Source organism: Lissotriton vulgaris, chromosome 3_1, assembly GCF_964263255.1.
Source record: "Lissotriton vulgaris chromosome 3_1, aLisVul1.2, whole genome shotgun sequence".
Classification (NCBI taxonomy): domain Eukaryota; kingdom Metazoa; phylum Chordata; class Amphibia; order Caudata; family Salamandridae; genus Lissotriton; species Lissotriton vulgaris.
The window spans coordinates 1936212745-1936789460 of NC_141689.1; the positions used below are offsets into that span (position 1 = coordinate 1936212745).

Sequence of the window (576716 nt, forward strand, 5' to 3'; positions counted from 1 at the left end):
ACCACATATATTATTTTTGCACTGCACATTCCCATCATATCAACATCATGTGGTATAACCGAGTGATTGTGGGTCGCTACCCCGAACCGGCTATCAGGGTATGCTAGTGGTCTCAATGATCAAGAGACACAATACCCGATAAGGATTACCAGATGAGAATATTGATCCATACAAGACTTTGATGGGAATCCTCAACTAAGGGTGACTCACGAGGCGTGGTTTGGACGCCGATCGGGATGGCGGCGTGAGCTTGCAGCTCCGCGCAAGGTCCCGCTATTTCTCCTGAAAACTGCGCCTGGGGGCGACCCCTGGTCGGCGCAACTTGTCTGCGAAGTGTTGGGGAACCACTGGTGAGCGGAGGAGACCTCTTTGGGGTCCGCCAGTCCCACAGAGACCTAATCAGACGACGTCCGAGGTGTTGCCCGGAGTGCGAAGAAAATGGCGGCGGCGAGGGTAGATGGTCTCTGAACCAAAACTGAGCGGAATTGGCATCGGCTGGCGGGGTGGCCCGCCTGTGCGAGATCGGAGTTGCAGGATCTGCTGGCACGGACCTGAGGAGCGGGGGAGATTGGTGGTCACCATTGGATTGGAGTACTGGGGGCACGCACTCGTCTCTACTTCCCCCCCTCCCCCTCCACCCCGGTTCTGGCGACAGTGGGACGGACGGCGCTAGAACTTTTGGTCCCTGGCGTTACGGGCACTGCAGAGGCTCTCTATCACGTTGTGGCTGAGGCGCACGTCCCCTGGGTAGAGATTATCGGGACCTAGTGAGGTCCGGGCCTGCCCGTGTAGCTGCGACAGAGACGCTTAAGATGGCGGCTGAGGGTGGAGCGGCCATCACGGAGCAGAGCCGGGAGGATTCGGCCGCGCTATCCCAGGTTGGCGAGGCCTCCCCGCCGATGATGGACCAGGAGCAGAGACTGAATCGGCGCCTAGATGCTATTCTGGATGCCATCACCTCGACCAAGGAGGCATTGCAGCAGGACATTGCGCAGGTCGCTACGGGGCTGGGGCTCCTAAGAGCGGATCATGCCAAGTTGGCGGATAAGGTTAAGGACCATGAGCAGCTGTTATTGGACCTGAAACCGGCGGTGGTGACCGCGGAACATAAGATAACGGACATTCTGGCCCGGCTGGACTCGTTGGAGCGGCGAGCGGAGGATGCTGAAAGCCGCAATAGGCGGAACAACGTGCGGGTCGTAGGCCTGCCGGAAAGAATTGAAGGGGAGGATGCGGTGGCCTACATGGAGGACTGGTTCCGGACAGTGGTGGCACCGGAGGGACTCACTCCCTTCTTTACGTTGGAGCGGGCACACAGGGTGCCGGCTCGACCACCAGCGCTTGGCCGCCCCCCCAGACCGATGGTGGTGAGGCTTCTTCATTACAAAGATCGGGACCTCCTCATCCAGAAAGCTCGGGCCTCGGGCCCGTACGAGGTGGAAAACAGCAGAGTCACGATCTTCCCGGACTATACTCAGGCGGTCCAGAAGAATAGGGCATCCTTCTTAGCGGTGAAAAAGGAGCTGCGGGAGGAGGGCATCCAGTATTCCTTGCTCTTCCCGGCCAAGCTGCGGATAATCCTGGATGGGACCACTCATTTCTTTCAAACTCCGGATGAAGTGTGGTTGTGGCTGGAATCATACCGAGCTGGTAAGGACAGGAATAGTAAAAGTCAGCGTGCGAAGCCTAAACCGCCCCAGGTCCGGAAATCTCAGAGGATTCGCTCCCGCACTAATCTTCAGCGAGAGAAACGAGAGGCTCAAATGGCTGCGGACAAAAGAGGGGCGCTGGCGGCGACGGCGGCCATCACAAGATCACAACAGGAGAGTGACTTGGCGGCTACAGACTCTGGAGAAGACGGTGGCAGGACTGGAGAGGAATTTTCGGAGGCAGAGAGCTTGAAGGGGCCGGTGGTCACCCCCCAAACGTCTGATGAGATTTTTCATGGCTGATTCTTCTATGGACTTGGGACACTGCTTCTGGTAGGGTGGTATCCTGTTGGCGCTGGGTGGGTCGCCTGGTAGGGTGCAGCATCAGCATTGCGGGATGGAAGGCGCGGGGTGCGGGCTCCGCCTGCCCGGGGTCGGCGGTAACTCACCCCCTCAGGGCCCTTAAGGCCTTCTGTGGTGGCGACCACAGGTTAGTCGGATGTGTGTGTTGTTTGAGGTTTGGATCGGGGCTCACACTGGGTTTGTATGCTCTGTCCTGGGGAGTGGGGTTTGGGGAGTTTTTCTTATGGTTTGTTTTGGGGAGGGCAACCGCTGTGATGTGGGCATTGAATGGCTATACCTGAACTGGATTGCTCAATGTTGGTATGGGGACGTTACCTAACTTGAAATGCCTAATGTGGAATGTCCGAGGACTGCGAACTATGGTCAAACGCCACAAAGTGCATGCTTATTTGGTGCGGCGGGGGGTTCAGGTTGCCATGCTGCAGGAGACTCATCTAACGAAACAGGAATGCATCGCACTACAGAAGAGGTGGCGGGGTCAGGTCGTTGGCACTACTTATTCCGCGTTTGCTAGAGGGGTACTGATATGGGTGCGGGCGGGGATACCGTTCCAGGTGTTGAATCAATTGGTGGATCCTGAGGGCAGATATGTGGCGGTGGAGGGGAGGTTGTATGGCCGGGATGTGGTTTTCAGCTGCATATACGCTCCAAATGTTGATCAGGCCCGCTTCTTTGATGGCCTATCCGGCTCCTTGGCCTCTTTCTTAGCTGGGCCTCTGATACTGGGGGGGGGACTTCAATTCGATCACAGATGTGGCCTTAGATAGATCCCACCCACCACTCGTTGATTCCCCTGTTCGTAAGTTAGCCGCACACAGGAAGGATTGGCAGGAAAGATGGGGATTGCTGGATGTGTGGCGGGAACAACACCGTTATGGTAGGGACTATTCCTTTTTTTCGGCCCTCCACGTCTTGCATGTTAGGATTGACTCAATACTATGCAGCGGGTCCTTAGCCCCATTGGTCTCCCATACGGAGTATCTGGCCAGGACCATATCGTATCATAATCCTCTGTTGGTGCATGTCCAATGGCAGAGAGCGCGCTCCGCGATTCCAACATGGCGGCTCCGGCCCGACACCCTGGAGGACTCGGTGTTCAGTGACGCAGTCCAACGGGGCATAGATCAGTATTTTGGTGAGAATGAGGGGACAGCTTCTTGTAGGTCCACTGAATGGGACGCGATGAAAGTGGTAGTGAGAGGAGTATGCTTGGGGAGGTTTTCGAATGCTCGAATGTCGGTGTTGAATGCGCTTGCCAGTGCGGAGGAGATATTGAGGGATTTGGAGCGGCGTAGGCCGGACCGACCGGATCTACAGACCAGGCTGCTGGAGGCTAAGGAGGTGGTGGCCACCGAAACGTAACGGCTACGGAGCTATGACTACAGACAATATGCCGTTAGAGCGCATGCCGAGAGGGATAAGGTGGGCACGTTACTGGCTTGACTCGCTAATCCTGAACTCAGAGGCTGCCCTGTCTTGAGCATCAAAAATGATCTGGGGGAGACGGTCTACTCCCAAACGGCGGTACTGGAGTGCTTCTGGGCCTACTATGCTGAGTTGTACGAGAGTCAGTTAGGTGTGGAGGCGTGCGCAATAGCGGAATATCTGGAGTCAGTGCAGCTTCTGGTGCTTGATGACGACGATGCAAAGGACTTAGGTGGACCTGTCACGCTGGCCGAGATTAGGGCGGCCATTAAACATATGGCGAGGAATAAAACACCCGGGGTGGATGGCCTGCCAATAGAATTTTACCAGAAGTATGCTGATAGCTTGGCGCCCAGACTACTGGTGGTATATGAGGAGGCTCATAGGTTGGGGGGTCTGCCCGGATCGATGAGGGAGGCACTGATAGTACCGTTGCTAAAACCCGGCAGGGAAGCGACTGATGTGAGGTCTTACAGGCCACTGTCCATGCTGACGGTGGACTATAAGATACTAAGCCGGATCTTGGCCACCAGGTTGGCCCCACATATGACCGGCCTGGTGCACAGGGACCAAGCGGGGTTTATCCCCACGAGGAGTACGGCATTAAATATTCGCCGTCTGATTTGGATACTGGATGGCACAGCAGATACGGACGGTACCCAGGCGGTGTTGTCTGTGGACATTGAGAAAGCTTTTGATAGTTTGGAATGGGTCTATCTGGATGAAGTCCTAGTGAGGTTCGGCATTGGTGAAGGGTTTCGCAGATGGACGAAGGTGTTATATTCCTCGGCGACGGCGCGCGTACGACTGGGCAATCTGGTGTCAGGGGCTTATCCTGTTGGTAGGGGGACGAGACAGGGGTGCTCCCTTTCCCCTCTTCTGTTTGCACTGGCGATGGAACCACTGGCGGTACGTGCCAGGTCGGGAGACATGTACGCAGGGATTGCAAGAGGTGGGCAGTTGCACTACATATCATTGTACGCGGACGATCTGCTACTGTACATGGAGGATACGGAACGGGCTCTGGAAGGGGCGATGGAGATGTTGTCTGAGTTTGGTCGGTTGTCGGGCCTCAGGGTTAACTGGACGAAGACATGTGTCTTCCCGCTTAGAGCGACCACGCCCTGCCCCGCCGGTGATATAGGGGTGGTCTGGGAGCCATCTTGCTTCACTTATCTGGGAGTCCGTATCTACCACGAGGTCGCGGACTTATTAGAGGGCAATATTGGGCGGTGCGTACGGGCGCTGAGAGGTTGCATGTCTTTCTGGGCGTCCCTCCCCCTGTCGGTGTTGGGTAGGGTGGCTCTGCTGAAGATGGTGGCGCTTCCGCGGCTCTTGTACTATTTTCGCACGCTGCCCATTTGGATTCCCCAGAGGGTCTTCAGGGATCTGCGGACGACGGTCATTGACTTCCTTTGGGGGCACGGCCGCCGTAGAGTGGCACTGAACACGTTGCTCCGTCCTAAGCTTGAGGGGGGGATGGCCGTCCCGGACTTTGAGTTGTATTATTTGGCCGCGCAGCTTCAGGTTCTCACGCAGCATGTGGCTAGGGTGTTTAGAGGGCCGGAACGCGACCGAGAGCAGGGGATACAGCGCCATGTCTTGGCCTATATCATTATGCAGCAGAAACTGGAGTTGCGAGGCCTTACTATGGAGGAGCGGACGCTCAGATTATGCTGGCAGAGGAGTCTGAGGAGGGCGAAGGCGGCCCGGCCGTATGCCCCGGAGATACCGATAGGCATGCTGACTGCGCTGCCGCATGGGGGCGACTGGTCCCCATTATTGGAGTGGGAGGAGCTGGGACTGCAAGTAGTGGGGGACTTGTACATTGATGGAACGTTGGTGCCCTTCCAAACGCTACAAGAACAGTTTGGGCTGCCGGAGGGGAGCTTCCTCTTGCATGCGGCTGTGGTGGCGGCCATGCAAAAGCATTGGAGAGAGGGGCTCATTGAACCGGGCACGACTATGGCTTGCCAGTATGTAGTGATGGCCGCCGGCACCTTTAAAGTGGTGACCTGCCTCCATAATAGGATGTTGCATGAGGGGTTGGAGCCGCTCCTGGGCCTGAAAGCGAAATGGGAGGTGAGCATAGGCAGGCCCATTCCGGACACGGTGTGGGGTCATATCCTTAAGCGTACGTGGAAGGGCACGAGGAACGCGCGCTTTCAGCAGGTGCACTTTTATGTTTTGCATAGGGCCTACTTGACGCCGGAGAAGATCAAAAGATACTTTCAGGTACAGGAGGCGCGGTGTCCGAGGTGCATGGCGTTGGAGGCGGATCTGGATCATCTGTTATGGGGCTGCCCGAAACTGGAGGACTACTGGGAGGAGGTTGGGGGACTCCTCAATGCAGTGACCGACAGGGAGGTGGAGTTTGATATGGCGGCGTGCTTGTTGCTCTGGTTCCCACACACAAAAAACACTAAGGTGACAAGCAAGTTTATTGACCTGGGGCTGATACTGGCGCAGAGGGAGATCACCTGGCACTGGAAGTCCAGGGAGGGGCCCTCGGTGAGGAGGTGGGCGAATGAATTGCTGAGGTGGTCTGAATGCGAGAGTGGGCTCCGTATGAGACAAGCAGTCAAGCTTGACAACGAAAAGAGCCTGGAATCAGCGCGGGCGTGGGAGTTGATAGTGCAGGCCCTGCGTGACTCCCTGGTGGACGATGAGGATTGAATGGATGGGGCATGAGGACACTGCGAGGCTTACGAGTGTGGAGGTATAAGTAGATCTGTAGCGGGATCCATACCGGAGTCAGGGGCACGGCACACATCATTAGCGGTTGCTGGGGGGGAGGGCACGGGTGTTGTTCTAGGGCTGTTGAGGGGTGGGTTGGACACCGGGATCCAGGTTGGGAGCGGAGGCACTACCGGGCCTGTGACTGCCTTTACGGTTTGTAGAGCATGAACAGATAGCGGAGCAGGGGCAGGGGCACGTGGCACTGTCGTGACAGGGCCCTCACAGGGTCTGGGGGGCGGGATTGCAGTATCGCCATGAGACCGGGCTGTTAGCTTATGATGGACGGTGTTGGGGTTGGGTTACGGGTTGGTGGGGTAAAATGCAGATACATGAAAAGATTTCGACCATGGTCCCTCAGGGATGCTCACTGTGATGTCTTGCTGGCAATCTGGAACATTATGCCACCCGGCCCCCGGGATACGGGCTGAATGGCTGTGTATACACTATGTTATTCGAACTATGCAGGGGGACACCATGAGTGTGCTGGTTGATTTATTATATGCAATGGTTTCTAATTCTGCAATAAAAACAAATGTAAAAAAAAAAAAACTAAGGGTGACTCACGGTTGCCGGTGTCTCACATTCTGGCGATATGGTTTGTTAGTTATACCTATAATTTTTGTTCCTACGCACACGAGCTGGCATAGGTACAATATTAGAGAATCACTATTGGATTCTAATTCAGACCCCTAAGTTTGTTGTTTATAAGTTTAGTTCTAGTGGGGGATAATACTTAGGCTGGGTCTTTAAACTTCCCTCTAGCCCTGTAATAGCGTTTGGTTTTTCATGGAGTTGGTTGGCACCATTTATGTACCTACTAATCAAAGAGGGGGGATATGGAAGGCTGATCCATTCAGTTTCCAAGGTACATATGCTAATCAAATGAGAAAGGATCACTTGTCCTGCACAACCTTTGGTATGCAGGAAGAACGGGGGGGGGTCCCAATTTAAAAGACCCTCATGCACGTGAAGGGTAAGTGGTATCTTAGCGGTATATCTTGTTTCTCCGCTATCTAATCACGTGTGTGCATAATCATCAGGTCGATCAGGTTATGCAGCCTCCACCAGTTCTTACCCAAGGTTGATGCAGTAGTGAGCCAGTGATAAGGGGTATTAAAAGGCCCGGAAAACCAGATAGAGGAAAGTTTTATTGGATCTGGGTTTGGGTCTGGCAAACTCTGAATTAGTGCATCTCGTGAACTTGGTTATGAGTAATAGGTGCACTCAGAGTATTAGAGTCATAAATAGTGGGGGGAAGTTTAAAAATTGGTCGACATGGAGGAGCCAACCCGGAGTCCGCGATGGCCGCTTAGGCTCTCAGCTCCGCCGTCTCCGCTGCTTTGTGCACTAATCCTGAAACCTATCCTGACCCCGAGCCGCATTCCTATGAAGGGGAAGTGTGGCGGCTTTCGGTGACGTGCTCCCGAGAATTTCATCAGCGGTAGATCCGGAGAAATGCTTCCTCTATCTATCAGGCCCTCCATAGCCGTGGATCCGGGGCTTTGTGTGCGAGGAACAGCCAGCCCCTGATACAACAACAACGGTTGCCTGTGACGGGGAGGAGCCGGCTGACCGGAGTGATTCGCCCGCACTGTTTGACTGTTGCTACAATCTCCGGTCCACCAAGCGGGTCGAGTGCCGGTGGCACATTAAGGAACCATCGGCTTACACCTTATCTGGGTTTTTCCTCCTGTGCACTGCTCGGCTGTTCCTTACACTTCTCCCGACGTAAGTGTGAGCGCCATTTTGTGCACCTCGGGATATGTGTTTGAGTTCTGAGGGCTTTGGAGTGCGATAGAGATCCTGTCACAGCTGAGGCCGCCTTTGTGACAATTTATGCAATACCATGGAGTTCGCCACTTTTGCAGTCGTGACTCAATTGTGCTCCGATGGGGGGCGAGAGGATGCCCGATCGGATGCGTGGGACAGTGACACCCTAACTAACATGGCGGAGCCTGCTGAGGAGCCTTTGGTAGGGACGAGTGCCGTGGATTGGGCTCATGGAAAGTCGCCAGGGGTCTGGGATGCTATGGTTGCCCTTTGTGCTCTTCCCGTTGCCATGGACTGCAGTGCACGCGACCTGGGAAGCAAACTGGAGGCCATTATTCCTGTGGTTGGACACGTTCTACAGGACTTTCCGTGCGCTCAGGACATTGTGCCACACCCTACACTTGAGCGATGGGTTATGCTCTTCCCGGTGGACATGGTGGGGTTGGAGGGCCAGGCTCCTACGATGACTAAGGAACTGCTGGCTTTCGCTGGGGACTGGAGCATGGTGCTGCTTATGGAACTCTCTCACGGTACCCTTGACTGTACACTGTTGTTTACGGCTGGCGTCGGAGGACAGCTCACCGGCTTTTCTTTGTCGCCCGCGTTGATCACCATGGCGGCTGGTTGGATGTACTTTGTTGGTGCACTCGATCGCACGGGACAGGGCTGAGACTGCTTCCTCGCTTAATGGTGTTGGTTTACCTGGTGAATAAGTGGGGCGCGCACTGTCTTGACTGCCACTGTTCTCGCTTCTGTGTTGATTTGGTTGTCCTGGGCTCGGGTGGTGGGTGACTGGGTGCTGACATATTGATTTTTCTCCTCCTCCGCTTTCTTTCTTTCTTTTCTATCTTACTACATTTTGGGTCTCTCATTTAGGGCGACAGCCACACTGCTGGGGGGGGGGGTAGGCCGTGGCCTTCTGCAGGGGTGCGGGGTGGGGGGTTGGGGGAGGGGATTTTTCTTTCTAGCTCTTTGTTTCTTCCTTGAATGAATGAATGAATAAAGTATTTAATAAAGCGCACGGTGGCCGAACGGCTTCCTGGCGCTGGGAACCTAATCAGAGCTCAGCAGAGGGAACCCAAGGAGGATTAGGAAGGGAATGCCTGAGAGAAAAGAAAAGTTTTAAGAGCTTTGCGGAAGTGAGTGTAGATGGGAATGGAACGGATAGAGAGAGGAAGACTGTTCCAGAACTGGGGGGCCAGGACTGAGAACCGAGTGCCCCCCGTTCTGGATTTACGGAAGCGGGGGATATGAAGAAGAGAAAGAGAAGAAGAGCGGAGAGTGCGGACCGGGGCATGAGAAGAAACAAGAGAAGTGATGAACAGGGGCGCAGAGCGGAAATGAGCCCGAAAAGCTAAACAGGCCAATTTGAAAAAGGATCTAAAGTGAACTGGAAGCCAATGAAGTGATTTGAGAACCGGGGTGATGTGAGAAGATTTGGGGAGGGAAAGGATAAGACGAGCAGCTTGATTTTGAATGGCCTGTAGGCGGCGGGATTCGTAAGCCGGTATGCCCACGTACAGGCCATTCCCATAGTCAAGGCGGGAGATGACAAGGGCCATGACTATGGATTTAAGTGCATCGGTAGAAAAAAAGCGTGAAATTTTCCGGGTTAAACGAAGAGAGAGAAAGCAAGAGGACACGACGGAGCTGATCTGACTGTGCATGGATAAGTCATGACTGACTTTAATACCAAGAGTGCGAACAGAAGAAGCGGGCACCGGGGGGGGGGGCCAAAAGAAAGGGGTCAATGTGCAGGGGACCAAGGGTTGGAGGGGCCACCAGTGAGAACAAGTTCTGTCTTGTCTGGATTGAGCTTCAGATGGTTAGCGCTCATCCAGTCAGAGATGGAGACTAAAATGGAGCAGAACTTGGGAAGAGAATCAGGGGAAGAGGAAAGATCAAAGACGAGCTGGAGGTCATCTGCGTAGTTGTACACCGAGACCCCCAGCTCAAGGAGAGAGGTGATGAGGGGATGAATGTAAAGATTGAAAAGGAGGGGGGAGAGAGAAGAACCTTGGTGAACGCCGCAAGTGACAGGGCGGGGGGGAGCAGAAAAACCAGGGAGATGGACTGCCTGGGACCTGTCCCGCAGAAAGGACGCCAGCCAGGAGAAGGCCGCGCCCCGAATGCCCGCTGCGCTGACACGGTCGAGAAGGATGGAATGGTCAACCGTGTCAAACGCAGCGGACAGATCGAGAAGGACCAGGGCTTGGGGGAGGTTAGAATCGGCCTTCCCCTTGAGCTCGTCCAAGACTGCGAGGACCACCATCTCCGTGGAATGGCCCGGGCGGAATCCCGCCTGGTGGGATGCAAGGAGGCCGTTCTCCTCTATATAAGTGGAGAGGCAGGAAGTGACATGAGCTTCAAGGATCTTGCCGAGGTAGGGAAGAAGAGAAATGGGGCGGAAATTGGAAGGAAGAGAGGGATCTAGGCCAGTTTTTTTTAGAATAGGAAGGACTATAGCGGATTTGAAGGAAGAGGGGACAGATCCAAGAGCCAAAGAAGAATTAAGAAGAGCAAGAGGGGGGGCAGGACAGTTGGTGGAAAGAGTTTTGAGAATGCGTGCTGGCACGCCATCCGCAGGAGAACCGGACTTGGTTTTGACCAAAAGTTTTAAAAATAAATCGGTAGAGATGGGAGGGAAAAGGGCGAAAGAGGAAGAGGGACAGATAGGGGAGCAGGTGGGACGGGGTTGAGGCACTGTGGGAATGTTGGCTTTAATCTTCACGATCTTGTCGATAAAAAAGTCGTTAAGTGAAGAACAGAGGGACTGTGAGGGAACTAAACTAGGAGTGGAGCGATCAGAGGTGGCGAGATTGTGGACCAGAGAGAAGATTTCACGGGGTTTGTTAGCCGCGAGAGCTACTCTCTTGGTGAAGTATGCGGTTTTAGCCGCTAGGATCGCTTTTTTATATTCAGTAAGGAGTGATTTGTATTTGACGCGCAAATAGGGGCAATAAGTCCGTCTCCAGTGGCGTTCCGACCGCCTAAGGTCGAGTTTAAGTGTTTTAAGTTCTGGGGAGAACCATTTGTGCGCGTCATATGGACGTACCGCCTTGATCTTTCTAAGCGGGGCGACTAGATCGCACGAAGAGGAGAGCCATGTGCCGATAGCATTAACCTGCGATTCAAGAGGAAGATTAGTGAGGTTGGGGGCAGAGGAGGCCAAAGTGAGCGAGAGGGAGTCAAGGTCGGTCCGATTCCAATTGCGAGCTAAGATGTTTTTCGGACGTGGAGACTTATCGACCGCTCCCAGATGGATAGAGAAGGAGATGTTAAAATGATCCGACCACACGCATGGGGATATGAGGGGGGTGAAACAATGGGACGTGAGGACCAAATTTGGTCCAAGATATGACCCTGGGTGTGAGTAGGGACTGAGACGTGAGAAGTAGGGTTTAGACATTGAAGAGTGCCCGAAAAATCTTTGGAGGGGAGGTCTTCCATGGGGTCGCCCGGCCAATAATTAAAGTCGCCGAGCAAAAGGACAGAGGAATTGTTGACCACAAGAGTGGCCATAAGGTCCTGAAGAGAGGCAACAAAGGAAGGCATGGATTGAGGGGGGCGGTACACAAGGACAACAGTGAGGGGGGCAGAAAGATTAAGAGAGCGAGCCACAAGGTAGTCCACGTTGGGTATGGGGGGATAGTTGAGGAGTTGAAATTTGAAGGTCGACCGAATGATCATCGCCACCCCTCCCCCACCTTACCATCAGGGCGATCGGCCCGGAGGGCGTAATGGGTGTCAGGGAGAATGGCTAAGAGGTCGGGAAGGGAATCAGCAGTGAACCAGGTTTCAGTCAGAAAAAGTAGGTCAGGGGAATCAGTGGTTAAGAGGTTGAAGAGAGCTGTTTGATGTTTGACAGCAGAGCGGGTGTTAAGCAGTAAGGCAGAAGCTGCAGTGGGGACAGGGACGAAGGGGGAACAGGGTGGGCGAAGGGAGTCAGCAGCGGGAGGAGTGGGACCAGAAGAAACCGGGGTCGGGTGAACAGGGGGAGAAACGAGAATACCAAGTGTGTCAAAGTGTTGCAAGAGTGAAGGTGAGGGAGAGGAGACCGCAGTGAGAGCAATGAGTTGGGCTGAGGTATACACCTGAGAAGGGGCAGGGTGCATGGCCCCTGGTCCCGGCCCGTCGCGGACCGGGACCAGGGGCCCGGCCCGTCGCCTTGGTTCTATGGCCCTCTTTTCTTTTTCTTTTTCAGTATTACAGTTCCCTAAGGTCTCCGCAGTGTTTTCGGTTTTGGGGGATGGGGCGTTGGTATGTTATGACACGTGATTGTGCTGGGGTTCATCCTGATTTGTACGCGTAGCCCTTCATCCCTACTGCATTCGTGTTGCTTGTTATGTTATGTTATGTTATGTTATAGTAAGTTTATATAGCGCACGGCTACTCTAAAAGAGTGTCCCGGCGCTTTCCACAGGCAGCTCAGTGTAAAACAACATAACAAGGAAAAACAGATACAAGGAAAAGAAAAGGCCCACCAAAAAGAACTAGAGATTAAAAAGCCAAGTCTTCAGGCTCTTCCTGAACTGAAGCAGATTGGAGGTGCTGAGTAGCGCCAGTGGAAGCGAATTCCACAACTGGGGTGCCTTGAAGCTGAAAGAGCGCCCCCCAGTGCGGGCCTTCCTCACACGCGGTACCACAGCAGTGAAGAGAGATTCAGACCGTAGTGAGCGGGCTGGGCGATAAAAGGCCAACCTCCGCTGCAGGTACCCAGCGCCTGAGCCATGCAATGCTTTGTGCATCAGCGTCAGAGATTTAAACATAATCCGCTTCCGGATGGGCAGCCAGTGGAGCGTCTGCCGCAACCCAGAAGCACGTGCTCGCCTATGTAGGCCAAAGATGGCACGGGCAGCAGAGTTTTGTGCCACCTGCAGGCGCTGGACCAGATAATCAGGGAGGCCAAGAAAGAGGGCATTGGCGTAGTCCAACCTGGATCCAACGAGCGCTTGCACCGTAATCCGCCTATGCTCCACAGACAGCAATGGAAGGAACTTGCGGAGCATCTTCAAAATGCCGAAACAGGTACCGGCCAGACCGAGGACATGAGTTCTCAATGAAAGCTTGTTGTCCAGCTTGACACCAAGGTTTTTGGCAACCAGTGATGGCTGTGCGGGAGGGCACATGTCAGACGGCCACCATTGCCGCCACTCAGGGTCGATGGCACAGCCAAAGAATAAGACCTCCGACTTACTGGAGTTGGCTTTCAGACTGTTCCGCTGGAACCAGTCGAAGACCATTCCCAGACAGCCCCGAATACTCTCTCCGTCCCATGCCTGGTCTTTACCGCACGTGAAGAGGAGTTGCGTGTCCTCGGCGTAGGACACGATCTGGGCCCTCATACGCCTCCACCGCCGCCGCCAGAGGGGACATAAAGATGTTAAAAAGCGACGGGCTCAACACAGAGCCCTGTGGAACCCCGACTCCCAATGGCGGCATCTCGGCGGAGCTCTGGGAGACCCAGATCGTCTGGCGGCGGCCTTCAAGGAAAGATGTGAACCATTTGAGCACCGTCCCCCTAATGCCGATGTCATAAAGCCTGGCGAGGAGCGCATCATGGGGGACGGTGTCAAAGACCGCCGACAGGTCCAACATGACTAACATGGCCTTGCCACCAACATCCAAGGTCTCCCTGATGATCTCCGAGACCTCCAGCAACGCCGTTTCCGTACTAAAATTAGGACGGAATCCGGATTGGGATGGATGGAGCAGATTGTTGTCTTCTAAAAAGCTCGACAAGACGCCATGGACATGTTTCTCAGTGATCTTGGCCAGAGCCGGGAGAAGTGAAATTGGCCTATAGTTGGCCAGAACCTCGGCATCAAGACCAGGCTTTTTCAGGAGGGGGATTACCATCGCCCTTTTCCAGGTGCGAGGGACACTCCCCTCCCTCAGGGAGGCATTGAGGATAGGATTGACCAGGGGGTTCACCACCGCCGCCATCCCGGCCAAAAATTTGGCAGGGCAGGGGTCGAGTGGCGAGCCTGATTTAAGGCTGGCCAGCAGCACCCGAGACGCCTCGCTAGAGACGGCAGGAAAGTCTGACAGCACTGCAACAGGCGTGGACGATGACCCATGTCCCGCCACGGGGCCGCAGCCACCCTCCTCCGAGCTCTCCAAGAAGGAGACCTGAATCGCCTTGATCTTGTCGGTGAAAAAACTGGCGAGATCACACGCCCACGCATCCGATGATACTGGCGGGGGTGAGTGGGAGCTGGGGGTCGTGAACTCCTTCACAACGTTGAAGATCTCCTTACAGGAGTTCGCCGACGCCTCAATCCTCCTAGCAAGATATTCTTTCTTAGCTCCTAAGATGTCCCGGTGATAGGCCTTCACAACCGCCCTGTAGGCAAGTTTGGCCTCCCCATCGTACTGAAGGCGCCAGGCCCGCTCAGCAACCTTAAGCTTGTTGACCTCTCCCTTCGTGCGGACTACCTGCAGGACCTGGAACGATTGCTTGGTAGTGATCCTGTGACTTAAAGATTTGAAAATGAACCTTCATTACTCCTGACTGCCTGCATACATGCTTGCTCATACGTTCTGCCCTGCCTTTGCAGGAACAACTGGCCGTGCGCTGCTATGTTATCCTATTATTGCTTTGCTATTCTCATGACTTCCTTAGTGGCCGGCCAGGTGGTTGTAGGCCTCTGCCTGTACTTACTTGCACTAATAATAAAGGTTCTCCAAAAAAAAAAAACATTTAAAAAATTGGTCGACATGTTTCTGCCTCGATCGCCTTGATTAGGACTTCCGGGCATTCATCGGGACCGTTAAGTGAGTAACGTGAAATAAGGATATAGATAATTTGCTTACAAAAAAGTGATAAGAAATAGGGATGTTAACCTGTTTCTCTGTATTGGAGGTCTCAGTGTACCTGTAAGAGAATAAACATAATCGCTTTTCAACATTCAACATACAAGGGAAAGGGTACAAAGGGACACACACCAAGCAGAAATCTGCTTCACAAGTCTATCCATTGATAGACTTCATAACAACTAAAAAATGGCAATACTTCATGGACCGACAAATATAAATGGCAATGTCAACTCTCTCTTCAACACTCCGAACTCATGCAGAGGGCTATAGCATGCTTAGAGTTGGTAATGCATGCATGTACTATCAAGGTAGTTGTTTCATCTCTTTTACAATTCAGTGATGGTGCACAAAGGTTGGTTCTTTTCATGTCGTGCATCATAAACAACACACAAATCTACACCTTCCCTTAATCTGACGTGAAGGTGTTTTATAGTGTATGTTCACGCGTGTTGTTTATCAAGTATGGTACTGACAGACTGTGATCTATTATAAACACATTTGGGAATTGTTACCTCGCGCGTATACCTAACGCGCTCCAGTCGGGTGGCCGAGCTTCAGGGGGACTAAAGGGAAAAAAATCTTGAATTTAGGTCAAGTGTTACAAGGTACTTGCGGTTTCCAGCGTTCTTTTTCCTTCGGTCTCGCTACCTATTGCGTCCGTTCCTGGCGTCCTCTGTGTACGCGCTGCTCTCGCCAACCCGGAAACAATCAATTCTGTTTCCGGGTGGGTGTTTATAGGGCGGTGGTTACGTTGGGAAGTGATCCCATTGGCCCTTCTATGAGTTGTTATGGGAACCTTAAAACACTCTTCATCGACATTACATCATGTTGATATGTCGGAACCTAAACATCAGACAAAAACACCATGTTTTGAAACAATGTCTCCAATGTGCCCACAATGCGCAAATAAGATACGACAATCATAAACACCGGGAATAAACAGTGTACCACACGTTACAACTACTACTACTACTGTAGCCAAAAACATTGAAACTATCCATGAAGCCCGCAAGCCGTCTTCATTGTCCCTGCCGTAAATAAACGGTCTTGCAGAAGTGAAACTTCACCTTTTGAAGGGCACAGTAGGTGTTTAATTAAAGGCATGCGAAGTCTCATCTTGGAGACTAATGGAGGGCTTTGAAAAGTGTCCTAACTTGTGGTACAGCGGACAAAGGCAACGGAGGGTGCAATAAGGCGAAAAAGACTCCAATTCCCAACATGCAATTAGTAATTTGATTTCCAAAACGGAGGCATACTGGAAGCCGTGCAATCATTAAAAGCATTCCAGCTGGGATATGGAGAGCCTCATATAACGTCCTGTTGGTTACCAGCCTCTGAAGAGAAGCAAAAAGCTTCGAAACGCGTCAGGCCTCAGGACACTATACGGGGATGGGAAGCCGCATACCTGAATAAAAGAGTTTCATGCTAACTTACCTGCTGTGGAGTACGGTCCTGTCTCTGGGGACTTTTGTGTTTGATATATAAGCTGCGATTCCAGGCCGCGAGGACTACGCACCGCCAAAGAGAAAATAAACGGTCTCGCAGAAGTGAAACTTCACCTTTTGATGGGCACAGTAGGTGTTTAATTAAAGGCATGCAAAGTCTTATCTTGGAGGCTAATGGAGGGCTTTGAAAAGTGTCCTAACTTGTGGTACAGCGGACAAACCCAATGGAGGGTGCAATAAGGCGAAAAAGACTCCAATTCCCAACATGCAATTAGTAATTTGATTTCCAAAACTGAGGCACACCGGAAGCCGTGCAATCATTAAAAGCATTCCAGCTGGGATATGGAGAGCCTCATATATTGTCCTGTTGGTTACCAGCCTCTGAAGAGAAGCAAAAAGCTTCGAAAACGCGTCAGGCCTGACGACATTATACGGGGATGGGAACCCGCATGACTGAATAAAAGTGTTTTGTGCAAACTTACCTGCTGTGGAGTGCTGTCCTGTCTCTGGGGACTTTTGTGTTTGATATATACGCGGTGCTTCCCGGCCACGAGGACTACGCACTGCCAAAGAGAAAATAAACGGTCTTGCAGAAGTGAAACTTCACCTTTTGATGGGCACAGTAGGTGTTTAATTAAAGGCATGCGAAGTTTCATTTTGGAGCCTAATGAAGGTCTTTGAAAAGTGTCCTAACTTGTGATACAGCGGACAAACCCAATGGAGGGTACAATAAGGCGAAAAAGACTCCAATTCCCAAAATCCAATTAGTAATTTAATTTCCAAAACGGAGGCACACCGGAAGCCATGCAATCATTAAAAGCATTCCAGCTGGGATATGGAGAGTGTTGGACAGGCCACATGAAGGGCTCGCTCCCTCCCCGCATGACAGGGCCCGGACACCGGCTCTCCAGGTGCTACCCACAGAAGCAACCCGCAAACCGTCCCCTACGGGACTCCTGCTCCCGGACATCTCTGTATCACTGGCCCGGGCCACTGTCAGCACCATTGCCCGGCCCGGCCGCCATCTTGGACACTGCACCACGAGGCCGCGTGGCCGCAGCTCGACCCTAACCCTGGGCCTGGCCAGGCCCCGACATCCCGGCACCACCATCCACCCAGGAGGTGAACGGACCACTTGGCAGGTCAATGGGAGAAAGGAGTGTCGATGGCTCTCCCCCGCCAGGTGCCGATCGCCCCTAGCCTCCCCGGGCGCCAGCTCCACCCCCCTGCTGGGTGTCTGGACTCCCTCATCCCGGACCTCCCGACCTCCAAGTGCGAGGGTCCGGACATCAAAGGGCGCCAGACCTATAACTGGGGCAGCTCCAGAGCAGGAAGACAGTTGTATCCTGGAGTCGAGAGACACCGTGAAGAACTCATCCTTGACGGACTGCTGGCGCTGCCGCAGCCCTGCCTTGTGAACTGTCGTCCTGCCTGCTGGCGCTGCCGCGGCCTTCTGCAACCTTCATCCTCGTTGGACCTGCTGGCGCTGCCGCGGCCCATTCCTCTTCGAACACCGAGCTCGAGGATTGTGAGCTACCATCGTCTCATCGCAGTACCAGATTGGTAACAAAGACTGTCCCGCTACCCCTTTCCCTTTCAGAGACTAGAATTGAGAGGATCCTCGTGTCCTGATCTCATTGTACCGTACTACCGTACTTCAAGAATTGCCTATAAAGAACGTTAACCTTATCCTTGTGTGGTGTCCATCTGTGGGGGGGAAGTTACTTGTCTGTACGATCGCTGGAGACGGCCCTCACCGGAGGCCTCCCCCTTGTCCTCGGCCGACCCTCCCGGTCCCCGTCTAACATTGGTGGCCAGCGGCGCGATCCGAACCAACGCGTAATCGTACAGAAAGTAACTCACCCCACGACTAAACCACAATGTCGACCAAAGAGAGCGGAGCTACAGAGAAATTCCAAAGGGAAAAACTGGAGGAGTACAGCCATCGAGAATTAAAACAATTTTGTATGGAACTGGGCATTGCTACCACCGGTCTGAGCACAAAAGATGACTTTAAACACGCCCTAGAATCGTGGGCAGAAGCAAATGCCGCCGGACCCCGGGACCAAAACATCGAAGCACAGGAGACGAGCACCGCTCCGTCCGAAGAAAGGAGAGCGGGTCTCTCCCAGGAAGAGATCCAAGAACGAGAAAAAAGCAGACTGCACGAATTAGAGTTGGCACGGCTCAAGTTGGACGGAGAACTAAAACTAGCGGAACAAAAAATGAACCTAGAACACTTACGGCTCCGAGAAGAGCGGGAAGAAAAGCAAAGACAAAGAGAGCTCGAAGAAAAAAGACTGGCATACGAACACGAGCGCAAGCTAGCAGAGATAGAACTGCGGAAGCAGAACAAAGACCTGGGGGTGCCCGAGCAACCGCGCACCCCAGGAGCTACAGAACCAAAGGTCCACATCCCCAAATATGTCGTCCGAGAATATTTCCGAAACGACGACATACAACAGTGGTTCAAGGCCTACGAGATCGCCATGACCTCCCACCGGATCGATCGAAGTGACTGGGGAGCCGGTCTATGGGGGAGGTTCGTCAATGAAGGCCGCGATGCCCTGCTACAACTCCCGGACCATCAAATGACGTCCTATGACCACATGAAGGCCGCCCTCCTCACTCGATATGGGCTTACACCCGAAATGTACCGCCAGAGGTTCCGCGACTGCACCCGGATCCCGGGTACAACTTGGGTGGAATATGTGAACTATTTCAGCCGAGCCTTCGAGGGATGGATCAAGGGAAGCCACGTAACGACCTACGAGCAGCTCTTCAACCTCATTGTGTGGGAGCACCTCTCCAACAACTGCTTCGTCGAGCTCAGGCAGCACCTCCTCGACAGTAAATTGACTGATCCACGGCAGACCGATGGGAGAGCACCCGAGTGGGCCGGGGTGGGCCAAACGAACAGAACCGAAACAACCAAGGTCATCACCGTCCCTGAGGAGGAGGAGGAGGCCAGGGCCGGGGCAGAGACGCCGTCCCGGCCGCTCCCGCTACCAACACCCCGCCCCCGGCCGGCCGGGGTAACCCCCCGATGCGCCCGGGGTTCCGAGCCAATGTCACTTGTCACCGATGCCAGCGAGTCGGCCACTACGCCAGTGACCCGAACTGCCCAAAGAACCAGACTCCCGGGCCCCGCCAGGTAGCTGCCGCCGCCCTAGGAGAAGAGCAAGTCTCCGAAGAGCATGAGAATTACGAACAGGAGCAACCAGAGTGGGAACCGGCCGCCATGGTCCTGGCGTGCCTAGGGGGAAGAGACATGATCCCGCGGGCTCCCCTACCCGCCAACACCAGAAAATACAGCCAGTGGGTGAACATAAATGGGCGCAAGGCTGAAGCCCTGCGTGACACGGGGGCCAGTGTGACGGCCGTCCGCTGTCACCTGGTGACCCCGGAACAAATCCTGCCGAACGTCCACTGCCCCGTCCGTTCAGCCGACAATTCTGAGAGCCTTTGTCGGATGGCCTGCGTCCCCTTCGAATGGGGAGGAGTATCCGGCATGTTGAAAGTGACTGTCCGCGATGATGCCCCCGTGGACTGTCTCCTGGGGAACGATCTCGAGAGTTCCCCGTGGGCCGCCGTGGAAAGAAGAGAGCACCTGGGGATGTTGAGCCTCCCGGACTGGGCATGCGTAACCACCCGGTCCATGGCCGCCCGCACCATCCCCAGACCTGAAGAACCCGAGTGGCCAGCACCTCCTCCCCCGATCGCTCCAGTGGGAGACGCCGACCATACCGACCCCCCGGAACAAACCCAAAAAGGGCTCGCTCAGCCCCAAGACCTTCCAGATCTGGCTCAGTGGCGTCAAGAAGGGGGACCCACCCAGGAACAATTCCGTCAAGAGCAAAAGACCTGTCCCTCCCTCGAGGGACTGCGACAGCAAGCACTCGCCCAGAGCACGGGAGACACCGCCGGGGCCCACTGGATCTATTGGGACAATGACCTATTGTACAGCGAACAAAGAATCGCGGAGTTGGGAGCCGGTTGAGTGTTGGTGGTGCCCCTCCGCTTTAGAGACTTCCTGTTGAATTTGGCACACGATGTCCCCCTGGCTGGACACTTGGGACAGGACAAAACTTACAACCGCCTGGTGACCCACTTTTACTGGCCAAAAATGAGAAATGACGTCCTCAACCACTGCCGGTCCTGCCCCACTTGCCAGGCCAGCGGGAAGAGCGGCCGCAAACTCAAGGCACCCCTGCAACCATTCCCGGTTGTTACCACCCCGTTCGAAAAGGTGGGAATAGACATTGTGGGGCCCCTGGACCCCCGAACAGCACAAGGGCATCGATTCATCCTGGTCCTGGTGGACCACGCCACCCGCTATCCCGAGGCTGTTCCCCTTCGAACTGTAACAGCACCAGTGGTCGGCCGAGCCTTAATGGGGATCTTCTCCCGAGTGGGCTTCCCCCGGGAAGTCGTCAGCGACAGGGGCACAAACTTCATTTCAAAATATATGAAATCCCTCTGGCAGCAGTGCGGGGTCACCTACCGATTCACAACCCCCTATCACCCGCAAGGAAACGGACTGGTTGAGCGGTTCAACCGCACACTCAAGGGAATGATTATGGGGTTGGAAGAGCCCCTACGCCGCCAGTGGGATGTGCTACTCCCGTGCCTCCTCTTCGCCTACTGAGAAGTCCCCCAGAAGTCCCTCGGCTTCAGCCCCTTCGAACTCCTGTACGGACACCCTGTTCGAGGGCCCCTCAGCCTAGTCAAAGAAGGTTGGGAAATGGCCCCCCTGAAGACCCCTCCAGACGTCTACAAGTACCTCCTGACCCTCCGCAATCAGACCAGACGATTCAGAGAGATCGCCAAAGCCAATCTTGAGGCCAGTCAGGAGGACATGAAAAAATGGTACGATCAAAATGCCTCCTCCATCGAGTTCGAACCTGGCCAGCAAGTATGGGTGATGTCCCCCATCGAACCTTGTGCCTTGCAGGACAAATGGACGGGGCCCTTCAAGGTGGTCGAGCGCAAGAGCCCCGTCACCTATCTCATCGACATGGAATCTCCCCGGAACCCCCTCCGGGTCCTCCACGCCAACAGACTCAAACCCCACTTTGTGCGCTCGGAGCTCAGCCTGCTGATGGCTACAGACAGTGGAGCGGAAGAAGACTCCGAGCCCCTCCCTGACCTACTAAGGACCCGTGAGAAAGATGGTTCAGTGGACGGGGTCCGACTCTCCGATGCCCTGACCCCGGAGCAGCGCCAAGACTGTCGGGCCCTCCTGCTGCAATTTGCGAACCTATTCTCCCTCACCCCCGGGGTCACCCCCTGGTGCTTGCACGACGTGGACACGGGGGACAGTCCCCCTATCCGACACCGGGCATACCGCGTGCCAGATCGGGTACGCGCCTTCATCCAGGAAGAAGTATCAAAAATGCTCACACTCGGAGTCATCGAACCCTCGGACAGCCCCTGGGCCAGCCCAGTCGTGCTGGTCCCCAAAGCTGCTGCCCCAGGCACCACCCCTGAGCTCCGATTCTGCGTCGACTATCGGGGGCTGAATGCTGTCACCCGGACCGACGCTCACCCCATTCCCCGAGCAGATGAGCTGGTCGACCGCATGGGGGCTGCCCGCTACCTCAGCATCTTCGACCTGACAGCGGGCTACTGGCAGATCGGCCTCACCCCCAGGGCCCAAGAGCGATCCGCTTTCTCCACCCCGGATGGACACTACCACTTCAAAGTGATGCCATTCGGCATGAAAAACGCTCCAGCCACTTTTCAAAGACTTGTGAACCAGGTATTGGCGGGCCTTGAAGAGTTCAGCGCCGCCTACCTGGACGATATCGCGGTATACAGCCGCCACTGGTCAGACCACCTCCGCCACCTCCGAGAGGTCCTGCAGGCCCTCCAACAGGCCGGCCTCACAATCAAGGCCAGCAAATGCCAGATTGGCCAGGGGTCCGTGACCTACCTCGGACACCAAGTGGGAAGCGGTCTGGTGGCCCCCCTCCAGCTCAAGATCGCTGCCATCCAGTCCTGGCAGCCCCCCGTAACGCAAACCGAGGTCCGAGCCTTCTTAGGGCTCACTGGATACTATCGGCGGTTTGTGAAGGACTATGGCAGCATTGTGGGGCCCCTCACAGAACTCACATCCAAGAAGCACCCAAAAATGGTCAACTGGACTCCAGACTGTCAAGCGGCCTTCGAGAAGCTGAAGGCCGCCATGTGCACCGCCCCTGTGCTCCAGGCTCCCGACTACAGCCAGGAGTTCATCGTCCAGACTGATGCCTCCGACCATAGCATTGGGGCCGTCCTCTCCCAGCTGAACTCCGAGGGAGTTGACCAACCAGTGGCCTTCATCAGCAGACGCCTACTGGCCCGAGAACAGCGCTGGAGCACCATCGAGAGGGAGGCCTTCGCAGTAGTGTGGGCCCTCAAAAAGCTCCGGCCCTACCTCTTCGGTACCCACTTTCGGGTGCAAACAGATCATCGCCCCCTGCAATGGCTAATGCAGATGCGGGGGGAGAATCCCAAACTATTGCGATGGTCCATCTCCCTGCAGGGGATGGACTTCACTGTGGAGCACCGACCCGGCCAGGATCACGCCAACGCGGATGGCCTGTCACGCTTTTTCCGCCTCGACGAGGAAAGTCCCCAAGAGGATGGGTGACTCTCCCCGCCTTCAGCTGGGGGGGACGCATGTTGGACAGGCCACATGAAGGGCTCGCTCCCTCCCCGCATGACAGGGCCCGGACACCGGCTCTCCAGGTGCTACCCACAGAAGCAACCCGCAAACCGTCCCCTACGGGACTCCTGCTCCCGGACATCTCTGTATCACTGGCCCGGGCCACTGTCAGCACCATTGCCCGGCCCGGCCGTCATCTTGGACACTGCACCACGAGGCCGCGTGGCCGCAGCTCGACCCTAACCCTGGGCCTGGCCAGGCCCCGACATCCCAGCACCACCATCCACCCAGGAGGTGAACGGACCACTTGGCAGGTCAATGGGAGAAAGGAGTGTCGATGGCTCTCCCCCGCCAGGTGCCGATCGCCCCTAGCCTCCCCGGGCGCCGGCTCCACCCCCCTGCTGGGTGTCTGGACTCCCTCATCCCGGACCTCCCGACCTCCAAGTGCGAGGGTCCGGACATTAAAGGGTGCCAGACCTATAACTGGGGCAGCTCCAGAGCAGGAAGACAGTTGTATCCTGGAGTCGAGAGACACCGTGAAGAACTCATCCTTGACGGACTGCTGGCGCTGCCGCAGCCCTGCCTTGGAACTGTCGTCCTGCCTGCTGGCGCTGCCGCGGCCTTCTGCAACCTTCATCCTCGTTGGACCTGCTGGCGCTGCCGCGGCCCGTTCCTCTTCGAACACGGAGCTCGAGGATTGTGAGCTACCATCGTCTCATCGCAGTACCAGATTGGTAACAAAGACTGTCCCGCTACCCCTTTCCCTTTCAGAGCATTGAATTGAGAGGATCCTCGTGTTCTGATCTCATTGTACCGTACTACCGTACTTCAAGAATTGCCTATAAAGAACGTTAACCTTATCCTTGTGTGGTGTCCTTCTGTGGGGGGGAAGTTACTTGTCTGTACGATCGCTGGAGACAGCCCTCACCGGAGGCCTCCCCCCTTGTCCTCGGCCGACCCTCCCGGTCCCCGTCTAACAGAGAGCCTCATATAACGTCCTGTTGGTTACCGACCTCTGAAGAGAAGAAAAAAGCTTCGAAATGCGTCAGGCCTGAATACAATATGCGGGGATGGGAAGTAGGCGTGGGCGGAAAATCCGTTCCGCTCGCGGATTTTGCGGATTTTCGGGAAATCCGCAATCCGCGAGATTTGCGAATTTCCCGCAAAATCCGCAAATCCGCGAGCAGCGGATTTTGCTCGCACTGCTCGCACTGTTCGCGTGAGTTCGCGCCCCGCGAATAAGTGCAAAATTGCAGAAATACGATCTTGGCAAAACTGAAAGTAACTACTTACCAGGTTCAAAAGTTCAGGCACATCATTAGTAGCCATTTCCTGTAGTGCTTCCTGAGGGGCCCCTCCAGAGTTCAGTTGCCAGTTGAAACTATTATGTGACCCTGCTCTGAACCTCAGAATAGTTACACATATGCCACAAAGGTCCTGAATTACAGCTAAGGGAGACAAGCAGGAGCCAGGCTGGAAGTTAAAATCCATTAATCAGCCCCTAATTCATTATTGTCAGTTGGGGCAGGGCAGGTGTTGTAACTAATTTGCAACAATGAAAGCACTTAGCAAGTGCAAAAGATCACTAATCAGGGCGCACTAAGGAAGCAGGTGCCAGCTAAAAAAATATTCTGTGACACATTAATCAGCCCCAAATTAATTCAGGTCACTTGAGGCAGGAAAGGTGTGCTTTGCTTTGCCGAAAATAATGTACACTGGACAACCAGAGGGTGTGGTGATGAAACAGAGGGTGGCATGGGTGGGCCAGAGGGTGGCATGAGTAGTCAGAGAGTGGCAGTGGTGACAGAGAGTGGCAGTGATGAAGAAGAGTGTCCCAAACAGGCTGGACACGTAGAAACAACAAGTTCGCAAAACTTGCGACCCGACAGGTAAGTTCGCAAATTGCGAAATTGTAAAAACCCTCGCGAACTGGCAGAAACACGGGCGAACACAAAAAAAAAATCCGCAAATTCGCGGGAATTCGCGGATTTTGCGGATTGCGAATCCGCAAATCCGCAAAATTCGCGGATTGCCAATCCGCAAAATCCGCTCATGCTTAATGGGAAGCCGCATGCCTGAATAAAAGAGTTTCGTGCAAACTTACCTGCTGTGGAGTGCGGTCTTCGGTTTGTCGTAGGATGAGGGGGAGGGTGTTCCCGGTCTTGGCGGCGTGGTGGGAGAAGGATTAGCCTCCAGCTGTGGTTGGACGGATGCGTGGGACGGTAGCCAGGGAGAGGCCTGGGGAGCGGAATTTCCTGTTGGGTACGTAGAAGGAGAGTCGACTGTTGAGATTTGCTGGGCCGGTCTTGTGGAGTGCCTTGTGTGCGTGGATCAAGAGCTTGAAATAGATTCTTTTGTTGACAGGGAGCCAGTGCAGGTTCCTCAGGTGGGGGGGTGATGTGGTTGCGGCACGGGATGTCGAGGATCAGGCCTGCAGAGGCATTCTGCATTCTGTTGATGAGCTTGGTCGGCCAGAATTCCTAGACCCTAACATAAAACCTTAATAATTGGTTTAACAATCATCCCCCATCTTGCAGGGAGAGCCAACATCATACCTTGTTTTCTAATCCAGATCAGCACAGTTTCCAGGGGACGTGGCCTGACGTCGATGGAGTGAGCAGCTCTACTCTGTGCTTCTCGCAGCGGGGCCCAGTCTGGCACCATCCTGACCTCTTGTGAGAGCCCTAATCTCTAACCGAACACTGTCGAGAGGAGAAAACTGTACTACATGGTGCCTTCCTATTTGCACTGCGCCAGATTACTGCTGAAATCCGACCTGGCGGCAACCCCAGAATCAAGATGGCGACGATCGATGAGGGTGACTGAGGCCATGCGGAGATTATGGAGCGACAGGGAAGACCATAACGAGGTAATGCCGGCATTTCATCAAAAGCTGTGTTAAATTTCACTATCAACAAAGCTTCTCTCTGGCTCAGGCATCTTTCTAGATTACATGAGTATAGTTCACTTTGTAACAATTGGGACCTTTGTTGGTTTACAGTGGTTGTCAATAAAAACGACAGAAGGTTTTGTTGTGAAGAACGTCTTTTGCAAAACTGAGTTCCTCTTTTTGTTTATTCTTAGCATATTGGTTGATTTGATAGTGGATATAATATTAAGTACTGCTTGTTCCTCTTTTGCGTTTTCAGATGGAGGTGGATTAAGAATTTAATTTAGATCCAGATTTAAGGGTTTTTGAGGAATTGAGGTAATAGGGTGTGTGTGTGCATTGTTACGAAAGAAAGTTGAATGGTTATGAATGAATATGGTACTTTTGATTGCATTTTATTGTTTTTCACCTCATTTATGTTCGGAGTACAAAGGAGTACTTGGAAAAAGATGTATATTGGTTCGAAACGCGTCAACAGTTTTTTTCACCAAACAAGTGTTATACATATGCAGCAACACTGCTCTCACAACTAATTGATTTGATCTGCCAGTGTGGTCTAGGAAATCAGTAGGGCCACTGTTTGGTGGTACGTTTGATGACAATTGTATTATCAGATGACATTGCAAGTCACAAGGGAAATGTTTTTTTGAAAAAAGACCAGACTGGAACAGAACCAGGGCTTGAGTAAGGGTTTGTATATATATCTGTAATGTGTTATATGTTTTTTTGTATTGTATATCGGATTTGTCCATCCTTTGCGAAAATCGTGTAGTCCGTAAGTATTGAAAAATGTAAATGTACATTTTGATTAAATATTGGTTTCAAATTGATGAGCCACAAAAAAAGTACTATGAATAAATATTGATATGATCATGACAATTGAATTGTGTGATCATGGTGTGTGAATGAACTTATGAACTGACCTCAGTGTTGGCATTTTAAGTGTTGTTAGATATTATACAGGGCCAAGCCTTACTGATTAAGGGCCTAACCCTATACAGTTTTACACTATTAAACACATGGCACGCATAAAACGTTGGGTACCAATGGTTTCCGAGTAGAGTTTTACTCCACATATTCTGCTGAGTTAACTCCTCACCTTCTAAATCTCTACAAGATGGCTAACGACATAGGTTCCCTTCCGGACAACATGAGAGGCTGCCATAGTCTCCATTTTAAATCAAATAAAACCACCCACGAAAAATCAGCTTCCCACCCATTATCAATGCTAAACATCAATTACAAAATTCTAAGATGGATCCAGTGGTGGCTGGTATTAACGGGCGTAGGGGTAGGGGGCGTTGCCCTCCCAGCTTCGGAGACAAAAAAGGGAGAAAATTAACACCTCCATGGGAGCATCTTTAAAATGGCATACTCACTGCTTGCTCCATTTGACAACTTCTATCCTAAGAAACATTTTCTTTGTTGTTTGTTTTTTATTTTGAGGTCAGGCCCTCGGACGAGACAAGTCCCCTCCTACGCATGTGCTGAACTGGGCGAGGATAATTCCTCACCCTCGAGGCACAAGCAAGGAGAGTGACATCATCCTGCTGGCAGTGGCTGCACCAAGCAGCAGTGAAGAGGCTTCACATTGGGGCGCTTCTGACGTGGCCCAGGGTGCGGTCAGCAGAGCCTCATTCACCTTAAGGGGATGGGGTGGGGCTCGCCAACAGCAACACTGTGCAGTGGGTGGCAACGATTGCACTCCTTTCGCTTTCGCACTGTTAGGCGGCTTTTAGATTGGATATTGAAGCTGGGATGGACACCTTCAAGCTGCTCCTGCCCCGACCTAAAGTGACCTACAGGCACGAGTTGCAGTAAGAAAGACTGCCCCTGCACCCACGGTAAACGAGCGCACAGCACGAAAGCCGAAACGAAACGCTGGTAAGATCAACATTGCATTTGCAGTATCAAGGTTGGCCGGTGTGACAGCCCTTTGTGCATGGCGGCATTTAAATGGCATATGTGCGGTGAAACTTTTGCTCTTCTCAGTGCAAAGTCACGTTTTACAAAGAGCAAACGTAATTTTAAACACACCTGGAAGAAGTGTGGAAACATGTTAGACAAATGAAACTACAAATTTAAACAAATGGGCTCTTATTTAATATTGTTCCCATGGGCGCTTGCGTAATTCAACGTAAGTTAGAGCTGCGCCACTGGGTTTAAAAATGGTCTGCAAATGAATGCTGCATTTTTACGCCATGCTTTGTCAATCGCGCCGGGATGAGCTCTACTAAACAATAGAGGTAGACTGTATTAGAGTCAAATGAATGACTCATAGATGGAACTGTTATGGCTGGGCCCCCCCATTATATTTCACATGATCAAAATCCGCAGTTATAGGAATCATGTTGTAACGATGTAGAAATCACCAGGCTGACACCGATATATGTTTAAATGATACTCTTTATTCCCGGAGCGCCGGGAACCGTTCCTGTGGCTTGCAGCGGTCGGCGCCAATAACAAAGATGGCCGCCTTCCGCTTCCGTTCCGCCCCTTCCTGTTCCGGGGACGGAACACTAGACCGCTACCACATATCTCCCCCCTTTATTGCAATAACAAATAACAAAACTCTAGTCCTTACTTCCAGTTCATCTCAAAGTCTTTGAACTTCTCCGGTACCTTTACCGTTCTCCCAACTCTCGTCTTCACTACACCAATGCCTCCTTCTTCATCCGGTTCCTTTCGGTCCAAGCGTCTTCCCATGCATTCTCCTTCTCTTTCCATCACTTCCTCGCTCCGCTCTTCCTTGCATTCGCTCCTCATTCCTTCGCTCGTACCTTCTTCTCCATCACTGTCTCCCACTTGCTGCGCTCCTTCTTCTACATTCTCGCTTCGCCTTCTACAAGGTTCTTCTTCGCCTTCATCTCCTACATACTCCGCTCCTTCCTCAGTCTCTTCTCCCCACTTGAGGTTCTTGCTGCATTTGGCCATTCTGTCCTGTGACCACACCTTCCCGTCGCTGAGCAGGGCAGACCGCGCGTAGGGCTCTAGCACTTGCAATGGTGGTGAGAATTTGCTTTCCCCCTTTTTCTTGAGGATAGCCAGTTTCACTCTTACCCAGTTGCCCTTCTCCAGTTCTACTCCCTTAACATTGTGTCTCTTATTAAAATGTGCCGTGTATACTTCTTGTGCCTTTTCCAGATTTCTTCTGACCACAGCTGGTGACCACTTACTTTGCACCACTAACTTCCTCCATGCCGTGTTGTCCTTAGTGAAGGCCTCTCTTCCTCTCAACACTTTAAATGGGCTGTACCCCGTGCTCCCCGGGGTGATGCGATAGGCCCAGATCATTTTCTCCAATTCCTTCTCCCAGTCTAGTCCGTCGTTAATAGCCGCCTGAATGGTGCCCATGATCACACGATTGAATCGCTCCACTTGACCATTTCCAGAGGGATGGTAGATGGGCGTGTGTTTCACTTCTATTCCATTCCTGTCAGTGAAGGCAATCCATTTCGCAGAGGTGAATTGCGGCCCATTATCGCACGTGATGATTTTTGGGATTCCTTCCCTGACAAACGTGGCGCGCAAGAAGCTCACCACTGCTTCCGTGTCCACATTCTCCATCACCTCTACCTCTGGCCACTTGGAATATCTGTCAATGAGAACCACTGCATACTTCTGTGTCCCTGCCATATTGAGGATGGGGCCCATTATGTCAACGGACACCGTTTCCCATGGTCCATCTGGTACTGGAAATTTTCCCAGTGGTGGTCTTAACATGCTCTGTGATTTGTCCGTCTTGGCACACGATTCGCACTGCCGCACGTACCTTTCTACCTGCGCATCAATGGCTGGCCACCAGTACGCTTGCCTGGCGAGGGCTTTGGTCTTTGTGATGCCCTGGTGCCCCTCGTGTAATAAAGCCATCAAGTGATCCAGTGTGCCTTGTGGGGGGACTACCTTGTCCCCTCTCAACAGGAATGTAGGGTTTTCAGCCAGCGATAGTTCATCCCTTACTTCCCAGTACTTCCGAAGTTCTTCCTTAAGGTGTCTCTTCTCCGGCCACCCGTGGACCACATATCCTTTGATGGCCTCCAAGTCGCCGTCCTCTTTATAGGCTTCTTCCCATTCCTGGGCACTGATTACGTTCTCTGTCTCCTGGATGGTGGCTACAACGTATCCTTCCCACTTATGTTTCTCCTGGTTATCCGCCTCTTCCATGGCTGCCGCTCTGCTAAGGAAGTCTGCCACTGTGTTTTGCGGCCCCGGGATGTGTTCCACTTCATACACGTAGTCTAGTAGTCTAAGTGTCATTTTCGCGATTCTAGGGGTCGCATGGGCGTGGCCACTGGAAGTCAGCACTTTGACTAAGGGCTTGTGGTCCGTCCTCACCAGAAATTTCGCTCCCCACAAGTACTGCCTGAATTTCTCCATGGCCCAAACTACAGCCAGCATTTCTTTTTCTATTACGCTGAACTTTTCTTCGTTGGGCGCGAGTGACCTTGAGGCAAAGCTGATTGTCGACGTGTCACCATTCTCGGACTGCTGCATAAGTACCGCTCCCAAGCCACGGTCACTGGCATCTGTTGTTAGGATAGATGCTGCCGTCGGGTCAAATCCTTGCAGGGGAATGGTGGCTCCCATTTCCCATTTGAGGGTGTCCAATTCTGTCTGTTCATCCTGGCTTCATATGAACTTGTTCTTTTCTTTCAGTAGCTGGCGCAGGAGATGTGTTTTTGTTGCAAAGTGAGGAATAACTTGCTGTAAGAGCCATTCCCAGGAATGACCGAACATCCTCTTTCTTGCTCAGAGTGGGGGCTTCCAAGATGGCTCTCATGTTGGCCCTCTTTGGTTCTATCCCTTTTTCGCTCACCTCGTGACCCAGGTAGGTGACGGATTGCACTCCGAACTTGCATTTTGTCCACTCCGCCGTCAGTCCATTGTCCTGTAATGTGCGCAGCACTTTGTGTAGTTTCTCGTTGTGGTCCTGCTTGGTTCTTCCCATGACTAGGATGTCATCTTGGAAGAACTGTACATCTGCAACGTTCTTCAGAATCCTGTGCATCATCTTCTGAAAGACTGCCGCCGCTGAGGCCAGGCCAAACGGCATTCTCACGAATTCGTAGCAGCCAAAAGGCATGATGAAAGACGTGAGGTGGCAACATGATGGATGCATTTTCACTTGGTGGTAGGCTGAGGATAAGTCCACTGTGGAAAACCACTTGATGTTTTTGGTCTTCGCCAGCATCTCATTTATGCGGGGCAGAGGGAATTTGTCAATCACGATGTTCTTGTTCAGTTCCCTGAGATCGACGCACAGCCGCACCTTGCCATTGGGTTTCTGGGCCACCACCAGAGGTGAAAGCCATTCTGCACTCTCTATGGCTCTGATCACTCCTTCTTTTTCCAGCCTGTCCAGCTCCTTCTGCACTGCTTCTCTGCAACGGAACAGGATGTTCCTTACCTTATGAACTACGGGTTTTGCTCCTTCCTTCAGCTTTATGAGGTGCTTGTACCTTGATAGTTCTCCGATTTGTCCGTTGAAGACTTTGGGGTATGCTCTGTGCCATGACTCCGCATCATCTTTCTCTTCCATGTCCATTAATAGGATTTTCTCAATACCTCCTGGGTTGAGTTGTATTCCCAACGCTCCTTGGTCCTTCCAGCTTAGCACTGAGGGGCCTTTCTCTGCAATGTATAGCTTGCAATTTGCGTGGCGGCCCCTGAACTCGAACAGGAGGGGGCAGTATCCCAACATGGGAATCTTCTGTCCAGTGTTTGTGACCGGTCTCAAATCCATCGGACGTAGTTCTTCCTCAATGTTGGAGACAAATTTTTCCTCCCACACTCGTCTCTGTATGATGGAGATGGGAGCGCCGCTGTCCGCAATCATCTCTATGGGTATCCCTCCAATGTGCATGTCCAGTCTTGGCTTGTCCGACTCAGAACCATCCATCTCTAACACCTGAACATCGATGTAGAGGACCTCTTCTAGGTCATCCTCTTCCTCTTGGTCTTCTGCTTCGTCCTGTTGTTCTTGGTCCACATATCTGACCATTGCTCCTTTGGGCTTCCGGCGGCATACCTTTTCATAGTGTCCGAACACCCCGCAATACGAGCACTTTGCCCTGAACGCAGGGCACACCTTGTCGTTCCCCAGATGTGCCATACTTCCACACCTGTAGCAGCTCGGTCGTCCCCCTTTATTCGTCCTCTGGTCCGTCTGGGAGGTGTGGGCGGTTCGTCTTCCTTCTTGATTCTTCTGGTGTTCTTTTTGCCTCGGTCGCTCATTTCTCCCCTGCGTCGTTATCTTGCATACTGTTTGCGCTCCACCTGCTTCCTTCCTGGCAGCTTGCGCACAACGTTTGGACAATTCGGCCTTCTTCACCATCGCCCATATTTCTTTGAGGGGGGCGTCTCCATTTACCCACAGTTTCTCTTGTACGTGGTTGCTGGACGTGTGCATGATGATCTGGTCTCTGATTAGGTCATCATGTAGCGCTCCAAACTTGCATGTGAGTGCTAGATTATGCAAGGCTACGACATACTCGTCCACTGTCTCCCCGCTCTTCTGCTTCCTTTGGAAGAAGTTGTATCTGTCAATCGCGACACACACGACTGGCCTGTAGTGTGCATCAAGGTCAGCAATGGCGTGGCTGAAGACGTCGGTGTCTGTAGCATCTCTCTCGCCTTTGACTATGGTGTCATAGACCCTTATCCCTTCCGGGCCTAGGTTATGCAACAGGATCTTTTTCCTTCTCTTGCTGGAGAATGGAGCGCCTCCTTCCTCTTCCAACGCATCGAGGTAGTTGAGGAAATACCTCTTCCAGTCTTCCCAATGCATATTAGGTTCTCCACTCTTGGCCAGGAATGGCACCAATTGGGTGAGGGAGGATGATTGGGCAGCCATTTTGTGAGCCTCTCTCCTGTTCGTCCGGACTGGGATAGCTCTTCCAGGTGGACTTCCTGGCATATGCTGTATGGCTGTACCCCTCTCGCCGAGATCCCCGTCACTGTCCTCCTCTTGTGACACTTCTGCGGGGTCGGGTAGGGCCTGTAGATCTTCCTCTTTAGCAGGGTTAATTGACACTGGCTCCCCTTCGCCTGTATGCTGCTCCGCCAGCTTGCCGAGCTCAACCTCTACACCACCAGGGGTGAGGTACACCAATGTCAGCTTCGGGCTCCCCCGATATGGCCCTCTCTATGCTGCCTGCGCCACTTCCTCCCACACTGGGGTGAGGTATTCCAATGTTCCTTTATGCCCCCTCAGCTGGAGCTCACTCTGCTGCACTGTGTCCGAATGACACCACCCCCTTATCCCAGTGTTGACTAGGGGTTTGCAGGCCTACCTCCTGGAAACGTGCACCTTCACAGGGGGCAGCGCGATGTTCGCGCCCTTTTTCCCGCTTTCCTCGGGTCCTCTGCCACGCTCCGGGCGCCGGCGGTGAAAGTGCCTCGCCGGTCGAGTCTGTCCGTGCCGCTTCGTGGTGTTCGGGGGGCGGGTTCTAATGCCCATTCCTCGTCGCCATTGTAACGATGTAGAAATCACCAGGCTGACACCGATATATGTTTAAATGATACTCTTTATTCCCGGAGCGCCGGGAACCGTTCCTGTGTCTTGCAGCGGTCGGCGCCAATCACAAAGATGGCCGCCTTCCGCTTCTGTTCCGCCCATTCCTGTTCCGGGGACGGAACACTAGACCGCTACCACACATGTGTAACTGGCGAACTGGAGTTTTAGACCAGGGACTAGATCAGTGCGTTTAACCAAGTTTCCAAACACAAAACGATTTTTTTAATGCAATGTTAATTTTATACTAAGTGTAATAAGCTTGGTTGCGCTGTATGGTGGCACCATTTTTAGGGCTCGGGCCTCGGCCTCCACGTAGTGGGGGCGGAGCTTCCGAGATCCTAATGTTAAAGAAAAAAAAAGGATCTCTAGGGCTCTGGCCAGACACATTCCTTAGTGTTTTATGGCATCTGCCTAGTGATTCGTCTTCGCTGTGCTGTCTATTTAGTAGCCTTGACGTGATAGGCTATATTTACTTTTTGTCCGTCATAGATGTTAGTTTCATGGCATATTCTGTGCGCGAACGAGCACGGAGAGTGATTAATCTTAATTAGGAGCTGTCAGAGTGCCCGTGTAATGCAATCCAGATGTTGCGAGCGCGTTCACATTGCATGCTTGGGCATACGACCGTATAAGCCAAGCCACACGGGGAGTTACCATTCGGGTGTACTGTCTTTTTGTTTGGATCCCAAAAGCTGTTTATAAGGCCACCGTTATTCACGCGGGGTCTGTCCTTCTCTGCTTAGTTTATACTCGGAATAAGAAGCGCACGCTGCCCTGGACTCAGCAGCTTTGCAACCAGTGCGCGCATTGATGGTGGGGAAGTGCGCTCCTGTGTGTGCATTGACTGCCGCGCTCCCGTGGGCTCGTCTATTTTTACGAGATGAGTCATTTGACTCTTTTTAGAACCGAGCGAGACGATAAAAAAAGAACTTGTAAAAACCACGTTTCTCCATACAAACCACCTTGTCACCTTCAGCGGAAGCGTGCATTGTCATCCCCAGGGGGGCTGTGCGGGCAATTACTGAAATAACCCCCACGCCTTGAATGCGATCCTACCAACCGTGATTGTACCACCACCACCAGTACTACCACTACCAGTACTACCACTACCAGTACTACCACTACCAGTACTAGCAGTACCACAACCACCACCACTACTACCAGTACTACCACCATCAGTACTACCAGTACTAACACCACCAGAGTAGTGAGTAGAGTAGTGAGTAGAGTAGTGAGTAGAGTAGTGAGTGCAGATTAGTGAGTAGTGAGTGCAGAGTAGTGAGTAGAGTAGAGTAGTGAGTAGTGAGTGCAGAGTAGTGAGTGCAGAGTAGTGAGTGCAGAGTAGTGAGTAGTGATTGTAGAGTAGTGAGTAGAGTAGTGGGTAGTGAGTAGAGTAGTGAGTAGTGAGTGCAGAGTAGTGAGTAGTGAGTAGTGAGTGCAGAGTAGTGAGTAGTGAGTGCAGAGTAGTGAGTAGAGTAGTGAGTAGTGAGAAGTGAGTAGAGTAGTGAGAAGAGTAGTGAGTAGTGAGTGCAGAGTAGTGAGTAGAGTAGTGAGTAGTGAGTAGAGTAGTGAGCAACTGTGCAAGCTTCTTACACTCACAAGGAGACCACAGGCAGCTGAGGTGCAATCTTCTCCCACTCACAAGAACAACATTACAGGCAGTAACGGTGCAATATTCTCACACTCACAAGGAGATCACTGGCAGTACACACCACATGAACACACTCCATAACACATAGCAACAATACATTGGCATTTACAATGCCATTAGCTCAAACTCAAATAAATCCGAGCCCGATTGCATTTCTAATGCTTGTTGAATTGGTAATTGAATTGTATTGTGCATTCCTCTAACTGCACGTGCCAACCTTGTAGAGTGCTTTTCATTGGATAAACAATACGAAATTAAACTTACATTTTGCAGAGCGCTTGTTTCTGTATTGATTTAGAAGGTGTAATGTACGCTTGCACTTTCTTGTGGCCCTTCTTCTATATATCGAACTCAGGAAAACCTGTAAACTATTGTGCATTCGAAGATACATCATCGTAGGCTTCCCTTGGGAAAGAACGCCTTGGTAGTAGATGTCCGTAGGGCTGTTTATTTATTTTGCATTCAAACCACTGCTACAGGAACATTACTGTGTAGTGCTTAAAAGCTGCCCGATTTGATGTAAAACCCTACATAGTGCAAACATGACATGGTGACGTGGTCAGCAGACATTACTGTTCCCTCTTTTACCTGCTTCATACAGTCCGTCTGTGTCTTGAACATCACTTCAGTGCACTCACTGGAGCTAATGAAGCCGTCCACTACTTCACATTACATTAAAAGTAAAGCGCTGTTTGTGCAGGGCTGCATTTGTCACTTTAAGAGTTCTTTTCAATAACGTTTTTGGAACTCTCTCGGACCCTTATGATGATTACAAGTTCATCAGAGGGAAAGAAAGTAATGTTGGAAAGTTCTTCACTGAACTTTAAAGCCCAGTGTTTATGGTCTCCTTGTTTATGTACTGACAAATGGCTTTTGCTGCCTGAATAGAACAGTGGTTTGCTGAAAGCAGGCACTCAAAATGCGAGCAATAAAACCCTGCATCAGGACATATAAAGAGGGGCCTGGAAACACATGTCTCTGGTTGCGTATCTGGGTGAGTAAATACAGTGGTGGTAATCACGATGGCTCTGGTTGCACTCTGAATATTTTTTGGGACGGAAATCTCAGCTTTCCCTTTGATGCACCCTCTGCTCTTGTGACGCTGATCTGAGGTTTAGCAGATCTGCGATGCGTCTTGATTTGCACCAAACAGAATCCACAGCCATTGCTTGTATAACTCCAGTAGCTGTGTAGGAAGGCATGGCAGTGTCAACAAGCTGTATTTTGGTTCTAGCACTGCCACTGCACCAGCCCTAGTGATGGGGAGTTAGGGATTCCTTCTGCAACTTAAAAGTAATACTAGAACACCTTCTAAAAATTAAATATATGTTTTATTTTTTTAGTCGTTCTATAATTGCTTGAAAGTAGCAGAAGGGATGCTAAACCTGGCCCTAAAATGTTAGCTTAACTGGTGACGTCCAGATCATATTTCCTGCCTTGAAATTGCCTTGCATTCAAAATGCATCCCCTGTGCATAATGCACCTCCTGCACACTGCAGCTGCTCTAACACAGGAAGAACTCTGCAGTGAAATGCATTGTTCCCACATAAATGAACAGCAAATCTGCAGCTTCCATTCTGGGTCTGATCATGCTGTTAAAAAAGTACAGCACTTTGCGCGGGAGGGAGGGGGAGTTGAGGGTAGGTGGGGAAGGGAGGGGGGTTGTGCAACAATGCATTTCTTTGTTGATTGATTCAACTGCTTAATCGCCAATGAAAATGCTTGCATGTCAATGTCCTTGATAACTTTTTCTAGTGATTGTCTCTGGATGTCAGAGAATAACTTGATATGTTCCTACCATGCAATCAATAAAATCTGTTTTAAAAAAAAAAGTACAGCACTTTCCGTCAGCATCCTCAGACCCACTATGGAAGTGCATTGGGTCAAGGTCAATGATCTGGTGTGCCATAATTTAAGTCTGCAGTGGTGCTGGAACAATTGTCAGAGTGGGGGTGCTGCTATCAATGTTGCATCAGTGAACTCAAAGGGCTTGTGAAAAATGCAAAGTTAGCTTAAAGCACAAGTGGCACAAATGAGATACATCCGTCCATCAGGAACTTGGAAAGGGTGTAGTATGTAACTGGAGGTTGCTCATTTAGAGGCAAACTGTCACAAATATATGACTAAAGTACAGCACAGTAGCGCACCATCATTCACATATAGCACATTTCCATTGAAATGGCCACCTCATTGTACATAGCATGTATGATTGGCACACTTTTTTTCAAAAAAAGATTCCTCCTGATCCTTCCTTATGATAGGCTCGCTCGTGACTTTTACTCCTCACCACTTTCAAATGTAACCAGCCGCCACTGGCCGGATCCTCGCCACATGTCTACTGCCCTTCATGACTATACAAGTGCACGAGGACCAGACTGGGTTCATCCTATCTCGCAGCCCAGCAGGGAGTATCCGATGCCTGTTAACTATCCTGTAGGTGAATTGGAGGGACTGATAAAATGCAGCAATTTTAGCGGTAGACATAGAAAAAGCATTTTACAGTCTAGAATGGTATTACTTGTATGAAGTAATGGCGAATATGGGGCTGGGGAGGAGTGTATCAACTGGACTAGACTCCTATACACCAGACCCACAGCCAGAGTATGCACAGGAAGAACCATTTCGCGGAGCTGGCCGGTGGAGCATGGACAGGGATTCCCACTTTCCACCTTATTATTTGCACTTGCTATGGAGCCCCTCACAATTGCAGCTAGAACAGGGCTCTCCAATACAGGACTGAACATCGGACATATCCGTCATCACATAGCACTTTATGCTGACGAGCTGCTGTTGTTTCTGGAAGGGGAAGACGGGGACTTGGCGGGAGCCCGCATCAAGGTGAACAGATTCAGCTCCATTTCGGGGCTCAATGTGAGCTGGTGAAAGTCTCGACTCTTCGCAGGAATGCAAGCGGGACGCCCCCGAGGGACCTCAAACATCTGCAATGGGAACCTAGTTGTCTGCCTATCTGGGAGTCCACATCAACCATACCTGGCCGGATCTATATGAGGGCCTTGTGGAGACTGAGGGCGTCTATAGACTTCTGGCGGACCCTGCTGCTCTTGGTGGCTTGCAGGATCGCACTCCTCAAAATGGTGACAGTCTCACTATGAATTCCTGCAATCTTTTTTAAGGACCTGGACCCCTAGGACCAGATATTTATCTGGGGCTCAGGGCAACATAGGGTTGCCCGTACAACAATGCAACGACCAACAGCTGTGGGCGGTCTAGTGGCACCGCACTTGAAGACCTACTACATAGCTGCACAGTTGCAGTGGTTGGTTAGTACGAAGTATAGCTCTAGGGTTATGACAGACAGAGGCCCCGGCAACGACTAAACCACCATTGCATGACCTATTGCGAGTGTTCCTCAGGGTGCACAGATCAGCGATGAACGACCCTCAAGAACTTAAAGTGCAGGCCAAATACTGGCATCAGGGATTGCAGAGGATGGGAGTGAGGGTTCCGCACTCACCAGACATCCCGCTAGACATGCTAAAGGCACTCCCGCATGGGGGCAACTGGCGGAACTCAGAGGCTTGAATGGAAGCTGGGGTAACAAAATGGGCAACCTCTATAGGGACACTGAGCTACTGCCATTTGAGAACAGAGCTCGGACTGCCCCTTGGACATTTCTTTTTGCATAGAACAATTACAACAGCATTCAGTAAGGACTAGCGGGCAGGATCTGCAGAGCCCCATCACAACAGAGCTGTTACTATTTAGCTCTGTCGGCGGGCACTATTAAGGCTGTGTTCTGCCTGTACAGAGCGCTCTACACGGACGGACTCCGTCCACTGGAGGCGAAGGGGACTTGAACACCTCGATCCCAGCGAAGGACTGGGACAATATACTAGCTGAGATACCTAGAGAGTCTAGAAACGCGCACTTCAGAATTGATAAATTACTATGTCTTTCATACGGTAAGTAATCAAAAAAGAGGGATGAGGGATCGAGGTCTCCGTTTCGTTCCCCAAGGTTAGTTGCCAGTTATCAGAAGTGGAAACGGACACTAGTTACACCTTATAACCATTGGTATAAGGGATAAAGATCAGAGTAGCCTCAAAAAACTCTATGTTTTGTGTTGGAAGAAGGTGCGGTATATCTGGTTCGTCCGCCCCACATCAGAGTTGTGGCAGTTATCATTGGCTACTCCGAAGTGAATGTGCCAGCCTCACCCGAGGCACCTCTGGTCTAGGGTGCAGTGTCCAGAGATTTGAAGTGAAAAAAGGGTGCAAAGTAAAGTGTGCAAAAAAGGAAAAAATGGTTAAAACGGGAAAAAACAGCCCGAAAGTTCTTTAATGGGGGTTGTTTCTACCACATTAAAAATTGAGTGGTACGATGTTAGACGGAGTTACTAGGTCTGATAGTATAAATTCAAAAAATACGTCGACATGTTTCAGCTCCGTTAGGCCAGGAAGGGTCTGCGGAGCTTTCGTCAGGACTCACAAACATAGATATATAGTACTTACACTATTTGTGTAGTCTTATTTGGCGTGCAAACACTCTTATTTTGGTTACACAATTGGGGAAATTTTCCTTCTTAATCTGAAATGAGACGAAACAATAACGTCCATATATAACATGCACACACACACCTAATTTCATTTTAGGTATTGCATTATTTTCTCATAATTTGGTTTAAGTAGCATTTTTTATTGATACCAAAACACATTTAATATTTTTGGAAGGCAAAGGAGAGTGAAGATGATAAACCTGTATTACCACTAAGGTTGAATAGGAATTCAAGGCAAGAGTAAATAAAACACGCTAGGGTTAATATTACATAGCCTGTTTCAGAGTTGCATCGTAGCGCTAATCAATATAGCAGGAACGGGGCGAGCTAGCGCTATAAGCAGTGCGTACCTGTTTTGTTAAAACGCTGCATGGTTGTTACGTAGCGCTTGTGGGGCAGAGCGGACAAGACATTTTACAATTAGTTAAGAACGCTGTGCATTGCTGGTTTAGAAAGATGGGTTCGCCTACCTGTAGCCAAAAGAGTTTTTGCTTCTCCGGGGTCTCGCTAAACTGACACTGAGAAGATCAGAGCTGTTTAGAGAGGGGGGACTCTGTTAGTTAAAAAGAGAGTGGCTTGTCTTACCAGAGTATCTGAAGGTCTTGTTTGTACCGGCGCCATTACCCGCGTGTATGGAGAATTCCGCCTTGTGCTGACTCTGCCCCGGGGTGTGGCTTGGCTTGAGAGCATTGGGATTTTTAAAGCTGCCTAGAGCGTCACGTCGGACGTTCTCAGATGCTGCATATTTTTTCTTGGGTTTCAGTATAACGCGTCTCTGATAACTTTATTGAGACACAAGGCTGTGTTTTCATTGTGCGTTGTTTCAATACATCAAGATACATCAAGATACCTGCGTTTTTTATGGGTTTCAGTATATCACGTCTCTGATAACTTTATTGAGACACAAAGCTGTACTTTCATTGTAAGTTGTTTTAATACATCAAGATAACTTAAGTTCTTCAATAGGCAAAACGGTGCCAGGGAATAGCATCGTTCAACCCCTGTTCACAGGTTTTGAGGCGGTCCACCCACCTCTGTTCTTTTTCGAACAGACGGCGCTCGCAATTGAGTGGGACAATCTGACAGACAAAAGGAGAGAACAGATTCGGACCTCCATTCACGGAATAATAATGACAGAATACTTACGAGTAAAAACAGCACCCAGAGGCCTCTGGGTAAACAATGCACCCAGGATCTTTCTGCACGATTTAGCTTTCAGGATGGATTGGTCGTCCATCTCCTGGAAGTGTACTTTAGACTATCTCGTCTTAATTGTCAAGACTGCAAAGAGACTGTCGGATGCCCTATTAAAAGAAATAGAAGAATGTGAAAATAAATTGAAAACAGGTATGAATCCCGCTATCGTCAAAAAGAGACTGGAAGAAATAAATAAAGAAATGGACGAGACCCGTGAATTCATTATGCAGAGTAAATTACAGAAAATCGGCAAAGATCTTAAGAAATTCAGTCGACAAAAAATGCATCCATATACATCAGATGAATATACCACACCGGACACTGGTTCTGATAACGAATCAACAGGGACTAACTCCTCTAACAACTCTGTTACGAGTACGGACGATTACACTACGAATAGAAGAGGACGTAATAACTATAGGACTCAACGCCCGAGAAGGGGGAACAGATGGCAGAGACCATTCTACCCGGGCTTCAATATGCCCTTCTACCCGCCTTTTGTACCACAATATGGGGGGTGGATGGACCCATTCAATCGAGGCATGCACCAGATGCCACAGCCGGGTGATCAACAAATGGCCACGAATCCTAACTTACACCAGCAAGAGACGCCTTTTTTATCAAGGGGCCAAAACCAAACAAGAGGCAGAAAAAAGTCCATAAGATGGCAGGATCAACAGAGAAATGTCCAGACCAGGAGTATGGCAGCTACATCAACCAACAAGACCAATCCCTCGTAGTGAATCTCTCCGAGTTACAATTGACCCAAGACCAAATAGGAGTCCTAAACAAGGGCCTTAGCTTTGTGCCAACACCCCGACTGGATACTTTTAAATTGAAAAGTGAACTGGCAGAATTTTGTAGAACTCTCAAGCTAAAAGCATTTTTCCATAATACCATGAACAGCCAAATAACAGGTGATACACCGCTACGTAAAAAGTCAACATTCAATCCACCATACGCCAGTGTCCCTCCCGAATTGCATACTTATTTATTTATTTATTTATTTATAACAACATTTATAAAGCGCGAACGAAGGCCCTAAGGCATCTCGGTGCTAGATAACTGCGATGTTTAACCCATGGAGGCACTAAAATACAGAGGATAGTGGAGATCAAAGATTGAAAAGCCATGTTTTAAGGCTTTTACGGAAAGACCAGAGGGAGGAGCTGGTCTTAATTGAGTGGGGGAGTGTGTTCCACAGTTTCGGTGCAGCGACCAGGAATCGTCTGTCACCCCAGTTGACAGTTTTAGTTCGAGGGACCACCAGATCAGAGGAACTGGAGGAACGCAGTGTTCTGGACGGGCAGTAGTAGGTTAAGTTCTGAGTGAAGAACGCTGGTCCGGCATTGTGTAGGGCCTTGTATATTAGACATAATGCCTTAAACTTAATCCTCTTTTTCACCGGGAGCCAATGAAGTTGTCTTATGGTTGGTGAGACCGATTGGTATTTAGAGACGCGCCCTAGAAGCCTTGCAGCTGCATTCTGGATAGCCTGCATTTTAACTAACACTCTCTCTTGAGCACCTAGAAACAAGGCGTTGCAGTAATCTAGGGTGGAGAGAACCAGGGCGCTCACCAAAGTTTTGGCAAGATGTTCAGGTAAAAAGGGCAGGATTTTCTTAATGAGCCGGAGTTTGTAAAAGGCGGAGGAGGAGATCTGGTTAGCATGAGGTAGGAAATTCAGATGATTGTCAAACATGACACCCAGGTTCCTGACCTTATCAACCGGGTTTGGAGGCTGGCCCATAGACGAAGGCCACCATGAAGAGGACCACTCCGGGGAAAGATTGCCGAAAACTACAACTTCTGATTTTTCAGAGTTTAGTTTCAGGCAATTGTCGGCCATCCAGCCGCTAATTGCCTGCATGCCCTGATTAAGCATATTGGCTTTTTGTGGCCCATCGTTCTTAACAGCTAGGACCAGTTGGGTGTCATCTGCGTAGGACGTCAGGCTCATCCCATGTGCCCTGATGACTTTGGCAAGGTCCGACACGTAAATGTTAAAGAGTGTCGGACTAAGGGATGAGCCCTGAGGAACTCCACAAGGCAATGACAAGGGAGAGGACTCGAAAGGTCCCACAGTGACAACCTGGGTCCTGTTAGCCAGGAAGGAGGCAATAAGATTTTTGGCGTTGCCTCGGATACCCATGCTCTCGACACGGTCGACTAGGGTGGCATGGTCGACCGTGTCGAAAGCCGCCGATAGGTCCAGTAGGATCAGGATGGCTGAGCCTCCTGCATCCCGGATAGATCTAATATCGTCCGCCGCTTTGACCAGGGCGGTCTCAGTTCCATGATATCGGCGAAAGCCGAACTGCGATTCATCCAGCTTTTTGTTCTCCTCGATAAAGAAGGAAAGTTGGGTGTTCATAAGTTTTTCCACTATTTTCGCCAATAAAGGCAAACTGGCAATAGGCCGGTAGCTTTTAAGTTCTTGTTTATCAAGGGTAGGTTTCTTAAGGAGTGGTTTTATAAGTGTTTTCTTTAAGGTGTCCGGGTAGGTACCTGTGGAAAACATGGAGTTACAGATTTCTGTTATGGGCGAGAGAACTACATCCAACATGGGCCGTATAACCTTCAACGGACAAGGGTCCAAGGCCGACCCCGATTTAATGGAGGATATGGTGTTTAGTACCTGCAAGCAGGTGACCTCTCTAAACTGACTAAGAGCTGGTCCTTCAGGCTGGGTAGAGGCCTCATGGGAGCTGATACCTTTGAACAGTCTTTAATGAAAGGCGTGGACCTCCTAGATAAGAACAAAAAAACCTTTCAAAACCTCTCTAAAAAAGAGCGAGCCGCACTGGAGTCACTAAGAGAGAATGATACAATAGTGGTGAAACCTGCTGATAAAGGGGGTGGCATTGTAATCCTAAGTAAAGATGGCTACAATGACCAATGCCTCTCCCTCCTATCGGATACAAGATTCTACAAAAAACTGACTTCCGACCCAACAGAAAGATTACAGAACATAATATCTAGTATGGTCCACGAAGCAGAGACTAAGAATTGGATAACCAAGAAGGAAGCTGAATACCTCATAACCTCGGACCCAAAAATTCCCTATTTCTATTCACTTCCGAAAACACACAAAAATAGGTCCCCTCCTCCGGGGAGACCTATAGTGTCTGGAATAGGGTCAGTCCTCGAGCCGCTGTCAAAATTCGCGGATGAATTTTTAAAACCGCTTGTACAACGTACACCGTCCTACCTAAAAGACACTCGAGATCTGTTAGTACAGATCCAAGCAAAATCATTTGATCCAGCAACAATGACCTTAGTAGGATTGGATGTGGAATCTTTGTTCACTAGTCTGCCACAAACTGACACACTGCAAGTACTGGAAGACATACTTTACTCTGAAGACTGGCTATACAATACACCGAGACACTTTATTCTCGAATGTTGCAAATTGGCACTGACAGAAATTTTTTTTGCCTATGAGGAAGATCTTTATTTACAGACCCATGGTACATCAATGGGCAGTGCCTTTGCTCCATCGGTAGCCGGGCTGTATGTGAGCAATTTCGAAAATAAGTTCATTCACAATGCAGCTAATATGTTCTCTACCAGCATCCTCTACTGGAAGAGATATATAGATGATGTGATCCTAATCTGGGACACATCATCTGATCTAGAACAATTTATCCATTGGCTTAACCATCTAGACCCATGGTTGAAATTCACGCATACCTCCAGCAACAAGAGTTTGGATTTCTTGGATCTGACGATTTTTGTAGAAAATAACATCCTGAATACAAAAACCTACACAAAACCAACTGCAAAAAACAGTCTGCTCTCGTATCAGAGCTACCACCCAAAGCCTCTCAGAGATAATCTTCCTTTCAGCCAGTTTCTTCGGCTAAAACGTAATTGCAGCAAGAAAGAAGACTACCTGATCCAGGCACAAGAACTAAGTCAAAAATTGTCAAAAAGAAATTACAGTGCAAGAACAATAAAGTACTGCAAAAAAAGAGCGAACAGCCAGCCTAGGGAATGTCTTCTACAAAGCTACCCTAAAGCACAAGTACAGGACTTAACGACCTGCGTCACCACCTTCTGTCCATCAACCTATGAGGTAAACAAGCTGATAAAGAAAAATTGGCATATCCTAAACACTGGAACTTTCAACTGGCCAAAGCCGAGGTTTGCCAATCGCAGGACTAAGAACATAAAAGATGTCCTTGTCCATACCCGTCCCTTGAAAAAACAATTGCAATCCATCACGAGAGATGTTACCATGAACCCTATAACTGGCCACTACCCTTGCGGGTCCTGCGTAGCCTGTAAAACCACTACAGTATCAAAAACGCTACAGCTAACAGAGACACTGGTATGGACACAACGTCAGCATACGAACTGTAACTCATCGCACGTCATATATATGATCACCTGTAAGTGCAATAAAAGATACATTGGCATGACTTGTCGCAAAATAAAGCTAAGGATTGGCGAACATAAAAGCAACATTCGATTAAAGAAAAACACCACAAGACTTTGTGCCCACTTCATCGAGATGGGTCACTCATGTGAAGAACTTCACTGGACAGTACTGGAAATGCTCACTGACAAAAGTGCCAATTGCGAGCGCCGTCTGTTCGAAAAAGAACAGAGGTGGGTGGACCGCCTCAAAACCTGTGAACAGGGGTTGAACGATGCTATTCCCTGGCACCGTTTTGCCTATTGAAGAACTTAAGTTATCTTGATGTATTAAAACAACTTACAATGAAAGTACAGCTTTGTGTCTCAATAAAGTTATCAGAGACGTGATATACTGAAACCCATAAAAAACGCAGGTATCTTGATGTATCTTGATGTATTGAAACAACGCACAATGAAAACACAGCCTTGTGTCTCAATAAAGTTATCAGAGACGCGTTATACTGAAACCCAAGAAAAAATATGCAGCATCTGAGAACGTCCGACGTGACGCTCTAGGCAGCTTTAAAAATCCCAATGCTCTCAAGCCAAGCCACACCCCGGGGCAGAGTCAGCACAAGGCGGAATTCTCCATACACGCGGGTAATGGCGCCGGTACAAACAAGACCTTCAGATACTCTGGTAAGACAAGCCACTCTCTTTTTAACTAACAGAGTCCCCCCTCTCTAAACAGCTCTGATCTTCTCAGTGTCAGTTTAGCGAGACCCCGGAGAAGCAAAAACTCTTTTGGCTACAGGTAGGCGAACCCATCTTTCTAAACCAGCAATGCACAGCGTTCTTAACTAATTGTAAAATGTCTTGTCCGCTCTGCCCCACAAGCGCTACGTAACAACCATGCAGCGTTTTAACAAAACAGGTACGCACTGCTTATAGCGCTAGCTCGCCCCGTTCCTGCTATATTGATTAGCGCTACGATGCAACTCTGAAACAGGCTATGTAATATTAACCCTAGCGTGTTTTATTTACTCTTGCCTTGAATTCCTATTCAACCTTAGTGGTAATACAGGTTTATCATCTTCACTCTCCTTTGCCTTCCAAAAATATTAAATGTGTTTTGGTATCAATAAAAAATGCTACTTAAACCAAATTATGAGAAAATAATGCAATACCTAAAATGAAATTAGGTGTGTGTGTGCATGTTATATATGGACGTTATTGTTTCGTCTCATTTCAGATTAAGAAGGAAAATTTCCCCAATTGTGTAACCAAAATAAGAGTGTTTGCACGCCAAATAAGACTACACAAATAGTGTAAGTACTATATATCTATGTTTGTGAGTCCTGACGAAAGCTCCGCAGACCCTTCCTGGCCTAACGGAGCTGAAACATGTCGACGTATTTTTTGAATTTATACTATCAGACCTAGTAACTCGGTCTAACATCGTACCACTCAATTTTTAATGTGGTAGAAACAACCCCCATTAAAGAACTTTCGGGCTGTTTTTTCCCGTTTTAACCATTTTTTCCTTTTTTGCACACTTTACTTTGCACCCTTTTTTCACTTCAAATCTCTGGACACTGCACCCTAGACCAGAGGTGCCTCGGGTGAGGCTGGCACATTCACTTCGGAGTAGCCAATGATAACTGCCACAACTCTGATGTGGGGCGGACGAACCAGATATACCGCACCTTCTTCCAACACAAAACATAGAGTTTTTTGAGGCTACTCTGATCTTTATCCCTTATACCAATGGTTATAAGGTGTAACTTATGTCTTTCATACAGCATACCTGACCCCGAGCACATAAGCAGATACTTTCAGATAGAAAGGGAGACTTGCCCATGCTGCGGTGAAACACGGGCACATATCATGCACATGTTCTGGGCCTGCCCCCAGCTGTGTAAATACTGGGAGGAGGTGCTACATACAGTAGGTGAAGTCATTGCTAGGGAACTCCCTTACTCTCCAGCAAATTGCCTGTTAGGGTGGTTCCTCCACACAGCAAAAACCAAACTCACCAGTAAATTTGACCACCTGGCATTTGTACTAGCGAAGCGCAAAATAACCAGAAACTGGAAATCAATGGGGCCCCCAGACTGACCACCTGGAAAAAAGAACTCCTGAAGGGGGCAGGGTGCGAGGGACGAATACTGATGAGAGAATCTAAAAGAGGGTTGAGAAACATAGAGGTGGCCAGATCTTGGGAGACTCTCATGCATGACCTGGCAAACCTGGAATTTGAGACCCCCAGAGGGAGAGAGGGAAGACCGGTAATGAGCGCCCTCCGATGCTAACATTGGCCAGACTACCCATAAAGTTAATATATAAACTGGACCCAAAGGACTAACATACTGATCTTACATTGTGCTGCCCTAAAAATGCACTCTGGTTGATTGCTGCATACACTGTTTCCGTGCTCCATATATGTACTACTTCATCGATGACTCGTGGGGAGAGGAGGGGGGATAATCACTGCTATAGTTCTAACTTTGGTTAACTTCTCAAATCTCTCTGGCAAGTAACAAACAGTAGGTACTGCAGAAGAGCTTGTAACAAACGTTCTAACCTAAACTGTCAAAATACTATGATGGCATTGAAAAAGATCAATTAAATCTGCTTTTAAAAAAAAGATCAGCCCCGTTTCCTTTTACACTTTAGGAATTTTAGTTCCCATATAAATAGAGTTTTTTGGTCCGTGGTACTTTTTCAACTTCCCATACGTGATCTGAGTGGCAGGAATGGCTCTGACCAGATAGTCATTTATGGTACATACGATTAATAACCTTGGTAGTGGCATCACATTTGGAGCAGGGGCAAATGTGAAATTTACCATTCCGCAGCAGTCATGTTACTTCTACCCATGACCCTGCCCACGTACCTGAAAGCAGGCGAACTGACGTCTGCCTTGGCTGGTAGGCTAATCAGCTTGCTCAGTTTATTTATTTAATTAATGCATTTTTATAAAGCGCGGAGTTTACCCAAAGGTGTCAGAGCACTGTAAAATAGAGTTAGACTCCAATCAAGTTCATGATAACTTGCTTGCAATTTATCTCATGAAGAAAAAGTTTGTTTGATATTCAGGTCATATCAAATTCATGTAATATTCACAAGCGTCTTGCATGTAGGTTAGTTAATTCCACTCCCTATGCATTTCGGGCAGAGCCCTTTGTCAAGGGGTATCTACAAGGGATGAAGAAGAATGGGTAATCAATTACCATAACGTAAATGATGGGTATATGAATTCAAAGTATATTAACAGTGAGGTGCCTAAACAAAAACATATACATATGTGAGAATCTGAGCCATGCTTGGAGGTGATAGACAAATCAGACGGGTGATTTGCGCTAAGAATAATGGTGGTGAAAATCACAGGATGGTGAATAGCGAGTACAGTGTGGTATCCGTGTTAGTTGGCGGTATATAATGTGCTCGGAGACATCAGTCAAAACGTGGGTGAGGCATAAGAAAATAAAGCTACCATGCGACAAAACAAACGGGTGGGTTAATCGTGGTGGTGCATGATTAAGAGCTGCCGGATAAACACTCACGATGTGGACTCGAAAGGGGTCAGGATTAACGTAGTTCTGAAAAAACAGGATGGAGATCGAGTCTTACACTGTGCACTAATGGAGCGGAGCTCCCTCGTATTTATGTGAATGATAAACAGTGACTTCACTTACATAAAGTAGAAGACGCTGTTCACTAGAATCCGGGGGCCGTGTAGGTTGAAAATGTTAGAACTGGCTATTTCTGGTAGGCTAAGGCTGACGCCAAAGCCAGGCAGAAACCACCATTCTAGTCAGGGCAAGGAAGTCACACGCCAAGATAACCCCTGCTCACCCCCTTGGTAGCTTGGCACAAGCAGTAAGGCTAAACTGGGAGGCGATGTGTAAAGCATTTGCGTCAGCGCACAACAGCAACAACATACTAGGCACACCACAAAAGAGACTCCACACAAGGTTATTATAAAAATAACTTTTGTATTGTAAAAACACATATCAGATAAAAATCACACATGTACATTGTGCCAACTGGCACGGGCAACATTCGTAAGGGATTATTTACAAGACAGGGCCACATGGGCCACTGTCAGAATCAGATATAGTACTTCTAGAATAAGAAATAATAAACATAAAATGGTAATCACAAAGATCACAACCAGTATCCACTGGTAACAGGAACCAGGACCTTGCTAGGACCACCTGTACTAAAAAGGACAACCACCTAACAATAAAATACATTTAGGGGTATACCAGAACACCTTACCCATGATGCATGAAACACATTCAGAGGAGTAATTAAGAGAAACACATGATGCATAGACCTACACATTCAGCGGTGTTAAGAACAGAGCACATGATGCAATAAAAATACAGTCAGAGGTGCAGCGCAAGAAGACACATGATGACTAAACATTCAGAGGTGCAGCGCATGGAAAGAAAGACACATGAAGCATAAACCGACACATTCAGAGGTGCCAGAACATAAGTCAATAGCGCAAAAACACACAGTAGGCAATTACTATTAAAAACATAGGAATCACATTGCGCATAACTTACATAAGCCACCACCTGTGGCAGTCCCTAGGCCAACTGGCCTTGTTGGGGCTCAGGCGCCCTGAGTCTCAATGTCAGGGTGCGCTGCCATGCAGCGCCAGTCTCAAAGTACAAAATACCTAAACGTGGCAGCTGCCCACAAAGTGCTGGGCAGCTGAGAATCATAAAAACTGCGCCAGGGCCCTCACTGGCCCTTAGGCGCAAACTGCGCCACTGCTGGAGCCACACAGGCTCTGAAACACATATAGGCCCCTGGAGCCCACGAGGCTCCTAACGAATCCCTCGCAGGCAGGAGGGGGCGGGCACCGGCAATGTGCCCCGACGCCCCCTCTCACTAAAAATGGCCCAACGCTGGAGCCAACCAGGCTCTTAAACACAATATGGCCCCTCTGAGCCACCCAGGCTCTCTGACAATTCTGCTCCCACGTTGGAGCCATCAGGGCTCGAAAACACGAATATGCCGCCTTGAGCCTTGCAGGCTCGTAAATACTGATGCGGCATTGGAGCCTCTCAGGGCTCTACGCACGTTGGGGCGACCCACTGCCAACCGGGGCCGCCCTTGAAGCCCTCGTGGCTTCGCACTGGCAAAAGGCGCGAGCTCGCGCCACTGGGGGGGGGGGGCGGACACCGACAATGTGTCCCGGCGCCCCTCCCTTCTCCTCTGCCCCACTCTGCCCGGCCCCAGCCCAGACTCACCGGGCTCTCCTGTGCGGGCTCCTCCGGGCGGCGGCTTCTTCTTCTGGGCAGCGCGGGGCTCCTCTTTCACCACGGAGCCCCGCCTGCACGCTCAGCTGCTCTCCGCCGCTCTCCTCTCGGCGGCGGGCATCTCCGGTCTCCCTCTCCTCACGGGAGACCGGAAGGAAACGTCCCTGGCTTCCCTCTCTCGGGCTTCACCGGCGGCGGGGGCCCCAAGTCCCCTCCGCTCTCTCTCCTCTCGTTGCAGGGGTCCCTCGACACACAGGAGCCCTGTTCACCGGCCATCTTTCTTCCTCGCCGCCACTCCGGTCTCTCCCACACACGGCGCAGCAGCTCCATGCGTCCCCGGGCGGGGGCGGGACATCCGGCCGGCCGCGCTGGGATTGGCCGGCCGGCCAACCACTTCCGGGTCGCTGCGGGCAGCGCAGCGGCCCTTCTTCTTAGGCAGGCAGGCGGGGGCTGAATTTACCGAGGAGTGGGCTCCCTCGTGGAATAAAATACACCAGCGAGGTGGGCACTCGCAGACCATCAAATAAATACGGGCAAGAGACCTCAGCGCGTCCAGCGCTATAAACGAAAAGAAAGCGCTCCAAAGCGCCAGAAAACAGGCAGAGCGCTCCCAGGCGCTGAGGGGGACGCACAGCGCTTCCTGCAGGAAAATGCAGCTTCTCCATGCTGCAAAAAGGTCCCAGAGATTTCAAGGGGGCAAAGCAATGTTTCCCCCATCTGCCCAGGCAAGCAGAGGGGTCCCCCAGCAGTCCTCCAGGCATCCAGGGGCTGGGCAGCGCCCGCCCCTGGTAGATTCAAGTCAGAAACAAGAATAAGAACATTTTGGAAGGGGACACAGCCCTTTCTTATACACAGAAATGTCTTTGAAGTCCTTTGAAGTCTTTGTGCAAGGGGCCCTGAGCCCGGTCTAAACCAGTTCTGGGGTTGCTGGAGCACTGGGGTATGTCTGGTTTCCTTCTGCCTGTCAGTATCAGGGTCAGAGGTGACAATTGGCCCGCAGGAGGGGGAGCCAGCAGGGTGGTCAGGCAGGCACAGCCCTGCACTATCAGATGCGACTGATTGATTGATTTCCTCCCACCTCCCTGGCAGCAGATGCCGCCTTTCATCCACGGGCTGACTCAGACAACCTCCGGGGCTCTGCAGCCCCAGTCACCCTCCAACCAGACAGTTAATCCACAGCAGGCCCAGGCACCCTGGGCCAGGCTCACCAGCCAATCACACGCCAGAACCAACTTACACAAATATGCCAACTTCTAAAAGTGGCGCTTCTAGACTAGACACAATCATGCTGCATATGCCATTACGCAGCATTCACTCTCACGAGTTCGTACATATCAAACGCGACCCTGCACTCCCCACACATCAGGAACTACCATGGGCATACATATTCCCCATTCATTCCTATGGGAGGGCAGGTCACTCAACATGCATACACAGAGAGCTCAAGCACTTTACACTGTGCCACAGTAAAAAAAGTGCGCAGAGGCCTAAAATCACCAACACCAGGTTCCAAAAACAGGCTAGGAAAAAGCAAAAAGTCCAGGGGTGAACCTGCCTAAAGGGCCGGGTCCAACACAACCCCCTTCCAGCCAAAACGCAGGGTAGACCAATCACTCCACTGATGGGCTTCCTTGCTTTGGGCGACAAAACACGGACACGGACCCGCACAGCAGGGACACCTTCCGGTTCTACGCCACTCTGAACCCACCTGGTTACCTCTAAACAATAACTCTCTGACGCAACTAGGATACCACACTGGTACTCCCTAGTCATCCACAGCCAAGACCATCCAAATATCACAGGTCCTAACCAATCCACAGAGCGGAGGGCAATAACCCCTGGCACACAATAGCCATTCTCCACTCTCTCTCTCAGTGTAGCTACAACTACCACTGATCCAACAACCTAGGGTCCACACCCCCAGGCTGACCAGAGGTCACGGGCAAGAATGCCCCACCCTACCTCTACTTCTGGGTTTCCGCACCCTCACAGAGAAGCACTCACCAGAACACAATTCTCCTACCAGATCAGGACCTCACTACATCACTGGTCTACCACCTGGAAACTATTCCACTTCAGAGGTGCAAAGCACACAGCACAGTTCCTCTTCAAGCAGGTGGGGGGACACAGCACACAGCAAAGTCCCCTTTCCTCTACCTTAGTAGAAACAACAAACTGCAGGTGAGCCCCTAAACACACAGCAAGGGCAGCCCCTTCAGTCTCTTCAGCTGATCCACTTTGGCAGAGATTCCTCTTGACCTAGAAGTTTCCTAATCTCCCAACCTAAGATCTAAACCCTCAGGTTGCACCGGGGTCAGAAGTAAGGACACCGTCCCTCTGCACCCCCTTCCAGTTCCATGACTACAGGACCAGTATGTCTCAGGCTAGACAGAGCACACACCAGCGGCGTATCAGCGACACACTCTCCTCCAGTACTCCCTATCACAGGGTAATTCTCAGTATGTCCCAGGCTAGACAGAGCACACGCCAGCGGCCTATCAGTGACACACTTTCCTTCAGTACTCCTTCCAGGTCAGGCCACAACCCCAACCTGGCTTTCCCCCCTCCTCGGGGAACGACCTCCAGAGGCCCCACAAATGGTCAAGCACTCTAGACGGTCAAATGCTCAGCGAGCCAGGACTTCTGCACCATCCACTTAGGAGCGGTACTGACCAACACTAGGTCCGCCGGAGTTCTGGTTACAGACACTCCCCGTCCTCCGTCCTCTAGACACAGGAAGATCCTCCTCAAATGACCTATGTACAGCTTAGGCCCCTGACCTGGCGCTCCCTTAGGGAACCCTCCAGGCCCTGAGATAGGGTTTTGGGCCAACGTGGGACACACCGTCCCACACTCACTCCGCCTCCACTGAGACAGGACATGAGCCCCTACACCCCTACCCTACTACTGGGACCTAGCTGGGTTACACATGAACCTCTTCTCCTACACAGGATCATCAGATACTCAAGCCACTCCTTTTAGAATCACTCCCTAATGCCTCTGCAAGACATCTAGCACACCGCCAGACATCCACCTTCCTGTCCAGTTCCTCTGCAGGACCTCCTGCACACCACCAGAGGTACACCTCACGTGCAAGCTCCTGAAAGTATCTCCCCTGGGAAGTTAGGTGGCGAGCAGATCACCAGTGATGTGTTAATAAACACGCGTGTGATAAGTTAAGGTAGGGCGCAATGGAAAAGAAAGAAGGACTAGTGGGAAAAGTTACAGCAGAGGGTAAAAATAGAAAACAGACTAAGTGGCTAGTGCAGTGGGGTCGATAAATGAGTAACAGTGGCATTAAATGGAAAAATAGGAAAAAAGAATAGAAGAGAGTTAGATATCAGAATAAGATGTTCATAAACTTTAAAATAAACCAAAGGATAATAGGATAATAAGGTACTATAATGAAACAGAGCTTGCCAGGGAGCAAATGCATTCATATATTATTGCAATTATGGGACAGGAGGGTAATATCAAAACTGAAAAATATGCACAGTTAACCCTAGAACGACGGGGGTTATATTACAGATAACAACTAAATTCAGTCCTATCATTAAGACCATGTGGTTTCATCGATCGCAGTCGATATATCTACCTTCCACCTTTTGGATGATTTCCAGTACAAGAAACTTTAGTTGGGCTACGTTGTGCTTCAGTTCAATGAAATGAGCGGCTACATTGTTCTTGTTGTTTTTAGTTCGGATATTTGATTTATGTTTGTTGATACGCACTTTAATTTTGCGTTCCGTTTTCCCCACATATATTTTTCCACATGGGCATTTCAGGAGGTAGATAAGGTTGGTGGAGTCGCAGGTTGCGTCTACTTGAAGTTTGATGCTGTTACCTCTCATTGGGTGCGTGATGGAGTTGCCTCTAATGATGCAATTACAGTTGTTACAGTTTAGGCAAGGGCGAGTTCCTCTAAAAGTGGTATTGGTGGAACGAGGGTGGTTCAAAATTTCCTTAAGGTTCTTGTCTCACGTGTAGGCGAAAATTGGGGGAGATTTGAAGATCTCATTGAAGTCAGATTCTACTTGTAGGATTGACCAGTGTCTTAGTATGATTTTTTTGATCGTCGCTCTTAAAGTGGAGAATTTTGACACTAATACCATCTTGTCTTCATGTGGTTTGACAGAGGGTTTCAAAATGTCTGCACGGGCAGTGGATTCCACACGGTTCATAGTTTCAATGAGTAAAGTTTCTGGGTAACCTCTTGCAATGAATCGTTGGCTCATTTCTTTAAGTCGAAGTTTCACAGTGGGTGGATCTGATACAATGCGTTTAACGCGTAGCATCTGAGAGTATGGCAAATGTCTCTTTAGAGCCCCTTGGTGGAAACTTGTGTAGTGCAAAGTATTGTTGTGGTCTGTAGGCTTTCGGTACATGTCAGTGCAAAATCCATCTTCAGTTCTGGTGATATTGACATCAAGAAAATTAATTGATGTATCGTCAATTGTCCAAGTCAGTTTGATGCGATCATCTCGGGTGTTCAGTAGATTTAATGCTTCTTCTAGAGAGGATCTGTTGTTGTTCCAGAGTAAAAATAAGTCGTCTATGTACCTTAAGTACAATTTGATGTTTTGATATGTGGGTTGATGGTTGTAGATATATGTCTCCTCAAATTCCTTCATGTAAAGGTTGGCATACGTGGGTGCTGCACAGTTGCCCATTGACATGCCAGAAAGCTGTAGAAACCAAGACTCTTCGTGTTTGAAATAACTATGATAGAGGGTGTATATCATGAGCTCCATTAAGAACCCTTGCAAAGAAGGGTCTATATTGCTATTTAAAAGGGCTTTTTCGACTGCTTCAATGCCGCCTGCATGCGGGATAGAGGTATATAGGGAGCTAACATCAGCTGTGCATAGTATCATAGGTTCTTCCCTTGTGACAGTGATTTCACTTAGCTTTAACAGAAAATCCGTTGTATCTTTTATGTAGCTGCGCATAGTCAAGACTTGAGGTTGAAGGTATCGGTCCAAGAATTTTCCTACAGGTTCATGTAAAGAACCTTTAGTCGAGACAATTGGACGAAAGGGAGGGTCAGTCAAATGTTTATGAATCTTGGGGGTCATGTGGATTGACGGACTTTTTGGGTGCAGTGTTAACGATTAACCCACCCGTTTGTTTTGTCGCATGGTAGCTTTATTTTCTTATGCCTCACCCACGTTTTGACTGATGTCTCCGAGCACATTATATACCGCCAACTAACACGGATACCACACTGTACTCGCTATTCACCATCCTGTGATTTTCACCACCATTTTTCTTAGCGCAAATCACCCGTCTGATTTGTCTATCACCTCCAAGCATGGCTCAGATTCTCACATATGTATATGTTTTTGTTTAGGCACCTCACCGTTAGTATACTTTGAATTCATATACCCATCATTTACGTTATGGTAATTGATTACCCATTCTTCTTCATCCCTTGTAGATACCCCTTGACAAAGGGCTCTGCCCGAAATGCATAGGGAGTGGAATTAACTAACCTACATGCAAGACGCTTGTGAATATTACATGAATTTGATATGATGTGAATATCAAACAAACTTTTTCTTCATGAAATAAATTGCAAACAAGTTATCATGAACTTGATTGGAGTCTAACTCATTGTGGAACCCCATGGTGTGCCTCCATCCAGGGATGCACTCACATTAATGCGTGCACATAACTTTATTGTATTTTCAGCGTCATTGGACGGTGACGCCACCTGGGAGAGCACCCTACCTATCTACCAAGCTCAAACCTAAACCATTGATCAACATTGTAGTGCACCTCCCAATTCTTGATTGATTATTCCTATTTTCCGCCCAAGCGAAGGTAGCACACACCTCTAAACTCAAAATGCAATTTGATGAAATATCAAAATCCACAGAAGCGAGGGCAAATATCCTTGCATACAACGAAGAAGAATGCGCACGTATCTACTCGCTGATTGAAGAAGATATTAGTCAAACCACCTCAGGACGCACCAAGGAACAATGCATTCATCAACTTTTGTACATATCCAAACGACACATTAATCAAAAGCTCCACGCGAGCACATTGCTCAAATATCACCGAGCATTAAGAATTCCCCGCGGACTCCGAATAGCACTGAAACCGTCTCTATGCAAGAATTCAAAAACCTTTAAAGAGAAATGGAGGGGGCGTGGCCAAGATGGCGGGCTGAGAGGTCGCACTTGCCGAGAGCTCCCGGACCCCTGAATTCCTGCACCGCTTGTAACCGCTGATTCCCCCCCGGATCACGCGGCGACTGAGCCTGGTGCCCACGGTGGAGGTGTGGAGCGACTGCTGAGCCCGGTTTGCGCCGTCGGGGGTGAGATTCTGACCGGTGAAGCCCGGGTCGGGGCCCGCTGAATGGCCCGTGTGCGAGCCGGAAGCCGCGAGTCTCCCGACCCTCGGAGCATGACGGAGCGCCCAGCCACCTGTGTGTGAAGCCCGCAGCGGTGCATGAACTGTTGGAGTGGGAGTCAGCAGCGGCTTCGCGAACGGCTCGGAGTTGTCCGACGGCGGTTGTACGGAGCGGAGCAAAGCGGAGGTGAAGAGCGGAGGCGGAGTCGACATCGTCTCACTACGCCAGCCCGTGGATTGAAGAGGCCCGCTGGGAGAGGCCGCTCCGGCCAGTTGTCTAAGCGGAGCAGAGGAACGGGGCTTCGGGGGCAGATCTCCCCCTGAGGCTACGGGCCCCGGCGACCATCGCACCGTGACTTTGCCCACTGGCTGGATTTTTGGATCCCGGATCAGAGACGGAGAGGAGTTCTCCATCTTGGGCGTTGGCCCCTCGACATTACAGAGCGGCCATTTTGTGGTCTCCGGCCGGGCAGCTCGGCCTTCCTGGTGCTCTTTGTGTGGCGCTGCCCCCGACTGGCATATAGCTGCTTTCTTTGCTGGACAGTAAGCTTCAACGTCCTCTACTCAGCTGCAATGTCGAACGCTAGAGGACAGCGACGGGGCGAACGAACCTTGCCGGACATGCTGGGACGCGGCGCCCTACGCAGCGGAGGAACCCAACCTGCCACGACCTCCCCGGCCTCGACCAGGGGAGCAGATAGTGGGGAACCCCCGGTGACGAGATCCTTTCTCGAATCGCTCTTTAGCTCCCTTCGGGAGGACTTTCAAACGCTCAAGCGTGAGGTGACCGGGGAGGTCCGCGAAGTAAGGAGAGAGATGGACTCCCTGGGGGAACGTGTGAACACAGTGGAGGAAGCGGGTCACTCCAGGGATGAAGAGATCACCCATTTGCAGCAGGAGGTCCTGCGACTGCGGGAGCAACAGATTGAGCTACAAGCCCACGCCGAGGACCTTGAAAATCGGTCCAGGCGGAACAACATACGGGTCCGCGGTGTGCCGTCCGGTGAGGAGGGTGAAGACGTGACTGCATATCTGGTGGCCCTCTTTCGTGCGATCCTGGGAGAGTCGGAGGAGTTTCGGATCCGCATAGACCGAGCACATCGGGTGGGTTGCCCCCGCAGAGCTACGGCGCCCGCCCCGGACATTCTGGCCTTCCTCCCGGACTTTCCCTTGAAGGAGCGGATCCTCCGAGAAGCACGAGGGCAGCAATCTTTCCGATTCCGGGACCACCCTGTGACCCTGTTTCAGGACTTATCTACAGTCACGCTACAGAAGAGGAAATCATTCAAGATCGCCACTGACTTCCTCCGGGAGCGAGGGACACAGTACTCTTGGGGGCATCCCTTCCGTCTGATATTTCGATGGAACGGTGTTTTACATCAGCTTCGGTCCCTCCAGGATGTCTGCGCGGTGTTGGGCCTCACAGCACCGGATACAGATACCCCGGCTCCGCGGCGGAGGCGAAGCACCCGTGACGGATGGCAGCAAGCTGGAGGGGGGGCCTCTCCTCCGTCGGAGCGTCCAGGCTCGCCCATGATCAGGGCGGACATGGCGGCCGTCATCCAGGAGGCCTCCAGAGTGGCGGCGAACGGCGAAGTGGCCCTGACGGCCTGAACTCACTCCGGGGGGAGTCAACTCTAGCTTATTCCTATTGCAGGTGCGGGGATCCGGGGGGTGGGCTGGGAGGAATGGCGAGTGCTGGAGGAGGTGGCTGGACGTCCACTAGACTGATTTACCACGGCCTTGCCCGTTACGGGCCGGACTGGGACAATGTCTTTTTTGAAAAGTTTGAGTAGCAGGGAATGGGGTTGGGACAGGCGGGCAGATGTTTTGATTCTGGGGCTTAGAGGGGGGGCCAGTTGCGGGGGGTGGTGTAGATTTGGTTGTGTGGGGACAAGGGGGGTTTTACTAGTTGTGGGGGGTTGGGGTTTGGGGACTGTACTGTGCCAGTGGACGGTTCAAAGTTGCTCTGTTTTGAGGCCTCGAGTGGCGCCTTCTGTGTTTGCCTGCGGGGCTTTGCCTCTTGACATGTGCTTCATTGATCCCCCTCCTTGATGGCTCTTAAGGTGCTTACTCTCAATGTGAAAGGGCTGAATAATCCGGTTAAGAGGCGGGCAGTGTTATCCTTGTTGGAAAACTCACAAGCGGATATCTGCCTGTTGCAGGAGACCCATTTGCTGGCTAAGGACTGCTCGAGGATGCGTACCCCTAAGTTCCCCACGCAGCTGTTCTCCTCTAGCGCCTCCAAGACGGCAGGGGTGGCAATCTTGTTTTCTAGGGGGTTCAGGGGAGAGGTCGTGTGCAAGGTAGCAGAACAGAAAGGGAGACTCCTAGTGTACAGGATCAAGATGGGGGGTTTAGCACTGACTGTTGGCACCATCTACTGCCCCAATGATCATCAGGACCAATTCTTACACAGGGCTCTGGAGGACGTAGCATCCACCTCTGATAGGCACATAGTGTTGGGGGGTGATTTGAACCTGGTTTTCGACGCGGCGATGGACAGGTCTGTGCAGCGGCGCCACCAGTTGGGTGAGCTTTCGGGCTCGATTCGAACTCGACTTGAGGAGCTGGATCTGCATGACATGTGGCGCCACCTCCACCCCACCACCCGCGCATACTCTTACTTCTCACATGCCCATAGATCTTATGCGCGACTAGATCATCTCCTTGTGTCGGGCCCAATGCTTCCTTTGGCTTCGAGTGTGGACATGGGGGTCCTCTCTCTTTCTGACCACGCTCCGGTGGAGGGCGCTTTCACTCTGCCCCCGGTGGTCCGGCCGAGAGGGGTCTGGCGGCTCCGGGACACGCTTCTGCACAGGCGGTCGGTGGTGGATCAGATCCGGGCGGCCATTTTGGATTTTCAGACCATGAATGATACTGGGGATACTTCTCGTGCGACACAGTGGGCAGCCCTGAAGGCGGTGCTCCGAGGAGAGTTTATAGCGATTTCCTCGGCCGAGAATAGGGACCGACAGCTCAAGAGAGATGAGCTCACCCAGCAGGTGAGGGAGCTGGAGCAGGTTCATCATAGGACACGGGCCCCCAGGGTGTGGAGGCAGCTGAAGGCGGCACGGAAACTCCTGGCGGCCCTTGACACGGACCGGGCGGAGTATGCGATGCTTCGCCTGAAACACAAATATTACACAGGGGGCGATCGGTGTGGGCGGCTCCTGGCTAACAAGCTTAGGGTGCAACACCAGCAGCACCGAGTGAAGGAACTGGTGGACCCGACCGGTGGTAGGGTCACGGCTGATGAGCAAATAGCGGACGTCTTTCGGAGCTTTTATGCTGACCTCTACACCGGGGAGGCCCCTTCGACCCGGGCTGAGATGGCCTATCTGGACTCGGTCCCGCTCCCGTCGTTGTCTCAGGATCAGGCTCAGTATCTGGAGCGTGACATCCGTATCGAGGAGGTGATCACGGCGATATCCCGGCTTAAATTGGGCAAGGCCCCGGGTCCGGATGGCTTTATCCTGCTGTTCTATAAAACCTTCTGTCAGGAACTGGCGCCTCTACTGACCCGCCTTTTCAACTCCTTTGCAGAGCCGGGATCCATCGCCTCCGAATTTCTCCAGGCCACGGTTTCCGTGATTCCGAAGCCGGGTAAGGACAGGTCCGCCTGTGGGTCCTACCGTCCCATTTCGCTGCTGAACACAGATCTGAAAGTGTTCACCAGTATATTAGCTGCACGCCTGGCGTTGCACCTCCCGGGCATGGTTGACTCGGACCAAGCGGGCTTCGTGCCCGGTAGGCAAACAGTAGATAACACAAAGAGGGTGACACGCATCCTCGAGAAGGCTTCCAGGATCCCTGGGGAGAGGATGCTCCTGTCCATAGATGCGGAGAAGGCTTTCGACAGGGTGCACTGGCCCTACTTAGAGAAGGTCCTGAGCAAATTCGGGATTGGGGAGAAGTTCCGTCATCTGATCTTCAATTGTTACCGGTTCCCTTCTGCGGTAGTCCGGGTGAACGGCGGTAGCTCTCGACCCTTCCCCATTGAGCGGGGTACGAGACAGGGGTGCCCACTCTCCCCTTTGCTCTTTGCCCTGTACATGGAGCCTTTTGCTCAGAGGGTTAGGCAGAACCCCGACATTGTCGGTGTCAAGATGGGTGAATTCCATCATGCGATCAGCCTGTACGCGGATGATGTCATTCTGACGCTGGATGACCCGCGGAGATCGCTGCCGGCCTGTGTAGAGGAACTGAACTTATTCGCCGACGTGGCGGGCTTCAAGGTGAACCTGGGGAAGTCGGCCGCCCTTGACATTTCACTTACGAACGCCACTAGAGCGGAACTACAGAGGCTTTACCCTCTGAGCTGGTCCAGGGACCGGATCCCGTACTTGGGGATCCTATTGGCGCCCTCCCTCCCGGAGATGGTCACGGCCAATTACGCGGCTCTGGGCGCGAAAATCAGGGAGGAATTGGGCCGGTGGGATAAGGGCACGCTGTCGTTACTGGGTAGGGTGGCCGCGGTGAAGATGACCCTCCTGCCTCAGGTGCTTTACCTCTTCAGAGCGTTGCCGCTCCAGCCCCCCGCGGGGTGGCTTACGGAGACACAGACTGCCATTGCGCGGTTCGTATGGCAGGGCCGCAGGCCGAGGATCAAGAGAAGCATCGCTATGCTGTCACCGGAATCCGGGGGGCTGGGGATACCGGACTTGCGGAAATATTTCCAGGCCGCGCAGCTCCGCTATCTAGTGGAATGGAGCCGGTGGGAGTCTGATAAGCACTGGCTGTTCCAGGATCAGGCGGTGGCGGGTAGGACGCTGCAGGAAGTACCATTCTTGAAGCGGGCCCATCGACCCCCCAATCTCTATGCGTCTCTGGTAACGCGGGTCCCGCTCCGGACGTGGGACTCGGTGGCTGCCAGGTGCGAGCTTACCACCTTCCCCTCTCCCTTTACGCCGCTCATTGGCAACCCGGACTTCGGCCCCGGGATGGAGCAGGGCGCTTATGAGCGCTGGCGGGTGGCCCGCTGCTGCACTCTGTATCACTTGTACTGCCCTGAGGGAGTTGTCCCCTTCCAGGACCTGAGGAGGGATTATGGCCTCCCGGAAACGGAGCGCATGCGATACATGCAGGCGCGCCACTGGGCATTACAACCCCAAGTGCGCGACGCGGCACACCGGGAAATCACGGCGTATGAGCGTTGGTTAATTACTCGCACGTCGGACGCTAAACTGATCTCAGACCTGTATAAAATGCTGCAGCCCCCCTCCTTTCATATTCACAACCCCGGTCGGGAACGTTGGGAGCGAGAGCTCGGGCGCGTGCTGAGCCATAAAGAATGGGAACACATCTCCTTCCGCGCACGTCACTCGGCCTATCACACGGGTCTTACGGAGACCTTCACTAAAATCTCGACCTACTGGTACCGTACTCCGGAGAAACTGCACGAGATGGACAGGGCAATACCAGGGACGTGCTGGCGCAACTGTGGCAATACTGGTACACTAACACACATACTATGAGAATGTCCCCTGCTGGCTCCTTACTGGGAAGAGGTCTTGGGCGAGGTGGACAAATGCTTTGGGATAGAACTGCCTAGATTCCCGGCCTATGTTCTGCTAGGGTTGCCGAATGGGCTGATGTATCCCCTTAGATCTAAGAGAGGTAGACAGATCGCGATCGCGCTGGGGTCAGCGGTGCAGAATATTCTCATACACTGGCGCACTACCACACTTCCCTCTGTAGTTGGTTGGCTGCACAGATTATGGCATGTCCTTGGAATGGAGAAGATGTCCTTAGTAGCCTTGGGGGATACTGATACCTTTGAGGAACTGTGGGAGCCCTTTCACAGCCTGTTATGTTCCGAGTTTCGGGAGATCACCTGCCCTAGATACCTTAGGTTGTTAAGGCTGACGCCGCCACCGGACCCGCCTGCTTGATTGGGTGGGGTCGGTACTGTATAGCGGGGATTTTCGGAGAGTTGCATGTAGCGGAGACTGTGGATATTGGCACAGTACAGGGGGTGGGTTGGGGTTAGGTAGTTGGGGGTTCTGTTTGGTTAGGTAGGTTTTTGGAGCGGGGTTGCTTCTCCTCCCTTCACCCCTCCTTTTTTCCCTTCCCCTCTTCCCCTCCCCCCCCCTTTTTTCTTTTCCTTTTCTCTTTCGTTCTCTCTTGGTCCCCCCCCCTGATTTTCTTTCCTCCCCCCCATCCCGTCCCTCCCTCCCTTTCTCCCCCCCCCCCTCGTTGTTTGTATGTGACCACAGGTGCGAAAGCTATGCTCCCGAGTCGGATGGAGCCTCTTGCAAAATTGTAACTGCATTGCTGTACTTGCTGTATAATGCGCATTGATGTGCGGTTCCTGTGGTTTACTTGTTCCTTGCCCCTTTGTGTCCTACCCCACCCTGCTTCAATAAAATACTTTAAACCTAAAGAGAAATGGAATGGAATCCTCAATAAGTGTAGCCTCGACCTCATATTATTGATTGTTGAGGAATTATCTGGTATCCTGGTTGATCTACATAAAGAAATCAAAGAAATAGAAAACGAACTTACTGAGTTGGCATCATCAGACGAACTATATAAAATCCTGGAAGACATCAACATGCAGCTTGACAGACATACCAAAGAAGTTAATGAGAGAAAAGTTAGAAAGTTCCGAAGAGACACTTTGGATTATAAATTAGACGAGGTCTATACCTGGGCCGATGTTTATGCTCAACGGCGAAGAAATAAACCCTACAGTGCTCAAACTGATACATCATCTTCAGGGAGCGAATCATCAACACGACCACAAAGAAAAGTAATTTCTAAATCCAGTCACCTGACATCTACCGATGATACAGCTCAACCCACCACGTCAGCTACAACCTCGGGTCCTTTTTTAGAATCAGGCCCCAACGACAGCAAAGACCCAGGAGGAGTCAAAGAAAAAGAAAAGGAAAAGGACAAGAACTAACCAGGCACCAGAAGTACAGTATTGAAAAAAGATCCGAAACCCAAAAAGAACACTTAGTAATTAACATCTCTAAGACTCAACTTTCCTCACATCAGATGACCTTACTGGAGAAGGGCACGTCATTCATTCCAACGACTAACACTAATCTCCTTGAACTTGAAGTAAGTACTTTCAAATTAACCAGGAAATTACGCCTCCGCCACTTTTTCGACAATGTTGTACCAAAGAAAACCGAAGAAAGCACAGATCTACTGAGAGGATTGCGCCCACACAGTGAGTTCCAAGCTCCTGTAAGTCATAAAAGTATAGACTTATTTGAAAATTTAGTGCGAAAAGACTTGAGTAAATTGAACCTCCGAAAACACCAAGCTCGTAACATCACTCAAAAAGACGTGGACACTCTTAAACAAATGGCCAATGACCCTACCATTAAATGCGTTAAAGCAGATAAGGGAGGTGCCCTAGTAATCTTGGACACAGAAATGTATTCTAGAAAAATCAATGAACATACCAATGATGGCAACATCTATATGAAACTGGATCACAATCCTACCAGCCAATTCCAAGAACTCTTGAACACCATTGTAAACAAAGCCAAAGACAGTAACATTATTGATGAACTCACCAAAAAATTCCTCATAACACTGCACCCAAAAAGTCCGTCAATCTACATGACCCCCAAGATTCATAAACATTTGACTGACCCTCCCTTTCGTCCAATTGTCTCGACTAAAGGTTCTTCACTCGAACCTATAGGAAAATTCTTGGACCGATACCTTCAACCTCAAGTCTTGACTATGCGCAGCTACGTAAAAGATACAACAGATTTTCTGTTAAAGCTAAGTGAAATCACTGTCACAAGGGAAGAACCTATGATACTATGCATAGCTGATGTTAGCTCCCTATATACCTCTATCCCGCATGCAGGCGGCATTGAAGCAGTCGAAAAAGCCCTTTTAAATAGCGATATAGACCCCTCTTTGCAAGGGTTCTTAATGGAGCTCATGATATACACCCTATATCATAGTTATTTCAAACACGAAGAGTCTTGGTTTCTACAGCTGTCCCTTTTTCTCTGGGGGGGCTCTCTCACCTACCCTGCTTATTTCACCTGCCTTTGCTTGCCTCTAGATTCGCTCGCAGTGTGTGTGTGTGTGGGGGGGGCTCTGTGTGGGTGTGTGAGGGGGGCTCGCAGTGTGTGGGGGGGCTCTGTGTGGGTGTGTGGGGGCTGTGTGTGGGGGGGCTCTGTGTGGATGTGTGGGGGGGCTCTATGTGAGTGTGTGGAGGGCTCTGTCTGGTTGTGTAGGGGGGCTCAGTGTGTGTGAGGGCTCTGTGTGGGGGGGCTCGGTGTGGGTGTGTGTGTGGGGGGCTCTGTGGGTGTGTGTGTGGGGGGGCCCTGTGTGTGTGTGGGGGGCTCTGTGTGGAGGGGCTCTGTGTGGGGGGGCTCTGTGTGGGTGTGGGTGTGGGTGGCATTTGCGAGAGATTAGGCTATTGGCATTGTAAATGACAATGCCATTTATTTATCGGTTTTCAAAAAGAAAACATAAATAAAAAAATTGTCATTTCCAATGCCAATAGCTCTAACTTTTCCAAAGGCAAAACCGTTGCATTGTAAATGCTTGTTCCATTTAATGCCACTGTTACTCATTTATCGACCCCACTGCACTAGCCACTTAGTCCGTTTTCTATTTTTACCCTCTGCTGTAACTTTTCCCGCTAGTCCTTCTTTCTTTTCCATTGCGCCCTACCTTAACCTATCACACGCGTGTTTATTAACACATCACTGGTGATCTGCTCGCCACCTATCTTCCCAGGGGTGATACTTTCAACCTACACGGCCCCCGGATTTTAGTGAACAGTGTCTTCTACTTTATGTAAGTGAAGTCACTGTTTATCATTCACGTAAATACGAGGGAGCTCCGCTCCATTAGTGCACAGTGTAAGACTCGATCTCCATCCTGTTTTTTCAGAACTACGTTAATCCTGACCCGTTTCGAGTCCACATCGTGAGTGTTTATCCGGCAGCTCTTAATCATGCACCACCACGATTAACCCACCCGTTTGTTTTGTCGCATGGTAGCTTTATTTTCTTATGCCTCACCCACGTTTTGACTGATGTCTCCGAGCACATTATATACCGCCAACTAACACGGATACCACACTGTACACTGATTTGTCTATCACCTCCAAGCATGGCTCAGATTCTCACATATGTATATGTTTTTGTTTAGGCACCTCACCGTTAGTATACTTTGAATTCATATACCCATCATTTACGTTATGGTAATTGATTACCCATTCTTCTTCATCCCTTGTAGATACCCCTTGACAAAGGGCTCTGCCCGAAATGCATAGGGAGTGGAATTAACTAACCTACATGCAAGACGCTTGTGAATATTACATGAATTTGATATGATGTGAATATCAAACAAACTTTTTCTCCATGAAATAAATTGCAAACAAGTTATCATGAACTTGGTTGGAGTCTAACTCATTGTGGAACCCCATGGTGTGCCTCCATCCAGGGATGCACTCACATTAATGCGTGCACATAACTTTATTGTATTTTCAGCGTCATTGGACGGTGACACCACCTGGGAGAGCACCCTACCTATCTACCAAGCTCAAACCTAAACCATTGATCAACATTGTAGTGCACCTCCCAATTCTTGATTCACTGTACAATAAAAACAGTTACGTTACATGAGAGAACTGTTACAGGCATGGAACAAACAAAGGTAGCAGGCCAGAGAGTCAAAACAGCGCAGGCAAAAGGCACACATTATTAAACACAGAATGAACAAACAAAAATATATGATTATATGTGACAAATTTACAATGACTAAAGAACTTCCTGGCGAAAAATAGTAGGCCATAGAAGCAAAACAACGCAGGCAAAAGGAACACAATAACAAACACAGCGAGCACAGAATGTACAAACAAAAATATAGATATATATGAAAAATTTACAATGACTAAAGAACTTCCTGGCGGGGTCTATGAAGGAGGGAGTTAGTTCTGAAATTGTCTTTGGAATAGAAGAGATTTGAGTTCCGCTTTGAAGATCTGGATGGAGGTGATGGCACGGAGCAAAGGAGGAAGTGAGTGCCCGATTCTCACCGCATTACCTGAGAACGATTGCGCCATCAGTTTTTCCCTTTTGAAGGAGGGGGGCTCAATCGGGAACGTTTCCGCATTCCGAGAAGGTCTTGAGCCTCCAGACAATTTCAGTTTATTCACCAGATAGCGAGGGGAGGAAGAGTGCAAAGCTTTGTGGGTGATGCACGCCGTTTTGTAGATAGCTCTTGTCTCGATGGGAAGCCATCGGAGAGAAGACAGGATAGGAGTGATGTGGTCACTTTGTTTGGACCCTGAAATGTAGCGAGCTGCTGAATGGAGGACGGATTTGAGGGGGGAAGAGGTGAGATTTTGGAAAGACAGTCAGAAGAGAATTACAATAATCCAGTCTATAGAGAACTAGCGATTGGGCCAAGGTTTTTAGGTCATTCTCCTGGAAGAACCGACGAATTCCCCATAGAAGGCTTAATTGATAACGTGCGTTCTTGGCAATGGAATTGATGTGTGAGATTAGGTTGAGTCTTTTGTCAAGTATGACACCTAAGGATTTAACGCAGTCCACAATTTCGGGTTTACTGTTGAGTAAATTCAACTGATCCATCAAGGATTGAACAGGAGGTGGGGGGATAGAGCTAGATAAGAGGAGGAATTCCGTTTTGGAGGGATTGAGAATGAGTTGGTGAACTAACATCCAGCTGTGAATAGAGTTGAGAGTAGAGTTGAGTAGTGAGAGAGTGAGAGATCATGAGAGGAAGACCCCTTGAGGTAGATTTGAGTGTCATCTGCATAGAGATGGTAGAGGATTCCAGATTTGCTTTGAAGGTTCCCTAATGGTTCCAGATAGAGATTAAACAGAGTGGGAGCAAGGATAGAGCCTTGAGGGACGCCTTGACCAACCACCAATGGAGACGAGAGACTGTTTGCAATCTTGATCATTTGGGATCTGTCCGAGAGGAATGAGGTAAACCATTTGAGGACTGTGCCTTCCACGCCCATTCTCTGTTGAAGAGTGTTAAGGAGGGTGTTGTGATTAACAGTATCAAAGGCTGCAGAGAGGTCAAGAAGAATCAGAAGGCACGAATCCCCCGAATCGAGAATATGCAGCACATCATCGATCACTCGCAGCAAAGCTGTTTCAGTGCTGCGATTTTGAATAAAGCCAGACTGGAACATGTCAAGGAGATTATATTCCATAATGTGTTGAGAAAGTTGTTTTGCAATACATTTTTCTGTGATCTTTGAAAGAAAAGGGAGATTGGTGATGGGGTGGAAGTTATTAAGGTTGTTTGCATCTGCAGAGGTTTTTTTTTAGAAGGGGGGTAACCTGTCCTGTTTTGAGAACAACTGGGAGGGATCCTTGAATGAGGAAGAGATTGACTAGCCTGGTCCAGTAGGAGAGAGTGTTGGTATAGAACTCAATGGCGATGCCACTGGGTATGGGGTCAGAAGAATGTTTGCAGGGTTTGGTTTCGAGGATGCATTTGAGATCATCTTCCGAGATGGCGGCAAAGTTCTTCCAAGTGACTAAAAATTTTCGCTCCTCAATGGGGGTGGGGTGGGTGACTTGTCCACCAGAGATTTTATCTTTTGATCAAAGAATATAGCAAACTCAGTTGCTCTCTTTGAAGCATCCTCAGGCTTGATGGTTTGGGGAGAACAATTTGGGTTTTTGATGAGGTCTAAAAGTTTTTTGGGTCTGTTTTTAGCTGAGTCGAGGAGGAATCTGAAATGTGATGTTTTTTCCTGGAAGATGTGCTTGTGGTATTTGGATTTTGCTAAACGTAAAAGGGAGGTGGATGGAGATTGCCTCCAATGCTTCTCGAAGATGCTAAGGTTTTTCCTTTCGTCTGAGAGAGCTTTATTGAACCAAGGAGCTGATGGGGTGGGTCTTTTCCTTTTGCTTTGTAGTGGAGCAACCTTGTTGATTTCGACTGCAAGGATTGAGAGGCAATGGGGAGTGATATCGTTGACATCCTTATTGGGGTCTAGACTTGGAAGTGAACGCATCGCAGAATCACATAGAGTCCCAAGATCAATGTTTTTTGTGTTGCGGAACCAAGTAGTGGCTCTTTTAGGTTAGCCGCGAGTTATAATGTGCGAGAGGTGAAAACGAAAGGGAATGAGGACATGGTCAGACCAGTCTACGCCGATGGCGGGAGCAGTGGTAAGTTGGTCTGATTTAGAAATAACAAGGTTCAGAATTGAGCCCTTGTCGTGCGTAATTTCTGAGCAGTCTTGTACAAGATCGTTAGCTGAGAGAAAGCTTGCAAGTTTGTTGGCAGTCGCGTCATCCACAGAGCCCCAGTGGAGATTGAAATCACCTAGGAAGATCTGCTTGTCGCTTTGTGAATGTTGGTCACTAATGAAGTCGATGAGTTCCTCCATGAAGGAAGAGCAATTACCAGGCAGGTGGTAGATGGCATGGAACCTGAAGGGTGAGCCATGATGAACTTGGAGTTCTAGGGAAAGGAATTCAAAGGTGCGAAAGAGGATAGTGGGAAAGGCTTTGATTTGGAGGGAGTTTCTGAAGATAATCGCAAGACCTCCCCCGATCTTGTCTGTTCTGTCGTTTCTGAGGATAGAGTAGTCAGTAGGTAACAAAAGATCAAATGAAGTGTGAGAGGAGTCATTAAACCAGGTCTCAGTGAGAAAGAGCATTTCGAGATTGTGGTGGGTGATAGTGTCAGAGATTTCCAGTGTGTGTTTGGTTGCAGATCTGCAGTTATGGAGTATACAGTGTAGCTCTGACGCAACTGTTTTGGTGATGTGATTGTCTGGACTGATAAGGGGGATAGAGATTAGATTCTTGAATGAGGGTACCCCTTGTAGGGGGAGGCTGGTAATTTCTGATAGAAGAGATGGTCTGAATGGTGAATTGAGTAGAATTGTTAGGAGAGGCGAGTGGAGGGGAATTGACGTTGGTGGTCTTGTAGGTAGCAAGTAAGTTGGTGATGTCTGTGGAGGATAGACCGTGGTTGGCTTTATTGGGGCGGGAGAGCAAGGAACTCCTCGGGAGGTTATTCGTGGAGGGGGATAACTTAGCACATAAGAGTGAAATGGACGCTTCAAGCTGGGAAATGGAAGAGATGAGAGAATCAAGTTTAGTTTCCAGAGAGAGGTGTGCTGAGCACGGAGTGAAGGGTGTCTCAATGGTTAAGGGAGAGAGTGGCCTAGTCGAAGGAGGACAGAAGGAAGTGGGGGACCGGGTGGAGTGCTGGGGTGCAAGAATCGAAGGTGGGGGAGGAAGTGAGGTAGGCGAAGGTGGACAGTGGAGGACTGGGGAGAGAGATGTGATGCAAGGGTCTCAGAGGGGGAAAGATGGTGATAAAAAGGAGTGTATGGAATTACAGTGATATTTTTACTGGTGTTGAGCAGAGGTGAAGAATAGAGATCATACATAGGAGGAGAAAATTGATAAGTAGAAATGGATGGCGGGAGGAGGAGGGGGGAGGGGTAGTGTTATGGGAAGGCGATGGATGCAGTGAGATGAGAGGAGAAGGGGCTGTATAGGTAGGGAAGAGAGGGAGGTCAAAGGAAGGCCACAAGATTGGGGAGAAGGGAGAGGGTGCAGGCCAAGTACCGTGGGTAATGAAAGGTGAATGTGGGGGTAAAGGCACCAGGCAGAGTGGGGGGGTTTGAGCAAAATGAAAGTTGTGGGAGGAGTGAAGTACTGTGCTGTCAAAGGGAGGGAAGAGGGAGGAATTATCAAGAGGGGAAACAGGGTTGGGAAGCATAGGGGGGAGTGTAAGTTGTGGAGGGATAGGAGGTGTAAGGTCAGTGGGAGGGAAGATGATGAAATTACAAATAGGGGAGGCAAGGATGTGAGGCATGGGAGGGGGGAGTGAAGGTAGTAGAGAGATGGGAGGTGTATGAACAGAATTGAAGGTACGAGGAAAGGGGAAGAGCGGAAAGGGGTGAGGAGAAGAGGGGAGGGAGGGGGAGGCGAGTTGAGCGGTAGTTCAGATTTTAAAAAGGGTGGATTAAATCGGGGGGAAATGGGTAGGAATAGGGGAGTTGGGGGCGGGAGAAGGCAGTGGAATAATGGGGAGAAGCAGGATGTAGAGGTCGAGTGGGGTGTAAAGCAGACAAGGTAAGGGGGAGGTCCAGTTGGGAAGGGGGCAGAATGGGAGGGGAGGGAACGAGAGAAGAGTGGGATAAGGGGTCGACCTGTGACTCCCGGGAGAGCAGTCTGAAGGAATGTGTGGGGGTCAAGGGGGGGGAGGGAGAAAGTAGACAAGCTAGAAGAAGAAGAGGAAAAATCTAAAGAGATAGTAGTCGCAGGGGTGGGACGAAGGGAGTGGAAGATGTGGTCAAAGAGAGAAAGACAGGAGTCAGAAGCTTGGATCATGACAGTGCCATTATTATAAGGTGTAATGGTGAGAAAGCCATTAAAGCAAGCGGATGGAGAAATTTTTAACCGCTTCCCATGCGGGAAAGAAGAGGAGGAGGATACGTTGAAGGAATTGAAGAAGCTGGAGGACCAGGAAGGGATGTCATTAGTGAAGAAAACTAAGTCATTTTTGATCTTCCCTAGGCGTCCATTATGGAATTGGTCAACAAAGAGGGAATCTGGAAATTGTTCAATGGTGTTATGCTTGAACTGTTTAGCTGCTGCTTTGGAAATGTAATGTGGATAAATGACTTTGAAGCAGTTGATCCCAGACTTAATTCGACTGGAAGCCATGATAAGGAGATGAGGTGAAGGCGTGGTGTGGTGTGGCAACGTGACAAAAAAGCTTGATGCATAAATTACAAGGGTTAATTTCCCAGAAATAAGCAATCATGCAAAGTCTGTTCACTCGTGCCCTCACTACTAAATGCAGTGGGTCCGGCAAGCTCTGGTCTCAATGCCAGCTAAATACCCATGACTGCAACAGTCTGGCTGGTGGTTGCATAGAAAATGTAAATCATATACATACGTATAGTCTAACTAATCCATGGATAACCCAGATGTGCAAAAAACCTGCTTAACTTCCTCTGTTTGTTTTTACATTAACGTTCCACAATTCGCATTTAGCAGGCATCAGCACTTAATAGGTCTGTCTGCTTGTCTTTTATGCACACAGCTGTGGCAGGGAAGCACAGGAAGTCTGCTGTAAACACGGCCTGGTGTTTGGATGTTCACCAGTGACAGCGTAAATAGCCTACAATATAGCTGTCATGCTGTACAGTAATTGCATACTCGGCCAGGCACACACTCCAGGGGGAGAGGATTCTCAGAAATGGAGCGCACCCAGAGAACTCTGGTTTCTTAGCACAGAAATGCCAGTGATTTGATACCACCTTCTTGCAGACCTGTGTGTTTTTTTCTCTTCCTGTATTCCATTACTTCCTGGTTGGGTAAGAGAACCGAAAGCACTCAAATCTTTATGTCCACTTGAAGATGCACATTCCTGCAGAAAAGATGCGAGTGGTGAATATGTACTTTTCTAATAACGTGTTTTGCACCGATGAATTTAGTAGTTATGTAACAAATATTTGGTGATCCTAATGTGTCTAATTAATACTGAAGTTTTTTCTTCCCCAAATGAAACTCCTAAAAACCTTGTTTTTTCTCCTCTGCAGAAAGTATTGTGTGTGGTTGCTGGTGCCATTGCCACCCCCCAAATTGGTTATCTGCCAGTCTCGCTTATCCACTGAGTGGACCCGTAGTTAGTCCCGGCATTACCCTGTTAGAGTGATGTAGGAACTTTCAAGTCCAGAATTGGGGGGAAACAGAGGGAAGGAGTAGAGAGAGCTGGAGCTGACTTGGTATTTTGTATTCACAGCGCCTTGTCGGTTAGATGGAATTTAGGACACTAGACAAACAGAACTTATACACAGTGGCGTAGCTAAGGGGGGCACTGTTTTTTGGGGTGGTGGAGGTGAGCAAGTTGTGTCTGTCGACTACCACGAACCTTCCGCCCCCAAGAACGAGTTCATCGGCCGCCAGACTTCCCCCCAAGTCGTCCATCGGCTGCCCCCCTGTTGTGTTGTTGAGGTGGTAGGGATGAACCTGGGACATATGCTTGGGCCCTACTCTCAGGGGGCACCTAGGGTGGCTAAGGCCTAACACGTGGCCCAGGGAAATAATGGAGACAGACTCTTGGGATCTCTTTATGGCTCTCCGCACCCGCGCCTAACTGGCGTACGTGCGTGCGTGGCCCCTTTTTATTATAGGAGGTCACATGACCCAACGTTGCACGCCCGGGGCGTCACAGGCGTGTCCAAACCAGGAACATAACATTCCTCCTAAAACATGAAGAAATAAAACAAACATACAAACAAATGTGGGCAGTCTACTTTGATACAGTGCAGCTAGCACTCTCTGCTCGAAACCTTTTGGATAGATCAACATGATAGGTGATACACAAGCTTCTACTGCGTACACAACTGTGTTAGCATTAGAACAGTCTTACGTGAGGTAGTCCCGCAGATGACAGGAGGGCTCGGGGTTTCTTCTCAGTTCATATTGTGACTCCCCTCGCCTCAGGTTGTCATTTCCACTGAGCTGGACTGAGATCGAGGACTGTTGTCTACAACTTCGGGACTCTCCAGGATTTCGTGGTCCTCGGCACTCTCGTTCAATCCACTGCTGGATCCCGCAGGATTAGTGTCTCTTCGAGAATCTTCCTGGCTTGTCGTTACGTCGGGGGCAGTGAGACTGACCTCTGGGCCCCTTGCCGGAGAGAGGTCGAGGTTACAGCGTGACCCTACTTCCGGGTGGAACCGCTTGAAGTGTGATACGTTCCTGGTCACTATCTCTCTTCCTCGATCAGCTATGATGCAGGTGCCTTTCACACTGATTACCCTCCAGGGTCCTCGTTCATAGGTCAGTCTACACTTCCCACTGGTCACTCTGTTTCTTAGGAGCACCAGGTCTCCCCTGCTGAACTTGACTGTTATGGCTCCTCTTCTCTTGCTGACCTGTGCATAGGTTGCTTGCCGTTTCCTCGCAATCCTGTCTTCATCCGCCCCTTCTGGGGTCCATTGGGGATGATGAGGGATGGAGTCAGCCACTACTCGTCCCATGAGGATATGTTTGCCGATAGCTTCGGAGGAATGTAAAGATAGCCATTTCCACTGACTGGTTCTTACCATGTGCAATTCGGATTACTTTGTTCAGAGTCCTCATGAAATGTTCTGCCTCGCCATTGGCCTGTGGCCAGCGAGGGGTGATGCGGCGATGCCGAGTGCCCAGGGAAGCTAGATAGGTGGCTAGTTCCTGTCCTTGGAATGGGGGTCCATTGTCAGTCTTTAATTCGCGCATTACCCCATGAGCAGCGACGATCTTTTCCAGCATGGGTATGACTTCGGTCGCACTGGTACTCCTTATGATCTCGACCTCTGGATACTTGGAGTGGTCGTCAATTACTACTAAGGTGTATCTTCCATCCGGTAAACTGCCAAAGTCCATGCTGACCCATTCCCATGGTTGTTGAGGCCGAGGCTCCACTATGACGGGGGCCTCGCGCGGGACATCTCCAGTGACTTGGCAGGCGGTGCACGATCTCACCATTCTTTCCACATCTCATCCATGCGGGGAAACCACACTTTGGTCCTCAACTGTGCCTTAGTCTTGACCATTCCTTGGTGACCGACATGGGCAAGTTGTGCTACTTGCTCGGTCAGGGCTGAAGGTATTACCAGCCGGTGCCCTCGGAGGAGGCATCCTGTGTCGTCCTCATTTAGTTCCCCTTTCACGTGGTGCAGACTTTCCATGATTCTTTGAGCTTCCGGTGAGAGTGCTTTCCAGCTGTCTTTGATGCGGTGCCAGTTTCCATTCCTAAGAGCTTCTCGGGCTTTTTGTAAACAGACGTCTTGGGCCGTGGCCTCCGCGATGCCACTTACTGAGAGGGGTCGTGGACATGACCGGGCGGTGACACACCTTACGTAGGCTTCAGTGTCTTCAGCCTCTTCCATTTCCTCTGGGGTGGCTGCCCGGGGGTGCCGTGATAGGTAGTCTGCAGGGTTTCTTGCCCCCGGCTGATATTCAATGTTACAGTTATATTCTTGCAGTTGTAGCATCCATTTTTCGATGCGGGTGGTGGTTTTGTTGAGGTCCCCGAGAACAAGGCCACCAACGGCTTGTGATCTGTCACAACTGTAAAGGGTTTGCCATATATGTAGAGGTGCAAAATGTCGGCATCCCCAGTGTATGGCAATGACCTCCTTTTCGATTTGTGAGTATCGTTGTTCTGTGTCCGTGAGGGAGCGACTAGCGAACGCTATCGGCACCCAGTCCAGGTCATCCCGCTGCTTCTGCATCAGCACCGCGCCTAGCCCTGCTGGGCCAGCGTCTACCGCTACCATGGTGAGGTTTCTGGGGTCGAAGAAGGCCAAGGTGGTGTTGTCCGATAGTGCTGCCTTGATGTCCTCGAAGGCCTTTTCTTGCTCCGGTCCCCAGGTCCACGGTGTGGAGTCTTTCGTGAGCTCTCGCAGAGGGAGTGTTAGGTTGGCAAGATCTCTGATGAACCTCCCACAGTAATTGACCATACCTAGGAAGCTTCGAACTTCCGTGACGGTGGTGGGGGGTTTGGCTTCCTTGACGTCCTTGCCCTTTTCGGGGTCGGGGTTAACACCGTCTGCAGAGAACGTGTATCCGAAGAATCCGATCTTCCTCTGCAGGAATTCACACTTTTCTCTATGCAGGGTCAGACCGGCCTCTCTCAGTCTCCGGAACACTTGTGCTAGTCGTTGATTGTGCTCTGCAATGGTGCGAGCATGTATCATTATATCATCACTGACGTGGATTACGCCTGATATGTCTGCGATCAGTTCCTGGATTACATTCTGGAAGACCTCCGCTGCGCTGGAGACGCCAAAACTGAGTCGGGTGTATCTCCTGAGTCCTATGTGAGTCGAGAAGGTCGTTATGTTTCGCGACTCCTTGTCTAGCACCAACTGATGATACCCCGACCGTAGGTCCAGCTTCGAGAACCAGCAGGCTCCCGCCATTTCTCCAATTAGATCATCAATTGTGGGCGTGATGTGACGTTCTCGTTTGATGGCAGCGTTGGGGAGGGGCATGTCCACGCAGATCCTGACTGCGCCTGGTTGTTTTGGCTTCCTGGTGACCACAATGGGTGACACCCAGGGGGTGGGGCCCGTTACCTTCTCGATGATACCAGCCGCCTCTAGCTTCCTGAGTTCTTCCTCCACCAGGGGCCTGAGGTGGAAGGCGATGCGGCGATGTCGCAGGGCTACTGGCTGCACCGTGTGATCTACGTGTAGGTGTACTTCCCGACCTGTGAATCGGCCAATTCCCTTGAATATGTCCGCAAACTCCATTATGAGCTGCTGCACCAACTCTTCATGGACGCCAAAAGCAAAAGTGACGACTCCCAGATCTTCGGCAGCCCTACATCCCAGCAGCATGCCCTGCCCATCTTCTGACACGAAGATGTTTGCAGTGATTGTTTTGGCGCCGTGGTGGATGGCGGCCCGGAACTTTCCTCGGATTTTAAGAGGGGTGTCCTGACCGTATGCGAATACGGTGATGGGCGTAGGGCTTAGAGCAGGAGGCTGAGTCATTGTCCTGTAGAGTGCTGCACTCATGAGATTGATGGTGGCTCCCGTGTCCACTACCGCCATGATGTCTTGTTCAGCCACGCGGATTGGGCCTTGTGGGAGTTTCCTGGTGCGGCGAGTGGCGGTGCTAATCATGTGCACCTTGTGCACTGTCTTTTCCTCTTCCTCGTCATCGTCCATGTCGCTTTGACTCGGTTCTCCTTCCGGTATTGTGTTTACCACCCGTCGGGGCCTGCGGAATTTCTTCGAACAGCACACCTTTTCAAAGTGATTGAGCTTGCCGCATCCTGAGCATCGCTTCCCTCGAGCTGGGCAGTCTGTTGCTGGGTGGCTCGGGCCTCCACAGTATCCACAGGGGTGTCCGGAGGCTCCATTTGGTTGGTGATTGGACCTGGATTTGTTGACAGGTTCCGCTTTGACCGTTGCTTGAAGCGCTGCCTCCATGTGAGCAGCCCGAGCTTTGGATAATTCTTTCGTGCGACCAAGGGTCAGAATGTCGGCTAGTGGTTTGCCGGATTGTTCCAGTATGCGTTCCCTCAGTTTTGCGGAGGTGCAGCCCTGGATGATTTGCCCTCGTATTTCCTCCGTGGTGTCAGCGAAACCACAGGAGAGCGCCAGCTTCTTGAGCCTAGTGTGGTACGTGTCCAAGGACTCCTCCGGCAACTGTTGCGCTTGCCTGAATATGAACCTTTCATAGTCCTGATTGGCCATGGGTTCAAAGTGTGCATTCAGGGCATTGATCAGCGTGTGATGCGTCTTGGGAGTCACTTCTGTGAGTGTTCTGGCGATGGAGTGCACGTCTTTGCCTCTCAGGTGGAGCACCATGGCTCTCTTCTGTTCCTTATGTACTTTCGTGGCCTCAAAAAACACTAGGAGCCTGTCCACCCACTCTTTCCATTTGGGAGCTAAGGATGATGGAGATCCTTCCACCACAAAGGGTTCAATTGGCGGAATTGTGGCCATTGTTCTACAGGCGATGTGTTGGGCACCAGAGGGTTAGGCGATCTGTGATGGGGAGTGGTGGCCACGGGAGTCTGGCGTTTCCGGTCTGCTGCTGGGGCTTGCCTCGGTCTCGAGGAGACGTGGAGGACGGATGGAGAGGAAGCACAGGCTGCAGCAAAGTGTTCTTCCCCCCCCAGAAGCAGCAGAGCAGACGGCGCGAGCGACCGGCGCAGCCTCCGCGCGCAGCAGAGTCAACCTGCGGAAACGGCAAGCGCTGCGTCCGCGTGAAGCGTGGGAGGCGGTGGGGCACAGTGTCTTCGGCCGCACAGGCCTGGTGGAAAGCACGCTTCACGCACCAGCAGGGAGGCCCAGTGCGGCGTTGGAGAGGGGCCCACAGGGCAGGTCTCCCGACCCCGCCAGCGGGAACTGAGCGCAGCAGCACGCCCTTCAGGGTCCCAGTGTAAGTCGGCAGGGCGGCGGGCGGGGCACAGGGGGTAGATGGCTCACCTGCACGCCCACCGGGCTCTGCGCGAAGTCCGTGTGCTCGCACGGCGTGTGCGTGTGCAAACGTGGGGCACGAGCACCGCGAGCGGGGAAACACGCTCGCGGCCGCCACACGAGGAGGCAGGTGCACACACACGCACAGCGAGGGCTCGGCAACCACCCTCGTCGCCAGTTGTTGTGTTGTTGAGGTGGTAGGGATGAACCTGGGGCATATGCTTGGGCCCTACTCTCAGGGGGCACCTAGGGTGGCTAAGGCCTAACACGTGGCCCAGGGAAATAATGGAGACAGACTCTTGGGATCTCTTTATGGCTCTCCGCACCCGCGCCTAACTGGCGTACGTGCGTGCGTGGCCCCTTTTTATTATAGAAGGTCACATGACCCAACGTTGCATGTCCAAACCAGGCATGTCCAAACCAGGAACATAACACCCCCCTCACAACAGCCGCGTAGCTAGGAGGGGGTGGTCCGCCCCAGGCGGCACCATTTTTGAGGCAGCCGCTATGTGCCTCCAGTGCCGTGGTGCGCGTGCTTTATTCGCCGCGGTCTAAGTTACACGTTTTTATTGCCACTCTAGCAAGGATGCTGAAAGTCAGTGAAGCTGTCCCCTGCCTCCCACAGTTGCATTGCATTATCCCATGTCAACCTGACGGTCGGCAACGGTCCGTAATTTAAGGCTTACCCACCCCTCGCCCCCCCCCTCCCGTCCCAGCCTCGAACAGTCCAGCCAATGCCAGGGCTGTCATCAATCAGTTGTAGCGTGCGTGGCGCACGCTAGCTCTACAAATGACAGCCCTGCAATGGACATTTGGCCAGCCCTCCCCTTGGGCCTCGCATCGTGATAGGTGACGCATTACGCACTCACCACTACGCTCCCGGCTCTCGTCGTCACTGTCGTGAGGAGGAGAGAGTCAGTGGCGGGCAGTGCTGAGCGCATTTAATTATACTTAGTCTTAAATTGAAAGAAGAGGTGAGCAAATTTAATTACCTACTTACATGGTGCATTGTGAAGTTAGAGGTCATCTGGAAACCGGAACCCTATTGTAATAATACTACTACTATTTGAGAGCATCAAGCACCTAATACAGCTCCCCGAACACCCTTGCATGTTCATCTCATACTGCCATACACTGGTTTATTACCTCCACCTTTGAGGGTGAATAGAACAAAATACAATGCGTTACTGACGAAGAGGCTCTACACAAATTGTCGCGGTACCATTGAAGGGATATAAAATAAAATACTGCGCCGAAGACACGATAAACAAACCCCAAAGTAAAGACACATGTAAAAGGGGCAATGGGTGCCGGGTTTGGCAGCAGGAGAGGTTACGTACATTGAGGGTGCATCTGGTTGCTTACTGATCGCACATAACTGCAGCTTTGCCCCCTGGGGTGCTGCACACCAGATTGTCGCAGTTGGGTCGTTTCCTTTGGGCCCCTGTGGGTCGATGTATCTGCGAGTGGCCCCTGACTTTATCCTGCCCTGTACGCTGCACATTGCCGTCAACCTTGCACCACTATCTATCGACCTCGTACTGTTGGTGGGGGCACGCCGGCAGGCATACTATCCCTCTGCTGCCTTCCTTCACTGCCAGCCTGCCTCCCTCACCTGCAGCACCGCCAGGCAGCCTTGGTGCGAGCAACCGGGGGCCGCAGCCCAGACATGAATACAAGCCCCCACCCAACACCTCTCCTCAGTGAATAACAGAAGGCAATAAAACGTAGGTTTTGTTTGAAGTTTATATAGCGAGAACTCGACCCAAATGTATTGGAGCGCTTTATATGAGCAGCAGTCATATTACACAAGGACACATTCATTTTCGGTATGCATGGAGAGATTGCATTATTTGCCCCGAATCCCCTGAGCCAACACAGAGTTTAGAACCCAGCTCTTACATTCAAATGTCAGCAGCTCCGACCGTTAAGATACATCCTCTCCTTGGGTCTACACTATGATAGGATAAGAGTCCATCGCTAAATTATGCAACTGACAGCACTAAAACATTGAAAACCAGGCAAATGAAATACCCAAATACCCTGGGGACAGTTGCCCCCAAAAATATTGAATGGTGGGGTATCACAGCGTAAATGCATGCAGACAGTAAGTTTGTTCTCCATGCCTCGAGCAACAGCGAGACTCCAGGGGCCTTATTTATGAAGGCCTTGCGCCACTGGTGCGTCTCTTTTTCCCATTTTAAAAGTGACGCACTGGTGGCGCAAGGCCTTCATAAATAAGGCCCCAGGAATTAACTTAGCACTGCAGGCCGCGGTTCCAAGGTAGTAGCTCTACTGCGAGGCTGCAGAGGGGGGGAGTGAAGCTTCTCTCAAAACGCAGAGTGCTAAAGCACAATCGAAACAACACTGACCAGGGTTAGCGTGTAAAAACGAACTGTAACGAGCACAGTAATGTCAGTGCCCAGAATGGCTATAGGCCGATAAGAGGACAGGTGGGTAGGGTCCCTGCCCAGTTTGAGTAGGGAGATGAGGGGGATATGAGGAGGGACTCCCGGAGGGATGCAGTAAGTTCCCCAGTAGTAAGTGCCTTGTATATGTAAAAAGAACAATTGATGGACAAAATGCAGAACAATGTCATACATTCACCCCCTGGCTTGGCAGTTCGGGGTGGACTGTTCCCATAATGAACAGGCTCAAGATTTGCATATGGCTGGGTCCAAATTGGGTTGGTGCGGTGAGCAAAAGAATGATGGATTAAACCCAGATCCTTGTGACTGGGGGTTGAATGTTTGCACTGCTCTAGGGGATTATTTTAAAAGGGAGCCGAGCCCAGTGTTCATTGTAGGTACTTTTTATTGCACAGTGTGTCTAATGGTTATTTACATCTGCTATGGCTTAATGTTATCCTTAGAAAGGATTACTGCTGTTATAGCGACATTCAAGTGTTGGCTTTCCAGGGATGCAACTGGTCTCACTTCTGATGGACATTATAAACATTTCTGAATCTGCATCTAGTGCACAGTGGAGAATTTGGATGTATTTATTATATTATTAAAAGTCAGACCTAACAATAAAGTCATATTAACCTTAGTGTTGTTTGTGCTGAGGCTGCTCTGAAGGAGAGATGCACTATTACAAGCTGGTTTTGTGTCCCAAGAGCACACGTCTTTTCATTCCCAGGTAGTTGGTTGCTACTGCTTAGAAGTAATGACAGGGCGCAATGCCTGGTTGTTGCCTTTGGGCCACCAGAGTGGGCTGTCACTGTATCCAGCCTGTGTTGGCAAGGGAGGAGCTGACTGACTGACCCCTTTCTGCTGTGTTTAGTTCTAAGGGCACACAGTGAGTTATTCCCTGTGAATAATTAATTTGCTGTTTTTGAAAGGTAAAGAATCACAGGCTTGGGCACTGTTAAGTTGGTTTTGGGTCCCCAGAGCACATCATGTTTGTGCAGGTCCCCACTGCTTTAATGGGGGGACTATGATGTATGGTCATTTAATGTCCGCTGTAGATGATGGATCCTTGAACAGTGTCATGTATGTGCATGTTTGCATTGTGCTGAGGGTTAATTGTTCACACAGCTCTCTGATGGATGTCACATGCGGTTTTTCTGAGTCCCCAGATAGATCATGAAGTCTGTATTTTCTTTTGTACTGCCAGTCACCGAAGTATTCAACTGTGTAGCCTTTGATCGTGTCATATATGTGCATGTAACTTGCATGATCGAGGTAACTACTATTAGCAGCAATACTACGTGTCTCTCGGACATCTTTCAAGTGCTCCCCGTCATTTTTCCCCAGCACCCCCCCCCACCCCAAGGGGCGGCAATCTGAGGGGTAGCCCCGGGTGCCACAAGATCTAGCTACGCCCCTGGTCCGCCCCAGGCAGGACCATTTTTGAGGCGGCCGCTATGTGCCTCCAGTGCCGTGGTGCGCGTGCTTTATTCGCCGCGGTCTAAGTTACACGCTTTTATTGCCACTCTAGCAAGGATGCTGAAAGTCAGTGAAGCTGTCCCCTGCCTCCCACAGTTGCATTGCATTATCCCATGTCAACCTGACGGTTGGCAACGGTCCGTAATTTAAGGCTTACCCACCCCTCGCCCCTCCCGTCCCAGCCTCGAACAGTCCAGCCAATGCCAGGGCTGTCATCAATCAGTTGTAGCGTGCGTGGCGCGCACTAGCTCTACAAATGACAGCCCTGCAATGGACATTTGGCCAGCCCTCCCCTTGGGCCTCGCATCGTGATAGGTGACGCATTACGCACTCACCACTACGCTCCCGGCTCTCGTCGTCACTGTCGTGAGGAGGAGAGAGTCAATGGCGGGCAGTGCTGAGCGCATTTAATTATACTTAGTCTTAAATTGAAAGAAGAGGTGAGCAAATTTAATTACCTACTTACATGGTGCATTGTGAAGTTAGAGGTCATCTTGAAACCGGAACCCTATTGTAATAATACTACTACTATTTCAGAGCATCAAGCACCTAATATAGCTCCCCGAACACCCTTGCATGTTCATCTCATACTGCCATACACTGGTTTATTACCTCCACCTTTGAGGGTGAATAGAACAAAATACAATGCGTTACTGACGAAGAGGCTCTACACAAATTGTCGCGGTACCATTGAAGGGATATAAAATAAAATACTGCGCCGAAGACACGATAAACAAACCCCAAAGTAAAGACACATGTAAAAGGGGCAATGGGTGCCGGGTTTGGCAGCAGGAGAGGTTACGTACATTGAGGGTGCATCTGGTTGCTTACTGATCGCACATAACTGCAGCTTTGCCCCCTGGGGTGCTGCACACCAGATTGTCGCAGTTGGGTCGTTTCCTTTGGGCCCCTGTGGGTCGATGTATCTGCGAGTGGCCCCTGACTTTATCCTGCCCTGCACGCTGCACATTGCCGTCAACCTTGCACCACTATCTATCGACCTGGTTCTGTTGGTGGGGGCACGCCGGCAGGCATACTATCCCTCTGCTGCCTTCCTTCACTGCCAGCCTGCCTCCCTCACCCGCAGCACCGCCAGGCAGCCTTGGTGCGAGCAACCGGGGGCCGCAGCCCAGACATGAATACAAGCCCCCACCCAACACCTCTCCTCAGTGAATAACAGAAGGCAATAAAACGTAGGTTTTGTTTGAAGTTTATATAGCGAGAACTCGACCCAAATGTATTGGAGCGCTTTATATGAGCAGCAGTCATATTACACAAGGACACATTCATTTTCGGTATGCATGGAGAGATTGCATTATTTGCCCCGAATCCCCTGAGCCAACACAGAGTTTAGAACCCAGCTCTTACATTCAAATGTCAGCAGCTCAGACCGTTAAGATACATCCTCTCCTTGGGTCTACACTATGATAGGATAAGAGTCCATCGCTAAATTATGCAACTGACAGCACTAAAACATTGAAAACCAGGCAAATGAAATACCCAAATACCCTGGGGACAGTTGCCCCCAAAAATATTGAATGGTGGGGTATCACAGCGTAAATGCATGCAGACAGTAGGTTTGTTCTCCATGCCTCGAGCAACAGCGAGACTCCAGGGGCCTTATTTATGAAGGCCTTGCGCCACTGGTGCGTCACTTTTTCCCATTTTAAAAGTGACGCACCGGTGGCGCAAGGCCTTCATAAATAAGGCCCCAGGAATTAACTTAGCACTGCAGGCCGCGGTTCCAAGGAAGTAGCTCTACTGCGAGGCTGCAGAGGGGGGGAGTGAAGCTTCTCTCAAAACGCAGAGTGCTAAAGCACAATCGAAACAACACTGACCAGGGTTAGCGTGTAAAAACGAACTGTAACGAGCACAGTAATGTCAGTGCCCAGAATGGCTATAGGCCGATAAGAGGACAGGTGGGTAGGGTCCCTGCCCAGTTTGAGTAGGGAGATGAGGGGGATATGAGGAGGGACTCCCGGAGGGATGCAGTAAGTTCCCCAGTAGTAAGTGCCTTGTATATGTAAAAAGAACAATTGATGGACAAAATGCAGAACAATGTCATACATTCACCCCCTGGCTTGGCAGTTCGGGGTGGACTGTTCCCATAATGAACAGGCTCAAGATTTGCATATGGCTGGGTCCAAATTGGGTTGGTGCGGTGAGCAAAAGAATGATGGATTAAACCCAGATCCTTGTGACTGGGGGTTGAATGTTTGCACTGCTCTAGGGGATTATTTTAAAAGGGAGCCGAGCCCAGTGTTCATTGTAGGTACTTTTTATTGCACAGTGTGTCTAATGGTTATTTACATCTGCTATGGCTTAATGTTATCCTTAGAAAGGATTACTGCTGTTATAGCGGCATTCAAGTGTTGGCTTTCCAGGGATGCAACTGGCCTCACTTCTGATGGACATTATAAACATTTCTGAATCTGCATCTAGTGCACAGTGGAGAATTTGGATGTATTTATTATATTATTAAAAGTCAGACCTAACAATAAAGTCATATTAACCTTAGTGTTGTTTGTGCTGAGGCTGCTCTGAAGGAGAGATGCACTATTACAAGCTGGTTTTGTGTCCCAAGAGCCCACGTCTTTTCATTCCCAGGTAGTTGGTTGCTACTGCTTAGAAGTAATGACAGGGCGCAATGCCTGGTTGTTGCCTTTGGGCCACCAGAGTGGGCTGTCACTGTATCCAGCCTGTGTTGGCAAGGGAGGAGCTGACTGACTGACCCCTTTGTGCTGTGTTTAGTTCTAAGGGCACACAGTGAGTTATTCCCTGTGAATAATTAATTTGCTGTTTTTGAAAGGTAAAGAATCACAGGCTTGGGCACTGTTAAGTTGGTTTTGGGTCCCCAGAGCACATCATGTTTGTGCAGGTCCCCACTGCTTTAATGGGGGGACTATGATGTATGGTCATTTCATGTCCGCTGTAGATGATGGATCCTTGAACAGTGTCATGTATGTGCATGTTTGCATTGTGCTGAGGGTTAATTGTTCACACAGCTCTCTGATGGATGTCACATGCGGTTTTTCTGAGTCCCCAGATAGATCATGAAGTCTGTATTTTCTTTTGTACTGCCAGTCACCGGTGTATTCAACTGTGTAGCCTTTGATCGTGTCATATATGTGCATGTAACTTGCATGATCGAGGTAACTACTATTAGCAGCAATACTACGTGTCTCTCGGACATCTTTCAAGTGCTCCCCGTCATTTTTCCCCAGCACCCCCCCCCCCACCCCAAGGGGCAGCAATCTGAGGGGTAGCCCCGGGTGCCACAAGATCTAGCTACGCCCCTGGTCCGCCCCAGGCGGCACCATTTTTGAGGCGGCCGCTATGTGCCTCCAGTGCCGTGGTGCGCGTGCTTTATTCGCCGCGGTCTAAGTTACACGCTTTTATTGCCACTCTAGCAAGGATGCTGAAAGTCAGTGAAGCTGTCCCCTGCCTCCCACAGTTGCATTGCATTATCCCATGTCAACCTGACGGTTGGCAACCGTCCGTAATTCAAGGCTTACCCACCCCTCGCCCCCCCCCCCCTCTCCCGTCCCAGCCTCGAACAGTCCAGCCAATGCCAGGGCTGTCATCAATCAGTTGTAGCGTGAGTGGCGCGCGCTAGCTCTACAAATGACAGCCCTGCAATGGACATTTGGCCAGCCCTCCCCTTGGGCCTCGCATCGTGATAGGTGACGCATTACTAGGGTGACCAGAAGTCCCGGTTTTCCCCGGACGGTCCGGGGTTTTGGAGAAGTGTCCCGGTGTCCCGACACTTTTCTCCACCTTGGAGAAATGTCCGGGTTTTTGGGTAGTGCCTGCATTATTAAAAGAAATGTCCCGATTTTTAAGCAAGGGTCGGGCGAACCTGCAAGTTAATTAGTGTCATGCAGCTCACATTGCGACCAGTCCTCCAGGAAACGGAGGCAGAGTTCTGTTCTTTACCTCTCCTGCTGTGCTGCTTCGCCTCACTTGAACAGCACAGCAGGATTTAATGAGGTGTGAATCAGGGCTGCAGAGGCCACAGGGCCCTTAATTTTAAGAACAAAGTTTCTCCCAATCCGAAGAACGGCACAGGCTACTTCTGGATGCTTCAAAGTGTATTTATTAGAGGCACGAAATCAGCAGCTCCCTATATATAGTAGCCTGTGCCGTTCTTCGGATTGGGTGAAACTTTGTTTATATATATATATATATATATATATATATATATATATATATATATATATATATATATATATGAAGAAAGATTCCTCCCCAGCCTGCTCTGCGCTCGCAGACACCGCCTCCACGCCAGCAAGGAAGAGGACCGGACCAGCAATTCAGCAAAGATGGTAATTTTATTTACAGATTAAAACAGAACCAGCGACGCGTTTCGGGCGGGAAGCCCTTGATCACGCTGCAACATGTTTATAATCAATTATGCTTTTTTTATAGGTGTATGCAGTGAATTAGGCGCCACCCCCTGGTGACGCCCACCATGATCATGTGGTAAATACTAAACAGTAACAACGCACTACTGCTGATACATAGTTGCTATTGCTGAATAAACATACAAGAATTTATAACTGGTTAAATCCAGGAAATCATCAACATATATTCAATTATATAAAAATATTAAGGTACAATCCTTACATGTTGAATTTCAGTTAAAAGATGTATCTCTCTTATGTGCAAATAAGCAATCTAATACTTCTAGCAGCAAGATAGTAAAGTGCGTGTGCCTAAAAGTGCATAAGTGATAAAAATTGTGATAAAGTGCAAGAATTAGCGGAAAATATATGGAACTACCACTGAAACAATTACTAACAGTTAGGCATCATTTCTCAATGTATGAATACAAAAATTCATCATCCTAGTCCATAATTATTTCTATTTGGAAAGTCAAAATAGAACAAAAAGAACCATTTTATCAAGAAGCTAAAAATGACAGTATGTGTAAAAAGATTCATAATTCATATATATACATACCTATACACATCCCCACTCTTATTCTCACCACCCCACATACCTAGCCCATTTTATAAAAAGTGAATATTTCAATGGATTGCAAAACCCTAGGTGCTTGTAAAAAACAAAGCAAAGCAACGTAAATGACAATAACTATATACATACCCAACTGAAAAACTATATACACACCCAACTAAAAAACCCCTCTCATGATTATTTTACAAAAGTGCATATCTGTGCGATTCAATATATACACACACCCACCTCTTCATGTGCAACATTAAGCTCAAGGTCAAAATAATATCAATATCAAAATTCTATACATGGTATTCACATAATAGTAAAATCACTGTACACTTAAAAGATAATACATATTGTCTATCATTAAAATATTGTACGTGATATGTGAATAGAAACGTATGAAAATTATGTATATATAATGATGCCTAGTACCTAAAAGTTGCCAAGTAAAGTGCATAGGTGTCCCTATAGGTGAAAATCGATGTAAGTTTCACCAGTTGTAATTACAGAATAAGGGACATATATGTGGGACTTCTAATAGGGAACCTAACTAGAAGAGCCCTGAATCAGAACACAGATATAGGTAGAATCAGAAGCTGGCAAGGCCGAAATGAATTTATAAAAAGTGATGCATCTCCTCAATATTATTGAGCCCGTTAGGCCAACGGCTATCGAGCTCCAATATATATTTGGACTCCAATTTTCTGAGTTGAGCCTCACGATCACCTCCTCGTCTAGATAAAGGAACTGCCCCTATCACAAAATAACTTAAACAACTTAGATCTTTGTTGTGCACTCGTTTAAAGTGACGGGCGACAGGGTAGGCGGGGTCACTATGCAAAATAGCCCTGAGATGCTGCAGAATTCGGGCGTGCACCTGGAGCTTAGTGCTTCCAACATATCTAAGCCCACAGGTGCACGTCAGAACATAGACAGCATGATCAGTCTTGCAGTTGTAGTTGCCATAGATGTTTTTGGCAACTTTTCTGAACGGAGTATTGTACTGGGTGGTAGTGACCCCAAACTTACAAGCCCTACAACTGGAGCATTTAAAGAAACCTCTGGATGGGCGAAGCCATGGAATTTTGGATTTCAATTCAGGTGTTGCTTTATCTAGATGGCTGCCCATGGTTCTGGCTCGTCTGAAAGTCACTGTGGGAGAAGAGGGCAACCTAGTGTTGAGAATGTGGTCGCTCATAACAATCGGCCAATGTTTGTTCAAAATTGACCTAATTTTTCTGTCTTCTCTACTAAAAGTGGTGATCAGACGTGGGCACTCCAGTTGGGGTGTAGTAGTGGGAGGAAGTTCGATTTCCAAAGAGGAGTCAAGGAAGAGACTCTCCCTAGATCTAGTCAGGGATTTATTTAACGCTGTATTTAATATCCGCTCGGAGTAACCTCTGGCCCTCAATCTGGCCAAGAGTTCCTCCAAGCAGGCATCAAAATCTGAAGGAGAGCTGCATATTCTTTTTAATCTAAGGATTTCCCCATAGGGGATTCCCGAGATTGTGTGTCTGGGATGCATGCTGGAGGCATGCAATGTGGCGTTGCCAGCCGTCTGTTTTCTGTGGAGGGTGGTGTTGACTATTCCATTGGAGACATACACCTCCACATCCAAAAATTGGATGCGATTTTCACTGATGTTGGCCGTGAAGTGAAGGTTAAGCGAATTATCGTTGATGTTATCAATAAATCGCAAAGCTTCCTGTTTGCTACCCTTCCAGATAATAAAGATATCATCTATGTATCTTAAGAAGTATCTAACGTGATTGTCCATCCATGTCTTGTGGCGCACATTGAGGACCTGCTCCTCCCACCAGCCAACGTGCAAGCACGCATAGCTGGGAGAGAAGCAGGCCCCCATCGCCACGCCCCTTAGTTGCTTGTAAATTTCTTTACCGAATGAAAAGAAATTGTTATTGAGGCACCATTTTATTAATCCCACGATTATCTTATTGTGTTCATAATAATGGATGGGTCTACTGGAAAGGTAGTGTTGTACTGCTGCTAACCCCTTATCATGATCTATGCTGGTATACAGCGATTCCACGTCAAGCGAAATTAAAAGCATTTCATTTTCCCATTCAAGTGTAGATATTTTGGATATAAAGTCACTAGTATCTCGAATGAAGCTGGGAAGTTGCTTAACAAAGTCTTGTAAAAAGTAATCAATGTATTCTCCCACTTTCTCCCCCGCACTTCCAATGGCTGAGACTATCGGCCTGCCTGGGATTGGTTGTATCGATTTGTGCACCTTAGGGATGAGATAAAGAGAGGGTAGAATTGGAAAGTTCACATACATGTATTTGTGCTCTTCTGACGAGATGAGACCTTCCCTCTTCCATTGATTTAAAGACTTGTGTAAACTGGATATCGCTTTGTCGTATTCCTTTTGGGTGCTTTTTATGTAACAAGCCGGGTCTTCTAGTTGGCGTTTGGCTTCATTGATGTAATCTATTTTGGGCCAAAGGACCAAATTGCCCCCCTTGTCCGACCTTTTGATCACTATGTCAGGGTTACCTTCAAGCTTTTTCATTAGTTTGTTGTAAGCCATCCTGGTGTATGTCTCTTTTTTACCTCGTTTGTTGTTGGTTTCTGTGTACAATTTTTTGATGTCATTTGTGACGCAATCGTGAAAGATGTCGATCGCGTCCCTTGGCATTAGTGGTATAAATTTTGATTTGCTAGTAAAAGGACTCAACCCTGCACAAGGATAGGAATCTGTCTGAGACGATCTTGAGTAGAGATTTCTACTTCTGGTTCTAAGTCGTCGTTTGTAGTCATTAGGTCACTAGCATCAAGGAAAACATGTGTGTCGGACGCCCTTAACGAAATGTTCTCATTTTCTCTCACAATTTCTTCTTGGGCATCCGAATCCTTAGCTTTTTGTAAGGCAAAGTGCTTCTTTAATTTAAGTTTCCTTATAAAGCAGAAGACATCTACCCTGGTGGTAGTATAATCAAAGTGTTGCGTTGGTGAGAAATTTAAACCCAATGAAAGTAATTGCTCTTCCGCTTTATCGAGGACCACGTTGGAGAGATTGATGATGGTATTGTTTTTTATCGTCGTCTCCCCCATGTTTTTTTCTTTTTCTTTTGCTGAAGTTGTTCCCCGACTTTGTTTCCTTGTGCGTCGTCGTTCTTTCCTCCGTTTATTCCTCCTTTGTTTGGTTGAGAGTTGAGAGTATAGAGTTGAGAGTATATATATATATATATATATATATATATATATATATCCCTGAAACCTGGCAGAACATTTAGTCCTTTTTCTATGTTTGTGCCCGTCCCGGTTTTTAATTTTGAAAATCTGGTCACCCTACGCATTACGCACTCACCACTACGCTCCCGGCTCTCGTCGTCACTGTTGTGAGGAGGAGAGAGTCAATGGCGGGCAGTGCTGAGCGCATTTAATTATACTTAGTCTTAAATTGAAAGAAGAGGTGAGCAAATTTAATTACCTACTTACATGGTGCATTGTGAAGTTAGAGGTCATCTTGAAACCGGAACCCTATTGTAATAATACTACTACTATTTGAGAGCATCAAGCACCTAATATAGCTCCCCGAACACCCTTGCATGTTCATCTCATACTGCCATACACTGGTTTATTACCTCCACCTTTGAGGGTGAATAGAACAAAATACAATGCGTTACTGACGAAGAGGCTCTACACAAATTGTCGCGGTACCATTGAAGGGATATAAAATAAAATACTGCGCCGAAGACACGATAAACAAACCCCAAAGTAAAGACACATGTAAAAGGGGCAATGGGTGCCGGGTTTGGCAGCAGGAGAGGTTACGTACATTGAGGGTGCATCTGGTTGCTTACTGATCGCACATAACTGCAGCTTTGCCCCCTGGGGTGCTGCACACCAGATTGTCGCAGTTGGGTCGTTTCCTTTGGGCCCCTGTGGGTCGATGTATCTGCGAGTGGCCCCTGACTTTATCCTGCCCTGCACGCTGCACATTGCCGTCAACCTTGCACCACTATCTATCGACCTGGTTCTGTTGGTGGGGGCACGCCGGCAGGCATACTATCCCTCTGCTGCCTTCCTTCACTGCCAGCCTGCCTCCCTCACCCGCAGCACCGCCAGGCAGCCTTGGTGCGAGCAACCGGGGGCCGCAGCCCAGACATGAATACAAGCCCCCACCCAACACCTCTCCTCAGTGAATAACAGAAGGCAATAAAACGTAGGTTTTGTTTGAAGTTTATATAGCGAGAACTCGACCCAAATGTATTGGAGCGCTTTATATGAGCAGCAGTCATATTACACAAGGACAAATTCATTTTCGGTATGCATGGAGAGATTGCATTATTTGCCCCGAATCCCCTGAGCCAACACAGAGTTTAGAACCCAGCTCTTACATTCAAATGTCAGCAGCTCAGACCGTTAAGATACATCCTCTCCTTGGGTCTACACTATGATAGGATAAGAGTCCATCGCTAAATTATGCAACTGACAGCACTAAAACATTGAAAACCAGGCAAATGAAATACCCAAATACCCTGGGGACAGTTGCCCCCAAAAATATTGAATGGTGGGGTATCACAGCGTAAATGCATGCAGACAGTAGGTTTGTTCTCCATGCCTCGAGCAACAGCGAGACTCCAGGGGCCTTATTTATGAAGGCCTTGCGCCACTGGTGCGTCACTTTTTCCCATTTTAAAAGTGACGCACCGGTGGCGCAAGGCCTTCATAAATAAGGCCCCAGGAATTAACTTAGCACTGCAGGCCGCGGTTCCAAGGAAGTAGCTCTACTGCGAGGCTGCAGAGGGGGGGAGTGAAGCTTCTCTCAAAACGCAGAGTGCTAAAGCACAATCGAAACAACACTGACCAGGGTTAGCGTGTAAAAACGAACTGTAACGAGCACAGTAATGTCAGTGCCCAGAATGGCTATAGGCCGATAAGAGGACAGGTGGGTAGGGTCCCTGCCCAGTTTGAGTAGGGAGATGAGGGGGATATGAGGAGGGACTCCCGGAGGGATGCAGTAAGTTCCCCAGTAGTAAGTGCCTTGTATATGTAAAAAGAACAATTGATGGACAAAATGCAGAACAATGTCATACATTCACCCCCTGGCTTGGCAGTTCGGGGTGGACTGTTCCCATAATGAACAGGCTCAAGATTTGCATATGGCTGGGTCCAAATTGGGTTGGTGCGGTGAGCAAAAGAATGATGGATTAAACCCAGATCCTTGTGACTGGGGGTTGAATGTTTGCACTGCTCTAGGGGATTATTTTAAAAGGGAGCCGAGCCCAGTGTTCATTGTAGGTACTTTTTATTGCACAGTGTGTCTAATGGTTATTTACATCTGCTATGGCTTAATGTTATCCTTAGAAAGGATTACTGCTGTTATAGCGGCATTCAAGTGTTGGCTTTCCAGGGATGCAACTGGCCTCACTTCTGATGGACATTATAAACATTTCTGAATCTGCATCTAGTGCACAGTGGAGAATTTGGATGTATTTATTATATTATTAAAAGTCAGACCTAACAATAAAGTCATATTAACCTTAGTGTTGTTTGTGCTGAGGCTGCTCTGAAGGAGAGATGCACTATTACAAGCTGGTTTTGTGTCCCAAGAGCCCACGTCTTTTCATTCCCAGGTAGTTGGTTGCTACTGCTTAGAAGTAATGACAGGGCGCAATGCCTGGTTGTTGCCTTTGGGCCACCAGAGTGGGCTGTCACTGTATCCAGCCTGTGTTGGCAAGGGAGGAGCTGACTGACTGACCCCTTTGTGCTGTGTTTAGTTCTAAGGGCACACAGTGAGTTATTCCCTGTGAATAATTAATTTGCTGTTTTTGAAAGGTAAAGAATCACAGGCTTGGGCACTGTTAAGTTGGTTTTGGGTCCCCAGAGCACATCATGTTTGTGCAGGTCCCCACTGCTTTAATGGGGGGACTATGATGTATGGTCATTTAATGTCCGCTGTAGATGATGGATCCTTGAACAGTGTCATGTATGTGCATGTTTGCATTGTGCTGAGGGTTAATTGTTCACACAGCTCTCTGATGGATGTCACATGCGGTTTTTCTGAGTCCCCAGATAGATCATGAAGTCTGTATTTTCTTTTGTACTGCCAGTCACCGGTGTATTCAACTGTGTAGCCTTTGATCGTGTCATATATGTGCATGTAACTTGCATGATCGAGGTAACTACTATTAGCAGCAATACTACGTGTCTCTCGGACATCTTTCAAGTGCTCCCCGTCATTTTTCCCCAGCACCCCCCCCCCCCCCACCCCAAGGGGCAGCAATCTGAGGGGTAGCCCCGGGTGCCACAAGATCTAGCTACGCCCCTGGTCCGCCCCAGGCGGCACCATTTTTGAGGCGGCCGCTATGTGCCTCCAGTGCCGTGGTGCGCGTGCTTTATTCGCCGCGGTCTAAGTTGCACGCTTTTATTGCCACTCTAGCAAGGATGCTGAAAGTCAGTGAAGCTGTCCCCTGCCTCCCACAGTTGCATTGCATTATCCCATGTCAACCTGACGGTTGGCAACGGTCCGTAATTTAAGGCTTACCCACCCCTCGCCCCCCCCCCCCCCTCTCCCGTCCCAGCCTCGAACAGTCCAGCCAATGCCAGGGCTGTCATCAATCAGTTGTAGCGTGAGTGGCGCGCGCTAGCTCTACAAATGACAGCCCTGCAATGGACATTTGGCCAGCCCTCCCCTTGGGCCTCGCATCGTGATAGGTGACGCATTACTAGGGTGACCAGAAGTCCCGGTTTTCCCCGGACGGTCCGGGGTTTTGGAGAAGTGTCCCGGTGTCCCGACACTTTTCTCCACCTTGGAGAAATGTCCGGGTTTTTGGGTAGTGCCTGCGTTATTAAAAGAAATGTCCCAATTTTTAAGCAAGGGTCGGGCGAACCTGCAAGTTAATTAGTGTCATGCAGCTCACATTGCGACCAGTCCTCCAGGAAACGGAGGCAGAGTTCTGTTCTTTACCTCTCCTGCTGTGCTGCTTCGCCTCACTTGAACAGCACAGCAGGATTTAATGAGGTGTGAATCAGGGCTGCAGAGGCCACAGGGCCCTTAATTTTAAGAACAAAGTTTCTCCCAATCCGAAGAACGGCACAGGCTACTTCTGGATGCTTCAAAGTGTATTTATTAGAGGCACGAAATCAGCAGCTCCCTATATATAGTAGCCTGTGCCGTTCTTCGGATTGGGTGAAACTTTGTTTATATATATATATATATATATATATATATATATATATATATATATATATATGAAGAAAGATTCCTCCCCAGCCTGCTCTGCGCTCGCAGACACCGCCTCCACGCCAGCAAGGAAGAGGACCGGACCAGCAATTCAGCAAAGATGGTAATTTTATTTACAGATTAAAACAGAACCAGCGACGCGTTTCGGGCGGGAAGCCCTTGATCACGCTGCAACATGTTTATAATCAATTATGCTTTTTTTATAGGTGTATGCAGTGAATTAGGCGCCACCCCCTGGTGACGCCCACCATGATCATGTGGTAAATACTAAACAGTAACAACGCACTACTGCTGATACATAGTTGCTATTGCTGAATAAACATACAAGAATTTATAACTGGTTAAATCCAGGAAATCATCAACATATATTCAATTATATAAAAATATTAAGGTACAATCCTTACATGTTGAATTTCAGTTAAAAGATGTATCTCTCTTATGTGCAAATAAGCAATCTAATACTTCTAGCAGCAAGATAGTAAAGTGCGTGTGCCTAAAAGTGCATAAGTGATAAAAATTGTGATAAAGTGCAAGAATTAGCGGAAAATATATGGAACTACCACTGAAACAATTACTAACAGTTAGGCATCATTTCTCAATGTATGAATACAAAAATTCATCATCCTAGTCCATAATTATTTCTATTTGGAAAGTCAAAATAGAACAAAAAGAACCATTTTATCAAGAAGCTAAAAATGACAGTATGTGTAAAAAGATTCATAATTCATATATATACATACCTATACACATCCCCACTCTTATTCTCACCACCCCACATACCTAGCCCATTTTATAAAAAGTGAATATTTCAATGGATTGCAAAACCCTAGGTGCTTGTAAAAAACAAAGCAAAGCAACGTAAATGACAATAACTATATACATACCCAACTGAAAAACTATATACACACCCAACTAAAAAACCCCTCTCATGATTATTTTACAAAAGTGCATATCTGTGCGATTCAATATATACACACACCCACCTCTTCATGTGCAACATTAAGCTCAAGGTCAAAATAATATCAATATCAAAATTCTATACATGGTATTCACATAATAGTAAAATCACTGTACACTTAAAAGATAATACATATTGTCTATCATTAAAATATTGTACGTGATATGTGAATAGAAACGTATGAAAATTATGTATATATAATGATGCCTAGTACCTAAAAGTTGCCAAGTAAAGTGCATAGGTGTCCCTATAGGTGAAAATCGATGTAAGTTTCACCAGTTGTAATTACAGAATAAGGGACATATATGTGGGACTTCTAATAGGGAACCTAACTAGAAGAGCCCTGAATCAGAACACAGATATAGGTAGAATCAGAAGCTGGCAAGGCCGAAATGAATTTATAAAAAGTGATGCATCTCCTCAATATTATTGAGCCCGTTAGGCCAACGGCTATCGAGCTCCAATATATATTTGGACTCCAATTTTCTGAGTTGAGCCTCACGATCACCTCCTCGTCTAGATAAAGGAACTGCCCCTATCACAAAATAACTTAAACAACTTAGATCTTTGTTGTGCACTCGTTTAAAGTGACGGGCGACAGGGTAGGCGGGGTCACTATGCAAAATAGCCCTGAGATGCTGCAGAATTCGGGCGTGCACCTGGAGCTTAGTGCTTCCAACATATCTAAGCCCACAGGTGCACGTCAGAACATAGACAGCATGATCAGTCTTGCAGTTGTAGTTGCCATAGATGTTTTTGGCAACTTTTCTGAACGGAGTATTGTACTGGGTGGTAGTGACCCCAAACTTACAAGCCCTACAACTGGAGCATTTAAAGAAACCTCTGGATGGGCGAAGCCATGGAATTTTGGATTTCAATTCAGGTGTTGCTTTATCTAGATGGCTGCCCATGGTTCTGGCTCGTCTGAAAGTCACTGTGGGAGAAGAGGGCAACCTAGTGTTGAGAATGTGGTCGCTCATAACAATCGGCCAATGTTTGTTCAAAATTGACCTAATTTTTCTGTCTTCTCTACTAAAAGTGGTGATCAGACGTGGGCACTCCAGTTGGGGTGTAGTAGTGGGAGGAAGTTCGATTTCCAAAGAGGTGTCAAGGAAGAGACTCTCCCTAGATCTAGTCAGGGATTTATTTAACGCTGTATTTAATATCCGCTCGGAGTAACCTCTGGCCCTCAATCTGGCCAAGAGTTCTTCCAAGCAGGCATCAAAATCTGAAGGAGAGCTGCATATTCTTTTTAATCTAAGGATTTCCCCATAGGGGATTCCCGAGATTGTGTGTCTGGGATGCATGCTGGAGGCATGCAATGTGGCGTTGCCAGCCGTCTGTTTTCTGTGGAGGGTGGTGTTGACTATTCCATTGGAGACATACACCTCCACATCCAAAAATTGGATTCGATTTTCACTGATGTTGGCCGTGAAGTGAAGGTTAAGCGAATTATCGTTGATGTTATCAATAAATCGCAAAGCTTCCTGTTTGCTACCCTTCCAGATAATAAAGATATCATCTATGTATCTTAAGAAGTATCTAACGTGATTGTCCATCCATGTCTTGTGGCGCACATTGAGGACCTGCTCCTCCCACCAGCCAACGTGCAAGCACGCATAGCTGGGAGAGAAGCAGGCCCCCATCGCCACGCCCCTTAGTTGCTTGTAAATTTCTTTACCGAATGAAAAGAAATTGTTATTGAGGCACCATTTTATTAATCCCACGATTATCTTATTGTGTTCATAATAATGGATGGGTCTACTGGAAAGGTAGTGTTGTACTGCTGCTAACCCCTTATCATGATCTATGCTGGTATACAGCGATTCCACGTCAAGCGAAATTAAAAGCATTTCATTTTCCCATTCAAGTGTAGATATTTTGGATATAAAGTCACTAGTATCTCGAATGAAGCTGGGAAGTTGCTTAACAAAGTCTTGTAAAAAGTAATCAATGTATTCTCCCACTTTCTCCCCCGCACTTCCAATGGCTGAGACTATCGGCCTGCCTGGGATTGGTTGTATCGATTTGTGCACCTTAGGGATGAGATAAAGAGAGGGTAGAATTGGAAAGTTCACATACATGTATTTGTGCTCTTCTGACGAGATGAGACCTTCCCTCTTCCATTGATTTAAAGACTTGTGTAAACTGGATATCGCTTTGTCGTATTCCTTTTGGGTGCTTTTTATGTAACAAGCCGGGTCTTCTAGTTGGCGTTTGGCTTCATTGATGTAATCTATTTTGAGCCAAAGGACCAAATTGCCCCCCTTGTCCGACCTTTTGATCACTATGTCAGGGTTACCTTCAAGCTTTTTCATTAGTTTGTTGTAAGCCATCCTGGTGTATGTCTCTTTTTTACCTCGTTTGTTGTTGGTTTCTGTGTACAATTTTTTGATGTCATTTGTGACGCAATCGTGAAAGATGTCGATCGCGTCCCTTGGCATTAGTGGTATAAATTTTGATTTGCTAGTAAAAGGACTCAACCCTGCACAAGGATAGGAATCTGTCTGAGACGATCTTGAGTAGAGATTTCTACTTCTGGTTCTAAGTCGTCGTTTGTAGTCATTAGGTCACTAGCATCAAGGAAAACATGTGTGTCGGACGCCCTTAACGAAATGTTCTCATTTTCTCTCACAATTTCTTCTTGGGCATCCGAATCCTTAGCTTTTTGTAAGGCAAAGTGCTTCTTTAATTTAAGTTTCCTTATAAAGCAGAAGACATCTACCCTGGTGGTAGTATAATCAAAGTGTTGCGTTGGTGAGAAATTTAAACCCAATGAAAGTAATTGCTCTTCCGCTTTATCGAGGACCACGTTGGAGAGATTGATGATGGTATTGTTTTTTATCGTCGTCTCCCCCATGTTTTTTTCTTTTTCTTTTGCTGAAGTTGTTCCCCGACTTTGTTTCCTTGTGCGTCGTCGTTCTTTCCTCCGTTTATTCCTCCTTTGTTTGGTTGAGAGTTGAGAGTATAGAGTTGAGAGTATATATATATATATATATATATATATATATATATATATCCCTGAAACCTGGCAGAACATTTAGTCCTTTTTCTATGTTTGTGCCCGTCCCGGTTTTTAATTTTGAAAATCTGGTCACCCTACGCATTACGCACTCACCACTACGCTCCCGGCTCTCGTCGTCACTGTTGTGAGGAGGAGAGAGTCAATGGCGGGCAGTGCTGAGCGCATTTAATTATACTTAGTCTTAAATTGAAAGAAGAGGTGAGCAAATTTAATTACCTACTTACATGGTGCATTGTGAAGTTAGAGGTCATCTTGAAACTGGAACCCTATTGTAATAATACTACTACTATTTGAGAGCATCAAGCACCTAATATAGCTCCCCGAACACCCTTGCATGTTCATCTCATACTGCCATACACTGGTTTATTACCTCCACCTTTGAGGGTGAATAGAACAAAATACAATGCGTTACTGACGAAGAGGCTCTACACAAATTGTCGCGGTACCATTGAAGGGATATAAAATAAAATACTGCGCCGAAGACACGATAAACAAACCCCAAAGTAAAGACACATGTAAAAGGGGCAATGGGTGCCGGGTTTGGCGGCAGGAGAGGTTATGTACATTGAGGGTGCATCTGGTTGCTTACTGATTGCACATAACTGCAGCTTTGCCCCCTGGGGTGCTGCACACCAGATTGTCGCAGTTGGGTTGTTTCCTTTGGGCCCCTGTGGGTCGATGTATCTGCGAGTGGCCCCTGACTTTATCCTGCCCTGCACGCTGCACATTGCCGTCAACCTTGCACCACTATCTATCGACCTCGTACTGTTGGTGGGGGCACGCCGGCAGGCATACTATCCCTCTGCTGCCTTCCTTCACTGCCAGCCTGCCTCCCTCACCCGCAGCACCGCCAGGCAGCCTTGGTGCGAGCAACCGGGGGCCGCAGCCCAGACATGAATACAAGCCCCCACCCAACACCTCTCCTCAGTGAATAACAGAAGGCAATAAAACGTAGGTTTTGTTTGAAGTTTATATAGCGAGAACTCGACCCAAATGTATTGGAGCGCTTTATATGAGCAGCAGTCATATTACACAAGGACACATTCATTTTCGGTATGCATGGAGAGATTGCATTATTTGCCCTGAATCCCCTGAGCCAACACAGAGTTTAGAACCCAGCTCTTACATTCAAATGTCAGCAGCTCCGACCGTTAAGATACATCCTCTCCTTGGGTCTACACTATGATAGGATAGGAGTCCATCGCTAAATTATGCAACTGACAGCACTAAAACATTGAAAACCAGGCAAATGAAATACCCAAATACCCTGGGGACAGTTGCCCCCAAAAATATTGAATGGTGGGGTATGTAAGTGCCTTGTATATGTAAAAAGAACAATTGATGGACAAAATGCAGAACAATGTCATACATTCAACCCCTGGCTTGGCAGTTCGGGGTGGACTGTTCCCATAATGAACAGGCTCAAGATTTGCATATGGCTGGGTCCAAATTGGGTTGGTGCGGTGAGCAAAAGAATGATGGATTAAACCCAGATCCTTGTGACTGGGGGTTGAATGTTTGCACTGCTCTAGGGGATTATTTTAAAAGGGAGCCGAGCCCAGTGTTCATTGTAGGTACTTTTTATTGCACAGTGTGTCTAATGGTTATTTACATCTGCTATGGCTTAATGTTATCCTTAGAAAGGATTACTGCTGTTAAAGCGACATTCAAGTGTTGGCTTTCCAGGGATGCAACTGGCCTCACTTCTGATGGACATTATAAACATTTCTGAATCTGCATCTAGTGCACAGTGGAGAATTTGGATGTATTTATTATATTATTAAAAGTCAGACCTAACAATAAAGTCATATTAACCTTAGTGTTGTTTGTGCTGAGGCTGCTCTGAAGGAGAGATGCACTATTACAAGCTGGTTTTGTGTCCCAAGAGCACACGTCTTTTCATTCCCAGGTAGTTGGTTGCTACTGCTTAGAAGTAATGACAGGGCGCAATGCCTGGTTGTTGCCTTTGGGCCACCAGAGTGGGCTGTCACTGTATGCAGCCTGTGTTGGCAAGGGAGGAGCTGACTGACTGACCCCTTTCTGCTGTGTTTAGTTCTAAGGGCACACAGTGAGTTATTCCCTGTGAATAATTAATTAGCTGTTTTTGAAAGGTAAAGAATCACAGGCTTGGGCACTGTTAAGTTGGTTTTGGGTCCCCAGAGCACATCATGTTTGTGCAGGTCCCCACTGCTTTAATGGGTGGACTATGATGTATGGTCATTTAATGTCCGCTGTAGATGATGGATCCTTGAACAGTGTCATGTATGTGCATGTTTGCATTGTGCTGAGGGTTAATTGTTCACACAGCTCTCTGATGGATGTCACATGCGGTTTTTCTGAGTCCCCAGATAGATCATGCAGTCTGTATTTTCTTTTGTACTGCCAGTCACCGGTGTATTCAACTGTGTAGCCTTTGATCGTGTCATATATGTGCATGTGACTTGCATGATCGAGGTAACTACTATTAGCAGCAATACTACGTGTCTCTCGGACATCTTTCAAGTGCTCCCCGTCATTTTTCCCCAGCACCCCCTCCCCCCCCCACCCCAAGGGGCGGCAATCTGAGGGGTAGCCCCGAGCGCCACAAGATCTAGCTACGCCCCTGCCTCACAAACCTGCACCAGGTGGTAAAGTTAGGGTCCGTCCCACGTGGCAGTTGGTCTAGCTACACCACTGTTATAAACACAAAAACAATATGTTTAGAATGTGTTTCATATTGATTATTTTGCAGTGTGATTGGAAATAACAAGGCGGGATGTCTCCCCAGATCCTGGGTGATAGTGTGCCGCAAGAAGCTCCAAAACTAACCGGCAAACAGGCATGGAACCCATGATGCCACAGGGACTTGAGGCGACTGTTATGTTGGAGGCAAGTGGAGTACACTAAACAAGGTACAAGAGCACTTACACAATGAATGACTAGAAAAATAGAAACGATGGGACGGAAAGTGAAGAAAATTATGAAGGTGCAGATATGCAGGTTCATAAGACGAGCTATGTGGGGGTGAAATGCCGAATGCAACTCACAAAGCATTGCCAGAGAGAGGTGTATTGTGTGACTGCCTTTTTGTGCTAACTCTAACCAGTCTGCCTCAGAAGTCAACTTGCTGACCCAGATGGTCTCTTCACAATGTCTCTGGTTTGCCAGTCACCACAGGCCTGTTCTCCACACTCGTGTTCTATTAGTCAGGGCTTTAAGTATAATGAATAAAATAGAGAGATTAGGGGGGGTCTCTCAAAGGGGTGTGGCCGATATAAGGGCATGGCTTAAAAACACATAAGCTAAAAATCTGTGCTTGGGAGCCTGAATCTCGCATATATGGCAACTAAGCAGCATTGGTATTGAAGACATGGCACATTTAACCTGCGCCTGCCCCAATTTAAAAGATGATAGGGTACGTCTACTCCGCATTTTAATCTTTGAGGGATCCGCACCCGGAGACAGGCTGTGCTCGCAGGCTTCAACTCCAAGGATCCACAGCTAAACGGGAAATTAGTGAAAATCCTGACACTAGTTGAAGCTAAGCAGGGAAGAGCTGCACACCCTTCAATCGCACAGACAGTATCAATGAGTTTCAAATCCCACAATCGAAAATGTTACACTCAGCTGCAGAAATTTCCTTGGAACACGTTCCAGTTTTGCTGACAAACAAACAATAATGAAATAAACTGAGCAAGTCGGTGCAAAACTTTGAGACTTTTATAGCTTTTAGAAACCTACTTTTAATATAGTTCATCTTTTTCCTTCTCAATATCTCCCCTCCCTTCCACTCTCCACTTTCCACTCTTTTCTTAAAAAGTATGAGTTTTAAAGTGTATTTTTGTAACAGTTTTAATTAATCAATTACAATAAATTACTTACCGTGGGGGACCCAAAGGCTTCCTCCCATTCACTGTCCTCCAGTCCCTCCAGCTCTTGCTCTCACTGCTCTATGATCTTCCCTAAAACATCTGGCATTTGATTTAATAGTGTTTTATAGATCAGTAATGTGACCTTTCTGGGCAAGTAGGCATCTAGAGGCCTGTGCTATAAAGACGAGGATTCCCGATGGTCGGTTCCTTTGGGCACCACTACACTGAGTGTGTGTTTGAGTTATAGGTATCAGTATATCTCTGTGGGCGCCAGTAGGTAATCGTTCTGCAGTTCAGGCCAGGGAATAACATCCACACTTCACCATTTTTGGAGATCCCTATGGGGTCCCACCTATTGAACCCCAGTAGTTTCCACAGGGGCACCCAAGGACTCAGTGTCCCATAGCGGGGTGGCTTGCATAAGTACGTTTTTACATCTGAAGGTTAACAAGGTTGTCTGCTGTAGGCACACCCCTATCTTTGAAGACCCCGGTTTGTCACCATGATGAGTCTTTCCATTTAGAGCGTGGTGGTATCCCCTTGGGCACAGTCCCAGTCTGTTCATGCGGAACACCGGTTCCGTAGGTGGGAGGTGGACCCAACTGTTGATGGTCACTAATTGTGATGCACAGTAATATTTTTATATGCCCGGTAGCACGATGAATCCATTATACCACCCCCTCATGAGCTTGGATAGTTCAATACGTGCTTGACCTCCCTCCTACAGCAGCGTTCTAACTTCGCCTCTCAATGGTCTTAAAGTATGAGGTCCGTACTATCTGCTGGCGTTTTGAGGTCACATAGATAGCAGGGTAATGACATCATTTTAAATAGTACCGCTGTCCATAGCAGGAAGAGGGGGAGTGTTCTCCAGTGCCACACATCTCGCCTCAGCATGTCTAGTAGTGGGGCCAGATTATTCTGAAAGACAAGGTCTTCGTCTCCTGTAATATAGATCCGCAAATATCAGATACCTACAGTTGTGACTGTCACCGTGCAGTCTGGGGGTATTTGTGGTAAAGGACCCACAAGTGGATATGATATGGATCAGTGCCAATGTATGGTGTACCCAGCGTATTTTCTGAAGAGCTTTATGATTGCTATAATCTGCAATAGTTGCTCTTGTGTTAGGTCTGGGTCAGTAACATATAGCAGCACATTGTCTACATAGCGGGATACTCTGCCTTCCCATTTGTCCTCCCATTGTAACCCTCTGACCAGTGGGTCCTGCCGGATCCATGCTACCATGGGCTCCAATGTTTCGAAAAAATCAGCGGGGAGATGAGGCAGCCCTGTCTAGTGCCCCTATGGAGCATAAACTGTCTGGATTGCTCAACGTTGACCCCGACTTGCACAAAGGATTCTGAGAAATGGTGGATTGAAGCTCAGCCTGGCCAGGATTGTGAATATGTAGTCCCATTCTACTGTATCGAAGGTCATTTTGGTGTCTAGAGACAGGAGTAGGGTCCGGTCTTGCAGACTGGCCATTTGGTTAATTACCCTATGAGGGCGTCGGAGATTAAGAGTTATGCTCCGGTTGGGCATTAATTCTGATTGGTCCGGGTAGACCAGGGAGGTGACCACCATAAGAAGTCGCAGGGCTAGGTCTTTAGGTGGAATTTCACCTAAGCATTTATGAGTGAGAACGGCCTGTAAGCAGTGTAGTCTTCGTGGGTTTCCCTTCCTTATGAATGACCACTATTGTGGCAAGTTGCTGGTTTGGGGTAGTACCCCTGTTGCCTGCTTTCACTGTACATGTTTAGGAGATGAGGGGTCCAGCTTGGAGGACATCATTTTGTAGAGTTCAATTGGAATCTCCTTGAGGCACAGGGATTTATTGTAGTGCAGGTCTCTGATAGTCCTCGTCAATGTGTCCTCCAATATATCCAACTCTAAGTATCCTGGTCTGACTCCAGTAGCTACAGCAACCCGATGCCTCATAAAAATGCTTTGGCATCTTCGGCCATCATCTGCATGGCTGGGGAGTATAATTATGCATAGCAATCTGCAAATGCCTCAGCTATGTGGGTCCTCTCCCTAACGAATTTCCCCTCACTTGTCTTGATTTCAAGTACCCATCTCCTAGTTAGTTCTCTTTTTGTTGAGCCATGCTAATAGTTTGATAGCCTTGTTCCCCACGCCATAGAGGCGGTGTTGGGTGGCATGGTGAGCTGCTCTAGTAGCATCAGTTGCCAGGTCTCTGGATTCTCTCTGTTACAGGGTGAGGGTGTGTCTCTCTCTAGTCCTGGATCGTTCCCTTGACTTTTTCAGTCCTCCTCTCATTCTTCCTTCAGAAGCGAAAGAAACATAGACTCCAAGGAACCATCCAAGATTGGATCGCCTGTTAGTACCTGATAGAATTAGCATCTTCTCACTCCCTCTGTTTACATCACTTGCTTTCCCTACCACGTTTGATGTTCTACTAGGCGAAATCATTTCACAACTCCTCTTTAACACCTATCTTAACATGGCTTCTGGACCACATCAAACCCTGCAACCTAATCTGATATAACTATGTCAATAACACTAACCCCCTTCTAAAGCTGGAAAATGTTATGGACACTTCAGGACTAGATAATTGACTCAGAGTGGTCAACCAATGGATGGAGAGGAGACACCTTAGAGTAACTGTTCCAACAACAAGAGCCTAACTTCTGAAGAATGGAAGTGGTACCCGCCTATATTCATCTGTGCCCAAGAACTCACCACTGCCAGTGACATCGACTATCAAGGGGGAGTAGGGAGTTTGAAAGCACATGCTTCAGAATATGAGCATAAACTGTGTGCTCCTCAGAGCTGACAACATTACGCTTATCTGCCCCTTCACCCGCCACACACACACACACACACACACACACACACACACACACACACACACACGCACACACACACACACACACACACGCACACACACACACACACACACACACACACACACACACACACACACACACACACACACACACACACACACACACAACACACACAACCACAACACAACACACAACCACACACACAAACATAACACACACCACACACACACAACCACACACACATACAACCACAACCACACACAGAACCACACCGCCAGTGCACACTTTCACCAAGCACAGACACCATCAGTCATCAGTGCACGCTTTCACCGGGCACAAACACCACCAGCCGTCAGTGCACACTTTCACCAAGCACACACACACACCACCAGCTGTCCGGGCACGCATTCATCAGACACACACCACCAGTCATCACTGCACGCTTTCACCAGGCACACACACCACCAGCCGTCAGTGCACGCTTCCACCAGGCACACACACCACCAACCGGTAGTGCACACTTCCACCAGGCACACACACCACCAGCCATCAGTGCACAATTTCTACAGACACACATACACCACCAGCCTTCAGTGCACACATCAATTGTTAACGCATCCACAATTAACGATTAAAGCAATAGCAGTATGGCGCACTTTACTTTTAAACATATTCATCTAAAGCGCAGCATGCCACCATTGCAACAAAAATAAATACACATTTTTTTGGCCTACAATTGATAGACTTTTGTTGCAATTGGTGTTGCAATATTTAGCAATGCCAATAGCTCAAACGTAATTAATCCGAGACCTATTGCATTGTAAATGCTTGTTTATATCTTGAAATGAGGCAGATTGCCCGGCCCCTGATTACAATTATGCAGGTTTCCCAGAGGGTGCCTGCTGAAGTCACTGAGGCTATGTTTTCGGTAAGGTAGTTTTCAGTCACGTTTCGTATTAAATCCCGCATCATGTGTTATTGAGGGTACCACGGGTTGATTGACCCTAACCCCTTTTCTGGGTCTAAGGTGGGAGCTGAATATGGCCCACATCGGGGATTGGTCTAATATTCCGCTGGCCAGATGGCAGACCTCTGAGTAGCGCAGTATCTGTTGGTGGTGTGTTATGAGGTAGTCTATGCGTGAGAGGCTTCGTTGATGCCTAAGTTGAATGCGTACTATTGGTCCCGGGGTTATGTTTTCTCCATACGCCTATCAGCCCAAGGGCCGTACGGAAGCCAGACAGTGTGGTCTTGGCCGTCTGGAAGGCCAGCGGTCTTGTCTCTCACTCAATGTTAAGTTGAAGTCCCCTCCCATGAGGAGTGTTCCTTCCGGAAGCTGGAGCAACAGAGCGCTCAGGTCTGGGAAGGTGGAGGTGATCAGGCATGGTGGGACGTACAATACTAATGTTATAATAATACTTCTGAGCAGATGTTGATTGTTAGACCCTCCCATGACTCCAATATTGCTACAAATCTCTCTTTTGGATCAGTCTAGAAACTTTTTATTATTAGTTGGAGTGATTGTTTAAGTAGGATATCCACCCCTATGAGCCTAATGTGTAACCTGCATGTGCCACCATTCCGTAAACCCATCTATCTAGTTCATAGTAGTTGTTTCCCATCCGTTGGGTCTCCTGTAGGAGGATCACTTCTGGTGCATGAAACTTCAGATCCTGTAGGACCACCCCTCTCTTAATTTAGTCCCCTAGTCAGTTCACGTTCCAGGAGTTGTTTTTTTTACGGAGGCTCTTCCTGCCATTGTATTGGGATATTTCCCCTAGGCTCGGATAATTAAAGTTTTAGGAGTGTCACTGTTGGGTGTGAGTTGCGCCGGTGGGTACATTTGTAGTCTATATAGTGCCTCCCTGTGCCTACAAATCAACAAGAAACATAACAGATAAACTCAAAATAAAAACCCATTTATCTGCCCCCCCTCCCTGCAGCCCTGCAAGGCGGATGTTAAACTGACCATCCACCCAACTTTGCAGAGCACCTGTCGTCCAAGCAAACATCTACAACCATGTGCAGTGGTAGCTAGCACCAGAGGCCCGCCCGTGCCTCAACCACAAAATGTCTTACTGTATATTATCATGCCCTGCAAGCCCTTGGTAGTCCCGGAGCAGCCACCCAGCAGGTATCGCTGGTGCATTTGAGTCTGTAGCACCAGCAAGCCTGCATCTGGCCCAAAATGATCAGCTTGACGAGGAGTCTTGGCCTCAGCCTGTGTCCTCAGATCTGTCCCTCGGTGGGTCATACAGGATCTGAGATTGTGGGAATCTCAGGGTTCGTTTCTCTCCATTGGGGCCTTTGCCTCGCCCAGAACCAGCCTTGTCTGGACGCTCTGGGAAAGATAGTTACAGTTTCTCGTTCCCCCGGCCAGACGCTAGCCCTTTGGAGAGCCAAAGAGCCAGGTTTTCTCCTCCACCACCACTCGTAATTGGGCTGGGAACATCATTGAGTACTGAAGCTTCTGACTTCTCATTATTTTCTTTACATCCACACAGTTGCGGCGGGGTCTTTGAACTGTGAGAGTGAAGTCTGGGTAAAAACTAATGCTCGCTGTTTTGTATTTAAGTGGGGAAGCCTTTTGCGTGGACTGCAGGGGCACATGCCGGTCCCTGTGATTAAATATGCAGGCTATGTTGGTGCGCATTTGTTCTCGGAGGAGCAACTGGGACCCTGTGTGTGTGCTCAATGGTGAAAAATTTCAACAGGTCCTTTGGCTTGAGTACATTGGGAATTAAGTCCTCCAGAAAAAGATCGGTACTTGGGCGCTCCGCTCCTTCTGGCACTCCCACAACCCGGATGCTATTTCTTCATGAGCCGGCTTCATAGTCCTCTAGCCTGGCTTCCACCACTTCAATACTTGCCCGTAGTTCTTTGACTTTCTTTATTAGGGTTTTTGTTGCTGCCTTAAGGACTGCACTCGATTTTCAGCTTTTTTAACCTTTGTTCCTATATGGAGAGGTTGGTCTTCTGAATTGTTAATCATATGGAAATACATTTTTATCTCATGCTCAGTTTTGCATGCAACCTTTTTCAAAACCGGGTCATGGATTAGGTTTTTATCAACTTCTTTTTCCGACTATTGTCACCATTATTAAATGTCACCATTATTAAAGGAATTTCTAATTGGCATGTGATCAGTATATTACATATACACAAGGTGTCCTAGGGAATTAACTGGGCCCAGACTCAACGTTATAAAGCCCCAACTTTGTCATTAGTGACCTAGTCTCAAATGATATGGGCTATTCCTTCTAGCAGAGACAAATTATTCCTCTGCAGTACATTTTCACTCTACTGACTAGTGGCAGGAATAAAGTCACTAATCAGTGGGTAAAGTCTAATTGTCCTTAACGTGGAGTCTGATTCCACTCCAGGGTATCTTGTCTGCTTTGTCGGGAATTTTTTTTATGTCAGAAAGGCATAAACCATACAGACATGGTAGTAACAGTATAGTCTATCAAGCTAAGGAGGAGATGTTGCCTAACCGCCAGAGCTGCCAACTTTGGGCCTGGGGAACCCGGTTCGAGTTCTAGCCTTGCTGAGCATCATGTAATTCTGGGCAAATCACTCTCCCTGTACCTAAAAAACAAAAAAACTGATCTTGTATAATGTAATTTGGTACTCATGTAAAAGACTAATGCCTGTGGGCCGAGTTTGTGCTACAGAAAAACAGCAAAAAAATTCCTCTCAAAGAAATTTTTCAGTTACAATGAGAGGGCCTGGTTCGAAGATTGGTGAATCCCTGAAATTGTGGTGTTTATGTATGTACTGTGGAGGTTTAGGACTGGTTAAATGAGTCACAAAAGTAGCACGCATAGATAAACAGTATCTGTGATTCACAAAATAAATACATACAAGTGTATGTGACTCATATGTCCCTGCATCACTCCTGTTTCACCTAAACCTAGGTGCGTAGGCCCAAATATGCTAAGATTTGGGGTAGGGGTTACGTCACTTATTTGGTGCAGCTCAATGCAAAATCAATTTTAGGATTTACAAAGCCACACATATCCTGATTTGTGTGACTTTAAAAACAAAAAAATTGCAATGCTGCGCAAGGTGCTGCCTTGCCATACCTTGCTTCAGGTAGGTGTTACATTGGTGGTGCATAGGCGTTACCACGCATCCACCCATGTATTTTGACACAAACCCATTTTTAGAAACACTTGTCAACAATGAGTTTGTGCTAAAATGGTGTGCCTACCTGAGGCTGGTGTGCAGTTTGTTTATTTCTCCTCGTTATTTCCTCTTTCCACGTGTGCTGCATTCTGTACCTCTCATAAAAGTAGGAAATAGCCTCAAAGAATAGTTTTTGTGCTAGAAATAGCAGAACTGCACCATAACTTTGAACGTATGGCACTGTTCTCTGTCATGCAGCGCAGAAACCTTCCTTGCTGCTCTGTGTTGCATGACATTTTAGTAAATATGCCCATAGTCTCCTCTGCATGGCGATTCTGCATGTTCTGGGTTCGAAGATTTGTGAAATTCTGAAAACAAAATTCTTCAAGGCACTTCTTTCTTTTCTACGTGAAAATGGGAAACACTTGTGCTTTTTTCACGTTCTGGCCACAGTCTCGTGGGTCGTTGCAAAAGTGCAGAGGAGTGTTTGAAGAAATGTTTTACAAATACCTCTGAGTGTTCATTTGCATTGAGCTTCAATGACCACTCTTCAGGCACATGCTTGTAAAGACCCACATCCACTTATCCATGGAAGTCACACAATATGTGAGTGATATCCACTCGCATACAAGTAAACGCTGCCTGCTGCACTTTGACATTGCTGCCTTTGTGAATGATATTTTGAAACAGATGTGTGGTCTATTTACTGGGGCACTGAGCTTCCCTTCTGGGTTATAACCTGCTCGAAGTCAGAAGAAGAATGGTGTTCATATCCGTAACCCACACAGCGTCTCTCTGCATGAAACAAAAAAAGATCGCAGTAACAGTCCTAACGAATGCACCACGTGATTTCCTGTACATAGAAACTGATACACATTCAGCTTTTCCCGCATTTGCGTACTTTCTTTTTTATCTTCGAGCTAGAAATTTTGTGCATTTAATAGTTTTGTGCATTATTAACAATGTGCAAAACATGGGTTCACTTTCAAATGTACATGTATACATGGACCTGGTGCTATTGCATTTGAAAAAAATGTGCTATAACTTGTTAAAGTGTCTTTTTTCCGACTTATGCTAACTAGACGTCGGGCCTAGTCGGGTCTGGTTCAAAATGGATGTCTCTTCCAGTTCCTACATGTTCACTAGACATCATTTCTGCAGCACACAGTCAGGCAGAGTCATGATTATTTATTTCCATTGTCGTTGTCCTTGCAGATCTCGAAGAAAACATTCCGACATGGATACAGCAACGTTGTGGTTTACCAAGGCCCTTCCGCGAGCTCATTTAACTGCATTCATTCACAATCGTTTGCTATCGTTTTTCTAACTAGTTTGTGCTGCCATCTCTGTATCACATTAGCACAGAGTGGGCAGAATCAATATTCATGTTGTGAGATAGGGCTCTTTCAGACAGGAACTCCAATGTCATCACTCCTGTCTTTTCTAGAATGTGTATGAATCATCACTGTCTTCTGCGGAGCCTATTCACCAAATCGTTTGAGAGTACATAAAGTTATACTCCTGTAGGTCTTTTATACATGCTGTTACATGATTTTGTGAATTGGCCACAAAAGATCTACAATTTTAATAGTAAGGGAATATTCGGGGGATATTTATCTGCAATTAGTAGAATTAGAAAGGATGCCCCCTAGTTGCAAGTTTACTAATCGGGATTTGGGTGTTTCTAGCAGATTTACAGAGGCATGTAAGGGTAATGAAAGAGTACTCCTGTAGCACTACTTCCCATAAACATAAATGCGTTTGTGAATCGGTCCGTTTGTATTAAAAAAAAATCCAGCTAAGTCACCCGTTTTCCTCTAACCATCGATGCCCATAAACTAAAAGACGCCACAAGCGTTAGCTCCCTTTTCATATGGCCAAAATAGTGCCTATCTTTGGCTAACTTCCTATCAGCATTTCAAGCTTGTGAAGTTCATGTCTAGAGCTTGTTGATCTCTTGATCTTGGAGATTAGGTTTTTCCTAGTTAGAAAATCTTGACTGTCCTTTGGTCTTTTGTCTGTCATCTTTCAATCGTTCTATGTCTCCTCCCATCATCACCTAAGTTAGTGATTGTCCGAATGCCTCTTGCAGCTCCATAGACGCAGTGTGTGCGTTATTGTTTTTCAGGTGTTCTTGTTACACTTGGTTCGCTTTTAACTATTTCAATTCCCCTAATAAAAGCCTGGGGACATTTTTCTACTCCTTTTTCCCCAGGGACTGTTCTGTGTCCTGACCATACAGGGGATGATTCTCAAAACCATTTGTGCACTAAGGCCTGCCCTATTTATGTATTTGAGGGGGGTTGTAAAGCACTACTAGCCACCCTATGGTTGTATCAGATCCGCTTTGGAGAATGGCAAGGGGGCTGGATACAGTGGTGAGGTGCCTTATAGAACACTTGATAAACTGCTAATGTGGGACTAGTTTATAATTTAGCTGGGCCAAACAGTGCCTGGAAGAAGCCTACTCCTAAAGCACGTCACATGTACAGCAATGCACAAAGGATCTTTTTTTACACTTTTTTTTAAAAACTTTTTTTGGGTTTTCAGTTACAGAAGGGCAGATTCTCATCAGCAATGATAAAAAAAAATGCCAGTTACAATTCAATATCACAAGCGCAGCTGTGGAGTGATAGCATATACACATTTATTCTCATAATTTTCAACCTCCATTGAATGCCTACTTTTCTTTTATATATATATATATATATATATATATATATATATATATCAAGAGCAATGTGCCAAGCGCTTTGGGAGGGCTACCCATGACTCATCTGACCATCCAGCCTTTTTCTTTGTCCCGATGTCCTCACAGCCTCCCTCGCTGTTTAGAAAAGAAGTCCGACGCGTTTCGGGGCAGACACGCCCCTTCTTCATGGACGTTGCTTCAACCCGTTGCACAGTGGTTCACCAACTGATTGAAACGCATTTTGTTCCAACCAAGGCCGCCCTAAGTGGGTGTGGCTGATGACGTTGTGCAGCCAGGCTTGCTGGTTGCTGTAGTTCAGTTGTTGGTGAGTTTGTAGTTCGCCTTGAGTAGGTGTGCAATCCTGTGTTATTTCAGTCAAATTGTTTAAATCCTTGAGTTGCAGGTTGGGGGGGTGGGTTGCGAGGTCATTAAAATCACAATGATGTGTCACGCTGAAAACGCGGGGATTCGTGTCCCTGCTGCAGTCTTCACCGGCTTCGGCATTTTAGATGGTCGGCGAAGTGGAGCCACTCCCCCGGTTATGGCTAACCGTGGAAAATGTCAAGAGCAATGCGCCAAGTGCTTTGGGAGGGCTACCCATGACTCATCTGACCATCCAGCCTTTTTCTTTGTCCCGATGTCCTCACAGCCTCCCTCGCTGTTTAGAAAAGAAGTCCGACGCGTTTCGGGGCAGACACGCCCCTTCTTCATGGACGTTGCTTCAACCCGTTGCACAGTGGTTCACCAACTGATTGAAACGCATTTTGTTCCAACCAAGGCCGCCCTAAGTGGGTGTGGCTGATGACGTTGTGCAGCCAGGCTTGCTGGTTGCTGTAGTTCAGTTGTTGGTGAGTTTGTAGTTCGCCTTGAGTAGGTGTGCAATCCTGTGTTATTTCAGTCAAATTGTTTAAATCCTTGAGTTGCAGGTTGGGGGGGTGGGTTGCGAGGTCATTAAAATCACAATGATGTGTCACGCTGAAAACGCGGGGATTCGTGTCCCTGCTGCAGTCTTCACCGGCTTCTGCATTTTAGATGGTCGGCGAAGTGGAGCCCCTCCCCCGGTTATGGCTAACCGTGGAAAATGTCAAGAGCAATGCGCCAAGCGCTTTGGGAGGGTCTCACCTTTGGGACCTTATTAGTGTTTAGCCAAGCAACAGTTGATGTTGTTGCACCAAGGATATTGTGCTGCATAACTAAATTCTTATAAGGTCCCAAAAGCGAGACATATTGGCAATGGCAATGCTTGTTTAACTTGACTGTCAGTCTGATTTTATGACTCCCCCCCTCTTGATTGTGCCTCCTTTTTGTTGCCACACTGTGACCCCCAATGTAGGTTCCCGGAGTAAAAGTTTTCCATTTCTAGCTCTGCGCCTAACCTTGCCCTGTTTGGGGATCAGATTGTAATCAAGGCGCTCTTGAAAGCACGCCGGACTGCTGTTAACCCGAAACGTTGGAACCTGCGGAGTCCTTTACCAAGGTGTTGTGTTCATGGACGGCCACACGGCGGCAGCACCAGTATGAAATCAGCTCGCATCTTCCCCGTTCACGTTCCCTACACAGTAGTTGACAACACTGACAGTACGTTTCCGAAAAACAAAAGGGTTTTAAGAAAGAGAAGGTAAGCGGCAGAGGCTGAGCTGCCTGCCATCGGAGCATTCCCAAGTCCCTGCAGCATGGAGTTGCCAGGGAATTGGAGCGAGCCCGCATGGCTACAAGTGTGGACTGCGAACTTCCCATGTGACTGCCCTCCCTGGACGGGTCCTCTTTCAAGGAGATCAGTCTGGCATTTGTATTTTCGCTCTTCGGATTGTTTTTCCCTAAGGGGCATCATTTTTGGAATTGCTTGGAATGGCGGTGTGATTTTCTGCCCAATACCGGCGGACAGCAGCGTGTTGTTGCCTTGATGTAGCACTTTCCCCTGTCAGGATCTCTTACTTGCAAGTGGCTTGATTTAGTTCACGTGCGCTGCGGCACAGCATGGATCTGCCTCACGCGAGAGGGTGCCTCAGCCTCTTGGTGTTGGTAAACGAACACGCATTGCGGTGCAATAACAGAAACTTGTAGATTTTACTTCATTTATTTGCTTTTTGGATGTGTCCATTTAAATCTTTTCAGGAGTTAATTGCTTTTCTTAAACATGTTTTAGTACTGTGCATAACTGTCGCCGTTTATATGGACTGTGCAAAGTGATGCAAGTAATTATCCGGGCCAGCATTTTATTGGCACTTAAGTAGTAAAATGAGAGAGAAACAAACAGATAGATTTAGGTACCCGAAACGCAGCTACACGCACACAGCCATGCATGTACGCAGACATATAGACACAAACATGCGCATACAGTCACACACATGCAGACAGGTAGATGCAGCCACACTTTGCATTTGTTGGCAGGGGTTACAGTGCGCTTTACAAACACTGGTGCATGTATATTTCATTTTTTAGAGTATTTTTTAGGAGTATTTTTTAGGATCAACGGTGTAGCCGCATACCTGCTTATTTAGTGCCTTTTCTGAGAATGGCGGAAAATCCAAACCTAAGCTGTATGGAGGCCGCTTGATGTGTTACTGCAGGTATTGGGCAAATAGCTCAAGTGATTAGACTCTTCTACTATCTGACGCTTTTTCAACGTGGTATTAATAGTTTTCCAACTGTTATCCTGCAGCTCAGCATCTTGTCAACCTTAGAAGCTTCCCACGTTTTCCGTGTCACCTAAAGGAATTCTCACCCTCTCGCTAGCTTACTCACGTACTCACTCTCGCTCATTCACTGTTCTCAGAGGGAACTTTAAGAATTCATAGAACGTTTTGCTCTCGCTGAGCATCTGGATTTGAGAGAATGACACCCGCAAACACACAATGCGTGGGCTTCGAGCATTACATGTCCGATGGTCTGCAGACCTTAGTCAGTGACGCACGAATGTTACCCACTTCCTTCATGGTCCCGCCACAGGTCTGCTTAGTTGACATATCTCCCTCATGCAGAAACCCATTTGCTGACTAACAACAGGTACACAGGCAAGACTTTTATCTGCAGGATCCTACCAAGGGGCCACTCGCTGCTTGTGCGTCATGACACACCTTAATGCTCCCTGGTAGCGAGTTAATCACTAGAACTCATGTTCTAGGGCTGACGGAAAAAGACTAACTATATTTCCTAAAACGTCCACGTATCTGATAATGTATGTGAAGCTGAAAGAATGTTTGTCAAATCTGTTGTTGGTGCTTGTTTTTGTAATATGGCCATTCTCTAGCCAGGACGGTAGACACTTCGCAGCTCTATTGAAGGATATGAGAGTAGACCCTCTCTGCTGCTTGGTGTTAGTAGTGACAGAGAAGACAGACCGGTGAAGGGATTTAGCATATTAAACAAGCGCGTTCCTCTCGCTAAAAGGAGGCGGCAGGGGGGGGGCGAGACGAGGAAGCGAGTTTCGCCAAAAGTGAAGTGTTTCACTTGCAAGAGCGAGCAGCACCAGGAGCGATAATTGCTACCATATGGCGCCACGCGCTCCCGCAAGTGAATCGTCACTTGTGCACACATTGCCATTGAAGGCAATGGAACGCGTGCACGTTTTCGGCTGAAAGGCCAAAGCGATTGCTAAAGGTCTTTTTGCCTATGCAGCGCATGCGGTCTGCGTAGGCGAGACCTACAAAAAATACAAACTAACAGTTGGGATTTCCAAGAGAGAATTGATGCAATTTTAAATTCAGGTTCAACATTCACAAAACATGAATTTACACTACAATATATTGCCTCACAAGTACAATTATAGCACTTTGATGTAATTTTCAGTGTGTGGAAATAGCTTTATTTGGCCTTGAAATGGGCATTCCAGGGTGGGCGTGCCGTGAAAAGTTGGGTATGTGAGCATTCAAAAACAGCAAACGGAGAGGAAACATGCTCAATACTGGAATACTGGGGGAAAACACTGCCAGATGGTAGAAAAAAGGAGTTTCAAATGCAATTTTACTCAGCATTTATTCATGCGCAAGTTTACATCTAATACATTTATGTTTTTATAAACATCTATGGTTGGAGCACTCATCTGGAAAATCTGTAATAGTCACAGCTTCCAGGTATATAGCTGGACCGTTTGTGAATACCCAAAATGATTAATTTACTACAGACGAGGGGGTAAACCTACAAATGTACATTCATGGTTTCATGTGATAGAAGAATCAGTACATCTGGGAGGCATGGCTAGGACGCCACTCAAGATTCCTGCCTAGTTTCAGAGCTCTGCATCACGCTGAAAGTGCCGACACAAACGGAGGTCCGGCTATGCTTCTCTAAAAAAAGAGCATTCCTCAAGCAGTAGAACATCTCCCGACCCGCAATATCCCCTTCCAACCATTGTTCGTTGCAGTTTACCCTATTCAAGAGTAAATGGCATGGCCTGGATTGTTGCAGCTGCCATTTTAAATTGTGCTGCGTCTGGCAATTTCTCTTCAGCACTTCAACTAGCTCTGAGGTACTCTGAATGTATGAGCTTCAGTGGTTTTCCTGTGATGTTTCTGCAATTTTTTTACCTCACAAGTGGTGCTTTAATGCCTTTCTTCTCTGCCACAAAGTTTTTCTTATAATCCTTTTATGGCAGCATAGTGGAGAAAAATTGTTTCAACCCACAGATTTTTTAAGTCACCTATGTTCCAAATTTAGACCCAGCGGGAGCCGTTGGGTCCATTGACTAAGTTATTCTGTCCATATTCTAATTTGCTTTCCTGTATGCCAACAAGTTATATTTGGGCATAATTAAGAAATCATTATATTCAAGTAAAGCGCATCCTCTTGCCATTGCTAATTCTAGCCTTTCTTCCACAGTACACTTAATGGATAGTTTGGGCGCCTCTTTCGACATTGCTCAGTCTGGCACTTGTTGCTCGACAGTTTCACCACGATATGCGGGGCCAAGAGACCTGTGACTTTGGATCTCAATATGGACCTTTTTTTGGGAAGATCATGTGATTATTAAACCAGTAACTGCAATATGATTTGACTTGTTGAACCAGCTGTCTGTGATCAAAAATGCGTTGCGCTCTAATTTTGTTGCTGCCTGAATAAAGACGCTTGAGACAGTTTTTCTCCATTTCTCTGTGGTGGGGATGTGAAACTTATATAAATATTTATTCACTGAAAAAAACAAAAGTTTAAGGGGATGTTCTAGTTAGGTTCGGATTTTACACACACAATAGACATTCAGCAGATATAGTTACCTGAGCTAACAATATGCTCCCCATAATGCACTTCTTATGACCTCATATTTTACTTCATTGATGACATGGTCAGTTTGGTCACTGATGCATCATACGGTGAGTGTTTTTTAAAAAAATTCTGACACCGAAAGATGTATACTGAGCTACTACATAAGTTAAATCTCTATTCTTTCTGTACTACTTATGACTGTTATTATTTCTAACATATATCATATGAACTAAAAACCCATTTTAAAGCAGGTGTACTATTCATAACAGAACAAGCTTCTACTTTGACACATGTCTCCTGCTGATGCAGGTGTATGGTAGTGGTTTGCGACAGTCTTAGCTGTACATTGAGACTTCACTCCACAGTGATGGCTGAGTATAGTTGTGTTTTATGACATACTGACCACTTTGCTTAGGCCGCTCTCTTTTCTGATGAATGAGTGTGGTAGTTTGCAATAAATACATCTGTTCATTAATAGCTGTCCTCTAGGGTGATGGCTCAGTGTAGTAGTGGTTTACAACAGACTGACTTCTCTGCTGACACCTTTCCCCAGGATGAAGAATAATTGTACCAGTGGTTTGTGACACAGTGGCCTGTATGTTAAGAACTCTCTACTAGGTGTGTGTTGTAGTGGTTTGTGTAAAACTGACATCTGCACTAAATCCTCTTAAGGTTGACAAATGGTATTGTGGTTTGTAATCGACTAGCCTTTATGGTTAGACGTCTTAGTTTGGACATTAATGTTTAGAGTAGTTGTTTAGAAGAGACAGGACTAACTGCTAAGAACGCTCTCCTGGTTGATAAGTGAGTGTAGTAGTAGTTGATAAGGTTACAGAGATCTCTCTGCTGTACGTCTGTCGCCTCCCTCCTTCTCTTATTTAAAAAAACATTTAAATGGTATTTTATTAAGATTATTGAAGTTTACTTTGCTGGATGATGTCATCAGTAATGTTATTTGAGATGTCATCATTGATATCATTGACCATGTCATGGGCGATGAAGTATTTGAGGAGTGCATTGAGGGTGGTGTAAGTTACAGTTAGCTTAGGGCACGATTTATAGTTACTTCAGATAACTATAACTGCTGAATTTCTACGGCTTTGTGTGAGTAAAATCTAAACCTAGATATAACGTGCAGGTAACCTTCGGCTTTTCAGAAAACTTCTAAAGTTTTTTAAAAGTCAATTTCTTAACTATAACGTCCCTGTAACCTGTTTTTTTCTGTGAATTTCTACATTTTTAATGCTATTTCCTAATTATAACGTCCCTGTAACCTTTTGCTTTTTTAGTGAAATTTACTTTTTTTTGTTACATAACTTGTACTACAATTTGACCAATAAGTTCAATTTACTAATATACATTTTTCACAAGTTAATAAATAAATGTTATTCACACATCCATTCTTATTATATATTTTAAAACTAAAAAAAATAAAAAATTAAGGTAATTTTTTTAGTATTTCTGTAACTGCAATGCACCAAGTTTTTTTTTTATTTGATTTTGTGGATCCGTTCCCAACTAAAAGCAGAAATTCAATACCAAAATAACATATTTAATACAAACATATACTATTGTAATTTGTATGAGTGTATCACTGCCTGGGTGTGTGAGAGACTGTGTGGGTGTTTGTGAGTGGCTATATCGGTGTGTGCGTGGTTGCGTGGGTGTGAGTGGTTTTGTGAGTAGCTGTATGGGTGAGTGGGTGTAAGTGGGGGTGTGTGGGTCTGTGAGTAAGGTGTGTGAGTCTGTGTGTGGGTGTGTGAGTGGTTGTGTGGGTGTGTGAATGGGTGTGAGTGTTTTGTGTGCCTAGGAGTGGGTGGGATTGTTTTGTGGGTCTAGGAGTGGGTGTGAGTGGGTTTGTGGGTGTGCATGACTGTGTGGTAACGTGAGTGGTTGGTAAGTAGTTTTCCAATCAACTATTTTCGTTTCATGGAGAATTATGCACTGCAAACAGAACATGGGGTTGAAAATAGGAAACATTTAGTTAGAACTAAAAATAAAGTTCCAGTAAACTCCTGGGCCTTTTAGTGTGATTCCTTGTCCTAGGCGAATCTTTCACCCTTTAGTCTGGCAGCAAACGCATCTCTTGATTCCATTTAGTCTTGCTTTCCACATTCACAGCCAAGCATTAAAGACCCAGGAGAGTGAACTGTCAATTCAGGCATAATTGTAATACTGCCCTCTTTGCTGTGCTCCAAAGAACACGATGCTGGTGTCCTGTTTTTCCCAATTGTTTTTGATTAGGTGACAGAGTATTAAAATCATCTTCCGCTGATGACTGCCTCGGTGCATGTTGATTAGTTTGAAGGAGGCTTATAGAGAATTGAACTAATACCACCCGTAATACCTGTAAAATCAAGAGGTCAAGTAGAAAGCAATAGATGGGCAAGCGATGGTGCACAATCTCCACTGGAGGACACGTTCATCCATTTACCTGGCCTGGCTACATACAAGCCACCTTCACCCCCACCCAGCACACGCTACATGACAGAGAGCAGATAAACTTGCCCGGGTTGCAGGTGAATGTCCTGGTGAATGGGCTCAGAAGATGGGGAGATCCAATGCCTGTGAGCAGCAGCAAACATGCTTGGACAGTGGGAAGAGGGGAAGTTTAGTCTAAGGAGTGGCTTAGCTGGAAAAGCAAAAAGGTTACACAAGTATACAGGGGTTCAGGAATGAGAGCGGGGGAGGGAGCTTAACTGACACTGACATTATATTGTACACCCGTGCTATGGACTTTAGACAAGTTTGCCCACCACAGGCGGCAAGGCAAAATGTAGCACGGTAGTTACATTTGTTCAAAGCAAAAAACGAATCAAACAATTAAGAAATTAACACAACTTCAGTATCCAAATGCAACATAATATGGCCTTTGAGTCGTACATCTTGTGGCAAGTGCACTTTGTAATTTACAAAACCTGTATAAAGAGGAATAACAAATTATTATTCATCTCATCCCCTTGACAGGGTTATTTTTATTTCAATTCTCCTTACACCAAAAATGATGGTTTCTTATATGCAATGTGTTTAGAACATCTACATTTAATCAGGGACAAAAAAAAACCAAATAATAATATTCACATGAACGGGTTTGCTTTATATATACATACACATATATTTACATATATAAATGTTGCACAATTGTGTAACGAGCCCTTGTTACAAAACATTGATCTCGTATCTACAATCATTCATTACAAAATATATGCACCACCTTGCCTAAGCTAACCATTGGATACTTGATATTTTAACGGACTTTACTCGCGGAAACAGTATTAACGGGGTACCTTATCCATGCTGCTTAGTCAGTTTAAAAAGCTGTGTTACTTTTGTCTAAACTTGCAGAAAGCAGTCCTTAGTTATAAAATACACAACCTTTTCCCAAAATAGAATTATTTACGAGTGTATCTTCTGAATCAAGTTTCCTTTTATAGAGAAGCATTATTTTATACATGAAAGTTCAAGAATCCCATTTAAAGTTAATGAAATACAGGAATTTAATGAACATCATTTAAAAAAAAATGTTTAATTGATTTTACAGTTGATTTAGATGAAACACCTAGGCTTCTGCGTTAACCCTAACAACGCTGGAGTACAATTTGCTATCCGTACCTCCTTTACATTTGCAGAACATATTGGAACTGTTTCAAGAGCCTTTGCAAAGATGTTACTTTAATCAGCTGTAGCACAGTGTGTTTTTCAAACCACAGCTCTGCAAGTTGTCATCAGGAATATATTTAACACAGCTGGAGCTCAGCCATTTATTTAACCACTACCAATCATTGGTCTCCGAATCTAAAACAGCAGTTCAGACAATCACTGGATGTATGTACCTTCCATTTGCTAACAAGCGGAATAGTTTGAAACAAGGAAGATCACATCATGTGCCTGAGATCACAAGGCATCAGGTTTGAGTTCAGGAACTGCCACCTACAAGACCAGATATCTCATGGAAACATCTTGTGACTCTTCCCCCCCCCACCCTCTGCTCACTTCCTGGTTCGTCAAGACTAGACAAAAGCCTTATTAGAGAGTCCTAGGGAAAGCCAAGAATTTGCCTCTGCTCTTGAATATACCACTGCTGTATATTACGCCGACCTCAAGTCCACCTCTAGGGCGGTTCATTTCAGACTATAGCAATCACAGTACCCTGCATGTAATCAAAATGATGCATGACGCAGCGTTCCCTGGCAACGGAACATCTGACAAATGGCATCTCTTCTTCTTGTCTGCTAACTTTTGTTTGTTTAATTTTTACCTTTTTTGTACATTTTTAACTTATCGGTGTATGGACAAAAAAAAAATAGAATTCAAAATACAATCATCAACCCCAATGGAATAACCACAGGCTATGCATGCTTTGTAAGTTGCTTTCTGTGACATGCCTTGGTAATAATAATAATTTTAAAAAACATGTTTTTCGCATTGTGCTTCTCTGAAAGCTGTAAACAACACATCAATGTTATTCAATTTACCCACCTCAGATATGCGGAAGACTGATTTGGCCTCGTCAGAATTAAATCTTATGACCTACATGTCACATCTGACGCCTCACGACCATTTATGTCCCCAGCATCACAGTCTGCACTAGCATCCTTACTATCTACACCACCAGGACTGTAGTAAGGTCCAAGCCACCCCACCAACTACACACCAATCTCTGCCATGGATCTCTCTACTAACAATATTTTTGGTAAACAGGTGTTATTCCAAAGGTCTGATTTTATACAGACGCAGGAATTTTTGTGCATGGCTATTTCACACTAGGCTGTCTCCTGTGCAACACGTCCAGAAAACGAGGCCACACTAATATTTTTATGGGATCTTCCCTCGTAAGGACCTTCAACATGCACTCTAGCTCCCTGGGACATATTCACTGATATACTTTCCACTGAGTTAGTAGATCCCATAATCATTTTGTAAGAGCAGTTCCTGGGTTCATTCAGCTTGTGTGGGTGGTGGGAGGAAGCAAGTCGGAATACTGCCAAATCCATAAAACGAAAAATTAATTTATTGTGAAGGCAAAATAATCACAAGGCAATGGAATGAAGTACTGAATACATATCATGCACAATTGTAAACCATTTTAAGGAGGCCATCAGCCCCCACGCAAGAGCAGGGAAATTGACACTAGTGTGTGAACGGTACTGGCGGATTCACAGTGACTCATTACAGACATTTTGCTGGAGCACTAGTGCACCCCTGACAGGTTCATAGGCATTTATTAAGAAAAGTGATTCCAGGGTATGTAAAAAACTACTGAAAAACAACATTTGATCATTTGCTGCAATAAAGCTACTTGTATTGCAAGAGTGTTGAAGGATCTGAAAAATGTTAACCTCATCAGCGCGGCGCAAATTCGTGCGCTGTGCTGAACGTTCCATTGGGCTTATGGACTCATGACGGAACGGTTCCGTCATGAGCACAGGCCAACCGACGCTCATGACGGAACCGTTCCGTCATGAGCATCGAAGGGGTTAATATGGGACAGGTCATTCACAAGTGTACACCAGGACGCGTCCTTCAGGCCTTAGAAAGTCTCCTGTGCTAGAACGTGTGCCATACGTTGACACACGTCTCTTCAATGCACACTTTCCTTACCCAATTGTTTGTTTTTAAGTTTTGTTGGTCAATCTGCACGGCCATGCATTTGGCTTCTGCTGCCGGCAGGTGTTTTTGGTTGAAGACCCAAAGCAGGATGTACTGCAATCGCCAATTTCCATTGAATACAATTTAACGATTTCTAAATGGTGGCATTAACTACTCATGCCCTAATTTATCATGAATGCCAAAGGTAATGGTTTAATTTCTGTAAGCTAATTACTTCATTGCTGGATGGCGAATTTAAGGGTAATAAAAGTGAACTGCAAAAACCATCAAATAATTGAACAATGGCAGTCACACAGTACAACCAAAATATTTGAGGTTGTTCCAAGATAATTACATACAGGCTGGTGGCATGCCCTTTCTTTAGTGCAGCATGCGGTGACCTAAAACCCTTTTAATCTTCTAACCTGGGAATGAATGAAGGGTAGCTCAGAATGGAAGGGTCATTCGGTGGTCAGCTTAGACCGAAAGATGCAAAACAAGACAGCAGGCTGGTGTAGAACAATGTTGGCATACCTAGGTGTGGCATACCCACTGTTGCATTTGTGCTCAAGGGAAAATCCGTTTTTCAGATTTAGCGAAAGCTTAACTACTGCAATAGTTCTAGGGAACGCAGTCTTTCCCATCCAGTCACAGTCGATGTCATTAAGGAGATGTAGTGAGATGAAGTAGCTTTCCCAGAGTTTGCATGAAGTTTAGAAGGAATCAAAGAAATATTCCCAAAATAATGCCCTTGTCAAGGCACCTGATTTTATCCAACAGATCTCCCTTTAAAGCCCAAACCGCCTAGATTTACCATTGGGAAGACGATTTTCAAAACAGCTATAACCAGTGCGCGTACAGTCGAAGCTCCGCCTAGTGTTGAGCCGTCTATCTCGGTTGCTTCTGTACAACCCATACATGCTGGACCTTTCTAATAGGTATTACTTTCAGGTCAGGAGGTGTTGTCACCTGCTTTCAGACATGTGCCTCTTTCCTTCATGGGCAGAAGCCTAACTAGGAGAGGCAGAGGTGCCCATTCATCTTCTGCCAAATCCTGATAGGTGCCAGCTACACCTTCTGCGTTAAATCGAGAGCACGACTCAAGTCAACTCTCGAACTGGATAAACACAGAGCTGTAATAGAAACAGGACACGCTTAATCAGACATCCATTTTCTGACATGGTCGAAATATTTACAGACATACAGTAAATATGAATTGTATTGCCAATTTCCATTTGCGATCAGACATTGGAGGCTTATCTTAATTGTGCCAGACCTATATTTTCTAGTGATGAGCAAGTCTAGATGAGGCCCATAAACAAGAAAAAAAACCATTAACAGTTTCTAATGTAGTTATCTGTTCATACACATTATTTGTTCCACCAACACAGGTCGACAATACTAATCCTTTCAAAACAGCTACAAAATTTATAAGACAATCCGGGGGCATGAACGATAGGTGGAACGGAGGGGAGTAATTACAATTAAGACAAGGGGAACTCCGTGCCAGAGGTAAGGCCTTGTAAGGAAAGAATCCAGCTTCTCCTTACGTACCATGTCATAAATTAAATCAACTGTTAAAAATCATATTTCCAAGGATTGGCCTTTTACATAGAAAACTTCAAGCTTTAAAAAACAAATAAATTATTAGTTACAACCTTGTAAACAATTTTTATTTGTTAGATAATCTTTAAAAAAAAAATTCCAGTATAATAAAAAGCAAATGAAACAGTACAAGGCACGAATCACACTTTAGAATCCGGAGTGATAGACCAGCCAAGGGTGCCATCTTTGTTCGCTGGTTTAATTGTGCTTGAGGACACGCCTCTGATCAATGTCATGTTCGCCTTTGTTACAGTCATCGCTTGAGCATGTGTTAAGACAGCAGTTTCCGCTGTAGGAAACCTAGTGCTCACATTATAGATGCCACACGCGTTGCATCCTAGAAGACCAACTGAGGTGGCTGAGAACAAGCCGCTATTACTCATCAGATATTCTCTACAAAGCTTCCAGGGAACAGACCAGTTTTTCCATTGCGCTGCAGGGTGCCTTTGAACCAGCCGTCTTCCCGCTTCTTGTGCACAAAGACAATGTCGCCTTCTTTAAGTTCAAGTTCTGCTTCACTCTGGGGAGGATAAGAAACCACCACTCTGCACCTAAAAAAAGAAAGAAATCTTAGTTGCACTGAACTCCAACCAGACACCGCAGTCTTTACACCCAGTGTGCCTACAACAGATGTATAAGATAGCGCTTGCAAATGTTAGTACAGCTAAAAACGCTATAAATGCTCACAATTTGTGGGCATAGGACAGGCCCTGAATAATAATAAAAGAGTGCACACTTGCGTAAAATAAATAGCTCATATCTTACAGATTGCATATCCATTGAATAATAACTTTTGCTGGGGCATCAAGTGCCCTACATGTGTTATTACTGAATATAGTGTGTTGTAGTCCATATCAAAAGCTGCACACTGTAGACAGTGGCGGCTCGCAGAGGTAACGCTGTGGGCGGTGAGGCGAGGCGGGGGAGGGACTGGGTGGGGCGGGTAGTGGAGTCCGACATACGACGTCAGGTATTTATTTACGTTCACCTTTGCCGCCGTATGTATGTAGGACTCCACTACCACCCCACCCAGCCCCCCCCCACCCCCACCCGCCTCACCGCCCCACAGTGTTACCTCTGCGAGCCGCCACTGACTGTAGAGACACATTGGAGACAGTAAATTCTCTGTAGGATCTTTGCAAGATAAAGAGGTAACACTTCTAGTAGTGGATGGATAAGTAGAAGGCAAAATGAAGCCCCACCAGCAACAGGGACACCACCCTCCTGAGCTCAGATCCCCACCAGCTCTGCTAACCAGTACCATGGCAACAAAACAGTCTATTCTCACAGAAGCATGGATGCAAGAGGCTAATCCAAGCATGCACAGACTAACCGAGATATGCTCATTTATAAGGAGCATGCTGCGGAGCAAACTGCTTTTGACCCGGATTGTGCAATGTTAAATAGCACACAGTGGAAAGACAACTAATGAAAGCGGAGGAGCCATTTGGCTTTGCTAATGTTTTTCAAACATGTTGCACCGCAGTGCGAGCTGCGGTGCTACATGGGGTAAAAATAGACAAACAAAAAAGCGTGCTTTAACAACCAACGCTGGCCGCGCCATACCGTTTTGTTTTTATTTACGTTGAGCCATATTGAACTGCAGCCCGCGCTGCTGTGCAACATTTTTTTTTTAAATTAACAATGACAATAGGTTTCGCATTGACGAAACCCATTGGCTTTGCAAATGCTTGTTGTTTCTGATTTTTCAGTTGGCAAGAAGCACAAGGTTGATATCTGGTTTCGTCGTGGTCCTAAATGACACACAAATCACACACTGATAGCAAGTCTACCCGACCCGTAGGCAGTACTTAAAGGCATGCGGCCCATCACAAACCCTGAAACAGATCACAGAATATTCTATATGTGCGAGACATTTTATGACCTTGCCTCCGCTCATTGTGGCAACCACAGCGCCAAAATGTTACCAATCCGAAGAGTCCCACAGTCCGAGATCTTCAGTTCTTGCTCCCATCTTTATGTCAGGGGTAACCACTTATTTACCTGTGTCTGGAAGTTTTCACCACACATTGTGGATGTGAGCAACTGGTGATTACTGGTTAAACGCATCACTTGTGCATCATCACCCTGTTCTGCCCATGGTCGACGCCCAAAAAATGTATTGATAAAAACGAGATTCTTTATGCAACCCAACCACTGCTTGATGCATGGGTGTGCCCACTGCTTGATGCATGGGTGTGCCCACTGCTTGATGCATGGGTGTGCCCACTGCTTGATGCATGGGTGTGCCCACTGCTTGATGCATGGGGGAGCAGCACCACAAGCCTGGCCAGCAAGAGGAGGTGTGCAATAGTCTGACTTTTCCAAGATTGCCTGGATTTAAAGATGGCACATGCCGACCGCTCCTTGAGGGTGTAGCTACCATTGGTGCAGCAGGTGCAGGGACACCGAGGTCCACAGAACCTTCATAATTGGTGTACATCACTACCACAGCCGTAACCAAAGGCGCCATTTTCCTTGCTTGCACCAGGTGTCACGGTATCCTTGCTACCCTGCTGCCTCTCCTACTTTGCAAGTAAAAAGGGCCAAATTGTACACAGACTATGCTACGGTACAGGGCTAAAGATTCCCTATTCTTTCCGTGGTCTTATTTATTGCCTAGTTCATGAAATAAACTGGTACAGAACAGTGCACGGCCGCTAACGCCCCCATCCACTCTCATTCGGCACCGCACCATCAAGTTATAGGCGCAATCTTCAAATATCGCCTCGTAAAATAAAGCTCCCTTTCCATCAAACCTGATGTTCTATGTGCCACCGCCGCTTTCGGTCTGGTTTGTCTCTAGTAACGTTCACCACGTCACCCTCGGAACAGGTTTCACGAAGATGGCTATAAAATGAATTAATATGAGGTATTTGATGGAAACCGCTGTTTACGGCGGCAGGAGAAAGGGGCACACAACGATTTCTGCTTTTAAACGTCTGCCTCAAGCACTCAGAAACTCATTTAATCTAAGCCCTGTCTCCATTAAGTTCACCCCTAGGCCTGATGCTGTCAGAATATTAAAGGGATATGATTTCATGTTAGAAGCAATTTCCCTTCTTTGCATAAAACGGCTAAAGTGCCCAGGAGAAGTCGGCTTCATTTCCCATACTGGCTCCTGCACCTCTTGAAAGAGAAACGATGCGGGTGTAGAAGGTGTAATGAGAAAAGGATGGGAAAATAGAAGGGGAGAAGCAGGAGGGAAGAAATCAGCGTGTAGAGGAGGAGGGAAGAAAAGGGTTTGAAGGAGCAGAGGAAAAGAGGGAAGGGAATAAAGAAGCAAGGAGATAAGGAAGGGGGGAAATCCTTCTGAAAGGTAATATGAGCTCAAGAGCGACATCTTGTTTGATGAGGAAAGGCACCAGGGCTGGTTGATGCAAGACCAACCAGCCACGTTACTGAGTTTGACAGACTTCAGAGGATACCACACCAGCCTTCTTTTAGTCACGGTTCCTGTCATATGAGGGGCTCATTCTTGTATACTAGTAAGGAATCTTGCAAATTACGTCAGGAAATTAAATAATATTACAATCTGTCACAAAATTATGATATGTGCAGTGCTCTTAGAAATGGCAGAATTACTGTATAACGCACTGTACATTAAAAAAATAAGTATGAAGATTGTGACACAGAATAATAATACTGGCAATTCATCAGAAAATTCCCATGGTCTAAAAAAAGCTAGATGGATGGAGGAATCACAGAAGGTGAAGGGCTTCTGAGCACTAGACAAACAAGAAAATGTTTGGAGGTCACGATACCCCTTATAAGCCCTCATTAAAACACACAATTTCTTTCACACCCACCTCATAATACTGAACCAGAATCATGTTTCTCGGTCATAATGTAAATACTCCACAAAACAACCACTTTTATTTATTTTTATATTCATATATACTTGTAGATTAGTGGGGATAAATGCATGACAAAAAATGCTGTTTGTAGCTAATGAATAATCGGTTGTACCTGTTTAATTGAACTCAAACTATTCAGAAGCCGGTTCTAATTAACAAAAAGGAGAACAAAAAACAAAAAAAGGAGAACACACCTTTAAAATCACTATCCGTAATATTATTTGGACCTTCAACGTAAGTAAAGCAATCGAACCCTTTTACTTGCCTTGCCAACCATTATCTACTTGTCCATAAAGAATGAAATAATCAAAATTAACGTCCATTCAAACAAAGCCATACCAAGCACCTTGATGCCTCCCGCCCTTCTTCAGGTGCGTCATTAGTTCCGTTGGTGGTTGATAGCGCAACAAAAACAATCATCATTTTTTTTCATGTTTCACCCTTTTTTGACACATTTAACCATCCGCTGCTTCTGGAAATACTTTGGGCCATGACTTGCACAATCCCCAAATTTCTGTCTTTCTCCTTGTCAGAAAGAAGTCAAATGCATGGAATGTCTTGTTTTCTAACTTCGGTCGAGGAGCTGGGGCAACAGGCAGTGGGGCCCACAGGCATAACTCTCTTGGGTTTTTCATTTGCACCCTGGCCGAATACAATCCCCAAACAGGTTTTCCCCCCATTAAACAGATATATATACATATATATATATATACACACACACACATCTGTTACATTTGGATGAGGAACAGATTCTCCGACTGCCAACGTCCTTCAGGATGTGATTTAGAGGATACATGCAAATTAAGAGATTTTTCAACCCCATAAGCCAAGATAATGGTTCTTACCCATAAGCTTACACACTTTTATACATAGGGAACTCTCGCCAACCAAAACCAACGGGGCTCTGCCCTCTACAGGTAGCAAAGGCTACTTACTTAAGCAGTATCCCGGATAGCGATGTCGCTCTAGTTTTAAGGGCTTCTCTCTGAGCTAGCTTTCTCTTCCTACAAGCATGGTAAAAGATCTGACCATCATCATTTCAGGATATCTGCACAAAACAACAGTCTATACCCGAGGCTGGCAAATTAATTATGAGGCCATGGAGCAAATAATTTGTAGCTAAACTGGTATGTAAAGCACATCGCCCTGAGCTGCACAAGGCTCACACGTCGTCCATTTATGGGTCTGGTTTAAGCAGAGATAGGCTTCCTCACTATCATCCTGGCAAGGCGCTGCACTCCACACAGCCCCATCTTCTGCAAGCCCTTTCTTTAGAGACCCAGGATTGTTCACTCTCTGCAGGGCGTGCCACCATGTCAGATGTTTAATTTGCAAGATAAGGATTTCATGAACTGCTCAAAGAAACGCACATTGCGTAACAGTTTATGTATTCATTCTGGAATTGTGTGACTTTAACACACCAAGCAAGTCACGTCGCCTACTGGTGGCCACTACAGAGCAAAGTGAGGATTACTGCTTAAAATGTGGTTCGGCTGCCCTAGGACTCCACTTCTGTGGGGTAATTCTGAACATTATAAAGCCGAATCATTGTCAATCCTCTCTGCTATGGACAGAAAAGCAGTTCCCTGTAAACAAATGTACATGCCAAGAAACTGACCACATAAGTGCTGAAGATGCAGCTATGTTTGTAAAGTTGCTACCCCAATATGTCTCTTTAATTCTCCAACGAGTTAGTGATGAGCAGCCTGACTATGCAACACAAACATGTTAAAGGGAAAAGAATCACACCCCAGTGCACAGCACAGGACCACTGCCAGGGTTACATGGAGCAAACTGATAACGAGCCCTTCAAGGTGGGCAGCGTGCACAGCGGTGGTTATTCAACTCGTGGGGATAGCTTAGCATTCTAAGGTTTCTATTTATTCACATGCTCTCCAGCTAAGCAAGAGGAATCCATCATAAGGAAGCTAGTTCATGGGAACAGAAGATGAGCGAGTACCCTCATCATTAGAAACTAGGACCTCCATAAAAGAGATCTCGTCACTTTTGCTAAAAGGAGACCATACTGGCTCCCTTGCTAATTAACGTCAAACTGTGGTATATCAGAACTGGTTCACAAAATACATTCATACTTAGGAAGTAGTGGCCTTTACCTCCTTTACACTCCTTGATTCAAGCTCGCATCCAAGGCTGTGAGAGCCTTCATCCTTTAGGGATTTCACATCTGGAATTCCTTACCGTTCGAAGTACGCCGCTCTCAGTTCAATGCGTAAGGATGGATGGGCTTTGAAGACTCACTTATTCTAGGTTGCGTGGGGCTTATTACAACCCCCACCAAGAGACCTCTAGAGACAGTGTGCACACTGTAAGTGCAATCAGGACAAATGCCTTCAAACACAAACACTACACCCAGCGGGTCCTCTTAAAGCCACAACAACCATGATCCCACCTTTATGAAAAACATTAATCAGCAACTATCTTGGCAGAAAATGTTTCCCCTAGCAATCATGATTCGGCCCAGAAAAATTTAAACAACTACATTAAAGGATTATGAGCAATAGTTTGTTTTCCTGTGTGGCGAAAAATAGTGACCGCACAGACCCCGACAGTGGTGAATTAAAAGATGAATCATGGGGAGTCCCACTGACATACACAAATATACCATAAAAGGACAAGGCTGGAAGTAAATTGCTAGTCGAACCACAAGATGAGATCACCGAATGGTTGAAATGGCTCTGATTCACCAGTTAATGATATTTTGATGCCAAGCTTATGGAAGCAATAATCAACTACATGTGTGCGCCTGAACTTTAACTAACTTATCTCCACAAACCGGCAACTCTATTTTATTAAAAAACCCTCCACACAAGGTCTTAAAGTCATTCTCCACTGAGATACTAATTCTCATTTAATCAACAAACACACAGTCATTAGAAAAGAACTGTGGAACGCTACCAACCTGTCCTTATTGTAGCCCCTTCAATGCTCTAGGTGGCCCACCAGTCTAATCAAGGCACCATTTAGTAAACTGCTAGACATCATATCCAAAATTCTCCAGTTACAAAAAAAGAAATGTGACTCCATCAATGAATTAATAGCAAAACGGTCCACACAAACTGGTCAAAAGAAATTCATTTTACAGCCATTTCTAAAAACAGCTAATCTGAAATCCTGAAAGAAGAAGGCCTAATTGGCATCCAGAGAAGACCGAAACAATTGTCAACAAGTTACCCCACTTGCAGACTACACAAATAAATACCTTGGTTCTCTATGTAACAAAATGACATACTTATTTGATTCTCCAACTGTGAAATGACATCTCTATATTGAACCACAAAGTTCATTTTAAAACGTCATATTTTCACATTCGCACGAATATTTAAATATTTCCCATGATATACACCCCCCTCTGTTTGAAGCCTTTTCCTGTTAACCCAAAAATTGTATTGTATTGTATTGTATGTGGATTTGTAGAGCGCGATTGCTGCCCGGGGGCGTCCAAGAGTTAAGAACCAACAGAGGGCGAGATGGTGCCGGGGGCATTACTGAGGGGAGTTGAAGAGGAATGTTTTGAGCTGTTTCCGGAATGAGGAGAGGTTGGGGTTGGCTCTCAGATGAAGGGGCAGGGTATTCCACGTCTTGGAGGCATTGTGGGCGAAGGTCCTGCCGCCAGTTTAATAAGGCTGACTTCCCCACTGCAATAACTGTGGTTTGCACTGTGGTGGTATATTACACCTCACTAAGAGAACATGCAGATACAATAGTTAGTCTTTGGAGTGCATTCTGAGCCCATCCCATGACTGATGTTTCCTCTACAAAATGAATGATATGTACAAATCCACAAGAAATGCTATACCGAACTTAATAAAGCATTACTGAGGTTGGCAGTGTACGGGATAAACAAAGTTGATTAAGAAAACTATTTCAGTCCAACGCCAACAGAAATCTAAAAACGGAAAAAAAATCTCACTTGTAGCACATGTGGATTCTGCAACATTGGACAATGAAAAATATTTAACTATGAAAAGGTGGTTAGGAACAGCGCTCATATTCTGATTATGCAATTCCACGTAACTAGATTTAACCATAAAAGCCGTATACAGATCAAAATAGGCTGGGGAAATATTTTTATGACTGGTCTAAAACCAGCTTTAAGTTGTCTTGTTCCAAAAAAGTTAATTGAAATATATACGTATATGAATAAATACATATATAAGGGTTTTCGTCAGCCCTTTTCATCCACTGGTCTATTCAAGTGTCATTGACATGTTTCCACTCACCACAGCATACAGCGTGGGGCAATCAGGGGCGTAACACAGCCCCCCCCCCCCCCCACCCTCACTCAGCAGAGCCAGCAAGCCCCTTGTCTTTATTAATTAAATGGTGCGTGCACGGCACGCACCATTTAATTATTGAAGACAAGAGCGAGCCTTGCTGGGTCCGCTGAGTGAGGGGGCCCCAGAAGCGCCACAATCTCTTCTGGTTCTTGGTGCACACACCCGTCCTCTGAGCTGAGGCTCTCCTCTTCATTCTTATAATGGCGCGCAGATGTCTCCGCGTCTGCGCGCGCGTGCGGTCTTCAGGGTGGGGCTCAGGCTGGTGTCTACTGTAAGTCATGCGTATTGAGCAGCGCAATAACAAGTGCGTGTGACCAGTGAAGTGAGAGCAGCATCCCAGGGAGATAACTAGAAGGACCGTGCGGCGCCGGCCATGATTTATTATCTGCCCCGGTTCGCCTTGCTCCGTCTTGTGCTGCCCGCTCGTGCCTGCCACCTAAGCTGCAGCTGTAGGCCAGGCCTCGGCTCGGGTGAGTCAGTCTGTCCGAGGCAGTAGTGGTCCGTTGCGAGGAGTCTCAAGAGGCCAGGGTGGGATTGTGAGATCATTGGAATCCATCACAGCATCATGGGGGGCCAGCCGGGAATACAAGTAAAACCAAATGTAGTAGGCACAGGGCCGGGCGTACCACAGGCCCCCGTGTTGCAAGGGATGGGTGCGCGCTCCAGGGAACCCCTCACTCTGCGGAGCCAGTAAGCCTCTTCAATCTTCATTAAATAAATGTGCTGACGTTGTGCGATCATCCTCGTTTATACTGCCTATCACTGTTTAATGTGCATCCCCCTTTGTTATGGTGCGTTTTTTTTGGGGGGGGGGGGGCAAAAACTACCGAGCAGACAAAATTCAAAACGCTGGCGCCAATAAAAGTAAACACCAAGGACAGCATATTTTAATCGCAGAGCGAGTTTAGGGGTTCGAAGCACTGGACGTCTGCTGCTATATGTGATCTTCTGCCACAGATTACTATGGCAGCGCTACAAATGGCCGAGAGCACGTCCTCAACAGCCCCCAGGTCATGTACTCCCATTCATCTCCCCCACAGACTCCAACCTCATGCAACTGCCCCCAGAAATCCAATAGTGCATAAACGGCCAATCAAAAACATTACTCAACTGATTTTACGCTACTACACCTCTCCAACCTGCTTTCTCCCGCCTATCCAAAAGATTTAAAAGCAACCTGCCTTTCACTTTTACGCAGACTCTGACTGTGCTGCCCAGCCCTAGGAAATACCAGCCATCGCTAAACTAAACACGCACCACTCCTGCCCTACAAAATAAAGCATTTAGCACACTCTGGTTTGATTCACCCGCACCTCAGAAACAATTCCAACAAACATCCATTTTCACACACTCTTGCAAGACATCACTGCCCCAGATGGCATACACACCGCTGCATGCATTCACACAGTAGCACAAGCCATGCACAGACTTCACATGGTCTTCAGTGTCCAGCTATCACTTACACTGCCTAAATATGTAACTTTCCTGAAACCCCCCACCCAGCGTGATAAGCACACGTGCCACCCAAACAGTATGAACACAGCCCAACCTCCTCATCGCCTACTATCCTGATACATCAATCACCTAAATAACACCTCACGTGTTATATGTCCAGCACGCAGGCAAACACACCAGTCAACAAGCATTGGCATAGCTAATGGGTCTCACCTTTGGGGCCTTATAAGTATTTACTTATTCAGTACAATATCCATGGTGCAACAACATCAACTGTTGCATGGATAAACACTTATAAGCTCCCAAAGGTGAGACCTATTGGCTATGCCAATGCAAGTATTTACAATGCAAAAGGTCTCGCAACTGCGAGTTTTTGAGCTAATAATGCCAATGCCTTTAAAAATATTAAAAAGCATTGTCATTTACAACAGCAAAAGCAACACCTATTGCATTGAAGAGCGCAGTGTCCGTGAAGACAGCGCAGGAAAAAAATTGTGGTGTCCCTGAAGCAAATGCTGTGCTTTGGCTTTTGGCTGGATTAGAGATCAACTCCTGCTGGGCAGCTCCTATAAGGTGCTAGGTACTCCTGGTAGGCTGCTCGTTTAAAGGTATCTAGGTGCTCCTGCTGGGCTACTTCTGTGCCGTGGTGAGAGATGTACCTGCCCGAGTTAGGGGTGTACTTGTCAGGCGTGTTATCACTGGAGTAGTACTGTTAGTACGTAGAGCATCTTCAGAGACATTTGGGTGCTCTTTCCCTATTGAGGGGCCACTGAGGTATGAATCTGCTGGATGGTTGTCTGCACCTCTGAGTGAGATTCTGAGATGCTTCTATTAGCTGCAGTGAGGGACTGCTAGGTGTGGCTGCTTTTTTGGTGTGGTGCTGGTACCTGTTGCAGGGTTTTCTGTTAGGGCGGTACAGAGCACTGGCTTCTGCTACAGGTGTCATGCTACGGCAGGGTGAAGATAATTGTTGGGTGGTCTAGTGTCTATTGTCACCTATGACAGTGAGGTACAGGTACGTGTTTGGGTCTCCTGCTGGTGAAAGGATGGATAGATGAACGGATGGAAGGATGGATGAGTGGGTGAAAGGATGTGTGGGTGAAAGGATGTGCGGGGGAACAGAAGGATGGGTGGGTGAAAGGATGAATGAATGAGTGGGTGAAAGGATGGGTGGATGAAAGGATGGGTGGGTGGGTGAAAGGATGGCTGAGTAATTGGAAATCTGAGAGGGTGGATGATGGATGGATGGGTGAAAGGATTGCAGAGTCAAACAAAATCTGAGACCATGGATGGATAGACAGATGGATAGCAGAGTAAGAGGAAATCTGAGTGGATGGAAAGGTGGATGAAAAGGTGGCAGATTAAATAGAAATGTGAGCGGATGGATGGGTGGTCTGGGTGGGCCAAAAGGGTGGCAGGTTAAATAAAAACCTGAGAGGATGGGTGGGTGGGTGAAAGGAGAGTAGAGTAAATGGAAATCTGTGAAGATGGACCAATGAGTGAATGATGGATGGAGGGAGGGGTGAGTGGATGATGGAGGGAGGGGTGAGTGGATGATGGATGGAGGGAGGGGTGAATGGATGGGTGTATGGCAGAGTAAATGCAAATCTGAGATGGATGAATGGCAGAATAAATGGAAATCATAGAGGATGGATGGCAAAGTGAATAGAAATCTGCGAGGCTGTAATGATGGACAAAATGTCAATTGATAGATGAAAGCCTTTATTGATGAATGGGTCAGTCAATGATGGGTGGCTGTATGAATGGATGGATGAATGAATAGATGATAGATGTGTGAACGGATGGTTGGATGTAATAGCCAGTGGCTGGAAGGAATGATGAAAGACTGAATGATGGATGAAAGAATGCATGGGTGACAGAATGTAAAGATGAAATGTTAGATAGAGGTTGAATGGGAGGGTGAAATGATAGATGCTTGGATGGGAGGGACAAGGGAGCGTTTCTAGAGAGGGTTTGGCTCACTTGCTTTGGTACAAAATAGGAGGCAGTTTACTTTTTTGCTACTCTCTTACATTTAAGTACACTTAATTATTAATGATGTTTTGATAAAATGTCTCACACAAAGTACAGAGCTGCTTCAGTGCGCTAAGGTGTAAGACCACAGTCAAGTGTTTAGTCCGAAAGTTTACGTAGATGAGGGTGGAAAGGCAGGATGCTGCCACTCAATTTGGGCAGTATTTGGTCGAAATGCTTAACAAAAGAGAACAGTATGTCTCTGCTTTCAAAACATAGGGCCGTCTTTATAGGAAAGGATAATCCATCACAAAGTGGTAAAAATACCATTCATCGTATTACAAGTGTCAAAAAGCTATAATGCACTTGTTATGCGGCAGCCGGGACATTTGCAGCCTTTTTGACGGAGTTTAATGTCCGCTAAACTCCGAATAAGTCCCCTAACTTGCCATGCTGACTTTACCCGGATAGCCACAATCTACACCAGTCGAAAACAGAAGCTGCTGCTCAAAGGCATAACTACACAGACATGCTCTCGCGCACTAAATGCATTTGTTCCGCCACAGACACCCACCCAGGTGCTGTAATGTAAGTGGGCAGAAGTGCGTACATGCAGCAAGCACATGCAAGCACAATGGGCTGTCTCGTTTTTTTTCTGAATTCAACTCTGACAGACCCTTTTCCTGCTCGTCGGTAGTAAGCATATTGCGGAGGCCAACCAAGGCGGTGGACATAAAAAAACAAGCATTAGAAATGCAATAGGTCTCGCAGCATTAGAGTTAGTGCTTTTAGAATTGTTTATGGGTTTTTTTGTAAATCTTTAGCATTTTTGTTTCCTGTAGCCAATGCTAAAGAATTAAAAAAAAAAAGCCATAAACATTTCTAAAAGCTCTAACTCAAATGCTCCGAGACCTATTGCATTGGAAATGCAATAGGTCTCGCAGTAGGAAAGTTTGAGCTATAGGTGTTATTTATTTTTTTGTTTTTTATTTATGTGTTTTTTCTAAATAGCTAAATTAATAGCTTTCTTCTTTACAAAGCCAATAGTTATAATTTTTGTAAATGTGACACCTCTAGCATTTGTAAAGCAACATGTTTTGTATTAACGGGACTTATATGTGACTTATATGTATTGATATTAAAAAAAATCAATGGCTTTAAAAAACAATCAATAATTAATAAGTAAATAAAATGGATTTTATTTTATATTGCCAATAGCTTAAAGTTTATTACATATATTTAGTGAAGATGCTGTGGTTGCGCTGAGTGAGGGTGAGTGAGGGTGAGGGTGAGTGAGGGTGAGGGTGATCGCTCTGTGTGGTGTAACCGCTCTGTGTGAAGGAAGCTTGCTCCGCTGCTGTCTGTGCTGTAACCGCTCTGTGTGAAGGAAGCTTGCTCCGCTGCTGTCTGTGCTGTAACAGCTCTCAGTGTGAAGGAAGCTTGCACCGCTGCTGTCTGTGCTGTATCCGCTCTCTGTGTGAAGGAAGCTTGCTCCGCTGCTGTCTGTGCTGTAACAGCTCTCAGTGTGAAAGAAGCTTGCTCCGCTGCTGTCTGTGCTGTAACAGCTCTCAGTGTGAAGGAAGCTTGCACTGCTGCTGTCTGTGCTGTAACAGCTCTCAGTGTGAAGGAAGCTTGCTCCGCTGCTGTCTGTGCTGTAACACCTCTCAGTGTGAAGGAAGCTTGCGCTGCTGCTGTCTGTGCTGTAACACCTCTGTGTGAAGGAAGCTTGCACTGCTGCTGCCTGTGCTGTAACCGCTCTGTGTGAAGGAAGCTTGCTCCGCTGCTGTCTGTGGTGTAACACCTCTCTGTGTGAAGGAAGCCTGCACCGCTGCTGCCTGTGCTGTAACCGCTCTGTGTGAAGGAAGCTTGCTCCGCTGCTGTATGTGGTGTAACACCTCTCAGTGTGAAGGAAGCTTGCACCGCTGCTGTCTGTGGTGTAACAGCTCTGTGTGAAGGAAGCTTGCATTGCTGTAATGGCTCTCTGTCTGGGGAATCTTTGCACCTCTGCTGGCTGTGCTGTTACAGTCGTAAGTATGTTATTACAGTGTGCTATTACAGTCGTAAGTGTAATTGGAAAGCTCTCCTTGTAAGAGTAATACACCGCCCGCAATAGTCTGTTCATGATCGGTCTGGCGAGTTGTTGATTAAAAACCTTCTCACGGTTAAAGCCCGCTGCTGGTGTCTGCATGTAACTGCAGCCGTGCAGAGGGCGGGGGCACAGTCACTCCCCTTTCCGCTCGGGTTAAAAGTCCTGCTCCTGTGGAACCTGCAGGTTAAGAAACCTCTCTGGTCCCTACGGCGGTGGGTGTGAGACGCACGTGGTCGGTCTCGGGATCGTACAGTCTCTTGAGGGGTGGGTGTGAGCCTGAGGAGCACATGGCCGGTCTCTGGGCCGGGCTGTTTCTTGTGGGTGTGAGACACACGGCCGCTCTCGGGGTCGGACAGTCTCTTGAGGGGTGGGTGTGAGACACACGGCCGCTCTCGGGGTCGGACAGTCTCTTGAGGGGTGGGTATGAGGCGCACGTGGCCAGTCTCAGACTTTATCTTCGGGGAGGGTGTGAGGCGCCCGTGGCCGGTCTCAGGGGTCGGGCTGTCTCTTCGGGGGAGGGTGTGAGGCGCACGTGGCCGGTCTCAGGAGTCGGGCTGTCTCTTTGGGGAAGGGTGTGAGGCGCACGTGGCCGGTCTCAGGGTCCGGCTGTCCCTTCCGGTGAAGCAGGCGCACGTGGCTGGTCTCAAGATCGGGCTGTGTCTCCGCGGTGGGTGTTAGGCGCAAGTAGCCGGTCTCAGGATTGGGCTGTCTCTTGGGGTGATGTGTAAGGCGCACATAATGGGTCTCAGGTTCGGGCTGTCTCTTTGAGGGAGGGTGTGCAGCGCATGTAAGCGGCCTCAAGGTCGAACTGTCTCTTCGGGGGTGGGTGAGAGGCGCAAGTGGGTAGGGTCAGAATCGTGCAGTCTCTTCGCGGGGGGATGGGGGGGGGGGGGGGGGTTGGGCTGAAGGGTGTGAGGTGCACAGGGCGGTCCGAGGGTCGGGCTGCTTCCTAGGCGGCGGGTTTGGGGAATGTGAAATTTGGGGATTGTGGGGCTGTCTTCTCGTTCGGCAGCTGTGAGGCGCGCGTGGCATGTCTCAGGGGGTGGGCTGTCCCAGAGGTGAGTGTGAGAAGCAAATAGCCTGTCTCGGGGACGGACTGTCTCTTTGTGAGTGAGGAGCCCATGGCCGGCCTCAGGGCGGGATGCTGGGTTCAGGGAAAGCTTGTCTCTTCGGATGCGAGTGTGAGGAGCAGGGACGGACTGTCTCTTGAAAGGTGACTGTGCAGAGCACATGGCCGGCCTCAGTTGCGGGCGTCTCTTTGGAGGTGAGTGTGAAGCGCAGGGGCGGACTGTCTCTTGAAAGGTGATTGTGCAGAGCACATGGCTGATCTCGGAATCGCGCACTCTCTTCAGGAGTGGACGTGAGGCACATGAAACCGGCCTCAGAGGCAGTCCGTCTCTTCAGCTGAGGGTGTGAGAAACACATGACCCGGGGGTGACAAGCCTGGCTTGTCGGAGGTGGGGGTGAGGCACAGACCAGTCTGTCTCTTTGGAGGTGCTATGAGGTGGGTGTGAGACGCACATGGCTTGTCTCATGGACGGCTCTGCTCAGCGGTGGGAGTGAGACGCCCCCTGCAGATCTCAGAGACCTCTTTGGAGGCGCCACGAGGCAGGCGCGAGACGCACATTGACAGTCTCGGCTCGGAGAGGAGAAATGCGACACGGAGGGAAGGGGAGGGGGCGGAGCGGGGAGGGGGCGGAGAGGGGAGAGGTGCGACACGGGGTTAGATGGAAGGAAGAGAGGGGAGGGGGAGGAGAAAGAGAAATGCGACACGGCGGGAGGGGGCGGAGCGGGGGAGAGGGTGTGTGTGTGTTGTTAGGAGACGGACGTGCACGCGCACGCGCTTTTAAGGTCAATGCGCATGCGCATAAGCTCAATGCGCATGCGCATTGACCTTAAAAGTCACGGGCACTGCAAGGAATCGCCACGATTCCTTGCAGTGTGGATAAAGAGTGGATAACTCGCAATAGTCTCGCTTGCTCGATGCGCATGCGCATCGACAGGCGAGACCTAAAAACAGAGAAGAGAAGAAACGAACGAAAGCGGAAAGAAACTGCGTGAATGTAAGATAGAGCAACAACCAGAAACTCGAGAGAGAGAGAAAGGGTGGAGAAAGAAGCAAGAGCAGCAGCGCGTGGAAGAAAAAGTTGTGAGAACATCGGGGAAAGCAGGACAGCAAAACAGAATACAAAGCGGAAATAGTTGGGTAGCAAGAAGCAAGTATTGGGGCTGAGGAAGAAAACGAGGGCCTGAAAGATTGAGAGAAAGAAGGAGCGCAGAGGGTAGACAGAGTGCAAGACATTCGGGAGGTAGACAAGTCAGAGTCTGGAGGTAGGGGAAGCAATGCTGGAAGTCTGAGCCAGACGGGGGAGGCAACCCAGAGTAACCCGAGACGGTGAGCTGGCGAGGGGAGAAACAGGACAGCAAGAGAGGGAGCAAAGGGAGATGAAGCCTAGAGAACGAATACCGACTGAGAAGCAGGGAACAACAAAGATAGGAGAGCAGCGAGAGAGTCTAAGGATAAAGGAGTGTCAAAGTGGAAGATACGGAGATGAGAGTGTGAGAGAGAAGGAAGCAAGAACTGCGAGGAAATCAGTGAGATAGCATGCATTCACCAGCCAATAAAACTTTTTTTTCGAATGGAAACTTTGGACTTGACTCTTTGAAAATGCCTTCTTCCTGCTCCTTCATGCCGGCCGTGAAAGTGAAAGCGATCGCGCTAAGAAGCAGCTGCTGTTTGCGTGTGTGTGTGTGTGCGCGCGCAGTCTGCTCTTTTTTGAAGCACATACTCATGCTTGTGACGCGCCCCTGCTCGCTCCCGCAAGGTGGATGCCGTCACAAGCACGAGTATGTGCTTCGAAAAAGAGCAATACGACGGCTAAAGGTTCTCCTGCATAGGTGAGACCTAAAAATACTACCTCGAATAAAACCCAGCCAACAACCAGAAGCTAATACAAGAGAAACACAACACAACCATCTGAACAAGAAAACACATGATCATAACTCTAATTATAAGCCAACATACCAGCAGTGGTGCAGCCAGTAAGTCATGGACCCTAGTGCAAAGGAGGAATTGGACCACTGACTTCTCTTTGAACTGTGAAATAAAGCAACAATCAAGGGTCATTGAGTTGCTCAGGCGTCTCTGACCAGTGCGCGCATTCAATGGCCATTAATTAAATGGTGCAAACACCCAGCCTCTTCTTTAATTAAATGATGCGTGGCCGTGGTGTGCAGATGTCTCCGCTGTCTTCAGGGTGGGGGCTACAGATTAGCATGAAGATGAGAATTGGGTCTGTAGTTCAATACACAGGTTAGTGTGAAGTTGAGAATTCGATTATGATCGGGGTCAGTTTTACATATTAGGGTCAAGGTTCAGGGTTGGAAAAGCAGAAAAAGAACATCTGAACAAAATGATTCAAACTACTGCTTAAATCGACACACAAGGACATTTTCGAACTATTTACAATCAAACCTTTTGATTTGAACGAGATGCTGTTCAAACTATTTCCTTCTACTAGTCACAGAATCATAAATGCACCAGAATCTTTCGATCTTTTAAGTCTCTTTGTTGATGCAACTCAAAGGAACTAACAACGTATACACACTATCAAGAGGTGCTTCGCAAATAATATGTATACACACAGGCAGTAAGCGCAATGAACACCAACAAAGCAGATGCACAATAGAGAACCACGTCTGCAATAACCCAAAAGGCACTAAAAGGCTTTTTTTTCTCTTCCAGTTTTATACAGTGCAAACTCGACCCAAAGGCATCAGAGAGCTTTACATAAGCACCGGTTGCGTCACAGATAGACGTATTCATTTTTTGTTAGGCATAGGGAAATGAAGTGATTTACCCAGAATCACAGGATGTTGAGGGTCCCTGCCGAGACTCAAACCCTGTTCCCCAGTTTCGAGGTTGACCGCCCTCTTTGATAACAATGCACATATCCGAACAGAATGATCACCAACCCTGCATTCACTCTAGCACAAAGGCTCTATACCAACAATGCATGTACACTGTGCCAACAATGCATATACAAGCACAAAAACCCATCTAACAATGCAACACAAGCACTTAGAATCTATTTACTAAGGATGCTTATGCCCATGAACACTAGAATAGTAAACCGATACAGGAAAACACTAAGAACCTCTCTGCAAACACTGCACGTGTGAAAAGCTGCCCCATAATAGATACTAAATTCTCTTTCCACCAGTAACATGCATGCCAAAATGTAGACCTTTGCTAATAGCACTATAGGTAAGCGTAGAATGGATATTTTCCTTTAGCAGTATACCTGTTCGAATGCGAAGGTCTATTCCTTCATATGCTCATGGTACATACAGAGGCCAGCTATCCCTAAACACCACCTCCAAGAGACAATAGGACTTTACACACTGCACATAATCACACAGTAGAGACTCCTTCATTGCACAAAAACCATCACTGTGGGGGAGGGAGGATCATAACTGAAACCATAGGCTCTCACTTACTGAACATGAATAAACATATGGCGTACGGCAAGGAGGGAGCAACTGGACAGATGTCAGGGATTAGCTTTTAGCAGTTAAAGTTTGCAAAATAAGTGGCAAAATTCAGATGAATGGATGATTTTGGGATCTTGTGTTTTTAGCCAATCAATTTTATGGGCTTGGGAATAGATTTGTAATAGCATAAAATACTTTAAGTAATGCATAAAAATGCCTGAGTATATAACTCACACACTGGTATGTCCACCAGATAACTATTACGCCATAGCTTTAACTCAGCACAACTTTGCTTCTAGCAATATGTTTTCCAGCCTATATTTACTTACCTTTCACAAACAACCGGCCTGGGATCGTTCAGCCCTGGAACCAGAGAAGAACATGGCTGTCTCGGCGGTGGAGCAATGGGTACACTGGTGTCCAAGGAGCTTGTCTTTCGATGGAGAGTCTCCTGAGCAGCTGCAGAAGTGTCACTGTCCACGGGGCAGGAGCCTGCTCGGCCATGGCTGACTCCAGCTGGCACCTCAGGTCCTACGGCGCCCTGAAGGGCCAGTTCCATTGTCCCTTGTTCCACTTCCTGGGTCGGCGACTGCGGCGGCGAGCCACGAGGCTTGCGCTTGGTAGAGGCTCCAGAAAGTAACTTTAGCAGACCCTTTTTCTCTTTCTGGAAAGGGAAATAAATCAAAAGTTAGGGAAATATATATGAAATTACATCATAAGAAAAGTAGCCTCCTGTCTCACAGACCAATTTTCCAATTCTAAAGAGGCACAAGCAAAGCTCATATGACCAACTGGGAGCCACGAAATGTTGTGGGGTTACACACAGGGTCCCCTGGTGAGAGTAAGGATGCCAACACTCGGAAGGCTGTGGCAAGGATGTGTTCAGTATACAATTCCATGGATGCCCTCTGATTGGGCCACTTCTGCATCATGCACGGTTTTCACTTCCCTCCATGTCCCCAGGACACCACGTTTCTAGCTCTTGAATAAAACCTTCAAATATGCCACATTCCAAAAGTGGGCGTTTTGAGTGGTTTTCCTCAATGGAACAATACAACTGCTAAATGATTTGTAGGAGAAGTGACTAGGTCTTGAAACTACGTCCCAAAGATCAAGAGCAAGGTGGGCATCTTGACATCATGAAAGCAAGCATCGCTCAAGTCCTTCACCGCTGCACTTTTCTGCAAAAGCATAACTAGCTGTGAACTCACTTTCTTGTATATTTAACCCCTTCGATGCTTATGACGGAACGGTTCCGTCATCAGCGTCGGTTGGGCTGTGCTGATGACTGAACCGTTCCGTCATGACCATACCCGTTTTTCGAATCTTCAGCACAGCGCGAAAATTTGTGCCACGCTGAAGAGGTTAAAATTTGTCATTGAAACTTTATTGAACTGTGTGGATTAAATTCAAAGACAAATAATTTACTTAGTATGCCACCTCAGTTAGGATTAGTTAAACTTCAAATATACGCTGCACAAGCGGGAAATGAGACTCTCCGAATGTAAGGCACCGCCGGGGTGGACTACTCTTGGCGGCCTCTGCTGAAACAGCAGAGAAGACACCAGACCAGGGCTGATCTAATTAAAAGGGAAAGGAGCACAACTTCACAGGACCCCACTCGCTGTCCAGCTACCGCTCGCCATCTATAATGCATGCAATCCCTCCTCGTGGCTCCAACAGCAAACCTGACAGAAGAAAGTAATAAAGAGACGGTGGGGCGCTGGAGACACAGCAAAGCAGAGCCCGCGAGATGTTTCTGAAGGTACGAATCCCAAGATACCCTTTTATGCTGTTCACAATGTGGCAAGCATTTGATGTTTTTTATCCACCGTGAAAAGAAATGTTTCAGAGCTGACACATTTCATCAGCTTGTTGTTGGCCAAAAGTTGCTTTTCCAAATGAACAGTGCAGAGATTCTCCAAAGCACAGAAAACATTTATTGAGCATTAAGTGATTACATGAATTTCCTTAACTGCGTGATGACAACTGAGACAGAAGGGTGAATAGACAAGCCCCCCTCCCACACACACACACATATATATATATATATATATATATACACCCACCAATCTTTCATGGATTATATTAGCTTGTGCAAGGTCAGTGTTTTCTTAGTACACACTAGAGGCTACTTGGAGGGGTAGGAAGAAGGTAGCTAGTGAGGTCATGAGAAGGAGAAGTCATATACGCGCTACAATAAGTTAAAGGTCATGAGGTGTTTGCGGGCAGTTTTTAATGAACCCCTTACACCTGGTCGTTGTTTTTAATTTAGTGGTTGTCGACACAGATGTTCGAGGTCAAGTCAAGCACAGTCACATATGTAGGGCGCCAAAATCCCAAGGTACCCTGGAGCCATGAGCGACAGCAGGAAGCCACAGACCGGCAAGGCCATGATAGACTGGTCTGGGTTTGTTTGTGCTCCTGTTGAGAGGGGATGCGGCCTAGCTGTTTGGTCCCTGTCAGTCTGCACGCCCTGTTGGATAATGGAGCAGGACCAAGACCGCTTTGCATATGGTTGTCTCCAGTCTGGAGTAGCGCAGTGAACATAAAACCAAGTCTAGGAGGCCAGTTTTCTTATTAAGTTCCTTGTACCTCTTTTGAGGGTAATGCAATGCCAGTATTAAAGTGGTACACAAAGGACTGAAAGCGAAATCAATGGGCTTTGTGTGTATAATGTATAATTAAAAAAAATCAAACTTGGGTTCTACGAAAGATGGTAGGTATAGTAAAGTAAGTTTACAAAGTCTATGTAAAGGCGGTACAATCTGTCCCAGATCTCTTTGCTTCACCTCAGGCTTAAGTGCAGCCACAAGTACACTGAAACATGATTTGAACAAACCTCTTAGTCTCACACACCACAGCAAACATCCCTCCTAAACCAAACTACAAATGAACACTGCCAACCAGACCGCAATCTGAGTAGCAGCTTACTTGTCCTCCCAGAAGGCGCTCTGGGGTCTTGTGAAGGCTATGAATGTGATACACAAATGCTACAATAAAATAAATTAGGTACCTGCATTAAATGAGAATTGAGATTTTACTGTATCATAAACTCTAGTAAAATATTTGGCATGGATTGGATAGATGTGACCAGAATAAGGGAGATCTATTTTAACACATGCATGTAAAGGTTGAATGCTACTTGGGTAAATATGCCTGAGACACACATTTGCGACAGACAGACACACACACACGAAAGGAGCACACACAATTCAACAAGTGACTAGAAGGAAAAGGCATGTTCCAACACACTATCATAAACTTAAACTTCCTTATTTCGAAAGAATGATTGAATTTCAATAAAATTCGGGTCTTCTATTTGAGTACTTATTTGCATGCACACAACATTCTGGAAACGCTACATGCTAGGATAATGTACTGTGCGCGCAAGGGAGAACATCATTTTAGTCTATGGCTTTTTGTGATACTGGGGCCGATTCAAAAAACATGTTCTGCAAGAGGTGTGACTAACTCCTGGAAATTAAATAATAAATCAGAGTTAAAGTCGCCGATAGGTAAATCCTTGCGACCGGAGTCCCTTGGAATTTCCTCAGACTATTGTCTTAAAACCATGAGCAGGGCTTACTATAGGCTAAAACCCCAAAGAGGATCGTCTCGTTTTTGGAAAATCACCGGCTGCAATCCTCTAATACCAACTTTGACTAAAGTTCATGATTAGTGCCTGAGAATATTGGGTGCAATGTGTCAGTGACGTTGTAGTGTTGATGATTAAACATAATTGTGCTACTGCACTCCGCTCATATCGGAGAGTGTGGCTATGCACGACACTCCACTAGTGTAAATTACTTTATTTGATTTGGTTTAAATCATAAAAAGAGCGGGTTAACCCCTAAAACACGTATTTGTGACTTAAAATTCATGAATAAATACAGGTTAATTTATAACTTTCCATTTAAAACATTTTTGATCATTAAAACAAAGGAACATAGTGCAATTAGTTCCTTTCCTTGTCCAGATAGGCCAGCTAAATGCAAACATCAGACTGTCTAATAATGATGCAAATGTAACATTACAATGATGCTCTCTAGGGCCCTTCAGTCAGACAAGAGAAGAAACAAACGTACTAATCCATTCATACACCACACAACAGAGGCAGAACAATAACATTTCAGAGAGAACACAAGTGCTCAACTTTGCCTGTCCAGTGGCATCTCTAAGCAGACGAAAGCGAGGATCACGCAGGACCCACATTGAGGATTATTTGCCACGTTAAGGATTATTTGCCACGTTATGGATTATTTGCCACGTTATGGATTATTTGCCTTCTTTATAGAAAGATCCGGTCTGGCCCGAGAAGATCACAGGGCACTAGTAGCTTGTTAACCTGCAATCCCCATCCATTATCACTTGCTCTAAAAAGTGCCACAGATAGAATCCCATAAACATTCCCAGAAAGCACACTTGCGGTTTTAGAAAGCTACTTTGATGTTAATGGCTTGCAAAAACAGATTACAATCTCTTAGTTGTTGATACAGCCTGGGCAAGCAAACAACAAATGCTTTCCTTTTTCAGGCTGTCAGTAATATCCGGGCTGGAATGCATTAAGCTCAAGTAAAACCAACGAAGAAACTCTAGTATTTGAAGTGATATACTATATAACTGGCGCATCACAAACTGTAGTCGCTAATATCATAAAAACCAGCACTGGCAAAGCCAATAGGTCTCGCCTCTGTCACCTACGGGCCTTCCCAATGGTATTTAGCAATGTTGTACAGCATCCTCGATGCTGTGCAGCATGGCTGCAACATGGCTAAAGAGGCCAACAGTAGAAAGACACAAGAAAAGAGGCTATGCTCCAGGGAAGGGACCAACACAGGAAGAAGGAAACCCCATACACGCTAGCAAATGAAAATCAAGCAAATGAAGAGTGACAATTAGGGCAACCAATGGTAAGGAACAGGTAAGCTCTGAGTCCATTATAAGCAGACTATAGTTTTTTTTGCGCAGACATTTACCATCTAAAACTAATTCACTGCTTAAAGTGCAAGATACGATAAAGGGATTGAATCCACATTCCAATTCCTCTTATTAAATGCAACTTGTTTCCCTCTTAATTATGAATCTGTTCAAAGGCCTAAAATAGCAGCATACCCATCTACATTGTCCCATGGGCAGAGAGTGCAAATTTGAGGACTAGGTGTCACTGGTAGGACAGCATATACCACAGTTACGAGGTCAACTGATCAGCGGGATAGAGTTTTGCTACATAACTTTGAAAAATACGCACATTTCTTATTTTAGAGTGGGGCAAAAGGGCTACCTGACTACACTAGAATAAAACGGACTACACTCAAAGCACTTGTGATTACCCATGAAGGCCCAGTAACACAACCGCCACTTTGGAAGATCTAATCCTATTGCAGAGTTTTTCTCTTGCAGCTCACCTTTTGAAAGAAATTAATTAACTCATAAGCTGAAAAAAATGTTAAAAATGTGTAAAGTTTTTGCTAAGTTTTCACAGAACTTTGCAGCAGCTGCAATAAAAACTCCACACATTCCCCATTCCTTTAAGGATCAAAATACCACATGCTATACTTACCGCTCGCAGCCTCAGACCCTAAGGACACAAACGGCAATTCACTGTATACTATTCTTAAAAGAGTTGGAGCCCACCTTGTCCTGTTTGTTGATTGTTGAATTCGCAGCAGATAATGCATTTTCTGGAGAGGCAGGTGAGCCTCTCCAACTTGTCTCTCCATCAAAAGAAGATGAAGAAACGCTGGAAGAGTTCATGGACGATGTCGCACAGGCCAGCGGAATGCTCCCTCTGTTGATATTCGCTGCGGCAGCCAAGTAGGCGGCAGATGTCGAGAGCTGAGGTTGTAGTTGCTGGGAAGAGGCTGAGTGATGGGGAGCGGTGGAGGCTGCAGGAATGAGGCAAGTGGAGGTCTGAACCTGGATTGGTGTCACCGCCGCAGTTGGCCGCTCCTGGCTGTGTATGGCTGCTGCACAGGAAGTTAGGGTGGAAAGGAAGCACAGAAAGATTCAGTTATGCCCAGGAGCTTAACTAAGAGAAATGGAGAAAGAGCTTGAGAATGTAATTTAAGGTACTACTACACTGAAAGAGATAAACAACATTGCCTCACAAATACTAAATAGATTTACATCCCCAAGACCACAAATGGTAAATTGAGGAGGAAGTTCTCTGCAGGCACTCGTTAAGAGGAAGAAACAGATGAGTGAATGTCACTGTCAAATCCTGAGAAGACAAATCATAACAATCTACGTCCTCTACTTCCACATCAGCCCTTTAAACTTGCTGGTCTTTCCCTGCTTCAACCAACAGCCCGCCTCCCTCGAGTACTTGAAACAAGTGGTATCACTTCACTGTTAGATTGCCCTCTCAGACGAGACGGGCTCGGATTGACACTCCTAGAGCGCTCGGTGGAACTCGAGAACACGCACTTGGGCAGACTAGCCTCCGGTGGAATGTGAGCATAGATGTGGAACCTGACAGCACTATATCCCCACACTTTCTCGTGAGAGCGGAAATTCCCACATCGATACAGATACTCTTGCGATAATTCATTCTGGAGAGCAAAGCTACCACAGTATTAGAACTGTCCCCTATGAAATGGGCTACTACTGGGGAAAGTGGGGACACTGATTTCCAACCTAAGACCAGAGACGTTTCCAGGATCAAATTCCACATGTTTTACGTGGTGAAATTTATCCTTAGGAAAACTGCGGAGTAGTAAAATAACACATGCACAAATACTGTATTACGTGAAATACGACGAGTTTCTGCCGAAATCTGCATTAGGAGGAAACTTAATCAGGACCTAGGTTGCTGTGGAGTGTAAACGCTAAGTATGCAAGCATTATGGCCACATATGGTTTTGTAGTTGGAAATATATACATGTCAGAAGGTATGTAAAATGTAAATATACAATATGGCAAAATTAGGGAAGGTTGGAGATATCCATATTTTGTTGAGGAGATCTAAACATCGTGTGGAGAGGAGGGGATGTGAAAACCGAGCAGCAGGTGGCTTGTAAATAATTATTAACAGGAGGCGGGATATGAACACTATATTAAGCGGGTTGTGGCATGGTTTATAATCCAATACACACTTTCAGTAAAGATGTGCAGCGCTTACCTGTTCTCACTGCGTTTCGTGCCTGGTTGACTGTCATTTGACCACTCATGTGCATCAGGACTTTGGCCTGCGGACTGGTCTGGATGTGTGTGGCTGGAATAACTGCTGTCGGCACACCATTCGAGTTCGCCACCTTGCTGAAGTCCACACCGTTCCCCTGGACTTTCTGACAGGGCCCCGCTGCCGTGGAAGGAGACACCATGGTCACCACCTGCCCTGTCTGTCCAGAGGTAGCCATGGCGGCCTTTGCTTGGCTGGCACTGGTCACTGCCCTAAAGAAGGGAAGAACATGTTTATGCTACTGAAGGACACGTTGCATTGCATACTGCCATTTTTTACGATAATAAGCTTAACATATACACCTCGTTTGAATTAACATATCAGAGTAACTTTGATTCAGACCTATCACTTAATCCATTTGTATTGGAATATTAGTGGCAATATCTGTTTTCGTGTCTACTGAAGCATAGCCTGGGCCTACAGAAGCAAAAGAGATGGGGCAGCAATTATCAATGTTGCCAGAGTGATAGCTCAGTGGAGAAAATACCTGTGGCAAGGATCAGAGAGCAACTTGCAAGTCAAGGGAGAAGTTTACTCTTCCGTCCTTTAGAGGTGGATTAAATAAGTAGCACTGAGTTTGCTGCTTAGGCCCTTTTTAGGCTCAAAGTGTGTTTGCTGTTCTGTGTTCAATGGTATCACACCGCACGGCCTGCAACCCTCCCCACAATGTTTCTAACAATTCTTATCATTTTATCCTTCCTCTACAACCCGCTTTAGCCTGGTACTTTGGCCTCATCCCTTGCCTACAGTTTGCCAATACTTCATTCTTCTGTCCTGCTTTTCTTAATAAACAGGCTATTACTTCTTATGGAAGAATGCCTGCAGGCTCCTGAACATACCTGGGTATATCTGAAAGATACTGTTTTGTACAAAGGCTGTACATACTGAAAGGCATAGACTAATGCTGGACTTTGGCTGATGAAGCCGTTCACTCCCCTTAGTTAAAAAGAGGCCCAGGGACTCAATGTATGAGTGAACCAAGAACCGAGCAAAACTTGTAACTTGAATTGACTCAAGGGAATCTTGCCAGCTTGATTTTGGGCCAAAGAGGGAGCAAATACTTCAAAAAGACACACGTTTTCCTTCTATGTCTAGTTACAGATCCCTTTAGAGCAGTGCATTACGTTTAGTATTTTAGGCATCATTGAAACTAGGTACAACAGACAAACTATGCTATTTGAGGACCAAGAGAAAGGACCATAAGCTGGGTAGGTTAACCCCATCTTCTTTAACCCTTTCCATGCTCATGACGAACCCCAGCCGTCATGCACTACGGTGCTCGTGTGCTGATGACGACTGGGGTTCGTCACGGCCCGCCCCTGTTCGTGCTGTTTACAGCACTCCAGGGGAATCGCGGCCGCATCAAAGGGATTAAACCTCAGGGCCCACTCTATAACTATCCGCTTCAGGGAGACGTGGCATTTCATAACTGCGGTGGAGCCCGGCCAGTGCAGGGTCCACTGAGGACTACTTCTTGGTTATGGGATAGACGCAACAAAGGACTGCGTGGCTGCAGAAGATTTCTTCATTACGACACTGGCTTGCATGGTGTCCATTTCTCATACTGTGTCATCTTTCAAAGCAGCCGTCTGTTGGCGCAATAGGCTAAGGTATTAACGGAAAAATCTATTTTAATAAATGCGAAACAACAAACTTCTGCTGTGCATTTCTTAAGGACCTACCTGGTGACTGCTGCAACATAGTTGCCAGGGAACACACCAATCTTGTTTGTGTGCATCGAGGTTCCTTTGAACCATCCGTCCTGACAGCGTTCAAACACTAAAAACATCTCGCCCTTCCGCAGCTCCAGTTCGTCTTCCTTCCGAGGGGCATATGGGTAGATAGCAACGTACCTGTAAAAGAAGTAAAAATTATTGTGGATCAGAAGCAAACAGCCTCCCTGGTGAAAAGAAATAAAACAAACATTGACAAAGCCAATACTTCTCGCCTTCAATCAATCAATTTTTTTATAAAGCGCGACTACTCACCAGTGATGGTCTCAAGACCTTTACAGATCTATTGGCTTTGCCAATGCTATTTTTGCTGATAGAGTTCAGCTTTTCCCCTCCCCACCCCCCATAAAATGCTGTTTTTAAAAAAGCATGGTGACATATATGCATCATCATCCATGTGCACGTACGAGTCATTACATTTGACAGCCTGAGTTTCACCTTGTGTGCCTCATAACCTGCCAGCCATGTTGTTTTGTACGCCGATCTAGGAATGGTAAAAAAGAATAATAGAAAGTGCACTGAAGTGATTTGTTTGTACAAAGGGGTGGTCCGACAACCAATTAGGGGAGTAGTGGGTGATGGAGTTTGGTCAAGTGAGCAGAGTTGGCTGCAAGAAAGGAGCCGTGCCAGTGCATAATTTGAGTCAGTTGTTTCCGGTGCTCGGTGCCGGCACTTAATTCTTAGCACGAGCACTTGTGACAGTCTACTACATGGTGGTGTTGTTTGGCAAATTTAGGAATGAGCACAACAGCAGCAGTTTATTAAATTAATATAATTACCAATCACTGATGCGTGCCATCCAAGCCATTCTTATAGCTTTGGGGCCCTTGAATAGTATAAACTGTCACACTTGATGGTTATTAGTTGTGTTGGTACTGTCATTGGCAGCGTTGGCAGGAGTAATGGATGGAGCAAGCTGTCGTGTCCTCCGGACGAGGGCCCTGGCACTTATCATTTTATAAATTAACCAGTGAGCAGTGAAGGACTTTGATGGAAAAACGAAAATGAGAAAAGTTAAAAATAACTGAGCAGGAAGGACAAAGGGAGAAACATGGAGGGATAGAAGAAAGAACTGACAGCTGGGAAGGGAGAAGTAACACAGAGTACAGGTTAAGGGGGTTGCAGTGGGGATGCAGCACATGGGGAAGAGAGCAAAAAACACACGCAAAGAGTGCTGATAGACAAAGAAACAAGTTGCTCCCTGAATGTAATTAGACAAAGGATAGAAGTCGTACAATCAAAAGAACAGTAAAGAAACATCCCAGGCCGAGTCATTTAATAAGAAAAAAGCAAATGTGATTTACAAGAAATCAACCAGTGATAAGCAATGGGATGGCCAAAGCCCACTTTAAATGTTCGTATTGGACACAATAAGTCTTTTCTGTAGGCAAGACCTAAAACATACAGTGTTCGCTATGACAACAAGTTACTACCTATACGATACACTATATGTAGCTTTACTAATTAGACAACATCCAAACTGGAGTTGGAAATCATCAAAATGTGCTGTAAAAAGCAGAACAAGGGATTACTAAGATATTTAACAAATACCAGAGTTATGACAGACAGAGAAACGTTTGCAGTGGGAAAGATTAACAGGCACATGCATCAAAAGAAAAACCGTTCGCAAACGGGCAGATTCTCAGAATCTGCTCCTTTGCGACCAGTTTTTTTGCATTTCGGATGCATAATTCCAAATGCAAAACTCACAATTTAAGTAATCTCTAAATTGCGATTACTTAAATTGCGATTGCATTTAAGGAATCGCAAATTGAGATTCCTTAAATGCAATGCTTTCAAGTAAACAAATTAGTGATTTCACAAATAGGGGGCGCAAATTACCATGAAGTTGAACTTCATGGTAATTTGCAAAAACTGTATAAAATACACTGTTGTGCCTTTTTCAAAATTTCATGTTGTGCTCACACATGCCCTTAGGGCATGTGTGCGCGCAACATATGTGCACAGATCAATTTCAGGGGTGCCACAGGGTGTAATTTTGACACCCTTGCACCCAGAAATTGCATGCGCAATTTGGGAGGACCTATTGGTACTCGCAAGTTGCGCATGCAATTTCCCCTTCATTCCTATAGGCCTGTAGGCCCATAGGAATGAACGGGAAGCCATTCCTTATTTGCGACTCGCAATTTGCGAGTCGCAAATAAGGAATGTGTAGGAATCGCTATTTTTATAGCGATTCCCACATGCATAGGCTTTTGCGAGTCCTTAATTGCGATTAATTTACTATCGCAATTAGAGACTCGCAAAATCCTACCTTGATGCATGTGCCTGAAAATGTTTACAACTATTTACACATCAATGGTTATCGTATTCTTTTTTTAAACTGTTGGGAAGAGAGACAGCAAAAATGGTTTCAGGTAATGTCAAATATATTTCCATGCTAAAAATGTGCCCAGTCCCGCTCGCCCATCTAGTTTATTTTGGCTACCATAGCTAAAATACTTTCCTGGTTTTTGTGAGACTGGATTACTTCGCTATTTTCACTCCGGCTCAGAGGAAGAGAACGACAGTGGGATTTCCGAAAAGTAGGCAGTGGAGACAGCACTGTGCTATGAATGAGTACATAAAACTAGCAGGAAAAGCACAGTGCCCACCAATGGGATTTGCTTTACATTTCCTGCATGAAACAAACATGAAACATACATATAACACTGGCTGGAGATACCTTAAATGGCAAATGCAGCAATGCAAATGGACAGTGAGGTCTTGACGCTTTATTACCCTGTACTACCTTTAAAGAAAATGACGTGCAAACGTTGCATCATTTGTGTGTGTGGTTGTAAGTGGTGGGCTTGGGCACTTAATTTTGGGATCATGAACTTATTTGTCATCATCAGACTTTGACCCAGGACAGAAAAAGGCAGAAAAGAGGAAATAGGAAAACAGTTACAAAATGAGAAAGCAAGGATGTAATCGACTCTGCCAGAGTGAGATAATGAGGCAGGCAGACTAGGATGCAGAAGACACACTTGAGGTAGAATCAAGACTAGCTTTGGCATTCAGCAAAGGTCTAAAAAAATCCTTGCGTCCCAGCAATGATGTAGGTTTAATTTTTAGGTCGAGCCTAGCGGCAGCGCACATACCCTGCCCGCTCTGCGAGGCATGCAATAGTCAAGTATGCTGTGGAAGCCTCGCCTTCTCTCCGCCTATATTTTTGATTGGCTGGTGTCATTGTCCTTGGTAAATGCTGGCTTGTTAGGCCCTTCTTGTTACTGCCCTGTCGCCATTTGTTACCTCTCATGAGGACTGGATCTTTTATGTGTGGCGTTACACGGTCTCCTTCATAAGTGTGTGAACGCTATTTTTTTATTTATACGTAGTGTGGTTCACTTTAGCGGCCGCAATTGTTTATTTAATTAATATGCTGCGCGGGCCGAAAGGGAGCATTTCTACTCACTAAGCAAACAAGCATTTGCAATGCAATAGTTCTCGCATTCATGCAAGTTTGAGCTATTGACATTGCAAATAACAATGCCTTTAATTTTTGTTTTCGTTTTAAAAACAGAAATAAAAGGCCTTGTCATTTACAGTGCCAATAGCTTAAACTTGTGTAAATGCGAGACCTATTGCATTGCAAATGCTTCTTACATTCTGCACTCACTGCAAGAAAGCAACACCCCCGTAACCTTGTCATAATTAGCTATATTGTTCTGCCTACATCAGGATGAAATTGGAAAGATGTTAACACATTCATAGTCAATGAACCTTAGGTTAATACATTCACTTCAAGTGATTATTCCAATCTTTGCTGACATCTTTGCTGTGGTGCAAGGATGCTTAAATTACCACTCATTCTACCAATCATCAGGTCTGCTTCAAATCCGAGTCACACAAAGGAATACGCTTTCAGATTCCGCTCACAATTTAAAACAAGTGCCTTTTTTTTCTTTAAAGGGTCAATCGGAGTTGTCTTCGGCGCGCTGCTGCTATTTCTGACAAATGAAACTGTAGCCAATTCAGATGCGGTCATACACTGGAACAGGAACTGAACGTGTGACTAAGTAAAATTGATACTGCGCAGTTGCTCCTTGTTAAACTACCAGCACAATTCATGAGGCCCACTACTGCACAAAACTACAATAAAAGGAGAAGCGTAACATAGAAAAACGTATCCAAAAGGCTGCATTATCCACCGCTTGGTACAGCTTGGAAACACCAGCCCAACATCAATATTGCAATTTTCTTCCATTTAAATCAAATCAGCAAAATTCAAATTCATGGCAAGCTGAAGCGTAAAATATAAATTTCCCCTGTCCTTTAAGCCCATTCTACTCGCTCTGACTAGGATCAGATATTTCAATGGAAAAAGCCTGTGGAGAAAGCAAAGTATCCACTGCCGCCATGGTTGCCAGTGCCCATATTCACCAGGGACTGTGAGTACCTCCCATCTCACACCACCTCACCTAGCAATCACACATGGGTAACATAAGAGGCAGGGGAAGCTAAGCTGACCGAGCCTTGCTGGCCCGTCCTCTCACCCAACATCAGCCAATCCCAGCCTGCCACTGACATAAGCCGTAGATGTTCACATTAAACACAAAATGCTCCCATGTCCGGCTAGCATGGGTTCTGCGAGATTGTGTTATCACACACTTTTCTGCAGGGACTTCGGGCACTGCACCAAGCCATATTTTGGTACAGCATGCACGATTCCCTTTTAATAAAGCCTTAACTTATTACATTCAATAATACAGAGCTGCATGGCTCAGTACATGCCGACTACATTGCTGTACAAAAGTACATTTAGGAAGCTGTCCAGATCCACTGTGTGTCCCATACTCTCCATGTGTTTACTTTTGGTAGACAACAAATGGGAAAAGTTGCGACAACTCCAAGAAGGTTGGACATCATTGTCTGAACTTTCCACTGTTAATGGTTTTTGTTATATCAATAGCATAGTACGAAAGAGTAGACACAGGACTAATTGGTTGACCTTAAAAGCTGCAGACATTCAAAGGTAAGTTCAGAATTCACAATTAAAAAGAAGAGTCCTGCAGATATGGCAAAGAAAGTACAATGACTAGTAGACTCGCTTGAAGGCTACTTACACACTTGGGCGGTTCTGCGATCTTAAGGTTGCAATTGGGTCGATGGACGGGGGCGCCGGCCTTTGTCCCGCTCCCGAAGAGGAAGCAGCAGCAGATGTGGAAGCTATGACAGCAGCCAAAGGAGGCGGCGGAAGGAGAGGCGGGTTTAGATCCTAAATAAAAGAAAAAGAGAGAGGTGGGTAAATTTATACTTAATGTTACATGGGAAGACGTAATTTTCTTCTACTTTCTTTGGAGAAAGCCTGACTCTGCTTATTTGTGGGTTCCCCTTTTGCTTATCACACTTTAATTTGGAGAAAAAAAATGTGTTATTCCCGCCTAGGGTCACAGGGCCAACTTTACATAAAAATATGATGCTCCAGCAATCAACTGAAGATTAATTCACTCATGCTAATTTTGTCACCAATTTCCGATGCAAGAAACAGGCTCAATTATCTCGGTCCTTAACTAGCTCACCTGCTCAGCAGGTCTGAACTCAGCGGCTCTTTCAGTAACCTAAAACTGAGCATCAAGGAACAGCTATTCCCCACCAATGGGCCCCGGCCTTTGAAGTGTGGGTAGGCAGGGCAAGTGCAAGGTCAAACCACAGCCTCGCGCTATTGTGGCCACTTTCCCTCCTTCTTCTCCATCGCATTAGCGCCCTTTGAAAGTCAGCCATATCTAAACGAGCCATCTTCAGCGAGCACACCAGTGAAAGGATGCGGTTCTGCTCGAGAGGGCAGGCCATAATGGGGGGGGTTCTCTCTCAGAGATCCTGTTCCCTTTGATAATCAATGGAGCAATTGTTACTTTCCGATCCATAAAACCTCAGCTACTTCTTTTTGAGGGGGAGGGAGCTCGAGGCTGACACCCCTGGGAAAAGCGAGGACACAAAATCATGCATCGCCCAAAAACAACATCCTTGGTTCGAAATAGGCCATTTAGCGGTTAAAAGTAAGAATGATCACAAAATACAAAAAACATGGGATGCAGAAAAAAGGCATGGGTTTTACACATCAACACGATCTTAAAATATAATATGCTTATTGTGGGAGAAGTCTGTGGCAGTCCCAGACTACGGTCATAAAAGTTAAATATTAACTCGCAGGAGGAAATTTCAATTAAAATATATTTATTCTTACATAGTTGACCTAAGAATTATATGTTGTTTTATAGGCTATGTAATGAAAACCAAATTGTTTCAGATTTACTATGCCCAGGTGGTCTGTGCTCAGGGATTTGAACCAGGCTTCCAGATGTTAACTGCTGGCCAGAGTTAGAAACACCCATTTTAATGTTTAACCTCGCAAACTTGTATGTTCTGTAGAGTCGTAAGCTCACAAAGGCCAACACCAAATGTATTTAATATATAAAACAGTGAACTGGTATTTTAACTGTTGGGGTTTTCAATGCTTACTTTTTTAGCATTAATATTTGTTGTGGCATTTGTTTTGTTTAAATAATTCTGCCTGCCTCTATGGACCATGCAGGCTGCAGTTTTCTAACTTGCCAGCTGTGATCCGCGGGATCACATTCCTGCTTTTAACATATATGAGGAGACACTGGGAGCTCTGGTAGATGGACATCTCGAATCATCAGTGTCGGTCGACACGCAGCCTAATCTTTGTCATTTCTCAGAGATTTCCAGCACTGCTTTGAGGCAACAACCAGGGCAACACAAAACAGATACTCCAGTTGCTCCACAATTTGGTTGCCCAGTGGTTCTCTGTTGAAAACCTCTCCACACATCTCTAACATTGCAGCAGCAACCTAGCTGTGCCAAACCGTTCTACTCAAATAACTCTTTTTTTAATTTTTATTGGGAGAACTGTGGATCTTGCTTATTAAAACCCCTGCGCATGCACTACCACCCTGTTGGTCCCAAATGCCATTTCTAGAACATAGGGTGGATCTTCTATGTTTCAAAAAGTGGGGCATTTGCTGTTTCTACCTCTGGGTAGGAGACGTATGTGCTCAATCCTGTCCAACAAATGTTGGCCTAATAATAAACAATTTGCAGGACACTGCTTACAAGTCAAGCCTACAGGCAGCCTACAGGTTGCAAATGTATTGGCATTTATATAGCGCACTACTTACCCGTAGGGTCCCAAGGCGCTTCGACCGCTGCGAAACCCTTCCTGGCTTCCCTGAGAGATGGTCTCTTAATGGGTATCTCCAGGGTGAGACCAGGCATCCCCGGCGGTCTGGTGGGGCCGTTAGTGAAGATGAGGCAAGCTAATGCCCAGAGTTGCCGAGTGTGATCGCTGATCAGAGTGGGCACCGAGGCGAGAGAATTATCGAGTCCGCTGACCAAGGTCCAGAAACCTGCCGCGCCGGGAATCGAACCCTGGTCCCGGGCCGTCCTCTGCTCTCGGGTCTGCCGCCTCTAACCAGTGAGCCACTCTACTTCACTGGTTCGCAAGGCAGAAAGGAAATCTTTTTTTAGTTCTGTCCAAAAACAGCTTTCACTTTATTGAAAGACCATATTTCATCATTATTACAAATAAATATATATATCAGAAAAAGCAAGTGAGTGGGGGTTTAGGTCCGCCTACTTCAACTATTCGCTTGCATGCTTTTTGCTCTGGTATTCATTGATTGGATGGCTGGTTATCAAGTGTTGGACCTGCCCTCAGCACTTTGAGGATGTTTACATCATGCCATTACATATCCCACTGAGGCATTGGCGAGAAGTCAGAAAGTTGTTTGTGTCATTTCCAACTCCTCATTGCTCTTAAGAATGCCGTATGCTCACAATAGTAATGCCAGCAGCTTTTCGCCATGCAGCCACCTTTGGCTTATACCAGGTCACTCCTGACTAATTCAGCGCACCTAGCAGGTCCCCTCATGCTTCCATGATGCTTTCACCAGGCCGCTTCGGACTAATTCCACGCACCTAGAAGGTCCCCTCATGCTTCCATGATGCTTTCACCAGGCCGCTTCGGACTAATTCAGAGCACCCAGCAGGATCCACATGCTGCTGCCTCTATGACTAGCTCTCCACGTGCAGTATCAGCTTTGATCCCTTCACACTCCCTTGTTGGTGTTGACATTGCACACTTTTTGTTTCAAGTCCACAACAGGGCCTCTATTCACCAATTCGGAGCACCCCGTGGGCCCTCATGCTACCACAAACTGCTGACTGTCCATGTGCAGAATTGACATTGTATCCAGACTGCTTCCAAGCCCACCGGGCTTCACCGGGTGACTGCATTGAACCACACACCCTCACACAGCATGGACTGCCTGTGTTTTACCCCCAACATTGCAAACTGCCCATGTGCGGAGTCAGCATTGCACCCCTCCTTGACCAACATTGGTATTGGCATTGCATCATTCATGCTTCCAGCACATTGGCCCTCACACATCGAGGACTGCCTGTGTTTGGCCCTCTAATCTGCTGGCTGCCCATTTGTGCCTTCCAGCCCCCTCCCTCCTGAACGACAATGTGTGGCATCCGCCAATCTAAACTGCTAGCTCCCTGTGCCACATCTGCCACACCTCACACAGCCTGCTGTCCATGTGCGACTTCCCCTCCCAGACCAATAAGGGACCATTGCAACTCCTACTAGTGTTTGTGGAATAGTCACTGGCAAAGCCAAAAGGTTTAGCTTCCAATTTCATATATAATACAAACCTATTGGTCTTGTCAATGCTTGTTACTTATGTGTCCACTGGATGAACTGCTTCCCAGTTGCTTTACTCGGAACACAAACAATCTTGCTATGAGAGCTACCAATGGCACTACTCTAGTTCTGCTGCAATATACGCAGGGTGCATTTTAGAAGCGTACAAGACACATTGTGCTACCACACCAAACAGCCTCACCATCATACATTCAGAAAGACCTTAAAAACCTCTCTGTTTGACCAATAGTTATACTTTTAATACAAGTATTTTATCTGGCGCCAATAAATCTACCTATCTAAGTGAAACCCTGCCGTCTATAAATACCATTGCCACATGACAGTGGCAGTGGGCCCAGAATGCATGGAGGGCGTTTGTGAGTGCTGCATATTATGTGTCCATGGTGGTCATTCGAATCAGCTTATTTCCCATTCAAGGGTACAATGTTTGGCATCTGGTGCACCTCGCCCTTGGAAAGACCAGAATTTGGGTGATCTTAAAACATGTGCAGGGGTGAAAGGGAGTCTTTGGTAAGGGCTTGTTAAACCCCTTGCCAACGCTCACTGGACCTTCCCTCTCCCAAAGCGGATGCAATATTCCTACACCGTAGAACTTTCTGCTGCTCAATAGGTGGCCTGCACCCAACTCGGAGGTAACATTTTAGTCATATGGTAAGAAAATGATCACATGCAGTTTCTCATAATTGGACTCAGTTACTGAGTAAAGCTGTAGTGTTGCACTCATTCACACGCTCTTCTATATTTAAACAACGATGAGTAGATTTTTAAACTCGTTGTACTAGTAGCTCTGGCTAAAGCAAGCAATAGCAAAAGCCAATGTGTCTGCCTTGGATGCTAGAGTTTTGGCTTTGTCATTGCTTGTTTTGTTAAGGTTTTGTAAAACTTTAATGTTGGGTAGGTCAAAGATATTCACCAATATAAACAAAACTCTGTTGATGTCCTCCCTGTGAAAGATCAACATTCTGTCACTTACAGTGAAATACGCCAGTGGCTGAAATGGGCTGACCAATGGGCTGACCCACCGCCCCATAGTGGGCAGAAGGAAAATATGAATGACACCACAAACAGACCAATGGGTGAAGAGAGCTGGCTGAAAGTCCCTGTAAGTAAATACAATATTTATATAATTTCAGTAAAATTAGGAGGTCTGTGCTAATGCCAGGTCTGAATAAAGATTCAAGGAGTATGGTAATCGCAGTGACAATTTTCAAATGCAAAACACATAGCAGTCATTGACCTAAAGTAATGTTAACTCCAACAACATTACCTGTACACAGGAGAAAAAAAACTCAGGAGGAACATTTAACATTTTAAAAATGTGTTTTGACGAGCACCTGTAAAAAAGGTTTATAAAGCGGTTTTACAGATTTCTCAACACGACAAGCATTGCTTACGGAAGAAAATATTTACAGACCAGCGCCCAGGTGTTCCAGTCAAACAATGAACCGAGGAAAACTAAGATAAGTTAAAGTAATAGGTTTTTTTTCACTGATCATTAAACATTTAGGGAGCGCACCCTCAGTTCAACAAGGTGAACAAGAGTCCCCGTTCTACCGTGTACACCTCAAAGCTATTGAACTTCTGCTTCGAAATGATAAATGAGCAATTATCACCTGCTGGGAATCTGAGCTCCTGAGCATTGATTACCACCCAGGGTTAACAAGAATCACAAGAGTTCGAAGAAAAAGTACTGAGTGCAAGGTCTAACTGCCTGTCACATTCAAAGGTTGTGACGGCAGCATTCTAACGAGAATCGATAGCTTTCCCATGGCATATGCAAGACACAGGGAAACTCATGAACTTTACTTGAAGCACAATCGTTACCTTCCCTTTTTCACGAGCATTGCCAAAGCCAACTGGTCGAGCTTTGCCTTCATACATTCTTCTATTCATATGAAGGGAAAGCAACAAATTATAATCCTTCTACATACAAATTTTAAATCTAACTTTTTAAAGATGTCTCCGATAAAAATATACATTCTCAACTCCCTTCTATTTCTGTATCATGCGCTCAAGGTAACCAGCATCAGACACCTTTGTTTCCTCGGATCAGAGTTGGCAGGATGGCATGCAGATTGGATGAAGGGCTTCCAAGAAGTTCTTGATGTGAAAGGCTGCCTTCCAGCACCTCCTGTCACGTGACCCAGAACACTTCATATGGGCGCTAAAAAGATAGTGTTCTAAAGTCCATTCAGAAAAACTATTGTCACGTTCAAGCTGAAATGCCAATAAGTTAAACTTCTAATTCCATGATGCTCCTTTCAGTTTAAGTACTCTTTCGTGATGAGGTTTAAACTTGGCACTTTAGAATATGGGGCAGATAAGGACGAGTTTATTCTGTCACTTGATGCCGAGAAGGCATTCGATCATGTCCTGTTGCAGTTCTTGAAAGGAACATTGGAAGCAGTAGGCCTTGGTCCTCGCTTTAGGCTTTTGGGGATGGGTGGAGAGCTGCAATATAAACCCTTCGGCTAAAGCGGGGGCTAATGGTTGCAAGTCAAAACAATTCACTATAGGCAGGGGCACAAGACAAGGTTGCCTTCTCTCTTCTTTAATGTTCAATTTAACGGTAGAACCCCTGCCCAGTAGGTTTTGGCTAACACAGTGCTTAATTTGTAGAAAAATAAGTGCCAGGACTCTCGTCAAGAGGCCACTGCACCTAGCACCACCCCATTGCCCCTGTCATGCAGCCATAACATCACAACTTCTAACCATCACACACCAATAAGTGTGACAATTCGGACTTTTTGGGGCCCCAAAGCAATAACAATGGCTTGGGAAGTAGGTATTGGTCATTTTTAATGTATACTGGATTAGAAATTGACTGTTCTGGTAATCTTTAAATTAGCCAGACAGCATCACCTTGTGGCAGACTGTCACAAGCACAGATAATGACAATTAAGTGCCGGTGCCGAGCCCCGGAAACCACTAGCTCAAATTAAGCACTAGGCAAACAATAATATCGATAGGGTTTCACTGGGACAAGGAATCCACAAAATAGTCATGCATGCCAATGACATTATGGCCATCGGGATAAACCCTGAATCTTTCATTCGGACCTCGATGTCAGTAGTGGATGAATATGGCACAGTAACCAGAGTCAAAATTACTATTGATCAAACTGGGCACTCACCTCTCTCATCCCAAGGGATTAGATGACCTGGTGCCGGCAGCAATTCTCATTTCAATAGTCCACAGCCTCCATCCCATATCTAGGGATGACAAATGCTCAGATATGAGAGTGGGAAACCTATTTGAATTAGGACTGCCAAATCGAAATAAAGCATAAGGGACGTCAGATCTGGCACGTGGGAGGGGTGTCGTTGACAAGACACATCAGTAGTTAAAATGTTGTCACTACCTTGCACTTCCTACATGTTCTCTGTTCTACCATTGACAATCGGAAGATCTCTCCAGCACAACATACAGACTATCACAAACAACCTCATCTGGGAAGGGAAAAAACATAGGATTGCCTCGCAAACTCGACGAAAAGCACATAGGGAAGGCGGTGCAGCACTAACCAACATTAAACGCTATTACCAGGTCTCACAACTAAGATACAAAAGCAGAATGGACACAATCTCGATCGGAGAAGCCCTGGTGCTTTATGGAACAGACTCTTAGAGAGTATACATAGGTCAGGTCTCCTGGATTCTTACAAAAGACTACAGCAGGGCCCTATAGGACTTCCCCATAATAAGGAAAACCCCATTAGTGTGGGGGAAAGTAACAAGAAATAAAAAAGGGCTCGTCATTTCTTTCCCTATTGGCACAGATCCTGGGTTTCCCGAATTTGACCCAGTCTAGAAAGAAAGATGCTTTGAAATATGGGGGCAAGCAGCTGTGATAAGTTTGTAGACTCAAATTAGATCCTTCCTAGATAATCACATGCTTTATTAAATACCAGAATCGGAAAGATTACGCTATGTCCAAATGAGAGACTGGACTACGATCCCCAACATTAAACCTTAAGCTTTCCCAAACTAACCTTGAACAGTGGCTACTATCACTGTAAAAGCAACAGAAAACTTGTGCCAGATCTGTACAAAGAACTATCCCAGAATGAGACAAAAGGTTGGGAGCTATCCTACAAGAGTAGAATGAGGAGTTCACTAGAGAGTGGAATACAGCTAGCATTGCATTGCCATTACAGAAGAAACAATGTACAAACCAACTACTCACTGGTACCACACCAAGCAGAAGAGGTGGGAATGGAATGGGAAAAACGACACAGCAGGAAATGTTTAAGGAGCTGCGACACAGATGGTACACTAGCACACATTCTATGGGAATGTCCGAAATTGCAGTATTACCGGTGAGAGGTCCTGGATGCCATGGACTGCATGTGGCAAAATCAAATACCTGGACTGCCAGCATATATCATGCTGGATGTGTCCAACCCCAAATGGACCGGCTACATGCTACAAAGGAGAAGATGATGCCTCTGCTCTGCACGTCTAAACAACTGAGTTACAGAACAAAGAGAGATCCACAGACACTAGGGTCTGGCTACTTAGAACATGGCATACATCTGGCAGGGAAAAAATATCAAACACGCCCCAATATGTCCCATTAATACAGTTCCTATCCCCGGAAATGCGAAACCTGCCTGCACAATCTGCATTCCTGAGAATTATAACCATGTAGCTACCACACAGACTTTGATATTTACTGGTCTGCAGATACAGAGAATGTATTATCGTTCCTTTCTCTTTAGATGTGAGGAATAGGTGTCAGTAAGGGTGGGTGGATGGAAGCGATCACCTTGCCGGCCTTTGAACGTAGGCAAGAAAGAGTATGTGTTACCACAGCGTATACTTAAACAATAAAACATTTGAACCAAACTGGGCGCTTTAGAGAGGCTCAGGTTACAGGAAATACAAAGATCACTGTTATTCTGGTGAATCTATCGTCACTTTTGAGTGGTAGGCAAATTACTGGCAGGGGCTGTTGCCCCTAGCTTTCTCATCCTCCCAGAAGCACACTATCTACACCCGGGCAAGCTTCATCTGGGTATTGCTCCGTACTCCAAGCAGACTGATATCCTGCATGCCAAGCTGAAACTCAAAACGATTCACTGGGCTGAGCTCTAATCATCAGTTCATTCTCCTTCATCAATTGTCTGAAAGGTAGGGTTTAAGATGTGCCAGAAAGTATGGCGCCTTGCTAGGTTTGCGTTTAGTATGTCCGCTATGACTGTGACACAGTGCAACCAGGTTAGGACAAATACCCTATAACTCCTATGTTTGTGTGTATAGAGACCCGCACAAATTTAGACAAACAAAGTCCCTGGCACATGTTATCAGGTAACTACAATGATTAGCAAAGTCTCTTGCATCAAGAATGTTGCCATACACGGTCCACTCAAGTTGTTAAGAATTTCTTCAATTTGTTTAATCTTGATCATTAATGGACATAACCAGCCAAAACGTGTTTCGCCACAATGGGAAGTATCCTGTGACTTCTTCAGGGCTGGGAAAGATACAAAAAGGTAACACAAGCACATGGGCTGCACACAATGCAATCATGCACCGGAGGGGCCCCATGTCCTTTAGAAGAATCAAAACAAAAGAACACCATTAAGTAGTGGAAACCCTAAAAGAAACGTGTTGAGACATATAATAATGACTTCACACAAAAGTTACAACAGTCGGAACCGGTGACTCTAAATGCGTGACAATATTAAATGGCGTTTATTTATGTTGTTAATCCTGGAGAGAAAATAGTATTCTTTGCATATTGGAACAATGTTCGAACAGGTATACTAGTGTGGTGAAGTGAACGTCAGTTGGTGCCATGAGGTGAGAAACGTCAAAACATTTCAACATATTGTTACACAATGTGTACCGGAGATCCCAGGACGTAAGTGCCTGTAATCCAGTTGAATGGCGTGTCTGCAGCTAAAATGGAACCTGTAACAGCAATGTGCTTAGAAATGCGGAGTCTGTTCTACCGAATGAATGAACAAGCGGTGTCAGCAACATGGATTAAAAACCATGCGAAAGATCACAAGCGGGCTTACCTCAAGCGTGTGTGCTAAGGCGGAGCACAGGCACTAGTTCACCTCTGTTCCGGAAGTGGACAGGGAGCTGAACCGAAGTGCCTTTAAATACTGTCGGTTGTGGAGAAAAACTAGAGCACAACCCTCAGTAATAGTGAAAAGAACTGAAAAACCTATTGGTGCTCACTAATGGGAATATCAGAAAGGCGGTGAAAAAACTTTCTAAAAAAGACACAACGTGTATATGAGGGATCAAAAGGATATATAGATATATAGAGCCAAACTGAAAACTATAGCACGAACTATCAAAATCAATTATAAAAAAAAAGGTGATGCTAAAGCATGGCAATAAATAAGTTGAGATAGTGCAACAACCTTTTCAACAAACCGCCAATGTGAGCATATTAGAAAGAGAGGGGGCGGGGGGTTATGAAATGACAAAGCGCAAAGAAAAAGGACAAATGACAGTGCCCCAAAAGGAAAGGTGGAAAAATAGTAAAAAATAGGAAGGAGGTCACAAAATGGGATACAAAACAATGATCTAGAAGGTGCTCATGTGAGTCATAACACAATCATGGAATACAAGATACAACTGTCAATGCATTCTTAATATAGTAAAGGTGGGGATAATAGAGAAGCATGGAAGGGAAGTCAATAAAAGTTCAATATGAAGATCTAGAAGGTTCCCATGTGAGTCATAGCCTCAATCATGGAATACAAGATACAAGTTTCAATGCATTCTAAGTATGGTAAACAGTACTACTCCTCAACTTCACAAAATAGTATATGCACCACGTACACAGTGTCTGGAGTAGAAGTATGCTGGTGGATATAACAAAATGGAACAATTCTTAGTCCTGTAACTGATCATGATGCATTATGATCAATTACCAAGAAAGTATTCCATCTCATGATCACTGTTCAATCCGTGTTTCACTGTATGTAGGCGCATGATCCAGGTGGTTTCCATGCGTCTCAGTCTTAGTTCCCTGTTGCCACCTCTAATGTTTGATTCCGTTACGTCAATGCCATAGAAAAAGAACCTTTTTTGGGGACCTTGGGATAGGCAGGTTGCAGCGTGCACTGCCATAGGGTATCTGTTATCTTTTTGCTGAAGTGCTCTTGCTTGCTCGCTGATTCTTTCCTTGAGTGGTCTGATGGTGCTTCCCACGTATTAACCCTTGCATGTACATTCTAAGATGTACGCCACAAACTTGATGTTACAATTTATGTTTTGTTTGATGTGGTAATTGTTTCTTTTGTCAAAGCTACTGAAATCCTTGATTCCGTGTTTAACCCATTGCATACTCCACAGCAGCCACATTTGTAGAAGCCTATTGTGTGTGCTGTGAGCCATGTGTTGTCTATAGTAGTTCGTGGAATAGTAGGACTGAGCCTGTTCGTAAGTGTCATGTCTCGTCTGTAGGTGATCTGCGGTCGGCAGGTGATGAAGTCACTTAGTGTTTTGTTAGCTTGTAGGACTGCCCAGTGTTTGTTGAAACATTTTCTGATCACCACACTCATGTCAGTATAATCTGCAACTAATCTCACTGGTTGTTTGGTGGTGAGTTCTAACCTTGTTGCTTAGTGTGTCCTCTATGCGTGTACATAAACCTACGTCATTTGGTATTGTCACGCATTTCGAGTCACCAGTTCTGTATTGTAACGTTTGTGTCAAGTCACTATTATATGTCTCGAGACGTTTTTTTAGGGTTTCCACGACTTAATGGTGTTCTTTTGTTTTGATTCTTCTAAAGGACCAGGGGCCGCTCCGGTGCATGACTGCATTGTGTCCAGCCTATGTGCTCATGTTACCTTTTTGTATCCTTCCCAGCCCTGAAGAAGTCACGGGATACTTCCCATTGTGACGAAACACGTGTTGGCTGGTTGTGTGCAATAATGATAAAGATTAAACAAATTGAAGAAATGATTAACAACTTGAGTGGACCTTGTATGGCAACATTCTTGATGCAAGAGACTTTGCTAATCATTGTAGTTACCCAATAACGTGTGCCCAGGACTTTGTTTGTCTTCTTCATCAATGACGTGAAAAAACTGCAAACTCACTTTGTTCGTTCCCAGAATCCCTCTCGGTATCCTGTGTAAATGGGCAGATTTCATCTGCCACCTTGAAACGTCCTGACAGATATTCTTCCTTTAGTATGTGGCATGGAATGATATCACAGGGAAAGAACACCAGCACTTTAACAGTGGGCAATAAGTGTTGTCGCTTGGTACTTTTTCCATCTGTCACTGTTCTGGTCAGGACGCCCACAGGGCAAAGCACTGGTATAAGGCTGGTGTTTGTCGTTCATTCTTGGACCAATTGTTCTCTATAGGTTTTAGACAATGAGCTGCACTGACTGCTTTTTTACTGTTGAAAGCTTCTGGAGTAGTGTGTGATGATGATTTGGCAGGCATGATCTCAACATGGCTGGTTGTTGGGCTTGAGCAGGCAATACTGGCTCATTGGAGAGATGTCAAACAAGTGCATGAGTTGGAATCATTGAGACCAGCAGCTTAGGGCAACTGCTCATCGCAACTGCTCATCGCTTATTATTTTGGTTTTCCATTTGTATGTTTGAAATAACTGCGACTTGCCATCTTCCTGCTGCATTGCTATTCTGGGAGTCACTAGGGTGGACTCAAAAACATTTGGAAATCTAAGAGTATAGGTCTTAAGTATCACAAATATGGTACCAGTACGCTTATCTAATGACCACTGACTACGAATGACTGTGGATGTTTGGATCACATTACTGCTGTTTACCATACACCTTTTGGAAGCTCCTGGTGGAAGCTTGTTGTATTCAAATGAGCAATACCATAGCCTATTATGCGTATGAATGTTACCAGGATGCTTTTGGAAGATGGACATATATAAATCATCACTTTTTGTGCAGGAACTCAGGAGGCTGGGGGGCAGAGGTCAGGCTGGCATATAAAGAATATAGGAGATGGATGGAACTGGTGTGGGAAAGAGACCGCCAATACTTGGAAAAGATCCCAAAACCACCAAATTATTTGTAATTAGAAATGCACGTTTACATTAAAGTTTCCTCTAACGTTTCAGTTCCCAATTCTCATCTTTATTTAAAAAAACAAGCTCTTTGCTGGAGGATCTATTTTTGCATTGTGTTTCATATCAAATTGACCACCTGGTAAATAAAAACACAAACATTTTGCCCGATTACAAAAAAACTATACAACAGAGTTATTAAAATGGTCTTATCCTAAGCTCAAATTTTCCAAGTAAGCCTAAAGTCACCTGTAACGATACTTCTTCATCAGATTTCAATAAGCAATCTCAAGAAGGTAAATGTTACCCTTTCAATCGCGCAACACAGGCATGGATACGCAAATAGAGAGCTTTCAGACGAAAAACACTATTTACACAGTTTTGCTCCCTGTGTGTCGAACAAGAAAGTGTTCTTCAAAAATTGATTCCAATCTACAGTAAAATGCAAACTCCCCACGAGTCATCAAGGCTTGAAACCTAAGAAAAATACCTGCTGGGATTCCACATCAAAGCCGCAGGCTGTCGGCTCCTTCATGCTCGCCTCTCTCACAACCTGATACACCAGCTCCAGAGGGTTTTGGCAAGTGCGCAGAAGCCCTGGAACTGACCCAAGCCGTGGGGAGATTGACAGACAAACCACCCTCTGCTTCCAGCCACAAACATGAATACATTGGACCTGCCAGCCAGTGAGACAAGCAAATCAAAGCAATTTTGTTTGAAGCGGTTTTGATGCGCCAGGCTCTTTCGCCTTCTCAAATGCAGTGAAGAACAGGCCCCTTTCACTTAATAAAGACAGAGCTCATGAATGAATGAAGAATATTTTACTTGTGAAGCACACTGGCTCTCAAAACAGAGAATCATGGCGCTATTTCAGACACATAACCACTCACTAACGGCGGCAACAACTTGTGGAAAAGCCTCAAAAGTAATAGAGTCCAAAGTTGGAGATAATTAAACCAACCATCTAGAGAACTAGTCAGATGCTGAAAAGAGACCGGGTTTTAGGCGTTTCTTAAAAACCGATACATTTCCCACAAATCTCAGAGCAGGGGAGCGGATTCCAGGCCTTGGTACTAATAAGGTAAAAGATATTTACCCTCTTGTTTTAAGCCTGACATTTGGGATTGTGTAATAGATTGGTGTTAGAAGAGTTGAGAGTCCTTTGGGTCCTGTAATGCTTAAAGCGATCAGAGAGGTACTTCGGTCCTGTTGAGTAGAAGGCTCTGGATACCAAAGTCAGAGATTTAGGCAGAATCTGCGTTTGGACTGGTAACAGTGCAGGTCCCTTAGCCCTTAAAAAACTGAGCTTTTGCGGAAAAGCTTAAGGACTAATCTTACCACCGCACTTTGGACCACTACTAGATTCTACAGTAAATGCACAGCAATCCCTAAATAAAAGTTATTGTAGTAGTTCAAATTTGAGGTAATATGTGCAAGGACTACTGTTTTCCTTGGTGCAAACGGAAGAAATAAAAAAAACGTTTGAGAGATTTAATCAAAGAAACACAAGCTTGAGACATTGCTAGTACTTGAGGTTCAAAAGACAGAGCACCATCAAATGTGATTCCTAAAATCATTCATACTAATCCAGATAATCTGTGGTTTGGAGTCACACAACTCATAACCAATAGGAAACTATTGAAAAAGCAGATATTTGAAATTTCATAAGATCAATTTATAGATATATTTTACTTTTGTCTGTCTACTAGTATCACAAAGTTGTTGTCAGGGAATGAGACAACTCTCAAGGCTGCATTGGAAGCAGCCATAAGCACCGAGATCTCAGAAAAATATGTCCAGGAAGTGAGGCAGGATGTATGAGTACAGAGTGGGTGAATGAGTTACTAAAGCTGTAAAGTGGGCAAAAGATGAACTGAGATAAGCTGAACCTAAAATAGTAGTAATGGAAATTTCCCAAAAAAGAGTATATTTGTTACAGGTATGGGGGGGTCTTATCACAGCAACAATGTCAGTAAAAGTGTACTGTGGAGGAATGAAAAGAGGAATCTCCAAAAGATGATGTGGCCTTATGTACGAATGACAACAGCCGCATGAGGAATAAAATAAAGTGTTTGACCAAAAATTAGTTAATTGATGGCTTGAGAGTTACAGCTATGGCTGATTTATGCAGTTGGCATGGGATCGTTGAGAAACTGCGGCCCGGAAGGAAGGTGTTACCAACTGATGTACAGCTAGGTGGGTAAACCGAACACAGAATTCAAATAGTGGCCTATGTATGAACTAATTTGGAATTCAATGGGAGGAGGACACATGGGAAGGAGTATGTTCCAGTAAAAAGTGAGATCATATGGTGATGGCCACACTAAGACAAATTGGGAATCTGATTGGATGACCAGGCAGTTTATGTTGTTAGTAGGTAGCCTATTAATGCCTCCAGTGAAGGAGAAAAGAGTCAGGCTGGATGGGTGGCACAACGTTTCTCGCAGGAATTTCTGACAAGTTAGGGAAGATACAAGGATTTAAACACAGGATAATACTAAGCAAAATGGTATCAATAAGACAAAGACTGAGTGCCTCTTAACAACTGGGGGAAATTGAAGGAGATTTTGAAAGATTTGTAAACGAGGAATATAATAAAAGTAACTCAGTGTTTTGACTAGGTATCGGCTCTTATCTCCTTTAGAGCATTTGGAACTCAGGGTTATGTGTGGCCTTAACATGTTTAAAGGAGGCTTTAGATACATTTCCGCTGCCTAAATAACCAGTAGATTCTGGCCACAGATATCGAGAGTAGCTATCTGTTCAACTACTGATCTAATCAATGCATTTCATCAAGAAAATGAAAACATTGTATTGCATTTATAACTTCTCAAGGAGTGTTCATTAGTAAAGAATGGCATTTGGTCCAGTGAGTGCTTCAGTTGTCTTTCAAAGGGTAATGACCAAGGTTCTGGAGCGGCTTCACGTACCATAGGGTTCCACCATGAAAATCTTGCGCTTCGCAAGGGCTGAGAAGACCATGATAGAAATTTAAGAAGAGTGACGGAAGCCCTCGAAAGAGGGTTCCTTACAGTATTGAATGCAAGTTTGTCAGCATAAGGTGAAATATTTCTGAAACAAAATTTGAGAACAAGCTGTGCATGCCAAAGAGGGGCATGTGAATGCCATTTTGAACACTCGCAAGCCAGAATCTGAGGACCAATTTGTGTCACTTTTGGTCTTATTGAGTTCTTTTTATGTTTTATTGAAAGCTATGCAACAAAGGAAATTGTGGGGGGAAAGTGAAATTCAATTGGCTTCAGGAGCAGAGTGAATGTTTTGAATGAATCAAAAAGAAGATTTGAAATGTTCTGTGTTGAAAATCATTATCATTATCATTGGTTAGAACTGTGAGATTACTATTAACAACCAGTATTTATGGCCTTACAGCGGATTTGTCAGAGAACAAGGGAAAGAATGAGGGGGCGGTATGGTATACTTTCCGTACATTACGTCCCACTGAGATAAATTACTCCCTAATTGGGCGTAGGTTCTTAGCGTGAACATCAGTGACAGATCATTTGAGATTGTATATATGGGGAACGAAATTTTAAATTACGACTGACCCTTAATACCCATTGGTAAATCTATTGGGGTACGGAATTTAACTCCCCCATTGGCTATGGTGGCTTCAAGCATACCATTATGAAATGGAGCATGTTCCTTGAAAGCTAAATGAGAGTGGCTGAAGGCCTGCCAAATCTACCTCTTGCAAGCAGAAGTAAGTGTTGTGGATATAAGGCTCAAGAATGTGAAGTAGTGTTCATGTGCAGGGATGTTGTAGGTTTGAGGCGGACTCTGGTGAAAGTGTCCTTATGCCAGCCACCCCCCGCAACAGTTCTTTTGTCCAGCTTGTCCGCAGTCCACTACTCTCTGCTGCCCTCTGCGTGTGCCTCCTCCGCTCGTTTCTTGCTCTATTTTTCCTTTTCTGCTAATTTTTCCGCCCTATGTTTTCCCTTTGTGCTTGGTTTTCTGCCCTCTTCTGCTTGGTTTTGCCTTTTCTGCTCATTTTTTTGCCGTATGTTTTGCCATTTCTGCTCATTTTCCTGCCCCATTTGGCCTTTTCTGTCCTCCGTTTTGCACTCTTCTGCTCCGTTTTGCCTTTCTGCTAATTTTTCTGTCCTCTGTTTTGCCCTCTTCTTCTCAGTTTTGCCTTTTGTACTTGGTTTCCTACCCTCTGTTTAGCCTTTTCTGCTCGTCTTTCTGCCATTTGTATTGCCGTTTTAGCTAGCTCATTTTTCTTCCCTCTGTTTTGCCATTTTCTGATCAGTACCTCTTCTTCCTGACATTTCTCAAGACCTGGCTTTTTGATGGAGACCTCTCATCCCAGATACCCCCTGGGGTCATAGTGCTGCACTCTACAAATGTTGATTGATTGAGCGTTACAGCAGAGGAAGAGTGGATGCAGGAAATGGAAAATGATTGGGGCTAGTCGAGGAGTACAGCAAGAAGAGGCGGCCTAAGGAAAAGGAACAGAAGGTAGAATTTGCTACTTGTTGGAAGGTCAAGGATGAGTTGACTGTGTGCAATGACGTTATCAGGAGGTGCGACAAGATAGAACCTCCTATTGGGTTGGATAAGGAAGTGGTTAAACTGAGTCATGATACAAACAGTTGGATTTCAAACGTGAAGAGGAGAGCCTGGGCAAATTATTGATAGTATGATAGTTAAATGGGTGTGTGGTATGCTGTCATAGCAATAAGTCTGACAAGGCTTGCAAGATGCCCATAAAACCAGTGGCGTGGTGAAGTTGACTATGGAGTACGCTGGCTATTGAATTAATGGGGCCATTTTCTGTGTTTCTCCAGAAAGAGCCTATGCCATCATCTTTTGGAGGATTACTATTTAAAGTGGTCAGAGGTACAAATCGTTGGCAGCATGGTAGTGACTGAGTTCTCGAGGAAGTCTTCTGAAGGCATGGCATATCGAACATCATACTGTCTGACAAAGATGTGCAGTTTACTTTGAAAACAGTGCAGGATTTCTTGAAAACTTGTGGTATCAGACATGCAAGAGTGGCACTGCATCATCTGGAGGGGAACAGTTAAATTGAAAGCTACAACCCAGTGGTAAAAGAATCCATCCAACTGGCGTTGAGGTCTGGAATCTTGTGAAAGAAAATCTTCATAAGCTACTTCGTTGTTGTACAGAGCAAGTCCCAATACCGTGACCGGGAAAATGCAGTTAGTAGTTGTTAAGAGGGCACAAGCCTACCACAAATCTTGTGCCACAGTGGCTGATAAGGAACGTTTGTTTTGGGGATGATGGGAGGCAGAGTAAAAGAATACCAGAAGAAGATAATGAAGCAGCTGGACAGGAGTGATCGCACTGGGATTTCAAATATGTGTGCAGCGGTGTACAGAAGAGTTAAGACACCTGGGTTTGTGAACAAAGGGTTACCTTGTTGATCAAAAGCTTAAAGACTGAAGGAGGTGTTGCGGGGTACTATGTTAGATGACAGAAAGATTCAGAACTTATGTAGTGTATCAGTGTGTAGGGGAGCGAAGGTGGAAAGTTGGAAGGGTACTTAGGAGCGCGGTGAGTAACAGGAAACTTCTTTCTTTCCTGGAAGTATTGGTGGCGATGGTGATGGAGGTGCTGTGTTGCATGGAGTAGGTGGTTTATCTCAGCCATCGCTGCATGGTGTCAATGCGAGGTACATTGGTTCCTGGATCTCTGAATACAGCACTGTTGGTAGTGCAGGTGTCAATGGGATCACAGAATGTTGTTTAGTTTGGTCCTGGGAAACAGTGTGTTCCAAAATGGTTAGAGGAATTTGCACTGGATTAGGTTTTTTTTGTTGCAAGTCTGTGCAAGTAGTATTTCTGAGTGAAGTAGTATTGGACGGGTGTCTGGGTTGAATGTTTATTGTGCAGTAGTGCAAGGTGGGAAGGTCTGTGGTGTCTTGTCTTTGGGCAGTGTTAAGCATATGAACGTGTGGAGTGTTGAATGGAATGAGTGGAAGGAAGTATGTGGAATAGTGAGGAGGTGCTTGAAGAATGCTTGGCAGCTGGAGGATGGCAAGTATGGTTTAGGATGGATGAAGCTGCTCTCTGTACCACTATCTTAATTTGTAAATAAAGGTGTACCACTAACTACTACAATGCTCCCTGGTGTTCTCTCAATATTAACAATTTGAGGAAATATGGAGGAAAGCCTGCAGGCCACCCTTCGAAGTGGACAGTAAGTTTTCCCCAGGAACAGCTGCAGGGAAGTTGTCAGTTCCACTGAAATATGGATAACCTGAAGTAGAGCCTCATCTTGTTCTCAAAAATGACCCCCTTGCGCACAGACTTCCAAAACATGCATGCACGCTTTCAATTAAACATATTAAAGGGGAAAGTGAATGCCCTGGGATATTGGGGACAGCAGTTATTTTCCATGAGGGATAAAGGTAACAAGTATTCGCAATGCAACAGGTCTCGCATTTACGTGAGTTTCAGCTATTGACATTGCACATAACAATGCCTTTTTATTTTTGTTTTTAATACATAAATAAAAGCTATTGTCATTTACAATGCCGATAGCTGAAACTCGTGTAAATGCGAGACCTACAGCACTGCAAATGCTTTTTTTTTTTTTTAGCAGTGCACAGCAGAGGACGTGTTCGAAAATCCAAACTACTCACAATACATCTTTTGTGCTTATTTGCTTTGCATTGATAGCACTGCTGATATCTTTTTTAGATTGATAACCAATATTCATATTCAATCTTGTAATTATTAATCCAATAGTAAGCAGTAGGCACAGCATTGGCATTCAGCAGCTGTAGAATATGGCATGGGATGGCACCATGGGCCTTGCATACTTATCACTTTTTTTAGTTGCAAATTAAGCGCTGTTTGTAGTCTGGGTCTTTAATAGAATGGTTCTGCTTTATGAAGCTGCATTTGAATCTATTGCCATTCAGTGCTGTATGAGTAACTGCTGGTGCCTTCAGGGGCGTCCTTTCCGGTTCATGTACAAATTTGTGGATGTCAAGAGTGGGGTCACCACAGGAAGCGGCTATCACCCCTGGCCTAACCGTTGGCACGTGACACTGCGCTGTGACAACAGCACGCGTTCTGTGCTTCGATGCGTTCACTCATCTACTTCAAGCAACACAATTTACTTCTTAAACCTTCAAATTATGCGAGAAAGGATCACCGTGAGAAGGATTTGTTTTCTTTCTCATGTTGAAAAAGACATTAGGATCTATTCAACATACTGAACGAAGAACTGGTTATTTTGGGTGCCAGTCTAAAGGAGTAAATACGGTCTTCTGTTTAAACATACCACATACTACTAATACACTGGCATACTTTTTTTCAGCGTGCAGTTCTGTTTAGCTAAAAGTATAGACCTCTCTTGCACTTGAGCTGACATATGAAAAGGTGAAAACCTGAGCTCCAAACAGATGGAGAATATATTACTATATTTGCGGACAGAAAGTTGTGTTTTAGAATCCCACGTTCCTCTACAGCGGTCAGAGCGAAAGAACAGTTTAACGCACAGCTTTCTTTGGGGCTTGTCTTTGTAGTGAAAATAGCCAAAACCCCAAACCAAAGCGCTGCACTCCCTCAAAGTTAAAGCACCATCAGATCGAAGAGCCCGCTACCAGAAAGCTGTTGGCGCGATGCGGTAAAATCAGCATAACAAACAGAAACCCAAACCAAAGTGCTGCGCTCCCTCAAAGTGAAAGCGGCATGAGATCTAACAGCCTGCTACCACAAAGCTGTTTTGTGTGCTGCGGGAAAATGCAAGGGTCACAAATAGTGCAAAAGGCACACAGCAAAGAGCAACATTTCAAACTGTATGAAAACAAAAATAACATGTGCCCCTAAAAATGAAAATAAACCGCCAAGGCTCGTAAAAGTAAAGGCGGCATGGAGTCGCTACACTTACGCTACGGTGTGTTAATGCAAAAATAACATGAGGCTCAGAAAAGTAAACACGGCATGGAGACGCTACAGTGTGTTACGCTACGGTGAGTTAAAGCGGGCTAAAAACTCAAGAACTCCCATATGGGTAGTACATGCTACATAACACCATAAGAACTAATGGACGCCGCGGCTTAGTAAAGGGGATGCGCTGCAAAAATGCTCATGCTATTGTCCCGGAAGCTGTGTGTCGAAAATAGTACTGAAGACAGATACACATCAGAGCGTGGGAGTCCGCGAGTGCACAATCCAGTCCGTAGGGGCGAGCCAGAAGGGAGACAGGGCGGTCACCAAAAATCCTCGCTCCCTCAATAGAAAGCGCAGCTTTTGCATACACTGTGATATGCGCCAATTGAAAGCATAGGCAGAGCTCCTAACCCACTTCCTAAGTCGACTTGACGATAATAGATCTCGCCAGAGCAAGCTCCGCATGCGCTACGACGCTAGGCGAGACCTAAAAAGGCCAGTGCTACTGCATTACATAACGAGCCAGGAGGTTTTTAGTGACCCCGTCCAGCCTTTTAGTGACCCCGTCCAGCTGTCTTGTGCATTCCAAGGCACGTCAAACCCCTCCAGTGGTCTTGAAGATTTTCAGCCCACTAGGGGAAAACCCAGAGTCAGAAAGAAATAAAGTGAGCAAGGGAGGGCCGTCACATGCGTTCGCAGAGGGCAGGGAGATTTGCCCCTACACTCACTACAGAAATATGCATTTCGACCCACAAGAAGTCAAAGCATCGGCAAGCTAGTTCCTACAGTCCATCTCAATGAAAGGGTGCAGCTTGACGAAGCGCCCCAGTGCAGGGCCAACACTGTCCTGAAAGCATCCTCAACCTAGGGTCTTTACTGAGACTACACTGCCCCACAGTAGGAAGGATCCTACTCGGACCCCCTTGACAGCAGCACACAAGCACCACTGCTCCCGCTTCATGGCGCCTCTTAGGACCAGGCAAAGACCTACAACCAGGCCATGTTCAGTCACCCAGACCTCTCGGAAACTAATATAACTCAACAGAAACTCACAGAAAAGGATTAGGCTCGTGCACACCTCCCTGAAAGGGACAGGAATTCCCCGAACCTCCGTAAACGGAAAATAACTACTGAGAAGGAGAAACGCTCTGAAGTGAACACTTTATTTGCAATGGAATTTGTGGAATTGATTTCCCAGGGCGGGACCGTGCGCGCTTGTGCGTGTGATAAAATCAGCGCAGTGGTAGTAGACCATACAAACAGTTTTGCTTTAAAACCTAAGCCCTGCAGGGCAGGTTTCTCGTCAAGCATTCATTTTTGTATTTTATTATTCGATTACACTTCCCTAGAATCTATATTGCAATTTTATCTAAAACCATTCCTTCCTTTTACATTTTTGAGGGAGTTTGGTATGTGCCTAACTCACTTTTTCACAACCTTGGGCGACACTAAATATATATTTAGAACTTATTGCATCAAATACGGAGTTCTGTAAGAATGTATATTATGATTCACGGGCTTCTTAACGAGGCCACTCAGGCGTTTAACCTTTTAACAAATAGTGTAATGTCCTATATTTGAAACATTAAGCCGGACCGCTAAACCGTTCGCAGTTCGCCTACGGCTTATTCTGTAAACTGGAGATACGAACACCATCTCCCAGTGACTGAAAATTATTTGGAAGAAGACAAAATGCGAGAGTTTACTTTTATTTGCATATTCACACTGGTTAAGACAATCTCGTTGGGCCCACGAAGAACAGCCATCTTTATGACATACCACAATACAACCACTGAGAAGCGACTGCCATGGATGTGTGCCCTATTTGTATTCATCCAAACCCTCCTTTTAATACCAAAGTTAAAGACTGGAGTACCTACGTAAGGTAAATAATGTATTCATTTGCACAGATATCACCTGCCATTCATGATTGCATTAATAACATCACTCAAGAGAAGACGTGATGTCTAGTGTTTACATATTTAAAAAGAAATACAGAAAGGAAAAACAAGTTTGTTGCCTGTATGTGTGAAAGTCAGTAAAACCGAAAATTGGGATCCTCAACTATGAGAGAAGTTGTAAAAAGATCACCTTTATCAAACCCAGGTTTTGTAAGAACAGAGAAACCCTGAGGCTTCCCACCACTGGAGTACACAGGGACATTCGATGGTCAAGACCAACCAGCCAGTTGGAGACAGCCTCCAGCCGGACAGGGCAAACCAACACGAATCACTGGTCAACCCATTCGCTCTCATGAAACAATTCAGAGTAAGCAGACATCAAACGGCTGAAATGTTTCTAGGGGTATCCCAAGACTGTCCTAGTGATAACTTCTGCCATCTTTTACATCACAATGTCCATGTATCTACTAGCCATGAAACAGGTGCCTTACTTTGCTTAATCTTCTCAAATTATCACTATTTTTACATTACTAACTTTAAAAACTCATTATTTGATTATCTTTATGCAGAGCAGTTCCTGTTTTCAAAAGAGCAGCTATTTTATAAATTCACTCGATTTATAGTGTAAATCTTGTCAAAAGGGAACAACGTTACATAAAAAATTGAATAGAAAGCGGTTTGATAGAAGCAGTTTTTTGCCCCCAGAGCGTATATTCACACCTAGCTAGGAATAGGGCCTTATGCAGACCCAAGAGGCAGGCACTGCCCTTGTTGACTTTAATTCAGACATCGAGAAATCAGAACTGTACTCTAAATAAAAACCTTCATCGTGATAATCTACTGTGTGGCATGGTAAAACCCACATGTGTTTTGCTCTGGTTAGATGGAACAGCCTTTAAAAACATAATAACAATACAAATAGTTTGATGACTATCGGTTTGCGCACTCACGGTTGGATGGTTGTCTGCTAGGTTATGTTTTTAGTGCAGAAAATACCTTTCTGCTGCCTGTAAATACCAACATTGTTACAATATACAAGCACAAAATGCACACATGGCCGTGTCAAGCAGGGGGTTTGTTGGTGCAAATCTGTAGATGTGCACGCACAGGTGCACAAGTGCAGTTACTTGCAGACTGGTCTCCTAAGGTCTTGCATCAATGTTTCCTTAATTTATGTAGGGTTGCACTGGCATTGAGCATCGCTTTGAGCAAGTGTATCACTGCATCAACTCAGACCTAATGCAGGTGTATGTACCAGGTTTTAAAAAGATGTGCTCTTTGCGGTTCAGGAATCGGCAATTTTGCAGAGCATCGCATTGTGAAAATAGTTAATGTTTTGAAGATCTTTGGTAGGTGTGTGGAATCGAGAGGAGCCAAGGTCTTTGAAATGCTACTTACTACAAGAGCAGCCTGGTAGGTGACCTCTGGAGGGAAGGTGAAGGATGGCCCGGTTATTACAGGGCTGCTAGGGGGCGGGGTCACAATGAGCCCCGTGGTACTGATATGAACCTGACGAGAAAAAACACAAAGAAAGGAATACGTCAATATTCAATTTCCAAGCACGAATGGAGATTACCACCATTCACAGAGACACAACCAATGCACCACCAGCCACTGCAAAGCATGTGCCCGACTATGTGGAGCATCACCATGCCTTGATTTGCACAATCTGTACACATTTTTGGAAAAGACTGCCCAGCCACACTGAGAAAATTAAGTACATGGAAGTAAACCTCAAACTTCTAAATAACCCTGGGGTTTTCCACCCACCAAAAAAATCGCTTCAACGCCTCTTCAGGTGTGGTAAACACTATATTAATGCAATTACAATACAACACAATCTACAAAAATACCACAAACCACACTTAGTGGAAAACACCACTAGCCACATTAAGACTACCCCCTTTTTTTGAGTGATAGTACCACAACTGCTAAATACCATCAGTACTGCAGGGGGCGGTATTGCCTCCCCATTTTCAGTTTTGCACCTCACAAGGGGGAATAACACATTAATCTTGCATGTAGTCTCTCGTTCAGAGCAGTAAAACTCAGAATTGTCAGTATTTTTCTCATACAAGCTCTTCAAGGGTTTACCTAGCAAAAGTTGAGCTGGGAAGAAGTGCGGTATTGCCGCACTAGTTGTAGTCTTGAAGGAGGTTCAAAATTCCGTTTGTGCCTGAATTTTGATTATTGGAACATTTAGAAAGCATGAAAGTTTGACAGAAAAACAACAGGCACACGCATTTAACAAACCATCTCCAAGGTACCCCTACTGCCAACACCACCCCTTAACAAGATGAAAACTGCACAGCGTTTTACTGTGGGTCTCGACAATCAACATTCTAAAGGCGGAGGTTACCTTTGTTTTAAACACCACTCAGAGCTCGAGGGTACCCAGTTTCCAAGCACTCCTAATTCACTGCAGTACCTTTAGGAGTGTAAAAGATGTCATAGATCCCCGCAATGGCAGATTCTGCGTCCACGGAATCAGGAACTGCAGATGACTATAGGCACAGGTGGAACTTTCAGTCATAGTATTGTTAGGGGGTGAGAAGACTGGTGTCCTCCGGGGAGGGTCACGGAAGTTTCTCAGCTATATGGAATAATGGACACATTTAGCCGTCAAAAGTGTTAGCAAATATTCTCAGTGGTATTCCTCACCTTAAATGTACTCAAAGTTATTTCAAAAAGGTTGGGGCGAATTGGAAACATATTTATATAGCGCTTATGATACCCGACGTGGCATTGAAGCGCTTTTTGCGGCGACTAGTACGCTACTCTGGAACCCAAGATTAGTAATTAGCAGGTTAGTACAATTTTTTGCTTTGTTTGGATTGTGCTCTTGATTTCTTGTGTGCTAGTAGAGTTTGGGGTAAGGATCGAATGATAGGAGTGAGTTTGAAAGAGGGAGTAGTGAGTTGTTTTGTAAATAGTGGCGGCGTGTGCTTGTTAGTTGGGTGGATTTTCTAACGAAGGGGTGAAAGATTGAGAAGGATTTTTAGCAGTCAGAAAGTCTGGGTTGAGCCAGAGGGAGTCAGTCTGGGAAAGACGGAAGGATTTTTTTAATAATAGCAAAATGTAAATAATTTATACATATACACACACAATGTTTGGTAAAGTTTTGTTTGCTTCAATAAAGCCCTCGATATACATAACCATATGTACAATGAAGTGGTCTGCAGTCCGTATTTATTACATGGTACATTTTTTAAGGTTTGAAATAACTGTAATTAACATAAATATACACATGGCACCTATTGTAGTGATTAGTAGCACTCGTAGCCCTTTATATATCTACCTATATGTACATAGAAGCAGCAATTTTGACATAGTTTGATAGGCACATGCATCATGTGGTGTAATACATAATTTCCCCCATATGTAAATGTATCTGTTCATAGCAGGACGCATATTTGAAATTACAGTGATGTGTAATTATATAAAAAGAGCGCTTTCCTATACAGTGAGAAGTATAGTCAGTCATGTCTGAGTATACTGTTGTGGTACATTCTTGAGTTGGGTACAGTGGTCATGTGGGGAACAGCCAGCTTTTAACTTGTTTTTATGTATTTGCTGATTCCTCCTGATAAAGAGTGGTCTCCTTTGCCATCTACTGCTTTGTGTGTGATACAAAGTAGCTTGGAGGAGGCTCTTCTGGCAGCTAGTAACCTGAGCAGCGCCCTCAATGCAGGAGAGGTGTGTTTCTGGTTTAACATGTAGGAGGAGTGTAGCTGCAGTGTTCTGAATTCTTTGTTGTCTTCTCATAGTGGACAAGGGGAGACGTGATACAGATCATTAGCGTACACCAGTTTTGATAGGACAAGAGAGATGGTAGCTTGAAACTTGAGAGGGATTGCTAGGAGCTGGAAGATGCGTCAGTGTTTTCATTGTGAGAAAGCTTGATTTGGCTAACTTATCCACTTGTGGGTTCATTGACAGTTTGGCTTCCATGGTAATGGCAAGTTTTTTTTACCTCCTTAGATATTTTTAGAGGTAGTCCTACATAGGTCAGGGTGAAAGTGGAGTTTGGGTGTGAAAGCTTCCCTTAAACCACCTTTTTTTTAAAGGGTTAAATGGAAGGCATTTCTCCAAGCGAAAAAATATTTTCCACATGACTAAAGAAGGGGAAAATGTTCAACTGCACACACCTCAAAAACCTGTCGATTGTCCACTAAGGACAATCTGCAGAAGTAGTATTAGGGGAAACAAGCATTGGCTGTTCTATGAATTTCAAACATTTTTATAAGTATGACCTGAAAGCAAAAACAAAAAAAGTATGTAAATCTTCGTAATAACCAAATGGCGAACTGTAGGAAATGAAAGTATCTTGGGAAGAGAGTGGATCTTTAGTTGCATGCTAATTCTTCAGGGTAAGTCTACAACAAGCGAAGATGCTCACTCTAAGAAAACATACTGCTGGATTTTAATTACTGTAATCTACAGAAGTAATTTAACATACAACTTAGAAAACGATGCAGACTGATAAGAAAAAAAACATTATCAAATAAACTATTGGTCCACCATACCATGGCACACAAGTGCACTTGTTTTGAGGCAGATGTGCCCAAGTGATCAGAAAAACATGCTGTCCCTCAAAATGCAAGAGAGCCACTGGCTGAAGTGGGCTGACCCACCATCCCATACTGCATGCTGTGGTGGGTGTAGGAAAGATGTGAATGACTGCTGAGATGTCTAATGCAGACAGAGGGCCGACCCAAAAATCCTTTATGTTTGTATATATGTATGCATTTAGATGTATTACTTTTTTTTATGATATGGCAAAACCCATACAACTAAAGCTGTCTCTAAACGAGAGGTAAAGGTTCTTAGATCTTGGTAAATGTAAAATGGGCCAATTCTGTGGGTCTGGAATTAACTATCACAACAAACAAAAGATTCCGAGGCTCGCGCACAGGCCCTGAGCCCAAAGCAGTAGACGCGGAGCTGCTAGCCAGCCACGGGGACAGCAGCAGATTGCGCTGGTCACCATGACAACAGCAGCACGTGCAGGAAGAGCGCAGTAAGGATGGAGAACAAAGAAAATAGGATAAAGGTGGGGGGGAGGCAGGTGGTGCCATCTCTCACCTCATTGCCCACTTGGAGGCCTGCTCTGAAACACCTATAAAAAAAAAAAGGTGTCAGGAGAGAGCATACGACCTAGTCGCTCTTTACACCTTGTTCCATCAACCGCTATAACAGACTAATTTACAAACAAGCAGGGGACATTGCACCTCATTACTCCCATCACTTGCATCGGGGAATCCATGAGCTTCTCGCACACAGCTCATGCTTGAGACCCAATCACACATGAGCCAACACAAATGAATGTATATTGCTGCCCGCGTGAAGAGGAGCACGAGAGCAGTGAAGGCGTGAACCCTCCTCTGCGAAACGAGGCTGTGGAATACAACTGCAGGGCTGATGGAGGTCTGGTGACTTGTAAATGTACTGTAGTGTATTATAGCACTTGTATACAGTGCTTACTGCCGCTATGGGGGGTGCTGAAGAGATTTTCCACATGACTGCATGTGTGGGAGTGGGAGTGAGTGTGTGTGTGTGTGTGTGTGTGAGTGAGTGAGTGAATGTGTTGAGACATCACAGTGTGCTTCAGTCGCTGTTCTATTATTGCAGTCGAATAGTGAAGCCCGATGCGTGTCATTACATCAGCAGCCAGCACTGCCACTAGATGGTCCTTTTCTGTAAAGATTGGTTGCTCTCAGCCCTGGCTCGTGTATTCTTTGGAAGGTTCACACTTTGAAGCTCACAGACTCCGGTATTTTGGTCATAATAAAGCAGTCCACTTGTCACCTGAATGTACTGGGCAGAAGTGTCCCAGGAAGGTGATATCTGGCAGTGAAAGAGGGTAAGACGCTGCTCTTGTACAATTGTGCTCGAGTAGCCTGTGCGCAAATACATGATTATACCTTTGACTTTAAAATGGTCTGTTTTTGGTTACTATCATCACCTAAAGAGGCAAGTTCATAATACGCCGTCCACTAATGAAGGATATGGTGGTTTTTAAAACGCACGCCGTATTTCTGCCAGAAGTTATATATGATTTAAAAGTCAACTTCAACTCCAGCAGATCAATACCACTCCACCCCTGATTATAAAAAAACATCACTTCATCATCGTTTGCTTTAGGTCACAATGTTAAGGGAAAGGGAAGCAGGATCTGTTGATGCACTTTTGCGAATCATCCTCTCCTGAATCAACTGGGTACGGTCAAAATATTTGAGTCGGCGTGGTTACCAGGGGCACTCGGAACCTCATGGACCAAGGCTCGCAGAAAGCCACCAGGACGATATCTTATGTCATCCTGTTTTCAGCTGAAATAGTCCCATAAGTTAGGTACCAAGACGGCTTATAAATATAATTTGGTGGTCCTAAATAAAAAATACTCATTTATTTTCACTTGCTGACCATAGTAGAAAGAAAATGTCCCAAATTTTGTGACTACGGTGCGTCACAGTCGTTTAATTCTATGGTAAGGCATGTAAGGTTTTGGACTTGGTGAGCTTGTACTCGTGCCTTGAAGGTGTAAGCCAACTAGGGTCAAACATCTCAAGTTTATGAAATCAATGGTTTAGTACTTGCTCCAACCATGGACTAAATATTACTAGTCCCTGTTCAAATAATCAAATATCCCCAAATGGACCAGGTGGATGGAAATCAGTGAGTTCTGGCTATCAAGCACCCGATCCACAGGTTGACCAATCCTTACATGGCTTAAACATGGTCACAGTACAGTTGGTGTTGCACAGGTACCAGTAGCGTAGCTACGATGTCATGGAACCTGGTGAGAGCAAGAAAGTGGCCCTTTTGGATACCGTTGGGATAGTAAAATACAACATTTATCAGGGTTCAATGGGCCCATTAGGGCTCTGGTCTCCAGTGCCATTGCACCTGCGGTACCAATGGTAGCTACGCTCTTGACAAGTAAATTATTAGTGCTCCTAGGCGCACACCACAGTGCTCAGCACAATGTCGAAGGGTGTTGGGCATGCAGCAGGATTATGAATGGGGTAGTGGGTACCGGTTTTTAAAAAAGGCCACTTGACGATGTAGAATACTGCAGGGTACCTACTGTTCGGGGGTCTTTCATTTGCATTTAGCCATAGGTGATGCCGCTCTGTATCTAGGCAGAATTTTACAGCACACTCCTAGGTACTAAGCAACCAAGTGCTGTACATGGGTGAGGACACTAAAGAGAGTAGAAGAGAGAAATAATGTGTTTGGGAAAGGAATGCAGGCAAGACCAGGGTATTACTGACTGGGGTCTAACCGCCATAGGGTCACACGTGGACGAAGTGTTACTTGAAGAAGAGGGTGTTCATTTCCTTCCTAAAGAGCCGGAGTGAGAAGGTATGGTGCCTTATCTTCTCCATGTTGTATGTTTTGACTTGATCCTTATGAGGTTGCTTCTGAAAGTGTTAAACAGCACAATAGAGGCCTCAGCCTTGCTTGTTAGATATGGTGACGTGCCTGACCTTTCCTTTTTGTAGGCAATGCTACAGACTTTGAAGGTGGATGGTGCCTGTACAGGGAGTTAGTGGAGGCTCTTTGACGGTTCCTGACCAAATTGAAATATCCAAGTAGTCACGCAGCAGCAGGAAAACGTGTCAGATGTGATTCTGTGACGCTGGCAAGCAGGGCACAGAGAAGAGATAGGACCATGGCTTGACGTCTGTCCTGAAGACTGGTTCAAAGAGAAAAGCTTTACTTTTCTGGAGCGTGACAACCAGGTGTTAGGAAGTTTGTGTCTTTTTAATAATTGGTGTTCATAAGTTGAAGGCAGTGTGCTGCAGAATCCTATAAATTTGATACAGCTGAGGAAAGCCATCAAAGTCCACTGCTAAAAGGCATTCCAGTGCTATGTATTCAGGGAGTTGAACTTCAAGTATGACTTATCGATTTCCATGACTGAGTGAAGGCGAGGCCCTCAATGGAGAGGCACGGCAGGGCTTGCCTCTCTCTTCTTCCAAGGTTTTCTTGGATGTAAATATTGGTAGAGTCTATACAGACAGTGAAGGCAGGAAGGAATGGGGGATGGGTGTGGCCATGTTGGTGGGCTAGTAGGTGCACTACTGCAGTGGACTTGTTCATGAGTCCTGTATAGCAGGCCTGCAGAGTTGTTGCCCATATCTGGATGTTCCTCTAGGAGTTGAATGTTGTGACGTATAGCACTATGCCAAATGTGCTGAGAGCTGGAAAGAGTAAGCGCTGCTTTGTGTAATACATAGCTGGTATGTTTCCCATGGTAAATCATGTGGTGGCCCTTGTGTTGAGGGCCCCTCACCGTCTGCAAAGTCATGGAGTTGAGATGGGCAATACTCTGAGGGAGGTGCCTGTGATGACCTGTTGAATCGGGTCTGAGAAAGGCCTGCCCTGAAGCAAGTTGTTGCTGTCCCACAAATGCATACAGCGGTGAGTGCTGGGCTTCACCAACACTACATCTTCCCAATGACCCTCTGTTTACGATCATTGCTTTGTGTGGCACTTTTGTTAGGGATACATAAGATCCTGGCAAGGGGTAAGATAGAGTAATGAACAAGGCCATCAGCTGTAGGAGCCGTGTCATTGTTCTGACTGAGTTGATGGTTGGGCTAAAAAAGAGGCCACACCTGCTGGAAAGCCAACACCCATTGTTGGTTGGGGTAGGATTTCCTTGTCAATGCGTTCAATACAGATCCCAGAAACGTTATAATCTGCTTAGGCTGGAAGTGGGACTTGGTGGCATTACGGAGAATCCCAAGCTATGGAGTAGGAAAATAGTGGCTTCAGTTGTGCTAGGGCGGCATTGCTGCCTGTCGCCGCTCTTGATCAACCAATCATTGAGGTAGGGGTTGAAGTGAGAGCCCACCACCACCTTCGTAGATGGGTGGGACATGTGGAAGTAGGTGTTCTTGAGCTAAACTGCGAACATATAATCCTAGTCAGAGGAGAAGAATGACATTCTGCAGGGCTGCTTTATTGATATGTTACGACGGATGTTATTGTACCTAGGACTGAGGCGCATAAGGAGACTGAGGGTGCCGTCCCTTTTTGGGAAGGAGGAAGTAGGGAGAATAAACCTTTTTTTCATGATGGTGTGGAGGTACTCTCCCTCTCGCTCTCTCTGTATTACTCCTTTCGGCAGGAGCAGTTGTACTTCTACATTGAGAAGGCAGAGCTGGTCTCTAGTGAGGATGTGTCTGCGGGGTGGAATGTTGGGAGAACTGTGAAAAGTTCTATGCAGTAGCCATGGTGAACCACTGCTAAAACCCACTGGGCTGATGTGTTTTTCCTCCTAACGAGAGAGAAAATATTGTATTCTCCTCCCTACAGGTCATGTGTGATCGGGTAGAGGTTTAGTGGAGAGTCACGGGTTAGAGGTGGATGCTCCTGTATCAGAGATACCTCTGCCCTTTCCCCTGGTATGTCCCCTATATATACTCCTGATGTAGTCCCTGCTGGCCAGCTGGTGTAAGGTGTGCTGATGTCTTAAGTGAGACGGTGGCTGGTCTAGTGATGTAGCTTTGGTTTCTCCCCTGGGCACTTGCTTCCAAAAGGTGCCTTTTGCAGATAGTTTGCACCGCACTATAGACTTGGCATTCTCCATGTCCTTTATTTTTTATAGTATCTTGTCAACCAAGAGCCAAAGAGATGTCCCCCATTGAACAGGAGGTTGCGATGCTGCTGGACTTTGGGTTTGAATTCGGAATTGCAAAGCCAGGAGTGCCACATGAGGGGTCCTTGGAGGCTGTGTCCGTGGCGATGACCACACAATGAAAGATGGAGTTCAAGATGGTCTTGCCCTCGGACACTATCTATTCCTCTCTCTTTCTGTACTCATCTAAAAAATATTTGATGAGTTCCTGCATCTCCTCCACTGTGATCGTCTGTGCCTGGACAGAAGTCTGACAGAACTGGCAATGCGCCAGCGTGTGGAGCTCCTATTGCTATCTTCTTGCCCAAAGTGTTCCGCTCTCCTTATCAGGCAGAGGGACATTGCCTGAGAATTGGGCACAAGCTCTCCTGGAGTCAGTGTACAGCAACAAGGAGTCAGGGGACCTGATCAGTGACGTAGATAGGGTCGCTAGGTGAGGACTTGTATTATTTCTCCACCCTAGGTGGTATAACTCTATAAGTCTGGCTTTAAGCAAGGGTAAAAATGGACTGTGCTTTCCAACTTAGAAAAGACTCCACTGGTAAGTCATCTATCTCCTCAATGGCATACATGCCCCATTCATGGTGTGCAGCAGCCCTCTGAATGGCCTCATGGTATAATCAGCCAGGGATGCCCTAATGGGATATTAGTCAAGGACAGGATCACCTGGAAGGTCCACACTGTAGACCTCCAAAAGGTAATCACTTATATGTCTAAGGGCTGGTCATATGGACTGTCTGGATCAGAAAAGATTTGTGGGGACCCCTCAGGTGACTGATGGAGACAGATGAGGTGGTGTGAGTGAGGTGGAGTTGGTAACAGAGGTGGAGCAGGTGGTGGAACATATGGGAGGGGGCATGTTCCCCTATCACTGTGTGTCTCTGGTGTGGCTCCAAAGGGACATCCTATGGGATTGTTCTTTGAATGCAAGCCTTCTCCTGCGAGGAAGCATCTTAGAGGGCTTTAATGGAGGAGGCTTCACCTAGATCTTTCCTGACGGCTAACGAAATGCTTCTGCCTGGCATAGAGCTCTCCTTGAAGTCACTATCAGTGCCCCTGACTCTTTGGATCCAGCAGTCAACAAAGCTTTCAGCATCGACCGGATCTTCGGTGCTAGGTTGGGTGGTGCCTTTTGGCATAAACCTTGGGTATCAGCAGGGATGCTCAATGCCCCTGTATCGAGTAGGGCTCGACAGATGACGAGTCAACACCACAAGGAGAGGCTTTGTTCAAAGCTTTCTCTCGGTGCCGACCAGAGTCCGAAGGTAACGGAGGCCTAGGAGGTAGCAGTCTCTTTTGTCTGTGCTTGGGGCTCGATGCCCAACTCCTGTGGAAGTGCTGCTTTACTCTGTGTGGGACGTTTTATGCAACCCTGATTTGGTTGCCAGGCTCTCTGAAACAGGTGTAGTCCTTACAACCCTGGGTATCTTCTTAGTTCAAGGACCAGGTTTTTGGCATTGGTTTGACTTCTTTAACTTTCTAATGGTCTGAATAGCTCAAGGGTACCGTCTCTGGGCTGGGCTATAGGGATTCGGATGGACGTGTGTCATTGCTTCAGACCATACAGCACAACGCAGCCAGACTCGTACTTGGCATCCCTCGACAGGAACACATCCCCCAACACCTACGGAACCTCCATTGGCTCCCTGTCGAGAAGAGAGTCACCTGCAAGATACTCACCCACGCCTACAAATGCCTCCGCAACACCGGACCCCAATACCTCAACGAAAGAATCTCATTCCACCTACCCAAAAGAAACCTCCGATCCGCTGCCCTCGCCGAAACCCCTTGCATCCGCAGAACAGGTGGAAGAGCCTTCTCCTACATCGCTGCCATGACTTGGATCGAGCTCCCGATCGACATCAGATGCTCCCCTTCCCTGAACATCTTCATGAAAACACTCAAGACCTGGCTCTTCGACTGAACGGAGCTGCTAACCCTCCTCCCCCCAGTGCCTTGAGACCCTAAGGGGAGAGTAGTGCACTTACAATTCCCCTGATTGATTGCCTTCTTGAAGTTTGGGAGGATATTTGTTGATGCATTTTATAGTATGCCTAGTGCCTCTTTCTATGTACCTTAAGGTCTTCTTCAAAGGAAGGAGAATCCTGACTCACAGAAGGAATTGTTGTGGTCAGGAAGAGCACAGATTGTAGAAGTCATAGTGATCCAACCACTAAAAACTGCACCAGGGGCAACTTTGAAAGAGTATCTGTTACATCACCCCCTTACAGTCTCTGGGGTGTTGATGGTTCACCAAAGGTGTCCAGTGAAGTAGAGTGACGAAGCGCAAAAGAAACCATGTGGGCCTGAAAGAAAATACAAGGAAGGCTACAAATTGGAGCCCTCTGGGTGTATGCTCAAACCTGATGGCAAAAAAAAAGCAAAAAATAAAATAAAAATTAAAAATCTCGGACGGAGTCAGGCGCATTGTGGACCAAGGGTAGTGTCGTAGCACATCTCATGACTTGAAAGACTTCTTCAAAGAAAAACAACTTGCAAAAGTCCAAACTCAACACTGGATGGTAGGATCATGTAGAACAATTGTACCTACAACCGCTCATTATCTGAACACATTTTTTCATTCACAATGAATGACCAGCCTTACTGGATGTTGCACAGCTGGGTGCTTGTAGGGGAAAGAGTAGGGCATGTGACCTATTATGGTAAATCAGGAACTCACCATTGCAGACATTTTCACATCTGGTGCCTGGCTCTGAAGCACCAGCCTCCTTTTTATGCCTCGCATCCGAACGCAGCACATGCACTGCTTCGCTTGCGAGACTCTATTGCTGTTGCTTTCTGTCCCGAAGGGAGACAGGAGGTGGCACGCGCAGACCGGAGATGTGCACGCATACGGAGTGCACATCTCCTGTCCGCGCATGCCACCTCCTGTCTCCCTTCGGCAGAGAAACCGGCGGCACAGGGCGCGCATCGCGTGCTTTCACTTTCCCTCCCCCCCGTCGGCTCAGCGTTGACTCGAGCAGTCTCTCGCATGTGTCATCAGCCTAAGCAGGTAAAAAAATGTATTTCAATTGATTGATTGGCGCACCTTCTCCATCAAGCGTACACTAAAGCAAGTGCGCACATCTACTTGAAGACTGACACAATGCAAATATGTACCCGAGATACTCAACAGAAAACCAATGGCAGGAGGAATAGGTCAACACATTCTCCGGGAGACGTTTTTCCTCAACACACATAGCTCTCGCTGGAGTACGTGGATAGGTTTTCAAAATGAATTGAATATTTCTTACTCAATTCGGTCTGCCAAGCATGTCCTTCCTAAAAGCAAGTGTATGACTAGATTTTTATAATGTGGATGTAAAAAATGTGGGAATTTGGAGAACAAGCTGATGTTAGGTACAGATTATGTAATTTTTCTTAACTTAGTACTGCTCTGTGAAGACATTTTTCGATCCAATGTCCAGGTTATTTCTCTGCCGTCACACCGCGGGGATGATCAAATCCAGTACTTAAATTGAATTAAATCTATTTATATCCAGATGCAGTGAACATTCTTCCTCTTTCCCTTCACGATCCCTTCTCTTCGATCTACGTCTGAAAAGGATGAACGATAGCTCCGGTGACAGAATTATTCGTCCACATTCCAAATCTATTTGTTCATTTGATAAATATTCTTCGTACTGAAAGTTTTCCCTTAATTTCCAATAAAATTATTCGGTGACAATTGTTCTACGTTTATTCTTGACACTGGAAGGGTCCACTGCGACATATATGAGCAGATGGCAACATGGTACATTGGGAAAGGGACTTCTGTGACGCTTCGATCTGCACAGACCTCCTCGCGTAGCTGCTTTTATTCCGTGCGTTAAATAATATCATGCTGACGGTTATTGGGTCTTATTTTTCATTCAGCATGGCATTACTTAATTTCAAAGTGTCAGCGTGACATTTTCCTTTGTGTAAATATATACTGTATATACTGCACACACTGATAATATTTAATTGTATCTCTCACATAAGACCATCTGTAAATGTAAGTGTGTTTATACTTACCCCCCAAGTGACATTAAATCCTATAAACCCTGCTGTTTTTGCTGGGAGTTGTGTTTTTTAACTACGTTGTATAACTTAACTGCCTCGGGGGCCGACCATATATATTTGGGGTATATATGGATTCACAGGCAGTGTCTTTGCGGACTCATTGTACTGCCAGTACGGGTCGGTTACAAACTTGCAGTTTGATGTTTTTTGTTTTCTATTAAACTTTGTCATGTCTTTGTGCGCCCCATAGTCTAATCACATTTTAAACACTGCGACTCACACGCACCTGTCCCTCATGTCAACCACCCTTTACAGAAAATCAGTTCTTTTGTCAATGGATAAATGGCGAAATCTGAGACTGTTTTTATTTACTCTGCATTTGCATCCTGTCTGGGTGACTCGCTTCAGGTGCAGCAGCTTTGTGTGAAGTTTGCTTTGCCCAGCCTGCCCCAGGAAGGGGGTTGAGGGTTTTATTCATAATCACGTCGGTGCCCTTTCATATTGGCCTGTAAAAGCTTCTTGTTGAACTATCTGTATGGCAAAGCATTCCACCACACACAGGACAGCAATGCCACTGCCAGGGAAACAAGCATCCAGCCGCCCTCTCTACAAGCTTTTGCAATGTTAGGTCTCACTTTACTAAACGTTGCAAATGACAATGTTTCTTAGTTTTAAAAAGATATATATATCCCAGCAGTAGCATAAGTAATAAAATCCATAAAGCAAGAAAACGGTGCAATACCATGGGCTGTTACTCGGTGTCCATTTGGAGTTGTAATAGGACCTCTATTAGCCACATAATGTACAGCACGCTTATTTATGCTACTGCTAGGATATATATAAAAAAGAAATAAATGTAAAAAACATTATTATTTGCAAAGTCAATAGCTCAAACTTTCAGTAATGCGAGGCCTATTGCATTGCAAATGTTTGTTGTTTTGAGGAACGACAACAGAAAAGGGACTGGTAAGTAAAACATTTATTCGATTTGGACCTGGGAGCACAAAAAGAACTACTGGAGAGGAGGAGGAGGAGTACAGTGTTATGAAGTACTGACCCATTAAAAAAAGGAATCAATACTGGAAGAAATTACCATTATCTCTTTTTTTGTTAACAGTTTACATTAGGTTTCATTCATTTCTGATGGATTCTTTATTGTTCCATTCATAATAATCACCATATTCTACACACAATCAATTTTCGCTTTGTGTATCCTGATCATTTAATTGTGCTTCTTGCACCCAATCTCTGTAGACTAAGAATTTGAGTTTCCCTGTCCATTTCCATATTAAGATAAAAGTCTCAATTGCAAATGACCCAGCGTGGACTACAATAAATATTGCACCCATTAAAATCCAACACAAAAGGGTTCAGAACTTTTCAAGTGTGATACATATTGCCTATTTTTGGGCTTGTCTGAAAAATGAGGTATAGCATGCAGATTCTGGTGCACACCACACAAAAATCTGCACGTATCGGTATTTGACTGGCATTTTCCCCCTGGTTATTGACGCCAGGTTTGATCTTTTGCAACATCTGCCTTAGTTTGCGATTGAAGGCTGCAGCACAAAGGGTAAATGCTTAGAAATTAGGGCAGAAATGACCAGGCCCCTCATTTTACTGCTAATGTGGACGGATCAGAGAATTCGTGGATGCACCCCCTGCCACCAAACACAAGCTCATCAATGCTTTTTTCACAGGACTCTAGAGTGCAAGCAGAACTCTATACTGCACCCAGCGTCTAGTGTGGATGCATCAATTTCTCAGTATCCCAAGCAGAGCTAAACAAATCAAAGGATGTACTACAGAAAACAAAACAAGAAAATCAGTTTTCTCTTTCAGGTTTGTAAGCAAAAGCCTTCCATTGAATCAATTTTGGCAGTTGGCAGATACGTTACACCAACACAAATATGGCTAACTATCCTGTCAGTCAAACTTGCAGATCCCTGCCCCTCTACTTGGAGCCAAGAAACGGATTTGTATCAGTTTGCGGTACCTTCACTGACTTTCCTGGTGGGAACCTTTGACTGTCCGCAGACGGACATTGGGCCATAGGTTAAAGGATGTCACACCATCCACCCTTCTGAGGATGATGTTCTGACTGCATTTTTCCCTGTTCAGAACCATCAGGTAAAACCTGGAAGTCTTGAACAGGAAAAAAAATATATGAGCTCCACAGGCTGTCAGCACCATTTATATTTCCAAAACAAAATAAAAAATGGCTAGTTTATAAATTTAACTGAATGGGAAAGGATGTAGACAACCTTGGAGAATAGCCTGTAATACCTCTGATATATCGAAGTGTCAGTGACGTTCAGCGAATCTTTAATACCTCACTATAAGGCGCTAAAGGGATCAAAATCAAAAGTTCATGTAAAAGCTGATTTTATACCAGCATGCTATTGCTTCTACATGGCCATAAACACTGATCCCCTAACTTGTGGTAAAGCCAGTAAAAAGTTCAGTGGAACTGGAGCATATCCCAGTCTTTCATTAAAACTAAAACCTCATGATGTTGAGACGGTTCCTCTCTCTTCCTCAGATAATCCACCATATCAAACTAAGTAGGAACATTGTCCTTTCCCGGTTTAATTAGTGAATCTATTACAGGATCAAAAAAATAATTAATAAAGTCTAGAAAATGTAACATTACAAGTCTGAGGGACATTGCCTAAACCAAATAACGTATGCCAGCATTGCCACGGTCAGGAAAAAATTTCACTAGCATCCAGCGGCACATAGCATACAATTCAAAACTCTCTGCCTAATTTCCAAGATATCTTCAAAAGGGAACAACCCACCTCGTACCCAACCACAATGTGATCACAATTCTGATCATCTACAGTATAAATGCACAGAAGAGGCAATGGTCAAAATGATTCCTGTTTTCAGAACAGAGGAATCAACAACTAGTGGCAATCTTCAAAGAAATCATAGGATGAACCTCTTCAAAGAAACCTTTACCTCCCATGACTATTCAAGGGACCATTACCCCTCCTTCTAGAGGGAACCACTCTTACCCGACAAGGCATTTTCAGAACCCTCCTACAGACAGATGCATGTCTTAGCTACATATTCTTCTATATCAATAATCAGAATCATACACCCTACACAACTGAAGGTTTTACGAATGGATCACACCAATCGCTCCAGCACTGGGAAGTAGTTGAAACGTGACAAACTGGTGTTATACAAAATAAATGACCGGTGGTTAATTGGCCGTAGTCTTCCAGCTAAAGATCTCATTGATGCCATAGTTGTATAACTAGGAGAATCTTCTTCAGATCCTTTTACAGGCTCCTAACAATAGTTTACTAACGCAGTCACCAGAGGTGTCGTCAAATTAAACCATGTGCCCATAACCAGACAGGCTAAAGAAGTATTTGCTGTTTTCTGGTCTGTAGAAGTATACATTTCAGGAGTCTTACTTCGGATGCTGGAGGGATGATGATGGAGGGCTTTGGGATACTCTGGATGACTCTTAGCCAGATTCCCTGAGCTAGGTGATGCTTGTCTGGGATTCACAGTGGCATGCTCACACTTTATCAAAATGTGGCTCAGTGGATTTAAATTCTTGGAACAGGCATTCTGTAGGGATGCTCCCTCCATAGACCTAACCTCCAGCTACATTATCTTCAGGAAAGCTTTGATCGCTGTTCTGTTTGGCTAGTCTTTCCTCTGTTCAACTAACGTTCTTATCAAGTCAAGTAGCTTTAAATTTTACTTGCAAGATCATAATAACATAACAGATTATCCCTTAATAGGTACTTTATTACACGTTTGTTTAGCAGTGGATCATCACGGCCTGATTTTATGGTACCTCTTTAATGTGTGGACTCCTTCCTCTACAGCTGCAGATACTCCGTGGAGGGCTTTGCCACATCTACTAGCAGGTTACCTGCAATCCTACCCCCATTTTGTATTTCCCTTTTACTACAAGCTTGAATCTATATTGTGCTGCAAGTACTGGCTACAGAAAGTACGTTTTTGCAAAACTCTTAGATAAGTTGCATTGTTCGCTCATTACCTGAGATGGAGCACTGCAGGAGAGGCCCGTCAGTTCGTTGATTCGCGCAGCAGCAGTGGGATTGCTGGAGCTGATGAGGACAGGCGGGCTGATTTCCATTGAATGTCGGTTTTGAGTGGACTGCGAGGACTTGTTGGACATGGTAAGGGAGGTAAAGGAGTGCCTTTTTTTGGTGTTCTTCTTGGTGTCGTTGTGCTTTTGAGTAGAACTGCCGTGGATGGCTCCTGAGGTTCCTTCTCCAGAGTCCATCCCCGACCCTGAAGGTTTGTCGAGCTCTATCAGCAGCCTGGCCGCCGAGTTAAACTGCAAACAAAAACAATGACACATTAAGTATACAGTAAGGTTTGATTATAACCAAAGGAAGTTTCCTGATAGGTGTCAGCATTCCTAATGCTTTTTTCCACAGGGATTCTGGCTTGTGACACAAACAGGAAAATGATGTCGTTTTAATTACAACCTTGGGGAAAAGAAGGCCAAACCCATTAATGATTTCTGTGCAGATATAATTAGGTGCTCCTCTTCTGCAAGACATACTGGGAGCATCTGCAACATCCCTTTAAATGTAGACACTTCAATAAGATGACAAACATTTCAAGTGAACAGCAATGCCGTCAACAACCTAGTCATCATACAACAAGCGGGGTGATATCGCGACAATATGTTTAGGGGCACAAGACAGGGATGCCCTTTCTCCCCGCTTCTGTTTGCCCTGGCCATTGAGCTATTAGCGGAATTGTTAAGACTAAAAAGCCCACGGCATGGAATGAGAATAGGGGGAAATATCATATCATCTTCCTTTATGCAGACGACCTATTACTATACCTAGGGGACGGGAGTCGAGGGGTGTCACAAGCACTGGTACTGCTGGGGACCTAGCAGGAATTGGCGGGGTTAAAACTGAACAAAACGAAAATGCACATATTACCGCTGTGGGGAGAAACACAATGCCCAGTAGACCTTCCTGCAGACCTGAATTGTGCCCCTCATACATTTAGGTATCTGGGAATACAGGTATTCCGTGAGCTGGAAGATCTTCGCAAGGGAAACATGGCACCGGTCTTGCGATCACTTAAAATATGTGTCCCATTTTGCCGTTCACTTAAATTACCCACAATGGCGCAAATCACACTGTCTAAAATGTTTATGCTCCCTAGATTACTGTACTATTTCCTGAACCTCCCGATGATAATTCCACTGCAGTGGTTTACTGGGCATAACAGGCTAGTGCGCAAAGAAATATGGGGGGGGGGGGGGGGGGTGACAGAGTCGCGCTGCCCACACTACAAAGACCAACAGACGAGTGGGGGTGGGGGGCTACAGAGTTTGACTATATTACCTGGCTGCCCAACTGCAATAGCTAGTCCAGTGGCTACTAGATTGGAATGCGGAGACACTACATGCGACGAAATTGGTTATTACCCGACAACAACTACTGGCTGGGTTGCTACATCCCTCAATGGCAATACAGGAACCGTGGGTACTATTAAGGGGGGCACTATACTGCTGGAAAAGATGTTGAAGGCTCACAGCGAACATTTTGCCATATGCACCAAGCGTGACTTTGGTGGGGCTTCCAGGAGGCAAACTGTCCATCTCCCTTTCAAGTGCCTAAATGGCAAGTTTGACAGAAGCTGGAGTAACAACAGTGGGAGATTGCTATCACGATGGAATGCTGATTCCATTGGAGGAATTCCTCGCCCATTATGACCTGGCTGGTGGCCAATTCAGTACCTACCATATGGCAGTACATATGTTTAAAGAGCTATGAGGAAGAGTTCTACAGGAACCACAAACACAAGAGCTTGCAAGTGCTGCTCACATTAGGATCGGACAGACATTTAATAAAATGGCAGTATAAGGCATTGATCAACATGGTGAAAACACCACTGGAGGGTCTGCTAGCGGGATGGAATAGGGTCATAAGGAGAGACCTTGGAGCTAGGGAATTGTCCCAAGTATTGCGGAGTCCGAAACAAATCTCTAGGAATGGCGCACTAAAACTCATCCAATTTAATTATGTGCACAGGGTTTATCTCACACCCCATAGGTTAAATATTATGCATGGAAGGGAAGCCCGAGGATGTCCTAGGTGCGGGCAGCAAGATACGAGGTTCACGCACATGACATGGGGATGTGGAGTATTGCAAGAATACTGGGGAGAGGTGCTGGCCCAGATAAACCTCACTCTGGGCAGACAACATGCGGGCATGGTTGAGGTATGCCTACTTGGATTGTTTCCTAGACCAAAGGCTAAGAAGGTGGGCTCCACATTCCCAGACTTAGCACTAGTTTTGGCACGTTGACAAATCGTCAAACTGGAAAACACTGAAAGGTCCTCTAATAAAGATATGGGAACAGGCAGTAGATAAGTGGACCAAGGCAGAAGAGAGCCTTGCAAAGAGAGTAGGCTAGAGGGCTTCGCAAACGTCCTATAGCTGAGTTATGGACGGAAATATTGCAACACTGGGCCAGCAGGAAAGATTAACATAATAATGAACAGGGGGACACAGAGACGAGCAAAGGCAGCGACAGTGACTGCTCTGACAGTTTACAGGAAGAAGGCGAGAGAACAACCTGGGTACAAACCCACTCCACATACCTCTTAACAGAAGATATAGAGCACATTGGGCACATATGACACACCACTGGACAGGGTTACGTTCTACTGTGTTCAAAGAATTGGAACAGTTCAAAGGTTCATAAAAATAAGATATGGCTTCGAAACAGATACAGAGATGCAAACCCCCAAAACAGGAGATAATGTATTGAAAACAGGAATGATGGTCTGAACAGTAACACAGTATAACCACATTGTATGTATACCACAACCCAAAGATGGTATCGTGAAATATGTATATCGATATTGTGTATGGGTTGACAAATTAAAGACAAATAAGATGTGTAAAGGATTGAGATTTTAGTAAAAAAATGTCTGTACGTATGATATTTTGGAAAAGCATAAGAAAAACGCAAATAAAGATATATAAAAAAAATAAACCTAGTCATCATACAAACCGGGGCAATGGCCCTTGAGCACAATAGCCATAGTTCCACAAATTAACAAAAATTCCAAGTAGCAGGAATCATATTTCGCATTTTTCTATCACACATAGGGGCACATGCATCAACCTATTTAGGAAGTGCAAACGGTGCGAATCGGTAAATTCGGCCGTTTGCACTTCCTAAATATGTGTTTGGGATGCATCAAGCATTTTTGAGTAATTCGGTATTTTTACCGAATTCCAAAAATGCGATTGCTTTTAAGGAATTGCAAATTTGCGATTCCTTAAAAGCTATGCATCATTTAAAAAAAAATTGCGATTATTCAAATTGGAAGTGCAAATTACCACGAGGTTCAACCTCGTGGTAATTTGCGAAATTGTTTAAAAATGCTTAAAAATGCATTTTTTAAACTGTCCAGTTACAGACACACATGTCCTTAGGACATGTGTGTGTGAAACATGCACTTTCAAATGCATTTCAGGGGTGCAGGGGGGGGTCCTTTGGACCCCCCCCTGCACCCATGAAATTTTCTAAGTGCCACTCGCAATTTGCTACTGCCTTCCAATTGACTACATTGATTCCTATGGGCCTCTAGGCCCATAGGAATCAATGTAATGCCATTCCTTAATTGCACTTCGCAATTGAGGAATCGCAATTTCCGAAAATTAAGAAATCCTAAAAACTTTTAGGATTTCTTGATGCATAGCATTTTGCATTTCCTAAATAGCGATTCCTTAATTTTCGCTATTTAAGAAATGCAAAATCCTAGATTGATGCATGTGGGGGATAATATGCAAGTGAGGAACACCAAAACACACTGCTTCGAAAGATAGTGTCATCATGCCCTTTTTAGGAGATGTGATCCTGTGGTAAGTGCTTAGAAATTAGCAAAATGTCGGCCACAAAGTACTGCATAAAGCAAGAAGACATACATCTATTTTGTTTCAGGGTATTTGAAAGAAACTAACAAAGGTATCCTCCTTGAATAAAATGGAAATGTATTTAACTTTGGACATGACTTCCCATCGGAGAAAACCGATAACTTACTTCCGTTTAAACCTGTTTCCACAGCTGTTGATGAGGTGGCACAAGCAATTGGCCTGTCCTTTTTACACAAGTTACACGATTTCTGCAGTAGACACTTGGCAATTTATTTTTATTTGCCCTAACTGGTCAGCCTTAAGACAAAAGTATATTCGCCCCTTTTTTACACCTCTGGATGTTTATCGAGCGAGACCAGCCTTACTTTACTTGCAACTTCTGGATTTGCTAAAAACCTTTTGCTTTTTATCCAGGTTTTTGGCAGAGGTGTATTTTGCTAACTTGAGAAATTAACTGCGACAGTGAGCTATTTCATAAATGTACTATTCATGGAAATTGGTTAAAATGTGATTAGATTAATGGTTTCAGGTGGCTCCTATTATTCCCTACTTACATAGCAGGCCCTTATATGGAGGTTTTTGTTTGGTAGGTTTTATTAGAATAAGCAGAGGGGCCTTTTTATAAGGTATTTTTTAAAGGTGTTTTTTGCTCTCTGTATGTATTTTTAGCAATGCATTTTGATCTTTTCAAAAGTTGCACCTTAACATTGACATATTTCTGCAAGTGTACTTAAGATATGAGATGAGTTGTGGATGTTTTATTGTTTTGTGCGCATTTATGGCCAACATAGGCCAAATAAAGAATTTATTGATTGGTTGACTGAAGACGTACTTCTTTTTTACATGCTTCAGAAACTAGATTTTAGGCAGGCTAACAAGTAGTATTATTTTCATTTCATTGTGCCATGCAGATAGGCCAGAAACAACATCATGGCGCCAAACAGGATGGCTACCCATGAAATAGGTTACTCCTCAAATAACTCTGATATTTTAATAGACCAGATTTATAGATTAGGAAATGAAAGGCAGGGCTAGGGAGAAGAAAGGAGTTAGCATCCCTAAATTGTTGGCTTCGGTGTCAGGCTGTCAGAAACACTTTTTAATAACATCTCTAGACTCGATTTTCCAATCCCGATAATTTAAAAAACGAATTTGCTATCGGGGTCACAGTCTGTGTGATGTGACTTCCTGAAATGTCACTTCGCTATCCCTGATATTTTGGTGTACTGATATCTTTGAGAACAAAGCAACCCTAGCTAATATTAGATCTTGGTTGGTAGGGGGAGATATTAGAAGCCTCCTAATGATGCTAACCTCTTACATCCACATCCAGGCAACAGCAGAGTATTTGTGACTACTCTTAATGATTTTTTAAATTGTAGGTTTTCACTTATGGTTGTGTCAATGAGCTGCACCTGAATTGAGCAAGATATAAGTACTAAGATTCTTGTCATTAGCTCATATACAAAACCGCCCGTGGAGGTGTAAACTCCAGAGCAATTCCGAGCCTGTCCTGTTGGTAAACTCCTCCATGAAGAGCAGGTAGTTCTGGTTGAGAGCACTTTCATTGACCTAGGTATGGATGTGCATAGAATGTGACAATAACCGCATCATAATCAAGATTATAACTCCTGTAATTTACAGAGCACCACTGATTCATGTCTAGGTTTATGCTATTCAAAAAACTAACTATACATGCATACGATTCCGTATTCTGAAAACAGGCCCAGAGCCCTATTTTGGGTTCAAAGTGTCGATATTCAGAGGGAGCATATCAGGTAAGTTTTCTTTTAAATGTTCACATTATTAGCAAATTTAAAACCCCCCACCTCTTTGTTCGGCAAGCTGACATTTAAAAAGAGAAACAAACTGATGCGGCAAATCTTGTGAGATTGTAGGGCTTTGTCCGCATGCTGTGTCTTGTCCCTTGGAACACACTTTGTTCTATGGCGAAATACACCTAGGTCCCTACCCACCTGTTAAAAGAAGAAACTTCGCAAAGTTGCAGGTAGATTGAAAGGCGTATTCTTCTTTATTCAATGCAAAGGTTTCTTAAGCCACGGTGCGGAGCAGTGTGTTCCCTCGGATCACGATCACCAACAGCTGATGGAATCCTCAGGAACGCACACTCCAAGTACATCATTGCGTTCTTAACAAAAGCATTCTAAATGAGATGACATGCTCAACATTCCCTTAAGCCCCTTAAGTCACAAACCAGTCCTTTACACCACCATTATCTGATTACGAGGTAACACTGGCTAAAGCTGCTTCAAACCAATAGACTGTCCTGGTGTGGACCAGCAACGGCAGGGAACAGAGACCCACATCCTGCCATGCTATGGAACCTCCTTTGTCTACGGTATTACGCAGGGCAATGTGGCATCTGAGATTTCGTTTTATTTTGGGTTTTTCTAGTCCTAACGACCACTGACAAACTGCTGCAGAGCACTTCAGGTGGAGAACAAAGCAAATGTATAGATAGCTTCCAAGTTCATTTTCTGTGCAACCGGATTGATATTGCTGAACCCTGAGCAGTCGGATGTATATGTAGATATAAAGAAAACACCAACATCTGACTTGGCCAAGTACACACATCTGAGAATACCATATAAGAATCATGTCAAGACAAATGATCATCCATAAATTAAAATGATAGACTGATGCCTTCTGAAAGTACAGACACAGAACAAAGAATATTTTTGTAATAGGTTTTTGTCTCAGATGTTGGTGTTTTCTTTATAACTACATTTGCACAGTATGAGAGTTAGTATGTCTGAGAAGAATGAATGGTGAGAAAGGTTGAATGAGAGTATGATTTTGATTTCAAATTGAGTTATTTATTTCTTGTGGGGGTCAGTGAAATAATATTTTATGAAATTGTAATAATATTTGATGTTCTTTTTCCATTTTCACAAGTTATTGTAAAAATGTATAAATTGTTTTTACTCAAAAAAATAAAGAAAAAAGAGACATATCTATACAAAAAAAGAAAGAAAAAATTTATTTTGAACAATAAAATATAATCTAAATGAAAGTCACTTTTTCCTGTAATTTTGTATCTGTGTTGTATACTTGAAACTGTTTGTAGAGTAAATACCAATTGATAAATCAGATAGGTCTGACAAGAGTTTCTGGCGATTTCATTTCAAACATTCTAGCAGCCAGCCAATCAGAGCGCTCGCTCCCGCAAGAGCGTTAAGGCTCACTGGATAAATTGGCCTGTCAACCAATCACAAGGCCCAATTTTTGATTTAACAATCTCGCGGGATGCCCGCAGGACTCTTGCGAGCCCAACTGCCAAAATATACAATTTTTTTTTACACTTAATAGCTCAAAAATTGCTGTACGAATATACACCAAATCACAAAAAGCACAATCTGCGGACAAGAGTCTAGCTCCCTGCGAAATTTCGTGTAATTCCGTTCAGTTGTTTTTGCTAAAACCATTCATAAGTCTATGGAAAATGCATAAAAAGTTTACATTTTGGGACCCCCCTTTGTTCTCGGCCCCCGCTTGATGGATCACCCTAAAACTTTCCAGGAAGGAGGTGAGGTGGATGAACTTTTAGAGGGTAAAGTTTTGTGATGCATCAAGCTGGGACAACATTATTAGCAAACAATAAAATGCTCTTCCTCTCTCTATCAGATTATTATATATATATATATATATATATATATATATATATATATATATATAACCTACTGGCGGTCGCCAGTAGGTAGTTATATTTAGGATCTTTTTCAATGCAATATCTCAAAATTCTATTGTGAATAACTTTGGCACCGGTTGACGAATCTGCCGGAACATTTCCTCAAATTTGCCTCGCGGAGCTCCGGTCCTTCCCTGAAAGTTTCGGGGACATTTGTCAAGCGGGGGCCGAGATAAAAGGGGGGTCCCAAAACGTGTTTTCCCCATGTTAATTTCCATAGGGCGGTCGACCTCACTTTTAGCCCGAACGGCTGAATGGATTCCCACCAAACTTGGCAAAATTGTAGGGACTGGTACCCCGATGTGCCTTTGCTATGTCTCAAGATATGTGCTCCAGTGGTTTTTACGAAAATTAACTTTGAAAAAATATATATTGGGCTACATTGGGCTATATATATGTTAGAGCCCAAATGTAGCCCAATGTAGCCCAAAGATGGCCACCAGAGACAAAAAAAACAAAATGTAGCCCAAATATCAGCCAGATGTAGCCCAACTATAGCCCAATGACAGAATATCCCAGAGTGTTCTAAAGAACAACTAGAGCGCTAACAGTCTTACTTATGACAAAAGTATGGCACACCTGAAGTCATCTTGATTGGAATAAAGTGTTAACACTTAAAACATTTAATTTGCAAAGGAACAAAATGAGGGGGTTCATTTTGCTATAGAAATTATGATTAGTGCTGAAGAAAGAAAAATTAGGGAACATTTTGAGTGACTTTTCAAATCCTCTTATATTTCATTAAAAAAATTCCGATATGCAGTCTCCCAAAATGGCCACCAGAGACAAAAGAGCCCAAATGTAGCCCAAATATCAGCCAGATGTAGCCCAACTATAGCCCAATGACAGAATGTCCCAGAGTGTTCTAAAGAACAACTAGAACGCTAACAGTCTTACTTATGACAAAAGTATGGCACACCTGAAGTCATCTTGATAGGAATAAAGTGGTAACACTTAATACATTTAATTTGAAAAGGAACAAAATGAGGGGTTTCATTTTGCCATAAAAATTATATATATATATATATATATATATATATATATATATATTCACTGAAAAAACCATAGGTTTCACACCAGTTATAGTTAGGAATTAGCATTTAAAAAACCTATTAAATTCACTGAAAAAAACATAGGTTTCACACCAGTTATAGTTAGGTGGAAATTTTACTCGCATAAAACCATTGAAATTCCCACGTTATAGTTAGTTGGACTCACTATAACTTGCGCGTGCAATGCACTGCTGATGACGTCACATATTACATCACTCATGACATGGTCAGTGACATCACTCATGATATCTCAAATGACATCACTGATGACATCATCCAGTGAATGTGTATCTCTGAAAAATAAATATTTTTTATATATGTATATCTAAAGGTTGATGGAAGAATAAATGGGTAAATAAATGTCTAAATGGATTTTTTTTTGTGTAAAATTGATTGGTTAACTGACTTATTAAATGTATCTTAGTGAATACATATATTAGCGAGTAATGTTTAAATACTTAAATATCTGCATCTGTGTCTCACTTTGTGTATAAGTGGCTGCATGGGTTGGTGAGTACCTACATGAGTGTGTATATGGGTTATTAGTTGTTTTTTTGAGTATCAGTATCAGTGTCTGTATGGTTCGGTGGGGGATATTACTTAGAGCACAGATGCATGAATGAGTGACTCACTATTTGTATGTATTTTGAAGACAGCATGTGTGCAAGACTGTATGGGTGGATGATTGTGTGTATGGGTCGGTTAGTGAGTATGTGTTTTTATAATTGATTGTTTAAGAGAGTAAATATGTTTCCGTTTCTGTAGAAGTATGTGTAGTGGTGTGTATATAGCAGTATAATCAAGTAAATGGTTTTTTGATAGTTTATATGCATGTGTGAATTTGTGTGTGAGTAACTATATGGATGAGTATTAGTGTGTAACAGGATGTATAGGTGTATGAGTACATATGATGAGTAAGTACATGCATGAGTGAATATATAGAACTGTTGGTGAATGAGTGGATGTGTATGTAGATGTTGGAATTACCTAATAAGTTGTTGTAATTGGTATTGGTTTCTCCTTTTTTAAGAAAATGTTAGTTTCTATTTTTGAATGTGTGGGTCAAAGGTTATTTTATGCTGATAGGAGGTCTGCCACTTTGTCACAAGGATGTTGTCATCAGTGATGTCATTTGAGATGTCATCAGTGATGTCACTGACCATGTCATGAGTGATGTAATATGTGACGTCATCAGCAGTGCATTGCACGCGCAAGTTATAGTGAGTCCAACTAACTATAACGTGGGAATTTCAATGGTTTTATGCGAGTAAAATTTCCACCTAACTATAACTGGTGTGAAACCTATGGTTTTTTCAGTGAATGAATGAATGAATGAATGAATGAATGAAGCTGTTCTTATATTGCTCAAACTTAGCCCGATGGGCGTCAAGGCGCCTAAATCAAATGTAAATGATATATATATCTGATAGAGAGAGAGAGAGAGAGACAGACAGAGAGAAATAAAACTGAAATGTATTCTGTCGGCTTCCCACGGCTGAACACAGATGTCAGCCACAAGCAGAAGAAAACACCTATTTAAGTGGAGGCCACAGCAGCTGTATTATAATCAGTTTTTTGACAATAACTGACATAAACAAGCCTTTTCTTCTAAAAAGACCTGGAGCAACAACAACAAAAATATAGCTAGTCAGAAAACAGGAGGTAAAACCTGTAGCTGTGCAATTAGTAAGATTGAAGGGATTAATCAAGGGACTGTGGGAAACACAGACACAGTAGCCAGCAGCTGCTTCTCCTGCTTAATTATGGTGTTTGTTTATCTCCTGAAAGTAGTACCGCCTGAAGGCTCTGCCAGTGCCAGCCTTGCTTACGGTAAGAAGGCCACAAATTCAGGGCAATAACTGAAGGTTCAATAAGGCGCAGAGCGCATGAGGCGGGCTTCCACTGCGGGATATTTACACTGCCAAGGACGCTTCCAGACAGAAGGCCAAACCACATGGAACAGGAGGATTTCAGAAACATTCACCCTCTCAAAGGCGACGCGCCACCAGTCTCGCCCTGAAAAACAAAGGTGCACTACTTCATGAGCCTCAATCAAAAATCGCATAATGAGCATGTGATTTCATCATATCCTGTTCAATAACGATGGGGTGTCTGCTCTGAGGAGGTGGGGTAGAAGGAATCCAGGAGGTGGTTGCGAGGTAGGCCCAGGTAGACGCTTTCCTCAAGCGTGTGTAGAGCTGGGCGCTTGGGTCGAGTACTGAATACGAGGTGCTGAAATGGAAAGCTACTAAAGTAGTCATGGCCACTCTAAAGGAGAGATGCGGGGCTTTTAGAGGGCAGAGCTGTGTGCTTCAGCAGCCCCCCCTCCCAGAACACTGCCCAAAATCACAAACACAAAGCTTCTGAAGATGCGTCCTGGGGAGGATTTGGCCACGCTAATGGGAGATGAAGGTCATTGACTGAAGGCGTGGCCCAAGTTCTGTATGGTAACTCGACACAGTGACTTACAGCTCGCAGCACAATAAGTAAATACATCAAGTAGAATCCAATACCTCATCTAGAAAAAATCCAATAGCATACATTTGCATATATTAAATATACCATTAACAAACTATTTCCTGTGAGGAGTTTTGTCTTAAACTGCAGATTCAAGTGTGACTTACTAATGAAGCCCGATTCAAAGTTTTTTTAATAAATTATGTACGATTAGGCCTGGAACTTCGTGAGTAAGTCACAATCAAGTGTACAGTACGACACCACTGCTCATGGTTCGTCTTTTCCGAATAGGCCCCTTGTAATTCAGAAATAATTCACACCTGGATAGGAAAGAGCAAGACAACTACTTATAGGAAAAACTTTGTGAATGAGGCCCAGTCTTTAAATGTGTATTTACATTATTAACGTCGTCTAAAACTTCCACTCAGCAGGAATGTAAATCCCATCAGGGTAGTTCCTGTGTCTTATTGGACTGATTGCTGTTTGCTGGCCAGAGAATGATTGCTGTGTCTGCCTCTCCTGCCATCAGCCCAGCTAAACATTCTTTCCAGATGCTGCTGCGAGGTTCCCAGGTCTATTCTGCCACTCATGGGGATCAGAAAATGCAACACACGCAGTGGGGCATTAAAGCAATGAATCTCTTTTGTGGATTTGCAATCACCACATTTTGAATACTTCTGTGCCATGCAGTATAATTTACAGATAACGAAAGTATTTTCCCAATATCTATTCTCAATAAAATCTTAAATGAAAGTATGCTGTACCGTTTATTATGATTTACAAACAAATCGAAACCGATTCACATTATCAAGAGACACAACTCTGTAAAATTCCAAAGCATAATTACGAGGGTCTCTGCACCACAACATTGTATCGGGGAATGTTCACTGGACGGCCTCACACACCCTAACTCTTCTTTCTCAACTGTGATGTTAGCCATTTGTCATCTGACACGATGGGCAAACCACTGAGCTTTCGGCAGTCCTTTGGTAAAGGAGCCTAAACAGTGTTCTGTGTGTCAAAAACAAATAAAGAAATTAAATTAAATAATATTAACTGCACCGAAGTCGAAAGTTGTTCTTAGTAGCCTCCATCGGTAGTGACAAAAAGCGAATACCACTCGTGTTTAGTCTTGATTGCACCTCATGCCTTATTTCTATACCTCAATGCTTCTTGTCTCCATCTCACTTCTGTAGGTTATTTTTCATACCCGCTTTTATCGTTAACACGGTTTTCCTATTCATCTCTCTCCCTCCATTATCCTTTTTAGGTTTTGCCTGGCGAAAGCTGCGCTTCTGCGCAGCTTTTTCGCGCAGGCGAAAACTAATGAGTACTGTAGTGTGGGTTTGGGTCGGCCCTCGTCATTCATTGGCTGGCTCCATAAATGGAGCCTAGCCATTGGACGAGGGGCCTGTCCGTCAATGCCGGACCAGACACGGGGGCGTTCCCGACATTCTTTGGCTTTTGCCGACGTCACGCGACGCCGGGAACGCCCCCGATTCTGGTCCGGCATTGCCGGCACCTGCCTTCCTGCTCTGCGTGTTTGTTCCCGCCCCTGCCCCCCCCCGCCCCCCTCCCGCTCTCCGTGCACCTGCCTTCCTGCTCTGCGTGTTTGTTCTTGCCCCTGCCCCCCCCGCCCCCCCTCCCGCTCTCCGTGTGTTCGTTCCCACCCTCCCCTCCCGCTCTCCGTGTGTTTGTTCCCACCCTCCCCTCCCCTCCCGCTCTCCGTGTGTTTGTTCCCACCCCACCCTCCCCTCCCCTCCCGCTCTCCGTGTGTTTTATTTATGCGTGTTCGCAGAAGGGGCATGGGAGGTGAATCTGTCCGTCAACGCGGACCCGTTTTTGTTTTTTTCAGGAATTGTCCCCATCGCCGCCCGGCCCGCGACCAGGAAGTCAGGCAGGCCGGGGGCGGTACTGCGGGACACTCGTCATTCCCCAGGCCGCGCTCTGATTGGCTGCCGGCCCAGGACCTAAGTGGAGGAAGAAGCAGCCTGCAACCTACGCCGGAGACCGAGGAGAGTCCCGAGGAGAGGGAGCTCTCCAGCCGCCGACGAGACCCGGTGAGTGCCTGAGAAGGAAGGGGGAGGCGTCGGGGCACACTGCCGGTGCCCCGTTGGCGCATCTCCGTTCTAACGTTTTTGTTGTTTGGTGGGGGGAAGGTGGGGCTAGGCCTAGGTGGGGCGCGTTGGTGTGCAGCGGGCCGGCTGTAGGAGATGGAAGGTTCTGGCAAAGTGTTAAAGCAGCGCATGTAACACGTTAAAGACTATTAAATGTACTTTCCACTGAATCCCTGGCACCTAACATTTCCTTTGTGTATTTGCTGCTGTATGTGTATTCTGTTGCAGTGTCTCTATGTGCCTGTCCTTTTATTTGTATGACTGTCGGAATGTGTCTCTATGTGCCAGTTTGTGGATTGTGCCTGCTTGATTTTATATTTCTGTGTCCGTTTGTTGGCGTTTCTCTGTGCCTGTCTTTCCTTGACTTTGTGCCTTTCCCCAGTGTGTGTCTGCCTCTTCGTGTTTTTGTGTGCCTGTCCGATCGCGTGTCTCTGTGCCGTTTTCTGTCGGTACCTGACATGAAGTATTTCCCTGAGCCCAAGGTTGTGCTTGGCGATGTGCGGGTTGGCCTGTTGTCCGTTTACCAGGATACTTATTTTACCTATCTTATAATGTGCGCAAGAATTTATGTATATATTGTGTGCGGCAATTTTGGGTCTATCATGTGAACGAGTTGTGGTGTACTCGGGTCTACTGATCTTGTTTGTCGCTTCTTGTCTGGCTACATGTGTCATTTAATTTCTTCATATATTCTTGCGAGCATGTTGGCCTGCATTGTTCCTTATGCTGTGTGCACAAACCATGCTTCCAGGTGTTTGTGAGGTTGTCTTTCTGTCTGAGTGTAACTGACTCTGTTGTGGACTGTGGTATGCATGCGAGTCTGTCTCTGTATTAGTTGAAGCTTGTTGTTTTAGATTTTGATTCCTGAATGCGACACAAGTACACGGATCTCAGCGGGCTGAGTTCTGAGATTTCCCAGTTGATAACTAGTGATTGTGGAACGGTGAAACCAGCTATTACCAGCGAGTTTGGGTGAACTGTTTGGTAAGTAGCGCTCAGGACTTGAGGGATACCCGGGGAAAATGAAATAATGATTATTCCTTTAGGGAACCTGGGTTTGCCATCCTGGCTTTGACGAATGTGCGGTTCTGATTCGAGGCACATGTTTGTTTTTATCTGTCCCTCTTACAGAATTTGTCCCCATGTGACTCTCCTTCATGAGTTTGACAACTCGCCGTTGCCTTTGAGTCATGCCCTAAACCCAGGAAGCTGATACAGTGAGTGCAGTTAGTGCTTACTCTGTGAGAAGAGGTGCCGAGCCTCTGAATACTGTTTTTGAGAACCGAAGGGCTAGTTGGGGTTATGTGCCTTAGCTCCTGACATCTTCCTTAACCTGGTTCACGTTGTTGTATGTGATCCCCTGTCACATAATTTGTTGCTCCACCGTCACATAATTCTTTGCTCCCCTGTGATGCTGTGTGTGTGTGTGATGCTGTGTGTGTGTGTGATGCTGTGTGTGTGTGTGTGTGATGCTGTGTGTGTGTGATGCTGTGTGTGTGTGATGCTGTGTGTGTGTGATGCTGTGTGTGTGTGATGCTGTGTGTGTGTGATGCTGTGTGTGTGTGATGCTGTGTGTGTGTGATGCTGTGTGTGTGTGTGATGCTGTGTGTGTGTGATGCTGTGTGTGTGATGCTGTGTGTGTGTGTGTGATGCTGTGTGTGTGTGTGTGTGATGCTGTGTGTGTGTGTGTGATGCTGTGTGTGTGTGTGTGTGTGTGTGTGTGTGATGCTGTGTGTGTGTGTGTGTGTGTGTAGGGCTGTGTGTGTGTGGGGGGGGCTCTGTGTGTGGCTCTGTGTGCGTGTGGCTGTGTGTGTGTGTGGGGGTGTGGGTGCAAATGCAATAGGTCTCGCATTTGCAAAAGATTAAGCTATTGGCATTGTAAATGACCATGCCATTTATTTATCTGTTTTCAAAACTAACACATAAATAAACAATTTGTCATTTAAAGTGCCAATAGCCCTAACTTTGTCAAAGGCAAAACCGTTGCATTGTACTTGGTATCGAATCCAACAGCGGCCATGATGCTATGGAAAGAAAGGACAAAGCATATTGACCCACTGTTGACACTATGGAAAGAATGGAGGAAGTATCAAAGAAAGACAGGTGGAGCATAAGAACCGCGCTAGGGGATGCTCATCCATGAAAAAGGAGACTGCTGTTCTTTCCATGCCCTCAGAAAGTTCTCTTTAGACCACAGCCCCCTAGATTTGAAATGGCTTGCTACCAACCATTTTCAGAACAAAGAAAGGGGTGTGGCAGTTATTTTGATGAGGGGAAAAGATAATGGGCCAGAAGGTGTGTGTGTGGGGGGGGCTCTGTGTGGGTGTGTGTGGGGGGCTCTGTGTGGCTGTGTGTGGGGGGGGCTCTGTGTGGGTGTGTGTGGGGGGGCTTTGTGTGGCTGTGTGTGGGGGGGCTCTGTGTGGGTGTGTGTGTGGGGGGGTTTGTGTGTGTTGGGGGGGGCTCTCTGTGGGTGTTGGGGTGTGTCATTTGCGAGAGATAAAGCTAGTGGCATTGTAAATGACAATGCCATTTATTTATGTTAAAAAAAAACATAAATAAAAATAATGTCAAGAGCAATGCCAATCGCTCTAACTTTAACAAAGGCAAAACCATTGCATTGTAAATGCTTGTTCTTCCTTTTTATGTGGTCCTACGCGGAGACAATACATGAAGAAGAAAAATGGTCCCTGTCTCCAAACAGAAGGGCACTTGTCCACCACATGCAACCACTGGCACACATTAAGCCCTGAGTTTTGGCACATCACAAATGTTCTTTACAACTACCGACAGCTGACACCTTTCTGTGGCCTGACCACTGCTCCATAGAACAGATTATGTACACATGTTCTTCTGTCCAACGTCCACCGACATTTCACAGGCGAGTTCTCCCCCATTTTCAAGGATTGACAAATAAGTGAACGATGATGCTGCTTCCCCTGACCACTCCAATTGAAGTTTAAGATGTGTATCTAAATCCACATAGTACGTGGACAGACTCTACATCCTTCATTGCGTCACCACAAGATTTGGGGAAGAGCTCTTAAGAACACTAAATGAATTATATCATGAGAGGTTTTAGGTGACTAACGTAAAGAAGGCTATTAAGTGGCCCATAATACATTTTAAGCCAGGTGACCATCTTGATTGTTACCATATTTATTTATAACGTTTTATATATACCACGGACACAAAATTTTGGCTTCTTGAAATGACATATTTCCACAAGCTAGACTGTCCTTCAATTTCCAATTATGTTGTCTGAAGTAAGTAGAAATGAGATGCCACGAATAGATGCTCCAGGAAATAGGTTTATTGCAGCACAAGAACAGGTAGGACCATCCCTCATCTGACCAGAGCTCCAACTGCCAACAGGGCGAGGGAGAGCTCCAGAACAGGGAACACTCGCAGAAGTCTAGAGTGCTAGCCCCAGGGAAGAGAAAGCACTGTACAACATATCTTCCCCCCTTAACAAGAAAGAAAACAAAAATGAAAAGTAAAAGACAACAAATTCATCAATGCATATAGTCACTTATGTAAAACACAACAAATTCATCAATGCAAATAGTCATTCAGATAAGTGGGTGGGCGACGGGAGCGAGAGCTCCTCAAGCCAACAGCCAACGAGGAAGAAGGAGGAAGAACAGGAACAGAAGTGGTAGGGATAGAATCGAGCATAGGACTACTGTGCACACTCAAAGAGGTAGAAGCATCCCCACTACCCACCTCCCCCCGTACAGTTGGCAGAGAGGTGGAGGAAGGACCACCAGAAGTCAACAAGTAACCATTGCACCCTCCTGAACCATTAGACACCATATTATCAGGAGCAAAGTCCTTCTTCTTTTGATATAGAGCTACTCTCCTGTAATTCCAACTTTCCCCATTGGACAGGACAACAAAATGTGGAAAGGCTTTTTTCACTCTGTAGGGACCCCTAAACTTGCTAAGACCCTTAGAGCACCTACCCGGTTTTACTTTAACTAGATCACCCACAGAGACGGGTAAGGAGACATTACAGTGGGGTAAAGGAACTTCATCATTCAAACGCCTTAACCAGGCAGGAGTTAATTTAGTCACTGGAGTACGCCCACGCATTAATTCAAAAGGGGACTTTTCCCCAATCTTGTGAGGTGTTGACCTATACGCCCAGACTAGCTCCTGTACACGCTCATGTGAAAAACAACCACCTTCCACGAACATCTGGATCACTCCCTTGATAAGACGATTAACCCTTTCACAAAGGCCATTTCCCTGCGGGTTGTAAAGGCTAGTCTTCTGATGTCTGATACCACAATCATGTATAAACGAAGCCATCTTAGAGGACGTCAATTGAGTGCCATTATCAGAGATAAGGACAGAGGGGTATCCTTCATTCAAGAAGACACCCTTCAGAAAACTAATGGTGGTGTCTGTGGTAATATCTTTCACAAACTGCACACAAAGCCATTTCGAATAACAATCAATCACAACTATGGCATACTGTTGGTTTAAAGGTAGTTCATGCATAGGGCCTATGAAGTCTAAACAGACACTGTGCCAAGGCACATTCTCATAACCAATTCCTTGAGATGATTGAGAGCCAAGAATTTTCAGGCGCTTCTCCCCCTCTTTGCAAAAGCTGCACTTCAGAACATAGTCCACAGCATCCTTATCAACGGAGGGCCACCAAAAGTTTTCTCTGACACGACGCTGGGTGAGGCTTTGGCCCAAATGGCCTTCATGAGCCAAATTAAGGATCCTGTTCCTTAACGAACCAGGAGGAACAAAGCGGTCACCCCGCATCAAGACATCTTTACCTTCTAAAGAAAGCTCATCTAAAACTTTCAAATACGGTCTAACTTGGGGGTCAACGGTGCTCTCCCTTCTTGCTCCTTTCGAGACAAGACTAATGACAGACTTTAAAATTTGATCCTCTTCCATACTTTTTGACCACTCATCATGGGAAAAAGAACCACCACCTACAAACAAGATATCTTCCACAGTAGCAACAGCCAGATCATCCAAAACATCCTTGGAAAGACCATCACAACTAGAGGGTGGAACAGGAAGTCTTGACAAGCAATCTGCTTGGATGTTTTTCCACCCATGTACAAATTCAACTTCGCATTGATAATCCTGAAGTCGAGAGGCCAACCTCGCTAATCTTGGTGACCCCTTACCAGCACCACCTGGAGCTAAGACATTCACAAGGGGTTTATGATCCGTACGGAGGACAAACTTGTAACCCCACAAGTAGGTTCTAAAGTAGTTCGTGCCCCAAGCAGCAGCAAGAGCTTCGCGCTCTATGACAGAGTAATTAGATTCCGAGACAGACAGGGGTCTAGATGCAAACGCAATGGTCTTTTCCACTCCTCCATGTTTTTGCAGGAGAACTGCCCCAAGACCTACAGTACTGGCGTCAACCATCAGAATAGAGGACCGAGCAGTATCAAAAGGGGTAAGAACATTAGCAGATTTAAGTTCCCTTTTTATCATACTGAAGCAAGACTCATGCTCAGCTGACCAATTAAACCTGACACCTTTCTTCAACAAGTATCTCAGGGGAGCGGTCTTAGAAGAGAAGTCCCTCACGAACTTCGAGTAAAACTCTATCAAACCCATGTATGACCGAAGTTGGTCCTTGTCAACTGGGAAGGGAGCTAGTTCAATGGCCTCCAATAAGTTCCTCTTAGGTTTAATACCTTCTTCAGAGAGGCAAAAACCTAAGTATTTTATTTCTTTTAAAAGAAATGCACACTTCTCCTTTCTTAGTGTTAGGCCAGCATCATCTACCCTTCGTAACACATTATGTAAAATATCATTGTGTTCCTCCAAGGAATTGCCATAGATCAAGATGTCGTCCTGAAAGTATAGTACTTTATCTAAACCCTTAAAGACCTCAGAAACAAGTCTCTGGAACACACTAGCGGCAGAGACAAGTCCGAAGGGTAACCTTGTGAATTGGAAGGTCCCTTCGCTGGTGATGAATGCAGTCAAAGATTTGGACTTGTCATCTAAGCAAATTTGATGGTACGCATGCTTTAGATCTAACTTACTAAAAAACTTGGCCCCCTTCAATGTCGAGACTAGCTCATTAATGTTTGGTAATGGGAACACATCAGCAACAACGCACTTATTCAGTGAACGTAGGTCTACACAGAACCTAATTTTATTGTCGGGTTTCTGTGAAATCACTACTGGCGAAACCCATGGGGACGCCTCTATAGGTTCAATAATGCCACCTTGAAGCATCTCCTCCAAAGTAGCTTTGACCTCTTTACGTAGAGCAAAAGGGACTCTCCTCACCTTATGTTGAACAGGACAACTTCCTTCCTTAATAATTATGTGATGGGAATAACCTATGAGTTCTCCTAATTGATCCCTAAACACATTTTTAAATTTATCCAGTATTTCATCAACGGATGAATTATCGACGATAGACACTGGATCATCAGACCTGGGATCAACTACAATGTGTAGATCAAACTGGTGGTGACGACCTAATATGGCTGGTCCATCTGTTGAAATATAAATTTTACCACATGCTGATCTATTTTTAAACTCAATTTTTGCTTCAAAATACCCCAACAAGTCAATTTTCTCGCCTTGATATCCAGATAGAGAAATGTCACACTCTTTTAAAGCTCTTTTACTCCACACACTCTTCATCAAGGAAAGTGGGATGATGGTCCACTTCGAACCTGTGTCCACCATGAGAGTGACAACTTTCTCGTCAATCTTAAAGTCAGCTTTAAAAGCACTTTCCCTTCGATCCTTGCAAGAGCATACATTGTCATCCAAGACTAATATCTTGTTCATATCACGCTTCAAATCGCCACAGTCATTTACTACAGTCACTCTTGAGCTATTCCTATTCTTGCACATCTTAGCGAAATGCCCCATCCTTCCGCAACGAAGACACTCTTTATTGTTCGCAAAGCAGAACTTCGCATCGGAGGTATGCGAAGAACTGCCACACTTTGAGCAGATTTTTTGACTATTCTTACTGTTTGACGATTGCGGCATATTCTTTTTCTGAAGAATATAGCCCTTCTTCCTGACAATAGCTATAGCCATTGCTTCATCATCACTATTGTCACTACACATGACTATTCTTACTGTTTGACGATTGCGGCATATTCTTTTTCTGAAGAATATAGCCCTTCTTCCTGACAATAGCTATAGCCATTGCTTCATCATCACTATTGTCACTACACATACTTTTGTTGGAAACTTCTGCAACTTTTGTTTCCACACCACTCTTCTGTAACTCTCTCATACATTTCTCGCTCTCTTCCACTACTTTTGCCAACTCTATAGCAACTTTCAACGTAGGATTCTTCGCTGCCCATAACCGTTCTTGGACCTTTCTGTTGTTGGCTTGAACAATTAATTGGTCTCTAATTAGTTCGTCCGCCATTTGGCCGAAGTTGCACTTTACAGACAGTTCACGAAGCCGTGCAACAAATTCATCAATGCTCTCATCTGCCAACTGTTTGTTTTTATAGAACTTATATCTCTGTAGAACTAAGTTTTCTTCTTTTCCAAATCTGATTTCTAACCGTGCCACAGCCTCTTTAAATTCATCAAATTCATCTAGCGACCCTGATGGTAACGCTTGCGGTAAATATTTAAAAAGGCGCTGCCCTTCTTTGCCCAACGTGGTCATCAAAAGAGCTTTTTTTTCGTTTTGGTGAGAAATCTTCTCCATCCAGAGCCTGTATATAATTATTAAACATGACAATCCAGTCTTCCCATGTTAGTGACGGATTTCCAGGCTCACTCAAAAATTGTGGTGGAAGAGCAACATTGACTGTTTGAGCCATGAGGACAGTTTTGATAAGGTACAATAATAAGACAAGATTGTAGAAAGCAGGGCACTTGTGACACAGTTGAGAAGAAAAATAGTCCACTTGAAAATTCTATTATATATATTTTTTTTCAACAAAAAAAAAAATAGTCCACTAGAACATATTCCTTTTTGTAAAAATTGTCCAGTAAAACTCTACACTTTTTGTAATATAATGGGCACTTACAGTGATGAAGATATCCAAACCTCGTTGATACTCGACGCTGTTTCTGGTAATTCCGGTGAATTGTGTTTCCTAGGCAACCACTGACTACTAAAATGGCCGACAGCGTCAAGCGTAGGCTTGTTCACGTTTCTAGCGTGATAGCGAAGGAGCGCACGAAGAGGAATGCGCTTCAGCGTGTGAGTTCAGACACGCTTATGACATCAACCCTGCAGCGTAGATGCGCATAACAATGGATGGTATGCGTTTCAATGATGCGTGTAGCGTGGTCGCGTATGCGTTTCAATGATGTGTATGGCGGTTGCTACGCGACACACAAGGACGCATGCGCACAGAGATCGTGCTCACCGTGGTGAAGGAGACGTTGATAGGGATGACGTCACTCACTTGAACGGCGAGATCTCGGAAGCAGAAATTCCTCCAAAAACTCTTCCGAGACAGCGATCACCTCTGCTGCGACGAGCGGATCAACGCTGCAAACCACACAGGGTTCGTGAGGGAGCTGGAGACTACCGTTCTGTGTTTCTTCAATTAAGCTGCAAAATCGACCAAGGAAGCTGTGGCCAGACGCATCACCAGTCCAAGTCGCCAAATGAAGTAAGTAGAAATGAGATGCCACGAATAGATGCTCCAGGAAATAGGTTTATTGCAGCACAAGAACAGGTAGGACCATCCCTCATCTGACCAGAGCTCCAACTGCCAACAGGGCGAGGGAGAGCTCCAGAACAGGGAACACTCGCAGAAGTCTAGAGTGCTAGCCCCAGGGAAGAGAAAGCACTGTACAACATTGTCATATTTGATTTCTACATGAAAGGAATATATTCCTTTTTGTATTTCTGCCGATTTCCAACCCACCGCTTTCTCTGTATTCAAAGCAGATCTCCATTTGCCTATTATTAACACCCCCATATTTTTCTGCCATTTTCTGCACCCGTTATAATTATCTAAACAATATTTCCTACCAGTAATGTGCATTTGAAGCCGCACATATGACATGTTTATATCTTTGTCTTCATCTTTGTCATTATTTTCTGGAAAAGTGCCTTCCTAAAAATATATTTGCTCTCAAATAATTTTCAATACCATCTCACTGTTTCTCAATAAAGTTAAACGACTTGTCATTGCAAGCTCTTATTTAATAAAAGCAAAATAATGCTCCAATTGTAAATTTTACTTTTGAACAAAGCCTCCACTTAGAGTTGCCTTTAAAACTCAGTTATTCATCTTCAGAAAAATCCACAGTACGGAAACCGCCCTCCTCGCCGCAACAGACGACATCCATACCTTACTGGACAAAAGAGAAACAGCTGGCCTCATCCTCCTCGACCTCTCAGCGGCATTCGGCTCAGTGTCTCACCGCACCCTGATACGCAGACTCCACGACGCAGGGATCCAAGACAAGGCCCTCGACTGGATCCGCTCCTTCCTTTCCAGCACAACGCAGCGGGTCAGACTCCCCCTTTCCTCTCGGACCCTACACCTACCACCTGCGGAGTCCCCCAGGGGTCCTCCCTCAGCCCCAGCTCAACGTCTACATGGCTCCCCTCGCCCCCATCGTCCGAACCTACGGACTCAACATTGTGTTATACGCAGATGACACCCAACTCATCCTCTTCCTATCCAACGAACCCAACACCGCCAGAAACAACTTTCGATAAGGCATGGAAGCCATCGCCAAATTGATGAAAAACAGCTGCCTACAACTAAACACCAACAAAACTGAAGTACTCATCATGGGCCCAAACCCTAACGCCTGGAACGACACCTGGTGGCTCCCCGCCCTCGGAAGCCTGCCCACCCCCTCGGACCACGCACGCAACTTGGGAATCTTCCTGGACTCAGAGCTCAAAATGGACAGCCAGATCAACTCCGTCTTGTCCTCCTGCTTCCACATCCTCCACCTCTTATGTAAGACCTTCAAATGGATCTCCCTCGAATACAGAAAGACCGTCACTCACGCCCTGGTCACCAGGAGGCTCGACTAGAGCAACGCACTATGCCGGAATAAACAAAAACCTCACTTGCAAGCTATAGAACATCCTAAACGCTGCCGCAAGACCGGTCCTCAACATGCCAAGACACTGCCACATCTCCCAGCACCTGCACACACTCCACTGGCTACCCATCGAAGCTAGAGTCACCTTCAAGATGCTAACCTACGCTCACAAGGCCTTCCACGACACCGGACCAGCATGCCTGAACAGCCGACTCAAATTCAACGCACATCAAAGGACCCTTTGATCAGCCCAGCTCTCCTACGATGTGGTCCCCCGTACTAGAAAGACCAGATCGGGAGTCCGCTACTTCTCCTTCTGCGAGGCCAGAGCCTGGAACGACCTTCCGCTATACCTCAGACAGAGAACATCGCTCCCCATCTTCCCAAGAAACCTCAAAACCTGGCTCTTCGACAGACCCTCTCCTTGATGGACTGGAACCTGCGACCTCCCCCCCCCCCTGTCCTCACCCCCCAGCGCCTTGAGACCCTTACAGGTGAGTAGTCGCGCTTAACAAACACCTGATTGATTGAGTTCTCAACAGTGTGATTGACTCAATATGCTTTAAATATGCATAATTTGTTTCCCGAGTGGAACGGAAGAAAGATAGACGAGGTGGGGACTGCACTGCACTTGATGTTGGGGCGAAATTAGTCTTGTTTTTGTTTCTCTTTGTTACGTGTTTATAACTATATAAGGCAAGTTGTTGCAAAAGAAATGTGATGCTCAGATAGATATATACCTGTGTAAAAAAATGGGTTAACAATAAAAAGATAGCAAAAAAACAAAAGAAATATGCATAATTTGTGACCATTTACTTTTAATCTGTAGGGTGTCACCGCATTCCTGCCCTCTTTAAGACAAGCCTAGGCAGAGCATGCGCTGTCTCTTCGTGACATGCTGTATTTACTCTGTCAGCTTACAGACAGCCCATTGCCTTTGTTTTCGTTATTTGTCCCTTCGATTGTCATTAAAAATGTTTTCTTGCTAGCGGTTAATCCTTCCTCTTTCAACCTCCTTTTTATGTTTTGTTTCTTTCCAGGGAGCAGTGACCAACTGCTTGTACTATCAAAAATCGGGGGGAGGTAGAGGTTAAGGTTAGGTTCACCCTCTTTACTGAATGCAGTTCCACAACATCCGGAACATCGGAATTAGAAACCTAACCATAGGAAGAACAGGGATTCCACTGAACATGTGTGAAAATCCCTCTTTCCAGATTTTTTTTTATTTTCTAGAGTCCCCTCACCCACCAGGGTTACCCGCTCCATTGCCAGTCACAGCAGCCATTTTGTGAGAGACACGGTCTAGTTTTTAAGTAAGCATGACTAGGCTGATCCAGGTCTATTTCATTTGCCGAAGATGGCCCCGCTCCATTGCCAGTCGCAACTGCCATTTTGTGAGAGACACAGTCTAGATTTTTCGAAGTAAGCATGACAAGCTAATCCGGGTCTATTTAATGGCCACCGGGAGACAGACACGGTAAGATGCGGTCTCCAGGGGTGCCATCAGGTCATTTTACTAGAGGAGTGCTTTGACGCAGTAAGTCCAGCCAGACCCGTTTTACCTCATTTCTCATTTTTCCAAGAAAATAATAAGGTTTCTATTTTCCTTCCAGGCAAGCCAAGGCACTGGGAACTCTCTCCCTGGTTCCGATCTTATTTACCTTATGGAAACTCTAATGACTATTTCTATGTCCCCATTATCATTTTAGGGTGTGACTACAAGCCCTTTTACCCCTGCAGATCATGAGGCATATTTCTGCCTAAACAAAAGTATGTGTCATTTATATGTAGTACTATTATTTTGTTATATGTTGTATGTCACGTAGTGTCTTTTTCACAAGTGCTTTTAAACTACAATTTGTAATAACCACTTTTCTTCACAAAGACATTGTGTGTGATTGATTTCTTCTGCCACAGATGATAGCACAAAATAGCTGTTAAGTACAACCACTATAGAGGAGTACATTGATCGAGATATGACGCCGCATATATAAAGGGCCTGCCAGCTTGGCTGGTAATGAGAGTGGGGAGCATATAATACATTTCACAAGAATTGATCCAAAGCAATTATTTTGATCCACAGAGTTTTATTCACTATGGGATCCAGTGTAATTAATACACATAGCAAGACAAATAGTCAACTGTATTAAAGGTCATACAGTGCCCCAGGAAGGAGAAGGAAGTGATAGTGAAAAGGTTGGGGAGTGATGGGATTATGTGACAGTGAAATCAACAGTTCAAAACATTTTACATGCTATAAATCATATAGCAATGGGTGCCATAACCGTATGGCGACATTATTTGTAAACAGGCATACAACACATAGTACAATGTATATGCAAATTTTCGCATATGTGGTTGCCGCAATTGGAAAAACCGTTGACGTTTCGACCCTCTAAGACTGCAGGAAGATTTAACCTTGCTGCGGGGTCTTCATTAGCACCAGGGAAGGGGCAGGGGACCTAATAAAAACGGGTATAATGGACTTAGGTTAGAGGGGTATGGCTTCAACCTCTAATTATCACATAGGTAGGTACGAGCGTGCAATTACATCATCTAAACAAATAATAACAGTTAGATTGTGATATAAATCCAAAAATTAGATGAAATTCCTTCGCATAGAATTGAATTAGGACATTATTACCAAGGTCTGGGTGCCTGTGTAGGAAACTAGCAGAGTACAAGGCGGACAAACACTCGCATGATGAGGTATACGCTAGAATACCAATAGGAACATAAAATTGGCAGTAGAGGTCACAAGGAGCCTTAATATTAGTTAAAAAGTGGCTAACATTTAGAGCAACGTGAAGACATAGATTGGTAAAATATTAGATAAATTAAGGACATACCACATGGTCCGTGGTTCCCAATGTGGTCTTGTAGTTACTTATAGCATTGGTGGTTCTGAGTCGGCATCTAAAGTAATTAGCATCATCAATTAGGGGAATGCTTACAGGAGGGTGACAAAGTACACCGATGAGGGTAAAATGAGAAGCTTACCGAAAAACGGCATTGTGTCAATATTTGGTATTCAGTCGGGAAAATATCACGGGGAGTTAATCCACAGTTAGGCTGGGGAGGCAAAACAGTGGGATTATAAGACATCCATTCATTTGGCGAATTATATAGGGCAGGAGACAGGGCGGGTGGGGGATTGTACTCACTCGTTCGTATTAGTTCTCCGAGCTCCGTACGTGGGCAGCCGATAAGCGCGGCATTTCCTGGTTTGGTGAAGTAGCTATGGAAACAGGTCACGTGGTGACCGTAAGAGTCATGGAAGCTGAAGACAGACTATGGGTCACGGAAATGTTTGGTAGTGAAAGTTTAACGCGTTATAGACGGAAATACGGGCAAAACAGTTGTCCATTATAGTAGGAATTTGTTAAATTGCAAGCAAGTATTCACAGCAGCATATTGGGGAGAAATTGAAATCACAGCAAACAAATTGTTATTGCAGGGCGTACCTCTTCGACATGAGGGTAAGGCCCCTAAAATGGTCATTACAATATTCACAATTACTGATCATGTAGTACACACCAATTTAAAAAGTAAAAAATGGATGATGACGTACCTCTCACACATGAGGGTAAAGCCAACATGACCAGATCAGCCAGCAATTTTAAACCGGGCCCCTAAGATGGTCATTTCAATATTCACAATTACTAATCATGTAGTACACACCAATTTAAAAAGTAAAGACTGAATGGTGGCGTACCTCTCACACATGAGGGTAAGGCCAACATGATGTGATCAGCCAGCAATTTAAACCGGGCGTTACTGGGAAAGGGGAACCCTTCATAAATGGATACCATGGCGATTCATTAATAAGAGTAGCAGATCTAGTATTAGCAGATAGATCAATCATGGTAGCGTGGCCAGTTGGGAGAAGGAACTGTCTTGTTCATTGAGGCCAGTTTCAATTGAATTGAAAAAGTATATCCATTTCAGTTCTCGAGTGTTTAAAATGTCAGAAATGTTACCACCTCGTGGTCCTAGCGTGGTTTTCTCGATGACCAACCACTGTAGACTTTCAGGTGGGTGGGCATGCAGCTTGAAATGTTCCACAAGAGGTGCGCCAGAGACATCGCATCGAATACGACTCATATGTTGTAGGATACGTGCTTTAATTTTTTGCTGAGTCTGCCCAATATAGATCTTTTGACATGGGCATATGATTGCATAGATGAGGTTGTTGGAATTGCAGTTACTGAAAGATTTTAGTTTAACAGTTAAATGGAGATGTACAAATTCTTTAGTCTGAATAGTCAAATCACAAGCCTTACAGAGGCCACATCTGAAATGGCCAGTAACTGGTGGTAGATTCCAAAAGGTGTGGATGGTGGGTTGGTTGTCAGACGATAGGAAGGAGCACACCACGTAATCCTTGATGCTCTTGGCCTTCTTAAAAGCATAGAGAGGTGTCTCTGATTGTTTGATCTCATCCGATACCAGATGCCAGTGCTTATTAATGATCCTTTTGATGTTATTGCTTTTCGTATTATAAGTTGTGACACAGACAATGCGGCTCTCATCACAGTTGGTTCTGTCTTTGGGAGTTAGAAGTTCCTCACGTGGATAAAACCACGCACGTTTACGTGCTTTTTTTATCAAACGTCTTGGGTATCCCCGATTGAGCAGGCGATTGGAGAGAACCTGGGATTCCGAGAAATAGTCGTCTTTGTCTGAACAATTTCTTCGTATCCTCAAAAATTGCCCGAAGGGCAGATTATCACGGAGAGCTCGAGGATGATGACTATTGTAAGCCAGTAAAGATTTTCATCTGAGAGAAACTCTTTACTGGTTTACAATAGTCATCATCCTCGAGCTCTCCGTGATAATCTGCCATTCGGGCAATTTTTGAGGATACGAAGAAATTGTTCAGACAAAGACGACTATTTCTCGGAATCCCAGGTTCTCTCCAATCGCCTGCTCAATCGGGGATACCCAAGACGTTTGATAAAAAAAGCACGTAAACGTGCGTGGTTTTATCCACGTGAGGAACTTCTAACTCCCAAAGACAGAACCAACTGTGATGAGAGCCGCATTGTCTGTGTCACAACTTATAATACGAAAAGCAATAACATCAAAAGGATCATTAATAAGCACTGGCATCTGGTATCGGATGAGATCAAACAATCAGAGACACCTCTCCATGCTTTTAAGAAGGCCAAGAGCATCAAGGATTACGTGGTGTGCTCCTTCCTATCGTCTGACAACCAACCCACCATCAACACCTTGTGGAATCTACCACCAGTTACTGGCCATTTCAGATGTGGCCACTGTAAGGCTTGTGATTTGACTATTCAGACTAAAGAATTTGTACATCTCCATTTAACTGTTAAACTAAAATCTTTCAGTAACTGCAATTCCAACAACCTCATCTATGCAATCATATGCCCATGTCAAAAGATCTATATTGGGCAGACTCAGCAAAAAATTAAAGCACGTATCCTACAACATATGAGTCGTATTCAATGCGATGTCTCTGGCGCACCTCTTGTGGAACATTTCAAGCTGCATGCCCACCCACCTGAAAGTCTACAGTGGTTGGTCATCGAGAAAACCACGCTAGGACCACGAGGTGGTAACATTTCTGACATTTTAAACACTCGAGAACTGAAATGGATATACTTTTTCAATTCAATTGAAACTGGCCTCAATGAACAAGACAGTTCCTTCTCCCAACTGGCCACGCTACCATGATTGATCTATCTGCTAATACTAGATCTGCTACTCTTATTAATGAATCGCCATGGTATCCATTTATGAAGGGTTCCCCTTTCCCAGTAACACCCGGTTTAAATTGCTGGCTGATCACATCATGTTGGCCTTACCCTCATGTGTGAGAGGTACGCCACCATTCAGTCTTTACTTTTTAAATTGGTGTGTACTACATGATTAGTAATTGTGAATATTGAAATGACCATCTTAGGGGCCCGGTTTAAAATTGCTGGCTGATCTGGTCATGTTGGCTTTACCCTCATGTGTGAGAGGTACGTCATCATCCATTTTTTACTTTTTAAATTGGTGTGTACTACATGATCAGTAATTGTGAATATTGTAATGACCATTTTAGGGGCCTTACCCTCATGTCGAAGAGGTACGCCCTGCAATAACAATTTGTTTGCTGTGATTTCAATTTCTCCCCAATATGCTGCTGTGAATACTTGCTTGCAATTTAACAAATTCCTACTATAATGGACAACTGTTTTGCCCGTATTTCCGTCTATAACGCGTTAAACTTTCACTACCAAACATTTCCGTGACCCATAGTCTGTCTTCAGCTTCCATGACTCTTACGGTCACCACGTGACCTGTTTCCATAGCTACTTCACCAAACCAGGAAATGCCGCGCTTATCGGCTGCCCACGTACGGAGCTCGGAGAACTAATACGAACGAGTGAGTACAATCCCCCACCCGCCCTGTCTCCTGCCCTATATAATTCGCCAAATGAATGGATGTCTTATAATCCCACTGTTTTGCCTCCCCAGCCTAACTGTGGATTAACTCCCCGTGATATTTTCCCGACTGAATACCGAATATTGACACAATGCCGTTTTTCGGTAAGCTTCTCATTTTACCCTCATCGGTGTACTTTGTCACCCTCATGTAAGCATTCCCCTAATTGATGATGCTAATTACTTTAGATGCCGACTCAGAACCACCAATGCTATAAGTAACTACAAGACCACATTGGGAACCACGGACCATGTGGTATGTCCTTAATTTATCTAATATTTTACCAATCTATGTCTTCACGTTGCTCTAAATGTTAGCCACTTTTTAACTAATATTAAGGCTCCTTGTGACCTCTACTGCCAATTTTATGTTCCTATTGGTATTCTAGCGTATACCTCATCATGCGAGTGTTTGTCCGCCTTGTACTCTGCTAGTTTCCTACACAGGCACCCAGACCTTGGTAATAATGTCCTAATTCAATTCTATGCGAAGGAATTTCATCTAATTTTTGGATTTATATCACAATCTAACTGTTATTATTTGTTTAGATGATGTAATTGCACGCTCGTACCTACCTATGTGATAATTAGAGGTTGAAGCCATACCCCTCTAACCTAAGTCCATTATACCCGTTTTTATTAGGTCCCCTGCCCCTTCCCTGGTCCTGATGAAGACCCCGCAGCAAGGTTAAATCTTCCTGCAGTCTTAGAGGGTCGAAACGTCGACGGTTTTTCCAATTGCGGCAACCACATATGCGAAAATTTGCATATACATTGTACTATGTGTTGTATGCCTGTTTACAAATAATGTCTCCATACGGTTATGGCACCCATTGCTATAAGATTTATAGCATGTAAAATGTTTTGAACTGTTGATTTCACTGTCACATAATCCCATCACTCCCCAACCTTTTCACTATCACTTCCTTCTCCTTCCTGGGGCACTGTATGACCTTTAATACAGTTGACTATTTGTCTTGCTATGTGTATTAATTACACTGGATCCCATAGTGAATAAAACTCTGTGGATCAAAATAATTGCTTTGGATCAATTCTTGTGAAATGTATTATATGCGCCCCACTCTCATTGGGACCCCTTCCTCTTAACACTTATCGAACCCAGGTCCCAGTGACTCTATTGGGTAACCCCCTTGTATACTAAGCTTGGCTGGTAGGCAGGCTTTTAAAAAAATTCCTTTTGCTATATATCCTACAGATACAGCGTGTCAGTGTAAAACCGTATGTATTAAATAACCGGTGAACACACATTAGGTGTGCACCCCATTGTTTCCTATTCACAAAATTCTTTAGGAGTGGTACCCAAGGGGCTGGTCCTCGTGTGGTCCTGAAGAAGAGCTTCAGGGTAAAGCCCGAAACATGTCGACCCAGTACTAGGGACACCATACTCATTACAGTTAGGCCTTTTCCTAGTATTAACCCCCGATTTGAAAACATACTGACTAGGAGAAGGAATAAAATATTAGCTCACTAGCTAGATATTTTTAACTATTTTTTCCCACTTCACAACACTGCCACCGACGTAGCTAGGGGGAGAGAGGGACGGTCCGCCCAAGGCGGCACTATTTTCGAGGCGGCAGCCACGCGGCACTGATGGCCAATGGCGGCGGCCTTTATCATTTATTTGCGGACACTGACACAGTGTCCCCAATAAATTATAAAGGCCGCCGTCATGGGCCATCAGTGCCGCCGCGTACGTGAGTCCCAGAGCCATCAATCTTGTAGCGTGCGAAAGCGCTAACAATGATGGCTCTGGGAATCATTTTTGGCCAGCCCCCCCGTGCAGAATGCGCAGCAGTGCTGTGTGCCCCCACCACGCACTCTCAAGTCTGGAGACTGCAGGGATATTTGCAGCAGTAGGGGCCCTGTCTGTGCCACCACTATGGAGTCTACATAGGAGAGCCAGAGGCAAGAGCTGAACGGACATGTCGCACCTCACTCACAGACCTGTTCTGAACAGCTGGGCTGCCTGAGCTTTGGGGCCGGCCCAGGATTTAAATTGGCCGACACAATGCCACTGGGTGAAGGAAGGAGGGTGCTGTGTCATGCACTCAAGAGACCGTGGTGAGAGGTTGAGGGCCGATCATCACTGATAGAGTCACGCTGCCTCAGCCTGGGGGAAGAAGAACGAACACTGTAAGTTAACCAGCAACTGCCACTAGTTGCCAGTCACAATATCACAAGCAAATTACTTTAATTTTCGGAGAGCGCACAATCATTCTATTCTAGTACTGCTGCAGCAAGCGGTGCATTTATTAGGGCTCTAGTGAGGCCGAACATTGAGGACAGCAGTGTTCGGGCTCCCCTGCACAGGTACCGGCTGCATTCACTGGTGCACAGTCAGGAGTTGGAGGAAGCGTAGAGCATGATTGTGGGGGTTATTCCCAGCTAGATGCAAAGAGGGAGTATGGCTGGGGATGGATCCTATGTTTAGCTTTAGGATTATTACTGCTCAGTGTCTCGAAGTGTCTTTTTGAAATAATACAGCATAGATATCTAGTGTCACGATTCTCCCGGCCGCTGGTAGATCACTGACTGCCTGTTTGTGATCAGCGGTCCGGAGGTCGGGAGAGCGGAACTACAATACCCAGAAACACTTGCGGGTCGCCTGGCGTGTAACGCTACGCGACTCGGAAATCGGATAAAGAACACGGGCAGAGAGGACGCGCTGCCGATAATTCTGGTTCTGTGGTGTTCCGTTGCAGTACTCCTCGTTTCATATAAGGTTGGCGGTAAGAGTGCTGCCTAGCACATTTCCCCTCTTGGATTACCTGGTGTGGCTAAAGAAGAGCCTTTCAGTGATTGTGGAGACTCGTTCGTTGCGGTTACGATCTCCTTGGTAACAATTGAAGGAGTTCTTTGTCCTGAACCACTTTTCATGTGAAGCTGCTTCTCTGTTGGCTGAGACCTCACGGAGTCTCTTGCAGAGAAGCAATTGCTTTTCCTGTTTAGTGCAAATGGTGACCAGGATACCCAGTCGCCATTTATTGAGTGGCTCTTAAACAAATTGCTATACTGTACATACGACTACTCAACCTGGGTGGTTCCCCTGGTTAGAGTACATTTCTTGTTTCCTGACCTTTGCTGATTTGTTTTATCAATGTTTCACAAGAACTTTTGGATACATGATTGTTTGCTGGATATCTACGCAGTACTGTGAACAAGAGAGTTATTGTTCATAGTTTTCTCGCACTAAAGATTCCATCTTTTGTTGTTTTACTAGGAGAGAGGTCTAGAGGGTAAAGTAGCCAAGGCGGCTAGGCGCAGTGTTGCTTCTACATCTCATGGGTAGGTGCTATTACAACCAGTCTATTAGATGAATAAGGCTATGTGTCATTTGAATCAGTGCATTATGTTATGGTGATTTCCTTTTGTTTTCCTTACTAGAACGTGTGGATGAGTACTTGCCATTACCCTCTGCCCTCCTCTCTGATATAGGCTATCGTTATTTTCCTTTACAGGTGAGGGAAAGGATACAGGTATATAATTGTGTCATTGGGATATACGTAAGCAGTACCACTTATACTGTGTTTGTCTCTTCCTCAGATCTCCCTCCCCGCAGTCCCCATCCTTTCCTTTCCCCCGCTTGATCTCCTTAAAAGTCTGTGTATTATACTTTACCAGACTTGGGATGAGCTAGAGGTGGGCCCCCTTACAGCATCAATACAACCCTGGGGATTATCAACGGAGGACCCTGACATCTAGGCTATGTGTCCCTCTGTCAGCCTCTTCTCCTGAAGCTTGCCCCCCATCATGCCTCATTGTATTGTAATGTAATTACTTAGACTAGCCATGCAACTTACTTTCAGCCTCAGGTTAATTATAGCTGATGGCGCTGCACGCAGTACTGTCATCAACTAATTGAGTTTTATTAAACTGCTCAATATGTCTTTTTGAAATAAATAGCATCATAATGCATAGCTGCCAAGGTTTCAGATTGCTATGTGTGACATTTTTAGAATTTCAGTGTAATTGTGAGTGACATTTCAACAACTATGAGTGACACTTCGGAGCAAGCAAAATCAAGCAATGAAGATGAGTTAAACATATAAATATTATAAATTACACCCATTTAAGCAACGAGAAACTATAAGAAGATCTTAAAACGGCTGGAAAGCACTAGAAATGGATGGGCACACACATAGCTAGGGGTCACAACCCGGGCTGGAAGGTACTGAATGTGGTGATGAGAAATAAGGTTAAAAATACATGGTAACGGGATGGAATAATGGAGTATGTCTAACGTTATAACGTAAAGTATGCAAAGAATGTCAGCACACAAAACCAGTGTGCGATTTCTCTAAGCCACTAGGCCTTGTGTGAAATGAACTTCTACATTTCTAAGTTTAAATCTCTCTGCATTGCATATAAAATCTTGCAAGGTAAAGGCCCCCCCGCCCTACAAAAGCTGGTGACCCCTTATAAAGCAAGTAGAACACTACGCTCAGACCAACAACATCTACTTAAGATCCCTAGAGTCAAAAAGGCCCGTTCAGGAGGGAGGAGATTCTCCGTAAAGGTTGCAACCCTCTGGAACTCACTCCCTCCAGGGTTGCGCTCTGAGCCATGCCTTTTGCGTTTTCGTAAACAACTGAAAACTTTTCTCTTTTGTTAAACCGCTGTGCCTCTCACTCACTTACATTTTTACTCTGTTTGGTTAAGCGCTGGGATGCTCTAGGGTAACCACGCGCTGTACAAGACTGTTTTAATAATAATATTAACATATCAATAACAAGCTGGAGGTTTTTGGCGCGATAGAGCCAAGCTACACGGCTGACTTCATTGGGGGGTCCGGAGCAAATACGTCCTTTGTCCGCAGCCCCCTCCCGTTATCGGCCTTGGGTAGCAATCTGAGGGATAGCCCCGGCGCCAGAAGCTCTAGCTACGCCACTGATCTGCACCACACATATTTTCCAAAAACGAAGTGCTCCTACGTAGTTCGCAAGTGGCAGCACGCCTCAATCACAGCGGATTGAGAGGACCCCAATGATGAAGCATGCCATCTAGAGGTAACCCTGGTGGTTGAGGGGACTCTAGAAAATAATTTTTCTTTCTGGAAAGAGGGTTTTCCACACATCTTCAGTGGAATCCCTGTTCTTCCTATGATTAGGTTTCTAATTCCGGTATTCCGGATGTTGTGAACCAACAGTCGTTTTCAGCACTATTTTCTTCTTCGTTTACTAATCGTTTTTCTGGAATCTTGTTTATTGCTTCCTTCCATCCATTTCCGCCACCCCCTCCCACAACGCTTCCCAGGTTGCTGCTTGCCCATCCAAACTCCCCCGTCACTGCTTGCACCATCCCTCTCCTCCCTCACCCCATTGCTGCTTGTTTTGAAGGCCGATATCCGTATGGAGGCCGTAGTCTCCTAAACAGCGCAGGCTACATATAGAACGCAGCAATAAAATATGTCTCTCTACATGCAGATCGGGTTCATATGGGCCCTATTGACTAACAACTGGTGTTTGCAACAATGTTATCATTGGTTAAAACTCTTCCCAAGGCATCAAGGGAAGAATGGCTGTATTGCTACGGTGTATTTAAAGCCAGAAAACATGGATGCTCCTCATTTCTGATTATTCATTTGAAATCATGGGTGCCGGTTCACCTAAACAACAGCGGTACCAGTGAGTGACGTCCTGTACCATTTCGCCCTCCTCCATTTACAAATCTGTATTTACCTTTTTGCCTTCCCTAAATCCTGGACAGCCTTTGATTTCCTACGTGTAGGCTAGGGCCAGATTTTGCCTGTTTACTTACTGTTCTTGCTGCACCGTGCAGAACCTCAGAATGTAGGGGCAGTAATTACTGTACTAGGAGTAATTGGGGCCCAAGCAGAGATAACAAGGAATCTCTTCCTCGCCTTTCTTGTTCATTTGTTTCCTTATGTCCTGACAGGTGCTTTTTTTTCAAACTCCTTCCATCTATATCTCCTCTACCTTCTTCTGGCGCACTATTCCCCCATCCCTTCCATAACCTCCTAGTTGGCAGACAGTCTGGTGTTTACCACATTCTTTACGTGCTTCAGAGCTTGCCCTCACTCTTAGTGTGTAAACGAAATCGAATGCATAGTCTGCTTTGCTGTATTTTATCCTCTTAATTAAAAGCAAAGCAAAGAAAAACATGTATGTCTTTCATAATACACCACTCACTCACATGACACTTTCAAAGCCAACCAGGCTTCGTGTCATTTGTCATAATTAAACCACAGTGACTTTTATTACTGTGCACACTCCCCTCAGGTTTAAAGTACAAGTAGCGTGGAAGAGAGTACAAGGAGGTTACACAGCATCGTTCTCTGAAGTGCTTTTTATGTTCTCTTCCAGCAGATTGGTCTGTGTGATTGTACACCCCTGTGCACATCCTGTTGCACTTTTAGGGTTCATGCAGCACTGTATGTGGAACAAATGAGACAAGTGGCCGTTCACTCACACAGTCTAACAATCCATGTGTACATACAGGGCTTTAAGTGGGCCGGGTCTCAAGGGGTCTGAGCACCGGCAGTTTTTTAAAGGGGGCTTCGAAACGGGTCTCTATCGGGCTCTGTTTTGAGCCCTGGCACAGGTGGTCTGTTTTTTTTCCGGACTGCAGTGACAGCAATTTGCTGTCACTGCAGTCCAGAAAATTTGCCAGGGCGCAAAACAGCCAGATAGAGACCCGTTTCGAAACAACAAGCACATGGATGTGCACTGCTCACACTGCTCACTTCTCACTAGTGGAGAAGTTACAGCATGACGTCATGCCAGGTGAGCGTTGTGAGGGAAGGGGAATCCTTTAAAGAGTCATTTTCTTTCTTGATTTCCCTTCTCTTTCTGAAACGTAAGAGCAGCAACATTGTGGGATGGTCACCAGGGCTTCAATTGGAAGCGTATTCAATATTATATGTAACAAGCCATAGTTGCTGCTTTTTTATCTTGTGTAACTAACAACCATTGACAAAGCCAATAGCCCTGACTTGTTGTAGGTATGATGTTACTTGTTGTCTCACATATCTGGATGCAATGACAAACAGCAAAATACAAGTCGGGCGGCACACTATGCTAAACACAGATTTTTAGTGTAAGTGTTTTAAAGCCACGCCCCTAATTACTCTGGCCACGCCCCTTTGAGAGACACCCCCCAGTTTTTTCATCCCACTTAAAGCCCTGTGTACATACATTTATTGATAATGGATCTAGGTCTAAACACTGCTACCAGACTGAACCTGTGGCATGTAGTGATGAAGTGCAGAGCCGAGCACAGGTTCGCGTTATATACAACTCTAAAAATAAATAAATAAATAAAAAAATTAAAAGAAGAGACTTTTTTTATTCTGTTTATTTAGCAGTTATTTGTAGTCAACAAATCATTTACACCATCAAGTAAAGGCAGGATTGGCCACACGCAGGCCGCCATGTATCGGAGATTACCTTTGTCCCTCCCTCCCCCTATCTCGTGAGGTGCCTGCCACCCTCTGGGGGGTGGGGAGGCTATCTACCTCCCAGCTGAGTCAGTGCAAGGGACTATTTATGAGGATGTATGCTTGTTGAGACCCAAAAATATATTTGCTTTTAGCCAATGTTTTTTCAGACTAACAAGGGCCTAGCAGATTCAACAAAGATTTGTAAAAACCATGAAATAAAACACACGTTGACAAATTCAAACGACTGACCTGCTCGCTTTGCCAATGCTGGTTTAGTTGTCGTTAATACTGCTTTTCCTTAGAGATTGTCTCCAACCCCTCTAGTTTTAAATCCATACTTAAGTTGAAACTATTAGGTGTATCCTCTTTAGTCATATTTTGTGTATTCAGGATTTTCATTTATTTACAAATAAAAAGTCAACACAAAAAAACAGACAGTACAAAAGCTAAAGAAAATTTGAGAAAAGGAAATAAAAAGGACAAAAGATGGAGAGCAGTTTAAGAATAAGTTAAAAGTGTGTAGAAAGTCAGCAAGGCAAGCTAGAAGTTTGGAAGGCGGGCATGAAACACCTGAGAGAGCAACAATTCTATGGTTTGTAAGCAGCAAATACCAGATCTCGTGTAATGCTGGTACAGTGGCAGTGTTTCACTGTAATTTAATTTGAGGGGACTTTATAGCAGCATATGGTTGTTGGCAAGATAGGAGTTTCATATTTCAGGGTTTCTTATATGTATTTTATTTTTTGACTTCTTTTTATGTACATTTTCATTTGTATTGCAAAACCTTGCATTACACAACTGAAAACTACAGCACGACACAATTCGAACATTTTAGTCCAGAAATGTATTTGTGTATATTGACTAGATCCCAGATGTTGCTGTGAATGCTTTTGTGCACAATAGTCTAGAATCAGCCAGTGCTGACACGCCTTTGATATCTTTAATTCAATGCAGAGGTCAGTGGTGGGGTGCACAGGTAAGAGCGGTAGGGCGGGGAGTCGACAGACGATGGGGTAGGTACAATTAAATAAAAAAAATAATAAAACCACTTTCCTTACGCTCGCCACATCATCGAGTCGGTGATGCGGCGAGCGCAAGGTAAGTGGTTTTACTAATTTGCAGATTGAGTCGCTCTTGATTGCTACCCCGCGCACGCATTCCACTTGCCCCCTCGCTCAGATGAGATGGTGCAATGCCCCTAGGAGACTGAGGGCTTCACATAGGTGCATCATTGATTCCTGTCCTCTGCTCGAGGATTTTTTGGGAACTACTGCCCCATAGCTTGTTTCTGCCAAGTTTATTACTGTGGTTTTTATTTGTTACTTTTGTTTTTCGGCACATAACTCATTTCTATGGGAGTTGTCCTGTGCGTCATATATTAAGATATATACCCCGCAATTACACTTGGGAGCCAAGCACAAGGGCAAACATTGAGGCCGCTGTGATATCCTGCTCTAGCTAACTGATATGTAAGTTAATGTGATTCTTTTTTCATTGCTTCGTGAGCCGATGGGACAACATGTAATGTGATGCTTGTGTAATATTGAATAAAAGACAAAACAACAAAAAAAATTCAAACCAGGCAAAGTGGCGGCACTAGATTTAAGGACTGCGCCCATGGGCAGCATTACATAATTATGTTCACTGTAAAGATTTCCAACAACCCAGGTCTAGTAGCCTCAGTCCACTGTTGAAAGAAAGAACCCCATCTCCCCCTGCACCATAAAATAACTAATTAGAAACAAGCACTGGCAAAGCCACTAGGTCAGGCACTGGATGCCAGCCTTTTGGCTTTATCAATGCTTGTTTTGTCTCAGATTTGTTGTAAAACGTTATTGTTGAGTGAGTCACTGGGCCCTCAACAATATAAAGAAATACTGGCTAAAAGCAGAAGCACACAGATTGCAGCAGTCCCTCATGAAAGAGCAGAATGCCGTCAGTCTTAGTGAAGTTAGCCAGTAGCTGAAATGGGCCGATCAAAAGCCCCATACTGACAAATGGAAGAAGACAGCTGCATGAAAGAGCTCAAGAACATATACATATATCATGGAAAAAAAAGGTTAGGTATAAGTTATCGTGAGGAAACCTTTATTTATTCTTTCTATACAAAATCAACTTAAATAACACAAACATTACAAATTTGGACACAACAGTTCTAACTTACATTGATAATTTACACCGCGCATTCAAGATACTATAAGTCACGGACCTCCATACAGAGTGTCACTTATAACTTAAAACTTTTCTTTACGCACCTCCTTCACATTACTAGAAGTCGTGCACCTCTGAACAGTGTTGTCACCTCACTCGTCACACTACATTAACTATACTTCACCACTCTACCATGCACTGTGTTTTGACAAATCATCTCATTTGAGATGACATAAGTGTTTTTATGAAAGCTATGGTTTCACAGGCTATAAGTGATGTAATGTGCAAGGGTATAACCAGGGTGTAGAGAAGGTGTGAGTTATAGTTAATGTAGTGTGGTGAGTGAGGTAACACTGTGTAAACACAGTGTATGGAGGTACGCGATTTACAGTAATTTGAAGGAGATGCATAAATGAAAATTTAAGTTATAAGCAACACTGTGAAGAGGTGCACGACTTCTAGTACCTTGAATGTGGTGCATAAATTAAAATTTGAAGTTAACACTATAACTTCTGAATTTGTAATGTCGATTTTGTTTATGTTGGGTTTGTATGGAAACAATAAATAAAGGTTTCCTAACTATAACTTATCCCTAACCTTTGTTTTTTTGTGGAATTTCAAGGGTTGAAACGAGCAGGAAGGAGCAAAATAAAGGTCAGCAACAAACATAAAGAGGAAAAATAAAGGTCTGCTCAAGGGCTGATGAAGATCTGAAAAATGTGAGAAACTAGCAGAAAGAGGCAAAATAAAGGTCAGAGGTGAGCAGAAATAAGGCAAAAAAGCTCACTCACTCACTGTTAATGCTTCATTTAGGAAATACAATTCAAAAAGCCTTAGAAATTCATGAAAAAAAACAAAGGTTACAGGGACGTTATAGTTAGGAAAAATAATTTTTAAAAACCTTCAAAATTCACTGAAAAAAACACAGGTTATAGGAAAGTTATAGTTATGCTCAGATTTAGCTTGTACAAAACCATAGAAATTCAGAAGTTCTAGTTACATGAGCTAATTATAACATAAGCCCCGCAATGCATTGCTTCTGACCTCACATTTTACATCACTCATGACATCACTCATGACATCACTCATGACATCTCAAATGACATCTCAAATGACGACATCCACCTCACCACTCATACACCCACTCACACGCCCACACAATGTCACATACACCCACAACCCTGTACAACTACTCACACACACACTCACTGATTCATAGAGACAAACTCATCATGTCACTCATACAGCTACTCACACAACCACTAACTCACCTATACAGCCACTCACTCAATAAATACAGCCACTCACACATCCAGTCAAACAAACATACAGACACTAACACAACCACCCATACAACCACCTAAACACTGAGTCAGTCAGTCATACAGCTACTCACACACCTACTCACTGTCCATACAATCATATATCCACTCACTCATCCATAGTTACTCACATATCCACTCACATACTCATACAGATACTGACAAATGTTCTCTCGCCTATACATTCACTGACACAAGCACCCACTCACTCCTACAGCCACTCTCACATTCACTCAGTCACTCGCACAGCCACGCACTCACCCATACACTACTTAAGCACCCATACAGCCACTCACACACCCCATTACTTGCCTATATAGCCTCTCTCATACAAACTCACTCACCATACACCACTGACACACCTACTCCCTCACACAGCCACACAATCACTTACTTGCCCCTGCAGCCACTCACACAGCCATTCACTCATCCATACAACCACTCACACACCAATAGAGCCACTGAGGTACCTACTCACACATGGATACACAGTCACACAGCCACTCGCATAATATATGTTAGAACTAGTTTCAGTCAGTAGTACACAAAGTATAGTTGTTTAACTTTTGTAGTATTGTAGATCCTTATTACGAGTTTGGCAGTTCTCCTGCAGCACCGCACTGCTGCGCTGCCAGGAGGACCACCAAGCCCATGGTGCACCGGCTTGCTAAATTCAGATTTGAATCCGGGACGGTTGGCTGGTCTCACGGCAGCAGCTATCTATGTTAGACTCCCTGGGGAGCCTGAACAGCATGCCGCTGCCATGACAACACCTGCAGTAAGTTACTATGGGATAACCCAGTAACCCTCAGAACCTGGGCAAAACTTTTTCTATATAAACAATAGTTCCGTCGGGTAAAAGTGAGTAATTCAAACTTAAGGAATTAAATTCACAGAATGATTTCAGGTTACAATGCTAATTACTCTATATAGGCTTTATGCAAATCCAAGAGAAAAACAAAACCAAAGGTTGGGGTAAAAGTACATTATTTTATGAATTTAAGTTGCATTCATAAGTGCCCCATTTCAATACATACTTTACAAATTTTGTATTTTCACATAATGGCGCATAAAAGCAAGGTGATATTGTGAAGTTGGGTGCAGTGATCTATTGTGCAGTTGTGATCAGTGACGTATATACAAGTGAGAGAACGAGGGAAGGGGGTAGGATGTTTGGCCAAATAAATGTTCAATTGGAGTAATTCCTTTGAGCCACAATGTTTGGCAGGTTCTCTGGAATACTCTCTGTTGGTCCAAGGGTTTGTCGACGTTTCGACCCTCGTACAGCCCGATTCACAGGTCAGAGCGGGTCTTCATCAGGACGGGGAGGTGCGAGAGGGCAGTGGCAGTGAGGAGAAATTAGTCAGTTCGACGGCGACCTGTCAACGCGAGGAAGCTACCTGTGACAGCGCGATTAAAAATTGCTTGGATACGTAAGGAGGCGCTCTAGAAGGAATTGTATGAGATGTCTACCCTTGGGCTAGGGAATCCGATCCCCGTTGGAAATTATAGCAATTTTCACACAGGATTCAGCACAAGTCAAGTCTGGGTGCGATCCCTTTGGGTCCCCAGAGACAACACCTGCAGCACGTTCCTACATGGTGCGGCAAGCCCCATGTCATGCATACCAGACCGTGCAGGAACGGGGGTGCAATTCCAGGGGGGCATAACATGTGCCTACCACATGCACTCCCAGGCCCAAAAGCAGCAGGGGGCTGCATGTCCCCCACCATTTTCAAGGCGGGCTCACCGCCATGAAATGGGTGGTGGAAATGCAACTCTGAATATGCTAGGTAGTGTCAGCATCGGCAACGCCAGCATATTCCAACCACTGTCAGACCGCTGCCCAGATGGAATCTTGATGATGGCGGTGGAAGTGGTCTCAGGGGGCTTCCACTGCTGCAATCCTAATACAGCGGTCGGACCGCCAGGGTTGTGGTGTTTTGACTGCCACCACGAGTATGGTGGTCCTGAGAACCACCGTGCTCGTAATTAGGCCCTTAGTATATATGTTTAACACTCACAGGATGATGTCTTCAGTGAGGTCACAGACTATGTCATGACTGATGTAATATGTGAGGTCATAGGCAGTGCACTCCGGGGACGTAAGTTATAGTTGGCTCAGGTAACTTTTTCTGCTGAATTTCTATGGTTTGTATGATTGAAATGAGCGCCTAACTATAATGTTCCTGTAACCTTTGATTTTTTCAGTGAATTTTTAAGTTTTTTTTAATTCTATTTCCTAACTATAACGACCCTGTACCTTTGGATTTTTAAAGGTGTGTGTGTGAATAATCATAAGGTCTTCTCTAACGACGGACATAAAAATATGAGGGTTCGCATGTTACTCTATTTATATGAGAAAAGAGAAAGCCACTGCTGGTAGGAAGGAGGGAAGGAAATAGGAAAGCATGGAGAGAGGAAAGAAGAAATAATGAAATGGAGGGAGAAAAATCAAACAAAGGGAGATATAAACCAGAGAAAGGAATGAAGGAGGAAAGAGATTAGAGAAAGTAGAATAAAGGGAAAGTGAGGGGGGAGCAGTAGAAGAAAAAAAAAATCTAATAATACTGAAATGAAGAAACACAGAAAGAAGGAACAGAAAACTGTACATATAAGGCAAATGATAAAGATGTAAAAGTATAAAACTGTAAAAAAAAAAAAAAGGGGGATTGCAAGAACGACAGGGAGTAAGAAATGCACATTTCCATTTCATTTTTTCTTTAAATGCGGATTTGCTCACCACGGTTCATGGCCTGGAGAGAAGGAAGGATTAACAGATACAGGCAAGAGGTTGGGAAGTCTGTCAAAATGCTGGCCTGAAGATAAAGAAAGGATTATACGCTTTACTGGGAAACATTCGCGATGTACGTGTCAACGAAATGCCACAGGTGAGGAACTGTCCGCTTAACATTACCTGCTAAAACCACCACAACCACCTCCAGCCAGCCCTCACCGCCAACAAAAGCCTACATCTCTTATCTTCAAAGAGCCACTGCCTCTGGCAGTGGCCTCAGATCCAAAGGCCCAGGATGGAATTCAGAGTTCCCACCAGCACCTGCAGCAGGACCGACTCGATTAAATGTCGATCTCATTGGGATATTTCAGCCAGGGTGAAACAACAAGGTAGTGCCAAGTGCCCCCCACAGCTAGGTGGGACAGTTCTAAATGCATTAGCCTAAGCTTTCTGCATGCGTTAGGAGACGCAGAAAGAGCAAATGAAGAGTTTAACCGTGGTCGGATGGGAAATAAAGAAAAAATGGCATCAGATGCCCTGAATACACATGAAAACAATCATATCAGCTAGGAGTGAGGGCGAGTTTTTACCTGTTCTCTGGTACTAATAGAGACATCAGCAGATCGAAGCAAAGGTTGGTCTACTGATATGTACATTCATTTTGTTGACCTTTACACTGTATTAATGAGAATAATAACAGTGATAATGTATTTGATTTGAAACTTGCTACTGCAGCTTTTGCCATTTTGTGCAGGTGTCAGGTCCTACAAATATCCACATCAGTGATACTCTTTTTATCGATCTCCTAAGGCTGAAGGGCTAGGTTAACCCTACCGAGATTTAAGTTGGTGATGAACTCGTCACATACCAGCAGCACTGCTAAAATCACATCATAACGGCATTTTCAATATATAATATTGTTTCTCTAACATCGCTCCCACCCCCTCACCTGTTCACTGATTCGTTTTGGTCTGGATGAAAAAAACTATTGTAAGCTTACCAAGATCTTAGAGTGCTTGCTTCTTATTCTATGGCTTACCTTGCCCATCTTGTGTTTGTTCCACCCCTTCAACATTGCCTCTTTACTTGTGTCCTCCACTGCTCACTTATTGGAGACTACTTTATTCTTTTTGCTTAAGCGCTCCATGAGAAAGCATGTGTTTTACAGTGTTTTCCCTCTTGTGTTTCTGTCCCTGTGCTCTGTGTTGTTCTCTCTTATCTGTTTTCACCCCCATCATACTCTATGTTGCTCTCTTTTGAACTTTGTCTCTGGTCGTGCTGCTTTTCCACTCCATTGCCCAGGCTCTTGATTCCCACCCTGTCAGCTACTCTGCTGCCCTTACCCCCGCAGTCCTATGTTTTTAATGTAATTTTTTTACCTTAATTGTGCTAAAAAAGCACTTTTGCACTGCCTTTTTTTTAAAAATGTATTGATCCATTTCCGATTGGTAATATTTTTATTTTTCCTTTGGCCATGCTGCACAGCATGAACAAATGCCATTGGTAGAGCCGATAGGTCTCTAGGACTGGCTTTGTCAATGCTTGCTGTTAACATGAAGACCGCCTATGCCCAAATGTTGTCTCTAGTCATATATTCGCTCGCAATCACACTCCACAAAACATTTATTGAAAACAAAAAAACAATGCCCATCAATAAAGCACGGCCCACAACCACTTATATTCAATAAAATAAGCAGATCCTCATTAATATTCCAGTAACTCTGCGCGAGATAGTGCTTAATAATCAAAACCTCTATGCACCCGGGTCTCATGTCCCATCTTCAAACCACAGTCATGCTTACCTCCACGTAGGAAATGGGGAATATTCCAATTTTATCGCCCAGCATGCCTTCGGCCCAGTTTTCATCCACCCGGCGAATTACTGTCAGAATATCATCCTGCGGACACAACACCAGAAAGTTACAACGCAGGAAGATGGGATGTATGAAGCGCTATGTCAAAGAACAAGTGATCATTGTAATACATGCTGGCAAACAAAGCCTTCTCTCTTCAATTGTAGTAATAACCACCCTGTGGTAGGAGCAAAAGATAATGGCCAAATTCTCTGTCTCACCCTTTAAAAAATAATGCAATAAATGAAGGGCTCCCTTAAAATACATTCACAGTACAATCTACTAGTTCCTAGCTGAACCTATCCTTAACTGTTTTCACTGTGCACCCTTTACAGTAGAACTCAACATCATTGATTGTTCTCAGCCAACGGGTGAGACAACTGCAAGACGATCTAGTCATAGAATATACGCCTGAAAGAGAAGAACCGCCCCTTGGTCTTATTTACCACACCCGCCAGATGGCACTGTCCATACAAGGAGAGGGAGAAAAAGAGACTGATAATATTAATATAGTAGTAATCAGAATGATACAGAATAAATCAATCAGGATTTATAAAGTGTGGCTAATAACCCAATATGGTATCCAGGCACTTGCAGGCCCTGGAGGATTTTTCAAACAGCCAGGTCGCATCACTAGAGACCATAAAGGGTATGGCGGAAACATTACGAGAGGAAGATTATGAATATTTCCAGCAATTTGTTTGGCGGTAAGAAATATGCTATTTGGACCAAATACATTCAGGCTATCAGGGGAAAGATGAACAACAGCCGTGCAATCTGTTCTAGCTTGACTAATTACCTTGCAAACAAACAAAATTACAGAATTTAATTATTTTCTTAAATGGTCATTGAGCCAGAGGGCCAGGGCCGGCTTCAGCGCAAGTGACGCCTGGTGCAACAGTGTTTTTGGCACCCCCTTATGACCTCCTTCTCCACGAATTCCCTCAGTACCCCCTCCAACAGTGCCGCTCATCTCTCCAAAGCACCTCTCTGACATACTTTTCTGTTTTTTTACAGCGCTACTCTTAGTTCACTCACACTCAGTTCTGTGATCTGCATGGTTGGTACACGTTCTTTGCAGAAGGCACAGTAAGCCTCTTTGCTAGCTTATGAGTCAAAACCTGCACTAGCTAACTAGATCTCTCTCCAGCAAGAATGTTAATCACCAGAGTTAATCCTGACATTTTTGTTGATTTTTTCTTTTGACTGTAATAAATATTTATTGCTTGATTACTTAAAATCATTTCAATCACAACAACTTCACATCGCAATCATAACTAGATTAATCATTAAAAATTCATTTAGAAAAATATCTTCCCAGCAGAAAATATAAAAATTATTCAATATATACAATTTTAAAACTTATCAAAAGAATAGAATCCATTCACATAATATCTATAATTACAGAAGGTATTGCACATTTTATATGTTAAAGGTGACATAGTGCACAGCATATTGTTGATTGAAAACAGCTGGACACAAGGAACTCTGGTCCTTCTACCATTGCCACCATCTGGATGCACGCATATCTAGCGTCTTGGCCAGCCAGCTCGTCGTAACTGTGATCCTGCAGTATACGAATGGGCATTGTTCCTTGGAACTTTACGGAGGCATCGAACTCCAAAGATTCCCACGGGCCCCTGGCACACCGAGTTAATTTTACTCCATAAGCCAGGCTCTAATCGATCTGATATCGCTAAGAGACCGCCGCAATTCCACTACGATTGCCCAGATCGATTGCAGGCGGTTGTAAAATGACTATGCCAGGCAGGCAAATGTTCAAATTGTCAGTCCTGATGATGATCCCATATATTAGAGCATAAGGGAAAGAAACGTCGACTTGTTTATAAGTGTTTTCACAACCCGAATATTATGTTTGATTAATGTTGTGTCTAGCACTTTTTTGGCATTACTTAAAACCAACACTGACTTAAAAGTGGCCAATAATGCTCTCCTTTGCCTGAAAAATTCCCTTCCCTGTGTGTCCCCAGTATGGTACAGCGTTGTGCCTTACCTACATTCCTTTATGTGTTTTCAATTGATGAAAAATAAAATACCCTGTCCGGCTGGACAGTGGACAAATATAGTTCCCATTGTGGCCTATGTTTTATCCCTATTTTGATCCTAGATATACTAGGGACCTTTGTTCCTTCATAAAACAAGGATCTCTGCAACATGCTTTTAAACACATGAGATAATTTAAAGCAAAGTTCAAGGTCAATCCCCGCCTCCCCTCCCCCCACACACACCCCTAAAGCTGTCCCTGCTGAGAGCCTTTTAGCTTGTACAGACAAAACTCAGTTTCCCAGTGTCTTCCGATTCCTTTAATGACCCCCAGTCACGTGGCTTCTAAAGCTCTCAGTGGGATTAAGTAATCAGACCGTAGTATAACCAATTACAATCACTTGTAGTTGCATTTTCGATTGATGCTTTTATGATTTGTTTCATAAGAAACTGAAGTGCATCTCACTGCTAGAAGACCTATGGCGCGATAATTTAATACGGACGTGATAATTACTGGGTATTTTCTACCCGATGTTTAAACAGTAATTTTATATCATTTTAATGGTGTATGAGATGTTGCGCACTCCTGCTTGATAACTCAGAGGCATGGTAATGACTGAAGACGGAAATGGCGATCAGTAGAAATATTCCATAAAGATTTTAGTTTCTGAGCACTGAAACCTCAGCTAAGCGATGTGTGAATCGTTTTCGCAGACCTAATGTTGAACTAGCAATTGCAAAGCCAATAGGACTCCCTCTGCCAAAGAGGTGGCTGGGAAGGAAAATGAAGACAGTGGAAAGGGTGTACCACGCAAGGAGGGGTGAGGGAGCAATGAATGAGATGGGGAGAGGCCGGGAGCAATAGAGAGTGGCTGGAGGGAGCACATAAACATTGCTGACAAGCAGCTGCAATGAGAAAGAGGGTCCCTGGACATTAGATATAAACACATTTAGAATTTGAAATAGTGTGACCGTGCACTGTTAGTGACCTGGCCAAAGAGGGGATGAAAGAGCGGCGACTGGATCATACATTCAAAGCTGATCCGAACAGGGGCTCCCAAAATACGTTAGGTTCAGGCCCCCCAAATCCTTAAGATATGTCAACTGCAGGACTCTCCAATGTCAGTCCTGTGGGGCCGAATCCATGCCATATTTTTAGCATATCCATGTTTAGATACATGAGGTGATCATGAAAACCTGTCATAGATCTGGCCCTCCAGGACCGTCATTGAAAACTCCTCGTATATACCATGGGGCAATGGGTCAGTCCACTTCAACCAGTGGCTAACTTCACTTTTAGTGGCAGTTTTCTGCTCTTTAACAAAAAGCAAATCTGCACACTAAGTAGTTCCCTTCTGTGAGGGACTACAATAGCAATGTGTGCTCTTTTGAGACCCAAAAAATATTTTCACTTGTAGCCAATGTTTTCTTTTTTTTTATAACATTAGTGCCCCCCCCAGCAATAATGTTTTACACAAACCATAACAAAACATACCAAGCATTGACTAAGAAAATAAAAGTTTGAGAAGTGATGTGTGTGCTCCATAGAAGATCACAAAGATTTTATTCAGGAATAATATCCGTTCTTTCAAGTCGTCATACAGAGGACAGAACTATTTCTGGTTGCAGTATAACATCTTTATTATTTTTTGTGGAACATGGACAGCCGACACGTGTTTCGCCCCCTCTTGGCGAGTTGCGCCGGGGCTTTCTCAAGGCTAATTTCACATATATAGCGTATATGATTATGGTTCCCAATTTTAGTAATATCCAAGGTACAGGGAGTTCAATACTCCAGGAGCAGAAGTTCTTCTTTGAGTTTTGTTGAGCTTATTCCGTGTTCGGTCCCTGCTCCCAGTCCTAGGTCTTCGGATTAGTTTACGGGTTAAGTCCCAGGCCTATACTGCAACCAAAAATAGTTCTGTCCTCTGTATGACGACTTGAAAGAACGGATATAATTCCTGATAAAAATCTTTGTGATCTTCTATGGAGCACACACTCATCACTTCTCAAACTTGTATTTCTACATGAAGCCCAAGAGGTCCAGAGCTTCGAGTGTGTCTCCATTCACCTATAAAAGCAGCTTGTCAAAGCATTGTTTAAGCCTTAGAATCCTTGGACCTTTTCTACCTTGCCTGCAAACTAAGAAAATAAAAGGCTGGCAACCAACACCAGATCTGCTGGTTTTTCCAATGCTATTTTCTGAATAGTTAAAAGTCGCAGCTCTGAGATACTTTCTACATTGCTGTCTTGAAAGGCTTCAAAGCAAGGCTATGGTGGCTGTGAACTTACATACACTAATAAATGGACACTTCTTGGACTGTCTAAATATGCAGCACCTGGCCTTATACTTCATGCAGCCATATTTGGTACACATAAACATACCTTAGATCATTACCTCAGCAAGAGGTGAATTTGTCATCACAAAAAGACGTTTAACTCTTCTTTGAAGATGGAGGCAGGAACGTCAAATGCCCAGAAAGTCGTAGTGGTACAATAGACTCCTAGCTAAATAAATGTGATTCTGAAGCCAGTGGAGAAGGTTACAAGATGCTGGTTCAACCAGGATACTGCAGCTGCCGCTTCTCTTACCCACATGTAGACTCTCTTTACCAGACTGGGATAGTAAGTGGTGTGTGCTCTACCCTGCCTTAACTGTTGACCTCCACTCGATAAATTAGAACTGTAAGGTATAGAGAGTGTGTGCGGGTCCATCTCCCACCTATAGGTGGTTTTGGTTTCTCTTGATGGGTTATGTTTAACACCATTCATTTTTAGGTCTCATCCAAGACACCACATATGCTTTCATTTTTGAGAATTTTTTGTTTAACTAAAAGGGTGGCTTGGAGTTAGCCATTTGTTTATCATTTGTTGGTTTCATTTTCACTCTTATTTTCTGGCTCCTGGTTGAGCAGCACGTACTGGTTTCACTTTCCCTTCATTTGTATCCGCCTTCGTTGCCTTGTTGCTTGCCTACAGTTTTTGCTTACCCTTTGCCCCCTCCTGCATTGTTGATTGACCTCTATTTGCTTGCTCTTTGATGTTTACACTGCATAAGCCAGAGCTATTTGGGTTTAATTTATCAAAGTATTTTTTAGCCATTTTGTACAACAGCATAGCTGCTGTGCATCATGGTTGAAAGTAAATGAATGAAAAGGCACATGGTCAGTTGGACCGTGCATAGCACTTTATTATTTTTTTTTATTTCAGCCATGCGCGGCTGTACAACATTGCTAAGAAAAATAACATTGGTAAAGCGAACAGATCTTGCACAGGATAGACCTATTGGCTTTGCTAATGCTTGTTATAGTAGAAGGCCCAATGGCTACCTTTTCCATACAGACTTTTGGAGCACCTTAAAATGTGCCTTATATGTCTGCTGATTTTAGGTTTTGTGTGTTTTAACCTGTGCCCAGGGAGCGTGCTGGGAGGAGTCGACATGTGAGGTGATATTTTGTAACATTCCATTCAGTTTCATACTCGGCCATTCTCCTCTTCGGAAATGCTGGAAAAAGTGCTCCTGTTTCATTACAAAGAGTTCATATTTTCTTCCATTATACATTTTCTGAGAGGGTGAGAATGCCATATCATTTCCTAAAAACAAAATGTAGATTTCTGGTAGCAGTAGACATGTAAAATAGCAAACATGTACACGCTTAACGTGTCACTTTTACCCTAAAAGATAAATTAAGCCGCTTATTAAATATTGTAACTATTTCAACTGTTAAGGCCTTCATGGCAACATTTTTAACTCAACGTTTCATATTGGTCAGGTGAGTTTTACACAGAATTCAAAACATTTCACCCACCAATCGCCTTGGATTGGGAGGAGAGGCCCGATGCTGCGATGCCAATATTCGTGCCGACATTACATCTGTTCATGCAGCATGAAAGTGGAAACTCCAACTAGGTCTCTTCCTTATCTGCTTTCTCAGCAGCATAATATTCTTCAAACTGAGGTTTCCTAACCCAAACACCGCGCCAGAAGTGGTGAGTAGAAGATCTTCTGCAGCATCCCAACTCCCTGGCTCCGCCCTCTGGACCCCCATGGCCGTCACTGCCAAGCCAGCCGAGCTTTGACCTCTACATCTTTAGAGGTCAATCCCTACATCTGTCTTTTCTTCCTTGCATCTATATTACCAGATAGGTAAGGCTTACTGTTTGTAATGGTGGGGCACTGCCCGTCCTATGATTCACGAGTAAACACAAACAAACCCAGCTCTATTTTATGGAAGCGCGCACTATTTACTTCCATATATATATATATATATCAAGGCTCGCTGGGGGGGTCCAATGTAAGCAGCACTAGAACACGACTTAGCTTTTTCCCAATAAAGCTTTAATAAGGTATGCAGACAGTCTTCCTCAGTCCATTAAGTAAAGGCACACGACCACTGCCTTACGCGTTTCGTTTACACTTCATCAGAGGCTTCTGGGTCGAAAGTGGCATTTGCGGGCCACAACCTTAATGGATTGAGGAAGACTGTCTGCATACCTTATTAAAGCTTTATTGGGGAAAAGCTAAGTCGTGCTAGAATGCTGCTTACATTGGACCCCCTCAGCGAGCCTTGATATATATATATATATACACAATGTAGGTACGGTCAGATGGACGCACAACTTCATATGATACCGGCATGGATAGAAGGCAATAATCCTTAGAAAATCCAGAAGACATTGGTGTGATTGGAATATTGATGCATATTTTTATAGATCACTTAACTTGTTAGGCGATTTACATGAGCAGTTCCCAACTTGGATATATATTATTAACAAGACGTCACAAGATTCTTGGCTTTCAAGATTTCACATTCGTAGATTGCTTTGCTGTACTTCGTGATCTGATTCACCTCCCTGATAAAGTCCATCTATTGGACAAAGTGTGAATAGAAGTGTTACAATGTAGGTATGAGTGTGGGTGTGTATATGTGACACAACTTAGTATGAGTGTGTGTATATAAGTAACAATGGAGGTAAAAATTAGTGTACTTAAGTGTGTGTGTGTGTGTGTGTGTATTTGGGTGTGTGTGTTACACTTGCTAGTTACCTGTGTGTTACACTTGCAGGTGTAACACACACACACACAACTAGCTAGTGTACATGCTGGTTCATGGCACAATCGAGTCAACTGTTGCCTTTTTTACACAAATGCAATACTGGCGTATAGGTAGGAGTGTTACCCATGGCAAGATGCTGGTGCTGATGCACTGGAGTTCCTTCTTGGCAGAAGACAGAGAAGCTGTGGTAGGGGGCACCTCTGGCAAAAACTAGGCCTGCCATACCCAAGGTAATTTTTGGCTCATGGGGCCACCAAAACTGCATATGGGGGCAGGGACATCCATGACAACATACTGGCACTGGGGTACTGGGGGTAATTCTAGACATGCAGAGTGAACTCATGGTCATTTCTTTTTTTTTTAATGGGGTTAGCTCCTGAAGAGGCTCGGGCTTCATTGGCGCATCGTATAAATACTGGAATATTCTGGGAGAGACCCATTTTCAGCTAATTTTGTGAAACGTACTTTAAAAAAATGTATTTAAGGCCATTTTTAGGTTTTGCCTGGGGGCACGGGGCTCCTAGCTCTGCCCCCAGGAGAAATCTTTAGTTTGCAGTATGGGGGACTTGAATCCGCCCTCTGTTCCATTGGCTAGCTCCATAAATGGAGGCTAGCTATTGGAACAGAGATCTGTCCGTCATGGCCGGACCAGATTCATGGGCGTTCCTGCATTTTTTTCCCTCTCCACCCACTTCTGTTCGTCATCACGGCGGTGGGTGTGTGTTATTTTTTTTTTTCGAGTCGGCCTGTTTTGTTCCTTTTAAAAGTGTCTGTTGTTGGAGTTGGCTGCATGATTCGAGTTCCCACGAGGCGATCAGGTAAGGAGCATTTTGTTTATAAATGTGTTTTCACTTTGTAAGTTTATGCATTTTGTCCTGTGCCCGTTCCCGCCCCCCCCTCCCGCTGTCCGTGCGCCACTCCCGCCCCCCCCCCCTCCCGCGCTGCAAGATTCGAGTTCCCACGAGGCGATCAGGTAAGGAGAATTTTGTTTATAAATGTGTTTTCACTTTGTAAGTTTATGCATTTTGTCCTGTGCCCGTTCCCGCCCCCCCATCCCGCTGTCCAGGTGCCGTTCCCACCCCCCTCCCGCTGTCCTGTGCCCGTTCCCGCCCCCCTCCCGCTATCCGTGTGTCCGTTCCGCCCCCCCTCCCCGTGTGCCCGTTCCCGCCCCCATCCCCTTTCACTCTCCGTTGCTTGTTATGTGTTGCGTCTACTTTCCCAACACCCATTGTTTTGACTGTTGGCATTGGTTCACTTGTTTGTTTAGCACACATACGCCCCCGCCCCTCACCACACAAAAAAAATGTCCCTCGTGACGACTTTCTACTTTCGGTTTCTATTTTGTTAATTGTGCGGTCCGAGTGAGGTAGAGAGAGCAGCGAAGAAAGCCCACGGACACAACTAGGTACCCTCGGCAAACTATTCTAATCTTTTATTCAATTAAAACTCTTTGCTGCCCCTTTTATGAAGGGAAGAGAGGACGGAGATTGGAAGGGAGAAACAAGCAGGAGGAGGGGATGGAAGGAGGAGGAGGGGGAGAGAGCACTGGATGCCGCTCTGGCTGACAGAGAAGGCAGGGGCTGCCTCTCTTCCTCCTCCTCCTCTAGCAGTGTGTGGTTTGTGTTTATGTCAGGCCGTGGTCAGTCCCCCTCGATGTCATATTCACCCAGGGGGAGGGGAAACTGCAGCCAGGAGGAGGGGATTGAGAGCGAGCGAGCGAGAGAGAGAGAGAGGAGGGAGAGACAGCCGCAAACAAAACAAAAAAAAAGCCCTGAGATTTTTTTTATCTTCCCAATTCGCACTACACAAAAAAGGAGAAAAAAAGCCCAAAGAGGAGCAATGTACTTGGTGAGACTGCAAGGACAACCTGTGCTGCTTTTTGGTTTGATTTCGTTTTTACATTCTGGGATTTTTTGAGGGTGCTGTTTTCTGCCGTTGCCTCCGTTTTTTCTCCCTTGTTCTCTGTTGTGTGTTTAACGGGAGCTAGAGGGGGAGGGAGCGAGCCAGGGAGGGGAGCCACTGGGCCAGGCATACCGGACTAGGAAAGGCTGGGGATTCTAAAGGCCTGAACACTGGGTTATTGTGGTTGGGAGAGGTTACAGGGAGGGGAGGAGGGTGGGTCGGTTCTAGATTCAATTTTTGTGTTATTTTTTTTTTTAAACGGGATGCACACGAGTCAGCTGGGACACTGCGGCTTCCCTTTTCTCCCTCTGCATGGGGGGTAGAGCGAAATAAAAAGGAAATGGTTTTGCCATTCTGGAGTTTGTAGATAGCAGCTGAAGGGCACCCAACGTTTCTAGATAGCCAAATGTATTCTTGCTTGCCTAAAAATATAAATAGAATTGTGGTTATATTGTCATCAGTAATTTGGAAGCTTGGTTATGAGCGGGTACTTTTGGAAGTAAAATAACGTTGTTTTTCAGGGATTTTAGCACGTATGTTTTTTTATTGGACCCAGGCATTTTCGTGAGTTAAAGTTTTCAGAAGTACTTTGAGAATTCTGTCCCATTTTAGTGGTTTAAGCGTAAATATTTTAGCTGCAGGGCTTGGATATGTACATATGTATGTTTTATTAATTTATTTACTTGTAAAACAGCTGTAGGCAATGCGTTTGGTATAAACCTGCATACATCTATATAAATGCATGTCTATTTCTTGTTCAGGGTAAAACTGAGCATTAAGGCGATTCCTAAAATCGATATTTATGTTTTACCTTTGCTTTTCACTTCCCAGCAATAAAGACCACTCCTAAACAGTGCCGTAAAGGTTACGTTGGGTTTGTGGTTTGTTGTTAAGAGTGTAATATTCAAGAGCACCACTATTTCATGCATTTATTTTTTTAGTATGGGAGAGTAACTTTGAAATACGCAGCACCCTCCCCTTTTTCGTACGGAGAAGGCAACTTATTTCTTTTTTATTTCTGAATCCGTCTCATTTTATGCGGGAAAGTAAGAAACGGACCATGTTAACCCTAAAAATGAGAATGACCCTGCAGCTGGCAGGTTCATGAAACCTCATCTGCCCCGGAGAGCAAATGATTTTTGCCACACTGTCTTATCCTTATACAGTACAATTTTGACAGTCAAACTGGATTTGGCATCAGAAGACGATCTTCAGGAATCATGAGTGTGAGACTGCCCCAGACTGTGTTAGACAGGTAATTACGAACTTACTTCACTATTAAACAAGCTGTATGATGATTCAGTTTTTTATATGGTGCATCGTGGTTATTTATTTTAAGTCAGCCAAAGATTAAAAATATATTTTGAGATGATTCGTCAAGCTCAAGGTACCATTTTCCAAAGACTAATAATATTGTATTAAATGACAATATTGTGTTCTTTGCAGATCTTCATAACCTGTATTTTTATGCTTCAAGATAGCATGAATGCAAAATAGGATGTGGTGTGCTATAAAAATTAAAATTAAGCGATTTTGCCACTCAGTCGCCATGCTCCGATTTTTGCGGGCGATGCTCCTTATCATAGAATTTAACATTCTTTGAGTTCAGTCATTGTCAAATTGTAATCATTCTTTATCAAAATTGCCCATTGCTGACCACGTGACTATCTTCTAAAGAGTGGTTCTCTGGTTTAAGGCCTTCCATTCAAACAGAATTGGAAAGAGAATTTTGGGCACGTTTGAGGACTCTTAATTGGGTCAATTTTTGTAGAATCATTCCATGAGTCATCAGAGCTGTGTGGGCTGTGAGAGCTGTGAGAGCTGTGTGGGCTTTGAGGGCTGTGAGGGCTGTGAGGGCTGTGAGGGCTGTGTGGGCTGTGTGGGCTGTGTGGGCTGTGTGGGCTGTGAGAGCTGTGAGAGCTGTGAGAGATGTGAGGGCTGTGAGGGCTGTGAGGGCTGTGAGAACTGTGAGGGCTGTGTGGGCTGAGAGAGCTGTGTGGGCTGAGAGAGCTGTGAGAGCTGTGTGAGCTGTGTGAGCTGTGTGGGCTGAGAGAGCTGTGTGGGCTGAGAGAGCTGTGTGGGCTGAGAGAGCTGTGTGGGCTGAGAGAGCTGTTGGCAATGTAAATAACAATGCCATTTATTTATAAGTTAAAAAAAAAGAAATGTCATGAGCAATGCCAATAGCTCTAACTTTTCCAAAGGCGAAACCATTGCATTGTAAATGCTTGTTTCAAAATGTTCTCCGAAAGGAGAATCCCGCTCCTTTCCCCAAACCTTCCAGGAATAAGTCTGGATCAATTGCTTCGCTGGCTGACAGGCCTTCAGGGCAAGAATTACTCTGCAGAACTTTCAAAGATCATCAGCTGCCACTGCTAGTATAACTTGGGCCCCACAAATAATTTTTGAGCCCAGCTCATTACAAACAAGATATTGAAAACAATGTGATTGGGTTCCACTCGTATCGTCACACAATACACCTGAGGGAGCATAGAACATCCTGAACCTTACACAGAGCTCCACAACTGAGCTGCTGTATAAAACACACAAAAACTGAGAAAGGAATGAAGTTTACCTCTAGCGCCACATATTCCCAGGCGTTTAACAAGAATTCTACGTGGCAAAAAATTGTGAGAATATAGTAGCACCTCTGACAGCTTAAGAGGTGTCAGTAAACTCCTGAGAATTATTTACAGAAAGATGTAAATTGTTGCTATTCCCAGATGGCAGGACGGCGTTGTGCGCTCACAGCCTCTTGTAGTGCAGCGGTATCATTATACAAGCTGACAAGTCAAATGAGGGCATTTAGATCAGTGGAAAGAGAAAGAGGCACAGGCACTGATAACAGCAGACTGAAAGGGAAGGTATCCTCACAGACCCTGAAAAACAAAGATTGAGGTAGAAAAGGCTGGGCCAGGGAACAGCAGCCACCGGGTGCACTTGTCTGGTGCTACATGCTGGTTTTAAAATCATAATTTAAACTAAAAGCACAGCTAGAGACAATCTTCTGCACATTGGCTTTGATGCTGTCCCTTCCGCTTACTTTCAAAATGGCTGCCTCGATGTGGCGTCCACTCGATGGACACTGTGAGGGAGCCTTTGCTTTCAGGAGACGACTAGATCATGCCCTTCATCGAGAGCACCGAGATCGGTGCTGAGCAACCCTAGCGTACAAGAATCCACAATACCCAACTGAAAACTTGTGTTGTGCCTAACTAGTACACAGTTGCTGTTAAATTGGTTTTAAATACATGTTTCCAATAAAACAACTGCCAGGAAACAGCGGACAACCTTAAAACACAGGTATTTGTGTCCCCATACATTAGCATTCTTTTTTCCTAAAAAGAAGAATTTTTTATGGTCTGGCTTGCCAGCACAGCTGTCGCCAGGCTATTATGCAGTGGCGGCCGGCAGAGGTAAAAACGGTGAGATGAGGCCAGAAGCTGACAGACTACAGGTTAGGTAAAATAAAAAATAATAAAAATAAAAACTTACCTTGCACACACCGCATCGCTGTGTCGGTGATGCAGCGAGCGCAAGGTAAGTGGTTCTATGAAATTTTTTATTCAATGTTACCTATCCTATCGTCTGTCGACTTCTCCTCCACCCTGCCCTGGCCCCACCCCACTGCTCTTAGCTGTGCCAGCCTCCACTGCAATTATGTGAGCATCGCTAGAGAGGGGCTTTGGCTCCACCCGCCTGTTGGGAGCCAGGAGTACGTTTTGACTGGGAGCAGTAATAAACTTTCACAAAGACATGCTTCCCATCCACAAAGCAGTGATCATTTTGTTTATTCATCCAGCTGCCGAAGTTTGAACTTTCAGGGTCACGCACATAACACTGGAATGTAATTAAAATGTTATTTTTCACTGGCAGCAGCACAGATAGGAGGAGGGCAGTACTTAATCTACGTGGATTTTTGTATCTGGCTTGACAGTGCAACTGTCACTCTGCCTTTAAACCTACACCAATATTATTCTACAGTTCTTTGCTTCCACACAAATGCATGTCTATCCCCATGCTAATTACTTGTACGGCTTCACATTATCATACAACATTCCTTTAAAGTCAGACCTTTTGACTTTGCCAATGCTTGTTACATAATCTGACCGTGTCATTTTAAGTGAATACACTCAGGTTGTCCTTGCATATAATTCTTACATGTTTAGCACTTAAACAGATGCAAGGAATCTCATTAACGTTCCTCAATATTCACAACATACACCAGTCACTGACATATGTCCAGGTAGCTCAACAAATGGCAGTCAATGTGCATTGGTATAGCCTCGTCATATTCAATAGGAATGGCATGCACATTTGTCCCCATAAGTGCCTATCCTTCATGTGATCAATTATGGCAAGGATCCCCGATATGCTGGTCAAAACAATGTGCCCAGGCAAAGGTAATGCCACATCATTTAAAATGTCAAAGCCATATTCCCAAATATGGCTCATCCTGCAACAACTGACGTCATACTCACCCATATTGCAGTTAATGCCATCATGTGCTGGTATACAGCCCGTTTAAGAAAAAGTCAGGGATGGGACAAGAACAAGGGAAAAGTTCAGGATCGCACTCATCTACCCAAATCGAAAACCATAAACCCACGGACTATTAGCACCTTTGTTCGCAGACACAGCGCAGCCATAGGACATTAATTACTCATTTTTAAATCGTATGTACCGCCTAAATAGCTGGTCAATTTATGAACCCTGTATTCTCATTTATCTCCCATATGCAGGTTAATGCATGTGTCCAAGTATCCCTGTGTGTGGCCAATTCTGACCATGTGTGTTATAGTCAAGCTAATGCCTCCACAGCACTAAGTGGCCAGCGGACACAGACAGACACGGACAGACACAGACAGACACACACACACACACACCCCTTCCCACCCCCTCCCCAACGATAAGGGGCAGTAATTAGCATTTTTCGCCCGTTCTATGAATTCTTTTTTGGGATACAGTGAATCACTGCGGTTTATTTACAATTGCGTTTCTGCCCTCTGCTGCAGTCTTGTATTTAACCTGGAACAGGAACTGACATCAGAGGTTAGCATACGACATGAATGGTCGAGGATGGTGCATTGACCGCACCCATGGATGGGCCTGGTGTGTGATCGAGAGCCCCTTCCTTCGGCACCCTCATGAAGAGCCTGTCATGGGCAGACAGAAGCCTCGTCAATGCTACCCCCGCCTCAAACGGTCATTAGGAGACAATCAGTGAGTTGAATGCAGATTTTAGACACCATTACATCCCCTGGTTGCAGTCTCAGACAACGACTCCATTTCCTATAGCTGGCGGCCAATAGGAAGGCTTGGCAGCTAAATAGGTTGGATCTCGCAGCATCCTCTGTGCACTCAGGCACGCCAATCAAGTTAAAATGCAGAGCAAGAGACAACTGGGAAGGAAAACGCTTCGAGCCTCTGCTAAAAATAACCACTCTAGAAACGCTCTTTGTCCATATTCCTAATATTCCCATGACAGACTCCCCTCTGCGCGTCTCTGTGCGCCTCTTAGCCGAAGGCAGGGCAAGGCCAACCCTCGTGTGTACACACAGCAAATCCAGCTCCGAATCTGGCACACGTGGATCTATTTTAAAACCGTGCTGTTCGGGTGTCGTCATAGCGCTGTTCCATTCAGGATCTCAACAAAAAGCACGCAACCCCAGAAAACGAAACGTGCCTGTAAGGCGATGCGCTAACCTAGAAAGGCGTGAATAACGACCATAGGGCCCAATGTAGGTGTCCTAATACCGGTCGGAAACTGCCGAATTCGGCCGTTTCCGACCGGTATTACGGTTTTCAGATGTAGGGCATGCATTTACAGAATCGGTATTTTACCGATTCTGTATTTACCGATTCGGTAAAATTACCGAATCTGTAAATACAGACTCGGTAAAATACCGATTCTGTAAATGCAGATGTAGCTGGCACATGTCAGAGTGCCACAGGGCTTTAAGAATCGGTATTTTACCACCCAATCCAATTGGGTGGTAAAATACCGAATACAGGTGTGCATGCACTTCTGTGCATGCACACCTCTGCAATGTGACACACAGACATGCTCTTAGGGCATGTCTGTGTGCCACAGGGCACACAAAACCGAAATTGGGGTGCAAGAGGGTGTCAAAGTGACACCCCCTGCACCCTTGTAAAAATCGGTATTTACCGAATCGGTAAATACCGATTCGGTAATGACCATTGATTCCTATGGGCTGCAATGCCCATAGGAATCAATGGGCTTTATTGATTCGGTATTTACAGAATCGGTAAATACCGAAACTTAACGATTCGGTATTTACCGAATCTGAAATACCTACATTTCCCCCCTTCTAATTTACCACTTCTTAAATACCGAATCGGTATGATTCGGTATTTTAGAAGTGGTAAATTAGAATTACCTACATCGGGCCCATAGAGCGGTAGGGTGCATGCACCTGCGTGGAGAGGAAGTCAGGCACCTCACTGAGGAGGCGCACCGAGGCCAGAGTTGTTTTTGGCCCTTGTAAGCCACAGGTCATTTCCTGAGGCACAGACTTGATGCACTGTATTTAAAAACAAAGACAATCCTCGCATCTCACAGCCTCAGAGAAAGGGGCCGATACTGCTTCCATTGTGAGAGAGATCTTGTTTGCTGCAACCCTCTGGTGAAATGTGAACTCACTCAGTACAGGGTGTGATACTGGGCAGGTGAATAAAGGCAACACTAAGCCACCCTTCAGGTAAATCTCAGCCAACATGGGCTCACCACATGCACGGGGTACAGAGGCCGGTATCCATTTTCATCCCCACTGAGCCCTCAACAGAGTCTGGACAGCGAGGGATGTTATGTTATGTTATGTTATTCACACTTATACCGCGCACATCTGCCCCAGCAAAGGGGCGTCCTGGCGCTTAACAAGGTACACAAAACACAACTTAGTTAAAAGCCAAAAAGAGGAAACAGCAAAGTACAAATAAAAAAGCTAGACAAATAAAATAGTCTTAATGGCGCGTCTAAACTGCAGGAGATGTTCTCCCATTGTCCCGTCTTAGCTTCACCTGCCTTTACCATAAAATCCCCCCAGGAAAGGGGAGAGGCCTTATACACAGAGGTTCATCTGCTTGGGTAGACACTCAAAAGCTGCTGGAGAACCTCTCCAGCCTCTTCATCGATGTCAATTTTCCCTTTGTACCCAAGGCGCTGCCTTTCTCTCTCTGGTCTCAGGGATCGCAAAAGCGAGAACAAAAAAAGTTAATACGTTTCTAGAACTCTCTACGGTCTGTAGTTTCCGCTTCGTGCCTCCCGAAGCCCTTCAGCAACACATAGGAGGCGGCTGTGAGAGGAGGGTCAAAACTATAACGTCACTGGTGCTCTGAAGGTGCATAATGACACTCCTGCTACCTCTCGTATAGTGGTCATTGGCATTCATCAGTCTCAGGCATGTCAGTAGCTTTTGCGGAGCCAGGGGGCTAAATCTTTTGTGGGCCTCTCTTCAGCTGATGAACCAAGGAGCAGCTTGTAATTAAGAAGACATCAGCTCTGGGACAAGAGAGCACAGTGCTAGGTGCAACCTCGTGGTGGTGCACCGTTAGCCCCACCAAGAAGGAACAGGCAAGGCCTTCTGATTTTTTTTTAAAGTTCAATAAGTTTATTAGGATTAAAAGAGTAAATAAAAAATTGAGTAGCATAAAGGCGATACATATGAGATATAGAGTACACATTCATCTTAGATTATGGCCTCCTGATTTATTATTTATAACATGCTGTAACAGGAGAGCAGGACCCTGGCTGCCAGGCCCTTATGCTGGCCCTGATCAGCCTTCTGTGTTGTTCTTAGTTCAGGTGGAGACACAAACTACTGAACATAAATGATCCATCCAGGTTGGGGTTGGCGGTGTTTTCCGGTCATGCTTATATACCAACAATGCTTCAGCTTGTAGGGCTTTAAAGGTATTTAATCCAAGTGCATTTTAAGACTAGGTTTTGCCTCCATTGATGCTAGCACAAACATTTCTTAGTACTGTACTTGGGTGACATTTGCAGAACTACATTTGCAGAAGTGTGATTGTTTGCTTTGTTAAAATATACAGTTTCAACATACCCAAGGAATATTCCGTTTCTAGCTTTGCTGTCTGTATGGTTCAATCCCAGGAAGGACTCGGTTTAGAGAGGCACAGTGGGTAAAAGCCGATGGACTGCAAGATGGCCTGAGGAGATCACCAGTGGCTGAGATGAATTCAAGGATACCTCCCTCACTCTGTTTTGAAGTCCAAGGTATAAAAAAAGCCAGGGCTTAGGAGTGGAGGCTATCTTCCTTAGGGTGTTAATGCTACCCAGTAGCCCTCATGACAGATCAGAGAGAAATCTTTAAATTTAAGCAAGGTGTCTTTTTAGGTCTCGACCTAAAGCATTGCTTTAGCAATGCATGTTTGTCGAGATTCTAGTAAGCGGTTTGAAAAGGCTGCCAAAACGGCGGATTAGCCACAGTTCATGTGATGTATGCGCGTGCACAAACCAGCCACGTGACACACCACCATTTGTCTGTGCCTCGCATCAGACTTCAAAGCTGCCGCTCCCAGCCTGCAGCATCAGACTTCAAAGGAATGCGCTCTCGCTCCGCTCCCCCGCCACAGCAATGCCAAGAGCTTGTTGATTAATGGTAATTACATTATTTATTCGTTTATCCTCACACTAGATCCATTGCTTGTCCGCTTTTCTCACTTAGTTTAAGCAAATGTTTTTATTAACCACCCACGACACTAGTTTTTAAAAAGTGCGCAGTCATTTTGACTTGCACTGGAAAAGAACCTTCAATTGCTCCGGAAGCAGCAAGCTAGCGCTGCTCTGTTTACTTTCCTGACCGCATGTTCCTTTTGTTCCCGCCCCCTCCCGATGCCCATTGTCTCCCAGCCATGGACGTGCTTGTTTTCTTCTGCACCTACTTATCCGCAGGCTTCCTTTCTATTTCAGCATCCCGGTTTGAGAATGACATCCCTGGGTTCTTTGCAATTCGCGTTTCCTTTTCTTTATCTTTCCATTGGTGGCAACAACCTGTGTAGAATTGTGGTTTCTGAGAGGCCGCACGGTGTCCTCATTCAGGATCACATGCGGTTAGGATGTGTGTACAGTTGATCATGTCAATTCACGTGGACAGTTTGGTTGTCTCATGATTATGGTAGCTAAGAATCTTTTGTGCTTTGCGCATGACTATAATTTACGGTTTATTGTTTTGTTTTTATTTCTCGCACGCCTACAAACCTCGAGTTGGACTCATATTCATGTTTTCCACGCACATGCCTACAGGGGTTCGAGGGTTGCTGTGGGATCCAGAACAGGCTCCGCCATGCAGCATCAACTCTCTCTCTCTTTCACACACACAGGCACGCACACATGCACATTCTCTCGCACTGACACACACGCATACTCACACATGCCTGCTCTCTGTTCTCTTTCTCTCTCCCCCTCACACACATGCACGCTCTCTCTCTCACACACACGCAAATACTCTCACTTACACACAAACACAAGCACTCTCTCTCTTTCTCTCGCACACACCCACAAACTCATGCGCGCTCTCGCTCTCTCACACGCATGCATGCACACATGCACGCTCTCTCTCCCTCCCTCACACACACACATACACACGCACACCCACGCTTTTTCTCTCTCTCCCCCTCGCGCGCACACACAGGCACTCACGCGCACATGCATTCTCTCGCTTTCTTTGGTGTGCAGTGCCAAAGCACCATTGACTCCTGCTGTTTACAGTAAGACATTCATTGGTGCTTTTAGCTTGTTATCTTTGAAATCTGTGTGATGGAGTCCTGCTGACAGCTATCGCCTTGAAACTATGCACAATGATTGTATCTTATGGCACAGGCATTTTCTAACCTCTTATACTTGAAGGTGCCCAATTATGCATTGAGGACTATAGGCCAGGTGGTCTAAGTATTTCAACGAAAATGTGACATCTCCCCAGACACTCCACGTTGTGGTAGCTCCTCGTCAGTAGAGGGACAGCAGTACACAATTCACAATGTGACCTTTTACAACGTGCCACCTCGTTTCTTCTGCCACTTTATTACTCAGTATTCCAGCACCTTCAACTGCTGATTTCTGCACCTTAAACTAAATGCTTTACATGTTCAGAGGAAGCGGATTTCTTTCCACATTACAGATGCGGTACACTAAACAAAGACACACTGCCATGTCTACAAGGCTCTTCCTGTGCTTCCATCCTAGACCTTGCTCCTTCCCTGCCAAATCTCTTCACCCCCCCACCAAATCTCTCCTCCTTCCCCTCGTATAAATGTAAATAACTTCTTGCACAGAGCCTAAGGATGGAATCAATAAAAGGCCTGGTGATCTTGCAAAACAAAAACAAAAAATGGCATTAGCGCTTGTTGAACAAAACATGCAGTTCCTTGACACATTTTTTGTAAACATAACATGCTGTTCCTTGACACATTTTCAGTAAACTGTTCTAAGCGCTATCCGTGCATTAAACATATCTTTTTTCTCCTCCTACCCCACTCTCTACGTCTCTTTCTCGCTCTCGCACCCACGCTCTTTCTGTTACTCCTTGCTCTCCCCACAACTCCACCCTACAACTCAGAGACACCATCACACCGCTCAGGGACACCACCACATCCACTCGGGGACACCACCACATCCACTCTGGAACACCACCACATCCACTCTGGAACACCACCACATCACTCAGGGGCACCACCACATCACTCGGGGACACCACCACATCACTCGGGGACACCACCACATCACTCGGGGACACCACCACATCACTCGGGGGCATCACTCAGGGGCACCACCACATCCCTCTGGAACACCACCACATCCCTCAGGGGCACCACCACATCACTCGGGGACACCACCACATCACTCGGGGACACCACCACATCACTCGGGGGCACCACCACATCACTCAGGGGAACCACCACATCACTCGGGGGCACCACCAGATCACTCGGGGGCACCACCAGATCACTCGGGGGCACCACCACATCACTCGGGGACACCACCACATCACTCAGGGGCACCACCAAATCACTGAGGTAGACCCCACCACATCACTCTGGGACACCACCACATCACCACATCACTCTGGGACACCACCACATCACTCTGGGACACCACCACATCACTCTGGGACACCACCACATCACTCTGGGACACCACCACATCACTCTGGAACACCCCCACATCACTCTGGAACACCACCACATCACTCGGGGACACCACCACATCACTCGGGGACACCACCACATCACTCGGGGGCACCACCACATCACTCGGGGGCACCACTCAGGGGCACCACCACATCACTCTGGAACACCACCACATCACTCAGGGGCACCACCACATCACTCGGGAACACCACCACATCACTCGGGGACACCACCACATCACTCCGGGACACCACCACATCACTCGGGGGCACCACTCAGGGGCACCACCACATCACTCCGGGGCACCACCACATCACTCCGGGGCACCACCACATCACTCGGGGGCACCACCACATCACTCGGGGACACCACCACATCACTCAGGGGCACCACCAAATTACTGAGGTAGACCCCACCACGTCACTCTGGGACACCACCACATCACTCTGGGACACCACCACATCACTCTGGGACACCACCACATCACTCTGGGATCACTCTGGGACACCACCACATCACTCTGGGACACCACCACATCACTCTGGGACACCACCACATCACTCTGGGGCACCGCCACATCACTCTGGGGCACCGCCACATCACTCTGGGGCACCGCCACATCACTCTGGGGCACCGCCACATCACTCTGGGACACCACCACATCACTCTGGGACACCACCACATCACTCTGGGACACCACCACATCACTCTGGGACACCACCACATCACTCTGGCACCGCCACATCACTCTGGGACACCACCACATCACTCTGGGACACCACCACATCACTCTGGGACACCACCACATCACTCTGGGACACCACCACATCACTCTGGGACACCACCACATCACTCTGGGACACCACCACATCACTCTGAGACATCACCACATCACTCTGGGACACCACCACATCACTCGGGGACACCACCACATCACTCTAATACACCACCACATCACTCTAATACACCACCACATCACTCAGCCCAACGACATCATCACTCAGGGACAGCACCACATCACTATTACACCACCACATCACTCAGCCCAACCACATCATCACTCAGCACCACAACAGCACTGTCCTTGCTTGCTACCAACAAGCCATAGCCAATAGGACTCGCATTAGGAAAGTGTAAGCTATTGGCTTTGTGAATAACAATGCTATTAATTTATATATTTTCAAAGCCAACACATATTTAAAAAAAATTGTCATTTACAATACCAATAGCTCACACTTTCCTAATGCGAGACCTATTGCATTGCAAATGCTTGTTTATGAATCTATTTTGACAATTGTTTTCTGTTTCAACCATGTAGGTAAATGCATGTAGGTGGGTATGTTTTGCTTAATTTGAGCCAGTGGTTTCCGGTGCCAAGCACCAGCACTCCTGACAGCTGCCACATGGTGGCGCTGTTTGTGTAATATTAAGATGAACAGAACAACAGTTTATTATTTTAATATGCATTTAAAACAACTAATACCTGCTGCCAATTCATTCCTATTGCTTTGGGGGCCTTGAACAGTCTGAATGGTCACACTTGTAGCAGTGTGATGGCAGAGGCAAGGCATGGGCAAAGTGGGCTCCGGCACAGATCACACCTTTCAGGACAGGGCCTCTCATTAATTTATTCAAATAGTCAAGCTGCACCTACAACCCTGTTGGGTCTAGAATGTTGGCAAGTATTCCACAGCCTCATACAGGGTCACTGATCCACTCCCATGCCAATCGTGTGCAGTATGTGGGTCAAGGCAGTCAAAAGTCAACTCAAGAAAAGGAGTAATGTGAAAGGGTTATTGTGCGGATTTCAAATACGCAATTGCCTGTCATTTGTCTTTTTTGTTTTACTATTGCTTAACCCTTAAGGTGAGATTAATGAGTGTGTTGTAGCTGAAAATTGATGATAAATCAAAAGTTGCTGGGAACAGGGCCTCCAAAATAGGTTTGCCCCAGGGCCCTCCAAATCCTCAATATGTCCCTGTGTGATGGTTAGTAGTTGTGTAGGTACTGTCATCGGCTGTTCTGACAGTGGCAGTGGGTGGGGCAAACTGCGAGGGCACTTTTTTTTTTTTTTTTTTACAAATTAAGCACTGTGGTATGCCTTAAAAGGCCGTCTCTTTGCAGGGGGTACATTTTGTGCGTGGGGTCGTTCCCGAGGCCTTTGAGCTGTTCGATGCAGTCTCAATGTCACAGATATTTGAAGAGTCACAGGTACAACTTTTGTCAAGAGATTTACTGGTACACAATTGGATCTGTGACTGAAAAGTGTGAATATTTCACTACACTATTTTAAATAGACACACGCCTGAATCCTGGGGCGATATGAAGCTGCCCTCTACATGCCAGCCCTGTGCCAGTATTGCATGGCTTTGCTTTTCTTCGTGTTCTGTTTCCCCCTAAGCTGCCACCCTTGAGGCGGGCAGTAACGCCAGCTGCCTTCCAGCAAAACGAGGCCAGACTGATGCTCCATGCAGTGTTTTCATGCGCCAAAAATCGCGTCTGCTCCTTACCGTCTCCGTGAATAACTGCTGTGTAATTTGTCCATTAAATATTAAAAACCCATAAGTGACTTCATCAGGTTTACACAGCTTGAAGCATGTATTTGATGCCTTTGACAAGAATATCACAATATGAAAATAACAGAGGGCTTAAAAATCCGTCGTTTACTTGCTGCTGCCGTGGCGAGCGGTGCGCGAGGACAGGGCTTGAATGTTCTGCAAGAAAGTGACCTCCCGCAATGGCCTCCGACGCAGGAGCCGGGAAGAAAACAACAAATACATTCTGCCATTTATTATTTATCATTTTACTGATAAAAAGATTTATGATGCTATCCAGAAGCACTGGGCTCCCTGCAGAACACTAGTCCTTTTACTGGAAAAAAAACAGATTTGATGTGGGAGAGCGGCTTTCACTGTGCGGGTAATGTTTCAATGTTTCATGAATCTGACCAACAGAACTACATTTAAACCAATTTTGCCATTTCCGCGGTCCCAGGGTCGACATGTCTGCTGTCCCAAGTACCATTAATAACAAAATGTGTGGTAACTGTACCAATTACCCTAGAAGTGACAGAGGTCTGCAGTCATACAGGCTAGGAGAAACTTATTTTTCTTTCCACATTGTTAGAATGAGGAAAAAACACTAGCTGTATCAAAAATATGTCATAAGCTTTTGTGGGGCCCTGATCAACAAACTCACGCGGGGCCCTGATCAACAAACTCAAGCGGGGCCTAACTGGACGAGGACCTGTTTTTAAGTTGAAAAGAAATGAGCTGCAGGAACATGAAATAAAATAAAAACAGTATATCCCAAATCTGGCGCTATCTATCTGCATTAGGAGCCTCATCGCCAATAGACCAGATTCTACTTACTGAAGAGAAAGTTGGAGAACCAGGGCGGACCCTGAAAAAGCACGAGGCCCTGAAAAGGCGTGGGGCCCTAGAAGAAGCACGGGGCCTGGGGAATATTGACTCCTCTGCCGCCCAGAGCGCAATGTTGCAAACAGTGGCTTTAGTAAAGTGAAACATTATTTAAGATTCACTGGCAGTGCCTCATGTTAATACTTGGTAAATAATCTAAAACCAGACCCAGCATTGTTAGCGACATTAGCTCTTGCTCTTTCAAACTCTGGATAAAGTGGCGCTGGAAGGTAATTTAGGGCAAGTTAAAAGTTATGATTTTTAGAATAGTGAAACTTAAAATATCCCAGCTCCACAGCACAATCAAAGATAGTACTCAACATGACTGACCAGTGTCCGTAAATATTTCTTTTTTTAAATCTCTTCGTGGACATCAAAATATGTGGTACCTGTCAAGTTTGTTTCAACTGACATCTTAGTCCCGGTCTTACTGGCCAGTATGTCAAAGGTTCCGCGCCCTCTGGTATTCCTCTTAAAGCGAGGTACAATCAGGAGGCTTTAGACCGCTGAAGAATCCTTCATCCAGGAAGGTAGGGTTGGACAAGCCTTCTTCAGTGGAAATGGGTCCACAAACACTTTTTAATTGGCATACAGCCTTTATAGTCTATTTTTCTTTTCCTCTATATTGAAAGGTATTTGCAATGCCGATCAGTCCAAGGGCTGTAAGTACATGATTTTACGTCACTTGAAACGCGGCCGGCCCAAACACTTATGCATCAAAGCGGTCCAACTAAACAGCACTGTTACTGAATAACCAGTTATTTACGGTGGTTAGAAATATCTTAAGTGTGGTATGGAGAACTATATAAAAATCTCAAGAGGATCAATCAAGACATTTGTAGAGCGCACTACTTACCCGGAGGGTCTCAAGGCGCTTGGGGGGGGGGGGGGGGGGGGTGCTGCTACTGCTCGAACAGCCAGGTCTTGAGCTTCTTCCTGAAGGAGAGGTGGTCTTGGGTCAGGCGCAGGTCGGGAGGGAGGGAGTTCCAGGTCTTGGCGCCAGGTAGGAGAAGGACCTTCCTCCTGTTGTCGTTCTTCGGATGCGGGGGACGGCGGCGAGGACGTGACTGGCTGATCGGAGATGGCGCTTGGGAGCGTAGAAGTTGATGCGGTTGTTGAGGTAGCTCGGGCCTTGATCGTGTAGGGCTTTGTGTGCGTGGGTGAGGAGACGGAAGGTGATTCTTTTGTTGACGGGGAGCCAATGCAGGTTTCTCAGATGTCGGGAGATGTGGCTGTGTCGTGGGATGTCGAGGATGAGTCTGGCTGAGGTGTTCTGGATCCGCTGGAGTCTCTTCTGGAGCTTGGCGGTGGTTCCGGCGTAGAGGGTGTTGCCGTAGTCCAGTCGGCTGGTGACGAGGGCCTGGGTGACCGTCTTCCTGGTCTCGGTGGGGATCCACCGGAAGATCTTTCGTAGCATGCGCAGGATGTTGAAGCACGACGAGGAGACGGCGTTGACTTGTCTGGTCATGGAGAGGGAGGAGTCCAGGATGAAGCCCAGGTTGCGTGCGTGGTCTGTCGGTTTGGGTGCGGTGCCCAGGGCGGGGGGCCACCAGGAGTCGTCCCAGGCGGAGGGCGAGGAGCCCAGGATGAGGACTTCCGTCTTGTCTGAGTTCAGTTTCAGGCGGCTGGTCGTCATCCACTCGGCTACGTTTTTCATCCCTTCGTGAAGGTCGGCTCTGGCGGCGGCGGGGTCGTTGGTCAGGGAGAGGATCAGCTGGGTGTCGTCAGCGTAGGAGATGATGTTGAGGTTGTGTTGGCGTGCGATGGCCGCAAGGGGGCTCATGTAGACGTTGAAGAGGGTGGGGCTCAGCGGTGGCCTCTGACTTGTACGGTGGTAGACGGACTCTCTGTGTCCTTCCGTCGAGGAAGGAGATGATCCATTCCAGTGCCTTCTCCTGGATTCCGACGTTGCTGAGGCGCTGCACTAGGGTGCGGTGGCAGACAGTGTCGAAAGCCGCGGAGAGGTCTAGGAGGATGAGGGCCGCTGTTTCCCCGTTGTCAATCAGGGCTCGGATGTCATCGGTGGCAGCGATGAGGGCGGTCTCGGTACTGTGGTTGGCTCGGAAGCCAGACTGTGAGCGGTCGAGGGATCCATTCGTCTCGAGGAAGGCGGCCAGCTGTTTGTTGACGGTCTTCTCGATGACTTTGGCTGGAAACGGGAGGAGCGAGATGGGGCGGTAATTCTTGAGTTCGGTGGGGTCCGCTGTAGGTTTCTTGAGTAGGGCGCTGAGTTCGGCGTGCTTCCAGCTCTCCGGGAAGGTGGCGGTGTCGAAGGAGGTGTTGATGATGTCCCGCAGGTGGGGTGCGATGACAGCGTCGGCCTTGTTGAAGACGTGGTGAGGGCAGGGGTCGGTTGGAGATCCGGAGTGGATGGAGTTCATCATGCGGACGGTGTCTTCGGTGCTGATCGGAGTCCAGGCGCGGAGGGTGGTGGTGGGGGGCGGTGGTTCGGTCGTGGCGTGCGTCGGTTGAGTGCTGAAGCTGTTGTGTATGTCCGCGATCTTGTTGTGGAAGTAGGAGGCGAGGGAGTTGCAGAGGTCTTGCGATGGGGTGATGTCGTTGTTTCCGGCGTTGGGGTTGGAGAGCTCTTTCACGATGTTGAAGAGTTCCTTGCAGTTGTGTGCGTTGTTGTCCAGCCGGTCCTTGAATGCAGTTTTCTTGGTGGCGCGGATCAGTTGGTGGTGCTTCCGGGTGGCAAGCTTGAGGGTGGTCATGTTGTCCGGTGTTGGTTCCCTTCTCCAGGCTTTCTCGAGGGCTCGGCAGTTCTTCTTGGAGCTCTTGAGTTCGTCGGTGAACCATGGGGCCTTCTTGCTGCCGGGTCTGCTGGGCGGGGTCCTCAGTGGGGCGAGTTCGTCCGCGCAGTTGCTGATCCACTTCGTGAGGTTGTCGGCGGCCTGGCTGGGGTTCGCTGAGCTGGCGGGAAGGTGCTGGCTCAGGGATGCGGCGAGCTGGTCGGCTGTGATCTTGTTCCAGCTTCTTCGAGCAACCTGTTGCTGGTGGTGGTGGATCGTCGTTCTTTTGAAGGTGAAGTGGACGCAGCTGTGGTCCGTCCAGTGGAGTCCGGTGGCGTGGCTGAAGGTGATGTCTTTGCTGGATGAGAAGACGGCGTCGAGTGTGTGTCCGGCGAGGTGAGTGGGGGTGGACACCAGCTGCTTGAGACCGAGGTTGGCGAGGTTGTCGAGCAGGGTGATGGTGTTGCGGTCGTTGTTGTTCTCCAGGTGGAAGTTGATGTCCCCCAGGAGGATGTAGTCAGCGGAGGGGAAGGCATGCGGGCTGATGAAGTCGGCGATGTCCTCGCTGAATTGTGTGCGTGGTCCCGGGGGTCGGTAGATCAGGGTGCCTCTGAGGGTGGTTTTGGGGTCCGTGTGGATCTGGAAGTGCAGGTGTTCGGCGGTTGTCAGGGTGTCGTCGGTGTTGGTCTTGATGTGGATGGTGTCCCTGTAGATGATGGCGATGCCTCCTCCAGTCTGGTTGTCGCGGTCTCTTCGGGTGATCTTGTAGCCCTCTGGGATGGCGATGGCGATGTCGGGCGCTGAGGAGTCGTTCATCCAGGTTTCCGTGAGGAAGGCGACGTCAGGAGCTGTGGTGTCGAGGAGGTTCCAGAGTTCGATGGCGTGTCTGTGGACGGAGCGGGTGTTGAGGAGGATGCACTTCAGGTGGTTGCTGCTGGTGTTCGGCTTGGCGGGTGCTGGTGCGGGGCAGGCCCGGATGCAGGTGAACTTGCAGGCGTGGCAGCTGAAGGGTCCGTGGGTTCGTCTCGGGGTGGCTCGGTAGCATCCCGGGATTCGGCCGGTGTTGAGTGCGTTGAGGGTGGTGGCGTCGTAGGTCCGGCGGGTGGGTTGGTGTCTGCGGGGCCCAGGGGTCCTGGCACTGGGCGCGGTCCAGGCGCGGACGGGCGCAGACGGGCTTACCTTTGGCGCACCTTCGGCGCGCTTAGGGCGCGCCCGCTGCGCGCGCACGCTGCGCGTTTGCCACTCTGCCATATGTGGAGAGTGGGGGGGGCGGAGCGCGAGGGCAGCTGGGAGGCGGGAGCGGGGAGGGCACAGAAAGGAAGAGGGCGTGGCCGCGGGGAGCGGGGCGGGGAGGGCACAGGGGGACAACCAGGTGGGATACACAACAAGGAGACAAAATGCAGGAGGGCACAGGGGGGACAGCCAAGTGGGAGGTACAGTAATGAGGGAAAAAAGGAAAAAAACACGTCAGCAGTAAAATACAGTGAAACGGGCAGCCGAGTCCTACCGTGGACGGCGGAGCCGGCCCAGGGGGGGGGAGCGCTCACAGAGTGCGAGCGGAGCTATGCAGCAGGGCAGGCCGCCGAGGAGGGCGGACCTGCGAGGAGAGCGAGGCTGGGAGCAGCAGCAAGGGGAGAGGGCACCGGCACAGCTGGTGGCTGTGCAGCGCGGGAGTGTCCTGCAAGCAGGATGGCTGCCAAGGTAGTCTCTGCAGGAGTGCGGGAGATTAGATTAGGACAAAGCATCTTCAGAAGCAATTCACATGCTTCTTTGGTTCCTGTAACTCTCATTCAGGTTGGTTGCTCATTCTTTTTCATCTATCAGGGCTTGCAATTTGCAAGTAGTTTTTTAACAGAGTTTTTATTTGACATGAATGATTTGCTGTTCCATCGGTGCCGAGGAGATACAACAACAACAGAAATTCTAATCCTGTAGATTTTTTGGGGGCAGAGTGGGAATCCTACACCTTTCATATAAAAAAAACAAATATACTCGAAATAATTTTCTGAACTTTTGAGTAGCGCTCATCACCTACACTTTGCTAATGTTAAAGGCAAATTCCTTGCTTCTTGCACCGCCCAGACTTGAAATAAAAGCGGAGGATTAGCAATGTATTCAGGCAATCCCACTCCTGAAGATAACAAGTCACTGAGGGAGTACATACAGCGAGGCGATGAATGGACTGCGTGGCAGAGCTGCAGGGGTTCCTCCTAAGCGAGTTTCTCCTGCACAGGCACTTGGACTAGGACTAGGGGCAGGTGGACATGCCATGGCCCTGTGTTGCTCATTATCCTTATCCCACAACACAGACACCGCCCTGACTGGCGGTGGCGCTGACAGCCTGATGGCTAGTGAGAGGTGGGAGAAGGGCAGAAAACGATGGCTATGAAGATGATGGCAGTTTAAGGGCTAGTGTGAGGGGAAGAGGAGAATGAAGCAGGCATTAGTCTTGCAGCTAGTGTGAGGTGGGAGCTCAGTAGAGAACTCATTACAGTTAGCCGATGGAAGCCCTGCCGCTAGCAAGAGGTGGGCGCTAGGCAGAAAGTCTGGATAGAAAGCTATTGGCAGGAAAAGGATGAGCAGGAGAGATGGTAGAAGGGAAAGGGAGAAGAGATCACAAGGAGGTAGGAACAGATACGATGGGATGTGGCAGAGAAGAGGTATACATTGAAATGCAATGACAGTGCGATGAGATGCACGACTAGGGACTGAGGGAACGGTTATAGAACGAGGGAGAGAGCAATGAAGAGTGGGGATAGTAGAATGAGCAAGTAGGAACATTTTTTTTTTTTTTTTAAAAAAGGGAAATTCGAAACAGCAGAAGAGGTAAGCAATAAGAGTGATCTTGGAAAAGAAGACAGGAACAAAGGAGAAGAGCAGGTGTGAAGAAAAGTGTGAAAATCAACTGGTGTAATAGAGCTAAAAGAGGAAAGAGTAAGGCTTTAAATGGCCTCTGTCCTGTCAGTGCTCGGCACAGACAGGCAGTAAAAATAAGCATTGGCAAAGACAATTGGTCTCGGCAAAGCAAGAGATATTGGCTTTGCCAATGTCTTTTAGCCATGTTGTTTAACAGCCTGGAATATAATGTGACATTTATAGTATTCACTTAATATATATTGGGTAAATTGCTGTGAAATGTTTGATTTAGCAACTATTATACAAATGCAATTACAATATAATACACCACATTACATAACCAGGAGGCCTCCAAATACAGTATTTCCCCACTCCGGAAACCCCCACCCAAAGAGTTTGGATTTGCCCATCAATCTTCCTCCAAGGAGCTCCACCTACATATCTGATAAAAGATCAGTGAAGAATGGTTTAATGGATCTGCTACTGCAACATTTCAGAGCATTGCTAATGGCCACTTAACAACAGAAACATACACAGAAAGGAGGAGGATTTCGACTTTAGACAATTGTACTTAATAGTACACACAAGTAAATGTTTTGAATCAATTGGAAAGACAAGCATTGAAAATGCAATAGGTCTCGCCCTCGTTTCAGTTAAATCAATTCTGTTTGTAATTAGGTGGTTTTTTAGCTTGGCTTTTATTAGTATTTTTATAAACTTTCATGTACATAACATGCATATGTATGCATATATGTATATGTATACATGTATTTATATAGATATGCATATATATATATATATACGCATATACATATATATAAATGCATATATATATACATATATATATACATATATATATATATATATGTTTAGTTTAGTTTAGTTTAAAGGCGTTTGTAGAGCGCTTGGTAACACCTCCCGGCGTGTCCCCGCGCTGTGGAGAAGGAATGCAACAGCAGAGAAAATAATCCAATCACACAGTAAAGAGGCAGGTTTTCAACTTTTTCCTGAACATGATTTCATTACTCTCCAACCTGGTATCTGGAGGCAGGAGGTTCCATTGCTTGGCAGCTAAAGTGCGGAATGATCTGCCTCCCATTCTAGCTTTTTTGGGGCAGGTAGTTCTGAGCAGACCCATTCCTTTGGATCTAAGAGATCTGTTAGGTTCATACACAGACGCCAAATCAGACATATATGCCGGTGCTCTGTGATGAATTATTTTATGGCACCAGAGCATAGCTTTAAAGACAATCCTCATACTGATCGGTAGCCAGTGGAGGGCTGCTAGAGAGGGGCGTGAAGGAGCTCGGCGAGAAAGCCTTAGCACCAGGCGAGCTGCCGAATTTTGTAGAACCTGTAGCTTTTTTATGTTTTTCTCTGATGTCCCCATGAGCAGCACGTTTCCGTAATCAATACGGGACATTATCAGTGCCTGCGTCATGGTACGCCTGGAGTTAATGGGTAACAGGTCGAGGGTGCGGTTGAGGGTTTTCATCACCCCAAAACATTTGCCAACAGTCTTCTTTACGTGGCTGTCAAAAGACAATTTATTGTCCACCCATACACCTAGATTCTTCGCCTCTCGTGCAGGCGAGGGCAGAGGACCCAGGCAGCTGGGCCACCACTCTGTCGTCCATTTGACCTCATTGCCTCCAATAATGAGGACCTCTGTTTTTGTCCCATTAAGTTTCAAACAGTGTTCATTCATCCACATAGCCAGTTTGGACATGCAGGCATTGAAGTTATCAGCTTCCTTAGAAGGGGCTTGGGTCAGAGATATGAGAAGTTGCGTGTCGTCGGCGTAGGAGACAAGCTCCACGCCAAACGACTGCACCACCTCTGCCAGAGGGGCCATGTAGAGATTGAACAGGGTGGGACTCAGGGCAGAGCCCTGAGGAACCCCCTGCTCAAGCATCACCCTGTCGGAGAGGAAAGTCCCTCTTTGAACTTGGAAGTTCCTGTTAATCAAGAAAGATTTCAGCCACCCCAGTGCCTTGTAGGTAACTCCCGCTTTATTTAGACACTGTAGCAAGATGGAGTGCGCTACAGTGTCAAAAGCGGCACTGAGATCGAGCATGATGAGGGCCATTGTCTTTCCCTCATCTGCTCCCTCACGTAAGGTTTCAGTGGCCCTCAGGAGAGCTGTCTCCGTAGAGAAGCCAGTTCTAAAACCCGACTGAGATTTATGGAGAACATTATGGGTCTCAAGATGTTCCATAAGTTGACTGTTAGCGATTTTCTCTGCTAACTTGGCCACATAAGGTAGCAAGGATATAGGTCGTAGGTTGTCCATTATGTCCATGCTGATATTCGGTTTTTTCTTGATGGGTAATACTATTGCCTGTTTCCATTCCTCCGGAAGGCAGGAGGTTGTAAAGGAGGTTTGTAGTAAGTGCCTGAGATGAGGTTCTAATACAGGAAAGGCTTCAGCTAAAATTTTCGGGGGTGCCGGGTCCCGGGGAGATCCCGATTTGATTTTGTTGCACATTTTGGACAAGATTTCATAAGGGGGAACTACAAAAGATTTGAGACATACAGGTGTATTTACAAACTTATCATTTTCAGTGAAGTCCGTGGCCGAATCTATCTGTTTAGAGAAACTTGTATAGATTTTGTTAATTTTGCCTGCAAAATACTGTGCAATGTTATTGCACGCTTCCACAGAATCATTTTGAGCGGGGGAAGTCACATCCACTATGGATATCTCTTTGTATATCTGAAACAGTTCCTTGGAAGAATTGCCAGCTTCCATAATACGGGTGTGATAATGCTCTGCTTTGGCCAGACGAACTGATTTATAATATTCTCTCTGTGCTGTTTTATATTGTATTTTGGTGTCTGCACAGAAGTTCTGGCGCCAAACTCTCTCAAGTTTCTTACAAGCCGTTTTCATGGCCTGCAGTTCTTGGCCAAACCAAGGAGCAGTTTTCTTAGGCCTCCAGGCATTGGACAGGGTGCGGCTGGGGGCTGTGATGTCCAGGGCCTTAGTGACGATATTATTTAAATTATCATTAGCTGCCTCACAGTCGACCCCTTTAGGAGGGCCTTCGTCATGAACGATTTGATTGAACGCATCTATAGAAAAGTTCTTCCATTTTCTGCGTTCATATCGCAGGGATTGATGACGAAAAAGCTCCGTTCTGTCAAGTTGGACTGTGATGGGAATAATATAATGATCCGACCAGGGTATGGGTATAGGATCATAGGTATGCACTCCCTGCCAGTTTCCAAAGACGGGGTCTAGTAAGTGTCCTAATTGATGGGAAGGTTCTTTATTTTTTTGATCGAGCTGAACAGATTGCAGTTCCATACGGATATCATCAGCGTCTTTATCTAAGTGATCTTCAAAATGAGCATTGAGATCTCCTAGCACTAACAGTCTGGATTTCCTTAGAGCTAGATGAGTGACCGCCTCCATTAGGGTCGATGTGAACTCATATAGTCTACCTGGTGGTCGGTATATCAAGATGCCAGAAATCGAGTGATTGGGACCTGTGTTGATTGTGAAGGTACCGGCTTCACTGTGATCAACCTGTGTGTATGCTAGGGAACAGACTAGAGGAGCTTTCGTGGCTATGGCGATGCCGCCTCCTCTACCGTCCTTTCTGTCCAGTCTAGATAGGGAATAGCCGTTGGGCATGGCCTGGATAATATCCGGGTCCGAGTGATCATCTAGCCAGGTTTCAGTTAGGAAAAGGATGTTAAGATTTTGGTCCTCGAGTAAATGGTAGATTTCTAGAGCGTGTTTACGTAGAGATCTACAATTCAATAATGCAGCTTTGATGGTGGGGCCCGAGCTAGTATCTGGGATTTGAAGGAGGGGTTCAAAGCGGCACCTCGTGCATTTTATGAGTGACTGGGCAGGCATGGTATGTTTGCAGACGGCAGGCGTGTCCGGTTGTAAAGCAAGTAATGCATGTCTGCCATACCTTATGGTGGTTTGTGACGAACTACCAGGGTTTGTAGCCTTGCGCCCCGTCCGGCCGCGGACGGGCGCAGACGGGCTGGACTTTGGCTCGACTTCGGCGCGCTTCCGGCGCGCCCGCTGCACGCGTCCGCTGCGCGGTCGCTGGCCCAAGCACATTTATGCTAAGGGGAGGGGTCGCTAGAGCGCTGACCTCTGCTCCCTGAGCCCGGATGTGCAAGGCTCCTCCTCGCCCTCCGCATCAAACGTCCATGATTGGACGCGGCGGACCGGGGCGGGAGTGGGAGAGTGACTAAGCAGCAAATACAAATAAACAAGTGATTCACCCACACTGAACGTTTTTAAAAAGAAATAGCCTCAGTCGCTACTTTAAAAACAATCGCTGTTACAACAGCGCGAGCAGTGTAGTACACAAACAGCAATTATCAGCGCTAAGTGAAGGAGGCTGCCTCTGCCACCGGCAACACTCTTCTCCACAGCGAGTGCTGTGTCCCAGCTGATTTAAATAGACTCGTTACCTTCAGCGTCGCTAGAGCGCTGACCTCTGCTCCCTGAGCCCGGATGTGCAAGGCTCCTCCTCGCCCTCCGCATCAAACGTCCATGATTGGACGCGGCGGACCGGGGCGGGAGTGGGAGAGTGACTAAGCAGCAAATACAAATAAACAAGTGATTCACCCACACTGAACGTTTTTAAAAAGAAATAGCCTTAGTCGCTACTTTAAAAACAATCGCTGTTACAACAGCGCGAGCAGTGTAGTACACAAACAGCAATTATCAGCGCTAAGTGAAGGAGGCTGCCTCTGCCACCGGCAACACTCTTCTCCACAGCGAGTGCTGTGTCCCAGCTGATTTAAATAGACTCGTTACCTTCCGCGTCGCTAGAGCGCTGACCTCTGCTCCCTGAGCCCGGATGTGCAAGGCTCCTCCTCGCCCTCCGCATCAAACGTCCATGATTGGACGCGGCGGACCGGGGCGGGAGTGGGAGAGTGACTAAGCAGCAAATACAAATAAACAAGTGATTCACCCACACTGAACGTTTTTAAAAAGAAATAGCCTCAGTCGCTACTTTAAAAACAATCGCTGTTACAACAGCGCGAGCAGTGTAGTACACAAACAGCAATTATCAGCGCTAAGTGAAGGAGGCTGCCTCTGCCACCGGCAACACTCTTCTCCACCTGTGTGTGTGTGTGCATATGTGTGCGTGTAGAGGTAGAGGGAAGTAGAAGAGAGATAGAGAGGTTGAGAATAGAGAGTAGAGAGTGAGTAGTAGAGAGTAGTAGAGTGTGTAGTAGAGAGTAGTAGAGAGTGAGTAGTAGAGTGTGTAGAATAGTAGAGAGTGTGTGGTAGAGTGTGTAGTAGAGAGTGAGTAGTAGAGTGTGTAGTATAGAGTGAGCAGTAGAGAGTAGTAGAGTAAGTAGTAGAGAGTAAGTAGTAGAGAGTGTGTACTAGAGAGTGTGTAGTAGAGAGTGTGTAGTAGAGAGTGTGTAGTAGAGAGCGAGTAGCAGAGTGTGTAGTAGAGAGCGAGTAGCAGAGTGTGTAGTAGAGAGCGAGTAGCAGAGTGTGTAGTAGAGAGTGTCTAGTAGAGAGCGTAGTAGACAGTGTAGTAGACAGTGGTAGAGAGTGAGTAGTAGAGTGTGTGTAGTAGAGAGTGGTGAGTGTGTAGTAGAGTAGTGCGTGTGTAGTAGAGAGTGTGAAGTATAGAGTTAGTAGTAGAGTGTGTAGTAGTGAGTGTCTGGTAGTGAGTGTGCAGTAGAGTGCGTAGTAGAGTGAGTAGTAGAGGGTGTGTAGTAGAGACGGAGTAGTAGAGAGTGAGTAGTAGAAAGTGAGTAGTAGAGAGTGTAGTAGAGAGTGTGTAGTAGAGTAGTGAGTGTGTAGCATACAGTGAGTAGCAGAGAATAGTAGAGAGTAGCGAGTGTGTAGGAGCGAGTGTGTAGTAGTGTGTAGTAGAATGTGTAGTAGTGTGTAGTAGAGTGTGTAGTGTGTAGTAGTGAGTGTGTAGTAGAGAGTAGTAGAGCATAGTAGAGTGTAGTAGTGAGTGTGTAGTAGAGTAGTGAGTGTGCAGTAGTGTGAGTAGTAGAGTGAGTAGTAGAGTGAGTAGTAGAGTGAGTAGTAGAGTGTGTAGTAGTGTGTGTAGTAGAGAGTGTGTAGTAGAGTAGTGAGTGTATAGTATAGTGAGTAGCAGAGAACAGTAGAGTAGCAAGTGTGTAGTAGTGAGTAGTAGAGTGTAGTAGAGTAGTAGAGAGTGTGTAGTAGAGAGTAGTGAGTGTGTAGTAGTGTGAGTAGTAGAGTGAGTAGTAGAGTGAGTAGAAGAGTGTGTATTAGAGTGTGTAGTAGTGTGTGTAGTAGAGAGTGTGTAGTAGAGTAGTGAGTATGTAGTATAGTGAGTAGCAGAGAACAGTAGAGTAGCAAGTGTGTAGTAGTGAGTAGTAGAGAGTGTAGTAGAGTAGTAGAGAGTGTGTAGTAGAGAGTAGTGAGTGTGTAGTAGTGAGTGTAGTAGAGAGTGTAGTAGAGTGTAGTAGTGTGTGTAGTAGCAGAGAGTGTGTAGTAGCAGAGAGTGTGTAGTAGTAGAGAGTGTGTAGTAGGAGAGTGTGTAGTGGAGAGTGTGTAGTGTAGTTTGTGTAGTGGAGAGTGTGTAGTAGGAGAGTGTGTAGTAGGATAGTATGTAATATAGAGTGAGTAGTAGAGGATAGTAGTGAGTGTAGTGGAGAGTGTGTAGTATAGAGTGTGAAGTAGAGAGTGAATTTTTACACTCACCGTCCTGAATTTGCACCCATGCCAGTTGGCCACCCTACTTATAAAACTAAACGGTGTTCAACAACTTTGTGCATTATGTTGATTTACAATGTGTATTAAGCAGGGGCGTCTTTAACCAATAGGGTGGGGGTTGATCTGCACCTCAGAAGTTTACCACTCAAAAAACGATCAAGCATGAACTCTCTGAAGAGTCACATGTTGCAACTGAGCATTAAATACACCTGAGTTGCAGGGGTTAAATTGAGCATGCAACGAAGGGAAAATAACCTTTCATATCCATCCACATTTTAAATGAGGCCTGAACTTGCCTAGTACAGAATGCGGTAGATGTATCCGTATGGCTTCGAGGTTCACAACAAGCAAGTCAAGCTCAAAACTATGCGGACCAGTCAACTTTATACAATCTTCAATTATCGGGGGCTCGGAGATAACGCACTGTTCTACTCTGAGAGAGAAGTGTTTTGTACATTTAACTAGAATAAGGACCTTCCTATGAAATACAAGGCACAGGTGATTATTGAAAGGTAAATTAACTGTTTTAACAGAATTCTGCCTGCCTGCCGCAGTTGATGGGGCAGAGGTGCAAAGAAGCATGGCTGGTCTGGCTTCCACAGGCCCCGCCGTAGCTACGGCTATGACTCCCCCTAAGAATCAACATTTAAAAAAATCGCTTGACCATTTCCGCCTTGAGCTCTAGGTAAAACCCAGTTTTAATTTTAAATTCTGCATCATGGCCGGTTTTCTTTAAAAAAAAAAGAGAGAGAGTGAGTGTATTTTTTTGTAACTAAGCACATTTGGTTAAGTTACTAATTCACAGGACTGCGAATGCGTTACCGTGGGTCCGCATCACAAAATAACATCAAAAAAGCTGTGTTGGCTGTGTTTAGTATTAAACAGTCTGTGTATATTCACAGCACCACTGAACAGTTTAAATACCAGTGTGGCTCAGCTCTGTCGCATTGACAGCATGATAATGGCTCCGAGCCACATTCCGTCTGGTGCGCATCCGTGAAAAGTACTGCAGGGCTCTTAAGAGCCCATGATGAGCGTACAGGGCGGTACACAGTGGGCAACAAGTACCTGAGCCTGTATACAGAATGTTGCACCATGTAAATAACATTGTAATAAGATGCACACTTCAACTACAGTATTGTAACCGCCTACGGTCACTCACAGTCATGTTAACGAAAGCACAAATGTCGCTTTTGTATACTGTGAAGATGTTTCAGAGTGTGAAAGGGAGGGCATGGCTTGAAATGGTCGGGACTGATTTTCCGCCAAGGCAATGGCCTCAGGTTATAGACCCTGCCAGACAATACCAACTTGGGAATGGTGGGGGAGGGCGACAAAAGGCGGGGGCTCGGGAAGAGGCAGCCAGGAAGGGCCTTGAAGGTGAAATAAGCATTGTGGCACCCGCGCTTTACTTTTAGCGTTAAAAGTAAAGCGCGGGTGCCAAGATTATACCAAAAGTAAAGAAATAGATGTTTGTTTCTAATTCTTTACTTTTGGTATAAGCGCGGCACCTGTGCTTTACTTTTAACGTTAAAAGTAAAGCACGGGTGCTGCGATTATACCAAAGGTAAAGAAATAGAAACACACATCTATTTCTTTACTTTTGGTATAATCGTGGCACCTGCGCTTTACTTTTAACGTTAAAAGTAAAGCGCGGGTGCCGCGATTATACGAAAAGTTTAAAAAAACAAGCGCCCGCCACGACGTAGAGTTTTCTGTTTTTCTGCCGTCCCACTTGGACGGCCTGCTTCCCTTCTGAAGTAAAAGGTTTATTATCTTTATGGGGCCATGTGTTGCCCATAAAGATAAGAAACCTTTTACTTCAGAAGGAAAGCAGGTGAGCCAGTCCAAGTGGGACGGCTCAAAAAGATAAAAGTGTACGTCATGAAGATCTCTTTCTCAATGGCTGGCCACCGTTTACCATAAACAGTGATGACCGACCAATTGGAAAGAGGGGCGGGGCTTAAAGCCTGATACTCAAAGCCCCATAAAATTATAAGATCTTGCCAGCAAGACTGCACATGCGCAGCCTACGCAGGCGAAACCTAAAAAAAAACATTGACCTAATGTAAAATGACAGTGGTTCGCATTGCAGTGTGTTCCATAGCATCAAATAACCAGGAGAAGGCTGTTGAGCTTGTGCCGACATCAGAAGATCTTAAGTGAGAAATGCCACTGTATCGGCGTACGTTTATAAGTTCCTATGTGTTTCGATGAAAGTCCCATCCTGTTACTACGAAGCGAAAAAAAACAGCGTTTCCCATTCAGCTCATGTGATCTTGGAATGTTTTAGCCAAATTAATAGAAAATAAGACATTAAAATAGGAGAGGCAAGCACGATAAGGGAAGTGACTTAGAGTAGATACTTAACGAACAAAGAGGGGGCAACCAGCGATGAGGGAGGTGGAGCGGGGACAGGTCAAGAAGCGAAACGGGAGGTCGTTGAGGGATGCAAATGTAAAATGACAGTGGGTCGTAATGCAGTTTCTTCAATTACAGCATTCCTGCCTCCGCTGCACACATGAGAAATTATGCGCAAATGTGAATTCAACTAAGTGGTGCTTGAAAGATGCTTTCTTCCCGCCTGTGCTGATGTGCACACTTTTACCACCAGAAGCACTGCTACAGCGAGAACTTTTTAACTCTACTGGAAAGACATGGACAAGGAGAAAATACAAAGAGAAACTATGGACCTGCCCCATTCCAAGATGGCTGCCGATAATGCTCAGGAAAGGAAAAACCTTCTTTAAAACACGCCACCATATAAATATATATTCGAAGAGACAAACCCAGAAAGCACCGCGATTATTCCTTAACCCTACAACAGTGAGGGCAGAGCAAGCGAACCAGGTGGCGAGCAAAGAGATGGTAATCGCTGGTGTGCGTCTAAGACAGCTCTAGTTCATTCTATGTCCATTAAAAACGTGCACTGTAAAATTACAGTGGTTCCTAATGTAGCGCGTTCCATTAGAGCATCCCTGCCTCACTGCACACATGATAAATTATCAGGGGTGTGGAATTTTATAAAATATCTTCTTGTCCAAAGGACAAGATGTTTCAGAAATCTACTGGTCCTGTAAAAAAATCTAATTGTCCCGTAAAAAAAGTCTACTTGTCCCATTTGGTACCAAACAATGAGGTTTCAATTTATAACTGCATTCTCATATAAGAGCTTGGATAGCAGCCTCTCTGATTATGCCAGGGCTCATTTTACATCATCATTTGTATTCTTACTTTGCTCTGTTCAGCTACCTTTCTGATTGTACAGGACCCTCAACACACTAGGTTTTTATGTCAAAAATTTGAATATTCACAGACTCTGTTTAAGTGAGCTCTGTTCAAGGTCATGGTAAGCCTCTGAATATGTCAGCACTTTTATTACATTGAAGTTCACTGCTCTAATTGTATCATTGCTCTCTTTCTTGCCTGAGGAAAAGGCTTGTAGACACACTACCCTGATAATTATAAATTATGTAAAAATTCACTCATTTTCACAAAATGTTACTGTAAATAAACTTAGATTCTACTTGTAGTCCAGTGCCTCAGTTAACAACTGAGGATCAAGGAGACTGCCCCTGTCTGAGTGTCCACATTGTAGTTTTGGACAGTTCCCTTCGTCTCACTCTACCTTGGTTCACTGGTTTGCTAGAATTGTGATCATATACCAAGCACGATATCCAATACATAGACTTTCATAGTGTGGCAACAATTTGTAGGCGATCTAGTTCCAGAGTCAAAAAGTAAGCTATCAATACCTGCAAGTTTGGCTTAGACATACAAAGATTGGTTTTGTACCTATAAAAGTATTCACTAGCAAAAAGAGTTGTTTTTTCCAGACCTGGATTTCAGTGCAAATGTGTGCATGCGTGTAACGTACATTGTTTAACAGCACCACAAACTCCTCTCTAACCCCCTCTGCACCCTGAAAAAGGTAATACATTATATGTTTGTAAAGAGTGTGTTTAGGAACATGGAATTGTTGTAGGTTTTCAGGCCAACTTATGTAAACTCTTATGAATTTCTGAAAGTCCTAATTCTGCACCAATGCAATTTAATAGATATGTGGATCCAGATTTGTTACATTCGGTTATAAGTAGGGCCCCTAATTAATTTTTTTAAGTAGTTTTACCTTGATTTGCCTTTATTAAGGTTTTAAAATATTGACATGCACCAACGCTGATGTATTAAATGAATCCTGAGTGCAATGGTAGTTAATGTTTTCAAACCCTGCATTGTAGCTTTCTGCACACTACAGCCATTTTTAAGTTGCAAATATTTTGCTCTTTTCATCCCTTTTTAGGTTTTGCCTCGCCGAAGGATGCGCTCTGCGCATCTTTTCGGCGCAGGCGAAATCCTGTTGAGTTCCATAGTGTGGCTTGGTTCGGCCCTCGTCCTTGATTGGCTGGCTCCGTAAACGGAGCCTTGCCATTGGACGAGGGGCCTGTCCGTCAATGCCGGACCAGACACGGGGGCGTTCCCGACATTCTTTGGCTTTTGCCGACGTCACGGGACGCCGGGAACGCCCCCGTGTCTGGTCAGCGAAAGTATCCTAGCGGAAGTGCCCGCCCCCGCAGCCCGGGGGAAGAAGGAGAAGAAGACAGCAGCAGTATGGCGGCGCCCGCGGGGCTCCCGTGGCCTGGAGGGAACCCCGGGAGATGCAGGGCGCTTTGCTGTCCACCGCCTCGCAGCATAGATGCGCCGGAGATTTCATGGAGAGTGGCAGAGCGCTGGTAAGATGGCGGCGGCTGGTGGGTCCTCCGGAATGTAAGAGTCTTCGGCTGGAGGACCGCGGGGCTGCGTAGTTAGCCGTGGTAGGCTGAGCCGGTCTGTGCTTCAGCAGGTTGATCTCTCGCCTGGGAGTGGGTTGGGGACGGCAATCTTATATAATGACGACGGTTCCACTTGGGTTCTTAAGGGGAAAGACCGTGGTCTGCTCGTACCAAGTCATGCGAGTGACTGTCGGGTACGTGGAGGGTCGCGTGTCGGGCGGTTACGGGAGGCCGTGTGTCGGGCGGGTATGGTGGGTCGCTGAACCGTGGTTGGGTGGTGACGGAGGGCCGTACGACTGGCGGCTCCGTGGTTTTTAGCGGTCCGGAGAATCGTGTGACCGGGGAAGGGCTGGAACGGAGGGTGGTGTGACTGGCGGGTTCGGAGGGTAGGGTGAGTACTGAAGGCCGTGTGACTGGCTGCTCCGGAGTAGGGCGGCTACGGATGGTCGTGTGGCTGGAGGCTCCGGGGGATTGCGTCGGGTGCGGGGTCGGTGTGGCTGGAGGCTCCGGGGTAGGGCGGGTACGGAGGATGGTGTGCCCGGCGGGTATGGTGGTAATGTGACCGGGGTATGGCGAGTACGGGGGTGGTGTGACTGGCTGCTCCGGGGTAGGGCGGGTACGGAGGGTCGTGTGGCTGGAGGCTCCGGGGGATTGCGTCGGGTGCTGGGTCGTGTGGCCGGGGCTAGAGCTGGAACGGAGGATGGTGTACCCGGCGGGTATGGTGTTGATGTGACCGGGGCAGGGCGAGTACGGGGGTGGTGTGACTGGCGGCTCCGGGGTATTGCGGCCCGTCCGGTGGGTCGTGTGAATGGTGGGTCCGGGGGTAGGACAGGTGGAGGTGGTGTGCCTGGGGGGTAGGGCAGGTCCGGGTGGTCATGATCTGGGCGGGCGGTGTTGTAAGATGGCGCCGCCGCCATCTTGTGCAGCCCTGGCTCGAAAGGAAGTGACTGGTACACCAGGGAGTGGAGTGTAGGCCGGGGCTGCAATCCGAGCACGGACCGTCCGACCTCCGCCTTGGACCAGCGAACGGAGACCGCACTGCAGACTGGACCCTCCTCAAGAGCCTCAAAGGGCCACTGATGCACTGGACTGACAGCTCCTCCCCCAGCCTTGCCCGTGTGACTGATAGAGATGTTCAGGGGGGCCGCCCTTGGGGTATTGTGTGGCACGTGTGCTGAGTCCGTCACATTCCTCCATTTGACACTGAAGGGGGGAGGGTTTGGAATCGCTTTCGAGTAAGACATTCACTTACCATTTGCCGTTTGCAGGACTCTAACGTGATCAGGCAATGTCGGGAAACTGACTGCATCATCGTAGTAGAAGGTTGCGCATAAGCACAGTGGTGAAACCCAGGCTAGCTAATGAAAAGGACCATTACAACCATGGACGTGTTCGTTGCCTTCAAAACAAGTTAAGTTCTCTTGTGTAGCTTTCAGCACCCACAAAGCATGCGAAAAATGCTATGTTTAGGCGTAGTGTGTCACTTTGTTTGCCCTCCCTTTTGGCTATCGAGGGCGATTAAAGGTAATAGGAACAGAACGGATATGACTAAAGGGTACTTCATCTGCCATGTGTGTTGTATAAAATGTGCACACGCATTTACTAATGTTTCATGTTTTCAGGAATGAAATTGATTCTTTGACAATAAAGAAATAAAAACAAATTGGATTTTGACCTATTACATGTTTGCGTGTATTATGTAATTGAATGTGGCTGTCGATGCCAGTTTAATAACAGTTTTTTCTTTCTTGGTTCCAGCAGCTCTGGTATTTCAGGTGTGCCTGAAAAGCAGCGTGTAAAAGGTCAGGTTGAGCGCCATTTGAATCCTGTTGTGCACATAGGGGCAGGGGATTCTTCTGGGAGTATTTTCCATATGGATTATTAAAGGTAAAGCACTCTGCTTTCTCGCCCACTCCATCTCATTAGAACCGGCTCAAGTGTTAATTGCAACTTTTTTCTTTTTTGGTTTAATTAGTTGGAATGTATCGATCCACCATGAGTCGGTGCACAGGTGTGCCGTCATTAAACTACCACTCTGGTAATCTCGTTGAATAATTTAGTAGAAGTTGTCGAGTGCTATTGGAGACATCTTCCATGATTACCGAACCGAGACAGGTAAAAGAAATCCTCTTTGACCATTCATACAAAAGAAGCTGCTGCAAGCTTGCACTTTTTTCCCATTCAGTTTATAGGCTTCAGTTCTTGAAAAGCAACATGTAAGGTAAGCACTCCCTTCAAGGGCTACATTTATCTGTAGATTAAATAAGCTGCTGGAAGCACGACAGGCTTGAATTAAAACTCCCGAAACCAGCTGAATGATTGAAACCTGCACAACCCCCTCAATTGAAACGATTACTGTCAAATTATGCAGGAATGCGTTCATCTCAGTTTATTATCATTTAAAAATGTCGGCTTTGGATGATCAACTGCATCTTATTTGATATTTTCACAATAAGTTTTTGCCAATTACCTGGCTGTAGAATTACCAATTTTTTCCCGTATAATTGATACTTATTTTAACCATAAAGTTTGTAGATCATAAGGAAAATTTCACCTGGTTATTCAGCCAAACGCTTTATTCGAAAATTAGCAGGTCTCCTTTAGGTCCTTACTAATTTTTTTAGGATATTAAACTGCCACGATGCGATTAACCCCTTTCCCGGACAAGTATGGGTTACATTTTATGAAGTTAGGCACGTCGTACATTTATCTTTTTATTACCATAACCCCTTGAATTGTGCCGCCCCCCCTTCCATAATATCATTGGCAGTGCCAGTGTGCATATAGTATTAGGGCTGCCGTGTTTACCACTACTCCATGACCTGTAGTTAATGGTTTTCTAGCCCGGTCAAGTTGAACTCTCAGTTTAAGCTTTCATTTTGATGGTTGGATGGTCCCACAGTTACCTAGACCTAAATGGTAAGTGGTAATTTCAGTAGTGGGAAAGGCACCTAGTGGTAGGTGTCCGTTTGCAAAGAGCTGCCTGAAGTTACTGCCGATGGTAACCGTTCGAGGTCGGAATGACTTGTCAGGAGTTCATCAACAATATCATTGCTTCACACCAAATCCGCTTGCAAGTGGTAATCATTCTTTGTCAACAAGAAGCCCTGCTTCTAGAAACGTTCAAAGATGGGAGGGAAACCGGCCTGTTTTTGTAATTAACTTCTTCCTTTAAACTATGCAAATACAATGCAACCACTCTAAACTCAAACCGAGATGCTTAACCATAAATCTTTTATGTGCATCAGCATGAAATAAGCGGTGCTTGACTTTTTGAAAAAATGTAGGTAATTTGACTAGTCCAAGTGAGGAAGTTTTAAAGCATCCAGAAACACTGCTTGCGTTCAGTGCAGAAATCAAGACGGCATACGTGGCTATTTGAGGCGCTGGTATGATAATAAAGTAATCATTATACAGATCAATTTCCACAAAAATATAGCTGTTAATTAGGGGGATCTTTCAGTCAATACCGTACCTTTAACTAGCCACATGCATTTTGATCGAATTTAAAGATATTGGTATGGCATTAATGAACTATTAAACTCCAATTACTATCTGATAGCTGTGTTCTGGTACTGTGGCAGCAATTAATAAAAAATGCACATTTGTGAGCTTCAAAGGGACAAACCTCAAGCGCATGCAGGTTTGAATGTAATCATTTGCCTTGGACTATTCAAAACTGAAGCCATTCAATTGCAGCTGTCACGTCGTATTGGTCTTATCGGGGGGATTGAGTTGAATTTGAAAGTGCCTAGTTTTATAGATATTTTTGGGTTACTTGTATGATGCTCTACGCATACCGTTGCATCCAATCATGGCTGCTCCTGTTTTTTAACATCAGTGAACCAAGATGATGATGTTAGGTAGTGGAAACTGTCCAAACTGGGGTGCAGACAGCCCCTCTCACCTTTCAGCCTGGTACCACTGCACCAGCCGCACTACTTCCCTACTGACCGTTCTCCACTTCAGCCCCGTCTAAATTACAATTCCTGCTTGTGACCCTTTTGCCTGCTTGTGCATGTTTTCGTGACCCTGTTGCCTGCTTGTGCCTCCGTGTGCCCCTATTGCCTGCTTGTGCCTCCGTTTTCGTGCCCCTGTTGCCTGCTTGTGCTGTGTGGGTGTGTGTGGAAGGCTCTGTGTGGGTGTGTGGAGGGCTCTGTGTGGGGAGCTTTGTGTGGCTGTGTGTGTGGGGGGCTCTGTGTGGCTGTGTGTGTGGGGGGCTCTGTGTGGGTGTGTGTGGGGGGGCTCTGTGTGTGTTTGTGTGTGTCATTTGCGAGAGATAAAGCTAGTGGCATTGTAAATGACAATGCCATTTATTTATGTTAAAAAAAACATAAATAAAAATAATGTCAAGAGCAATGTCAATAGCTCTAACTTTAACAAAGGCAAAACCATTGCATTGTAAATGCTTGTTCAAGGAGCACATTGTTTGGGGTACATTGTCCGTTTTCAAAATGAAATCACCAATCTTGCTTCCATTCTTCTATATACACCTGCATACAATAAAGGAGCCTTCTGCAAGCCATACTCACAGCCACAACATGTAAATGTAGCAGACAATTGCACACCTGCTTTTATTGGAACCCCTGTCAGTAATGCAAGCTGAGATTCCTGCTCACTGTTTTTGAATGTATCTGACTTTAACTCTCTACGCAACCTTAATGCACTTGACCCATGAACATGTTACACAATTTTGTTTTAAACATTAGCACACCGACAAGACCAATAAACTGTGGGCGACCATACCTCTAGCAAACAAAGGCAAATTTGTCACTATATTATTTCCATGAGAAACTACCAAATTGTTTCTTAGGCAATGGGGGGGATGTAGTGCAGCTCATCATACACTTTACACCTTCTATGTAACAACTCCCTCGTGCACTATCCCTTCCCCTTACATGAATGATGCACAGCACTGTTCATACAGATTATACAGCTCATGTCCTGCACAGGTCACTGTAAAGATCATATGCAGTGTAGCTCAGGTACCGTGTGGACCTCATGCAAGACATAGTTGAGCCTTGCTTTACTATTGTTCCTAGCATCTTCAGTATATTACATAAATCAAGCGTTGTACAGCCCACACTTGCACAGCTTATTCCATTTGCACAGGTAAGTATCCTCTATATGCTGAGTGATGCGTAGGTGGTGTTCTTATAAAATGAGGAGATCATTATGGTGTGATTTACAGTGGTACTCTGCTACTAAGTAAAGGGAAGAGCCCTTTGATGATTTTATTCCAGGGAGTAGCCAGAAAATTAAAATACCCCCCACTTTGACCAATCCTCTGACAGCACCAAGCAAGTGATGTAAGTGAGCTCGAACCTCCCTAAAACTCCTTTGTCACTTCCATCCAAGCATCTATCCATTATTATTTCATGCCACATCTGCTCATGTCCACCATTTCACCTTTACGTTCTATCATCCGTTCATTATTTCAATCATTCACTCTTCCCCATTACATCCATCTATTGGCCATTCTATACATCTACCCATCTGTTCACCCAACCACTATCTATGCACGCATCCATCCACCCATGCATCCATCATTTGACTTATCCATCAATCAATAAAGCCTTTCAGCCATCAATTGTTCCTTTGCCATTCATTTATTCATCCATCCATCCTCTCAAATTTGAATTTACTTTGCCATTCATCCATCCTCTCAGATTTTCATTTACTTTGCCATACATCCATCCTCTCAGATTTTAAATTACTATGAAATCCTTCTATCCATTCAGACTTTTATTTACTCTGCCATCATTTTACCCACTGATCCATCCATCCATCCATCCATCCATCTCGGATTTCCTTTTATTTTGTCAACATTTCATCCACCCAGCTACACATTCTTTCACTCACATACACAAAGCCCTCATTCTCTCACCCACCCATCTTTTCACCCACTCATCCACCCATCCCGTCACCCAATTATCCATCTATCCTTTCACATACCCATCCACCCTTTCACCCAACCATCCATCCATCCTTTCATCCACCCATACATTCACCCACTCATCTATCCTTTGCCCCTTTTCCACCCTTCTCTGCCTTTTCTAGCAACCCATCTTTTTTTCTTTTAGTTAATCATGGTCTCTAATCTGTCAAGTTGCAGATGAGAGGCCCATAAAAAACTCTGGTATAGCTGCTATAGAGAGGGGTTCACTATGCCCCAGGTTTTATTGGTGGGGGTCCCTTAATCAGTAGATTTAGCATTATAACCTCACGAGCTTTCAATTCACTAAAACAATAAAAAGTGTTGTCAGAATCCTATAAAAGAATTTGCCCATGCTCACAAACACACGCATAAATAAATAGGTCTAAAATTTTTTTTATCAGAACTCAGTCCACTAGGTAAGAGAGGCAGCAACAGCATGGTAAAAATATAAATATAAACGCTTAAGTCGAAATTTGTAAAGATTCATTTTCCATAAACTACATGTTATAACATTGTGCGAGCCCCCACATCAAAAAGTGGATTTTGACAACACTTTTTTGATGTGGGGCTGGGCACAATATTTTGTCGACCGTCAAAGTTTACAGAAAAGGCAACTTTATCATTTATATTTTACTGTTCCTTTGCTGCCTCTTACCTAGTGGGCTCAGATCTGATAATAGCTCCGATGAGCCCCTTAATAGCTACAGTGGTGGTGAGAGCAGCCGCGATTTCTGCTGCTGATGGTGATAGGCCGAGTGCTTAAACCAAAGGCACCAGGGCAATGACCTCTGAAGGAAGGGGCCACATTGGCAGGCTTTGGGGAGTGCAGAGACTCAAAAACACAGGATTATTGTGAAAGGCAGTACTTGCGCATTCTGGTTACAAGCAACGGTGACGGGCCTAAATGCCTTCAGAGTGCAGTTGTGAGTGGCAGCCTTGCACCCGGAATGAAACCGTGTAAGCAGAGACGTTTTTTTTTCTTTTCCAAACGTATACGCCAGGACAGCCCTGCAACCTTCAAAGAGATGTCAGTGCCGCGCGCTGTGGTCAGAAAGGAGGGAAGCACTTCTGGGCATTGTCGGAAATTCAAAGGGCTATTAAGTCTTAGAAAGTTATGTCAGTAAACTGAGCACGCATTTGGAACCCGGTTAGAAGGATTTTAAGTCTTCTGTGCTGTGAAAGGTTTTTGCTGCAGAAAGTTGAGCCTACTTGTCCGAGGGACAATAAAAACATAAAGACTTGTTGTCCCTGTGAGCAAACAATATGTCCTGGGCGTCGGGCGATATGAATTCCCCATCCCTGATTATGCCCGAGGGTGAATTTGAATGAGTGGCACTTGAAATTCGCTCTCTTCCCCCTGAGATGATGCTCACACTTGTATTACTGGAAGCACAGCTAGAGGGAGAACTTTTTAAATACACTCCAAATACATGGACAAAGAATATACAAAGAGAAACAAGGGACCTTCCCCATTTAAATAAGGCTGCCGATCATGCGCAGGAAAGGAAATCCTTCTCTAAAACACGCCACCATATATACATATCTTCACTAGAGACAGATTGCATAGTGAATATTTTGTAACTGTTATCACAATATCGAGGGCAGAGCAAGCAAACCAGGTGGGGAGCCACAAGATGGTACTCACTGGTGTGCGTCTAACAAAGCTCAAGTAAACATGGCAACTGTTCTATCAGGCTCTATGAAGAGCTTGTGGAGCGGGCTAAAACAAGCAGTATAGGGTTGGGAGACGGAGCAGGCGCCTTCAGAAAAAGGCATATGTGAGAAGATAAGGACACGATTTAAAGGGCAATTTACAGAAACAGCGGTAGGAGAAAAAATCAATTTAAAAAGTTTTTTCCAAACCAGTTGCTATGTTGGGAGCTGTGAATGGATAGTAGTAATTTGTCCCTGCTCTAGGGTGGGCAAAACACAGGAAGAGGTAAGATGTGTGCAAGCAGTGGAGAAATGGGGAGAAACAATAGGAAATCGGCGATTGAGCCATCAAATAGAAGCTTATGGGTGGGCTGAAGACCAAAAAGTATATACAGCATGTCTCTTCGAGATAGCGCATGCATTGTCTAGATTAGAAACCTAAAAACAGATACTGAAATGGGTCCCTACTGGGCCCTCTAGTCATGCTCCTTTACATATATTGATTACATTGTTGTGCACTTCGTGAAATGGGATTTCCTAGATGTCCCAAATGCAGTTTATACAAATTTGACAAAAGAAAGAAAAGCTAAAGCTGTATTGTTTGCAAGTACTGATCTGCGATAATGTGATTTATATTGAAAATCATTTAGAAAGTTGAAATCCCTGTTTCTAGGCAAATGGCACAATAAAACACTTCTCAATAATATTTACACAGTCTCCTACAAGCAAGTAAACATTTCAACCAATAGATGCACTCTTACTTTATCACCACTGAAAATAAAACAAAATGGGATACTTGAGATGCATAAAGTTTTCTAAATGGCACTAACTATAAACAACGGAAAGCAGAGATTACAGGATACGTTGTTCTTCATTTTGTTGGAATATACTTCATTGTTACTTTTAAGTAGTTCCTTTTCTCAGATGTTGTGTTTCAGTAACTTTGTTTTTCATACAATATATTGGTGAGAAACGAGTCACCTCAGTGTTTATGCGAGTTAACGGTATGAATCAGTGATGGGGCTGCGGCGTTGAGGCTAGGTTGCTGGTTTATAAGGGTATTCAGACTACATGCTCATGCAATCGCAGGCCTCCCTGCAGAGTGCACATAGCGATGGCGTGTGGAGGCACAAGTTTGACTAAAAACTGACATGGCAAAGGAAATGAAATGCAGTGCTTATAGGTGGGAAGGGTGTGCAAGAGTGTCTGTGAAGTGGAAGGACAAAAAAAAGTACATGCAGAAGGAGAGAGCGAAAAGCTAGCAATGTATATAAAGGATATTCAGTGTGAGGCATGCAGATGGAGAGGCTTTAGAAAGAGATACGAGAGAACAAGAGCGCAAGTGACCAACGCAGGGCTTGAATGTAATACCATTAGACCTATGAATTCCTATGCTCGGGACAGTAGGCCATTACATATAGATTCCTGTATCTTTATAAAGGCCACCTTAAGTTGATTTTGTATTTATATTTTTTTGTTTTACAATCACAAATGCAGCTTGGTCGTCGCTTCTGTATGTTGCAGAAAACGATTGGTACGTGCAGTTAGTTTATCCTGGTACTGAAAGATCATGTATCTTGCAACAATATCAGAGAAACGCTTTTCTCTTTTTTAAGCATCGATTTAAATAAAACAGAATCAATGGCCCCTGCTTAGACCACTCTGCACCATAGATGCAATGGACGCACTTGTTTACAGTTGAAGAAAATGTAAAACAATGTCACTTCCTGTCACTCGATCAACTCCTACACCAATACAACCATTTTTCCCTACTAGAGCTCGTGGCCCACCACCTCACCAAAGGACAGCTTCTCAACTCAAGACAAACTTTACTAGGCCTTCCTGCCTCCAAGTTTTACCAGAATTCGAAAAGCGCCACAATGCCGATGCAATACTACAAGGAATACCAACTGTAACTGCATGGCTGAACGTCAGGTGCTTCGTCACAACATAAATTTGCATTACAGTAACACATAGACACTGGAATTTTGCTATTCTGAAGCCATGGCTTTCTTCACATAATTATGAATTCGAGGCATTTGCCACATACTTCGCCCTCTGCTATGTAATCTAAAGATTTTAACAAAAAAAAATTGTTTCACTCTTAAACTGATCAAAAGTTACTAAAACATGGCCACAAGTGTTTGTGAACAGTGGAAGGCCCATCGCATAGGGTAACAAGTCAAAAACTAGTACTAATGAGGTGAAATCTTTGCCCAGAAGGTAGTGCAATGTATAAAAATAACAAAATAGTTAAGTAATACTATCTAAAAATGTGCAGCTAATTTGGCTTTTCCTGCATGGCAATTTAGCAAGCCAGCCGCATAATTTGGTGGTACCCCATAATTCAATTGACCATGCACTAGCAGAGGCCCTATTGTTAAGGTGGCTTCAAGTGTTCTGGGCCAAAGCCGGTTCAACAGAGGTACAACGCCATATTCTGATTTTGGGGTATATCACGAGGACATTTATCTCCAGTGAGCTCAAGGAGCCTGACAAAATATGTCAGGACGCCCTGGACAGCTAAAATCACAAATCATTTCTGAAAATGTTGCAAGCGCGCCTTCTGCTAACGCTTGTCTCTGTAATTATTGTTAAGACCTGTAAAAGCGCGGAGCCGCGCAACCACCTGATATTTACCTTTGAAAACGGTAAACAGTCCTTGTCGGCTTCCTTGTCTTTCACTTCAAAGTCATAAAGTGCTTTGCATTGAGGTGGGGGCTGAGGTAAAGGCTTAATGATCTGGACAAAGTTGGTGGGGAAAAATCCGTGGACACTGTTGATCTCGCCGTGGTACCAATTCTCATCCACTTGGCGGCGCAGAATGATGATGTCACCCTTGGCGAACTTGAGATCACCGGGCTCTTTGCCCTCGTAGTTGTACAATGCTTTGGCACACGGCAACTGAGGTACACCCTAAAAAGAAGCAGAGGACATTTATTAAATAAAAAAGCTGCACCCTTTGTATCACCTATGCATACAATTAGTGAAGATAGACAGTGTGGTGCCAACAGCATCCTCAAAGTGACACCGTCCGCTAATTGGAGCAACTTCTCATGATGATAGGTTTCAAAACATCACACAAACAGAGCACATACTCGCAGATTACGAATGTAAAGATCTCGTTTTTTGTGCTAGGGAGGTAAACAATGATTTAGGAAGTGATACAAACCCATTGATGAATTGTTTACTGATTAACACATTTATAACTTTATATTTCTGAGGTGTCGTTAGTGTACACAAAATCGGACGACCTTAACAGAAGTCCTTCTGTGGAAAGTCAATTGAACCCCCTTTATTGGGTTATTGTTAGGCTACAATTACTCCTTAATGTTGTCAATGTTAGCAAAGGGAGAGGGTATCCAAAGGTACCAGGGCCCTGAGACCACAGAGGCGGAGAGCGGGTGACTAGCCCAGTGACTTGCACAGAGGTAGCGAGTACACCCATAGACACTAGCATGACAGGACTGGAGTACACGGACTCTGGACTTACAATAAATATATTGTGATCCTGTTAAAATGACTTAACCCGCAGTGCCTGAGATTGCAAACATTTGTACTGCCTGTATGTATAGATATATACAATGTAAATAACGTATATTATACTGTCCTAGTTATATACCTCCACATGCTCCCCATCATATCCTGTTTTCAGTAATCTGGTTTCAACTGGACGACACCGCTCACAGGTTTTAGATGTTCCTGTTGCAGTAAAAATGCCCTCTTTAAAGCGCTGCACTGCTCTTTGCGGCCCAACAGTAACCTGTGGTAATGATAGTACAAATAGTGCATACAATAACACATGTATACAGACCCACCACCAAGTGAACTACCGCTCTGAAGGTTCAAGAGGTAAGACACGTGGGTGTACCAAACTCCGAGTGATCATTTCACAAGCTTGGAAGGATGAAAGGACACATATCTCTACAACATGCGCTCAGCTCACAGAGCTACCATACTGTCTGTGAATATCGGCAGCATTTCCAAAGGCACGGGCACACAGGTGAGTAGGGAGTGCACAGATTCTCCCATATGCAGCATGTTTTCTCCTTTAGGCATGGCACCAGCAAATAAGCGTGTAAGTGAGGAATGTGGGATGAAGGCAAATTCCGAACACAGCAAGCACGAGGCGAGCAGGGTCCGAAAACAGCAAGCGCGAGGCGAGCAGGGTCCAAAGACAGCAAGCACGAGGCAAGCAGGGTCCGAAAACAGCAAGCACGAGGTGAGCAGGGTCCGAAGACAGCAAGCAGGAGGCGAGCAGGGTCCGAAAACAGCAAGCAGGAGGTGAGCAGGGTCCGAAGACAGCAAGCAGGAGGTGAGCAGGGTCCGAAGACAGCAAGCAGGAGGCGAGCAGGGTCCGAAGACAGCAAGCAGGAGGTGAGCAGGGTCCGAAGACAGCAAGCAGGAGGCGAGCAGGGTCCGAAGACAGCAAGCAGGAGGCGAGCAGGGTCCGAAGACAGCAAGCAGGAGGCGAGCAGGGTCAGAAGTCAGCAAGCAGGAGGCGAGCAGGATCCGAAGACAGCAAGCACGAGGGGAGCAGGGTCCTAAGACAGCAAGCAGGAGGCGAGTAGGATCCAAAGACAGCAAGCAGGAGGGGAGCAGGGTCCGAAGACAGCAAGCATGATCCGAAGACAGCAAGCAGGAGGCGAGCAGGATCCAAAGACAGCAAGCAGGAGGCGAGCAGGGTCCAAATACAGCAAGCACGAGGGGAGCAGTGTCCGAAGACCGTAAGCACAAGGCCAGCAGACCCACCAAGTGAAAAGCTTCAATCCTGCTATTATGGGGCGCTTAGCGTGGATCCTGGATGGCACCTGCGTGTGAGCTGCCCACCTCTCTCCCCGTGCTGTGGACCAGCCTCCTTTCCCCACACTATACAAACTACATTTCCAGCAGCAATATAGTAAATGTACATTTATAAAATAAGAAGTGTGGAAGTAGTATGTAATTGTTATGTGTCTTATCAGCCCCATACGGTTTTGGGACTCGTTGACTGGAGTCAAAGTGGTGTTGACACTGTGTGTGGCTCAGTTTGTGTTGTTTGGAAGCGAGTAGTATAGCCAAGTGTAGAGGCCAGCTGGGTCTGAACTAGGGTTTTGGTTAGCAAAGTTAGTGAACAATAAACACACATTCCAGAATGCCACAATAATTACCATGCAGGGTGATTATGTTTTTCCTCCGTGAAGCTATTCTTGATGAAAGGCTCAACGTTGCATGGACATGCCATAATGAAGAGTAAGTCAAGTCAGTAGCATTTATAGGAAACAAAGTGTCTGCTTTTAATTTATCGTGATACTAAAAAGATGGCAAATGCCAGGAAGTATTAATACAATCCAAGGGCTGCTGATGGATGCTGTAAATAAATCTTAGGTTAACTAATGAGGGCACAGAACTTCAATGTCCTCTTCAACCCTACATACCAAGAAGTGGATGTTGGTCCATTGTGGAGCTATTTGGCTCTAAAATTAATATTCTTAAAGGAGGGGTCTCTTAGGTCCTGAGCATCTAAAGAAGGCAAAAGGGGCTCAATGGAGCCAGAAGAGTGCTGTGTCCATCATCACACTTGATGCAGATAAGAATAAACAGGCTAATGGTCACAATCTAGGATCATTGGTAGAGTCGTTCATACTCCCAAGTTGAAGACTTTAGTGAACATAGTAGCAATAAAATGGGGAGAAGAGGCGATACAGAGGAAGGCTAGTCCGCCTCAGTCTTGAAGCTGTAATCAGACTGAAGAGCCCTATCCTATCAAATGGACTACCCAGATTTGTATTTACTGGAAAAGCAACAATGCTTTTAAGAAAAAACCCTTACCCACCACGGTTACTCTTTGGTGGCATTCTTCATCGTTGGGTTCTCCCCGCTCCGCTATGGAACGGGGCGTGCTGCTACTGAACCGGGCGTGCTGCTGCGGAAGGGGCGTGCCGCTACCTGTGAATTACGCTTGAGCAATGAATGGCACCAAACCGATGTTACAAGTAAACAGGAGCTGGAGGGGTTTTGTTTGAGAGTTAAAAACACTTGTCCAGTGCCTATTACTACTTTAATATGCGCCCCAGACGGTATAGTTGAAATATGGGAAAGAAAATGGGAAATCTGTAAGGAATTCAGTGGCCTTAACGTCTTTCCTGTATCTGGTTTACATGTTTCTGCCACCCTTCCCTGTGGCATCGTCAAGACCGTCACTCTTGATTATGATTTCGAATTTAGTGAACAGCCATTGATATTTTTGCATAATTATTTTTTTTAAACATGAACTCAAACATACAAAATGCTTTGCAGAGTACTGTCCGGCAAACATCGATTCCGAGTTTTATTCGAATGGTATTTTTATGATGGTGGAACTAGGAACATTTTGACGGCAGGTATTCTTCCACGGTCTAAAGGTCAACATATATCGCGGGGAGTGTGCAGAAGGAAATAGTTAAAATAATGGTGAGGCATGTGATAAAAAGCCCTGGGTGCCGGCCGTCCACTCCTCACACAACACAGGTGATTAAGAACCTTCACCTTGCCCACCTCCGACAAAAATAAAATATGCAGCAGCAGCATCGTCAGCTCCACCATGAAAACACATCTTTGCTGACATTTTTTTAGGTGCCACAGTAAGGCCACATCAGAGGACTTAACACCTATACTGGAGATTCCAGGGCCCTGAGAAAGTGTGCACTGAACAGGCTCCAACTGAATTCAATTGATGCATTTCTCACTGGTGCTGGAATGGATTTATGTGCTACGTCCTAGCTTTGTATGTGCTCCTGCTACGCTCCACTGCTAAGCACAAACTCCACAGAAGACGTTTTAGACAGCGCACACTTGACAACAAATTTGGCAACGAATGGCAGCTGTAACAAAGAAGATGGAAAGGGGCGGAATTATTCAGCTGAAACATTGAGCTGCCACTGAAGGGAGACAGTGTGGTGACATGAACTCAACAATCAACCAACAGACACAATAAGGTATAGTACCGCCCAATGCGTATCCTTCGGATAAAATAAAGTACAGCAATCATGCAATGTTTCATAAATACTACACAGCGCAATCAGGGGCTTGCGATTCAACTAGGTTTACGATATTGAGGTCCTACACCCTTCGATACACACTCTCGGCTTAAGAGTTCCCCAGCATCTGTACTTCCTGGCATCTCATCTGGGAGATAGTGCTGATTAGGGAATGGTGCAGTTCAATCAATCACCCGAAGGGATCGATGTGACGAACACTTCAGTTCACTTTTTACTACCTGAAACTATTGGTAAGCAGGCTTAGGTTGTGCAGCAAACTTTGGCCTGCTATTCAGTCTCATTCTTGCAAAGTTCTCAAGGCCCACAGTTGCCTGTGTTCGAAAGCTGCAATCCATGTGGGTGCAATGGCACAAAATAAAGTGTGAGATCTCTGTAGCTGGCTGACATCAACCTTCCTGAAGCAGTAATCATGAACAGATATCTGCCTAGAAACTTCGTCATCAAGAACAACAGAAACTGCAGACATATCCCTCACTCCTACCATCTATCAAATGACAGTGCGCAGGAAGAAGTAAAAATCAGCCGCTTGCCATCAAGGTCCTTAATTAATTTCTTAGGGGAGACCTGTCTCCATTCGCATTTACTCTGGTGTCTGGGACTCCAGCCAAAGGGATGCAGTCAATAGACTTGCATCGCCTGGAGATGCAGTATCTGCCCTCCATATTCTACTATGCTAAAGCAGGAGGATCCAAAATGGATCCCACTAGCCCCAGTACTCAAGAAACATGTGCTACACATTCCGTATACATATACAGACGTAACATGCACACAGATTATCAAGAGCTGGGGTTCACATATAACTGCAGAACTTTATATGAGAGGTCAGCGGGGCACCCTCTCCTTTGCTCAGACAAAAAGGTTTGGTCACACTATGGATTCACAAAAACTTGGCAAGTTGCCACCTACCCAAGACATGGACAGTAGGCCTCCGCCCACAGGATGTGTGTGCCCCTCCAGGTCACCGAGCAGGTTCTGGACCCCACATGGGCAGGCCTTGCCCTCTGCACACATTCTAGATCAGTGTGCCACCAGGGCCAAACAAAAAGGATAGCAGTGTCACATGCAGTCAGGCACTTCGGGCAGGGACACATGGCAGTATACCGAGCAGGGGACATTCTCGTCATAATAATGCTAAATTGTGGTTTTGAATCTGGGTGAATTCGGATAGTGTTTGCTCACAGTATGGTGGCACAAACCATCATATTTCCATGCCCTTCACACTATGGCGTTGACAGAACTCATGAGCCACACAGCTGCTCACCACTCACAGTAAGCCCTTCCCAAATCCTACCTTGCTTGGAGACCTTGCTCAAAGAGGCTCGTCTCGAGCGAAGCAAGAACCAGGAGTTGCTTTAAGTCCATTCCAGGTGGTAATGTATCCTAAAACAGCCTTGAGTATTAAATGCAGAACTATTTTCAAGCTCAGTGTGCCTAATTGTGCACTACTCAAAAGCTTAATGATTTTGTCATAATACAAGCATCTAAGCAGACAAAACAGCTGTAACTCGTGGATTGGTGAGTTTCCCTATACGTGCCTCCATAAACTGGGAAAGGATTTTCAGTGACACAGGCAAATTATACATTTGCCTATTTCGCACTCAACACAGCCCAAAACAGTGCCATATATGCAGCACCCACCTTGAATTTGTTTTATCCTCCGTAATTGGCCTTACGAGTCATGCCCTGTTGCCGCCTGTCAATCATGCTGTAATGCAGCTCCCTTGCGTCACCTTATAGAAGCACAGGTCTACGTATTTCAGAATGTCTTTCTCCTCTTGAGACAGCCCACTTTGCAACCAAGCTTACTTAAATATAACGGGCCATCAGATAAAGATATAATTCTCCAACTGAAGATCCGAATATCCGAACCGCGACCCCACATTGCACAGTCCTCCTGTCTGGGCAGATAAATGCCACACATTTTTTTTTTACAAAAATGATGGAGGCCAGGCCAGCACGCGCCTCAGAGAGATGTGCTTGATTCAAGGAGACGTGCGGGTCAGTCATGCATCTTGCGCATCCAGAGTTTTTTTCCACTTCATTCCACAGAAGATTTTGAGCTAATTTTCTAGGCTAAATCCTGTTTTAGAATGTCCCTATTCTGTCCAAGTGGCAGCATGAATGGATGCATTGAGATGCGCATTTGCATCCTGCCGTGGGTGAATGGCGCTTTCAGGTCTGCTAACACCAGGAGCATAAAAAACATGGCTCGTTTAGTGAGAAGCGAGTTTCATAGCCGAGGGCTCACGCGCGCTCCTTGCTGGTGTCGTGCCTAGCACACTGGTGGCCTCTCACTAGAGCCAATGGGCGGTGCTATGAAAATGCATCCATCTCGCCTGGTGCAAAGGCAAGAGATGAGTTGGTCACCATTTCTTTGGGGGAATAATTCACAAAGATGGTTGATGCTCTTGTTTAATTTCTACATTTAAAAAGTTTGTGACTGGATGACTCAAGCAAAAAGAAGTTACACAATGTACGTGCAACCTTTACATTTGTACGTGACACTAAGATTAGTAGACCAGCCTTCTCAGGGTACTGCCAACACCAAGTTAAAGACAATGCAGTGGAAACAGTGTGAGTGAGCCACATTGGTGGCTATTCACAAACACCAGCCCTGCTTTTCCAGCACTTACGTGCACCTCTACAGGTATACCTGAACAATCCAGGAAAGAGTATTAATATTCCATACCGTCACAGGGTGGCAGCAGGAAGGGAAAACATTTAAATAAAAGAGTATTCTATGAAGATAAGAGGGAATACAAATGTGAAATATAATTAAGCCAGAGTGATGAAAGGCAATACAAAGTGCAGAATTGAGTCGACAAAACAAAAATAATTATTTCTCAAATCCTCTTGGTTGTGCGTTGCAGTTCTTTTATTCTTTGTACAAATGCGTATAGCCAACACGTTTCACCCCAAACAGGGCTTCTTCAGGGCAAAGCGCAGTGCAAATTTTCACACAGCAAAAAGCCAGTGGCGTGTTGTATTCAATAATTTCTCTTCTCTCAACCAAGTACACAGCGCTTTCAATTAACTGGCATCCAAAAAAAGAATGGTAGGCACAATTCCGATTTCCACAGATCAAAAGGCCAATGGTGACTTATTTCATTATTGTCCCTTCTCAAACAAATAAGTGCCATTTCCAGTTATTCAAATAGTATCCCTTACTCAACAAGGGCGTATCACTTCCAATGTAATGGCATCCTTCACGTCAATAAAATGGGTCAACCGCAGGTAAGTAGATGCAAATGCATCATTCAAGTTCAAATGGGCAAGTCGATCCGAGTCCAAAACGTATCCCGTGTACTGAACAAGTCTGCTGCCAGTTAAATGGGAGCGTTGGCTGTACGCATTTGTAAAAGAATAAAAGAATTACAACGCACAACCAAGAGGATTTGAGAAATAATTATTTCTATTTTGTTGACTCAATTCTGCAATTTTTGCATTGCCTCTCATCAGTCTGTGTTAATTGTATTGTATTTATGGCCCTGTAGCAGCTGGTCATTTAAGGTGGGCAATAAATGTTCGAATATATATCTGTGACTAGCCCAGGGAGTGCAGTGTGAATCAATCTTGCGGCCTCTCTTTGTTTTGAAAATGTGAAATATATTTTACTAATTACGCAGGTAGAAAGTTTACACTTAGAACACTGCACAAGCGTGCAAAGTGAATTTGATTTATCTCACAATAGTCACTAGTGTGTGCATCAAATCGTCACAAGTGATTAAAAAGGGAGCGTCACCAGATTATTCAATGTCAGTGGCCTTTACCTTATGAAGCAATGCATTCTGGGAGTGAGATACACCTTCCTTGACTTCATGGGAACCGACTTATCTTTGAAAGTAGAAAGTGTAGTGTTTGACACAGGATCTCCCTTTGGACATGAAGCTGATTGGTTGTTTGAAATAGTACCTCATACACTGCACTCCTTCAGTCTTTGGCCCTAATGATGGAAATCCCACCAATGAGGACGGTATGAAAATTGCTCTAGCAGTATTTCTTTGCAACTTAGATTTAAAGATTATGGTCTAAAATTCAGCTGCGTTACCAAACAATTTGTTACACAGTGTTCTGCAGCTGACAGCCAGTTCATCCAAGGAGTTAAACGCTCACTGCTGACTTCGGCGTATCACGAGCTCCAGTCTAGGCAAGACACGCTCAGCCTTCCAGAATGGCAAACCCCGAGTTAGTTCCGAATCAGCGACCCACAGCTGAACGGCTCCGCAACCCTTCGCTGAACCCACGTGCGCTGAATACCATGAATTCAGAAATAACCTGACAGATTTATGCAAGAGGTGGAAGACGGTCAGCTGCTGTGCGATTAGCAACTCGTGAACAGCGAGAGCTAATTACACAGAATGTCAGAAAAAGAAGCCTGTGACTAGAAAGTCTTTTTTTTTTCAAGCCATAGAAAGTCGCTCTTATACTCCTTTTTTTATAACCTACTTTGAAAAAGCTCGGCACTGCAGTTGGATCCAATTCAAATTGTTACAAAAATAAATCATGTCCAATAAATTGAAATCTAGGTGGAAATTGAAAATATCCTCTAGACCTCCGCACTGGCTCCTGTATCCGAATCGACAATAACACTGCCAAAGGGGCAATGACTACATCACCCAGGGGTGGATGGTGAAAGGAGAAAAACAAGTAACAGTTCTAAAGGAACACTGATTAAATCACCCGGGAACAAACGATGAAATGCGGAGAACCATGACAAGAAGAGTTTTAAAATGTTTTTATGATGGGGTGCATAGAATAATTTTGCAGACCTGTGCAGCATTTCATTTTGCCTCCTCCCTCCCTGACCCATGGGAATAGGGCCACATTTGATGCTGGCAGCAGCATCCTGTGAGTGCACCTCTGGCCTGACGAAGGGCAAGAATGGAAACCCTGGGGTCCCAGGTGACACACAGTCAGCTGGTGACCCGAAGAGGCCTGGTTCTGATCTCCGGGTGAACTCTCCTCTCGGGGCCTACCGGGCTCCATTTCACTGTACGTCATCGGAGAGCGCCGAGGCCCAAGCCAAGGAGGCCCGGGAGCTCGCGCTCCCCGCAAGAAGCCTTCGCCGGGCCTCCTCACGCGCAGCTCCCGGGGGTGCGTCGATATGCGGTGGGCCCCGAAGAGCCGCTGAGCCGGAGTTTACATTTCACTCGCAGCCTTTCTCTTGGCTACACATGAAAGGCTCCTTCCACGGAGAGAAGGGGAAAAACACCCCAGCAGTTTCCCCTCAGGTTCGCAGCTGCCGCGTGCCCCCTGCCAGCTCCGCATGAAAAAGTCAGCCTTTTCACGACTCGGCTCGAAATATGAATAGGAGCCTTCACATCGCAGAAATCCGGCCCCAGGAGTTTTCACCTGCTTTTGTGAAATGATCTTTTCGGCACTTGGAAACCCTAAAAAGAGTTGCATACATATATGTTTTAATTAAGCACTCTTATTATTTCAGCAGGCCAATTTATAATAGTAATGTCTGAGCAGGCTTATCCCTATCAAAGCTGCCTAAAACCAGGAGAACACGCTGACAAATTCGTAGCTCAGGAGCTGCGCGACATTCCGCGCTAGACATTAAATATGGATTATGGGTTCCTGTCTGTAATGGCGCTCTGATCCAGATCCATGTCAACCCGAATGGAGCCCCGAGCCAGATGGGCTGTCTCCAAAGAGACCCACAATAAAAGGGACAAAATGCTTCAATTGTCACTCTATAAAGCTGGCCTTTGAACCGCCGGCTCCCAAACTCATTCCAGAAGGCAAGAGACGCATCTGCTAGCGAAATTAGATTAAAAACGAGGGAAGGAGCACCTTTGAAAAACTAGTCTCCAACTCGAATTTAAGATTTGAAAAAAACAAGGCTCGCATAAAAACTAACATCTGACCAAACTCTGCGTTAAGGAATCAAAGCTCTGGCAGAGGGTGTCTGTGGTGAGGGGGATTTTTATGCAGTTCTATTTTTGTGCATCATTAACAATGAGCTGAATGTGTTTTCACACTCTACTCTGCAGGTATACACTGAAATACACTGAAATATTAATGTTGCTTTTAAAACGAATTCTCTCTGATGTGTAGACGTGAGTTAACAAGGACCTAGATTAGACAAACACCATCTTGTCCAAGATGGAAGCCACCCCTGCAACTCATGTTTCTTACCCCTTCCTACTTCTCTCCTTGCAAACTCTGTAGCACGCAGTCAAATTGAGATGTATTCGATTAGTTTCACATTTATTGGTGTTTTGTTGTCTATGATCTTAAAAGTCACAACCTGATGATACATCACCAATATCCTTTAGCTGGAAACCTTTTAGCTTTTCATTGCTCCAGAACTCAGTTTTTAACTCAATTACATTTTTTCCTGATTTTGATGTGCTTTAAAGCGTCAATACATGCCTCATGAAACTGAGGTTCAACACCGTCTCTAATCCAGTGAATGTGGGCATTCTGGTTGAGGTAACATTTTGGGGTGTCTAAAATTTCAGGGTTTCCACAGTGGTCTGAGAAGTAACCGATTAACATTGATGAAAGGTTCCAGTAGATAATCAAACAGCTTCGAAACTTGGGAGGAGCATCAGTAGGAATTCGCTACAAATCACATTACCACGGTACTATACTGAGGGCCTAATTAGGAGTTTGGCGATCTCTGGGACCGGCAAGCTCTCGGAGGCATGGTGGCTACCATCGCACCGGTGGTCCGACTGCCGTATTACAACGTTAGTGGTCAGACCGTCATGGGACCGCCGCAACCGCCTGGGATCCATGATCTTTTGGCGCTTGCACGGCGGTCTGGGTCAGCAATATGCTGGCGGGGCCCCTGCGGCACCACCAAGCATATTATGACTTTCCTGACCTCCACACTTTTCATGATGGTGATCCCACCATGAAAAGTGTGGCAGACAGCAAAGTAAGGAGGCTATACAGGACCCTCTGGGGCCCCTGTGCATGGAGGTGGATGCAGGGGGGCACATTGTGTGCCCTTCTGTGTACATGCACCCCAGTTCTTGCATGGCATGGACTGCAAAGTCCACGTCGTGCAGGAACTTGCTTTGGTGCTCCCTCTGCGCTGCGTTCAAAGGCTCACATATGAACTTCACCGCCGCAGTACCACCGACCCACCTCCCACCAGACAACAACAAGCATTAGAAATGCAATAGGTCTCGCAGCATTAGAGTTAGTGCTTTTAGAATTGTTTATGGGTTTTTTTGTAAATCTTTAGCATGAGGTTGAGGGTGAGTGAGGGTGAGTGAGGGTGAGGGGTTGAGGGTGAGTGAGGGTGAGGCTGAGGGGGTGAGGGTGAGTGAGGGTGAGGCTGAGGGGTTGAGGGTGAGGGTGAGTGAGGGTGAGTGAGGGGTTGAGGGTGAGTGAGGGGTTGAGGGTGAGTGAGGGTGAGTGAGGGGTTGAGGGTGAGTGAGGGTGAGTGAGGGGTTGAGGGTGAGTGAGGGTGAGGGTGAGTGAGGGTGAGGGGTTGAGGGTGGGTGAGGGGTTGAGGGTGGGTGAGGGTGAGGGGTTGAGGGTGAGTGAGGGTGAAGGTGAGTGAGGGTGAGTGAGGGGTTGAGGGTGAGGGTGAGTGAGGGTGAGGGTGAGTGAGGGTGAGTGAGGGGTTGAGGGTGAGTGAGGGTGAGTGAGGGGTTGAGGGTGAGTGAGGGTGAGTGAGGGGTTGAGGGTGAGTGAGGGTGAGTGAGGGGTTGAGGGTGAGTGAGGGTGAGGGGTTGAGGGTGGGTGAGGGGTTGAGGGTGGGTGAGGGTGAGGGGTTGAGGGTGAGTGAGGGTGAGTGAGGGGTTGAGGGTGAGTGAGGGTGAGTGAGGGTGAGTGAGGGTGAGTGTGGGTGTGGGTGAGGGATTGAGGGTGAGGGGTTGAGGGTGAGGGGTTGAGGGAGAGCAGGGGGCATGAACACTACCAGGGTGGTGAAGTAAGAGCCTGGACATAAGGTTGTGTGTCAATTCTGGGGCATCTGGGTGAGTAGGCAATTGGTAGGGGAGCAAGGGCGGCCAGGTGGGGGGAAGGGGTGAAATAAAAGTTATTTGATAAAAGTGAGCAGTGGAAGGACACAAGTATAGAGGGTATGATCCAGGTGAAGTACAAACGCAAGATGGGCAGAGCAAGCTATCGAATAAGAAGCAAGCAAATGTGATTGACAAAGATTTACAGTGCTAAGCAATTAGCTAGCTATAAACTCATTATATTTTCTAGATAAGCCAACCATAGATATTTTACTACCAGATCGCGTCTTGACTTAAAAAAACAGATGTGTACTTCATAGTTCCAGAGTCACATTCCAGTTTCTGTTTAGCTGGACTCACTCCCTCAGAGGTAGCGTTATGTACTGCCAAGCAACAGCGCATTATGTGAACTAGCGGTTTGGTGATGCGTGGGTATCATTGAGCTACAGTTTGTGTGACATTTATTTATCTCACCCAATATGTCGATCCTAAATAACTAAACTGTGTAATGATCGAGTTAGCCGTGAGTATTTTCTTTGCATACCCATTTTAATCTCACATGCAGAACACCATTTCTCTAACACGAGACAGAGATTCAGTTGTTGACTATCTAATATATAGAGGTTGGTGAGAAGGGAAATTAACAGGGAGAGCAGAGCCGAGCCCAGGGTCAGCCTGGGCTCCAAGAGCACAAGTACGAGTAGAGCCGGCAAAATATTTGGCTAGGGAATTGTGCAACAAACATCTTGTAAAACACAGAATAAAAGTTCCACATATGTAAAAGGTTTTCCTTGTAACATGGGAGCGTTTCACTTTAGTACACAAGTTTATATTGCTGAACTGAGTAATTTCCTCGAAATTATAATTTTTTAGGGTGAACTTATAAACATTCATACCCACCACCCACCCACCTGACCTGACAACGATGTCAGTAGCCAACCAAAAGTCAAGTCGGATGCCATCTGCCTCCTATATGCGACTCACTTACAAAAGAGGCTTTTATATACAGATATTTTCAAATGATGTAGTCCGAGGTGCTGTCAAATGCAGTGATGAAGAAAAAGGAGGCACAGTAAAATAAATTAATTGCCATCGATCACAGTGTGTTCAACTGAGGCAAAGAAGCCGGGACTGATGACCGGTTTCATGGGTTCACACTGCGCCATTTAGTCATTAGACTTTCATGAAAGTGCTTGCACTGCGAAAGCTATGTGCATTTTAAATTCCTCGGCGTGGGCGGTGGCTGAACCTCTGCAGCAAGACAGCAGGGGAAATGGGTTGGGAAGGCAACTTTGAACAATGAAGTAAGAGCATGGGCGGCAGGGCATTAGAAGGCGCGGTTCATTGGCTCGAGCCTTTAGTGACTCGCCCACCTGCACTAATAAAACAATGCTCGGAGAAAACCGATTAAGACGTGAATACAAACAGCACGGTCTGCATACCCAAACACTGGTGGACACACTATTCTATCTGGCAATATATAAACGTATACTTTGTCTTGGACATACTGCTTCCCTAAGGTTCTCACAGAGAGCAGGGCGGGAACACAGTTATGGGAAAGAGCGAGTGACGCAAAGGAAGAGCACATACTGAATGGGACAGGGTAAAGAGGGAGGTCACAACGTAATTTTAAGGAGGCGAATGAGAGTAGACTGGTCTGTCAATTAACGTTTTAGAATGAAGAAAAAAAAGGTTTCGAGAAGGTATGCTGGGGTCTAAAAACAAAGCAGTTGCTGTGTTGCTACAGCTGGCAAGCTGCTGCCCGAGTCAGATGTCTGAGCTGCAACCACTTTTGGAATGTGGGGTGTGCAAGCGAATGACTCACGGAAGCTCGTGGAGCCAGACAGAGGTCTGGAAGCCTTCATAGGAGCTTGCCAGTCACGTGATACTTACAGGCAGTTATGAAAACAAGCACGCAGACAGCGGTGATTGAGAAGTAGGACCAACATCACTCCTGCAAGCAAGACGGAGGGAAGAGAGGGGAGGGGGGAGGAGAAATGCGACACGGCGCGAGGGGAGGGGGGAGGAGAAATGCGACACGGCGGGAGGGGGCGGAGCGGTTAAAACACGACGAACGTGCACGCGCCCGTGACTTTCAAGGTCAATGCGCATGCGCATAAGCTTAATGCGCATGCGCATTGACCTTAAAAGTCACGGGCACTGCAAGGAATCGCCACGATTCCTTGCAGTGTAGAAAAGAGTGGATAACTCGCAATACTCTCGCCTTGCTCGATGCGCATGCGCATCGACAGGCGAGACCTAAAAATGGCTCGTAATCTGGTGGGCGGTCGAGTTAGTTGGTCTTGAAGCAGGGCGCTGGCTTGGCAGCCCAATTCAAGACCGATGAACTCACAATCAGGCCCGGGGTCTCATAGCTCTTTGACATAGTATAACATGCACCTGTCTGGTTCAGAAAGGCCACCACACTGATCAACAGCTGCTCAAATGATGCATTAGATTTGAAGAACTTTAAAAGCAAACTAGAGAACAATGCAGATTTTTCAACAACGTTAATACATGGTTCCACAGTTAACATGATGGAGCCGAAATTCAGATCTTAGTTCTGAATAATGTAGGTGTAACATGGTATATGTTAAATGTTAAATGTCGTATACTTGTAAAGCGCACAGCTGCCCCAGCAAAGGGGCGTCCTGGCGCTGTATACCGCTGGGGAACCCATCCTGGCTTTCCCTGTGAGATGGTCCCTCCTGGGCATCTCCAAGGTAAAGACAAGCATCCCCGGCGCTGATGGGACCGTTAGTAGAGATTAAGCAAGCTATTGCCCAGAGTAGCTGAGTGGGACCCATGGTTGGAGTAGGCACCGAGGCGAGAATTATCGAGACGCAGACCATGGCCCAAGACCCTGCCGCGTCGGGAATCAAACCCTGGTCCCGGGCCGACCTCTGCTTCCAAGTCTGCCGCCTCTAACCAGTGAGCCACACCACTCCACTATATGGGAACAAGAAGCGACCCATGACCATATTAGGTCATCTCTACTGGAAGGTTACCTTAGGTTAGGACCGAGGTTGTACATCAATGCATTGCCCATCTGGAGAAAGCAGGACTGCATCAGAAGATGGCAATATATGTTTGAGGGCACTTTATATCACAGGGGTGTTGTAGCAAGGTCTTAACACATGCATAAGCCACAAGATCTGACGATCGCTCCACTGTTTTGCATCTACATGGTATCAAACAAGACGAGTATGAATCACAATAAATGAAGCAAAGTGTAGCACACCATTGGTTTGGTGGGTTTGTCTGTACATCTTCCCCTCATCAATGTTCCCAAACCCAACAAAAGACAAAATTAAAGATATACATACACATAAGCAGTGCTCTATGAAATTGTATAAATGCCAATCACCCTACATTCTATAGCTGTGCACAATATGAACTTACCTTGTTCATGTTCACCAAACATCTATCATATTTTGTTATCACGAATGTGTCATTTTTCTGCTCATCATGAATTTGTCAATGTCGCGCACTTCATTAATTTTTCTCATTCCTAAGGACTCGTGAATTTTCTACATTTCAACACACTATGACCTTGTCATCATTACAGACATCTTGCATTTGTGATTTCTGCACATCATCAATTCTCACGTTTCTGTTCATCTTTCTATCCTGAGTTTCCCAATGTAACCTTCATTCCATTTGCCTCCCTTGAATGTCTTATCTTTCCAATGGGGGAGGGCGGTGGTGGTGTGAGGCCCTCAAAGTGCAGAAGGGTGATGATACAGCCCTTACCTACCTATCTGTGCTTCAGTATTGCACCTCCGCTCCTAGCCAGGGACAGACTAATTTGCATGTAGCCAGGTTCTGAACTGGGATGGTGCAGTGAGCTAAAAAACGGTGGTGGATCAAGCCCTGATCTGTTGACTGGGTATGAGTGTTCTGCTTAATTCAGATACTCTGTCCATCACCACCCCCTTTTCTGAATCAGTAAACAGAAAAGGCAAGACTTATTGGCTTTGCCAATACTGGTTCGTTTAGTATCCTGTCCTCTCCTGGCCTTAGGTAGATTGACCATTACAGGATTGAGAAGGGTGAGATTATGGGGTTTGAGGAGCGAGGAATTATGGGGGTTGAGGAGCGAGGGATTACAGGGTTTGGGGAGCGAGGGATTACAGGGTTCGAGGAGCAAGTGATTACAGGGTTTGATGAGGGACAGAACGTAATTTAGGAATTTTCGCATTGGAGGCATGGTTGTACAACTATGCCTTAGTAACAACAGAGGAGGCAAAGGGGCGCACACACATGAACAGCTGTAATCTAGTACTGCACTTTCATGTTGGTGCCCGCTTTTCATCAATTTTAAGAGGTCCACAGCTGTTCCCTCGTTTCAGGGCCAGCACACCAGGAAACACAAAGCGTGTGCAGATGCACTCAATTTTTAATTCACATATAAACTAGGCTCACCTGTCTTTCGCCCTCTTTGAAGTTATATATAAATAAGTGTTTTTGCCAGATAGTTCAAATGCGCATACCCGAGCATTTACTTCCATAGAAGCCCTCCTTGCTTTACGCACGAACAATTTGGCAGTTTTGTGCACCATCTCACCCACCTTGTGCTACACATTCGGCCACCATAGAAAGGACTTGAAAAAAAAACTGCTCTGGCTTACAATGGGGCACCAGCAATGGTTTCTTTAGCACATCTTTGGCTCTTAGCAGAGCTATCTACCAGCATGCAACAACCTGCCTCTCTTTTCTCAAGGCCCCGCAATGGTCATTGTTCACACTTTCAGCAGAAGATGGGTTTTAAAGAAGCTCACTGCAAACTGCACACAAATGTGTGCTCAGTTACACCTTGGCTCTTGGCCCGACATTGAAAGCATCCAACATCCTCAGAGGAACGCTAACCAACAGCTGGCATACTGGAAACAGGCATAACCTGGCAGCCATGAACTCAACGAGGCCCTAAGGGTAAGAGGAGAGGGTTACATGGATGTTCTTCACAATGCAATGTGTAGAATTACCGCAGAATTAGTGGTCAGCATGAAACTGCAAAACATTAAACAGCTTTTGTTATAATAGCCTATTTTTAATATATTAAGGGTCTAAAGCCTAAAGCAAACGGAATCTAATGCATATGATTGGTAACAATTGACACATAAGTATTCCCCAACCCAATAATTTGTAGATTAGGGTCCTGATCCAGAGGAATTGGCTAGATCAATAGTGACTGTAAATTACCTTCTTACAAAAAGTATTTATAAACTGGACCAGACCATTATTTTTGGATCCAGTCAATTTTTGCTTTTAACCTTAACCGGGGGGCTGGTATATTAAAATTAAGTCTTGCTACCCCTTAGTTAATTTTAACTCACATTACATATTACACAGTAAACCAATCTACACTGATTCACACCCAGGACATCGCCATTCACACTTCACATACAGCATCATAATCAAAAAGATCTCTGGAAAAGAGCCCACCAAGAGGCCAGTCAGGCACTGCAGAGCCAGACCGGTGAGGACGTGCCCTATTATGAAACATGACACCCACCCATTTGGGTGTGTGAGGGCCATTGCTCCTGAGCAATCAAATTTACCTGATCTGGTGTATCATCCTTCATCTCTTGATAGGAACTGCACACTTAAAGTTCTGCAACGTCATCTACCCAGACTACAAAGGACATTTATTGACAAGTTCTATGGCTTGCAAACGTTGGTATACAGACTGTGCCTACAACTTTGAAAAGGTGATGACATAAAACCAGCTCTAAAAGTGCTCCACTGGCTCCTGGTGGGCTCCTGGTGGGCACAAGATAAAGTTCATGGTCCCAAGCAGTGTCTACAAAGCCTGCCGGGAGAAAGGCCCAATTTGTTAAGACTCTCTAGCCCTGCACATACAACCACCATGAATTCTTTGCTTAATGACTGTACATCATCGCCTCCAAACAGCGGAAACACCAAAGCAGATGATCGAGTCCAGGACCTTAGGTTAAAGGTTGCAGAATGTACTGAACCCAAACCTGAGACCCAAAGCAAGTCATGAGGAGTTCAGAAAATAAAACATGTAATATGTCAAACTTATTGAAAACTGATGTCCACACTGGAAAGGAGCCGCAATTCAAGAACATTCAACAACGTGTCATCTCAGCGATCAGACACTAACAACCCACTTGACTTTCTTCTCAAGACTTCAATGCTTTGGATCAACCAAAAGGGGATACCAAGCAAACTACAAAACAATACATATTTATCTACTGGACCTCTGAACAGTTTTGACTCGTAATGTAAGCAACAGCAAGTCAAGATGTGATCTCCTTCCACTCTTCAGGAGAAGCAGCGCTGATGTGAAGCGGAGTTCGACAAGGATGCTCACTACAGGCACATAATCTGTCAGGGGCGGTCTTAGGCATGTGCAAGCTGTGCACCTGCACAGGGCCGCCAAACCCCAGGGGCCGCCACGCCAATATATATCCTTAATATAAGAATCCTCTGAGGATGGATACATTTTTGTGTGGCGGCCCCTGGCAGGGATTTGGCGGCCTCCGGCTCTGTTCCACTTCCTAAAACCCTGACACCCCCCCCCCCCCATCTGAGCTCCGGGGGGCTCCGCCACGCCCGGACCCCCTTTTCCGGGCCCCCTACCTACGCTCCCTGTCCAGCGCCGCCATGAGCCTAGAGCCGCCCCTGCTCTGTACACTGGCCCATTGGTAAATGTCTTATGACGGGCGAAGGAAGACTTTTACAATATATTCCTCAGCTGCAGATTCACAAAAACATAAAACTTTATGAACTGATGATTTCAACAGATACCCTCTGAAATACATTTCCAGCACGGCTGACAGCTATTAAATACTTCCAGACCAATACAGAATATAAAATGAAAGAAAAGAAAGCATATATATATTTCTGTGGCAATGCAAAGATCTTGCACGGTATAATCTATTTTAAATTCTTACACCCCTATTTGAAATAAGCACCTGTTGGCCCAAGTATTCCATATTATGAATTAGAAATATTCCATCCTAACAAAAATATCTACAAGAATAATAATCTCCAATAGAGGAGGCCTGTCCGTGAAACAAGGAAAATCACTGCAAGGCACAAACACCAGGATCCATTTAAATGAATATTTCCAGGTGCACCTTCATTTGAATAACAAAAGGGTTCGAGATTTACTTCATGCAGCAAATCCTCTGCTGAAGGCTGTGGAAGGTATTTTATGCAGGCCACGAAAATGATCTCGCACTTGCATAATTAATTACTACTACCAAAGGGGATGAAATCATAAATAGTAAGCGGTCCAAAAAGACATCTGGGGGGGCGTCAATAAAATAATAATGACTCCTCTAAAATCTGCAAAGTATAAAAGACAACATTATTATACTATGAGAAGACTATATTACACGCCAACATGAATTAATAGATTACATAAATCACAGAGGAACACATGTTACTCCTCTCAGTCGGACCATGCACACATGTCTGGGACTCGTAGCAGGCTGGAACAGAACTGAAATGGAAAACAACTTGGCTTTACAGTCAGAACAAAGCCCCCGTTTGTCATTTTAGAAAACAATGAAGGAATCACTAACATAAAAACAAGCATTTGCGGTGCAATCGGTCTCGCCTTTGGGACCTTATCTGTATTTAGCTATGCAGCACATTAGCCTTGGTGCTGAAACAACAACTGTTCTTTAACATGGAGGGAAAGCAAGCACCAAACTGCGTGACACACCAGGTATGGGAACACATGGAGAGAAATATTGCCTTTCAGCAGGAAATGGTATAGTTCACTTAAGCAAACTTTATAATCACCAAGCGTGTTTTCCACTGCAACAATGCTGAGGCTAGCCACCTGCTTGTCCCTACTGAACATGGCACCAATAATGCTTTCGAGTGAAAAAAAATGTTTTCTTCAGTTTCTGTGCTAAAGAACAGCACAGATTGCACTGTTGCAGTAAACTCCAACCTACTTCCTCCATTCTGCCTTGCATCTCCTCTTCTAGAGGTCTTACTGTGACACTGGCGATAAGATTAGCCACGGATTTTGCCACATGGTATGTGGGTGTAGGTTGTGTCAATGGGGAGGCGAGGGATGTGCACAGAGATGGACTTCCCTACTGTTTGCATCAGCAGACCTGTCATGGATAGGAGTCTGCGGCTAAAGAATCGGAGTAATCAAGGGGTGTGGTTCCACTTCTCCATCCCCTGCTAAGCCGGTTGATGATTACGATGGTTGCATTTAGTGTGGTCGTAATGTTACATTTGGCCAGCTCATTAACCCCTTCGCTGCGGGGTGTTTTCTACCCGCTGTGCGGGGGGCCGCGCGCGGCGTCGCTGTGCTGGTGACTAGCTCGGCTCGTCATGAGGCACAGAGCAGCTGCACTCATGACGAGTGGAGCTCGTCACAACCACACCCGTTTTTCGAACGTTCAGCACAGCGGGGTAATTATCCCCGCGTGCAACGTTCCAACGGCCGTGACGAGCTCAGCTCGTCATGAGTGCAGCTGCACTGTGCATCATGACGAGCTGAGCTCGTCATGAGCATAGATGAGGTTAAGCAATTACCTGTGCTCAGAATCCCCTATTATTCCACCAGCTCCTAGGCAGTCCTGCTATTAAGAATTTCCAATAAATCTGTCCATTCATTCATCACCATGCCCCTTACTGCTCCCATGCAGGTCTATTGCTTGGGGGCGGGCACAAGAGCCTGTCACCAACTCTATTGCAGCCGGTGACTGCATGGCATGACCCAAGACCTTAACATATCAGAGGTGAGCTGAGACTCTGTGAAACTGGTGACAAGACTTTCATGTGCCACAAAGGTCTCCATCAAGGACACATTTTGAGGCACAAGTGAATTCTTGGGTTGTTTGTCCTAGTGGAGTTTTAATCAAATTGCGTACAGTTACATTGAAGCCTTTCTGAGATACCTTTTATTGAATGTCCAAAATATGCGGGTTTCAAATTACATCCAAGTAAATATCTGCAAATTTCTACTTCAAACTTCTGAAAATTAAATCCAAAAGATCTCAATTGACCACACACAGCACAGACAGGAAGGAAGCCATGCTGATATTGGTTGATATTTACTTATGGAGTTCATGCAAGCGGAAAATGTCAATGGGCTCAAAGATCAAGGCGTGAAGAAGAAAGCACATTTGGTGTAGGGCTACCAGAAACGCAAGCATCATTTAAAAGCCTTACAAGAGCCCCTTGTCAGACCACTGGGCAAATCGTGGAAAATTATTAACTAGATACCTTGGACGTCGATAAGGTTAAGAATCACACAACTCCACCATCATCTGCTAGACGTGGTAAGAGCAACACTGTGAAATGAAGGTTGTGCTGAAACAATTCACCTTGGAAAGCCGTGTAATGTCACTGCCTCCCTCGAATGTGTTTAAAAACTTCTCCTTTGGCTATTTATCTAAATAATTGCTGAAATATATGAACGGTAGGTTGAACACCCCAAATAACCATTAATAACCAATATGCTCTTTCATGCATTCACTTGCAGCCTAACATTTGTCTAGAAGTTCCTGCGCATAAGAAGTTGTTCACATAGCCATTAACAGTGGCTCACTCCCAGAACTAACTCTAAGCACCTAGTGGTGCATGGTGTGCTCTTGGCCAACTCATCATGCCACTCTTTATACAAATGAGATGATTTAGAGTATGCAGATTACGCACCCAAACCAAGGCAACACTCGCACACTGAAGGGTTCCAGTGTAATCAGATGGCCAATTTCAGAAACAAACCTGCCATATTTATAAATATTTAATATTCTTTTACTATATTTACCTCAAAGCCTCCGTCCAATGCAGTACACCCACCCCTTCGTTCTCCCGTCCTCAATCTATTATACGTATCATACCTCTTCCTCTTACCTAAAAACCTTCAGTTACACTCTAAAGTTCCAATATCCTAATCTGTACATCATAATTAACTGTGCTAGTTTTAGTGAAAAGTTGTGTTCATACGCTAGTTACTGTGCTGCTCTGCCATTCCTCAGGGTCACCTTTGAATCGCAGAAAAAAACTAAATAAATAATTTACTATGAATCCGAATAATAAAACGCCGACAAAAAAGAAACAAATGCAAACGGCACTCCTAGCAGTTAAATCTAATAAATTATACGGGCTGGCCGGGGTAGAAGCAGAGATTAAAATGTAAATCTTCGTGCAAGTCATGATGGGTGCATTTCTCCGGAGCTTTGATCTGCCAAGTAGCACACTCATCTCACTCGGCAGCAATAAAGCTTCTGGGCAAAGGCCTCATTACCCCAGCAGGGCTGGGGGCTGCGCGCGCGGGCCCTCCGCAGCCCGCCTGCGAGTCCGCGCTGCACGCGCATTAATCTTCATAGCAAACGGAGAGCGGCGCCTGCGACGTACTGGGTGGGGATTTCACGGTAAAACTAGAGAACCTTAAAACCTTTGTTCGTTGTTACAACTGGGTTTTAAAGCCTCATTCCTCACTTTCAAAAGAGAAAAAAAAGGTGATAAAAAATAATAAATAGCTGTTTTTCTGACTGCCTAGCTAAATCCCTACTAGGTTTTACTCAAGCTACATTCGTAAGCAAAAATACTGGACATCAATGATAAATGTTCTACGTTGCCTGAGCTGTGATAAAATATTTCTATGCTTAAAAGAAACGCCTAGGTAACCTACAGCATGGTGGCTATGTAACCGCGGGGAGAGGTCAGCGCGCGCAGAGGCACGGGGGAAACATGGATGGCGGGGGCTCCGAATCTGTCAGGGGGTCATATTCACCCTCGAAATAAAACAATGTCCCTTCACAGACACCAGTACAGTCCCCCTCTCCGCAAACCTCTTCTCACCCTTCCAAAAAGGAGGATCCCGCATTCACTTTAATGAGACCGTCCTCTAAAATCCTGGACGTCATTTACAATCGCAAGCCAAGAGGTGCAAAGGCGCACTGTACAGCGGTATCTGTAGACTTTTCCAGATGCACATGCAGGCTTACACCAGACTTGTCCACATGCACCTGCATATACATACATACATTCATGCATGTATGTATGTGCTTGGACAGTCACAGCCACGCGTCGAAGACGCATGTAATGGCATCATTCTGAGGCCACGCGGGGGTAGAGAAGAAACAGGAGTGGACGCACTACACGCATGCGTACCCTGTGTGGCACCTTTTATACTTAAAACCTCGCATGGTCATATCCCAGTAAGGGTTTAAAGAAATCCAGTCCATGGGGCCCAATAGATAGAGGGGCATAAACAGTTGCTGTCTGTGGGAGGCAAAGAGAGACTGTGAGCATATGGGATCACAGAACAATTGTAACCTAAAGGGCAGAAACATACGCATCTAGAGGGAGCAGAGAAACAGTGCCACCTGTAGAAGAAACAAGCAATGGCAGCCTGGGGTGGGGAGGGGGGGGGGGGTAGAGAAACACTTGATCCTGAGGGGCAGAAGCATTTGGAACCTGTGAGGCAGAATCATTTGCAGCCAGGCGGCAGAGAAACACTGGCGCCGGAGTGGCAGAATCATTTGAAGCATGTGGGGCAGAGAAACACTGGAGCCTGAGGGGCAGCAGAGAAACACTGGAGCCTGAGGGGAAGAACCATTTGATGCCTGTGGGGCAGAGAAACACTGGAGCCTGAGGGGCAGAATAATCTGCAGCCTGTGGGGTAGAGAAATACAGGAGCCTGGTGGGCAGAATCATTTGCAGCCAGGGGGCAGAGAAAACTGGAGCCTGAAGGCAGAATTATTTGCAGCCTGTGGGGCAGAGAAACACTGGAGCCTGAGGGGCAGAATCATTTTGGGCCTGTGAGGCAGAGAAACACTGGAGACTGAGGGGCAGAATCATTATGGGCCTCTGGGGCAGAGAAATACTGGCAACCTGTAGGTTTGTTGCTGGTTCAAGAAAAGCTCCAGCTGTTAAGAATATGGCAATTGTAACCTCTCCAGTCATTCATGTCAGCCCATATTCCACCGTTTGTATTAATATTACTTTAGAAGTTTTTACACACCTGTTCGGTTGAAGAATACACAAGAGAACAGATTAGATTTATGTCGTCCCAATTAAACACATCAACAAGATGTTCCTAAGAAGATGTGGTGAAAGGCTTCTCTATTGTAAAGTCCAACTCAATACCACAATCCCATACAAAAAAAAAATATATATATATATATATATATATATATATATATATATATATATATACATATATATATATATATATATATATATATATATATATATATATATATATATATATATATATGGATTAGTATAGGAAAATCAAAGTTGTTAATTGGCGAGGAGGACACGTGAGTCTGTTAGATCGATAGATAGATGGATGAATTATATCTGCCTGTATGCATTTATGCACGCATGTATGTCCAGGTGAGGAATTTTTGCCACCAATGACATTTTAATAAATAAGGGCGTACCGGAAGTGGTTATCCTGATTTCTACCCAAAGCTGAAGGCCTGTACGATTACTGTACAACGCAAAAACATACCATTACCTGTTTCACACAAGAAGGAAATAACCCGCGTTGTGCCGCGCTGCCTTCGTGTGGCAAGGCAATCATTTTCAGAGCTCCCTCTCTATCAATATTTCCTCTGAGCTTCAAGCTTTCAGCAGGCAGTGTTGAACACATGCTCTTTTCTTGCATTTTTTTTTGGCAACCGTGTCGCTAAGGAAACAGTCCATCAAAGTATGGCTTGTAGGCCGGCTTTTTTTTCTGAATGGAATTACGCAGGCAACCCACATTTTAGCAACTGCAATAAGGCCAGACAGCCAACACAAACACCAGCCAGAGGGACAAATTCTATACATGCGATCCATCTTTTTCATGAATATATGCTCGTTTTAGCCGGCACTTGAAGGGAGGGAAAAACGAGGCCTCTCTTAGTAGTAATGTACAGAAAAAAAGCCTTGCCAGATGTGTACGATGAAGCGGGCTTTTCAGATTTTATAATTGTCCCAGTTGATAAAACATTCAAGTATATCTATGAAAGGAGGGTTTCACGGGTAGTTGCAGTGCCTGCAAAAGCTATTTATTTATGTTCAGATACGTGGATACACTTAACCGCTTGTGGTTCTGGTCCAAGGATCTTTATTTTTTGGAGGAAAAAAACCCCATGAAACATATATCAAAGATTGTGGGAAGGCTCACGAATAGAGTGCTCAAATCTGCAGGCATATTTATTGAGTGAGCACGCTCAGACTTGCCGTGGTTACACTTCGGTTGGCACACACTGGAATTCACAAGTGGATAGCTTGCTTTTGCCCACCCCCCAAATCCCCTCCAGCCCCCCGTTGCTTTCATAATTATGCCTGCACATGGTAAATGCCCTAGTTTATGCCTAGAATCAGTGCTGCAACGAAGAGGACTGATGTTCCTTTGCACACCTTAAAAACGTACACACTTGGCTTTCCAAAACACCAGGAGTGCAAACCACCAAACCTTTTTCAAAACACCAGGAGTGCAAGCAACCAAACCGTATCCAAAACACCAGCAGTACAAACCACCACACCTTATTCAAAACACCAGGCGTGCAAGAAACCAAACCGTATCCAAAACACCAGGAGTAGTGCAAGCAACCAAACCGTATCCAAAACACCAGCAGTACAAACCACCACACCTTATTCAAAACACCAGGCGTGCAAGAAACCAAACCGTATCCAAAACACCAGGAGTGCAAGCAACCCGTATCCAAAACACCAGGAGTGCAAGCAACCAAACCTAATGTGAAATATCAGGAGTGCAAGCAACCAAACCGTATCCAAAGCACCAGGAGTGCAAGCAACCCGTATCCAAAACACCAGGAGTGCAAGCAACCAAACCTAATGTGAAATATCAGGAGTGCAAGCAACCAAACCGTATCCAAAACACCAGTAGTACAAACTACCAAACCTTATTCAAAACACCAGGAGTGCAAGCAACCAAACCGTATCCAAAACACCAGGAGTGCAAACCACCAAACCTTTTTCAAAACACCAGGAGTGCAAGCAACCAAACCGTATCCAAACCACCAGGAGTGCAAGCAACCAAACCGTAGGAGTGCAAGCAACCAAACCGTATCCAAAACACCAGCAGTACAAACCACCACACTGTATCCAAAACACCAGGAATGCAAGCAACCAAACCTAATGTGAAATATCAGGAGTGCAAGCAACCAAACCGAATCCAAAACACCAGTAGTACAAACTACCAAACCTTATTCAAAACACCAGGAGTGCAAGAAACCAAACCGTATCCAAAACAACAGGAGTGCACACTACCAAACCTTATTCAAAACACCAGGAGTGCAAGCAACCAAACCGTATCCAAAACACCAGGAGTGCAAACCACCAAACCTTTTTCAAAACACCAGGAGTGCAAGCAACCAAACCGTATCCAAACCACCAGGAGTGCAAGCAACCAAACCGTAGGAGTGCAAGCAACCAAACCGTATCCAAAACACCAGCAGTACAAACCACCACACTGAATCCAAAACACCAGGAATGCAAGCAACCAAACCTAATGTGAAATATCAGGAGTGCAAGCAACCAAACCGAATCCAAAACACCAGTAGTACAAACTACCAAACCTTATTCAAAACACCAGGAGTGCAAGAAACCAAACCGTATCCAAAACAACAGGAGTGCACACTACCAAACCTTATTCAAAACACCAGGAGTGCAAGAAACCAAACCGTATCCAAACCACCAGGAGTGCAAACCATCAAACCTAATCTAAAACACCAGGGGCCGTATTACAGAAGGTGCCCTGGGGGCGCAACGGGAGTTTGCATCCGCTTTGCACACCCCCGGGGCACTTTAGTTTTATAGAAGGGGGCGCAGATGCTTGTGCGTCCCCTTCTATAATACCAATAGCGCTGGGGCACTTAAAGCACCAGGGCTACCTTCAGAGGGTGTTCCTTCATTTTCATAGGGGTGTGCCCTAAGCAAATGCAGGAATTCCATGGACTCTGTGCCCGGGCCATATCGCGCTCAGGAGGTGCACTAACAGTGCGCCATTTATAAGGCGGCGCACTGTCAGTGCGCCCCCTGAGAGCAGTCCTCTGCAGGGACCTCTTAGACATCTCCTTGTAGGCGGGTGCAGTCACTGACTGCACCCGCCTGAAAGGAGATCTCTAATTACCTTAAGTGCAAGCGGGTGCTGCCTATACTGTGCACGATGCAGCGCTCTGCGTTTTCACATGAATTCGCTGCTGGTCGCAGCTGTCCTAGAGGCAGTGCATACACCATAATAGGGTGCAAACAACATAATGTGTAATACAGCCCCAGGAGTGCAAGCAACCGAACTTTAATCAAAACAGCAAGAGTGTCAACAAACAAACCTTATGAACTGCATGCAGATGCCCGGAGGTCAAAGCACAACCAAAAGTGCAGCGTACTGTGAGTGGCAATAGAGGGGTGCAGGGGTCATCTGATGGCGAGGCGGTAGAGGCACATGTGAGGAAGAGCAGGAATGAGCCAGCAGCTGCCAAAGGGTGAGGTAGAGATAGAAGGGTGGAGGAGGAAGAGGAATAGTGTCACCTGGTTTGTTCAACATTGGTCTTTTTTGATTGAAACATATAACATGCATCAGCGATGAAAGCCCAAGGTAAACAATTAGGTCCTAAGCAGATATCACATACAATTATATAAATAATACACGTTTTGACTTTTCAAAAAAGAATCAGATCTTTTTTGCACAGTTGTACAAACCAAGTGCTAGTGAGGAGTACAAACAGATAAGTAGTGGGACTCAGTTACCATTAGTTCCTTGCACTCCCGCCCCTTGACCATGCTCTATCCCTTCGCTGCTGATGACGAGCTCAGCTCGTCATCAGCCACAGTGGTCGTGTGCGGATGATGAGCTCAGCTTGTCATGTAACGCGGTTTTTAGAAAAAAGCCGCACGGCGCAAAAATAACTCCCGCAGGCATGTGGTTAAACACACATCATTGTTCACATGAACTTCCAGTTAACTGTTGAAACGGGGATATTCAGCCAGTGGTCCAGCAATTATTCAACAGCAGAGATCTGTGCATTAACATTGCAAAAAAATGTTCTTCTAAATGGAAGTGGAAAAGCGGAAGAACATCCCGTCTTCCCTATTCTTAGGCAGTTACAAGATGTGTAATGCATTTTTGGAGACAAAGAGAACATCAACTAAAGTAGCATAGAGCAAGAGACAGCAAAGCTGAAGCATTGATTTCAAAATGACCGGTTCAAGCATGATTTAGGTAATAATCTGACAATTTAAGAAGAAAAATATATTGAACCGAGCGATAGTTAATGGTCATTGCTGGATTAATCAGGAGTTGTCTCTTGGCATGAAGACTGGTAGCCACAGGTTTTTCCGATTGGAACACATATTGACAATCTGGCGTAAACGACTCAAAGCGGTCTTGCTAATTAACGATCGGGAACTTGGCGAAAGCATTAGCTACGGAGCACACACTAATTTGTCCTGTTAATTGAAATGCACTGGGCTGGCAGGCAAGCTGATCCCAACACGCCAGAGAAATCGCTTAGCGGTAGAGCCGCCAGAAGCCCTTTCATGACAAAAAATGGCAAATCGAAAAGTTCAGAAGGCCGCTTGCGACTTTCCAGTAGTATAGATTCACATTTGGTCAGCAGGGATGAGGGATACAGGAGCATGATACAGAGAGGTGGTGGCAGTTCGAAGAGTTCTCTAGACCCTGGACATGCCAACTACCAATAAAAGAAAGTCAGTGGCCAGGCCAAAGGTCATATTATGGTCCTGTGTACCATGCCACTTGCAGCCTTACTCATGGTTAAATTCCCTTTACCGATGAACAGGTAAGTTTTGTGTTGACAAAAACATCTGCGGTGCCTTCTTTATTTTTTTCTTTTTTTAATAAATTCACTTTGAGGTTCGCAAGCAGGCCCATGAACTCAAAGAAGTGGCTATTTAAAAAATACCACACGGGAATCATGTAGCCCTGTGTCAGTCTTTTTTAAATCTTTCAGAGAGACAACTGGCCCAGCTGATGGATATAAAGTTCCACGAGTCTAGGAAAGAGCCTTGTTTATTCATTTTTTTCTCAGGTTGGTCAATGTGATCCTCTACTTTGAGCCCCCATTGCATTTTAAAATACACTTTTCCAGTACCACTCTTGCTGTTTATCAGTTTCAGTTTTAATGTGGACTTTTAATATATTTTGTAAGTTGGCATCATTAAAACTCATGCGCTCTGTTTGCAGGTGATAAAACCTTTGCAATATTGGACGGATTCCCTCCTGGACCGCTGCAGCGTGTCCAGATGACATACTTCTGTGGCCCCTGTAATGTAAATATAGAGATTTAGTATAGTTCTTAAAAATACACTTTTGACTATTTCTAGGTACTCTCGCCTTCGACAAATAAAGCTTGCATGGTACAAGAGTAATAAACTGATTTGTGCAAGATGCCACTGTTAAGGTTGTAATCTCGCCTCCAGGACTGCCAAAAATGTAGCCGCTACCTCGTAGCTGTCACAGTCTTGCCTCTCTGTCCAGGGGTTGTCCACTGTGACAAAGGACAGTGTTACTGGTTCCTGGTCTCCAGAGGTCCAAGCAGGGGCGGCTCTAGGCTCATGGTGGCCCTGGGCAGGGAGCGTAGGTAGGGGGCCCTGGAAGAGGGGGTCCGAGCAGGTCGGAGCGCGGAGGCCAGTGAAGAAGGGGGGTCAGGGTGTTTGGAAGTGGAACAGAGCCGGAGGCCGCCAAATCCCTGCCAAGGGCCATCACGCAAATATGTATCCATGCTCAGAGGATTATTATATTAAGGATATATATTGGCATGGTGGCCCCTGAGTTTTGGTGGCCCTGTGCAGGTGCACAGCTTGCACATGCCTAAGGCCGCGCCCCTGGTCCAAGTACACTCCATGTATGTGTAGACGGAGCATGAACAAATTTAATATTGAAAACTAAGCCGAATAAAATTAAATAAACTAAAGTGGAAAAAGACACCAGGGAAATGAACATTCTCAGTAAAAATAAGCTAATGCTAGCTTACTAAACTGTTTTATGTCGCTGCTTCCTTGCTCAAAGTCTTCTGTAGTTCAATACCTCTTCCATTTCACTGAAGTTACTTGTCAGGCAGATGGAGAAAAAGGACATGCTGCCATCAAAGGATCCTCAGAAGCCTAGTCCTACTGGACTGCGGTGAACTAGAACAGAGGAACAGTAAAATAAGCTTCAGAAATAGCGTTTTTCCCTTGCCTTTCTTCACCCTGACCCGACAGCCATCAGCTCACAGAGCCCCCGCTGCTCTGCTGCACAGTAAAGCTTTTGCCCGTGGCATCCTGGACTTGGCAAATCTCCACCGACATGGTGCGTTAATTATAACAAATACGATTTTGTCCTTACTTTACTTTGAGAGTGCTTGGACGAGATCGCATCAGGAGCAATCGGAAGCATACCCAGAAAGCCCTCTCTCTCACCCTACTCTCTCCGTTCATAAATAATACAAAACAATTCAGGGAAACAAGGGATTTCCCAGGAAGACATATTCGCTCACTCTGTTGGGCCAGGGAATGACAGGAATCCGGGAAGTCATAATCGCTCACTTCGGTGGTCCAAAGATCAGTAGGACCACAGGAAGGCATAACCGCTCACTCTGGTGGTCCAGTTAACGCCGGGATCGAAGGAAGGCATAACTACTCACTCCGTGGTCCAAACAGAAGGATCCCAGGAAGGCATAACCACTCACTCTGGTGGTCCAGTTAAAGCCGGGATCCAAGGAAGGCATAACTGCTCACACCAGTGGTCCAAATACCGACAGGATCCATGGAAGGCATATCCACTCACTCCGATGGTCCAATTAACTCTGGTACTCCATTAACGCCGGGATCCCAGGAAGGCATAACCGCTCACTCTGGTGTTTTCGTTTTTTTTTAAACTTTATTTTTTATTGATTGTCAAAGAACAAGGACATATGATTCATACCTTGCAGTCATTTTTGGCAAGTACAGCATAGATACCATGTTATCATGTACAGTTTACATTGTAATGAACACATATGCCATGCAATGTCATCAGCGAAACACTGTATGCAACACCACCCATGTCAAACGTTTGTCGACCAATCAATCAAGTGTCACGGTATCGCTTCCTCGCCTGTTGGAACATCCGGATCTGGCCAGTAATCCGCAGGCTACCCCTCCTAGAATAACAAAGGTGCGGACTTGGTAATGAGAGGGTGGTGCGGAAGCAGCAGTACAATAAGGAGTCGCATATCACATAAATATGTGGAATCCAACTGCTCTATCCTATCCCTTGGGGTTCTATCCACGGGCGGGGCTGGGAAGCGGAAGAATTGTCCAGGGTGTTAATATATGCCTTATATGGGCCCCAGATATCCCTGGGGTGGGTTGTGCTGGGCAATAGGCTAGAGTATGTTTCGGTATTTATACAGCAATGTGCTAAGCTATTCGGAAATCCTTGCAGTGTGGGAGAAGACCCATTTCCAGCATGATTGTAGCCTATCAGAGTCAAATTTATGCAATGTTACCGGTGTCATTTAAGTTCTTCGGAGAAATTTATAATGCAATCATTTATGGCGGCTGTTCAATGAAATGTCCTTTGTGACTTTACAGCAGACGGTCCCATTGGTCGTCCAAAATTTGACGTCTCAAATCGGCTTCCCACTCTGCTCGAAGTCTATCGTCTATGATCGGGACCTGTGCTATGCATAAATTGTAAAGTTTGGAAACGATGTGTGTTCCGCTCTGATTCTCACTAATAAGAGACGTCGGTGTAAAGGAGTCAGGCTCCAACGAGAAGCCAACGATTGTTGCTTTTAATGCTGAGTGGAGTCTCCTGAGAACGAATTTGTCCATTAACGTGGCTCTTGGAAACGAGCGCCCTCAGTGTCCGAGGATATATGCCCGCTCAGGTACAAATCCCCTATCTTAGTAATGTCAAACTTAGTTAATGTGCGTTGTACCAGCTTTTCACTGGTGATGGGAAGCCAGTAGGCATTCGGATGCGGAAGGGCCGAAGAATATAAAACTGAGGTGCCAGTGTAGCGGAGGAGCAGGCTCCAAGCCCAGCTGGTGGTCGAAATCATCTGTATGTCGACCGGATCCCTAGGTTCGCCCCTAGGCAAAACATCCACTCTGGTGGTTTAGTTAACGTCGGGATCCAAGGAAGGCATAACTGCTCACCCCGGTGATTCAAGGAATATTGAGATCCCTGGAAGGCGTAGATGCTCACTCCAGTGGTCCAAGGCCTGACAGGATCCATGAAAGAGATAACCGCTCACTCCAATGGTCCAGCTAACGCCGGGATCCCAGGAAAGCATAATCGCTCACATCGGTGGTCCAAGAAACGGCAAGATCCCTGGAAGGCATAACTGCTCACTCCAGCGCCAGGGTTCAGAATCCAAGGCCAGACCAGCCATGCAATCATCAATGCCACCTGGGACAGGACGCTGCAGAAGGTATCCTTCAACAGCTCTTTCTCTACAAGGACAGTATTCAGATTTGATAACTGTGTAGAATGCCTGAGGTTTGAGTCACGTAAGTATTCATAGTTTACCACAGGGCCCACGCCCTTCGTAGATTGCAAAATCCAGTTTTATTTTGTGCACAAATGGATAGAAATACTTATACAACGACTACATATTTACATACCCGCATACATATCCGCCAATGACAGCAAACATCCTTCTCTTCCACACCTTCCTATTGAATTGCACATTTTTGTTACACATATCTCTGAAGCTAGTTTTATGGCTCAGCGAGTTAAGCAGTCGCAGCTGCCATCTATTGTGACGTGTAATTCAAATTCAACTTGCATAATACAGGCTTCGCTCGTTCCAAGGGCACCAAACTGAGAAAATCATTTGAGATATAATAACATTTGTTATTTACATGCTTGGAGGCTGCACAACTCCGAAATGAAGTCATACATAACACAAGGTGTTGCTGTCGTTATTACACTAGACTCTTCAGCCACAATTTTAATTTGACAGGATACGATGCTCTCGTTTCAGAGGACTGAGGGCACTTTGTCGTGCTGATGTGACGGACGTGTAAGTGACACCCCTGTTACCTAAAACAGATCTCGGTTCAGTTTCTTTTACAACACAGACTCACACTCCCTAGGCTTTCGCATGCTCCCGCTCCAATGCAGGTGTATAATAGTCCACAATTGCAAGTTTGCCTTTACACAAGCTCTCTTTATTTTGTTTTTCTTCTTTCGTTTTGCAAACTTGGTAGAAACTGAATAAGTTCATGTGCTGCACTTTGTTGAGCACGCATAAAGCATATAAACAGGGCTTTACGTGGGATTAAAAAACTGGAGGGTCTCTGAAAGGGGCGCGGCTGATGTAATCAAGGGCGTGGCTTAAAAACACATACACTGAAAATCTATGCTTAGCTTAGTGTGCCACCCCACTAGTATTTCACTGTTTCTTTCATTACTATTGGCTTTGTCAATGGCTGTTAGTTGCATAAAATAAATAAGCCACAACCATGCCTTTGTAGTGTAGCATGTTGTAAAGGCTTCAGTTTTGAAATGGTGGGACTGTGCAAGAACTATAACACGTCTCTTTGAAGTTACATCAAAGGCAGTGAAGGGTGGTACTGCTGCAGAGGTAAGAATTATTTTTTTCATGCTGCAAGCAAAAAGGGAGAGCCGTATAGAGACCCGTCTCGGCACCTGCTTTTAAGAACTGCTGGTGCTGAGCACCGGCTAGAACCAACCCACTTAAAGCCCTGCATATAAATGCACACAGCAGGTCATCACTTGTGTGCCCAAACACTGAAGTACATTATAACAGTTACATACATGCCAACATTTTAGAAGAGGAAAGTGGAAGATTTTAGAAAAATAATAGGGAGCATGTATTTCTCCCATTGACTAAATCAAGGTCTGATTCAGGTCTGTTCTCATGTATGGGACTTAAAAGTGTGCTGCTGCAGGACCGGATATTAGAAATCAGATACATGAGCATGGCGGAAGCGCTATGACAGATGGCTAGCGCTTGACAACAATGTTGTGCACTGGCTTGCAAGGGCAGGTTCTGGTAGTGAATACGAAGAGTTTCACTACACCAGTCCCGGTCGGCAGAAGCCCGCCAAGGAATCGACTTTTTGAATGTAGGAAACGGACCGTGGAAGACTAGCCATGAAATCAGTAGTCTTCCTCCTGAATCGGGAGGGTTGGCATGTATGCAGTTATGTGGCCTGAGTTCTCTCCAAGGCCTGCAAAGCCAGCATTTTAAAACGCCCACCAGTAACTAAGTGATCACATGCTGGTACATTTTTAAGAGGGTTGTAGGACTCACTTCTCCCACGTTGAGTAAGAGTCTAACATCTCAGTTGCAGTTCACATGCTCCTAGTGCTGCTTCTAAAGCTCAAGGTAATCAGTTAACTTAAATAACAGAAATTGCCCACCCTTGATGGCAGGCAAAACTTTCCAGTCTCCTCGAGAATGATTCCTCCGCTGCACGTCTTTGGGGGTCGGTGAAAGGAACTAATCAAAAGGAGCAAGGTTTTTTTTGGGGGGTACATGACTTTATAATTCTGCCCAGGAGCGACTGATCTCGTATAGTTCTAGCTGCGGGAATGTGCGTCCAATAGAAGGGTGAGTAAGAAAAGCAGGCTGCTAATTTTCTTCCGCTCACAAGTATTGAACCCTTGCTCCGGACACCTGAAAAAGGCATGAACGACACAAGACCGGGCAGAATAGGGTTTTGGGGGGCAGCCAACCACAGGGAGGTGTGACTTCTAGGAGGATTGGGGGGAGTTGGAGCGCTCCAGCGACTGCTCGCGGTATTAGGCTAGGTTTTGGCTATAATATAGCCCACAGTATAAAATCCGCAATTTTCATTAACCAGCCACCACTTTGTCTTTAGGTGACACAGTGGCTGGTAGTAGGCACTCCATAGTTTTTTTCCACCTGCCTTCGCCTTATATCTCGGTGTTCCAGGGTTTGACAACTTATAGGATTGCATACGGTTGGGCAGGCTTTAGCTTGGAAGAGGTGCGCAGGTGGAAGAAAAACAAGATTGTGTTTTTGGAGTAGGTCCAGAGGCGCTTGGCTGAGAAGTTGGCATGGGTTACCGAATGTTATTGATGTTGACAGCGGCAATCCAGGCTGAAAGAGAACGTGTGGACAAGCTCTCGCCTGGACGAGGCAGGAAGTTAAAGGTTCATTAGGAAGTTAAGTTAGTTAGATGTTAATAGATGCAGTAAACCTGGATGGGAGGTTAAAGGTCTTAACTGCAGAAGATCAGTACCAGGGGCGGTTCCTTCGCTAAGGAAGAGGAGCCTCGCCCCACTGCTCTCAGAGCAGGAGAAAGGAAAAATAAAATTATAATAGCCCCATTATTATCACTGTATTTTTCAGTACAGGGTTAGGTTAGGGCGGGGCATGGCTGGAGTCACAGGGGGAGGAGTGGTTGAACACTCTTAAGTTTGCATGACTGTTTGGCCGGCCGTGGACGGACGGCCGTCATGTTCATTTTGCATGTTCCCCCACCGTGGCTGCATTACACAGCCTGGTGAGGAACATGCCCAGGCTTCCATTCCCTGTCTGAGTGCCAAACCATGGCGCTCAGACCAATCACAATGCTGCGATGCAGCATTGTGTTTGGCTTAGGGATTGAGCCTGTGTGCTTCCTGCTTCCGCCAAAGCTGAGGAGAAGGCGGTGTGAAAAGGGACCAAAGCTAAGGAGAGACGACAGCCGGCAAAGGGAAAGTGGTCTTTTTAAAATGTATTTTTTGTTCCCCCACCCTTCCTCCCCGTTCTCAACAGCCACCACTGATCAGCACAGAAGGCAGTAGAGACTTGCAGGATTACGTTTTGTTGGCAGGGCGGGACATTTCAGGGTGGGGTTAGTTTACCATAGGTGATCATCTTTTTATAGTGGGGTTTTATTTTTGTAAGGCAAAAGGTCCTGAGTTTATATGTAATGTGCATCTGTTTCAATAAAGCGCCCTTTTTCACAAAAAGCCGGTGTCGGTGGTCTGTGCGGAGTACCCTCTCCTCCAATGCAGACTTATGCTCCCGCTTACAGTTCAAGGGCGGAACTGACGGGCATATGTCAGTAAGACTGAACGTGATTTCATGCATCTGCGGGGTATGGGTTTTTTGAAGATGCCTGTTAGGTCCTGGAAAGAAGGGGAGACAGTGCAAAGTTGGACATACGTCGACTTACTACCGCCTGAAGTCCAAGATAAAAAGAATAAAATACCAGCTTAACTGTAAACTGCTTTCTGTCACATCACGTGGCACTCGCATAAAATACCCCACATATTAATCCTACCGCTTCATGTAGTCATAAGCGTGGTTTGAAAAAACAGGCATTTTAGGAGGTATTTGCAATACAAAAGCCCAAAGTAAATAGACACCATACCACAGCAACATGTACTCTTCCATTGACTTAACTGTTTTCTGCCGTAACGGCTTCTCAACACCAAACATCGATTAACAGCAACTGTGGCATCTGGCACTCCGTGGAACTGGCGTGGATGGTCAGCGGTGGTACTGGCGCCAATATAAACTTAGACATAAACCCAGAAAACAAAGACAGACAGGCTGTGATGAGTTCCTCTGGACCCATCCAGTCTTCCCATTTCCCATCTCCTCTTTACACAGCGTTGAGTGTTACCTTCGTTCCTGCCTGGTGCTATTCAGTGCTCCAACATGTCTACCGTGAGGCTGCTTGTATCGTGGCAGAGTTGGCACTGATAGTCACTGCGGGATTGTAACTTAAGCTCACAAGAGCTACTGCGGGTATTTGCAGACAGGGCACTTGTGCACTCTGATGACGCTCATTGTCCATGTGAATACTGAAATGTATGTTTTCCGGGGTATTGGCGCTTATGGGTACTGGAGTTACCATCAATCAAGTATACTTCAGGTAGAAGTACTTATGGGCCATAAGGGCGCCACCACTGAGTGACACTGGCGCTAATGCATACTGAAGGGTTGGCAATGGTGTCACTCAGACTACAAGAGATTCTAGATTTATCTATGATTATGGGCAATGACACGGTTGTCCAACAACCACTATTTGCACTGTGGGCTAGTAAGGGTACTTGCAATAAACGTAACAAGCAGTATGAAATAACTAACCTAGAGGGACAGCGTTTAGAAGTCGGTGCTCAACTTCTTGTACTCTTGGCTAAATGTCCTTTTGAACTGTGCAACCTTGAAGATTAACATTGCCTTTGATCTCTCTACATAGCACTATGTATACATACACAATAGTTTGCATTTGAGATGGAACAGCATTTTTGTCCAGTTGTTACTCCTACTCAATGCTCTGTTGCTTGCGTGCAGAATACTTAAAAGGTGCAAAGTATAGTGATAACAAATCTCATTGCATAAACAATTGAGGAAATAACTGCAAAATTATCATCTCTTAATTATATTAGTGTTGCTTTCCTTACCTAAGATTGATCATGAAACTGAGGCAAAACCAGCTAACTTGAGAAGGCTTTATGCATTATTAGTATTTGAGTGTATCACAGGTCTTTCCATCAGCGTGAGAACAGGGCACACTGACCGAAGTTTACCTGTAGGAAACCACTCCCCCTCGCTGCTGCCATTTTGGTGCCTACACGTCTGCAAATCAGTTAAATACATGAATATGCACATTAATATGTTAAATATCCCTCGGCTCAACCAGGCAGATGCTAACTGCATGAGTGCATTTCTACATATTTGTGCATTTTGATCTGGTGCAGCCGCTGGTTGCTACGAAAAATACCATGCCAAGGCTCTGGGGGAAGATAAATAATTGAATTACTGCACCAGCTCCCGCTTCTCCCCCACCCCCCAAGGCCAGGTACTTAAGACACTAGTGTTGCAGGATTAATGCAGAGACGCAGTCACGTATCAAAGTGCAAATTGACTGTGCCCCCCACCAAGTATCCTCTGAAAGTATCAATAGAGTCAGCAGTGATACCTTTCAGCCCACTTCCCAAGGTGTATGTAAGGAGCTGCAAATAAATCCCTTACTTCACAAAGACAGCAGCTGTTGGTGCCCGCGATCAAAGTAAACTGCCCTAACACGTATCTATGAAACCGATTAAGCCCTGAATCCTGGATTAAGTACTTTGAGGAAGATCAACAGATTCTCTTTAGACCAAAATTAAATAGGCTGTTTTAAAGAACAGGTGCCACGGCCAAACAAGAGTTCCTTGAAGTGGGGGCTCATTTTTAGGTCAATCCTGGACAGCACATGCACTGCTGCAAGGTATGCTGTATTAGGGTTAGGCATAGATGCTCCGCCCAGTTCACGCCCATCTATTCAATTGGCTCCTGTTACGGTCTTGAAAAATCGTTGCTTTTCATTTGTAAATAGGCTCAGTAGTCCCTCCTTGGTACTGCCTTGTCTGCAATTGCAACCTCCCACGAGGACTGGACGTTTTACTGGTGTTGTTACATGGTCTGCTTTATTAGTCTCGGCCTGCGTAGGCTGCGCTTGCTCAGTCTCGCCGGCGAGATCTTATGTTTTAGAGTGTGGGGCTTGAACCCGCCCCTCTTCTCCATTGGCTGGCTTCCTAAACGGGGGCCAGCCATTGGAGAAGAGGGGCGTCTGTCCGTTTAAGCCCCGTCTTTTTGGGATTCGGGGGCATGTTTTTTCATGTTCTTTCTCTCCTCTTCCCATTGGCTGGAATTTTACATTCCAGCCAATGGGAAGAGGAGAAAAAGAAAAACACGCCCCCGAATCCGAAAAGGACGCTGCGTTTCTCTGAGGCATTTCAGCTTCACCTCGGAAAAACATGGTGGTGTGGAGCTTCCTGTTGTGAGTGCTACACCTCTCGCTATTATTGTGAAGGGACGCAAACACCTCCTAGTTTCTAATTGTCTGAGGGGTGGTGGGGGCTGTTTAGGGTTCTCCCATCGCCGGGGCCCACAGTGGCAGCAGCTTTAGAACCGACTTTCCTCTGTGTCTGTGTAGGGTGGGACGCCGTCACCAGCCCCCCCCCCTCACCCCCCCCGGTGTAGTGACCGCCCGGGGAAGAGGACGAACAACAGACTTCAGAGCAGGTGGACAACCAAATAACGGACCACGAGGGCTGGGGACAGCCGCAGGCTGACAGTTATCGCACCACACCCGCCAGCATCTCCGAACGCGCCTCTGGCCTAGGGCGGAGGACGCAAAAACAAGGAGCTGAACCCCGCCGGAGCCCAGAGAGGAGGCAGCAACCACCCGAGGTCTGAGCTGACCAGAGACTGCTGGGTAAGGGATTAGCGACCACCCCCTCAGACACTGGTATTTGAAATAACGCTGTGTGTTTTGGGTTCGTGTTACCTCGGGCTCTCTGCTGTGTTTGGAAGTTCCTTTGCGGGGCTGGTTGTGGCCCGCTCGGTTTGACCTCGAGCCGCCTCACACTTGGAGAGCTCAGCCAGATGTGAATGTGGGTGACTTTGCTAGGATCGGTTCTTCGTTCCATTCTTGTGAACCCCGCCTTCCTCCCATGTGTGCCCTGCGGTCACATTAGTATGAACTTGTTCTGCCTGGGGTGGGGACACGCTCACTTACAACTGCTTGCTGGCTCTTCCTCTAACAGTAGATATGTATTGTAATTAAAAGAGCAGGCTGTGGCTTCCTGAGCCCCGCAGCCCCCTTCAGTATATCCAGTCCCATGTCCTGCATTGTTTCCCTAGTTGTCTAATGAGGGTCATTTTCGACCTCTGGTCTCTTATTGTTGTGCTTAATAAAACTTTTCTTCACTGTCTTTCAACTGAACGTTGGACATGTATTCCGGTTTGTCTAAATGTCCTATTTGAATTGACCTCATGTAGGAAAGTTTTTCAGAGATATTTTGCCATCCTGTCGTGAGGAAATTAATTACAGTGTGTGCCAGGGTCGTGGTTGGCGATTTAAAAGCAAGCGAGGAGAAAAGGGGGCTGGACTAATAGGGGAGGGTACTAGGGCATTTTGCAGAGGCACATTGGAAGGGGAAGAAAGTATAACGTTTAGTTATGTCTAGAGATGCTACAGTATGATGGTAGGATACAGACAGTGGAAGAGGTATTAGTTATAAGTATAGACACTGGAATTATGCAGCAGGAGACTTTGTGCCCGTTTTTTCTTGCCTCTTTTCCCTGGTTGTGATTGTTTTTTCTTGCCTCTGCCCCCTTGTTGTGCTTGTTTTTTCTTGCCTCTGTTCCCTGGGGCGTTACTGGGCAGAGGTAGGCGTGTGGTGAGGGGCAGTGGGTGCCCAGGGCATGGACGCCAGCACACCGGCTGACCTGTGTCTCTATGGCTGTGTGTGTGGCTCTGTTTGTGTGTGTGTGGCTGTGTGTGTGTGGCTCTCAGTGTGTGTGAGTGTGTGGCTCTGTGTGGGTGTGTGTCTCTGTGTGGGTGTGGGTGTGTGTGTGTGTGTGTGCGTGTGTGTGTGGCTCTGTGTGTGTGGCTCTGTGTGTGGCTGTGTGTGTGTGTGGCTGTGTGTGTGTGTGGCTGTGTGGCTCTGTGTGTGTGTGGCTGTGTGTGTGTGTGTGTGGCTGTGTGTGTGTGTGTGTGTGTGTGTGTGTGTGTGTGTGTGTGTGTGTGTGTGTGTGTGTCTGTGTGTGTCTGTGTGTGTCTGTGTGTGTCTGTGTGGCTCTGTGTGGCTCTGTGTGGCTCTGTGTGGCTCTGTGTGGCTCTGTGTGGCTCTGTGTGGCTCTGTGTGGCTCTGTGTGGCTCTGTGTCCGTTAATACTCTCTACTACTCTCTAATGCTCACGTATTGCCATTGTAAATGACAATACCATTTATTTATGTTTTTGAAAAAACAAAATATTTTTAAAATGCCATTTGCAATGCCAATAGCTCTAACTTTAACAAAGCCGAGACCATTGCATTGTAAATGCTTGTCTAGTTGGTGAGCACTATTTGCTTAAACTACTTTCTCCTACCAGCTGTTGCAGGCAGGACAGTGTCTCCAGCAACCGCTTGTTTATTATTATACCAGCGGGCATGCCTTATGTTTTACAGCTTCTAACATGCAAAAGAAGCAGTATAATTGGAGGGCTAAAACATTATGGTGTTATCTCTAATACGGCGCTTGCCTTTTTTTTTTAAAAACATTTTTTTAACCCAGAACGCGTACTGCGCTTTTTCAATAACACTGGTGCACACATAACAATGGTGCCCGTGGCTCACGGCCCGTCACCTCGTTCCGCCACAGGGCACTGTGCCAATACGAGCCACTGAAAAGGAGTGATTGAATCGCCGAATCTTTCGAAACACAGAAGATTCAACGCGTTCGCGGACCCTTTACGGAGACGCGCCCACGCAGCTAGAAGTAAAAAACTTGGAATCGAGCGGATATCTCGCCATGTGCACAAAGTGGTAAACACCCGTGAAGCAAAATGTATTCCATGAAATCGCAAACACACGCGATTCCCCAATCTGCTTTCACAGTACAACAAAGGTGTTTAAAAAGATACCAAAAAAGAGTACAGAAGAAAAAGTCGCCTTGAAATGCGAAGGTACCTAGTCTTGCCCTGAGGAAAAATCCGAGAATGTGGAACAGGTTTGGAAAAGTGTGGGCTTTTCGCATGAGACCCATACCCTAAACTCACTAAGGGCAACAAACCAAGCCGTGTCTATTTCTATTGGACACACTAGAACCAGAATAACAAAGGCCCATAGTGGGAATAGTCCTGAAACACGAAAGGAAACTAAAAGACAGGACTGTAGTGCGAAAAAATTTCTGGTGTACCAATGTAATGTTCATTGACCAAATGCATTTAATTGAATGATTTATTGTTGATTTGGTTATGTATGAATTGTTCATGTTTTATTGTTTATGATTATATTTTTGAAAATTGTGCTTGGATGTGTCAAATCTCAGTCATGTTTATAAAAAAAAAGATGACATTTCTAAAAATAAGAAAGCGAGTATACGAATAAAACATAGGTGCTTCTGAATTAGTTAATCGAAGCCCACAGTCTGCTTTAAATAAAGAGCAGCTTGATTTCATTTCGAGACCAGGCGTCTGTTTGTTTATTGAATTATAGTGTCCTGCCTGGTCCCGTAGGACAAAACCCCTCTTGTGTACAATGTTTCAGCACTGCACCCCCTTATACTATCATAATGGCAGCGAGCCTTTCATGTTTTTGTTTTTATTACCATACCACCCACTTCACAGGCTGTCACGCATAAGTTTTATGAAGACGGGCGCCATGCTTTGTTTCACCAAGGCACCCGCGTTTGCAGGCGGGTGCAGAGATTCATCTTTCCATGCATGCATGACACACGGTGCACCTTCACTTTACTATGGCTGCCGCTTTTGTTTCCTTCTCCATGGCCCACTGGCGGCTCTGCATGTGAACAGTTACTGGAGGCTGGTCCAACCTGGTCTATTGCCCCTCAGAGCGTCTGCTCCACCGTCCGAGACCAAGGACTCCAGCAGTTTCCTGTTTGCCAGAACATCGAGGATATGTTTAAGTTTCTCACGGTTTCTTCACTCAAGCCAGTTGATTTTTAGGAAACTGTATTTTACTTTAACAAACGGCCCTTCAGCACTGCTAGGTGTAATTCGGTCATAGACAAAGGTGCGATACACTTGCGTTAGAGGTGAGCTAGAGGAGTTTTTTAAAATTTGGCTTATAAGTAGCCCTTTAATGCAGAATTGTTTAAACAAACAGTCAACGACAGAAGATGACTTACACTAATTATGGTAATGTCTGTTTTATCTTTGTATGTGTCTTTTATCCATGTTGTCTGTGTCTTGATGACTTGTATCCTGGGACATCCCCTGCACAAATAGGAGGACTACCAGGTTTGAACAGGTGATATCTGTATCAAATAATTTTCATTTTTCACTTTGGAGCAGTAGCAAAAGACATAGGTCCTGAAGAAGCGGGAGATACCTTGGGATCTTTAAACTACCGCAGAAACATGTCGACCATTACATCGGGCCAGTAACTATTAGGTCTACTTACTGGCTATTTTGCGCTGAATTGCTTTTAACTTTGGAAGTGGACGGCACCAGAATAAAATATTTTTGCGTTCACTATTCAATTTTATCATAGAGCACATTCCTTTTCTCTCTCACAACACTTTCTTGCCCTTCTTTCAGTTACTAATACTATTCCCCTTCAGTCCTTTACCTTACAACAGTAGCCATTCCCACAACAGGTGGCAACAACATGGGTTCTCCACTCTGGGAAGTGGTTCAGATGATGAAAGGGCGGTAAAAGGAGAGTAACTGATGGATATTTTCCCATACAGTGTGATATCCTGTTGTGTGCTCTACTAATACACCCAGAGTACACTTCAAGTCATCACGACATACTTAGATACACAGTTGACCCACAGTTATTCTTTTTGTAATATATATCGTGTTTAGGGGGCAGTAACTGCGTGGTCGGTAAATATTCCCTGGGACCCTCGTTTTATCTGTTTGTTGTTATTGCGATCATTTTAGCGCACTATAATGATACAGCTGCCTTTTTTAACCATTTCCATGCAGTGCACATTTCCCCGCTGTGCGGGCGAATTTTACGCGTGCGCAACTCGGACGACCCCGGCCGTCCGACGCACAAGCCCACTGTGACGTCAGACGCCCGGGGGCCGCCCGACGCATGGAAGAGGTTAAATATTTGTTGTGATGTTTACTAGGTTGCGAAGAGCAACCCCCCCCCTCCAACCGGAAAAACACCTCAGCTCTTTGCCGCATTCTCACGATCAGTACAGGTGGAGAAGAAGACAGTAATCAAATTTGCACAATGACATTCCGAAACCAGATATCAGCAGACAAATACTGGCGGGTGTCTCTTTATTTAAGTTTGGGGACGCAAGCCCTTAAGCACATGCCCTTGACTTGAAAATGTTGACTGAGCAACAACTCTCATTTAAGAAGGCAGTACTGCCATTAGTTTCATTGGGCAGTCACACTATGATAAAATCAAAAGGTGTCAGAAACTAGACAAATTACAAAAGTAACAAGCATTTGCAATGCAATAGGTCTCGCATTTTCGAAACTTTGACCTATTGGTATTGTAAATGATGATGCCTTTTATTATTGCAGGTTTTTAAACACATACATAAAAGGCATTGTCATTTAGAATACCAAATGCTCAAAATCTCGCAAAAGCGAGACCTATTTCATTGTAAATATTTGTTGCTATTACTGCTGGCAAGCCTAGAACATGGAATTATCCTATACAACAACGAAGGTGAAAGAATTGAGCAGAGGACCCCATTCTAACGGCTAGCTTTAGAAAGGGCTAGTCGTTGGTTTCTTAACACCTGCATTTTTAAATGCCTTGAGTAGGTAGTACAACAGCCTAGGCCTCTCGGACTGAAAGTTGGTGCCCGATAGAAGGCAATATATACACACCATTGTGATCTCCATCGTGTTCGTTTTCAGCTTCAGCCAAAGAATCCCCAACCAATAGCTTTGTTCGAATGTGTGTGTGAGGCCCAGAATTACCTGAGGCAGAGCTTAATTTAACTATTTCGTCCATCTATATTTTTTAATACATTATTGTGTTATTTGTCTTCTCAGGGATGTGCGAGAGAGAACCCCATGTCTTCCTTAAATACCAAGAAGATCTGGACGTAACTGATGCACAACTTAAAGCAAATCCCGTGGTATCAGGTAATGCTTCATATAAGTAAGTGAGCACAGCGAGGACATAAGCAGAAAGCCACCAATGGGACGGAAGCTAGAGGTGAAAGGACCAAGTGCATGGCCAGCTGTCAGTCTGTCAGAAAATAATGACTCTGAGACATTGATACTCTGTGATACTATTTTTATGAGGTTGCTTACTAAGATGCAATGAATGAAGGTGTTGAAAGCCAAAGAAATTCCAAAGCATCAGGACAGAGGCATCTTCATAGGCAACCATCTGTAGAAAGTCTAACATTAAGGCCAGACTTGATCCGCTGCCGCCGTGGCAGCCGCAATTTCCCTAAAACCTATCCGCACAGCACATGGATTTGGCTAAATCCCCAGAGCGAGCAGTAACCTCCGTTTACATAACCTTAAAATGCATTGAGCTCATAAATGGGCTGGAAAATGGTTGATTCAGAAAGGCTTGCGTTTAGGACAATCACCACAGGACTTACAGCCAATAACTTCAACTCATAAGCGACACGCCTACAAAACAAAGACCGATTCAGATCGGAAACAGACGGGAAGGTAACAACAGTTAGCAAATGTTTAATCACAGTTGCTGTAGATAGGTCAAGCGGAGATCTTGATTTAATTGTTCATCGGATCTAAAAAATTGGTCTAAAAGAGTAAAGCCAATCTTCTGTAGAAGAGGACCTTTATGAAGAAAACGAGTGTGCTGAATTTTAAGTTTAATTTCTGCTATTTTACTACATTAAAGCACAGATATATGTTGGAGAAAAGTTATAAGAAAGGAGGATATGGCATAGAAACAACATCCAGATTAGATTATTGTTGAAATATACACTTATTTCTGTTAGTGCTTTAGTGGCAAATGACAAATTCAAGAAAGATAATGTTTCTGGGCTTAAGTCTGTAGCCGTTTTTAGCACCCTGCAGCTTTCATTGTGTATTTTAATACATCCAGTTCAGACAAGCAGAAGACTGAATGCACCAAGCCCATTGTATCTATCCACTACTTGGCGGTGGTAGAACGGCAGGCAGCAGCACTGTGGAGGCCTAGTTAGCTGACACTGGACTAGGCACTTTAGTCATCCACAGCGCAATATGTACTTAAATGTCACAAATGTATTGATACACTCAATGAGTGCTTTTCACCAGAACAAGCTACACCCGTCTGTACGATAACCTAAGGAGGGAAATGTGATCCCACTAGTCAAAAGAAGACAAGAAAGGCTCTGTGCACCAACATGTGCAACACAACTTCCTTCAAATGGAGGGAGAAACTGACTTGGTGTTCCATGAAGAAAACACAACCTAAAGAGACGTTTCATGGTTATAATAATAACTTGATACTTATATAGCGCACAACTCACCACCAGGGCATCTAGGCGCTGTACTCATGCCGCTGTAGGGACCCTTCCTGGTTTTTCCCTGTGAAGTGTTCACTCCTGGGCACCCCTATGGTGAAACCAGGCATCCCAGCGCTGTTGGGGCCAGTGTGGAGATTAAGCAAGCTATTGCCCAGAGTTGCAGCGTGGGGCCCATGATTAGAATAGGCACGGAGGCGAGAACAGCAGGTCCGAGGAAATTTGAGCCCGAGACCCGCCGAGGCGGGAATCGAACCCTGGTCCCGGGCCAGAGCTCTGCATCAAGGTCTGCCGCTTTAACCATTAATTATGTAACAAAAAGGAGTTTGGCCCACGCGGACAGAAGTGGGGTAAGGGCCCAATTAACTTTGCAACAAAGAAGGTAACCCACACTTCTAATGGTTTAACACCATTCTGTTTACGGTGAACAGATAAACAAAACTTAATATGTTTATCAAGGCGATTATTTGCGCCGTTTTTATTTTTCAAATTTTGTAGAAAAATTGTATATGTGTACAGAGAAATCACACTGCCATTTACATAGTAACCAACCAAATTTAGCTACATAAATCATAAATTTACAAACATAAACAATATGAAAAACAGTGCGTGAAAAGTTTTATATATACAACAAAGTGAACATGTATCATGAACGTGGGGAGGGAAAGATGTCAAAATTACGCGTTTCGAGTTTGCAGGGTATCTTCACAAACTCTCTTCAGGGCCAAATGAATTCTTTCCCCTGTTTCTCAACCTCAGGGGACTTGAGGTAAGATCCGTATGTCCAGAATGTAACGACAGGATTTTTTGAGTCTGTGCGTTTTCTGGATACGTAATTCGGGAGGAATCAAGTGGATTCTTCAATTCTGTGGTCAGTGTTTGGCGTTAGTTCGATTCGCAACCTTTTTGTCGAGGGAGGGTCCAGCAGCGGACCGGTGTTCCTTCAATATGAAGGAACACTCATTCCATCAGTTAGTGTATGCCGCTCACACTAACTGATGGAATGAGGAAGTGGAACATGCTGACACATTAGCAGACAAAGATAAGGATCAGTTAAGGAACACCGGTCCGCTGCTGGACCCTCCCTCGACAAAAAGGTTGCGAATCGAACGAACGCCAAACACTGACCACAGAATTGAAGAATCCACTTGATTCCTCCCGAATTACGTATCCAGAAAACGCACAGACTCAAAAAATCCTGTCGTTACATTCTGGACATACGGATCTTACCTCAAGTCCCCTGAGGTTGAGAAACAGGGGAAAGAATTCATTTGGCCCTGAAGAGAGTTTGTGAAGATACCCTGCAAACTCGAAACGCGTAATTTTGACATCTTTCCCTCCCCACGTTCATGATACATGTTCACTTTGTTGTATATATAAAACTTTTCACGCACTGTTTTTCATATTGTTTATGTTTGTAAATTTATGATTTATGTAGCTAAATTTGGTTGGTTACTATGTAAATGGCAGTGTGATTTCTCTGTACACATATACAATTTTTCTACAAAATTTGAAAAATAAAAACGGCGCAAATAATCGCCTTGATAAACATATTAAGTTTTGTTTATCTGTTCACCGTAAACAGAATGGTGTTAAACCATTAGAAGTGTGGGTTACCTTCTTTGTTGCAAAGCTTTAACCATTAAGCCACACTTCTCCACCATGAGCCAAATAGAATGGGAACCTATATTGACAATGTACTGAACGGTTTTAGAGCGCTGCGTCGAGTCACTTTCTGGCCTCAATGAGCCTTGTGACAATCAAGTTGTTCATCTGCAGAGACCCAGTGCGGCTGCGTTTACTCAGCGCTGAGGATGGGATTGAGAGCTATTATGGGGTAAGTGGGTATACAAACATATTTTTCTGAACTACTGGGCCAAAGCAACCATCAAGGAGCTGGGGTGTTCAGGCGACATTCCACTTAATTTATGGCTGGGAAAAAACACAACTACTCACACTCAAGCTGCAGCGGGCCTGCACAGTGCCTTTACTTTTCTAATACCTTTTATGAAGAACTGATTGTCTTACAACTGGAGGATGCAAAACCCAGAGGACAATACATCAAAGTACAATTCCTTATGGAAGGGAAACCTAGATTTAAGGATTTCTTCTCACGTCACATGGAAGTCAACACACCGGGCACCCACTTGCCAAATTTTAAAGTTAAAAAATGTAGTCAAGCATTTCTAGTAGATTTTGAGCTCGTGCTGTTTAATCACAATAAGTCAGAGGCCTTTCAAACTTTCCACTGTGAAACGTCTTCCACCCTGCCCTGCTCCACTAACTCCTGCAAATGGTTCAGCTAAGCTTACGACCAAAATATCTTTCCACCGTTAAGGAATGATCAGGGGATACAAGCAACATGTTTCGAGATTCAAATAACATTTTAGGACAATCAGGAAAATATGGAACTCTGAAAGATGTTCTTTTTCTACCGAAACCAGATGTTTCGAAAGCGGTGAGGCGTGTAACAGCTAATAAGCAAAACTGCCGCCAGCAGCTTCATCTTCTAAAGATGCTCATGTTTTGAGCATTTGAGAGATACAGTCTCCACTCTTGAAAACAAATCAGGCTTCAGTTGAATGTTGCTGCTTGTAAATGGGCCTCTCTACCGTCTCAAAGGAGGCGGCCATGCTAACCAGACAATGGCGCTGTCAGGCTGCAGGCCCAGCACAGGCAAGGCAAGGGCTTGTTAGAGGTCTTGCAAGCAACAGCGTACGTGGAGGATGGGGGCTGGGGGGAAGCGACATGTTCTGCACACACCAGGCAGCGAATCCTTGTTTTAAAATTGTTATTCCGCATCTTGCATTCAGAAGACTCCTCTGTCCCGCAGGGCCGTCCTTGCATCATCTGTATGCTATAAAATGAGATTTTTGGTAAGGAAATGCATTCTAGCACTTCCCCTGGAATCAGCTCCGTGCTGGCTCCAGGCAATATTTATAGGGCTAATTTCAAAGACATAAATATTTCACCGAGTCCGGATCCCCGAAGGAACGTGTTTATGACAGCGCTTCAAAAACGAGCTTTATTTACCAGATTTATAAAGGTACTTTTAGCAGCATGTCTGTTTTGAAGGTGCTGCTGATCAGCAAAAATCCGTCCGGACCGCGGAAGCCTGTGAGCCGGTGGGGTCCCGGGCTATGCGCTCGCCACCAGGCTATGCGCTCGCCACCAAGCTACAATCATTCCCCCATTTCACGGATCAGTGCACCCTGCCATCAGCACATCCCTAACACCCCTAGAAAACCCGGAGTGGTTTCAGAGGCCAACATTTTCCACGTCCTGCACAGGGGTGCACTGCACACGCGTCACACGGGACATCACATGTATACAGGGCATACTAACTGAAATCCGTATTTGTAAATGTAATGTAAATCCGGCTTTGTAAAGCGCAAACTACTCACCCCTACGGGTCTGAGCTGAACTGCCGCCAGAACTGGGGATCGAACCGTGAACCCTGTGCTCCGAAGACAGCTGCCCTGGCCGCGCAGTGTACAGGCCCTCCACGAGGTCACACACGCTTTGTATAAGGTGCGACCACAAACCCACGGCTATGTGAGCACGGTGACCTGCACTGGAGTCCATAGATGTACACAATGAATCCAAAAGTGCATGTGCGTCATATATGAAGCCCCACAATGTACATTTTTCATATCAAAAGGCGTACACTCTAGAGAATGTGTATTATGGAATAGTAAAGGCACACTGTAAGCAAGTCAAGAGGTGGTGAAGGTGGATGACTTTTTGTTGTGCTGTGATTTTGTGTAGTCTTTATGTGTACTGTAATGTTGTTGTGGTACTAATGCTGATTTTGTTTGGGTATGTTTGAGTGGTTGATGCCACACTCCCAAAACAATGGCTATGCCACGAACCGCTGAGTGACTTGAGACCATGAATTAACCCATCAGGGACCCATCAGGGACCAGGAAAAAGGTCTAGATTGAAATATTTTTCTTTTTCATATGATTTCCGCTTTAATAAAGGATATCATGACGGCCCCAAACCAACTTTACAGAACTTTTCCATTAATTGATCAACATTCTGTTCATGGATGTTTAACACCTGTATGCTTTATCTGAACGCTGCAATCTGTTTTGATCGTTAGATGTATCTATCAGAGAACAGTCAACTGTCTCGCTTCTACAAAGAATTTTTGTTTTTTTCACGGAGTATTTTTTCTCTAAATCTCTAAATTCTTCTTTTCTTTTTAATAGAGGCAGGAAAAGAGAGAAGACACGTGTTATATTTATTGTTTCAATAAACGTTCCCATTGTTGAAAAAAAGCGTTTTTCAAGCTAACTGCTCCAGAAATAAACACGTATTATGATATTATGAAAAATACGGACCGAGTAACATTTGCAATATGCTCTCTGGATTCTGGAGACATTTTAAAACAAAACACACTCAGCCTTTCAGGCAAAGTTCTATGCATGCTGGACTTCTTGGGCTTATAACTCAAATTAGAAATACGAGCCCAGCATAGAGTGCAAAAGCAGGACAGACTGATAAGTCACAGGTCCTAGCCAGGTGACAACTGTGAAAAGTCTAAACACGGTGTGTGACCTGCAGACATTAGGTTTGAACCCTAGCATGGGAGACTTAGCTTTTTATCCGAGGCCAATAAAATGTGCATCAATCTTGATTAATAGTAATTGGATTTAAAAACCTATACTTAAAGTACTTTGGATAGAAGGCCTATAATATACTAGACAATTAATATTATCCGTGATGTATGAGGGGAAGTAAATCCAATTTTCGTCAGTATTTTATGTAGGTTTTTTTTGGTTGAAAGCTGCATATCACTAACTTTAAGAAAATAAAGTTGGCTATTTTGCTTTCTTGGGGCAAAATCTGTTCATATTTCCCTCCCACAGATTGTCTCACCTCTCCCCTTCGACATTTTCAGGAATACCAACTAGGCACAAGTCAAGAGGGTCCACTTCTCCAGGCCTTTCTTTGTAGTCAACAGCATTGTGCATGCACTGACCAGGAGGTCCATTTTGTCGTCGTCTCAGTCTACTACACCCTAAAAAACTGTAACATGGAACCAATCCTTCCGCACTCTCTGCAGCAGACTTTGCTTCTTACCTCGCTTCCAAAAATCATAACAGACAACCCCTTAATACACTACCGACTCCCCCACGGTCCACCTCTAACAGCTGTGACTGCCTCCCCTCCAGCCGCACTCTGCATTCATTTCTGCATCCCTCATAAATCTCCAATCTGCCAACCCATCATGCTGAGTCCTTCAGCCCTAAAACCATAAAACTTTGCTTTAATTTATAAATCTCTCTGCTTACCCTGCCTTTTTAACCATTCACTCAAGAACGGTTTCTACTCTTTATGCTTTACATCTGCTGTGGTGCTACATTTGCTAAGCAGAGGACTGATCCCAACGCTCCTTCAAACTACCATCAGACATCCACAGACTTCTTTGTCCAAAATACTGACACACACTGTCTTTATCTGTCTTACTGCATTTCTAAACCCCAAGAACCTACGACTCCCCTCCAAGTGGTTGCCATTTTGATCACGTCACAGAAACCGAGACTATACATTTTTAGAGCCAGAGCAAGGAATAAAGAATTGAAGATGTTAAGCTACAAGACCCTGCTTCCAACGTACTGTAGGCTAAAACGCCAGGACGGGTTGAAGGTGACCTTCCAGGCAAGTGGGCAGTTGGAGGTCATGTACAATTGCAAAGCAATGTTTACAATTGCATGACACAACAGAATTTTAATTTGACAGAAAGCTTGCTGTTGAGTTATAGCATTGTTCAATTTACTCAACTGTGAAATGAAAGTAGTGCTCTGGAATTTCTTGTACATTGTCGCCTGAAACAGGGGTTACTGTTGTGGGGTAAGGTCGTTTTTAGGTCTCACTTACTAGACATCGCATGCACTGCTTCAAGACGTATTGTTCGATTACAGTGCTCTAAAGTCCCACCCATTGCTTACCGTTTGTTGGCTTAATTGTCACCCTTCTTCCACTGCTCGCTTTCCAAGTACTATTTTTTCTTTTTGTTTAAGCATTCGAGTGCATTTATTTTCCAGCTGACTCCTTTAAGTACTGGTCTCCCACTGCTTCACGTTCCTTTCTCGCGCCTGCATGCTTCTCCTCACCAGCTCCATGTTGATCTCTCATCAATTTGCTTTTTCCCCCATTTATGCGCGCCATGTTGATGCTGCCACTCACTTTGCACTCTGTGTTGACCTTTGAGATAACACTGCACTCCAGAGAGCATGCAAGGTCTATCTACTGCCCCCATTGTTGCCAGTTTGCATAATCAGGCACATTTAACCTTCAGAGTGAATGGGTTGCTGTGTTGCTTCTGCCCTGTTTCTTTCCCCACCCACATAAAAAAACTATTTAGCATTTTTTTTCTTTTTTAGTTTTGTATCCAACTCTCATCTGTAAATAAAAGTAAAAAATCAGCTGCGTTATTTTGTATCTGTGCACACGCGTGGTGTGTGCACCAACAAAATGACGTGGTCGGTTACCTCAAAGGCTTTTTTCCCCATTCTGTAGCCATGCTGCATTGGGAATGCTGTGTAGCTTTGGTAAAAATCCACTGGCAAAGCCAATAGGTCCCAATGGTCAGAGTGATTGGCTTTGCCAATGCTTGTTTACTCTTGGTCTCTCATTAACTGGCCTCCTTGTACATGGGGATGGGGTGGTTGTCAAATAGAGACAAAGTTTTCAATTTGCCCAAGCCACCCCCCCAATCAGTGCCGAAGGCTAGACAAGCTTGTAAAGTAAGCACTCGCGCACATTAGAACTATGTTTAAAATTGAGTAACTGTGGAATGAATAGATGATCACCGAATATTAAATAATCCGTGTAATAACTCAAAATCGAAGCAGTATATTATGACATTAATATTTATTCCCTTTCTGTGTTCACTGTGTAATAAAATTAGAGCCGCTGTTTGGTTCAAACTTATGAAGGTGGCCGCCTCGCGTCAGCGTCAGCATCATGCCTAAATGAAAGCCAAACACGGGTCCAGTTGCATCAAAGTTTCTTGCTGTCAGAAATCTGGCTAGCTAGGCCTGAGAGAGAACATGTTCCTTAACTGTATACATAAACGCATCAAACACTTCCTGGAGCACGACCCCACACAATGATTCCCATCAGATCTACATTTATAAGGCCGCACAGCAACCCATTCACTCTGAAGGTTAAATGTGCCTGATTATGCAAACTGGCAACAATGGGGGCAGTAGATAGACCTTGCATGCTCTCTGGAGAGCAGTGTTATCTCAAAGGTCAACACAAGGTCACGTTTTAGGCTCTTAACACCCATGGCCAAGCCTATTCAAGCAGTACACATTTTCTTCAAATGTGTGAGTTGTTCATTAGAGATGAAAGGCTGGGGAAGCGGAATTAGAGAACAGCAACCGCGCAACCCACACTGGCGAGGAAGCTCACACAACTGACCACTGCCTAACATTCCAGTGACCACAAATACATTGATGCTACCACTAATAAACTAGACCTTCTGCAGACAAAAAGGAAAACAATCTATCTTTATATTTCACTATAACCGATAGAGGAGTTCTTTGGTCCTGTAGTAAGGAGTAAGCTTGCTGGGTAACAAAGCAATAACTTTACTCCTGGCTCTCATCGAAGTAGTGCATCCCGTGTCCGCGAGCTAGACATGAATAAGTGAGGCATAGAAAACACAGTCACCTCAGAAAGCGAACTCGTGCCATCAGAATTAGAAGGTTCAAAAAGACATGCTGAAATATATTTTGGCTTAAGGCTTCAATGTCATTGGTAGCACCTTTCCATGTGGTGATAATTCCATCCCACACGCTTTAGACTGCGAGTGCTTCTAGTATCCTTGTTTCTAAGTGAGCAAATCCGTAATTTTCAGTAAAAGCACCCGCTCCGAACCGTAGTACAGCCGCAACTAGATCAGTCTGTCCGGTCCTCCAGTACAAGTAAAGCAGCGTAGAGCGGGGTGCTTGTACCGAAAATTACGGATTTGCTCACTTAGAAGCAAGGATACTAGACTAACTCACAGTCTAAAGCATGGGGGGTGGAATTATCAACACATGGAAAGGTGCTACCAATGACATTGAAGCCTTGAGAAAGTCGCGGGACGATTTCCAAGTTTGCGCGACAAAACAAGTGTGGCTGATCAGAAATAAAAGAACAAAAGAAAGATTTCTGAAACTGTGTTTATAGTTTGTGTATATTTGCATTGGTATTTAATATTACTCTACAGCATGTGCTGACAATTTTGTGAATTTCTATTTTGGTTTTGGCCACATCTTTGGGGGAGGTTCGTGGTTCTCCTCACCTTACAGCACCGTAACTCAATACTATGCTGAACTGATATATGTGCGATTGTTCTGCAAAACCGATAACTATAACACTGTCTATTACATTTATATTTCGGTTTACATGTAACAAGATTTGGTAAAAATCAATTTGTTACACTGTAAAATGTAATATGTAATTAAAACCCACTTCAGTAGTAGCAGCACAACAATAGTACTTCCACAGGAGTCGACTTTGTGAAGTTGCAGGTTTCTAGTACCATTCAACTTTGAAAAAGGCTTGTTACATTTTAAAAAGTATCTACCTACAGCTAGTCTTTACTTTTTTAGCTTCCATCACTTTGCGCTGGATTGGTTTTTAAACAAAGGCTACAGTCTGGGCCTCGTTTGGGTGCCCGGCAGGGGTGTAGCCCCGCTGCCCCCAGTTCACAAGTCATCTTCAGCTTTTAGAATTGCACTCACATATGCAGCACACTCTTCCAAGCAACCTAAAAGTGACATCACTTTTAACTGCTGGCCAGGCCAGATATCACCAGTTTAGAGCAGCTTCACAGCACATTCACTCAGATTCAAACAAACCCAGAAGAGAAAAAGTCCAAGGATCAGATGATAGTGAGTGCCCAAAAGCCACATGCAAAGGGCGTCAAGTGAAGACTTCTTCCAGTGGTTCATCTCACTGTACACTCCCAGAAAACAGGCAAAAAAAGAAATGGTTCTGCATAGAGGTAAGGACAGTACAGCAGGCCTGTCTATCTCTGTTCTGCTCTGTCTTGCACACTTAGATTTAAACCTCTCCAGTAACAATCATTTACATGCCCCAGATATCTTCAGAACAAGAGTAAGAGGGGACGCATCAAGATAAGTGCACTTAAGCCTGTACACAGAGAGCTCCAAAAAACAATTGTGACCCGGAACTCTTTACTGCTGTGGTTGCCTAGGATGATGGCTCCGGTGTATACAGGGTGCCTTTTACTTAGAGATGCAAGGGGGCGCTCATCTCCATCCTCACTGTCAGCCAACCTAAAGCGGTAAACCCATGGTGCATAGTCTACCATTTCAAGGCTGCTCTCACAGTGGACTTCTTCAGAAGATTCACACATGTCTAAACTAAGTTGAAACAGGCCGCAAGTGGAATATCTATTTAAGTCAACTGGATCCATAGGCAAGAAGTACACAGAGCAGACCCACAATTCCACAGAATCAATTTGAAGGTAACCAAAGATCATAACATACAATATCTAAATTACATTTTTTAATGCAACCAAAAAAATCAGCTCAGGTTGAACAACGAACTCCCAGCGAATCCAAGATATTTTTTCAGAGATCAAACACCTTACAAAACTACATTTTTATCACAAAATAAAATACTGCCTGCGTGCAAGTCTGGGCAGTCATGGCGTATTGGCAGCACAAAGCACATTTCCAAAGCCCTACTGGGATGCTATTCGGTCCTTATTCCTTCATCCGAGCTCGGGATATTAAATGCACTAGATATGCAAATGGGTCACTCCAAAGATTTATGGAAGCTTAGCCTAGCAGACGCCAGAACCAAAATCCAGTTCATTTTGATCCAGAGCAGCTAGAAATCACCAATCACAAAAACATCCTTGTACTAATTCTAATTTTAGAAGTTATATTGATTAATAATAGTGGTGATATACGTGATTAATTTAAGTTCCTGAAAACTAGATCACCACCAGACAGGCATGCTCCATTTCTGAAAACGCAGGGCCAATGGGACCCTCTGCACCGCATTGTCCTTCGGTAAGAGCGGTAGCAGGGTTGGATAGGGCCTCCAAGCTTGTGTTAGGATGTGTACAAGGGCGCACCTTATGTTCTGTTAAATTTGTGTGCACAAAGTTAACATAGTCATCATTTGGTACAGGAGAGGTTTCATAAAATGTACGCCTGACTGCAGCAACATAGAGTGGTCAAAGATCACCAGGATAAAGACACATCACCCTGGCCGCAGCAGTAGATAATACCATAAGGAATCGTGCCGCGGATATTGTGTAGATTTATGCCCAATGTAAGAGGGGATCTACCCTCTCCCACCGACTACCATCCCATGTCCGTTTAATTAACACCGGATAACTTTGAGGATCAGTCGACAGCCACCAAGGAGTTTTCTGAAATATGGCGGACATTGGAGTTCTTGGGTTTTGCTTTCCGTTGCCATTGCTCTGGACAATGTTATGTGCCGTCAGAACAGTTTACTAATGAATTTGAACCTTGTCCTCAAATTTAGATAGACTTTTTAATACATTTATTAAATATTTGTGTTCAAGGGCACTGCTTTATATTTATAGTAAGATACATAAACACTTTATTAACTGAATATAAAATGCTTCCAAGATATGCCTGAATAGCTACCATTGAAACAGAAGTTTTTCTACTGGGCGTCCATCCACACAATTTTACTTCACAATGTGTGTGTCAGCACTTCAGTTTATCCTTACAAAACATTTCTGGTCAGTAAGCATTTTCAGTGCCATCGCTTTAGCATCACCTGAATTTCTCTGTTCTGTACCAATACAAGGCATCATCCCAGAAAGGGGGAGCAAACTTTTGCAATGCTATATTTATCAGTACAAATTCTCAGCTCGAGTTTTTTGACACAGGGAAAAAATACGACAAGAAAAATACAGAGGCGAGAACAATGAAAAGAGACCAATGGGAAAAGACACAAGAAAAGAAACACACTGTAAAGGTAATGATCACAAAAACCTGAACATCGTTCCTACTCCTGTCCAGTAAAAGACTAGCATCTATTTGTTAACACTTTCTGACTAGTAGCTTCTTACCCTCAACCCTCCCTAAACCATTGCCATACCCATCTATGGGTTTAATTCTACTTCAGTGATTTACTTCTGAACCTCCATTAAACATCCAGTGATCTGCTTTTCCATCCCTTCAGTTCATGGACTACTGGTTCCAACTCCATTCCATATTCCTATTACCAGAATGCACACCTCTTCTTTACTAGTATTCCCATTTCCACACTCCTGTTTTCACCAAATATCTACTACTATATTCAGTCTCTCCTTCAGTAGTATTCATAGCACCCCTCCTAATGAATGCACACACATTGTCCATAATCTGCTCATCTGTTTTCCACGTTGTTAGGGGGCTCTTACAACAATGTGTACTGGGCATTTACAAGGGGAATCCCTGTACTTAGGGCCACATGTACAACCATTTTTAGCTGTTGTAAACAGCGAATATGGCCGTTTGTGACTGGTAAAACGGGCTGTAGCATGTATCAAACCTATTTTGCGAGTCAGTAACCTGTTACAGACTCAAAAAATAGGGGTTGCAAGTCGTTACTCGGAAGGGGCGGGCCAATGGCGTCTATTCCAAATAACGAGCGGCAGGGAGAAACAAAATTGTTTTGCAACCGAAATGCGGTCACAAAACAATCGCAGTTTACCGCCTACTTCAAGTAGGTAGTAAGCCAGCTGCAAATGGAAAGGGGTCCTCAGGAGACCCTTTCCCCTTTGGATTGGCAGCGAAAACGTTTTTGAGAGCAGGCAGTGGTTCGCACTGCCTACTCCAATAAAATGTAACTGAAAAGTTTAATTTTTCTTTTTTAAATGCATCTCGTTTTCCTGCAAGGAAAACAAGCTCCATTAAAAAATAACTGCTTTATTGAAAAGAAGTCACAGACATGGTAGTCAGCTGATCCCGCCATGCAACCATCCCCGTGATTGCCGGCAATTCCCAATGGCTTACAAATTGCGACCTGTCTCATGAATACTATTGAGGCAGGTCCCTTGTGAATCGCAAAGTGTCTGATTCACTATAGTACTTTTCATTTTGCGACTTGCTAATTGTGAGTTGCAAAAAATTGTAACTTGTGAGTCGCAAAATGAAATGGTCGTACATGTGGCCCTAAATCCTTTAACAAAGTCACGTAATACCCTCAAAATGGAACTCACAGTGACCAGACAGTAACCTTCACCAATGAGGCTGGAGGGAGGATAGCTTGGCATTCAGTCAATAACAAATGGCATATGAATAGGTTAAAGGTCCTCTCTTCCCAGAAGCCACCTATGGCTCTATACTTGAAGCACTAGATGTGTGTACAAATGACACCTTATGTTAGAACCCACCCAGCAAACCAAAACCTAAAATATAGATTAACTCCAAAGGCAAAAACCAAAATAGAAGAATGTAAACAGCTAGTAGAAACAACAAGGGATAGGTCGAGTCATCCTCTACTTTGCTCAGGTGCCCACAGCCCTTAAAAAGGTTTTAATCATGCGCAAATCTATTTTCACATTTTTGTCACACACCAGGTAAGAAATCTAGGCTCAAGAAATCACAAGCAGCCTGCAAGTATGCCTCAGAGACACACTGCACTCCATCAGAAGCTTATGCACCTGCAACGTGGCATGGTACAAAAAGTTCAACCTGATAAGCAGCTGCAAGTCCTCTGCGTTAAATATGGTACACAAACATTTCTCAAACCTGGCCCTTCGATTGCCGGGCAGGTTTTATTTATAGTAGCACCACGCTGGAGCCTGTTCAATCCATTTACCTTCTTGCAGGTGTTTCCATACATTTTGCTTTTTATCTGTTCCGTCTCCAGTCTTTTGGGGACTGAAGCCAAGTTCACCATATGATGAATTATAAGAACATGTTGTGCACACACGGCCCACATCTGATTGGATGAGATCCAGCTGGATGTAAACCAACACTGAAAACATTTGTTTTGGAGACAGACACTAAAGGTAAGTGACTGAATGAACTTACTCACTCTCAGTGATATTTGCTTCAGTAGGGCTGATTATTATGTTGCAGCAAGAAAGATACATTCCGAGGGTGATCGGACACCTCATTCTCCCTTGTGCTCCCCTTTATCGAGGATTTTCACCCTGGACTCCAGTATGTAGCACAGATGAATATAGGGAAGACTAATGTGCATTGCACTTAAGATTTTCCATGCGTGTTACATACCACACAAAGGAAACATGGAAGTATGAGTAATCTTTCTATTGTCATTACTGTGAGCCCAAGTCAACACCATTGCACAAGTTTGTTTTCTATATAGTGTTTCATGGTCAACTTCTAATTTTTCTCTGCATTATATGCATAACCGATGCTACTATTTCCAATTTCTGGTACTCAATTTACCAAACTCTAGAGGATACATGAACATGTCTGCCAATCTCGTGAACTTCAGATCATAGCATTTGTAGGTGGCTAACAATTCACCAAACACGGAGAAACATTGCCCCGATGGATCAATATCCTTGAGCGAAGGGCAGCATTGGCAAGCTAGGTTGCATTACAAGCTCACTGGCTGGATTGTGCCAATATTCCGATCATGAGGTTGGAACCAATTAGGGGGCATTCTTCACTCACGATTTCTGTAATTGCAGCTGTGCCTTGATGCTAAAGTGAAATCTTTAAGAAAGTACAAATGAGCTGACATGTACCTCATGGATAACCATTATCAATTTTCAAAGCGGATATGTTTTTCTACTTTTAACCTAAAGCAAAAATAAAATGCCATGAATAAAGTAAGGTGGAAGCCTTGGAACCCAGAAGTTGTGGTCCAGCACAGTGGCTGCATCAGTAAGGCACGCTGTTGATAAATATTTGTATGTAGGACCGGAGTGTGTATTTAGTCTGGGAACCATTCTTTTACTAAATTCATCGGTCATAGTCATAAGTTTCAAAAGAACAATTTAGGTTTCTCCAAATAACATCAAATAAAAAGGACTATTTACGTTAGTCACACAATACTGCTAATAAACGACAACCATAGATATCTCCGGACATCATGAGAACTAGTGCTGTTCTACAGTATTGCGACAGCGAATATTTCCACAGGAATCAAAAAACAGTGCTGAAAGTAAAAAAGAGTGGAAATGACCCCCACAAAACAATGCTGGGAGTAAGTACCAAGAGAAACTGACCACCCAATTGTAAGTGAAAGAAGCACATTGAGGAACAATTTATCTCAGGCTGAGGCAAACCTCACAACAAATCAGCTACTACTAAAAAACAGAAACAAGTAGGAAGGCACAGTACTGATGGCCACAATCACTGTACCAGCAGGTACCACTCACTTAGAAGTGACGCCTTGCTGTGAAAATATGAAATCCGAATCAACAAACATCACCTAACCAACCAACAGCCATCACCACAATCAGTCAATCACAGTATCTATCCCACCAAGTCAGTACAGTGACCAGACGTCCCGGATTTGCCCGGACAGTCCCGGTTTTTCACGAGCCGTCCCGGCAGATTGGGCAATTTTGGCTCATGTATAGGGGTGGGTGGAATTTGCGTAGGCGCGTTACGCAAATCTATGCAAAACGGTAAAAAATGACCGTGAACACACAGAAATTCCACGAGCAATTGCTTATTCGGGATGCTTTTTTCCTGTTCGCAATTGCTGTTTGCGTGCTCTGGGGGAAATATCTTGCGAACACGCATTTTGAGAACGCGAACAAGCAAAAAATGTTGCGAAGTCGCGGAACGCAGAATTTTGGGCAATTTTGCGTTCTCCGCGTAACGCGAAATTACCCAAATTCCGTAAGCGGAACGGTATTTACCACCCAGGCCTACTCATGTCCTGGTTTTTACAGTGAGAGGAACTTTTTAGGGAGTTGTAAAGCTTTGCTAGTTAGCAGCTGTTACAAGTTAGCAATTTAATCGGTATGATTTTGGTTGTAGAAATTAAATTGTATTTACTTTCTAAATGCATCTTCTGTGATCCTATGTTGATGACAGCTGTCATTCTGCGCCATTCCGTAGATGAAAAATTGTAGTCCTTCTATTTTTCCCAAATGTCCCGGTTTTTGGTTCTCAAGATCTGGTCACCCTAACCATGTAGCCGTCAATCATTCTTAGTCGGAAAACCAGAGCACGGAAGTAGGGTTTGCTGATTACCTTAAAAATATCCCACCACTACTTTGCCGCTCTCTGAACCTAAAGATGCCTGCTCTTTTGCTTTGTGCTCCTTGAAAAGTATTCGGTCTAGACCAAAGACAATGAATTCAGACATCTAATATAGAAACAACAATTCATCTCACATCATGCCAAACTGGAATCGTTTAGCATTACTATCAAATGTAAAACATAAAAATAAGCATTGGGGAAGAGAAGAGGTTTGGCTTATCTTTTGACTTCGGACTAAAATATGCACACCAAAAAAACCTGCCGGAGTAAGACTTAAAAGAGTCCCTCATACATTGCAAAAAGGAGGAAAGATACACGAAGTAGCCAAAGGCAAGATGCGAGAGAAGCGTCCTCTTAATGGAGCTAAGCCCACTGTTTGTGTATTTTAAAGAATTGGTAAAAAATAAGTGTGCACTGTCAAGCCAGCCCCTAAAAAATGAATTCCAAGCTCCGACACGCAGTCCTCCACCTTCGTGGGATGCATCGTACAAGGCTGTAGCACAGCTTTCTCAAAAGACAAGTATCAGAAGGGAACACAGCGCAATACCAACAAGATAACAGGAGCAACCGCCATCTTGACGACGTTAGACGACGTTACCTACACGCACGTAGCTCTCGTGGGAACACGTACGTACAACTACAGTGATGGATGCGATTGAAAAAACCGCAACACATTAAACTGCAATCCTGAAACCTTGTAGCATGTGCGGCTGAGAAGTAAAATAAGCATTTGCACTGGGCTCCCCTTTCGTGCCCCACAAACAATAGCTGCCCCTGTCCAGAGTTTGAATGCCCTTTGACCCGCCACCTACTTGCTTCCTCTAGGAATCTCATTCATCCTGCTAGAGCACATTCCAGGCCATTACCGCCTCTCTTTCCCCTGCCACTTCTGCTCTGCTCTTGGCTGACTGGGCAAAGGAAATAGCTGTCCATTCAGTGAGAAGTCAGGACAAGTGTACACAGTGAGATTAATGCCACGCAATGTCTCAAGTATGGTGTTTTTGTGATTCAAAAAGTTAAATAAGCCTGCCATTTCCATCGAAACAAATGCTTTTGGCACAGACACTTTGACTTCATAAAGAGGGGTGGATACTGGTCTGGGTCTTTTTGAGTAGTCAGTTGTTTCTACTGCTGTAATTAACAGGTCAACAAATATCAAGGCCCGAAACAATTAGCCCAGTCTCACTACATATGGATGCACACTCGGCAAACCCTTTTTATGGTGGTGGGGGGGGGGGGGGGTCAGGTGGGAGCGCGAATCCGGTATTACCAAGTGTTTGAGTGGTTATTCCCCATCTCCAGGGCAAATCTGGTATTGCCCACATTTTTAAACAAGGATACCAGCTGGAATCTGAGATTCCAGCCCCCTTGCTACGACTGCACCAACATCAGCCAAACATATACTGAGGAACTATCTGGAGTAATTAAAAACAATTTAATAACATGTTTTCTCTTTAGCAGAAGATGCAAAAGGCGCAATTGCACACTAAGTTAGCATGTCGTTTTAAACATTGTTCATTTGCAGTAGCATGGTGTGGGTAACCCAGGGAACATGTTACTGTGTCATTTTTAGGGCGAGCATTCTAGACCTCTTGTATATACTTTAGTATAAACTTATTATATACTTATATGTGTATATACTTTGTGGCTCTGGAGATCAGCCCTAGGACTGGTCTGCTTCCGCTTAGGGACTTTATTTTCTGTTTAACTGCGTCTATTTAACTGTCTTGATAGAAAATAACCAGTAGAGGTCAGTAAAATACCAGAATTGCTTTCTGTTGAGAGACTCTCTTTTTTATTTTTCTGGCAATTGCCTCTATTTAACTTTCTTGATAGAAAACGACCAGTAGAGGTCAGTAAAATACCAGAATTACTTTAGCATTCTCTAGATTCCAGTCCATAGAAATTGTCTTCCAAGAGCACCCGTAAACAATAATATTTTTTCCAATTCTTGTATTGTCAGTGATACAACCACTGAAGGCCCTGGTTTTATATTAAAACCAGAGCTTTAAACTATACCATTTCCCGCTGAAAGGCAATATTTCTCTCCAGACGCAGTTTGGTGCTTACTTTCCCTCCATGTTAAAGAACAGTAGATGTTTGAGTAGTAATAACAGTAATACTAATGGCAGTTTTATATCAGTTGTAGTAGTAGCAGGAGAGTACAAGTAATAGTTGTAGTAGAAGCAGAAGTAAAAATAAAAGCTTTAGTAGTGGTAGTAGTAATAGTTGCAGGAGTAGTTCTTGCAAACACACTAGTAGTATTAGCAGCACTACTGATAGCAGCAGTAGTAGCAGGTGAAGTAACAGTAGTAATAAAAGTAACAGTTGCGGGATAGCATTAACCAAAGGGGTAAGAGTAACAGTAGTAGTAGTGACAGCAGTAGTACTAGTTGCAGGAGTAGCCGTTGCAAATACAGTATTAGTAGTAACAGTGGTAGCAGCACTAGGGAAGTAATAGTTGTAGTAAAAGTAATAGTTGCTGCAGAAGCAGTACTCAAAGGAGTAACAATAGTGATGGTAGCAGCAGTAACAGTTTAAGAGTAGTTGTTGCAAGCAGTAGCAGTGTCAGCAGTAGCATTAGTAGCTGTAGTAACAGTAGTAGCAACGGTAACAGTACAAGTTAGGACTTCACAAGTTCATGTTCTCGTCTCTTCTAGACAACAATGCTTTCTTTGTGCTTCTTATCACTCTCCTCCACCAGACACCTCTATTTTAATATCCACTGCCAATTGGCATACTGACTGCAAAAACAGCAACCACCTGTGTGGGACTAGAGGGAGGTGAGTCACTCCATGCAGGTCAGCCGCTCACGCTTCGACATGACTTGCTTAGGTTTTGGAGAATGGGTTTTTGCGAGGGTTAGGGGGGGTTATGAGGGTTCCTGGTAAGAGTGTGCCTACTTTTTTTTTGAAGTATGAGAAGCCTGAAAAGGGAGAGAGGCTGCCTCTCAGAATGTCACCTCATAGGGAGAAGGAGGGGGCGGAGAGGGGCAGATTTTGTTTTGACTACACCTTAACCAGCTATAAAAGATTCAAGTTTAGGAACGGTGACATGTGTGTGCTTTATTAGTTAATTCATTAAAAAGGATTAGAATGTCCAGTGCTGAATATACATCTCGTGACAGCTTTTCTCGATCGGATACTCGAATTCACTGTTTTCATGACAGCCACATTAAATATGTATGTGACAAATGAACATAGAATAGGTTTAAATAGTGACTGTTTGCAGATGTGTAGGCTAGCCTGAATGTACCACGGTGTTTCTTTACTGGTTGCATTTAAGACCAGTCCTCGTTTTTCCTAAGCGGGTCAGTTAACAGGTTTGTCATCTGACGGAGCTGTGTGACAATGGTGCCAGGCACGTGCCTGCTAGCAAGGCACACCTTACCTGTATGTAGCCAGCTCAAATGCAGCACCTGGCTCCTTCAGGGGCAGCAGCAGTGCCAGGCAGTGATCCATGCTGGGAGGGAGGAGGCTTTTCTACGACTCGTCTGTGACGTACACTCAGTGGCGGCTCCTCTGCTAAGTCGGAGGAGCATCGTCCTACTGCTCTACGAGCAGTTGAAAATGGAAAAATAAGATGATTATAACACAATGCTATCATTTTATGCTTTGTTGTCGGGCGGGGCGGGGCTGAGCTGGCCATAGCAGGGAAGAGGACTGGCAGGCACACTATAAGCGTGCGTGACAGTTTAGCCGGAAGTCTTGGGCCGGCCAAGCAGTCATGCACACTTTGCATGTTCTCCACTGGCTGTAATGCACACTCAAGGTGGAGGACATGCACAGCCCCAAGTACCTCTCTGAGCGCCGAACCACTGTGCTCAGACCAATCACAATGCTGCTGTAAGGCAGCATCGTGATTGGCTAGGAGAATCTGGGAGTCTGTGTGATTCCTGGTTCCTGCTGTTGGAGTCGAACGAGGAACCGAAGTGGACCGAGAGGTGCCGGCCTGCAGGTGTTTTTATTTTATTCACCCACCCCTCCACCGTCACCCCCGTTAATTAGCGGCCACCACTGCATAGACTGGAGAAGAGCTCTGACTGAATTGGACATCAGACTGATCATGTTAGAAGGCTGCATTGCACCCGTGAATGGGTCCCACGAAAAAAGATTACACTGAAGTTTTCAATACGACAGTACTGATTGACATCCAGGTTTGCTAAACCAGGTACAGAGCAGTTGGATAAACAGATCACGTTATTTTTTACATCCCTCCTCCTACAGTCCTCTGTATTTTCCACTTCAGATTGAAGCTCCCACAGGACATGTGCATTGTAAACTTCGATGTTCACTTGAGCGACTGAATAGGGCACCTAGCAATATAATGTATTCGTTATTTTTTATTCACCGCAGCATTAACCCGGACTACTATCAAATACAGTGAAACACTTACAGAAAGATCGAATGCCAAACATGCAGCATTAGCATCTCAACGTGCCAGCGAGAGAGTAGGCTAGTTATTAGTGCTGTGTGCCAAAGGCAGCTACAGGAAAACATGCAGAGGAATGAGGAAGTTAGTTGCAAAAGTAATTTAAAAAATGTAAATTGTTTTAGCCTTTGTTATTTTTCAAGCTAAGTTCATAGCTGATTTGCATCTCTTCCGTTGGTACCTTGGGGGTAAATGTAGCAAACACTGCCATGTGGGTGCAGTGCTTGCATTAGCATTAAACATACTATTTGAGGGGAAGCAATGCTGCCATGGGGATCCAGACTACTGTTCACACCATGTCATACCATTAAAAAAAAAGCACTGGCAAAGTCAAAAAGCCTTTGGGACCTATTGGTTTTGCCAACAGGTTTTAGCCACGTTGCACGAAGTACAGAGCAACAAAGAAGACAGTGAGCAAGGGCGGGTTGGGCATAGGAATACAAAGAACACGGGGAAATAGAGCAATGCAGAGGCATAGGGGCATAAAAGCACAGAGTGAGACTGAGCAACACAGAGATTGTGTGGGAAGATAAGGTAGACAGCTGGAAACACATACCACTCTCATCGAGAGCTTAACTAGAACAAAAAGGCAGCATCAATAAAAATAACCAATGTAAGGACACAGTAATACGTCCATGTTCGAGGGGAGGACAAACTCACAACAGGAAAGCAAAGCCCTCAGAAGCCATTACCTAAGCAATAAAAGAGAGTGACAGAGGCCAAGCAATGGGAAACAATGGGCGAACTCAAAGCCCATTGTAAGGTGACAAAATATCTTGCAACAGACAAATCATGCTCTGCTTAGGCGAGACCTAAAAAGACCCAGCATCCAGAAGTGGCTGGCAAAAGGCAACCCATGAGAGGCTGTTTAGTGTGGCCATGACGTTGCAATAATGTAAAAAGCACTATAAGGGTAACCAAAACCACAAGTTCAGGGCAAAGAGGAGAATGTTGCACTGGATTTGAAGAAAGATGGTCAACGGTGTTAAAGCATCAGTTACAAGCATGAACATTTCCTTATTGCCAAAAATACTTCTCTCATCCGAGACTCTGTGTCAATCATTACATTATAAAAGAAAACTTGTGTTGTAGAACATTCTCGCCTTCATAATTTTCTGAGCTCTAATTCTTTGTTTACTATTTAGTGATCTCTGGTGACAGCTCAACTCGAGTGACTACAAACATTCGGGCACTTTCTGTGAGAAGAAGCAGTGCAAACAGAGGGTGCAGGGCGAGATCTAGGCTAATGCGGAAGTAGTTCTTCCACAGTTAGTAAGGCGTACTCTAACTCAAAGAGAACTGATTTTTACACCCAAGTTTCCCTCTTTTAGAAATGAAAATAGTTCCTGTATGATATCTTCTATTGCATCCTCTAATACCCAAGATGTACCCTATTTAGATAAAATTCGACAGCACGTTGTTTTCTTCTCTTCATATTCTTGGTCTGTCACCCTGGGTACCAGTTCCACACCCACTGCTGCACCCGTTACACGAGGTACCCAAAGATGTCTCGGTTTGATCCTTTTGGCCAGGAATGGTTTTGAATTCAAGTCAAGGTATGCTCTGCTGAGCATATATATTCCATTTTCTAGAAAAACATGTGATGTAAATTGGTATAAATATAGAAGAAAAGATAATAGTGCCTTCTGGGCACCAAACTTTCCCTATCTTCCCGCCTACCCACCTTGATTCCAGAGAGAAAGCAGGAGTACATGAAATCTGATATTCCATAAATTGCTTCAAACAAAGAATATGAGCAGGCACAGATTTGTTTACATCACAGCAACACGTTGCCCCCTCAACAGTCGAGCACTGGAAAACAAAACAAGGCTCGCTCCGCAGCAGACTGCTGTGCGACATGAATAAAACACCAGCCCCGCGCGCAGCGCTGCTGCGGGCACAGACAGAAATGGCGGGCTGCTGACGCGGACGGCTCTGCGTGCCATGTCTCGCGAATGATGACAAGACGACGGCCTGCGGGAAAGATCTGGCAGAATGTGACAAACGCACCAACAGAAGGGCTCTCCGGAGTATGGGGGAGCGGGAAATAAAGTCAATAAAGCAGGAGTGACCCCTGGGCAAGGAAGGGATGTCAGCAGCTGCAGCAGGTGCTCGCCCCTCAGCAACAATCACCTAAGGTGTTACATTCTCGCCACAGGCGGGGATGAGCAGATGGGTTTATTACAGGGGAAAGGTAATTTCCACAGGGAGAAGGCAGGGCGGCAGGGAGAGTGGAAAAAGATAAAGGAAGGTGACATATGAGGGAATCACGCGACGAGCACCCTGCCACTTAAACAGAAACTGGCGACCACAACAGAAACTTGTGTTAACACTTCAATCGAAAGCCAACAGGCCAAGTGATGATCATAAGCCGCCATGCACTGCGCCAGGCCAGAGAAGAATTAGAAGTCTGAAGGCCAACTGCCTCCTTTGGACTATTACGGAACAATATATTCAAGTACAATATTCGGGGTAACATTTAAGTATGTCTCCTCTGGTCCTAATCAGATACGCCAATTTGGCTGTGCGAGTCTTTTTTTTTTCCTTTAATACTTGTTTATTGATATTTGTAAAATTGTTTTAAGAAGCAACACACAGAACCAGATCAGGAGGACGGACATTCTCTTAAATCGCTCCTAAAGAGTGGAAAGATTTCCCACTCCACATCAGAGCCTCCTCCGCTATTCCTGAACTCTGCAAGAAGCCGAGGTCCTGGCTTTTCAATTAACCAACCTACTATTGATAGGGCTATGCCGACACACCTCTCAGCGCCAGGACACCCTCACAGGAGATAGTGCGCTTTACAAATACACATAACTTGCATTACTAAGAAGTGTGTTCCTATGAAGATTAAATTTGGCTTAAAGCACCAGTCTTCTTTTAAGGTGGAGTTTTATTATAGGGCTAAAAAAGGTTTCCCGGGATGGACGCAGGTGTATGTATAAAAAAGCTCACAATTAATGCAGGAGGCTCCAGTTCCATTTTGCACTGTTTCTATTTTAGATCTCTCCTCTTAAAACGGCAGCCGGCCCAATTCAAATCAAAAGGAAACAAAGCCCATGGATTATTTTTTTCTAAAATTTCTCTCTTAGCTCTACCTAAATGTTGTGATGCATGAGAAGGCATCCACGTGAGACATCAGCCACCATAACTCAATCATGTTAAACATGCTAGCCAGCACAATATCATTAATTTAAAAAACCACAGCTCATCACAACCACACAAATGGCAGGATAATATTAGGCCTGCATGTAGTTTTCACTACATAGGCATAATTTCGCATAGACCCCAAATATTGGACTACATGTATCTAGCATAACGTCCTGTTTTCTAAGGGTATGGGAGTTGGTTTGAGCAGAAACGACTGGTCAACTTATAGAAACTGGGCATGGGTAACTGCAACATAAAGATATGCAAGATCATGTATACTCTGTAACAGATGGTAAAAATGGGGATTTTCAGATATAAAAAAAATAACATAAGTCCCTATTTGCACAGAAAAAGACTGACTTTGCAACACCTTGATCAGGCTAGACACTAGTGGCACTGGAAATTTCCTATTAGGCCTTGCCGACACCATATCTAAAAAATTAACACTGTGCACCTTGTGACACTTGGGTGTCAGGCACTCTCTGCAGAAAATGTGTAGTAGTGTTACATTTCCTAGATGGAAAAGCATTTCTGGAGAAAATGGGGGATGTTCAACCAGAAGAAAGAGTCCAGCTGTTGCAAGCGTTTCACTATTACTGGTGGAGGTGGAAAGGAGCAGGCTACTGAAGGTCGCTTGGGTTCCAGATTACCCACATCAACATGTTTTCTCCGAAGTCCAATTTAGAACACACAATGCTTCCATAAACATAAGACCAAATGGACCAGAAGTCACGCTTGGGTTCCAGATTACCCACATCAACATGTTTTCTCCGAAGTCCAATTTAGAACACACAATGCTTCCATGAACATAAGACCAAATGGACCAGAAGTCAGACCATGGTGACTATCATTAGAGGACAGGGGTTTGAAAAATGTATCTCTAACAACACACCAATCATTCGGTGGCACAGCATCAGGGCCGGACTGAGAACAGAAACTGGCCCTGGCAAACTGCTCAGCTGGCCCCCCCTGGGGTTAGGGGGCGTGCAGGTGAGCCGTTTGCGACGGCCGGTTTCGGACGATTTTGTTACCGAGGGCCGACATTGCCAACCCCCGGTAACAAAAATGGCCCCCCAGGGGCCCAAAACGGGCCCCAACCTAGCGGCCTACCGGGGAAACGCCCGGTGCCCGCTATGGCCAGTCCGGCCCTGCCCAGCATATTATATTACCTTCCACAGAAATCATAGCTGTCCAAGACAACAGCACAAATCGTTCACTTGAGAGGGTAGCAGTCTAAATGCATTGAGATGGGTTTGAAGTGGGAATTTGCATAGGTATGTAAAACTTTACAAACAGTAGCTATCGGACACTTTATACAACTGTGACTTGATATAATATGTCTGGCTTACAACAATCTTGGATATAAAAATAAGCATAACAATAGAGTTACTTATTTAATATATCAAAGTCAGTCGATAAATGGCATGGTCACTGGTACATATTTCTTTATTTTCGAGTGGCAAATACTGTTCAACTACTCTAATATGAGCATGCAAGTCAGTCCAGACATAATGAGGAGATCCATCGACATACTATTGTCTACGATGGCCAGGATGTGCGGATAGAACAGGTGACCAAAGGAGAAACCTATAAGTCAGCTGGTGCTTGACATGGATCAAAGCAGTGAAACAATTGGAGGAAAATGAATGATAGGGTTCTCACTAAAAGATACAGTAGAGTAGTGATACTCAAACTACAGCCCGCGGGCCACATGCAGCTGTCCTAACCTTTACATGCGTCCCCCTGGTCAACAACAGCACAGGGCTGCTGTTTACTCGACTCAGTACTAACATTAAAAATATGTTAAATCAAAAGGCAAACCTTCACTTAAACATTAATTGAAGTTAATTTGAGGAAAACTGTTGGTTGCCCAGCACCGCTCAACTTTTGAAAAACCTTAATTTTTGAAGACATGTTGCAGAAAAAGTGTAAAAATATGATTAAGTGTCTTCAAAATTCAAAAAGTGTATTTCATTAACATGCAGAACTGTTTCACCTTAGTATGTCAGAATATATCAGTGCATTGAGATTTTTTTTAGATAGTTTTCAAACATGAATTTAGAAACATTCATTCTTAACCCCCAACCTGACAACAATGCCAATAGTGAACTAAGAGGCAAGTCAGTTGTTAAGAGCACTCTTTGGGTGGCCGGGGTTTCTATTATACATGGACAAAATTATAGTGTCTTAAATTAAACACAGGAGATGATTTTGTATAGTGCACATCATAAAGTCATATATTTCGAGGTCCTTTTGCATGTGCTACTGTAGAAAAAGGAGAGAACGTGAAATAAAACAATTGTTTAGCATCACACAAAGTGACGATGAATCCCAGGTTTACTGGTTGCACATTGTGCAATACAACCACTAGATGTATATGCTTTGCTTCCTGTACACCCACCTTACCACCTCGCTAACCCAAGAGCCCCACCTCTCTCCTGACATCCACCTTGATGGCATCAATGCAGCCCTCAGTCACACCAGAGACCACACTTTTGGGCCCTTGGGAAAATGTTTGCGATTACCCATGCACTAGGGAGTAAGGCAGCCTTAAAATCCTTCTACAAATGTAAACGTTCATCAGGAGCACTGGACAATCATTTCTACAGTCTGGCACCCAAGGGCAGCAACCAAGTACTCCAATCTACCACATTAAGATGGGTCCCGGGGCAGAGAATGGTTCTGTAAAATACAGAAAGCAATCAAACTGGGTGAGCTAGAACCTAAAATGTGCCTTGTGCAAATTACCGTTGACCATGTGAAAATTATTTCTACTGAGTCAGGTCGCTGCAAAATGGGCTTTGAACATTAATTGAACTGTAATGGAAAAAAATCCCATTTGATTTGTATTGGTTCTTGGAACTAGTTATTGGAGTCTGACAGTCTGATTTAATTTATTACCTCTGTTTAACCAGTACAAAGGAAGCTGAGTCAGTAATTAAAACCCAAAACAGTAAGAATTTAATCTACTTGCAAGCACAGAAGCGATTATTCTGAACACACACAGATCCAGATACAAATTACCCAGTGGCAGTCACCACTGTGTAGACAGGGCTGGACTGGGAACCAGAACCGGCCCTGGCAAAGTGCTCGGCCGGCCCCCCTCCCCCCCTCCGGGAGGAGAGGGGAGGGGGGAAAGGTGCGACCGCGCTCTGTGCCAGGGCCGGTTTTCGGCCGTTTTTGTTACAGGGCCGTTTTTGCAGCATAACGGCCCTGTAACAAAAACGGCCCCAGGGGCCCAAAACCGGCCCCCAACCATGCGGCCCACCGGGGAATTGCCCGGTGCCCTCAAAGGCCAGTCCGGGCCTGTGTGTAGATATAGTTCGGTCAGCATTTCCATAGAAAATGTGTTTTTTGTTTTGCTAATAATGTTGGCACTGTTTGACGAATCCCCATGATACTTTCCAAAACAATGTTCTTTTTTGCCTAGTTTGTGCATGGAAACTTTTGGGGTGATCTGCCAAGCAGGGGCCGAGAAACTCTCCATGCATTTTCAATAGACTTATTTCAATAGGGTTACAGCAAAAACTGCTGAACGGAATTACACCAAGATTGGCAGGAAGCTAGATCTCAGTCCACAGATTGTGCTTTTCGTGATTTGGTGTTAATCAAAAATCAAGGTTCAAATATAATTGTTTATCTAGATAGTTGGGCCGGTGAGAGGCTTAAGAGAGTCTGGAGGGAGTGCCAATTTAAAATTAGAGCGCTCTGATTGTCCCAGGAGCGTTTATCCCCTGGGACCATCTCGCTACCACAGGAGCAAGAGCTCTGATTGGTTGCCACCAACAAGAGAAAATTGTTGCTGGCAGCCATTACAGACTCAAGGACTTAGTCCCCTGTCCTAAAGTTAAAAATAACAAGTGATATATGGCGGCAGTATAGAGATACCCTACCCCCCTGGGACTAAATGCCCCCAAAAAAACAAAATCTATAATTTTTGCCGCAATTCGATGGGATTTCTGTGGGATCAGGGAAAACAATGACAGCCTGCGGTGGCATAGTTTAATTAAGGGAAGGGAGTGTGTGGCCCTTCCTCTCTGTGCCATATTCCGCCCAGGCACCCCTTCCCCGGGGCCCGTTTCATTAATGTGGGGAGGGGGGCAAGCAACTCCTCTCCCCCTCCCCCGAGCTGTATGCAGGCCCTGGGGACCCCATCTCCCATAGCCAGATTCATCAAATATGGGGGGGGGGGCGCACAGCCTTTAGTGGCCCCAGGGACCGTGGGACACAGCAGTTTCCCAGCCACACTAGGATGGGCACAGAAGCTTGCATTTGCAAAGGCCTGGTGGGACCATTTTTGAAGCTCCTGCCAAACTGGAGCAACCCCAAAATCTGCTCCCAACTATACAACGGTGCTTCCACCATTTTCCAAGCTGATGGACAGAGTGTTCTCTACACAAATGCACATTAAAAAATTATCTGAAATCCTTGATGAAAAAGAATGCATTGTTGATTTATTGGAATGCAATTTCTTCTGTAGTGACTGTCCAAGATGAGTTGGTTCTTTATGTCTCCTGGCCTGACAGGGGAGTCCATGTTTCTCCCTTTTAATTGTTGCTGTGAATGCAAAAGCACCAAATCACCTACAAGCCCCACCTGTTTCGCCCTGCGCATGTACGCTAGTAGTAAGCAACGGTGCTGGCTCGTCGTGGGTTGGCCACAGGGCCTGGCCGTAGGCCACTGTCCTGCTGTGCCCTGCCAAAGGCCCTATGTAGTGTGGGGTTGGCTACCCGTGGGGCGGAGGGTTGCTGCAGGGCCTGGCAGCAGTGGGCGGAGGGCTTTACGTATAGTAATAAAATATTACTTTATGTTAAAAAAAAAACTAAAAATCCACTGGAAAAAACAAAGATTGAGTGACAACATTAACGTTTAAACACAGAAAAATTCACCAGTGTAGTTAGCATAGCTAACTATAACTTGTGCCCCTGCCATGCACTGTTTAGGACCTCACATATTACATCACTCATGACATATTCTATGACATCATTCAAGACATCACTGATGACATCTCAAATAACATAATTGATGACATCACTGAAAAACACAGTTAAGTAAGCAGCTGCATGTGAATAAGCTGAAAATTAGCCACCCCATACTTTGAAAGACATAAGGCGAGAAACTAGGATAGCCTTAAAGAGCAAATGCATATTTAGTATCAAAATTACATTTAGGATTTTCCTAAAGCATGAAAGGTGGGAAAACAGGATTTGGTGCTCTATTTAACCTGGGTACGCAAAGGTTATCATGGCCCTTGAAGTCTACAGAATTTCTTCATATACGTTCCCCCCCCCTCCCACCAGTCTCCCTCAGAGGTCTGTACTGCACATCCTGACTGATTTCAGTCTTCTTAGAACTAAACCTAGACCACTAGCATATCCATTCCCTGAGCACCATTGCAGAAGTAGAATTTTATGGTGACAACATCCAAATCGCCTCCTTAACCTTAGTCCGCAGAAGAGCGACTAAATGAAAATGAGGGTCTTGAGTGGGTCCTGGACCCGCTTCTTCAATAAAAGGCAGCTACCACCCCTTTATGGTCTAACGGTACTGCTCCAGAGGGCAAGGAAGGCTTAATCAGGAAAGACAGAAATGAACCACCTTTGGGTCCAGTCACTGAAGAACCTAATTAGGGAAGGTATCAATCAGAAATCCTGATTTTAGATTAGATTACACAAGAAAGCTAATTTGATAAACAGTGGTGGATACAAACTGAGGTAAACTACCATTAGAACCTCGGGTCGGCAAACATAGGAGTCCTGGAGAAGTAAAGCCACCATGGCTTCTGTGGCAGAATGTTTGTGATTGACTAGGATTTTTTCTTCTTTCACATTACAAGAGAACCGACGCCGCCCTCAGCCAGTAACAGCCAGTTTTAGTTTGATGTGGTCTCTGGCTGTAATGTTATAGAAAGTTTTATAAGGTTCTTTTTCTTCTGGCTCATAGCTTTTTTCCGGTACTTGTGACCTGCATACCGGATTGCAGTTTAGAGCTCCACAAGCTATTTAGATTACTCACAGAGCAACTGAAACTCAGTTCTTTGCATCGAAAGAACCTCAGGATCTTCAGAAATGGTTCTGTTACCACAGGGCTGCCATCACATAATGATCTGATCAACGAAGCACACGCATGAGAAGAGGCACATGTTTAATCAATGCATTTGAGGGTAGTCATCCAAGCGTTATTAGATTGATCACAGTTGGGATGGTTGGACAAACGTTCTTGAGTAAAGAAGTCTGCCGATGTCCATTTCCCCGACCTGCCAGGATGCAGCTCACGGTCCAGTGGCTGTGGATTATGTAATGCGACCTCCTCATAGAGGTTTCTGAAAATTTACCCTTGCAGATTGCATAATTGGTGAACCAATAGCTCACCTTCCTTGAATCTTCAGCATCATTGCGTTAACACTAAAATCCTGGGCTGTGCCCTACATTTGCCATTGTAAGTCCATTTATGTTCATTGTTCTTGTTTTTTTTGTTTCATTCTTTTCCCATCACTCGCTGGTTTGTGCTTTCACCACTCTCTAATCAATGGTAGAGCAGATGTTTCTGCTTGCCCTTCCTAATACTGTTCGTAGCGCTTTTGTCCAAATCATGAAGGCCAAAAATACAGGGGTTCAAGGGGAGAAAGATAAGCAAAACTTTATTTTTCTTTATGAATTATATTCATAAAATCTAATGCATTACATCATCTACTGTTTCTGTCCAAAATGGCTATTTTACTGGTAATCAAAAGTGTAAAAGTACAGCGCCATTAGCAATGGATGCATCCATACAAGTGTCGGAGCACTATGGAGTATTTTTTTTTTAATTTAATGTCTTGAGTAGCGCCCGAATCACCCCTGAAGGGTATCTCCGCGCTGCAGGAGTGCTAAGTGTGGCGCTGAAGGAAATCAGAAGAGTGCGCTTTTCAAGAGTTTACGGAATCGAAAATAGTCGGCACAATTCCGGAGGTGGCTGGAAAGTGAATTCCACTGGGAGGGGGCCAGATGGTAAAAAAAAAAAATCCCCCCCCCCCCCGATGCGGGATTTCTTAAAAGAGTAACTGAAAGACATTACGGATCCGAGGAACACGCGTTAGGGTGTTGACATTTTTTATTTGTGTTGTTTGTAGTTTTAAACATGGGTTTAACCCATTGCCCGCTGCCGGAATTCCGCTCCTGTGCGGCACATTCCGATCGCGAGCGTGGTCATGACGGCTGGGAGCCGTCATCAGCACATGAGTACTGTGTGCCATGACGGCTCCCGGCCGTCATCAGCATGGAAGGGGTAATGTGTTCTCCTGATTAGAAAAACGATAATTTGCCTTTAGGTATTATGTGAATATTAAGTGCGCTCCATTTTTCACCCTTATTTTTCAACTTGTGGAGCAGGTGCATAGAAGATTTGAAACCTAAAAATGTTTCCTTTGCTTGGTGGCCTTAAGGGGCGCAGAACCACATCAGCTGATATACTTAAGGATAAGCTATACTCGGGATCTTCTAACTTTGTGGGGTGAACAGTAGGAAAGCTAATATGTGAGGCCTGACAACTTTCTCTTTTCAATCAAGCACATTCCAGTGAGTGAAAATACTACGCTGTTGAGGCAGGTGCGTATAAGTAGGCGGCACATGAGTTCTTGTCCTGTACAAAATTGGATCAGGACTTTGACCTTGTATCAGAAAGAAGAAAAAAGGTTTGGAATCTAGTTTGAAGAAATGTATGCCTCACCTGGGAACTCCCTAGCAGAAAAACTGAATTTACACAAGGAATAATGAGACCATGTAACAGTTTTGGAGAAAGCTTGTTAGTGATGCATTATCAGTGGTCAGTGTAGAGAAAGGACAGCTTGATCAGTAGATGATCACAGACAACTGTTTGCAATGGACAAGGAGGAGGCACTAATTCACAGTGGGAATTTAAGCACAGAAGTGTACTAAAATAAAAGGTGTTGGTTGGCTGCCTTCTGGGGTTTAGAAAGTGTTATTTAAGTGAAGATTAATGAAGTCCAAATATGACATTCTAAAATATTTAAGGGCCTAAGGCCTCCGCCTGAGATCAGAGGCCTTATGGCCGACATAGTTGGTTCAATTCCGATCGGCTGATTTTGATTCAGCCGGACGGAATTGAAACCAGCAGTCATTACGTCTGGCTTCAGACGTGCTCAAGAAGACCATCGGCCAGTCGGAACTGGCCCGAAATCCAAATGGACAGCGGTTTACGTCATCCAGATTATAAAGCACGGTTTCCGGCAGAGTTTCCATGCCGGCCCTTCCGACAAGGAAACCTGTCGGAAAGCGTGTTGGGGGCCCCTAGCAGGTCCCCCTTTCCTTTGCCGCCTCTGGTTGAGGTGCCTGCCACAGGGTACAGGGATTAACAGCACCTCACATTTCCTTATGGGAGCATGTACTACAGCCGGTTTAGGGCCGTAACACATGCTCCCACATGGAAATGTCAGATAAGACCACACCATGTGCGGTTGCATCATAATGAAGCGGTTGGGCCGCCGACAGGAGGTCGGTCGGTCCAGTTTCCGAGATGGTGTCATCGTAATAGGCCCCATAATGTAACATACCACATTGCATACCTCAAATATGTTATTCATTCAAGGTGCAAAGCTGGTATATAGCTAGCCTATTGAGTCCAAGGTGCAGTGGCGACTCTTCCACTAAGGCGGAGGATTGTCACCCCACTGCTTTGCAGCAGTGTGAATAAAAGAAAAATAAAATGATAATGTATTATAATTTTATTTGTTCCTGCTGCAGCAGCATTGCGGGCGGGGCTGCTCTGCTCTCAGAGCAGGGGGAGGAGTGGTAGGACTATATAAGTGCGCATAAATGTTTGGCCGGCCGTCTTAGGCCGGCCAAACTGTTAAACACACTTTGCATGTTCTCCACCCAGGCCTCATTACAGCCTGGGTGAAGAACATGCCTAGGCTCCCAGTCCCTGTCTGAGGGCCGAACCACAGCACTCAGACCAATCACAACGCTGCATTGCAGCATTGTCATTGCCTTAGGGGAGCCTGGGTGCTCTGTTCCTGTGCCGGGAGAGGCGTGGGGAGGAGGAATGTTTATTTATTTTCTTTACCCCTATTCTCTTACCCCCCAGCCCTTCGCCCTGCCACCCCGATCTGTGCCAGCTGCCACTGCTAAGGTGGAAGAATCTCCATGGCTGACTCAGTTCAAAAAAGGACACTGATGGGGAATCACATGCCGAAGATCCACCACAAATAGGTAAGATCACTTCAAAAACTCTTACATCTTACATGTGATAGCTCAGTGTTATTTTATCTGCAACCTACTTACGACTGAATATGAACTTGGTGGATCAAGCACCAGCTGTTGAGATATGTCCAAACCGTAAGTTGCACATATATCTGGAGTCTCCTCTTGGCCTTTCATCCTTTAATAAAATAAGTACCACTAAGTTGAAGTATAACCAAAAAAAGACTGTTTTGGCAGTGCCTTCAATGTAAAAGTCTGGTGTAGTTACTGTTTTAAGAATACTACATTAATGATTTGCAGATCATGTAATACGTGCGATTTAAGGTCGATAGTCTTGGAGGTGCAGTACAGAGACGGCCATTGCCTGCACTTTGCATGCGTCAAAATTAAGTCTAGCCAGAGTCCCCAGCAACTTGTTTCACATTTTGAAAAAAAACTAGCCCACGTATGTGATAAACTTTCCCATGGAAGACAACCGGTCTCCATATGTTTCACTTGATAAAACCTAAGCAAACAGATACATGCATCCAAAACTGTACACACAGGCGCGCCAGCTGGTTGCACTTAAGATGCAAGAAAATCCCACAACAAACATCTTATTCGGCCAGTGGGGGTAAAAATATGCTGCTCTGGTTCTCAAACAGTTGGCTCCGACCCAAAAGCAGAACTCCTCACCACTGACTAGTCCTGAGGGAGGGGAGTAGGACCACAAGAAAGAATGAGTGAGAAAATTAAAACAATAGAAGCAGAATCAACGTCAGCACAAAGCACATCAACAAGAACGAGAATAAAGGCCCTACATGCATGCCATTCACGACTACAACTGCAATTCAAGTTTCTAGTGAGAAAAAGGTCCAGAGAGAAAAACGTGCCAAGGTTCTTGTGGCAATGTTACCATATTTAAATAAAAAGCAGATTGTCTTTGTTAATTTAGAGTTTAGGAGGCAAGGACATGTTGGTAATCTAAGAGCTGACTCACATGAACGCTGCCCTTCCTGGTTCTCCAACTAAAGCCAAAAACCGAATGCATGCCATATGTGTACATTTTAAATGCATAACGAACTATGGCTGAGAACTAAAGCGAGCATACAATTTGTCAAACCCAACTTCGTGTCCACGCTTAGAGTTTGCAACTTTAGGACCATCGAGTAGCCAGCTCAACCTCATCCTGGTGACAAGTCACATATATATATGTTCCTCAACATTTTACTGCGATAGTTAGCAAATCAAAATGAATGTATGTTGCACATTCTGTCACATTACACTAACTTTTCCTGGAGGCCTCTACATCTCCGAGGCTAACACACAGTCTAACTAGATCAGCGAGTTGGACCGTGAGTCTGCCTGAAAAGAGTCCAGGGCACCATCTGCATCCAGCAGTGTCTGGAGCTGCTGTATGGCTGAACATTAGCTCATTCTCTACACATGCCTCGGGAAGGAGAGAGGGTTATATCAGGTGGGAACAATATCAGCGCTTCCTGCAGCCATGGCTGGATCACAACCATCTGCTAAGAATGGAACGATGATGCAAGACTCATCTACATTCAACTAATCGTCCTTTTTCTGAAGATAAAGTGGGAATAGATTGGTGACGGAAGCTTATAGTGTACATGTTACTCTTCCGGGAGAATATTACACAAAGTGCCCCTGGGGTGCAAAGGGTGTTTATGCCAGTCTGCATGATCTAGGGGCGCTTTGGTATTACAGAAGGGGCTGCAGCCACTTGTGCAGCCCCGTCTGTAATGCCGAAGGTGCACGTAAAGCGCCAGTGCTATCTTCAGGGGGTGTTCCCTCATTTGCATGGGGTGTGCCTCATAGCAATGCCGTTTTACAGATGTGGGCACAGAGGCAAAGAAGTTCTCAGGAGGCACACTGACAGTGCGCCACCTTTTCAGTGCACACCCTGAGAGCAGCCCTCTGAAGGGGGAAAAAGGGGACCAATGGACCCCCTCACCAAGACATCCCCTTGCAGGCGGGTGCAGTCAGTGACTGCATCCACCTGCAAGGAGATCTCTAATCCCTTTTCAAAGTGCAGGTGGGTTGAAAACACGGAGCAACTTCAAAGCAGCCGCTCTGTTTTTCACAGGAGTGCGCTGCCCCCGGGGCAGCACGAGTTCACGGCTGCCTTGGGGACAGCACATTTTCTTTGTTTGCACCAGGCGCATCTTTTAAAAGGTGCGCCAAGTGCAAACAATGAAAATGCTCCTTTAGTGTAATACAGCCCTGGGTGTCACTCTGGGCAACTTCTTGGGAGGAGAAAGCAGGGGAGCATTTGGGTAAAGCAGTTTCAGATGATTTGCCGCACTGCTGCCTAGCAACTTGCATTTGCCTCATAACTTTGTCGCCCTTATGGTTTTTAAGGTCCATCAACAGTTGTCAAAGTCCATTTAGCTGTTTTCCTGTCTGGGAAGAAAGATTTTCGGCGCTAATAAATTTACTGATTTGGCAACAGTGAGTTAGGATAGCAGTAAACAACCTTCTGGCTATTATGAACTTTGGCTGTATAAGTCAAAAGAAAAGCTTAGTAACAAGTTAAATCGGATCCAAAATGGACCTCACTTCAAGTTTTTTGTTATTTTTACTTTACTTGAAGTGTGGGTGGAAGGGAAGACAACAATTAAAATAGAGCAGGTTTCAATTAGAATCCATGCTGGGGAAGGAGGCAAATGAAAGGGTCACAGGCACGTTTAAGAGGTAGAGAAAGGAATTTTGGCTATACCTATATCTCAGTGGTTTCTTAAATGAGATTATAGAACAATAGCGGGAAAAAGATAGATGCTCGAGCAGTATGTAGTGTCCTTATGTCATGTGTTTCTGCTAAAGACAAGCTAGAAGTGTGCCCCGCATCACTGTCTTGCAATTAGTACACATTTGCATACATTCTAAACATTTCATTATGCAAAACTGAGGTCAATCTAGGTTCTGCAGTTCGACCATCCCAGACATTAAATGTCAAAAATTCACTCCTCTTTCGTATTTATTTGTTTAGGAATTTGGGCAAATTCCTGAAATGTTCTTGCTGGCCAAGGGATTTATTTAAAATTTCACCACAGATGTGCTCAAATTGTGGTCCTAAAAAAGATAGCTTAGCATCATACCGGTTGCAGGTCAGTGACGTCTTAGCCTCTGGTGGTGCTCTACATAGCAGTCTGCTGGAAAGAACATATTGGCAGAAGCACGGGGGCAAAGGTACCAAGAATAAAGAGGTTTCTTTAACTAGCAAGTCTAACATATGGGCTCCGTGGGCCAGCGAATGAGAGGCTATGTATTTTTTTTACTTGCGTTGAGGCTGGACTGCCTCCAGAGAAGCAGGTCTTATTTTAGCACAAAGAGGAGTCTGTGCCAGCATAACTCCCTGGAAGACATCCGAGATAACCTCCTTCTGTTAGTTCTGTCCTTCGCATTTTGCATATGGAGGGAGAAGAGTACGAAATATTTAATGTGAGAGACCTACCTGCCTCTTACACCTACAAACCCAAAAAATGAATACAGTTCCAATACTTAGTCAAATTTAGGGAATTGAATTGGGTGACTGTGACTTTGGGTAAAGAACTGAGGTTCAGGATAAAGCAACATAAAATAGTATTGCTTTTTCCTCACAGATTAAAAGTCTGAAGAAACTTTAATGCGACAAAGTTTTGAGAGCCGTCCTCATAGAATATGCCACAGAGGCCTGTTCAGCAGACAAAGGTTCTGTCAAACCGGCAATCATTTTGAGATCTTTCTTGCCTGAGGTTCTGGGGACTCGTGCTTATTACGTTCTTGGGATCTTTCATACTGAAATGTCTGGAGTTCTTTCAAATGACAGAGTTCCATAAGAATGGTACACGGATAAACCTCTGCAAGCTAAACTGATTAAATTCTGGTGAGCTTTCAGAATACTAAATGTAGGTAACATGTCCTGACGTTTGTGGGTAATTTCTACTGATGGTCCTAGAGCACTTATTACTTGAGCCAAGGCAAGCCTGTCAAGGGATGCCGGTGGGTGATGATGCTGCTGCTGCTGCTGCTTGACACAGAATAGAGATGCTGGTTCCAGGAACATCTTACGGGTCTGTGGGTGTACCAATAAAAAAAAGAAACGAGGCCCCCCTGGTACAAGATGCAGGGCAGACAGCAGGGGAAAAAAAGAGCAACCAAACTGGAAACAATCTGCCCTCAGTGATACGAATTAGCGGCTCACAAGGAGTCCAAAGGTTTTAAATTTACAACATTGAGCTCACCACAAAACACAGTCAGGCCACACGATTAATCAGACCACATATAGAAAGATATAAATTTGTATTCTCTTTTTAGTGTATAATTCCGTAGTGCATCAGTAGTTAAATAACAATAAAATTGGTAACAAATCACAATTGACAAGGTTCCATATGGGCCCCACCACACCCTCTCAGCAATCATCCAACATCATCCTTTATCTTCACTTATACCTCCTCACACATTCAAACAGCTAACCACACAAAACACAGTTCATACACCATCCTCATCATGAATTCACAGATTGATACATTAAGAGGACCCTGAAGAGTTCGACCATCCCAGACATTAAATGTCTAAAATTCGTGTGGCCTGACTGTGTTTTGTGGTGAGCTCAGTGTTGTAAATTTAAAACCTTTGGACTCCTCGTGAGCCGCTAATTCGTATCACTGAGGGCAGATCGTTTCTAGTTTGGTTGGGTCTGTGGGTGTAGTCGTGCTCTTCATCCCTTTCAACCTCTAAGGGCGGGGGACCGAGGGCAGTAGCAACATGGTGCGCCTCAATCAGTCTGCACCATGCACTATAGTATGTCTGACAGCCTATCAAATCATTTACAGCGACAGCTTTTTCCACAGCAGTTTTCTCGCTATTAACAGGAGTGAAGTGAGCAGCTTCCTTCAGCAGGCGCCAGGCGACAATGTGACTACACTGAGGTGATACTGGAAGGACGGCTGTGAGGAGCACACGAGTCATAAGTACAAAACGATCACATTGTTGCGATTGTGGCATGCGTTCTGTTTCTTCAGTGGGAATACAAGCAAGCCATGCCACAACCAAGGAGAGGTAGATAGGAGCCACTTTGATGTTAAAATATCTTTAAAAAACATATTGATTGCGGTCATTGCCCGCCAACCACAGGAGGATGGAACAGTTAATGACTTTGTAAAGGAGCCCTTCCTTTCTAATGTCCACTTCGCCTCAATGAAAAAATAACTTGCGTCAGTGGATTGGAGGAAGGGAACTCGCACCAAAACCGGAGACTTTGGACTATTCATCGAACAAGTAAAACCATATTAGGTTGACCTGCACATTTCACAATTTACAAGCGGGCATGGCATCAGGAAAGACGTTATACAGGGGCTTTCTTTGATCCGGGACTCTGTGTTCTTCTTCCAAGATATTTATTTTTTGCAGATTTTAGCATTAGACTCTCCAAGATGACTTTGAACACCGAGCACCCTTTCACCCCAACCAGAGAGATTTCCGTCTGCATAAACTCACTTAACATAAAATAATTGAATGCGAGCAACAAAACATCATGCCTTCCAGATGGGCTGTACTGGGGGATCCAACAGCTGTTTCCTCTCAGGGCGGTATACGATTTGCAAGCATTCTCAAGACCCAGTTCTCTCAGCAACTGGACCAGAAAATGTCACGATTGCTCGTGATATCTCTACTTACACAAGAGGGAGTGTACATCAAGGGCAAATGTGACTCAAAAGAAATGAATAGGCTTCACAAGTTAAAAACCTCATTGCAAAAATACAAGTTCACATTTTGGCAAATGAACTAACCGTTTGTTGACATTATGCGGACATGTTAGTTACACAAGTCAAATCTTGAGCCTATTGACTTAATGTAACTGTGGGCAGGGTGCAGAGGGAGGGCTGGGGGTGTATAATCTGCAATTGATCTTTATCTGTAATGGTAAATTAAACCCAATGTAAATATGCCAAGCATCACTTGATTGGGCTTAGTAAATATGCCGTCTAGCGGTTCGCCTGCAGGGCGTGGTGGTGCTCCTGTGATGGGCACTGCTTCAGTTGTGCCTAAATTATTGTCTGCCGACACATGGTGTAATGTTCCTACATTGATGCCCTCTTACATCTCATTGCAGAGTTGTATTGTTTCAGGTTGACTTTTGTAGAGCCAGGTTTGATGACACAAAGCAATGAAACAAGTTCATTTATTAGAGATTGCCTTAAATATTCCACACAGCCTTTGAAAAATATCCCACACTCACTATCAAAGAACAAATAGTAATTCTATTCAGGCACTTAATGTGTTAACTACAACGCGATGGGCAGATAGCTATGAAGCGTGCAACGAAAGCAATGTCAGTGGAATTAAAAACATAGGAGATACCATGTGTAAAGAAGATAGATCAGCAACATCAATTCAACTGATTGCTACACGCTTAGTGATTAACTGCTCCAGTTACTAAGTGTAATGCAATGTCGGTTTCTTTTTATAAAAATGTATTTTTAATGGGCAGAGACAAATTACAACATCTGTAGCCTCTGTTTTCAAAGTTCTCTTGACAATCAGGTGCATATAAAGTTTCCTTTGCACAAGATCTACACACACTACGCATTGAAAGTGAATGGTGGAATTCTCATCAGTTTGATTTAATTATCAAACATTACTAAATGCACAAAAAAGGTACAGGAAGACATGCTGCACTAAGAGTGAGCCCAAGGTTCATCAACACAGACACACAACCCACCTATTCCATCATTAGAAGGAGTATATGGGGCAGTTGAGGGCTGCCTCGTTGCCTTCAATCTGGCAGACTGAACCACTGACAGTGACTTATGTAAAAGGCTCTTCTATAGCGCTACATGCAACGCTATAGATGTCTTAGTGCTCTAGTCATAAGGGTTTACCCGAAACAGTTGGTTTTCATCATCGAAAGGAAGGACGGTGAGCAGATATTGCGATGGCCCGTGATTCGTCTCACACACAGAAATAGGACAGAGAGGAACGGATGGTTTCCCTGTTTACCGAAATGGGACTGATTCACTTCCCCTTACTGGGTGCAGTGCTGGGAAGGCTTATTGGCGGAGTGTCCATAAAAGTTACACGACATTCACGATTATCAAGTCGTTTTGGTTTGACATTGGCGATATCTTCATTACCCTTATACTGGGTAGAAGTGTATTCATAAGGATGACCAGTGGAGAAAGTATAGAGAATTGATTTACCTGTGATTGAAGCTATTTGTGTAAGAATATGGTTTTGGGACAGAATTATCACCAAATGAGAAGCAATACAAATTAAAGATTGAGCGTTGAAAAAGTCGCGGGACAGTGTGCCCACCTGGTGACGAAACACGTGTTGGCTAAGTATCTACCTAAAAAGAAAGAAGGAAACAGAAAAAAAATAAAAGAAAATCGAAACTAAAAAGGATTGATTTATTGTATACTTGAACTTTGATATACAAGTCTCTAGGGGACCAAAGTCACAGTGCCCCTCAAGAGTAGCGGGCTCAAGCTCGCCCTGTTCAGAATAACCACCAGTTCATGCAAATGCGGATATGACAGAAGCACCAATGTGCACTAGAAATTCTTACAAAGACTTCCCAACCGTGTAATCCTTTTAGAGGATTCCCAGCAGAAAGTAAATATGGTTTGAGGGTTTTCTAAGCGAGCATATGTTCAACACTGGAAGGTAAATATGGTTTGAGGGTTTTCTAAGCGAGCATATGTTCAACACTGGAAGGTAAATATGGTTTGAGGGTTTTCTAAGCGAGCATATGTTCAACACTGGAAGGTAAATATGGTTTGAGGGTTTTCTAAGCGAGCATATGTTCAACACTGGAAGGTAAATATGGTTTGAGGGTTTTCTAAGCGAGCATATGTTCAACACTGGAAGGTAAATATGGTTTGAGGGTTTTCTAAGCGAGCATATGTTCAACACTGGAAGGTAAATATGTTTTTGAGGGTTTTCGAAGGTCCTTTAAAAGTAGAGACAAAGGCACGCCGTGAGAGGACATGTGTTTTCACACTGAGGAAAGGGAGTGTGCATCCTAAAAAAAAAACTTAGGTACCTATTTGCATATATTCCGAATAGCCCGGCTAACCAGCAGGTATGTATGAGAGTTACAGAGACATCCCTCGGGTTTGCCAGATATAGCCTAGTTAGGGGGTGTTCCTTAATGACACTCGAAGCAAAGAGCCATCACAGGTGAGATTCCAAGCGCTGCGCTCTCTACCCACCCCCACACAAGAAGCCTCGGCATCTTTAGGTGTCATACAAGCTCTGGGGTGATAGCTACTGATCTTGAGGGGTTCCACCTACACAGCCACAGTTATCACTTGGTAGTCATGCTATACAGAATATTCTCAGCAGTTTCTCCTGCCCTGGACCATAGGCAACTTAAGGAAATGTTGCCTGAAGATCAGATCAAGTGAGCGGATGGGTGGGAGGAGTATTTTTGTTTATGTTAGAACGGGGTTTTCTCTTACTCCAAGTTTACTATTAGAATCAGTCCGCTAATATAAACAGTTTCAAACGATTCGGTTGATACATTTGGGTTCGTTAAAAAAAGGCGTTTATGGAAGAACCTTCATTTAAACTCAATAACGAGGTAATTCATTCAAGAAATCCGAGAATGAAATTCTCACACATTCGGCGCTCCTGCAGCTTCGAATGGCTAAAGCATTCTCCCTCCCTGGGAACTCCTGGCCGGCCTATAAATTACTCTAATGAAATCATCAGCAAACAAAGCCCAGTCGTCGTTCGGTAATGTATTAACTGCTGAGGTTACACAGGTGACACTAACAGAAGCCTCCAACACCCCAGAACAAATGACTTCAGCAGAAAGTTGGCGCAGCAAACACCAAGAGCCTTGGCTTTTTATCGACTCCAATGCAAGTGAGACAGCTGGGAACAATTACAGCTCACATATGCTCAAAAACTGCAGAACAGCTCACAGCCTTGATTGGAAGGCAGCGTTACTTGCAGATGCTCGGAGATTTTGAATGCCACATAATCGTTCCCTGCACAGGATCGCTATGTCAGAGCAGGTTTAGGATTGCAGGCACCACACAGACACAGTTCAAGTAGAGTTGTCAAGCAGGCACAGCATTCCAGTCAAGAGTCAGGGCAGAACCAGAGGATAACAGTAGTATGCAGGTTTAGGCAATTTTACAACTTTTTGGGGAATGACTAAAGAAGCCAGGCTTGCCTGGAGCATACCCAGCTGTAACTGAGCAAGTGGGGGCTCTGAACTGGTGCCACTAAGAGCACAAGAGCATCACTGAACCCTGCAGCTAGACTGGTCACAGGTACCAAACGAAACGCGTTCATATCCCCAGTCCTAAAATCGCTTAACCTCTTCGATGCTCATAGCGGCTCCCGGCCGTCATGAGTCACGGTGGGCGTGTGCTGATGACGGCCGGGAGCCGTCATGACCACGCCTGCGATCGGAATGTTCAGCACTGCAGCGGAATTCGCGCCGCAGTGATGAGGTTAAATGGTTGCCCTACGAAGCTCAAATTCATTTAAAGATTGCCGTTCTGGCGAACAAAGCTCTCCATTTCAAAACTCCTAAGTACCTAGCTCAAAAGCTTGAATTATCCTGTGGTGGTGGAGCCTCAAGAAGCGCCAACTCCTCCCTCTTGAAACCATGCATCTTCAACAAAAAGAGAACCTGCCACCGAGCCTTTTCCGGCGCAGCTCCGAAGATATGGAAGTCTCTTCCACCGGAAGTTCGTAGAATCTCCTCCACGATTGCTTTCAAACTGGAAGCCAAAAGATTCCTAAGGAACAAGTTCTTACATTAATTGGGTTAGGATCATCTGCTCTAAATCATTGATCCTACAACCATTAGGCCCTTAGTTGATGCCTTTCTTCTTTTGCTTATCGTGTTCCCCCCTCGTAGCCCGCTACGTACATGTTGATTGTATTGCTCGCCTTTGACCCCTTTGTCTTGTAATCATGTGATTATTCTTGTTTGTTATTCCTACTTGATGTCGATATTGCATTTATTACCTTCCTTCCATCCTCTTGTAAAGCACTCCGATATCCTTCGCGATCTTGTTCGCGCTATATACAACTTTATAAATAAATAAGTAAAAACAGCAGTACAGGGGGTCATAGGTGCCGACCCCTGTGACAGTATGGTCCTAGTCATTCCAAGCATTGTTTAAGAATGATGGGAAATTCTGACGCGCAGAGAAAGGTCCTCTATTAAGCCCAGCCCTGTTCCTTATTAAGTTTAAAGGATCAGATTGATCTAAAGCTGAAGAGTCTGTGGGTTGTCTATGTGTACAGTGAGCATCAAAGAAGTGTACAGAGCTCTACTACCAGTATCTCTTGCTACCTAAAAATGCGATTGGAGTGGCTGTCGAAACAGTCATTCCCTACACATCAATAATCTATTGGGGGGGGGCTCGCCCATAAATTGATTGGCATTCTGTCCAATGTAAGTTTATGTCAGAATGTAAGTTGCTTTTGATGCTAGCTGTTTATGATTCACTGTGACATTTTAATGAAAGGACAATGAATAGACACTACAGTGTCGTATAGCCTTGCCACCCGCTGCCGAGGACTATACAGTTTGTTAGAGACCAAAACAAAAGAGAGGGCTTTTAACAACCGGTGTAGCCCAAGGCAGAAGGGCTATAAGGTTTTAGAGCATTCCACCCACTGAGGTTAAAATGTTCTAAATTAAAAGAGGAGAAACAGAAAGACAAACATTGGAATGCTGGAGCAGAGGAGTTCCATTCCATTCATAAGTTTTTGTAAAGTGCGTAGCTACCCAGGAGGGCCTCCTAGTCTTAGGTTAGCAACAGATGATAAGGCTGAATGAATAATTAGTTGAAAACATAGGTTTTAGCAATTTCCTAAATTTGCATTCAGACTCTTTTTCCCTAATATACTAGGGGAGTGTGTTCCAAAGCTTGGGGGCTATCAACGCAAAAGAACTTCCCCCCACTTCTGGCAGTTATTCTGGACACAGCAAATAACCGTTGGTTGGTGCAGCCCAGTGTTCTTGCGGTGTTGTAAGGAGCCTCTGGATTAACACTGGGCCCTTTTTATACATGGCTCGGTGGGCTAGGCATAGAACCTTGAACTGTATTCTTTTAGTCACAGGTAACCAGTGTAGGCATGCCAGAGCCGCAGTGGCAGAGTGAAATTTGAGAATTTTAAAAAATATGCGGGCGGCAGCATTTTGGATCACCTTTAATCTTTTGACGACAATCTTGGAACTTCCAAAATAACCGGAGTTTCTGTAGTCCAAGCACAAAACGACTAGACCTTGCATCACGATTCTGCGTGATGTATCTGGTACCCATCTCAAAAGCTTTGTCAAGTAGACCAAAGCCAGTTGCTGCTATTTTTTTGCTGGGATTGTCAATGAAAGCTCATTGAGCCAGAAGCCAAGACTCTTGACTCCTGGTTTTGGCGTAAGTTGAGCGCCAAAAATTCTATCCAGTACATTTCCATCCATGTACCAGCCATTATTAGCCTCAAGTCACTCTATTGTCTTCAATGGAGCTTCGAACATTCTAATGTACAATAGGAGTATCGCTGAAAACGAATTCTGCAATCTACAACAAAACCGTTCCCAATTATGTCACGTTCAACTAAATCATGTTGTAAACTACAGACTTCATTTCCAACTTAGATTCTGGCATACTCTTGCGTTGGATTGCACACCAATCAATCTACGCAAGTTCCCCCTCAGATTATTTTAGCGTTAGAATACTGGCATGCAGTGCTATGGTAGAACACTTGGCAGCCCAGTCTGCAGTGTTCTTGATGCAGCACACCGCACACGTGCTACAACTCAGACATCAGGAGAAAGGGCACGTCAAGTTAAAGAAACCCGCCTCAGGCCACGAGCATTGGCATGGTGTGGGAGTACTGTCAGTTTCAGTAAGCTACATGTCTTTAAAGTCGTCTTTTCCAGTGAAAGCATGCATTAGCCCACCGCAGGAGGCATTAAGAGCATCTGAACACGCCCCCCACCCCCTGACCTTTCAGAGATTGGCTCCTGCGGAGAACCGAGCTCTGGCAGTTGACTGAATAAAACAATTTCTTTCAAAAGTTTCAAAACATTGGCGTGGAGCGAAACATTAAAAGTGGCTTAAGTGCTACAGAAAAAAACACCACAAGACACACTGGCAGGATAGACTGAGCTTTCAGGCGTGTTAACTCAACCTGCTGCGATACTAAACGTGCGAGACAGAAATCTGCAAGGATTGTCTTAACCCACCGAGCTATCATCACGAATTAATTCATTCAAACTTCCAGATAGCACACTGAAAACTTGCGCGGTCTCTGGGCGCTATCATTTTTGGCACATAAGGAATAGGAGGCAGAGTGGAAGCGATTCATAAAGAACGATTAATGTTACTAGTCACAGCCTCACTTGCAACTACTTTTTCTGTAGAGATGACTTTTTAGAGATTAACTACTATGCAAAAGTGTATGGCCTAAATCCACAAATATCGTAGATGACTGTGAGCATGCCTAACTGGGAACTGGAGGGTTTTTCATAAGGGGACATTTTCATGGGAGGAAAATACATTTGCTTGATAGTAGGGCTTTATTTTCTCAACCTGGAAAATATTTTTTTCCCACGCGGAGTAATCCCTTTCCTATATTCCCAGCCAGAAAAACAAAAGTCATGTTTTGAAAATGGCCACAAAGTTATGAGTGATTCTGCACCAATCTCCCAATGATCACCGCCTGCTTTTCTCGTAAATTAGGGTCTGCTATTTACACCCACGGATGATACTTTTCATGCACCCAGGTTGACTGCGGTTCTGCAAAAAAAGTTTGGCAAATCCCACATAAAGGCAACAGCGCACGATTTGCTGATGACAAGAGGTCAGGATTGAAACCGACTTTGACAGCGATGTTTGGTAATTAGGAGCACTAACAAGCATTCCACCATCACATGTTTTGTTCTTTCAAACGAGGAACTCTAGGTACCACAGGAATTCCCAGATTGGGGGGCCCTATAATAATCCTCAGTGACACCCAAGAAGACTGGGAAACATCTAAATTTGCTCGTGTTCAATTTAAATGAACCATGGCCTAGCAGTCCATTCTGTGCTGTCACTTTTGTGGTTAGAGCGTACATACACAAGCACCACCAGTACACTTTAGACACACCTGCAAACAAATATAGATGTTGTGTCGTTAGGGGGTAGTGGCAGCCCTAGGGACAACAATAGACACTGGACAAAGCTGTACACAAGAGCGCAGAACTCGTGTCAGTCACAAACTAAAGAGGCATGACCATGTGCTCTGAATCATGAGCAACGACACAGACCTGATCCCTTAGCCCACGGGCTCCTCACAAATTGACCTTATAATCCCTTACTATTGCAGCTGTGCTGCTCTGCTTAAAACCTTATTTGCTCCCGTGCTGTTGGCTAAAGCTCTTAACAGCTCCATGATCTGCTTCTTACCCAGATAGATTTTGTAGCTTTGCCCGCAGACTCAGCCAGCTTAGCACAGATTGCCTTGAGCATCATGTGACTCCCTCGCACATTCTTCACGCACAGTGGTGCAAAATGAGTCGCAAAGGACAGAAACAGCCTAATTTCATTCGTCAACTTTTCAGAATACGGCAACAACATAAGGTTATCCTACCCTTTGAAGTCGCGACTTGTTCGAGTGAAGAAAACACTAACGAACAACACATAATCAATAGGAAAACACTGATCGATCCTAGGGACCTTTGAGCTGTAGCTCTAGCCTTGACCGTGTGCAAAGAAAAGATTAACTGACTTACAAATGAGCCTCTAATTTTGTTTATATAAAACAATTCTTGCAAACACTGGAAAAACACGTTTACATTAAACAGTCTAGTTCACGTAGAGTTAGCACAGCCATCAAAAGACACTGTCTGGCTCCAACAAAACGAGTCACTGCCATTGACAAAATTAAACAAATTGTCATATCGAAAAGTACCAAGCAGTTCTTTCAAAACGGTGGTGTTAAGTATGTAAATACATCGGTTTAGCAAAGCAAAAAAACAAAACTGCAGTTTAAAAACATCTCCTGACAAAAAAAGAAATTGGTTTGTGGTGTACTAAACACAAATGTATTGAAAAAAATGAATGTCAGCAATAATCTTGGGTCTAAAATTGGACATTTTACGACACAGCCGTATCACTGCGGGATGAAGAAATCTGTTTTGTAACATATTAAGTAGTAATTAAAAAAATGAGGAACATGCATAAACAAGAAATAAACAACCGCCACCCACCAAAATAGCACCTAAAATCTATGTTCATTTCGCATTTGGCTCTGCACTATACTGCTATGTAGAGTTTTCCGCCACATCTTACCTCGAAAACAGATATTTACTCTGTTGATAAACTATGAACTGCTTTTAGGATCCAGTTAGGGGTAAGGCCAGTGAAGAATTTGAAGAACTGTGAGATGTTTGTGGTGACGGCTAGAAGTTGAAAGGGAGATTACCTTTGAAACCGCATATGGTGAGCGCATCACAGCGATTACGGGAGAGGGAAGTCTAGTGATGGTATACACATGGTCAGCAAGGGTAACCCGTACTAACATTATTATAAAAGGAACATAATACATGGAGGACGAAGTTAACAAAATGATCATCAAGCAACAACAGAGTCCAGACAGCCCTAATTTCCACATAAATATTTGTTCACCCAAATCATCATCAAGGTTAGCAGAAATGTTGTTTATTTTTCGAGTAGCGACTTTTTAGCCAACTTACCATTATGAATGAATGAATTAAATTTTTTATTGCATCAATTAACAAAAATTGTTACAAAAAGTTTCCTATAAAATATCCGCAAAACTTGCTTGCTACATTAGCCATCATTGACTGCTAGAAATTCGATGTACTACATCCAGTGAAACAAATCCTGGAAATGCAGATCATAGATAATAAAAACACTAAAACCTATGTATCAATTATGAAAAGAAAAGGGAATATAAGGTACAAAATGGGTACGTACAGCATTTCTTTTTTTTACCATTATACTTCACCACACACAGGTGCATAAGATGCCAGTGCACATCGGGGTATCAGAAGCCGAAGACATACAATACCAGGCCCCTTAAATGTTATTTCTAGTTGAGAGTGGTTAGAGAGTAAAACATTCATACAGTCTCCATCCAAGAACACACACGCATTTTCCATGTAGAATCATGTCCCAATACCAAGGTTTGAATGAGGTGCTTTAAAAAGGAATCAAGGCCATCACTTGTTTCCAGTTTGACCACACAATCAATTGAAAACCTGGTGTTCCGCAAATGAGGCAAACTTCTGAGGTTATTCCCTATGGTTGCTGTAGGTATACATCTCCACTACCAGTGACAGGAGTAAAGCCACTGAGGCCTCTATATACCAATGGCTGATTGCACAGCATGTACATTCAGACCGGAGGGTAAAAGTAAAGAAGTTGTCTAATCTAATGCCAAATATACCGAAAACCACCTTTTTGGCCTTTGGCTATGCTATTGGGGCTGAAGTCACAAGGTCATCTTCTATGAAGTGCAAAACTAATCTCTTTCTGGTTGAAGAACTATTTGAGCCCTGACAGGTTGAAAGTTCTTCCATATTTACCAGAGCTTACTTTTACAAGTTTGGAAAGGAATAAAGGTTCTAGCTAAAGCAAAACCCTAGACTGCCCGTGTTGCTGCCGTTTGCTCCCACAACTCACTACAGAGCTTTGCTGCCTTTCGCGGACCCGCCCGCCAGTCTCCCACTGCCCGTTGTCCAACTGGAGCGGGAGCCGCCGAGTGGAGACCGGCGAGGGGCAGGACCACATTACCCACAAGCCCTACTGGGGTCCGCGTCACCTCGAAGCGCCAGGAGGCGCATAAATACGACGTTACCACCGTCTCGCGGGACGCCGGGCTAAGCCCGGGCAAAGGGCGGGCTCTCTTAGGCCCTCAGAGGCCTGAAGAGACTAGACTGGGCTGGACCCCCTGGTTGAGTGACCACGGACGCGTAAGTTGCATTATACACTCTCCTGCCCGGAAATATTTTGTTACTCTACCCCAATGTCTACCATTGTTTTAAGTCCGGCCATTGCTGCGTCCGATAAAGCTGGGGGTTTGCTGAATGGAACCCTGGACAACTACTTCACTAAAACAGTTTCTGAAGGTTCAAAGGAACAATCTCTAGCAGAACGGCGGGCTGACCGCCGCCGTTCGATAGAACGCATTAAGAGCAGGCCTCTGTCAGAGCCAATTCCCGTTGTTAACTTTGATAATGAGCTCTGTCCTGACACCACTGATGACATCTCTCTTGCGGACAGTGTGCCCCTTTTGCTCAGGGAATGTTTAGCACCCCCTACCGGCCCTAATCAAACTGGTGTTGGTATCTCACCTCACGATTCTACTGGTACACCCAGTGCATCAAAGGTGATGATTTCACCAACACCTAGGCCAGGTAAGATAGTAAGAGGCAAAATTACGAAGTCCATACAACATAAAATCTATGGCCCACCACCACCAAAAAAGAGACGCAAGAGGGTGGAATTAACTAAAGAAAAGCTGAGTCACTCTGATTTTGGGAAGAAGTCTAAGCCTACAAATGTCACGAGAACCACAGCTGCTGCAGAAGATGCAGGAACAGCGTCAGCTCCCTTAATACTGCCATCACCATCTTTATACTCAGTTAATGAGTCTAATATCGATCAACACCGAATGGTCGACGGGTCTCAACCTGCTCATACTAGTAACTTATTGGATAGTATCGAACTCATTGTGAGAAGCTATACACTAGCAATAGTAGAAAGACTAAAGAGCATAGAGGACAGACTAGGGAAAATAGAGGCAGACTTGGGAAGACATGGCAATCCCACTGGGATATCAGAAAACAAAGGGCTAACAATAGTACCAATTCCTTCTCAAGCTACTACATCCGCCCATTACCCCCAACCACCAGTTACTATAACAGTACCTTATACCACCATCTTACATACCAACATGACACCAACTGTACCAACTGCCACCAATCATCAATCTATAAGGTCAACACCTGTACCCAAACACTCCCACATCTCAAATATAAACCAGCCAAAAATTCCTATACCAAAGCTGATTACAAAACCCCACCGTATTCCTGCTAACAACTCTGCAAGGGATATGGGTATTTCATCAAAAGGGTTACTAAGATCGGAGGAGGATGGTTCAAGATATTTCAGGGGGGCTCAAGGTAGGAGACCACCCACAGAACTCCCGCCGGAAGCTGTACCATATGTGGTGGTTCTCACTGGGGTACCAGAGTTGTCTGAAAATAAGCAGGAAGGCTTTTTCCAATTAAAGAACAAAATAATGTATTGGTTGACCTCATACAGACCAATAGCCAGTAAAATTAATGGCGAAATAGTCCATGTCCGCCGCCTTCAGTGGTTAGGTGGACGACCAAAGGATATTGGGGGAGATGTGGTTGTCATTAATTTTAGGGATCAAAATGCAGTTCAATACATACTAAACTGGCCACAGGGCAATGCTAATAACTGTATGAGGCCGCGCCCATTAACTTATTTCTATCCGAGATCTGTAGTATTCCCATCCCAAACATCACACAGTCATGCTTTCTCCAACAATCATTTTCCAAATATGGAGAATACTAGGAATTCTGCCTATATGTATCATTCGGTACCAGCTCTTGATACAAATGGGTGGAACACCATACCCCCCAGACCTAATACATCCGCACACAGAAGAATGGACTATCTTATGCCATTCACGCCACTGGAGCTAACAAACAGGTTTGATATATTCAGTGGTCTGGATGAATGCGATTGAAGATTAATGAACAGAGGGGGAGATAGTGGTGGCGCAAATATTCCTACTTTGGATGGAGTTGAGCTGGGTTAAGGGAAAGGAGCCTCTAGGGTAGATACCACAACTACTGAATCCAGTTTAGCAGAGGTAGCATTAAATCCATCTCATTATCCCTGGCACAAATCAGGGATACAATGTTTCTAAAAGAGTTGGAGAGTTAGTGAAAGTCATCTCTAACAATTTTAATGTCAGTGAGGGAAGACCTATGGGGGGCTTGACCACTTGGGTCAAGCAGGATGATAGATATACAACATCCCAACTCATAACTAAGTCCGAGGACATATTGGTGGTTAAGCTTAAATCCTCCTTCTTTGGTGACTTAATTATCTTCAATGTATATGCCAGGGGGAAACCAGGGGGCAAAACGTCAGAGGTGGTTGAGGCACTGGGACACTATGTCAGAACTTGGAGGGGAGGTGCGAATGTCATAATCTGTGGAGATTTTAATTGCTCCTTTGAGCCCCTGGATCACTGTGACCTAGAGCTCACAGAAGATGAAGACACTTGCTGGCAAATTCCCCCATTAAATATACCCCCAATAAAAAGGTGGACTCAAGCTGCCCTTCAACTAAAGACCCTTAATCTTGAATGTGGGCTAAGAGCAGTAAACGGGAGAACGCGAGGTGATAAGCAGGGTAATCCTACATTTAATAATGGCCTGAGTACAAGCAGAATCGACTATATATTAGTGAATCTTGAATTTTGGTCTTCTGTCAGCGATATGTCCATAATTCAACGCTTAGAGAGCGATCACAACCCGCTCAGTCTCGAGATATTGCTCTTTAAGGGACATGTAACACCGAAAGATGACATAGCAGACGACATCGTCATGACAAATGATACAAGGCGGTTAAGATGGGCAGAATGTTTGGGCAATCCCCATTCTATTAACGACATGGATGCTTTGGTTAAAGAAGCAACTGTAGAAATGCAGGGTCAGTTATCTTATGAAGATTGCGACATCAGGGTAGTCCACATTCATTCGACCCTTTTTTTTTTAAACTTGGTAAATTTTTTAGTATTCCAAAGATAAACCAACCTGGCAAAGGAAGACGGAAGCCTGAGTCATGGTATGATAAAAATTGTAGGTCAGCATACAAATCTTTAGCGCTAGCAGTGCGATCTACTGACAGGGAGGCCACACAGGGCGCTAGGAAACACTACAAAAGGACTCAATATGTTGCAAAAAAAGCCTGGGACAACAAATATTGGGATGAGCTGTATGAAGCGAGCAAGCTCAGAGACATGAAGGGCTTTTGGCATCTTGTGAGGTGGGGCAAGGGGAATCAAAAACCTCAGCCCGAAAACCACATCCCTCCAGAACACTGGATCATGTATTTCAAATCCCAGTTTGCTAATGTAAACATTGTACCTAAAACAGCTTTGGACTTTATTAGCTGCTCCAAACCTACAAACCCACTAGTGTTCACAAGGAAGGATGTGGAATATGCCCTCAATTCAATACCCAAAGGCAGAGCTCCGGGCCTAGACAAAATTCCAGCAGATCTTTTCTTACATAATTAAGAAGTCTGGGTCCCGTATATAGCATTGTTGGCCTACGCCATTGCGAGAGGCAAAGCTTTGCCGGACACATGGAGAGGAGCAGAAATCATACCTATTTATAACAAGCATTTACAATGCAATGGTCTCGGCATCATTAAAGGTAGAGCTATTGGCATTGCTCATGACATTTCTTTTAATCATAAATAAATGGCATTGTCATTTACATTGCCAATACACAGCACTCTGCACTCAACAGCACTCACTACTCTGCACTCAACAGCACTCACTACTCTGCACTCAACAGCACTCACTACTCTGCACTCAACAGCACTCACTACTCTGCACCTGCACTCACAACTCTGCGCACTCACAACTCTGCGCACTCACAACTCTGCGCACTCACAACTCTGCGCACTCACAACTCTGCGCACTCACAACTCTGCGCACTCACAACTCTGCGCACTCACAACTCTGCGCACTCACAACTCTGCGCACTCACAACTCTGCACTCACAACTTTACCGCCTGCTTTCAAAGAGGAAGCAGTTTCCATTCTAAGGAGCTCTGACAGTCTTATAGTGTTGAAGATGTCAGCAATGTGAAGCCACTTCTTGCCATAGAATACTAGCAGATATGTTGTCTAGGTGCCATGTTACTGGTTTCTGCCCCAACAAACTGCCCTTCGCCTGGTGTATTTTCTTTACCCACTTGGCGAATTGTGCGATCTTTCTTTAATCACTTAATCTCCCACTGCCTTTCTTCCTTTATCTACAAACATTACGAGTCCTGAAGAAGAAAGCACTAGACAATATAACAGGTATATGCTAACGCTGAATAGAAGCTTAAGGCCACTAAAGGGTAAAAATGGTTCTAGACTTGATCAGAAAGAAGGGTAGGAAAACAGATTACAGAAATGCATTGAAAGCAGCGGCAGATTTAAACTTTAAAGTTCATCGAGACTGCTCAATATCTTGCCTGCTGAATATTCTCAAACCGTCTTCAAGGAGCACTGTGACCCTGTAAAGAAAAGAGCTACAGGGCAACACCCAATCAGAGAGCCCAATGGAGTCAGCTCTTCCCAGCCAAGGGGGGGACGGGAGAGACTCGCGGGGGGGGGGGGGGGGGGACGGGAGAGACTCGCGGGGGACGGGAGAGACTCGCGGGGGGGGGGGGACGGGAGAGACTCGGGGGGGGGGGGGAGAGACTCGCGGGGGGGGGACGGGAGAGCCTTGGGGGACGGGAGAGCCTCGGGGGACGGGAGCCTCGGGGGACGGGAGAGCCTCGGGGGACGGGAGAGCCTCAGGGGAGCCTCGGGGGACGGGAGAGCCTCGGGAGAGCCTCGGGGGACGGGAGAGCCTCGGGAGAGCCTCGGGGGACGGGAGAGCCTCGGGGGACGGGAGAGCCTCGGGAGAGCCTCGGGGGACGGGAGAGCCTCGGGAGAGCCTCGGGAGAGCCTCGGGGGACGGGAGAGCCTCGGGCGGGGGGGGAAGAAAAATAAAACGGCAAAAACAAAACATGGAAAGAAAAATAAAACGGCATAGAAGACAAGACCGCTATAGATATTTTTTGCATAGTGCCCCAGAGATATTTCGGCGTACATTATCAGATGTGTGTGTGTGTTTTTACTGAGATTTGTGAATGATTGTTTCAAGTGTGCAGATCCCTATAGATTCTAGGCGTACAGAGCTCTATAGTTGTTTCTTTGTTCAGGCGACCAGCGGATTGTAGTTACTTTGGTGTACAGAGCCCAATAGATGCGTTGGTGTAGACAGCCTTTTAGATATGTATGTACGTGTGTGTGTTTTGTACATGTTTTCCGGTGCTGCATGGTCGTGTACAGGGCCCTGCAGGTTGAGAAGCCCTATAAATATGCGTGTGTGTTTTAGACGCACAGAGCCCTGTAGATACATGGGTGCACGGATCCCTATAGACGCTCTGGTGTTCAGAGCTCAGTGGGGTCAGTACTCTTAGAGCTATTTCGTGTACGCTGACCTGGTGATTTTTTCGTGTACTGTGCTCCTTTAGAATGGTGCTTAGGTGTACAGATCTCTTTGGAAGGTCATGGGCACAGAAGGCAGAAATATTTTATAGTTCTCTGTGAGTCTGGAATTCTTAATCACGGCTCTGCGGAGAGTGTGACCGTGTGCCAAGAACCCACGGCTGCGCTCGACACTACAGCCCAGATCTATCACTGGAGGCGGAGGGAGCCTGCGGGTAGGGCAGAGGGAATGGAGGGAAACGGCTCGTTAGCATATTCGGCCCCCTTCGCTGCTTAGCCACACATTGCCTCTTTCCTCGCAAGCACCAAGGTTAGGATAAAGCCCCTCCCCTCTTTCCTTATCGCTGTACAAACACTGGGCCGCTGGGATTCATCCACCGCGGAACACGAGAGGCAGAAGGACAATAGGCCGCGCGGACAAAATGGGGGCGGAGCCGAAGCAGGCGCAGGAGTCTTTGTCTTCCGTCTGCTTCAAGGGGCTGGGGCCTAGAAGGCATAGACACGCACAGGCATACTCGAGGTCCGAGGAGGCGTACACCATGGGTTCACGCAGTCACAAACATACAAAGACGTGCAGGCACACTCATGGGTTCACGCAGTCACAAACGCCACATGGATGCAAACAGTCACACGCATATGCAAAGACTTGAGACCCACACACATACGGGTTAACGCAATAATAGAAACGCACATGGGAGCATGCAGTCACAAACACATAGATGCGCGCATACACACGGTTTCAGGTAGTGATAATTATGTGGATGCTCATGCAAAAGCGCACATAGGCGACAGCAGACACAAATACACACTTACATACACATGAGTGCACAAAAACCTTTGAAAACAAAGGAGCCGGCCCAGTAGCGAAACAGGGGGGTTTGAATACACATCTCCAGCTGGCTCCATTTTAGAAGGCTTACTGGACCCAACAGAGGCTCACGAATCTTCTGTGGTGATCGCCACACAGGGACTGCCAGGTGAGGGGCCCAAAGGTCTTACACAAAAGGCTGGTACCCTAAGACCCTGCAGACATAGGTTGGTCCTTTTTTGTACTTAGCCGATTACCCATTAGGCATCGTACATGTGCCCAAGCCCCACAAACAATGAAACACAATGAAAACAATCTGATTTGTGAAGGGCCCCATGGCTGAACGTGACGGGACGGGAGAGCCTCGGGAGAGCCTCGGGGGACTGGAGAGCCTCGGGAGAGCATCGGGGGACGGGAGAGCCTCGGGAGAGCCTCGGGAGAGCCTCGGGGGACGGGAGAGCCTCGGGGGACGGGAGAGCCTCGGGGGACGGGAGAGCCGCGGGGGACGGGAGAGCCGCGGGGGGGGGGGGGTGAGAGAAAAATAAAACGGCAAAAACAAAACGGCGGCCACAACGACTTTCGGATTCGGGGCAGGAACGAGGACAGCGGGAGCATGCGACCTACCTCATGCACAACAAACAGCTTAATGGCGGCCGGCGCTCCTGAAATTTTTCTGAATTGGGGGCGTGGTTTTGATGTTCTGAGTGACGGACAACGTCACTGTCTAAAGAACATCAAAAATGACGCCCCCAAATCCGAAAAGGACGGGGCTACATTGGAGTGACTGATCTCTCCTCCAATGGCTGGCCTCCGTTTAGGAAGCCAGCCAATGAAGGAGAGATGGGGCACGGAGGCGGGACCTTCGGCGCTACTCAGACTCATTAAATCTCCGGCCTAAGACTGCGCAAGCGCAGCCTTTTAGGCCTTCGACCTAAAAAGGGGGACCGTGCAGATCCAGCTAACTATAGGCCGATTAGCCCAATAGCTTGTATCCAAAAGGTTGTAGCTAGGATGTTACTCGTCAGGATCCAGAACTGGATAGAGGAGTCAGGGGTCATGTCTACTCTACAGGCTGGCTTCAGACCCTCCACCAGTACAGTAGATCAAGTTTTTAGGTTTTCCACACTATACTGGAAATGGGTGATCCTAGGGGGCGGCACACTTTATGCAGCCTTCGTCGACCTGAAGGCAGCGTTTGACCTTGTCCCCCGAGACAGGTTGTGGCGAGCGCTCCATGAACAAGGTATGCCCCTGAACTGCTCGCAGTTCTGATCAAATTTCATGATAATAACTACGCGCAGGTGAGGTGGGGTAACCAGAGTCAGGTGACCGACAGATTCCCCACAGCAAGAGGCGTCCGACAAGGATGTGTGTTGGCACCTACATTATTCACTCTATATATTAACCGGGTCATAGATTACTACAGGGACTCCCACACAGATGCACCCAATCTCGGTCCCCCTGTTAATGTTTGCCGACGATACTCTTTTAATATCCAAAACCCAGGAAGGGCTTCAAAAAGCAATCGGCTGCTTTGAAAAATTCTGTATTGACTATGGCCTATCCGTTAACGTGTCAAGTTTGGAAAGGAATAAAGATTCTAGCTAAAGCATGAGATTTTTACACTGTCCTGCCATTCAAACACCTTTTTTGACAGTTAAGAATTTCTAGGTCTTGGACGTGGAAGACAGTGCAAATGTGATGGACAGAAATACTTTAATCGATCAGTCTTAACCACTTTTTATTACTTTCGGTGCATTCAATTATATCACCTATTTGTTCTCTGCATCTTCAAAGTCAAGGTCCATCATAAATACATCAGTTTTAAATCAGCAGTGAAAGGGGCAGTCCAGCTAGAACTGCTAACAGAACAGGGATGTAAATGTGGCAAACAGGAAGGTCGGTATCCTACAGTTTTGCTCACACAAGCAGCTGTTGCCGTCTATTTGACCTACTACCTTCACTCTAACTGGTGAGAAATTACCACTCATATAGACCTCCAACCAGACAACGATAAGCAGAAAAAATAAGTGCCGGCTCTGCGTCTCCAAATGAAAGCATTAATCATGGCTTACCACCACCTTTAAGTCACCCAGGCCCAAGGAGAGGCGTTGGCCAGGGTAATTAAAGCTTGTGTTGTCACTGCACTGGTTTCTGAATTCTGAAAGTGACAACAATTAATTTGATGACATTTTTCATAAAGCGCAATGTATGCACGAGGGTGTTTTGACGCTGTGCGTCTGTCTAAAAGCTGAAATGACCCATGACGAAAATCTAGAGAGAAAGACTGATTAACCAAATTTTGAGATGCTTTCTAAATATCAGCAGATTGGATTGACTTCTCAAATGTAACAGCATTTGATTCTAGAGCTGGGAGGTAGCGTGAACAAAACTTCTGCCTCCCCAGGAAGCTTTGGATATTTTGGGGACCAATACTTTCTTCGCAAGTGCTGATCGAAGGCATCTATTAGTGAGGTACCTGGTGAGGTATTTCTTGAGAGAGTCAGGCCTGTATGATTAAGGGCTTTTTGTGCTGTACAAAGCGCTTTAAAAGCTACTTTGACAGGGAGCCAGTGTAGCTCCTCCAAAGCTTTTCAAACTGGTTCATGCTTCCCGACGTTCCTAAAGAGGCAGAGTGCTGCGTTATGAAGTGTCTGGAGTTTTTTTTAAATGCCTTGTTGCGCCCCGATGTAAAAGGCTTTGCAGTAGCCCAGCCTCGATAGAAACGGAGAGGTTTGTACCTGTTTTCTGCAAGCCATAGGGAATAAAGGGAAAGATCTTCTTCAATGTTTTTAAATGAATAAGCACAAAGAAAACAGTTGGTTAGTCTGATCTATGAGAGTCAATTTGGAATCAAAGACGATACTTAAAATCCTTACTTTCGATACTGGCTTTGGGAGAGCGCCAAGGGTCTTTTTCCGAGGGGGATCTTCCTCTTGAAGGTCTTGTATTTTCTTTCCACCAGCAATACAATGCTGATAGATGTGAAAAGATGTACATTGATGTTCACATCGATGTTGCTAGCTACCCAACAAGGACTCACTCTTTCACAACTCAGTATCTCTGGGATGCTCCTCATTCCCTCTCATTTTGTGATGAGAGTAAATAAGGGATATGTGACACTTGTGAAACCCAGCCTCCATAATTCTCCAAGCCAAAGGTTGGGTGCAGGAGGTGGTTCTTCTGATGTAGAACTTTACAGGAGGATATTTCTTACAGACACAAGAGCTGTTGACTATTCATGGGCGTCTTATTGTTCATGCCCACCACAATGATGTCCGGCTGACCCATGACCTCAGAGATAAACAATGTGCTCGCATTAAGAGTAAAAAGAGCACACTTTCAGTCAACAGTTCTGAAACTGTAGCCAAGTTAAAAATGGAAAGCAGCTTGTTTGAGATACTTTCCTTACCTGCTGGTCACGCAGGTCCAACCTCACGGGCATGCTTCACACCAAACGCAAAGGGGACGCTCAGTGAGCCATTCTGCCAAGAGGCGGGGTGCTGTTAGAATATGAGGAGGCACAGCCAATCCAGTCAACAGTAGATCAAGGGTGCTACATAAAAGAGTGAAAACCAGAAAGGCAGAGGATCCAACTAGGCTGAGTGAGCGTGGATATCAGAGCAAAGCTCAGTGTGGGTGAAATTGTCCTTAAGACCTAGTGAAAGAGTAAAGAAAATCGTTTGATTGAACATTTAAAAGCACACCTCACATCTCAAGTGCAAGGGAATCCCAAAAATTAATGAAGCACGACGGTTTGAGAGGAGAGCAGGATTGGCCAAATTAATTGATTCCTACACGTGTTTCTATCTCAATCGGACGAGACCGCAGAAAAAGGGAAAGCTTTTGCTATGATGAAGAAGAAAACCAGTAACCTCTTCTTGATGCATGCTTCCTTCACATGCTACAACCAGGCAGGGATCTGTCATTGTGTCACCAAGTGAAAGACACACTAGCTGCAGAAGATGCCCAGGAGTAATAGTTAGCCATGAAAATCAAAGCTGGTCTATTTACAGCGGCTTCAGCAAGCACAATATCCTGGCAGCTAGTCGCTCCTTGTTTCCATTTACAAAAGTCTCCCCTCGCCCAAACCGAGAATTTGTGAGAAGACACGGCTCATTCAGTCTATGGCTTTCATATTTTTAGACAACATCCCAGGGGGTTGCAGAAATGCAGACGAGCGGATAGTTGTGGAACTTTCCAATCATATTAACATACCTGTTCAGGACAGAGCTTTTGGTAAAATATGCCATGTCAGCCGCTAAATAGCTTTTTTCTTCTTTCAAGACACCCGCTCTACCCTCCCTCGAGTACCGAAAGCAAATGGTTGTGCCCAACTAGGTGAACCAGTATATCTACACCCTTTGTATACCTGCCCATTTATGAACACAAAAATATATTCAGTATTTTCACAGATATGACCCGCTGTTTCAATACTGGAAAGTGGTTCTTCTGAGGTGCTACTGGTGTGCTTCTCCAGAACACCTGTCGTGGTCACCTAGGTAGCGGCTTGTTGGCCATGTACTGCACAGCCTACCTACACTTGCTGTAACACAACAGTTACACTCACAGCATCCGATAAAACTTTCAGGCAGTTTTACCAACAAGAGATGGCGCACACCTTGAAGCATTATTTGCTAGGGAAGGGGAAAAAAAGATGATGTTCTGTTTATGAAAATAATGTTTTATATTCTCTCAAGCCTTTCTCCTTGAGGCCACTTTAAAGTACAATGCAACAAAAACAAGAGTTAGGGGGAAATTTAGACCTGTGCTTCAGAATTGATGGACTACATTTGTGTACAGTCTGCCATGATATTAATCTGAATCACATACAGATGCGGGAGACGGCCCAATGCAATTCCGCTCAACAAATAAGAGTTTTAAAACGTTTATATTTTAATATAAATAAGTAGGTCGTATTATCAAACCAGAACATTCGCACATGGTGTATGTTTTTCATTACGAATAAAAAAAATGAGTAAAAAAAAGTATTTACAATTCAACATTTTCCACTATCATGTTATGCCAGCACACTCCCGGATACCCACGCATTCCTGGGACAAGATGTCTGCCTGCACACAGTGTGGGTGAGTCAGATTACATTTTAAATCGACGTGCTGGGCATATTTCGAGAAATCTAACTTTGTGTAAGTCCAGGGAAATGTGGAGGAAGATTCACCGACTAAACGCATCCAGCACTTTGTGACTCTATAATATTTGGAGGGGGACAAAGCACTGAAGTACAAGTGCCTGGCTGGGGACTCTCTTAAATCACAGGTTTCATTCACCAGAGTGGAAGCCGCTGTCCACTGCCACATGAAGGGGAAAACAGGTGTTTAAACAGCGCCAGTCACAATGTCCCAAGGTATTTTGTGCTCAGATTAGAGTACGGCAGTCTGCAGAAGTGTTGTCTGGTTCACCCTTCATCTTCCTCTCCCTCCTCACTGCCAAGTACCTCAAAGCTTGCGATTTGCGCCCTTTTCTTCGGGCTCACTAGACCGTAATATAATAACTCGCCCTTCCAAGATCAAAGGATGTCTGAAGCGGCGTTTAACTTTAGCAGGTGGATGCAGGTGGGGCCAGCCAGCACTTATTCCTAGGGACCAGCGCTTATTTGTTTCTCATACGACTCTGACCCAGAGTAAGGGAGAAAAAAGGAAGACAGAATGGGGAAAATAAGGCGGAAGGAAAAGACGGAAAAACAGTAGGAAACAGGGATTATACAAAGAGACATGGAAGGTCTGGAGGTGGAATAATGAGGCATTATGTGAAATCAAGACTACACATCCTTGGTATTCAGCGCCCCTGACTGACATTCAATAGCACCGGCCGCAGCTTCGGAGTAAAGATTTGGTCCCTGGCCCTTATTCCTTTACAAATTAGGCATGGTATAGAATGCCAATTTAAAAAGAATATTTTGCTAATAAATATTCAGTCTGAACGACCTAAAAGTGGATCCTGTGTGTACTAATGTTTCTAAGACTTCATGTGAGGTGCAGATATGCCATATTTCTTATATAACTTCCTCAGGCACACTATTTGTGTTGTGTTGTCTAAATCAAATAATTTTCCACACAACACAAGAAAAGGAAACCCGGCTGCTCCTATTGGACACAATACCAAGAGAGGGAGGGGAACAACTGTGGAGTTACTGCTGCTCGGTCCTGTTCACTGAAGTGGACTTTTGAATGATCCTCGTCCTCAAGAGCTGTCCAGCTTTACTTAGTTTGGGGTCAGCCTTTTCCAGCAGCCTTAGCTGCTCATCACTTAGGATTCTGTTTACACCAAGGTAGCTGCAAATGCAGTTTTACGCCACCTCCCTTTGGGGGAGAACGGCAGAAAGCAATTTGGACGCCTTCCAGCAATTGAAATCAATTTCCGTGTGAAGTACAGTTTGTTCAACCTCGGGTTCAGAAGCACTTTATCTCATAAGCAGTTCGTCTAGGCCCCCCCCCCCGCCTTTCCAATGTATACCGCTAAGCATTGTATTTAAAAATGAGAATCTTCTTACCACACATCATGTAATTTAGGCAGCGATGTTGGCTCACAACACAAAGAACTTCCATGTAAGCTAAAACTCCCCACTATCTCCTTGAACTTGAATGATCCTCCCTCCTTGGGTTGGCCACATAAACATTTTAGGTTGAATAAGGATTAGTTGGCGACTGTCTTCTGCCTTGCTGCGGATGGAGATGTCATGAGATGAATGAAGGGACCATATCCATCTGCATCTCAATGGCAGGTAAGGCTTCTGACATTCCTTGTTCCAAGTTCCTCTCTTGGCTGCTCTTCTCCCTGAACTCAGTCCTGCTACCTACAGCAACACCAAAGAATGCTTAGGACCAAGTGCCTTCCACAGGTTAGTAACGGCATGTGGCATGCGACATTTCTCAAGGCCAACACAGCTTTTTCCAGATGTCAAGCAAGTTAGTAACAGAGCTGGGAGGAACACGTAGGATTTAAGCTCCAGGTGAAAATTTAAATAACATCTTGTACTGCATGAACTGCCTACATTTTCATCAATAAAAAATGTACCCAATTCATTAAACGCATTAAGCATATGAGCTAAATTCAAATATGCAAACAAAATTAAAGCTAACTCATGGTATCGGCATGTTCAATTTAAATTGTTTCATGGTTATATTTGAGCCAACTCAAAGCACAAACATTCAACACCTTGTCTTCCCACACTACCTAATTTATGATAACTAAAATACCTGGTGATTCTAGGTACGCACACACCATGTATAATTTAGGATATGCTTACATCCTTTGATATATGTAATAAAATTGTAGCCTTTAATTCCCTCTCCAAACATCCTTTCGAAATCTGACATGGTGCTTCTGAATACAAACACACACATATCAAAAGTATAGTATAATTTACTATACTATAATATTACAGTTATAGAAGCCAAGGAAAATTTAGCACAAAGACAGCACATAGAATAAGATCTGCCAAAAAACTAGATATTTCCAGTAACCTTTTATAATTAAACACCAGATGAAGAAAATAAATTACAAACGGCTGCACGCGACATAGAAAGGTACTCGCTAGTTACAACCATAGTCTAGATAAATGAACAGGAAAAGCACTATCGACTAATATTCAGCAGGATAATTAAGGTAAAGTAAGCGGAATACCTCCCAATGTAGTAAATCTGAGTACAGTTCAAAGAAGTTTCCTTGTTTTTGAGGGAATTCCTCCAGATTTATCATGAACTGTCACGAGTAAGTCAATCAACAGAGCTTCAGTGAGATATGTCAGCATCCGTGCATCTTGCTGTAATATGTGGTAGGCACCTTTCACCAACAAACCTTCTTAACTTTGATGACATACTACGGACTATAAATTCAATTTGGCAACATGGCATGCACCATTGCGAAGTATGCCCAAGTCAAGCTTGAAAAAAATCAAGCCCTTGAGTGAATATCACATACCAATATCAATATCCTAGGACAGCAGTCTTTGATGATGGCACGCTTGCGTGAAAGGTTCACAGCCAGGGTACTGTAAAGTTATTGAAGTGGAATTCTAACATCTTAATATATCATAGGTAGTAACACTGTGACTTGAAGAGCAATTGTAATTAGGGTTCCTGGTTTTGTGGTATTTATTTCTGTAACATTTCCGCCTGTATTTATCCATATTTTCTTTTTACCATCTCATCAGTATTTGTTTATTTTGTGTGCTGTCAATAAATGAAGTTGTAAAATGGTATATTTCCACATTTATTTAACTAATAAATGTGCACTCAATACTTTGAAACCTATCATGTTTTAGCAAATTAAGCAGCCAACTATTACATGACAATACACCCACAGGTAAGTATAAGCATACTACAAACGGATGCTGACATATGTTGTAATTTATGGAAATCTCATCCTGTTTTTTAACTCCTCGTGCCATTCAACTGCTCAGATGTTGCCATGCAATTGATGAAAGACAGTATGGAAGTCACTCACACAAAGCCTTAATTATAAATAACTGTTCTAGCTTTGGTGGGATGGGTCCAACGTTGATCTACAAAAGCCACTCCAGATGTGTAGGTAAACAAGATGATGAAGAATTCCAAGGTTAAGTGAGTGTCTCCACAGAGAAACTGTTTAGACGAAGGATCGGTAGTGATCAGGACGGAAACGCCTTAGAAGACAGACGGGTGCATCTGAATTGCTGTTCTCCGCACTGTGTCCCGGGTGTCCTGGGTTCTCCATCATCTTGTTTACCTACACATCTGGTGTGTCCTTTTCTACAATTACCTTGTCATTTCATGTACTTGGACCATATTTTTAATGGAATTCTCCGACATCAGCATCTTCACTCAGTCCTGGGCCCTGTCGGGTCAGATGTATCACCGACAGGGCGACTCTCCCTACGATACTTCATATTTCGTTAGCCCTGAAGAGTCGCGGTAAGACTGTCCCACATGCGACGAAACACATGTCGGCTGGTTCTGATGAACATTAAAGACACACTATCTAAATGATTGATTCCAAGAAATCCTTGTTTTGTTGATGAATGCAACACTTTGTCTCAATTTTCTCTATTTGTCTACCATGACAACTTTGCTTACTGATTAGAGTGTGCATAGGTTTTTGTCTTTAACTATGAACTATTTACCCGATCACTATTTGGCCTCATTAAATGTAAAAGTACCCCGAGCAAGGAGAAGAAATTTTGCAGAATTCCATCCTTCGTGGACAAATGCTGGACATTCCTGGTCTGTTAAATAACTGCAAGATAATTTTCCACAAAAAAACAGAAGACAATAATGAATGTGAAAAGTAATCAACCTCAAATGGTAGGTTAAGCCATTCGCATCAAATCATCCTGGGCATGTAACTGAATACCGATATTTTTTCTCGAAAAAAAAGATCTTGCTATTTTTCTGATTTGGCTAAATTAATCTTGCTTAAACTCACAGGAAAATAAACCTCTGGATGAGTGAATTTATCAGTTGGTTTGGTAAAAATGTGAAGCTACGATAAAGCGACTACGCTGATCTATTATAGATCAGCCCATGTAAATACAGCTACAACTAAGGAGCTCTGACGAAAGATATTTAATATTTTATAATGGTTATCAGGGAGAGGATGCTTATATTGTCTGTGCAAGTGGGTCCTCAAACACACTCACAAGCCAGCAATGGACCAATTTATCTTCATTATAAATTAATGGGAAGTCATTACTGCAGCTTTTCGGGAACTTAATCAAAAATGTGCTCCTCTAAGAAAGCTTGTGTGGATTCAATGCGTTCTTCCTGCTGCATGGGGGGCAGGCGGCCTGCCTTCAATCACAACTAACTTCACTGACCTCCTTGTGGGGCCTGGCTTCTTACCGGACTCATGTTGGCCTGAAAAAGACCCTGTCAACCACAATTAAACCTCGATCGCAAATAAACCCCAAAACACCTCTCCATTCCCCTTAAAATGGAGTGAGCCTAGAGGGCCAAAAGTTGTAAAACTTTAATTTCTTACTCTTTTCCATTTAGAAAAAATCGAAGTGGGGAAACCAAACACGAAACAAAAGCTGGTATTTGCCAGCAAAAGAATGCAGCCTCCAACATACTTGTAAACAAAGGCCACTTGACTCAAAGTCCAGTTCCAAAGGGCGAATCTCAATGTTTCACGCTCTCTCTCTTAAGGAAAAGACGTGCTTCACCTCTCTGTCGTCCTGGTTTGCAATCCTGAATGTATCACAGGCAATACACAATCACAAAGTCAAATGATTCTTGTTGTCTTCTTAAGTGCCTAACTATAAATAATTTCCCAGTGGTGTTTGAGAAAGCGGCGGGGGACCCTCACCAAGACCGTGTGGGGAAGACCCAAAAACAAGACAGAAGTCAGATTTTTACCATTATCCCAAAAAACAAGCCCAGACTCACTGCTGTTGGATATAAGAGCCAAAGTGTCAAACCACATTTATTTGTATATCAGATTAATAAAACACAGTTAAAAACAAAAAACCCACAAGTGCTACATATCCATATATCAAATATTAGACAAAACCTAGACATCTTACCAGCAAAAGATTCCTTGAATTATGGTTGACCACCTAGCCGGCCTTTCAAAATCAACAAATGTTTTAGAAAAATTGCATTGGCACGGAGTGTCCTTACCCCCGGCTGGCCCCATGTTGTGTGCCCCATTAGGCCAGGCTTATTTAACCTCCTTTGGGATTTGCTTACTATTGCTACCCTTATTAATCACAACCCGTATTGACATTTTTTAAGATGCTGTTTGTGGACACATTAGTTGTACGCTCCAAAACAAGGGTAAAACCACCTTAAGTTTTGATGTTTATGCAAAAAATAACAAAACTGTTTTAACAGAAACAATGGCAACTAAGAACCACATTTGTTTTGACCATTTCATTCTCCCAGGCGAAACTGAATTGGATAGAGTTGAAGAGACTTCAAACACAAGGGAATACGACTGCAGTGTAGAGAATGCTAGAAGATTACAAGCAAGAAGGGGTGTTTTATTCCATCTAGATTCACATATCTTCCTTCGTGCTTGGATTATTTCGGTCTCTAGTAATGGGCAATTTTGTAAAACAAGCTAAATATTTGACAGCAATTTTCTCAGACTAGAATTTGCCGCGGTTTTGTTTAATGGTTGAAGAAGCAGAAGAAACTAGGGTAGCCTGTCATCTCTCTCATAAGGATTTGTGTCCACGAAGGATGTGTGAAACAAAAACAACAAAGTGTAAATACTTCTTCTCCCTTCCTACCAAAGAGGATTTTTCGATTCAGTGCAGCCATTAAGAACTGTGCACTTAATGGAGACACAGGAAGGCCACAGAAGGAGGAAAAACATCCTGTGACCAAAGGACAGCCAAAGAATCAATCAATCAAGCAAGCAGTACTTATAGAGTGCAGCTGATCACCGAGGGGGTATCCAGGCATCGTGCTGCGGGTATCAAATCGAAAAGCAAAGTATTCACTTCCAGAAGTGAGTCAATGAGGATGAAGTACGGAGATGATGGGTGTTCTAGGACATGGCGGCGAGTTGGGAGAAGGAGCCTCTTCTTGTGTGGCAGAGGTGGATGAGTGGTATCTGTGTAAGGGGGAGGTGAGCAGAGCGGAGGTTCTTGGGAGGTAGGTGGAAATTCAGGTGGTGGTTCATGTAGGCGGGTCCTAAGTCATGGAGGGCTTTGTAGGCGTGGGTCAAAAGTTTGAATTGGCATCTTTTCTAGGAGGAAGTGCACGAAGAAAAGACAGCAAAATCATGGACTATGATGATGTCTATAAGACTGAAGACAATGAAGTCATCAAAGTGCACATGACAGGTACTGTGATCAAGTGCAAGCACAAATGCTAGTAATAATATTAATCACAGTAGTCATACTCATAATAATATCTCAATTTTCTAAGCATAGCAATAACAATGAATATTAACAGTTAAATCACTAAAAGTTTAGATCAACACTTTAGCAAATATAAATTGGTTAACATCAAAAAGTTAGCTTTCTGATCAAAATAAACATGGCAGCAAATACAATACCCTAGCTATAATTCAGTATATGTATACATATATGTATACATATAAAACACAAACACACACACACATATATATATACTTGTATTGTAAGGCCTACCATTGTCTTTTATCAAATCCCATTTTGCTTTGCAGGCTCTCTTAGGAGAGTTTCAAGTCTAAAGTTGTGGTACACGGGACTGCAGGCTCCATATTTAAGGCGGCACCACATCTCAGTACGTTTCAAAACCGAGGACATCGTTATAAGACAATGACAGGTCCAAGAGAAATTTTAGGGTTCTAACAGCTACTTTGTTCCTCGAACGCCAATAATCCACCTTTATTAAACAAGCAGCATCACGATTGATAAGCAACGAGTTTTCGTAAGATAATAAAATCTCAGTTCTTTAAGAGCACTCGTGAAGAGCGTCATCCACCAATTGGTAGAAGCTCTAATGTACGTTGCTAGTGCATGATCTAAAATAAACACTAGCCTGCAGATTCAGATGCAACTAAATCCAATGTAATACAGAGCAGATCACAATGAATGATTTTGGCTCCAGGAGCGAACAGCAGATCAAGAGGAAAAAGCAATGTACAGCTTCTAAATGGACTATGTGATGCATAGCACCTTCAGCTGCCTTAAGATTTAAGGCCAGAAGCACTTTGCATTCCGTGACTACAGGCTTCACTTTTGCCTTTATTAAGTATGGGCCTTTAAGTCTCAGCATACAATGATCTAGTGCCTGAATAGCCAGGACTGATTCAAGGTGTCAAGTATGACATCAGCTTGCCAGTCATCTATGAGAATGGAGAAGAGGGACGATCAAAAAAAGGAAAGAAACCTGGTAAGATGAAAGAAGACAAAAGGTATAGGATGAGAATATACACGAGAAAAAGGAATGCGCAGACTCAAGATAGATAACAGGGACAAGATCTCAGGACTACTGAGAACAAAACACTATAGCACAGTTAATAATAAAAACGAAATCACTTAGAAACACTTAGAATCAGTTTGACAAAGAAAATACGATCTGCAAAGATATATGCCAAAAACGGATATCAAAGAAGGAAATGTAGTTACTTTCCCTTGAACCCCATACAAAAACTACAATAACTCTTAAAAATAAAACTTAGGAAGGTCCTCCAGGAAAGGAGCCACAACGAGGGAAAATGGAATATGGGGCGCAACAGACACACGGATGAACAACAGAAGGCCACACTGGAAGTTCCACACCAGAGTAAAAACACTATGGGGGAATAATAATGCAACTAACATTCTGTGTTCTACACAAAAAAATCCTGTAACAATGTTGTAGTATTTGGTTATTGTTAAGAATGACGCGCGTGAACGCACGCGCGTCATTCACAACAATAATATTCTGTGTTGTCATTTGAATGTGAATCGCTGTGTGTAATGTTCGCGTGAGGTGTGTTAGTGAGTTGGTACCGCGTGTCTGTATGTTGCTCTTTGAATGTGGATGCGTGCATGGTGGTCTGAGTCGCGTGTATGTGTCGCGTGTGTGTGTTATTACTTAAATCAGGATGCCTGTGTTAAATGGGTTAGCCGTGCGGTTAAACGGCACTTTAGACTGTACGCTGCGACAGCAGGATGCTAATAAAGAGTTTCCTTACCGGATCTTCATTAATCTATTTTCCTGGAGTCTTTATTACTTTTTCCACACTGGCGACGAGGATACCTGGCCACCAGAAATTATTCTTTAAACGTCTTCTAGTGACTGATATTCCAAAATGCCCTACATGAGCTAAATCCAAAAACCTTTTCCTGAGACCGAAAGGCGGAATAAATTTATCATTCCTTAGTAATATCCCGTTTTCTATGGCCAATTCATCCTTAATTTTGTGATAACTCATTAAACCACCAACGAAATTCTTTCCTTCAGGCCAACCTTGCAATACAAACTCCTTAACTTTCATGAGTTCTAAGTCTTTACTCATTTCTTCATTCCATGTTTCCTCATCTACTACAGAGTGTTCCCCAAACACTAAATTGACATCATTGTAAACATGTGCTACCTCACATTCATCTTTGTCAACCACATCTGAGTCTCTACAAGCCAATGGAAGTCTTGACATGCAATCTGCATGAACATTTGACTTCCCAGGGATATATTCCAAGGAATACTGAAAATTCTGTAATCTTGAAGATAATCTAGCCAATCTTGAAGAAAGAGTACGTCCTCCCCCTGGTGATAGTATATGTACCAAGGGTTTGTGATCAGTTTTGATGGTGAATTTAGTTCCCCATAAGAAAGGTCGGAAATGTTCAGCACCCCAAACACATGCCAGAAGTTCTCTTTCAATCACTGAGTAGTGACGTTCAGACTCTCTCAATGTTCTTGAGGCATAAGATACAATCCATTCCTTACCCCATTCCTCTTGAATCAATACAGCACCCAAACCACAACTACTTGCATCTACTGTTACAATACATTTTTTTCCAATTACAAATGGTTTAAGAAAGGGCGCCTTAGTAATCATTAACTTCACAACATCAATGACTTTGTTCTTTCTTAAAAAAAAAAAGAGGGAGGTGTGTAGTATTTGGTTATTGTTAAGAATGACGCGCGTGAACGCACGCGCGTCATTCACAACAATAATATTCTGTGTTGTCATTTGAATGTGAATCGCTGTGTGTAATGTTCGCGTGAGGTGTGTTAGTGAGTTGGTACCGCGTGTCTGTATGTTGCTCTTTGAATGTGGATGCGTGCATGGTGGTCTGAGTCGCGTGTATGTGTCGCGTGTGTGTGTTATTACTTAAATCAGGATGCCTGTGTTAAATGGGTTAGCCGTGCGGTTAAACGGCACTTTAGACTGTACGCTGCGACAGCAGGATGCTAATAAAGAGTTTCCTTACCGGATCTTCATTAATCTATTTTCCTGGAGTCTTTATTACTTTTTCCACAAATGTGTTATATTGCATAACCTCCCTAAAGTAGATGTTGGACATTACAAGTTCAGGAAAGAATAACCCGAAGATTTTTCGAAGTTTTTTTTCTTTTTTGTGCCCTGCAAGGTGGGGCTGGGTCAAGCCTGAGAAAAATGAAAGGGCCAGCCGGCAGCAGCTTCAATCAGAAGCGTATTAAACATTCACGGCCGTCGCTGTGAAATCAAGGAGGCATTCTGTAGCTGAATTACAAATGACTTTTGAGGTTCAAAAGGTAAAGGCTTGGAGAGAAAAGGGAAAATGGAATTATTTATTCTGCACGAGAGCGCCTCGGGTGTCTCCTTCAAACGAGGGCTTGATCGGGACGAGGTAAAACAAATCAGATGGAAGAAAGGGTGCCGGAGCGCCAGGCTCGTTATTAATCGTGGCTCGAAGGAAAGAAATTCATATTCAAACGAGACTTCAGTCACTCGGTGGGTGAGGGGGAAGGGCTCGAGCACCAGCAGGTTACACCTCAGAGGTAATACACCTCACAAGATGGAGCGCGCGAAGATTGCGCGCGGAAACACTGCGGGGCTCGCGATGACAACTCCACTCCGAAGATGTGAGCTCGCAGTTGTGTTGAGGGGCCCTGCCTTTTCAGCAGAACATTAACCATTCGCACTCCCCGAGCCAGTCTGGTCTCCTGCAGACCTGTAAATCATGTCTTCACACACGGCCAGCGGGAGCCATTTTACGTCAACGCATCCAACGTAACTGCTCACGTTTGAGACGCTGGTACTCGGGGGGGGGGGGGATGTTCTTTTAAGGATTAGGGGTAACACGTTGCCCAGAAATTCAGCCTGGGGACTTCCTACTGGGGCACGGTCAAGGCCGATTTGCATATATGGCTAAGTGAGCAAACCCATGATTGGCTCACAGATATTACCAGTGGCTATATTTGATTCAAACATTCGATCCATTACCTTTGTTATTATAATTAGGTCTCTGTACTGCCTTCCCACAGCGCCAGGCAGGTTCACCAAATAATGAAACAAACATTACATTACATCAAGGGTTTTACAACTGAGCGATCATACCCACCAATGCCAATAAAGTCTATTGCATTAGGTAAAACGCATGAAACTGCCTGGGAGCGTGCTTGAAATGGAAATATACAAGTGCAGGCATTCCTTGGCCCAGGGTGTCTGCTTGTTGCTGAGAAGTGCTGGTTCTATCACATTAAGAGCCCTGGAGCAGGGCTGACAAGTTCCAGTACTATCCTTTACAAGTTACAGAAGTGCAGTACCCAATACTATCCGCCCTGATCTGGGGGGTGATATCATTCCAAGAAGGCCCTCGGTTGAACTACTCAGAAATGAGGTTACTCCACAAGTCACATCATAGCTTCCACAGCTCGTGTCTCGCCTGCACTGAAACCCCCTCAATATATTGGCATCTGTACTCTGCTGGGCTTGGGGAAATACGGTTTTCAGAGACAAAATACAATTAGGCCCAAAGGCAAAAATACATTGTTTTTTTATTCGCAATTACGTTTTCTATCCCTGGAGGAACAAGGACGTTAATTAGCGACGCAACATCCCACCTAGACAGTGCCACATAGCCAATCTTGCCTGAAGGATTCAACATGGATAGGCCTTTGGGCACGTCCTTTTAGTTCAATTATTCCAGGGCGCCTGTGAAAGAAGGCAGGGATGCAGAGTGGAACAGGCCTCACTGTTTCTGCAAGTGATGTTGGGGTACCCAAGTGGTCTTCCGAAGAGAAACAGCTATCCCTGAAAGTATTAGATTGCAGATTCCTAGTTAACTGTACGCCCTATAACGCGCAGGCTTGCTTAATTTGGAATTTAAAACAAAGTGACAACTCAGGGTGTGAAACAGGACAGAACTGTGCAATTTTTCATATTTTTGCAGAATTGTGGTCCAAATTTTTAAGCACAAGACCTAAAAAATGTGTGTCCTGTATTCATGTCCAAAGTTAACGTGAATAGATAAACCATAACACATCAACTAGTCACTGTACTGTGCAGGTTATCAGCCAGTCTCTCAAAACAAACATGCCTGCTGTATTAAAATTAAAAATGACCATTTATTAAGCTCTGCCTGAAAATCCTGGCATGATTGCTGGCACACAAGTAAATCACGTGATAAAAATCTAAATTCTTGCCACCTCAATGATTTAAATACAATGTTTGAACCAGCGAATAAGTCACTTTTGTGAAAACACAGGTCCAAAAGCAGATGACCTGCAGTTACCTTAGATTTGTCCCATTTTCACTAAAAAAAACAAAGCACATTTCTGAGAGCATTTACTGAAGTTGGTAAATTTTGTTCCTGTGCCAGTTTGGTTTCTTTGGCTGTGCTTTTTGGTTGTTCTCACTTGTTATTTCTAATGGCTGTTGGATAAGGAGCAGGTATGCTGGCTCAAGTCATGAAAAAAGTTTAGGAAATAAAGTGTAATGTTAAACAGTTACAGACAGGATGGGTTTTGTGAGTTCTGCACACAAATGCACCTGACCCTCGAGTTTATGGCCCTGGTTCTCCTATGGGCCTCTCCCAAGGCTCCATGTTCATAGCAGACTTGCCAACTTACCAAAAATATTCACTGTGTGAGGAGGGGCAGGTCTTTGAAGGGACCATCCAACACCAATAAACAAAGCTTCTGAGGCTGCCACTGATGTCCTGGGGAGGTTTCACACCTCATAAAGGACATTCGCTGAGAAGAACCTCCAAACGATCAGCTGGAAACCTTCTCCCAGCAGGGTTTTCCGGATAATTGTGTGCACACCATGTGATATTGGCTCCCACATGACTGTATGATAGTAGCGGATATCTTCTGGTTGCTTAGCGGACTAATGCTTCCACTGTAGGGGTCTTCTGTGTTTGACCTCACAGTCACAGGTTCAAATCCCAGCGGGCTCACTCAGGCTTTCATCCTTCTGAGGTCAATAAAATGAGTACCATTGAGTTGGGTAACAAACAACTGTTATTCAGATCCAAGATGCCCACAGGGGAATGTGCGCTTTACAAATGCACATGCATTTGTAAAGCGCACATACCGCTTTGTTAGCCTTAAGTTGGCAGGGTATGTTCAGACGTGATTCCCTTGCTCACGTTGCCACTGGATTCAAGCAAACCTGGCTGATGACGGCTGTAATGCCAGAACCGGTCCTAGGAAGCTTGTTTCCGGTCCAGGGAAGGCATGGCTTGGCAGTTCGGGCTGGACTGTTCCCATGAGGCACAGGGTCAGACTGATTTGCATATGGCCATGTCTGAACTGGGGTGGCAGAGTGGGCTAAAGAACGGTGATGGATTAAACCCAGATCGGTTGACTGGGTGTGAGTGTTTGATTGGTTCAGACGCTCCGTCCATCACCACCCCCTTTTGTACCGTCTAATGCCATAGGCTCTTTTTGTGCTCAAACTGGTTACTGATTATGTTTGTAAAGGGTAGTGACACATGATGCAAAGTTAATGGACCGTGTGCTGGACCGGTCTGTAATTCCTACGGTTGGTGCTAAGAACCTTTGTGAATATGCTTGTTTTGTGGAGAACTTTTGTTACCCGCTACATCTGCCAGGAGCTCGGGTTTGCACAGGCTGTCAGCTCATACCGTGCTGGTCTCGCTTCCCTTTTGAAGTGTGGAAAGCTGGGCTGAAATCTGTGTCTCAGAGCCTGCACAGAGGTCCAGGCTTGGGGATGACTGGTCTAAGCTCACACTTCCTGGGACCCCGCCTGGTCTCTTTTACCAAGATTAGACATGCCTCTGAAACGCTAGAACAGACAGGGTGATGATAACCTCAGAACACGGTGTCTTGTTGTCAAACCACTTTGGTAAAACATAAAATATCATCAGTAGGACTGTTCCATTCTCCTGTTTGTTCTGAGTGAATATGCAAACTTGGAGACACTAATCCGTCGGTAAACATGGCTTGTTTTCCTTTGTCATATGGTAACATTCTTGGTCTCCCTCTCATTTTTAGCGACTCGCTCATTTATGACGGTCTGGGCCTTATGGCCTTGGAACATAGTCTGGACACTGGTGCATTTGGCCTTCAAGCCATAAGTGTGTCTGTGCGCTCTGAAGCAGCAGCAGGGCGGAGTGGCAGCGCTACATTAAATACCAAAATAAAAGAAAGCACAGTGAAACTCAGAATGGCTTAGCAGGTTGAACACTCACTGGCGAAACATGCAAGTCTGCAGGTGACGTTTTCAAATCCTTCCGAGATAGATAACCTTTAATAGTAATGTCCGATGTTTACAGCGCTCAGAAAAGTGGTACGAAGCGCTACATAAAACATTATGTCGACTGTAAAAGCTGTTCTGGATCAAAATATTCCCTACCGAGCTCGGCAGACACTACTGCAGGCCGCACGCCCATCACTGCACGACTTGAAAGTCTTGTATGAGAGAATGGCGCCTTTGTCCGCCAGACACCGTCTCGGGGACAGAAGGGCACTGTTTGTCAATTCATGCCTCACAAAGCCTGCGTATTTGGCTTGAGTCCTTCAGAAGCTTTTAAATGGGCAGGTAACTCTTGGAGTCTCTCTCTCCAAGCGCCGGGGAGAGACCTGAGCAGAGAACGGTTCAGAAACTCCAAATTTATGGGGAACAAAAGAACACTCATGCCTTTGCAGAGCAAGGTGACCTCACCCGTGAGAAATTAATTTAGTGATCCAGAACACAGGTGATTTCCTTTACAAAGGGAGGAAAAAGGGTCACCACGTTGCGTGATTCCTTTGAAAGCTTCAGACGTAGGCGCAGTAATCTGAAAACGCTGGTTAGTAAACATGTGGCAAGTTGGCATCCTCGCGATTCATACATTAACATTCTTTTCTCCGCACTCCTATATAAAGATTACATGTCAGTTAAAAAAATAAACACACACATATACACACACACATACATTATATATATATATATTCACTGAAAAAACCATAGGTTATAGACCATATATAGTTAGGGATTAGCATTTAAAAAACCTTATTTTATTTGCACAAAACCATTGAAATTCCATATATAGTTAGTTGCACTAACTATATATCGCGGACCCGCAATCCACTGCTAATGATGTCACATATTACATCATTCATGACATGGTCAGTGACATCACTGATGACATCACTGATGACATCTCAAATGACATCACTGATGACATCACTGATGACATCTCAAATGACATCACTGATGACATCACTGACATCTCATTTGACATTACTGATTACATCACTGATGATATCATTTATGTGATAATACATCTTCAGACTCTAATATAACCTTAGATACACTCAGTGTAAACAGGCATTCACAGACTGTCACACATCCATGGAGTTACTCACACACCTAGTCAGTCATGCAAAGAATCAATCACATCTCCATTTCCTTAACTATACAGTTATACACACCTTACTTATTCAAACATATACTAACACATATTTACTCTCGTATACAATCCTTGATACAAGTTCACAATGATTCATACAGCCACTCTCACATTCACTGGCTCTTATGTTCAGTTATTTATATATGTCAACTCTCACATGGAGTGTGTTTTACATATGTTCTTACTTTGACATGTAGAACTGAGATATCCATTCACTCACCAATATACTCATGCACACAGTCAACTGTCCATACAGCTGTTTCTACATGCACTTTTGAACCCATACACCTAGGGAATCAACTGCTCACACATCTATGCACAGAGTTATACACCTCCCAGCCACCCACACACATACTCAGTCTCCCATACAAATACTTGGGCAACCATTCAATAACCCATATAGTTACTGATATAGCTACTGATTTAAACATGCAGCAGTTTACAGAAGAACATAAATAATGATTGCCAAATTAAGACACTTTAATCACTAACCCATGCACTCAGTGAGACACATTTAATCATTCTCTCATACAGTCAGTCATGCACCTACTAAATCCTTCATCCAGACACTTATACATCCACTCATTCTTCAATATGTAAGACATATTTTAACTTTACAGAAACATACAGTCACTGGGTGTTGTCATCAGTGATGTCATCAGTGATGTCATTTGAGATGTCATCAGTGATGTCATCAGTGATGTCACTGACCATGTCATGAATGATGTAATATGTGACATCATTAGCAGTGGATTGCGGGTCCGCAATATATAGTTAGTGCAACTAACTATATATGGAATTTCAATGGTTTTGTGCAAATAAAATAAGGTTTTTTAAATGCTAATCCCTAACTATATATGGTCTATAACCTATGGTTTTTTCAGTGAATTTTCAAGGTTTTGTAAATGCAAATTCCTAACTATATATGGTCTATAACCTATGGTTTTTTCTGTGAATTTCATTGGTTTTTTAAAAGCTAATATCTATAGCTGTAAAATATATTCTTTATTAAGTAACGTATCACGTAGCCCGTGAGACGCCTCATGATGCATCGCATAACCGTGACGTATCGTCTCTGCAGCGCAAACCAAACCCAAAACGTAAGCGCGCCAGAACACGCTTAAAGATATATATATATTTTTTTAACCTTAATTAGACAAAATCCACACGTGCACATATCACAAACGTTCAAAAAACACAATATGTCAGACTCCCGTTACGCTGCCGGTTAGCTGCCTGGTTAACGTACCAGGAAGCACCTTTACCGCGAAAAATCGCAATTTTTTTTTTTCACCCCCCAGGGAACTTTAATAGCCCCCTCATCAATCCTAGGGGTTCAGGAGGGGTCTGCCTTACCCCTTTCATTCATTTACACCTTTTTTTTTCCACCTCTTGTCTCTCGATCCCACAGAGAGACAAGATGGCGGCCGCTCCAGACTGTTTACAATGATAACAGCCAATCAGCTTCTCCTCAGACTCCCGTTACACTGCCGGTTAGCTTCCCGGTTAGCTGCCCGGTTAGCTGCCCAGTTCGCGTACCAAGACGCGTCTCTACGGCGAAAAAAATCGGATTTTTTTTTGTTTTTTTTTTGGCCCCGCGTGGCTTTATAATATCCCCCTCATCAATCCTAGGGGGTCAGAAGGAGTCTACCTTGCCCTCTTTCCTTCATTTCCCCCTTTGTTTTGGCCTCCTCTTGTCTCTCGATCCTACCGAGAGACAAGATGGCGGCCGCTCCGGACTGTTTACAATATTGACAGCCAATCAGCTACTCCTCAGACTCCCGTTACACTGCCGGTTAGCTTCCCGGTTAGCTGCCCGGTTAGCTGCCCGGTTCGCGTACAAAGACGCGTCTCTACGGCGAAAAAATCGGATTTTTTTTTTTTTTGGGTTACACTGCCGGTTAGCTTCCCGGTTAGCTGCCCGGTTAGCTGCCTGGTTCGCGTACCAAGACGCGTCTCTACGGCAAAAAAATCGGAATTTTTTTTTTTTTTTTGGGCCCGGCGTGGCTCTATAATATCCCCCTCATCAATCCTAGGGGGTCAGAAGGGGTCTACCTTGCCCTCTTTCCTTCATTTCCCCCTTTGTTTTGGCCTCCTCTTGTCTCTCGATCCTACCGAGAGACAAGATGGCGGCCGCTCCGGACTGTTTACAATATTGACAGCCAATCAGCTACTCCTCAGACTCCCGTTACACTGCCGGTTAGCTTCCCGGTTAGCTGCCCGGTTCGCGTACCAAGACGCGTCTCTACGGCGAAAAAATCGGAATTTTTTTTTTTTTTTTGGGTTACACTGCCGGTTAGCTTCCTGGTTAGCTGCCCGGTTAGCTGCCCGGTTCGCGAACCAAGACGCGTCTCTACGGCGAAAAAAATCGGAATTTTTTTTTTTTTTGGGGGCCCGGCGTGGCTCTATAATATCCCCCTCATCAATCCTAGGGGGTCAGAAGGGGTCTACCTTGCCCCCTTTCCTTCATTTCCCCCTTTGTTTTGGCCTCCTCTTGTCTCTCGATCCTACCGAGAGACAAGATGGCGGCCGCTCCGGACTGTTTAGAATGTTGACAGACACCGGAGAGCCAATCAGCTTCGCTTCGCAAAGTTCCGATACGCGAAAAGTTCGCGAACCGGAGCGCTGCCCGGAGCGCTGTTACAGATATATATCTTGTTTTAAACGTTAATTTCTCAAAATCCACTGAAGCACACATATTGAGACCTAGCAAAGGCACATCGGGCTAACAGTCCCTACAATTTTGCCAAGTTTCGTGGAAATCCATTCAGCCGTTCGGGCTAAAAGTGAGGCCAACCGCCCTATGGAAATTAACATGGGAAAAACGTGTTTTGGGACCCCCCTTTTTTCTCAGCCCCCCCTTGACGAACCCCCCCCAAATTTCCAGGAGCTGCTCAGAAACAAAATGTGCCATTTTCCTGAAAATTTCAGCCAATTCCGTCCACAAACGCCAAAGTTATTAGGCATAGAATTTTCAAAAGTTCCATAGAGAAAAAATCCTAACTATATATACCTACTGGCTATCGCCAGTAGGTAATATATATATATATATATATATATACACACACATACATACACACATACACATATATACATACAAGTACAAAGCCTTGTGGTGCCAGCAAATCCTAAAACAAGACTCTGAAGATGGCATGGCGCTCGTTTTTATGCAGCATACCGTCAGCGTTTAGACACCTAGGCACTGCTTTACATTTACTCATCTAAAGGAGCATTCCGTTTTATATCAGACGCAGATATTGATACCTGTGAAATGTATTACAGAGAGAGCTCTGAGCGAGGCACATTAAGCCACTGACCAAAATCAAGAAACCAAAGACGGACTTCAAATCCTCTTGGATATCCAATGAGGCACTAGAAGAGTTGAAACAAACTACTCACACTCTGACGCACACATGGTGCAAGTCAATTTTGTATGAAAACAAGCTCCTCAGTCTGCTGTTAATGAAGTATTTGTTGATATTGACATATAAGACGCCTTCCCAACAGACACATCACTGCTGCATGCTTCAAACACACTTCCTCCCGCTGCTTAACACAGAGAACATTGATACAGTAAATTAACACTTCTCTCCCAAAGAGAGCTACTGCTCACCCTCTTAAACATGCCATCAACACCAAACTCCTGACAAAAAAAAACATTTTTGCAAATTCTCGCCCTATCTCCCACATACCATGCACCATTAAAATCATGCAAATTGAAGTTATGAGGCAACTCCAAGGACAAAAGGAACATAACCACCTGCTTCATGTTCAACATTAAGGATTCAGATCCATAAGTGATGAAAATTCTGCCTTACCTAAAGCAGATAAGTGCTTTAAAGACAGAAACAAAAAAGTGTTTTAATTTTCCTCAACCTCTCTGAAGCCTGGATCAACCTGGACCATAGAATCCTTCTGGAGTTTGAAGAACTTGCAAGAAATGTCTAGACATGTCTGGGCTTGATTGAAATCCTTTATTTTTAGTCACACTCAGGAAAAAATGAAACATCTCAACAGAAACATAATCCCAAATAATATCCCAGGGGTGACCCTTCTTAAATTCATTCTTCAATGTACGTCTACAGGAGTAGCTAATGGAGCAATATCAAGTGAAGTTTCAAATGTATGTGGAGAACAACCAAATCCACTTCAAGCTGGAGCGCAACTCAGAGGATTAGAACATTATCAGAGTATTCATGGACTGCGTCTTCAACTTGACGATAGCTGCATGAATGAAGCCAGCAAAGAAATCCTAGTGATGGCCGCTACTAATGACTTCACTGCTTTAAAATGCACCCCCTCCCATGCTCCTTGGAACACACAAATACTTCACCAAATTAAAGACAGTGACAGTTATTTTTGATACCAAGCTCTTATGTATCGCTAAAGTTAATGTGCTAGTCAAAGCAGTTACAATGCAAGACTTTTGCATTTACAAAGCTGTGTCTTTTTGCCTGACAGACCACTGCGTACAGGTAAGAGGCGCCTTAACTACTGTGTGCCTGAACTTTTGTAAACGTGACCAAATAAAAACAGCTCTGTAAACACTTCACTAGCTCCTGATAAAGACTGGGTTAAAGCTTAAGGTGCTCTGCATTGTCAACAAAGCTGAGAGGGCGAAAATCTCAAACTATTTTCAACAGTTAGCACCACCGCCCACCATTAAACAACCAGGAAGTATTGCTCCACAAGTAGACACCTCGTCATCCAACACACCTTCAAATGGCAGAACCACAGAAGCAAATACCTGGGTGTCCAGGGCCCAGGCTACTGAACACTGTGAACCCAAACTGAAGGGACAAACCAAACTTATGTGGTTCAGAAAAACTGTGAAAACAGATTATTTTCCCCAAACGTGCCCATTTCTGAACTACCTATGCAGCAAGGGGCCCATGGCCAAACATGGTCACACGTGGTTTGGCTCTCACAAATCAGACTCCAAACATTTTGCAGGTACCCAAAGCAACCGTCTATTCAAGGTGTGGCGCTCTGAAGCAACTTAAAGGATAGAAGCAGCAATCAAGAAAACTCCCCATTCACTACAAATACCGATTCTCCTAGAGGATCTTTAGAGGTAAGACTTATCAATTTCACTTCAGAAATAAAAAGGTACATAGGACAAGACCATTTTCCAATGTAGGGACCCAAGGGGAGCAAGGTGATAGCAGTCTCCCCCTGCGTAATTTCAACAATTGGCACAGGCCAAGAGACACGGATAGGTCGAGGGAGGGAAAGGGCGGAGTGAAGGTGAGATGATATATATATATAGGGCATAGATTTGACGGTTAGGCTCAGCAGGGAGCCAGGGCAGGCACAGAAAGCTGAGAATCACCTAACTGGACTATTACTCTGAAGTTGAAGAGTAAGGTACTGGATAACACTGGAACAAAAGGCAATACAGAACTTTTGCCACAGTAAGACAAGTTGTAGTATTAACATAGGCAGTAGTTTTTTGGGTGATGCGTCTGGAGCGGGCGCATCCATCCCTCTTGGTGGGCTAGGGGTGTGGGGTGTGTGGGGGGGGGGGGGTGTTTGAGGGCTGCACAGGGGAGGGGAATAGTAAGTTTTAGGGCCTTGAACAACACTTGGAGAGTTCGCTTGGGGATGCTTGCAGGGGTCTGATTGAGAGAGATTGGGGAATGCAAGGAAAAGTCAGTGAGTGGAGAAAGAAAGGAAAGAGGTGGAGGACTATGGGGGGGTTTGTTGATGCAATGTTCAAGTTGGGAGTATTTTTTAGGTGCATGGGGATCGACTGAAATGTAATGCATTAGCGAGGTGTTGGTTTTTACAATTCATTATGTAATTCATGATGAAATGAATTTAAAAACCAGTCTTAATAAAGTGGCCTTTTTTGATACAATGAGAAATGGCGTGTGGAATCATTGCACGAAAATCATACCCAGCTCCTCTCCTGCCGGGTACTTTTCTAGTAATAGTATCCACATTAGAGAAGAAACTAGTGTCTCCTATGAATAAAAATAGATTCGGGTGAGGCAGATTTTGGCAGGCAGTGGAGTTCTGCAACCAAACTAGTGCTTTGTCCAGTGACTAATGCGCTGCACGGCATGAGTCAGGCCCTGTCAGACGCAATGAGGGAGCCATGCATGTGGGGTCAACAGGGCATCTTGGGACTCAGACACTCACACCGTGGCCTTGTGTTGCTTAAAGGTGTCAGTGGAGCCCACTTCTAAGGTTTCCTCTCAGCGTAGGGCGCTAACGCTCATTAAAAGACCTCAAGCACAAGGTCAGCGCGGGAGATTGGTTACTGTGGGGAACAGAGACGTTTTAAGGCATGGGCAAAGTGCACTTTGGTCCATGCCCCCAGCCCCTGATAGAGCCAGCTCTGTTCTGTAGAGAGTCTTGCCATGATGAACTGGAATAATTCTTAAAGAGGTGGTTTAAAATACAGTTTCCCTTTTTTATGGAGGTGATGTGAGAATCTATTACAGACATTCTGCAGAAAATGTGTTTATTTTCCATGCAACCTCCATTAAAAAATGTTTCTTTTAGATAAAAATAGGACCTCACATATGAGAAATGGGAGGGTGGCACAGAGATTATTTGCAGTAATGTTAGTGAGCTGCTGCTGTGTTACAATATTGAAAACAAAGGTTACAATCCCTGAATATTAGCTGTAAACACATTAAGAATTTGGATGAGTGTGTATGTGCACCATTTTTGACTTGGCCAAAGAGGGCATGAAAAAGCTGAAACTTAATCATAAACTTAAAGCAGTTCCAAACAGGGGCCCACCAAAATATGTTTGGCCCAGGGCCACCAAAATCCTTGAAGATGTCTCTAGTGGGGACAGAGAGGAAGGTGCTTAACCCGTTCTACCCTGGTTCATCATGAGCACTTCACAACACAGCTCCGGTCCGCGGCAGTGGGGTTGCCTCTGGTGAGTGTGACACTAACAAAACACACAACCGAAATACACCTGTATTAACAAGGCTGAATCTTAAAAAGACTTAGGGTCACACCAGTCAACCACTTCAAATGATTAATATTTCATGTTAAAGACATACAAGATGTAGAGTGTGTGCGATAGTCAATGGTACATGATGTGGTTTAATCAGGAAGTTGCTCCAAAAAATTGCGTGGCCTAGCATTAAATTAACAAAAACAGAGGACGCATATTTATTCTTTCCCGGAGTCGAAATGAAATAAAATACCAGCATTTGTAAAGCACAAATCTACCTCCGGAGAGGTGTCTCAGAGCCTTTGGGGAGATTAAGCGAGCTATTGCCGAGAGTCGCATGGTGCTGGGAGAAACTGCCGCCAGTGCCGGGGATCGAACCGTGAACCCTGAGGTTCAGAGTCAGGCCCCTTGACTGCTGCGCCACACCACTTCACTTCCAGTTGTATGTAGCCAACTAGATCCGAAGGTATCAGAGCGCTTTACATGTGCACCAGTTGCGATACAGACGGACACAATTCATTTTTTGTTAGACAGAGATTTTCCCAGAATCACAGGATGTTGAGCGTCCCTGCCGAGACTCGAACCCGGTTCCCCTGCGCAGAGGTCGACGCTCTAGCCGTAAGGCCACATCCTCTCTCCTATATGCACACACACTACAATAACACACTGAACCCAAAACAGACTGCTATCCTGGAAAGAAAGGGCACTACTGGAAAAACATGGTTTTTACATATTCTCCCTTCATTGAAACAAGAAAAACACGAATGATGTCATGTTAGCCATTTACACACAAATTAGCTCTGCCAAACAAATCACCTGTTTATTAGAGGACAGTGAGGAATAGAGTCAAGGTCGTCTCAAAGGCTTTTCAAGCCTCTGGCACTCAGTCTCCTATTTAATTTGGCATTTTTCGGTCTGGCTATAGCCAAGACTTTGTGATTTTACTGAAAAAATACGCGTGAATTATCCCAACCAAGAGAATACCCAGCCATGAAGCGCAGAAGCCATACACATGAGGGAGCTGCAGGAACAACGATGCTAAGAATGGTCACTCCTTGGTTATTAAACTCACTCCCGGAGCCTTCCATCGGCCCTCTGGGACCAGGATACACCGGGAACGCATGTGCCACTAAGAGGGGACATCATCACTCCTCTGGAAGTGGTGCACATTAATGAAATCTGAATCATAAGCCTGTCCTAGATGTAGGGCTGCTGCCCCTGCTGGAGTCTGTGCTCTGCACGGTCTCGAGGGACAGGGCCTCTCATAAGTGCTGCCTGTGGAAGCCAGAAACGACATCTGCAGAGCTTAGCGGGTGCCAGCAAGGGAGAGAGAGGACAGGCCCAAGAGAGAAGGAGGTAGAAGAAATATGAAGGGAAAAGGGAAAAGTTGCTTAAGAGAGGAGAGATGGGTAAAAATAAAAAAAAGATGGGCAACAAATCAAGAGGGGAGCTAGAGGGAGACAGTGAACCTGGAAATAACGAAATGGAATTGGAAAAGGACCCAACGAGAATAAGGTACAGAAGATGAAAAATTATGTGAAGCTAAAAAGGAAAGAGCAGGAAAATTAAAAGAAAGCATAACGTAGCAGAAAGATGGGGAGAAAGGAGGACACGAGGAGGAGTAAATAAAGTTATTCGGAAGGGCAGTTAGGATACCAGGAGAGTAGAATCTAGACGAGTAGGGGAGGAAGTTAGAGAGTGTCGTGGGGACATTAGAGGGATAAAGTAGTTCGATCCAGAGAATTAGGAGAAGACAGACTAAATCTATATGGGAGGCTATAGAGATCCAGAAGTAGGAGCACACTTAATGGGGGAGAAACTAGAGCAACTGGGGGAAAGTGGAAAACTGACAAAGGGGAGGCTAGTGAGAAAGAGAATGAGAATCTAGATGAATCGGGCAGGACCTGGGCCGAAAAAACGAAACCACAAACTAGAGAAATAGGGCAGTGAGAGCGTGTCAGAAAGAAATGGGGGCCGTAAAGAGATAGGGAAAGCTGGAACGAGAAGCAAAGGGAAAGTATTGATGTAAGTAGGCTTATTACAGAGAAGGAAAGCATGGGACACCATATAAAACTGAGAGCACAGTCCCTTGTCCCCAAGTTGTGACAGGCAAACCAGAAATGCCAGTGCATCCCCTGGCGCCTTCGTAATAAACCAATGTCATAGACTGAAGGATTATGGTAGTCCCAGGCCACATCCAGCTTTGAAAATGTTATGCTCACTCGTTTCTTGGATTTATCTATAACATTTCCCCATCTTCTGAGCAAAGAACAGTTTTTTCTACAGCCTCTGGTCCATCTATACTTTACTTTGACCATCTCATTGTACCACTTTTGTTAGACCTGTGTTGTGCATTGCTGTGCACAAAAGAACCTCTGATCCGAAATCTTTAACATGCACAAGTGACGATCATGCTCCATACTAGCCACAGAGAAATGGACACAAAAAACCTATCTATCAGTGATGTTTTGGATAGCAAAAATCAATAAATAAATATATTAATGGCCGATTCACAGATTTGCATCAGGGTCAGGTTAAGCCGATATGTACTTTTCATAATACCGCACATAAAAACTTTTTTGATTAAAGACAACTTTATACATCCAGGCTACCGTTACTAAAAAAACAGAATAACTTTACAAGGGGTGTGAAAAGAAGATGGGCGAGCAGCGTTCACATCAAACAAATTACTACAGACAATACCCGATGCACCACCCGGCCATTGCAGACTTGAACATAAACGATCAAGAAAACAAAGGAGGGTTTTGGTCAAGCGGTTATGGGAATTGTTTTGCATTGTTTGGAAGGATCTGTGAACCAATGAAGTCACTTTGGGCATAGTCCCATGCTGCAATGACGTCCCACCACCTTCCAAACCACTGGAAAAATAAAACTATGATAAACTCTCGTTTATTATCATTTTATTGTTCTCTTCGAGCCACGGCTTGGGGGCGCGGCCAGGGTGGTGATAGGCTGGAGGAGGAGTGTAGGGCATTGCCTTCACAGCGCTCTACAACCCCAGCTGCACTGCTGAGTTGGAGAGCGCAGGCACAGGCCCCAAGTCTGTGTAGGGGAGTAAATCATCAGCACTCAGGCCAATCCCGATGCTGCTTTCAGCACCATGAAAGCAGCGTCAGGATTGGCCGCAGGGCACTCTGGGAGCCTGTGACTGGAGAAGCGAGGAGCGCTATGCGGAGAGCCGAAAAGTGTTTTTTTTTGTGTGTGTCACCACCTCCCCAGCCACTCAGTCAACTTACTGGCAACTACTGTTCCAAACTCCATTAGTGACTGTACTGAAAAGAAACTCTGTCAATGGTTTTTATAAGGCACTTATAGGTGTTCTTTGTCTACATTCATGGTCCGGGGATTCGACCAACACAAAAACAGCAGAAGCAACACTTGTTTTCAAATAATATTAAACCACAAGAAACACTTGTACTGAATGACTTAGGCAGCTCAGAACGAGAATAAATTCTAATTCTAATTCAATGAAGTGTAAAAAAAAAACTTTACGTGCAGTAGTTCTAAAAAGTATATTTCAGACTGAAGCAAGCATCAAGGAGCACTGGTGGCTAACCCTGCTTGCACATGCCAGCATATACAGTATTATGCTATGATATTTTTGTATATGTTAAACAATAGCCAACCCGTGTCCTGTGGAGTTAGTGTTTATGTGGAAGGGACAGAAGAAGATGCTTGGGTTGTCATTTTTGGCTGTTTGAGCCCTTGGGTAGGGAGACTCCTATTCTGCATTCACACTGTGATGCAGCCATTATCAGTCTGTGGACACGTCCCACTCACAAACCTTTGATTAGCTTGAGATTTATATTGTGCACAATATTAAACATCATTAGATGTCACACAATGGACTAAGTGGCAACTGTAGACAGACGGGCATTAGCTCCAGAGGCCCACTCAAGGACATCCTAGATGTATAATTACGAACAAGGGAGAACGAGTAAGGTTACATGGATATACTGGGATGACTACAGCAAGTTAAAGTTCTCACAGCTCTCAACACCTACATACAAACTGAGATATCACTGTAATCTTGACCATCATTCTGCAGATACTTGCACATGTAAGCTCCAAAGCCACTTCACATCAAGGAGGCTGAATTCACGCACTAAAGATAGCATCCATCTTACTGACTAATGTAGGTAAGTGTCCTTTTTGTATGATCAGCCCCACACATTTTTCTCCAATGCGGGCGTTTTTTTATTCTGAAAAGTGCACTGGAACCTGCTAACCAGGCACAAGTGCCAGTGCGGACGTCCTAAAATATGATGAATTTGAATTAGTAACCCCAATTGGCAATGATTTTAAACCACTTATAAGTCCCTGTGAAGTGGTACCAGTGGTACCCAGGGCACGGGAGTTAAAGGGGTCACCGGGGCCTGAAAAAGAGATTGTGCCAATAGCAGTCCTGCCATTGCAGGCTGAATGAGCAGTGCAAATTGCTCAAACTCAACTTTGCCCTCTCCGTGAGTGGCAAGGTCACAGCACTATTTTTAATATGTGCCAATCATCCTTAAGGTAGGCCACCTGAGCGCAGAGGGTGCAATATATTAAAAGGTGTGGACGTATAAGTGGAAGCCTATATTCCCCTATAGTAATATAGTTGGGGCTACTAGAAGTGCTCAGGGGGGCCCATAGGATAACATGGGCGGGCCCCTCGGCATTCCATGTTACCAGCTCCATTATGATCCCACTGAAAAGTGTTATGTTTGGTATCAAACAACTTGTATCATCATACCAGACTTTTCCCCAAAGTCAGATTTCATGTGACGTGCACCCAGGTGGCTACTTTGAAGGCTGCCTACCTAGTTGCCCCAGCATCTCCAATGCCCTGTAGGACAGCTTGCAACTGCTGCCGCCAAAACAGGAATCAGACCCCCTGTCAGGAGGTGTGAATGCTCCCATGAGTCAGAAACAAAAACCTGCCTGGGTACGTGGTATCACCTCCCACCCTGACAGGATGGCTAGTGAAATGGCATATCAAGGGGGTGAGCTTCAAAGCTCCCACCATCTCTAGGTTTCCTCCCAAAAGAAGAAAATGGCAACCTCCTACCCCAGGCACATTTGCAACCCAGGCAGATGGAACAATTAGGTAGTCAGGAGGCATATAACCCCCAGAAGGCTAACCACACTCCTAGGGTGAGTTAACTGCTCTGGACAGTGGAAGCAGTGGTCTGTCATTTATTTTTAAGTGGAAGAAAATAGCTTTTTGCGTCAAGGTGCCACACGCACCCTCCCCAAAGTAGAACCTCATGGACAGATTAGCCACAGTAACTAGTAGCCCATTGGCTACTGGCTCCCTCACTCTTGGACCCCCTAAATCTGGGATTTAAAGGGTTTCCCTGGCACCAGAACCTCAGATCTGATCAACTTGCAACAAAAGGATAAACAAGACGAGAGTCTGCCACCTCAGGTCCTGCACACAAAAAAAGGCACAAAAGACTGTACATGTGGCAAACAACCTGTAACTGCATGATTGAGACTCGACCTGGACCACAGACTAGTTCCAAAATAAAGAGGAGCCCCCCTGCAAGACAAAGGCAACCCATAACTTTCTTGTACTAGCAGAGACATTTTAAGGCATGGGCAAAGCGGGCTCTTGCCCAGGGCCCCAGCCTTTCAGGGGGGACCTGATAGAGCCAGCTCTTTTCTGCTGTAATGACCTTTAATAATTCTTAGATTGTTTTAAGTGCCATTTTCCTTTAATTTATTTTTAATGTGGATGATATGTGAGAGTCTATAACAGACATTTTGCAGAGAAATGTGTGTTTATGTTTCATGCAACATCCATAAAAAGTTTATTTTAGATCAAAACAGGAGCCTTACACATGGGTGTCACAGCGATTGTTTGCAGTAATATTACTGAGCTACTGCTGTTACAAATACAATATTAAAAACACACATCATTAGTCCTGAAGATAAGATGTAAACACAGTTTGAATTTGGACCAGTGTGCCTGAGCACTGTCAGTGACCTGACCAAAGAGGACATGAAAGAGCTGAAATTGGAACATAAATTCAAGCTGTTCCAAAAGGAGGCCCCCAAATTCATTAAGATGTCCTTGTGGACTAGAGGTACTAAGTCCCATGCAGGCTGCAGGCAAGAACCGCAACTCGTTCCAAAGGATCACTGGCCATCGAGTGCGCTGAGGAAATCACCCAAAAGTAAATTATCTAGTGCATTGTGGGGAACAGAGTCCTGACCGCCAGCAAGTTTCAGGTGGCTACAGTTTTAACCCGGACTCCAGGACATCGAAGCGACCAAGGGGTGAAATTGATGTTACCAAGACTTGTTGGTGGCCAGCCAGATTACCACTACCTTTATTCAAAGCTGTGCCTTAAGCACACCCAGTAGCATCTTCAACCAGACGGCTTTGTGACCCAGTTGTAGAGAGTTTCCACCCCCTTACTCACCAGCACCTTCTAAGCAGTCAAATCAGCACCTGCGGCTCCTGACTTTAACCCCTTGCGTGCTCCCGTCGGCCAACTAGTGCTGCAGTCAGCCCGTACCGCAGCGGAAAAACCGCTGCGGTTAAGGCGTTAACACCAAGGACAGCCAGTACTACGTTGCACCTGGGCCCTGCGATCCAGGTAAAATTCAACTGACTGCCTGACCCTGGTGCCCGCCTCACCTTATCCTCCAGTGATTTCCACGGAACTCAACCTGCAAGTGACCATTTGTCACTATACATTTTCTTATTGACCACAACATTAATGTTTTCCAGGAGTGAAATGTGCAGATTAATGTTTTCATTAAAAATCCACCAATCTGGTTATATCAATATCAAATTGTGTTTGATTTGGAGCCTAAAACTAGATAAAAATCTGCTTTATTTTTATAACTTGGAGTCGGATTTCTTTTAAGTCATGTCTATTACTTATCCTCGATGTTGGTATTCTGAAATGCTTAACACATGTTTCTCTAGTAAAGCCTGACAGCTTTGTGCCACACTACCAGGACTCAGCTAGGGATTTGTTAGTGTAAATCCAAGGACCTATTTGGGGTAACGTGAGATTATTACACTCTGAAGCCTAACCAGCCTCACTTCATATTAACCCACTTTCCTAAAACTAGGAATTAAACATTAGAAACTAGAATATTGTTAAAAGAATTAAACTGCTATGGAGAAAGAATATGCATCTTTCTTTCACAGTTATAAAGGAAATGGGCCAGTAATTAGCAGAGGGCACCTTTACCTGGGAGCGGAGAGCCGGCCCCTCAGGTGTTGGTGGACCACAACGCATGCACTCAACCACCCCACCCTGTTAACGTCATAAGATTTTGGAAGGTCTGCAGTTCCATACACTTTAATGCACCAAGTACCACAATTCGAATCTTGCGTCTTTTTCCCAGCATTAGTGGGACTTCCAGGAACATGGCTGTGCAGTGAGATTTTCAACACACACTCTTTCTTGGGAGCCATTATAGTTCATAGAAGATTCAAATATTCGCTGCTACAGGCAGCAGCAAAGCTCTAAGCACCTGTTCCAAAGAGGCTCCACTCAACGCGTGCCTGTTCTGAGCAGCATCAGCTGGACGATGGTGACTTTTAATCACGACACTGATATATGGACCTATCTACAGATTGAGAGGCGTCCACAATCACCCCTGTGGGACTGGACCACATCTGAACTGCTCCGACATCTCTGACTGATGGACTTAATTATCCCTCAATCAATCAGTCTACTGCAGGGGAATCCTCGAGGGATGGTCCATGCCAGATTTTCAGGATATACGAATGGAAAAATCTACATACAATGATTACAAGCACGCCTCATTTACATTTCCCTTGGACAGACTATACAATTCAGGCCCAGGGCTGGCGCCGTTGGACACCGACGGTCAACTGAGTTGTATCTTTATTGCTCTTCGGTCTTATAATTTCCTTCCTATTCTGAAAAAAAAACAGAATAAGTGAACTATGGATACACCTCGATTTGTGGCTTAATTAAATGTACAGTTTGGCAACATTTATTAGGGCGCTCTTCTCCATGGTTTAATCAAGGATGCTGACATTTCTAAATGGTGCCTCATATCCACCATGGTGAGACCAGTCTTTCAAATTTGTCAATCACTCGAGGTGCTGAAACCTGTTGTGCTAATGCAGGCCCCATATCAATTCAAAAGGTCAGATGTATGGTCAGGTGCCTGAACCTAAACTGTGAAGCTGGCCCCACATATCAGGGACTAGCTAAGGAAGACTTCACATAAGAGGTAAACTACACAGCACACCAACCAGGGACTTGCTAGGAAGCCAATCTCACGGGTAATCATGCAATGGAGAGTGAATGTCTGGAGTCCTTCGTGCTGGGCCTGCTGTTTGAATACCCTCACACATGGACAGTCTCTCAAGAATGGCAAGAGCAGAGAAGAATTAAAAACTCTCCTGCATGGACGCATCCTACAGGGTTTCACAACTAGGCAAATGCAGGTATCCTATAACAAGGAGGCTCCATCCATGCCAGATGATCCAGACGACACCAGATGTAAGGCTGTAGTGCCTGGAAGCTAAACATTTAGTGCCAGAATCCCTCTACCCTTTAATGCAGCCATGTTTGTCTAGTTTGCAAAGATCTTCATGTTAAGGCATGTACCAGGGACCCAAATCAGGATCGGTCTACAGGGCTAGCAATTCCGATATGTAGCAGAGGACCAGAACATGCAAAAGCCCAGAAGGCAGCTCAGTAGTTGGTGGCGCCCACATGTATGCCTCTTGTTACCGGAGCCTAACAATGTGCATTATCCAGTGGGTTCCTTTCGGCTTTTCATCCAGATTAGATCAGAAAGCAGAGTAATGATTGTAATTACTCACCAGCATGTGGATATGAAGCTCAACATAAACAAATGCCATGAAGGAAAGAAAGCTCATGGTACTTCTGATTTCCATTATACTGAAGCAAGTTAATAAAGGACATGACATCAAAGGGTCTTAGAAGTTTATCTGCGAGGGGAAAGAGCTGGTCAACTAGAAGCTAGCTCACACATACTCTTTAAAACACTCCCTGTAAGAGTAACTTATTTACAATAAAGCTCTGGCTCAATACATGTGCCACTTTCCCAATATAAAACGAAACCAGAAAGATCAAAACACTGATTTTTGGAGCATTTGTAATTCATCATTTCCTCAGAGGAGCGACATAGGTCCCAGCACGCACCTCCTTTCAGGGTTCACCCAGTTCCCAAGGAATTTGTACGAGGTTGCGTTCCAAACTCGGCGGCTTTCACAACATCCTGTAGCACTGTGTGTTAAGCCTCAAGCTCCCCCTGCTTCCTTTATTGTTGCTCTGCCCCAGCCATCATCACCTCGTCCCTTTGAAGGTAACGCACTGCATCCCAAGAAGGAAGCGCAAGGAGCGAATTAAAGGCGGGTGAACGCCAAGGGGCTCTGCTTTGCATCATTCCAACTTTTTGATCTTCCAGTTTTACGTAGCACAATCTGGGACCGAGGCTGGATCCCTGATCTAAAACACAGCCAGGTCTTCAGAAGATCCGAGCATTAGTTGCAGATTGAAGAGGAAGTGCTCAACGCTTTCATCTTCGGCAAGCCAGGTGGTTATGTCCTCCACCCCACAGCATCACTTCCAACTCATTTTCTAAGTCTGGAAATATAAAAAATATGGGTCTTGCATCCCTAAGTGATGTCATACGTGAGAAGCTGGGCGCTTAGAACCACATGTGAGCGTCGTACTGAACGCCTGCATAAACTGTTCGCAGAGCCTCCCGCGGCACCATGAGGCAGTCGCATGGGCAGCAGTGTCCTCGCTCTGTGGTGAGCAACAACTGACCGAACTATGAAAAACAACTGCTCGACAGTCTCGCTTCATGCGCAGCTAGTGGATTAGGAACTGTGATTTGTTTTCTAGAACAAAGGATGCAGGTTCATGCAAAAATATAAAAGTCCATTTACGTATGTCTTAGCCATTTTTTTTTAATGTCCAACATTCGGCTTCTAGGAACTTTCTGGAGGTTTCTGCACAGGCAGGTGAAAGAGAATCTCATCAGTCCCGCCTGCGCTGTCCTGATGAATGTATGGATGTCTGCAGAAGCCATTGAGTTTGATAAATGGCTTATTAAGTGCAGCCCGCATTCTGTTCTCTTAAAGGGTGTGCAAATCAATTTTCTCTCTATCACTGGCTCAGCAGATTGATTGCAAGCTTTTGATCTCAGGCCTCCCTTCCACTTCTCGATTTCACAGGGTTCGATTGGTTGCTTCAGCACACACCCCAACAACAGTGTGTTTGCAATGCTGCACTGAGGGGCTCAGGAGGCCAATGACTGCACGCATCCAATAAAGCGCTTGCCACAGATAATGCAAGACAAGCCGCCCGCGCAACGCAGACCATGCAATCGAAACCAAGCAGCTGAGGCCAGGTACCACACATATGTCAGCCACCGGGCACATACAACTATATGACAGGGTGGAATGGATTTTTCTACAACAATATAGAATGCTACCCAACACAAAATGTACAAAAAGAATGAAACAACTGCTAACATTCCCATCTCGGCCAATTCTTTCTGTGGTCCTGAAATAGGGCAGATGCCTGCGCCTTGGGAATAAATGGCTACAGAGGGTCTCATGAAGGCGATGTCTTTAGGCTGCCAGAGCAATCTTAGATTGTTTAAAGCATCTTCGTTAAGGTAATTTTCTCTGATATGTATGTACATGAGGACCAAGCTAACCTTCAAGGCATATTTGTCAAAAGGATTCGGTTCACCTCAATAAAAAGGAGAAGATCGCCGATAAAACTAAAAATTAGGAGTCAGAAACTTCCATCCACTTATATAAGAATTTTGACACAGTGCCTTATTTATGTTATCACTGACAGACCCCAACATGCATAAAACAAAAGTGACCAATTATCACAAGTGGGACCCGATCCTGGCTTAGAAATACATCTGACTAGTGATATTTCAGTGAAGCATTTGAGGCTAGCCCATTCTGCAGACAGGGGTAGCAGCAATTAGGTTAGTAAGAAATCTTCGTCAGCAGCCTTAGAACTGCCCAATTGAAAGTAGAAAATATTAAAGAGATTAATTTGAGGAAAGCGAGGCGACACAATGTGCTATAGACACTAGTGCACAGATCAACGCTTTTCGATGCATTCATGTCAATGTGGAAGGAGCTGGTAGCTAAGGCGTGACCATTCACAGATGTGACGAACTTCTGTCACAGAACTGACACCTCAGAGGGGTTGAAAAAATGAATAACTACAAAAAAGCAAGAGTGGTATGGGATGCAGCAACCTAAATTAAATAATCTAAGTGACGAGCCATTTCATTATGGTATAGTCAATAAAATGAGCAGTACACAATGGGGGATATATATATATAAAAGGTAATTAGGATTTTGAAGGCCGATCAAATGGAAACATGGCATTACTATGATTTTTGTCGACATATAATACTTAAAAAGATATATTTTTTTTTAAGTGCACGGGCCCAAAGTTATTTTACTGGAATTTGCTGCCAAAGGCTGGGGATGTGGAATAATAAGGCACCATTTTGAGCTTCATCCTACACAGTGTCTCTTTATCTCAATCTTGCATTGCATGATGATTTTATTCCTGCTTTCTCCCTTTGTTACTGATTTCCAATCATTCAGACTCTACTGAAAGTTAACTCTGTCTGGTGGCGAAAAATAAGGCAGAGACCTAAAAAATGAGAGCCGGTCCCACTGCCTACACCCATGGGCAATTAAGCACTGTTAGTACCTCAAAGAGGATGGGGGCGAGGTGCACTGGACTACTGCCAGCAGAAAAGGGAGACAGGTGTACTACTCCACACCCAACAATGTCAGTAATGTCTCACCGTAACAACTGCACCTGGGACTGGATGCCGAATGTCTGGTAGGATATAGAGAAAAAGGCAGACAAACCAGAAAGGACAAGCAAATTGGTACATGGTTTAGACCACAAGTACATGGGGAAAAGGTTTACAAATGTAAAGAGTGAATGAGAAGAGTGAGAGGGGGAGCAACAGAACCGGTCACTATTCTTCAGGAGTCAAACTGAGCACATAAGCATTCAGAGGAACAGCACTAGAGCGACCGGTGACCATTTGGGGCTGAAGCAGAGAGGCTCATAAGTTGTATACACTGCGATTAGAAAGGCGTCACTAGCATTCATAAAATATCCCCACAAAAAGGGGTCCAAGGACCAACCAGCAGATGCAGAACAGAGAACATCACTGAAGAACGATGCTACAGATAAGGTGAGGGGATAAGAGCAAACCACATAAGAAGTGGCTTTCAAGAGCAGGGAGGATGTGATAGTAATGACTGAAAATCAGTCAATGGCATGCAAGAAGCTTACACGTTGACAACTGCTTAAAACTTTGACCGAGGATGATAAACTATGTGACGTCACATGTCATCTGTCTAGTACTGATAAGATATTGGGACTAGATCTTTGTGAAGACTTGGAATCTGCTCACAGAAGCAAAATGACTGTTCTTTGGCAGCAGCTGTTGATGTCACACAGCTTTACCTTAATTTGTAGCACAATCCTATTAGAACAGAATCTGCCATTTTTTTAGGAGGGGGGGACTACAAACAAATGCAACGTTCTACTAATTTGCCTTGGCACAAATGTAATTTTTATTTCTTTATTTCTGCTGTGTTATGTAGCGCTAAACAGGCAACTCTGATCACTTCACAGCAATTTACTGCAAAAAAGCATACGGTTAGCAAGTACAATTGGATGAGAGCAAATGCTACACTGTACAGTTCACACCAGTTGTGACACTGGGCTAGTAGTTATTAGTATGGCACTGCAGCGCTTTTGGTGATTAATATTTCACTTAGGGTGCTTGAACCACTGGTCAGGCTGTGGGATACGAACGGTCTAAAGTGTTTAGAAGAATGTTAGTGAGCATGGGAAACAGCGGAGTCTTAGGCTTAGCCCAAAATAATAAGTGGTGCTTCGTTTCCTACAGAGTTCAAAGTGAAGAGCTCTACTAAGCAGTCTTTGCCACTAAGTGTGGCTCCTCGGCCCCTGCGGGATGTCACTGAGTTACTAGTTAAATGAAGGAATTTAGCAAAAGCTAAAGATAGGCTATGATATGGTGCATGTGCTGTGTAAAGGTCTCTGTAGACTTTGTACACTAATGCACCAGCGGCTGATGAATAGGTGCCAGGATCAGCGAGCTAGAGAATGTCCTCTTTGTTCCACCGGCCAACACTGTTGATGCATTTTGCATTGTTTGCACTGTGCAGGTAGCCTAGCCAGACAAGCCGCAGTCAAGGCGGGATGAGCTAAACTTGCCAAGAATGCTATTTGAGGACGTATGTAAAGAAGGGCGTGCCAATTTTGCATATAAAGGACTTAAGTTAGTTACCCTTCGAACATAACCAGTTGGTTTGTGTCCAACTGAGGTGACTGCTTGCTCTCTCCATCCACCAGAAACGGAGTTGTAAATCAGCACAGGGGTCCAGTAAGCAAACCAAACAGGAGTCTACCCAAATCACGAGACAGGCACATTTTGCTGCAGTGCGTTCTCATTTGCACGAAATCTTTGACAGAGCTCAACAGCGTGGGGTTACTTTGTGGCAGCAGTGACTTTAAAAAGCAGTGGGAACGTTGGACTGCTTAAACTATGCAGCAGTCTAAAGACACACAAATTCAAGAGGGTTGTCTTGATTCTGCCAGATCAGGACATCTTTAGAAAAAAATCTGCATGATTCTGACCGAGACGCGTAGGGACCATCTTTCGCCATCTTGCCTCCCAAATAGCTCAGTCTCACAGAAACGAGTAAACTACATGTTCCAGCCCCGTCTGCCTCCAGCATTGTGGCTTCCTACAAACAGTTGGGGTTTAAAGTAGCAGGCGTGAGTCACCGACAGTCTCAGAGGCAGAGGAAATTAAAACTGCAGACGATTTACTGAAAAGGCACCGAAGTGATTTGTTGGGGGTGGAGGGGGGGCGCTTAAAAACGGGAGCTGCTTATACGCTGTCTCCGGACACAATGCATTCCTTCCGCAGGTAATTTCACAGTGTCATCCAGAAGACGAAGGCAATTGCTGCACGTAGCCAGCAGCTATGTCTGCGCCGGCTTCATTAAAGGCGCACCTGAAATCTCCAAGTAAAATCTAATCTGGCCCGCAGGCAGGATCAGAAGATAGCGCTGGACTTTCTGGTTTGTGTCGATAAATCAATCCCCCTGCTAAGCAAGCTCTCTCTGGGTTTTCAAGTCTTAAACGGTTTTAAAAAGGCACACGGAAGGGCTACGTATGTTTGCATGTACTCAGGGCATCGCACCCGGTGACCCGGAAGAGGTCCGTGTGCACCACCACATCGCAGAATACTGTTTCCGGTGTCGTCCGGGGCTCCTTAGTCCGGGGCGACCCTGCACTCTAAATAAAGGTGACCTTGAGGGTACTGTCCTACAGACATAAGAAGGGGACGGCTGAGTAGCAGCGCTCACAGGGACCCACTCAAAACGGGGGGCCATGTCTGCACAGCAAAGCAGAAACCGCCCCATCATGGCCACTGAGGCAAGCTGGACATCTAGAGAAGGGAAACGAATGTAGTCACACATCTCAAAGCATTTCAACAATAAATGTTGTACAGGCAAATACATGGATATGGGGGAGGAATACAAACACTGTTCAAGTAAAAAATAAAAAAAATGTAAAAGCATACGGCCACATTCTCAGTGCTGAAATGCCTGAAGAATATTCAAGCATTTCATCAGTAGGCTCTTTTTTTAAACCATATTACGAGTTGTTTCCCCCAGTGCAACGGGGAATAACGTGTGCAACTCTCTTTTTTGACCACTTTTGAGCACCTACTCACCAGCACTGCACAGCCATGAACCCGGAGGAATTAGGGGTTGCAAAATGCTCGGAGAATTTCGATCAGAGAAAGTAATAAATGTGATATGCAAAACTGGGTGCAAATAGTACGTGCACCTGATGATACTACATTGCCTTGTGCAGAGCTCCAAATAACGACCATTCACAAAAACCTTCCTGAAAAATGAAAAGGAGAAAAAAAAGTTGTTTACACCAACACCACACTGCCTGAAATTTCCTAAGGGTGGCTCACTATGCACGTGGGTTGTGTCAACAGCACTGTAAAGTGCGCTGATTTTCATAGGGAGACTGAGACACTCCAGGAACCCATATAGGAATAATATTAGCATTACCAGACACATGACAACAAAACATTGAACAAAATGTTGATTATTTATTGTAAATGTGTAAACTGGAAATTTAGCTGTGGTTACAGCACAACTGCACAGATTCATATATCAGTACTGTAACAGCTCTGTGGTGAGGAGACTACTACTTAAATACAAGAACTGGACGTGGGTTTCTCGAATGTTATGGGACCTATTACAAATAGTTGGTGGTAGACAATTACAATTCCACCGCAAAAACAGTTTCCAGTCAAAGCATTCTGAACCCCTAGCCTGGTAGCATGAATATTCACTCTGCGCTGTATGCACTGCACTACATAGTATTCAACGGTATGTGTTGGCAGTGTTTACTTACAGCGTCTAGTCACCACAGTAACAAACAATACCTGCTCCCGTGACTTGCGCACAGCCTTCCGGAACAATGGCAGTGTGACGCGGGCAGATCTATCAGCTGCAAAAAACAGGCAGACCGAAAGGAATAAGATGAACGCGGGTCTTGCGAATGAATTGTCTTGATGCTAAACGTAAGCGGGGCAGTGAAATTTAACACAGCTGAAGCTGTATCACTTCCCAAACAGAACAAAAGGGGACTTCAATCATTCACAACCTCTCTAGCCTTTTAATCCAAACCCCCCACGGACACTTTTCATATTAATAGCAGCACTGTACAAGTTACTAACAAGGTCCTTCGCAAATGCAAGAAGAAAAAAAAAGATTTTAGAATTCCAAACAAGAATTTTCTGTCTAGGAAGGTACTCGACAACTAGAAAGATGGTCTTTATTTAGAGCACCGAAAAAAATATTAGAACATTTCTAGTTATAAACATCTCATCTTGTTCAGGTGTGCACGGATTTTGCCTGAAATGATGATTACATTGCAATCCAAATATCTTCATATAGTATTTGGTTGCATACCTAACATTTAAGCACTGAATCCAAGTGATATTTCTACACAAACACACAAATGATATATTTCTACCATTTCAAGGATGAGTGGTATGTTGAAAGCGGCTTATACATAGTAAACACATACATAGATAATCAGCTTGAGACTTTGACACCAACTGCACTGTTGTCACGTATGTCTCTGGCCACCATAAAATGGTGTACTGTAGAAATCACGTAGCCTAATCAACCTACTCTGACCCAAATAGCATTGCTCCTAAAATTCCCATAGGTCACCCCTCTCAAGAGTTGATTACAGTACAACTCTCCCCAATACTCCTGCTCTGTATTCATGCATTCCAGTTTCTGTCAGGTGCTAAAAGTCAACACCTACACTCACAGTACACACGCTTACCTCCTTATTTACTGTCAGTCTCTTACGTGGTCTAGCACAAGTCAGGGGTGTGGTGCTGTTCGAGGGGGGCTGTAACTGCCTCAGCAGTGCTCCAGACTCACCAACCAGCTGCAAGAACAGCACCATGTACTCCGGCAGGTTGGCCTCATCAACTTGACTATGCCTTTACAGGACAAGACCTTTCCTACACGTTAAAAATAAGGGATGCGGATTGTGCCATGTCTGCCATCTACAAATTAGCCCATTGTGAAATCACACTGTCCAATCTTCTACCTCTGGTAGAGGACTGACATCCTTGGGCTCTATTTATTCTTATAAGGGTGTGCAAAACAGTGTAAATACCAACTGTGTTGTGCTTCTTGTCCCAGGGGCAAATAGATTGTGTCATGCAAGTGCTTCAGGACCTTTTTCTACAACCTGTTTCGGTCTCTTACGCCCCCCTCACCTCCCTCCTGATTATGAATTATGAGTTTAACCCCATCTTAATCATACTAGTATAGTTAATCTTAGATTTTACCACTCCATCTCAGAGAGAACCACCCTCAACACAGGCGCTCAGCCAGTCTAAACATACTAATCTCTTAGGTCACTCAATTTTGAACCAAATTCTGTTTTTTGTCAGCCAATGCTTATCCTCTTAATGTTTCATAAAGGGTGGCCTGGTTCCCAGGAGTGGCATTTTGTGTCCCCCAAAAGCCCCTTGTCATAAAGCATCGGACAGAGGTGGTGAGAAACTGAAAAGGGTTCTAGATTTCAGTTTGTCATGCCGCACTCCCGGAATCTAACTCGATGTTCATGAGTGTTTTAAAGTGACTAGAATAACAAAAGTCCCCTTGGAGGGGCAGTATTGAGAGAAGGGGAATCAGATTTTGGACCGCATGGTCTATTTACTAACAAGAAGAAACCAGCCTACTACAGAGCAGGAACCACAAAGCTTTCTTTCATGTTATACAGCAGTATTCGTCCAGATAGGGAACAATGTTCTTACCAACCTCAAACAAAGGAAAACAGGACTATGATGTAAATTTATATTCACCACAACTACAGGGACATCCAAAGTGCACCATTAAAACCAGTAGCACAGCAACCCAACAACCCTAGCCCCACTCAACCAACAATCACAGTGTTCCGCTAGGTCACTAGTGTGCACCTAATCCTGCAGCCGCATGAAGTACAAGATAATTTAGATTTTTCACAGCCTGCTGGGCAGAAAATCTGGATTTTATGGCACGACACGGAGGCTAATATTATGCAAATCTCCTTTATTACCACAGCTCAGCAGCAATAATGGAATAGAACTTTGTGAACATTCTAAAGAGAAGACTAGTCCCTCTCTGACCAGGCATCTTCCTTCTTTGTTGCTGCTGCTCAGAAAGATAAGTACTATCTCTCCAAGCTTAGTACTATAACCTGATTTAACCTGATGTATGATATTGCTAAGACTGTTTATGACTGCAATGACTGCTTATGAAGACTGATGTATGATATTGATAACACTGTTTATGAGCATGATTTAGTTTTCTATGATATTGATAAGACTGTTTATGGGCATGATTTATTTTCCCTTTCTATCAGCAGTGACTCTGTTTTTCTACACTTTTCTACACTTGTTAAGGCACCGATATCGAGACTTCTGTATCTAAATTACACAATGCCTTAAATCGCCCTTACGATGTTACTTTCTTTCATTTCTTGAAATGCCGGCTATCGATATTATCTTGCGCGGACACCCTCGCGCTGCCGTTCATTCTCCCTCTTCAAATAATCACACAATTCGGTTAGCGCTCCTCGCGCTGCTCCTACCTTACTCGCGGCTCCCCCCGCGCTGCCGTTCATTCTCCCTCTTCTTCAAATAATCACACAAGTCGATTAGCGCTCCTCGCGCTGCTCCTACCTTACTCGCGGCTCCCCCCGCCCCATCGCCTCCACTCACCCTTCGCCGCGCACACGATTGACGCGGCGCCTTAGAAGAAAGCACCCTAACCGGCACCACGCACGTCGCTACGTGCGTAGCAACCATTTTGTGTACCTGACGACCATTTCTATCGGCGTCAGGCACACGAACGGTCATTTCCTCAAACCAGCTCTTTCTCTCACCCTTCAACCTCGCGTTTTTTCTTAATCGGTAATTTTTCCGATTAATTAGCTCACCTCCCCTTATCATTTAAACCAAAAAAAAAAAAAAAAAAAAAAGGGGGAAAAGTATACTTATTAACAAAGAGGCTATCTATTATCAAGGACACAACAATGTCTACATCACCATCTCTTGACCAAAAATTAGAGGAACTCGTCAATAAGGCTCTAGAAAAAGCCTTGGGCTCAATTGACGACGCTATTAACAAAAAATTGGACTCGCTTTCCAATCTACCCTCTACCAGCAAAGCTAATGGGATATCTAAAAGTAACAAAAAAAGGGCCATTATCCCAACCCAATCCAAAAAAGGCGCCAAAAAGCTGAAGAGCTCTACTCCTACAGGCCCTAGGGGCGCTGACCAGATTGGTGCCTCGGGCAACCCAGATGGGCATGCTACAGGCCCAGAACTCCGTACCCACATCAACAGCGACGAAAGCTGTGAGGAAGAGATTGAGCTATCGTGCTCATCAGGATTTAATACAGATGTGGAGGATGACAATACTACACGAAGCAGAAACTTAGATGGTGCTTCTAAGGCCTCAGCCTCTAACAATATGCCTCTAGACCCCTTCGGGGAAGAAATGTTTGACCCCCTCCTAATCAAGCACCCACTCTCCCCAGAATGGACCCCCTCCCAACATATCGTTGACTATCTTTCATTCTGGCTCAGAAGAGAAATACCCCAAGAAGTGAGATCTAGACTTAGATCCGAATGCCCACGCCCATCCCTACCAAATAAGGTCGCAATGACCCCAGAGTTAGACCCTAAGGTCGTGGCTTTTATAGCCAAAAATAACAGAGATCCTAGGAAAGGCATGGATAAAGGTCTTAAATCTTGTCAAGATCGCCTTCTCGATGTAATAGGACCCCTTGCTAAAATATTCGAGATGACAGAATCTGCATACGTAGGAAATAACCAAATCGACGTCAAAGAACTACGGGAATGGGTACAAAGAGCAATATGCCTTGTTGGCAACGCTAATACTGCCATCTCCACCGAAAGGAGAAAAGGAGTCTTACTTAAAATAGACCCTAAACTCATTGAACTAGCCAAAAAAGACGGAGGTCCCGACTCACAAGGTCTCCTCTTCGGCGAGGACTTCATTAAAGAAATGGCTAAGTATGTGAGCGCGTTCAGCTCAATCCAAAAATCACAAAAGGATATCAAAAGAGTATTCAACGATAGAGTTTTTGCCAGGGCCGGGAGAATACGGGGTCGTTTCCCCGGCCGCGGAACTCAATCTTCTAGACCCTTTAACACCCGAGGAGGAAGATTCTCCAGCAACTACGGCTCCAACAACTATGGATCCCAATTCTTCCCGCAGAGACAGAGGAACCGAGGACGCACCTTCAGAGGCGAACGGAGACAACGTTCCTTTTCCTCAGGTAAGAACCTTGAAAGACCATTCAGATATCCCTCCAAAGGTGGGAGGGAGACTACGCCAATTCGCTCGGAATTGGAACTTAGTAACACAAGACAACTGGGTTTTAGATACAGTAAAGGGTTACAAAATAGATTTCCTGGGTACTCCCTTTCAAACACGTTCCCCTCGCGAGATCACTTTCTCTCTCAAAGATCGAGACTTAGTCTCCAAAGAAGTACAAGAACTGCTACAAAAAGGGGCAATTGTCGAGACGCAAACACAAGGTTTCCTCAGCAATGTTTTTCTAGTAGAGAAGAAAAACAAGGAACAGAGGCCAGTAATAAACCTAAAAGATTTAAATCGTTGGGTAGTTTACCAACATTTCAAAATGGAGGGCATTCACCTCCTAAGGAATATTTTGAGAAAAGGGGACTGGCTCACGAGGTTAGACCTGAAAGACGCCTACTTAACAATTCCCATCTGGGAACCCCACCAAAAATTCCTTCAATTCACTTGGCTGGGAAAACTTTACCAATTCTGCAGTCTCCCATTCGGTCTGTCGTCCGCCCCCTGGTGTTTCACCAAGGTGTTACGCCCTGTAACCGCCTGGCTCAGGCAGAGAGGGGTAAGACTAATCATATACCTAGACGACATCCTTATAATGGCCCAATCGAAAGAGACTGCATCTCTCCACACAAACCTTGCAATTCAGATCCTGGAACATCTGGGTTTCATCATAAATACCAAGAAATCTTGTACTATTCCCGAACAACAAACACAATTCCTAGGCTTTACGGTAGACACCCTCAAAGCGGAACTGAAATTACCCTCCGAAAAAGTCAGGAAAGTAAGGAAAGAGTTGAGGAAGGCTCTCGTGAAGAAGACCTTCCCTCTGAGAGTACTAGCGAGGATCGTTGGCCTCCTTTCTTCGACAATCCAAGCTATCTTCCCGGGACCCCTCCATTATCGGGCACTCCAAAGACTAAAAGCGAGCGCTCTAAGATCGAACCATTCATATTCCCACATGATTTCTTTGAATCAAGAATCAAAGACGGAACTGCTTTGGTGGCTCAGGAATGCGGAAGCATGGAACGGCAGAGCCATCTTCGGGGAACAACCGGATCTGATAATAGAATCAGATGCGAGCTTAGAAGGATGGGGAGCGAGATGTGGGAGATACTCCACGGGCGGTCGTTGGACCACTCAAGAGAAGAGATTGCATATCAACTGCTTAGAATTACTGGCAGGTTCATTTGCAATTCGTTGTTTTACACCCAAAACAGCGAAATGCTGTGTGACATTACGCATGGACAATGTTTCGGCAGTCCGCTATGTCAACAAACTGGGCGGTCCACATTCCAAGGGCCTAACAGACCTTGCCAAGAGCTTTTGGGAATATTGCTTGAACAAAGGTATTTCGGTTATAGCGGAACATATCCCGGGCCTGAACAACAGTGTCGCAGACTGGTACTCCAGGAATTTCAGAGATTCGAGCAACTGGAGATTAGACAGACAGATCTTTTTGGCCATCCAATCAATATGGGGTCCATACAAGACAGACCTTTTTGCAGATCGTCTAAACACACAACTGAAAGAATTTTTCAGTTGGAGACCAGACCCTCAAGCTCAGAATGTAGATGCCTTCCTACAAGATTGGAGAGGTCTGAGACCTTATGCCTTCCCGCCGTTTGCTTTACTCCCTCGGCTTCTCCTTCATGCTCGACGCTACCACGACATCATAACTGTAATAGCTCCTCTTTGGAGGTCCCAAGCCTGGTTTCCAGTCATTCTGGAAATGTGCATAGACTTTCCAATTCTAATACCCCCTTTCAGGGAAATACTCTTGGGTCCAGAGGGAGACGTCCACCCCCTCGTGGATCAGGGTCTTCTAACTCTGACGGCCTGGAGGATTTCAGGAGACAATGGCAAATCCCTGGGCTTTCGCCAAATGCTTTCAGACTCATTTCTGAGTCGTGGGCTCAAGGTACAAGAAAGGCATATCGACTGGCATGGAGCTGAAATTTTATTTGTTGGAATTCTGATGCTGAAAGTTTATTCGTTGGAATCCTGAAAGTTTATTCGTCGGAATCTTGAAAGTTTATTCCTTGGAATCCTGTTTTCCCTAATCTTTTCCTCACGTTGATCATCTTTCTTCGCAGCCTGACAAGAAGGAAGATGCCTGGTCAGAGAGGGACTAGTCTTCTCTTTAGAATGTTCACAAAGTTCTATTCCATTATTGCTGCTGAGCTGTGGTAATAAAGGAGATTTGCATAATATTAGCCTCCGTGTCCTTAATAAAATCCAGATTTTCTGCCCAGCAGGCTGTGAAAAATCTAAATTATCTTGTACTTCATGCGGCTGCAGGATTAGGTGCACACTAGTGACCTAGCGGAACACTGTGATTGTTGGTTGAGTGGGGCTAGGGTTGTTGGGTTGCTGTGCTACTGGTTTTAGTGGTGCACTTTGGATGTCCCTGTAGTTGTGGTGAATATAAATTTACATCATAGTCCTGTTTTCCTTTGTTTGAGGTTGGTAAGAACATTGTTCCCTATCTGGACGAATACTGCTGTATAACATGAAAGAAAGCTTTGTGGTTCCTGCTCTGTAGTAGGCTGGTTTCTTCTTGTTAGTAAATAGACCATGCGGTCCAAAATCTGATTCCCCTTCTCTCAATACTGCCCCTCCAAGGGGACTTTTGTTATTCTAGTCACTTTAAAACACTCATGAACATCGAGTTAGATTCCGGGAGTGCGGCATGACAAACTGAAATCTAGAACCCTTTTCAGTTTCTCACCACCTCTGTCCGATGCTTTATGACAAGGGGCTTTTGGGGGACACAAAATGCCACTCCTGGGAACCAGGCCACCCTTTATGAAACATTAAGAGGATAAGCATTGGCTGACAAAAAACAGAATTTGGTTCAAAATTGAGTGACCTAAGAGATTAGTATGTTTAGACTGGCTGAGCGCCTGTGTTGAGGGTGGTTCTCTCTGAGATGGAGTGGTAAAATCTAAGATTAACTATACTAGTATGATTAAGATGGGGTTAAACTCATAATTCATAATCAGGAGGGAGGTGAGGGGGGCGTAAGAGACCGAAACAGGTTGTTGAAAAAGATCAGGAGGGACACAAAATGCCACTCCTGGGAACCAGGCCACCCTTTATGAAACATTAAGAGGATAAGCATTGGCTGACAAAAAACAGAATTTGGTTCAAAATTGAGTGGCTTTTGGGGGACACAAAATGCCACTCCTGGGAACCAGGCCACCCTTTATGAAACATTAAGAGGATAAGCATTGGCTGACAAAAAACAGAATTTGGTTCAAAATTGAGTGACCTAAGAGATTAGTATGTTTAGACTGGCTGAGCGCCTGTGTTGAGGGTGGTTCTCACGTTGATCATCTTTCTTCGCAGCCTGACAAGAAGGAAGATGCCTGGTCAGAGAGGGACTAGTCTTCTCTTTAGAATGTTCACAAAGTTCTATTCCATTATTGCTGCTGAGCTGTGGTAATAAAGGAGATTTGCATAATATTAGCCTCCGTGTCCTTAATAAAATCCAGATTTTCTGCCCAGCAGGCTGTGAAAAATCTAAATTATCTTGTACTTCATGCGGCTGCAGGATTAGGTGCACACTAGTGACCTAGCGGAACACTGTGATTGTTGGTTGAGTGGGGCTAGGGTTGTTGGGTTGCTGTGCTACTGGTTTTAGTGGTGCACTTTGGATGTCCCTGTAGTTGTGGTGAATATAAATTTACATCATAGTCCTGTTTTCCTTTGTTTGAGGTTGGTAAGAACATTGTTCCCTATCTGGACGAATACTGCTGTATAACATGAAAGAAAGCTTTGTGGTTCCTGCTCTGTAGTAGGCTGGTTTCTTCTTGTTAGTAAATAGACCATGCGGTCCAAAATCTGATTCCCCTTCTCTCAATACTGCCCCTCCAAGGGGACTTTTGTTATTCTAGTCACTTTAAAACACTCATGAACATCGAGTTAGATTCCGGGAGTGCGGCATGACAAACTGAAATCTAGAACCCTTTTCAGTTTCTCACCACCTCTGTCCGATGCTTTATGACAAGGGGCTTTTGGGGGACACAAAATGCCACTCCTGGGAACCAGGCCACCCTTTATGAAACATTAAGAGGATAAGCATTGGCTGACAAAAAACAGAATTTGGTACAATCACAGTGTTCCGCTAGGTCACTAGTGTGCACCTAATCCTGCAGCCGCATGAAGTACAAGATAATCAACAAACAGCTAAAGAGGTCCACGTTTTCAGCTTTGCAGTAGATGGAAAGTCTGTTTAATGAACTTGGGAGGCACATTTTGAGAAGGCAAGAAAAGCAAAATGAAACCCATGTGGGCAGTTGAGACACAGGCGTTCAATTAGAAAGCGGTTTTCTCACATGTGTTAATGGAGTGCCAACAGCTTGAGCACACTGACAGTAGCAGCACAACAAAACATCAAGGAAAGGGAACAAAAAAGGCACTGCATGATAAAAGAGCATTTGCCATAAAACGGTTGGCCGCACGCACCCTATAAAAACAATATCCTCCCCCCACTTTAAAATCACCTGCATGTATCTCAAAACATGCAAATAGGCTTTACTAGGTACTTATAAATCAAAATATGCAAATAGACTCTACTAGGTACATACCCTGACGGGAGGACTCCATGCTTGTACTCTTGGCTGTCCTCCTTGAGGACACTGAAGATCTTTTCCGCCACAGCTTGCTGCAGTACCCCCATGAGTCCTTAGTGAATTGGTGCCATTGCCTCCGTTGCCAGCCTTCCTCGGCCTCTGCTTGATGCCGTCCAGCAGCCGGACCAGCAGGATGTTGCTGGGAAGGTCATCCACCCCACAATCAACTAAGGTTCTGCACTCGGGGCAGCGCAGCTCGTTGCGCGAGCTCACAATGCCCAGCAAGCATCGCTTGCAAAAGGTGTGCTGGCAGGGCAGGACTTTGGCGGCTGCGTCGAGGCGCTCCAGGCAAACTGGGCACTCCAAGAGATCCAACAACGCAGACTCGTCCATCTTCCTCTCGAGGGAGTTTTGCGCAGAAATAAGCATTTGTGAACAATTGCAGCGGTTCTTAGGGGATGAAAGTGATCAGGTTACGTCCATGCCTCATTGGCTTTAGCGCTAAGTATAGGAAAACAAAGGAAAAAGAAGGAGATGATTAGCAATTCTTGCATTTCAAACTTGTGGGCCACTAACATTGAGTTTTATAGTCGAAAACATTTACCAAAAATCAACAGCTTATTTCAGATCTACAAAAACAAGAAATGTGTCCCTCAAGATTAGAGAACAGAGAGGCAACAATTTATAATACGGTAGACAAATACATTCTTGTTCAAAAACAGTTTTCATATATGTTGACAAAAGAAGTGACGGTCCTTCAAGTTGTTCTTCAAATATATAGTTATTGTAGTCTTCAAATTATATCTCGACAGAAATGACAGCCAACGCGTTTCGCCCAGAAATTGGGCTTCCTCAGGGCAAAGAAATAATTGAACATCAGAGAAACTGCAAAGTGTTCTCCCACAGGTGGCGGACTCAAAGACGTAGATGGCGAATTAAAGCTGTCCATCAGTAGTGTAGTCCGCACACTTTCTATTTAGGTATAACATTTCCAGTGTGTACGGAAAACGGAAACGGTCTTGAGGTCGTAATGAGATTTCCAATTGAAGCTTACTCAAAAACTTATATTAGTCGGGTCTCAGTAAATAGTGTACTAGATTCGGGTAGACACTGTGATATGTGTCACTGGATGTCATAAATTATGAGGCAGAGTAACGTGACGCCATCCAGCTCCCATTCCGATGTCTCCGTACGTGTCGGTTTTGCAAAAAGACTACAATAAATATATATTTGAAGAACAACTTGAAGGACCGTCACTTCTTTTGTCAACATATATGAAAACTGTTTTTGAACAAGAATTTATTTGTCTACCGTATTATAAATTGTTGCCTCTCTGGTCTCTAATCTTGTTTGTATAATTAGGGTTCTCTAGCAGTGGACCTAAGAGGTGGGCAACTATAGCAAATGAGGTTTTGCCTTGACTGTTTGTGTATACATTAGGGTGGTGCAACTGTCGATTCCTACTGCTATTTGCTGTTTTTTTTGAACCACAAGAAATGTGTCCCTCATTAACTGTTCTATCTGATTGCCCAAAAGACGCCTGTACATAAAGGACAAACAGTGGATCATGCCTAACCGAGCATGTATTGTTCAGCAATATTCGCCGTTACTAATTTTAAAATGATAATTTCGAAGCTAGAGGAAGGCTGGAATGTTCTTCTTATCGTACAGTAATGTACAACATTCCTATAGAAGTGCAACCACGTAATAAATACATTGCACACTAGAATGATAACGTGAGCTGCCACGCTTTTTTACTCTAGCTGGATCTGTTTATTAGGAGGAGCGAAATGAAAAAGTGTTTTGCTTTCACAAGCGAATGAGCGTCAAGAAACCAGGTCAAAGCCCAGTTATTTCTCCACCGCAGTAATGGATGTTAGTGCTTCTGGGTCAGCATTTTCTTCTGTGAAGTTGTCACTATTCCCTAGAAGAAATTCCAGTGGTAGATATGCAATATACACATTCTGAAATAGAAGACTTCAAACTGTGACATCCTCCTCGAGATCTGGGCACAAAGGCACCCCCCTGCCGTACTAATGGCAATACAATGATATACAAATCTCTGTTACCATACATAACACAAAAACCGGTGGTACTCCTTCATATTCTACATTTCTGGTCTCCATCAACTTGTGCTCCTTTGCGTAGTTGTCTGACCATCCAGCAGAAGACGAGGAGTCCAGTGTGGATGTATGGAGGCCAGATGACGGAGGCACACTCCTGGTCCCAGATGCAGAAGGCAGGAGGTGGTGTGCCTCTTTTGCATGCCCCTGTAGTTTAGGGTGACCAGGGCGAAGATTACATATGCAATGTTCTGAATGTTAAACACCTTCGTCAGTCTAATGTCCAACTTTACCTAGTTATGCTTTGTAAAACCTCACCCCAATGAAGACCGAAGAGTCAAGCTGGACCTCACATGGTAAAGTACCACCCCCTTCTTTGGTGCTACGGATATGCACGTCCACTGCACATCAAGGGCCACCACAGCACTGCCATCATAAACTGTAAGGGGAACCAGAGGTACTTCCAAACATCTGGCACAGTGCATGGACTTTAAAGCAGATTATTTGATGTAGCGCTACAAACCTAATGATATCTTTGGTAAGGAATCAACAACTGACCATACATTAAACATGTGGTCAAAGCAGCAGAATGCATGGTACATAATCAAGTTAGTGTATATTGTCCCTTCTGTTCAGAGGCAGAAAGTGATGTAGCCGGACCTGCCCTCCACTGTGTGATATGATGATCTTTATCACCACGACACCACTGTTTACTATTTGATACAAGTAATATGTCTTAGAGATGAGGGTTGGTATGGTGCAATTTCTTAAGTGTGCTGCTGATGGCCTTCAACTACTACCATTGCAATAAGAGCCTGTTCTATTTTAAAGATGACAATTATGTCGCTTTGCAAGGGTCTGCCATGCGTGATGAAGAAAATGGCATTCTAAATGTATGCACTTGTTGCCATTGAAAGCAAAAATGTTCAGTTATAGAGTTTTTTAGTGCTCCATCGTGGCAAAAAAGCAGCCCTAGCACCACGTATATAGCACTGATCCTGGAATTACAAGATCCCTCTATAGGCGCACCCTATACCTGTGGCAGATTCTGGAGACCTTCCCTACTTGCACTGCAAAGCATATGGCACCTTGGCTTTTAGGTTAAGCAGTGAGCAAATGGCTGATCAAAGAGCATGGTATTTAAGGTCTTTCCATGTTTACTAGTCTTCTATGGTATCACTGCTTGAGGATAGGCCTAAACCGCGTGCCTTATCAGCTACTAGAAGAGCATGTTCTCTGACAAGTGCTGAAGTCTACCCTGGACCTTTTATGGGAGAATTCCCTGAAATATTTACAGATCCATTCACTCTGAGAAAGGATCATATCAGGAGAAGGGCAAAACTGCTATGTACTAGTCTATATTTAAAGGACACATTTACCATAATACGTGACATACATTAAGCAGCTAATGAAACAGGTCCTTGGCAAAATTAAGCCATGTTGAATCTTGTGAGTTAGGAACTGGCCGTGAAAATATTAGGTTTTTGCTAACTTTGAAATCAATTTTACATTCTCTAAGAGGAAGCGTAATGTGCAATGCAATGACCTCAACCGGCCCACATGCATCATCGAGATAAGACACTAAACTTTCTGTTCGACCCAAAGCTTCTGGGCGACCTCCAGCTCTCACTCGTGTCGGAAAGTGGTCAGGAAAAGCCTGAGGGAGGGGTTAACATTCTCCATGCATGATAAAAAGCCTAATCTATACAAAAGGTCAAGCACAGAGGAAGCGTATTTTTGAAAAACCATTTACATGACCCTTCAGAAATAGAAACTGCATAAGGAGTGAATAAAACGTGCAACGGTGGTACTTGTGCTTCGCAGACAGACTGCTCCGATTTAAAGGACAAAATAAAGTACCCTCTAAAAACACGACCAATGTACCTAAACGGGTGGAGCAAAATTAATGCAAATGGAACTGGCTAACACGTAAAATAAAAATAAAATAAAAAATGATACAATATTTTGGACTTCCTTTAGACCCTGCTGCAGGCTTAACGAGCATTGGCAAAGTCAATATGTATCACCTTTGTGAGACCTATTGGCTTTGTAAGTGTTTTCTTGGCCATGCTGTGCATGGCAGCGCAGCCTCTGTCCAACATGGGTGATAGTAAAGATAATTAAAAGAATAATGATGCGATCAAAACTGGCCTGGTCATACGGTTTTTAATGTTTTATTTCATCCATGTTGTGCAGCAGCTGTTGTGCAACATGCCTTATAGTTATTTCTTAAAAAGCACTATGATGCTGCAAGGCTCATTGTCGCAGCATTTTTATTTTAACGTTCAGCCATGTTGCACAGCAGCTGCTGTACAAAATGGCTGAAACCTTTTTCAAAAACCGCTGTGACGTACGTGGCTTGTTTTTTTGAGTTTTTTTGGTGGCTTGAGGAAATGGAGGCAACAGAGAGGGAGGGGGTGCAAAGAGGGGAAAACAAGGAGGAGTCGGAGGGGAGGAAGAATAATAGTACCTGAATCTCGGCACGAGCAGCAGACGGGCACTAATTAAGTTGAGTCTATCTGTGCTTGGTTCATGCTGCACAAAACGTAAAGGAAGTGATGCTATGCCAGCGCTGGCCATTTATAAGGCACCAAAGAAGAATGACAAAGAAGCAAACGAATGGTAAGCAATGGGCGAGCTGCAAACCCCTTGTTGTATACAATAGTCTCACAAGCGAGAGCACACAAGGAAGCAGTCAGTGCATGTGCCATCACAGACAATGCCTAAAAACGGGCCCTAGTGTTTACTGCACCTGGTTTTAGGGCTGTGCATATTGCAAGGCAAGCACACAGCTCTATCGCAAATGGATTTTACAATTTAACTTTGCTGTTGGTGAAACAGAGCGCAAAAACAGTGCAAACATTCTAGAAAATAGAGCTAACATCATTTTAGTACATTGTGGCCTATTTTGTCCTGTTCACTGGTGCAAAACAAAAACAGAGAAAATGTGTTATTGCACCACGCAGTTTATTCAACCGATTCAGTATAAAACGAGCACATAACAGTCCACTACAAATTGGATACATTAGCAGGTACACACTGTTTCTGCATCTGTGGCAGTTTTAAACAGTACCTCATACGCACCGTTGCCTCTTTTACCACCTGCGTGCCTGATACATTTTGAAGATAGTAGTAATATAACAAGAACAAGGCAGTGATTCAAGTCAGAAGCTTTTTTCAATAGCTGGGCTTTACCGAGTGCATGCTTACTCTAAACTGAAATGCCTTTTTGATATTTCAGTGTTCACACAGAATACTGAGTCACAACTGGCCTCTGCTTCTGAAGCACTCTCTGCGCTTTATGAGGCTGACATTGGAATCTGGAGCGGTTGCCCGTGATGTTTTACTAAGGAAAGTAGCCGACGTGCCCTCGCTGACCTGAAAAGGGAAACAGCACCTTAAAGTAACGAGTCCACATGGAGATTTACTCAGACTGCAAAGCAAAATACGTGCAGTTCCATAGATATACAAGGCAGCAACTGCATCTAAGTGTCAAACTTCTCTATTACAGGCTCCATGAGCCACAGCTGCACCTTGAGAGCAGGCAGGCAGCAGTGGATGCAACTGAGAGCCGGCAGGCAGCAGTGGATACAACTGAGAGCCGGCAGGCAGCAGTAGGCGCAACTGAGAGCCGGCAGGCAGCAGTGGGCGCACCGAAGAGCAAGGATGCAGCCATGCGCGCACCGGAGAGCCGGTAGGCAGCACTGGGTGCACAGGAGAGTCGGCTGGCAGCACTGGGCGCACCGGAGAACTGGCAGGCAGCACTGGGGGCACCTGAGCCGGCAGGCAGCACTGGGGGTACCGGAGAGCCGTTCGACAGCACTGGGCGCACCGGAGAGTCGGCAGGCAGCACTGGGCACACCTGAGCCGGCAGGCAGCACTAGGCACACCTGAACCAGCAGGCAGCACTGGGCGCGCCGGAGAGATGGCAGGCAGTTGTGGGCGCACCGGAGAGCCGACGGGCAGCCGTGGGCGCACCGGAGAGCCGGCGGGCAGCCGTGGGCGCACCAGAGAGCCGGCGGGCAGCCGTGGGCGCACCAGAGAGCCGGCGGGCAGCCGTGGGCGCACCAGAGAGCCGGCGGGCAGCCGTGGGCGCACCAGAGAGCCGGCGGGCAGCCGTGGGCGCACCAGAGAGCCGGCGGGCAGCCGTGGGCGCACCGGAGAGCCGGCAGGCAGCCGCGGGCGCACCGGAGAACCGGCAGGCAGCCGTGGGCGCACCGGAGAACCGGCAGGCAGCCGTGGGCGCACCGGAGAGCCGGCAGGCAGCCGTGGGTGCACCAGAGAGCCGGCAGGCAGCCGTGGGCGCACCGGAGAGCCGGCAGGCAGCCGTGGGCGCACTGGAGAGCCGGCAGGCAGCCGTGGGCGCACCGGAGAGCCGGCAGTCAGCCGTGGGCGCACCGGAGAGCCGGCAGGCAGCCGTGGGCGCACCGGAGAGGCGGCAGGCAGCCGTGGGCTCACCGGATAGACGGCAGGCAGCCGTGGGCGCACCGGAGGGCCGACAGGCAGCCGTGGGCGCACCGAAGAGCCGACAGGCAGCCTTGGGCGCACCGGAGAGCCGACAGGCAGCAGTGGGCACACCGGAGAGCCGACAGGGAGCACTGGGCGCACCAGAGAGCCGACAGGGAGCACTGGGCGCACCGGAGAGCCGACAGGGAGCACTGGGCGCACCGGAGAGCCGACAGGGCGCACCGGAGAGCCGACAGGGAGCAGGCGCACCTGAGCCGGCAGGCAGTACTGGGCGCACCTGAGCCGGCAGGCAGCAATGGGCGCATCTGTGAGACAGCAGGTGGCACTGGTCGCACCGGAGAGACAGCAGGAAGCACTGGGCACACCGGAGAGAAGGCAGGCAGCACTGGGTGCACCGGAGAGACGGCAGGGAGCAGTGGGTGCACTGGAGAGCCACCATGCAGCAGTAGGTGCCACGAAAAAACGGCCGACAGAAGTGGGTGCACCAGAAAGACAACAAGCAGCAGCCCCTGAGAGCCAGAAGGCAACAGTAGGCGCACTCAGCTCCCTGTTGCCATGGTCAGTGATGCATCAAGGGTGCCATCAGTCCAAATATAAGTAAAGAAAATGGCCATTCTCCTTGTCAGATAGAGGGCTCTGTGTTTAGCAATAACTTATGATTTAAAAGCACCTGCTGCAGAGTTACTTGTACGTCATGTTTTCAGGCAGCATTAAAAATGTCAAGATAACTCATGTGATAACGTTCCTGCTTGAGAGAGAGAGGTCAGAGTTTTGTCTAATACCAGTTTTGACTCGCCATAAAGTAGTGCAGAGGGTTAATATGCCTGCTGCAAAGAACTCTTACTGTGCAGATCACAGATCTGTATTTTATGTGGATAGATGAGTGGATTACTGCTTTTGCCACAGAGATCTTTTTGTCTCCACAGTACATAAGATACAACCCTAATATAGAACAATGACTGTTACCCACTATAATCAAAGAGCAGCATGCAAACGGACGTGGTTTGTTTCCCCTAGTGCTTCATTATCTGTTCCTAATGTTGCAGAAAAGAGTTTGTTTGGGTAGATATACATCATTATTAGTAAAGTCCGCCTTTACCAGTGCTTAAAACAAATTAAAGGTATGTGAGAGAGAGGTTATGGAGAGATGACGGGCACTTTTGCCAGGTGGTCGTGAGAAAATCCGAAGAGGTCATGGGGGGTGCGCCAAAAATGATTATCGCACTGTGCGCCAACAGCTCTAAAGCCGGCCCTGGGGTGAGTTATCTCTTTCTGAAAAACTGTTGATGAAATGTTTGATTACTTTTTATGTCAATAATGATCTTCTTTAATACAGTAATTTATTTTTTACTAAATAGGTTTTATGCACTGATCGGGAAACAGAATATGCTCCCAGGAAATAAACGATGCCCAAGATTTTATCTTCATCTGGCACGGTCATCATTATCATTGGAATCCCTTGCATTTATTTAACCCTGGTGCCAGCTGCGCCCCGAAAGAATGGTAGCTACACCCCTAAAGAATGGTAGCTACTCCCCTAAAGAATGGCAGCTACTTTGTCTGTTGAATGGTCCGCCTGCCCACCCCCACGGACCACGCATGCAACCTGGGAATCATCCTGGACTTAGAGCTCAAAATGGGCCGCCAGATCATCTCCGTCTCGTCCTCCTGCTTCCACACCCTCTACCTCCTACTTAAAACCTTCAAATGGATCCCCCTCGAACACAGAAAGACTGTCACTCACGCCATAGTCACCAGCAGGCTCGACTACGGCAACGCACTCTATGCCGGAATAAACAAAAACCTCACCCGCAAGCTACAGAACATCCAACACGCCACTGCAAGACTGGTCCTCAACCTGCCAAGCCACTGCCACATCTCCCAGCACCTGCGCACACTCCACTTGCTCCCCATCGAAGCTAGAGTCACCTTCAAGATGCTAACCCACACTCACAAGGCCCTCCACAACACCGGACCAGCATACCTGAACAGCCAACTCAAATTCCACATACCCCAAAGGACCCTACGATCAGCCCAGCTCTCCTACGTCGTGGTCCCCCGCACCAGAAAGACCAGATCGGGAGGTCGCTGCTCCTCCTTCCGTGCGGCCAGTGCCTGGAACGACCTTCCGCTCCACCTCAGACAGATAACATTGCTCCCCATATTCACAAGAAACCTCAATACCTAGCTCTTCGACAGGCCCCCTTCTTGGTGGACTGGAACCTGCAAACCACCCCTCCCCCCACCCCCACCCACCCAGCGCCTTGAGACCCTTATGGGTGAGTAGTCGTGCTTAACAAACACCTTATTTGATTTTGATTTGACACTTGTTAAAGTGGCCAGGCACACATGTGCGAGGGGAAACCCCACTGCGTGCGCACCTGCATGACACAAACCTTATTTCTGCTGGTTGTAATAACTATCATTTTGAAGAACCTGTAACTAACAACTGGGTATTTTAAATGTTTCACCCGCTGAACATAGACTTGGGGAGAAACACAAAGCTAGTCATCAGTTACCACATTGTTCTGATTTAATGAACTACTCAGCTCAAAGACGGTACTTAACAGTAGTAATTAACTTTATTTTAACCACAGCTCACTCTATTTTAAGATTTAATGGCGTCTAATTTTCAGCCTGCTGTAGAGCTGAAGCCTCATGGCTTCTGCGAGAAAGCTCAGTGAACTTTAACTTCAATAACACAACCGAGCATTTAACATGCACAATTTTTTTTTGTATTCTATCTGGTTTTGAAAAATATCAAAAAATTAAGTGCTTTACGGATTTATAATGGTTCTAGGAAGAGGAGGTGGGACCCTCTGATCTGAAGGTAAAGGTACGTGATCTACTTTTCTACCTAAAGAAACGTTCAAAACACACCTATGGAACGGCAGAAAACAGAAAATAAGTGAAGGGGTGCTATCATTTTTTAACTAGTTCAAATCCAAGCAGGATCCTGACACAAACAAACGTTCTTTAAACAGTACATAGATAACCAAGTAATATGCACACTGCCCAGGAGAAATATATGGAACTGTGGGGGTAACCACTTAGGAAAGAAGTTATACGAAAACCTGCGTGAACCTCTTTCCAAAATTCTAACTTCCTCAAAATTATAATGGGGCTGTTCGGGGAAAGACAGCTTAGAGGGTTGAGAGGGCGCTGCCTTCAGTAGTACGGCTGGGAGCGAACAGGTTGTGCTTCAACGTGTCTTGCACTACGCAAAACTAAGATGTGCAGTGACTGAGCCACGGTGTGCTTCAATGAGCCAGGAAGAACTATACTACCTGGTAAAATGTGGAAGAGGTGGAGACACATTATCTGAAACCACAAGCTGTTACCTTCAGCCCACTAACCTTGTCCATAGAAGAGTGTGTGATACAGGTGGCCTTGAGAGCCTGTGGGAGAGAGTGGAAAAGCATAACACCAGGAGTGTGCGGCATAGGTTGGCTTCAGTTAAACATGATCTAACAGAGGGGGTGGTAATATTGACCACAGGAGACTGTGTGGAGTACGCAAGCTCACCGGGGAACGCATGACTCTTGGAAAGTGTGGGAAAGCAAACAGCAGGAGCGTGCACCATTCACTTAGTGTTTCTGTATGGGCCTGCTTCTTGAGAAATGGTTTGAGAATGGTGTTCCCAATAATTAGAGCTTTTTGTTATTATTTTAGCCTTCAAGGACCCATATGTGCATGATTTACAAAGTGACAACCGGCACAACTTAGCTGACCACCCCAGAATCCATGCTTTGCCATGAAAAACACAGCAGAAGTTAATTGCAAAAGGAGCATGAAAGGAGCCCTGGTTAAAGGAAAATAAACACTTTCTGGGTAAAGCATCACCCACTCCTCACAGCTTGCAGGAATTATACTCCCCAACAGCAAAAACTGACGTTCATTCTTCTAACCTACACATGCCTTTATCCTCCTCATCAAATCCAAGCACTCAACAATACAATGCCACCTTCTAGCTCCTGCCAGAGATGCAACCACCCAGTTCTATATCCCAAAGAAGCATTCTCTACAAGGGTATTTGTAATCATGATATCCTACACCCCATGCAAGGCACATGCGTACCTTCATTACACCACAAAAGCACACTTGGTATCATAAACCACCTTCCGGTGATTTTCTTTTGTGCATGAAGTAGCCAACTGTGTTCTGCTCTTTTGCTGAGGCGATTTCAAATTAGCTGAAATGCTTCTAACTCATGCATGACCACAGAGGAGAGTGATATGCGCACAACAATGGAAAGCATAAGCACCATCGACCACGAAAGGTGAAGGAAAGATTGGTCAAGCAAACCAAGGGAAAGCAACAAGCAGCCAGGAGCAAAAGAACATGGTAGCCCATGACCATAAGAGATCATGGGGTAGCCAAAACCATAAATAGTGAGGATGACCGGCACAGGAGGCCATGGGGTAGGCACGTTGAAGTGAGAGTGTGGGTTGGCACCGCCAAGGGAGATGACAGTCAGGGATAGCATGGCGTGGACTCCTACAAGGGAACGTGCTGGGTGGGCACCAGCAAAGGAGAATGTGCAGGTGGCAGAACCAACCCTCGCAAGCAGGCGCAGAGGCCCAGGAGCACAGGCATAACCCAAGAAACCATGCAGATAATCACAGTGCGAGTGTGCGATAACTATGTAGGTGCTATAATAACAGTAAAACCTCTTTGTGATTACAGAACATATTAGCATTTTAAAAGCCAACACTGGGGCATTCGATTAGAAGAGACATTTTGCTAAGCCTGTATATAAAACGCTCAGTATCCACAAAGCAGATCATTACATCATTAACATACAGAGATCCCAAAAATTTGGAAACCAGCTTATCCAGATTGAAGTGCCCCATGGATGTAAAACACTGCCACGAAAGGAAGCAGTGAAAGAGAAGTTCCATCTCACACCTCAACACAGTCTGAATAGAAGAAGGACTTCACTGAATGAGCTGTCGAGAATCAGAGATCCCATTCACCTCGCGCTGTAAACACACTGCAGCCAATCACGGCTAATGATGTGGTGTGCAGACACTCGCGGCGGCTTTATGAATGTAAGTACACAGACAAAGCAAACGGCGAATGCTGGAGGAGGGGGGGGGGACAAGAAACAGCGGTGAAAAGCACCAGAGCGGGATCTCTGCCAGGATATCGGGGTTCTGATAGCTAGGATTATGGAGGGAAGGGGTCCGCGCAGAGATGGTTCACCCCCAACACGACCGACTGTCTGGTGGTGAATTTCTGCTTTGTACACCGTGAGCCATGTCAATAGGATGCGCCATGAAGGTAAGGTGTTCGCAGTCCACCACCATCTGCAAAATGTAGCTGGACCGCCGTTTAGCGCTTAGATGTCCTTTGAGAGTTGTATGACATAATGCATTGATCATCGAGTAACAAAGAAACTATATATATATATATATATATATATATATATATATATATATATATATATATACACAAATATGTTCGTGTGTCCGTGCACGTTTACAAGCCTCCAGCTTCCAGAACCGCTGCCTTGGAAAGTTGAAGAACTTCACTGCCGTGGGCAAGGTTTACGGTGTGCACACTCCGCTCCTGGGCGAGGGAGGAGCGGCCACAGGGAGGTGGCATGCAGACGGTGAGAGCCTGGTTTTAACACGCGAGCAATAAACCTCTCATCATTTGCTATCGTTATGTTATATACCACTCATAAGACATATGGATAATATGCTTACTTTCAATAAACTGGTTACTATTGGTACAATACACAAGTTGGCAACAGGGAATGGTTTCTTTGACAATGAGAAATTGCATTTTGATTGCTCTGCACAGGAAACACACTCCAGATCAGAATCCCTCCTCCCCCGCCCCCTCCAAATTCTCTCCCTCAAGAGGGTATATTTTTAATGGGTGCGCAGACACATTTAGGGTCCCTACCCACACCCGTGTGGTGTTACGCCAGAAGCTGCTGTTAGGCACATCACGTGTAAGAGACACCGCACCCCTGTGCCTTTCGTGCTCGTGAACAGAACACATTCACAAAGCAGACAGCCCTGCAATCCATGCCACACACTGGACACTGATGGCATGGGAGGCGAGGACGTGCATTAATAAATGTGTTTCCATAGTAACCCCCAGAAGAGGGCTCCATTCTTCCCGTGCAAGAGTCCCCGAGGAGGCAGGAGGGGGAGAGGTGCTGATCTACACTATCCACCGGGGGTCCTTAATCCTCCCCAGCAGGAACTGCCCGCGCCCCCTTTCAGAAGTGGACCCTGCCCCGTCCCACTCCGGGGCCATGCAGAGAGGCTCACCCTATTACACAACTCAGTGTGCCCAGGGCCTCCGAGGCAGGAAGCAGGCGCAGCACTTACCGGCATCTGCGGCTCCCCGTGTCCTGCTGCAGCAAGAGCCGGAGGCACGTCCAGCCCGGCTCTGAAGGGATCGCTGCTCCGCTGGGGGCACTCTCTCTCCGGCCTGCGGGCTGTGTGTGGCTTCCACAACAACCGCAGCACGGGGTATCTCCAGCACTGCCGGTGCTGCGGGCACCGGGATCCCCACTCTCAGCCTCAGCTCTCTTCCCAGCGCAGGGAGAGCCCGGCCGGGCAGCCGTGACGTCAGGGGGCGGGCCCTGGCAGCCTGGGCCGGGGGAGGGGCCGCGCCCGCTGCTGCTGCTGTGCCTTTCTGAAGATGCAACACAAACAGGCCGGTCCGCAGTCCGTGCGCGTAGCCGGTGCGCCGCACGTACACACTGCACAACTGTGCGGTGCGTGGAGCTGGGGTATGGACAGCTGTACACCTTCGTTCCACATCACATCAGCCGCGCATTTTCTTTCTTAACTTGTAAGTAGTTATGCAGCCTGTCCCCACATACAAATGTAATCTTTTTGCACATCATTTTAGTATAAAACTCCATATACAAACCACTCTGGAGACGAAAACGAACCATGACCAGAGCGCTCCAGTGTTTCTAACCGTGAGCCGCCCTTGCCACTACAATACGCCCATTGTTTTATTCTAAGATTATGTCTTGCAGTAGCAGACACCCACAGAACCAGGCGGCAGAGTCGGACAGAAAATAGGCTTTGGAACCCGAAATAAAAGTTGTCTCTGTAACATCCTCCTGCCCAGCCCGCACTCGCCAGTGACTACACCAAACACAGGGAGAGTAGCCATACATGTCTTTGTTCTTCAGTGTGTAAGCAAGAACTCGATGTTCCAAAGCTGCACTCTCTTCATCACCCTCCAACGCCTATGTCGCAGGTCTAGGGATCCAAGAGAGTTCCGTCATTCTTTGTTTACACAGCACTGCATCTCCCCTTTGTTAAATACAAAATTACAACTTAAAAAAAAAGGTAAACAAATAGACGAATAAATAATTACAAATGCATATACACTTATCTTCAATGAGCCTTCGTGGCACTTGGATCACATGGCCTGATCGGTTAATCGGAACCCGGGAGCTGGCAGTCGAAGTATCAGTGATCTGTATAGGTGAGGTGGAGACAACAGTAGTCACAGGATCATCCACTGTTTATCCAGACCCAGTCTCTACAGTGACATTGTTTGGTGAGTGAAGAGCCACATATCTGAAGTGAGAAGACTCTCGTAAGGGACTTCCCAGAATGTTGGGCAGTCACCATGTGTCCTTTGATGGTTGTGACAGTAAAGGGCTCAGCCTCGAAAGGGGCATCAGATTTTCACTTTCTGGATTGTGGAACTAGAACCCGATCTCCTCTCTTGAGAGTGACATCTTTCACATGACGCCACTTGTCAGCATAGATTTTCATTTTTCCTTTGCAACCAGAATCTTCCGTGTAAATGTCTTTCTCAGTTTTTGATCTGATATTGGGCCATTGGGGTAACTTAGTCGTCAATAAGGAGTACTTTTCTGATGGCTTACATTGAGATGGCTAACAAAGTCTCTGAACTCTCGATCATTGAAGGGTGGGCCATTGTCAGATTTCAAGATCACATGAACAATCCAGGTCGCAAAGATGCCACCTAATCTTTCAGTAACTTTTTCATGAGGGATTAATGAAAGACCATCTACCAATGAAAAATGGGAGTGCTCATCAACAATGACCATAAGATGATGTCCATTCTCGACAGGACTGAAGAAATCAACAGCAATTCTCTCCTAAGCTTGGTTAGGCAATTCTAAAATGTTTAAAGGGTGCTGAGTAACGTGAGGTGAGAGACAGTTGCTAAATGACAGACCTTCAAATCTCTTTCAACCCTTTCATCGAGATGAGGAAACCAGACTCTGTCTCGAAGAGCTCTCTTTGTGGAATTTATTCCTCTATGTCCCTCAGGGGCCTCTTCAATAATTTGTTGTCGTAGACTCTCTAGAATGACAATCCGGGTAGCTCGCAAGATGAAGCCTTCCTAAGTCACATACAGTTCATCTCTGATATTTCAGAATTTTAAGTACTCACTGTAACTGCTGTAAGTTGGTCAGGACCATGGCCAGCTTTAGGGCAGTGCGACTGGTGCAGCCGCACTGGGCACTGACCTGTGGAGGGGGCGCAAACTTCGGGGGTGGTGCTATGTTTAGCAATAGCTTACGATTCGAGAGAAGAGGGACACTTTTGTCCGGTGGTGGTGAGAGAATCCGAGGAGGCGGTCATAGTTTGTGGTGCCACCAAAAATGATTGTCGCACCGGGCACCACCAACCCTAAAGCCGGCCCTGGTCGGGAGTGCTAGTTCCACAATTGGTCAGCAATAATGTCTTTCAGTTTCAGCATGTCACTGTCTTGGCTTGTGGCAGTGACAATTTGTTCTAATGACATGGCAACTGGTCTGATCAATTTTACAATGACATTTATGAAGGCTTTAGCTGTCTTAGGTGGGGTACCAGGACATAGTATTGGACAGAAAAAAGAAGGATGGGGGGGTCTATGTGGGTTAGTTTAACGACCTTAAGATCTCATAACCCAAAACATAACACGAACAATAAACGAGAGATAGAAGGTCTGGGAAGATGTGTGTTGTACCGCAACTAAGAACTAAGGAGGATCATGAAACACCAAGAAATTACATATGGCTGAAAACTCCCATCAGACCACCATTGTGGCGGAATATCATCACGTGGGATACGGATGGTGGATCCAAAACTTGCCCAACCCATCAAGTGATGGTGCAGAGATGGATTTCCGAGGTAGATCTCTAGCCTCAGTGTATTTCAAATAGGTGCTGATGGAGTGCAGTGCTGTGCGAAAAAAGTGAGTGATAAAGGTAACAATAAAAATAACTACCAGAACAGAAAATATGTTTAATGGGCACTGTTCTAGTGTCAAGATTAAAATGACGCCTGATAGTTTGAAAATATGACTATATATAGGCGCAGTGCAGAGTGGGCGACATGTTTCAGCTATGTGGATTAATTTTATCCAGCTTTCTTCAGGACCGTGATCTTAATAGCAACTGCAAAATAAGTGATCATGTGAATGTGAAGCAAGGCAGTATCAAATCAAAATATTCCTACCAGGAACTTGGGTCCCCAATGTAGACTGGTGGAAAATTGAGTTACTCGTCCTTTCCTATATAAAAATAGGAGAAATAATGCACACAATATGTGGTGTCAGAAAGAAGTGTTTACATTAATCCTAAAGTCACAAAGAAAACAGTACAAACAACACATATTTAAACAAGAGCAAAAAGTCTCATTGTTAAGCAGAGGGCAACTATTCTGCTGGTTTACATGACAGATGGTCAGAAATAATGTTATAATAATATATTCTACTCACCCAGCATTATGTGGGAAGTCACCTCACCTCACCGGGCACCCGCTCGGGAAAAAAATGAGGCCCGCTCTGTTAAAAATGGAAGAGTATATGAAATCTGAAGCCACAAAGATGAATTAGTTGCGGCGTATTGCTAAGCTTTCGCAAACTTCCAAAGGTTTTTAACTGTCCCTAGTTGCTCTCAAAAAAGACACCCCTGTTAGATTGCATGATAGACAGATGCTTGTCCAGGATAGGATTACAAGGTAGGACCCCAACAAGAAGGTCAGGTGTAACATAAAGGATGTGGAAACCCACCTAAATGTTTCCCAAGCTATGAAGACAGAGGAAGGAAAATAGTCTATAGTTGTTCCGACCATGCAATAGATATTGCCGAAATTTGTATGCGCCTACCTGTCCGTCGGTACCTCTTGCCGGCTTCCGAGTGGGAGTGGAGGTACCGATCGGACGGCAAGCGCGCCTATTTATACCATAGTTAATTGGGTGATTGGTATCACTGGTACGTAGTTTAGTGGAAGTAAAGTCTCAGCGTGGGTCAGAGGCGGAGCGCCATTGGTTAGGTCTCTTGCATCTTCTGCGCATGCGCTGACAATGTAAACACAGACTCTGAACACTCGCGCATGCGTGGTAGCAGTGATTGTATACGCATGCGCGCAGGCGCTATCTACACCGCGATAAGTGAGACACTGCAATTAGTGTCTACAAGCGCGAAATAAATTTAATCATAGATCGGTCCGAATATATGTCGGCAGTATATACATACATGTTGGACCAGATCTGGGGCAATTCACACATCACAGTCAATGGTCTACCACATGTAGCCAGAACCCGGGTATATAATGAGTTGGAGCATAATCAGTAAAGTGGTAAGAATGCAGGCTGTTTCATCGCAGTCGAGATGTTTATAGCGAACAAAGTTTATGGCCATAAGATGCCAATAAGGTACGGCACCTGCAGGGTACAAAGGGTACATGTATATATACAAATAGTGCTCAGATATTGGAAGGCTCCATGAAGGGAATGTGGTATGACAAATACTACCACGTAATAGACTCCAATTCTGCATGTATGGGCAGCTACATAATAAATATGTAGGAAGGGACAAACAATACTAAAGTGACGTCCATGCTATATCATCATTGAGTCCCTTGCTGTCACTTTTAATGGAAAAAATCTAATTTTCTTCTTTCATGAATAGGAACCTGGAAACATCACTGATGTGCGGTGGGATGAATGGCTGTTCTAAAATCAACCACCTTATGTCTTCTGCAGTCTGTTTGTGAGTCAAAAAGTGATCGGTCAATCGTGTCGATTGTTTGTGACAACGAATAGTACTCTTGTGCTCACCGATCCTCAATTTGATTTTCCGAGTGGTGTATCCGATGTATCTTAAGGAACATGGGCACGTTATCATGTAAATGATTTTTTCAGTGTTACAATTTGTATGTTTCCTTAGGAGCCATATCTTGCCTGTTCCTAGATCGACTCTATCTGTTTTGATTGTCTGAGGGCAAACACTACATGTGCCACACGGGTAGTGGCCCTGTACTGGAGGAAGATCCCAGAGTGTTGTTGGTCTATCCCTTTCTTGTACTCTTGGTCTAGTATGTACTAGACTGTCACGCAGACTAGGTGCTCTCTTGAAAGAGAATAGAGGTAGAGGGATGTTTGTATCGGTGATGTTGAGGATACTCCAGTGTTTGCGGATTGTTTTCTGGATTTTGTTTGAATGAACACTGAATGTGCTTACGAACATCAGCCTCTCTAATGATGGTTTAGCTGGTCTCCTTTCCAGGAGTGCCTCCCGATTATTATTTGAGGCATGTTTCCAGGCTCTTTTAACTAGATGTTTCGCATAATGCCGTTCCTGAAGTTGTTGGGATAGTTTGGTAGCATGTTTATCAAACAGTTCCATAGATGAACAGTTTCTACGAGCCCGCAGAAACTGTCCCACTGGTAAATTGGCCCGTAAAGAGCGCTGGTGATGGCTATTGTACACGAGGAGGGAGTTTCTAGCCATGGGTTTAGTATAGAGCTCGCATTGTAACTTGCCTGCTCCTGGAAAGATTGACACATCCAAGAAGGGTAGTTTCTCATGGCTGAAATCAAGGGTGAAGTTCAAGTATTGGTTTTGAGCATTGAGCCATTGATGGAAAGATTCGATCTCTGTTTCAGAGCCTCGCCAGACCACCAGGATATCGTCAATATATCTCTTCCATAGCAACACTTGATGTAAATATGGGTTGCTATGGTTGAGAACGTGATCCTGCTCAAATTGGTGGACATAGAGGTTGGCGAGGCTCGGGGCAAAAATGCTCCCCATAGAAGTTCCGGAGATCTGCAGGAAGAACTGATCTTCAAATTTGAAGAAGTTCTCCATCATGGCTATTTTGGCACATTCCAGTATGAAACTAACGGGGGTGATACTGTCCAGGTCTCGCAAGGATAGTAACTGCCTGATGGTTTCTAGAGTTTCTTCCTGCAGTATACAGGTATAGAGCGACTCAACGTCGAAACTAACCAATAGGTCTGTTTCGACGTTGAACTCAATTTCTGGTAGCAGTCTAAGAACATCAGCTGTGTCCTGTAAGTATGTGGGCATTTCTTTCACCAGGGGTCTGAGAAAGAAATCCACAAAAGTGGAAAGGGGCTCCAGAAGTGATCCTATCCCCGAGATAATGGGGCGCCCTGGTGGTGGTCTGGTGGCTTTATGTATTTTAGGGAGGCAGTAGAAACCAGGTGTGACTGGAATGTGCGTCACCAAGAATCTAGCCTCTTGAGGTGTTATCCAGCCTTCGGCACTACCTTCGTCTACTAGAGTTTTGATTGTTGTAAGTAGTCATGGTGTCGGATCTTCAGACAATCGACGGTAAAATTGGGTGTTGTCCAGCTGTCTAAGACATTCTTGTCGATACTGGACCACGTCAAGTACGACTGTGGCCCCTACCTTATCTGCGGGTTTAATTATTATTGACGGATCTTTGGACAAACCCATGAGGGCATTCTTTTCCCTCTTGGGAAGATTGTTGAAACTGTGTAAAACTTCATCATGTAGCCCCATCACATCATGGGTGACTGCATGTTCGAAGGTGGTCACCTGTGAAGGAACTTGGTGAGCCAGGGGGGTAAATGTCGATTTTGGACGTAGCCCGGTGTTGACGATTTCATCGTCAGTAGTTCTCTCTTTATCAATTTTTTTTTAAGAAGAAGTGAAGGCGTACCTTTCTAAAGAACTTCTCAAGTTCTATTCGCATCTGGAATGGGTCACCTTTATTCGTTGGCACAAAGCGAAGTCCTTTCTCAAGGACGGCTTGCTCTATCGATGTTAGAGTACGAGAGCTTAGATTAACAACTAAGTTCCGCTCGCTTCCGCGCTGGTGCTCTGTAATGCAGCCTTCCTGCTCCGTGTGTTGGGGAACGAGAGGACCGCCTCCCACTGGACAGTTTGTTGCCCTCTTCTCTTTCTGCGGTTTTGTCCACGGCCACGTCCTAAAAAAGACGGGTCAGAGAAGAACTGTGGGTGCTGTGTGTAAGGGTTCATATGTTGCGCAAAAGGAAGTGGTTGAAACCCTCAGGGGCCAGGAGGCCACCAAGGGGCAGGGTTCTGATAGTTACCCGGAAAATTGCCTTGCATACCACCTCTCAGTCTGCTCCGTCTTTTGAAGAAACGCTGTGGTTGTCCACCTCCTCGTGATTGACCTCCGGTGGAGTTAGTATTGTCTGAGTCACTGGAATCTGACCCTGAAGTCGAATAGTTTGACCCATACCGTCTACCTTTGCTATTGAATCCAGGTTCAACGTAATTGTCGCTGGTGTACGGATAGATCTTAACCAGTGAGAATCGGGCCAGGTCTTTCTTGAATTTGTCAATTTTACTGGAAAGTATATTATCCTTATAGTCTTTATTGGTTTTATTAGTCTCGTCTAAGCGTTTTTTAAATAATGTGCTACAAGTGGTCTTAATTTGGCCTTCTAGTGTTTGTATCTCGATTAAAATAGTATCTGCTATTCTCTTAGCAGAACTAATGATCAAGATTAACCAATCTCGCGTGCATCGCCACGCTATCAGGGACCAATCACGCAGGAAGTCTTTATCGGTGAGGAAGAGTCTGGGTGCATTTGTAACAATCAGGCCTGTTGGAGCACATTTACCCCGTAAATATTCTGCCATAATGAGTCCATGGACCGTGATGCGCAAATGTGTTTTTTTCAAATTGAGCAACGTGAGCCAATCGTCTTTAGCTGCATTAGTGTTCTCAGGTAAAGAGTCCAAAATACAGGGATTATCAGCTAAGATTGAGTTCAAGACCTCATCATCAAACGCCAGACCTGCAAAGTCAGCCATGGTCTATCAGGAAGGTGTCTAAACAAAAGTCAACTCGGAGAGCTACAAAAAACCAGGTAATCGGACCCTTATGAAAGAGAAGAGAAGACCCGCAACCGAAGTTGCTCTAAACACCAGTCTACATTGGGGACCCAAGTTCCTGGTAGGAATATTTTGATTTGATACTGCCTTGTTTCACATTCACATGATCACTTATTTTGCAGTTGCTATTAAGATCACGGTCCTGAAGAAAGCTGGATAAAATTAATCCACATAGCTGAAACATGTCGACCACTCTGCACTGCGCCTATATATAGTCATATTTTCAAACTATCAGGCGTAATTTTAATCTTGACACTAGAACAGTGCCCATTAAACATATTTTCGGTTCTGGTAGTTATTTTTATTGTTACCTTTATCACTCACTTTTTTCACACAGCACTGCACTCCATCAGCACCTATTTGAAATACACTGTGGCTAGAGATCTACCTCGGAAATCCATCTCTGCACCATCACTTGATGGGTTGGGCAAGTTTTGGATCCACCATCCGTATCCCACGTGATGATATTCCGCCACAATGGTGGTCTGATGGGAGTTTTCAGCCATATGTAATTTCTTGGTGTTTCATGATCCTCCTTAGTTCTTAGTTGCGGTACAACACACATCTTCCCAGACCTTATATCTCTCGTTTATTGTGCGCATAGTATTGGACACTCTTGAAACATAATCAGCAGGATGCTGATCTTTCCCTAGACGGTGAGCGATGGTGTAGTTGTATTCCTGTCATACCAAACCCCAACGATTAATACAAGGAGGCATCCTGGCTTTTGTATTTTCAATTGTCAGTTGTACTTTATGAACAGTCACTACTGTGAAAGGTGTCCCATTAAAGAACACTTGGAAATATTCACAAGCCCACACCACTGCCAAGCTTTCTGTCTCAGGTTGTGAATAGGCATGTTAAGTTTGTGACAAGTTTTTACTGTCATATGCCACAATATGCCTCCAAGCATTCGGCTGACCATTGTGCTGTGCAAGGATTACGCCTAGCCCAACAACGCTAGCATCAACTACAACCTCAGTATGAAGTTTGAGATCAAAGTAGGCAATTTCATTGGCATTTTTGATGGCTTGCTTGATGCTCTTGAAACTCTACTCACACTCGTGACCAGTGAAACACAACATTTTTTTGTCAGTTTTCGTAATGACGCACTGACCGTGGTAAAGTCTTGTATATATCAAGAATAGTAACTGCCCATCCAAATGAATGAACGTAAATGGAAATGTCCTGTGGGGGGTTAGCAGTAGATAGCACTTGACTTTAGCTGGATCGGGTGTCACACCCACATCTCTCCGGCAGAACCCAGAGGATCAGACTCCCCCCTTTCATCTCCGAACCCACAGAGATAAACTGCGGGGTACCACAGGGATCATCGCTCATCCCCACGCTCTTCAACATTTACATGACCCCCCTCGCTGCCATTGTCAGACAGCATGAATTCAACATAGTATCTTACGCCGATCACACACAACTCCTCCTCTCCCTCACAAAGGATCCTGAGGATACCAGGCGCAGCTTCCAGGAAGGAATGAGGGACGTCGCGGCCTGGATGAAGGACAGCTGCCTGAAGCTCAACACTGAAAAAACTAAGGTCCTCATACTGGGACACTCTACCTCCGCCTGGGACGACACACGGTGGCTCTCCGCCCTCGGAAGTCCTCCCATCCCGACAGACCATGCTCGGAACCTCAGCATCATCCTTGACTCCTCTCTCACAATGACACGCCAGATCAGAGCCCTTGCCTCCACCAGATTCCACTGCCTCTGTATCCTCCGAAAGACCTTCAAATGGATCCCCCCCGAACACAGAAAAACCGTCACCCATGCACTCATAACCAGCAGACTGGACTACGGAAACAACTTCTACGCCGGAATCAACAGGACCCTTCTACACAAGCTCCAAACCATCCAGAATGCCGCGGCCAAACTCGCCATAGGAACCCCACGGCACGAACGGATGACGCAACACCGAAGAAACCTACATTGGCTCCCGGTCGAGAAGAGAATAACCTACAAGCTTCTCACCCACACCTACAAATCCCTCCACAACATCGGATCCAAATACCTCAACAATAGAGTATGTTTCCACGCACCCAAAAGAACTCTCCGAACCGCCGAACTCTCCCTTGCGGAGATACTCCACATCCTCAGAAGCAGAGCAGGAGGAAGGACCTTCTACTTCATCACAGCCAAAACCTGGACCAAACTCCTGGTCAACATCAGACGCTCCCCTAACCTGCACACCTTCAGGGAGGACCTCAAGACCTTGCTCTTCGACTGAGCCGGAGCTGCCTACCCCCTGCCCCCAGTGCCTTGAGACCCTCACAGGTGAGTAGCGCGCTCTATAAACCCTCTGATTGATTGATTGATCATAAAAGATGTGGCCTAAACATTTCTAACTGGTCTTATGAAACGCACATTTGTCAGCATTCAAAGTTAATCCAGCATCATTTAGCAAACAACATGCCTGAATGAGAGTTTTGCCATGCTCTTTCTGAGTAGCTCCGAAAACCAGTATGTCGTCACTATAGTTTAATGCATTCACAACAGGTTGTACGATATGTCGAAAGACATCTTGGAAAAGTTCTGCATCAGGGGGTACACCAAACTCAGTAGTTTATAGAGAAACAGACAAATGTGTGTAGAAAAAGTTATGTACTTGCAATTTTCTTCAAGTTTCTTTAGTGGTGATATCCTTTGTTTAAGTCAAGTCGAGAGAAAAACTTTGCACCATTCAATTGAGTTATCATATCTTCAATGTGTGGACCTGGTTGTCGTTCTCTCTCAGTTGCCTTGTTTGCCTGACGCACGTCAACGCAAAGGCATACAGTTCCTTCATTGTCCCTTTTAGGCACTACTACAACGGGAGAAACCCATGGTGTTGAACCATTGAAACATTCAATGATATTGTGTTTGAGCATTGAATTAAGTTCTCTTTCAACACCTTCTTGTACGTGAAATGCAATTTGTCTCTGTCTTTGGGCAACAGGATGGACATTCTCATTTATATATAACTGTACTTTCATTATCTTGAGCTTTCCTAACCCATGAAATAATGAAGGAAAATGACTTGCTATTTCATGATGAGCACTCATATTGTAGTTCACTGATATCAGTCCCATTTCAACGGCTGTGTTGAAACTGAGTTAACAAGTCACTTGAAGCCATGACGGAAAGTACAAGAATACGCTCTCGTACCACAGATTTGTTGTGTTTCATCTTGGCTACAAAGGAATCTTGACTTTTTAAAGGTGTAGACGCCGCCCATGTATATACCTTAGTTTTTGATTGCATAAGTTGTAGTAATGGAGATAATTCACAATATTTCTCCTCAGGCTTGATGTTTATCAACGCACCACAATCAATAATAAAAGGTATCAAAAACCCATTTATCTTCAGGGAAATATTCGGTCAATCTTGATAAAACTTTGTTTCTTTTTCTTGTCAATTCTTCTTTAGTCTGTGCTGTGTCTCACATTAGACTAATCCTACATGCGCATGCCATTCTTATGTAAAGTTCGACATTGCACAATTATCATTGTCACCTTCACTGGAAACCAACACTGAGGAACTCTTTGACGGTGCGTTAGATGATGATTGACTTAATTTTGTGTCGATTTGCCTCAGTTGATTTGACCGGTTGGCCTTTTGGGAGCGCAGTGAACATAGTTGGTGCAGCTCTCGGTCAGCCATTTTGTCTTCATGCTGTGACGCACTTGTAGGAGAGTAGGGTCTGCTTTCCTATGGTCACCCCACTTTTTGCTTTTTGCTTCACTGGATTTTGACTTAATGTGGCTGTGGGCCTGCTAATCAGACCCACAGTCCAGTTGTGCTCTCTCTAAAAGGCAATACCATGTACTTTAGGTACATTACCAATTGGACATTGGGTCACATTGATGGAGCAAGGATTCGCACATTGAGTGACTTGCTTGGATCAAGAACCTCAAATAATGTTAATAAACTAAACCAACATGTTTGTCTTACTAATATTGCAAATTTTTACACTACACGGGGTGTCCCAGTGACGCTTGCCTATGTGTTTATTAAACCTAATACGCTTGCCACTAAAATGGCTGCTGCTACGCGGGAATTTAGACTGCGCATGCGTCGGTCATACCCATGTGACGTGACGTAGTCGCAGTTCTGGTGGGAACGTTTTGCTCATGCGCAATACAGAAAAATGGCTGCTTTGTGTTCTCACATGCTCCAAGCTTGTATTACCGCTTTCGCAAAGCTGTCTGTTCTGCCTAAAACTCAATGCTTTAGTTATTATAAAGTAATGGGAATAATATAGCAACTCATGGTATACAGTGAAATCATTTATTCCAATGTACTAAAACTGTTCTTTTCCATTTCATGTAACACTTCGAAAACTTGGCCTGTTCTAACGTTATCTTGCTTGAATCTGAGTCTGCGCGAGATCTGCGAGTCTCCACAGAAATGACCTTTGGACGGAAGCCACATGGCAACCCAAGCCAAGATGAGCCTGGGAGAGAGCCTTCTCACCTAGTCGAAGAAGCCGAACTGTACTACATTTGTAACAATTGTATATGAAAATTGTATTCACCATTGTTATGTGAAAACATATGTCACGGGAAAGTAAAATTCAAGGGGCGGGTAGAAGATTCAAATAAGGAGCATGAGAAAGTCTAAATTTTAGGTGGTGTGATGACCTAACCTCCTCCTTTGTCCAATCAAAATTGTGGATCCTTACATTTGCAACATTGGGAGTGGTACACTGACCAGAAAAACAGTATAACTAGAGTAGGTTTAGCTAGAGAAATTGTCCGACTTGTCCGAATAGCTGACCTGTCACTGACCCAACACACTCTATAGGTGACTGAACTCAGAGAGCTGCAAAGCACTCTGTTGGAAGGTTCAAGAAACCCATTCGGGGTTTATGCAGACTTAAAGTGTTGGCGAAGCACTTTGCTGGGAGGTTCGAGAACCCAATCGGGGTTATTGGCAGATTCCTTGCAGAGAGGGAGTAGCGCAGGCGTTGCAACCGAAGCTGCGGGTGTTGGTCGTACCCTTTGGTGAACCCGGTCCTGATCCAAATTCTGGGGTTATCCTGTCCTGACTGTCCATGAGCTGTACCTGCTCGCTTACTGGCGCCTAAGTCCTTGAGGGTCCTTTCCTGTCTTTTCAAACTTACCCGTGGATAGGGTTGGTCTTCACTCTATCCTAGGTAAATATAAAGTCTGTGTGGGTGATTGCTTATCTATATTTGCATTTCTAATTCTTGAATATTGCAAAGCATAATTGCATACGTTCCTTTTTCTCCCCTGTCCCTTTATAAATGAGATTTTCATGTATTATTTGTCTATTAGCATGTTCCACTTTTCTACCTACCTTTAGCCAAATGCTAAATTGTTATAGTTTATGTTCTAATCTTACCCTCCCTATAGTGAATAAGCAAAATCTGGATAAATCAAATTGCATAAGTTTCATTTCCTTTTAACAGTTAATGAATTACGAAAGTCTACTTTGATTTAGCATGTTCCCTTTCTTTACCCGCCTCTAGGGAAGTTGTTAAAGTCTGATGATCTAAATTAGCATGTTCCTTATTTCTACCTTCCCTTTATTTTTCAATTTCTAAATGATTAGTATTCTCTGCCTTATTCATAGCTATACGTTATTTCTAATCCTAGTTATTGATAGTCTTATCTGTGTAAATCTTATGCTCATGACATATGATGATGATGAAGATTAGATAAAGGTTTTCAAAACTTCCTGAGTCTATGATTATTATAAAGAGAGCAAACATTATTTTAATTGATATTGTATTGTGATGACTGCTTATCTTTTCAGCTAGCTCCTTGATCCATTGTGATCTTAGGTACCTGTGACGAGGATTGGTAAGTCAGGTACATTGGAATTAAATAGAAAGGAACAGGGTTACTGGTAGGTTACCCGATTAAATAAGTGTGGAAAATAAATTATGGGCCCAAGTTTGCATATTTGGTAATAAAATAGTCGGGTGACCTGCGCGCTACATTAACCTTATGAGCCCCTGTACAGTGAACTATAGGGCATAGGTGCATCCAAGGCCTACCAGGGGCTGCAGCATGTATTATGCCACCCCTGGCTGGCCACTCACATTGACACAACTGGCTGATCACTCAGCTGGGGCAAGGTCGTGTAATCACCCCTTGCTTAGGTGTAGTATCCCTATACCTACCTTTACATATAGACACAGATATACCTATAAGTCACTCCTATGGCAGACCTTAACTTTCCTGGAGGCAGAGTGCTTGGTTTTATGTGAGATGAGGCTCTAGCATGAGCTGAGCCTGTCTGCAGCTTTCCGAACCATGTCCTTATAGCTGTTCTATGATATAGCCATACCATATACTCTTAAGTGCATTATCATCCTCGCGGTTGAATGCTAACTTTGGTTTGGCTTTATCAAAACATGTCGTGTAGGGGGGCGTGGCTTAGCAGGCCAGCATGGCGGACGCAGCCCAGAGTAGCTCTGTCCCGCCCATCATCTATCCTTTGATATATCCGTTTCCCCCACACCGCTTGGAGGTTTGGAGGAGAGGCACTCGGCGTCTGACGGCAGGGTGCGGCTCCGGTGTGAATTGTGGAGCCCCGGAGCGCCTGCGGACGGAGCTGCGCGGAGCGGCGGACCCGGGCCTGGTCCGTAGAGTGGAAGCCGGGATCTAGATTTTCGTGCTCCCCTGGGCCTGCTACACTGGGGCGGCCGCGGGGAGACCACACCAGCTGCTGTGCCGACGTTCCGAGGCCGGAATTGACGGATGCCCCGGCCCATCCAGGGAACACAGACTTGAGGGGCGAGGCTCGGTGTGGGTTGCGGGGTGCTGGAGCGCCCAGACGGTGAGGAGCGACACACGCCGGCTTCCGGCCTAGTCCACAGAGCGGAAGCCGGGGCCTCGATTTTTGGGCTCCCCGGGCCCGACACACAGAAGGCGGCCGCGGATCTTGCAAATAGCGGCTGGCCAGGCACACCAGGAGAGTGACCAATAGACGTCCCGGGCCCCCTTCAGGAGGCGCCAGGGGGTCAGGGCAGGCCGCAGCAGGGACTTGATCCTGCTCCAGAGGCGGCGTGGGGGCCAGAGATCGAAAGGCCCGTAGGCAGGCTGTGGGTCCAGGCCCAGCGCCTGGGCCAGACAACATAGGTCACCCCCGAAGGGACAGGACCGGTGGGGGCTCGGGGGCCATATCGGCCCTCGGCGGTGAAGGCGGTGATCAGTGGCCGGGAGAGCGTAGGGCTTGTCACTGGGACATGATGCCTGGGCCTTAGAGGAGGACGACGTGGGAGGTTACAGCTGGCCGGAAAGCTCGTGATATGTATCTGTGGCGAGGGGCCTGGCTGGGCCGCAGTGATCCTTCAGTTAACTGCGTTGTCTTGGCCCAGGGGGTCCGATACTCTTGTTCAGAACTGGACTGGGGCGCCTGTGTGAGGACTGTAATTGGAATACTTGGCGAATCTGGGTCAGTGCCATTTCGACCCCGCTGGAGGCCTGGAGGGGCAGTGAAGGCGGCCCCCTGTTGCGACGGTCAGTGGTTAAGAGTGGCTGAGCTGCCCTGTGGGGGACGGACTGGGAGCCCCTGAACACAGGAGTCCACATATTCATCTGGGGCCCCAGAGAGGCGAGGAAGAGAGATAGGTGGACGAGACGGCTGGATAGCTGGTGAGTGTCCCGGACTGCCGCCCAAGATGACGAGGGGTGGGGGCAGGGGGGGGACCACTAAACATGGACCAATTGATAAATTCACAGAGCAGAGTGGAGGGGCCGGGGCAGCTGGGGGCCCCCCAGGCCCGGGGCCGGACCATGCAGCTTTGCTGGCAGCCATAACCCAATCTAGGGATATGTTGGAGGCAAAAATTGGGGCGGTAGGCGCAGATGTCACTCTGCTGCGTCAGGACTTGAGCAATGCCGTAGCCCGCATCACTGAAGCTGAAACTAGACTTTCGGGAGTGGAAGATGACATGGCGACTTTGAAGCGCAAGGTTGCCAGCATGGAGAGTATCCAGAAGAACCTAGCACTCTGGGTAGAAGATGCGGAAGGGCGGGCTAGGCGGAACAACTTGCGCTTTGTTGGGCTGCCGGAGGGCTGCGAGAAGGGCAACATGGAAACATTCTTGGTTCAGTGGCTGACGAGTTGGCTCCCCCAGACTCCCTATCGAACTGTTTTGTAATAGAACAGGCACACAGGGCTCTGGTTCAGAAACCGCCGATGGGGCTCGTCCCCGACCTGTCATCGCCAAACTATTGAACTATCATGATCGCAACGTCATCCTACAACAGGCACAGGCGAAAGAGCCGCTTCTCTATGATAACCAACGGATCCACATCTTTCCGGACTACACTCGACTAAACTCACTTTTTCGACACTCCGGAAGAGGTCTTCCAATGGACAGATGAGACAGTAAAGGTGAGGGTGCATACCCCGCCGGGCCGGGACTCAGATGCTCTGCAGAGAAAAACACAGACACAGACGGCCCGGGGAGCGTGGAACAGAGGGAATTGGCGCTCCAGGTCCAGAAGGTGCTCCGAGTCAGAGGGGGGAGGGGAGGGGAGTCTGGGGGTGCCTCTGATTCTCCTGTTGTAGATCCTTGATCGCCTGTCCTGTTGGTAAGAGGGACTTGAACGTACCTGACAATGTCTTGCCACTGATATGTCTATGATGTTGAGAGGGTGTAGCCCTGACTAGGAACTGGGGCAGAAGAGACTCTTCATATATGTGGAAGATGTTATTTGTGAAGTGGCGGGATGGGGGAGATACATGAGGGACGGGTTATTCCCCTTGTTTGGGACTTTTCGGGGGGGAGGTAGGTCTATGGGTAGTTTAGGGGGGATCCATTGGTGTGGTCAGGCTCAGGCCCTCTGTTTTGGGCTTGGGGATGCCTATACCGTGACAGGTACTTCAGTGTTTTTGAGGTATGGGGGTGGGATCTGGGAGTTGAGGGGGGGGCGGCAGCCGTTTGTCGTTCTACAGTGGGGGGTAGTTGGGGGTGGGTCACACGATCATTGGGACGTCTCCTTGAAATACTTGCATACACCTCAGAGGCCCGGCACCTGGGCAATACTCTGCATCTTTACCAGATGGCAAGCTGAGTAGTTGGCACAGGGAACCTCGAAGCAACCCTTAGAATCCTAAGTTGGAATGTGAGAGGTTTGCTAGACAAAATTAAGAGGGGTGCGGTGTTACGACAAGCAAAGAGGGAGCGCGTTGATATCCTATTGTTACAAGAAACACATTTATTAGGCAACAAAGCACTCTGCTTGCAGCGCTTTAGCTACCAACAGGTCTACCATGCAGGATTTACTAGAGGTTCCAGGGGCGTAGCTATTTTAGTGCACCGCAGACTCTCCTATGTAAATGCCACTCAATGGGTCGACACGCAGGGTAGGTACATCTTTATCAGGAGTAGGAATGGGGAGGAGACCTTGGTATTGGGTAGTATATATGCTCCACCTCCTTTACAGTGGTCTCTAGTTGAGAAGCTCTTTGCTGTTTGGGCTGACATTCCAGAGACACCGGCGGTAGTGGGAGGAGATTGGAATGATGTCATGGACGGACTGGTAGACCGATGTAGGCCTGGGGGCGGGCGGTTAGCCACAGCGTCTACCAGATTGGGGGACATGGTCAAAAGTTTGGATTGGGTTGACACATGGCGGTACCTCCATGCACCGGGGAGGGAATACACATACCTGTCTGCAGTCCACACATCCTTCTCTAGGTTGGATTATATCTTTGTCCCGCGAGTGATTATTGGCAGAGTGGGGTCGGCGGCTATCTTGCCGAGGGGACTGTTGGACCATTCTCCTATGAGTATAGAGTTAATGCTCAGTAGAAGGCGGCAGCCATTTCGGTGGCGTCTTTCCACATGGCATATGCAAACTGAACACTACCAAAAACATATGGGCGAAGCCATTGCGCATTTCTTGGTAGAAAATGTGGGATCGGTCACCAGTGCCAGGACAGTGTGGGAAGCCCTGAAGCCCACGCTGCGGGGAGTAGATATTGCGTGGTGCGCGGCGGCGGCGCAAAGCGGACTTAATCCGTGCCGCGGCAGATATAGAGGCTGTGGAACGTCGCTGTAGTATAGGCGGGGAAAGTCAAATGGTGGGGCAACTCCTACTGGCACAGCAAACTTACACATCCCTGCTTCTAGATGAGGCGTGCCAGGCATGGCTAGCGACAGACAGCAGAATCTGTCAATGGGGGATAAGTCAGGGACGATGCTGCACGGACTTTGCCAGGGCACGTTCCAAGCTCAGACCCTACCAGGGATCCTCGATGCGGCGGGGGACCCGATTGCAGACCCAAAGGTACTAGCAGAAACTTTTGCGACATATTACGCGACCCAATACGCCCCGAGTGAATGCCTCCCGGCTGATATGGTAGACACATTTCTGGTGCCGGACGAGGTGCGCGAGCGCCTGGAGCTCCCTCTGACGGCCGAAGAACTGGGGAAAGCTGTTGGAGACCTCAACACCGGAAAGGCTCCGGGACCCAATGGGTTCCCAAACGAATTTTACAAAAAATATCATCTCCAACTCGGTACACCTTACAGGGCGGTATTGGAGGAGGCCAGGGAGCGAGGCTGCCTCCCTAAGGACTGGAGACATGCTGAGATAGTGGTGTTCCAGAAGCCGGGCAGACCCCCGGAACAGCATGCGTAATACAGGCCTATATCTCTACTGAATGTCGAGGCTAAAAAACTAGCTAAGGCGCTGGCTAATCGTCTTCAAACCCACATTGCGGAACTCGTTCACCCGGACCAGGCCGGATTTATGCCCTATAGGGCTACCAGGCACAATATTCGTAGGGCCCACGTAGCAGTGGCAGCAATTCAGCGTACTGGAGTACAGGCGGCACTTCTCCTAGCAGATATCGACAGAGCCTTTGACTCTCTGAGCTGGGTCTACCTGTTTGCATTGCTGCCTCAGCTCAATCTGGGGCCTCGTTTCTTGCCCTATCTGAAACTTCTGTATACGGACTAGACAGCATCGGTTAGGGTGGCAGGCGCGATTTCCTCTAAATTTTCGATTGGGCGCGGCACTAGGCGGGGCTGCCCCCTCTCACCATATCTATTTGCCCTGGCTATGGAGCCGCTGGCGGCATGGGTGCGAATGGATGCACAGCTTAGAGGTCTTGAATGGGGGACGAGTCCGTCGGATAGATTTGCTCTGTACGCAGATGATGTCCTGTTCTTTCTTACCAACCATAACAGATCGGGGCCACGTATACTTGAGATAATGCAAATATTTGGTGAAACCTCTGGTCTATATCTCAATCCTCGTAAATCCACCCTATGGGTACTGGGAGCGCAAGCCGGGGTGGGAGATTGGGCATCCCCGCTACAGGTGGCAGTTGGGGGTCTCAAATACCTAGGAGTATTTCTCTCGGAAGTCCCGGCGATCTCATGGGAACGTAACCTGGTGCCAGTCTGGGATAGGATTCGGACCGAAATGAAGACTTGGTCCCGGATGCCCCTCACTGTATATGGCAGATCGGCCATATTTAAAATGGTGGCCCTCCCTCGATTGCTTTATCAATTACAAAACCATCCTTATTCACTAGCAACCCAGTGCTTCCGCCAGGTGGATTCAGCGCTGGGGCAGTTTCTCTGGAGGAGCGGTGAGGGTGGCATTGCGGACATGTTTCCTCTCAACTTACTGTGGTGGTTTGGCGACCTCTGATATTCTCTCCTACTATCAAGTCTCTCATCTGCTAGTTCTGAATGAGTGGTGGTATGGGGATAGGGGAGACCCTGCATATGCCCTGGAACGACATCTGATGGGCTCTACTTCTTGATATTGTATGCAGCACGGCTGCGAAAGAGGTTGCCGCTGGCTACTCAACTGGTCTTCCAGATGTGGAGGCGGGCATTGCATTGCATGGGATGGTGGGGTACCCTGACTGAGGAGACCCCACTGTGGAACAATGGACGCTTTCCGGCCTTGGGGTAGCTCAGGGCTTATGGGGTTGGGATGCAATAGGAATTTCGACCCTGGGGGATGTAATGTCGGGAACAACACTTAAATCCTTACAAGACTTACAAGCAGAATATGACATGCCCCGGTCCCAATTTTTCCTATACTTGCAATTTCGCCATGCAATCACCCCGAGCATTGAGGGTTTGGAATCACTCCCAGAATTTAGTCCGTTAGAGGCCAAGGTCTTTATGGGGGACCTAGGAGATAGGAAAATATCACTCATTTACCAAACACTAGTTACACATTGCTCCACACACTACAGAGCATGGGAGAGGGATGTTGGGGAGTTAGAGGAAGAGGATTGGCGGGAGGCATTGGAGGCCCCTAGAGGGGCAGCCATAGCGATGCGGCTGCAGCTTATCCAATTTAAATACTTACATAGGATTTATTATACCAGGGAAAGACTGTGGCGGGCAGGCCTCATTGCATACCCAAAGTGTCTTAGATGCGAGGGGGAAGTGGGGTCGCTGATGCACACAGTATGGAGTTGTGGTTCACTGACTAGGTTCTGGAAAGGAGTGTGGGATTGCATGGCTGAGGTCTTGGGGTGGGACCTCCCGCGCACGTCATGCTTAGGTCTGTTGCACGTGATGGATGGTGTAGGGGGAACAGATATAAGAGACAGTTATTGCTACTAGGCCTGACCACTGCTAAGAGAGATTTAGCTAAGGCATGGAAAGACCCCAGGGCTCCTTCTGTTCCGGTGTGGAAGAAAGGACTAGATTTTTGTATGGGGCTGGAGCAGCCAATCTTCGAGGCCCGCGGCTGTCCGCGTAAGCATTATAAGATATGGAAGAGATGGGCGACTATCGGGCCTGTGGCTAGAACCTCCGGTGGGCCAGGAGACTACTCTAGAAACTGTATAAAGAGCTTTAATGAAAGGTGTAGGCTTACTCTGGACTTAGAACTTCTTTGTAGAACAGAGGAGACAGAGTCGTGTGACCGGGCGGGGTAGGATCCAGGGGGGGGGGGGGGGAGTTGGATGGTTTGGGAGGGGTGGGGGGACCAGTATTGTTCAAAGTTGATGCTATTGCCGGCTAAAAATTATGTAAAGATTGCTAATTCATTGATAGCATGTGTATGATTGGCAGTGGACTCCGGAGTACGGGGAGTTGCACTATATGTGCAATCCATCTAATAAAATCTGTTTTCCACAGAAAAAAACATGTCGTGTAACGTGTCATACGCTTTGGAATACTACCCCCTCGCCAGTTCTGGTGACGGGGGTAGCATTCCACCCTTCTAGAGGGAGAAGACATGTTGTTCCTACTAATCTCGGTTAAAGTTAACCAGAGCCTCAGCATCACAAAATGGATGCTGCTGCCACAGAAACAAGTCTGACCTCCGGCTGCTTGGAGTCCTTCCAGCGACGGAGGCTTGGACAATAGTTTTCCTGTCTTGGGAGGTGCTAGCATCACCCCAGACAGGCCATAGTGTATTTGGGCAGGGAGGGCTGAATGAAATGAGACACTGCCTGGGGCACACAAGGTGTCCCATGCATAGACCGGTTCAAACCAGTTGCTGGGGCACTCCAGACCCAGCTCTGGCGCGAAACTGGACAAAGGGAAAGTGTCAAGAACCACAGCTCTTCGGGATTCGTGCGATGCTCAAAAGGTCCACCTCCGGACCTCCCCAGGCTTGGTTCTCTTAGATATCCTAAGCCTAGAGGTGGTCCGGCAAAGGAAAATGTGAAAGGCCGGGATGGTGCGGCCTTTGGGGAGCCAACCTGGAAAACAAAGGAATAGCCCATTATATCAACTCTTGGGCGTAACCCTGACTATGTATATACTAATAGAATCATGCTCATACCTTTCTAAGAGAATACTCGGGAAGAACCGTTCTGCCACCCGATGCTCTCCTCCGGTGTACCGCCCCTGACTGAGTCCTATAAGTACATAAGAACAGAGTTACTTCCCCCTCTCTTCTTATTGGGTGTTTTTTACTCTATCATCCTTTTCCAGTACCTACCAGAGACATACACGGCAGGGACACAAAGGAACCGTCAGGTAGCACAGAAACAAGTCTTAGCATCAGCAAACGATAATCCTTCCCATCTTCTGTTAACAGCACAGAAGCTTAAGCCAGTATCTCCAGTTATTGCACCAGAGCCCAGAAAAGAAAAGAGAGTAGTAAAACAAAACAAAAGCGAGGAGGCGCCTCAGAGGATAGAGCCTGCTCGCCTTACCCCAACACTCCCGGAGTCAACAGTACACTGGTCTGCTGCGATAGTCGTGCAGTCTCCTCCCGAGGTTTGAAGCACTTCCCCGCTATAAACTGCTTCTCCAATTGCCCGAAACCTCAGACGTCTGTGTCTTCGCTTAAGACCAGCGAAGCACCACAGCGTTTCTTCAACGCCCCTGTCGCCACTCGGCACTAAGTTCAAACGTTCCCAGAGGTGACTGTGTCTTCGCGTTACTATGAGCAGCGAAGCACCACAGCTCCTCCTCCGCGCCAGCCACCGAGCGCTCCTCCCAATGCAGCCGAGGTACCGGCAGAGACTGTGTCTTCGCGTCTTTCGTCCTCTGCGAAGCACCACAGCGTCTCCGAGGCGCATCAGCCGACATACCTCGCTTCCCCTGCAACAACAAGTTCCGACCTCAATAGGGTCCCGGTTCCAGACGTCCGTGTCTTCGCTAAGGCCGCAGCGAAGCACCATGGGATCTCCGACCTAACGGGCAGCCGCACCGCTAACAAGTCAAGTCAAGTCAGAAATTTATATAGCGCGCTACATACCCATAGGGTCTCAAGGCGCTTGAGGAAGGGGGAAAATTACTTGTCGAATATCCAAGTTTTAAGTTGCTTTCTGAATGCTAGGTGGTTCTGAGTAAGCCGAAGGTGAGTGGGAAGAGAGTTCCAGGTTTTGGCTGCCAGGTAGGAGAAGGATCTACCTCCCATGGTGGCTTTGTTGATGCGGGGAACAGTGGCCAAGGCTTGGTTGGAGGATCGTAGTTGACGGGAGGGGGTGTAGAAGGACAGTCTTGTGTTGAGGCATTCGGGTCCAATTTCGTAAAGTGCTTTGTGTGCGTGGGTTAATAGGCGGAAGGTAATTCTCTTATTTACGGGGAGCCAGTGGAGGTTTTTCAGGTGACCAGAGATGTGTTCTTTACGCGGGATATCAAGTATGAGCCTGGCTGAGGCGTTCTGGATGCGTTGGAGTTTTTTCTGGAGTTTTGCGGTGGAACCGGCGTAAAGGGTGTTTCCGTAGTCCAGGCGACTCGTGACAAGTGCGTGAGTGACCGTTTTTCTAGTTTCGGTGGGTATCCGGTGGGCATGCGAAGAATGTTGAAGCAGGATGATGAGACAGCGTTGACTTGTCTGGTCATCGAGAGTGAGGAGTCCAGGATGATGCCAAGGTTCCGTGCGTGGTCCGTCGGGATGGGTGCTTTTCCAAGGGCCTCTGGCCACCAAGAGTCGTCCCAGGCGGAGGGAGAGGTACCTAAGATAAGGACTTCTGTTTTGTCTGAATTCAGTTTCAGACGGCTGTGTTTCATCCACTCGGCTACTTCTTTCATTCCTTCGTGTAAGTTGTTTTTGGCGGTGTTGGGGTTCTTGGTGAGTGAGAGGATCAGTTGGGTGTCGTCAGCGTAGGAGATGATGTTGAGATTGTGTTGGCGAACGATGGCTGCGAGGGGGCTCATGTATACATTGAAGAGGGTGGGGCTGAGTGACGATCCTTGCGGCACGCCGCAGATGACTTCAGAGGCCTCTGATTTGAATGGAGGGAGCCGGACTCTCTGAGTTCTTCCGGTGAGGAACGAGGTGATCCATTCCAGTGCTTTTCCTTGGATTCCGATGTTGCTGAGGCGCTGTAATAGGGTGTTATGGCAGACTGTGTCGAAGGCTGCGGAGAGGTCAAGGAGGATGAGGGCGACTGTTTCTCCATTGTCCAGTAGGGTTCGAATGTCGTCTGTTGCTGCGATGAGTGCGGTCTCAGTACTGTGTTTGGCTCGGAATCCGGACTGTGAGAGGTCGAGGGATTTGTTGCTTTCGAGAAAGGCGGCAAGCTGGTTGTTGACAGCTTTCTCGATGACTTTGGCCGGGAAAGGAAGGAGCGAGATGGGGCGGTAGTTTTTGAGTTCGGTGGGGTCAGCTGTGGGTTTTTTCAGAGGGGCGCTGAGTTCAGCGTGTTTCCAGCTTTCCGGGAAAGTGGCGGAGTTGAGGGAGCAGTTGATGACGTCTCGGAGGCGTGGTGCAATGATGGAGTCTGCTTTGTTGAAGATGTGGTGAGGGCATGGGTCAGTTGGGGATCCTGAGTGGATGGAGTTCATCAGGCGGATGGTGTCCTCAGTGGAGATTGGGTTCCAGTTGTTAAGGATGTTCAAGGGGGGAGAAGGTTCTGCAGATGGTTGGGTGGGTAGGTCTTCGGGTCGGTTGTCGAAGCTGTTGTGGATGTCTGCAATTTTGTTTTGGAAGAAGGAGGCTAGGGAGTCGCAGAGGGCTTGAGAGGGGGTGATGTCGTTGGAGTTTGCTAATGGGTTGGTAAATTCTTTGACGATGTTGAATAACTCCTTGCTATTGTGGGGATCTCAGACCCTGACAGAAAGGGGTATAACCACCCCCTTCCCTGGTCCCACCATAGGAGGGACCTAGCAGGTAATCCAGCCCCTTAGATTAGTATATAGGTAGGAGCTGAGTCTAGAGACTTTAGATTTATCCTGACTGAAACTTGAAACGAAACTCTGGACCTTTGACGTTCTACTTGAAGATAGAAGACTGAAGAATCTCCCTTGTGGTCAAGGAGTGACTACCCTGCACAAGCAGGCACCATCAAGCGATCAACATTTAGCTTTGTTGACGCTCCCGCCGGAGCCCGAGCACAGAGCCTGACAAGACCCGGACTTCCAGACTTCCTTCAGCCCGATCCACAGCCACAGCAAAGCTGAGACCCGTGGAGGCGACGAGAGACGTGGGACCGGTCATCTTGGAAAGCCTGCGAATTGCTTTCCGTGCAACTTCTGAGGCACCCTCGAAGTTGTGCATTGGGGACTAAGATGCCCCAGCATCACCTGCACCAAAGATCAGCCCTCTACACTCCACGAGTGCCGCGTGGGGCCCTTTTGCATTTTCCTGCTCGACGCGTCTGTCCGGTCACTTGCCCGTTGGCTAGTAGCCTCTGTGACGACGAACCTTTGAATTTCCACCACTGGCCTGGTTGCTCCAGGCTGGCCCTTGCTTCCCTGAAAAGGAGAAGCCCATCAGACCTTGCTGGTCTGATCCAGAAGCCATCGTCGATTCCTGCGTGGGTTGCCTTAGCCAAGGCTTGTTGACTCCAATCTGGAAGCGGATACCACAGACAGCGAGATCCTTTGTGGGACAATCCGTGCCCAGCTCCTGGTCGTCGTCGACACCTCCTGGTCTACGTGGCTGCAGAGACAAGCTTCACAACAACACCTGATTGCTCCGCGATATCGCCTGGTTCCTTCCTGGTTCCTTCCTGGTCACTGGCTAGGGACCCAGACTCTGTCCCCTCCGCTTTCAGGTACTCTTCATCCTCGATCCGCCTTTGGATCCAACCGGACACTTCTCTCCTGGTCTCCTGCAGCATCTTTCTTCAAGGCTCCATAGGATTCAGCTACGAAACCCGACACACTTTGACACCTATGCACCCGCTTCCTGTGGGTGAGGTAACACGAGTACTCCGGTGCTCCTGTGGGTATTAACTATCCTAGTGTCCTAGTTTTCAGTAGCTTTCTCCTAGTCCATCCAGAAGTGACCTAAAAGAACTAGTTTCCATTTCTTTCGTTCCCATTCTAACTCTATGGTAACTCGCCTGTGTGTAAAGACACTGCACACGCCTCCCGTGGGCCTCCTACTTCATATCCTTTGGCAGTACAGTGTAGCCCCAGCGATTCCCTAGGCCTATCCTTTGTTTGTGACGTGGTTCATATACCACTATTTTAGTATATGGTTTAGCGTGCCCCTAGGGCCCTTCTGTATTTTGTGCAACTTATTGTATGATAATTGAGTATCTTGTTATGTGCTTGTGCCTCTGACCTCATAAAGAGGTCAGAGGGGTTGTGTTAGAAATAAATACATATATATTTTTTTATATAACCTGTGTGGTGTCCTTTCATTTGGTATTAAAGGGGTTACATATGGTAAAACAGCTGGCTTTACATGCCCTCTGAAGTTTTAGCCTAAGTGCTTTGTCCATGCTTCCACTAGGATAGCTGGTCTATAAGGTTGACTTTGCAACCATCACCATAAGGGTTGTTTGGACTGATACAGGGTGCCCACTAGAACAGTGGACATCACATATCAGGCCAACTTCTCACAGCACTCACTTTTCCTTTTCCCTTTTACCCTGTCACAAAATGGTTCGCTATGCCACAGCCAATGCAAATCTGTCCAATGGCAGGATATCTACCGTCATGTGGAAATGGCAATCCACATCTAAAAGACATTTTCTTTTTCTGTGGAGACATTGCTTTGCATCCCTCTGCTTTAGGCTTTGGACTACTTTTTAGGTTCATGAGTCACACACTCTGGGCACCTCTGGCCTTCATGTCAGGCAATTGTAAGAACGCTCCTCAGCTCGGGCAGCTGTGAGGTCTCGCTCTAAGCTCAGAGTTTCCTTTAGCATTCGTCATTGAAACATCTCTGACAGAATTCCATCTATAACCCTAAGTAGGGTAACTTTGTCATCATTAAATTCACTGAACTTACAGTGCTTTATGAGGAGATCCAGTCTTTCAAAATGTATTGATAGTTTCACCTACTTTGGTGTTCTTGACTGAAGATGTATCATTCATAATCTACATTTGTCACATTATTGAACTTGACATTCAAGGCTACTTTGATTTGATTTTACGTCACTTCATCATCATGTGGTATCTTCACTAGCCATGTTCTTCAGATACTTAATAATCTTTTGGTCATCTGTTTCATCTATTGCACCTATGAAATCCTCCAAATTCTCTATCCAGGCAGACCATCTATTGCCAGTATTTTGTTTTTTGGCAGTATCAAATGCTGAATGCAGTTTTAAGAAAGCAACAGCAGTATAACTAGTTGTGGACCCTTAATGTCAGTAATGTGTACTGACATTAAGAGCCTCCTGTTCACTTGGACCTGCACCATTCAGACCATCTGTAAGTCCTTGCAACATGCTGGCTTCAGGATAATTTTTGACAGTTTCAGGAACTTTGACCTTGTTCTTGCTCTCCATTGGGACTCGTTATCTTGATGGTGATCTGTGGAATTGTTCTGAGCCCCCACACGGTAACTGAGCAGCTTCATTTATGGACAGCTCCGCAAACACCTACCCGGTCTGGCCTCTGGGGCCACCTCACAGCAGACCTTGGTATGGTGACTCTCTTGAGTTGTTTTGGTAAGTAGACAAAGCTTTTCGCAATCGAATAACTTGATAAGCAGATAATTTTATGACATTCAAATGACTGTATGCTTAAATGTCACTTCGTAAACACCTGTTTAATCTCTGCTTCAGAGCACATCAGATTATAGTAGTAGTAGCACAAAGCTTTATTTCGATATAAAATATCTTAATAAGCATATTTGCAGTTAAAAATACAATTCATTTTTTTAAAACATTAAGGAAGCACTTAAACAGGAATACAACAATAAAAAAATCATTAAACCAATTACAGCTTTGAACAAGGTTAAAAAATGGTCGCCTTATAACATTAACGTAAGTCTTTCAGTCTGATCACCCACGCCCAGCTAAGGAATTTGGCCACCCCACAAGCTAGGGTGGTGTTAGGATCTGTCTGCAAAATTCTAAGGGCAGAAGAGTGATTCTTGGTCTCAAGCTGGCGGCAAACAGGTTTTAACCATTTCGACCTAGGTTTATTATAAGCGCGACATACAAAGAAAAAGTGTGGGATAGTTTCAGGTATATCGGTACAGAACGGGCAATCGACAGATGTTTGGTTGGGGGCTTTCCACTTACAAGTGCGTTCACGAACCGGAAGAGTTCTCAGTCTGAATTGGATGTAAAGTGCCCTGTCTCTGGGTTTCCTAATGAAATCCAGGTAGGGTTCAAGACGATGTACTGTCTTGTGTAAGCGGAACTCACCTGTCAGTCTGCCCAGGTTGGTATCTCTATAATCTTGGGCATCAACCCATCTCCAATAAGCTCTCTTAATTTCCAGTTTTGACACCGATACACCTGACCCCCATGCAATATTAAGACCGATAGCCAATAAAAGCTACTTTACCCTAGTAAGCCAAACAATTTTATGGGACCCCTGCATATTCATGACTTCTCTTAGTCCATCTGCATAGCTAGATAGCTCTGGTGTGCACCACAATCGGGCCCAGTAGAGAAGTGGGCGCAAAGTAATAAGATCTTTAATTGATCGGCGTCCCATATCGCACTGGAGAGGCTTGGTTGGAGTACCCCTAGGTAATGAAACGAGCTCTTTAAAAATCGTATTTTCAGCCGTAACAAGGGGATCAACATTGTTGAAACCCCAGAGCTCAGCTCCATACAATGCACTACCTACTGCTTTTGCAGCATAAATCTCCAATGCAGGTGCTATGGGTCTAGATATTGAGGCTCTGTGTTCCCTCCCAATGACTCCCAGAACACGCTTGTGATTTGAAGCCATTTTCTCAATGTGTGGGTGCCATTTCAATTGATCTGATATCCTTATCCCGAGATAGTCAAATATTTTAACACGCTCTAGGGGCACCTCATCAAGTGTAAGCGTATATTTGGCTTTCCTGCTAGGGTTAAAATAAAGGAGCTTGGTTTTAGTTGTATTAATTACCAAGCCCCTTAGGTTACAAAAAGTACAGAAACGATTTAAGAGCTTCTGTAGCCCCATTGGTGTTTTAGATACCAATAACGTATCGTCCGCAAAGAGCATGGCAGGGACTTTGACACCAGCCAGAGTGGGGGCGTCAGCGTCGATTTCAGATAAAAATGAAACAACCCCATTAACAAACAACGAAAAGAGGGTCGGCGCCAGGACGCATCCCTGGCGGACACCTCTGTTTACCGGGATTTTATCAGTTTTCTGCTCCTGTGTACCCCACCGGATGCATGCATAGTTTCCATCATGCATACGGGCCAACAGATTAAAAATGGGCAAGGGGAACCCCATCTCCCGCAAAACTGTCCACAGGCTCTCTCTCAGATTATAGCTCAACTTGCACTGGATAATCACAATATGCCATCTTTCAAAACTTGGTTGCATCTTCCTTTAGCGTTATCACTCTGTTTGACATATATAATTAGTTTACGTACTAATGCTGTACCTCTGTTCGCAGCCTTTTCATTTGATTCTCGCCACCGATGATTCAATTTTTCTACAATGCTTTTTTATCCTTGAAAGCTACGCACAGGCTGGCATTGCGCTGAGACTCCACTGGTGCCAGCTTTGATTTTACACTTCAACTGTGGCACACGTGGCACACACAAGCAGTTTGCTGGACCTCGCCAAACTCTCCAGAAGAGCATTGTTGATCTACGGGTTACTTATCCCCTACTCTTCACCAGTTGTAGCATCCTATGCAGCCCATGCACTCACCAATGACTACGCCACACAGAGAGAGTAGTTATACACGTCTTTATTCTTCAGCATGTAAGCAAGAACTCTACGTTCTAAACCTGCATTAATTTCATTACCATCCAACACCTACATCACAGGTCTACGGAGTCCATCAGGAAACAAAAGAGTTCAGTCATTTTTTATTTACACAACATTACAGCTCCCATTACAGGAGCAAAGCTTTCATTGGTGCAGTGACTCTGGGGAACCCTGATTATTGCTCTGTTTCATAGTTCAAACAGCTGCCAGGGTGCTCTTTATTTCCATGCACTACGGTCCACAACACACTGGCTACGCCACTCCCCCATTGAAAATCATGGCAGTTTTGAACTTGTAATGGCCTACTGTGTGAATGTTCCGAGGACCATGCTCATCCCCTAACCTCCCAAACACTACAGGCTTTGCTCTAGAGGCAATGTTCTGGTCTAATGTCCGCTTTGTACAAAAGTGCCAAGGTTAAAGAAAGGGAGGGGGGCTTATTACCCTATACAGACCTGGGCTTCAAAATCACAAAAGAAAAAGAGGTTCGCTATAGGGTTCATTTACAGGAATCACAGCTTCACACAGTCAAAGATCAATACTAGGATGCAAACAAACCCAATATACATTAATGACATATTTATTTCACATACTGTGTTTTTCTTTCATTCCACCTTGCATTATATCTAATCCATTGTCATCCCTGTAACAGATTTCACAATTGGGGTGTCTCCTTGTCAGCTTCAAAGTTCGAAGACCACCTTGAGGAAGTTCATTGAGACCAAAAGGTTGGCCAAAAAAAAGAGGCAGGGGGCATTCTATCACTTTTCAGTCCCAAATGCAGATGATCAAATTGATCCGAAAGTTCCAGAAGACTATGGAATAGGGATCTCCTCACTGCATATTGGTCAATGCATTTTAGCCCATTCGGTGGGGCCTCCTAAGGACATATCACAATGACTTATTGTGAACACAGGAAAATTACCATAAAACAAACTTATACATATACAATTACACTTAATAAATCCTCATATAGGCAGTCAAATATATTGCACGCATTTGTGTTTGTCGTTCAGGTGAAACAGCAAAGCATGTCATTACATATATCTACATATCCATTAGCCATTGTACTGTATACACCCTATCTCATATATCTTTAGACTGTTGGTAAGTCGGGTCAGGGAAACAAATTCTACTTAAGGAACTTTTGCCCCTTTGTAAAAGCCGCTCTGCCGACCCCATTGCACTGGTTTCTAGTATTTTAACTGTCAGGTCAGTAGGTAAAGAATTTGTCATAGGCAATATAATTGTAATACTGCCATCATGGCAGTGAAATTGCTCCAGCTACACAGTAAAAGATCAACACACTGATCGGGAAATAATTTCCTGGATGAGTTTTTCAGGGGAGCATATTGTCAGTCTTTTGTCTACACAATGGAGTAAGAGGAAGCACTTCATTATACATTTGGGCACTAAACCTGAAAGTATTTTGAAAATATATTGATAGAGCGTGTATTACCTTTATCAGACAAAACAGAAGAAGCACAAGTCTTCGATCAGTGGTTTGTCAAAAGCATCCACAGTAGTCGCAATCAGCTGGAATCTTTCAAATTAGGAGGATACATTTTTTCTATCTTACGCAATAAGGATTATGAATTCTATTAAGGACACAGAGGCGAGGATTATGCTTCTCTCTCTTTAATGCATGGATGTACAGCAGTCAATAACAACAATATAAAGAAAAAACTACACATCCCATGAACCTCTAGTCTGTTAGTAGTCATATGCTCCAATCACCTAGAACCCATTGCTTTAAGGACAGGCACTTCCATTTTGTAATCCTCTTTCTTTGTGAATAAAACGGAAATTGTAAGGGCAAGAATAACATCTTGGAGCCAAATTATATCCAATCCACGAGGAGGAATACTCTAACCCTCTCAACCGGAGAGATTGAAACCGCAACAACTCAAAGGAAGTCTTCTTCGCTTTCGACGAGGAGCTAGGCAGTCTTCACACAGGCCCGGAAATGCCTTGTCGACGTACCTCTCGTAGTAATCATTCCACTTCAAGTGCTTTTATGATAGTTTCCTGTAAAATCAGAAAAGTAAAGCCATAAAATCCATATAATGGGATAATAGAAGCATAGAAATATCACATACAGGGCGGGAAAATCCAAATATCATCTCAGATGTATAAGTTCAAGAAATATATTAGAAAAGTACTTATACCTTACATGTCTGAATGATACACAAGAATATTTCACAAGAAATCAGTGTGGGATAATCCTCTCCTCCATGTTCTTAATAGAAATGAAAATTCTTATCACGTAACCTAGAATATTTGTATTCTATGTCAGGACCGGTGCTCCGATTATACTTGTTTAAAGCTGTGGCACTACCACTGACGCTATATCCACAATAGGCTTGTAATAGAAAGACTTAAAGGTTGACTCCGAGGACCAATCCACTGGCTTCAGAATATCTTCTAAGCATAAACCTAATGAAAATGACTTAGTGGCCATAGCCCCGCGGGCTGAATGAGCACCAAAAATGGAAATGTCAATACCAGCATCAAATAAAAGCCAGCGCATCCATCTTGCCAAACTAGCAGCCGCCTTGGGGTTGAAAAGTTTTTGCAAGGCAATAAGCACTTTCCCACCCGGATCCAGAGAAAATTACTGGTGGAAGCTTCGTAAACTCTAAGGCATTGTACAACACACATTTAGTGTTATTGGGAAATGGCGGATATAATACCATCCTGGTATTTGATTTAGTCCTTCTGGAAATCGAAAAGGAAAACTCTTACAGGGGGAAAAACTTTCCAGAGAGATTAAAAGCTCGGAAATCAGACCCTTCTTGCAAGATATCAAACACAGAAACATAGTAAGTTGGATAGACATTTGTTTTTGTGAAAGATACTTGTCCATCTGTCTAAGAAATTCAGGAAAACATTAACATCCCATAGTGATGAATATCTGGCTTGAGGGGGCATACACAGGCGTTTAGCTCTCATGAGCTTGCACACTACTAGATGGTCCCCGACAAGTTTCCTTTCTACTGGGAGATGACTTGTGGAAATGGCTGCATTCTGTCCATCAACTGTTTTTTGCAATTTTCACCCCGAGTGGGCTGGGTATGCTCAGACGTGAGTCCCAGGCTCTCCACATCACTGGAGTCAAGCTATCCAGGCTGAAGAAGGCTGATAGCCAGAAACCGGTCCTTGGATGCTTGATTCCGGTCTAGGAAAGACATGGCTTTGTAGTTCGGGCTGGACTGTTCTCATGAGGCACAGGGTCAAGGCTGATTTGCATATAGCCATTGTCTGACCTAGGGTGGTGTGGAGTGCAAAAAAAATGGATTTAGGCCCAGATCTTTGTACTGGGGTGAATGTAAGACATTGTTCTGCATTCTGTCCATCAACTGTTTTTTGCAATTATGGAAATGGCTGACCTATAATTATTACTGATTCTATAAACTAGGCCTGAAGGCGCCAAGGAAGAAGGGAAGTTAATCACTATCCCAGTGGGATTGGTATTCTGTTCGTCACATCAATGAACCCATCAACGCCATGCTGAAGCATACCGTTTGTGGGTGCCTGAAGCCCATGCCTGATTAATCAGCTTGCTGAGAAATCCCTATCACCCTGGAAACTTTCCAGGCTACCAACATGAGTTTTTTCGAAAGAATCAGCAGATGGGGATTCCTCACTGGGTCCGGCAACAGGTTCCACCGAAACAGAATCAAGAGAGGCAGCAGGTCTCAAGACATCTCCAGAGCCAAAGGGAACCATGTCTGTGCTCTCCAGAGTGAAGACACCCGTATGATCTCCGCTTTCTGATGTACCTGAGACAATACTCTGGGATTCATACTGAAGGAGGAAATGCGTAACCTATATGGAGAGACCAGTCCTGTAGGAAATCATCCATCACTGTCAGCTCTGGATTTGGGCACCAACTGAAAAACTGAGGAATATGCCAATTGAGACGGGAGGCAAACAGATCTACTGAACATGGTCTCCATCTGCGTTTGAGGCCGAAGAAGATCTTCGTGTGAAGTCTCCAATCGATGAAATCTCATAGATAATGGGAATGCCAATCTGCCACAGAATTTTTCTCCCCGGGAAGACACTTCTCTATGACCGATAGCCTATGCTGAAGGCAGAAGTGCCAAAAATCTTTGGCATTCTCCGCCAACATCCGAGATCTCGTACTGCTCAGCTTGTTGACTTAGCGAACTGCTGAGATGTTTTCCATCTACAGCAATATGCAGCAATCCGTCCACAAGGGGGAGAGGCTCTTTATCAGAAAGGAACCCGCGAGGAGTTCCAGACAGTTGATATGGAGCTGAAGCTCTGCCTCCGACCACTTGCCCCCTCCAGTGGAAAGGACCCTCATCTGGCTCCCCAACCCCATCTACTGGCATCCGATTCTAGAATGATGTCAAAAGAGCTGCCAAATATTGCTTTGCCATTCCAAGCATCCATGTGTTCGAGCTACAATGTCATCTCTCTTGGCCTCCTCTGAGAGTCGAACCCGGTCCGAATAACACAAGCCCTTCTGCAGATGTTGTATTTTGAGTCTCTGGAGAGCCCTGTAATGAAGGGGGCTGGGAAATATGGCCTGAATGGAAGAAGCCTTGAGACCCACAATCCGTGCTATTGATCTCAATTAGATTGTCGGGCTGCATAGCGCAGACCTTAACTCCCCCTTGATATTGTTAATTTTCTGGACAGGATGGGTCCATTGTTGCAAAATACAGAATCTATCTGGAATCCCAAAATTATTTTCTTTGTGAGGGAATCAAGCAAGACTTCAGATGATTTATGGCAAACCCCAGGTCCTGGACGGGTTGTATTGCCCAGGACAGATGGAGAGAGACTGTCTGAGGATCTTAAGCCAAGAGGATCAGATCGCCACGGTAGATGATCAATCTCACCCCTTTGGCTCGAAGAGCCTCCACCATGGGCACCATTAGCTAGGTAAAGCACAGAGAAGAGGCCAAAGGGAAGGGACATGAATTCGAAGCAATGACCCAGCCAAGTTAGCTGGAGTAATAATCGATGAGGGGAGAAAATGTGAATTGTCAAGTACTTGTTCTTTAGGTCCAGACATACCATCCAGTCGCCCTCTTGTAGAATGTCTCGGAGAAGTTGAATTCCCTCCATTGTGAAATGCCTGTACACTATCCAGGCATTCAAATCCTTTAGGTTTAAGACTAAGTGGGACCCACCCCCTCTCTTGTCGACCAAGAAAACGGTGTTGAGGAAACCCCTTGGATGGGAGGAAGAAGGGCAAATAGTGCTTTATTGCGTAGCACTTGATTTTCTGCCAAGATGACCTCTTGCTCTTGTAGGGAAAAATATAGCTCCTGATGAGGGTATGGCTGGAAGGAGGTGCTGTAAAACTCCAGTTTATAAACCTGAACGGATTTGAGATCCCAAGAATCTTGAGTCAGAAGTTGCCAATTGTGTAAGAACAATCTTCTCCTGCCCCCCAAAATTACCTCGGAAAGAGGAATAATTCTTAGCCGTGTTCTTGTGAGGCACCTTCCTGTCCTCTGTTGTTACCTTTGTGTAAACGCTGTCGCCCCACACGTGATCAGATGGGATAAAAGGTATTTTCTGAGGCCTGGGCCGCGATAGGAGATGTCTCTTTGGGTACCTTGATAGTAACCTCGGCCTGACAATCGGCCTCGAAATCGTCCGCCCCTTCCAAAAAGGGTATTGCAGAAGACTTTTTTCAAAGAAAGCTCAGTCTTATTCAAGGATTGAACATTGAGGTAAACTTTATTTGGGAAAACAGGAAATTAGGAACAAGGGTATCCTATGAACATAAACTGACATCAGACATTAAGAACTATATATGGACAATGTGCATGGTACAAAAAATATATATTTATTTTATTTAGTAATAGTCTTAAAAGTGTTTTTTCTATTTTTATATATATACGATATATGATCTACAATTACAAAATGTTGTATAAATTGGTTATTTGGGTTCAGTTATGAATATTTTGGTATGCAATTTATGCGTTTTTTTCCTTTTTTTGGATCACAGTACATTATCATTCATTATACAATAGAAAGTTAATCAAAAAAAGGGTGCACAAAAATGGATTTTTTATGTATATTTTTTCTGTTTGCATAGATACATTTGGAAAATACATCATGGCTCCCTGATGAAGGCTAATAGCCGAAACGCGCGTAGCAATTACCAATAACCTTTAGCCATGTCCTTAGATTAAGATCAAGCCAATTTGTTGTATATATTTTTGTGCACCCTTTTTTGATTAACTTTCTATTGTATAATGAATGGTAATGTACTGTGATCCAAAAAAAAAGGAAAAAAAGCATAAATTGCATACCAAAATATTCATAACTGAACCCAAATAACCAATGTATACAACATTTTGTATTTGTAGATCATATATCATATATATATATATATATATAAAAATAGAAAAAACCCTTTTAAGACTATTACTAAATAAAAGAAATATATATATTTTGTACCATGCACATTGTGCATATATAGTTCTTAATGTCTGATGTCAGTTTATGTTCATAGGATACCCTTGTTCCTAATTTCCTGTTTTCCCAAATAATATAGACATCCCGAATTAGGAACTATAGTCGGGGATACCTCCTTCTTTTCACACATTGAGGTAAACTTTGCCAAATCATTGACAAAGGGTCCACTGAAGAGGAGACCCTGAGCAACTCACCCTGCCTCAGAGGAGGCTAACTAATTTAACTTTGGGTCTATGCGCATGTGAATGAAGCGACGTCACTCTGTGGATATAGCCATGTTGGTGTTCCCCAGTCTGCAGACCACGTGCTGCGCCCACCCAACCAGCATATCCGGATCTATTGGTACATTGGATTCCTTGGCTTGAAAGGACAGCTCTAGGATTTTCGCAAGGAGTCCAGAAATGTTCGGCAGTTTATGCTGGCAGTTACAGCAGGCGCTGTTGAGGCCCTTCTTAGGGTCCTTGTCCTACTTTTTGATAAACGGGAATAATGTGGGGTCCACCTCTGGAGTCCCAGTGACCTTACCAGCAAGATAAGGCCAAGGGACCTCTGCGCGTAATCTAGCGAAGACATCTCTGTCGAAGCCCTACCTGATATGATCTCGAATATATTCGGCAACCTCCAGGGGAGGAGTCCAACTGGATGGGTGAAAAATATCACCCGGATTAAAGGTCAACACGTTGGGGGCTTTTGTCCGGGAATCAGCGTGGCTGCTGAAGCACTTTATTTTACTGAGTCCAGGTTCATCCTCATGCTCACTGTCACTCGGCTCAGCGGACGTAGAGTCCAAATCCATCAGGCCTTACGGTTTGAGTGATTTATCCAAATAAAGGTGTTGAGAAGCACTGTAACTATGGTAATTCATGACTCGCTGACAGGTTCTTGAAGGCCCCCATTTGGGCCCAGGTTTTAGCCTTGGATTTTCCCTTACCAAGTTTATCAAGAGCAGCTGGTGAACCCTCTGAAAGAGCAAGAGGGGGAGCCAACTTTGAGGACAGGCAAAACCCTTAAGTTGATGAGTGAGGGTGTCCAGAGGCCTGGCCAGGGCTTTGTTCGCAGATATCTGGATGATATACTCCAGGTCGTCAACCAGTTTCTCCTCCAAGGAGACCTGCATGTCCTCCTGATAATATTGCAACTCATCCTGCGACACAGTGCCTCTCTTGACATGGCTAGCCCCCACGTTTTGGCTGGTATTTGATGTAGTTTTGATTGTAGTGCACAGAGTCCCTGCCAACCAAGCCCCTTGTGCCAGTGCTTCTTCCCTTAAATATATGCACAATTGGTAATTTTTCCCCCACAAGCTCCTAGTAAGAGGTACCCGGGTACCTAGTGTCTGGAAGCAAAGGAAGGTTCTCTGGGACCTTCACCCCACTAGAATTGTGGTACTGCCCTTGCAGCTTGCATGCCTTTATGAGGTGAAAAATGACACGTCCATATGGCACCCTGCCTAGGAGCAATGCCAGCCAAGACTGCCTGTAGGTATAGGTAAGTCACCCCTCTAGCAGGCCCTGAAACCCTATGGCAGGGTGCACTATACCACAGGTGAGGGTATATCTGTATATATAGATATGCCCCTAAAATACTTAAGCCAATTCTTAAATATTGCAAGTGCCAGGGAAGCCATAAGGAGTACATGGGCTGGAAACTGGACATCTCAAGTTCCCCTGCACTGTGATGGCTTAACTGAAACCCGGAGTGTTTGATACAAACAGCTTCTTGTAATAAATCCACACTGATGCCAGTGTGAGATTTAATAATTCATGTACTCAGAGGTGCCCCTTGAAAACCTATCGACTCTGGTGTGGACACTGCTTGGCTTTAGGCAGCCTGCTATACACAGACTTGTTTCCAGACCCCTGCGTGGCGATCCTCTGCTCTCTGGGACCAGAAACAATGTACATCCTGGGCAGAGGTGTCACACCGCCTCCCCCAGGATGGGCTGGTGCTCGAACGGGAAGATTCAAAGGACCGTCACCTTTGTTATTCGACCCACAGCAGCAGATGACAGCCCCCGGTTTATACCCACATTTTGGATGGGAAAACTCAGAAACACTAGGAGATGTGCCCACCTTTGCCAACTCCACCCCTCAGGTTGGCAATTGGAAGTGCTTATTTATAGTGGAGAATGCAGATTTTTCTTTTGCTCCAGGGGTCAGACCTATCTGCCAGTACCCTGATATGAGATCAAATGTACTCAGATATTTGGCTGACCCTAACGTGTCAATTAACTCATCTGCCATAGGAAGTGGATGAGCATCATTCTGTGTCGCAGCATTGAGGACCTAATTTCTTTCTTTTCACCCTTGGAGTGAGTTTTGGGGATTAAGACAACTGGGCTGGCCCAAGGGCTCTCTGAGGGTTCAATGGCACCCAATTCCAGCATCTTGCTTACTTCTGCTTGGCTGTTCTCTCTCTGACATGATCAGGGGTTAGAGAGTGTGGACGAGCAGCCTTAGGCCTAACACAGCTGAGTGTAGGTATTTTATTACACAACATTGGCCAGTAATGGACACATGACTCAAAAAGATCAACACCAATTTGAGCAAATTAAACTTTGTTTGTACTTTAAGACAAAGATCTTCACACTAAGGTAAGTATGTTTTTAAATAAAAATAATTTTGAAGCAGTTCAATGTTATCCTGTGGAGGTAAACAATTATGCAGTTATACGGGTAAGTATCACACTTACAGTTGCTTGCAGGTAAGTAAATCGGTTGCAGGGGCCAATCAGGGGACAAGCACCGGGGACAAGCACCGGGGGTCCCAAAGCAGTACCAAAGACACACCAACAGCTGCACAGGGGCGGTTGGGTGCAGGGTGCAAATTCTGCTTCAGGTACCAAATGCTTTTCAATAAGGATTCTACTTTCGAGAAACAGGCTGTGGGTGTCGCACCGGAGGTTGCAGGAGGGAGAACAATGACAGCAGAGGTAAGTAGAGATGTAGGGGGTCATAGGGGCACCATCGATTCAGCTCACCCAGGCACAGGGGTTTCAGGTGCAGTGGTGCCTTTAGACACTGTAGTCTTCTTACTTGAGCTGGTCACGGTCAGGGAGAGCCTCTGGGTTCAGGCAGCAGGTGTCATTGTGGAGGTCAGCCAACACTAGGTTTGAGGTCAGGATCACTGGGGAGATTTCAATGGACAGGTGAGCCACTCAGACTCGAACAGTGGGCGTTTGTTACTGAGTGTGCAGGAGTCATGGTTCCAGCTGGATCCTGAGTCCTTGGAGTTGGATTCTTCTGGACAGGACTGCTGTCCTTGGAAGATCTGGTCCTTGTTGAAGAGCAGGCAAGCTTCCTCAGGATTCTAAAGTCGCTGGCCACAGGCCAGGCGTCATCTTCTTTGCAGAGTCTTTAAAGTTGTAGACAGCCCTTCACATCATCAAAAGGCTTGTATTGACCCATAATGCAGAGTAAGAGACGCTTTATTCGTCCTCCCCCGGATTAACCCCGGTACCCTGGATCACGACACAGCTGGTCGTGGTAGACCCCGGATTCATCGCTCTGTTCCCCTGTAGCCGGGAGAATCAATCCTTCTAAGAACGCAGCCCAGCTACCCAGAAGCTGCAGTCCCTTGACGTTGGACTTTAATTACAGACCACTTCTCAGCCACCCTACGCTGCCTCCCCTCAAGTGATGCTTTTCAGCTGTTCCAGATAAGCGGATTACACCCCCTGGGTTCTCTCACATCCCAGTGCCTCCAGAACACTTTTTCAAGAATCATGTAACCACTGTCCTGATGATGACCTTGAGTTAAATAGGTCGAAACGCCTTCAACTCCACAACGCCATTCACGGCAACCAAAGGGTAATTTACAAACAATGAAATTGTTCTTGTAATTGTAGCTACTTTCGTTTGACCCCCACTATCTATTGTTTCTTCGCCGCTTCACGTTGTTTCTTAATCACGTGTCATTGCACCGTTCACTGACTGCTAACACTTCCAGTGCACATTTGGTTGTTATGGTTACTGCAATCTAGTTATATTTTAGTGCTTCTATATGCAAATATCAACCCTTCCACCCTTACTTGGTCTCCCTCGTCCTTTTCCTGTGCTATGTGATTGATATACGTATATGAACAATCCCCATGTATGAGACGTCCTATTCTTACAAAAGACAGCGTAAGCACCATAAATCAGGGGATCCGGGGATACAGTAAGGGGGAGTGCATAAACCCCAGCAGGTGAAATAACAATAATAATAAAGTGTGGAGGGAGATGCCTGCAGAGCACTCTATGCAAGGCCTAGGCACATTTTATGACCCTGGGCACACTCAGATGCACCAGGGCGTGAAGGGAGCAGGTACCAGCACAAAGGAAGGCCGAAAACAGTCTTGGCCCACTAGCAGGAAGATGGGCCACTAGACACTGTTGAATAAACCTTGCCACCGTGTTCGAATGAAGCGCAGCGGCCTCACACATACCCTTTGATCCCACAGTCTGGTAGTGCTGGAAATGAGACTTCGGCCAACGGAAAGCGACGGCCGCGACCTGCTACACTAAATAAGAGCCTGCGACAGGAATCGTCAGCTCAGGAGGCAGAAACGCTCCCCCTGAGGAGAAAAAGTCAGTCAATTCAAATAATAACAAAGCGCGACCATAATGCGCAATATCAGGAATGAGGTGTGCATCCCTAGCAACGAGGGCGGCGTGGGCCCAGCATACAACAAAACAAATAGTGTTCGCTAAGTAGTTGAACCACAAATAACAGCATATACATAAGCAATATAATGGAAACAGATATAACTGGCACTTAACTGGCTGTGAAGCTGCAAAGAAAGAGGATTACAAAATGTAGGTGCCTGTACTTAAAGGACTGGGTTGTCGGTGATTGGCGCATGTGACTACTAATGGACTAGAGGTTCATGGGATGTGTAGTGTTTTCTTTATATTGTTTTTGGCTGCTGTTAATTTATACAGTAAAGAGAGAGACGCATAATCAGAGCCTATGGTCCTGTCATACAATTGAGTAGGAGTTCCGCTTAAGTTAAAAAGTGGCACACTTGTCGACAGGGCTATGGCAAAGTAAGCATAACAACTCTCTCACCAAAAGCGTTGTAGCCAGTGCATATGGTTGCCACTGTGTCCGTGGTGTGTGCTACTCAGTGGATGCAGTGCCATTTTCATTAGACTAGAACACTGTCTACGTCATTACGTAACAGGTCAAAGAAGTGCACAGACAGGATTTAGTAGATTCCTAGCTACCTGGGCAGATTATTGCGCCATCTTGGAAAAGTTCTCATACCGTTGGAGCTTGGACTCTCAGTACTGTAGACAGCGTAATTTGGGCATGTGTGTGTGTATATACAGCAAGACGAATAGTTAACATATTAATACATCTAAATATATATTGGATACAGAACATATCCTTGAAATTTATGAACAGCGTGGCCAGTGATGTTTGGTCATCAAAATTGAAACCATTTAAGAACACAAGTATTCAATTGACCTAGCAGCATGTATCTAAGAGTATATATTTATAAGCCCGGATTTCCTCAGTGCATTTATTACAAAGTCTTTTCCCGCCCATTGTTTGAAAATAGCTTTCAGAACTTTGTTAAAGCAGAGACAATATATCCCCACAGCCTGGAAGGTGTAGGGTAAATACTCTTATCTTGTGTGCACCACTCTAAATTCATTCTTCTCAAATATTTGTGTCTTACTACCAGGTGAACATCAGCCTCTAGTCCCCATATTTACCCGGGTGTATTTTCTAAATATATCCCCACAGAACTGCTACCTCAAACATAAGTATTGCTACCCCTCATCTAATTTGTCAGTCATCAAAGTTTGGCCTTAAACGTCTGTTAACATAAGTCTAGCAGGGCTGTCAGGAGGTACTTGCTCTTAGGTCATCTATTCATTAGTATGAATAGTTCATCATGATCATTAAGGCCATGTCTCACAGTACCAAAGTGTAAAATCAAGTAAATAAATCACTGAAGTAGGCAAAGTAGATCTGAAGTAAGTTTATTCCGGAGAATAAAAGATCCCATCCATCAAGCAGCTGAGTCAGGTGCAACTGAGTCTTCCCAAGCCCACAGGATTCCATTACCATGGTGCTACTCAAAAAGTAACAGAGTAATGCACGACAGAAACAGGAAACTGTAATAGGACAACATAGGACAAAGAAATAAGCACAATAATACACATCTTCCCTCTATATAATACAAAACAAAATACAAGAAAACAAGTAAATATGCTATTAACCCTTCATTACAAAATCTTTGAACTTTGAAGCGTTTATTCTAGCTCTCACACTTCTCTCCCTTAGAGGTGCAGAAGGAAGTGTGGGAGGACAAGAGGCAGCATTAGTTGGATGAACCACATACCCATTATTCAATAAAGAACAGTTTTTTATAACCACCATCCTATTGAGATTCCAAATGTGACAATCTTCAATCCTAATTGAATTGGTTAACAGTTTGACAACTTTGTGTGGTCTTTCAAATAAACATTAAGCTTTGCGCCCCATCGGAGCCCTGACCATAACCAGATCACCAACATTGACGATAGTGGTTTTAACAGCTTTCCTAGCATCATAACTTTCTTTTCGTGAAATAAGTTTTTTTAGCCCCTTGGTCCTTCACTGATCCTGTGAAGACAAATTCTCTCTCTTAGATTCAACATCATTAACCCAAAAAGGTGCTATAAAAGTATTAGGATGTCTCCTCTTCAGTAAATCAAAGGGTGTAAAACCAGTAGTTGCATGGGTGGTGATCCTATACATCTCGACCTTTTTGTGAACCTCTTCTTTCCAGTCCAACCTATTTTTTTTTTACATGGCAATGGTTTCTTTTAGGACACAAATAAAGCATTACACCATACAATTTGTTTCCCGATGATAAAGTGAACAGCGTTTGTGACTGATGGAACAGTTGCAAAAACTCCTCCATTTCATAAGACCAGTGAGACCTTCACTTGTAAAAATCTCTTTCATAAAAGAAATAACATATTTGGAGTCAATGCTTTTAGTAAATTTGATTTCAGGCCACCTGGAGTACATATCTATGAGAACAAATACATAGGTCTCACAACCATTACCGTAAACGGGACCCAAAATGTCCAGAGCTAGTTCTTCCCACGGATCTTTAGGGTGCTCTCTGATGACCATGGATTGAACCCTGGGTTTGAGACATTTTTCACTTAAGGTACATCGTATGCACTCTCTAACTAATCGTTCAACTGGGAGATCCATTCCTGGCCACCAATAATTGAGTCTCAGTCTCTCTTTAGTTTTAGACATCCCCTGGTGCCCTTGATGAGCCAATTCAATTAACTCACCGCGAAACACCATGGGAGGAATCAACCTTGACCCTCTAAAGATCAAACCACCAGCTTCTGACAGCTCATGCCTAACATTCCAAAAATGTTCTAAGTTACCTTCGATTTTTTTATTCCACCCTTTTTTGATTAAGGCACAAAGTCCTTGCAGCTCCTCATCAGACTTACAGTCCTCTCGCCACTTGCTTTCGTTTATCCCATCATTATCAATGGTGCATACCCATTTGCTCAGCTCTTGGTTTTCATAGTCCATATTGTCCTGATTAGAGTGTACAAGTCTTGAAATGGGATCAGCAATGCAGTTGCATGCCCCAGGAAAATACTCTACATTGAAATCATAACCTTGAAGGGCCACAACCCACTTGGAAATTCTGCTCTATATAGCATCAACACCTTTTTTATTAAAGACTTCACACAGTGACTTGTGGTCCGTACAGTACACACACTGAATCTGGTGCCCCTAAGGAGATTTTTGATTTTTTTAGTGGCCCAGTGTATCGCCAGAGCTTCCCTCTCAATTACAGAATAATATAACTCTGCCCCCTTTAAACTCCTAGAGAGAAACAGAATCACTTTCACAGTGTCACCCTTTTCTTGCTGTAAGACAGCCCCTAGGCCCTTCATAGTGGCATCAGTGTTTAAGACTGAGTTCAAAGAGGGATCACAACTCCTCAACGTGGCAGTATTCTTACGTGAATCTTTTAAATTAGTTAATTCAGCTGCACATTGTTCTGACCAGATAAAGTCAACTCCTTTACACAGCAGTGTCCTCATGTTAACACACTTTTCAGCAAACCCGTAGACAAATTTACTGTAGTACTCAGTCATGCCAATAAATTTAATTAAATCTTCTTTATTTGTTGGTGGGGACAAGCTTTATATAGCTTCAATTAAATCATGCTTGGGTTCCACACCCATCACAGTAATAGTGTGCCCAAGATAATCAATGGAGGATTTTCTGAATTTACACTTGTCTAACCTGACATGGAGATTATGTTGGCTGAACCTCTCTAACTTTTATCTTAATCTTAAATCATGTTCTTTTTCATCTTTATCAAAAATTAAGACATCATCTTGATAGATTTTAACACTAAGTTGGCACCGCAAAACTTTCTCTAGAGTTCTTTGAATCACTGCAGCTGCCGATACCAACCCAAACGGTAATCTAACGAATCGAAAGGTTCTGAAAGGAGTAACAAAGGCAGTGTAGTCCTTAAGAGTCATTATCTAATTTAGTCTGAGGATAAGCAGATTTAAGATCCACCATTGAAAATACTCTGGAATTCTTCAACAACATGAGCATATCTGATATTTTAGGATGGGGATATCTATCCACAATGACTTGTTTATTAAGAGCTCTCAAGTCTATGCATAGACGCAGACTAGCATCAGATTTGCGTGCTGCGACAAGTGGTGCCAACCATTGTGTCCCTTCAACCTCCTCAATTATACCTTCAGACTTTAATTTTTCTAACTGGTTTTTCCATATCATCCCTCACAGATAAGGAAACACCCCGAACTGTGCTTGCCACAGGACAGCCCCAGATACTAACTTGATCTTATGTACATAATCGCAAAGGCAACCAAGTTTGCTACTGAAAATATTGGGAAACAATGTTTTTAAGTTAGAAGTATAAGCATCACTATCATCCTGTGTGTCAATTTCCTTCAATTGAAAATTCTCTTTCAATACAATGGGAGGTTTGCTGTTGAGGTCCAACGTAACACCAAGGTCCGTCTGGTGAAACCAGCTTAAAATGCTGTCACCTTTGTGAGAAACATAGACCTTCCCAGAGATGAACCTCCCTTTGTACTCAATCAACCCTTGAACATAACCTAAGAGCCTAATTGGTTCACCACCTTAAGCAAAAGGCTTGATGTCAGCTCTTAAAATTGTAACTTTATCTTTTAAGTAATGTGAATAGAAATGTCTGGAAACAATGGTTATTTTTGCTCCAGATTCGAATAGCACACGAGTGCCCTTACCTTCAACCATTACCTCATCAAAAGAACCTTTTTTACTGTTGTGGGATACTTGTGAAACTATTTGCCCACAGTCAAAATCTGAATCAGAATCACTGTCACAGTAGGTACTTTGAGAAACTAAATTCACCTTTGCTTTAGTTTTCTTCACTCGGCAAGCGGCAGTGAAATTACCAATTTTTTTACAATTAGCGCACGTAGCTTTCAGCGCAGGTCATTTCTTGTCATTCGCCAAGTGACCAAGATTCCCACATCGAAAGCATGTAGGTTGGTAATTAGATTTTTGAAAAGTGCAAGGGACATTTGTTTCAGAGTTAGTCATGTACAACTTCACTCTTGCTTTCACGTTTAGTGATGATTTCAACACATTTCTGCGAATGTTCCATTTGTTTGGCAATGGTTATCACCTCTTCCAATGAAGGGTCATCTTTTTTCCAAATATCATCCCTAACTTTTTGTACATTACATCCTAACATAAATTGATCTCCTATTCTCTCCTCCAATATAGCACCAAACTTACAAGAGGACCCTAATTGTCTTAGAGCTGTAATATAATTCTCAACCGTCTCACCATCATTTTGATTTCTACAACCAAAATGGTAACTTTCTAGGATCGTGCTTACCTTCGGCAAGTAATGTCTATCTAACATTAAGATACATATCTCTTATTCATTCAAAGTAGAATCATCAATGTTCAGTAGATGGTCAAAAACCTCTTGTTCTTCTGACCCAAGGCAATGTAAAAGAAGTGCTATTCTTCTTTCTGCACTAAGATTAGTTCCACATACCTTAGCATACCTCTCGAAAACCACCTTCCATTTTTGCCACCTGATAGGTGGATCACCAGGTCATGACAAGAAAAAAGGTGGTGTAGCAACGTTCTGCATGGTTAGATAATGGAATTATGGAATTAAACTAGTAAAGAGATATTACAATGAAACCACAGAAATTCTTCCTTAATTAGAGGTGCTAGGATTGAGACTGAAATTTACATATAGGAAAGGGTGTGAGTAAACATTATGAACATTGCGACTTTAGGTTAGTTGTTTTGCCACAGAAGTTCTGTTAGGCAAATCAGGCAGTAAAGCAACAGCAAAAGCGGTATTTTTTAAGTATAAGGTTTCACAAAAATGTTAAGTAGTTGAGTACGATAAATAACTAAGGTCAATAAACAAATGTGCACTGACTGAAACCAGTAGAGATTTCACGGACGTTCCGATTTAAACCACCTACCGAAGCAGATTGAATAATGCAAACTAGACAGAAAATGTAAAAGAAAAGAAAGTGGCTGCCACGTTGCTTACAGCGTAACGTGATGTTGGCAGGTCCAAATCCTGGAAGTCCGGATGTCGAACAGCAGCGTTCGTAGAAGCAATAGGGCTGGAGATCAGAGTGGCAAATTCCAAGTTCCAAGTAAGATCGTTACACATATTCAAGAGTCAACAAGATGATGTAGGAAGACTCCTTGTTATTTTCCAAACTGTAAACGTCGCCAGTGTAAAATCAAGTAAATAAATCACTGAAGTAGGCAAGGAAGATCTGAAGTAAGTTTATTCTATCAAGCAACTAGAGTCAGGTGCAACTGACTCTTCCCAAGGCCACAGGATTCCATTACCATGGTGCTACTCAAAAGGTAACAGAGTAATGCAAGAGTGAAACAGGAAACTGTAATAGGACAACATAAGTAAAAGAAATAAGCACAATATTACACAAATCTTTCAATGAATTTAGCTTCACATTGTGAAAGACAAGATTCAACCAAGACTCTCTAGTATCTAGAGTGATTGCAGCAATAACAGCTCGAAAGATATCATCCACACTGTCTTCTTGTTTTTCTGTCTAGTGTGCTACATGTGTAGTCCCATCTGTTCTGCAGCGTATTCCAGATCTATGTTATTCAATCCTCTTTTTCACTTCTTGTGTTGTGAGTCCTATATCATATAAACTATCCAGACAGGTAATACAGAAGACATAATTTCTCATGCTACTGTTTGTAAATGTTGTTTGTTTCATCCAGTGCTTAATTTGTGAATGAAAGAGTGCCGGTGTCGGAAGCTCTGCGAGGAAGCAGATAGCAGGTGCAAATAAACGTCGGTGCATGAAATACCAAGGCTGGTATTCTTTAATCCACTACCAGACACTCCAAGCCCCTTTCTCTCAGACTTTGTTTCCTTCTTTGTGTTTGTGACAATTTTGCTGTCTTATTTTCCTCAGTCTTTTCGATCTGTATGTTTTCCCTCTCAAGCACTCGGGCCTTGCCCCCCATGTCAACGTCCGGCTCAAATTAAACACTAGTTTTATCACATTCTCATTAAATGACATTTCTTTCATGTTTTTGTCGGTTAACAGACACTACAAATGCCACATTTAAAGTGCCCTTGTACAGGGGGTAGAGTTAACACATTGCAAAAAGACTTCTTTGCGTTGTGGGGCCTGGCTTCTCTTACCAGAAATTCATGTATGTTTTTTCCTTTTCTGAAAGCAAAGAGAGGTTCAGGTAGGTTGAGTTTGTGCAGTAATATCCATTTGTTCTTTATGTTATTTGTATGTTTTATTGGCACGCGGGCTGTTAGTCATTACACCTTAGTGGGGTGGTATTGTCTTTTTTCTTTGGCCCCAGTAAGGTCTCACTGGAAGTGTACTATGCCTGTTTTAGTTTAGCTTTCAACACTTTTCTCGGGTACCCTCTTTGCATAAGTTTGTCACGCTAAATCCCTGCATTCTATAAGAATTCCTCCTTTTGAGTATATATCCTTTGTATATGAAGGAATTGCCCATATGGCAAATTCTCCTTCAGGGAATGAGGGTGAACACTTGAAAAGTGTAACAAAGTGTGTTTTGTCAGTCGGTTTTGTATACAGACCTACGGACAAGTAGCCTTTGTTGTTTTTGATCTATATGTACAAAGATTGATTTTGTGCTTATCAGGGGAGCGATGGTTTAAAAGCATACGTGGGAACTGCTCAGGGCTTCATATGAGCCTTTCCAAATGGCTATCACATCATAGATATATCTTGGTTTGATGTCATTCTTGTATGGGTTGTCTTGGTTATCAATACACCTATCCTCAAAATAGAACAAAGAAATGTTCACTATTTCTGAGACAAAACTCACCCCATTGCCACCCCTTTAATTTGAAAATGGATATCAGACTTGAACAAAAAGCTTTTTTTCTTTAAGCATAGAGTGTCTTAATAGAATGTTGAAGTCAGTTGGTACCTCATCCGGGGCCTTTCTTCTAGTTAAAATGTCTTCCACTACTGCTAGGGCTTATTCTTGGGGGATATTTGTATAAAGGGATTCTGTTTTGAAAAGCACGTGGATGTTATTGTCGGACTCAAACTGCATACTTCAAAATGTTGATATACAGCCCATTGAGTCTCTAATCTATGCTTTCGTTTTTTAGACAAATGGCTTTAAGACATATTCAAAAGAATGAGATCAAGGCTCCAAGATTGGCCAGCAGAGTGGCTTTAACAATGGGACAAAAGTTCCTTATGTAGAATTAGTCTTCATGACCCTATGAACCAACCGCCTTCAGGCATATAAGGTAGTGTGTATACAGTACTTAGTGGATATGTAGATATATGTAATGGCTTTTCTTTTGTGAAAACACAAATGTATTAAATATGTTTTAAAGCGTGTAACTGGATTCATTTTGTGTATTTGTATGCATTATATGTTGGCTTTAAAGTAACCGCGGTTGGTAGTGGGTATACCTGCCGGTCGGCGACGTGGGGAGGGGGAGGGGCAGGGTGGGGGGTAGTAATCTATGGATTACGGAGCTCTACAGGTAAGTAAACATATAAATAAATAAAACGAATTTCGTTGCGCGCACTGCATCTCATTTGGGGATGCAGTGCATGCAACAATTTTTTTTTATTTATTTATAGGTTTACTTACCTGTAGAGCTCAGTAATCCATAGATTACTACCCCCACCCTGCCTCTCCCCCTCCCCACGTCACCGCCCTGCAGCTACACTCACTACTGACCGTGGCTGCTTTAAAGTAATTTTCCTGTGACCATTTAAGTCCTTGTGATATGTGCTGATGAGGCCCCACGGAAAGGGCTGAAACGCTTCAACCAATATGCAGTGAGGAGTTCCCTATTCATTAGACTAATAGGGCCTTTAGATTGATTCTAATCGAACATTTGGGACTGAGATGTGACAGAATAGTTTCCTCCCTTTTTTGGCTAACCTTTTGGAATCAAGTAAGTACCTCAGGGTGTACTTCGAACTTTGAAGCTGACAAGGAGAACCCCAATTGTGAAATCTGTTACAAGGACTGAGAACGAATGAGCTATGATGCAAGATGGAATGAAGGCCGACCACTTTATATGAATGAAACATCGAATAAATGTACATACTGGGTTTGTTTGCAACCTCATATTCATCTTACAATATATGTAAAGCTGTTATTCCTGTAACAAAATATGCACAAATTAAGCTGTTTTTGAGTACGAGATTTTTCCAATAATGAGAAATGCCATTATTTTTTAACCTGGTTTATGTGTTGCTGAAATGATCCCTGTAGAGAGCCCCCTTTCTCTTGTAAACAGAATAGGGGCATCCATTGTGGTTATTGAGGCACAGGAACTGGCAATTGGCCATGGGCCAATAGATATTCAATGTGTTCACTGCTTACAACCAAATACCATGCATGGTGGGCGCTGCTCTGCTCTAGGGATAGTCTGACTGGAAGTAAATTAAGCTTAAGTTAAAGTTGTGTTGAAAGTGATTGCTTGACATAACCAAACAAAAACTCAGTGTAGGACCCAAAACTTAAAAATCACTTATTCCACTCTTAAGTGACACCAACTAATCTCAGTGGCGTAACATAGACCCCCACAGACCCAGCGGTGCGGGGGCCGCGAGCTGCAGGGGGCCTCCTCAGCACAGTACCATGGCCTGAGAGCTCCTGATTCAGTCCCGAGAGGGGGCGGGGGGACGGGACTCCATGTACCTTGCAGGGGGGCCTCCTCAAATTTCATTACGCCACTGACTAATGTACTGCCCATGGCCTCACGCATTATATCTTAGATGGCATTACATATTACATCAATGACATGACTGGCAACCTCACAAATACTAATACAATACAGTATTAAATCATTATTGACATTATGGGTGACATCACTGTAGCTGCACTGGTGTCATTGTGGGGAGCAGGAAGCCTAAACCCAGAGCCAGCAGGACATAGCAAATCATGTGGGCTTTAGAGTTAGGGCTACCAAGAGTAAGATCCTGTTGAAGGTCAGGCACAGAACTTTTAGTAGCATGTGCAAAATATTTGTTCTATGGGCACTCCCGAAGGACATGCCAACTAACTCCGGGGAGGAAGGGTGGTGTGTGCAAGGTTGTCTCACAGTCTAGTGGTTAAGCTGAAGTGCAAGGCCAGACTGAAGGCCACGTCTTGTACCTACGTTCAATGGGTCCTGGGAGTAGGCATGCAGAATGAACAGCAGAGCCTGAGTGTAAGGTTCTGCCCTCTGATGCAGGCAGTTGGCTTTGGCCTCAGTATCCCTACTCCCTCTGTGTTAGGGTAAGTCCAGAAGCTGCGCATAGGGCCTGCTCGGCCTGCTCAGCGGGGAATGCCCACAGATTTAGGTTAGCGGATACCATAGCGACATAATTGATGGTGTCAATAATAAGGTAATATGTAATATCACCAGTGTCGTCATCAATGATGTCATCTGTGACTTCAGGTGTGAGGTAATTAGCAGTACATTCGCATGAGTTCTGGTTGCTAGATAGCCATAACTAGTGCATTTTGCTTGTTTTATTCGACTAGAAATCATAGTCATATTTTCATTTTAACAGTTCTTTTTCATGGAATTTCTAAGATTCATGAAACATGTTAATGTTTTAAGAACAAATATGTAATGTAGAAACAACACCCCTGAACAGCTAAGAATACACACCCAGTACACAATTACTGTATACATGGGCCAGCAGACTGAGACTTAAAGCTTGAATAGTTTTATTATTAAATCATAATCTCTTTAAAAACCCTAACATCCAAAATATGGTTGATGCATCACAACAATATGTAAAATATAAAAACACAATCAATTATCCACACGGATACACTACAGCACATCACCAAATTGCAATGATTGTAATGTCTTATATCAGTTGTTTTAAATAAGCTTAAACTCAGTTTCACATTATGATTAACAATGAATCTATTGAATTCACACAATGTCACTCCAACATGATCATTATAGAAGAGAGAACATTAGAATTTAAGAGCACAATAAACCATAAAGATTTCAATCCATGTTCTTTGATACTTTACATCTAGCTCCCATATGTTCATATTCCAGTATCCACAACACTCCCTGCAACCAAGCAGGGAGTGCCCAACCCTCTGTGCGGCCACGTCCCATTACAGGGCTGGCCACAGAGCCTGGTCCACATCCAAGCCCTTCACCAAAACCTCTGTGAGACAAACCCCACTGCACAACATGTAGAGCTCAATCTCTTTGCCTAATCTAAAAATAACTGAAGAATATAGCTTTGGTCTACTTGAAAAGATGGTCATGTATGAACCTATACATAGGCATTGGTCAGCTGACTATTGTCTGCACATGGTTCTCAAAACTTGATGTAAAGGTTGAGAAAATGGTGAATAGTAAATTCTAATCCACGTTTCAGGAATATTCTCTCATGGATATCCGCACATTCCTAATTCTAGTTGAGGACCAATAAGTCCAGACAATGTTTTCGTTTATTTGATTAACTTTCCTTGCTGTGCTCAGTCGTTTGTTGACAGCTCCTGTGATAATTTCTCTGCTCTAGGTTTGATGCGTGTGCCGTAATAATCTATACTAATATAAAGAGAGAGCCCAAACCTTTGAGGCGGGTAATCTCTGGAACCACAGCACCAATCACAACACCCAATACAGTGTTGGAAAGGGCAGTTGCAGCAGAAGGACATATGCTATGCAGACGCCCACCATATACATTTAAAAAGTAAAAAAACCATGCCAGAAAAGTAGTCCCTTGTGGGCGTGTCTGCGTTGTGCTGTGGGTTTGTGCTGGGGGGGGCATGACAAATGCTGGGGGCGTGTGGTATGTCCCGCCCTTCGGGCTGGACTGTTCCCATGAGGCACAGGGTCAAGGCTGATTTGCATATGGCCATGTCTGAACTAGGGTGGTGTGGAGTGCAAAAAATGATGTATTTAGGTCCAGATCTCTGTACTGGGGTGAATGTATGACATTGTACTGCATTCTGTCCATCAACTGTTGTTTTTGCATTTGTCACCCCGAGTTGGATGGGTATGCTCAGATGTGAGTCCCATGCTCTCCACAACACTGGAGTGCAGCTATTCTGGCAGAAGTTGATAGCCAGAAAGTCCAGTCCAGGAAATATATGGCTTGGCAGTTCGGCCTGGAATGTTCCCATGAGGCACAGGGTCAAGGCTGATTTGCATATGGCCATGTCTGAACTGGGGTGGTGTGGAGTGCAAAAAACGATGGATTTAGGCCCAGATCTCTGTACTGGGGTGAATGTATGTCATTGTTCTGCATTCTGTCCATCAACTGTTGTTTTTACGTTCCGCCCTTCATGCCATGTCTCATATCGTGTGCTGGGGGCCTGGGCGTGTGCGGGGCGCGGGATTATGGGAAAAAAAAGCAAGCGTTGTGCCAAATATTTTTTTTTCTTCCCAGGTTCTGTACATTCCAGATCCGGGTGTCCACCCTGCTCCCTTTAAATACCCCTGCACCCCATAATCAGAACCCACCCTTACTCCTTAAAATACCCCAACACCCTTAAACACTAACCCATCTTAACCCTATAAATATACCCTGTACCCCAAAACCCAAACCTATCCCTAAACCCTAAAAACACCCCTGTACCCCAAAACCTAGCCCTGAACCCTATAAATACCCCTGTACCTCAAAACCCAAACCTACCCCTGAACCCTAAAATACCCTTGTATCCCAAAACCCAAACCTAGCCCTGAACCCTAAAAATACCCCTGTACCCCAAAACCCAAACCTAGCCCCGAACCCTTAAAATACCCCTCTACCCCAAAACCACCCCTGAACCCTAAAATACCCCTATACCCCAAAACCGAAACCTAGCCCTGAACCCTAAAAATACCCCTGTACCCCAAAACCCATACCTATCCCTAAACCCTAAAACTACCCCTGTACCCCATAACCAAAACTATATCTGAACCCTTAAAATACCCAAACACTCCAAAACATATACCTTAGTACCCCAAAACATATACCCCTATACTCATACTTACCTTATCCAAACATTAAAAAAAAATGCTTTTACCATTCATGCATTTACAACGAATTTCGTTGTAAATGTCTGCGTGGTAAAAGCATATAAAATGTGATGCCATGCGTTATAATGGCATTGCGGAGTCATGGTACTTTCGTAATGAAAGTATGCGGAGTGATGGTATGCGGAAAGAAAGTTGCCGAATAATGGGTGTTTATCCTCCCCCGGTAAGTACATTGGTGGCACGGCGGCCCACATCTCCAGCAACATACTCATATTTTTTCAGCATCGATTTGAAAAATGCACAGGTCTCTCTCATTGATGGCTAGCACTGACATACACTTTTAGGCACACCTCCCGCCACAAGTTCTAGAATTGCGAACTTTAGAGCTGGGGAGCTACGTTCGAATCTCGGCATCAGCTCAACATCCTGTGATTCCAGGCAAATCGCTTTGTCTCCTCGTGCCTACCACAAATGAATGTGTTCTTCTGTAATGTAAATTATGCTCATGCCATGTTGTCGAGTTCGCGCTATATAATATTTCAAGGAAAAATAAAGTAGGGCAACTCGAGTTCACACACTATTGAACGCGCACTCTTAAGTGCATCAGCAGTGCACTGTGAATCGGAGCGTTTCACAGGCCTGTCACAGAAAAGAAATGCTATCAAAACGAAATCCTACAAAACAATATACTACTGGCCGGAAGCAATTTATACCCGGACAACGTCGGGATGGGCTGCTAGTGAATACATAAAATTAGAAGCAAGTCTACATGAATCGTCATTTTGAGTTGAGTAGATGGGAATGAAAGCGGCCAGAAATACCTAGATTTCTTTTTAATTTACAATACCTTACAGAAAAGTCAGAATGACAAGCAGGCTTGTCCATAACGAGATATACCAGTGTGTAAACTGTGCTCCAACATGATGCCAGATCGGCAAGTTCCTAGACACCTTCACCACTATAAAAATAATTGGTTAAAGCAATGGTAAAAGTGGAAAATGTAATGTAATTGTTTATACCTGAGGTGGCTATCAGCACACTTGATTGGTCCGACAGTCCTCAACTACCTTCAATATAACTGTATCTGAAGTTTAATGCATCTGTATACTCCTGTAAAGTTTCCTTTCTCGGATACAATCCTACAATTGCAAAATCTTATGTTCAAGCGCTTGTCACTCTCGTCTCTTACTTTTATTCCTCTCCATTTCTTCGCTTGCCTTTACATACACTTCCAAGATGTTTTTTTTCAGGTATGCTCTGTCAGTTGACTCGTAAGGTCTAATTTTGGGCCTTCTGGTTTCAGTGCCCTGACGCTACCCTACTAGGATGCAGATTCTCATAAAAAATGTGTAGAAACAAAGAATATGAGGTCAGGTAAGAATTCCTCGACCCATCTTTTCTGTCCATTTCTTCTGATCTCTTCATGCTTACGTGGTCTACAGGTTCAACTTTCTGGATTTGCATTTTTGATACCATACCAGACGTTTTTTTATTGGATGTATTCTCCCTTTTAACTCGCAGGATGTTCATTGTTTCAAACTGGAGTTCTTTTTTTAAATTGTTTGACACAAACTTAGCAAAAAATGAACTCCTCAATTGTAAAAAGGAAGACTGGAGCCGTTGATTAGGAGTGGGTTGAAAAATAGCACCCCATGTGATTTGTTTCCTGGACATCATAAGATAAATATAACTGTTCTTGCATTGTGGTGGAATTCAACCGCACCCATGCACATGAGCACTTGTGGGTCATTTCCTTTTGTGCAACTAACGATCTAACTTTTACTAAAGAGCTGTTGTAAATCCATAAAAAACTCCCTGGCTTGTGATATCCCCAAGGTACAACACTGTCTTCATCCTCTTAAAACTGTTCAAGGAACCACTAGTACTCCTAGAGTCTGGGACGAATGATGTAGTTTATTAATAAGCCAATAACTCTAACTTCCCCTCAACGTATGCTCAAGTATAATGGCCTCAACCGTCTGAAGTCTTGTCTCCCCAAGAGTGAACAGCAGCTCATGAACTCACAAACACATTTGAAATTCTCTACTAGTGGGAACTACCACTTTATAGACGCATTGTTCACCCAGCCTGTTCCACTAGGGACTGCCAAATGCACCTCATGCCGCAACACCACATAACCCAGATGTGTGAATCTGCTCCTTTTCTCTTATGTTAAATTGGACGCTTCATATTGACCAACAATTTTCAAAGGACTGTACACGCCAGAGGTCGAAGTGAGCCGAATCGGAGGGGCACGCAGTGCCTTTACTTTTTTGATTCATGAAAAATCATTCCCCTGCTTTTTGTAAAAAGAGAACCCTTCCGGGGTGGTTATTTCCAATAGTTTAAATGCTTCAGATGAAGTGTCATTTAAGGAGTCTCCTGTGCTGTGAAACCGAAGCCAGGGAGAGAGCTAAAGGAGAAACAAGCCTTCTTCTCAGGGGGTCTGCTTGCCTGAAAGAAATTTAAATGAGTGAATTCTGCAAATTTAGAGGGTAATATGCAGAGTACATGCTTGGGAGCCGGTACTGGCTTTGTGATGACAATGATTTATTTTTGAGTGGTAGTGCAAAGAGTCAACTGAGCTTTGAAGTGCATGCTTTTAATTGTAATTGTATTTATCTAGCGCTTACTACCCCTGACGAGGTGCTGAAGGGATAGTTATGTAAAAAAATAAATTATTACGTACAGTCTGGGTATTAATAAAATATATATTCTCGAAATGCCTTTTTGTTTTAAACCTTTTTGCGGAATTTGTAGCAGACTATCTTATACTGTGTGTAATTCCTATTTAAAATAATGACTCATATTCACAGTGCTTTCTGTCACAGGCTGTGACCTCGTAGCACTAAAAATACACAAGTCTCTATTCTCCAAGGCACCAACCAAGATTTAGTTCTGTGGCTCTCTGGTCACACACAGAACTCTTCAGTACATTAACTAATAGTGGTTTCATAATGTACTGTAGTGCATTTCCTACAGAATAACATCTTTTTAAATGTATTTTTCATTTAAGCCTCGCTTTATTTTATATGTAGCTAACTGACTAAACTATAAAAAAATACAGAATATTTTGATTTTCTGCCACACCTTTGTCCATACCCCCACGCTCACTGACCGCCCCCATTTGTATGCAGCATCACTGTTCCCATACTTTTTTTAAGGCACTTCGACCGCTGGTACCAGCCATGATGTTTCCTCACATGGATGGAGGTAGCACATTCCTTTTCAGCCTCCTGCTCTCTGCCATGTCACCTTTTAAATGCACATTATTTCAAATGTGCTTTCTGCCTTCTCAACATATGGCCTACCTCCACAACTCCATATCCCGAATCTCAAAGAAGGGGGAGCCTTGAAACGTTGTCTCTATAGGTTATCAGAGAACCTCATATTGGCAAAAGGTTCATGAACACAAGTCCTAAGAAGAATGGATATTGGAAAGTAAAAACTGAGGATCAAGCCTTCCTCTTCATAAGAATGTAAAGCTTCCTCCTCTTGCACATCTGCAGGGGTTGCTTATTACAGACTTTACCGTAAAACGTATAAACTCTCCTATTAAAGTTCATTTCTCAAAAATATTTTTAGTCTAACTACTATGTGAGGTTCTTGGCTACTTCTGTGATTGTGTAGGCACTATAAGAATACATGCAAATAAAAAGCACATTATATTATGCAGTAGATTGACTTATCAAAACGGCGGGGCAAATATTTCGTTAAAGGTAGGAAATGCCAAAAATATGTCTTCCTGTTGGAGGTCACATTGGGTTATCAACTGAGCCAAGCCCATGCAATCATTATGTTTGTATGTTGTGATGTTACCAAGTCACTGTTTCAAAATTCAGGATTTCTTGCAATTTTAGCTTGTAGCAATTGAAATAGCATTTTCCCTCTTCTGTTTAAAGAAACTCTTTTAAGGTAATAGTAAACGAAAATATGTATCAATAGGAAAGACGCAAGCGTTTGCTTTATGTCTAGAGACAGAAGAACGGGAGGCACGCCGTCCGATCCAGACATGTCCCTGCTCAGAAAGAACATCCATACTCCCACCACTTTGAGCAATGAAAATAAACACGAGTTTGATGAGACGAGAGACATCACGAAGGCTTGCCCTAGGCGTCCTTTCGCATATTTCCAAAGTGATAACGTGTTGGTGTGCTGCGCCGTGCGTGCTCTTACAAGCACAGCCCTGTAATGAGCGACAGGGCAGAAAAACATCGGCTTTACGGGCTGCTTTAGTCAAGCATGTTATTTTGAACCACACGAAACCAAATACATAAAGTCCACCGCATTAAAATGCTGGCTGGTGCACAACAATAACTGTGGGAAGAAAGTCGCCTTTAATTCAATGCTCAAACAATGCCCGTTGTGTCTGTCTGGAAATTCACATTAATAGAAATGAGCTTTGTGTGCTCGCCCCACTTCCACCCCCGCCGAGGCCCGGACCGACTGGGAACCAAAAACTGCACTGGCCAAAAATGTTTGTTTACAAGACCCACACTTTTCGAGGGAGCCCCCTCTCTTCCGGCTACTGGACCTGGTGATAATAACTGAAAAAAGAACAATGGATGGACAGAATGCAGAACAATGTCATTCATTCACCCCAGTACAGAGATCTGTGCCTAAATCAATAGTTTTTTTGCAAACCATGCCTTTCCAGTTTGGACCCAGATATCTGCAAATCAGTCTTGACCCTGCGCCCAATGGGAACAGTCCAGCCCCACCTGCCAGGCCAGGTCCTCCCTGGACTGGAAACAAGCATCCTAGCACCGGTTTTGGGCTTTCACCCCTCATCAGGCAGGTTAACTTGATTCCCGTGGCATGGAGAGCACAGGACCCATGTCTGGGCATACCCTTCCATCTCGGGGTGACAAATGCAAAAAGAACAATTGATGGACAGAATGCAGAACAATGTCATACATTCACCCCAGTACAGAGAACTGGGCCTACATCCATCGTTTTTTTGCTCACCATGCCATTCCAGTTTGGACCCAGCCATATGCAAATCAGTTTTGACCCTGCGCCCAATTTATTATGAAATTTGATAAAGCGCGAATAATGGCCCGAAGGCGTCTCGGCGCTGTGAACATATGCATCATATTCTCCACTGGTTGTGCATGAGCTATGGAATTACTGATTAAACAGCCAGGTTTTTAACTGTTTGCGAAATGCCCAGAGGGAAGTGCAAGTTCGAATTGACTGAGGCAAGGTGTTCCACAGTTTCGGGGCTGATACCAGGAACCGCCGGTCTCCCCAGGAGACTGTCTTAGTGCAGGGCACCACTAAGTTGTTGCGAGTGGCAGAACACAGTACCCTGGAAGGCCCGTAAGGGATCAGGTGATCTCTGAGGAACTGAGGACCCTGATTATGCAGAGCTTTGTAAATTATACAGAGAGTTTTAAACTTGACCCTGCTTCTAATGGGAAGCCAGTGAAGTTTTCTGATAATATCTGAGGCAGACTTATATTTGGGAATTTCAGCCAATAGTCTGGCTGCCGCATTTTGTATTAATTGCATTTTATCCAGTACCCTGCTCTGGGCACTGGAGAAGAGTCCATTGCAATAATCCAAGGTGGAAAAGACCAAGGAACTGATCAAAGTTTTCCCGGCACTTTCCGGGAGGAAAGGGAGGATTTTCTTTATTAGGCGTAGTTTGTGGAACGCCGAGGAGGCTACTTGATTGGCATGTGCGACAAAGTTAAGCTGATCGTCGAAGATTATTCCCAGGTTTCTACCCTTGGAGGTGGGTATAGGCAGTGTTCCGACGGACGCAGGCCACCAATCTAATGACCAGCTAGGTGTGAGCTGTCCAAAGATGAGTACCTCTGTCTTTTCGGAGTTAAGCTTTAGACAGTGAGAGGCCATCCAATCTCCGATAGCCAACATACCTTCTTGAAAGCTCATGGCAATCTTGTGTCAATTGTTTTTGATAGACAGGACTAACTGGGTGTCATCGGCGTATGAGGTTAGGCTCATCCCATATGCTCGAATGGTATTGGCTAGGTCCGACACGTAGATGTTGAAAAGTGTCGGACTCAGGGATGAGCCTTGTGGAACCCCACACGGCAGAGACAAGTTAGACGACTGGAAAGGTCCCAGAGTAACAGCCTGGGTTCTATCAGCCAAAAAAGAGGTCAATAGTTTTTTTGCTGTTTGTTGGATGCCCATTTTTTCGACACGGTCGACCAAAGTGACATGGTCGACCGTGTCGAAAGCAGCTGAAAGATCAAGAAGCACCAACACTGCTGTTCCTCCTTGGTCTCGAATGGCTCAGATGTCGTCAGCCGCCTTAATCAGGGCAGTTTCAGTAGCATGGTACTTGCGGAAGCCAAATTGGGAATTATCCAGCAATTGATGTTCCTCGATGAATTGAGATAGCTGTGGTTCATCGCTTTTTCAGCTACTTTAGCCAGAAATGGAAGGCTGGCTATTGGTCGGTAGTTTTTCATATCCTTCTTATCGAGGTGTGGCTTTTTTAAAAGGGGTTTAAGGAGAGTCTTTTTCAGGATATCCGGGTAGGTTCCTGATCTGAACATGTCGTTGCAAATTTGCGTGATGGCTGGTATTAAGACGTCCATTACCGGAGGGAGAATTTTAAAAGGGCAAAGTTCTAAAGCTGATCCAGTTTTGATCGAAGAAATTATAGCCTCTATTTGGGTTTCCGTAATATCTTTAAACTGTGTGAATACAGTGGCAGGCGGCGTGAGGTGGGTAGTTATTACCGGGTTATTGGTCTTGGGGTTGACCGAAAAAACAGAGTAGATGTCATTAACTTTGGTATAAAAAAAGGTTCCCAAAGCGTCACAGAAGGACTGGGAGAGGGGAGGGTTTAGATCAGGAGCGGAACCAGCTAAATACTTGGTGGTTTCATAGAGCTGTTTGGTGGAATTTTTAGCTAGTTCAATCCGTTCGCTGAAGTATCTCCTCTTAGCCTCAATGATCATTGCTTTGTATTTGACTAGCATCTCCTTATACTGAATTTTACTTTCTTCGCTATATGACTTCCGCCAATGCCTCTCCCTATTCCGACAACGTTGTTTCTGGTCTCTAAGCTCTTCTGTAAACCAAGGGGCAGAGGGATTCAATCTATTTCTTGTGGTGTGTTTAAGGGGTACAAGCGAATTAGTGGCGGCACCCAGCCAATCCAGAAATTGCTTAGTAGCTAAATTAGGATCATTTGATAGTAAGGGTAGCGTATTGGAGAGACACGATTTCAGGATAGAACTATCTATGTCTTTCCAAACCTTGAATGGTTCCCGGTTGGGCATAGGTTTATTAACAGAAGATACTTCGTTGATAGTAATTGTGCCACAGATGGCATAATGGTCTGACCAAGTTAGTGGCAGGCAGTCCGTGATACGAAGACCAGCCACGTTTGAAAAGATGCCATCCAGGGTATGACCACCGTTATGCGTGGGGGATTTAACCAATTGAGGAAGCCCAAAGGTATTCATACCGGATAAAAAAGAAAGAGTGTCTCTGTCTTCTGACTTCTCCAGATGAAAGTTAAAATCTCCCCAAACCGTTAGGGATTTTTCGATAGCTAGGGGTTCTAGGATGGTGTTAAAGTCTGATAGGAATTCTGACCGTGCTCCAGGTGGTCTGTATATAAGTAATCCTTTGAGATTATCGGAAGGAGAGAGTTTTATAGCGAATTGCATTGCCTCACAGGTGGATGAAAGAATCTGAGAGATCCTGACAGCGTAGGAGTCACGGGTAATAATAGCTAACCCGCCCCCTTTTTTTCGCTGCTGGTCACGTCTATGGACCTTAAAACCACCGGGACAGCAACCACTAAGTCTGGGTCAGATGTATTATCCATCCATGTCTCGGTCCGGAACAGAACATCAATGTTCCTGTCCTTTATGAAGTCTGCTATGTCTTGTCTATGCTTGCCAAGGGAGCGGACGTTAATAAGTGCGATGGCAATAGTCTGCAACATTTTATTATTCCTATATATGGATGTGTTTGCCACCAAAGGAACTATAGCATTACACTGGGGACAGTGGTGCAGAGAAGGAAGTGGTGCCAGGGTCGGGTCAATCCTACAGCAGTTGCTAGTATTTGGGGGACACAGTTTATGGAACATGGTGTGGGTTTATTGAGTAATGGGACCAGGATTAATTGAACCAGGGGTTCCGGCCCTGGGCCCGGTCACGGCATGGACGGGCGCAGACGGGCTTGCCTTTGGCGCCCCTTCGGCGCGCCGCTGGTGCGCCCCCTGCGCAGACGGGAAAACATGGTTCCTTTATACGGGTGGAGGAGGGCGTGAGGCATCCAGCAGCTGGACCGCAACCCTCTCCTACCCGTAAGATGGCGGCTGTAGTGTCAGAGTCACGGCGTCAGCACCTAACTCGGCTGCGCCGTGACAATTGATCGTGTATGTAAGCCTCGGTGTGAAGTAATCTCACAGCCAAGAGCCTAGAGTGCAGGTAAAGTAAAAAATGATAATTAAAATATTTACAGCTTTAAAACGAGAGGCCTCGGTGTGAAGTAATCTCACACACGAGAAAGTGCAGGTAAGCTAAAAAGAGATCGTTAAAATATTTACAGCTTTAAAACGAGTATTTTACCGGCAAACGTAAATTCATAGGCTGACACAGGGATAGCAGGAGAGACCCCCGGCTTCTGCCTCAGGGGAGAGAAATGCAATGGACTGTTCCCAATTGGAACAGTTCAGCCGGAACTGCCAGGCCAGGTCCTCCCTGGACTGGAAACAAGCATTCTAGCACCGGTTTCGGGCTTTCTGCCCTCATCAGCCAGGATAGCTTGATTCCAGTGGCATGGAGAGCACAGGACCCACGTCTGGGTATACCCTTCCCACTCGAGGTGACAAATGCAAAAAGAACAATTGATGGACAGAATGCAGAACAATGTCATACATTCACCCCAGTAGAGAGATCTGGGCCTAAATCCATAGTTTTTTTGCTCACCATGCCATTCCAGTTTGGACCCAGCCATGGGTTACCCCCAACTTTCAGTAGGCAAAGTGCGAATATTTTGTGACTGCATTTTGGTTGCGAAAAGTTTGTAAATACCATTTCTATTAAGTATTTGGAAGGGACGCCCACAACACGCCCTTTCCAAATAGCAGATAGCTAAATCCAAATTACAATTTGATAATGAGTTACCGAATTGCATGTCGGGCTTTCTACATCCAAAAAGGTATTTGTCTGGTCGCAAAATGGTTAATTCTGCGAAAAAAGCTTTATACATGTGGCCCTAAGTTTGTGGGAAAATTAGTAGACTCTGACAAAAAGGTACTCTTACTCCCATAGGTAAAGGTAAGAAAGAAAAACTTGAGGATTTTGTTGGCTCAACAGCAGGTTTTCTCTCTTGCATTCATCAAGGCTGGTGGGCCTTGTTTCATTCTTAATCCATCTTATCTAGCGAGCACTCCTTCTTTGCAGGGCACTCCACAGACTAAAAATAAATATTTATAAAGTGGCCTAGATTACTCTTAGATGATTCCATCAGTGTTAGAATCAAAAGAAGAAATATTTGTGGTTGTGGCATATAGATGCATGGAAGGACCAACTTCCCTAGATCTATTATTAAATTGGGGAGAGAAGTTGGCCTAAGGGCTAGGGCGGTCGGCCTCAAATCTGGGGAACTGGGTTTGAATCTCGGCAATGACGCTGGACATCCTGTGATTCTGGGCAAATCACTTAATCTCACCGTGCCTAACAAAAATGAATGTGTCCTCATGTAATCCCAGGTAAAGCTCTCTGATACCTGATTTGGGTCAAGTTTGCGCTATATAAAACTCAATATAAATAAATAAATATGCAAATAAGTCTTGACCCTGTGCCCAATTGGAACAGTCCAGCCCGAACTGCCAGGCCAGGTCCTCCCTGGACTGGAAACAAGCATCCTAGCACCGGTTTCGGGCTTTTAGCCCTCATCAGCCAAGATAGCTTGATTCCAGTGGCATGGAGAGCTGGTTCCAAACTGGGTTGGCGTAGTGGGCAAAAGAACGATGGATTTAACCCAGATCTTTTGAATGGGGGAGAATCTTTGCATTGTCAGCATTCCGTCCATCATTTGTTTGCTTCAACACTTTTCGCCCTAAGTGGGATGGGTATGCCCAGACGTGGGTCCCTTGCTCACTGTGCCACTGTATTCAAGTCAGCCTGGCTGAAGAAGGGTGACATACCCCGAAACTGGTCCCAAGATGCTTGTTTCTGGTCCAGGGAGGACCTGGCCTGGCAGTTCGGTCTGGCCTGTTCCCATGAGGCACAGGGTCAAGACTGATTTGCATATGACGGGGTCCAAACTGGGGTGGCGTGGTGGTCAAAGGAACAATGGATTTAACCCAGATCTTTTGACTGGGGGAGAATGTTTGCATTGTCAGCATGCCGTCCATAATTTTTTCCTGTAACACTTTTCGCCCTAAGTGGGATGGGTATGCCCAGACGTGGGTCCCTTGCTCACTGTACCACTGGATTCAAGCTATCCTGGCTGAAGAAGGGTGACCTACCCCAAAACCGGTCCCAGGATGCTTGTTTCCGGTTCAGCGAGGACCTGGCTAGCAGTTCGGTCTGGCCTGTTCCCATGAGGCACAGGTTCAATACTGATTTGAATATGGCTGGGTCCAAACTGGGTGGCGTAACCCAGATCTTTTGACTGGGGAGAATGTTTGCATTGTCAGCATTCCATCCATCATTTGTTTGCCGTAACACTTTTCGCCCTAAGTGGGATGGGTATGCCCAGACGTGGGTCCCTTGCTCACCATGCCACTGGATTCAAACTAGCCTGGCTGAACAAGGGTGACATACCCTGAAACCAGTCCCAGGGACAATCTGGCCTGGCAGTTTGGTCTGGATTGTTCCCATGAGGCACAGGGTCAAGACTGATTTGCATATGGCTGGGTCCAAACTGGGGTGGCGTAGTGGGCAAAAGAACGATGGATTCAACCCAGATCTTTTTACTGGTGGAGAATGTTTGCATTGTCAGCATTCCGTCCATCATTTGTTTGCGATAATAACTGAATAGGTAGTACCACACCCGGGATTACCAATCCACAGAGCATGGTAATTACTGGGTAAAGTACGAGAAGGAGGAGTACAGACTATGCAAAAGTGATACAACCTTGATTGTGGCAGTGGCTGTCTCCAAATTCTTATGCAGCATGAATAATTAGAAGCAAAGTGTTAAAATCCACACAAATTCAGGTTGCAAATGCCCCCGTGTGATTCCAGTCTCTTGATTGATTTAATGGATTTTTAATGATATAATATTTATTATTTTTTTTATGTGTGTTTTTATCTTGTTTTAAAAGTTGTTAACAGATGTATTCTTCTTGATTATGAAACAATGTTTCAAAATATCAGTGAATGATATGATGCGGTTCTCTGCAAAATATTACCGCAGCTGGGAATGGGAAATATTAAAAAAATATCCAAAATGTAATGGGAAGGTTGGAGCTTCTCTAAATACAATTGAGGCCACTCATCATCCATACTATGCCTGTTTGATGCACCTGCTCTGCTCCCACGAATCAATCTCAGGATACGAACTTGATTTGAGCCTTCAATTTCACATTTTTATATGTATACGCGTTATTAATCTGTGATATTATTTAATTTTCAAGCAGTCGCAGGCCCCCTGAGTAGCCTCCACGGGCACCTAGGGGTTTCCGAAGTACAGGTTAAGAACCACTGCTCTAACAGACCTCACAATGTGCAAATATCTACTAATTTACTGATACAGCCACGATACAGGTGACCACATCACCCCAGTATGAATAGCCCACTTTGCAAAGTCAGTGTATAAACGTTGCCGCAAAATATGAAGCACAAATGTCAGGTCAGCAAAGCTGTCTTAGCAATGGTGATTTCCACAATGGATGGAAATGTGTAAAATAGCTTAATAATGGTGTGTTTCATATTAGGGTAAAATGTGGCAGTGTCCAGATTTTCAACAGTACGTACAGCAATGTTGCTAAATCAGGTTCTCCATTTTCCCAATTTTGGAATATGCCACTGCTAAGTCAGTTTTAATGTCTTCCCCTAATACTCCAACATTGCAGAAACAACTTCAGTTTTTCCCCTCAATATGTAAAGACCCAGCACCAGGTCATTTAAAGGCTTCATGTGGTGAATTATGTTACAAAAGGCCTTAAAACCCAAGCTGCAATAATCAAATAAAGTAATATTCTATAATGCATATTGTTGCTAATTTTTAGAGAACTGATTTCATTTTTAGGTCTTGCCTAACAGCACACATGTCCTGTTGTTGCAAAGGAGTATTGTACACATCGAAGGGCTTGGAGCCCACCCACTACTTACCAGTTGCTGGCTTAATTGTGATGCTTTTTAGCTGCCTCTTAATTGGCCACCATATGCCTCATGTCACCTCCTTGAATTTTTCCAGAGCATGGACCATGTACTAATTGATTTAATATGATTAGCGTACTTCCGCTGTTTTTCCTCTGCTCATGATATGATACAGGATACTTTTTTTTTCATTTTTCTGTTCATCATTTCTACTTCCATGCTACACCTTTGGGTTGCTTTTAACGTCTGTCCCAAAGTTATGTTTCCTGTTAAATTGTTTTGGAATTCAGCACTTATTTTTACAACACTAAAAAAAATGGCACAGTCTATTAAATCATGATGTGACTTTGTTTTACAGTTTGGCGCTTCCTTTTATAGCAGCAAACAAATGGCACGGAATATTAAAGCAGTCTGTGTGACGGAATGCGTTTGTAGGCTGCACCTCTTTTCTGCACATCCATAGTATGTGTCTGTTTGAAGCGTACTCTAATCTGAAACCGGACTCCCATAGTTTTACCAGACTAGTAGTCCAATCACATGCTTCAGGCCAGGCTACCACTAAGCAACATAAACATTGCGGACACACCTGTGCCTTTTCAAACTCAAAGTACGTGGCTTTTTATAGTGCCTCAGTTCTGGTCAGCGCTGCAGTCAATCCATTTCTCCTTAAATCCAGTGTCTTCAGTCTCATATGTATTTCACCTCTTCTGTGCACATACAAAGCATGTGTCTGTTTAAAGTGTTTCAGTTTTCTGCAGCGCAGCAACTACTGCATTTTTGTTCGTAAAACCTATGCCTAAGTCCTCATTCTCATATGTATTCCACCAAAAGCACTTTCAGGCCCCCTACAGTTATATGCACCTATCTACCACACTCTACCCCACTCCACTCCAATCTACCCCTCTCCACTCCAATCTACTTCACCCACTCTACTCCAATCCACCCCAATCCACCCCAATCTGCCCCACACAACTACAACCTACCCCACTCCGCTCTGCCCCAATAAACCCCACTCGACTTCATTCTGCCCCACTCCACCCTACCCCACTCCAATCTACCCCACGCCTGTGGAAACTAGCAGAAATCGCTCTTAGCATGATCTGAAGCCATTTTGGTTATGGCAGACATTTTGGTAATACTCCAAAAGAAGTGCTTCTTTTGGAGTATGACATAGCTTCCAGGACAGGAGACGTCACCCAGGTGGCACCCTGAACTTTAAAAGTTAAAAAAGCGAACTATTGAAAAACAACCGAATCTCAGGCTGTGCCCTAATCTTCATTACCTAATTCATAGCCATTTTAGTTAGCCATGTGCTTCTCCCGTCTTCACTGTTGCCTGCCCTTGTATTTCACTTGAGTCATTAGTTACAGTTAACACCTTCAGCACCGAGCCAGAAGCCTTGCGCATGCTCAGAAACACCTGTAGCTGGCACAATGCATCTGTCTTAGTGTATAACTGTCAGGCTATTCCAACTGTTGTAAGGGTTTTTGTTACTCCTCACACTCTGTTGACTAAGTAGTTTCCAGTTGTCCATATATTTGAATAGCTATTCTTGTATATACTTGTACTGCCTCTTTTTGAGTCTTTATGCTTATTCAGCTATCAACTGGTCATAAAATGCTATGTTGCGTTCTAATCTAGGACCCTGATCGATACTGTGACCTTATGCCCCTATACGGCTATAATCCCTTTGTACCCCTATATTGGCATAACCGATCAAATGCAATATTCAGAAACCCGTCTCTGGCCTCACACGAACAGAGCCACATTTCAGAATCGCTTCCTCTGCAACTTCCTTTGCAGCTCATTAGTGCAAATGACACAGCAGAAGCTACTATCTAAGATTCCTAGATTACACTCCGAGTTCTTCAACAAGATAAAACTCAGCAACATGGGAAAGCCCCGCTTGCTATGTTTTGATTAGTAATAGAACTATAATGAGCACTGAGAGACGATCACTTCCTAGTGACATCTTTATTAACGTCTTATGTCCAAAAACTTACATCAAACCAGGCACCTTTCAGGTATAAATATTGCCTTAAGCAAATGCTGATGATACCATCGCTGATGCAGCTGATCCTAACACGGCTGCTACTATCGCTACTGCTATCGCTGCTAATGAGCGAGCGATGGTGTGGTGAACAGAGGAGCTGAACAGCCGTCCCTTGCAGAGCCCAGCAGATGCAACCAGCCCGCGGACGCTGCCCCTCCTCCTCCTCTTTGACGCGCTGAGAAAGACACTGTCTTTTCTCCTGCCGAAAAAATCCAGCTCCGGCGTTTCCAGCCTACTCTTGCGAGTGACTGGGATATCGAGTCCCCTGAAGGAGATACAAGCCCTCCAACATTCTATTCCAGAGGTATGGTGTTGACTAAACCCTTAGAGAGAATTCTTGAAGCAAACCTTGGCAAAACCAACTTAACTTAAGCTACTTACTCCCTTCCACGTGTTAGGCTTAGGTCAGGTACACTGGGGTAGGCGTAGTTAGAAGCACCAGTTGAGTACGTTAGCCTAATGTATATATGAATGTATATATGTTTTATTCATTTTAAACCATTGTATGGCTAAGAAACCATATCAATGCTTTTACAGTATTATTTCGCAATACTCATTTTACTGTACGCACTTTTTATAGTAACAAGTCTAGCAATTGTGGCAATTCATATCTCTTGTATGAGAAGAAAGACTGTTCAATAAATAATACCTTTTATTGAAAACGCCAGTCTCTCTATTCTCTACATATTGTGAAAGTAATCTGCACAACAACTGACTGAGTAAAATAACTGTCTATTGTTTCACACGACTCTAGAGATTGACTCTTATCTGAGGAGCAAAGTTGTCATGTTGCACGGTTGTTGGAAAACTGAATCCCTTCTTGGCTGTGCCAGGGAAGCTGATCACTTCCTATTCAGTCAAGAAAGTTTCCAGTGACCTCTGAGCTAGTTGGTAACACACCCAATTAAGTTTAGCATAGTCAGTAGAGGCCTGGAAGATCCGCACTTCTACGTCGATACTACTGTTTATGTTATTGCAATGAGCAGGGCCTATTGAGAAAATAGGAACTACACTACAGCCCATGGTTTCTGTACTCCTTGGACTACCTCCTTCAGTGGCCTGAGGGTACCATATTGACGCAGTCTCCCTCATGAGAGGTTAATAAATCTATTTTCTTTGATATTACAGCTTCAGTGCCAATCTGTAGTTTGTTAGTCTAAGGACTTAAGGACAAAGAAGGGCGAACCCCTGCACCAGTGGGCCCCTGAAAAGGCTCTCTCCCAAACTCCAATCTATTACACTCTACCGACTCCACGCCAATGTACCCCACTCCACTCCAATCTACCCCACTCTACTCCAATCTAGCCCACTTTACCCCTATCTATCCCAGTCTACCCCACTCCACTCCAATCTACCCAACTTCACTCCAATCTACCCCACTCCAGTCTACCTCACTCCACTCCAGTCTTGCCCCAGTCCTCTCCAATCTTCCTCACTCCAGTACAGTCTACCCCAATCCTCTCTAATGCACCCCACTCCACTGCAATCTAGCCCACTCCACTTTACTCCAATCTACCCCACCACACTCCACTCCACTCCAGCCCTCCTCAATCTACCCTACTCCACTCCAATCCACTGCAATATATTCCGCTCCACTCCAATCTACCCCAGTTCACCCCAATCTACCCTACTTCAATCTACTCATCTCCAGTCCACTCCAACGTACCCCTACTCCAATCTTCCCCACTCCACTCCAAACTGCCCCAAACCACTTTAACCTACATCACCCCACTCCAATCTCCGCTCCAATCTACTTGCCTACACTGCAATATACCCCACTCCAATCTACCGCAATCTAACCAATTCCAATCTACCCCACTCCACTCCACCTCACTCTACCACACTCAAATCTACCCCACTCCACCACAATTAATCCCACTCCAATGTATCCCACTTTACTCCAACATACCTCCTCACTCTACCCCACTCAAATCTGCAGCCTCTCATCTACCACAATCAAACCCATTCCACTCTACCCTACTCCATCCAAATCTACCCTACTCCACTCTAATCTACCCCACTGTACCCCACTTCACTCTACCCCACTCTACTCTACACCTATCTACCCCACTCCACTGTACCTCAATCTAGCCCACTCCATGCCAGTCTAGCCCACTCCACCCCAATGTAGTCTACTCCACCCTAGACCACCCAACACCAATCTACCCCAGCCTATAGTATGCCACTTCACCCCAATCTACACGACTCCACCCAATCCAATGTACCACACCCCGCTATACCCCAATGTACCCCCCAATTCACTCTACTCAAATCAACCCCACTCCACTCCACTCCTCTCCACCCCATTCTACCCCACTCTGCTCCATTCTACCTTACCCCAATCTACTCCACTCAATGCCACTTCACTCCACATGAATCTACACCACTGCACTCCAATCTACCCCACTGCACTCCAGTCTACCCCATTCCATCCCAATCTATCACACTCAACCCCAAATCTACCCTAATCCAAACCACCCCACTCCAATCTACCCCACCCCAGTCTATTGCATTCAAATCTACCCCAATCTACTTCACTCCAGTCGGCCTCACTCCACTCTTCCCCCATCTCCCCACACTGCTCCACACCATTTTACCTTACTCCAGCCCCATCTGCTCAACTCCACTCCAATCTACCCCACTCCATGTCACTCTACCCCTCTCTACTCCACTCTGCACCCATTTCACGCCAGTCTACCCCACTCCACCCCACCCAGTCAACCTCACTCCATTCCACCCTAATCCGCCCAAGTCTACTCCACTGTTCCCCAATCTAACTTGCTCCACTCTACTGTACCCAAATCTAGCCCACACCACTCTATCCCAATCTATTCCACTCCACTCCAATCTATTGTACTCCACTCCAATCTAACCAACCTAATCTAATCTCCCCACTGCACTCCAGCCTACCCACTCCACCCCAATCTACCCTAATCCACCCCATTACACTCTACTCCACCCCACTCCAGTCTACCCCACCCCATTCTACCCCGCTCTCTGGTAGAAATGTCCGTTCCGATCACTGAGCCTCTTAATTTAGACAGCCAACATCCGCTCTTTAAACGCCCTTGGCGTAAGTTGAAGCTAGAGGATTTCCATGCTTTCCTCGCTGCTAACCCTTTGAACCGCTGCATGACTCTGACTCTGAGTCTGATTATGGCTTGTTTTGTGACTGGATCAACCAAGGTCTAGATTCCCTTATTCCTGCTAAATGGTTTAAGGGCCTAACCTCTAACACCAGCCCATGGTATAATGACTCTCTAACCGTTTTAAGGAAAGCCTGTAAAAAAGCAGAACGCGAGTGGAGAAAGGATTATGACTCTTAGAAAAAGGTATGTTATCTCGCTAAGATTAAACAGTACCATAGAACTATCTGCAAAATTCGTGCAGTTTACGAAATTAAGATTAGTCCTAATCCAGCTAAATGCATTTTTAAGATCCTCAAAGACCTTAGGACTAGGAAAGTTACTGTGCCTGTCATCTCGTCTGCACAGCAGTGTGAGGATTTAGCTACCTTTTTCGTGGAAAAAAGTCTGTGCCATTTATGAGTCTTATACACAAATGTCTGCTCATTTTACCACTTCGCCTCCTGGAACTGGGTCACGGATGACTTTCGCAGCTATTCCTTACATGTCACAGGAGGAGTTCTCTCGGCTGAGTGGTAAAATTAAAACTGGTTCTCCATCCGACCCTCTGAAGCGGCGCAGTTTAGGGAGTCACTTTCTATTTTTCGGGCCCCGCTATGTCATATAGTTAACTCCTCCTTTTCCACTGCAACTGTTCCGACGTTATGGAAACAGGCATGGTTATCTCCCATTCTTAAAAAACCAACGCTGGATCCAGCTAAGCATGAACATTTTAGACCTATATCTCTTCTCCCCTGGGTGGCAAAGATTGCAGAGGCACATGTTAATTATTTCCTTACACAGTTCTTGAATTCCAATAACACCTTGGATCCATAACAAAATGGTTTTCGCCCGGGCCACATTTTGGAGACCGCTCTCCTGGCTACTACTGAACATCTGTGGACCATTCTTGATTCTGATCAGAGTGCGGCACAGATCCTGTTTGATATCAGTGCCGCCTTTGACATGGTTTCGCATGGTATTCTGTTACAGAGGCTAAAGGAGGCGGGGTGACAGGTCTGGCTCTGGAATGGTTCAGATCCTTTCTGACCGATAGATCTTTCCGAGTGTCCGCCCCCTCGTTTCTCTCTCAGGTCCATTCCATCAACCAAGCGGAACACCAGGGCTCAGCATTAAGCCCTACGTTGTTCAATCTGTACGTTCAGCCTCTGACAGCGGTCGCCAGGCAGTGGGACCTTACCATGGTCTCATATGCTGATGACACGCCGCTTGTTGTGACCTTGGCTGAAGGCTCCTCTCTGAGTGCCTCCAGGTTTAGAGATGGGATGGCGGCCGTGGCTGAATGGATGCCTACCAACTGCTTGCAATTAAATGCCAATAAAACTGAGGTTTTGTTGGTCGGGAAAAACGCGAGCTTGTGGAGCGATCATTGGTGGCCGACTGTTCTGGGTGACATTCCCATTTCAAAAGGAAGTGGTAAAAAATCTGGGGGTATGGATGGACTCATATCTTAGTTTTCAGGTCCACACCAGGAAGTGACTGGTACATGTTTTGGCCTTTTGCGGGGTCTTAAACCCCTTTTGAAGTTCTTTGACCATCAACATGTCAGCTGATTGTCCAGTCGACTATTTTATCTCGCCTGGACTATGCCAGCTCCCTTTTGTTGGGGGCTAATAAGGCTGAAATACTTTGGATGCAAAGAGTCCAAAAGCTGCTGCCAGAGCCTTGGTGGGACTCCTGCGATTTTGCCCTGTTGCCGGCCTCATTCGGAGATTTCACTGGCTCCCTATGGAGAAGCGAATTCAATTTAAGGCGCTGTGTCTCTCCGTTAAGATTGTGAAACTTGCTATGCCTAGCTTGTTGAGTAACCTGCTTACTCCATATGTTCCTCCTCGCCAGCTGCGTTCTGCGGGGCAGCACCTGGTTATTGTTCCACGGGTAAAGCCCTGCCTTGCGGGGGGCGTTCTTTTTGCTACCTGGCGGCTAGGCTATGGAAATCCCTGCCTGTGCAGATTTGCAGTATAGAGTGTCTGCTTGTCTTTAGGAAAGCCATTAAAACTTTTCTCTTTCCTTTCAGTTTAGTTCTGGTGGCTGTCTGTTGACGCTGTTTAGGTGTTGTGTTTGTTCTGCCTCATTGATGCTGAAAGCGCCGGGACGCCCCTTTGCCGGGGCAGCAGCGCACTATAAGAGCCCCGATAACATAACATAACAATCTACTCCACTCCAATCTACCTCACTCCACTCCAATCTACCCCAATGTACCACATTCCAATCTACCCTTCTCCACTCCAATCTTCCCCAGTCTACCCAATTCTACCCCACCCCAATCTACCCCACTTCAGCCCACTCTACCCTTCTCCGCTCCAATCTACCCCATTCCATACCACCCCAGGTTACCCCACTCTACCCAACTCCACTCCAGTCTACCCCACTCCACTCCAATCTATCCTAATCCACTCCAATCTACCCCACTCTACTTTACCCCAATGTACCCAACTCGACCCCAGTCTACCCCACTCCCGTCTACTCCACTCTACCCTAATTTACCCCAATCCACTCCAATCTGCCTCACTCTACCCTGCTCCAATCTTCCCTGTTCCACTCCACTACAGTCCACCCCAATCTACCCCACTCTACCCCAATGTACCCCACTCCACTCTAGTACAATCTACCCAAGTCCACTCTATCCCAATCTACTTCACTCCAGTCTTCCCAATTTACCCCACTGCAATCTACCCAACTCCTCCCCACCCACCCCTCTCTACTCTGTTCCAGGTCACTAACTTTTCTAACCTTGCTGAATAGCAGCCACACTGGTGTACAACATGGCTAAAACACATTTCCAAAGCCAATAGCTCTCGCATAGGCGCAAGGTTTTGACTTTGCTAGTGTTCATTTCCTTTAAACTTGAGGGCCTCATTAAACTGGCTTAGTCGGCTTAGCTACTGCATGACACTGTATGTAGTAGGTGCAATGTGGTAACTGGCTTAGGCAATACAAAAAGAGAGAGGGCACCACACTACAAGGGGAAGGAGCATTGTTATTCTACCAAAAAATCTAATCTCCCTTTGGGAAAACAACGTATTCCACCCCTATACTTTCCACACAGCCGTAACACCCTCAATAGGCAAATCATACACCCTAACCGACTTCAAATAAATGAGTACCACAACGACATAAAGAGGGCTCCAAGCTTTTAATAATGTGTTTCGCAAACACTAGTTAAAATTTCAATTGATATCAATATCGATATACATAATACTCTGGTGATCAAAGGACCATCATACAGGTTAAAAACACAGTAATACAATTGTTCCTCAAAAATTCGATGCAACATAAACAACGAATGTCCAACTCATGGAAACACAAGGTAGGGAAAATCTCACAAAATCCAAGATCTCCCAATACAAAATGAACCAGTGGGTTGAGTATGCCGAAAAGGGTCACACATACACATACATACTCGATCCCGTGTAGTAACAGATTTCCGCCACTTAACGTGCAGGCACAGATGGCCCCATAGCACCCGCCTCATGGAGGGCTCAGCCCAGTAAAACGTCCTATTTCAGCTGCTTGTGGGTGATCTAGCTCCCCCAGTACTGCAAATTATAGAACTAAAAAAGGAGGTGGGGGAATTAAATCCCTGGAATCTCATCTACCTTTTTTTTCTAACTCAAATAATCACTAATAAATGCATCCCTACTGCTAAAGATACGTGCACCAAATCCAGCCCAGAGAGGATGCCTACGAATAAACACACTAAATCTCTTGAGCCTAGCCTCACATTTTGTACAAATAAACATAGGCCCGTACCCAAACCTCAGGAGATGGCAAAAAGGACGGCGAGCAGGGCACTTCCAAGTTGACTTTGAAAGAATGCTCCACACGACCTATCTACACTTTATCTGAACCTAGGGAGGTAGTTAGCCATAAATCAAACCCCCAAGCTTTGCTTCCAAATATTAGCTGTAAGATGAGCACTCCCACCCCACACGGTAGATGTTTATTCTTCATGACTAACATCCCCAAACTTAGGTAAATTCAAAATAACGAAGGTGAGTATTTGCTTTATAAATACATCCTAAGTGGATTCGGAATGGTGAGAGGCTGTCACTTGTTAATAAAAGAGGATTTTGTGGGTGCCTTCAGGCGGCCGCAAATTGGCTTCAACTAGGATACTTTTGTGTTGATCCTCCTCAGCAATGATCTAGTGGGCGAAGTAGTGGCATTCGACTTATGGACATGAACCCTGTTTGACACAAGTATTTCCTTTAAGTATAGGCGAAAGGAGCAGATTACTCTAAAGATTGGCGCATTCCCTCCACTCACTATGCAAGAGAATCTCCTATGCAGGAAGTGGATTGACAGCTAATGCCTGCTATAAACTTTCCCTTATTAGCTGGACCCCGACAATTGAATAAAAGCAAGCAGAGAATGACTAATCAATTCATCTCTTAACCCTTCCCTTTCTCCACAGGATTCCTTCCTTCTGATTGGTCCTACTGGCCATCTTGATGGATTTCAGTCTCTGATGTCGAATTGTGAGGCTAGGACAATAGGGGTTACTTAACCTCTTTCCACTGCCCCTCAGGCTATGGATTTGGTCTCCATTATCTTGCGGTACGTGGCCGGCATAAATTAGAAAGTCGTGTTCTCAGACTGAAATGATGTCATGGAGCTGAATGACATCTGTCTGTTACAGGAAACCTAGGCCTTGGAACCAGTTTTTAAAGTAGGGTATCTTAGTTTCTTCGACTCCCGCCATATGTGGCTCTGCAGGGTGACCAGCAGGAGGTCTAACTATATGGATCCGATTAGATCTAGACCTTAATATTAAACAATTTCAAATTGATTACCCTAAAATCCTAGCCGTTTGAATTAAGTCAGGTAACTCAAACAGTATTGATATCTACAATGTGTATGCCAGAGGGGTTAAGCGAGGTTTGAGGGAGGAAACTATTTTCATCCTGGAGGAATCCATGGAGAAACATCAAAGGGAATCATATTTAATTATAGCAGTGGATTTCAGTACTACTTTTGAGCCTCTAGACATTAATGATGTTCCCCTGGGGGTGGATGAGGATGAGATTTGGGTTATACTGCAGCTTGATCTACCCCATACACAAATTTGACTGAATCGGCCCTTCAGCTAAAATCACTTTCATTAGAATACAGGGTGAGATCCGCAAATGGAAGGACTGAATCTGATAGGAAGGGGGTCAGTACTTTCAATAACTCGCTTCACTCAATCCAAATCGATTCGATCATAATCGATCTCCATCTATGGCCATGCCTTAGTGGCATGGTTTCCAAGATTAGAGTCGAAAGCGATCACAATTCATTGTGCCTCACTATGAAACCGCTCTGTTCCAAGATGGAAAATCAGTACCAAACTGCAGCTAGTACCAGGGATATTAATCCCTCTAACGACACACGTCGTATTAAATGGTCGCAGTTAATTGAGATCCTCGACCATCTGACCGCAATCTTTTCTGACTTGCAATCATGCTTAGCAGAGATGTACATAAGCACCCTTAGTGCAGTGGGACCAAGCCATAGTTGATATTCACAACAAATTCTTCAAGAAAATTCTAACTTACTTTACCATCCCAATTACCAACTCACGGAAAGGCTGAACCGGAGTTAAATGTGGATATTACAGCGAGTAAAGGCGATTTTATCCGCAGCTGGGCTAAGCACTGAGATCTATGGACACCCTCCAAATTCATCAAGCCAGGAAGGTTTACAAACTGGCCCAGCTCTGCACAAACAGGGAATGAGGAGTTGGCAGGAATTGAAATTGGCTTCTTCCACCACAGGTTCAGCCAAACTCTGGGCCCTAGTGAAATGGGAAAGAGAGGGCCACTCACTCACTCCACATAACATTGTAGCTCCTTCTGCTTGGGTTGAGTACTTTACAGCTTTATACTCTCCATCTAATCTTACTCCTTTAGCAGAAGATACAACAACTGGACTTTGTATAGATGATCCTATTGCTCCATCAGAGCTCTCTTTCAAAATGTCAGACGTTACTCTTACCTTGGAAATGATATCCTAAAGGCTGAGCCCTAGGCACGCACGGTATACCAGCAGATGTCTTTTTACAGAACAGGGAGAACTGGTCTGGGTACATCCATCTACTGGCTAAAGCTATTGTAAACGGAGCTCCCATTCCAGAATCCTGGAAGAGAGATGAAGTTATCCTGATACATAAAAAAGGAGATAAATCTTCACCATGCAATTATAAAGCAATCAGTTTAATTGACTGTGTACAGAAAATCGTTGTGTGTCTCCTTTTGGGCAGAATTTAGGACCGGATCGATGATAACAATGTTTTTTCACCTTTTCAGGCTGTGTACAGCAGGAGGGTAAGCACCATGGACCAGGTCTTACGGTTTCTTATGTTTTGGAAGACGATTGAGGTCGGTGAAGGCAGCTTGTACATTGCCTTTGCGAAGCTCAAATCGGCCTTTGACCTAGTCCCTCCCAAGAAACCGTGGCAGGTCCTTTCTGATATGGGCATGCCTTTAGACATTTGGACCGTTCTTATTTGTATGCATGGAGACACAGGTTCACTGGGGGATACAGGGAGGTTTGACTGAACGGTTCCCCATCCTTAAATGAGTCTGTCAAGGCTGCGTATTTCTCCCCATCTTATTTTCTTTATTTTTAGACAATATTGTTCAATATCTTTCTAGCCTTCTCACTAATGCCCCAATCTTGGCTGTCAACAAAATACATATTCTGTTGTTTGCAGATGACACTTTGCTGATTTCCAAGACATAAAGTGGGCTACAGCGAGCATTATCTGCTTTGAAGACTTTTCTTATTCCTGGGGACTTGAGATCAACTCGGCAAAGACTAAGTATATGATTCTCCAGAAACACAAGTTGTTGAAGGGGGCGTGGCCTGGAGCCGTTGATGGTGGACGTGTAGTTTGCCAGCTCCGTCCTAAGCCCTGAACACCAGCTGATTATCCTGTGATCCCCTGCCTGCAACCCACCTGATTCCTACCCAGGTTGTCTCCGGGGACAAGCGGCGTGTAACGGTGCCTGGTGGCCCCTCCCGGGCCGCTCCTGTGGAAGGTTCTGCCGACGGACCCTGTCGCGGCCTGCTGAGCGAGGTGAAGCCCCGGCCTCGAGTGACTGGCCTGGCCGGCCTACCCTCATCCTCCTTCGCGGTCCAATCGGGACCCGGAATCGGACTGCTGCCGCTTCGCTGACCAGTACCGCTGGGTGCGATACCCCCGCTGAGGCTCCGTTGCTCCCCCCCCCCTCCCCCCTCGGCTGCTAAAACACAGCCTGCACACGCTGCTGCGCAGCCCCTTCGAGGCGCGGGAGCGCCGCCTTGCTGTCCCCCAGCCCGACCAAGAAGTCAGCGGGACTCCGGCGTTACCACCACTGGGCCACAGAACTCAGAACAGGCGGCGAACACGGCACTGCCGGCGCCGCGAACCAGCATTGTCCCACATAGGATCCAAGCATCACGGATCGGATCTGGCTGGCATTGCGGTAAATCCTGGCGCCATCTTGTCCTTTGCATTGGGGCTGCGTGGAGACCCTCGGACCCTGGCAGTCTTGCCTCATTTGCCACGGACCCGCCAGTTAGAGAATCAGAGCCAGCCGCGTTCTGCAGGGCGGCGGGCATTGGAGGCCAACAACACGCGGGTGTGAGGGCCTGTGCAGGGGTGGTGCAACTCGCGCTTTGGCGCCTTCTTGCAGCGCTGTAGCTCAGACCTGACTACGCTCTCGACAGGCACGGTACCCTTGCTTTGCAACGGTCTGATTCCCACCACCCTTGCCCCCCTCTCCCCGCCTCTACGGACCTCACAGGGACACCGGTGGCGCACCGACCCACCCTGCATTGACGCCTCGTCTAGGTCTACACTAACCTTGCCAGCCCTTGAGATCTACGCTACATCTGCCTCTCCACAGTACATAGTGGTCAGGCCATAACCATTGCCGTACACTTAGAGGGACCGCGGCGGGCTGCTGCCTCTACTATAGCGCCACCCTGCTAACAAGAACTATGGGCAGGACGAAGGGCAAACCTCAGGACCAGGGCGCCCGAGCGGATGTGCAGTCCACCGGTTCGGAAGACCCACTAGCCTCCTCAAATATGGACATCATCCCACCGACTGGTAAGGGGTCTCAAGACGCCAAGCTGGATCTGATACTGAATGAAATACGCGCGACGCGCGAAGCCCTAGAATCGCGCATAGATAATATGGCGACTGGCCTATCCTTACTTAAGGCGGACCACAACAAATTGGCGGATCGAGTGGCGGAGCAGAAAATAGCGCTGGACGACATTATCCCGCAGCAAACGGAACACTCTGCGAAACTGGAATGCGTGGAGAAGCAACTGAAGCAGCTGTGGGGAAGAGTGGACGAGGCGGAAGGACGGGCCCGCCGCAACAACGTCCGCATCCTGGGCATTCCGGAGAGAAGCGAAGGGAGAGACCCCACGCAGTTTGTGGAGGATTGGCTGAGGAAGCTGGTAGGCCAGAGAGATCTCACTGCTCTCTACAGTGTAGAGAGGGCGCATAGGATGCCATCACGGCCCCCACTAGCTGGGGCACCTCCACGCCCACTGATCGCTCGTCTCCTTCATTTCAAAGATCGGGACACTATCCTTCGGGCGGCCAGGGAGGAAGCACCGATACGCTTCGAGGACAAGACCATATCGGTCTACCCTGATTTTACGCCCACTGTACAGCGAGCCAGGTCCACCTTCTTGGGGGTGAAGCGCAGACTGCGTGACAGGAACATGAAATATGCCCTTCTGTTCCCTGCTCGGCTAAAAATCCTGCATAACAACAAGTCCCACTTCTTTGACTCGCCTGAGGAAGCAGCTGAATGGATGGAGGTCGCCCTGACTCCGCCGACGACGCAGGACCAGTCCACAGACCACCGCGGCAGCGCCCGTGGGGGCTCACCAGAACATCGGAAAGACGCTTACAGCCCAGGACAACACTCACCTCATGGAGCATCGGGGGCGGCGCATACTCTCGGACAACGGGCGACAGACCACACGTCTTCATCCACGCATCAGCGTCTCACTGAGGCGGCCCTGGCTGCCCACGACGCGGGAGCATCCGGAGACAGACTCACCGTTACCACTGACACTCATACGGAAGTGTCTGGTTCAGTTGACAGCCTGCAACTTTTCCCGAAGATCACGGCACAGATGGCGGCGGAGTTCTGAACCACGACACGATTACTTCTCTCCAGGTGGTAACGTATGACACTCTCATATGTGGTGGGTTGAGTGTGCAGGGATCCACCATATTGTGGGCTCTCGTGCCCACGCAGACAGTTCAGTGCCAACCGACGGAGGTCCACCACCCCCCGGTATGCACACGTACTTGACTGTGTTGTGCCCACGTTGGACACCATGGTTTGGCTCCTGGGTACGTTGGCTCAGGGACCTTTTTGTTTGGGGGTTTCTTGTTTGCGAGACACTCTTCTATTTCAGCACAGCAGAACTTGTGGGGTCGCCCAGTTGTTACACATTGACACACTGCACAGATGGGGATGGGACCTCTTAACAATTACCACTTGTGCACCTGGAATGTTCGTGGATTGGGATCAGTGCATAAACGTCATAGGATCCTTGCACAACTCAATCGGAGAGGGACACAAATTGCCTGTTTACAGGAGACACATTTGAACGCTGCTGAAGCGGTGAAATTGCGAAAAAAGTGGAGAGGACAGCTCTATGCCACCTCATATTCCGCATTCTCAAGGGGGGCGGCAATTTGGATGCGTGGGTCTCTTCCTTTCCAGTTGTTGGAGCAGCGGGTGGATAAGGAGGGTCGCTATGTATTTGTGAGGGGTCTGTTGGATGGGGAAGAAGTTGTTGTGGGGTGCATGTACTCGCCTAATACGAACCAGTTGGAATTTCTGTCCAGTGTCAACGGGGTGCTTGCAGACTGGGCTGACCTTCGCTGGGTGATAGGGGGAGATTTTAATGCTGTGCTTGATGTTCTGCTGGATAGGTCACACCCCCCATTACTGGCTACTGAGAGCAGGAAACAGGCTGCTGCGCTTGCGAGTTGGGCTGAGGGTTGGGACTTGGCAGATGTGTGGCGTAGCACTCACCCCATGGACAGGGAATACACCTTTTTCTCCCCTCCCCACCAGCTTCACACCAGAATCGATCATATTTTCTGCTCAAGGTCCCTTACTGCGTTGATTGTCCAAACACAACACATGGGGAAAACGTTCTCGGACCATAGCCCCGTGGAAATCACATGGCAGTGGGGTAGGAGACTAGCCCCCATACCGACCTGGCGACTGAACCCTGAACTTCTTGAAGACTCGGTTTTCCGGTCCTCCCTCTCCGACACTATCGATACCTACTTCTCCACGAATGCGGGCACGGCTAGCTCCCGGCAGGTAGAATGGGACACCTTCAAAGTATGCCTGAGGGGGGCTGCTATGACTACTAGGGTGGGTAGGAAACGGGAGGTGCTTAGCCAGCTTAAGGAGGTGGAGGGCTCACTTGCATCCTTAGAGAACGAGGCAGCGGGTACCAACGCTCCCTTTCCACCACTGCAGGAGGCACGTATTAGACATGCAGAGCTGCTGGAAGAGCTGCGAGTTATTGACTATAGGGAGTACACGAATAGGCAGCACACACAGGCCGACCGGGCCGGCCCCCTACTTGCCCGCATCTTGCGGGACTCCCCGATCAGCCAACCCATTCTGCGGATCTTGGACCACTCTGGCCAACTGGCTACCACCCAAGTGGGGATTAATACAGCATTTAAAGACTACTATACAGCACTATATGGCCCCCCACTACCCCTGTCCGAACCCGCATTAATGTCCTTCATGGCGGAACTGGTCCTCCCGCAGCTTACTGCAGATCAGAATAAAGACCTGAAGCGTGCCATCACGCTGGCAGAAATTAGACAGGCAATTAGAACCCTCCCTAAGGGTAAGGCCCCTGGAACGGATGGCCTACCAACCGACTTCTACGCCACTTACATGGACCTCCTGGCCCCGCGACTACACATCGTTTATCTGGAAGCTCTACGCACAGCCTCTCTACCACAATCGACCATGCAAGCTCTGATTACGTCCCTCTTGAAACCGGCCAAAGAAGGCCTACAGTTGGCCGATTACAGGCCCCTGTCCCTTCTTAATACTGACTCAAAAATCTTGAGCAAGATACTGGCGTCAAGACTCGTACAATACGTGCCACATTTGGTCCACCAGGATCAATGCGGCTTTGTCACAGGCCGTAATACGGCCATGAACCTTCGGCGACTGGCCCAACTCATGCTTGGGAACGAGGCGGGCATGGGCTCCGAAGGGTGCATCTCCCTGGACTTAAAACAGGCTTTTGATTCCCTGAGATGGGACTATATGTTTACCACATTATCAAAATATGGGATCCCGCCGGAATTCCTCGCTTGGGTCAGATTATTATACACAATCCCCACGGCGAGGGTACGCACTTCCAACCAAATCTCGGGCCCCATGGCCATTGCCAGAGGCACCAGGCAGGGCTGCCCACTTTCCCCCCTCCTCTTCGTTCTTGCCCTCGAGCCACTGCTCTGCAGACTTAGGCTGCTAGCCCCCCATTACGGTATACGGCGGCATGGTAAGGACCACATTGTTTCTGCATACGCGGATGATATTATCTTATATCTCCGAGATTTGAGGGGTGAGCTGGGCCCAGTCTCCAAGGTTTTTGAGGATTTTCGAGAAATATCTGGCCTCACCATCAGCGAGTCTAAGTCCTACGGATTTGCCTTTGTAGATGCGGGTGATTCGACCCCCCTGTCTTTTGCCCCACATGAATTCCAGATGGCGGAGACCACCTTCCGTTACCTGGGGATACAGATATATAGGGAGGCGACCATGATGATAGACGGCAACCTGGGGAGGGCCGTTAGAGCACTGAAGTCTCAAGTTCAATTTTGGCTCACATTGCCGCTCTCCATACCCGGCAGAGTGGCAATTTCCAAGATGGTGATGTTGCCCCGTCTTATCTACTACTTTACCAACCTGCCGTTCCAGATCCCAGCGGTAACATTCAAGACCCTCGACTCCCTGCTCACAGAACTTGTGTGGGGACATGGCCGCAGGCGAATAGGGCTGGCTAAGTTGCAGCTTCCCTCCAACTCCGGAGGCATGGGCTTGCCAGACTTTAGGGCTTATCATTATGCATGTCAGTTACAATGGTTGGCTTTCTGGGTGGCGGGCCGCAATCTTCATGAGATTAATCTGGCCCAAGAGGACCATGCTAAAGGGAGATTACACACCCTGCTCCTGCCTGGATCGAATCTACCTAGAAACACTACGCCACTACTCAAACTGGCGATCGTACTTTGGCGAAGGGCATTGAAATATACATCCGCAGGGACACCTTATGCCCCCACAATACCACTCCTGGGCGTACCACTGGGCCCGGGCACACTTACTACGACTCTACTGGAGCCCTGGCATGACGCGGGTGTGACACATGTGGGTGACCTGTTTGCGGGGGGGCACTTGTTGTCCTTCGCAGACTTCAAAACCACGCAGGGCATACCCGGCGGCTCCTTTCTCCTGCATGCCGGTCTCCGACACTATATCTTGCGCATCTGGTCACCCGACGGGCAGGAGCCTATTGCAAATCCTCTGGTTACAATGCTTTACCTCATGGGGACGGGCAGCCATCTAACTAAGTGGCTCACTGTTAGCATTAAATCGGGGAGGGCGCTTACACTGGCACCACTAAGAGCGACTTGGGAGGCGGATATTGGGAGGCCATTAAGGGACAAGGAGTGGGAACGCATATTGCAATTTCCCAGAAAGGTAGCTAGAAATCCCAAGTACAAGTTCATACAACTGATGTTGCTGCATAGAGCTTACCTAACACCACACCGCCTACATATGATGTTCCCTACATCCAGGAGCAACTGCCCCCGGTGTGATGCAGACGACGCATCTCTGGTGCATATGTTGTGGCAATGCCCCAAACTGGGGTATTTCTGGACCACAGTCCATGACTCACTTGAGAAGGCTGGTACATTGACCCGATCACCTACACTTGAACACATGCTCCTAGGACTGGGTCCATCGACCCGCACCAGGACCGTGGCGGCGCGCTTTTCGGATCTGGCCCTACTGTTGGCTAAGCGTGCCATCACGATACGGTGGAAGTCGTCGAAACCGCCCAACCCTGACATGTGGAGGGCGGAAGTTGTACGTTGGGGTAAGGCTGAGGGCGAGGCACTACAGAGGGAAGAGAGTAGGGGCCTCCGCCAGACACCCATCTCACTGGAATGGTTTGACACCTTGGGGGCGTTTGAGGCTGGAAATGACAGTGATGAAGAGGATATTAGTGTATAACCACCTGAGGTGAGGTTACGCCCATCATGTGCATTACCACGAACAATACCTGCGGTGCACTCTGAGGCTAAACGGGTAGATCGAACCCGTCTATCGCATTCCCCTTCATAACCAGACTGTGTATATACCTTACCTATGTGTAAATAACTACAGTGTGACCCGCATAACGATACTTAGATCATATGCTTAGTTAGAGAGTGAAGGGTGGGAACTCGCAGGGTGGGGGGTGGGATCGGGAATGACTGGGGTTTGTTAGTTGTAATGCTTTATCGACAAAATGAAAAATCGAATTTACCAGGCCTGTATATTTGCTATGAGCAACCGCATATGTGTGCAACGGAGTTTCACAATAGTATTGTATAAGCATATCTATTTTCTGTTGTTGCTCTGAAACTTTGCTAATAAAAAGATCTTAAAAAAAAAAAAAAAAAAACACAAGTTGTTGAAGGGCAGACTAGAGTTGGGGGGCACCCTTTTAGACAGGGCAGATGTTTTGGTTTACTGGGGGTGACTCTATGCTCAACCCTTGCATGGAAATCCCAGGTGGGCCTGTCGACCCTCAAACATAAACTGATTGCTGGTTCCATAATCAAAGAGCATAGCTCCTCCCATTGCAAACCCATCGCCCTAGCTTTGCATATCTTCAATGCCAAAGCTGCAGTTTCTGCGTTGTATGGTTCTGAACTGTGGGGTTTTGCTAATATATCCTCCCTCACAAGCTCTGAGAACAAATTTCATGTTAGTACTCCACTGCTTCCATTAATGCTTGATATGGGTAGGAACTCAGTTACAAATAAATCCAGAAGTCGTCCTTTGTTGTTCTGGAGAAGGCTTTGGTCCCAACCTGGGTTCAATACAGACTGACATTAATGGATTTTCTAGAGGCGGACACATTTAATAAAATCCCATAGCTTCAGCAAGTCAATGTTCTTTTTTACATTGATTGATCTAAGATCTTTATGGGATAATCCTTTATCTGCTTCATCCCCGACAGCAGCGACCTTAAAAGAACTTTACTAGATTTGGGTTAGACAACCAGACGCTCTATCAGTTATTAATTCATCTCTAACTGGATTTTTTATTTTTTTTAAATGTATTCGTTTCTCGGAGCTCTACTGGGGTGACATCACTGTCCCCCTGCACAGTAAACTATATTTCCAACTCCGGGTTGGAACCCTTCCTCTAAAAACATTCGCCAGCAAATGGCTCCCAATTGAGATTGCTTGTGTCCGACCTGCAAGATCTGTATAGAAACGACTGGCCATGTGTTCTTTGCTTGTCCAGGATATACTACACCTCGTCAGAAATGGATCAAACCTCTCTTTAGGCTACTGGGGACCAACAGTAGCTGGACTGCATTGAGGATCATCAGATTGGACCCAAGCCCTACTTATGCATGTGCTATTGCGAAGTTTTGGGGTCAATATTTATTTATAAAGGGTTATTAGAGCCAGGTCTGCATCAATAAGTATACTCACACATCATGTTTTTACTAAGGAGTATTGATTTCCTAAAATTGTGTACATTGACGAATTGTATTTTAAATTAAGGTTTAATCTGGTGTGACTCATCTACAAAGCAATGTACCATGTTCTAGAGTTTTTCCCCTGCCCTTTGATGGGATTTAGGTTTTAATGTTTATTCAGTTTGCTTCGAATTCACATGGGGACTATGATTTTTTATTTTTTTTTAACATATTTTATTGTCAGACTGCACATATGTTGCAAGGCTCTGAACTCCAGAGACAACTGCAGTATGACACATTACATCAGCCGGAAGGCAATCGACTTTTCTTTTGTAAAAAAAAACGAGCAAGGAAATGACATAGCATAGGAAACTATCGCCCCCCCCCCCAAACAGCTCCCCCCAAATCCCCCCCCCCGCCCAGAGAGAGTTGCACCAGGTCCTCAGAGTCCAACCTACAACCACTATAGCATAAAAAATAGCTGCATATGTACACTCGACCCCCACCCCACACTAAACCAATGCCACACGACCCATCAGTCACTCCCCCGGAAGATCTTCTGTCACAGCAGGAGGCTCTAGCCACAGGCCCCGATAGTCTGCCCAGCGTTTCCATATTTTATAGTGTTTTCGCGGGCACCCCTGGCAACAAAGATCAGCTGTTCCAATCCCATACAAAAGTCTAGACCATTTTTCCATGCCGCCTCAGACGGGGCCTGTAGATCTTTCCACGCCCTGGCTATGTCCCTTTTTGCTAATGTGAGGCCAAGCTGCATCAGATGTCTTTTATACACATTGCCCCATACCCCCTCCATTACGTGCAGCAGGGCAAACTGTGGCGTACGTTAGAACTCCCACCCAACACCTCTGATAAGCAGGCGAAGATCCCCCTCCAGAACTGATCCAGGGAACCACAGCACCGGATGGAATGCAGAAACGTGCCCTCATCCTTGCCACATCGGAGGCACTCCGGTGAGGCGATCAGTCCCGCCCGCCACAGCGGAACACTGGTGAAGTAGACCCTGTGTAAGTACTTAAATTGAATGAGAGGGAGACGCATTGCTATGGCCGCTCCCCTGGGGGCGGCCAGAGCCTCCCTCAATCCTCCTCCTCAAGCACGCCCACATCCTCCTCCCATGTCTCCCGGAGCCTCTGCAGCGTAGGGGAGCAATGCATAACCAGGGACTGGTAGATTTGGGATATCTTCTTTGTCTCCAGGTCCCCCATAAACACCTTTGCTTCTAGTGGACTAAACTCGGGGAGAGACTCTAGTCCCTCCAGGCTGGGGGAGAGTGCTTGGTGGAACTGGAGGTACCGAAAGTACTGGGAGCGAGGCATGCCAAATTCTTTTTGTAAGTCTTGAAAGGACTTGAGTGTCGTGCCCCTTAGAACATCCCCCAGGGTCGAGATTCCAATGTTATCCCATCCCTGGAAGCCCTGTAGTGTTGCAAGCTTGGGCAATCGCCCATTGGTCCACAGGGAGGTTTCCCCAGTCAGGGTATTCCACCACCCCATAGGGCGCAGTGCCTGTCTCCAAAGTAGAAACACCACCCACGTGGCCGATTGCAGCGCGCCCGTAGCGGTGCCGAGTAAAGAATATTGTGCATTTTATGGGACCCCATGAGATAGTGTTCCAATGCATATGCCTGGTCCCCCCTGTCGCCATACCACCACTCATTCAGGAACAGCAGGTGTGAGGCCTGATAGTATGAGAGGATGTCCGAGGTCGCCAACCCTCCGCAATAGGTGGAGAGTAAGCATGTGCGCAGCGCTACACACACAGCTCCCCCCTCCCACAAAAACTGCTCGAGCACAGAGTTCACCAGCTGGAACCATTTAGGCTGGATTGGATATGGGTGATTCTGTAGTTGGTAAAGCAGCCGAGGGAGCGCTACCATCTTAAAAATTGCAGATCTGCCATAGAGTGTCAAAAGGATACGCGGCCAGATCTTAAGATCTGCACAAACTTGCTCCCATACCGGCACAAGATTCCGCTCCCAGGAGACACCTCCGAGAGAAACACACCCAAATATTTGAGGCTTCTCACCGCCACCTGCAGTGTGGATGCCCAATCGCCGACCCTCGGCCGCTCCCCCAGCACCCACAGCGTGGATTTGCAGGGGTTCATGTATAATCCCGTTGATTCCCAGAAGATCTGCATTATCCGCAGGAAGCGCGGCCCCGTTCTATCCAGATCTGTAAGAAAAAAAAGAACATCGTCCGCATATAATGCGATCCTATCAGACAGCCCTGGCGCCCACTCAAAGCCCCTTAGCTATGCATCAATGCGCACCCACGCCGCCAACAGCTCCATAGCCAGGGCAAATGAATATGGCGAGTGGGGGCAACCCTGCCTGGTGCCACGCCTGATAGAGATACTGGAAAAGACCGCTCCCGCTACCCGAACTGACGCCGTCAGATCTGTGTATAAAAGTGTCAGATAGGACATAAAATGGAGGCTAAGGTTAAGCCGGGGCAGCAGTGCAAACAAATAGACCCACGTCAACAAGTTGAATGCCCTGTCCATGTCGGCCAAGAGGAACGCCGGCTGCTCCCCGTTCTGTCGGACAGCCACCATCGCCACCTGCGCTCGCCGTATATTGTCCCTGGTCGCCCTGTGGGGCATGAACCCGGCCTGATCCGGGTGTACAAGCGCTGAGATATGGGGTAGGAGCCGGTTAGCCAACGCTTTGGCCAGGACTTTGGCCTCCACGTTCAGGAGAGAAATGGGACTGTAGGAGGCATGCTGCTCCAGGCGCCTACCCAGCTTATGAAATACCACCACTTCCGCATGCCTCCAATCTGGGGGGAGCCTACCCTGTTCCCTGGCCTCCTCCAGGGCTGCCCGGTAGTGAGGGGCTAGGTGCAAGTTATACAGTTTGAAGAATTCACTCGGGAACCCATTCGGTCTGGGAGCTTTCCCAGAATTGAGATCACCCAGGGCCGTGCCCAGTTCCGCATCCGTCAGTGGGAGCTCCAACCGATCGCGCACCTCATCGGACACCGCTTTGGGCGGTAAGTCACTTATGAACTTGTCCACCACATATTCCGGCAGGCACTCCTACGGGGCATAGAGGTCCACATAATATGCATCGCCCCGGGTCCGTAATCAGAGCTCCTGCCTCGTCCAGTATCCCCGGGAGGGTCTGATCATGGAAAGCGCCTTGACAGAGCCGATGTAGCATTTTGCCTGACTTGTCTCCCCACTGGCATATTCTGCTGCGCGTTACCAGCCAGACCTGCCATGCCTTTTCCAACAGAAGAGCTGCATAGGACTGTTGTGCCAGGAGCAACTGCCCCACCGCCTGACCCTCACCCGCCGCCCGATTCTGGCGATTAAGCGCCTAATTTTCTGCCTCAGCCCGCACTAGCTCCGCCCTACGTCGCTTGCGAGCCGCGGCACACCAGGCAATGTCCACCCCCCACAGGGTGGGCTTCAAAGCTTCCCACAGCATCCCAGCTCTGGATACAGATCCCTCATTCCCGATGAGGTAATTAGCAATAGCCTCACTCATGTGCTTCCGGTAGTCCTCCTGCTGCAGGTGCCTCACCGAGAGGCGCCAACAGAATGGCTGCCGCCCCCTGCCCATCCGGAAATCAAAGGACATGGTGGAGTGATCTGAGGGCCCGCGAGGGAGGATCTCCGCCGACTCCACCCTTCCAGCCATGGCACGGGGAACGAAAATGTAGTCTAGTCTAGAAAAGGATTTGTGGACTGCTGAAAGATGTGTATTCCGGCAAGCACGTAGCCGGTTCTACATATCAGAAGGCTATTAGTCCGCCGAACAAGATGGGCAACCCGTAGGGATAGTGGAATTCAATATCCCAGCGCGTAATGTTTACTAGCTCTGGGCTACATTTCACAATAGATTACAACAACGTGCCATGATAGGAGATCGAGGGGAAGTTAGTTAATACTTCAGTGATTGTTTTGCTGTTATTTACACTTTTGTTTCCGTTTATGTTAAATTTAGAAACATGAATGATATTTTTTCACTAACATAACTTTATTGTTCATAATACACCGTTTATTGATATATATTTGAGCATGCAAGATAATGATGGATACAACCTTTGTTTCACAGATTTCCCTGATGAAGGCCTCATGGCCGAAATGCATTGGAATGTATTTGGAATATATTTGAAAAATAAGTCAGATGAAAAATATTCTTGTTGATAACCAAGTTGGATATACATGATTTATAGTTGAACAAATCTCCAACATTTACACAGAATAATCTTTATGAGTATGAATAAAATACTTATGAAAAGTTAAAAAGGAAAAGACTTTGTTGAAAACTTTACTGACCATAGTTTTGCTGGTTAGTCCAGCGCTTATTCGTCAGTGCCCTAGGAGACACTTGCACAACCAGTGCCAGCGCAATCCTTCCTTATTCCTGCTTGCCCCCATGTAGGCGCCGCCACGTGTTCACCCAATCTAAGCCCACTACCATATCATGCAGTTTTGTGGAATGGCCACCTCCTGGGCCCCCCCAATCCTGTGCCTATCCCTGAAAACATCCAGAACATCGTTCCAGTTCCCTCCCACCACAGACAACGCGTTGGGTATGTCCGCCCACACAGTAAACAATTTCTCAACCAGCGACCACTGTAGGGGGGGTGGGGCGTAGATGCAAACCAGTACCAAAGGATCCTCCCCGACCATGCCCCGGATAAATAGGTATCGCCCCTGCGTGTCAGCCCACTGTTTGGAGTGAACGTATGGGATTCTACGATGCACTAGAATGGCCACCCCCTCAAATCCCTCGCGAAGCAGGCGTGGAAGACTTCCTGGTATCCATATCACTGCAAACACAGGGCCTTTGTACCTAGTAGGTGGGTTTTTGTAGCAAAAGAATGTCAGCTCTAGCCCTCTTTGCCTGGCGCAAAACCGCCCCCGTTTAATTTTATCTAAGACCGCATGCTTGTTCCAACTGAGAATATGAAGGGTACCCAGGGTCACCCGATCATCTTCAGAGCGACCAGCCATCAGGGAATGGACAGGACCACAGCTCGGGCGGAGGGCCGTGCTAACGTGCACATAAAAAGTAGTGAACCCATTGTGGAAATGCAACTCTTACCCAATAAGGACACCCCCCCCCCACCCCAGACAACAAACCCCCGCCCCCACCCCACACCTCAAAAACGCTGAAGTACCTGTTGCGGCAAGGTTGGCAATTGGCCCCCAACGGGCGGCCGAGGGCCGCCCCCGCCAATGGATCCCCAACTTACAGCCCATAGCTCCCGGGCCCGCCCCGACAAATACCAGACTGGAGGAGAAACAACCCATAAAACTACTCCCTCAATCCAAATACGTCAAATATGCATTCAATCCAAATAGAGGAACACCTCGGCACCATCCTGACAACAAAATAAAAGAAGTCAAGGATCCAATGGAGGAGGCCCCGCAAGACACGGAGCGCCACTCGGATTGAGATCTTCTGTTCCCCCTCCGGCGCTGCCCTAGGGGACCTTTCGATTGTGCCTCGCTCAGAGATGAGTCCGATTCCAGCCCTGGTGGCGTGTGCACTCGGACCCGTACAGTTTCATCCGTCCATTTGAACACCTCCTCCGGAGTATCAAAGAAGTGGGTGCACGATTGGAACACCACCCACAGGATCCAGAAGTAGGGTTAAAAACAGATTTAGAGGTAATGAAAACATCATTCCAAAAATACTATCAGACTCTGTATAATGATATTAATATCTCACAAGACTCTATTAATGAGTATATTAATCAAAATAACTACACTAGATTAGAGAGTGACAAGGCAGATCTCATTGATGCTATCCCAAATTGGGAAGAAATTGTTCTCGCACTAAATAGCCTGGCAGCTGGTAAAGCAGCAGGTCTAGACGGGATCCCAACGGAATTCTACATCAAATTTGCCACCCAAGTAAAAGAGCTATTACTAGCATTATTCATACATATATTCCAAGGGGGTTGATCACCTAGATCATGGGCTAAGGCTAAAATTATTCTGTTTCTTAAAAAACATAAGGACCCTACCGAGCTGGGATCATACCGTCCGATAACTTTAACAACATGTGATTCAAAAATATACTCTAAGCTATTAGATATTCGATTAGCCCCAATTGACAAAATAGTATCAACTAGACAGCACGGGTTTATCCCTGGAAGGGACATCACTGATCACATACAGAGGGTAATCGCACTATTTGACTGGACAGAGGTTTCAGGAGACCCTATGGCCCTTATACTGTTAGACGCGAAAAGGCTTTTGATAGGGTCTCCTGGAATTATCCCTGGGCAGCAAAGGCCAACGTAGGGATTGGGGCACCATTTATTAGAGCAGTTCAAAATTTATATCAGGATCCCTCAGCTGCTGTTATGGTGAATGGATTAATATCAGAATTTTTTCCAATTAAAAGAGGGACAAGACAGGGCTGTCTACGTTTGCCCCTTTTATTTGCTATATATATCGACATATACATACGAAGATTAGAAAACAATCCAAAGATTCAATCAATCCGAATCAGAGATCAGGCTACAAAAACGCTGGCATATGCTGATGATATTGCGTTAGTCACCAGTGACCCAGTGAATGCAATTGGTCTGATTGAAGAAGAAGCCGATATGTTTGGGCAGATCTCAGGGTATAAATTAAATCAAAATAAAACACAGATCATTCTTAATAGCAAGACAGCGATGATAGATCCACGAGAGGTGCAAAAGCAATATACCTCGGCGTGAGTATAACCGCCAAAATAGAGAATCTAGTCAATGATAATATTGTCCTTTTAATGCAGCGTACCAAAAAAGATATGACTCGTCTTAATAATCTACATCTTTCTATCTGAGACAGGTCTAATCTGATTAAAATGCTCTATCTACCTAGATTTCGATATTTTTTCAGATCAATCTGTTTAGAATTTCAATCGCAGCTGTTCAAAGATATAGACTACATGTTCTCTAGCTTCCTATGGGGATATTAGAAACCCCAAAGAGCATTGCAAGCAATTACCTTTCCTAAGGATAGGGGTGGATTGGCATTACCTAATCTTAAATTATATTATTGGGCCGCCATATTGAAATACTGTACCACCTAACTTGATACGGATGCAAATAACGTAGGTGAGATCCCATCACCACAAGAGCTTATTTTAGGTAAAGAATCAATAGGCGTGTTATGGCGCCATATCAATGATAATTATTTTTAAAAAGTTAGATTCAAGTCACTATTAGGCATCTACAAGGCGTGGAACTATATACGGAAATTAGCCGGTTTAGGACGACTATCATGCTACACTCCAATTTATGAGAATAGTAATCTCCCCGAGATCTTCAACGATTTGTGCATGAAGAAATGGATAGACAAAGGGGTAACACAACTAGGCTGTTTTTATTTCAAATCAGCTATAAAATCTTTTGGGGAAATACAAATGGAATATAATCTTGATCAACACGATTTTTTTAAATACCTGCAAATCCGCGATTATCTTTTGAAGAAAGGAGGGGGAGGGAAAGGATTTCAAACAGTTGAGTTAATGGAAAACATTATTAAAAAGAAGAATGTCAAAATTGGGACGATATATGAACAACTGATTTGCTGTCTCCCAGATGATCTGTATAACTATATGAGTACATGGCAGACTAAACTTGGAGTCCCGGCTGAAGCCGCTAACCATTCTTTTACTTTATATCAATCTAGTTTAATGTCCACCAAATTACAGGCTCAATATTTTTAGACTTTTTTTCCTTTTGTATTATACGCCAAATAAAATTGCTAAATGGGGGACCGGGAAGGGAACTACATGTCCAAGATGCGCTTCCACTGAAGCAGATGTTATGTTATGTTATGTTATTTTTATTTATACAGCGCACAGCTGCCCCAGCAAAGGGGCGTCCTGGCGCTATGAAGAGACAGACACAACACAACATCAAAGAGAGAAGGGTAATGAAGAAGCCAAACCATCAAACAAACAGAAGCGTTTTGATGGCGCGCCTGAACTGGAGAAGGTCATCTATAGCCCGGATCTCACAGGCAGAAGATTCCACCACTTCGCAGCTAACACTCAAAAGGAGCGGCCGCCGGTTCTGCTCAGCCTGAAGCGGGGAACCACTGCTAAATTCTGGCCTAACGATCTCAATGCTCGACGAGGGACATAAGGAGTTAAAAGATTAGCCAAAATTTGGGGAGCCATGCCTTTGAAAATACATACATCCAAGCCTGGGACTTTTGCAGGTGAAATTGCATCCAGAGAAGACAGGATTTCCTAATAGATGGCCTAAATCAAGAAACATCTGAGGTCTATCTTGGCTGTTAGTGATAGAATAAAGGCCACTGAAATGTTTATGCCACATATGTTTGCTTCTTGCCCGGTACTTAAGAAAGTCGTGGATGATATTTCAGACTATTTGTCAGAATTACTTAACACAAGGGTAATAATCTCCGAGGAGGAGATTATGCTAGGAATAGCTAATCCCCCACGACCACAAGGTATGCGTGGCCTGATATTTGTTGCAATGGCGGTTTTTAGATTATGTGTGGCGTCAGCATGGCTCGACGCAAATGCTCCAGCCTTTCAACAATGTAGATCTAGATTGCTGGCCACTTGCAGCTTGGAGGAAACCATCTACAAAATAAAAGGCTTTAGTAAACGCAAAAAGGGTATGGCAATATGCGATCCTATATTACAGTGGTTACAAATACTGAACATTTAGGTCTAGAACTATATTTGGATATAAAAGCTGTGTGAGTTTTTGATTTATTATATGACCATGTTAATATTTTGCTCTCCGATTATATATTCACCTGAAATGTATTGTGTATATCGTAGGTATCTTGTATCTAGGTTGGGTCTGAGCATCGGGGAGGGGGGGGGGGGGGGGTGGGCAAGGGGCAAAAATCAGAAAACAGGACAGATATATTGTATGTTGTTAATACAAGTTATTTATCATGGTAATTTGCACTGCTCAATATATATATATATATATTTTTTAAAAAGGAACACCCCCGCAGGCCAGCCGGGAATAACAAGGTATATGAGAGCTTGTGGTCTCTTAAACGGGCCTTCACGGCCATGAATGACTGGCGTTGCTGCTGCCATACGTGTATAGTCCAGGAAAATCAGGATACGGTGATTGTCATTGAGCAGAGGTTCCTTGGCCCGGGTCTGTTTCATTGTGGCATCACGATCGTGGTTGCTCAAGAGCTTTGCGATTACTGGCCTTGGGCGAGCCCCCACCAGGGGCTTCTGGTGAGTGCTCTATGGGTCTGCTCTACCACGAAACACCAGGACATAGTGCCGGGGGGGAGTCAGCTTTCCAGCCATTGCGTGAGGAAGCGCTCCATATTGCCATTCTCGCAGCCCTCCGGAAATCCAACAAAGCACAGGTTGTTCCGCTTGGCCCACCCCTCTGCGTCTTCAACCCAAAATGCTAGGCCCTTCTGAATGTTTTCCATGTTCACCACCTTGTGATTCAGGGCCGCAAGATCGTCCTCCACACCTGAAATTCGGGTCTGTGCCTCAGTGATGAGGGACACTGCATTCCGCAGATCCTGTCGCAATAGCATGACATCAGACCCCACGGCGCTAATTTTGGCATCCAGCGTATCCCTAGATTGGATGATCGCTGCCATCAACGCCGCATTGTCCGGCCCGGCCTCCTGCTGACCCCCGGCCGCACCTGCCCCCACTCCTGGGCCGGTGAATTTGTTGATGGGCCCATGTTTAGTGACGCCACCACAGCCGTTGTCCCTCATCATGACCACCTGTAGCAGGCGCCTCACTGACGCAAATTGGGTCTGGTCCGCCGCCAACACAGGAGCACCCGCTGCTTGCAGACATAGTAGGCCGGTCACAGACCCGAGCCTCCCCCCTCCGGAAGGCACCCCCGAACTAGGGCCACCAGGGTAGGCCCAGACGTCCACTGAACAGAGGGCCCCCCTCTTCCACTGCCCCTGCGCACCCATGGGGCACAACCACGGACACTGTGCCAGAGACCCCTCATGGCCCGATCGACCGACCGTCGATACAGGTGCTGCCCTGAAGGAGGGAAGGATGCCAATGGTTGTATGCACATACCCCAACGGCCCAAATAAGCCGCCGATCCCACCCCGTATCCCGAGAGACAAGGGGGGGCCGTGCATATAGGGGCCCCCAATAGCCACAGTCAACCTCCATCCACACCGCTGGATCTGCACCCGGGGGATCTGCTCCCAGCAAGGATCCTAATGTCCCAGATATGCAGAGCCGCAGCTCTCCTCACCTGTGCACTCGGCCCGGCCGCCGTGTCACTCCTTTCAGGCCTTTGCCGACCGTTAGTCCGCCATGTGGCCACCGCCGGACCATGCAGCCTCCTACTTCATGCCACGAGGTCCCCAGGGTACCGCAGGTCTGATCCACATGCAGGGCTGCAATTCCCCCAGCCACCGCCAGAACTGGTCCCGTAGAGTGGAGATCAGGCGGCCGCTTCAGGAGACGGCGCCAGGCCCAAAGCCGAATCCCCTGTAAGCTCCCCGCGCGGCTTGATCATGCGGCCGATCTGCGGGGCGGTCCCAGGCTAAGTGGGGGCACCACGGAGGGCCACCCAACCGTCCATGCCCCAAACCGCGGCATCATAGTTGAGCGCTCAAACCACCAGGACACCCGGCCGTGGGCCTCCGCTTCCCCCCTGGCCTTCCTCTCCTCACACATGTGGCACAGGCAAGCACTGCGTCAGCTTCCCGCAGCTCCCTGCTGTTGGGGCCTCAGAGTCTCCAGGGGCCGATTCGCCCCTCGATCACCACCTGTGCGGGCAACCTTCCAGGGGACACACGAGGCAGCCCTCAGCTCCCGTAGATGAAAGCAAGCGGCACCCGAGGCGCCACACGCTCTCTCGGAGCGTGCTCAGCTCCATGTCCGGCTCCTCCTTCCGTTGCTAGGCCTCTCTCCGTGGGGACCCAAGCCCCGGTCCCAGGCTAACTATGTGTCTGAATTCATGAGGACCACAGCATCAGGCAGTAAGTGCTCGGATGTCACCTCTAAAACCTCATGTGGGCAGAGGGAGTCAGGATAAGTGCAGGATATTTGTCGGGATGGACGGAGCGCAGCTAGCACATGTCCGCCATGCTGGCTTGCCTAGAAACGCCCCCTGGGACTATGATTTTGACTGTGTTTATCACTCTAACGCTAGCCCATTCTCGTATGCTGCGATGCTTCAACTCTCATACAAGATTGTATTTTTAAAACTATGAAGTGTATACATTTTATGTTTGTTCTTTATTCTTTTATGTGCTCTTATGACTAAACTGTTGAATAAAACCAATTAAAACATAAAGAACTTTAACAACAAAATATACATGCAAGAAGGTAAACAATAAGTAGTAATATACATGAATAAATGGAGAGACACATAAGACAACAAGCAATTGTCTATTACAATAATACCAATATGTTCGGAGCATTATCCGCTATACGTGATATGCTGTAGAAGTCATCATCTATTATATCAGGGTATTTTAACCGATTCAGTAAGTCAAATATGTCAACGTGTTTCGGTGGACTTTCACAGTTTGTAGCCACTTTCTTCAGCACAAAACATATAATCTCTCACAAAATATGACATGAAATACATAAAACCAATCTGTACAAAGCATACCCATGATAAGAGATATGCTGTAGAAGTCACCATATATTATATCAGGGTATTTTAACCGATTCAGTAATTCAAATACGTTGACATGTTTTGCTTGACTTTCGCAGTTTTTAGCCACCTTCTTCAGGACAACCTATATAATTTCCCACAAAAAAAGTTCATTAAAATACATAACACCCATGTGTCTATTTCTAAATCCCTTGCTAAGGCATCTTTCAAACTTTTAAAGTCCCCCAATCAAATGCATCCTTAATATTTATATCTGCCAGAGTCCCACACATGGGCCACTGAACTCTCTTAGCCACAGCTTTCACACTGTACTACATGGCCCGTCAACTTGACTTCATTCCTGTCCAATCAGGCCTTCAAGGGAATGTAATCCTCCTCCACGCTATGGTCCCCCACCATTTAGTTCATGCAGCCATTTATTCTTTTACAAAGTGGCTTGTCTCCTTAAAGTCCAAGCCGTGTAGACACTAATACATGTTCTTTACTGAAAATCCCCACCAGAGTCAAACTCACTCCACTCCAATCTACCCCATGCTACCACACTCCAGTCAACCCTCTACACTCCAATCTACCTCACTTTACCCCATTCTACCCTACTCCACACCATTTCAACCCACTCTGCCCCAATCCACCTCACTTCAACCCACTCTACCCCACTCTATCCCTCTCCAACCTACCCTACTCCACCCCATCCCAGTCTACCCCACTCCAACCTACCCCACTCCGCTCCACCCCACTCCCCCAGTCTACCCCCTTCTACTCCAGTCTACCCCACTCCACTCCAGACTACCTCACTCCATTCCAATCTACCCCCACTCCACTCTACCCCAATCTACCCTACTCCCCCACTACAATCTTCCCCACTGTAATCTACCCCTCTATGCTCCACCCCACTCCACTTCACTAATCTGCCCCAATCCACTCCAATCTGCCTCACTATACACTGCTCCAATCTTTCCCTCTCCACTTCACTACATTCTACCCCAATCTACCCAACTCTACCCCAATCTGCTCCACTCTAGTACAATTAATCATAGTACACTCTACCCCAATCTACTTCATTCCAATCTACCCAATTTACCCCACTCCAATTTACCCACCTCCACCCCACCCTACTCCACTCCACCCCGCTCCATTCCAGGGCACTAACTTTTAGCTTTTCTGAATATCATCCACACTGGTGTATACCATGGCTAAAACACATTTCCAAAGCTAACAGCATTGGGTTTGCCAATGCTTGTTTCCTTTACACTGAATGGCCCCCTTAAACTGACTTAACCACTGTATGGCACTGTACGTATTAGGGGAAATAGCGTAACTGGCTTAGCAACAGTGTTTTACACATTGGTGGAGAATGTGGTAACCTGGGTCAGTAAAGTACACACAAAAAGAAGCTACTCTGAATGAATATCTGATTCTAAGGTGGAAAAAGGCACTCTACGCCTCCTTCTGTGGGGTGCTGGGCATATCAAAAAATATGTAGGACTATCCTCACATACCACCCGGTGTCATGCTTCATCATCAGCAGTCCTCACTTTCTAAAAACCGCGTTTGATAGAGAGCAGACCTTCACCTGGAGACAGGGAGGCACTTCTAAAAGTTAAATGTGGGGGGGGCGTGAGAGAAATGAGTGATTTAATAATTAATGCAAACGCCAAATGTAATTTATTTGTACGGTGTTTGCCTAATATTAAAACTAAAGTGTGGGGACCTGGGGGGGTCTAATACCCCATCCCCATCATTGACGTCAACATGTTTCTGTCAAAATGTCCAGGAGGGTCCGTGAAATTCATCAGGACAAGATGTAAGGGCTCCTATCTAGTCTCTTAGGACTAAGATATATCCACCAGGAAGGCTGACCTTCGTCAAACTCTACTGAGATAACTTGAAACCCCAGGTTAGGGGTTGGGATGTCCCATGGGAAGGGGGGAATGAGGTACCCCTGTAGTCACACTTGCCTCAAGGTGTGTCCCTCGTAGTACTCCTATAAACCATCCTCGCCTCTTACCCACGAGGTAAGACAGCAGACCCCTCTCTGACTATGTAATTTCTTGGACCAGGGCTGAGCAGCACAGCTCCGGTGCTTTCCTACATGCATTCTCAAGCTGCTCATAAAGGGGCCTCTATACACGTGCGCAGTATGCCCATTTCCTGTGGAACCTGCCTGGAGAACGTGAATGGGCCGTGCCTCAGTTTTGCCCTAGTTATGGGCAGTGGCTGCAGCAAGGGGTACTTACAGATCTGACCTTCTGGGTGAATTCCTAGGTGCCTGGGTGTCCAATCTGACAATGGCCTTTTCCAAAAACCTTGTCATCTACATATACTAACAATAAAGGAACGTGGGCTATTTTTAAGTTTCTTAATCAGTTACCAGTGCCAGATGGAAATATTGGAGGAGGCTCAAGATTGATTTGCATGTGGCTCAGTCCAAACTGAGATGGCTTGGTGGGCAAAAGCACAGTGGGTTGGAATTCTTCCCAGAGTGATGGCAGTGGTTAGACTTATTGCGAGCATTCCTGCTAACACCTTTTGTGTGTCTGCATATGTGTGGCAGCCATACTTTTTTTTTGTAAAAACCTTTTATTGATAAACAGACATCAGCATTACAATCACATTTCAGAGGAAGTAGTACATCAGGCTGCATGGGAACAGTAGGTAATACACGTTATACAGAATATACTTTGGAAGGTCTAGGGCGAAGGGGGATCTTCGTTACTATAAGACAAGGGGAGGTTGACATATATCTCCCCGGTAGGAGTTCCACAAACCCCAAACACGGGTCATTTTCTTGGGACATCCATGGGCCACATAAACTGTTTTTCCCCGAAACATTGCCCAATCCAAGTCTCTTTCCCAATCCCCCACCGTAGAAGGAAGCAGCGCTCCCCATCGCTGGACAATGTTTCTCTTGGCGAGCATTAGTCCCAAAGTGACCCACTGTTGGCTCCCAGATATTTAATAAACACCTGCGGGCCTCCATACGGAGGTGTGTGGATAAAACAGTGTTAATAATATTGTGAATGTTACGCAAGTATGATTGGATCAGTGTGCATTCCCAAACTATGTGGCTAAAGGTACCCATCTGGCCACATCCTCATATACAATCCCCCCCGTCAGCTCTCCCCAGCCGCACCAATTAAGACCCCATCACATATACCCTGTGTAGGAATTTTAGTTGGACAAGTCGGAGACAAGCTGGTATTGCCACTACTTTGGGCGAGGAGATAGCCTCCTGCCACTCCTCATCGTCCATCTCAATGCCGTCCCTGGACCACTTCTCACGACGGGGCCGAAGGGGATCTGGCAATCTGGCAAGTTGATCTGGCAAGTTGTTAACCAATTTTTTGTATATCAATGAAATGGTGCTGTCAGGGATATGGCCGTCCAATACTCTATTCTTTAGCGGGGAGGATTCAGGTGGTGTGGCCCCGGGCTGCAGATCAGTGCGGAGTGCGTGTCTGACCTGTGTATAATGGAAGAGCTCCGAATTGGCCAATATGAATTGTTGCTGCAATACGGCAAATGTCTTAATGTCACACAGATCACCTATACGAGAAATGCCTATGAGATCCCATTTGTCGAACCCTTAACTTCTCCACAAATTACCCAACTGTTCAGAGTCCCATAATGGCGCCGTGAGTGTAAGCCTCCGCCCCCAACCAAGGCATTTAGTGGCAGTGTGCCAGACATGTACAGCATGTTTGTTGGGGCCTGTTAGTGTATAGCGCCGGGGCTTAGAGTAGAGGGCTCTGTTGAAGTTCCCCCCCCAGAGAGGAGCCACCTATCCATACTGTAACCCGGGTCTATCTCAAACACATCAACAGTTACTAAAAACATGGCAAGACATGTTTAATGTGTTTGTTCAAGCTTTGTTTGAAAATGTGTATCAGTTTGATTTAAAATTTCACAGCTGTGGGGATGACAAACAAGTTAATTATGAGAGCTTGAGCTCTCTGTTGGAGGGTGTAGAATATATTCACCTATATTTCTCCTTCATTCCTGAGTTCAAATCAAATCAAAACAGACTTTATTCGGTAATATTTCAACCATAAAAGTACAATAAAAACATACAGTACATACATCAGATTACATTATAAATTCACAGGATAAAAGAACTGTGATCATTACATACAGTAGTTCAGTCATTGGTCCAGACAAAGTCGCAGTTTAAGAGCCAGTTTTAAAAATTCAAGAACTTGAAGGACACTGTTGCTATGTAGCAGTTGTAAGTATAAAAAGGCTGGTCGTATCTGTTTAAAATTCATTTCTTTTAAAAGAGCAATTAAAAAGCGTTTACGGGGGAATTCATAATATTTACATAAGAACATAAAATGCATCATGTCCTGTGGAGACTTACTGTCGCAGCCACAGGACAGAGGATGCTTACAGAAGCTCTCCTGTTTGGGTCTGATGAGCAGATGTTGAAACTGATTAAATCTAAATCTTGTAAGCAGGAATTTATCATGGGTGCTGAAAGTGCTGAGTAAATAAGGCTCTGTTGTCAAACATGTTTTTGCCATAATAAATTTCCTCACACTAACTTTTTGTAGCTCAACACCCTCCCTGTCAGCCTTCTTACGCTGAAAGAACACCAGCTTAACTAAGTTAATATCAGCCTTCACAATTCCTTCTGGGTGTTCAAATAGATCCGGGCGGCCCATCTCAGTAAAACATGATTTTAAGTACTTCAGCCAGGGAGTGCGTGAAGCGTTCTCAAGAGCCAGGTAATCCTTAACAATTAAGTGTGTTAGGGGGATTTCCTCACATAACCACATTTTCAACCAACATAACAGAGGTCGTAGGGACAGGATATCACTCAGGTACCCCACTCCTAGTTCCTCATGTACTATAAAGTTGGAGGTAGAGGCCGGGACGCACAAAAGCCGTTTATAAAACAAATTTTCTGTGGTCTGAAGTTGTTCCCCCACCATATAGCCCCAAAGCTCACTCCCATATGCTGCGGTAGCTACAGATTTCGCTTCATACAATTTAATCATAGCAGCCGTCGGTTTTTTGCCAAGCTTTGACGCAAAATTAAAAATGGAGGCATTGACCTTTAAAACATCACATTTTTTCTTTGCGAGTTGGGGGGCCCAAGATAATTTAGAGTCAAAGAGTACTCCTAAATAAGAGAATGTACTTGAAAGTGGTATAGCTGTCTCATCTAATTTAAAAGTATATTGTCTCTTTGGCTGTTTCCCCACCTGCATGATGAACGATTTGGAGTTGTTCACTAACAGGTCCCTATCTTCCATGAACTTTTTGAATGCGTTTAGTAGTTATTGAAGGCCTTTTTCAGTTCTTGCTAGCAGTACCGCATCGTCTGCGTATAACAAAACTGGAATGCTTCTGTTCCCCACTCTTGGACTGTCTGATTTCACCTCCCGTAAAGCACCATCCAACTCATTTATATAAAAATTAAAAAGGAAGGGGGCCAGTATACATCCTTGCCTAACCCCCTTCCCAGTTCTAAAATCCTCAGTTACGGATAAGTCTTGGCAATACCTTACATTTGCACTGGTGTTATTATGGAGGTCGACCAGAAAGTTTATAATATCATTGTCCACTCCCTTGTCCCTCATGGATCCCCACAGCTTCCCCCTGTTAACACAGTCGAAAGCTGAGGATAGGTCCATGAAGGCCAAGTAGACTGTGCCTTTTTTAACAATGGTATATTTACTTAGTATTAAGAAGAGATTCAGGCATTGTGTTGTAGTCGAGCGGCCATTACAGAAGCCATATTGGGCGATGGACATGATATTATTGTCCCGTGTCCACTCAAGTAGTCGCCGCAATACTATTCTCCCCACCAGTTTGGTCACAGAATTGATCAGGGAGATAGGCCTGTAACAAAGGGGACTGTCCCTGTCCCCCTTTTTAAATATGGGCACAATGGTGGAAAGACCCCCTGACGTCGGGCACCCTGCCCTTGCGGCTGCGTTAATAACTGCCGCGATAATCGGTGCCCAAAAATTAGGATCGGATTTAAAGAGATCCGGGGGTATCCCATCCGGGCCAGGTGATTTGCCCGCTGTAAGCCCCTCGATACCCATCACGACCTCTCCTATGCTAACATTCATACAAGGACCCCCAACAGTGCATTCATAGGGTACCACATTAGTTTCACCCCCCCCATACAGTTGTTTAAAATGATCAACCCATTCCTCTTTTGTGATGACACATTCTAACCCTTCCCCTGGGTCTTTCACCAGGAAGGGTTTCTTTAGCACCGCCGAGAATCTAGCGCTGTTTTTTAGTGTTTGTGGTTCCAGAATCTCAGCCCAGGCCTCGTTCTTCAGTGCCTCCTTTCTTGTTACAATGACTGATTTATATTCTTTGCGTGATCTCTGAACTAGTTCCTTGTTACGAGGTTTTAGCAACAAGGCAGCTTTGAGGTCACGGGCTGCTTTGGAGCATTCCTTATTGAACCACCTTGGGCCCTCCCTACCTCTACTTTTTAGAGGTTCTGTCATTGAAATAGCTATTTTGTCAGTTAAGCTTTTAAAGTCCGATAGAACCTGGGCTGGGTCTGAATCAACTTGGATGCATCTGGCAATAATATCACTACAGTTAGTTTGTATATTCTGATATATGAGGGCCGGGGTGCACATAGACCATTTTAAACGGCGTCTTCCATCCGTAGCTGTAACCCTACCCCTACCTAAATTACGTCCTTCTCTTTCCACCCAGGGCCCCCCTAGATGTACAGTCAAAGGGTTATGATCACTGAGTGGATTACTATCTATAGAGAATGAACGCACAAACACCTGCATGGGGGCGGTTAACAGCATATAGTCAATAAATGTCCCCTTCCCGTGCCCTTTAAAAGTAGGGGTGCAAAAGCGCTTTGAGGGATCACATAAAGACATTGCAATCGTGAGACCATGTTCATTGAGTAGGTTGTTAAAAAATGTCCCTTCCACGGTATGTTCCAAATGTAGACCGTTAATTCTGGGACAATACAATTCCATGAGGCTTTTGTCTAGGGGATCACTACATAGATGAGTGTTGAAATCGCCCATGATCAACAAGTTGTGTGAACAGTCCTTCATTGAGGTGCCTATATACTCACTTAAGGATTCGGAATTACCATAACTTGTGACATTATTGGTGGAATTATAAAAGTTGATCAGACCAACCTTGCAGTTACCCGCAGATAAAACTAGACCTTGTATGCCAAGATTACTTGAAGGCCTACTTACAATTGTACATTTCAGTGCTACTGATATAAACATTACCATACCCCCCTTTGATCTACCCCGGGTTACTGGTACAGCAGGTACAAAATATGCCTTGTAGCCATCCATTTGAATATCACATTTCACTGACCAAGTCTCTTGTAAACAAATGATTTGGAAGCCCCTAATATAGGCTAGCCAGCTATCATCCTGCATTTTATTTTCTAGGCCCGCCACATTCCAGCATATAACATTATTTTTTGGTGTAATTGGTGGAGTCACCTCTAACGTTTGTGCTACAGGCGACTGATCGTTTTCCTGACCCTCCAAAACCCTCAGTCAGTCGCAGGCGTCCAGCCCTGAAAGCATATCAAATCGGTTATGTGTAGGAATATTGTACCCTCTGTTGTTCAGATTCTCGGCATTGAAATTTACAGGTGGTATCCGCCAGCCATTAGCGTTTACTGCTGGCGTTTGCCAACCAGACAGCCCACTAGTATCATTGTTGTACATATATGGTGTTACCGGATTTGGTGTCTGAATTTGTGATATAGGTCTGTACCCACGAAGAGTGTTAGGGGGATTTTTAGGTGAGTTCTGGTCAGGCGCATAGAAATATCCCAGGGGTCGCACACAGACACTGTTTGTATTGTAAACCAGTGAGGAAGCGCGTAACAAGACTGTGGCAACGTGTTGCGGGTGTTGAAAATTAACAATTACACAGTCCCCCGTGGTTGATTTCCTTGAAGGTCCAACCCAATTTACTCTTACAGTGGATATAATTTGGTCGTAGAAGTGAGGTGGAAAGCCACAATTTTTGTTTAGCCATGCCACCGTTTTATTTTTTAATGAGTCGTGTGATTCTCCATAAGGTTGTGCTGCAGTTTCCTCATAACGCGGGACATTAGTCAGCACAACCACAAATGGGACGCATTCAGGAGGGAGATTTACATTCCTGAGTCTAGCCCTCTGAGGGACCGCTGGGCAATTGCCCAGGGGGGCCGGGGCAGGGGCCTGTTGAGTCGGCTGAGTCACTGGAGCCGTGGGAACCGCAGCTACAGCAACAGCCTCGGTTTCTGAGTTTGACTGCCTCTTCTGCTGTGCACTCTGTCCCCTGAGCAAGTGCTCATTCCCACTCCCACCAGGGATAGTTGTAGGTGTTGTCACGGCTGGGGCTGGGACTGGTGCAGTAGTCATATATCCCGCTAACAGGCTACCCAGTCTTTCCACCTCAGAGGCTACTATGTCCAATTTGGACATTATTGGGGTAATTAAATGTACGATTTTAGCCTCCAGTTTACCTACTATTATATTTATTAATGCTTCTAACTTGGTGTCAGACAAGGTCACACTTCCTTCGTTACTACTGCCCTCTTTATTGGGTTCTTCCACCACCTGAATTCTTGCACTGTTAACATTAGTGTCTTTAGAGTTATTGGGTTGGTTGGCGTGAGTTTTAGTTTTTGCAGACTTTCCCCCACGCCTCCCCTGAGTCTTTCTGCATTTCCTCACTGGTCTTGGTGTGGATGGGACCTCCGGTGGTTCTTCTGCTGCTGAGTCCTCCTCTGAAGTGACAAGCAGGTCCACTGGGTTCTCAGAGTGCACCTGTACCTGTACAGCTACACTGGGGGCCTCTGTACTGTGTGCAGCCTGTTCTGAGGTGCGATCTGACACTTCTGTGGACTCATTAGTTATAATATCCATACAGGGTGAAAGACTTTTACTGCCTAATGAGGCCCTACGTTCGTTGTTAATTTGTGTAACTTTTTTTAGCACAAAGTTGTCCAAGGTACGTAGGCCCGATGTAGATGGGTCCGTAGTAATGGTGGGCATGTTAGCAGGTAGCAGAGCGGCTATATTAACACAGTCTCGAGCAACAGTTACTCTTCAATACTGCAGTTAGTCAATAATGAGGGAATCAGAGTCTTACTTGTAGTTCAAATTCCAGGAAGCCAGGGTCCGTGGCCCGTCCCGTCCTCTTCCGGCCACGGAGGGCCAAAGAGGGCCCGCCCTTTGCCCGGGCTTCTCCCGGCCTGCTCCCGCGCGCTCCCGCGTTGCGGGGGGTAGCGCTAGTCTGTAAGCGCCTCCTGGCGCGAGATCACTGTGCGCGGCTTCCGGCCGCTGAGGATCCTGGGCAGTGGAGTCCCACAAGCACTGCTCTCCTCAGTGCGGCGGCACTTTGATGGCAAAAAGTGCGGCGGCGGCGGTAGGCTGGCTGTGACGGTGCTCCTGGAGTCAAGGTCCGCAGGTGAGGGGCACGCTATACCCCCGTGGTTTGTTCACTCTTCCCCCCTGGTTTGTTCACTCTTCCTGAGTTCACTACCTGAATATCCTTCTCTCTGGCATCACACTTCTTTCTAAAGCTGTGGGAACAAATGGCTCCCATCTTATGTCAAAAACATGTGGCTACTTCTGTGCAGCAAAGCATGGAAGTGAACCCAGACTACAAGAATGCCATTCTCTCCAGCATTATAAAATGTCTAGCTCAAAGACCACATGTAATTTAAAATGTGACTACTAGATGTATAGTCAACTCACGATTTAAGACTCAGGGGAAGATTTATTAACTCTCTAGTGCCGCAAATTCAGAAAAAGTGATGCAAACTGGTGCAAAGTGTTGAAACATGAAACGTTTTTGCACCAGAAAGTAGATTTGAAAGTAATACAAATAGTTCTTTGTGCAACTTTGTGTCAAGGGGGTGCCACATGATTTGTACATGGGCGTTCTCACTCTGCCACTGAAGGTGTTTGATGCATAGCTTTATCTACCAATAATGATAGACGGGGCTTTGCACCAAAAAATATCAACACCTCGACACAGGCACTGACAAGGACAAATGCTTTTGTTTCTGCTAAATTTCCACACATTGCATGTGTGCCATACTGTACAGCACACATTTAGTATGTGAAAAGTTTTACAGTATAGGTTATTACTCTTCCAGATAAAAGCTATGCTAGACATCACACAGACACTTTTGTACTGTTGTACAAAAGTTTGTCTGTTTGCCAGCACAGGGAGCGAGAGCAAGAGCACCTTATCTTAATAGATTTGTTCTGAGCTTTCCTCTCTCCCTAGCCAGTGCAGCGCAGAACTTTGAGTGCTGTGCTACTTTGCATTTCTTTTTTTATTAAATCTAGCCTTCAGATTTTACACTCATTGCGCTGACATCAGTGTTTGTCCAAGCAGTCAACTAAGCAAGGGCTCCACAAGGCTGACTAATTTGTGGGAGCATTAGTTGTCGCTCATGAACCAGGTGACAACACTTGAAGTACCAGAAGCATCTAGAAATGTTAGGAAGTTGTTGTACAAAGAAGATGTCAGTACAAGGTAGATTAGATGAATAGGTTTATTTAAGTAAGATGTTATGAAGAGCCCCACCAGGCGCAGCCTTTCTGCTGCTCAGCACATCCCCCAACTGACTCCCTCACTCATCCAACATTCCACAGCATCATCACACACCAACACTCCACACCACAGTCACACTGGCTGAGCAGCAGGAATAACACACAGAATAACATTAGACTCTTGCATGGTGTTTATCAAATAGCAATGAGAAGCAATAAAGATGCATGAAGATAACAGATGGAAAACATTGCATGCATTATGCTCAACAGGTCACAAAACACACACTAAAAGTGCATGTGAAAAACAGGTGAAAACATTGCAAGAATTATGCATAACTGAATAAGCAACACAATAATTGCAACGGACCATGAATGTAACAAACGCAAATAATGATAATAACCCCCTTCTCCCTTTCTACCCAGAACACAACATACATACTCTCCCACACCCCACTTATTCTCGCACAGACCCCCAAAAATGCTACAAACGTGGCAGCTGGCCAGGCTGACATTAAAAAACTGTAAGCAGGAAACCAACCACAGGGCGCAGTAGTGGACCGCCTATAGAAAAAGAATAGGAAAGATGACCCACCTAAACTAATCAACCACCTTGGTTTAAATAACGCCTCTCACCCTAACCGGTAGTATGGTGGAACAACACTTCACACACACACAAATATTTTGGCTTTAACTCTACCCTTCACCTTAACCCGTAGTAAGGGTGGAACAATACTCCCTGCCCTTCACCCTAACCCAGAGTAAGGGTGGAACAACACTTCACATAAGTCATTTGGCATCAACCCTGCCCTTCACCCTAACCCATAGTAAGGGTGGAAAAAAAACTAAAGTCATCGCAAACAAACTTTAACGGTGAGTGATATTAGTGCGCAATCCCACACCCATGTAATAGTGGTAGACCTGAATGACTTCTCCTCTTACAGTCATCACAATACAGCAACAAACACCAAAACAAAACGAGTGACTAACACCTCATTGTGATCCAAGGACACATCACTAATAATCTTAATGTGCTTATTTTAAGAGGAGACAAATGACTGACAAACCCATACCAGCACATATAATCTGTATCTCCAATGCCCCTGTCACGTTCAATTCATCCATACATCCTAACATCATACATAACACAGCACATAATGAAGTACCTCACATCATTCCTAACAGCGCACAAAGTGGTAACATAGAAAACCCTGTCAGAAGACTATAACAAACACATCGCATCATGAAGTTATAAATGAACGTAAAAATGTTCAATATGGGAAAACATTAGCAAGCACACCAAAATGACCATAAGCGGCACAAATACAAAAAACACAAAACATTAGTGAGCAACCTCTCACCCGAAGCACAGCATAGTCATCGTACTTTAATTATTGTAAGGAAAAGTGAAGCTCACAACTTGGAACATAGCTCTGCCTCATCAGAAAACAATAAATAAATAAAAACTGTTGTCACAGTAATTTGTGCCATAAACAGTTTCTCACAGAGTTGTGCTCTCCTGCTGATTATTGGTAGAGAGCTACTCCGATCCATTCCGGGATTATTTATAGATCTCACACCCAAAATAGACACCAACGCAGTTTTTCTCGTGCATAAGAACAGATAGCGGAAATTCGCGCTGGAGATAAGGGAAACTAAAATGTTAGTGTTGTACTCCCGGATGTAAGTACTCCTGCTCTAACAGGCATTGCTTCAGTAGCCCCCCCTGAGCACTCGGATACTGTAGTGGCAACAGATGATTGTGATATTGGCAATAAGGGCAATATTGGCAGCAAAGGGAATAGGACTACTGATAAGCAAATGGTCGGCCAGCCCGTAAGAGGAGAATCAAAGCAGAAGGCAGCCCATGATCTCTGTCCCGGAAATGAACAAACTGATTGTATCAACCGAGCTATTATCGGATAAAAATAGGGGTGAACTGGATAAAGAGCCCAGTAACTGTTTTTTTTCAGTCTCATGGGGAGCGGAGTGGTCGGATGATATCATGAGCACGTCACAGGGGGCTAGTAGCTTAGAATCGGATCCTGAAGATAGTGATGAGGACCGCCCCTTAACAGCCAAAAACTCCTTGGTGCAAAGTGTTACGCAGAACAGAGGGAGGAAAGACCTGAAATGGGACTATTCTTTGGCCACTCCGCTTTCAGGTTCACCTTCAAGTAAATTACCAATGGTAGCTGATGGAACCCCCCCCCCCCCCGAACCCCCCCTATGCTGGATATAATACACCAAGCTATCCTGGCACACAGAGAGGAAACATGACAAGATAGCCGAAAAGCTCAGGCAGGGATGAGGACAATGCAGGGGGTTGTTAGGAAGCTCTTTAAAGCTTTCTCAAACATGGGAGAGAGAGTGGCGAATCTTGAAGAGAGAATCGTGGTTACTGAAGCAGATGCGACAAGTGCTATAACCCTGGTAGAGGCCTAAGGTGCACAAATCAAAGATATCCACTGGAAACTAGAAGAGTTTGAAAATAGACAAAGGAGAAATAACCTCAGAGTGCTGGGGGTTCAGGAGGGCTTAGAAGGGTCTGACACTAGGAGATATATAATTGATCTTTTTAAGGTGGCTTTTCCTGAACTATCGGAGTGGAATTGGGCAGCAGAAATTCAAAGAGCGCATCACACTCCGGCTTAACCTCAAGCACCAGCAAAGGAGGGTGACAGACCACAGGCTGTATTAGTATTTTTCGGGAATTTCCTCCTGTGGCAAACAGTTTTTGATGAAGCAAGGCCTGACAACAAAAGATTTAAGCGGAGGGGTCTCATTTTTTGTACGGCCCGTTTTCTGCCACTCAACAGTAGAATGACGCTAGAGGCTGAGGCAGCTTATAAAACCTTTCCAGGACAAAAGTATCCAGGCCTATCTTATTAATCCAGCGCAACTGAAAGTGATCAATCAGGGGAATACGCAATACTTTTCATCGGAGATAAAAGCAAAAGAGTACCTGGATTCCCTGGACAAATAAAGATACTTTCGCTGCTTCTCACAGTGGGGGGAAAAGGGATGGAATTTGCTTGCTGGTGGATATAAAGGGATTGGGGGAGGTCTGGGATGAAGCTGTGGGGGGGGGGGGAAAGATGTGGTATAGTAGCGTTGGAGTGGTTTGAGGATTTTTTGGTGTTAGGATAGTTACAAGGGTTTATGGTAACCTAGTCAATGTTGTGGTTGAAAGGACCCACTGGCCACTAGTACTGCGTACATCACATGCACAGACTAAGGTCTGAGCGTCTCTACGGGGTGGAGGGGCGAGTCGAGCTAGAGGAGGGTGGGGTGGGGGGGTTTCACAGAGGATGTGGGGCTGGGGAGGAAGGGGGGGTGGTGGGTTGCACTTCACAAGGAAGGGAGTGATAAAAGGGGGAAAATGGGAAAATACCTGGTGCTATACTGTTTCCGTAGGGATTAAAGTGTCTTCTGTAAAACAGTGGTTTCGGCTGAGAGATGGTCAGGCGATAAATCAATGGAGAACAATGAGAAAGCTTAAGATCTGCTCAATTAATATAAGGGGCTTGAATGATTGGAGTAAGAGACAGAGGCTGGGGCAATTTGTTAGATCAAATCAGTTAGACATGATTTGTTTACAGGAGACTCATCTACCCTGGGTCAAAAAACACTTGTTAAGTATTAAAGGGTTTGATCTGTTGGCATGCCCCTCACAGACATCTACTGTCAGAGGGGTGGCAATACTTGCTAAATCCAGTTTGGGAGGTGCTAGACGCTGCCTGGCAGATACCTTGGGCAGGTGGGCAATTGTGGAACTTGAGATGGGATTTACACTTTGTACAATCTATGGATCCAATCAGGATGAACCGGAGGTAGAATTATTGAACTGGCCATGCCTCCTCGTAGTGTGTGGCGACTTCAATATCTCTGCATATCTCAGAGATATCGATAATAATGTAAAATATGCTGGCTGTAAGCCCAAGGTATTTAGAGCTTTGAGCTCCTAAATTAAATCACATAGTATGATGGATGTGTGGGGGGATAAAGAACCTCATAACCCAGGGTTCACGTATTTTTGATGCCCTTTTAGGAAGTACACTAAGCTGGACTACTTTCTTATTTTTTCTGCGGAGGTGCGGAGAGTAGGCAATAAAAAATTACCAAAAGTGATCTCCGACCATAGCCCACTAATTTTACATTATGAAATAGATAAGGTTATTAACTCTCGTTCTAGATGGACTTTTGAGAGGAGATTGCTAGTGGATCCCAAATTTGTAGAACATCTAAAGAACTGGGCCCAAAATTATTTTGAATTAAATCGGTACAGTGCATCCCGAAACAGAGTGTGAGACTCATTTAAGGGAGCGTTGAGAGGTGAGGTGAGGCGATCAGCTTCTCAGCTAGGCTGAGGAAAGAGGCTTGAGAGGAGCATGAGAAATTGGTGGGTCAGCTGGCAGAGGCAGAAGAGCGGCATATGAGGGATATATCACATGGAAATGAGGCCAATGGCAGTCAGCAGAAGATACTAGCTATCAAGGCGGAATTACATACATGGATAGCTCAGAAAAACGCCAATGAGTGCCAGACACACAGGGGTAGGATGTATGAGACTGGAGAGCAGGCGGGTAAACTCCTAGCACTAAGGATTAGGCAGGGCTATAGTAGAAATATAATAATGAAAATACATGAAGGAGACCAGGAGTATGCGGAGCCAGAGAATATCTGTAAGGTTTTTAAAAGTTATGTAAGGAAGAAGATAGGGCAGATTTTGCTAGTTTAGCGTTTGAAGATTTGTGCCCTAAAACGGCCGAGTAGGATAGAGCGGCGTTGTATAATGATCTGGCACTAAGTGAAGTGGTAGAAGCACTGCAGGATTTATCAGCAGGGAAGGCAACAGGGCCAGATAGTATCCCGCTTGAATTATACAAATGCTTACAGGATGGGATAGCTCCCCTGCTGCTGGACTTATTTAATGGCATAATCTGCTCTGGGAAAATTCCAGATTCCTGGAAAGAAACGATTTATCATTGTATTCCATAAAAACGGCAAGCCTAAGGAAGATCCTGGTTCGTATCGTCCAATATCCCTCATAAATACGAATACTAAAATCTATGCTAAGGTCTTGGCTAAAAGGCTGGGAAGGGTCATTGGTGGTCTTGTTTCCCCGTGGCAGCATGGATTTATCCCAGGTCGAGGGACAACTGACCATATCAGGCGGGCCATCACGTTGTTTGATGTGCAGGCTGTCACGGGGGACGGAACGCCATGATTCTTCTGGATGCGGAAAAGGCCTTTGATCGCGTCACGTGGAAGTATTTGTGGGGATATTGGAACGGAGGGGCTTTGGCCCTAAAATAATGAGTGCTATATAAGCTATGTATGCTGATCCTGTAGCAAGAATTCAACTAATGGGAGGTAGCTCAGATTAAATTTATATATCACAGGGCCTCGACAAGGGTGACCCTGATCGCCAATCCTATTTGCCCTGTACATCGACCCACTGGTACGGAGGATACTAGGGTGTGAGGGTATTAAGCCAGTGGTTTGTAAAGGGTTTGAAACCAAGCTGCTGTTTATGCTGATGATTTGGCTATAACAATTACAGAACCAGATACGTCTTCGACTGCTCTTATAGGGATAACTACGGAATTTGGGCGTTGTTCAGGGTACCTCCTCAATGAAAGTAAGACCCAGATAATCTGTTCGAGCAATATTATAAAGCAGGACGGAAGATACAAGGATTCAGCAATCTATCTCGGGGTTAGGATTATCCCTGTAATTACCTCAATTGCGGCAGAGTTCAAAAGAATAGACTCCATACATTTGTCTATTATAGGGAGAGCCAATGTGCTCAAGATGACTATGCTCCCTAAACTACTGTATCTTTTTTGCTCTATCCCGCTTATGGTGGGGGAGGGCATGTTAAAATCTATAGAGGCAGTTTTTATGAATTTTATCAGGCAGTATAGGAAAACTAGACGATCTATGAAATATCTGTCTCTGCCGCATGATAAGGGAGGGCTGGCAGTCCCCAATATAAGATTTTATCATGTGGCCTGTCTTTTTAGTCAGATGGCAATATTATTAGACTGCGCAACAAACCTGTCTGGTTCCCCGTTTGGGAATGTAAACCCCCATCCATCTTTGAATTGCTCTTGGGTAGAGAAGCCTTGGGGTTCCTGTTGCGTAAGACCGACAGACACTATTATAACAAAATGCGATATAAGGTGCTAGACAGCATCTGGGGGGGTCTGGAAAGTAATTCAGAAATCGATGGCAATCCCGAAAATTAACTATTACACACCCCTCTGGAACTCCAGTCCCTTTCCACACCTTAGTAATGATAGGCTGGGGAGATTGGGGGGGGGCATCAAGGAATTAGAAGAATAGGGGATCTATTTGAAGGGGATAACTTGATGAGTTTTGATGATAATCAACGGAAATTTGAAATCCCAGCCAATCAAGGCTTTAAGTTTTTACAAATATATCGAACGTTGACGAGTATTAGGCCACAGATTCCCCCAGGAGGTAAAATCAATATGGTCGAGTATATATTAGGAGGGGGTATTAAAATTAATATGATTTACAGTTCACTAATCTCAACAATACAAGACAATATGGATAAGGTTGAGGCCTCTTGATGATGAAATTAGGGGATTCAGATGTTGACTTGGATAAAAAGCTGCAATTAGCTGGGAATCTGTTCCGCTCCACAAATTTGAGAGCTCAACATTACAAAACTTTGTTTAACTTATACTTTACACCAGCCAAGCTATTTGATTGGGGTAAAAGGGATGAGGATAAATGCCCAAGGTGTCACGTAGGCCCTGCTAATTTGGTGCATATGTTTTATCATTGCAAAAAGCTAAGCGAAATTTGTGCTGAGATTGAAAAATTTTGGGAGGGGCTGGTAGATGTTAAGATCAACCTATCCCCTACCCTAATGATAATAGGAACCAATTGTAATTAGGGTATTTATAAGGAGAAGGAAGCCTTTGTTTATATATGTGTGGCGGTTCTTCGGATATTGCTGGCTGCAGGCTGGAAGGACACTACGGCTCCCTCCTTCCAGATGTGGCTATCTAGACTCCTGGGGATTCATAACATCGAATCCTCCTAATATACCCGGAGAGGTAGGAGAATGAGGGAGATGGGGCAGAACATCTGGGCCCCCCCTTAAAGGTTGGAGGGATTCCCGTCTATAAACTGGCCCCATGCTAATATGCTATGTCTTTTTATCATCTTCTCCCTGATTATGATACCTTTGTAGTAACGCTGTTTATATATATATATTAAGTTTCCTAGTATTGAAAAGTCTGATTTTGGCTTATATTTTGTTTGATTCTTTTTGGCTATAAATATGGGTACAATGACTTTCTAATTGAAGTATTTATAAAATGTATGGATTGTTGATTGCACCAGGTATTTAATAAAAATATATATTTTTTAAAAAGAACAGATAGCTGAAATTCTACCATCACCACAAATAGATTGCTGAATCAGTATATTGTTGACAAGTTTTTCTCTTATCAATTAAAAATTTGCTAACATTCATGCCAATAATTTTCAATTCTATTAAGGACAGGAGGCGAGGATTATGCTTTCTCTATTTCTTTACTGAAAGTCACAGCAGCCAATCAGCACACAGTAAAGAAACAAAAAACTACGTTACCCATAAACCCTGGGTAACCATAGAGTACATGAACAGTATAAATATAGTCATAGAGGTCACAACTTCCTCTTTCTTTGTCCATAACCTTCAAAACAGCAACTCCAAGAATCCATTAAGGACGTCCCGCCGAGAGGTCATCATCAGGGTGAAGAGACGAACAAACCTCCCAAATCTACAGGAACAACAAAAGGCCAACCAACAGGAGAAATTCGAAGCACACTTCATTTAAGATCGGAGCCTGGAAGAAGTAAAACAAAGCCGTAAAATCCTTTCCAAAAAGGATTAAACACAGAATTCATAACAGGGCGGGAAAAAAGTCATAGAACCATCAACATAATGGCACATTAGAAACGCATAACATCAATACAGTAATATAGAATGAAGATAAGGGTGGGATAATCCTCGCCTCCTGTCCTTAATAGTATTGAAAATTCTTGGCACGTATGTTAGCAAATTTTTTATTCTATGTCAGGACGGAGGCTCCAATTATGCTTGTTCAAAGCTCATCCACCACAACTGAAGCAACACTTACAATAGGTTTAAAATAGAACTTTTTAAACACAGAGTCAGAAGACCAATCAGCGGCCTTCATGATGTCATGAAGACTGACACCCATGGAAAAAGCTTTGGAAGCCATAGCTCCCTGTGCCGAGTGTGCACCAAAGAGGGAAACATCAATGCCTGCTTCTAGCATAAGCCATCTTATCCAACGTGCCAACGTAGCAGGAGTAACAGGTCTAAAAGGTTTCTGCAAAGCAATCAGTAATTGTCCATGAAAATCAGAATGAAAAGGTGCAGTGCTTACCTCGTAATCTTTGATACATTGGACCACACACAGCTGAGGATTGTGAGGAAAAGAAGGATACGTAACTGAAGGCGTATTACATTTAGTTCGTCTCGATATAGTAAAAGTAACACCTTCTGGAGAAAAAGTACGACCAGCCAGGTCCAAAGCATGAACATCAGACACCAGCTTGCATGAGAGTAAACACAACAACATAGTCAACTTAGCTGAAAGTTGCTTATGGATCAACAAGGAATTAGAAGGCCAAGACTCCAAGAAACGTAAAACAATAGAGACATCCCACAAGGCAACATATTTAGGGCAAGGAGGTTTTACATCCGGATGCCTCTTAACAATTTAGATACCAAGGGATGTTCCCCAGCGGGTTTGCCATCAATAGAAACATGACCCGCAGAAATTGCAGAACGAAAATTGTTAACCGTTCTGTAAGCCAACCCAGAAGAAGCCATAGAGGCCAGAAAATTGATGATCAAAGCAAGATCTGCTGTAACGGAATCAATCGACCGTTGTGCGCACCAATCACACCAGCGTTTCCAACTTGATGCATAACGCTTGCGTATGTTGGGGGCCCAAGCTTCACTGATGAATCGGGAAGCGTCTCCAGATAAACCTGGGATTTGCCAGCGTCTCCCGAGATCCTCCACGTCACCAGTTGGAGATGACCTGACAGAACCAAAGGATGCGGCTCGTGAAGAGAGTCCAGCAACAGGTTCCATTTGGAAGGAAGAAGGAGCAGCGACGAGCAGCTCATCTCCAGAAGAACTGGAAACCACGCTTGAGCCCACCAAAGAGGAGATATGAGAATGAGCTCCGATTGGAACTGTCTCGCACGGGCCAGAACCCGCGGAACCATCACGAAAGGTGGAAAAGCATAGCAGAGGAGAGAAGGCCAAGACTGGAGAAACGCATCCGTGGCCAAGGCCACCGGATCCGGACGTCAACTGTAGAATCGGGGAACTTGAGCGTTGAGGCGAGAGGCAAACAGATCAAGATGACAACGTCCCCAAATCTTGGACAACAGGCGAAAGATGCGAGGGTGAAGCCTCCAATCGCTGTAATTTCTCAGATGACGAGAGTTCCTGTCCGCAATCCGATTGTCGTGGCCCGGCAAGTATTCTGCAATAACTGTGATCTGACGTTGCAGACAAAGATGCCAGAAGTGTTTCGCAATCTCCGCCAGATGTTTGGACTTGGTACCCCCCAGTTTGTTGACATAACGCACCGCCGAGATATTATCCATCCTGAGAAGAATGCAACAATTTGTCTGGTAAGGAGACAGACACCGAATTGCGAAAGAGCCCCTCAGAAGCTCTAGGCAATTGATGTGAAGGGACAGCTCCTCCCGGGACCATCGACCACCCGTCGCAACTGGACCGCACCGGGCTCCCCAACCCCATAGGCTGGCATTGGATTTGATCACTACATCCGGGGTCTTCCCGAACAACGCTCGGCCGTTCCAAGAATCCATGTGGTCCAACCACCACAACATCTCTGCTCTGGCATCCTCCGAAAGAGGAACGTCGTCCGAATACCGAAGACCCTTCTGCAGATGTTTGATCTTGAGACGTTGCAAAGCGCGATAGTGCAACGGACCCGGAAAAATCGCTTGCATCGAGGAGGACAGAAGACCGTCAATTCGAGCCACCGATCGCAAGGAGACAGACTGACGAGCCAAGAACAATCTCAAGTCCCTCTTGATGGACCTGATCTTCTGACCTGGTAAGAGAAGCTGTCAAGAGACCGACTCTATTCGAAAGCCAAGGAAATCCATCGATTGAGATGGAACAAAGTCGGATTTCTGTGGATTCACTAGAAAACCTAGAGATTGTAATAGATCTATGGATCACCGCAAGTGAGACTGAAGAAGAAGTGGACACTGTGCCAATATGAAATATCGTCCAGGTAAACAATTAAGCAAACCCCGCGCGCCCACAAGGACTCCATCACTGGACGAAGAAGCTTCGTGAAGCACCACGGAGCAGATGACAGGCCGAAAGGAAGGACCTTGTACTCGTACCAGGTCCCGAGCCACTGAAACTGCAGGTAACGAGGATGAGGTGTAAAAATCGGGACTGATAGATAAGCATCCTTCAAATCCATGCGAACCATCCAATCGCCCTCCCGAAGGAGGTCCCTTAGAAGATGGATGCCTTCCATTTTGAAATGACGGTACACTACCCCGCCGTTGAACTCTTTTAAATTGAGGACCAAACGTGATCCTCCTCCCTTTTTCTCCACGAGAAAAACATTGCTGACGATCGCCCCTTTGGCCAGAAGAGAAACGATCTCTGCGGAGATGAAGTTCCGATCTTGTTGGGAAAAAACAAGAGGCTGTGGCCATTGATGTTGGTGAGGGTGCTTGTAAAATTCTATTTTGAAACCCTGCATTGTCTCCAACACCCAGGCATCGCTCGAGATTAGCTGCTAATTTGGGAGAAAATATTGCAGTCTGCCCCCCAAAACCACATCTGAAGCCAGAATCAAGCTCACCTGAGGCTGAGGAATCCTGACGTCCTCCTTGGTTACCGTTGTAACCTCCTTTCTTAAATTGACCTCTGCCTTTCCTGGAGGGATAGAAATTGGACTTTCCGGAGGAATAACCCTGGCCGCCTCTCTGGGACTTGAAACCTCTCTGAGAGGTTTGATCGGAGTCACGGCCGATCGAGCGTCCCCTTCGTCCGGCCCTGCCGAAAACCAGGCGAAACGCCCGACGCAAATTGGTTTGGGCCTTATCCAAACCACTGAAAGTGGCCACAAACTTAGGGCCAGATGTAGGAGCCCTAATACCAGTCAGTAACAGCCGAATTCGGCCGTCACCGACCGGTATTAGGGTTTTCTGATGTAGGCGACTCTGTAAATTTACCAAATCGGTAAATTTACAGAATCGGTAAAATACCGATTCGGTATATTTACCGATTCGGTAAATCCATATGTAGGTGACACTCCTAAGAGTGCCACAGGCCCTTAGGAGTCGGTATTTTACCACCCAATCCCATTGGGTGGTAAAATACCGAATTCAGGTGTGCATGCACATCTGTCCATGCACACCTGTGCGATGTGACACACAGACATGCCCTTAGGGCATGTATGTGTGCCACATTTAACACAAGCCTGTACTTGGGGTGCTAGAGGTGTCAAAGTGACACCCCTGCACCCTTGCAGGATTCGGTATTTACCGGTATTTACCGATTCGGTAAATACCAAATCGGTATTGCCCATTGATTCCTATGGGCTTCAAGGCCCATAGGAATCAATGGGCAATACCGATTCGGTATTTACCGAATCGGTAAATACCGAATGTTAACGATTCGGTAATTCAAAATTAAAAATTAGCTACATCTCCCTCCTTCTAATATACAGATTCATAAATACCGAATCGGTAAAATTAGTTATTTATGAGTCGGTAAATTAGAGTTACCTACATCTAGCCCTTAGTGAGCTCCTTAAGAAACGGGGAACCCAACAACAAACCCTGGGCTTGAGGCCCTGACTCTGAGGATGCCAAGTCGGTGAGTTTAGGATCTAATTTCATCAGAATCGAGCGGCGACGCTCAGATGACAAAGCGCAGTTTGCATTCCCCAGGATGCAAATCGCACGCTGCGACCATTGTACCAATTCGGCTGGATCAAGCAAAGCACCTGACTCCTTGGCTCGAAAGCTTAAATCAAGAATTTTTGTAAGGGGACCCAGCAGATCCAATTCCAATTCTGGATATAATCCGCCACCTCAGGAGCTGGCGACCAGGAGGAAGAATTAGGGTGAATAATATCGGTTGGATCAAACGTAAGCACTTGGGGCGTTGAGGAGGCATCCACAAAGTGCTCTTTTCGAGACTTCTTGGAAGGTGGGGGCCTTGTAGGCTCTGAGGATAAAGAGGATGAAGAGGAACCATCGTCAGAATCTGGTTTCTTAGATGGACGTGAGGAAGACAACATTTTGGCTAATTTTACAAAGTCCGAATGGTGAGGATTCTTGGGAGATTTCTTAGAACGTTTA

General features: G+C 45.6%; 1 protein-coding gene across 3 annotated transcripts; it reads right to left on the reverse strand.

Moving 5' to 3' along the window:
* Positions 1 to 123539: 123539 nt before the first annotated feature.
* Positions 123540 to 456877, reverse strand: SH3RF1 (SH3 domain containing ring finger 1). Of its 3 annotated transcripts, none has more exons than XM_086962420.1 (12): positions 456652 to 456877; positions 443790 to 444275; positions 291759 to 292034; positions 240878 to 240973; positions 195763 to 196065; positions 179480 to 179590; positions 155646 to 155797; positions 150526 to 150696; positions 148784 to 149055; positions 147298 to 147626; positions 141990 to 142324; positions 123540 to 124044 (listed from the first exon to the last, which is right to left on the reverse strand). In XM_086962420.1, exons 2-12 carry the CDS (start codon positions 444201 to 444203, stop codon positions 123876 to 123878), a joined length of 2628 nt encoding a protein of 875 aa, XP_086818546.1. In that variant the 5' UTR covers positions 444204 to 444275; positions 456652 to 456877; the 3' UTR covers positions 123540 to 123875. The 3 variants fall into 3 exon arrangements, with proteins under 3 accessions (XP_086818546.1, XP_086818545.1, XP_086818547.1); XM_086962419.1 differs by having other exon boundaries at positions 147298 to 147629; XM_086962421.1 differs by lacking the exon at positions 179480 to 179590 and having other exon boundaries at positions 147298 to 147629; positions 456652 to 456865.
* Positions 456878 to 576716: the final 119839 nt, after the last annotated feature.

What these genes read in the sequence shown, in the direction of transcription:
- SH3RF1 (XM_086962419.1), bottom strand. Translation starts at nt 444,203, where the DNA reads ATGCTTATTTCTGCGCAAAACTCCCTCGAGAGGAAGATGGACGAGTCT. An exon ending in TATGTTGCAGCAGTCACCAG is followed by an intron (nt 149,056 to 150,525) that starts GTAGGTCCTTAA and finishes TCCCTTCTTTAG; the next exon opens with GGCAGTGACCAGTGCCAGCC. An exon ending in ACGAAACGCAGTGAGAACAG is followed by an intron (nt 147,630 to 148,783) that starts GTAAGCGCTGCA and finishes CTTCCTGTGCAG; the next exon opens with CAGCCATACACAGCCAGGAG.